General features: G+C 41.3%; 1 protein-coding gene across 5 annotated transcripts; it reads right to left on the bottom strand.

Moving 5' to 3' along the window:
* Positions 1–96,516: 96,516 nt before the first annotated feature.
* Positions 96,517–532,585, bottom strand: LOC133425087 (neural cell adhesion molecule 2-like). 5 transcript variants are annotated; one of them, XM_061715765.1, is made up of 18 exons: positions 532,421–532,585; positions 241,396–241,470; positions 229,198–229,404; positions 222,258–222,401; positions 218,720–218,857; positions 196,841–196,958; positions 191,722–191,891; positions 174,166–174,311; positions 159,498–159,648; positions 154,334–154,518; positions 152,730–152,826; positions 146,859–147,032; positions 142,824–142,943; positions 141,839–141,975; positions 134,376–134,550; positions 116,751–116,958; positions 98,334–98,453; positions 96,517–98,003 (listed from the first exon to the last, which is right to left on the bottom strand). In XM_061715765.1, exons 1-17 carry the CDS (start codon positions 532,467–532,469, stop codon positions 98,339–98,341), a joined length of 2,409 nt encoding a protein of 802 aa, XP_061571749.1. In that variant the 5' UTR covers positions 532,470–532,585; the 3' UTR covers positions 96,517–98,003; positions 98,334–98,338. The 5 variants fall into 5 exon arrangements, with proteins under 5 accessions (XP_061571749.1, XP_061571748.1, XP_061571750.1 ...); XM_061715764.1 differs by having other exon boundaries at positions 96,517–98,453; XM_061715766.1 differs by having other exon boundaries at positions 96,517–98,453; positions 116,751–116,955.
* Positions 532,586–576,716: the final 44,131 nt, after the last annotated feature.

Raw genomic sequence — 576,716 nt, 5'->3', positions numbered from 1 at the left:
CCGCAGCATGGCCTTTGGTTTTGATCAGCAGGCCTTGCCAAACAACAATAAAAATCGCTTCAATCAACACACTCGCTGCTTTCACACTGACACACCCCCTGGAAGGACTCCAATCAGCTTTGCATGATTTTCAAACTGGGGATTGTTTTGTGAGATAACAATAGTGTTGGAGTTGGCAAAAAACCCCTTAAGGAAAAACTTTGTCACCATGCGACAGATTCCTGACAGCTTCTTGAGCCATCAATCAAATGATTTCTCTTCCCAAGTCTTCACGCTCACTTATAGAGGTGCTGATCTGTGAGTGGGTCGAAGGAAGTCTAAAACACCCAAAATCTGTTCTCTGCCACTTTTACATTTTGCACTAGCACACTAGTAGTATTCTTTTAATGATATTTTAGAGCAGTGTCTCCCAACCTTTTTTCCTTGGAGCCCCCCCTACTTGTGTCTAAGACCAGCTAGGCCCCCCGACCCGTACGTACTAGCACCAAAAGTTAGTCTTTAATTGAAAAAATGAACATTAATTATGTTTTTTTGATACATTTCTCTTTGGTTTACTCTGTATACATATGACTTTGTTTTTCTCCAATGTCACCAATGTATAAAATACGCACAAAAGGACATAAAAGGACATAAAAATATTTCTGAAAAATGTCTCTTTTAATATGAGACCAACATTTTTTTTAATTTTTCCTTTAACAACCTGTCGGAGTAGATTAAATGTTGAGTAATGATATAATAATAAGGAATGAAATCATTTCCTGTGTTTGTCAACAGTGTATAAAAAACACAAAAAGTATTCAAGACATTCATAAATTATCCCTAACAATGTCTTTTGAATGACTCATTTGCAAATATAATTTGTGCAACTGCATAATTTCAAAGCAGACAAAGTTTCGCGCCCCCACAGAGATCTCTGGCGCCCCCCCAGGGGGGGCCCGGACCCCAGGTTGGGAAACACTGTTTTAGAGGACAAATAAAATGCTGTGAAAATTGTGGTGACACTGAAGCATGATGGTTGCTACTACCATGTGTTCGCGATGACATGGGTGAAAATTAATCCAACTATGCCTGAAGGCCACGTTCAGACCTTGCATGAACATGTCCTAAGTAATCTGATCTAAACAGCCTTGAGATTAGTAACCACGTCCACACCTTGCATTAAAACGTGGACCCAAATGTGCCTTGAGTGTTTGTATCTGACCTTCCTCCTCTGGATGCATCGTTTTTGCTTGCAAACACAAAAATGTCTTCTTTTTAATCTCCAAAGGCAGCAGCTGGAAATAACTAGGTGGAAATAAGATGAACTTTCTTCAATGAGGGATATGTATAATGCAAATTAGGATGTATACAATAAAAGGAAATATAAGTGTAGGGAATAAAAGAAATCAAATAACAAAGAAGTTTGACTGAAAATTGACTGAACCTAATCTAACACCTTAGCCAATGCCACTACTTTATTCAGTGGTTACTGAATCAGATCCTAATCAATCCTGGAACGTGTTCAGACCTCGCATTACCATCGGCGCCTTGGATTTCCTTGGACGTATTCTGATGCCAGGCCTGAACAGCATTGCAGAGTGATTTTAATTCTTACGGACAGCGGCTCAGACAAATACATCCAACAATGTTACAAGTTTTTCAAACTGATATGACGAGAGAGTCAGGAATACAACTAATCAAAATAAACTACCTCCTGCACAGGCTTCAGAATGTTTTTTCAACCCATCTCTTGACACAAAAGATGGTTAAGGAAAAAGTGAAAATTCAAGAAAAATCCTTCAACTTATACAACTTTTTTGTTCATTGATTCAAACTGTTAAAAACTGCGTATAGCAACATCTTTGGTACTATTACCCCTAGAGCACATGTCAAACTCAAGACCTGCTGGTTGGATATGACTACAGGCCAAAAATATATTTCTTCTTGTACAACACAATTCAATGCTTTTGGACCATAATTACAACAGCAACAAGAAATCTTCATTTGTTGCTTGGACCATTACGACGTCTATCTTTTGTGGTCGAGTGATGGTTTGGATACATTAACACTTGCAACATAAACACTGCTCAGGTTAAACCGTCAGACCCTCCTACCCTTGAGGGGGCAGAGGATATTAGGATATTAGGATATTAGGTTGCTCTTGAATGGATATGAGTGCTCAGACAGCTGAAGCAGGCTCGGCCTCCAGCCGTCGGTAGTTGCCCCCAACAGAAGGATAATTTGACTGCTATCTCAGCTTTCAGACAGTCATTTGGTGGCCTTATCCCCCAAACATCTCCAGGCCACCCCAGGGCATGTGTATCAGTACAATTAACGCAACAAGCCATGTAAACTTTAAAATGATAATGATTATTAGACCATTAGTCCTCTACATCTCAGATGTCAAAAATTCAACAAAAACGCTAAGCACTAAGTAGCAAAAGTGACAGCTAGCCATTAAGAAAACACACATATATAGACTATCTTAATTATACATAATTGTTTTCCCTGTAGGGGGTAGATTAAACTAATTTCCCATACAGTTGTCATGGGGGTGAAAATGAGCCTTAATTTCTGCTGTCAACGTTGGACAATTTTACAGTTGATAGAAATTGACTCGAATGAGCCTTAGTGGTTGTTTAATGAACTACAACTCCCTTCTTCTGGTCAGATGTGGTATTATACCCAGAGCCGGATTAACGCAAAGGCAAACTAGGCATGTGCCTAGGGCCCGATTGACAGTGGGGGCCCAGACAGAGTGACAAAAAAAAAAAAAAAAAAAAAAAAAAATTTTTTGTCTGCACACATATTAATGGTTGATAACATGCCGGTAAAAACCTATGGCATATATATATGTGCATTATTACTATATTTAGTATACATACATATATATATATATATATATATATATATATATATATATATATATATATATATATACGCACAGGGCCGCCGCAAGGGATGTGCGAACGTGCGACCGCACGGGGCCTCGCGCCCCACGGGGCCTCGCGCCCCACGGGCGCTTATAAATATCCCTTATAAATATCAACAGTCACGTTCCATTACAGACCTAAATACGTACTAGTCTGTGCCTATCAATAAATATATGTGCAATGATGACGCGTGTCTGTTGTTCAATACAACTGATCAGACCAAGCGCGGACACAAGCTAGTCTGATCCAGACGGGTGGAGTTGGAACAAACTGTCACACAATGTCGAGAGAACGAGACAGATTTAGGACATTTCCATCAGGGGATGAAAAAAGAAAAAAACTAAAGAAAATGGAAGAGTTTAATGCCTCTCTGAAAGGCACGTTTGATAAATTTGTTACAAAAATCACCGATCCGACCGGGTCTCAAGCACCCATGGGGCCCCGCGTCGAGGCAAGCCCAGATGATGATGAGGCAGGGGAAGTTATCCAGTATTTTGCTAATTGGAGAGTTAAAATTGCGCATACCCGATCCGACCCGAAAAACCCAAAAATTTAGCTCACGCGCGAGGGCCTCCCTGGTCATTTCACACAGGGCCTCGCAAATCTCCCAGACGGCTCTGCATACGCATACACATACATACATATACACATACAGACTTACATACTACAGCACACTTTGTCTTACTGCAAATTTTATTGGTCTTTGTAGATTTGACTTCTTATTTAACTATTCAATTTAATCAACACATTTAATTAAGATTTTCTGCAAAATGCTCACAATCGATAAGATAAGGATAATAGCATTTAATAGAGCGTTGTAATAACGTATAAATAATAAAAATCTAAAAATAGTCTGATAGACTGTTTAATATACAACACATGACTTATTTTGGAATACAAAGAACCAACTTGACTATGACTACGCTATGTAAAATGTGAATTAACTTTTATTAGTAACTTTGGTAAGTTTAAGATTTCATACATAACATCGATGGAGGGGGGCCCAAAAATCACAGTCTGCCTAGTGTAGTGTATTTATGTATTTAATCCGGCTCTGATTATACCATTGTTGTTATTGAAATAACTATTGGTTAAAATGTGATTGCTATTTTGTGTGAGTAGTTGGGCCAACATGACAAGATTTGTGGAGTGGATAACCATTTGAACACTAAGGTGGAGTATACTCGCAGGAACCTCATACAATATTCATAACTATGTTGAAATAAACATAGTTATGAATTAGATAACAAAATACATACAATTCTTATTATCACAATCATGGCAAAGTTGTTTTTTCTTAAATTTGTTGAGAAAGAAGGAGGGGAAAGGTTATTGGAGTTGGATGCAATGTGCGATTTTACCACTAGATGTAGTAGAAAATCTGCTCAACAAAAATTTACAAATGACAACCAAACTCCAGCTGGAACAAGTCAGCTCCTAAATCAAAATATTACCAAGAGCAAACACTATAACACTATTCACAAGACGTGATAGCTTCCATCAGTCTTCAGAGACCGAGACAATGCTGAGGTGGCGAAGGTCTTTCGTTTTAACCACAGCAACTTTATTATTACGGCATGAATTGAAGGTGAAGAGCCACAGTAAGGACTGAGTAAAAAGCCATCTCAGCCAGGTTATTCACCCCGGTACGCAGCATGAGAGGTTGTTGACACAGCAGGGCTCCAACAATCCAACCTGGGGCTGCGAGTATTTTCAGAAACGAGGGAGTGCCCACTCTGTGTACAGAAGAGGTGTGTGTGTGTGTGTGTGTGTGTGTGTGTGTTTGTGCAGTTTCATTGCTGACCCATGACTTGCACCAAGGGACAGTGTAGAAACATATAGCTAAAGAGATTGGCTTGCAGGCGAAGATGGCCCTCTGGGAAAGGGTGATGGTGAACTCTATTACAGTGAGTGCAGATTGAAATGGGAAAAGGAGCAAAGAGGCCCCGGGTTTGAATGGGGATGAAAGGCTTAATACGTAAGGGAGCATTATGAAAGTAATATAGTGTCTATATGACAATAAGAAGCAGCTGGGGTGAGGATGGAGGCACAAACACCATGCATACATAACACTCTCCCTCTCATCCTCTTCTTGGAGTCATCACAGCTCTTGTCAGGAGGAGATAACCCAAAGCAAACAGCCTGGAAATAAAAGAGATCGTTCAATTGACTTTAAACAGCAAAACATCTCATTCATTCTGTGGCGAGAGAACAAGACCATAATAAGTACAACAGATAATAAAGACAAACTCCAGACGGTGCTATAACCCCCCATCCCATGATTTATGAGCAAATACAACTCAAGTTCCCAGCCGGGTCATTAACAGGGGAATGCAAGTCTTGAGATTTTTGGGGATTTCTAAGACAAATGACTTCAGCAGATTATAACGGTTAATATTTAAACTCTTTTCTCTGTTCTTCAGTTTTGGGTTTCAGTGAACTTATATCAAAGTCTGAAGCACCTTCAAGAAGTCCTTGACACTGATTACATGCAGCCAATGGCACTTAACCCCGCCACATTTATAGAAGAGGGGCTATTCTTCTTCTCTGCAGGGCGCTGATGAACTGCTCTGAACATTTGAGCTGTAATTCAAGATCATATTGTAAAATAGAGGTACAGAATAGCCTAACATATTATCCCTGTGGGGATTCAGGTCCACAGTAGAATTATTTGCAAATTGCTTTATTATATGAATATGCCAATTATCTTAAATTAAGACTATTCTAAAGATTAAAATAGACAAGTGGCTTATTTTCAGAAGGAAGAAAGAATTGTATCCCGTTGTTCCTCAGATATTCATTTACCGTATTTTCTGGACTATAAGCCGCTACTTTTTTCATAGGTTTTGAACCATGCGGCTTATACAAAGGTGCGACTATTCTGTGGATTTTTCGGGGCGCTCTAACCGGAATTAGAATAAAAACTAAGACAAAATAAATGCAAAGAAGAATAAGCTACTTCTTCTTTAGCAGATAGAAGTAGGTAGAAGCAGATTTCAAACAGATAAATAGATAAATAAATACCGGTTATTTTCTCTTGGTTCTGTCCTGTTTTAATCCGCAAAGTTGCTGCCGTGTTAAAAGGATCTATTTAGGTACAAACATGTACATCATTTACAGTTCAAAATCCTTCTGTACATGTAGTAAATATCTAATCTGACAACATAAATATCTGCGGCTTGCATATCTTTTTTTTTAAATAGAGCGGATGCGGCTTGTATGCAGGTGCGGCTTGTATATCTTTTTTTAATTATTTTTTTAAAAATAGAGCGGATGCGGCTTATATGCAGGTGCGGCTTATAGTCCAGAAAATACGGTATATCTATATAAAATTCCAGTATGTAGCCTATTAATCTATTGATAAGTATTCAATGAAATATTCAGAATATATTTGGTAGATTCTTGAGACACCACCTCCCACCCAGTGATAGAATCCAAACCCTGACTGAAGATAGTCCCAGACGGTCCAGGACAACGCGTTGCGGTGAAAGATTCAGACAGATCTATGCAGAATCACTTCAAAGTCTCAAAGTTCATTCATCGCCTCAGAATTAACGAACAAAGATCCAGCGACGATCCAGACGGATAAATTGGTTACGGCTAATCAAACAGACGCCGTGGCGGTGGACAAACCCCAGAAGCAGGTAGTGGTGACAGAAAGCAATGGGCATGTCGGTTCCTTTTATGTCATGAATCACTAGAATCAGCTCATTCAAACATTCAGTCAGCAAGTCTTTATCAGAGCTCCCGCTGCAGATCACTGAACTGAAACACAACTGAACGCTTCGTCAACAGTTATCATCTTCTACATATGTTGTTGATGTGACACACAGGAGTCCCCTTCAAAATCTTGACATTTTAGAAGTTTCCTCATTGCATACTGCAGATAAACTGCTATCATTTCATGGCAGAAGACGTGAGGCACATGGAGCGCCCGGAAGAAATACCTGTTGACTATTTTTTTGTACACAGATGCTCACTAACACGATGAATAATCCACACCAAATGTAATCGAAAATAAGTTTGTTTTTTGTTTTTCAGGTGTGTTAAACTCTGATGTGTGCAGTCACCGAGGTTTTCTCTTCACAATTCAGCACAACACGATTCATGCACAAATAAACTCCAGAACGGGGCACCGAGCAGAAAATGAAGGCTCTCCAAAATATAACTCTCAGGTCTGATGTGGTTAGGGATGGAGGAGGAGGCTGCACTTAGGTCAGACTATTGTACATTAATTAATGTTTCCCCTCCATGAAGAGATTATCTTTATAATCTCCATTAACTTGGACAAAACTGAAAGTGGTTTCGTAATTACTCCATCACACTCAGAATCAGCAGCGCTGTGCAGCCTCACAAAGACATAATTGGGGTCTCCAGCGTATTGTGGACACGATGACCCTTTCACCTCTTGTGCAACCAATAAAATGCCTTTAAAAAGTACACAAAAGAAGTCAAAATTGCGTTCTACTCACAGAGGAAGATACAATTTAAAAGCTGTTCTTTAATATGAAATTATAAAAGTAGCATCAATATTTAATAATGTTTTCCATCCCCTTCTACGTACATGATAGATGACAGTAAGGAAGACATTTGGAGGTGTAGGAAAATGCTGCTGCGCCAACAGGGTGGGAAAAATGTAAAACATTGATTGTGGATGTTTATGGTGAGGAATCTAAACAGGGTTTCACACCTTTAGCTGAGTTGTGCATTGACATTACAGGTCAATACCGTGAACAAGGCCAATTCTTTCTGCCAGACTGCACAGGCAAAGTTCAACCGTACGAGCTCCGAGTCCACAACGGTCTCCAGTCAGAAGTTATGGCATCGACGGCTTTACTGAGAACAAATTAAGCTGTCTAGTTGTAATTCTTCCACAGGAACCTTCCCTGGGGAGTGAGAAGCTTTTAAGGTGGTGGGTTTACTCAGCCAGTAGTCTGGATAAAGTTTAGGAGTTTCCTCCCCGGCATGTTGGAGGAGTGATACTTTCTAAAGTTTGAAACACTTGAGGTGAAGCTCAGTGTCGGGTTACTGTGCCCCGAGTTTCAAAGTTTCTTAGTATATTCTGGAATAGATGGAGAAAATTAAAATATGTAAAAATAATGCATCACATTTGGTTGTTAGCGCCACATTTCGTGTTTATAAAGCAGTAAAGACATTTTAAAGTAGAATCATCATATAGAAAAAACTGAATTTTATTGTGTTGCTCACTGCTAGCAGTCACTAGCAGTGCTTATTTATTATAACACTGTGTGGTATTTAGGACATTAGCAGTGTAGCTACACGCTCACTATAAGAGAACAGTACTGTGTGTATGTGACCCAAATTAAATAAAGAGAAGATCTCAAACAGTAAAAGTGACTGTGTGTTGACTTTGTTTGATGAGTGGCAGCCATGTTTCCCTCCATATACTTGTGTCCATCTAGATATGAAAAAAGTAAAGTTTTGTCCCGTTTCAATAATAAAGAAATACATTTCAGTGTCTTGAGAAGTCCCGGATTACGACACGAGCCTCGTTAACTCTTATGTATGCGTCAGTATTGCAGCGACGCACTAGGATACACAGTCCCTTCGCCATACTTTTGCGTCACTCTGTAATAACATCACCAGCCGCTAGGTGGCAGTGTAGGTTTCAGACACAACAGAGCAAATTAAGTGTATTTTACATGAGTAGGAGCTAATAAATATTGAGCATCATTTGTTTTACAGACACTGCTGCTAATTATCATTTTACGGCCCTGCAGAGCTCTGTGGAGGGGGTTGGTACCGACAGGGAGGCTCTTCATTGAGAGGGAAGCATGAATAACACCATGCATACAAAACATGCTGCGGTGGCATGTTTTCAGCTTGATCGACCTGACTGGTGACTGGCAGTCACCCTCACTTTTTATGGATTACGTTCCGGTTTGCGTGTGCACCATATGATATATGCAGCACATTAAACATGAAGGTGGCGTTTTACTGACCCCAGACTTAAATGATGTTGGACAGCTGATCCGCAACGTCACGCTATAGGTTTTCTGAAGAGCAGTTTTCTTTTTTTCCTGATGCGGGGCGCCGTGTTGTAAATGGTTAAACAGTCACGGGCAGATGACTCTAACGTGCCCACTCAGTCAGTCAATGTTAGCCGTAGCCACCAGCTCAAAACCACACTGCTGGAGACGCTTCAGAGAAGGTTCAGCAACACTGAAGAGAAGCTACAGTTCACTGTGGACGCGGTTATTCCCTGCAAGCAAGTTATAAAGTCAGTTTATAACCTCCTGTTTCCATTAAAGAAAGTTATACACAGCAGCAAATAACTACACAACTACTATTTATATTACGAGTTTAACAATAATAAAAAAAGTAATATATGCTAAATAATAAAAACCATGATGAAAAAAAAAGACTGTGGAGCTTTGAGTATTAAAAAAAATGGATAATTGAAGTTCTTCTGGAAAAAAAATAAAATAGTTATAATCGGAATAGTTATAATCGGTATCGGCAGGTTACACCCACTGAAAAATCAGTAATCAGAATCGGCCAAGAAAATTGCAATCGGTGCATCTTTAATAAATTAGACTTTAAAAGGAGGCACATGGGGCTTGGGAATGCCCATTGCATTGTGGGGAGTGGCAGAAATGTTGGTAGCTGCAGAAGTGGATAGAAAAGAAGAGTAAAATTATGCAAAAAAAAAGAAAAGCCTGGACAGGATCAACAAAATCTGAATTCTGGCAAGTTATCAACCAGAACAAGAGACAGCAAGTAGCTCCTGATACCTGTGAGAAACCTGATTTTTTAACACTTTTCTCCTCTTGTTTGCAGTGTAGTACATATAAAGCCGGGCAGTTCAGGAGTTACAAATCCATTTAGTCACATGTAAAATTTACAAAAGGATGGATGCTGGACTTACAAATCAATGACAATGACATTGTTAGAAGGGTTTACTGACTATCGCTGATATACAGAACCAAATACGTAGAATCATGGTGGATTTCTCATTAGCACAACGCAGCATGACAATATTCCAAACTGTGTCTGGCCCTCTTTTCATTTATTGACAATTTTCCGAGGCTATTATTCAAATTTCTGATATCTTTTGCAGACTACCACAAAAGAAGAATATTGTCAGGATACGATTTTTGTCTTGCAGGTGTGGAGACTCTGAAACAGTTTCCTACAACACCTTCATTTATTGCCTCACCTCTGATCTGCTTACCTGTACGGAGCATCACAGCAGTGGCCGTGCCAGCCATTTGTCATGTGTTGTGGGCGGTCAGGTCCCCGTCTCAGCGCTGTAGGTCCGTACATCACCTCCACGTCTATACATCAACTCAAAGCGCCTCTTCTTTTTCTAAGTGAAAGTCTTCATTATTGATTTTGGCTCCAACTGTACATCCGTCTCCAATTTTTACTCCATCCCTCCTTGTCTGAAGCACACTGCATTAAGTCCACTATCCATCTCCAGACCTTGCTCACCATCTGTGCACGTGTGTGTGGGTGGCTAAGTGCATCTGATGCTGTTTACCTGTTTTATTTAAGCCTTAAATGTTCCCATGGGTAAATAGCACTGATTAAAACAGTTTTCTGAGATACAAATTAGAAATGCTTCGTAACCTGGGATTGATGCTGGATTTAATGTCTATGATTTCTCTTTAGGATTAAGAATTATGGGATTTTAAATGGTAATAAAAATACCAGGTTGCAGAAGAAGAACACGTATCTAAATACCAAACACCCACCGCTCGGCTTTAATTTTCAGTTTTTATTTATCCTTTACGCGCGCGCGCGCACACACGCACACGCACGCGCACACACGCACGCGCACACACACACACACACACACACACACACACACACACACACACACACACACACACACACACACACACACACACACACACACACACACACACACACACACACACACACACACACACACACACACACACGGCTCAGAGATACATTTAATAAAGGGCAGTGTCAGAATCGCTGTTTCTCCTCATTTCTTTGCTCTCTCTCTCTCTCTCTCTAATCAAACTTTAACAACCAGCTCAGACTCGCCGGTGTTCTGATATTGTCCTCCCCAAAACGTGTATCTTGGCCTAACGAACAGGTGTGAACCTGCGCAACCAAAGCTACGTCTACCTGCTGTAGGGTACTGGGTGATCTCTAGGCTAATGCCCCTTTTGCACTAGTACCACCTCGGCTCGGTTCTACCCGTTTTGCCCTTTTGCACTAGGGCTGAGACGGGTAGAGCGGCTCCAAGCCTCCAAGTTCTGTAACCATTTCAGCGAGGTTCTATACGGGGCTGAGCAGGGACTATTTCCGACGTCACCACCCTCCGCGCCTCTGATTGGTCGGGGGGCGGGGCCGGCAGACGTTTGAATCAGGAAGCGGGAGTCAGAGCGAGAGCGACCCGCGGCTCGCGGCGATTTTATTATAAAGCAAAACGTCTGTTTGGTGATGCAACTCTGAGGTGCAGATGTTCATAAACCTGGTGGCTGAGGAGAGAATTAAAAAAGGGATGTAGACGGGCTGTTTTACTCTCAGCCGCTCACGGCTCCAACTGATTTCTGATCAGCGCCGACATGAACAAAGCGGTTGCGCAATCGAGTACGTCACAGCAGCTTCACCCCAACCTGCCCACTTCTCACCTGGCTGTGGAAAAACAAACAGGTAGAGGCGGGTAAAGGCGTGACGGGCCGAGTCGGGCCGAGTAAGTCCTAGTGCAAAAGTGCCATAACAACACAAGTTACAGGCCCAGCTTCACACTTCCATAACATCTTATGAACATTAACAACCCATGAGTGCTACAACTTATTTACACTGTAAAAATGACCTAAATCATAGCATGACAGGCATTTAAAGATGAGTCTATAAGTGTATCAGACCAACGATGAACAGGAGTTCTGATTAGAACGTCGGCTCACTTGTAAACGATGACAATTAAAAGCAGCAGAATTTTAGCTTGCTAGATCCCCCTATAGGTGTGGTGATTAAATTTGTTTTGCAATGCTGTCTAAGAGATTTGCTTTTCTTTTGTCTCGTACAACATTTTCTCTTCCTTTACTTTGCTCTTTGAGCTGGATCATCGATGTTGATCGTAAAACAATTCGCAGCTGGACAGCACTTACTTTTCGTAAGCAAATATTCTGAAGATTACTCTGGATTTTTCTGAATTTTTTTTTTATGATTTAAAATCCTTGGTGCCACTTTAAGATTGCAGGATGGATCCTGGCCCAGGACCTGGCCAATGTGTCCTTAGACAGGACACTGAGCCCCATATTACTTACTACTACAGCTAACACCGTGAGCTTACGGTGCTATCAACAAAAACAAAGCATCAGCATCTACTGTAGCACAATTGAGAGACAGGATCCAATTATCTGATTCTGGGAATATTTTCAGAAACTGCATGTTTTTATTGTAGTGTGGAGCTGACATCTCTCTCCAGCCACAAAGCTGGGTCTTTATTTCCGTGACCCAGATGCAGAAACCAGGGCTCATCTCCACCCACACCACCAGACTGCAGGTCTGTTCTGCCATCTTGGTTCCCAAAACAAAAACAATGAAATCACCACGATGTTACCACAACCTTCATGGAGGCCAAGACTCACGGGTAGCAGCACTTTAGCAGAAAAAATATTTGCATTTAAAATCATTCAACTTTGTTAAAACTTACAAATTAAAACTTTGAAAGTACCACTGCATTTCTAACTTCTTTACTCATGCAAAAGTTGTTTTGTTAAACCAGAAATCCTGCCATTTTCGGCAGCTTCAACAACCCAACAGTTTATACTGTGCAGATACTTTGTTAGTCATCAAGGGTTTCATACTATTTTCTGAGACGAGCTTAGGATGCATCTCTTTAAAACACAGGAGAGACATTTATCCTGATTAAAGCTGAAAGAGTGAATAAATAAATAAATAAATAAGGAATCCTATTCACAGGGCTGACATTAAACACTGTGGAGCCCTCAGAATACAAATCAGACACGAACCTGAGAAAAAAGAACCCAGAAAATGTTTTGTTACAAATATAAAACCCAGTTCTACCTTTACTTTTTTATCACAATCATAAACGGCTTTTTAAAAGGCTTTTTTCCTAACAAGCAGCTGTTACATTAAATACCTGTCCTTTTATTGAAAAACAACTATTTAGCACTTGATGACTAATTAGGCAGCAGCTACCCTTCTGGGTTTACACCTTAAGGGTAATTACATTTATTCTCGGAGGTAAAGACTGCGTACGCTCTTACAGCTCCCCAACTTCTTATGGGACCAGACAGCTAATGCCTCAACTGCTGAAGATGAATTGATGCGTCACATTAGGAAGCACATGTGTTAAGAATAATGCTCCAAGTCCAAGATTGTTCATAAACTGCTCGATATCCCACCATCACCACTTCCTGGAACACTTCTTACTACTGTTCCAGTTAACATGTGAAATGGGTCTGGTAACCGTCCTGTTCGGTCATTTCCACCAGTACAGAGTAAAGAGAACCAGGCTCATACAGGAACATCCAAGCACCATTATTCAAATCAACCAATATGGATGCGAGATCTTACTACAAAACCGACCCGTCATTCACCAGCATTGCTACATCACTGCACGACATTTTAGATAAAAGCGCAGCGACAGTGCTTGTGTGTCAGTTTGGGTTGTCCCTTGAAGAAGTGGACAGCACCGCATGTCTGCGGGCATTAAAATGTATTGTTTTTTAATGGGTCGTATCATTTTATTGACACATGATGTTTTAAAGGGAAGCCATGGTGTTTACCATCCATCCATTAACAACTACTCATCCTAGTCCAGGTCGTGGGGTCAGGGGCGTCAATTGGGTAAGCCAAGGTATGGCAGCCGCCACACCTTGGCTTCAGGGGAAAATGTAAATGTTTTTTTTAAAATACATTTATCGAATTACTCTGTGTCTATTTGTATTGATTATTCTATTATTTAATACATATAAAATAACTACAAATTTATATCAGAACAACATGATCGATTTCACTAGGTCAGGGGTCTGCAACCTGTGGCTCTTCATCCTCATCGTAGCGGCTCCCTTTGGCCTTGAAAAAAACCCAGAACATAAATAAATTATATTTCTGAATTCATTTTTAGTCATTATTAGTTTATTTTGTTGGACAGTTATCTTCGAGTTTTTTAAAATAACTATTTTTTATTTCTATATTTATTTTTAAAGCTGCTAAGTTGCAGCTACATTTTTTATTTATATTGAAGTGGGGTAATTTTTAATTTTACTTTTACACAAAATAGACTGAAATAGGCCTACAGTTCACAGTTTAATTTATTTCAAAGTACGCCTACAAATTCACACAGCTTAAGGTAAGATATCAAATCACCCTACCCTCTTATAAATCTGTTTAAGGGAAATATTTGACTTTTTTTACTCTCTTTCTCTCTTCTGCTCCCTCCCTCTCCTTTTTGCATTTGGACTTTAACTGTTTTAAGTTAAACTGGGATGTTGATATTGTTGCACTGACATAGTGAATGAAGTGAACAGAAATGAGTTAAATTGCGTTTGTCAGATACGCTTTTTTTGCTCTCTAAAAGCTGATTTATGGTTCCGCGTTACACCAACGCAGAGCCTACGGCGTCAATTTAACACGGAACCATAATTCAGGCTTCTTGACCACACAGATAAGCTACATAGCAGACTTCTGTGACTCGTAACCTTGGCATACCTTAGCTTTGACTGAATTGACGCCACTGCGTGGGGTGGCAGCTCAAGTGGAGACTCCCAGACCTCCCTCTCCCAAGCTACAGTACCTTCTCTAGCTAGATCAGTGGAGTAACAAGGTTAGTCCACTGACTAACCGCTGACATACCCAACCGTATGCTCACGCCAACATAACCCACGTGTCCTGCCGTGTGTTCACTTTGAATGGATTGACTTCAAACACCAGTCAACTGAGTGTGTGTCGTTGAGGGAGCGTTACTTCAGTCAAAAATTGGTGAATTTTCAACTTTTGATGCTTCACCGCTTGTGTAAGCTGATCACATTGCGGCTACATAGGTAGTGCTAACCACTGAAATTGTACTTCTGGGCAGGAGATTTGTGTCTTACTTGCAAGCACCAAGAAATTTGACTGGCTGTTTGATATTGAAGACGTCTGAAGCAGCACCTGCTGAGCGTTAATGCAATGCTGCTGTATGAGCGTCCGCGAGGGCAAGTTCAGCCACCCCCAAGGAAACTCCCCTCAGTTGTATCCCTGATCTCATGTCCTTTTAAATTCAAAGCCTAACCAGGGAACGTGTAATGCCTAAAACTCACCAAATAGCGACTGAAAACAAGTGAAAGTTCAAGTACAGGGTTTAAACAAGAAACAAACTCATGTTGTGCAACATATTTCTTCAATTCTAAGCCATAATTTGTTGACATTGAGAATACAACAAATGAAAGACAAAACATTTTTTCTGTTACAGTATACTTCAGTTTTCTAGAAAATATTATAAACCCAACAAAAAAGTTATTGTGATGTAACAATCCAGGCTGTCCTGACTAGTGCAACCGGTGTTTCCTTTCTGTGTATATTTATGTGCAAGCATCTCGTCCTCACCAACCCTGACAGCAATTTGTCAGGAGATTCCCATCAGTGTCTGGACCGATGTGGTCATTACTGGTCTTGCCTTTCAATCAATGCGCTTTTTCCCCCCACTGCTCATTTGAACACTTCCGTGCTTTTGCCTCACCGTAATTACTTCCCATGTGGTTCCTCCATCACAATCCACCGTCTCGTGGGGGAATCTCGATGGTGTCGAGTCGAGGGCATAGAGACAAAAACAGAGGAGGAGGAGCAGAGGTTGAGATGCTGCTCCTGGTTTCTTCCCTTCCTGTTAAGGATCTCCTTCATAACATCTTCAGACAAATGGCTTTGACAGATAAACTTCGTCAGATGTTCCCCCCAAACAACCCAACGGTATCATCTTTTGTTTATGAATGCACTGCACTCTCTTTGTTCTTTCCTCTTTATTTAACACACTGGGACTTAATGGAATTGTTGTGATGGTGATGTATGGGGGATTGTGCAAAGAGACAGATGGGGAAATGTAATTACTGATGTTTCAGAGCTTCGGGGAGGAAAGAAAACTCGTCACAAAGGAGAGTTCAAGAAACAACGACAGAACCATTTGTCATGTGAGACAATAGTCAGAGAAAATAAAATCTGAGGATTTTTTACATAAATCACTTTCTCTTAGAAGTGCGACCTCCAACACAACTGAGCCGAGTGTGTGGTTATCCTCAACAGCGTGAAATTTTGTTTTTATGAAAGGTTGTATTCCGGAATAATATAGTATTTGACAAATTACTGAAAAAAAGTTTCCAAAAACAAAGCGTTATGTTGATGGTATTAAATTGTTGCTGTACTGTTACTGTAGCAACAACACTGCCAGAAGAAACAAACTGGTTCAGCCAGATAACGACATTTATAAAAGCCATCTAGTTATAAAATGACGTGAGCTTTGAGGCTTTCCAGCGTCTATCCTATAAAAATGTGCATTTATACTGCTCTAATGTCCTGGTTTTATCTCCATGTCCCATTTTTTCTGTGGGACAACAAGATGAACGTTTGGAAGTTTGGAATATTTCAGCTTCTTCATTTCCAGTAAATGTTGTGATTCTGAAATTACACTATGAAACATTCAGATGCCAATTTTTAAAACTGCAAACACATCTCAGTATGAAATACTACCGCTGTCTTTTAGTACATTACAGCTACAAAGCAAAACTTTTGCATTCTTGTCATGAAACTGATTAAACAAACTGGTGTCTGTTTCACTCCGATTCCTCGTAAGAACACTGACTATCTTTTATTCCAAATGTCAAAAGTTGAAGCAGTCTTCATTTGTCCACCACAGATTTCAAAAAATGATAAGGTCAGACTATTCATCACGCTACGCTCTTATTCTGTCTCCGTCACTCGGACTCAGAAATGCTACGAGTACGACCGTCGCTGGTCTGTCGCCCACTCGTCACCATGGAGATGGGATTCAACTCTGCTACGCTGCAAAATACTGAGATTTAGACTCATTTGGCAAAAGCTTGAATCCAAGGTGTTCATTTATATGTAAAAGGTCCCAGACATCAGTGTGCAAGTATTTGGAGTTCAGAGAGTATACTAAATGTAACCATTGAGCCGTAACCCAGGCATTATGACTTTTCTGTGTTTCGGCCCGTAACAATTTCTCCAAAGTGAGCTCTTTGCAGCTGGCAGATGATTTCACTTAATAGTGGTGATGCACTTGGCTCTTCATCCTCAAGTTGAAAGTAATTCAACTATTTCTCTCATCAAGGTTGTGCACAACGTGATGAGGGACCTGTCTCAGCTAGTACAAGAGAAACCCGGCTTTTCTCTTGTAGCAAGAGAAAGAACAGTAACTTTGTTTTAAAAAGGGACTGAATAACTTGAACGTTGGGTTGATTAGACCCTGTGAACAGAAACCTGCCTCCTGCCAGCATAATACTTCTTGCTTTATCCCTACATGCGTCACTGGAGATCTCCACTAGGAGCCAGGGCCGGTTCTAGAAAATGATGACTAGGGGTGCATTTCAGATCAGAGGGGGTGCACATGCCTGGCACGTTATTCAACACTAAATTATGCATTTTCCCATAATTTCAAGCGGAATAATAATAGCCAAACAAGAATATTTGAAGTGTATTTCAAGTGCATTTTTGCAGCAATATCGCTGCAGAACAAAGAAAATGCTACATTTAGTCTGGACTACCTCACCCATCAGACAATCTAGCAACAGAAAATAAAACATAGCAACAAAAATAAATTTAACCATAAATATACAAGACTGTCTCAGAAAATTAGAATATTGTGATAAAGTCCTTTATTTTCTTTAATGCAAAAATGTCATACATTCTGGATTCATTACAAATCAACTGAAATATTGCAAGCCTTTTATTATTTTAATATTGCTGATCATGGCTTACAGTTTAAGAAAATAAAAATATCCTATCTCAAAAAATTTGAATATTCTGGGAATCTTAATCTTAACCTGTAAACCATAATTAGCATTATAAAAATAATAAAAGGCTTGCAATATTTCAGTTGATTTGTAATGAATCCAGAATGTATGACTTTTTTTTTTTTTTTTTTTTTTTTTTTTTTTTTTTTTTTTTTAAATTGCATTACAGAAAAATAAAGACTTTATCACAATATTCAAATTTTCTGAGACAGTCCTGTAAACTCGCTTGCGTCGTTGTGCTTGAACCACTTCCAAATATCCATCGTTACTTTGTGTTAACGGAGCAGCAGAGAGCAGCGTCTTGCTGGTGCAGGAAACTGCTGGAAGCAGATGAGTGACAGACACTGGCTGGTTTATGGTTCCGCGTTGCACCGACGCAGAGCTTACGGCGTAGATACGCGGTGACGCGAACGTATGGTGCGCGTCGCCGCGTACCCTACGCCGTAGGCTACGCCATCGATTTAACGCGGAACCATAAATCAGGCTGATGCGCGCGCATTTGTCAGTTTTCTTTTCGTCTTTTCAACTGAGCATGCAAACACATAAACTGAGGGTGCAATGCATGCTTTTGCACCCTCGTAGACCCGGGCCTGCTAGGAGCACACGAGAGAGCTCATGCTAACAAACCTCCAGATACACAGGATTTAAACAACACGGGAAGAAGAATCTGGTTGGAAATTAAGACAGAAGCAGTAGTTGTGAGTAAAAAAGGTATTAAAAAACACTGTTTTGGTTAAGTAATGTTAAAGTTGTTTGCTCAAGTCTGTTTTTCGTTGTGGTCGCTTTAAGAAACTTAGCAGGGAGTGTCATGTGACTAGAAGCCCGGAAACCAGGTAGTAAGCAAGAGAGCTGAAGAAAACCGATCGCCTTTTGTTTAATCCAGCAACATCTGCTTACGTTTTATGCCTTTGATAGCATCGTGGGTTTGTGTCGATTTGTTTTGTTATAATTTACAATTGTGGAGCATTATTTTTGAATTTTGAATTTTTTGAAGTTTAATGTCAAAATTTGATAAATAATTACGGCTCTATTACTGGCCATGTGGGCGTAGTAGGAAATCTGCAGAAAATGTATGACATGTAAGGATATTATTTAATATACGACATTTGAAGTTAAGAAAATGATAATAAATACATACATCCCGTCATAGTTAAAAAAAGGGTAAAAGAAAACATGTGGATTAATTCATGTTGAAGTTTAAGCTGGTACATGTTGTGGTTATTTTGTATGTTAAAAGCAACTCCCTTATTGATTTATATTTTTTGCATTTCTGTTCTAGTTTTACCTTTCCTCGCCACATCAATAAACCTGTGGACAAAGAGTCAAATGTCTTCAGAGTTGTGATGTCAGGAAGGAGTTTATCTGGCTGTCTAATTATGCGCAGCAAGTGTAATGGAGGCAGCACAACCACAAAAATATTTAACTTAAAAGGAACCCTGGCTATTAAGACATGTAGGTCTTAAAAGATAAATGTTGGTATCAATTATAACAATGTGATATAAAAAACCTTTTTGATGTCTTTGTTTTTATAAAATTTGAAAATATAATTTAACATGTAGGTCGCCATTGTTGTTTACATTCTGGGTAGTGACGTCAGACGGTGGCTCCTGCTAGCCCCCGTACACTGTTTTGACACCCAGAAACAGATGAAAACACAGCTAAACAGGTGACGGCGCAACAGAAACACAGATCAAAACACAGCTAAACATTAAGGTGACGGCGCACCTACAAAAAAGTGCCGCACCATACAGCATGAACTATAAAAACACCATAAAACTCAGATAGACTAACCGACCACACGTTTCAACCAGCAGATAACCAATGCTACAATAAAAACCCCAGCCAGATCTGGTGTCATTAAATTAAATAAAGATGTTCTTGCCTATTTGACGCGAAGTCTGCGCCTCCCGTTTCGTCAAAGTCCCGGGCCAGTCCCCTCAGCCTATGTTTTGGATACCTGTCCCAGTTAAACTAACGCGGCTTATCTTCCCAGAGCCACCGCTCTACGTCATCGCCCCCAGAATGCATTGCGCAGGTAAAACATGGCGCCTCCCGCAGGTCAAAATATGTGATAAACATTGTAGATTTTTAAAGCAATTAGATTATTTTATGTGTTTCTAACAACATATTTTAGTATAAGAGAACAATTGTGGCTAATTAGGGACTACATGTCTTAATAGCCAGGGTTCCTTTTAAGACATCTGTCTTAAGTCAATTCAATGCAGGACATGCAAAGCAGCCTTCCCAATATATAAATACAGAGGAAAGAAGCAGTAGCTGGTATTCATTAGAAAAGCACAACCCAAACACCGGACTGATTTTCTTTGCTAAACTGAGACTGATGAGACAACAATCCCTCTCACTACGTTAGTTCATGTGATCTGGCCTAACATGTCATTATTCCGTTTTGAGAGCTCCGGTACGCTGTGGGAGAAATAGAAGGGGTGTAATGGCGGCCAAATGAGCTGTGTGTGAATGAGGTACGTTGTAATAGCGGTGCGAGGTAGCAACAAACTCTGCGCTCAGGGTCAAGTCAGTTCATGAGGGGGACGATGGGAGAGGAGCTGAAGAGCTCCCTAAGAATACCTGTCAAAAGGTGAGCTAAAAGCACACTAAAGACGAGGCTGCAGTAACACGGCAAACAAGGACCCAGTACTGCTCTGTGTTCCAGTCTGCAGCAACAACCAGGTGGAAACATATTTTACATATCTGCTTTATTCATCCCTGTTTTGAGACTGTGGAACGCTCTGATGCTTTCTGAAAGCCCACATGCACACTTGCGGGGAATATTGCACCTTCATGAGGCTGGTGTGAATGTCCACCTGGAGAGTGGAGGCAGAACAACAACAAGACCTCCAGTATTTTACAGCAGTGTGACGACACCAGTACCTCAAACATTTTAGAGACATTTAAACCAGTGCAAATGTTCAGCTATGTGCTTTACTGGATATCTTTGTTCTTTTTCCTACTGCAATTATCTGGATAAAGCACTAAAAGACCCATAAGACATATTTTTAGGTCTTTATGGAAGCTGCTGCTCCATTATTTATAATTCAAGACAATATTCTCTCTTCATAGAGACTTAGCTTTATTTCAGATGACTGCTCCTCCATAGCCGTTTACATTTGGAAAGTGTGGGACTTTAACTGGGAATCTTACAAAATGCTCAGTGACTGAATTTTTAAAACCTACATTTCAGCAGAAAGGGAAGATCAAACATTACATTATATATATTATATATTTATATTATATATATATGACACACAGCAAGTTATTTCTGTCATTTATGGTTGAGAAGCTTCGGAAGCTCAAAGATTTCAAGGACATAAACGATCAGCAATAACTTTAAGAATCAGACATGATACCAGGGAAGAGTTGGTGATTGGAAATGTGAAAGGGCTGAGCGGCAGATGGACGGAGGGATGCTGAGGAAGACAAAAACGGGGTCATTACACCAAATGTCTGAAGCTGTGGGGAAGCAAGCTCCCACAGAAGCAGTGACCACCACTTTAGCCACACAAACACACGGTTCACCTTCCTCCTTCTCCTTCCTCCCTCACTGAGCCGGTCAATCATCCCAACGTGTCCTCTTAACCTTTCCAGCGGACATATTTCACGGCGCGCGTAAGGAGGCCGTCAGAGCTGCGGGGAGGAGCAGGTCGCAGAGCAGTTGTCATGTCACTTTGAGGTCGAGCTAGTTTGAGGTGATATTTTACTTGAAAGCAACATCTGTTCCTCCAGCTGCCAAGCTCCGCTGGCGTACCCTTGCTTTTCCGTATCACGCTCAGTTTAAGACACTTGGCAAAGGTTTACAGGGAGTCATGATGAGGATGGAGCACAAAAAGACTGGTTTTAATACGGTTTCGTTGTCCTTTGATCCCACTTCCCATCCATGTTGCCTTGACAGGTGCTCAAAGTAAATTTCCACGTGGTTCTGGTGACAGGGAAATACTTTGGGAACCATTTGTTTAATAACGCTGTTGATTAATGCCATTAAAAAAATAAGTGAATTTATCAACATGTGTTTGGCTAAAGCAGAAAATATTTCATTCCTCTGAGCAATGAGGCTTAGTCGCTGTACTGAAAACAATTAAAAAGGCATCAGCGAGTGACGCCATCGTGATGGATGAACACAACCATTAACATGAACACGTGCACGCTGTGGTGTTTGTTATCCTACTGCAGGAAATGTGAAGTACAGCCTTTATAACTAAGAACTCCCACGTAAAAGGTTAACAAATTAATCAAAGGGCAAAACGACGGTCTTGCTTTCTACTAAATTTGATCACATTACGACAAGAAGCAGATAAGAGACACACATTGGGTTTCCATTACACCTAGATTTGTGCGAAACACAAATATCGAAAAAGGAAAACCTGTAAAAAGCTCTAATTTAAAAAAAAAACTCTTGAATATTGCAAAAAACCTTTTTCTGCTTTCACGCGCTGGATGTGACGTAGTCGGTTAATTAAGGTCGTCAAAGTGTAGTTTGCAGTCGTGCCAACAACACATACCCATTATGCATGACTGCATTAGGGCTTTGCCTCGGAGTAATTATTTTAATTACCCTCCTTTAACCATGTTCTCAACAGAGGTAACGGAAGTTGCAATAAGTTGTGAAAGACTGTTTCTGTCCATCTTCTTTCAGGTTAAGATTTTCTTGCAGGATGAGTTATGGAGAGAGAACTAGGAGAGTTATTCTCATATTGAGAAAAACAATGGAAACACCGACCCCCGCAGCCCGACCTTTATCACAAATTCAGGCTTTTGCTTTTCTTTTGCTAAAAAGTGTAAAGAAATTCTGTCCCAGCTCTTTACTCCAGGTTGAATTCACTGTAATTTTAATCTCCAGTCCCGAGTTGTCACAGGAAAGTATAAGTAAATGATGCTTTTCCAAAGTAAAGCCAGTTTGTAAACCTTTTATTAAATATCTAACAAGCAATTGAGGGTTTTGTCTAGTCAGCCATCCCTTTTCCCTCCACGATACAATAAACGTGGCTGTTTCCTTTGGTTTGCACAAACTGATGCAGGAGAAGAAACTCCCTGTAGATGCATTTGGACAGGCACACAAGCAGATAAATGAAGTGTGTGATGCAGGCAGAGCAACACCCAGGCTAGTATCAACAGCAGTGGAACGGTGGCTCTCGGATGCTCCTGTACGAGTTAATGCATAAATCTGAACGGCCTGACCTGGACTTAACCTAATGTGTCCTTTAATTCAAACAAGTTCCCCGGACCGTCTTTATGCACTCACATAAAAACGACTAAAACAGGATCAGAGATGCAGAAAGACGAGTCTGTGCGTTTATTAATTCTAGGCTGGTACAGGTTTTGCGTGGTGGATAAAGGCACTTTGGAAAAAGCAGCGTCCATATGGCTCAGCAGAATCACTTTGATGTGAAAGTCTGCATTTAATTTTAAAAAAGCAAAAAGGGCAACAATAATCACAGGAAAGGTCGTCCTAGTCCGTCACCAAGGTGGAAATATGCATCAACTTCCATGTTGTGTTTTGACCTCCTGCTATAGTTAGTTAAAACGTCTTCCTGTGAGCATCTTTTGATCACACAAAGTAAATATAGTGTAAAACCCAGTCTCCTGCAGTGTTTCAAAGACATCTGACAGGTTTGACCAGTGGTGGGCCGTCAGAGCTGACCTAACATAACCAGAAATCATGTCAGGATTTCTTTTTCTCCCAGACTGGTCAAAGCGTTTGACCACTCTGGGAGAAAAAGTCACTTAACCAGCAGCTGAACAGAAAACAACGTCCTTTTCTTCTAAAGCCAAACTCTCAATTCAGTGTTATTTTTAGTCCCTTTCCATCACAAATTGCATTCCAGAGAAAAACTCCACATGATTCATGTAATTTGAAGTCTCTGACAAACAACAGAAACAATCTTGAGCGAATGTACAATCTTCGCTACGTTCTGATCGATCGCAGCATTTGTTCCATCAAGTGAAAAAAAAAAAAGACTGTAAAGCAAAACATTAAAAGGCCACGGTACAGGCAGGGAACATGTTCCAATATCGAAGTCTGACACATTTCTAAATCGTGAACTCATTTGGTTAAGGTGTAATTGCCTTGAGTTAAAAGGAAAGTGTTTCATTTCATTTCTGTAATCCATCCGTTATTTATACCCGGACGTTCAAACTCAGCGCAGACAAGGATTCAGACCAGTTTTGGCAAGAAATTAAATCTTTGGTTCCTGGTGATGACCAGTGGCTACATCCAGGCCAGCTGACAGTCTTGCCGGGGCCCCGGACAAAATAATCTAAGATGGGCCCCCCTGCGCCCGGATCTCTCCTTCTCCCTCTTCCTCTCCTCTCCCTCTGCTCTTCAGGTTTTTATACAAGCTAATGGACGTTAACATTAGAGCTAGCCAGTTAGGTTAAGTTACAAGGTTGGTAAACGTTGGCTGCGCTGTTGCTTAACTTGCTCTACGCTGACTTTATTAATTCCAGCTTCACCGTCACCCCCTTTTTAAAATATTTGTGTAGAGAATCTCTGAGGCCTCTATGTTCTTCTTCTCTTTTTCTCTTTTCTCTTCTTTTCTGAACACCAGACTTGTGCTGACCGGACATTTTTGACCATTCTAATGGTTGAATTAACATCAAATTTTGATCAGCGGCCAAACCATTTTTGTGTTGGGGGTTCTTGACCACAAGGACAATTAGGAAGAAAACAAATAACAAGCTTTTATGTAACTCAAATACTACATATTTTTTCCACAAATAGGCATATTTTGAAACATTTTGAAAAATGATTCCATAATTTAATGAGAATCCATTTATTTTTATTTTTTTTCAGTTCTGGGCCCCCCCTACCCTGGGCCCGGGACAACAGACCCGTTTGTCCCCCCCTGTCAGCGGACGTGGCTACATCCATTCTTCTGCAGCTCAGACAAGACCAGCAGACTTAAGACTATGCAGATACAGTAGGGCCATTTCACATGCGCTAAGAAGCAACGAGGTTGTTAAAGACCTTAGAAGAAAACACATCATTTAGGCTGCAGTCCAACTCTTAAGAGAAACAAGATCAACATGCAACATAGAAGATGACACAGCCCTTAAACAACAGTGAGGAAGATCTCTATGTAGCATTTCCTTTATTTCTCTAAACTAACTATACAAGCGAGATATTCCAGCGGACAAGATATTCAAAGAAATACAAGGTGAGAGATACACAAGTGCCTTCTTTTCTGTGCAATATTTGGACATGCTCATGAAGAATTTATAGCGAAGCTGTGACCGGCAGAACTGCCGCAGCGCAGCGGCTCAGCGGGAGCAGAAGCTGCCCTTTTTAGCTGGATGATCTGGGCTCAGTCCCTTTAGCTGGCAGGCATCTATCCTGCTGAAGTGCCCCTGAGAAAGACAGCAAATTTTTAACCACGATTTCAATGATCTGCCAGTTAAATCCCCCATGAAAAGGTGTAAACGCATGATTTGAGATTTCCCCCCCCCCGGATGCCCCACTGGCCGCTTTTGTCCTTGTCCAGCGAAAGTGCCTCTTGATGTATGTACGTTTAACCTCCCTCGACTCAGTATATTTTCACAAAGCACGGCTAAAGAGGCATCGATGAGGCCCTTCATGTAGAGGGCTCATTGGCCAGATGGAGTAATGGAGCAAAGAGAGTTGCCACACCGTCGCCCGCTGTGTGCGATGCCCTGCAAGATAGATGAGGAATGAAATCACATCCCGTCATCTCAACTCCATCATCCTCTGCAGTCGGTCACGTTGCCAAGAAGACTAGCGGGATGTGACTTCAGCAGCTAAGTAGCTCTGCACACACTGAACAGCGCTGGCAAAGCAAAGAGTCGCTGATATTAAACGAGCATGAGGCAGGATTGAGGCAGGATTTATGAAAAAGATTTGTATACGTTTTAAGTTTTCTAGTAATAATGTCAGATGAAGCGTTCCAAACCAAAAAGAATGAGCCCTCTAGTGTATCTCTCCTTTGCCTTGAACAGACTGTGTGCTGCAAAATGTGCTGCAATTCCGGGCCGGAATTTCCCGCGCTGGGCTGCGGATGTGACGTCACATGACGCTGCATGCGCGTTCTCCCCGTTCTCCCGTGCCGTCTTTGCTGTTGGCTGCAGTACCCCCAACGGCCGTCGTGGCGAAGGGTGGCGCTAGAGAGTCTCATTTCTTAAAAGGAGCCTCATGCTCCTTTTAAGGGTGAATAATACGGCTTAAACTACACAAGGAGAAGCTGCATTACAGCCCAGATGAAACACGTTTCTACTACAGACGCCAGGTGATGCCGTGGAGAGCCAGGGAGGCCGGCAGATGAAACAGTGGTTGGTGACCTTCACCCTAAAGCCACACAGATGGGGGTATGAGTCCGAGTTCTGCCTGGAGGCACCGATGAAAGAGAACCGATTCCAGGTCAGAGTCCAGATGAGCCTCGTTGGAATTCAGTGCTTCTTCTCAGGAATCAGAAAGAAACAGGGGGGAACAGGGTTCAATTCATGGTGGGGGTGCACTGCCCTCTCACGTGAACTATCCAGACACTGACAGGTTCAACGGCGTGCCAACGCCTCCCAGCCCTGAGGTGATGCAATCAAACCAAACAGCTCGTTCTTATGGTCAGCTAATTCGTACGATTCTCCATTAAAATGCTCGAAACGTTCACACGAGAATAACCTGTCTCTTTGTGTCCCACCAAACTGAACTCAGCTGCAGGAGCCTCCTTTGCTTTGGGAAGAGAAGTAAAAAAGGAGCATTAATTCTTAACCCTGTGGGAGGAGCACCGGAGAACCAGGCGGACAGCTGCACAAATCCATCTCTGTCTTGTCCCCCTCGAGAGCCTAAAGGTCACTCAGCTGTCGGGAAGTAAAATTCAATACCTCAACCTTTCAAGCATGTCTCTATCCCGTGTCGCCATCAGAGATGCACAATCCCTCTCTGATGCCCCTGACAGTCTGGATCCTCGCTGTATGAACGATTCATGTTCACCGCTGCAACAGCCCAACATCCTCGCTGACACCAGTCGCCGCTGACAGCCACCAAACACATCCATGCCCGGCCTGTGAGGAGAAGCGTGATCGCAGCGAGGTGCGTCCTAAATCTGACCTGCGCTGCCTCCACACGGACGTGCAAAACAACTAAATAAGGCAGAATAAAGAAGACAACAAAAAATAACAGACTATTGAAAGAAGCAAACAAAAAAATTGGAGAAACCTAACCTTACTTAAATAAAAACCGAAAAAAAAACAAATAAATAATGCAAAATAATTGAAAAATAAATGAAAAATTCATCTGACACAAAATGTCTCAGACATAAACCAACACACACGTAGCCTGGCCAGTTCCTAATTCTATTTCCATAAAAATAATTAGTCTGGTTTCTCTGGATTTGACCTTGATTTCCAGCGTTCAGTACCAACAGACGCAGAAGAAACGGCCTCCAGACGCCACAGAATAGAACCAATCAGATGAAGGAATCATGTGACTTAGGCGGAACAACAACCAAACCAACAACTAAATGCTGTAATGATGTCATGTCAGTTTTCGCAGTGAAAACCTGTCGATCCAAATTGCTTTTAGACATCCTGGTTGTTTCAAATAGTGGTTCTTACCTGGAACTAGAAAAGCCCCGTGGAAGGACGGTTCAGTGTACCGGGAACAGCTGAGTCACCAGGGAAACACGTTTACTGGAAGCATCCGGGGGGAGACTAATTCCTGGATGTCTTTAAGTTGGCTAAAAACAGCCAGGAACAGAATTTCCAAACTAAATTACATTATTCATCTATCCTGACGATAATTTAGTCACGACGAAACAAGAGACAATTTTCTTTAAAAAATTGACCATCCCATCAATGCTAGCAAACCTCCCCAGTTGCTTAGCAACAGGTTTGATTGACAGGCCAGGCAAAGTATTAAAACAACACAACGAACAACAAACATTAGTAATAAAACAGATTAAAGGAGGGATTTTTGATCTTGGTATTGTTTTCTATTTGGGTTTCTATTATTTAGAAGATTATTTTTAAGTTGATGTTTTATTAACTGGATTTTCATTATTTCACAAGTGTTCATTATTTCTTATGGTATTCAAGACTTTGTTTTAGTCATTCGTTAAGGCGATTCACTACTTTGGCATAAAAAAAATGTTTATTACATACATGAGCATTGCATCAGTAGGTTTAAACAGACTCAGTTATACAATATAAGTTATTGTGACGCAAAGGTGGAAATTTACTTTCGTGCATCGTGTACGTGTGGGTGAAACAAAAGCTGAGGATGGACGCTCTGAAGTTGCTCAGATCTCATACATTTACTTGTCCAGGGTCTTGTAGGTTGAGCAAACTCCTCTACCACACAGTGACCTGGATTTGGAAAGTAAAGGGTGCTACTTTCCACCTTTGCTTCAAACACGAGGGTAAAGTCAATGATCTAAACAAAAAAGTGCTGCTCAAAAGCTTTGAACCAGCGAGGGACAGCAGTATTTTGTTGTGATTGATACGTTCATCTGTTGCGTTTGCAGATGACCACACAGAATGAAAGAGAATTGAAGATAAAACGCATAATCCAGGTCAAAATAACATCTTATACATTATAAATGGACTCCTGCTACTTGTTGGAAAATTGCGTCCCATGTCGGTGATTAGAAACTAACCGAAGTATTACAAGATTAAACTCTTGCTCCCAGCACAGCAGTAAATAAAGCACATCTTTCTTTTCCTGGAAGAAAAAGAAGAGCAAAGCTTGTTGATTGCTGTGATCTCTGTCAGAGGACATCGACTCAAACGGTGGCATTTTCATATCAAAACACAGAAATCGGGGCAAAGATCCGAGACGAGGCCGAGATGGTCCCGAGACAGCCGGGTTAGCGCATCTTCATCAAGCATCGCAACGACTTTCGATCGGCTTTGTTGTTTCCTTGTTTAAGAGTGAAAATGACAGCAGCACAACAGAGAGCCGGCGTCGCCGGTTGTTCTCTTTGATCGCCCGCCGTGGCTGCTGCCTTTCATGACACGATGAAGAGAAAGGTTGAGGAGGAAAATACAGACGAACGGCATCACTGCAAATGCGGACCTGCGTCTCCTGTGAAAAGAAATGTCACCGAGCAGACATGCAGAAATGGATTTGTGCTCCACGCAGGTATCCGGTCAGTGGTAGGATGGACGTAGCGGAGCGCCCTTGATGAGAAGCAGCCATCTGTTGGAAGGAAAGTTTTCCTCGATACCTGCTGCTACTTTCAGAAGTTTGGCCTCCTTCGCTCCTTGTGGGGAAGCCAGCATTACAAATGCACGCAGCATGTCCAGCTTTCTTTGATGTTCCGAACTTTTTGGTAAACTCAGATGAAGATCAAAGATACGGGATACCAAATATGTTTGATTTGCAAAAGAATATATCGGCGGTGATGCTTTGTAAAGCCGGGTAATGGTCCAACTATGAAATATTTCTAACAGCATAAGTAGACCCTTTTTTTTTAATGGAATTTACACCACAAAGGTTTTAAAATCAAAGTGAAGAAGAAATGCATATGTATTGAGTGTGTAACTGACCTTGAAACATGAGTGTGTGATTAACCACTCAGCCAGAGGTGAAACCTTTTTAAAACAGTCAAGAGCAAAATTGAGTTTGAAAATCATGGAGGAAAAAGAAATGGCATTGTTCTCTGATTTGAGATAGACTCTACATGAGGACCTTCTCCACAAAAACAGCTCCACACGAGGAGAAATGCCAGCTCAGCTGTAGAAAAGGACAAGCTCGGCATTCAACACTAAATCCTCATGTGGAAGCATCTGTGAAACGTTAGCAGCGAGCTCAAGTGTTCACTGACTGGTTAGACTCCTGAGTAACTGCACGGCAAATTCAGCACAAAAAATACTGCAAATCAAAACCCAGAAATCAAAGAATCAAAATTATAAATGTGAAAACTGAACCCCAGAATCTGTAAGCAGGAAATCTTAATCTGCAGCCGAGAGCAGTCATCTCTCAGTGACTACGTTTACATGCAGTCAAAATTCGGGTTATTGCTAATATCCCGTTTACTGAAACATTCGGAATATTCCGTTTACACGGTAATTAATCATTCGGGATATCTGGATCAAACCAGCGACGCGCGGAGAACGTGATGACGCAATTAGCGTCATTTCAGCTTCTTCTTCCTGTATCCAAATTCAAAACAAATGCTGCTTCGCGCAATTTTTCGCTCACCTTCTTGTAAATCTGGCTATCCCGGTACTTTCTACCGTCTACAAATGCCAAAATGTTCATATCCTTCATTACATTTATGAAGTGATTAGTCTCCTCCTGGTCTTGTGTTTCTCCGTGTTTAGAAGAACTTCCTGGACTCAAAAGACCAGGATTCCTTGCTGGAATTTGATGGGGATATTCTGTTTGGCGTTTACATGACTGAATATTCAGGTTTTAAAAGGAGTAACCCAGGGGTCATATTCAGGTTTTTAGAAACCGGAATATGAGCAAATTCGGGTTATTCAAAGGGGTTATTGGTGTTTACATGGCCGTGCAAATTCGGGTTATTGCCAATATTCGGGTTTTAAAAGGGTTATTGAGTGCATGTAAACGAAGTCAGTGACACTTTTCTTTTCTCACCATCAGCTCTAAAATCATCTATGACTTTTAACCGTCTCACAGTTTAGCTTTTTTGTTTTTGCAGGTGCTATTCTGAAACGAGTTTTTAAATTAGCGCTGCGTCACTCTACAGGAGGGAGGCGGGGCGTAGCTGAGATCTACTGAATGACCTCAGCGACCGCAAGTGAGTCACACCAAGTATCTAATTCTCCAGGCTTTTGTGTTTCCCTCCAACATCTGTGGTGCTGCTTTCTCAGAGTTTACCTGGTTAGTTATCTTCCATCTCAATAATCCTACCCAGTTTGTTCTTCAAATCCTGGCATCCATGGAAAATGCACACTGTATCTCATGAAAACAGAAGAGTTGGAGAGCACGGTGGGCCGGTCCAGGTTTGATATATCGCTCTAAGACCATGTAAAGACTTAGAAATGATACAAGACCAACTCTGGCACCCAAAACTGGCTGAGTGAGGAAAAACAAAAGTAAATCTCACACTGGACCTTTTCCTCGTGAATGTCAGGGTGATAAAAACCAACGCCGAGACAAAACCTGTATTTTACGCCACGTCACACCATTGTAAAATATGAAGCTTATCCTCTAGCAGAGGTGTCCAAAGTATTCACATTCATTACTCAGGTAGAAGTATAGATACTAGAGTTTAAAAATACTGTTGAAGTATCAACTCAAGTTTTTTACTTAAGTATAAAAGTACTGGTTTCAAAACTACTTAAAGTATAAAAGTAAAAGTAATTTAAGGGGGAAAAAAGCCATTAAGGACAAAAGCCATTGAAAATGAATGCATCTTAGTATAATGCAAATATATTAAAGAACCATATATGTGTACTATTGAGCATTAACATGTGTTTCAGAGAGCAGGAGATATGATGACTAGTTGCCTATAAGTATTGTAATGGTGCAAAAAGTCAAACTTCAGAGGCATGTTATCATTTATCCTAACCTTTATTGGAATGTACATCCAAGTTTAGTTGCAGGAATCTGAGGGAACGGATGTAAGAACAAAACTGGACAAGAACATCTGAAACAACCACAACCAAATTCACTCTATCCGGATGGAGCAATTTAACTGGATAGTTTTTTTTTAAAGGCCGAAATGAAATAGAGTAACGAGGCTGTTTTTAAAATGTAAGGAGTAAAAAGTACAGATAATTGCGTGAAAATGTACGGAGTAAAAGTAAAAAGTCGTCTGAAAAATAATTACTCCAGTGAAGTATAGATAACCAAAATTTCTACTGAAGTAAGCTAACGAAGTATTTGTACTTTGTTACTTGACTCTGTCCTCTAGTAGCCCCTGACGTCCACATTACTCCGGCAGGTTTGCTGCAGCACCCACACTGCTCTTCCAGGTCAATATGCATCCTTTATCCCCCCCCACATCACATCGATATCATTATATGACCATTTCTGGAAGATTGTCAGATGAACTTTGATGTCTTTGCCATCAGCTGTATGTAGCTAAAGACCACCCATTTAATTACACTACAACTTCCTACATTTACAGGAGAAAAACTTCATTTTCAGCTGCGTTTTCATGTGTACTGAGTGTGAAAGGTTGTGGGCCGACAAAACACACTGGCTTGGATGTCACGATGATTCTGAAACATGTCTTTTTTCAGGATTTAGGTCCATAAACAGCATAAACAGCGTTTCCCCCAGAAATCCAGCGCAATTTCAAAAAGGCCCAAAGGCTTTGGCTTGTCACCACACGGACCGCTGTCAACTTTGTGCTGCTGTCACATCATCGCTGCCGCGTCCAAGGGCCACAGCTGCGGAATCATCCCCTATTACCCCGCACAGATCCGCTTTCCAAGTCTGACTTGAATCCATCCATCTCTACTGGGCTATAACCCGCTGATTTCCTCAGCCTTCAGTTCCATAACCAGCCTTTCACTTCCACTTTTATTTTGCCAGCATGGTCTCAAATACTTAATTACAGCATTGACTCTCGGCCGATGCCCACATCCCTTTGATCCATTACCACTGGCAGCCGGGCATGCTCCGTCCAGCCAAGCCCCACGGCCATCTAATCAAACCCTTCACCATCCCTTTATGGACACTGGGAGGACTGGTGGGATAAGCCTATTGGAGATCAAGCCTCTTCCTACAGTTGCAGGGACAATGGAGAGGCCAGAGCAGCTTAAGAGCCACTCAGAGCTCTGTGTGTGTTTACATCCATACTGCTCCTCCACGAAGAAAAAGGACAGAAGGGAAAGTGCGGACAGAAGCAGGAAGAAAGGAGAAGGGAAGAGGTGGGGTATACATAACAGGAAATGAGGACAATGGTTGAGCTGAGGGGAAGATGGATCCTAAGAAGTTTGATGCTACAGATGAGGGAGTGTTGGAGATACAGAGAAAAAAGAAGAGAAACACAGTCAAAAGATGAGTATAGATGGGGGGTGGTACCCCAAAAGGAAGAAAAAAGCCCCAGCGACATCAAGAGGACTAAATAATTCCTCCGGGAAGCGAGCCAGTTTAGCTGAACAATGGGAGTGCATTGCAGTACTGATTAGCGTGGCGAGGTGGGAGATGACAATATGCTTACTGCTGTTCCTTATCCGGACTTGAGCTCTGCCAGTGCAGAAGGCACTCCGCACTCGGCGAGACACTTTCTTTCCAACACGCACTGCAGGCAATTAACCCAGCCACCTGCTGCTCGCCAACAAATTGCCTGTCGTCACTGCCAAGCCAGCTCCGGAGAAGAAGAAAGCAGCCAAGTTAAAACATCAAGACACAACTCAAACACCAGTTTTTTTTCTCTTTCCTTTTTCCTCCTTAGGATGCACATGACTGCAGAGGAACATATAGATTAATTAAATGGTGAGACGTAAAGTGGGTTTATGTGCACCACAGCAATCATTTTATTGCATGTGGCATGGAGCGACCATCTCTCCAAGGATCCAAGGAAAGTGAACTCATCCATCTTTAAGTCAGAATCTGGACAAAACAATCCAGCGTGATTGATGGGGGGGGAGACACACGTGTGATGTCGGAGGGACAGAGGCAGAAAAGTTTGGAAATGGAAGAAAATTACAGCCAAACCAAAAACCACGTATGATTTGAGACTTGAGATTGAGAAAACGGCTCAACTGAGAGACGAACCCAAGAGGACGTGATTTTAAATTCCCATTAAAAAGTTCAAGCAATATTTCTGATTTTATTTGCATGGATTTAAAACGGTGAAAAGAAGGATGCAGTTCCACTTCACATTTACATCAGACGGTTATTTCCAGACATTTCTATCCAATCGAGGGTACTTCTGCATTCACACCGCACTCATCAGCCTCCAGACGTACTTTCTAAATGATTTCCACTGGGGCTCCTGCGAGGTGCTTTCATTCCAGCTACTTGGGGGCTTTCATCCATAGGAGGGCCATGGCCGGGTGAGCCGGGCCACGCTTCCTAAGAGCAATCCTTCAAATTAGATCTAAACTATTATTTTAATGCGGAATAGTTCCTTTGTGCAGCTTAAACAAAGAAACAACACCAGACCATCCAACACGAAGCGAGAGCAGAAACCCAACACACACCTGCTCACTCCCCATTCCCTTTTCCTTGTTGGGACAATAAAGAATATTTCTGAAGAAGCTTGGATAAGTAGGGCCTCGTCTTCCAACGGGGGCCACATTCTGCGCAAGGGGACGCAAGTGCATGCGCTACCGTGAGGTGGAGCAGAGAAATGTACGGTGGCCGAGACCCGCCATTGCTGAACATAAAAGTAACGCTGCAAACAGAAAAAAACGCTGCTGCAAATAAAATAAACGCTTAGCAAATAAAATAAACGCTGCAAACAAAAAGAAACGCTGCTGCAAATAAAAGAAACGCTGCAAATAAAATAAAAAAACGACGCAAATAAAAAAGCCACAACGGAAGTGAATTACCGGGGACTATTTTTGCCGATGCACCGATGTTGCACATTAAAAATTACACGTAGCGACGTTGAACACTAACCTTTTCCCTTATTTCCTAGTTCTTCTTATTCCTCGCTCTTCTTATTTCTTCCTTCTCACTTACGTCCTCTTCGTCTTCTTCTTCTCCTCTCACGTAAAAACACCGGTGCATCAGCAAAAATAGTCCCCGGTAATTCACCTCCATTGTGGCTTTTTTATTTGCGTCGGTTTTTTTTTATTTGGAGCAGCGTTTCTTTATATTCGCAGCGTTTCTTTTATTTGCAGCAGCGTTTGTTTTTATTTTCAGCGTTTCTTTAATTTTCAGCAATGGCGGGTCTCGGCCACCGTAGAAATGAGACATCTGATCTGACCACACAATGATTGACGGCACTCCACATCTGACCAATCAGATTGCTGCGCGTTCAGGCAGGTTCTTGCAGCTACAGAAGGTGAGATTTCAACATCTAAAAGATATCAGGAATCAGGAGCGAGCAAGAGGGAAAGAAAAGGCAAAACCCAAGGAAACTCGTGCTTCACTTGAAGGTGGGTATGTTGTTGAAATAAAACTTACAAACACCTGAGCTGCCGCTCAGACAGGAGTCTCTGTCTACACTACAGAATTGGGTTTTTATGTATTTGAACATTTATTGATTGCTTTGTTAATGCCCTGCATTCATCTCTGTTGAAAAAGAGTGGTAAAATGACCAGTTGGTCGTATAAGCTATACATTTTAGCCAATATATAATATATTGACTATAGTTTTATATCAATTTATGTTGTTAAGAAGTTCCTCACTGATGACTTTGTATGCAGAAAATAGAGACATGTGCACCTTTAAAAGACAAGTGCACGTTTAGCTCCGACTTCAGACCTGCTTTCAGTTCTTTGTGGGGGATGAGGTAACTCAACTATTGTAACTATTGTGTTGAATAGGGTAATTGATGGCTATCTGTGTTTCAGATTTGTTTATTTATTTCAGTTTTAAGTTTATTCCTCCAAATAACATTTAGTTTAGGGCCCCCAACTCGGTCCTGCTCAAGGGCCTTGTTTTATAACCTGATCAACTGATTTTAAAATGACCAACAGGGTTGATGAACTGATGGACAGCTGGATGCAATATACAGAATACTGGGTTTTGAACAGGACACCCACAACCCCCCACACCAAATCAGCTCTTCAATAAAAACCAAAGCTATTTCAAGGTTTGTGTCAAGTTAATTTGTTTCTGTATATAAAAACGATGAACTAATGTTTCCATTCCTCCTCACGGCACGCTCTGAAGAAACCGATTGATGAAAACTTTAGCTTTTTGCTTCATTTTTTTCCCACAGAATGTGCTTTTGCATCGTTTCACTGAAAGATTTTTGGACGTCGATGGGAGCTGCGTTCATGACGGCGGCATACGCTGCTCTTCTGCTTTAATTCTGCCGTCACAGAAAAGCGAGTGACTTTGGTCAAGGGCGCCGACACAGACCCATACCATCACACAGCCGGGCTTTTGATCTTCTTTGCCGATAGCAACCCAGATGGACCTTTTCATATCGGGTCTGGAGTATTCAGAGACCATTCCTTCAAAACTGGATTACCCATTTATCTGATCATAATACAAAAGCTTTTTAAGCCCCGAAGTTCTGGTTTCATGTCACAACGCCAGACAAATCTACTTCAGAACAGCACCCGCCTCCTCATTAAACGTGTAGCAGTGTGTGTGTGTGTGTGTGTGTGTGTGTGTGTGTGTGAGCACAATCTTCCTTTGACATTGTTAAATAAAAAGTGCAGATATTTTTTTCCACGAGGATGAGATCATCAGTTGGATGGAGCTATCAGCAGAGCCAGACCACAGCGGAGAGATTACATCTGTGCATGTTGGGAAGGTGTTGGTATTCCCCTGGAGGAGCTGGAGGAGCTGGAGGAGGTCTGCCCTCCTTTAGGCTGCTGCTCCTGCAAGGCTGTTGGGACCAGATTCAATACATGGGCACTGTTCAAATATAAAGTGAGAATTGCTATACTTCATATCGTGCACTCAATCCCACAAACCATCAGGAATATTGAGTACGACCCCGAACTGCTCTACATTAGAGCGTACCGCATAGACAGATAACCACCGTGATGGTGACTAGAGGGTGTTATTGTTTTCTTTTGTTTAAGCTATGGAAATAATTCAGCACGTGCAGGACGATTAAATCAGCCATCCAGATCCAAGGTCGTGTTCAATTCAGTTTTATTCATATAGCGTCTATTACAACAGGAGTAGTGTCTAGGAGCTTTCCATGACCCCCGAGCAACGTTCCAACTAACTGCCAAACGTTTGGCTTCACCTATTGCAGGAGTCGGCAACCCAAAATGTTGAAAGAGCCGTATTGGACCAAAAACACAAAAAACAAATATGTCTGGAGACGGAAAAAATGAAAAGTCTTGTATCAGCCTTAGAATGAAGGCAACACATGCTGCATGTTTCTATATTAGTTATAACTGGGGGAAGATTTTTTTTTTCATTATGCACTTCGAGAAAAAAGTCGAAATGTCGATAAAAGTCGAAATGTTGAGAAAAAAGTCGAAATGTTGAGAAAAAAGTCGAAATGTCGAGATTAATGTTGAAGTACAATCTCGATAAAAAAGTCGAAATTTCGAGAAAAAAGTCAAAATGTCGAGATTAAAAAGGAAAGGAAAAAGGGAGAAAAAAAAGGAAAAAAATAAGAAAAAAGAAAAAAAAGAAGAAAAAAGAGAAAAAAGAAAAAAAGAAGAAAAAAAGAAGAAAAAAAAAGGTCAAACATTTTTGAAAAAGCTCCAGAGAGCCACTAGGGCGGCGCTAAAGAGCCGCATGCGGCTCTAGAGCCGCGGGTTGCCGACCCCTGACCTATTGGATTAGCTGGGTTGGTCGGTGTCAGATCCTTCCAAAAGGTCCAATAAAAGGAGCGAAGAAAAAACGGGGGCTTTGAAGCCACTTTTCAGAAACCTACAGATGACGTCCCAGCCCAGCTCTTCTCGTTCGACCTATTGTCATGACAGAATATCAGGCTCACATGTGTTGACATGTCTATTGATCTCTGACATCTCCAAGAACGGATGATCTTCATCTCTCCTGCTTTCTCCGCTCCGGCTCTCTTTCTGCGGTCTAATTCCCTTCATGTCCTCTCAGCTAACATTTTCTTATTTTTCTTCATTTCTTTTTATTGTACGTCTTTCAGGAATCGAGGAGAGATGCTCAGTGTGAAAGATGTCTCAGGTTCTTCTTCTTTTGGACGCAGTCATTGTCATATCCTGTGTGGGTTTTTCAGAAGCAGCCGGGGTAGAAACTCCGTCCTTTGGCAGCTGGTTAAAGCTACAATAAATATTCCATATTCTTCAGCTTAAAACTCGATCTTATTTCATCTAATTACACCACTCGGCCGCCCATAGCATGCAAGTATGAGTCACTACAGAGATCAATGCCACTTTCTGATGCTGGGTTCCTGCAGAAATCCCTCATATATGTGTGTGTATGTGTGTACATTCATGAATCACGTTAAAAACAGTTAGTCAATGATTGTTTAGATGCCCAGATGTAATGAAAATGCATCATTCACAAGTCAACTGCAGAAAAGTACAAGTTCCCAAAACAATTATGACAATGAAACCTTTCCAGGCCCCTGGTTAGAACCAGTTGCTGACAACTTTAAAAGGAGCATGAGGCAGGATTGAGGCAGGATTTATGAAAAAAATTTGTATACGTTTTAAGTTTTCTAGTAATAATGTCAGATGAAGCGTTCCAAACCAAAAAGAATGAGCCTTCTAGTGTATCTCTCCCTTGACTTGAACAGGCTGTGTGCTGCAAAATGTGCTGCAATCGTGACCGAAATTTCCCGCGCTGTCCTGCGGATGTGACGTCACATGACGCTGCATGCACGTTCTCCCCGCTCTCCCGTGCCGGCTTCACTGTTGGCTGCAGTACCCCCAACGGCCGTCGTGGCGCTAATGAGTCTCATTTCTTAAAAGGAGCCTCATGCTCCTTTAAGATACCTTAGTAGGAGCAGCGAGACTCAATCAGAACAATAAAGATCTGATCTGAAATCCCCCAAAATTTGCTCAAGTGCTTCATGGAGCAACCGACAGATGAGTTTCTATGTTACTAAAATCTGCACAAATGCACATTTCAAAATAGAAATAAGACTAATAGAAGCATCAATTTTGCATTGTGCATCAAGTTCAAAGCTCTGCTTCTGTTTACCAACAATTACCTCACGTCTCCTGCCTACTGTACCTTCACTACTTCATCCAGAGCTACTCTCACTCTCTCACTCTGCTCAGCCAGTGAAAGACGCCTGGTGCTTCCACCACAACGTGGTGTGAGATCAGGAGCTAAACTCTTGTCCATTGTTCAATTCAATTCAATTTTATTTGTATAGCGTCTAATACAACAGATGTTGTCTCTAGACCAGCGGTCGGCAACCCAAAATGTTGAAAGAGCCATTTTGGACCGAAAACACAAAAAACAAATATGTCTGGAGTCGCAAAAAATGAAAAGTCTTGTATAAGAATTAGAATGAAGACAACACATGCTGCATGTATCTAAATTAGTTATAACTGGGGAGAGATTTATTTTTTCATTATGCACTTCGAGAAAAATGTCGAAATTCTCGAGAAAAAAGTCAAAATGTTGAGAAAAAAGTCGAAATGTCGAGAAAAATTACGAAATTTCGAGAGAAAAGTTGAAATGTCAAGATTAATGCTGAAGTACAATCTTGAGAAAAAAGTCGAAATTTTGAGAAAAAAGTCGAAATGTCGAGAAAAAAGTCGAAATGTCGAGATTAATGTTGAAGTACAATCTCGAGAAAAAAGTCAAAATGTCGAGAAAAAAGTCAAAATTTCGAGAAAAAAAGTCGAAAAAAAAACCCAAAAAAGAGGTAAAAAGAAAAAAAAGGAGAAAAAAAAAGAAAAAAAGGAAAAAAAAAGTCAAACATTTTTGAAAAAGCTCCAGGAGCCACTAGGGCAGCGCTATAGAGCCGCATGCGGCTCTAGAGCCGCGGGTTGCCGACCCCTGCTTTAGACGCTTTCCAGAGACCCAGAAACCGAGCAATTATTACATAAACAATGGCAGGTAAAAATTCCTCTAGTGGGAGAAAAGCCTACCAGTTTGTTAGGTCGTTCCCCGATGGAGGAACGACCTACCAAACTCTGTCCGATCTACAGGGTTTGTACTTTTGAGAGCAAGCTAAAGACTCAGCTCAGTGAGGATCACTTCTGCATTTACTTAACCTCTCTGTTCATCAGAATTAGTTAGAAGATGCTGGACCCTCCTATGTGATTGCTTGCTTGTGTTCTCTCAGATGTAGTCGCTCTGGCTGCATCTGCTAAATGACAGTAGTAGCAGTAAAAACGTCCACATATTCCAAAACAGGTTTTATGAAGAAGTGAAGCATCTCTGTGGTGAGATGGAGGAATATTTCACTAAAAATGCAACAAAGTCACATTTTGGGTTTATCTGCAGGTTGCAGAGGGAAGCGGCTCCCCTGGGTATGATCTAGCAGCTCAACAAGGGGAGGCTTCGCCTCGTGTAACTCATCAAAAGTTGCACAAGTCACCTGAAGGTTTTTAATTTACTGCTCTTCCGTGAAGTTGTGGCCTTCACATAAATCCCTCGACTTCCTTGTCCCAGAAAGTGAAGCCCTGCTCTAGAATCACCCCTAGTGGGGTCATGCACACTTGAGAGCAGACACCTGCAAGCGTGTAGATGGAGTAAATGGACTGCCGAGGGTTTGGATAGGACAGTGGGAAAAACCGACACCCCTATCCATTTCTGATTATTGTTTAATTAGGGCCCTATTGTATCTGTAGGAATTTTTTTTTTCCTTCTTTTTTTTTTCTTTCTTTTTCTTTCTTTCTTCTGACGAAAGGAGGGTCTTTTTGCCCCCCTAAACGTGCCCAAAAAGTCACCAAATTTTGCATGCAAGTCAGGCCTGGCGAAAAATTTGATATTTAATGGTTTACATTAATGGGCGTGGCAAAATGGCTCAACAGCGCCCCCCGGAAAACTTTGTGCCTCAAGCCCCACAATACGGTTTGACGTACATGTACGAAAATCGCTACACACCTGTATCAGTACACAACTTAAAGAAAAGTCTCTTGGCGACATGGCCGAAACCGAACAGGAAGTCGGCCATTTTGAATTAATCGTGTCACTTTGGCGCAATTTATGCCATTCCTTCGGCAGTTAATTCAGCCCGAACCGTAACGTGTCCCCAAGTGTGTTATACATAAAAATGTGCGTCTCCATCCTGCGACAACACGCATTACTTTTCTCTTTCAAAAGCGTTACCGTGGCGACGCTAGATGCCAAAAAGTGCGCCCACCCTTCATCTGGTTGGTTCAGACAGAAAAAACTTTGTGCCTCAAGCCCCATAATACGGTTTGACGTACATGAACAAAAATTGGTACACACTTGTATCATGTCGCAACTAAAAGAAAAGTCTCTTGGCGCCATGGCCGAAACCGAACAGGAAGTCGGCCATTTTGAACATTCTGAATTAATCGCGTAATTTTGGAGCAATATGAGCCATTCCTTCGAGAATTAATACGGCCCGAACCGTACCGTGAACCCAGATGTGTTATACATCAAAATGTGCGTCTCTATCCTGCGACTACACGCATTACTTTTCTCTTTCAAAAGTGTTACCGTGGCGACACTAGACGCCAAAAAGCGCGCCCCCCTTCATCTGATTGGTCCATATTTGATAGTTCCCAAAAAGTCACCATATTTTGCATGCAAGCCAGGCCTGGCGATAAATTTGATATTTCATGGTTTGCATTAATGGGCGTGGCAAAATGGCTCAACAGCGCCCCCCGGAAAACTTTGTGCCTCAAGCCCCACAATACGGTTTGACGTACATGCACGAAAATCGGTACACACCTGTATCATGTCGCAACTCAAAGAAAAGTCTCTTGGCGCCATGGCCAAAACCGAACAGGAAGTTGGCCATTTTGAATTAATTGTGTAATTTTGGCGCAATTTATGCCATTCTTTCGGCAATTAATACGGCCCGAACCGTAACGTGCCCCCAGGTGTGTTATACATCAAAATGTGCGTCTTCATCTTGCGACTACACGCATTACTTTTCTCTTTCAAAAGTATTACCGTGGCGACGCTAGACGCCAAAAAGCGCGCCTCCCTTCATCTGATTGGTCCATATTTGATAGTTCTCCAAAAGTCACCAAATTTTGCATGCAAGCCAGGCCTGGCGATAAATTTGATATTTCATGGTTTGCATTAATGGGCGTGGCCTAACGGCTCAACAGCGCCCCCTAGAATACTTTTCTCTGCCATAACTTTTGAAAGGTTTGACATAAAGAGTCGTGGGTGGTGTCATGGGACTCTGTATTGAGTCCTTGACCATAATTGGTGAAAATTAGCCCCGCCCCTTCTTCTGATTGGTTGTCCCGATTTTCTGCTATAACTTTTGAATGGTTTGACATAGAGAGTCGTGGGTGGTGTCATCAGATTCTGTATGGAGTCCTTGACCTTCCTTGGCCTGAATTAGCCCCGCCCCTTCTTCTGATTGGTTGTCCCTTTTTTCTGCTATATGTTTTGAATGGTTTGACATAGGAAGTCGTGGGTGGTGTCATTTCTGATATGCTTATGGAGGGCGGTGGCCGTGAGTGCGAGGGCCCGTTCATCGCTGCTTGCAGCTTTAATTATATTTATGTTTTTCCTTTTTACTAGTAATCACTACTTGAATCACTGATTTCATAGCAAGCTCGGTTACTTAGGCACTATTCCAAAACCAGACGCTGGTGTGGAGTATTATGAGGACAAACCTGCCGTTATGAAGCCAAGGCCAGCAGCTTCACAGTTCCTGCCTCCTCTGTTCTCCCCAGAGACGTGTCGACGGAACCAAGAACCAGCTGCCCTTCCACTGTGGAAGTAAAGAGGCAACAGTTAAACAGTTGACATAAAAAAGAAGATTTAATTTCAAGTTTTGTGCCAAAAACTGAACACACATCACTTAATATGAATGACTTACTGTTAAAATAAAATACTTTGGCATATAAAACATTAAAAAGCTTCCCATTTTTCTTGCTTCTTTCACTGCAGTCATATTAACCAGAAAGGTCATATTTGGTTAAAAGTAACCACTTGCCAGAAACTGTGCCTTTACAATCTTTACTGACTGGTCAGCTTTACTCATGTTTCCCCCCCTCGTACAAAGATTTAGTCTGGTTGTGTTTGGACGGACGTAGAAGACACAGCCTCTGCACGTCGGCCGGGGAAACAAAGTGCGTGATGCGGGCGGAACGACAACCAGATTAATGCTTAAAATACACCTGAAATGGCGTGTGAACGGGAGAGGAACCAGAGCCATTTCACGAGAGATGAACGATCCTAGCTGGTGGGGTGATTCACACCCAGCAGAGAGCCCCGACACGGCCTCTTGTTTCAGAAAGTGGAGGGCCTAGTTCTGAGAGGAGACATGAAGCACTTCATAACGGTGTGACCACGGTTCCAGATTCATCTCCCGCTGCGACACGGCCCATCGCCGCCGCCGTACAGTTTTGGTCGTGACTCATTGCTTGAACTTTGCACTTCCACGCAGCTCTTCCCTGGCTGTGACGAGCTTGTTGACCTCCGTTTCCCTCCAAGAACTGTTGGCGCCGCCTTTTAGAAAACCAATTTAAAAAGAATGCGACACATAAATCCCCACATCTGGCTCGCCTCATTATTTACACCTCAACATCCCGCTTGGCTTTGAGCACGTAAACATGTGGAGCTTTAAAAACGCCCGTCCATCACCAAACTGCCGCCTTCTTTCATCCTGGTGGAAATGCCGTTCTGCTGCAGCGAGTCGTCTCGCCGCTCCGCCGAGGAGGATGTGTCAAAACAGCTCGCCTGTTTCCCTGCCACGCTTTATCTCTATTGTGCAGTTTGCCGGAGTGTCCCTGACAGACCTCATCCACACCTAAGGCCATACATGAGTGGACAGCAGAAGAAAAGAGGGAATTCTTAATCCAATATTACCAGCACAGTGCCACTGCAGTGGAAAATTACTGGCCTTTTTTATTTATTTTTTTGCATGGGGGAGATCAAAGTCGGGGTCTGGGTTTTTTGTGCCTTTGGCGCTTTGGATTAAGGTTACTCTCTTTCCACGGACTCCTGGTGGCACGGCAGCATCAAAAGTAAGGACGGCAAGTGTCCGCCTTATCCAAGAAGAAAGTAAAACTGTTACCGTTAACCAGGAAAAATCCTAGAAACAAGGAAACTGCTGGCGGGGAGGGAGATCGAGATAAGAATAAAAACTTTCAGGAAGTTGGCAGGAGCTGCTGTTCAGTCAGCTTCTCCAAAAGGGCTTAGCCAAGATCCAGTTGGCAGCAGGCTGTCTCTGTAGAGCACAGATGGATTAGAAACCGCCGGTCCAGACCATGCTAGCAGACGTCAGAATGACAGATGTGGCACTAAGGCCCAACACATGCTTTATGAAGGTCTTGGATTAGCCAGAACTCTCCAGCATGGAGGGAGTGTGCATGCGTGTGTGTTGCAGAGGATGTGAACTATGATGCCATCTCTCGGTGCTCGCTCAGCGTGGATGTGGCTGGAATGTAGAAGAGGATGGAAAACACTTCCCTATTAATGATTTCCCCATCTGGCCACCTTTGGAGCTGCGCAGGTCTCGGCCTCGTGCAGATACATATATTTATAGGCAATTTAATGTATGCTTGCATCCTTTTTACGATTTTCCATTAAAAGTAATAAACAACAGAAAAAAAGTGTTGTTCTGCGCATTAAAAAAGGGAAAAGTGATTCAGTTCTGATGAGTGCGAGAGGTGAAATGAGTTTCCCCATCCTGTCTTACTGCAAGAAGCGGCTCGACGGAGGTCTGGGGGAAATTATTAACTAAATTGTGTCAAACTCTGAAAATAGGAAATAGCAGTAATTTGAAAAAAAAATATTAATAAAAAGAGAAACTGCCAAAAACATCACTACCTCTGGAGAAAAAAACACTTTGGAGGAAAATGAAACAAGAGAAACAAAATAGGTTATGAAATAAAATGCAAGTTTGCTTCCAGAGGAGCGGAGAAATCGCCGGCGTGATCACAAGCGGCACATGTGGCTCGGCCAACTTTGACCCGCATCACTCATTAGCCGCGTCCTCGCTCATTAACCTACATCTCTGTCTTAATAAAGCAAAGAGGGACGACAAGAATAGATGGCGGCGGTTGCCCAGGTTGGCTGTTTAAGCATCCATGAGGCATTTCCTGTCTCGTAACTTTTGAGTTTGACTGAAAAGTGATCCAAGAGCAGAACTGGGGTCTTTTATTCTTACGCTCAAAGACAACGGGATCCTCGCATCCTCGACCTGAAACACAGTCCTGACCCCTTTTCCCCTGCGAGATCCGCCCACACCCCCGTAAACACCCAGATCTCATCCATTGCTAATGCGGCATGTGAAGCTCAGATTTAAACACCATGAATGATTTGATTTTACATAAATGAATGTTTTTTTATTTGCTGCCTGAACCAGCCCGTTTACAAGCAGGCAGTTTTTGAAATTTTATTATAATTTCGTTTTTATTTTAGAGGCTTTCTAGTAAATGTCTCAACAGACCAGTGCTTTTTATGTTTTTCTGAGCCATTAAAGCATTTTTACCAGTATTGTGAACTCAAATTTAAGTACACAAGTATAATTGGAAAGTATTAACCATTTTCACCTTTAAAGTGTCACCTTTCCACACAAGACATGAATGCTTCTTCTAGAGCTTGTAAGATCCAACCAAATGAGAGACAATGCTGAAAGAAATTATGGTTTTATCATTAAAATACATTAATACAGATAACTATTTCCAGTTTTTGGAGACACGGTGCAGACAAGCAGTTCCTGGGTATGCTTAGTAGTACAATTCACATTTTTCCCCCCATTATGCTTCTTCATTCAGTCTCAGCAAATTGGTTTTTATGACATTTACACTGGAGAGTTTGACCTGAGGAATTTACTGTATAAAGATGTCACACCGTAAGTGTGAGGGTTTTAATAATTAGATCCATGTTAAAGCCCGCAGCCAAGTCTGGACCGGGGGAGCAGGCAGGTCCCCTTATTTAACCTAAACTTACCCCAAAAGTGTTCCCCTCTTGGTCACCTATTTGATTAAAAGCTTGCTTTCTCTCCAGTATGGTGTAAAATTTGACTGAAAAACATATTTCATAAAATAACCAACTCTTTCTAGCTAAAAACTCTGAACACATTTTTCCCTTTACTTTTTTCCATACAGATGCAGTTTTTTTTAATGTAATTATTACTTTTTAAAACCATTTTTCCTTTATCTGTTTAGATGCTGTTCAACTTAAAGGGGACCTATTATGAAAAACATGTTTTTTCTTGCTTTAACATATATAAAGTGGTCTCCCCTCAGCCTGCCAACCCAGAGAAGGAGGAAAGAACCAAATTCTGCAGTGTCTGTACAGCCGCCCGGATGATCCATCCAGTGTGATGTGGATCTACGAGCCGTTCAGATTCTGCGCATTTTCGTTACGTAACCAAAATGCAAACCACGCCCACAACTATAAAACCGTGTAACTGCATGAGAGCGTCTGACTATCGCATCGCACTGCGTGACATCAGACTCTCTCTGTCCATCTCCCTCCAGCAGCTGCCACTTTATTGAGGTTTTTGTAGTGAAATGAGGAGGAATCCTAGAGATAACTTCTCATTTACACTAACTGGATCAACCGTTCCTCATCCATGACTGTTTCCTACAGCGCTTTCAACCGGCTTTCAACGCGAGAGACAGGAAGAAAATAGAAGCAGGGCGTCCGACAAATGTTCAGCTCAAAATGCGCTGCGCAGCGCTGTCGCTACGGCCAGTTAGGACAGAATTATGGTTCCGCGTTAAATCGCCGCAGAGCCTACGGCGTAGGCTCTGTATTGGTGTAACGCGGAGCCATAAATGAGCCTTAATAGTGTACGCAGCCGGCTGCTCTTCTGCCAGAGCGAGGCTTTGTTCCCTCCCCTGCTACACGTCATTCAGGCAGCCAATCAGCACAGAGCCTCATTATCATAGCCCCGCCCACTCAGAATCCCTCATAGAGAAGGAGGTTAGAAACGGTAAAGATAAAGACATGGCCCAGAGGCTGAATTTCTAATTTATCTAGAAAAAACAATCAAAAGCTTGTTTTTAAGACATTCAAGGCCTGTTTAAAATAGACATTAAATGCCATAATAGGTCCCCTTTAAATGATTATCACTTGTTTTTTATAGGAATGGGGGCCCTTTGGTCCTCTGGTCGCAGGTGCAGCAACATACGTTTTTGCTCTGCTGAACTCAAAAGATGTGTGAATTGTGGACATCGACTTCCCAGAATTCCCTCAGATGAGGCTGGCCTCACATACAAGCAGCCTCCCAAAGCAAACTGGTCCTAGCTGACGGGTCAGACAAAGATGGACACATGTGGTTGTGGGAGGACAAAGGTTCCAGTAACCCTTGCCCAAACACGGCTCCACCGTGCCGGAGCCAGCCCTGGGGGAGCGGCCGGCTCCGGCACGGTGCAGGACGGCCCTTGTCTATTGGTGTCCTGGGAAACGGGTGGGATGGGTTACTGATCTGATGATCGCTTCAATAAGTCAACCGATCTGCGTTTGACCTACTTGTACTCAGTGAAGCGAGGTGCACTTGGCTTTTTTGCAGGACTGCATGCAGTCCAATAGATACCAATGCGTCAACTCTAAATTTGCCTTAATGCTGTAGCCGCTGCCTGAAGGGGAGACAATTAAACTTTAGAGCCGAGGGACTGAACAAAGGCTGTACTCGGCTAATTAGGTCCATGAATATCTGATAACCTGAGCTGCAAAAGAAAGCCCAGTATGGCTGCAAATGAATCATGCAGGCTCTCATGAGCTCCACACCTTTAAAACCACCATCTCCTCATCCAACATCTCTGCATAAAGAACGCTCTGTCCCCTTCGGGTAAAACATGAAGCACGATATTGTTAAAAACATCCATCTGCTAACAAAAATGAATATCCATCTATGTACAGTATATGATGATGCTTCCGTCTTTTTCTGAGGTCCATGCGCATAATCTTGCTGCAGATTGATGCTCAGCACATCTGGGCGACGCTCCGGCCGTCTCCCAGTCATCAGTCCTGGCAGGATCTGCATCACCTCATCCTCCCCTCCCCCCGCTGTCCTGCTCTATCGACATTCAGTCATCCTGACAGATGTTTCAGTCACCTGGGATTAAAAATGAGGCCGAGGTGATAAATCACCTCCATTGTGAAGGATACAGTTTTTAAAATGGCCTGAGATATTGCACGTGGCAAGCAAACCACAATAAAATTTACTGTAAATTGAAAGCAGCTGGATGTGTTTTATGCTATGTAGCTTTTAGGGACAGTTCAAATCCTCAAGAAGGTATCAGTTTAATTTATGGCCTGTTACATGAGGCTATTAATCTGCATGATTTTACACGACACTGGACAATCGTGTCTTCCAGGGACGAACATGTAGATTTAGTCTTCAACTTTAAAACCAGGCACCATCTTTATCGCCTGTTACTTTTGCTCTTTTCATGCTTTTTTTTTTAACTGGGAGCTGTCTAATAAAGCAAAACCAGCCTGATAACAGCCTTTGCAAAGACGGTTAAAGTGGAATGCCCCAGAGCAAGTCGTCGCATTTAGGAGGACTTACAGAAAATCTGCTCTTTAAAGCTCCGTCCTGGTCAAGCTTTTGGCTCAGGAGAGATTTTCCTTTGAAGGGAACAGATGAAGCATGTCTTTATTTCTATTTCTTCACTAAGTGAAGCTCAACTATAAATGAAGTCCAATAAAAAAATGATCCGTGAAATTCAATCAGCTTATAATAGGGAACCCCAACGGACAGCTTGATCAGACATTTAAACAATGTTGCATTGATACAAAAATGAAGATAAAGTCCATAGCTTAATCACAATTGAACATGTTTACACTGGGGAAATGTACTATAAAACTGTAATGTTGAGTTTGATGTCTGGACTGCAGGCGGGACAGTTCAGCACCCCGAGGTCGTCCCCGAGAAAAATGTCTGGATTGAGATTACATTGCTCAAAAACCTGATCCCTCTTTCCCAGAATGCACGCTGCTCATTTATCTGGATTGGTGTCAACAGTTTTTAGACAGAATGTTTAATTTTCTGTCTTCTGACCAACTTGGCTTCATTTGCACTTGTTTGTGGATCACATGTCGTCTTTTGCATTTGTGGTCGGCATGGTGACCTTTACTCTTAGTCATTTCCTGTAGTGTTCAAGGACTCATTCAGTGATTTCCGTTACATTTTTTAATGCTCTGAAGGTCTGAAGACCACAGTTATCCAATAATTGATTGATTTTTGGCCACAGCCCGGGTGTACGGAGATATCTCCAGATTTTCAGGTCTTTTGATGATTCTGCTCGATTGACATTAAGGAGAAATGAGCACTTACAGTGCGAAGGCCCTATTGTATCTGTAGGAATTCTTTATTCTTTATTTTCCTTCTGACGAAAGGAGGGCCTTTTTGCCCCACAATTCAGTTTGACGTACATGCACGAAAATCGGTACACACCTGTATCATGTTGCAACTTAAAGAAAAGTCTCCTGGCGCCATGGCCGAAACCGAACAGGAAGTCGGCCATTTTGAATTAATCGTGTAATTTTGCCGCAATTTATGCCATTCCGGCAGTTAATACGGCCCGAACCGTAACGTGCAGCCAGGTGTGTTATACATCAAAATGTGCGTCTCGATCCTGCGAGGACGCGCATTACTTTTCTCAGTCAAAAGCGTTACCGTGGCGACGCTAGACGCCAAAAAGCGCGCCCCCCCTTCATTAGATTGGTCAAAATTTGATAGTCCCTATTTTCTGCTATAACTTTTAAATGGTTTGACATAAAGACTCGTGGTTGGTGTCATCAGACTCGGTTTTGAGTACTTCACCTTTATTGGCATGAATTAGCCCCGCCCCTTTTTCTGATTGGTCGATATTTGATAGTTCCGATTTTCTGCAATAACTTTTGAATGGTTTGATATAGAGAGTCGTGACTGGTGTCATCCGCTAAATGTCCAGGCCTGAAGAATCTACATCAAGTCATACAAGCTTCCACTGCAGCCTGAACGTGCAGAAGGGTGCGAGGGCCCGTTCATCACTGCTTGCAGCTTTAATTTTATATTTATTTCTTCCTCAAGAAACCTTTTATGAAATAGCTTCATAATTTACAGACAGTTGTCACAGATTCCTACCCATCTTCACTTCTCACTGACGTGTTGCCAGGCAACCTAATCATCTGCAGGATGTTCCTCCAGGTGATTCTTCTTAGTGCCATCTACTTCTCCAGACCTTTGTGGCCCAGGACTCAACTTTTGAAGCACGTTGCTGCCATCAAATTCAACACGGTCATGTTTTTTAAATGTATCCCACATGATTTTTGTGTGAACTATAGTCATCAATATTGGTAGTGTGCTTGTATGAACATGCTGGCAGGGACCAGACAGGGATGCTGCACTAAACCGTTGGAATAGCTCTTTATTTTGATGTAACTTCATCATCATCTGAGCTAACATTAAAGCATTGTTACAAAAGCACATTATAACTAGCAACAGTTTAACATCCAACTACAGACAAAGTTGGTTCAAGTCCTTTCAAACCAGATTAAACCGTTTTTTCTCTCCCTGTAAAACAGCATTGTTTCTCTCCAAACAATGAAAGTTCAGGCTTTTAGAGCTCTCCGGTTTTATTTGTGGGATTCAAAATTAAGTTAAATCTACGTGTGTTTTAAGCACAAGTAAGGATTTTGTGAAAGATGAGCCATTTGAAACACTTGCAGACTTAATGCAGGCTGATGAAAGCAGCCCTCTGGGAGCTGCAACTTAATCCCCAACATCATTGTCTTAATCTCCGACGATAAAACTGTCCATATTTAAGGGTAAAAACTACAATAGTGTTGAAAAATCAAGCTCAGCTCACGAGTCCAAATCGGCAAATCACAACAAAAACAGTTTGGCTTACCCGTTAAATAAGAATATGGAAAAAAATGAATCCGTGTTTTTTGCTTCACAACATTTTGAAGTTTGATGAAACCACATACAGTAACTTTCCGTTAATCTGATGTCACCTGAACGCGTCGTCCATCTGGTCACTTCTCTAGTCTGAATTGTTTACATCTTTTCACAGACAAGAGTAAATATGATCTGCTTTTCGGAGGGATTGATGATTCCTGTCTGACTCCACTGCTCTCAAAGGGCTGAGGAGTTTTTCTAACTGTTAGTAAACTGAACCTTCACGGCAGCTCTGGTGGCATTTAAAGGTGGATGCAGTTACAACCAATGTTATTCTAGATAGTACGATGCATCTGACTCCATCACACTAACCATTCATTCATTGTAATCATGTAGAAAAGTAACATTTCCATCTGTTTGCATCCAACTTAACTGGATATTGCTCGGTTCAACATCATCAATGATCGGTTTATATGCATTTTTTGTTAAAAAACTGCATAACACTAGCTTTATACTTCACAATCCACTGCTAAACCTTGCAGAAATGGTAAATGGTTTCTTAAACTTGTGATTTCTCAGCAATGATATGCCTCAACATCTTCAAGAGAAAACAAAAACCCTGAAGAAGAAAAGAGAGTTTCTGGGAGTGTGTGAAATATCAATTGAATCTTAAGTAGAATTTTAACATCTTATAGTAAATATTGAATTATAGAAACAAGTTTCTTTTTTAGTCTTACATAGGTTTTTCTGATCTGAGCTCAATAGCTGTTAAACACCCCTTAACTGCAACTTCATGTCATGTCAGAGCAGAAGCCTGAGAATAAGAAGGTATGGAATGGTTCTAAACTTGATTCAGTTCCTTTTAACACACAAAAAAAGGTTAAGTGCATCAAAAATCTTCATTTCAAAGCTGCACAACAAACGTCCTCTGCACTTATCTGCTGCGGGAACAAAAGACAAATGCATCGGTGAATGTGTGCTTGTCGCGTGTCAAACCTACGCGGTTTAGTCATGATTCTTGGGCTGCTTGCGTCTATCTGAATACGGCAGGTGAGGAATGTTGAAGTAAACTGAAGCGGCTGACAGAGCGATAAAAGCAGTTCAGGGTTGTTCGTGCATGAATCACACGGAACCGGAGCATTTAGTCCAGAGCTTTTGAAGCCTTTTTTCTTGTCGCTCTGCTCGGCGACACATGAGGAGAAACTGACCCCACCTGACCCCTGTAAGACCTGTTTCTGCTCCAAAAAGTACCACATCAGAGTTTACCTACCGTATTTTCTGGACTATAAGCCGCACCTGCATATAAGCCGCATCCGCTCTATTAAAAAAAAAGATATGCAAGCCGCAGATATTTGTTGTTAGATTAGATATTTACTACAGGTACAGAACGATTTTGAACTGTAAATGATGTACACGTTTGTACCTAAATAGATCCTTTCCTAACAGTGTCTTTTAAAACGGCAGCAACTTTGCTGATTAAAACGGGACAGAACCAAGAGTAAATAACCAGTATTTATTTATCGTTTTATCTGTTTGAAATCTGCTTCTGCCTACTTCTATCTGCTAAAGAAGAAGTAGCGTATTCTTCTTTGCATTTATTTTGTCTTAGTTTTGATTCTTATTCCGGTTAGAGCGCCCCGAGCGGTGGAAGAAAAATCCACAGAATAGCTGCACCTTTGTATAAGCTGCACGGTTCAAAACCTATGAAAAAAGTAGCGGCTTATAGTCCAGAAAATACGGTATTATAATTTAACTCTCCGGTTGTTTTGGTCAGTTTTCACAGCAGATCTAATGGATTGTGGGAAAGTGAACAGGTTCATTTCAGGTGAACTACAGCCTGTTGGAGTAAAAGCTCAGTGCAAAGCTGCTGCCTTTGAAAACCAACTGTGGTTTTTCGTTGTTTGAGTCATTTTCTGGAGAGGGAGGCAAACAATTGCATGTGCTTTTAAACAAATTGGCTTATAATTACTTTTTAGAAGTTTCACTTGGATGAAACCAAATAAAAGAAAGAAATCAGTCCAGTCTCAGTCCCTGCCCACACAACAAACCAAAGGCAGCATTCCTCTTTGCAAAAATCAAACAAATTAGAAAGTTGTTGGAAATCACAAAGAGGCAAATAATCTTTTGTTTTGGAAATTCTCCTATTTTCTTCTCTTATTTGCAGAAACAAGCTCCCGGCTCTTGAAGGAAACCGCCACAAAGGCTTGTGATGGGCAGATTTCTGGCATCAACAACACGCGCCTCCATTTACAGACGCGGGTGTAAAAGAGCTCCATGTCATTAACCAGTCCAGTGATCTGGCTAATAAAATGACTTACATGAGGGAGGCCAAACACCAAACGCTGAGTGTCAGTTCTCACAAACAATTTCACAGTGCAGCTTGACAGACAGCAGCACGGCTCTAAGATGGATATAAGTAGGATTTGCAGCACAAATGACTTTCTGCTTTGCAAAAACCTCTTGGAATCGAGTCACAGGATGGTTCACAAATAACAGAACAGTTTTTGAGTTTCTCAAATTTTCACATTACAATATGTTCTGTTTCAAAAACACCAAGAATGAAAACTCTTGCGTTTGCTGATGGAGTGGAAAGAAGCTTCTTTTGATTGTACATCATGAACACCGAGGCTGAACCAGAAAACGCTCTCTCATCCCTCAAAACGCCGTCTCGTTCCCAATCAAAGCCTCTCCCCCACTTTTCCTAATTGACTCTCCGAAGAGTTGTTGTGCGTGCTGGCATGACATCAGAGATGAAGAAACTTCTTTCTACTCTGTTAGTCTGAACAATAAATATTTACTCCAACTTGCGTGGTGGGGGCTGAGAAGTGCGTCTGGCAGGATCCGGCTACAGTACAGCCACTGCTCCTCTTTTTATTTTCATTTTCTTAACTATGACGCTGGATTTGTCATGGTCTCGATCGATAATCACAGAGATGGGGAGGGTGACGGACGAGGGCGACTGCTATCGACAACCCAGCGTGCATCACAGACAGCTTATCGGACAAAAAGTGAGAATAATTACAAAAACTTAATGATCCAAAAGAAAGAGCTGAATCTGCCAAGATAAGGAATCTGTTGCTAAAGAAAAAGGCGAGAAATTAAATATGCGCATCATCATCATCTTACAAGTTTCTACAGGATTATTGCATATTAGCAGGATTATCAACCCGCCCATAATTAAATCACGACCTAAGTGTCTGTGTAAAAATAAAACTAAAACGAAGGGGGATCAACCGGTTTGGAGGGGGGTTGGCGGGCTTTTTCAGCCATGAGCTGGCGGGACCCGGGGGCTTCTTGGTGCACGTCCCACTGCTGGGACTGGCCCTGTGGCAGGGGCTGTGTGGGGCTGTTTCCTGGGCAGGGGGGGCCCTCCTGGCCCCCTCCGCCGGCTGGAGACGGCCTGATATAACGAGGATGCTGGTAGCGGTAACCAGTGATGATAGGAACCAGTCAGTACGTTTACATGCAGCAAAGAAATGGGATTTCTGATCGTATCAGATAAAGACATCCAGAAGACCGAATCACTTGTCTGAGTTTACATGCTGTTCAGAGATGGGAAAAATGTCCAGAGCATGGCTGACTCCGTGACGCTATGTGGCGCTGTAACCATGGTAACCATTTCAACAAAGAGCCACTTCCAGTTGACGGTTGTTTTGTTTGGCGCCAACCACTAGCGACGCTGGCGCGGGTTTCCGGGTTATAAAAACCCAATGTCAACAACATTTCAAAGTAGAGGGCCCCCCCTCTGCCCTAAGGGGGGCCCAATGAAAGGGCCCCGTTTTGTGTGATACGTTCATATATAATCGTAAAATTTGTAGGTTATAATAACGATAACATGTGCATTGTGTGGCCAGTGTAGGTTAATTCTTACTTTACAACTGTCCTGAACGCATCAGGGCTGTGAGCCAACCTGATTGGCTGGAACTTAACTTGTTTCGTTTTTTTACATTTGAAATAACTCGTCTTGTATGTGAGACTGCGGCATTTTGGAGGGAACTTTGAAAGAGGAAAAATGGAGAATAAAAAGCACCAGTCTGGATCGTTAAAAAGAAAGGTAAAAGAGAGAAAGGAGAGGCTAGTTGCTTCCTGTCCGCCGCTCTCCTCATATTTTGCAACGGCGCCGGTGGCTGATGAGGAGGCTAGTGTTAGCTGTAGCGGCCGTTACATTGTTTTCCACGTTACTTGGAATATATTGTTGGAGCCGAGGATGATGTTCTGGAGTTCGGAGTCTGTGAATTGGTGCAGCGGCAACAAGCGCAGAGACAGCAATCGGTGAGCACATAAATAATGATCAGAATGTTGTTATCGCCTTGACCACCTTAATGTACCTTGTGTTGTTGTCAACTGTAATAGACCGCCGAGTCTATTTAAATGCATATTGTATGCAGTTGATACATTTTTAATAGGCTATGCGTTTTGTTGTGTTTAGACCGCCGTGTCTATTTTCTATTTATAGATCTCATTAATGGCCTTATAGACAACTGTGTCTATATTCTATCTGAATAGATTGTGTAATTGTAGTTTACATTTTACGTTTTAAGTTATATTAAAGATGGTTCAGACCCTGTGAGTCACACCAGCACCAAGGACAGCGACGCTCTCAGATTGACGGCTGTCAGGCTGCGTGGCGTGTGTGTGTGTGTGTGTGTGTGTGTGTGTGTGTGTGTGTGTGTGTGTGTGTGTGTGTGTGTGTGTGTGTGTGTGTGTGTGTGTGTGTGTGAACTGGTTTGTGGCTTTCTGAGGCACCTAGGCTTGCTTGGCTCAGTAAACGTGAGCATTTGTGTTGTTTGCTGGGTATGATGAGGTGTCCGTTATCTTTAAGTTGTTGAATAGTAAAATAATTATCATAAGGGCCCATTGAGAATGCTCCGCCCCCTCTGTGCTGAAACCCACGCTCTGCCACTGGCGGAGGCTAAAACAAAACAGAAGAAATCAGCAGCACAGAAACGAAAAGATAGAAAAAGCCATTGTAATGGCACCTTAAGTTGTTTTATTGTAATTTTATTGAGTATGTCTTTGTATTGGGACTGAGTTGGGAATGTTTAATGTGAATTTTATTTATATGCTGCCATGTTGGTCAGTCATGTGTTTTTTCTTATTTATTGTATTTATTTATTTTGACATTTTGTATAAAATACCAGTCTGAGATGGATGTTTGTTTAGCCCTATATGATGCAGTGAACTGGAACTTGGAGGTCATTGGTATTTTGCTGAATGCAGCAATAAAATGAGGAGGATAATAATTATAATTGTTGTCATGACACTTTCTTTGGCTTTCTCGTTTCTCATTCAGTTTTTACTCCTTATATTGTCTAAAATTGAATAGAGGAATACACAGAGCTTTGCCCTGTTGCACTATTCACCACCCTGCAGTTATTATTATCCTGTGCTATGCATTCATCTGCTGATCTGGAATGGGCTTTTTTGTTATAATCATTGAAGCTGCTTGTGGCTGTCAATCTGTTTCTAAACGACTTAAAGTCATGCAAAGTTAACCGATCCGACCCGTAAGATCCCAAAAATTTTGCGCGTGCGCGCTTTGCGCGCGCACGCAGTTTAGGCCTCCGCTACGCAGGGGCCCCTTTGGGCTCAGAACCCATAAGGGATTACACCTGGCGACGCCCCTGGCGCCAACGTTTGGCCTTCCGTAGATTTTTCCACCCTATTTTGATCTGCTCCGGTGTCCTGATGAAGCTTCTGCCATCTCTTTCGCGATCTGCTTAAAAGTGTTTAAACAACTATTTAACACGTGCCGTCTCCTTTCACTTCCGGGTGAAGGAAGGCAGGAAACGCCCCAGAGGAAATTCTCGAGCATGTACAGACTGCAATATCTGATCCCCCGTATACATGGCGTTAAAATTCCGACTGTGAACGAGTTATCTAGGTGTTGCTATCCGATTATTAAATGTCTGATATAGGTCCGAAATAGGTCCGAAGTAGATCGGATTGAGGTGTTTACATGCAGTTTAAAAATCAGAACGATGTCTTATACGATCAGAAATCCGATTGAACTGCTGCATGTAAACGTACTGACTGTTACTGAAATAACCAATGACGACGTCATCATCATCATTGTCATCATCACTACTGTATTTGTATATATTTGTGTAAGTACACATGTATATAAATGTGTGTATGTAGATGCCTGTACATAGGTGTACGAACGTTTATATGTATTGATGTGTGTGTATGTGTACATACAACCGTTCATACAAACTAGAAGTGTGTGTATCTACTGTATGTCGGTGGGGTTATGTATGCATGTGAAATAACTGAATTGTGATGAAGTACCTAACACTAAATATGATATCCCAAGATATGACAAATGTAGGACTATTAAGTATTGTATAAAAGATATCCACACATTGATTTTATTTGGAATTGCATGTGTGTGTGTGTGTGTGTGTGTGTGTGTGTGTGTATATATAGTTGCCTGCATGTAAAGACTTCATATTGGTACACTTAAATATGCAGTCCCAGATATTATGCATGTCAATGATATATATCAACACTATGTCCCCCGCCCCCCCCCCCCCACACTTAATAATACTCACACGCAGCACAAACGTCTCACACCAAATTTATTCAGTGATAAATGGAATGACCCCCCCTCTCTGTCCTCTGCTGTTTATAAATACCTGTTTGTCTTATGTCTCATTTTTCTCAAACAACACATTATACATTCATTCACACACACACCCATCAGTCTTGTCTTTGCTACTTTTTCACTTTCAGTTATTTTAGTCCTCTATGGTAGATTTTTTTTCTCTCTTTCCTAATTAATATATATATACACACACACACACACACACACACACACACACACACCGGTATATATATATATATATATATATATATATATATATATATATATATATATATATATATATATATATATATACACATGCGGCTTTAGATTTTCCCAAACTCGGTATTAACCATTAACACATATGCAGACAAGGGAAAGAAAACAAAACAAGATTCAAGTCTGCCTCATAAGAGACTCAAGAGCTATTATCTTTGATTAATTTTCTAAGCCTCTTTTTTCCAGTTTATGAGAATGGTTGTTCAAAAATGAAGCACTCTCAAACTTGAACAAATCAGATTACTAAAAAACAAAAGCATTTGCACTTTGGAGTGAAATCACAGCTTCAACAACACCCAACATAATAATTAAAACTGAGCAATAATCATTTTAATCTTGATAGGATCTCCAAGCCTGGTTCAAGTTCTCCAGCTGCAAAAAATTAAATATTTGTAACGCTGCAATCCATTTTCCAGCTTCCCGTGACATTTAACATGCAATCTGGTACCGTACGCAGGATGATACTTGGCACCGACTGGCATGCTTCAAATGGATTTGAAGATTAAGATGCTTAACGCCACAAGCAGGCGTAATGATCATTTTCACACTACAGGGTCACAGTATGTTGTATTTAATCGTGGAGGAATATACCGATGGTCCTCGGTAGGGACTGGATTAATGTAAAATACCCGATGAAAGCTCTCACTCTTCACCAAATGTCTCCGTTAGATCAGTCTGATAATGGTTACGATCAGTACGATCAGTGGAGTTGAGGGGGGATGAGGGGGGATGAGGGGGGATGGTATCCCGCCCTGAAATAAAAACGGTCAAAATCATCCCCCCTGTAAAACTGCCATCCCCCCTTTCCATCCCTTATGTCATTTCATCAATGAATGTGGTTTTACTGCTATTTCAACATTTAGAGTCATCACCAGAAAAATAACTTATTTGACCATTTTTACCTGTTTCAAGTAAATTTTCACTTGAAATAAGATCTACCATTGGGACAAGATTTATCTTCTCATTACAAGCAAAAAAATCTTGTTCCACTGGCAGATTTTTCTACTTATTTTAAGTATAAATCTACTTGAAACAGGTAAAAATTGTTATTTTTTCCAGTGATGAGTCTTGTTTTAAGTGTAATGAGATTTTATTTTACTAAAATGAGACATTTTAACTAGAAATAAGACAAATATTCTTGTTAAGATTTTGAGTTTTTGCAGTGATCCATTTTACTTATCCTGTGAAGGACAGAGTCATATTGAAAAGTTCAGAAAACTGTTTTTTATTGTTGTGTTTTGATGTATTTGATGTAAGCCCAGTGGATATTTAAAGCTTACAGAAGGCTGCATTTAACTGCTGCTATGTCATTCCTGCAGTATTTCTGCAGCTGTTTTGGTCACTGCTATTATTTGTAATATATTATATTATTTGTAATCAGCACAAATTATCTGTCCCCATATGATAAAATCCACCATCCCCCCTGATTTTGTTTTTTACAACTCGAGTACTGGTTACGATGTGTGAGCACTTACTGGTCCTGCTGCTTAGAGAAGATGATTGTAGAAACGGTTCAAATGGATCCACGGTCAAATCCCTTTCAAAGACTCGTCTGGCCAGGAGAACAAGATGCATCCAAGCACACGAGCAAATATACACAATCAGCGAATGATTGACTTCTTTATGCAACATCACTAAACATTAAAAAAAAATAAATAAATAAATAAATCAAGAACCTGTTGATCTCCTGCTCCAGCAAACGTAAATTGGAGTCAGTACTTTGCAGATGTGAAGTTTAATGAATGATTCAAGTTCAGAGGGTAGTTTATAGCTATTTTGATACAGGAATTATTTTAACTTTGGCGTCGAGAAGCATCTGCAGATTTGAACTGTGCATCGCAAAAAAGGAGACATACAATCACGAGAAGTTGCTCAAAAAGGGTCTGAAATAGTCTCAACGTGTTGAGGCATCCATCGGTTGACAGATTGTCTACAAACAGACAGCTGACTACTGTGGCTGCTTCTAGAAATAGATGTTCAGCCAAGTTGACTCCAAATGTACAATACAAACACCTCAGGAGTTGCACGTACAGCTTGAAGACATCACTCTAACTGGCAAACATTTCTGTTCATGAGTACCATCCACAAGTCACTAATGCCCTCTGTGTTTCAAGTTTGTCAAAGCCCACCTTGCCACTCCATGGCACTACCGTGAAGCTGAGAGATGAGAGATGTTTCACTGTTTGGGGAGATCATGCAGCGCTACTTGCGGCACAAAAACGACACAGCGTACAAACACATCCTCCTAAATCTGGATTTATGCTTCTCTGTTGAATCAATGCCGTCTCAACACAGACACTGCCTCACCATCACCCTCCGAACAGTCTCTTTGTCACCCAACATGCAGCTGCAAAATTCCAGACTACATGTCGATGCAACAAAGGCCACAAGAGCTGTGATTAGTTAGCCGACAGCATAATGTCCAAGACTAAGCTTCTCCGATTTGTCCCTTTTGTAAGAAGCGTTGTAGGGGAAAAGGCTTTCTCTTGTTTACCATGCAACATAAGCAACATTTGCAAAAAAAAGTCATTGCCGTTTCACATTGATCAGCTCTAACTTCAACATCCTCTTTCAAGGAGAAGCGAAATTGGAAGGTATATAACCTCTCTGTAAAAGATCTCTCTGAACCTCGACACCCTGAAGCGTTTTGGCGGTGAATTGCTTCATGGCACTGTGCAACGCACACAACCTCAAAGCAGAACTTTGAAAGGTTCAAAACAGCATCGAGTTGACGGAGAAGCATAAATCAGGCTCAACAGTTAAGGATGGTGGAAGGAGCATGAATTGGCTTTGCTGAGCCGCTTCAAAACATGGCAAATGTCTGGGATAATGCACCACAGGATGGCTGCAGAAAAAGAAAGTCGGTGTTTGAGTCAGAGTCCAGGCCTCAATGTCAGAGATGCTGAGAAAAAACGTTCACACTAGAAATTATACAAATGTGTCCTTTACAGAGCAGTTCAAGGTTCGTCCTGAATATCAGATAAAAAACAAATGAAAAAAAAAACCAGACAGTTAATTTAAAAAAATATATATTTACAAGGGATTCACATACTGTATCTACTGTAAAAAACTAAGGTTTCCCAATATTACAAAATTGTAAAAAAAATTGTAAAAATTGTAAATTGTAAAAAACAAACAACCTATGCCCACTATGCTTATATCGTGTTATTGTAATTCAAACAGCAGTGAGAAATTGTTTTAACACAGGTGTGGGAGCAGCACAGGAAAACTCACCGTCAATAAAGCGTAATTTTCCATCAGTGGCCTGTTCTTGTTCCACATTGGAAGTAACTGGTTGCTTTATTCATTTGTGGCACACAACAGGAGTGTCTGTCATTTCCAATCGTATCTGCTGTGTCTCTTGTTCAGTACACCTTAGCAACAAAGAAATGATTACGGGAGTGAATCCGCTGTTGGGAAATGGACTCCAGAAGGTCAGTGGGCATTACTTGCACCTCCTGGCCAGAGAAGACGGAGGGCTCAATAGCATATCCTTCATGCCCCGTCTGGCCCCTGTGAGATTACCAGCAGTGTAATAGCACCGTCTATTTTCTGTAACAGAACACAGAGAGGCTAAGCCCTGGCTTGGGTCCTACTAGTGCCCTGAGATTACAACTAAGGTAACAAAAAAAAAGAAAGATGTAAGTTGTTGTTCAGCTCCCAGAATGAGGCAACACTTCTGAGCCGCAAAGTCACCAGCCGAGGCTTAATGAGGAGCGAACACACAGAGACAGAATGGCTTCATTTGTACATCTTTTCATGTTGCATAATTGGTTAATGTGAAAACTGATGATGCACAGTCAAAAAGGGAGTTTAAAGAATAAAAAAAGTGCCTTTATTTTAAAAAACAACCGAAGTGCACTTAAAAAGGTACCATGGACAGCTCCTTTACTCTGAACTTCAATTATTACTTTATTTTCAGAGGTGATTTGGGTGAGATTTATTGTGATCGAGTCATCCTGCTGAAGGCTGGCCCTCAAAACCAAAAACAAGTGCTTGCTCATTACAATACAAGTCCTTCAACTATTGTTTCTGAGCCCTTTTAAAGATGTTACTCCAGGTAAACTCATTCTGGTCACAGCAGTGGAAAACACATCCTACAACTATATTTCTATGATTTGGGTTGTTTGGATGTCCACATACGAGCCATTCAGTTCTCATTGTGCCTTGAAACATGCAAACATGCACTTGTAATTATAAATGGAAGACAGACAGCAACATTGTTCTGTTAGAAAGTTTGTGATTTGCAGACAGACTGGAAACTCGGCCTATGTTGTGAACAAGTACTGAAAAGCTATTCTATACTTTCAAGGCTTTCATGGCTATAGATTTTATGCAATATCCTACAAAATAAATGGGTACATTTATGTCTTATTTGCTCTATGTGGTACATCTAGCACAGGGGTCGGCAACCTGCGGCTCTTTAGCGCCGCCCTAGTGGCTCCCTGGAGCTTTTTCAAAAATATTTGACCTTTTTTTTCCTTTTTTCTTCTTTTTTTCTTCCTTTTTCCTTTCCTTTTTGATCTCGACATTTCGACTTTTTTCTCAACATTTTGACTTTTTTCTTGACATTTCGAATTTTTTCTTGACATTTCGAGTTTTTTCTCAACATTTCGACTTTTTTCTCAAGATTGTACTTCAACATTAATCTCGACATTGACTTTTTTCTCGAAGTGCATAATGAAAAAAAAATCTTCCCCAGTTATAACTAATATAGATACATGCAGAATGTGTTAACTTCATTCTAAGGCTTATACAAGACCTTTCATTTTCTGCGGCTCCAGACATATTTGTTTTTTGTGTTTTTGGTCCAATATGGCTCTTTCAACATTTTGGGTTGCCGACCCCTGATCTAGCACGTAGCACACTGATTAGTGATGTGTCTGGATGACCTAACCTTTCCAAGGAGTTGGAGCGATTAGTTTGCGAACATGAGTCAATCTTGCATCTTCCGTTCCCTGCAGTGAGGAGAGAGCTGCTTATCCGGCTGCTCCGAGGTTCTGTAGGCGGACGCTGCCCAGGGCAGATCTCCCAGTCGGTTGTATGAACGTTGTAGATTAAGTCACGTTTGAATCTGGAAAGAACTTCAAAACACAATGACTGGATGAGTTTGAATTTGTGAACCAATTGTGGACCCAGATGTGAAAAACGATTGATTATAAACTGATGGGGAGTGAGTGTTTAAACTTGAACGGGCAAGGAGTTTTCAATGTGCAGCTTTTTGTAACTTTAGATCATTTCAGCCAAGTTGTATTAGAGATTGGGTTCTGTCGCTGATTTAGTTTTCATAAACAGATGTAAACACTGCCTATAGTAAAAATAAGTAAATAAAAAGAATGCTAGCAATTTATCTCTCATCATTCTGAGGATGGCTGCTTAGTTCACAACTTGATAGGCTTCTTGAATTAAAGGATATTTCAGAATACTGTAGTGAAGTCCCTCCCTGGGAATTTAAAAAAGAACTCGATCTGGATTTTTTTTTGTCCATTAGTTGTTCAAAAGACCTGGCGTCATCTCTGGAGGTCGTTAATCGTGTTCCCTCAGGTCCAGTCAGTTGGTTTACTTTATCCCATAAATAACAGACACAACTTTTGTAAAATTTTTGATACATTTCCTCCTGAATGCCAGTGGGGATTCGGTTCTAGAAGAAACTTGCATTTGCCTCTGTAAAAGGACAACAAGGTCCTTTTTTTTTCTTTTTAAAGTTTATTTTCTTCTGTCGTTTTAAACTGACCAGCTTAAAAACCAACAGATGGAGACATCCACCAATAATCACCAACAGGAAGAAGACTAGCACCCTTTAACATTGGATATTCAATTTATATACTTCTTTTAAATGTTTCCAACATCATTCTTTTAATGTCAACATTCACAGGTCATTTTTGAGTAGCATTTGGGGAACAGATTTGCAGAGAAAGATCAATATTGGACACAAAGCAGAGGGGTTTGCTTGAGGTGATGCCAAATATCAACAGATAAAGATGCCACCTGGGTTGACTATAAACTAATAATAATCCATGTCCTAAATGATAACAGTTGGGGTTTTCCACCTTAGTCAACAGTAGCAGCTCTGGTCCCTGACTGGCTCCACCTGCAGTCACACTTTGATCTGATTGGTCAGGTGTTTTCTTCAGGGCGTCACAGAGGGAAGATTCATCCAATCACCTGCTAAGTGTTTTTTTTTTTGTTTCCCCCCAGACATGCCTGCCCTTTTCCAAACTGTCCCCATGGAGGATTTCCAGATGGTTCTGAGTAATAAACCACCTGGTCAGGTACTTCTGGCTGACGCCATGGAATGTTTAACAACAGGCTCTAAAAGCACGCTACATCACCCGGAAAGAAAAAGTCAGTGTAATTCAGTAGGCTAGATTCAAGATTAAATAATTCAATGTTTGATTATATCCATAACCCCTTCCCCAAAAAAGCCTGGCTTGTAGATACATAGCATTAAGATAGGAAAGTAAAAAAACAAAAAAAAGCATCTCCAAGCATTTTCATAAGCTTGGAGGAGTAAAAAAAACCTGAAGAAAATAAAGGAGAGAGAAAATAGAGTTGGCAAAATAAGACACAACAGGGTGCTTCATCTTCCAAAACTGGTTGTTGACCTCCATCGTAGAGGCGGTGAGTGAGTAACGAGATCCCTGGAGATCAGCATGCGCAGAAGGCAGACGTTTTATTCTTGTTTTGTAATTTCAGAGGTAGAAATGGTGGATTCTGTTCCAGTTTTCGTGATTATTCATGATTTTCTAACCACGTTTGCCGCTGAAAAACAAAACATTGGCACTTTGACCCATCTTTGATTTTCCCAAAGCGCTTTAATTATTACCAACGCATTGTACTCGCCTGTGTTCAGTGAAGCACTTCCTTTGAGCTGGTTCACTGCATTTTCATCCAGTTTCATTAACAAGTTCATTCCTTCCAGTGTGGATTTACCACAGAATTAAAACGGAAGAAGAAAATGAGTACAATTATTTAAAAACAAAAGGGTGATAAAATGTTCCATGGGGTACCCAACGGATCAAACCACTGGTGCCAAAAGCGACCCCAAACCATAAAACTCCCCCGCCAAGCTTTGCAGTTGGTATGAAATTATTAATATGCTCCCCCCAGGGGGCTTTTCAGTAAACTGACAACTGCTTTTCCAAATTTAACATGTCAAATATTACCTTGTGAGATATTAAATGTTTGCCTTTTATCATTAAAAAAACCCCCAAAAAACAAGTAGTAAGAGATATTCACCTCACATCAGGTTTAAAGGTTGACAGCTTGCATACGTTGCATCAGGATTGAATAAGCAATCTTTGGTCTCCATCAAACATTTATAATGTCACTGCGGCCAAATAAATGACTAATTTTTCAGTGGTGCAGTGAATAATAAGTGAGCATAAGGATTAAACTCACCAATATTTCAGCCCGAATGTGCATCACATTAAAAAAAAAAATGTTTTCACCTTGTCTGCACACTGCCATATTAATGGTTGATACCATGCTGGTAAAAACCTAAGGCATATATATGTGCATTGTTACTATATTTAATATATATACATATATATATATATACGCATACATAGGCATACATTTTTTTATGTATTTTTTTTTTTATTTTTAATTTTTTTGGGGGGGCGTGACATCCACTGCCAATCCAGGAAGCAAGAACACACGGAGGCCTCACGTCAAGCACTGGAAATCTGCAACAAAAACCACAAACAAAACACGAAACCAACCACGGAGCCCACCAAAACACGAGCAGCGATCGACCCAAATCTCGAGATCTAATCACAGTCTGAGCTAAACTACCGCTAACTAACCCCAAAAACGACAGAACAAGCATGCAGGTGAACAAGCCAATGTGTATGTCTATGTGTGTGTGTATGTGTATATGTCTGTGTGGCTATGTGTGTGTGTGTGTGTGTGTGTATGTGTGTGTGTGTCTATGTGTGTGTGTATATGTATAGGTGTGTGTGAGCGTGTATATGTATGTGTGGCTATGCGTGTGTGTATGTATATGTGTGGCTATGTGTGTGTATGTATGCATGTATGAATATATGTATATGTGTGTGTGTGTGTACTGGAGTTCAACACCCTTCTAAACTCCAAGTGTTCATCAACCCAGCCCATGCATCCATCTTGACGGGAGGCCATGTTCAGATGAACTAAGCACAGTTCTTTTCAAAAGAGAAACATCATCCAATCACCCAGGCTAAACATCTAGTTAAGAAGGAAACCAGTAACAGCAGACTGAACAGCGAGTGGAGGGAGGTCAAACATGGTGCCCACTGAAGCACAGAGAAAATAGAGATTTTGAGCTGCACGATAGAGTTTGAATAAGTAAAATGACTATTTTGTGGTTGTTATTATGAACATGGATAAAAACTGCACAACATGGACCTTGGCATGGAAGAGATACCAACTTCAGCGACAGTACAGTGGAACCCAGTACTGCAGCGACCCACATTAATCTAGCAAAAGAAATAGAACTGTTGTCAGTGTTAATTTTGCATTAGGGCCCAATTAAACTATTGGATGGTGTAATAATTGCAGCAGTAATTAGCCTTAATTGTAGATAGAGGCAGGAATAACTCACATGGTTGGAGTGCAGCCTAAGAAACCTCCACGAGTCCAATTTGGATACAAAATAAAGACAATTCAAAATGACACTTTGCACTTCTGTATGCTTTCACAACAGGGCACTAATTTCTGCAGATGGTACACAAAAATTAAGTTATTTTCCATGATATTGGCCTTAAAAGCTTAGAAAGTTGACGTGTGCAGCAACAACTTCAGCCAGTTTCTGTTTTACAACAATATTTCCATTTAATGTTACCTTCAGCTAAAAGATGAGGGAAAAATCCCCCTAAATGATAAATACAAATAGGTTCTTGTTATTGCCTTTCCGAATCATCTGCTTGTGATAAAACGTCACCGGGGCTGGTAGAGGCTGCAAGATAAGTTGTTGTGCGTTATCTGTTGTTCTGTTATCAAAGTTTTTAAGTGCAGTTCACAGGTTTAAGAGACAAATCAGGCTCTTGGAGAATGACTCACTGGTGCCTCCTTTAAACTACATAAGAAAAGGCATAAATAGTTGTCATTTCTCCTAAATAGCTACAGTCAAAGCAAGAAAAAGAACTTAATCAGCATCAACCTTCTCTTTGGAATCTCATTATATTTTACAACTTCCATGTAATGCATCATCCAGTGACAAAAAGCTTGCACATTTTATTTTTCTGACTAAATGTATCCATGCACTTATTTAAGCAGCACTCAAGGCCAATGTTTGTAGAAGCGTATTAATCTAAAGCTTTAGTTTTCTGCAGCGCTTCTTCAGAATCAAATATTGGCGCAGCAGCTGATAAACATAGTACACACATCATCTGCTTTTGAAAGTTGAAACAACCGCAGGCAGCTGATATCTAACCCTAACCCCATTTTCTAAATGACTATCTGTAGTACCATTGAATTGGAAACGGCAGACACAGAACGGCGGCTGCATCCGCGCAGATTATGCCGCGCTCGAGACAAGCCGAGACTTCACTGCGGTCGACATTTCGATTCCCAGCGTGACTAAAGTCTCCCAGGATCCCTGACATTTCCATATGTATCTGGATGGAGGTTCACAGAGCAACTTCAAATTGCCTCCCTCTCCTCAGGGCTGTTTGCTGCTACAAAACAATGTTTGGAGCTTCAAACAGAAACTTTAGATTGGACCTGTGGGACACAAATGCCATCTCAACAGGAGCAAATTGGGAACTAAATGAAAGAAAAATAGATAATGCCAAAACTCCTCATTAACAATTAGTGCTGGTGAGGGGCCCTTCTCTTGCTTTTGTTGTGGCGGATGGTTTTACGCTTGCTTCCCAAGGAGCTGACGTTTATCCATCGACTTCTATACCCATCTTCTCCGTCTGAAAAATGTCCCCTAAATACAAAAACGCCTGGGTTATGGGTGAAGATATTAGCCCTACTGCAAATATATCAATGTCCACCGTAATAATCTTAATAATAAAAAAACTTGACCTGCATGAAAAGTGCATTTGATCTGGTGAGATATGTATTTCATCCCCAGCCAAGCGGTACCCGCCATGAATGACCATGAAACTGTAGCACAGGAACAGATCTCTTCTGCTCTGGCCTCTAATATTTGAGCCCATATCTGATTTCTCTTTGGCTGTCTGAACAATTCAAATGACACAAAATCCATTTTTCCCCCCACATCATATCTGGATCATTTTCATACGCTGTACTAAATCGGACACATTTCTGATGTTTTCCAAGGCGACTTCAGTCCGAGCTGTCAGGTCACATCTCATCCGTCTCTGACGTTACTGTTATACGATTGATGTCACAATTCTGCGCTGGCTGGAGTTTTTGGATGAAGTATGGTTCAGTGAAGCCGGTCACGTCATCGTCCTCCCCTCCCGGCTCTGGCTGACGTCTCTGTACCGATGTCGAAGCCTCGGCTTCACACATGGCCAATATTGAAGAATATTGCTCTCCTTTTCCTCAGGTTTTTTTCTCATAATTAGTCTATGAATTTGTCCACTTCCACTGCACAAAAAAATAAGCCCCTCACTGTTGATGCGGTAATCAAGACACCACAGTAATGGCATATTGATCTCTTCAGGCCGAGATCATCATCATTCATATCCAATCTGTCCTGTTTCCTGATGTTACTTCCTCACACCGCCGTCAACGTGAAACCGCACCGGATTCTCACCGCCAGGCCATGTGGCCACGCCCATTTACCAAAGCCTTCACCCTGCCTGAAGCTTGATGAGGATTTTTTCAGATCTCTTTTTCAGCCCTGCATTTCAAGAGGACTTTGGCACAACTTGAGGCCCTACGAGCAAAAAAAAGAAAAAGTTCAAGTACTGCATGAATCCATTTTGTTACTGAAACATGCACAGGATTGAAAAATAACTTCTACGCTCAAATAATGAGGTAGTAGCAGAGCATGTCTCATTTGAACGATCGCTTGTTCCACTTTTCAGATATTATCCTGTTTTTCTTGCTAAAAGCTGACCTTTCCTTTTTCCTCATCATGTTGTCTCCTCTGATCGACTTTCATGAGGCAAAGATGGATCGCTCGGACACGCTTTTCTGTACCTGCCCAGTAAAGTGTGCTTCGGATTTCAGTGCAGAGGCAGATTTAGCAGTCGCTGCACAGTTCAGCTCATTTATCTGTGTGAAGAGCATGGTTGATCTACCCCAGCGCCCCGGCGGTCCAGTCTGGCGACCCCTAACATCCATTCACAGCTGGCGAGAGGCTGGTTAAGCAGTAAAGAGCAGCTGGGTTTGTCACATTAGCCGGGAATGTGCGTGACCCGAGGGTGGCCCAGCAGGCTGATGTCTTGTCGAGAGGACTGAGAAGCACCAGGCGTGGAGATGGAGGTCGGCAATGAGCTGCAGAGGACTGTTCCTATGACAGGACACTGCTGGACAGCGAGGAAAGGAGACACGCACCCGCCTCGGAGAGCGCTGGTTGGCAGCCAGCTGAAACAGATGTTGCATGCAGATCCGGTGACCGGTTCACATGAGGGAGGTTGTTTCGGCTGGGTCTGATGGTCAGATGTGATTTTAGCGATTAGGCAGCCGATTAGTGGAATAAAGCAAACAGCAGATTCATGCAGGACTGGACTCAATACCAAGTTCCTGCCAGAAGCAGACAAAGTCTCCTAGAACCGCTTCACTAACTCTTAGGTTGAGCTGATGAACTGCACCCGCCCTTCATCTGAAAGATACTTTACACACCGGCTGTGCAGGCAGCATGGTGGGAAACCGCCTCTGTGATCTAAACCAATATCACAACAGAACCTATACCAGAGACGTTCAATAAACGAGACAGCCCACTACGGTTCGGTTTCCTGTATCTGTGTCACGTGACTGCCCCGCCCCTTTAGGAGACAGGACGTCTATTGTCTATTGAGTCCTATGGGAAAAGTGAACGTGAGCACAGATTATTACCAATTCCTTCGCCCCATAGTAACCTAAGTAAATATGGGACCCATTTTTCAAAAGCCACAAACCTTCTGAACATTCTGACACCAAAATGGCAATTTTCAGACCAACAGATTAGGAGAAAATTAACTTTGTTTGAGACCTGTCTCTGTCTGAGCAACACATTCTCGCGAGATTTGGCTCTCATCGTTTTCCCATCGGATAAAATGAAGTTTAAAACTAAAATAAAACTTGCTTCTTTGCTTAATAATACTGTTATTTTTATTATTTAAGTCTTTTTGGAAGAAAGTTGTACTGTATCTAGTGTTTTATGTTCCAAAACGATGTGGGGAGAGGGGCGGCCACGCCCACTTAGGAGACAGGAAGTGAGGTCAGAGGGGCGGCCACGCCCACTTAGGAGACAGGAAGTGAGGTCAGAGGGGCGACCACGCCCACTTAGGAGACAGGAAGTGAGGTCAGAGGGGCGACCACGCCCACTTAGGAGACAGGAAGTGAGGTCAGAGGGGCGACCACGCCCACTTAGGAGACAGGAAGTGAGGTCAGAGGGGCGACCACGCCCACTTAGGAGACAGGAAGTGAGGTCAGAGGGGCGACCACGCCCACTTAGGAGACAGGAAGTGTATACCATTTCATACCATTGGCAGTAACGGTAATGCACTATCTTCTGTATAGAGGATCTTTGACTATACGCAAGAAGAGGCTCACACCAACTCTACAGCACAGCAGTGCAAGTGTCATGGTGTGGCTGAATTTGTTGCCATGGCTACGACTTTGACATGGTTCATATGAACAACCATATATCAGATCAAGGAGTCCTAGAAGAGGATCCGAGTTGAATTAGAAGTGGATTTTTCTAACGGATAAATGTCTTCTGCACGTCAACAAAAATGCCAGAGTGAATGGAGAGTTATGGCGTGGTCTGGTAAAATCGAGAGTTAAATCTCATGAGTTCCATCTACGTAATTCACGGAGGAAGCAGATATCATTTAATCCTGAAAGACATTTATTCAAATCAACAGGGCAGAATTAGCGTTTTATACAAATGTGGTCTGAATATTTCCACAACACAAATCAGAGTTTTATTAAATGACTGAAGAAAAAATAAAAATGGATAATAATAATAATAATCTTACTTGTGTTAGGTATGTCATTACCGGCTCATATGTGACCAAGATGTCAGACTGACGAAAACACTTTGCCAAGCGATAATTAAAAATCTTATTTTAAAAAGCTGATCTTGTTCTCAGAAAAAAAAAAGGTGCAATATACAGTTTCACTCGCTGAACCCACATAGGTGCAAGAATACGGTTAATAAATATGTAGTTAACATAAAAAGGTGCAGCACATTGTCAAACAAGTCTACACTCAAAACAGTGGCCATTAGGTGGGATTATGGGAAATGTTTAAAAGATCCATGATCTTGAAAAACCTTTGTATAAAAGTTTAGATTAAATCAAAGGTTGAAAAACTGCCCCGGGCGTAACCCCCTGCCGAGAGAAAGAGTGGACAAAAGGCCAGAAGGCAGACGAGTGAGTGGGAGAGAGCTGCAACACAACATGGCAGGGGTAGAAAAGAGAGAGATTGTTTCAATTATTTAGCCCGAAGCAAAGAGATAAGTGCTAACTGCATACAAATTCAGGATTTACAGATTATAAATATGATTAGCCTAATCCATTTGAAATTGGAGGCCTGGGAGAAAAAAAGAAGGAAAAAAAAACTGTTACTGTTGGTGCATCTGAAGATGCAACAGAAACAGAGCTGGTCATCGCAGCTCAGCATCAAACTAACACTTTAGCCAGACTTTATCCAAGACTGCAGCGACCTTGACAGGTCTGATGTTTGGGGGGAAAAACTGGGCAAGGTGACCGCTTTACTTTATTTGAAGGTACGCCGCAAACTTCTGTCTTGATTTTCTAACTCCGTACAACTTTGCTTGACTTAATTTAAGTTTTTGTAAGTATTAAAGCTCATACAAAAGTCAGTTCATCGCAGGCTGATCAGCACCGCCTCGCTGGAAATGACTAAATCCTGCTGAAGCAGTGATGAGGTACTTCTATTGTCCACTTAATTTGTATGAAACAAACAAATAGCAAGAGTTATACTGATATACAGCCTGAATTTCTATTCACCTAATACCAACACCCATTCAACACCCCATCTATTTGTTCGGGCAGTTCTTCATGGACTCAATCGTTGCTTTTTAAAGACAAAGACAGACACACACACTATCACATTACTCATTAATAAGGCAGAATGACACAGACAGCAGCTTGTAGCCGAGCTTGTACCCTCTGCAGGAAGAGTACTGTTTCAAATGTGGTAGCGGCAGGACCCGTGTCCACGTGGTTTCAGGAGGAAGTGCAGGGAGCCTAAACTGCAAAGTTAACAAGGGCGATTTAATGATCTCCGTTATGAAAAGCCGGCTGCCGTCTTAAATCTGTACTCGGCTTCAAGGTATAATTTAAGTGAGTGACCCAACGGCCATTATTTCTTGCAAACTGTCTCTTACTTATAGTGTTAGGAGAAGAAAATGTATTGAATGTCATTACTCAGAAAGCCTCTCTGAACTAAAGTGAACATGGGACTGTGGTGGTTCAACACAGGAAAGGAGAGCAGATCCAGGTCACTACCACTCTGTGCTTGTCACAATACGCCGGTCAGAGCTTTGTTAGCACGTTTACAGATATCACAGCTCCAGGAGTGTTGATGGGAGCAGGGGTGAAGATTGTGTGATGGGAAGTCCTCCCAGTAGGGAAGAGAGCCCGTCACAGTCATCAACAACACAACACCTCTGCTGGTGTAAGCCCCGCTCACATCAGCCGTTCCTTTACGGCGCTTGTGCCGCTGCTGTGCCCGGCGCTGAACTTCAACAAGTTAAACTCTGGAGAGTTGAGTCCAAGAAGCTGGAAGAGCACAAAGACGATAGAGGAGACAGCTGGTTGTGGGGATGTCCCACTTTCCTGGTACACGTTTAAAGACTCAGTGCCGAAGACGAAGCTTTGTTAATGATGGAAAAACTACTGGGACTTAGCAGATGTGGCCCATTTAATAATATAGGAGAAAACTCATCTTTTTCCTACTTTCACAGCGCAATATAGTCTCCCAACTCATGTCCATGTCTGAGGACAACCTTGACTTGTCTCCTTTATTCCAGCTCATCATCAATACATTTAAAGCCAGAGCTTTTTAAATGTATTGGTGCATATAAGCCCGTAGCTCAAAAAGCTTCACTAAAGCTACCAGTTCTAGAGAGAAGAAAAAAGCATGCACGCCAAACAATGCATTTAAGTCCTGACAGGGATGGATGTGCTTGCATCTCTGCAGTACTTCATCCACAAATACGTCGTCTGCATTTACATTTAGACCTGCAGACTGGCCTCCTTGGGAGCGGGGACCAGTACACAACAGTAAATGTTGGTTTGATGCCACTTTTGTGGATGACGTTTAACCATGTAGGATTTCACTAAATCTGAATGGAAACCTGTCAGGTACACAGGAGGATGCGACTCCTTAAATTCACATTAATCATCAAAAAACAGCCTCTTTTTGTGTCCCGTGCATCAGCAATTATTCTGAAACGGCTCCCATCACCTCTTCAGAGGATGGACACGTCATTTAGAAGCAGATCCATTTAACATGAGGTAACGTGAGCGTGTTCACCTCTGCTGGTTTCTAAAAGGTAGTTTAGTGGTCTATTGAGTCGCCCAGTCGATGTCTGATCACATCCCAAGGTGACGGGATGATTTCCTTTAATACACTGGCATGTTGCTTTGATGAGAGCGCAGTGAGGAGTGGGGGGGTAAGAAGGCAACTGGTGTGTTTCTTTGTCCTCTCCTAATACTGCATAGTGCTTTCCCCGACACAACCTGGTATTACATCCTCTCTAATCAGATTGGCCGAGCGGCCGAATGCCGGGCTCCTATCTCCAGGACCACAAAGCGGTTAATGGTGAGCCATCAGAAGCCCGTTTGGATCGGCAGCTGGAAGAGCGGTGATCATCCCTGACAGCCGAGCACGAGGGGAAGCTGCACTCACATTTGGCTCGCCGCTCAAATGTCATTTCACCTTCGCTGTGTGCTTAAAGGTAAAGGACTTCAGGGGAGTCGCTGCATGTGCAGGTTGGTCGTGGCTGATAAATGATACGTTTAGTCGTTACTGGTCCTTAAGCTTCTCTATGCTTTATCCCATTTAAATATGGGGTTAATGCTTCTACCGTTGACCCACGACTCATGTCCACCATAGCTTGGAACCCTATTAGAACGACTATTAGTTAGTTACTATTAGTTTTCAAGCAGGGTAGAGAGATTGCTGCAATATCAAAAAACTAAATAGATGCTGCACCTGCAACCTTTATCAACACTTGATGGTTGCAGAGCAACGGACTAGTATAAAAACAGCTATAACATGGGCCGTGTGGAGCTGCCTACCCCTACCACGTTCATGAAGGGTGGGGGTGTCTCCACTCTCCTGTGGCTGAGAGAGACAGCTGATTTTAAAGGACCACACTTCGGAGAAGTTTTCAATACAGAGCATTATTACTGCACAACACAGCTAAATAAACTACAAGGAAGAGGTAAATACATTTAGCAACAAGTAGATTCAAGTCCTTTCAGCTTTGATTATTTCAATTCAATTCAATTCAATTTTATTTATATAGCGTCTAATACAACAAAAGTTGTCTCTAGACGCTTTACCCAGAACATGAACATAAACAATGGCATGTAAAAACTCCCCTAGTGGGAGAAAAACCATAAGCCAAACAGTGGCAAGGAAAAACTCCACTTTAGGAGGGAAGAAACCTTGAGCAGGACCTGGCTCATAAGACTGGGGGTCAGGGACGGCAACAGCACAGCAGGCAGGTAGAAGCAGCAACGGGATGACCGGGGGTGGGGAACGCAGGCCAGCACGCAGCTCCCGAAGCTCCGGCCCAATCGTCAAGTCCCAGGTTGGGGTGCAGGGTCGGGGAAAGAACTAAACTAAACTAAACACTAACTATAGGCTTTACTAAACAGAAAGGTTTTAAGTTTAGTTTTAAAGGTGGAGGTGGTGTCAGCCTCGTTAACCCAGATTGGAAGTTGGTTCCATAGTAGTGGTGCCTGATAGCAGAACGCCCGCCCTCCAAATCTACATTTGGATACTCTAGGAACTACGAGTAAACCTGCACTCTGAGAACGGAGAGCTCTGACAGGAACATAAGGCACCATCAGGTCTTGCAAATAATGCGGAGCTAAGCCGTTTTGGGCTTTATACGCAAGTAATAACATTTTAAATTGGATTATGAAAACCTGTATTTTCTAATAGTCTTCTCCCATAATATCTTAGAAGAGCAGAGTGGGACAATGAAATAGTTACATCATTACTGCCGAGTCAGGGATAGTTTCATGTCTTAAGACCAGTTACAGCCTAAAGCCAACTACACCCAACAGAAACAGATCTCCCAGATCTCAGGCATCATTTATTACCGGATGTAGTTTGATTCCTGCATCTTGCATTGACAAATTTAAATGAATACCTACAACGAAGTCTATTGATACCACCACACTTGAAGTCAGCTTTTTGAAAGATGCAGTCACTGACAGGTATCGTTTCAAGGGTCCTTGGTAGAGCTGGGTGTAGTGGAAAGACTGGGTGGTAGAAATAAGACTGGGGCTAAAGCAGACACATATCTGCTTTGTGGTGGAATAAAACAATGTGATCAAGTCCTGGCGATCCTCCCGGGCAGCTAATTCCTGTTTTTCACCCATGCTTCTTTAGACTTTTTGCACAAAACACCATCTGCATTGGTTGAATTATTAAAATCCTTCACTTTACTGAGGATGAGACTGACGTAGATGGATACCTCCCTGCTACCTACAACTGAGCTCTTAGTCATCGTGCATTTTGAGCCTTTGTTGTGCTCCGTCTAAATGAACCTGTCAGGGGGGATGTAGGGACGAGTCCACCTGCCTAAGGAAAGCTGTCCACATGAACATTTTGTGCAGACTCACTACTTATTTACTAAATAGCTTAAGATGTCTAAATTTTGTCTGACATCTTGACACAAAGGCATTTATTTTGGCTGATGCACTAAAAAATTCAAACTGTGCCCTGCAGAAGTGTTTGCCTGTTCCAAGGGTTTTGCATTCACGTGTACTGCAGCGTGCACATGTCCTGCACTCTAGTTCAATCCCCGTTCCTTGCTTTATGACCCGTCTCTCCCTCGTGGATTTGCTTGTTACGAGTTTCAGAATTCCTTAACCAACACCAGACACGATGCTGAATAATAAACACACCCATCTTTACTTTTTGGAGCATCCTGTGCAGGTAGGAAATGTCTGTCCATCAATATTCAAGTTTGGAGAGCGGTTGAGCCTGGGGTCAGTTAGTCAGTGTTATGAACCAAATTAATTTTTTACAACTGCGCAGCAGAACAGAACGATTGAGCTGGAGAACGAGAAACAGGCACAGGAATAACAATACAGTATATCTGGTTATAACACTGATTGGTCCATTTCATTAGAATAACAGTAAAAGCTTGAAGATCCCTTCTAACCTCTTCTAAATATTTAAGTTGGTGTAACTTCCACACATGCATCGACTAAAGTACAGAAAGCAAAGATCTAATGTTGTCTTTAGGAAGCTAAACCAAAGTGCCATTAAGGTCTTAATGAGTAGCTACATTAGTGACTCCCAGGATCATCCATCATTCTAGTCCTCGTTTGAACATCTGTAGAGATTGAAAGCAGTGAGTATAAAGTGAAAAAAGCAGCATGGCCTTTCTGGTACTGATTTCCTTCCCCTTCATCTGTTCCCCCCCCTTATAAACAAAACAAAAAAAAACAACCAGGTGATCCTTCCAACGCCTCACTACGGAAGAGTATTCGGGCCATGCAGGAGAAAAAATATTTGAGAGGGGAAGAGTTTTTTTTAGTGTGCACTTCGAGAAAAAAGTCGAAATGTTGAGAAAAAGTCGAAATGATGAGAAAAAAGTCAAAATGTCAAGATTAATGTTGAAGCACAATTTTGAGAAAAAAGTCGAAATGTTGAGAAAAAATTCAAAATTTCGTGAATAAAGTTGAAATGTTGAGAAAAAAGGTGAAATTTTGACTTTTTTCTCGAAATTGTACTTCAACATTAATCTCGACATTTCGACTTTTTTTCTCGACATTTCGACTTTTTTCTCGAAGTGCACAATAAAAAAAAATCTTCCCCTCTCAAATATTTTTTCTCCTGCCTGGCCCTAATACTCTTCCGTACCTCACAGCTCTAGAGGCTCAGGGATTAAAGTTCTCCGTACTGGGTACGGATTTCCGTCCTGGGGATTTTTTTGGGATATTTTTTTATGAGATCAGCGCAAATCCGACAAAAAATATGAACACCGGGGTGTCTGTAGTGCCGCGGTGACTTGTCGAACGGCGCCCACTGCAGTCAATCAGCTGTTGGCTGTGCACACACAGTAAAGTTCTCCTCTGGTTTTAGATGCACGTAACCTGACACCTAATAACCAGGCATCAGAATCTTCCGCAGATCCGCGGAATTCCGCGGATTTTGGTCTCAGCAAAAAATCTCCGCGGAACGGGGAAAAAAAAAAAAAAAATCCCCAAACAACGGACTCGAAAACGTGATGCGCCAGGCCAGAAAAGAAAAACATAATATGCAAAAAATGAGCGACGTATCTATCCATTCATTCAGAAATCAAAAATAATTTCCATTTGGGAGCTTCTGTGCGGCGCTGAATATGCAATGCAGTGTTTGCGTGTGCTTCTCATTGAAATGACTGGAGGCAACACGTTGCAGCAATGAGTGAAGCCTGAATTATGGTTCTGCGTTAAATCGACGCAGAGCCTACGGCTCTACGATCTGGTCACGTTGCGAATGAGCAGAGCCAGCAGGGAAAAAAAGTCAACAGTGCCGCGTGTCCGTGTGTAACCTAAATCTACCATGGCCTCAGTGTTAGGGCTCGGCCAGGTGGGGCTTTATAAATATATGGGCTTTATAAATATATTAAATATATGAGCGCAGAGTCGGCGTGGCGAGGAGCTGCGCACGGCGACGAGCCGGGCGCGCGCCGGCGGACAGTGGAGTCGCGCTGCCTGAATTATGGTTCTGCGTTAAATCGACGCGTAACCTACGCCGTAGGCCTCGGCGTAGGGTACGCGGCGACGCGCGCCGTACGGTGCGTGTCGCCGCGTACCCTACGCCGTGTGCTCTGCGTTGGTGTGACGCAGAACCATAACTCAGCGCTAGACCTCGTCGCATGTCGGTGTGCCGCAATGTAAACACTGCGGAGCTACAAGCCTACGTTGCATTACGAATGTGACGCGCTGTGAGCTTGTATATCTGCATTTTAATTTCAGATGCTTTGTTCACAGTTATGTAGCGAGTCTGTAGTGCAGTGCCTCGTTTAGAACCCCCTGTCATTATTACATAAAAAGTATCTACTAGCACGGATATTGCCACTGGATTAAAAGATGAACTCTCAGGAATGGATTATAAATTAACGTTTTCAATCGCAACGGGGGCGGGGGTGGTAGGGGTCTGAAAACTTTCCGTCCTGGGATTTTTTTTTGCTTTAATCCCTGAGTCTAGAGGACTGAGGCTGATCTTACTTCCAATTCTCAATTTTTATAGTAAGATCACGCATCATCTCCCAATTCCTCTCACAGACTGAGGAGGGACTGGACGAACAGCAGCCATTGACCTGGGCAGCTCTCCCCTTCTCTAAAGCAGTCTTGTGCTACAGCCATTTCCTCTGTTGCAAAACACACTGAGACAATGACAACAGGCTGGGACACTTTACGTGATGACTCTGGAGCATCTAGGAGCTCCGCAAAAACATCCAAGATGGTTTCAAGTTGGATCAAAACATGTTTGACATTGAAATATCCTCTAATATTCCTACTCTCAGATACTATTACAGTTGTTGATCTGTCTGCGCCACAAGGTTTGCTTCTGTGATCCACTGCTCTTCGGAGGCCGGTTCTTCTGCATCAGTTGGTCCGGCCCCAGTGGAAATCAGTCCAATCCAGAGAACCAGACTTTTGTTTCAAAGAGAAAAAGAATCAAAATACCCGGTCAGGGAACTGAGGAATGGCTTTGAAGCTCAGTTGTGCGAGCTGTGGTTGTCACCGTCACCCCAAATCAATCCCAAAATATGCAAACGGTGGGACCGACCAGGGGCCGGATTCACAAAACATTCTTAAGAAGAAAAATCTTCTTAAGTGTCATTTTTTTCTTAAGTTCAGTCTTAAGAAGAAAAAAGAGGGGATTCATATTCTCCAAAAAAGTTCTTAAGTATTTTCTCAACTTTCTTCTTAAAAAAAAACATAAGAAAAAAATGGTATTCTTGAAATAAAAGTTCTCAAATTTGTTCTTGACTTTTTTCTTAACTTTAAGAGAACCTAGACCCGTCTTAAAATTTCTTCTGTGAAAAGGTAAGACTCTAATATCACCTTTTTTAACACATTTTAGACAAGTTTAGACTAGTAGTTTGAGGATATACTTTGTAATTAATTACACAAAGAGCCTGTTAACTGTTAGTTAGCATGTTAGTTAAGGTGGTAGTTAATTATTATTAATTTCCCCAATAGTATTTTTTTTCGCACATTAATCTCATCCACCATAACCTTGAAAAGTTCCTGCATCTCTTTTTCTTCTTCTCCATGTTTAGTGAGTGACTGACGGTTAAGACCAAACTACCTGTATAAATGTTGTTTGTTGGCGCGTGCAATGCAATGACATATTTTAAGAAGTTCTTAAGTAGGAAAAATAAGACATTTGTAAGAAATGACAGTTCTTAAGACGGTTCTTAAGAAAATATTGAGGAATTGCACTTAAGAACTTTCTTATGAACTTCTTAATTTTAGATCTTAAGACATTTCTTAAGATGGTTCTTAAGAACATATTGGTGAATCCGGCCCCGGGTCTGGCAGTTGGCCAGAACACAAACTGGCTACGTTCACTAAACTCATCCTAACCTATGAGGGCCACAAACATTACCTCCCATTAAATATCAATCCGTCCTCATTTCAGATGACCTTTAGGTAATAACAGCTAATCAGCCCTCGGATCCGTCGCCCCTTCAGATGCCTTTCCAAGACATTTCTATCTGACCCCACTGTGATCTGCCTCAAAGAAAATAATCAAGGCTCAGGCTGGGGAGCGTTTTAAAGACGACTCCAACCTCAGTCATATGAGCGGGGCCCTGCTGGAAGCGTGCTTACCCACCCAACACTTCATGAAACACGGACCAAGGACATCAAGGCACGCACGAGCCAGAGCGCTGATCAGACGTCAGGCTTATCTAAAGAGTTTAGCAGTTGAAGGGTTTGACACACACAAAAAAAGGCACGTCTCCAATTATGCATTAATGTTTTCTTGGATAATTTCAACTCCAGTCATGCGTTTTCTTCAAGTTGATCACTAATCTCCTGGTATCAGTCTGTTTTGCGTGGTGGAAAGCTTGATATATACTTTTATTTAACCTCTATCTCTCAACGAACAGCATCTTCATATTTCTTCTGAGCGATGCAGCCGAGGAAGGAGACAATGAGATAAATGGAGTGGCATCAATCATCATTTGCAGAAGGTCATTGCAGTGGACACTAAAACCGTTTTGTCCTTTCACTTCACATTTAAATCTAGCATCACGTCAGCTTCAGTTTGGACATCTTGATGAAAGATCTGTGACCTTCAGGGGGATTTTTCTTCATACGAGACTTGGATGAATCAGTTGCATTTCTGTAAGAAAGTCTCGTTGAGCTTCACGATCCTGCTGAATGTGAATACTAATTTTTGCGGGCTGGCTCTCAATGTTCAGCCCAATTTATCCGTTTACAAAAAAAAACTAAACTAAGGAGGAGCTGCGAGGCCTTTTGTTGCCAAGCAGCAAAAGGGGATACTGATTATACTGTGACAAAGGTCGCATTTTTCCCTGTTCAAACAATATCCAAAAACCATTTAAAAAGCAATTTATTAATTTAAATGCAGCACATTTGAGTCTTGACATATTTTCATGCCAACAGTTTCAAATTTTTAAGTATTTTACAACATTGTGGCAAGTTGAAGTCAGTAATTATATACTAGTTCACACATAAAAACCATAATGAAAGTAGGTATTGAACTAGCCCCCACTCATGTGAAGCTGTGGAAATAACATGTTTGTTTGTACGTCTAAAACTTAGTTCTGCAGAGAATGAAAGGCACAGAAATACGTGGAGTAAATTTACCAGAGAAATTCCAGTCAAAGCATGCACCGCAAAAGATGTTCAAGCAGGACTGTGATGTCCCGATTCTTTATGGAGGACGGGCAACGACTAAGGTGAAGGACTGTACAGCTCCCCAACGGAGACTAAGGGCTAGAAATTGGATAATGCCCAAGAAAACAGATGTTCTGTGAATATCTGTTCAAAGATACTAAGAAGAAAACTGTAAGACTCAGCCTTCAAGGTTGTCACACCGTTTGTCACAGACAAATTAAACATTTAAAATGTTGACCCCCATCTTTACGACTCAAACAGTCCAGTCACATTAGCGATGGCCTTGTAGCTACTGCATTCTGCCTTTAAGGGCTGTCACCTTTAACTCTGTCGCAGGTTCTGGAAGTTAAGCAGGATTTCAAAGGTGATTGGTTACATTTCATACTTCCACTGTAAAATAATTGTTACAACTTCCCTGAGTTGCAACAGTACTTTTAGTGTCTCCATCATTAAAACGTACTTCCCTTTCAGGACCTGCAGGGAAGTTGAAGGCAATGAAACCATCAACTCCTCTGATTGGACATTTGGGTATTTATTACGTTGTTACAGTCCACATTAAAGCAGCACTATGTAACTTTTCCACCTTAATATCATATTTCCAGAGTCATTGTGATGGTACATCAACTTCCAACAGGTTTAATGAACCTCTGTCATGGTCTGAGGGGTCTGTATCTCCTTCACTGGCACTATGTAACTTTGAGGAGCATGGTAGGAACCCTTCCACACTAAAAAACCACACATTTTTACGGCTTTGACTGCTTTACGGCATACGTCACTTCCCCCTCCTTCCCGATTCGTAGTCGAGACGAAAATAGGCGGGGCGTGGAGCGCAGAGCTCAGCAGAAGCTGGTAACCCGTTGCTGCGTTGTGGCTGCGGCAGCTCCACACAACAGACGTGGGGAAAAGATTGCTAATGGTTTAACTTTTCACCGGTTTCCTGCTCGGAGGCAGAACCACGGAGGCCGGCCAATTATCTGATAACAAAGTAAAAGAGTAAAAGAGTCGTCGGCTCGGTTGGATCGCGGCTGTAACGACCAAACATAACGTTCCTCAGTAAACAAACAAACACGCACACAGACGGATCAAAACACAGTTTATTAAACCACAAACAAACACTCACAGACCAGGGTCGGATCATTCAAACGGGTTTTATTCCCCACTTCTCCAGCTAAACGTAGTTGTTGGCCAGCTCTCTGCGGTGCGGTTAATTTTGTTGAGGAAAAAATATTAACTCTTATTTGTAGCTGCAGAGGAAAAAAATAATCTCACGAGGAAAACAAAAATATTGCTCACGCCTCGGAGCCTCTTCACCATAATATAGCAGTCAAAAAAAAGAAAAGAGAAGTAAGAGGGATACAAAACATGTACTGTATGTTGTACTATTATACTAATTTATTGAAACACATGGCGAGTCAAACATTTACCAAAGCAGCTGCCAAACACTCCTAAACAAGGTAGTAAGACGTGGGTTGTGCAGAACTGCGGCAGTAAATCCTTTTAATCTCTCTAAAGAGTGGAGCTCCGATGAGGAGCTCAACTCTTTGATAGGGATTTCATATGAACCCAAACCGTTAATAACCGTTAATATTTTCTCCATATACCGCTCCCTGGCTTCCTTGTTTAAGGTATCCCGGTAAATTCCAGTTCCATCTTTTTTTTTGCGTTCTGTCTGTTCACTTGGTGAAACAGAAAAGTCCGTCCCGTCTTCTCTCAAAACAAATGCACGTGACGGGAGATCAGGATCTTTCCGGCAGTACGCGCTGGTGCTCATGGGAAACGTAGTGTTCTTTCTGGTAAAGAACTACCGCTTTGTCCAAAAGATGCCGCCAAACTCAACAAAAGCTGACAGTTACGTTGTGCTGCTTTAAGGTGTAAAAATGAGGTCAAAATTTTAGCCCAAATCTGCAGGATTAAGGATAGGAGTAGGACTTGATGATAAATTAGGGCTTTGTTAAGAAAAGCAAAGAATGGAGTAATAAAAATAGCTTTAGATCTTAAGTTACCAAACAAGGTTTGCCATGTAAAATATTGTGGACACAATCTATGCCAAGGTTGCCTTTCCTTAATTTTCACCAAAACAAAAACAATACTTATTCTGTTAATGTGCCTGCATAAGCAACATCCACGCTGCGTCAGCTCCCTCCTCAATAACAATGAGCTCCGTCAGGAGCGACAGCAGGGTTCTCACAACAAGGCAGGCTATATTTGCCTCACAAAAACTCAACCTTGTTTCTCAGCCACTGAAATTATCCATTAATCATCCCTGAACTACTTCTCCAACCCTGGAGGAAGTGCTGAAGAGGTAACAGCTCAGTGGAAAAAAAACCAACTCAAAACATCATATACGATAAGCTGCTGATTCAGACAACAAGGCAGTAACCCGATCATGGATTTGAATTTAGATATTTCATCTTGGCAGGATGCTTCCCCTTTGATAGTCTTATGCATATTCATTAGGCGTGATACCCACCAGAAGGTTATTATCCATAAATGTCACTCTGTAATTAATTAATCCTGTCTGCTGGTTTCTCTCCCTGCCTCATTAATGAGCCAAGTCTAGCTGATTGTATTCATATTCATGTGTCCAAATATACAGCTCTATTTCGGATTCAGATGCCAGAATATTTCACTTCATTAGCAGCAGGAACCGCCGCAGGGCCATTTGACAGGCAGGATCTGCATTCCGAGTCTCCTGTCAGCAGCGAACACGGGATGCCGCTTGTCTGTTTGGGTTGTTACAGTAATGAGCGAACACATGGCTCCGCAGTCAAATATAAGACGCTGTCTTTGTCGCCGAGGCAAAGTTTACGCACATTTGAATGAGAATCACCTTCGATGGGTAATGCAGTCCAAGGAGACAATCATGGGGGTAATTTTGTGCTGTTTAGCAAATTGATTTTTAAAGCTACCCTTGAGGCACATCCATTACCTTTGGGTTGAGTTTTAATAAAAATCCAATATGAATTTGCACAAAGCCAAGAGGGGTAACTCCAGCACATTAGGCTAATAGAAAAGAATACACAGCTCAAGAAAGTGGCTTGCAAATAGTTTGACATTTACCCCGCCATGCACTCTATTATTGGCCAAGAGTTTTCTCCTAAGGCTTTGCTCAGTTATGCACGCTGTCTTCCACAAATGGCAATATCTATATAGACTTAAGGGAAAAACTAACCCATAATAATTGAGCGATATGTAGCCCAAGTGAACGCTCAACACAATGATTTGGTGCTGGGAGAGACGGCATAATTGGAAAACACTCCTCTGAGTGACAGGAGTTCTTCAGCGAAGCACCAAACTACTTCTTGAACTTTAGTGTGTAAAAGGAAATCCTTGAGCAAGGCGCTGGCCTTGGACCGCGAGGGTGTCGGTCACAACAACCAACAACCAAAGTTCAGGCTCTTACAAAACAACATGTTTGGTAGAATATTTAAATGAGGAAAAAAGTTGTAAAAGTTACTTTAAGATTGAAAAACATTGTCTTGTTTCATGCCTTATTTTTGCTCCTACAAACATTTACAAAACTGATACTGAAACTGTATGATAAGATGTATGCAGGAAGCAAAATCATTGATCTGGTTTGGGTTGAAGGAAAGCTATGGGAAGGCAGGCGGGACTGGGAAATTTGCTTTCCCATCAGTTTATGTAGAAAAAAAAAAATATAATTTCAATAGCCAAAAAGGAAAAAGATTAATTTGATTTTAAGATTTCATTTAAACACACAACAATGTATTAAAACTGAAAACCACTGACTTTCTTTTTTTACAGCAGATGTTGGAGAGACAATCACTGAGTTTAACTGAGTAAAAAGATGTAAATATCCTATATAATATTGTTGATTTCATATCATTTATGGGATGTCCTGACCTGATGGAGACTGTATGATCAGAATTCCAGCTCTGGCCAGGGAGGTGATGAGATGTTCTCCTGCATCTGCAAGGTAGTGTTATGCATCAGTCTGGTTATCCTCGGTATTTTACCAGAGTATTCTGTTAACCTCAATCCTAATGTTTAAATTATTAATGATCTATTGTCTAGGTGGTATTCTCCCATCATATGCCTCTTTGTACAGGTCTGACCACTTTACATGAAAATGGAAAACTCTTTTTTCCCCCCTTTTCAGGCTTTCTTAGACTCAAATTGTCTCATAATTATTCTTTAGATATACAAAAGAGTATAATTCTTCAACATCAGGGACCAGAACAAACAATCTCGGTTAGAAATTGTGCATATTGACAGGCGCGCAGGAAGACGTTTTTGCCAGGGGGTGCGGGGGTTCTCCCTTAAGAAATCACTTGCCCCTCCCCTGCATGAAGAACAGCTGACAGTGTGCGCACAAGCTTTACCAAAACATAGCGAACCAACCATATACAGTAAAAAAGGAACATGACTATAATTATTATCATAGTCACATAGGCGGCGGGTGACAGAAAATATTTGGTGAAGCTATATATAGGGAGGAATCCTCGCGCCCGCGAAAACTTTGAAGTTTTTTTTCACCCAAAACAGTTGCATAACACTAATTTGAGCATAATTTGACCAATATTACCGGCAGTGCAGTCTCCTCCTCCTCCCGGGTCATCGCTGCTCATATGGCCGGCTGCACCATCAGGTGAGCCGGTGTTAGACACTGGGGGGGTCGCTGACGCGGTGGCTGCAGGTGCAGTCGCTCTCCTCCGACTCACTGTCACATTGGCAGCAGCTTCGGCAATGTTTTGTGTCTGTTTTTCTTTTGGTTTAAAAAATGAACGTATATCCATCTTGGTCTTGACTTGGAGCTTTGTGTTGAGTTTTGAAAGGAGCGCTGCTGGCTGTGCATTTGTAATTGGCGGACAAAAATGCGGATGTTTAAAAACAACATTTGCGGTTCTGATCACCTGAGCGGTCCGCAGACCAGGGTGGTGTGACTGGCTACTTTTCATTTTTTTAATTAAAATTACCCCTATATTCAGCCTTCATCTCAAATGTGGCTTACAATGTTGTGGAACAGAAACAGCAACCACAAATATTTATATATTTATAATCTTTTTGTCATTTCAATTTTTCCAGGGGGTGCTGCAGCCCCTGCCCCTCCCCCACTTCCGGCGCCTATGCATATTGACTTATCCTGCCTTTAAGCTTTTGCTGCCAGAACCTAACTGGTCCATTACCCATTAATGCTCACCTGCAGTGTTGCTTGAAGGATACGACACATGAAGACTTAACCATCTTGGAAGAAAAACAATCTATATGATTGATCATATGATTCATCTAAGGGTTTACATTTTTACCATTCATCTAGATGCAATGTTCAAACACTTATAAGCTGCACAATATCATCATGAAAACATAAAACGGGCCTCTGGTTGTTTACAGGACTGCAAGTTTTAACAAATGAGACACCACATCATCAACAGAGGACCATATTCTGCTGCCATGAACTACATGTATGAGATAAGTAGGGCTAAAATAGACTAATTAGATGTAAACATCTCCCAACCACAGAGGTGTTGCGTTTCAGTGGGAGTGAATCAGACCTTGGAGGTCTGAAATGCAGCATGTTGTTGAGTCCAGTCTCATTGGCTCATGGGATTTCGCCTTCAAAGAAATTAACACTGTATATTTATTCTTATCAAAGTTAAAACATAGGCTTATCTCCAAAACAGCTACTGAGCTTAAACCAAAGCTTTTTTTGAAATTTTCGTTACTTTCAGTGGAGACGTGTGAAGGCTCACTAATCCTAAAAGCCATGCATCACCATGATTAGCTGACATTAGCCGCCGTTAATTAGGCTTTGTATTTGAATCACTTTCTAGCAGAACTGGTAGGATTTCCACTGTTGACTTTCACATTTCACAAGTTCCTAATTATCTTTAGGAGTTTTATTCAGTGTGAAGAGGCCAGACGGAGAGCGTCAGAGCCCTTAGCCATTCTGCTCATGGTTAGCTTCCTGTTAGCCAGGAAGCTACATGGCCACATGCAAGATAAGCTGACTAATATTAGTATTTTATTAGTTCTTTAATTAAGCACAGAGAGATGTTTGCAAGTCTCAGTGGAGATTTCAAAGGCATCAAGGCATTAAAACCTTTTTCCTTTTGAGGAAAAAAAAATGTATAGATATATACATATATATATATAGAAACCGTTATAGCTGTTAAACCAAAACACTATATTTCAGCTTTACAGAATACAGCTAAAATTAACAATACATCTTAGAAATGCTTCTGCATAAATATAATATACCGTTCAAGAACTTAAGCAGTCATTTTCTTTTATGGATCAATTTCATGCTTGGGGTTGTTGTTCTCTCCAGTCTCGTAAATTCAATGGCTAAACATCGATAAAAGCTGCATCACTGTACAGCGAAAGCAACCCAGCCACACCATGTAATTGCAGTAAACTACACAGAACATGGCTAATTGTGGACATCTAATTGCATAGAACAATAAGGGACTTAACACTTACTGTAAAAATGAGTAAAGGCAGGATGAACGATTAAAAAATATGCAAATCCACTGGTAAGCAACATCTTGGTAGACTGGCAGAGAACAGTAATTAGTCAGGACACAGGTGAAACTCATGAAGACAATCAGAGAAGAGAAAATTAACCAAAGAGAAAACCTGAGGAAGATGTAATGCTGCGTTCCATTTACCTCGGAAGTCGGAACTCGGGACTGGGAATGACGTCACAGCCGAGTTATCAGCGTTCCAGTTACAAAGTAGGTAAACAAGTTTGTAGTTCGCATATACCACATGAAAAATGTAAATTACAATATAGCAGCATATATATACTGAACAATACTTGTATACAACTGATTTAGTGTGACCAAAACTAGAAATGAAGTGCTACGAATTATTACAGAGCTCTCTTCTACTGTTTACAACCGGGGTAGCCATCTTGGAATGTGAACTCGGGGGTGGTGAAGACTCTCCCACTTTCCCAGTGGGAAATCCCAGTTCGAGGGGCGTTCAGTTGAAAAATCCGAATGGGAACTGAGAAATTCCCACTTCCGAGGACAAATGGAACGCGGCATAAACCCTGTAAAGTTGTCTCCAGGAAGCATTTCTTCACAAATACAGTTGATTTCAAATTTAGATACAGATTTCTAACACTGGTGGTAAAATACTCAACCCGGATGTCTCTTCAGTGTTATTTTATTTGAGTGGTCGTCACATGCAGCAGTGCAACATTCAGCGATGTGGACAGGTCTTCGGTTTCTGTCACTTCCCTGTGACTTTATTCTTTATTCTCAAAGACATTCTCGCCAAGTGAAGCACTAAACGTTCTGTTATCCAGCTTTTCTCACCGCTCATGCACACACTCAATTATGTGTCTTTTAGTTTTGACAGTTCTGATGGAGGAATGGACAGAGATTTAAAGTGACGTCTTTCCTTCTTTGAAAACTCCGTCCACTTCTTCTGAATATCAGGAAGTCTCTCTCACATGTGCTCGAGACGCTTCCTCTGTTTCTGTTTCCAGGCGCTGCAGCACTGTGGAAGAGTTACAACCCGGAGTAATGTGGGCCTATTCCCTTGGAAGTGTCTCCCGGCGTGCCCTTGAACGGGAGGCCCGTGGTGCGCCGAGCCGTAAAGTTCTCATTTGTCATCTGGATTGTGTCTGAGCTCCTTCCAGAGTTCGCTCTTTGGGACAAAGAAGGCGACGGCATGAAGGCTGCTTTATCACTTCACGTTTGATTGCATTTACCAAGAAGATAAATAAATATATATATCCCGGCTCCATTTGATTCCTCAGCAATCCAAGCTCCTCCGTTGGTTATTGTCAGGGTGCACAGTCTCCAATTGTAAAGGCTTCGGCGGGTGACGGGACCTCATTCTGATTTCCAAAAGCATAAATCAGCATGTTTTTGAAGATGTCAGGAATTGGCCGCCTGCGCGCTCTTCTTTGCACCAGCCGATAAGGTTATGTTGAGTTTAAAGGGTGTGAACGCAGGATAAGTTATGTGTGGCGTGTTCGGCTGTAGCTTCAATTTAATGCAGTGTAATGGCTTTCACTGAAATGTTAAGCTGAACTTATAGATAGCATTGCTTATGATGGAGAGGGTAATGTCCCTGCAATACGAATCTGCTGAAAAGTCAAGTATAACCTCTGTGCACCAAAATGTGTCACGCTGCCAAGTTTCTTCCCCCTTTCTTCTACTTCAAGCATATACTTTAAATACAAGCTCATCTTTCATTTATCTGGCAGCCGTACCTTACTATACAAGCTGCCCTTCATTATTGAAAATGTACGACACACAAAAACAGCATGTATAGATCAATTTATGAAGTGACCTATAAAATGAGCGCTAAATGTCATTAAACTAAGAATTTGCCTTTTTTCTGGGGATTTAAAGAAGCAGGAGAGATAAGAGGCTTCTTTAGAAGACAAGATGTAGGAAGGGAAAGAGGCCACCAGGCTGTTATCACTCCAGCATGTGCAATTTTAAAATGACCAGAGGAAGGGTTGCTTATCTTTACGGCTGTAGAACTAGTACATCCTGTGGACTGCCAAGAATACATTTGAGCTGAATAAACGGGACCAGGTTTGACCACCTAGACACAAAATGACCTCCGCTACACCTACAATGAACACAAAGAGACACAAAGAGACAAAACAACCACAGGAAAAGCAAAATTGCATCGGACATAAAATAAAAAATGACAACACAAACAAAAGCTAATAAAGCACTAAAATGATCAAAATTATATGTATGATACCATGATATGATGATCCATCCAAAGACAGAAAAAACAGCCTCAACAAGACTTTAAACAGATCTGCAGTATCGATTGATCATTACATTTTTTTTTTTTAATTGTGATGAATTGAACATTTTTTATAGGTAACTCCCGATTAATTGATCAATTCATGCTTCATATTTGACAGCTGCATCGCTGCAACTACAGGTTGAGGTCATATTTCCTGATATGTGCACACATCGATCTCCCGTTGAATAATAGTGGTATTAACCTGCAAGCTGTGACAGCTGGGAGCGTGCTCTTCTGTTGGACGATTAGCAGCATCTTTCATTTAATTTCATTTATTCCATTCATGGTATATCTTCTTAATAATGTTGTACAAAATTCCATGAAGTACACATTATCACCATGAAAGAAAAGGAGCAGGAAGAAGAAAACTTATGATACCTGCCCCTCTCTGTTAATACAATTACGTTGATTTACTGAACACCAATCTATCTACACACATATTTATAACAAGAAAACAAACAAAAATACCACTCTTCTATCTATTTTTTTCTCTTTCTCCTTCTTCTTTTTTGTAGGCACTTTTCTTTTCTTTTTTAAACATTTTCTTAAGCTGATACAAACTTGTGCAACTTTTCAGTTCCTTGCTTTGTCTATGCCATAATTTTACACCTGTAACAGAAATACACATTTGTTTTATGTTTAGCCTTGCAAAAGTATGTTTGAAATCAAGTTTAAGTCTGTTGTCCTCATCCTCCAATCTGAACACATTTTGTAACTGTTCTGGTAACAATCTATTTTTTGCTTTAAACATTATTCTTAAAGTTTGAAGTTCAACTATATCCGCCATTTTCAACAAACCTGCCGAAATAAATAATCTGTTTGATGGTTCTCTGAAGCCGACCCTGTGAATGACTCTCACTGCTCTTTTCTGTAGCACAAACTTCCCCACGCTGCTGATGGCTGCCGGCCAGAAGATGCTGCTGGACTTCCTTTAAACATCTAACTTCCAGTTACTGCGCTGAGGCGAGGGTGTTTCCAGCCTTCACACCTTCTCAATCTGCCAATTTGATCACTCTTGGACGATTCAGCTTTGGGGGTCTTCAGTTCCTACCAATATGTCTTTGTGATATACGCATAAGAAAAGTGCCTAAGAAGCACTTGTGAAAACCTATAGTGGGTTTGATCCGCATGTCGTGCCCAGGAAAGTGGAGCGGGAAGATGAATAAGTGCCGATGGGGTGTAAATCTAAAACAACTTGAGCTGCTATGACGTTCCTGAGATATGAGCTGCTTTAGATGTTAGAAACTTTCGCTCCTCCGTGTCTTCAAAGACGCGTCGCCCAGCCGGCAGAAATCAACCACGCTTGGTGTCTGGAGCCGTCGAGCAGCGGCGCATTTGATCGGCGGTCAGAGACAGCCAAGCACGAGGGAAGACGAGGTAAACACTCAACTATGAAAGAGCTGGTAACCTCTCTTTTTATGTTCTGAACAAATCACACAAATGTTGGTTTCTTCTGTAAAACCCGGTTTGGGGACCAGTTGTGTTGCCCAAAAGTCCTGAAGGACAACTTGAAGATCATGTTTCCTTCAGTGATGTTTCGTGAGGTGGAATTAGTCATTAAACTTGTAATTTCCTGTCTCTCTCTCACACCCACCATCTCCCATCTCCTCTCCTCTCAGATCAGCGGAGAGCGGCTTCTCTTCTGGGAGACTCTGACAGGAAGCTGATTAAGGAAGTGGAGACTGGCACCTGCCAAAGAGCTGCTTGCTGGATTCGTGGCTCCGAGCTTGGAGATCTCTGCTAGCCGATGTGGCCTCAGAGCTCCACATGAAGGAGGAGTCTTAAATTCATGCATGTGTGGAGACTTCGCCAGCGGTGAGGAGGAGATTCCATCCCAAACTTTTCTCACAGTTGGGATCACGATGCTGTCAGCGCACGCTATCATGGGAGTCTCTGCAAAGAGGACGATTAGCTGAGAAATATCACCTGAAGGATTATTCTAACGTCTCAGCTGTGTCCAAAAGACTAAAAGAAAACGATGCATTTGTGTGTTTGTTAGGTCTGAGGAAGACGTGATCACCTGTGGCACACTGCCACACGAGCGTATGTCTCTTCCTCCGTCTGTGATTGTTCAACTCATTCCCGGCCTCCTCCCTTAACCCCCTCCAGAGCAGCTGATATCACTCCTCCTCTCCTCTGCTCCAAATGAGACTCGCTGTTTGATGTGCAGGCTTCCCGTGAGCCCCTGCGGGAGATGAAGTTGGAGTGTGTTCCCCTTGTTAGCGGAGGCCTTTGCAGCCAAGATCCAACAGGCAGCCCGCTGCTTTCTTCCCCTCCCTCCCTCCCCCGCTCACTCCGTCACGTCGGGAGGAAACGTCTGAGAAAACTTTATCTGCCGATTTCAAATGAGCAGCGAAGAGCAGCAGCTTTGTGAAAGCAGACTATAAGGCTGTTCAGAATTGTTTTAATTCCTCCTTTGAGTGGAACTTCTCCGTCTCTCTCTTTCTTAATCAAGAAAGCGCCGCTTCAAGGAGGGAAGGCCAGATTTGGATGCAGCAGGGTTACCATTAAAAGTGGGACTAATGACGGTTTAAGAATGACCTTGATGAAAATAGCAGTCTGTCCTCTGGAAAAAATGAGCTCTGTCGACTTCAGCGAAGGAAAAAAGAATTAAATGCTATTTAAAGTTCTGAAGTCGTCTTGCTCTTTATCTCACAATGGTGCCCGACGGAAGCGCGGCCCGTCACAATGCGGGGGATTATAACCAAACGTTGCTGCAGTATCAGTGTCTGGTGATGCTGCTGTTCGGGGTTACATCATGCCTCGCAGTGATGCTGAAAATGTAAGAAATTGCAACTCGGCTTTGATTTCACAAGTTTAATACTTGTGAAATTATGTGCATTTAATGAGTCATTCAACTTTTCCACTCTGTCCTGGTTCTGAACGGAGCAAAGTTTTGGAAACGGAGGATCAGCAGGACTTTTTGCTGCTGACAGATGGATTACAGCTGACCCCTGTGGCTCCCGGTCTGGTTGGGTTTGGTCCGTTTTTGTTGGCCTTGGGAGACCCTAGTAGGGGCAACGGCCTCCACATCACCGCTCCTGGGATCTTCCAGGGAAGACATCGGCTTGAGTCATATAAGAACGACTCTTTCTTTGTGATGCGGTTAAGTCCCAGTATTTAGGAGAGACTCAGAGACTGCGTTTCCATGTATCAATAACCCTTTTAAAACCGGAATATTAGCAATAACCCGGTTTTGCACGGCCATGTAAACACCAATAACCCCTTTGAATAACCCGAATTTGCTCATATTCCGGTTTTTAAAAAACGAATATGACCCCTGGGTTACTCCTTTTAAAACCTGAATATTGGGTCATGTAAACGCCAAACAGAATATCCCCATCAAACAGAACATGAATTTGTTTTCTGCGCATGCTCTTTTCGCAAGGAATCCTGGTCTTGAGTCCAGGAAGTTCTTCTAAACACGGAGAAACCAAGACCAGGAGGAGACTAATCACTTCATAAATGTAATGAAGGATATGAACATTTTGGCATTTGTAGACGGTAGAAAGTACCGGGATAGCCAGATTTACAAGAAGGTGAGCGAAAAGTTGCGCGAAGCACCATTTGTTTTGAATTTGGATACTGGAAGAAGAAGCAGAAATGACGGGGAATTGCGTCATCACGTTCTCCGTGCGTCGCTGGTTTGATCCAGATATCCCAAATGATTAATTACCATGTATACAGGGATAACCCTGTTTGCTCACGCATGGAAACGGAATATTCCGAATGTTTCAGTAACCGGAATATTAGCAATAACCCAAATTTTGACTGCATATAAACGTAGTCAGAGTCACGTATCCTCCACACTGAGAAGGAACCAGCTGAGGTGGTCAAGGCTTCCTGAGGGAGGTGTTTTTTTTTCTTTTTTTCTTTTATTGTTTATTTTGGTCATCCAAAAAACAATGTTACATCGGTGCAACCATCATCATTATACAGCACACATGGGGAAAACAGCAAAACCAGGGAGGAACTAAAGAGATGGCTCAAAAGATGTGACCAAAAAAGGTGTAGGCTGAAGCATGAGCTTGTGATGCCTACCCTATTATCATACAATCAATACACGCACGCACGCACGCACGCACGCCGGACGCACGCACGCACGCACGCACGCACGCACGCACGCACGCACGCACAACAATAATACATCTGTTACACTATCATATATTGGTGGATGCGAAGAAGCAAACAAAAGCCCAGTAATAATACTATGAAACCACTATGAAATTTGGTGTCAATGAATTAGAATATATCCGTACAGTTTCACACATGTGTCATCACCAAGAGGAACTGAGGGAGACGATATTTCTCAGCTGACCAGGGAACTCCTCCGTATCCTCCGTAGCAGCTGGAGGAAGTGTCCAGGGAGACGGAGGTCTGAGCTTAGATCTCCACCCCACAACCCAGCTACAGACCTCTCTCTCCATTTGTCTCTCATGGCCAAGGTGACGGCGTCCCGCTCTGTTTCTGGGAAGCAATCGCTCTAACAGTCTCTGGAACAGTCCCCAGCAAAGTCGGACAAAGGTTACCGCCACCTTCAAACAAAACAGCCTTGTTTATTTGCTCCCAAAAAAGCCTTGGAAAATGTATCTGGTTTCTTTTGGAAAACATTCACAACCCGAATTCAGTTTTATAGCCGATAAAACAAAACATGAAGAACATCAGGTTTTGCATACAAGTTGTTCTTAAAGCTAAAAGTCAACCCTTCTTTATCCATCCCAGCACCGGCGTCATCATCCAGTCAAAAAACCCTTGACTTCACGTTTCAGCGTTCAGCATTCACGTTTGAGCTGTGTACAGTTTTAGTTCATCTGGAGTATAATTTTACACCTTCAAACACGTCTCTGGTTATCTGTATCACACAACTCAACATTATCTCCCAAGGATCATCTTATAAACACTATCCAGATTTGGTTGGGGGGGTCACTGTACTACCTCAAGATTCCAAGATCTCTTCCTTTTTTCTCTTCGCTATGTTTTGTAAGATAACACAATTTTGATACCATCTGCACCTGCACCAGCACAACCTTCAGTGGGGGGTATTTTAGTTTTTGTTATGGTTGTGATGTACATTCTCAATGTATCATTGTTACTTTTATATTCATTGTGAAAAATGATAAAAAAAAGATTTGAAACAGAAAAACACTATCAAAAATAAAAGGAGTTTTCTTCTTACATGTGGTCAAATGTGAAATAGCAGAACAGTCTTTCTTTGACTGCAGCTTTTCAGTCTGCAGTGATGAAAAAGTAGCTTGAACTTACGGGGGGGGCTGGGTGTCGCCCCTCCTGCTCCACAACAGCTGGCCCTGCAACACTGAATAGATTAGGAAAAAAAGGTTGAACTTTGTCCAAATCCCTACATTCACAATAACCTGTCCTCATCTACAAGTTGAACAGCTATTTACAAATCAGTTCCAGTTAGTGCCGCCGCCTTTCCTTCTTTTTTGTTTTGCATGTGACAACATAAAAATTATTTGATTCAAATGGGTCTAACCTAAAATGAATAATTACCTTTAACTTTTTGGCATTCAAAAATTAATTCAATTAAAAAAAAGTACTCATGTGAGCAACACTAAATACTCCCTTACTGTTCCAGCAAGATGCTCATCATCAGTGGTTGATGACGGACCGTCAGCAGGTTACTGACCCTAGAAAAGAAGGCATTTTGGCAGTTAGCTGGTCTGAAGCATTCAGGCCTGTGATAACACAATGTCAACAGGGAAAGACATAAGCAGTGCTCCTAGAGAAGCCATTGTTGTTATAGAGCAGGGGTGTCAAACTCATTTTGCTCGGCGGGCCGGATTTGACCAATTTTTTTCTCGCAGGCCGCACGCTCAAAATAACAAAAACGGTCCTAAAATTATTTTTTCTAATTCTTTTTTTTTTTACTATTGTTATCTAATCCAATATCAGTTTAGTTAATTTTAAAGGAGATATGCACTTTGTTTACACTCTAATTATGTAAAATGTATTTCTTCAGGATCTTTTCTTGAAATTTCAAATTTTTTTTCAAAATTATGTAAGATACTTTTAATATCATTTTACAAAGATAAACAGAAACAAGTATGTTTTTTTATATTTCGCTTTTTTATAGGAAATGTAATTAAAAGCAACATCTTTCTTATTACATCCGAGAGTGTTTCTTTGTGATTTAGAGATTTTTCCAGTACAATTAAGTGTATTTATTTTTAAAAATTGGCGCGGATATTTACGCCAGTGTGCCGAAAAAGTCAGCACTTCTCTTTTAACTGTTTTACTTTGTCACTATCCTCGTATTCAAAACGGAAATTCTCCGAATAAATATCTTCTATCATCTTTTTTAGCAGTGATAATTTTCCTGCGAAAATATATAATAGTAGTCAGTTAATAAAAATAAACGACCGTCTACAAAGAAATAAAATCGGCAAATGCATTCTAGAAAACTAAAAAAATGACGAAAACTGCTCTATTTGTGGAATAACGATGGATTTCTAGAAGAAATATATTATCGGATATGCTGTGATTCATGGCAATTATTTATGCCTTCCTTTTTAGTAAATTAACATTTAGTGTTTTTGCGTTGGAAACTTCTCGTGGGCCTCATGAAAACCTCTCGGGCCGCATGTGAGAATCTGTTCACAGGTGGAAAGCAATCAAGGCAGCTGCTACGGCCGCGCTTTCAGCAGAAACACCTGATTCTCGCCGTGGAATACAACGGTGGAGGGTTGCTGAGTCTCAGAAACACAGGAAATGACTTCTATGTGTTATTGCTCCTAAACATTGGTCTACAAGCTGCTGATCTACGGGGGGACTTTGTATTGCCCATGTTTTTGTCCCCAGAAACAGCTTGCAGCTTGAAATTACTAAAGAGAGACGGCAGTGTAGGACAAAAAGTAAAGAGAGACAGCAGTGTAGGAGAAGTAAATGTAAAAAAAGACAAGCACTCACTCTCTTCTACTAGGACATGTTTATTTACAGCGGCAATGACAGGAGTCACAAGTGTTCCACAGGTACGTACAGAGAGACATCAATAGTTCCCACCTCCTGCACAAAGCACACTCAGCGGGTACAGTCCAGGGGACACGGGGAGCATGGGGACAAAGAGGACACATACTGTACACTGAGCTCAAACATACTTGTTTTACCCTCCACCGACGGAAAGTAAAGAAACAGAACGACCAAAAGCGTGGTGGAGGAGGAGGGAAAAGGATGGGGAGCAGGGGAGGAGGAGGGAGACGGAGAATCATATCCAGATACAAAATAACATGTACAAATCGTTTGTCCTCCAGGCACTGTGTTCCCCGTATTTACAGCCGAACCCCTCCACGCCGGCCCGTCCTCTCCACACGCAGGCGGCCAGGGCTCGCTGCGAGGACACGAGGCCAGCGCCACCAGCTTGGATGAAGAGTTGTGAGTGTTTGGGGGAAACGGTGGGGGGGCGTGCGTGCAGACACACGCGTGTCGTGCTGCAGCCTGGACAATCAATCACCGTCACAGAGCTCACACCTGCCACGTGCTTTTCACAAACATGACCTACAGAGCTGCATAACGGAGCGGGGACGTGTGCAGACGCTTTAATATACAAAAATAAATAAATTAGAACTGAATGAATGCCGGAGAGCAACATATCGATTTACTGAGTCTTTAATTTAGGATATGGTTCGATAAGGAGAATTACTTTGAAAAACTGAAACGGCCACACACACAAATGTGTACGATGCTGGCTTGCAGCACGTGCAGATACATTCAACAGGTACACATGCTACTGAGTGTTCAGCCACCCATGCACGTATGCACACACACACACGCACACACACACGCGCACGCACGCAGGGTGATGCATTACACGCTGTTCAAGTCAGCCTGTCCTTTAACTGAAGTAGTCTCAAACGTATCCGTTCCTGTACAGTGTCATCGACTACAATCCACGATCCTAACACTACGATTCCCAGAATTCACAGCATCACAATAAACGTTGATCCGGAAGCAGCTACGCTGCGATCAAATATTTGTTTGATGGAGTACACGGCTGCAGCGGGCGCTCAGCTCCAGAGTGGAGGGGGGGAAAGAAAAAAAAGAAAACAAAGAGAGAGAAGGCACATTAATGCCTTAATTACTGCCTCTGTTGAAATGTTCTCAAATAGCCGCAGGGCACGAGTCCTCTTTAGGGAAAGCAAATGAATAAGGAACGCAATTTTACACAATTACCAAACTTTGGACCTGAACACAACTGAGAGAGGAGAATTAAAATATATAAAATAGAGAAAAAAAACAGACAAAATAAAGCAATAATCTAAGAAATGGTCACAAAAAAGCCAAGCTTTCTGCATTAGGAAATAAAAGACACATCTTTTAGAGGATATTTACATAAAAGCTCTGTAAAATATTCTTTTTTTTCTTCTTTCACCTATGTACAACACACGACGACATCAGAGAGAAAAGCGACCAAACGGAGGAACAAAAACAAAGTGTCTGAGGCAGATGTGAGACGGGGTTGAATGAATAAAGTCAGTGTTCTTCCTCACTCTTCCCCGGTCCGGCGGAGTACCAGCGAAGGGCACAATCCAGACCACGTTGCTGCTCGTTTTACACCAAAGCATGAAACACACATTCTTAAAAGTATCAGCTTCAATACAGGAGGCTTCACCCACGATTACATCCACACACATTTGTTGTATTCTTTTCTTTTTTTTCAGCATTTTAAAAGTTTTTTTGCAACAACCGTTCAGAGAAAAACAATTCATCAAATGTCAGTCCCAAATCGTCACTAATTAAATCCCTAAGTGCTAATTCTACCTGGAAATGTGTTTACCTTTTGAACCCTGAAGCCCGCCGTCTTGAAACAAAATGCTCGTTCGGTTGGACGTCTGACTCGGCTAAACGGGCTCGAACCGCTGTCGTGATGTGCCTGAGCACTCGCTCTGACAAAAAGAAAGCGTAATCAGAGAAATTACACTGAGGAGGAGACAAAAGTGAGACAAATAAAGGCCCTAAAAAAACAAAATACAATCATTAATCAACAAGAGCCTCCCACTGAATCCATGTTTGTAAGAACACGATGTATTAACCACGCCGGGTTCCTTTCTTCCTTTCTATTTTCCTTTCTCTATTATTTGTATTTACACATGCCTGTCATTGGGGCATTGATATAAACAGATATAGTATTTTTACTCCACTATTTTCCAGTGTTGCAGTTTCTCTGGGTTTTGGTCTCGAGATCCGAATGTTCTTTTGGTGGCGAGGGGACCGACCCTGCTTATGCTTTGCTGTCGTCTGGCTTTATGTGGATGCTGTTGTCACTGTGCAGTTTGATTTCAATCGTGTCGGGCTTCAGAGACTCTTTTCCATTTTCCTCCTTCAGCGGAAGCTTCCTGCAGCCACAAAAACACAAAGACAAAGACACAACGTGCAGGTTATGAGACAGAAAACCACACATTTAATGCTAGTGAAAGTAAGCCGTGAAGCTACTGCAGCCTTAGAAATGCACACTTTCTCGCTTTAAAGCCCACCAATAATCACCTTTTTGACCTCTTGGCGGATGAGTAAGTTGCTTCCATTGGGATTAATAAAGTTGAATTTAATTGAGGAGAAAAAGCAGCAGGGGTATTAAATATAACAGCCTCTACAGAACTGCACAAGAGGCTTAGAGAAAAGGAAATTATTCATATTCTTTTACTCGCTTTGTTCTGAATGGTTGGAGACTCGACCAGTTTGTCGCTTTGAGTTGTGTGGATTTGTGACGAGGAAGGAGAGAATCACGGATACAGACATCCAAACAATGGCTTAGCGGGCTGGAGTTTCAGCGTCACTCCACTGAAGTTAAATGCCACTCCAGGGGCATTTTGTGGGTGAAACCAATGGAAAATGTTGAAATAAGTGCTGGAAATCTCAGAAGTGGCTCCTAGAAACACCGTAAATACATTTAAGAACAAATACTGTACCTTAAAGCCCACTTTGCATTCAGCTTACCGGGAGTTTGGTTTGCTATATCGTAACCTGAGTAAAAAAGGTACCAGTTTAGTTTGGAAGCAGCAAGTTATTCTGGTGTTTCTATGTGAAGGGCAGAGGTGTCAAGTAACAAAGTACAAATACTTCGTTACCTTACTTAGAAATTTTGGTTATCCATACTTCACTGGAGTAATTATTTTTCAGACGACTTTTTACTTTTACTCCTTACATTTTCACGCAATTATCTGTACTTTTTACTCCTTACATTTTAAAAACAGCCTCGTTACTCTATTTCATTTCGGCCTTTAAAAAAAAACTATCCAGTTAAATTGCTCCATCCGGATAGAGTGAATTTGGTTGTGGTTGTTTCAGATGTTCTTGTCCAGTTTTGTTCTTACATCCATTCCTGCAACTAAACTTGGATGTACATTCCAATAAAGGTTAGGATAAATGATAACATCCTCTGAAATTTGACTTTTTGCACCATTACAATACTTATAGGCAACTAGTCATCATATCTCCTGCTCTCTGAAACACATGTTAATGCTCAATAGTACACATATATGGTTCTTTAATATATTTGCATTATACTAAGATACATTCATTTTCAATGGCTTTTGTCCTTAATGGCTTTTTCCCCCTTATATTACTTTTACTTTTATACTTTAAGTAGTTTTGAAACCAGTACTTTTATACTTCTACTTGAGTAAAAAACTTGAGTTGATACTTCAACTTCTACAGGAGTATTTTTAAACTCTAGTATCTATACTCTAGTATCTATGAATGTGAATACTTTTGACACGTCTGGTGAAGGGTCACCACACACTGTATACTGATATGGTTTTAACATCAAAGACTTTTCTGTTTGTTTTCCTGTAACTGTCCGAAACCACATGAATGACTACTTTCAACTTCTTTTTCTCACCTCAACACTTTACAATCCAGAACACGCGCAAAGTCTCCATTGGACTCGCTTTAATGATGCGTTGGCCTTAGAAATATTCACTAGACACAGCAAATGCTAGTGGTTACTTGATATTCAGGCAACTACGGCCTGACAAGGACGCTAAAAGGGTGACCGTGGGATACGATTTCAAATGAACACAGAATTTCATCTGCGGTGGCCACCGAGGTCGGATTTCTGACTTGGAAAATCAGCTGCAGACATGTTGGGTTCTTTAGCACTTATGCCAGTTTACATCTCATTAAATCAGACGCAGTCAGTTTTGTCCAAATACATACACGCACGCACGCACGCAGGCACGCACGCAGACCTCCATCTATCAAGCTGAAAGCCACAATCAATCACAATTCAGTCAATTTCTTAAAGACCACAACATTTAAAAGGCACAACACAACCAATTGGATATAAAAGTGTATTTTAAAAAGGGACATACAGACACGCATTATTGCATAAAGTAGTTACCATCCACCACACACATTTGGAGGACAGAGCATTTACGCCAAGCTCACAGACTGAGGGGTTGCAAATCAGGAAGCAGTCAACGTTCATGTGTCAGCTCTCCACTGTCACGTACCAACAACTCCAAAGGCAGAGACACTTTCCTGGGATGTGCTGCCCCCAACCAGTCTGGGGTGGTATGGTTATATACCGTGCCTTTAAAAGTTCAAATGATTGATCAAAAACAAACTGTTTGTTGAAAGTGCCCCCCCCCCCAACAGTAACTGTGCTAAACCTGGATACCGTCACTCCGGAGCTGGCACTTTTTCCATTTGCTTTTGATTCGACCGATTTAGAAGACATACATGCAAAGATATATGTGTATAGTTTTTAGGGGTGTAACAATATATCGTGCCACAAAATTTCGTGATACAAAAACGTCACAATACGTGTCGTGGAGGTGACAAAGTGTATCGCGATATTGGAATATTAATATTAATCTATTGTGTTGACTAGTAACGCGCTTCCAAAAAAAGAAAAAAGTCAAATCATACATGAGAGAAACTATTCAGTTTGTGGCAAAATATTTGTACTTGTATGAAACTGAAGATGCATAATGTAAACCTGACATTTACTTTTAGTTCAGTTTGTGGAAAATGGTTGGCCTGGCTTTCTCTTTAAAACTTAAACAGTTATAAAGCATTACAAACTGTAACAATAGGGCAAATGCACAGTATTGTTTTGTATTTTGTGTTTTTCAAATAAAAGACCGTTTTTTCCAGTCATATGTTCCTCATTCAAGGTTGTTAAAAAAACATTGCTATAATATCGTATCGTTATCGTGACCTCAGTATCGTGTATCGTACCGTATCGTGAGATTAGTGTATCGTTACACCCCTAATAGTTTTGTAATCTTTTAAGATCGTAAAGAAAAAAAAAATATATGCATCTTCTCTTAGTGTCTAAATTTATCTTAAAGTCTTAAAAGAGAGAGAAAAAACACCCAGCAGGGATACAGACAGCATGAAACTATGACTCATACAAGGACACATGGATTATTAATCGTTTCCTGTTTTGAGAAGTAAATTGTGGTGAAATTTTAGGTCAAAATAGAAAAGAGGAATAAACAAACTCCTTGCACATCAAAGACACAAACACTTCTCTCTTACACTGAGTTTTCTGAAAGTGTTACAGATTTAATAAGAGACCTCAATAAGAATCTCAAACTTTGAGTTCTGTTCTCATCATTATGGCTCCTCTCTCTCTTACTTTTCCTTCATTGTGTGTTTCTCTGATTTAATCATGAGATCTGGAAACAAGGACGCGGTCGCAGGCAGAGAAAGCTAATATAAACCACATCCTTGTCAGTGTGCTTTAAGATCATTTCTATCCGGCCACCAGCCGGACCGTATTAACGCTTCAGCTGAGGGCTACTCATTTGCCGAGTTCACAGGGTCGTGCTGACTCTTATTTCGCTTCAGGCCCTGTTAATCATTTAAGACATGTCTGTCACCTTGCCTCAGAAACCATCCATCTGTTGATGCCTTTGACCGAAAGTTAACTCCATCACCTCTGTCAACTTGGAAATAAAAAAGGCTTAACATTTTGGAAACTCATCATCACTCCGGACCGTAACAGTTCTGCATCCAGGAATATGACTAGAAACTATTCTACACAAGCCAAATGTAAACTCTGCACAGAACTGGTGCTGGGTTCTCTGGACACAAGCTAACCTCAGAAATATATAGAGACAATGGACGCATGTGGTCTTGGGAGGTGACAGCTGGATGTCTCTCACCATCAAGTATTTCTTCAGCAGCGGAAGGCAGGACAAGACCTTATATGTCATGACTTATAACGTCATGTTTTCTTAGAAAGAGAAGTTGTATGCTGATTGTGTCTTATTGTATGGTGCAACCGATCTACCGACACCCATTCCAACTAAATCTGTCCATCTATTCCACTTTCAGATGTTAGAGAAACAAGATTTGAAGCGAGGCCTGCTAGATCTCTGATCAACACTCACTGGTAACTCACGGGGCGCTTTGTTGTCAATTTATTATATATTCGTTTTTGATCTAATGTTTTAGACTGAAATTAATGAAACACTACAGCCTGTCGAAATTAATACAGGGAATATTATTTGTATAAAACAATGGTTTTAATAATTGACTGACGCTACCATTTTTCCCTGCACACGGTGGCGGCGAGTATTTTATTCTGGTTCAACTACAGTAGGGCAAACCCATGTTTGGGTGGGACTCAAATAAATGCCAGAATTTCAATGTGAATGTATATTTAATAGAACAACACCCTCCCAACCCAGCTAGAAACAGTGATATGCCATGTTTGATGTTGAGCTTTGATATCCAATCTGTTGCTTGCAAAGTTTGCATTAAACTTTTTTCCCATTGTCTGTTTTTATAAATTTCTGCCACATTACAGATGTCTCTGACACGATAGAGTTCAACAAATCACCGGACGCCGTTATTCTACTTTAGAACTTGGTACTTTCCTTCTAAAGAAATTACAGTAAATTAAAGAATCGACCAATCAGAATTTTAGTCGAGCCAATCTGCATCTACTAATAAATCAACTAGTCGATTGGGAGATTCCAGTCCTAACTGGTACCTTGCCTGGGCATCACCTGCTAACGGAGCATGATCTAGGGGTTCCTGGAGCTCTGCTGGGTTTCCAAAGGTACAGTAGCTAGTTGATCACCGCTGATCGCTCTGGTCAGTCTATCTGGATGTTTCAACAACTGTTAGGGTTTACTGGACGACCAGCTAAAATCAGTCCTGGTAGAAGCTTTCAGCTGTCATCTGTTTGCAAGTTCCATACAATACCTTGTTAGGTTAGCAAAGATTTCTATGGCAACACAGCAATAGTTATGATTGAACACGGGTTCATGTAACGAAGACTTTCTTTGAGTGTGGGTCCAAGGTAAAACCTGGGACACTGGAACGTCAGACGGATGAAGTGGTTGACAAAGAACATCAATATGGAAGGAGCTGAGTTGGTGCTTTTCTGTTTGCTGTGTTTGTACAAATGGTGAGAGTTAAAGGAGCCGTCTGTAAGAAATGGCCAGAACTGGTACTGCAGTCTCTTTCAAAATATTGTTGAGCGGCGTGTACCCTCCCCCTCCTCCCCCCGACCAGAGGTTGCCAGGTAGGCTGCAGAATGCAGCAGGAACGTAGGCTGCCATGGCTGCGATAATTAGAGCCGAGCTGGCAACCCGGATGCCCAAACAATACTGACTTGGTGATTGGGAGATAGGTGGAGGGTGGAGCTTCAGAAACAATACTGACTTGGTGATTGGGAGATAGGTGGAGGGTGGAGCTTCAGAAACAATACTGACTTGGTGATTGGGAGATAGGTGGAGGGTGGAGCTTCAGAAACAATACTGACTTGGTGATTGGGAGATAGGTGGAGGGTGGAGCTTCAGAAACAATACTGACTTGGTGATTGGGAGATAGGTGGAGGGTGGAGCTTCAGGCCAAAACAAAAAATGACAACATCAACATCAGTTGAGGGCTGCAACTCCTCTTTTTAAACTGGAATATCCTGGCTTGAGTGCTGTTGTCAGTGACATAAGTATTTGAAATGAACATGATTTTTAAATGTCTGTTGACATATCGGGGTCATTTTATGATTCGTTTTATTATTGCTCTTACATACAGCTCCTTTAAACAGGAAAGAGACATGAAGAGAGATGCACGTCATCTCCGTCCTACAACAATACCAAACACCCTTCACCCAGCAGGTTTTCCATGGCATGCTTTAGTCATTATCCCAGGCAGGGATTAGCTGTTCCTGGTAAGGGACAGACACAGGAACAACTGAGGCTCCATGAGAGTATCTGGACTACCTTTAATGGAAACCCACCTCGCGGTAGGAATCGGCATCACGTTTTCTTTAGCTCAATAAAAGCTCATCAGGTTCTAGTTCAGATGTTTACAGACAATATCACAACTTTGGATGAACGTGTCGTGTAAAACAAGACCATGACGTCTGTTGACACGTTTTTTCATGGCTGGTAAAGTAGTAAAAAAACCTTTGATGTTATGCCGTCCATCTCATTTACCTGAGTCCAGACCTTCTACTCAGTGAAATGGACTAATCAACAGAGACATGAACTGGTAGAGAACTAACGACCAGCCAAACAACGTTAAGCTGCTTTTATGTGTTGATGAATTGTGCGCCACAGCAGGGATATTATAAATGGGGATTACTCAGTGTCTCATTACTATCAAGGCCTCTCTCTGTTCCTCATTCTCTCTGATCTTTCCCTGCTCTGCCCGGCTGGCCTTCGGCAGGAGGTTCCCCCCTATGATCCAGGTCCTGCTCAAGGTTGCTTCCCTGCTAAAGGGGCGTTTTCTTGCCACTGTTTATGTAATAATTGCTCGGGGGTCATGTTCTGGGTCTCTGGAAAGGGCCTAGAGACAAATTGTGTTATAATAGACGCTATATAAATAAAATTTAAATGAATTAATGGGCAACCAATCAATGAACCGATCAACACTTCTAATGACAAGGTCTGCAAGCTCCTGTTTAGGAAAAATGTAACCCCTTTCCCCTTACTGATTCCTTTATTATACAAACCCACAATTGTTGTCAATTGCATCTGATTACAAAATCAACCTCAAACAGAAATGCCAGACGTTCAGACTCGGTGGGAGTTTTGTGGAGAGGCAGATCAGGACTGTGAAACTGTAACCCTGTGTGATACTGTATCTAATAAGCCCAAATATTGCAATTGGCTGGAGGGGGTTCCCCTTTGGTTGATTGGTGGATGTCGAGGTGCCGGCACAGTAGAGCCAATTTCATGTCTCATTAGCTTCATGCAAAACCCAGATTGGATTGGTGTTCAGACGGGGAGTCCCTTACCCCGTTTATGGGAACGTGTTGCCACTTGCTGTTTCCTCTTTCTGGAGTGGGAACGGGAATTTGAAAGAAATCCATTGAAATATAGTCTGTCATCAAAAAGTTGATGCAAAAGAGACTACAGTAGCAAATGAGAGGTTCAAGTTATTTGTTCACATGCCAGTGATCTGCATAGAATCACTCTTTGAACACGACTGTACATGTTTCTGCACATAAATTCAGTTTTGGATACATTTTTGCCGTAAGACTGACAGTTTTTAGTTGTTTTTTTTTAAACAAAGTAGGCTTCTTGTTCTCATCGTGTGGGCAGCCTCCTAAACATTTAGTGGAGTAAATGAACCACTGCTTTTATGTTCTTTTTCTGTTTCATTTAATTTTATCCTCATTTAATTTTAGGGTTGAAACTCATCTCCATTTTTTTTGTGGTTCCAAAAAAGAAAAAAGAACTAGTACATATTTCCCAATTATTTGTTAGTGGAGCTATGCAGGGAGAGAGAAGGAACATTCAAGTGTAAAAAGCAAACAAAAACCTAACAAAATGTGTGGTTGACAATGAATCTGGACTAAAAGGTTCCTGCTTTTGGCTCTCGGAGAGAGATTCCTAACAACAGGAGCTTGGTTTTGTTGCCTCATCCTACTGACAAAAGAATTGTTTTTCTTTTTGCATGATATCTGAGAAAGCTCGTTAATATTCGTCAGGAAATCACTACCCAATGGGCCAGTGAATTAGATGGTATTAATAAGAATTTCATGGTGAGCAAGTCAGAGGAAACAGTTCCTCTGATGACGAGAGAAGATGCTGCTGAACTCGTCTCCTTGACTGAGCAATAAAACGTGCTTCCATCAACTCTTTGGGGTTTCCACCTGATGAAGCTCCACATTGGTCATTTTGAAGCCATTGCAGAACTTGCTGTTCACGGAATCACCATTCACTAATTACACTGAGAAAAGAATACTGTTACACTTTAAATAAAACTAAAAACACTGTAAATTATGGAGGATTTTTTGTGCCAAAATTTGTGCCTAGTTTATCGTAATGTGTTCACAAGCCCTGCAACAATCCATTATGTGGATTCGATTTGCCTTGACTTGATCAGGGGAACCAATGAGGTGTTTGAAATCCGCCCACTGAGTTTGACGAGTGAAACTGACAGTTTTACATTTACATTTCATGATTCAGCAACACGAAATCATTAATTAAATGTGTCATTAATTAATTAAATGCAGTTTTACATTTCATGATTCACACGCAACACGAAATCATTAATTAAATGTGTCATTAATTAATTAAATGCTGAAATAATAAATATATATTTTTACTTAAAATTAATTGTATTTTAATTAATTAATGACATATTTCATTCTAATTTTAATTAATTAATGACACATTTAATTAATTAATTATATATTTCATTCCCAATTTAATTAATGATGTATTTATTTATTTAATTTTGGCACAAAAAATCCTCCATAGTAAATATGGTTTGTTGTTTCATTTAAAAGAGATTGTAGTTTGTCTTATTGCAACTTGTAATGTATTGCAATTTATCTTGTGTGTTAAATTGTTCAAAAGTGGTGAGGTGTGAAATAAACTGCCATGGATACTGGAAACACAACTGGGGTGGGGGCGGGAGATTGGCGGTGCAAAAACCTTCTTATTAACCAAAAGGGGGCCCACCAGGAAAAGTTTGGGAACCACTAGATTAAGAGATTCGATCAGAATGAATGTAAAGTAACATGACGCTTGAAGACGGCTGTGACTGGCTTCAGGTCGGCCTGGGAGAGTCCACGCTGAAGGTGATCAGATCAGTCCATCTTCAATTAGCAGATGCCAAACAATGATACTAGTTTATGTTACCTCATGTTGATTCCAATCAAATCCACCCATTATTCCTTTACACATTGTTCTTTGTATTAACACCTGAAATGATGACTGTTGGGACGTAAATTTAAGAGTGCCAAGGTGGAAACAAGGATTTCTGGTCCTAGCCTGAGCAGTTCTGGTGTGAGCTCTAAGCAGGCTGACATCATCTTTAAAGGAGCATGAGGCTCCTTTTAAGAAATGAGACTCTCTAGCGCCACCCTTCACCACAACGGCCGTTGGGGGTACTGCAGCCAACAGCGAAGCCGGCACGGGAGAACGGGGAGAACCTGCATGCAGTGTCATGTGACGTCACATCCGCAGGACAGCGCGGGAAATTTGGCCTCCGAATTGCAGCACATTTTGCAGCACACAGCCTGTTCAAGGCAACAGAGAGATACACTAGAGGGCTCATTCTTTTTGGTTTGGAACGCTTCATCTGACATTATTACTAGAAAACTTGAAACATATACACATTTTTTTCATAAATCCTGCCTCAATCCTGCCTCATGCTCCTTTAAATTGTGATGCACCCAAATGAAAATTTGTGGCCGAAAACCGAAACTGATAGTAAACACTTGACCGAATACCGAATAACATACTGAACAATGGTTCTTCGCAGTTTTTCATTTATTTTGCCAATTTTTGAAAAATAAAATTGAGAATTATCTTTCACAATCTCTAATAGGCTACAGTAAGTTCTGCTCTTACATCTGGTGATGCTTGTAAGTCCCGTTGTTGGGGATGTGTAGGCTATGATAATGAGACGGGTATTTCTGCTGCCTGACGAGAGGCTCCAGGCTGCAGAGGGCCCGGTCATGATATGCCCCGCCCCCCGGTCATAAGCCCCGCCCCCCGCCCGGCTCTTATGTTCCTCTACTGGCGAAAGGGTTCTCGCTCCTGGGGATGGGGACTTCTGACAGATAACCATCTAACTGTTAGATGCGGTTGCACTTGTCGTCTGCCGGGCATCTGGGTTGTTTTCTTGGAGGATCTCCTCCTATCAGACAGTGAGTTTTCTCCACCGCATCGGTAGTACGGGACCTTTTCTCTGCTGTGCGTCCCGTGATCGTCTCCATCACCAAGCGGCTTTCCCAAATCCAACTCAGTCTGGATCATTTCTCGTGTCCTCTGCTTTTTCTCCACATCCAAGTAATGATCTGACATGCTGACATGTTTGCTGCATTTAACACCGCACGCTCCTCACTCCAGCTGTTTGCTGTTTGACTTGCGTCATCAAACGCCTTATTAATTGTTCGGTTTTTTCCCCACTTATTCCACCGAACACCGAAAGTGTTTTTTTTGCCATTTTTGGCCGAACAATTTCGCTTACCGAACATTCGTTGCATCACTACTTTAAATATTGTGTTTTAATAGATTACTCTTTGGTTAAGGAGACAGTTTTGTTTTCCTTACTTATGTCTTGCCTGCACTGTAAGATAATTATAAAAAAACAGGTGTGAACTTTTGAAAGATGTGGGAAGTGCATCCATGGACCATTTACCTCTGTGTTTTTACCTACAACCCTCATCCTCCTCCACAAACACCGCCTTAGGTACACACGGCCCGTGTGAACACGGACTCTCAGAAGTTCCATTAACCAATAACAATGTTTGGTGAGAGAAAGCAGGAGGAAATACCGCTGGGTCTCCACCAGCCTCAGAATGTGCTCTTCCAGCCAGCGGCTGCATGCGCCTCATGGCGGGCTGGCGAGACATCAGAACGGCTATGTAGATGTAAGCCTGCAATCTCAGAGTCTCTTAATGACACCAAAGCAGAGCTGGGGAAACTTTCTGTTCTCTCTCCGGTGGTAAAGGTACGCTCACAGCCGTCTACGGGAGGATACAAAAGCAGACAAAACTCTGCTTTTCACAGACGTGACGCACTTTATTTGCACTCTTATCTGTTCTCTCGATGCTTATTTATTTCTTCTGGAAGCACATAAAATAATCACTGGGATCTTGCAGTGAGCACTGAAATGGAGGTGATGTTGAGGGTACTTTCAGAAGGCCTGCCGATGCACCATTCATCCGTTCTCCTGGGGCTCAACAACATCCTTCACAGCCCTGTTTACATGAGGGGGGAATATGAAATGACAAAATGAAGGGAAAGTCTAGTCGGAATAAAACGCACGACTTATTCCTCCTCTTATAAATCCAGGTGTGCTCACTCGAAAAGCCCTTCAGCATTGCAAGTCAACCATTTTGTTTGTTTTGTGTCTTTTTTCGGTCTGCTGCTCCAGAATTTGAAATATAAATGCTCTCTATACACGTCAACAACTGTTACATCTCCGCATGTCTATAATAAGTTGCATTTACATTTTTTAGGGATGACTCACTCCGGGAGTTGGGATCCATCAGTTTTAGTTAACATCCCAAAACACGAACTTTTAACAAATGTAATCAGTATGTATTTGCACTGGTTTTTGGTTAAATTTCCTAAAGACAATAACAAAAGAAAATCTGCCTGAATTTGATGTAATCAGGAGAATTGTAATATACACATGTAAGGAAACCTCGTATTTTACTGGTTTATTCAGGAGGAACACAAAGGTTGCGGTTTTACAACATCAAATTATCTTTCCACTGGTTAGGCACGGTGGAGGGAGAGTCGTGATGTGGACTTGGATTGCTACCTCATGGTCTCAAACACTTACCATGACTCTCATTTCCAAACCAAAAGGGATTTTAGTGCTGTTTCAGGGTCAATATTAAATTAAGACCCCTTTTTTTTGTTTTTCGACAGCATGTCCCAAAGAAAGTACCGGTTCAGAGCCAGGAAAACTGTCGCTGGCAGCAGCTACATTCCCTCAGAAGTTAACAATAAACATGTTTCTGCCAGTTGCTGGGCTTGTTTGTTTTATGTTGCCCACATTTGGATGAAGTATGTGTGGGTGGAGTCAGCTCCTGTCAATATGTTGTCCAGAGTCATATTGACAGGAGCCGCAGAGTCTTCTCTGGGCGACACACTGAGTTTGTCCAATTTCTTTTTTTCCCTCCACCGTCTGATACGAACCATAACTGACCACTTAGTTTATTGTTTGGTTCTTTAAATACCTTTAAGGGCTCCCTTTAAGATTATAACAGCATTGAGGGCTTCTCTAAGATTTGGATCAATACAAGTGGAGGGAAAGGGATAAAAGACTGGCAAAAATCAAAATGATATTATTAACCATTATTAAAGGAATTGATTTTCCCCCCACTGTAGCCGCAGGATGCCAGAATCACAACTATGACTTTACTACTCTGCTTTATATTTCTCACTTAAAGTCATCCGGTATTCAATAGGACACTCAGAAGTCTGATGTCTTCCTGGTCAAATCTGTTACTTTACCTGGTGCCCTGGTGTCAGCAGAATCTATCACATCTAGGGTTGCAAAATTCCGGGAATTTTCAAAGTTGGAAACTTTCCATGGGAATTAACGGGAATATATGGGAATTAACGGGAATAAATAAGACATTTACAGAATTGAAGGTTGGCCCTTAACAGGGAACTTAAATATAGTTGGGGGAAATATATTGTAGCATAGTCTTGGCTAAAACAACCAGATTTAATGCAAGTACACTCCTCAATCACATGCACACAGCACATTGCTTACTGCAGTGCTATTGAGGCCACGCCCCCTACAGGCACTGTGCATTCCTCCATCACATGCATAGGTGATTTCTTGAAGCCTGGAGGCCACACATTTGAGCTCAAAGCACAAGACTATTGAAGCCACACATTTGAGCCCACGGACTATATAAAGTCAAGTAAGTTTTGATAATATTATGGGGTAAATATATTTGATCTATAATTGTATTAATGTTTAACTTGCAAATATTAAATAAATACATTCATGTTTTTGTTCATTAAAATAATTGTTCATACAAGAATAAAAACTAAAGTTCTACTCAAATAAATCTGTTGAAATGTCATGTTTTTGTATTATCTTGCATGGATATCTGCTTATGACAAAATAAATATTTACATTTATGTTTGGATATGATACAGTTTGTTTAAATTACCCCCAATTTCCAGTTAATTCCCATAAATTCCCATAAATTCCCAATAATTCCGATAAATTCCCATAATTCCCATAATTCCCATGGAAAGTTTCCAATTTGGAATATTTCCAAAATTCCCCAGCTTAACTTCCCATGGAAAGTTTCCGGAAATTTACCGGAAATTTTCCACCCTTTTGCAACCCTAATCACATCTGGATGAAACTGGATCTGTGACTGGGTCTGATATGAACAAAGGGATACCAATCACAGGTGATTTAAGGTTAAATTAGTAAGCCAGATGTTGCCCCTTGGATCCACTTTTATTCCTGGATGTTTAATTGAGCCTCGCTTGGTGGAATTAAACAGCAGCATCAAACCCGATGGTGTGCTGTCTCTTTACTCCATTACCACACATTCAATGAGCAACTGTTCAATAGTCAACAAGGCCAGTGCAAAACACACTCAGCTCTTTCAGCTTTTATCAAGGCAACTATAAAGCCTACATGTGTCCAGAGTGAACAAAGCAGGTTCAGTGCCATGCGTTGGTTCACCTCTCACTTGAATAAGTAAGTGCACCACTGAGACGACGCTTGGCTGCTGATGCTCCGCACCAACCGCCCCCACCAACATGCAGGTGAAAAAGCAGGTTGTAAATGTTGTCTATGACCCCCGTCAACGCAGAATCTTGTTTTAAAGGCCTGCTGTGTGCCAAAGTGCTGAGCTGTGCCCTCCTCAATTTTATTGTTGATCTCTGACATTTTCATAAAGCTGCTTGGGGTTTGCTGGTCTTTACAACATGGATTCACATGTTTGAGTTTTGCATTGGATCAATCACGATATTTCAGCTCAGTAAAATGGCCGCAATGTGCTTTATTTGAGCACCATAAGTTGTAAAAACTTACATCCATACATTTCCATATACTGTATGTATTTAGGCTTCAAGTTTATTGGCTCTTTGTTACCAGAATGAACACTACAGGGGGGATGTTGTGAACTGCACATGAGACGCATCGACAAAATGGAAAACAAATAGTTTTCTCTTCTGTTTTTTAATGTTTTTTGTTACCACTGTTGCCCGAATTAAGATTGAATCAGGTAGCTTTCTTCGGATATTTATATTATACTGTAAATGACAATAAAGTGGATTAAACTGACTGACTGAATGATATTCATACTAACACATATAAGAAATTGACTGCATTTAGCTTATTTTATCTATTTGCTAAGAAAATATTTCCTGACAATCGCCACTTCACAAATAAAGAACAAAGTTTTTCCCCATATAGTTGTGTTTTCTGATTCTGTTGCATTTTCTTTAATTGTTTTGGTGTGATTACTTTCTTTGGTCGATTGTTGTAATAGGCCTTGCAGAAAAATGATTTGATTCATTGTTTTTCCTCCAGTCTTGTAAAAGTGCAGACCTGCAATGCAGGCATACAATATAGTTATTGTTTTACTTGAAAGCCTCATTTTTCAGCTGTCATGATATATTTATGTGTGTGTCCCTGGATAAAAGGCTGATGACAAAGCCCAGATTGTAAAACAAATGCAGCCAATGCTGTCTGGAGTGTTTTGTTATTATTCTGTTGCGGCGTGAGAGTTTTCGGCTTCAGAATACACATCTGACGCTGCTTTGTATATTTTATTCCGGCCAAACAACTTGTTGAGTGTAATGCAACTTAAAAGAAGTTGTTGCAGTATTATTAATACTATTATTACTGTCACACACACACACACACACACACACACACACACACACACACACACACACACACACACACACACACACACACACACACACACACACACACACACACACACACACACACACACACACACACACACACACACACTCTCTGCAGGCTGTCTGGGCAGCCATTCACTCAGTGACTCAGCAAAATCCAACCCCCTCCTCTCCGCTCCTGTTCCCTCCCTCTCTGGTCTGAACCTTGACAGTTTCCAAACAGAAACAGCGTCGCTGAGGCCGGTGAATCGGCCTGTGGGCGCCTGCTCAGAAAACCTCTCTGGATACAACAGCGGGACCAGATCTGGAAATCGATAGGGCGCTTACACAGACAAGGCATGCGGCAACACTTCTTCTGGCTCATTCAGGGACCATTTCCATGCATGTGTCAACACGGAGGTGCAAACCATATCTAGACTACAAACACAGACAATACATGCACATTATGAGTGTGTAGCCACACAAAGCATGCACAGGACGGGTGGAATCACTGCACACTGTGTAGAAGGCACTAGTTGGAATGAGAAAGACATAATCAGACATACTGTGGCTGAAAGGGTGGTTGGACGGCTGTTGTAGGTGTACCTACAGTAAAAAAGAAGTCTCCTTTTCTCATTCACACTAAATATAAGAAGAATTTAGGCTGTGCACGACATGGAAAGTTGCAATTCTTATTTCCGTCATCCCACAAAGGGACAACACAACCTTCCTAATGAGGACTATGTTTGAGATTCTGGCTCACAAAATGATACCTAATTCAAGATTAGTATAATTAAGCAACTACCGGGTGTATCTGCATAAATCTCAGATCAAAGAGATGCAGGTGAAGCATACTTATGAATACATGCTACAAGAACATAGTAAATGAAGTTAAAACACAGCAAGAATGAAAAAATAAACTCCAGGAGGGTCTGTCTTTTTCTGGATTCCTGTACTGGAAACAAACTTTCTAGAAATCTCACTCTATAATGTTTCACTTATTGTACAAAGACTGATTTTCCTACTGTGCAAAATATTTTAAAGAACTTGTGAAGAACAATGTCTTGATGGACTTTCCAAATTGGCCATTTTGGCTCATTTTGGCAACTATAAAACTGAACATAACTTAAAGGAGACCTATTATGAAAACCAGGTTTTCTCTTGCTTTAACATATATAAAGTGGTCTCCCCTCAGCCTGCCAACTCAGAGAAGGAGGAAAGTAACCAAATTCTGCAGTGTCTGTACAGCCGCCCGGATGAGCCGTCCAGTGTCATGTGGATCTACGAGCCAATAAGATTCTGCTCCCTTTCGTTATGCAACCAAAATGCAGTTTACGGTAAATAGGTTGGCCTCTGATGCGTGAAAACACGCCCACAACTAACTCCACCGGCCGGAGATTCCGCCATTTTTCGTAGCGGTGTATCGCGTCATTCAGGCAGCCAATCAGCACAGAGCCTCATTATCATAGCCCCGCCCACTCAGAATCCCTCATAGATATTGAGGTTAGAGAAAAACATGGCTCAGAGGCTGAATTTCTAATTTATTTAGCAAAAACAATCAAAAGCTTGTTTATAATAGGTCCCCTTTAAATATCTAATTCCTGTTTTGGGTTTGTTTGTATCAGCAAAGCTCTTCAGTTTGTGTGCTGTGAGGCACTGGTGCAGAACTCGGTTAACTTTTATGCAAAAAACCATCTCAGGAAGGACTTGGAGATCTTCCCTGATCATCAACACAGCCCATGTTTACCCCAGGAAGTGCAGCTGCATGGCAATAGCCCCAATTACATAATAATGAATTCACTTAACGTAGCTTACAGTATGTACTGCATACTGGTCTTGCTACGGTTACTAGTACCTAGTGCCACCATAAAACATCTATATCACAGCACGAATGGAAGCTGGTCACATGAAAGCTCTGACTCTTCCAGGTACAGCAACGTATTGCATGATGGGATATACAGTACCATGTGAGCTCGACCCGTCTACCTGCACAGTGGAAATTGTTCTTGAAGCTGTAAATAAATTGGGTACTTTTCACCTACGATGTAGAACACTTTAGCAATGACAGTGTATCTAAGTATCTAAGGTAGTGCTTGACGAATTTTGATAAGTGACACTTTTACAGAAGCTTCGTAGTGAATTTTGGTTCATGTTGTTCAGTGGTTCCCAACCTTTTTTCCTTGTTCCCCCCCTACTTGTGTCTAAGACCAGCCGGGCCCCCGACCCGTACGTACTAGCAGCAAAAGAGTAAAGTCATTTGTTACAAACCTTTAATTGAAAAAATTAACATTAATTATGTTTTTTTTGATACATTTCCCTTTGGTTTACCCTGTACTTTGTTTTTCTCACCTTCCTTTTTTTGTCACCAATGTATAAAATACGCACAAAAAGTTATTGCAAGGACATAAAAATATTTTTGAAAAATGTCTCTTAATATGAGAGCAAATTTTTTTTTCTCACATTTTTCCTTTAAAGGAGCTTGAGGCTCCTTTTAAGAAATGAGACTCTCTAGCGCCACCCTTCACCACGACGGCCGTTGGGGGTACTGCAGCCAACAGTGAAGCCGGCACGGGAGAACGGGGAGAACGCACATGCAGCGTCATGTGACGTCACATCCGCAGGACAGCGCGGGAAATTTGGGCCCGAATTGCAGCACATTTTGCAGCACATAGCATGTTCAAGGCAAAGGAGAGATACACTAGAGGAATCATTATTTTGGGTTTGGAACGCTTCATCTGACATTATTACTAGAAAACTTAAAATGTATACGGATTTTTTTCATAAATCTTGCCACAATCCGGCCTCAAGCTCCTTTAACAACCTGTCCGAGTAGTAGTATGATTAAATGTTGAATAATGATATAATAATACGTTTTTAAGTTTTTATCCTGATAAATAACTTGGGTTTATACAGACTTGGATTACTGTATTCCATTAGGTGTGTTATTATGATTTTTTTATTTATTTAACATGTGTAAATATAATTTTTATAACTGCATATTCTCAAAGCAGACAAAGTTTCGGGCCCCCCCAGAGATCTCTGGCGCCCCCCCAGGGGTAGGGATGTAGTTCACGGATCCACATAACCTCAGACATCCAATCAGAACAAAGGAATTGTTGCACATTTCCTCAAGATAGTCCTCAGCATACTTTTGAAAGTTGCTACTCTTAAAATAATCAATCCAAGAGACTGAAAGTTATTTGGATTGTTCACAGACCTGAAAGTGCATGGATGGAGTTTTGCATTAAATATCATCTATGTTAGTGAAACGTCAAAAGAAAGACCTCATTTGGGGTTGGGCAGGAGAAAGTCACGTTTTTTATTTAGCTTTTCTTCAACCGTGAGCTCAAAGTTGTGAGTCTTACACAACTGGTGTGTAAAGTGTTAGCTTTAACGCAACAACAGGCTGCTGTTTATAGGTTGTAGCAAGTGGTTTCCCGTGCAGGTTTTTGGTAGCGCAACGCCTTCTTTGTACCATCTATTCACGTATCTGCTTGACGTTGGAAACGTAGTTTGTTTAGGCAGAAATTGTCTTCACACAGTTAAAGCGGAGCTGTGTCCCATTTGTGTGTGTATCATGCTTGATATGATTAAAAGAGCTTGTATGACCTCCATCATCTGGAGGTTAAACGATTACACTGCAGGTGAAAAACTCTCTTTTAATCTAAAATCTCAGTCTTTCCATTAAATTTAGATCTTTTTAAGTTTACTGCAGTTTAAAAACGATATAATGAAAGAGTGACCCACAGCAGAGGTTTCCTTAGCAGGCATGAAGGACCTGGTGACTCGTCGGGGCTCTTACATCAGAGGTCGCACATTTCACTCAAGGAGATTAAAAACTCTGGACAAGGAAGAAATACTCACAGGTAGGCAGCCTTGCCCTCCTCTATTTCCTTCCCCTTGCCACTGGTGGCCGTCTTCTTGCTGCACAGCGTGCGCGTGATGCACATTAGCAGGCCGCAGTGACGCAGGAAGAAGCAGCTGATGTCCACCAGCACGAGGAGCAGCAGCAGCGCTCCCAGGCTCAGGCCCACCACCGCGCCGAGCCCCAGGCCGCTGAACAGGGATTCTGCTAAGACACACGACACAAGCAAGGATTAAAACACAGGTTAGTAACGCAGGCTCCACCGGCCTCACAGGAGGGACGAGTCCTCGGGTCGCCGTCTGCCCATCCCCCTGTCTAGCTACGGTGTGACAGTAATATAAGAGTAAAAAAGGGAAAACTTGAAGCGCACTTACTACGAAACTTTTTCAAAAATCACACCAAGGTCAATGAATTCCTGCCGAGTCGGCTGGAGAGTTTCCAAGCTAATCCGCAATCCTCAGTGGAGGATGGAGTAATCTCAATTATTAGCTCGAATCCGCCAAATCTCCCCCAAACTAAATCAATTTCTGCCTCTCAAAGTTTTTCTCTATTTAGAATCTAAGTTTAAAAGGCTCAGAAATGTGAGAAAATCATCTCTGGAGGCCTCCTAAAAAAATCTTTATGTGGAAATTGGCGACTTTTTATCCGTTTAAAAATATGAGGCAATTTCAACAAAAGCGAAACATAAGAATTTCATGAGCTGAAACCTCAGAACTAAATACATTTCCAGTGCTGTAGTTGCCCTCAGGCCTTGCATCATGTGCCAGCCGTCAGCATCTCTGCCTCCACAGGTGAAAGAGTTATCGTCTACACTTCTCCAGCTCTTTTGCACCACAGTGCATCTCACAGCAGCATTACCATACTGATGTTTCAGCCAGAGTCCTCTGGGCGCCTCTTATTTTGTAGCTTGCAGCATTTAACAGATTCATGTGGGAAGGTAATTCAGAGTTTTCAGCCACAAGCTGAAATCATTTTTTTTTTCCTTCTCTCAGAGCGGCCAGCAAAACACACTGGGTTCTCAGATGAGAACAAGCAGGGCCGGCCTTCGATTGAATTAATGAGAAAATGAAGGTAAAATGAGGCTCCCAGGGGGCACGGCTGAATGGAGTTGTGGCCTTATGTGGTCCTGGGGTTGAGCAAATTGAACAGCCACGATACAATCACTGTTGACAGCTGGAGGTCAGACCTAGTCAAGAGTAATCGACAACAGAAGAATGAGTGAGCTTTCCGGTTTAGAAATTCTTCCTTACATGCCGTCGTGAACCTGATTCATGAACCTGATTCATGAACCTGAACCCATTCATTTGAACGATACATGTTTATACAGCTGCAGACCTCGTGGCGTACCGTCCATCATACCGTGATGTGCAGCTCCCCAGAAATATAACTCTGTGTAGGACTAATGCAAACTGCAAGAAATATAATTGGTCCTTTGATGCAAATAACCGAAGGGAAAATTATCACAAGAATTACTATAAAGAATTGTAAAATGATCACAAAGTGAAAATGGCCCCGAAGAGATGCAAGATGACGAGGGAGATTTAAAAAGTAACTCTTCAAAATATGTAAATTACCCAGAAAGACATGAAAAATTATCATAAATGGGAAGCAACCACGAAAAAGATCAATTTTATGCAAAAATGATAACCAAGATATGCAAAAATGACCAAAAAAGCCATGAGAAGCAAAGCGCCAGAAAAGCTCCAATAAATGACCACAAAATGATCACAAAGAAAGAAAAATTACGATAAAATAAAGATGTTAAAATGACCTCAAACATATGAACAATGATACAGGAAAGCAAAATGATCATGGAAAAAGATGTGAAATGCCCACATTTAGACAAAACACCCACAAAGATGGACAGTGACCATGAAAAATGCAAAAATGACCACAAAGAGATGCAAGATGACGAGGGAGATTTAAAAAGTAACTCTTTAAAATATGTAAATTGACCACAAAGACATGAAAAATTATCATAAATGGAAATCAACACAAAAAAGATCAATTTTATGCAAAATGATAACCAAGATATAAAAAAATTACCAAAAAAAGACACGAGAATCAAAGCGCCAGTGATGTGCAAAGTTCCAGCAAATGGCAAATGTCCACAAAAACGATCACAAAGAAAAGAAAATCACCAAAAAAAAGATGTTAAAATAACCTCAAACATATGTAAAATGATCATGAAAAAGATGTGAAATGCCCACATTTAGAAAAAACACCCACAAAGATGCACAGTGACCATGAAAAATGCAAAAATGACCAGGAAGAGATGCACAATTATTGCAGATAAGCAAAATGTTACAAAAAGGACCAGAGAGACCTGAAATGGCCATGCAGATAGAAACTGACCATGAACAGATGCAAAATAACCACAAAAACACACAAAATCAATATGTATGCACCGAGAGAACTGTCTCATAACCCGTCAGCACGTTAAATATGACAGTGATGGTGCATCCTCAAATTAAAGAGAGTCTGAGAGTCAGCGGTTCAATCCTGCGGTTTCATTACGGATCCAGAGTGCTGGCGTACACAGCCAGAAGAATCCAAATCCCCGGATTCCCAAATGCACCTGCACCATTGCGGAAGTGTCACAACCCAAATGACTCTTGTGTCTGCCACTTTGTTCCCGACCCAGAGTGGAGACTGCAGATGCCGGAGCCTGGGAGCCATCCAAAGCACAGAGACGGAGAGAAACAACTCTAATTAAAACACTTTGCTGTTTTGTAAAACGGGCCAACGTGGGATTTGAAACTTGTATACTGGATCAATATTTTCTCACTGCCATAGGCTACCGGTTTCCGTCTCACCTTTTGAAAGTTTATTTGAGCTAATTTGGCTGCCGAGGCTACAGAATCAGAGGCAGTAAACAAAACCACCATGCCGGCTCCCCTGAAGCATTCATTTACTAATCCATTCTTTGAGCCATATTTCGCTCTCTTTCATAATCAGACTGTTCTTGCTTTAAGCTGACATGTAACTGTTTTATATCTCAACAATGATGCCAAAAACTAGAGTTGCTGCTTTTATGAGTTTAACATTCCTAAACTTTAAGTTTTCATCTGTTGAGGAGCATTTCTCAGCAGTTGGAGTTCTGATTGCCTGTCACAAGCTTTTTACTTGTTCAGTCTTTAGATGCAGTTTTATTAAACTATTCCTAAAGTTCGGAGCAGAATTTGACTTGTAATCAAAGTCACCAGGGAAAAAGGAGAGCCTTAATGGCAGGAGGAGCACTTTGCAGAAGTCGTAAAGCATGTAGCCTAGATGGGAATAGGGCATTTTTTATTTTATTTTGTTTTTAATTTAGACATATTAGACTTATCTTCTATTAGTGATGGGGATCAAGTGAAGTTTTATGTACATCATTGGGAAAAATATACAAATTAATGCATGATTGGGAGTGATTTTTTTCTTTTTTTTTGAGTGACAGCACTGCAGTCAGTTAGCCATCAATCCCTGTAGCTACTTAACACTCAGTATGTATGGTGACCTAGACATCTGAGCTGCTACACTGCAAAAACTCAAAATCTTACCATGAATATTTGTCTTATTTCTAGTTAAAATGTCTCATTTTTAGTCAAAAAATCTCATTACACATAAAACAAGAGTCATTACCAGAAAAATAACTTGTTATTTGACAATTTTCACCTGTTTCAAGTAAATTTTCACTTGAAATATGTAGATGTGAAGATTTATCTTCTCATTACAAGCAAAAAAATCTTGTTTCACTAGCAGATTTTTCTACTTATTTTAAGTGAAAATCTACTTGAAATAGGTGAAAATTGTTGTTTTTTCCAGTGATGAGTCTTGTTTTAAGTGTAATGAGATTTTTTTTTTTTACTAAAAATGAGACATTTTAACTAGAAATAAGACAAATATTCTTGTTAAGATTTAGATTTTTTGCGGTGTAATTAAGAAAAATCACTCATGTAAGAGAAAATACAGCTAGTTTTACTGTTCAGTGTACTACGAGACCCCCACAACCCACTCTGGGTGGAGCTCTGGGGGCTCACGGTCACAGGACCAGCCAGCCTGTGTCTGGGGGCCGAGACGACGGCTCCGGACAGCCTGCTAAGAGCGAGCCACTTTCATCTGTCATCTACTCAAAAACTAATCTGGGAGAGTCCCAGTCGTGGCTGAAGCCCAGCCGCTGCTGCTGTTGGCTGAAGCTGGGCTAGTAACAGATGCCAGCAGTAGCTCGGACAGAGTGCCGCCAAACATGTGGCAATCCTCATTTTATTTCCTGACGTCCCTCTATTTAGAGGCTGCCACTAAAATGACATCTTAAACATGGACAGTCAAAGCAAGTGTAAGTAGTTAGCATCATAGGTTAACATGAGTTAAGCTAAAATATCTAGCTTAGGCAACTAAGTTAATTGACTTCCATCCGACTCCCAGGCTCCTGCAAATATGGCATCATCCTAACCATGACAAAGGGTTCCTCCACTTCTCCTTATACAGTCTTTGATCATTAACAACTGGTCAACTTTTGTTAATAAAATCTGTCTCAGGTCCTAATAAAAGTTTCTTAAGACTATCAAGAAGGGACCTTTCACCTTCACTTTCCCTTATGCACAAGAAAAAACCTACATCTGCTGCAAGATCAAGTTGAAACCTCGACACCAACCAACCATAAATCTGCAGTTGTAAAAAAAGCAAAGAAAAAACAACCAAAAAACGATGAACTTTTGTCTCAGGTACCAATGTCAACAGCTTCATCATCTGATTTCAGGTTGTAAAACCAGGTCCACCTCAGGACCAGGCCAGCTGACAGTCTTGCCTGGGCCCCGGACAAAATAATCTAAGATGGGCCCCCCTGCGCCCGGATCTCTCCTTCTCCCTCTTCCTCTCCTCTCCCTCTGCTCTTCAGGTTTTTATACAAGCTAATGGACGTTAACATTAGAGATAGCCAGTTAGGTTAAGTTACCAGGTTGGTAAACGTTGGCTGCTGTTTCTTACCTTGCTCTACGCTGACTTTATTAATTCCAGCTTCACCGTCACCACCTTTTTAAAATATTTGTGTAGAGAATCTCTGAGGCCTCTATTTTCTTCTTCTCTTCTTCTCTTTTCTCTTCTTTTCTGAGCACCAGACTTGTGCTGACCGGACATTTTGACCATTCTAATGGTTGAATTCAATGATAACATCAAATTTTGATCAGCGGCCAAACCATTTTTGTGTTGGGGGTTCTTGACCAAAAAGGCTTTTATGTAACTCAAATACTACATATTTTTTTCCACAAATAGGCATATTTTGAAACATTTTGAAAAATGATTCCATAATTTAATGAGAATACATTTTTTTTTTCAGTTCTGGGCCCCCCCCCTACCCTGGGCCCGTGCTCAGGACTGGGCCATTCGGTTTAGTTCATGCTCCAAAGCTCCTTCATAACCTCCAAAAAGGTGCGAGTGAGTCTTAATCGTTGCATCTGTTGTGGTAATTTCATGTGTTGCATGTGCAGCACTTGTCTTTGCAGGAACAATGTTACTGCATCGCTTCATGTCTGAAGGTCTGTCCAACAGAAACATCCTGACAAGACTTTTTTGCTCACCATATTCAATCAAACCTAAATGTTGGATTGAGACCTGCAGCAGAGAATGTTATTGATAAAGATCCCCAACTTGTTGTTGGGGAGAGCATCAGGGTGGCAGTGTTGGCTAAGTGGTGCTTGTTAATGAAAACATTGGGAAATGCTTAATTGCTGACCGAGTCGTTCGGCTGTCAGTTTTCAATAGTTTTCAGATGGCAATTTAGCATCTTTCCTGGCATCTGTGATTGAGCAGGAATTACTTTCTTTTTTGTCTTCTCAAAGCATGTAATTTCTGCTCAGTCCCTTAATTTTGCCAAATTGTCACTCATTTTATTTAATTACACTCTTTGTTGTTGTTGTGTTATCTATAATTTTTTCTCTTTATTCCATCAGAACATGCCGTCCGTTCAGGGCTGCATGCCTCCGTTTCTCAACGCCACTTAGACCTTGAGCTGAGGAAATCATTTTCCCTCCCCTGTTCACGTGGTGAGGGGAACTGAAAGAAGAGAAAATTCTACCAGCTGGACCACGGGTGAAATCAGTCTGACAACCGTGAGGGCCGACAAACAAATGCAACTGCAACCTGCGGGTTTATTACGGGTACACATTTGAAATTACACAGAGACAGGAGGTAAAAAGTGAAAAAGGAACGTGGGAAAGAAATGCACAAGAGTTGAAAAACTAGACACAGGTGGGATCAACTAAGATAAGGGAACATAACAAAGGAAGTAAAAAAGGACAGGCGACTTTTCAAAATAAAACTGAAAAAGCAACCATTATCACAAAAGAGCATTGTTTTGGAAAATATCCAATTAGACTTCGCCCAGAGATAAATCTCAAATTACACAAATGCAAACTTACTATTGCTTTGTTGAGTATATTGAGTCCAAATGTTGTTATGTAATAATCATTTGAGGCTCTGTTTAAAAGCGAGTTGCAGAGTCATACTCTGATGCTTCAGGGTGGCTGGCACAGTTTTTTGCAGCTCACTCTGCAGATCCAACTTATTACCATGGAACACTTTTAATTATTTCTGTTTCATAACTACCTGACAAAACTCGCAAACATGTTTTCCTCAAAGGCATTTGGCAGTGACTAATTTGCTGTCAAACTTTCTGAGTCTGGACACTCAGGAGCCATTTATTCCCATTTCCGTGCTCTATTAACCCTTTTACTGACTTCTCCTGATTACTTGTTGATGTATAGGCCCATTAGACGCATTATTCAATGGCTGGAGATCCAACTGCATGGGTGGCACCTAAAGCCATTCATATAAGACTTTGACAATACAAACTCATTAGGCCTGACCAGTGATTGACTGTTTCCAGATTGGATCTGTGAGAAAGTGACTCAATTAATGATGACCAGACGGGCGTTCATTGATTGTGACATTAGTGGAGAGGAAAAACATGATAATTCGTGTGAAGATTCATCTCAGCTGCTAACTTTGAGATGAGCTGAGAAGTGTTGAGGGGAAACTCTGAAAACTCCACTTCATTAAGGCCCACCTAGTTTAAAGGAGAGCTATGAGTTGTCCTTTTTTGCAAATTTCCTCGGAGGAAGCAGACTATTCCTGAAGCGTCTCAAGTGCACTCAAGGGCCAACAAAGAGGTAATGAAAAACCATGGGAAATTACTCTTAGAAGAATATAGCGTCCTTAAGAGTCTACCTAAAAAAAGTACTTCAAAGAAATTTGCTCCGCTTTTCAGAAACTGCTGTTATCTGGGGTTACAACTTATTTAAGCGGTAATTTGTCAGTCTTCACCTTGATCTTTGGAGTTGACATTCAAATTTTAAAAGTGCAGAACAGGCTCAGACTCATGCATGTGAGGAGCACTTTACAATTAATCGTGTGGGTCCAATATAGTCCGAGGAAAATAAACCAGCAGGACACCACCTAAAAAGGAGGTAGATCTCATTAAAAGGTCCATCTGGACAAACACAGGCAGAGCCATCATGATGCAGTAGATAAACCTGCAAAGAGATGCAGACGTGCAGCCCATTTTAGCCTATATAAAGTATCATGTGTAAAACTTACTGCAATTACATACAAGTATATGTAGACCAGAAAATGACATTCTGCAAGCCTGAATATGATCCTTAATCCACTAGCAAATGCTGCGTCCACCACCGCTGGGGGGCAAACATGCAGCATTAAAGAGATGTCACCAAGTGTCCCGAGACTTCTGGGTTTCACTTGACCCCCCCCACTCACCTGCATGATTGGACTAACATTCCACGAGAACTAATTCAAATTAATCAACAATAGCAAATCATCATTGATTAGGATTCTAAGGTTTTAAACTACGATAGAATCTTGTTCAACTGACACATGATCCTATTTAAATGCTGTTATTTGAAATAATTTATGCAACTTTTTAAGAATATGTCCATGTATTAATTAATTCCAACAAAGATCTTCTTTCTTAAAGGAGCTTGAGGCTCCTTTTAAGAAATTAGACTCTCTAGCGCCACCCTTCACCACGACGGCCGTTGGGGGTACTGCAGCCAACAGTGAAGCCGGCACGGGAGAACGGGGAGAACGTGCATGCAGCGTCATGTGACGTCACATCCGCAGGACAGCGCGGGAAATTCGGGCCCAGAATTGCAGCGCATTTTGCAGCACACAGCCTGTTCAAGGCAAAGGAGAGATACACTAGAGGGCTCATTCTTTTTGGTTTGGAACGCTTCATCTGACATTATTACTAGAAAACTTAAAACGTATATGAATTTTTTTCATAAATCCTGCCTCATGCTCCTTTAAGAAAACACACGCACACCAAAGCCTCCAGTGCAATCCTTTGCTTCACCTTCAACAAAGAACTGCTCTGCAGGTGTTAACAGCATCCACTTCCACCTGGCTTCCAGTAGAGCAAACCAAGTGGCTCCAACCATTAAGTCTGACTGACAGGATCAATTCAATCCCGAATGTGATCTCATTTCTGATGCCTTGCGTGGTAGATATTCCTGCTGCTGCCTGCACTTTTTTCCGAAGCATGTAGAGGCGGACACATGATGGGTGACATTTCAACATGTTTCAAGGTTCATTCATCCAAATGTGATCATGGTGCACAGATTGCATTCCCATCTGGCTCCGACCACCATCATATACAACTCCTCTGCATTTTAATCCACCACTCGCCTGCTTCTCCCTCCCCATGTTCAGATCAGTCATGTGATTACAGGAAGCAGGATGACTGCAAATAGACTGCTATTGTGTGCGTCGCCGCTGCACAGTGTGCCTTGCATCGTCGCAAGCACATCACGCCTGGCTTTTGAGTCATTGTTGTTGCCGTCTCTCTCTCAGCACGTCTCTCAGCATGTCCCTGATATTGTCTGATGTTAGACGTGCTCCCTCAGAAACAGCCTCTTTTGATCTCATCGGATTATCCGTGTTCGATGAATAAATACGTGAGAAAACATCGGCTGGGATCTGATATCATATTGGTCCTCTTGACACCAGTGAGTGATACAATAGGTATTATGTTGACAGTATTTCACACAAAGCAAACAAATGTAGCTCCTGGATTAGAGTGCTGTTTACAGCTAAATCCCTACGGTTCGATTTATTTGGATCCGGCTTTACTGTCTGTATTAATCTGAGAACATGTTTGGTGGAATAATTTAAGCTGCTGATGCATTTTTTATCCTGGTGTGGAGCTTCCGGAGGAGCAGTGGGACTTCAGCTGGTCACACCGGACAAAGACCTGCTGCTTCTTCTGGTAAACAATAGATGTCTAAAGGCTCAAAGTCTTCTGATCGTTTACTGCAGTGGTCCCCAACCCCCGGGCCGCGGCCCGGTACCGCGCCGTGGGTCATTTGGTACCGGGCTGCACAGAAAGAAAAAATAATTTCTGTAGCCCCGACTGATGATGGTTGACTCTCAAACTGATGGTTTACAATGATTTTATTCCTTGGATGTAAATACACTGTTAACACACCGTAAGAGCTATTGTTGTGGAGCAGAAGATTCTTATAAATTATCAGAACGTGTGGCTTTAAAAACGGACATTTATTCTCCTAAAACAAGTTGCTTACAAAGAAAAACGGGAGAAAACCGATCTTTCTCCGTCATCATCAGCTGTCAGCTGTCAGTTAGAGTCTAAAGCTAACGGTTGACACACGTTAGACCACTTCCTGTAGACTTCAAAATAAAAGCGAAACCGGAAATAGCGTCTTTTCAGTACAATCCATTTAAACGTTTATGTTCATGTTCACTTTACTGTAAATAGCTGTAAATAAACTGTAAATACTAAATGTAAATAAACTGTAAATAATGTAAATAGTGCATCTTACACATTTTAACTTCTAACATTTCAACATTTAACAGGAAACAGGTATTATCTGTAAACAGGAATTATCTGTTTAAATCCCTAAAATTAAAACAATTCACAACAGCTATAAAGGAATAAAATAAAATAGAGTTAGTCTTTTTACATTCATATAAGTTTCATTTAACTTAAATACAGACCGACACAGCTGCTTGATCGGCCACCGTTAACTGCAATACATGAGTAACCGTGGCAACCAAACTCAATATGTACATAAATACGGCATAACATTTGCAAAGAAAACAAATCCTTATCAGCAGGTGATTTTTGTGTCAGTTAGGCTCCACTTTAGCATTCCCGACACTAGTTTAGTCTTTCAGACACACTTTCTACTGACGTTAAACTTTTACCTCGAAAGTCCGAAGCGCCGGAATACGAGGTCTCAAAATAAAAGCGCTAAATATCGGTCTCCTTAATATATAACAAATAAAATAAAAGCCTGGCTTTAAATAACGTTAATGAGACATAAAAACATAAAAACACATTTATAGAAATATTCATATTAAAGGTAATTTACAATTTCCATTATTTTATTTTTTCGAAAATTATGTTTTATTATTATTATTCATTATTATTACTATAGAGAAAATACCACAGTTTTTAATGCCGATTTTGTCATTTTATTTAGTTTTTATCAACTACACCTTTTAGATTGGGCCGTGAAAATATTGTCAGACATTAAACCGGTCGGCGGTTCAGAAAAGGTTGGGGACCACTGGTTTACTGGACTCTCTAATTTATCTCGCTGTGATTTGTTCGTTCCCCCTCGTCTTTGGTTGCAGGTCATTTGTTGAGCAATGGCTTTGGGAAACCTTTCCTGTAACGTGATAAAAAGGAGAAGTGGACGGTGGATTAGCATCTCAATGCAGTGGACGACCGCCCCCCAAAAAACCAGAGCTGTTGTGTTTTCATTACACCGCTTTAAAAATTACGGCTTTCATTTTGAAAATTGACGACGGGCTTGATAAATATAATGGGCACCTATAAAAGTATTTTGATTTGCCGGCATCTCTGCCAGGAAAAAAGAGAAAAAAAAGAAGAAGTTTTGCTCGAGGTCGCAGGGGAGGAGAGGAGCCTGTCAACATTACTTCCTCAAGTGCTTTGATGAGATTATTACAAACAAAATCTATGAGGGCTGTTTCGATCAAAGCTGGTTTTTTATGACGCATGACTGGAAGGAGTGAGAGGAGAGAGCCAAGAAAGAAATGCAGCCGCCTCGACGAAGAAGAGGGCTGCAGGGAGAGATTCAGGCCAACTCGGACATCGGCACGTCTTATCTCCTCTCTCTCTCTTCCTTGTATTAGTTCTGCCAAACAGATACTTGTTATATTTTCCATCAGTTGGATGGAGGAGGTTGGTGGTTGCCATGGAGCCACTCATTTTGTTTCCCCCTCTCACAGAACAGCTGGTGAGAAGCTAAATGAATTTAATATATTCATTTTATGCTAATTTAAGACTCTGAGACTATAAAACACATATACAGAAACAATTTGATTCCTTTAAATGATAAACAGAATTACAACGAGTCAATCTGTTGTCACTCCCAGGTTGTCACCGGTGTTACCATGACGATGAAACTAAAGGGTGAAATGTTAAAGTTGTTTTTTTAAACTACATTTTCTCTCTTAGAGCACTACTCTGTGATAACTCAACTGGACTGGGTGCATCACGAGAGGAAAATGATGCTCCTCTAACACATCAGTCGCTAGGTTAACGCGCTTGAGTGATGTGGCAGGGATGCAAAATGATTAATGAGGCAACCAAAGCGAACCTTGGAGACGATGTTGTCACTGGGAGGAGACGGCAGACAGAGCTGTGATTTTGGAGGTGAAAAGAAAGGTCTGATGTGGAAAAAAAAGGATTAAATTGAAAAGGAACCATGAGCCATGTTGCAATCAATACATTATTTTTTTTTAGAGGCTTCTCTGCGAGCGAGGAGGAAGAAGGTTATGCATGCTGTTATAAACTATAATAGGATGGAGGAAGGAGGAGGAAGGGGAGAAAGTGAGAGCGTCAATTCAATACAGGGAAAAAGCTTGATATACAGAGAGAACTGAAGAGAGAAAATTGCTTGGAGAAAGGTAGAAGAAACCTATATGACGACTGGAATAAAGAAAAAGTGGATGTTTATTTGGTTAAGTGTGTGAGAGGGAACCTAGCCAGTGGACTGGAGAGATGGACCATAATTGGAAGTGGCAGATATTTCATATCCAATATTGTTGAGTCTGCAAACTCTGAGCAGACGTCTTGGATAGCAAATCTGATTTGCCGTAGCAGAAAATGAGGAAGTGCTCGTTTTATCTGTAACTAAATAAAAACATATCTGGTCGAAAATATCACGAGGGACCTCTTCACTGAATCAAAGGGGCGCTATTATTAAACCACAAGTTTAAACTAACTATCGGAGAGGAGAGTTATCTGAACCGGGTCGTTGGAATCAATAACGAGCCGATGAGCTAATTTTGAAGTGATTCTGGAAAGAAGAACCCAAAAGTTTGGATGTGACAAATAAAAAATAAAAATAGAAAACAATGTAGGGATTCTTAGATTTACTGGGACTTAATATTTTTTAGTCTTTTACTTAATTTCACTAAACATACATCTATTTTTGCATTTCAGACCTGTAACAATATTTTTAAAAAAAAGTTGAAACTGGGATAATTTAGTGCTATGATTGTGTTTTAAGAAAGAGCCAATGACGTTCTACCACACAGACGGCTGCCCTAATGATTTGTTACAAAAGCATCATCGATGAAAGGCTGAGAAAGATCTTTAGTTTGCAAGAAAATCATTCTAGTCTTGAAAGACAAAGAAATGTTCGATGGAAAATTCATATAGTATATCAAACAATTCAAGAGATCTTGGGAAATTTAAGTGCATAAAGGGAAACAATGCACCTCCAAGGTGTTTTGTTATCCCACAGTCGGTAATGTATCGAGAACTTGTAACTATCAGGAGCTGATATAGCCACATGGACCAGGGATTTATTCTGGAATCATCACAGTACGGAGCTAATTTTAAAAATGCCACTTAGGACTTTACTTTGTGAAAAAGAAGCCTTATGTTAGCCAGACATCCCTGGACTCGGGGGCATCTTGAATAAACCACCATCACATTTGGAAATATGTAATGTGGTCAGTCATTTCAGTCCTTCATAACTTCATTGGAATAAACAGGGACCTTGTGCTCATTAGCAAAGATGAAAAGGAGCATCCGGTTACCAGCAAACAGTGTAAAATGCAATGTCCGTGACGTCATGTAGTGTGATACCAAATATTATTTTGTCAATAAACGTTTAAGACATGTTGGCAGGAAGAACGGGGGGAAAGATAACTGAAACTCTTCTTAATTGGAATAGTCTGTGCAAGAGTGATCTTTAATTGTCTTTTGACCACAATTGGCAACATTACAGAGGGGTAAACCGTCAACTTTATGTGAGGCAGGTCTGAAATAAAAAAATGGATGGATATCAGGATAGGACTTGACGAGAGAAATCATGACATAGTTTGAGTTCATTGTGCCTGCAAAGAAATGTAAGTCAGAGTAAATTTAAAGTCAGTTTCCATAACTTTTGGTGAGGTTTCCTGTATTGCTCTCCACGCTAGAAAGCTCTTTGGAGTAACATCTTTAACACTAGTGGAAATAACTCAGGCTATTTCCCATGATGCAGCTAAGTAAGCTAAGAAGAATGGACAGCTAGTCGAAGCGTCCCAGCGTAAGCATAACCTGCTCAGCGGCTTGGTTTTCTGTCTGAAAAGCAACACTTTTGCCTGTGCTGTAATGACGGAGGAAAACACTTTCTCGCTCCAAAACGGCACAAATGATTTTTTAAAAGCAAAAAGCTCAGAGGAAGAAAAGCAAAACAACATTAGGAACTTTTTGTCCTCTCTCTATGAAGTGTGGATGTGAGGACTGCACAAGGGAGGGCATCAGAGCATCCTAAGGGAAACATTTTCATCATAAAAAAAGTCTTCAGTGTCACAATTCTTTCAGTTTATATGTTTCAGAACCAGATAAAAATGTAATTTGTTTCTCTTTGTAAATATACAGATAATTTTCCTTGATGAAGAGGCAAAAACAGGTTTTTGGAGCGAGTCATGTATGGATTAAAAAAGAAAAGCTAAAAAATCCAATTAAGTGTTTAGATACAACAACTGCAGCTGAAATGGTAAATCCTTTTATCTGTGCATCTATGTGTGTGTGTACATTACACACACACACACACACCTCTCTCCCCCTCCCTCTCCCTCCCTCTCTCCATCCATCTCCATATATATATCTATAAATAAATAAGATTCCACTGAAAGCATTAATCCCAGTGACTGATCACAGGGAACAGATTTCTGGGATTTGATGAAAACAAATAAGGTGTGACTGTAAAATTCACACCATCATGTGTGGAGGAAATATTGACCATGGTCTCATTAATAGCATCCGTACAGTCCAGCGTGGTGACGGCTAGATCAGTCTGAGGGGATGTTTTCCTGAGTGTGAACATATCTGCAATTTAAAAATGGTAGACACTTTCTACAGGACAGGTTGGTCCAGCTGGCAGGACAGCTGTCAAGCTTCAACCGTGCCTCTACAGATGCTTAAAAAACTGTAACACAATTACAAGACACACTTCAAAACGTTTTTGCCTCATCATAGTGCAACCCTTTTTCTCGGTGATGAGACAAAGTTCATTTTGCGATGAGAAAGAAACCTCAAACATGAATAAATCTTCCTGCAGATGTGTCTTTTGTTGTGCAAGCACATTTTGTCCTAACAGCCTTGACAGCCTGACTATGAGAAGCTCCCTGCAAACCCGGCTTTTCTTCCTCGAAATATGTGCAAGACTTTAAGAGGAGAGAACAACGTGTAACAGGAAACAAAACATGAGCACAGAATCACACAGCAGAACAACGTGACCTGGAAATAACAAGACAGAGCTGAATAAGATATCCGTGTCTGTGCGCTGACCCGTGTAATCACATACATGTTGCTCTGCCCGAGCTAAAGCAGACAAATATGTTCTTTTAAGAAAGAAAATTGGGGCCTGAAGACATTTTTCCATCCTAGTCTGCTGGATTTCTTCAGAGCAGACTCGTGTGCCCTAATTTTCTCAAAATAAATACAAATGAAATACTGGCATCAAAAGAGTTCTGGTCTACTAACATGGAGGAGAATGATTATCTTCATAATAAAAGTAATATTTTCCCTCATGCGGTTGCTTTGTCTCTAAATGTCAATGTTATTTGAACACAGTAACAATTACAGTCAAGTTTAACAAGCAGTTAAAAACCTCAAATATGATTAATTTGTGAATCATTACAGTGAGCAGAGCACTGACTATTTGTTCCTGATAAAAGGACTCATGTTCAATTTTATTTTACATCTCTTTTTATATTATATGTATTAGTATCGTTTTTTTCTTTAATGACTAGTATCAGTGTGCAGAATTGAACTGAATTGGACAAAATTGAATTAAAAAAACCAACAAACTAATGTAATTGCATTAAAGTAAATGAACCGAACCCAACTGAAAAGTCTGTCATTGGACTGCAGAAAATCACCCTGAACTGAACTGATCAGTGTGAAACTGCACTCAATTGAATCGAGTGGAATCAAACTGAATCAGCTGAGCTGATTAATCCGTGTCCCGGCCGACAACAAAAAATGGAAAAAAAAGAGACTGGGTATGTTATTTGTCTTAGAATCATAACATACCAAAAAAAAGGGCTTATTTTTGAATGAGGCAAACACTTCTCAGTAACTCCCAGTGAAACATTTCTTGGGTTGAAGTCAGCATCATTGACCACGACAGCTAATCCAGTTAAAGTTTCCGTCATGTCGCCTTTTTTTATTTTTTGTAGTTTTTCAATTTTATTTTATTCCTTTTGGGGTAATATTGTCTATTGCAGTTTTTTGTTGTTTTTTTACCTTTATAATATATTAGTGTAATATGTTACTATTTTATATATGTATATATATATTTGTGTTTTGGGTGTTTTGTGTTTTGGGGGGTTATAAAAAAGAAAAAAGATATTTGTATTGTACTCTATTGTGAGCAATGATGTACAGGATTTCTCTTTGAATAAACAAATCTTAAAAAAAAAAAAAAAAAGTTTCCGTCATGTCTAAAGGATCACTTTTGTACGATGGGATGTAAATAAAATAAATAGTCTAATCTTAATGTGTCCTGGCAAACTCAGGAGGGCTGAAAAAGGTGACACCCAATACCCCAAACTGATGTTTTGAATATTTGGACCAGTGAAAGTACATTACTTTAATATGTGGTGGAATGGTTCTTCAGTCTGAGAGGAAGGGAATCCATGCTTTTGAAAACGGCATGAATTAAAAATCAGGAGGCGGCTGCAGTGAAGACAGCCCTGCAGAAATCATTCACTCTGAACCGGGTGACCGACGGCTGACGTTAACGCACAATTCACCGATGCAGACAAGCGTTACATAAAACAGACAGTTTAGCAACTTCTCACTTACTTGGCAACTTAACGGAAAGTTAGACAGCATATTATATCGCAGGAGTCTGACCTCAAAACTAACGCGGTCTGGCTGATTTAACATCACGTAGAATAAAAAACCACCATCATCCCACTGTGTAAAGGGGGAAACAATGGCCTTCATGGTGATCAGTCTAAACACTGGCATGCACATGTTGGGTTTTATAAAAGATGTTATCGTGAAGACCATACTTAAGGTTCTGAAAGTTGCATTTCCATTATTCCTAGAACTGAGCAAGACCCAAATATCACAAAACATGTAACGGAAACGCCCGTAGTTAGAAAAAATATCCAAATATCGCAAATTTCATGCATGAAATCACAAAAGCATCATAAAAAATAATTAAATTGAACTTAACTGAATGGTTTGATGTGAGATTCAACCAGCTCTACTCTGGAGTAAAGCATGAGCCGGTTCTTTCTATCCTGCGTTTGTTAGCATGTTGGTAAACTGATGCACCAGTAAGTGAATTACTGCTTTGGTTTCTGTTCTATCACTGCTTTACTTTGAATTTGAATGATTTGTGTATTGGAGAGTAATAGGAATCTTCACTGCCAGTTCAAAGCGGATTCAAGGTTGTTTCATTGCGGCTGATATCCAAGTTTACATTTTTAGTGTAAATGATTTTGAGAAAAATATGTGCATCACATCTGTGTGGCGGCGTTTTAGTACAACGCCAATACAGAAAGTGATAGGATTGTATAAACCAGCATTGATTCCTACATTTAGTCTGACTTTTATGTCATTGCAGACGGTACAAAGCAGATATATCTCATGCTTTTTCTCCGATAGCATTCTCTTTTACAGACAGGCCTGCAACAAGGGAGGCTATTTTGTGCTGCTTCCTTTAAGAAAATAAATTAAATCATATTTTAAACAGGTGTTATCTTTATTCGATGCGTAAAGGGCAAGAATGCAACCGAAGTTAGACACTTCAATCTCCAAAGAGAAATCATCACACTGGAGGTATCAGCACCAACCTATCCCAAGACAGCGGCCTCATTTGTGCAGAAAGCAGCTCAGCGACGAGACATGCTGTGCTTCAAGGCTTTCTTTCTGTTGCTGGATCATTCCTCCCTTTGGCTTTTGTTATTGCCCCTATTTCAAGCGACATGAATAATAGACCACTTTCAGCCATCAAGGTTGGAAAACATTTCTGGTGACTTTCTAAAAGCAGTCAGGACAAGCAGGAGAAAGGCCGGATCTTTTCAAAAGGCAAGCAGCAGAACAGAAGTTTCTTTTATCGTGCTTTTACCTGTAATATCGGGTTTCTGTGGCATGAAGAACTGATAGAAGGTGGGCTCTGACAGGCCTTTGACGTTTCGCGCTGTGATTTCCACTTCATATCTGGTGTTCCACTGCAGCGGCTGCAGCATTGCGAAGTCGTTGGCTCCTGGAACCAGCTTGGTCATCCACTGCTCCTCTTTGTCCTGGAAGACACAGACGTGGAGGGTGAATTTTAAAAGAATCAATGCCCTTCGCTTCATTTTGTTGCAAAAGCTTCAAAGGGGAACGGACGAGGTGGCACTTGATTAACAGCTGATAAGAAACACCGATGCAGATTCACTCGGTCGGCTCAAAAGAAAGGTTTATCCTGCATCTCTCTAGTTAAATGTCTTTATGGCCTTCTTCTTTTTAATTCTCTCCAAAATTGAAGATTTAACCTAGAGCAAAGCATTTAAATGTGTGTTCACCGCTAACCTTGGCACTACGTTCTATCCAGAGCTGGGTAGAGGAGCCAAAAATTGTACTCAAGTAAAAGTACTGTTACTTCAGAATAATATGACTCAAGTAGAAGCAAAAAGTAGTCATCCAAATAATTACTTGAGTAAAAGTAAAAAAGTACTTGGTGAAAAAACTACTCAAGTACTGAGTAACTGTTGAGTAACGTCTGATTTATTTTTTTAACATAACCATTCAAACAGACAAAAGTACAAAATAATCATCATCAGGTAAATTAAATCAATAAAATAATGAAATAAATTAAAATTAATAAAAAATAAAAAATAGCTTAAATTAAAATAATTTTAAAGTAAATTCAAGTACTTTAATAAATAATGAAATAATAACAGAATAAAAAAATAAATTAAGCACAAGTAGCACAAAATTTCAAGCCTTTGTGCTTTTCTTTTTTAACCAGGCAGAACTAGAACAAACATGAACTTATATAAACTCTGTGTGTGTTTGGGAAAAATCTTTGTTTTTGCATGTTTTGTCACATTTACACAGACTCAAAGAATCACCAGTGATGTCATGAGATTGACGCGTACGCGGATAAAAGGGATAAAAGAAAAGTAACAGCTCAACGTGGCCTAATGTAGCGGAGTAAGAGTAACAGTTTCTTCTTCACAAATCTACTCAAGTAAAAGTAAAAAGTATAGTGATCCAAAACTACTCCTAAAAGTACAAATTTTCCCAAAACGTACTCAAGTAAATGTAACGGAGTAAATGTAACTCGTTACTACCCACCTCTGGTTCTATCACTGTCAGATCAACAGTAAAAATGATCTTTTACAAAATCAAGCTCTGCATGCGAGGACACACAAAGCTACTCCGGCCCTGTTGAGGTCGTTGGCAACAAACTTCCAGACAGAAGCTGCTAACACTTAGATGGTCCACCTGAATGCATCCAAAACATTAAAGCCACCCTGGTGTGATAAAATAATCCTTTTGAGGTGTTGAGTCGACAACAAAGGTCAACTTGACACAAGCAACGCTGTCAGCTCGACACCATCGTTTACCTTTGGAAGCTCTGGGTTGAGGTGGAAGTGCTGAAACAATTACTGCCTAAGCGTTAGGGGGGTATCGAGCTTCAGAGGGATTTTTCATGAAATCACGCGAGGAGGTGGTTCGTACGACCTTAGAACACGTCTAGCAGGAGGGATGAAGTGGAAAAGTACAATTGTGGAAATGATGCAGGACAGAAGAACAATCCCTCTCTTGAGATCTGTGTCGCGTCGACGCTTGATCAGATCATGTTTGGTAGTACGCCGAGACACTGCGTGGCCACGTCATCTATTTGACGAAGAAGCCTAAATTAGGCTGAAGTGTGCTATGACATGGTGTGGAAATGTACAAAGCGCTGCAGTGATGAATGAAACCATTTGATAGCAATTTCATGAACTCTGTAACACACTAAACACTATTACGGTGTCAGATTTATTCTTGTTGTTCAACTCTTGCTTGGCCCCACTCCGGTTTTCTCATCCTCGCATTTTCCATCATTACTTTCCTGGGTTTCCTTCAGTCTCCACAATCTTAGGCCTGGTGGCAGTCACAGAGCTCAACACTGGGTTGACGACAATTAGGAGTCAGCTGGCAGTCGGTCCGTTAATGTCGTCTACATCGCAGCGAGCCATTGCTGATGGCTGATGGCAATCTGCAGTTCCTCAAAGCTGCATCTTGCTGTTGTCGTCCATCCAAGTCAGGGGTCGACAACCCAAAATGTTGAAAGAGCCATATTGGACCAAAAAAACAAAAAACAAATATGTCTGGAGCCGCAAAAAATGAAAAGTCTTGTATAAGCCTAAGAATAAAGGCAAAAGACGAAAGACGAAATGTTGAGAAAAAAGTCGAAATGTCAAGAAAAAAGTCAAAATTTCGAGAAAAAAGTTGAAATGTTGAGAAAAAAGTCGAAATGTCAAGAAAAAAGTCAAAATTTCGAGAAAAAAGTTGAAATGTTGAGAAAAAAGTCGAAATGTCGAGATTAATGTTGAAGTACAATTTTGAGAAAATAGTCAAAATGTCGAGAAAAAAGTCGAAATGTCAAGAAAAATTTTTAAATGTCAAGAAAAAAGTTGAAATGTTGAGAAAAAAGTCGAAATGTTTGAGATTAAAAAGAAAAGGAAAAAGGAAGAAAAAAAAGAGAAAAAAAAGGAAAAAAATAGAAGAAAAGAAAAAAAAGAAGAAAAAAAGGAAAAAAAAGGTCAAACATTTTTGAAAAAGCTCCAGGAGCCACTAGGGCGGCGCTAAAGAGCCGCATGTGGCTCTGGAGCCGCGGGTTGCCGACCCCTGATCTAAGTGGACATCTTTCTGCAAGACCTTTCTTAAGGCCTGAAAGCAGCCTTAGCTGCCTCTGCCAGGATGTCTACTGTCACTCTGTGAGGTGGCTTCATGTAATTGCCATCACTGATGATTGTTATCGTATGGTAAAACAACTATGAGTGAAGCACAGAATTATGTGGGGTGTTTTTTGATAAGAGCAGGGATGGGAGACGTCAAAAGCTTTATAATGAAACTGACACTAATGTCTTAACATGACATTTCTTCCTGATTATGGTTCAAGGATCCGTGTGAATGGCGACGCTCCCACTGTGTTGCAAACGGGTAAGTAATTGGGATTTGTGTGTGAAAGCAGCAGATGAAGTCTGCTCCTGACTCCAGACGCCGCCTTAAGAGTGCTTGACTTGTGCTTGACTGCCTGCATCCTGCTTGGCCTCCAAAAGCAAACCCTCTTTTCAGCACTATGCCTCCATCTGCAGTTGTAATTTTTGTATTTTTTTCATTTAAATCGCTTCGACTTTCTCCACAAAAGCAGAAATGCCTGCTTGGGAACATGAGAGTTGGGTAAATACTGTTGGAGATTTGGAGCAACACAAATCCACTTAGTTCTGTGGAGGGTTTTTGTGCGAGTGCCATTTACAGCAGTCTGCAGCCTGGCCTCATCTCTGCCGCTCTCTTTACCTCCCGACTTCAAGCCACTTCTCGTCTTTTCACGGCAAAACTACCTCAATGGATGAGCGAGTTCTGAGCCCTTGTTTGTGCTCTCATTAAAACTGAAAGCAAATCAAGACTCGAAACAAAAAAACAGACATTTGAGGGCACATTATTCTTTTAACAAGTCGACTCTGTCGTCAGCAATTAATCAATATTGTGAGTCATCCTCACTCAAGTGGAAGAGAAAGCATTCACAGCGTTACCCGCTGTGGAGTCTATGTTTAAAATAAAGACAAATCCATCAGACTCAGTTATGCTGCTTTAAGAGACAAAATGTCATGCTTGAAAATATAAGAAATTGGAGAGTGTGTGCTATTTTCCAGTTTTAAAAAACATGGAAAATGTGACTTGCTTTATTGACGGCCAGTTAATGGAAATAAAAACATCTCTTGACGTCAAACCCTGTCATCAGAGGAGCGTTGCTGGTGTCAGGGCACCCCATAAATAATAATCTAACAAATAAACCCTCTTTAAAATTGCACTGTGAGATGGCAACATAAAGAGCTCTTTTCCTTTTCTATAAAAGCTAATTAAACTGGGTGTCTTTGTAGTTCCAGATAAACAACTAATGAGGTCATAGACTTGATCATTTGCTTACAGTCAACTAATTTATTGATGTCAAGAGATGTTAAGAGTACCAGAATCCCTCTTTTAAAGAATTTTTAATCACTATTTAAATTATGTTTCTTTCATGACTGAATATTTGTACTTTTATTCTACATCCTGGATAACATGTAACATCCGCAAGCATTTTAGACCGTCTAATGTTCAGACAGTTCCTGGGTCAGTGGGGACGAATTATGAAAAACATTAGATTTTTCTGTGCTTGAGAGCATTTAAGTGGGTGTGTGAAGTCACTTTGAGATCCTCATCAGTTGTGTTTGAACTGATGCCTTCTGGACGGGAAGAGAAATGTCCCCAAGAGCCAAGAAAAGGAAGACCAGCTAAAGCTTTTGAGGATTACCATGACCAGGACGGTCTACACCGGCGTATTTCACCTCTGTTTGTTCAACCCTTTCTAAAGGTGTTTTTACGACGGCGATATTCAAGTCGGCCCGAAAGAACTCGTGTCGTTTATGTGGCTCACACTAGTATGCTTTAAAACGGCTGTACCAAGATCTCTTTGACAAGATGGTCTCTGGTGTTGCCTCTAACTAACAGTCTTCATGACTTCCACCAGAGACTATTATTAAAAAAATAAATACAAAAACTAAACTACTGTATGGGTCAAAACTACACTGCAAAAACTCAAAATCTTACCAGGAATATTTGTTTTATTTCTAGTTAAAATGTCTCATTTTTATTCAGAAAATCTCATTACACTTAAAACAAGTCATTTCCAGAAAAAATAATTTGTTATTTGACAATTTCCACCTGTTTCAAGTAAATTTTCACTTGAAATAAGTAGAAAAATCTGCCAGTGGAACAAGATTTATCTTCTCATTACAAGCAAAAAAATCTTGTTCCACTGGAAGATTTTTCTACTTAATTTAAGTGAAAATCTACTTGAAATAGGTGAAAATTGTTGTTTTTTCCAGTGATGAGTCTTGTTTTAAGTGTAATGAGATTTTTTGACTAAAAATGAAACATTTTAACTAGAAATAAGACAAATATTCTTGTTAAGATTTTGGATTTTTGCAGTGTAGTAGTTGTTTCAGCTGTTTTTCAGACCAGTTGTCATGGAAACTTGATGCTCTGCCAGCACTGATAGTAACCAGTGAAAGTGTCATCCCCCATGTGACCTGTGATGCAGCGTTTGTTCTTAAATGAAAACTAACCACCTAATCCGAGTGGAATCATCCTGATTCATCTTCATCTCGTGCTGCTTTTGACGTCCCCCAGAAGCAGGTAGCACAAAGCTGTGGGGCACATCTCAAATGGCACACCTTGCTAGAGAGGAGGTGGAGTAAGGCTAACTCCACCCACTAAAACTGGATACAATCAATACACGCCACCGTTAAAATAGACACATTTTCTGCCAAAATTTACTTTTACAGCCTGATTGAAACAAAAAACTACAAAGAAAAAACAGTCTCCATAGCAGAATTTCACACCCAACTATATATCATAGCAAAATGTGGAAAAAGTGAAGCACTGTGAATACTTTCCGGATGCACTGGTACATCTCATAGCAGCCTTTACCTCAGACCATCCAGACTGACTAACTGGATCATTGGTAAACTCCTTATGGCTCCATAACAGAGGCTGCTGGGCTACAACTGCAGCGCAGAAGACTGTGGGACCTGAGGAGTTCTCCCAGTCTGCAATTCAGGTCCAGCAGCACTCGTTTCTGACGTTGTTTTGATTGTGTCATCTAAGGATAATCGAAGACAGTCGAGCAGTTGTTTGTTCTGCTCCAATTTGTCTATTTGTGGTTGAACCTGGGTTGGACGGTCTATTCCAGAGCCTAAACTCTTCAGGAGTGACCTACAGGCTTGAGCTCGTCATGCGTCATGGGACCACAGGAGGTTTTTGTCCATAATAGTCTATAAAGAACAGTTTTATACTGTACATCTGAGGTATTTTGACTTAGGAATGTCAGATATTTTGTTAATGGCTTCAGAAAAGGATAAAAAAGACTTCAAGGAGATTGTAAAACTTTTTCAGATATTTTTTCCTTTTAATACAGATATGTGATATCTGCAAAGGCCAAGAAGCACTTATTATAAAGGGAACTGCTAGTAGAACTGTATGAAAGGCAAATCAAAGCCGATGTATGAATAAAAAAAAAAGACCTTCAGGGAGATTGATCCGACTCTGGGATGTTAGTGAACTGCTATTGTTTCCATCAAACCTGCAAAAATGTGACCGTCAGAGACTAGTCAGAAGAAAGTAATTTCTGTACCCAAACAACAAAGTTCCGACACTTAAGTCTGCTTAATAACATGTAACCCACCCTGGTACGTTTGCAAAAGGAAAAAAGAAAGAACGGTGAAAAGTGTGATAGGTGGAAGCATCATGCTTTTGGCTCGTGTTCCAATGAGTTGCATGGTAATAGAGGCCTTGTTCAACCTTTCCCGACGCTCCAACAATTAAAAGAATTAAAGCTGCAAGCAGCGATGAACGGACCCTCGCGCGTGCTATTTTCACCAATAAAGGTCAAGGACTCAAAACTAAGTCCGATGACACCACCCACGACTCTTTATGTCAAACTATTCAAAAGTTATTGCAGAAAGTAGGAACTATCACATATCGACCAATCAGATGAAGTGGGGGTGCGCTTTTTGGCGTCTAGCGTTGGCATGGTAACGCTTTTGACTGAGAAAAGTAATGTGCATTGTCGCAGGATGGAGACGCACATTTTGATGTATAACACACCTGGGTGCACGTTACGGTTCGGGCGAAGAAACGGCCAAAGAAATGGCATAAATTGCGCCAAAATTACACTATTAATTCAAAATGGCCGACTTCCTGTTCGGTTTCGGCCATGGCGCCAAAAGACTTTTCTTTAAGTTGCGACATGATACAGGTGTGTAGCGATTTTCGTGCATGTACGTCAAACCGTATTGTGGGGCTTGAGGCACAAAGTTTTCTAGGGGGCGCTGTTGAGCCATTAGGCCACGCCCATTAATGCAAACCATGAAATATCAACTCTTTCACCAGGCCTTGCTTGCGTGCAAAATTTGGTGACTTTTGTGGTACGTTTAGGGGGGCAAAAAGGCCCTCATTTCGTCGGAAGACAAAAGAGGATAAAAACAAAAAAAAAACTCCTACAGATACAATAGGGCCTTCGCACTGTCAGTGCTCGGGCCCTAAAAACCTCCTCGTGACAGCTGTCAATGCTCCGCTACCCGCTGTATTCCATCATCAAGAAATGCAGGAAGCCAGGAGAAAGAGTATCACAAGCTTGTGGGAGTGCCGTTTGGGCTTTCCCCATCCCTGATATTGAGGAAGGTCAGTTACCATGTAAATACAATAGTAGCCCTTTGTCCACATCCACACAAATTCAATGCATATTGAGTGGATTCTCTCATCCAGTCGGATCACAGCTGCTTTATTCACCTCTAAGACACTTACAGTCTTGTACTTGACTATATACTCCACGATGGGCATCCCTCCATCATCCTGCTTGACCAATCCCAGCCGGTAGGCCTTGCCCATCCCTCGCTGCCCGTGGACCGCCGGCGGACTTGGCTCTCCTGAGGGAAACAAGAGAGGGAGACTTATCGGAGTTTTCCTGAGAGTGGGGATTCTCAGATATGAGATCAGGATAAAGTACAAGCAGAGAAGAGGTTTCAACTGAATTAGGTTCATACAAGACCCTCTTCCTTACCCGAAAGTTGACTTGAGGTTTGTATTATTCACTGTATTTCCTAACTGGGTCTTCTTTCATACGTTTAACTCCCAGTAGCTCAACAGTCATATAATATTAAAAGTGGCAACGCATTTTCCGTGGCCTTGCCTGGAATTATTGCAATCCTGCAGTGCCAGATTGCAAGAATAAATAAAATGCTCATCACGAAAACCCTGCAGGACGTAATTATTAATGCAGCAGTTTTACAGGAGGACATGGATTTGACAGAAGTTACTCAGAGCTCCAGTAATCTAAATTCATATCACTGAAACTGGATGAGGCTGTAACCATCTCCGGTATGAATATGCCACGGTTACATAAGATGGCAAATAGGCCTCATTTCACTGGGCTTGCAGATGCTTTGAATATGTTCTGGAGGCTTGTTTGCATTTCTAGCTCATGTTCAGTGTAATTGTTGTATTAAGACCTAAATTATTCCCATATTTCCAATGATTTTCAGCCGTTTAACCTCCGTTTTAGTTTATAAAACATGACATTCTTGTACTCATTTGTGCACTGCTGCTGCAAAGAACTGCCACAAAACCATTACAACAGGACCAAGTCAATTTTACGCCATCACATTGGATTTATTTTGAGAAAAGGTAGAGAAATCTTACAGATCCTGCAAAGCTGGGATCTTAGTGTGAATGATGTGTTGTGATCTGCGTGCACGGGAGGAACAGACGGACTCACGGATGGGTAGAGTCTGGAAGGTCTCCATATGGCTGAACTCCCCCTGACCCTTTCCGTTGACAGCTGCCACTCGAACCTCGTACGTCGTGTTGGGCTCCAGGCCCGTCAGCACCACTGTGGCTGCAGACACAGAGACACAGATGAAGCCAACTGGAGCTTCGTATCAATTATGAAGAGAGACGAGAAAGTTATTAAAAGCAGAGATTTTGGGATTCCTTTGACAGAATAAAAGCATTTTCTTCTTGGTATTTTTTGAAGTATTGCCTGGAGGAAAAGAAGAAAAAACAGACAGCAATGCATCTTGGAACATTAGTGCTGCGAGAAGCGATGGATTCAATACTACTTTATTAATCCACAAAGAAAAAGTATACTGATGCGGCAAATCATTGAGGGAAAAGGAGCATAAATAAAGAATCTGTTGACAAACTCTTAGAAAGTTGTAAATACAGCAGAGAGACAAAGTTTACATCAGAAATAGCAACAAATTCCCTGGGGTGTTGTGTTTGTAACCTAGCAACCATTAAGCTGATTACAACAGGAGGTGCAGGACGACTCCAGACATGCTCGATATTCCTGCTGATTCTTAGTTTAAACTTAGTTTAAACTTCCTCCTCCTGTCATCTGGGACTTCTCCTGTTCAACCTGCCTGGATGTGAAGTCTTATTCAGCAGTCTTTAGAAAGCTGCTCCCAAATGGAAACAAGTTTCTGGTTGTCATGGTTACTTATTTAAGAGATGTGAAAAAAGTATCTGAATTGCCAACAGAAATCCTTGAAACAGAACCACGATACAAAAATATATATATAAAAAAAGAAAAGAATTATGTTTTCGCGTAAAAAGATTTCAGTTGAAAATGTCAATGAGTAAAAAAAAAAAAAAAAAAAGACAAAATGGCCCGAGGTGCCGCTGTGCCCTGATACGATCTGGACTTCACATTAAAGTAGTTTGATGGATACGGTTACAGACATCATCTTCTCTGAGCATCGGCCGGCTTACTGGATTCCTACACCCAGCAGGAAAGAAAGAAAGAAACTAGCAACTCCAAAATGTTCCTATCTGCATGCTGACATTTACCTCGCGTGGGATAACTTTGGTTTTGAATGCAAACAAGCTAATTACAAAACAAATCAAGAGTGATTCCAGCTTCAGAAATGACAACACAGGTGTCATTAGTATACAAAATTAAATATGAAAACATGCTGATTGAACACACTTCTGATTAAGTGATAATATTTTACTTAAATAGTTGTTTTTGAACTGTTTAATCTGGAATTGACGGTAAATAATAACATTATTATTTCTTTACATGCCATCAGCTGTATATTATTTTAATTTGAAAGCATTTGTGATATTATAAAGCTATTACTGAATAGGAATAGCTTGTTCAGAGCCCAAGTCGTTGAGGCAATTTTATAATTTTATCAACATAAATACTGTAAAAGCACCCACAATGTAAAACTACTCAAAAACAACTTTAATGAGACTAAAAAGACCAAGCAGATGGCTGCAAACAGCAGCAAAGTGACTGACACGAACATAAAGTAATGAAAACGAGAAAGAAATGAATCTATGACAACTAACAACAGATATAAACCAACAAAAATGAAAAAATTAAGAAACTAAATATAAACCCATGCAAAACAAATTAAAGTGGGCTTAAAAATATATTTACAAATACACTGGAAAAATAGAATTAGTAGCTGAAAAACATAAAATAAATTAAAAAACAACCCACAGACATTGAATACAAGGACACTAAAAAACAACTTAAAACATAATTCACACAACTAAAAACAAAGAACCAAGAAGAAAAAGAGAAAACTTAAAACAATCAGCCATACTTACAGGTATAAACACGCATGTACAACCAGAATTAAGATAAAAAAGCAACTACTGTACAATCAGACTGACAAAAAGATGGAGAAAAACCTAGAGACTGAAAACTAAAAACTAAAAACAATTACAGGACAGAATTTATTCAACAAAAACTGGAATAAAAACAAAGCTGCAAACAAAAAAACCCCCACCAAAGTTAAGCAGAACAAAATGTCAAAGAGATCAAACATAACCAGAATAAAAACCACAAAAAAAAGATGCAAAATGATTCACGGTGAGCTCCAGTTACTGCAAACAGAAAAGCACCCAAAAAGAGCTGAAATGAAGTCAGTATTGTGTGTATTTACTTTGCGGGACACCTTTGCTCTGTCTCTGTGTAACTGAGCGCTGCAGTACGACAACGATATGTGGTGTGAAAACATTTACTGCATAAATTCAATTAAAATAAACAATTTAATCAAAGCCGAGAGTATTATAAAGCTCATGACATCTCAGTATGTAACAACTAAAGACACTGATGAGTATAATCTTGGTGAAAACAACGTAATGTGTCGTACACAAACTGCAAATGACTAGATTATTGATAAGAAAGTGGGAAGTTACTTATTGCAGCACATTTAAAGTGTCTTACATAACCCTCCACTCTCCTAAAGCCAGAGAGAGTCGGCAGTGTAATGAGTTTGAGTGGAAGTTGTTTTTGTTGGTCCGTACAAATTAAATACTTGAATGCTAATAGGCGCTTCGGCAGCTCCGCGGTCCTGAAATTGAAAACAAATTTTGCCGTTTGCAGCGATGTGCTGGGTTCGTTGCGGGCTGCGGGGACACATTTTAATTTGGCCAAAAGCATTCAAATGAAACCAGTCCTGGCGTCTGGTAATGAAGAGTTTATTGTGCTAGGAACTTCTGCGGAGGATATCTGAAGTGGCCTCTATGATTATGTATCATGCCACTTAGGGCTTCGTTACGGGTTTGGCTCATCATTTTGATAATTTAGTCTTAAATTCTATAGAAACAATGCCGTTTATCCAATTTAAGCTTTATTTATTCAGGCCTGATCTTTTGTTCTTCAAAGTGGTTTTCCCTTTGTGTGTGCTGTATATTTTACTCTTAAAAGCACTGCCTCCTGTTTAGTATTCACCTCACTGCATCTCCATACTGTAATTGACTCTGAAATGAGGGATATTAGAGATAAGCCCTTCAGGTTTGTTGGACCTGCTTATCACCCGACCATTCGTCCTCTGGCTTTCATTTTCCAGCCGTCCATCCTTCACCTCGCGGTGTACTTTCCAACAGGCTCAGAAATCAATTTGGAGTCGTAAAAGCATAAGAAGAGGAGGAGCGCGCTCTTTCAGCCCAGACGGGTAGTCCTGGCTCTCTCCCCACAAGGTGTTTGAGCCTCGCCGGGACTCAACAACATCTCTGGGCCAAAGCTTTGAAGGATCTCGTGACAGATCATGCAATTAGGGCTGTACTCATGCCGGATCGGTGCCGCTTGGTGTGTGTGGGGTCAGCGGAACAGAAACTCTCGATAAAGCCAGGTTGGATGTTTATCTGGCATCTTTGTGGTCAAATAACAACAGGATATACGCTAGAAACTGGACAGACGGATCAAAATGATTCTCATTTCCTGAAAATAAGGCGGCCCCAGCTTTCATCCTGCTTGTACGTCAACGGTTTAGCCTCCAAGTCTGCAATAGCCATCTTGGACTGAATCACCTCCCTTATTCGTCAATGGCAGCAGCAGAATAGACACGACCAAATGCAAGAATCCTTCCAAGAAAATCAGACAATAGTCATTCATAATCATTTCAAAGGGACTCAATCGTTAGTAGATTCGTTCCAAGAGAAGACTGAGAATGACTGTTTTTTGCTTCCATAGTACATTTAAAGCTTTATTCAATTGAATGTCAACATAGATTAGTTCAGGGACTTCTATTATTGCATCCATTAGTTAGGAATGTAAAACGAAGAAAAAAAACACTTGAAAATATATTAAAATGAATAGATTGTAAAAATGGAGCAACCCCTAAAAGTTTGTTGTCTAAGAAATGAGCAGGGGATTGGAGAGATGAAAGCTTTATTCATTTTATCTACAAACTACTTCAAGGTTTCAGTGAATTTCTAGTACTAAAATGTTGCATTACAGCCGTAAATTATAGTTATATTCAGTGAGGAGATGAAAATGCAGTTTAAAACTTACTCTGGACGCTGTGCGACTTGACGTCCCTCCAGTCCAGCGAGCCCACCTCCTTATACTGGACCAGGTAGTAGCTGATGGGAACGCCGCCATGAGAGTCTGGCTTCATGAACGTGACGGTTGCCAAGCGCTGCGAGACAGCTGACAGACGGACTGAGTAAGGGTTCGACGGTACATCTGGAGACAAAGATAACGATGGGAGTCAGACACTTGCGGCGTAGCCATTTACCATTTCAAGTCGGCTGATTACTGGTGCTTAACCACTGGAACATTTCCTGGACTTGATCGTTCTCTAAACTTTTACAAATGAATGCCAAACACGTATTTGATTTAATTCATTGATTGCAAGGGAACAGGGTAAATAACTGGATAACGTTGCAGAACAATGGGAGTAATTAACAATTCTCATGCATCAACCAATTCTCAGTTAGATGAATCCATCTAGAGATGAAATGCCAAAAAAATAACAGGGAATGGTCAATTTTGAATGCAGTTGTTTGGATAATTGGTGCCAGTAAAAGTCCACAGGAAACCTGAGGTGATCATCATCAATGATGTTTGTGTATTGTGCCAAAAAAGTAAAAAGTAGACTCTTACAAATACAGTGAAACAACTGATGTTTAGATACATTTGATCTTTGAAAAGGTGCAAGAATATGAGCAGCCATTTAAAAGTTGGGTAGGAGATGTCAATACAAAGCACCCTTCCTTCAGACCTGCCTCTGAAGCCACACCCCCAAAGCACACAGACGTTCAATATCTATTCATGAAAGAAAACAAGAGTTTAGATTTGACCTTCTTTTCCAGGACAACATACCAACAGACAAAGCAGAAAGTGCCTCTGGATGACATTAAACACCCCTACAACCAGTCAGAGAGGCAAAGCGTGTGACGCAGAAGGGGCAACAATCAGGCTAGGGTGCACCAGAGTAGGAACAATGGTTGTTTTGACCATAGACATATATACGTAGATGCCGCATTGAGTGGTTTTGCCCGCTGCTGTGATACGTCAACGTTGCCACCATATTGGATGTGGCAAGACTGCGCTGTAAACTAATACAAGTAAATGGACTTTTTTTCATAAAGCGCCTTTCTACAAAGAAATTTACATTTTACGTCTCATTTATTGATTCACACACGCACTAATATACTTGGGAAACAGTTAGGCACCAAATATAATATATTAAATTTTTTGAGATGACAAAAATAAGAACTTTATTGATCCCACATAGGAGTAATTCATGTTATATCAGCTATAGAGAACAAGGTAGTGCCGAAAAACAATATATATCCCCCCTCACAAAAATAAAAAAAAGAGAAACATATTTTCTCAACAACAAAGCATATTTTACATAGACATATTTAAAATTTTTCAAGTAACAAAATAACATATTTGAACCATTTTTCAGATTTTTCAGTTATTTTATTGTCTGAAAAATGGTTCAAATGTTATTTTATTGTCTGAAAAATGGTTCAAATATGTTATTTTGTTATTTGAAATTTTTTTAATTTGTTTTGTTGATGAGAAAATATGTTTCTCTATTTTTCTTATTTTTGTGAGGGGGATATATATTGTTTTTCGGCACTACCTTGTTCTCTATAGCTGATATAACATGAATCCTATGTAGGATCAATAAAGTTCTTATTTTTGCCATCTCAGAAAATTAAACATATTATATTTGGTGCCTAACTGTTTCCCAAGTATATTAGTGCGTGTGTGAATGAATAAATGAGACGTAAAACGTAAATTTCTTTGTAGAAAGGCGCTTTATGAAAATAAGTCCATTTACTTGTATTAGTTTACAGTGCAGTCTTGCCTCATCCAATATGGCGGCGACGTTGACGTACGGCTCAGCGCTCGATGGGGCGTCTACGTATATATGTCTAAAGGTTTTGACACCTGCATGAATCATCCATAAACCCCGCCCCCAATGCTTTGCAATGGGTTCGGTCTGATCTAGACCAGGGGTCTCAACTCTGCAGTCCTGCATGTTTTAGAAGCCTCCTTGCATGAACACACACCTGATTCAAATGAATGGTTGTCACCAGCTTGTCAAAAAGGTCTGGACAGCTTTGTTGTTGACAACTCCTTGTATCACGGTGTGCTGAAGCAGAGAAACATCTAAAACATGCAGGACTGCCAGGAGTCCGAGACCCCTGATCTACACCGTTGTTAGCGGCTGTGAGCAGGTGGGGCAGCAGTTACATCTTGTGAGAGAGATTTGTCAAAGTGAATGGGTTGTTAGAGCCCCGTCACTTCCAGAATAATCTTTACTTTGACGTGAGAGCATTTAATGACTCCTCTGACACTGACACGTAAAGAGAATTTCACGTAACGTAGCAAAAAAAGAAAGGATGACCTTCCCACCCTTTACCGAATCTTGATTTAGACCATCTTAAGTTTCCTTGTATTTAACTTTAAATCAGCTGTAGTATCAAACATACTGTACAAAAGTATGCACATAATTAATAAAGAATTTGAAGTGGCATTAATAATTAGTCTGAGTGCCTTTTGATCAGTTTTTGGAGGGAGATTCTGATGTTTAAAAGAAAATGCATGTAAAATGACAACTAGAGTAACTAACATGCACATAGAAAACTTTTGCTTTTGCATTAAAGTATGGAATGAGACATTAACTGTATTTATATGACTAACTTTGATGATAAAACATTTGAACATAGCCTGTGATAGGTAAGAGGCTATAAACTCTCTCTGCAAGGCAAACTATCTTTTGTAGAATGTGAAGAATTCCTAGAATTAAAAAAGAAAAAAAAAAAAGATCAGAGCTGACTGTAACAGCTCATATATGAGAGTCCACTAAAGTAAAAGTGGTGAAACCTGCTATAACAGAACGGATGACCACCTTTGTCTCCACTTCTCCGTCTGTCGGATGTTTGAGGATACTGTTCCTCCAACAGCTTCTCTCTCTTCGTTTTTGAACACGTGCCAAAATGAATTTAAGTTGCGCCGGAGGCAACTAGCTTCTGTTTGAAAGCTCTCCGCTGGGGCCCGTGCAGCCTGCACCAGAGGGCTGCAGAGATTGACCGATCAGCTTGCAGAAAGGTGGACCAAAGTACACGAATCTCAGCTATAAATACATCCCTGTCGACTATTATCAAGCTAAAGGCACTAATATCTCACATTACTGTCTAAAAGATGGGTCAAATAAATCAGGCATTTCTTGGCATTATCATTTTCTATAGCACCACTCTGTTGTCAAGAGGAATATAATCGTCATGAATACATTCTGTACACTCACATGTACTACTTTTCCAACCGTGTCAGAGACTGAGAATCGTTTGAACAGAAGTTAAACAAACCAGGCTTTAGCAGTAAACTGTGTCGGAGCATAAGAGATCACTACACTGTAAATTGTTCTGTTCTTGCCAAGTTTCAAGGTCAAACGCAAGGTCATTTGTCTTGTTTTATATATAATTTAACTCATTGAGCCAATGGCATTCTCTTAAATTCATCATTAATAGTCATTTGTGCCTTAATTAGCCAGGAAATCTTACACTTTGTGGTTAACTGTTGAAACAAGCAACAATAGCAGAGTTCCAGTTTTAAAATTTTCTATTTTACGTTTAATAAAACCTTTTTTCAAGCAATCACACAATCACGTATTTTTATTTGCTTTTTGTTTTCTACATCTTCATTCTTTTTCAGGGATAAACAATTATTTGCCAATTTTCAGCGTCTCACTTTTTTCTGTGTTGTAGCAATTCTGCTTTTGTCTTTTTCAATTTGAACCCTTCAACACAGACTACATCTAAACTGGAAACAAGATCTCTTGTAAAATTATCTTGCTTCATGGACAGTGCACCCTAACAAAGCATCATTATTGGGAATGATTCCCAGCATTAAAATGTTATTGTGCCTATTTTCAGTTGTATATTTCTATACATGTAAAAAAATTCTAATTGTGATTTCATCTTACTCTAAATTTTCTTTTGTTTCCCTAAATTGATATGGTGATGAAACAGTATTCCCCTTGAGAGATACATGAGGTGCTTATCTATATATCTAAACCGTGGTGGAGATTCCAACTGTCTTGTGGACTCGATGAATCGAAAGCTCAAAGATTTATACGAGCTTTGAAACTGTCATCCATGACGTCTTTTTCCTCGGAAGGCTCTTTATTTCAGGAAGATTATGCAAAAATCACAACCTACACCTATTACAACAGCACAAAGACTTTGGGGTCACGCTGATCCGTCTGCAGATCAGACTGTCCAGAATAGGGCTGTTCGATTTTGCCCAAAAATAAAATCTCGATTTTTTTCTCTCAAAATCCGATTTTCGATTACGATTACGATTATTTTGTGAATTGACAAAAGGCAAAGAAATGATTTCAAATATGCTGTTTTTTTATTGAACATTTGCCCCATTGGGCTTTAAGTGCAAACTTTGCTCTTATTAAACCAAAAATGAATGAATAAAGTGCAAAACTCTGTAAAATAAGTTGAAAAAAAGTTTTAAAAAATATAATAAAATATAAAGTTTTAACTCTGAAAAAATAAATCAGCAAATCAGCACTTGCAAACATACAGTAAGTTATATTTCCAATTAAATAAAACAAGACATTTTCTAATTAAACTAAACTGGGTCTTTGCATGCTAAATAATAATGCAACCCATGAAGGAGGTAGAGGTGTGTAATGTCAGTCATTACATTTGCTGTTCACATTTTCAAGTTTTTTGCAAGGAACACGAGCCTACCGCATCTGGCTTGAGGGATGCCCGGTGGCATGTTAGTATATCACCATGGTTACAACGCCCCCTCCTACACTAAAGAGCCTCTCCGATGGGGCACTTGTCGCAGGTATTGAGAGGTATTTCCATCAATCATTAATATGGTATCAATCATTAATATGTGTGCAGACAAGGTAAAAAAAAAAAAAAAAAAATTTGAAAAATCGATTTTACGATTTTCACGTTTTAACATCGTTCTAATGACATAATCGCGATTACGATTTAAAATCGATTAATCGAACAGCCCTAGTCCAGAATAGAACATTTCAAATACTAACTGAGAAAAATACGTTTTAGGATGCCCTGAAATTGCTAATAATAAAGGTTACAAAGCAAAAACAGGAAAAGATTTCCTTTTAAACAATGTCTCTTTCGTCCCAACCCCATTTTATTTAAGACGTCAACATCGTAGATGAAATGCTAACATGATTAGTGGCAACACTAAAACAGCTTGAGCCACTGCAAAGTAGTGTAGTATCTTGAGTGTTATCTTGAGCAACTCAAGCTCATCTGCGCGACTTTGTTTTAGATTCCAGGCGATCTCACTCCCCCATGAGTCCACATTAACAACTCAAACTTTTACTACACACTAGCAGTCACTGTGCATGTCCCTTGTGTGTGTGCGGCTGTGCTTTTTGCATTTGTGCAGACTTGTGATCATCAAAACAACTTGGAGAACACATTGTTTTCAGGAAGACTACATATTAGGTCAGCTTTTTGCTAACTACTCTTCTCCTCAGCCAGAGCAATTCAATCTGCACTAAAGATAATTGGACCGCACTATTGTGTATTAGACTGCGCTACAGTAAATTAGGGGGTACTTCAGTAAATAGTGAGGGGGTATGGTAAATCAACCAGCACTATTTGAGATTAAGCTATACTGAATAGCGGTTGGGAGTTGTTGCAGAATTTATCTTCCTGGGAATTGCAAATAAGGCTATTTCCATCAGTGGAGATGTAGATGGTTACAGTTAGTTGAGCATCTCGCATCACTGGTGGGAGAGTGTAGGGTTCCTGAGTCCCCACACTCCAGACTCCAGGTGAACAACACAATCTTCTTAGTTCGGGTAAAAAACAAACAAACAAAGCAGTTCACAGAGAAAAGAACGTGCTGCAGACTCACCTGCCTGGGCCAGAATGAACTCCTGGTATCGAACTCCGATGTTGTTCCGGGCTGTGCAGTTGTAGCGGCCAAAGTCTCGGTCAGACATCGGAGTCACCTAGCAGAAAAACACATTTACAACGTTACAGCAGTTCAAAAAGATTCTCAAACATCCCAGCTCCCTGGCCAGGTCTGAACTTTGACTGGACCATTAAAACATCTGCATCTTTTTATTTTTCAGCAGTTTTATGTCAGATTTGATGATGTACTGGCCTGTTGCAAGGCCAGGTTTCAGTAGCTACAAGATGTTGCAGCGAAACCAGCCCAAAGCATCACCACCGTGCCTGACGGCTGGTAGGAAGAGTATGTGCTGACATGTTTGTGCTTGGTTATAACCAGTACTCGAGTTGAGGGGGGATGAGGGGGGATGGCATCCCCCCCTGAAATAAAAACGGTCAAAATCATCCCCCCTGTAAAACTGCCATCCCCCCTTTCCATCCCTTATGTCATTTCATCAATGAATGTGGTTTTACTGCTATTTCAACATTTAGAGTCATCGCCAGAAAAATAACACCAGAAAAATAACAATTTTCACCTGTTTCAAGTAAATTTTCACTTGAAATAAGTAGAAAAATCTGCCAGTGGGACAAGATTTATCTTCTCACTACAAGCAAAAAAAATCTTGTTCCGCTGGCAGATTTTTCTACTTATTTTAAGTGAAAATCTACTTGAAACAGGTAAAAATTGTTGGTTTTTCCAGTGATGAGTCTTGTTTTAAGGGTAATGAGATTTTTTACTAAAATGAGACATTTTAACTAGAAATAGGACAAATATTCTTGTTAAGATTTTGAGTTTTTGCAGTGATGCATTTTACTTATCCTGTGAAGGACAGAGTCATATTGATAAGTTCAGAAAAGTGTTTTTTATTGTTGTGTTTTGATGTATTTGATGTAAGCCCAGTGGATATTTAAAGCTTACAGAAGGCTGCATTTAACTGCTGCTATGTCATTCCTGCAGTATTTCTGCAGCTGTTTTGGTCACTGCTATTATTTGTAATATATTATATTATTTGTAATCAGCACAAATTATCTGTCCCCATATGATAAAATCCACCATCCCCCCTGATTTTTTTTTACAACTCGAGTACTGGTTGTAACCAAACTTTGGCCTTGCCAACACAACAGGAAGTTGTTCCAGAACTGATGTGGTTGATTTTGAAGCAACTATCCAAATCTAAGTCGAGCATTACTGTTTTTTGAGGTTGGGAGTCGTTCTACTGGCAACCCAGTCTTTTTGCCGTTGTGAACTTTAATATTTAACAAGCCAATTAAGGCCGGTAGAGTCTGTGATACAGCTCAACATTGTACTCTGTGACCTTTCGTCTTACTTGCAAGAAAGTCCAATCTTGGAAAGAAAATGACTCAAATGTACATTCTTATTAAAACGAGGTGTATGAATGATTAAACACTAAATAAAAGTTTGGAAAAAGCAGGCATATGAGGAGCCCCCGGCTCGGTATTATGCTGCCTTAGTAAAAACGTATGACAATTTATATTCCTACATTTGCAGGAGTTTTGGATTTGTCTCAAGTGACAGGAAGTGACCGCCGGGGGACTTGTACCCACCTCCAACACAGACTTGCCCTCTGTTCTGTGTATCTGCATGTTGGGGGTTCCCTCGGAGATGGTGAGGCGTTCCCTCCTCCACAGCATGGTGGCAGGCGGGTTGGACATCACATCACAGCTTATGTTCACAGGATTCCCCTCCCAAGAGTAATAAATGGTGTGGTTGGTCAGGAATTTGGGGATATCTGCACAAAAACGTGGGGAAATTGTAAACTTTTAGTGGACAAAAACAGAGCGTGTACGAGGTGACACAGAATTTCTGAAAAGGAAGTGAGAAAACATTGCATTTACACATCTAATACTCCCTCTGCAATGTTGGAAAGAAAAATTTAATTGAAGCCATTTCATGTTGCAGCAGGAAATAAGAATAAAAGATGCAAACAGAAGCTCATTTCCCCCTGCAAATAGAAAGAGCAATAATGAACGATCTCAGCAGAGAGCCATTGTTCGGATGCTTCCCGGCTCAGTCGGCCTAGCTCCATCGAAGACGCATTATGGTTGTTTTATGCTCACTTGCAGGATTCCATTAAAGAGATTGATGCCTGGCTCTCTGTCACAGCTCAAGACGTGCTATCCCCCCGCAGTCTGCAGTGACTTAGTAAATGAGTTCATTAGCTTGGCGGCAGCGGCTGGCTCAGCCCCGTCGCACTCAGAAGCACAAACCCTGCTCCTCTGCAGGCTAGCAATCCAGACTGGGAGCGAGCCGGCAGCTGAGGCGCCACAAAAACAAGTTTACAGTGCAAAAAACAGCATCTTTGCATCATGCTTTCAGAGCAGGAGGGTGCCTGTGTCGTTTCCTTGCACAAGTATGTCATCAAACTTTGTCAACTTTTTAAGAATCATGGAAAAACAAGTTTTGAAGGGAATCCATGAATCTTAAAACCTCCTCGGGCAGAAGGGGAGAAAATTGCTTTCCACTTCAGAGATGCAGGATGCCGCTGCTCTGAAATGTACATTTGTCCGGCCTCTCTCTTCATTGTTCGTCTAGACTTCAAAGTGCTGCGAAGCACAAAAAGAAAGAGCTGCGCTCTGCACTGGTATACTTAAGGCAGCAGAGCCTCTCTAATAACGAAGCTAATCATTCCAAGGACAAAATGAAGATCTTGCTTTCAGAGTTCATTAGGCAGGGCTGAGCCCGCCCCAAATAACCCCAAACAAGCAGCAGTGAGGGATGGGCGCGCTCACTGGGAAGTAGCGGAGCTGTCAGTGGGAGAAAGCGGACGGCGATGCATGATATCCCTCCTCTAATTAACCCTTCTGGAAGCCGGGTATGTAGTGGGGTGGATGCTGGGGCACTGAGGGGGACCGGTGTTTAATAATACAACGTTCTTCAGGAGAAAAACCAGGCTGAGTGGGGAAAAAACCCTGCTCTTTCAGGTCGGTCTTCATGATGCGTGATTGCGCTCCACTTCAACATTTAAAGCCTCCTTAACATGATTTATTTCAAATTCCTGGTAAAAAATGAGTGAAACAGGTATATCTCAGCTGTGGTATCAGAATAAAGGTAAGATATGTTGACATTAAGCAGAAGTGTAAGATTATGCAGAAGCAGTGCAAGGTCAGATTAAATGGAGGTAAAACACACACGAAAAAATCCCCATCCAACAAAATAGCCCTCTTTTAGAGTCCGTATCTGGTTGTCTTGTGCAATGCCATATCTCAGGAAGGCCTGAGGGATTTTAATGATTGACACTGACAGTTGGGGGTTTTTCACTAGAATATGATTCAGGAGGGCAAACATTAAAAGGTAAGACTGGAGGCTGGAGAAAGTCCCTAAATATCAACTATTTATTGCAATATCAGCATAAAGAACATTAATACCACAAACCCCCAAAAATACTGCAAGACATGGTACATGTAGGTTAGGATATATTTCTGAGTGTCACAGATTCACAATAATCAACATATTTGGCCAAGTTTACTTAAATTTCCAAAATCCAAACTGATTTGCCATTTATTCTTTTATGTCACTGTCTGGCATCTGTTAGCACCAAAGCAGAAAGACATTAAAACTAATCCATATTGTTTATGAACTCAATCGTCCTCACACGTTTTCCTAGTATTTTCCAAAGCTGTTTTATTTCTTGGGGGGTTTTGATTCTTCTTTGCTCTGTTCACACATGAGTTCCAGTCACAGCGAGGTGTCATTTTCAGATCCGTGGTCCTCTATGCACCACGTTACAGATTGTTTTACAGTCGATCAAGAACTGCTCCAAGGGCCGCGGAAACATTACTCTCTCAACTTAGACTTTTCAAAGCCAGGTCTTTTGCTTTTCAGAAAAGGGGTGACTTGATCCAAGCGGTTTTCCAGTTCGACTGTTGCTGTTCTTTAAAACCACACGACTGCTATGTATCACTTTCTCCAAAATGTCAAATCTGTATATATTTTGCAAAAGATATCCAGGTGGTTTGTTACTTTTCATACCAACGATGACCGGGAGCTGGGTCCGGTATTATTTGTATTTTTTCAGACCCTTTCACACCGTTCCAGGAGTCAAGATGCTACCGGTCATTTGTGAGGTTGTAAAGCGACGTAAAGCCGTGGGTTTTTGTTTGGAGCTGCCGGTTTGTAAGTTGTTGTTTCTTCGTTATTCCTTACTTTCTGCTAACGTTATAGATGTACTGGGTTTGTTTCTATGAGTAAAGAAAAGAAAACTTTATCTTTAACCTATTCCAGCTGCACTGCAAAAACTCAAAATCTTACCAGGAATATTTGTCTAATTTCTAGTTAAAATGTCTCATTTTTAGTCAAAATATCTCATTATTATTAAATTGCCCCTCGGGGACAAATAAAGTGTTTTGAATTGAATTGAATTGAATTATATTTAAAACAAGCAGAAAAATCTGAAAAAATAACTTATTTGACAATTTTCACCTTTTCAAGTAAATTTTCACTTGAAATAAGTAGAAAAATCTGCCAAGATTTATCTTCTTATTACAAGCAAAAAAATCTTGTTCCCCTGGCAGATTTTCCTACTTATTTTAAGTGAAAATATACTTGAAACTGGTGAAAATTGTTGTTTTTTCCATTGATGAGTCTTGTTTTTAAGTGTAATGAGATTTTTTTGACTAAAAATGAGACATTTTAACTAGAAATAAGACAAATATTCTTTGAAGTGTGGTTTAATAATCAGTTTGATATTTTTCTTATTTGCTGAGTTGGCAACACATTACCCACACAGATAGAGCATTGCCACAGCGATCGTCATAAGACATAAAAAAAGATACACACAACACACACACAGAGAAAGACCATAAACATTTGAAACATAAAACTGCAGCAAAGAAATGCACAATGACTAATAAATCCATGACTCCCTCAGGCATCAACATATCAAAATGGAAAAGAAAGACATTTTAACACACCCCAAATACACAATCCAAGGAGAGGGCCACCAAAAAGCTCCAACAGAGACCATGAATGATCAGAACGTGCTATGAATTACTAATGAGACAAATAAAATGACTGCAAATACAAACAGCAGATAATTGCCATCTACATATTGATTAGGTTTTAGTTGACACAACTCTGCCCACTTTAGCGGGTTTGGAGCGACACTGGGAGCAGCTGGGCAGTGGGGGCTACCAGGCTACGAGGGGTCGGGACTCTGTCCAGGGACACTTGGGCATGTGTTGGGGCAGGGACTGATCCGGGGGGTCTGCATCCAACATCACGACTACCAGAGGAATAAAAAGTGGGTGTTAACATAGAAATAAAATAATTAAGTTGAAACTAGATGCAAAAGCAACACAATCCGCAGTACGGATGAAAAATAATCCCGGTGTTCTGCCAATCCTTGCTACCTGCCGAGAAATGCTACTTTGTGGTTCTGCGAAAGCGCACAGTCGATTTTCAGTTTGATTGCACGATGTAAAATTGATAATATGGAATGTTGAGTATTTGATCCTTCAAAATACACTACCCATGACATGAATTGCATTACACTTTGTGAACATTATATGATAAAGAGAAAAAAATCTTTATCACTTTATTTGATATTCTTTCGGTCATTGGCCTTTATTTCATTTCATTTCATTTCTTCTTTATTTCATTCAAAAAATAAAACAATTCAATACAAATACAAATGTTCTTAAATTGTGAATGAAAAGGGAGCAGAAAGAAGAAGAATCTTATCTGATCTGCCCCTTTTCCCAAGAAATAATTTCACAAATAACATAAATTAAAAATTAAAAAAAAAAAAAAACAACAACTAAGTGAATAAAAAACTAAACTAAAATAAATGTAACCAGGCAGGTCATTAAGAACATTCTTATTTACAATGACGGCCTGGCAAGAGACAAGGACCATTTGGGGTCAAAGAAGTGGTTTAGGGAGTAAAACACAGTAAAATTGTAGCTCTACAAAGGTAGAAAACCATTAGGCAGCATTTTTTGACAAAGCAGCAAAAAAATGGCAGAACACCGGCAAGACTTTCAAATCACAGGGCTTTTTCAGGGGTCGCCTGATTAGACCTCCAATTAGCATAAGTGAACTAACCGGTGAGCCCGCCTGACCCCGTAACCCGGCCGGGTGGGTTTATTAGAAGCTTCAGCAGATATGAGGTTTGGTGAGAGAGCAGGACCAAACACTGAGGTTTAACAGCAGCTTAACAGCACTCTGCCTCCCTCGGACAATTTTGCTGAAAAATGCAGCCAAGGCGCCGCAGAATTTCAACGTGGTTGAATTACAGAGCGATAAATTCACATAAACCCACATCTAATTCAAATGTGTCTAACCAAGACACCTGGATGTAATGGAGTCGGATGAAAAACACCTGCAGAACCGTTTTAGTCTTGAAGGACAGGAGGAGGCTCTTATCTCGGGGAACCATAATGGCGACACACGTTTCCACGCTGGCGAGATCATTCCAGACACGAGCAATTCTAGCGAGCATTTGCTCACAGCCCAGACAGAACTGTACATTTTTACCACAGGCCGGGACTTGATGAGTGGAGCCGGGGATCTGCTGGAAGAATTACAAAAGTACGACCAAGGAGGCCCGGGTGTTCCAGTAAACAGAGAAATGGAGCCAAATTTAAAATGTCACAGTTCTGGCAAAGACACCCTGCAGTGACCAGTGCATGCTGGACAGGATGTGGGTGATTAAACTGCAGTTTTATTGGACTGCAGATGATAAAAAGACACGCCTTTCTCCATACTTACATTCGATGTCCAGAAACATGCTCTTCTGATGACCTCCTATCCTGCTCTGAGCCTCGCAGTCAAAGCGCCCCAAGTCGGTGAGCCTCACGCCGCTGATGGTCAGCGCAGACTTGCCGTGGCGACCACGGACTTCGAACCGTCCGTCATGGCTCTGAAACACAAATGTGATACGTTTTCCTGTCAAAACCCTTGAGAGTAGAACCTTATTTGCAACCTTCCAAGGCCTTGCATTTGATTTACTACTCATTGATTGTTCCCTATTTGTCTTACTGTGTGGAATTGTGGGGATCCACCTTTAAAACCACCTTAAATTCAATAATAAAACTTCAAAAACGAGCCATACGTATCATCAATAAGGCTGATTACTACGCTCACACAGATCCACTTTTTCTAAATTCTCATGTTATTAAATTTTATGATTTGTTTTATTTTAAAATCATGCAAATTATGTTTAAAGCTAAATCAAAAATGCTCCCTGACCCAATACAGAGGTTATTTTCAATTCAGGAGACTCGTTACAATCTTAGAGGTGTCTGTAATTTCACAGTACAAATGGCTAAAAAAGGTATGAAAAGGAGATGTGTCTCCATCGTTGGAGTTAAATTCTGGAATGATGCCAACATAAATTTAAAAACATGTCATTCTTTTGTTGTATTTAAGAAAATGGTTTGTAAAGCTATTTTTTAAGCTTATAAGTGCAATTGACCATCTGTTAATGTTTCTTAGCTTTTCTATTGTTTCTTTGCCTTTTGTTGTTTCTTTGCTTTTCTATTCTCTTTTTGGTTTTCTGGAGGTTGGTAGCCAAAAAAAGAAAGTTGTTAATATGGGATAGGCTTTTATAAGCAGTTTGCTTCTGCCTATGCCTTTTCAGTTATTGTTCAACACATTTTTTTGGTTTTGTATGAAAAGTTAATGCTGTGTACAATGTTTTTTTGGTGTTGTTTTGTGTTGCAATGACTGAATAAACTTCATTCATTATTTCCAAAAAATCTGCACCACCAAGTAAACTCTAAATTTTAATAGATCACAGAAAACAAATCAGATGTTTGAATGAGACAATCAGCTACATCATGACAAATACAAGCTCGATGCATTTTAAGGCAACTCAAATTGGTTGGAATATGAGCAACAAAGGGGTGGAAGAAGTCCGGAGCAGAGCTTCCTAAAAGTAAATATAGACCGAGTCAGACTGATTTTCTTCATGAAATTGAAAAGACGCTGGATATCCTATCATCTAATGGACATTTCAAAAGATTCCAAAAATTTGAAGGAATCTCTGTGTGCAGAAGACAAGGCGGAAAATCACTTTTGGATACTCATGATGGCTCTTTATTGAAAATAGGCACAGTTATGTAACGGGAGTGAATGCAAAGGCTTAGGAACATTTCTGGCTCATCTCCAGGCCAGATTTTCCACCAGTAAAACATTTAATGCATCATGAAACAAAAAATACTGCAAAAACCATCTTTTTTTCATTATTTTTATTTCTATTTTTAAGATTTTGTGGTTGAAGTGACTTTTTTTGGACGTAATGTGAAAGGAAATGGCGACAGTGAGAAGCAGAGGACGTGCTAGGGCTGATGCCTCCGCATCTGACGCCCATGTTAGATTTCTTTCTGAGCTCAGATTACATTTAAAATAAGGGTATTTAAAGCCTACAAATAACTGCCTTCTGTTTTTATTCACAATGTTTTACTCAGTGGCCAAACGTTTTTGGAAATGTGTTTCTTTACATTTTTGCATTGTGTTAACATGAAGACTGTTTGACTGTTGGAGGGACGGGACTTTTCACTTATGAAAAGAAAGTCCCAACCTTTGTTTATTGGAAAAACCTGCAAATATAAAGCGGATCAGTGATTTTCAACCAGCCCCGTTGTCAACAAAAAGTTGTTTGTCCAACTTTGTTCTTGCGGATGAGTGACAGCCCCTCTGATCCGTTTTGACCCCTCCCGTCCCTTCGCCGGCGACTGTCAGTTGTCACATAGTGTCAGAGTTAATGCAATAAAGTGTCGATATATTACAAGGTCATTACATCTGTATGAAGACAGATGGTACCAATTTAAAACTACGGGTCAATTACAGCAGACAAGGCTATCATTCCAGTAATGGACAGCCGCTTGTAATGAGAAAAAAATACCCCAGGAGCAGCCTGGTTGCAGACGGTTGTAACTTCAGACTGCTACCATCAGATAACCTCCGTGACCTGCATGAAACTATTGTAGCCGAGCTGCCCGCTGAATCAGAGCTGATGTGATAAAAACTTCAATAACTTCAGATGAGGATTTGAAGGGGATACTTGGGACCAATTCCAGTCATGTTGCCACCTGAATTTCATCCAGCAATTCTTTTAAACTACAGTAATTTAAATGATATATGATCACAATGATCAACATGGCAACAGGAATTAATTGTTTTAATAAAATTAGCCATGAAAAATGTAGCTAGACATACTCATTTTGATAAACTATGATTAATTAACAGTTTATATTATGCATTTCTGGCTGAAAGAGCAACACAGTGACAAATGGTATGGCTCTTTTATGAAAGGAAGAAAAACACACATTGGGCACTGAAACAACATTAAATGGAAAAGTAAAACATAATTTACTGAAGATCAACTGATGAAGATCAGGCATTACTTTTAAAATGAGGTTCAACTGACTCGCTTAAAAGGATATATAAATAATGAAGCGGGCCTGGTCATAAACGATAGGAATTTCTTGCATAGGCAAAAATCCCGACAATGGCATTTACATAGAGGCATGTCTTCAGTCAGAAAGAGGATTTTTGCACAAGTAAAACATAATCACAAATGAGCTTTTGTTGCATTCTGAATAGTTAAAAATACAAGTCAAGAATTTAAATACAAATATTCACCTCAAGGCCATATGGTGTAGGATTACAGAGACTGTTGGGATCACGGCGGTAATCAAACTGCATTTCCAGGAATGTGATATTTTATACAGAATATTGCAGTTTGATTCTCTCTCTCCCTTCGGCAACGGCATCATTCTTTAGGCAAACTGCCTGCCTCAAATGGTTCCAGCTGTATTGAGTTTAAAGTATATGATAGTGAAAGGAATCGCCTAAAAATTAGGGAATTACACTGATTTGGACAGATGATGCCCTCAAGCATCAAGACAGACAAAACTCATCTGCTTGCACATCTAAAGCTCGCAGCTTACACCTGAATATTCAGCTTGCTGGCTCTCAAGTAATTGTTAAAGACCAGGCAGTTTCTTACTCTGGCATCATTGATTTCAAAGTACTCATGGAGGTTTGGATTAGTAACTCTGACCTAGTATGGGTTACATTAACATAACCAGGTTAGGTTAATTGACCCGATGTTTTCGGAGATGATAAGAGCCGCCGGCACGGAGCAGCAGCAGCCGGAGTACAGACGTGATCGCCCTGCGCCGTCGTCCCGGGGGAGAAACCTGCAGCTCTGTGGAGAATTACCGCTGGCTGGAATAAATCATTTAGGAAGATAAATGTTGGTTTAATAGATGAAATCTAACAGTTGTAGCTACGCCTGTTAAGAAATTTGCTCCGAAAATGTATGGTTCCGCGTTACACCAACGCAGAGCCTACGGCGTAGGTTACGTAACCTACGCCGTGGGCTCTGCGTTGGAGTAACGCGGAACCATAAATCAGCCTTTATTCTGGCGTGATCTTCGCAACAACGGGCAAACGAGTGATTATGTACATTCACTGAGTGAATATTATGAAAGTAAAATATATATTTCTCGCTAGAAATGTAACCAAAATGCATTTTTTATGCAGAAACTAACTCAAAATATTGATTTTATTCACTAAAAAATAAGAAATGTCCGCCATGTTTTTTTTTTGATTCATTCCGCAAATGATGACGAAAAGCATTCTGGGAAATTTTTCTGGCCCTATATCAACTAGTGAGCATCGGAAATGCCTCGATCCGTAGGGACAGATTCATAGCCACTACACTAGTTTTCTTCACTCCCCCTAGGTGGAAAGAGGAATTGGGAACCACTACCCTCACGGGAACGCGCAAAATTTAGGGGTAGGGCTGAAAACTAAGGGTAGTGGTAGTATTGGGACAGGGCCTAAATAGCCCCTAAAACTAGAGTATTTCTATTGAATCAAAACAACTTACTGTAGTTTGGGTTAGTCATTATCAGGTAACGTTCAACCCTTAAAACTAGTGCATTTTTAGGTATCCAAACTATTTGGTTTGGGGCCCACAACATCTTGTTTAGGTCTAAGCCTAAACTACCTGCTTAGGAAGAAATGTGGCTAGGTTAAGTTTAGGAAAACATTGTATTGAGTAAAATACATGCTTTTACAACATTAACCAGAGGTGGAATTACTGCGTCCATTTCTGATTTTAAGTTGCTTCTTCACGTCTTATAAGACTACCCAGGTTACTGGCACTGCAGGGTCACTCTGGTTGCTCAAAACTGCATCTACCATATTTTCTGGACTATAAGCCGCTACTTTTTTCATAGGTTTTGAACCGTGCGGCTTATACAAAGGTGCGGCTATTCTGTGGATTTTTCTTCCACCGCTAGGGGGAGCGCTAACCGGAATTAGAATCAAAACTAAGACAAAATAAATGCAAAGAAGAATATTCTACTTCTTCTTTAGCAGATAGAAGTAGGTAGAAGCAGATTTCAAACAGATAAATAGATAAATAAATACTGGTTATTTTCTCTTGGTTCTGTCCCGTTTTAATCAGCAAAGTTGCTGCCGTGTTAAAAGACACTGTTAGGAAAGGATCTATTTAGGTACAAACATGTACATCATTTACAGTTCAATATCCTTCTGTACATGTAGTAAATATCTAATCTAACAACATAAATATCTGCGGCTTGCATATCTTTTTTTTTTAAATAGAGCGGATGCGGATTGTATGCAGGTGCGGCTTATAATCCAGAAAATACGGTATATGTTTAAAATCGTTACGATAAGCTACCCTAACCATTTTGAATAGAATATATGTAAGAGGTTAATCAATCGTTTTATATTATTCTCAGGAACAGAGCTTAAGTCTGCCAATGTGCGGCATCTTTCATATTTATAGGACTAATACTGCAGACAACAGCCCTACATCTCCTTATGTGGATGCTAGGAACCTGAGCACGTCCCAATCTTTGTCAACATCTCTCCAATAAGATTCAAACAGTAAATGTTCAATCATCATCAGCAGATTGCCCCATTATGACGACCATTACGTTGTAGTAAATATATAACCAGAGAATCATCATGCGCTCTGACGCTTGTTGCCAACACATCCTATGTGGCCAAGCCTCAGCTGTGAAGCCCAACCTTCCCCTGTATCCCACTCTTTATTCTGTCGCTTGTAGACTGCTGAGGCATTATCCTGTTTAAAATGGTTTATCTTTCATCTTATCGTTGCCATGCTATCAGATAAAGAGGAGAAACAGCATTTAAAGACTCAGTCGTGATCCCTTTGTGCTGCCTCTGCAGACTTGGCTTGTTTGCTTTGCCAGCCGGGGTCAATGGGATTGGGAGCGTGTGTGTTGAATAGGAATACTGAGGATGAGGGGATGAGACGGGAAGGGGGGAGAGAGGGAGAGAGGAAATCTTCTTGGACAGAGCTTCTGAGTCAGGAAATCAGCGGCTAACCCCTCCTCCTCGCTGCAGCCCTACTCGCCAGCTGACGGGGTCTTAGTCTAGAGACGGCCGCAGCTTTGAAAGCAGGGCCTGTTTGATATGCCACTCAGTCAGCCGGCGAGGCATGTGGCCAGTCATGAACACGATACGCGTGCCAACCTGCACCCACAGGGCATGTGCATGTTTTCCGGCAGCACGCCTGTTGCAGGTGAGTACGAACCACATGAAAGCGCAGACATAAAAGGAAAAGAAATGAGGAAGTGGAAGGAAGAAAGTGGAAGCAGGCCAGCATAAAGGAGGGCAGAAATGAAGAGAACCTGTGTGGCTTTCATCAAACACATTTAAAATTCCCAAAGATAACTGATATTTCAATTGACATGCTGGAAATGTTATTTTCAATGCTAGGTAGCCTACGCGTTGATTACTTCAATACTTCAACGTGAAGATGACAACATATTGCACTTGTGAGCAATGTTGCTGAGGACTCATGTAATTGGAGCAGGAAACCATAATGCTGGAAAATCAAGTGAAAGTTCAGCGAGTTGTGCAAGTGTGTAAGTAAGTGGTGATTTTCACAGGTGCTGGGTTTAGAGCTGTGAGCTGATAACAAGCCAGATGGTCTCTCTGGCCCTCATTTCCAAGAACTTCACATATTGGTTCATCAGGAGCGCTTCCCTCTGAGCCACTGTTAATCTTTAATGAGCTCAGTTTTAGAGAAGACGGCGGCATTTCTTGATCCTGTTTTGTATTTAGGTTTCAGTTATATTTGTGGATGCGATGACATCAAATATTCACTCCCAACAGTTTACAAAGGTGCTTCGCTGCCGTTGTAGTCTTTCGCAGTGTGCTTTAATGTCGTGCTGACAAGTAGTCTGGTACTGCTCGACTTGATTTGGATTTCTAGGGAACACCACCAACGAACACAGAGGAAACCGCCTCTGGACACCTTTAGATAGACGTAAAACCAACCAAGCACAGAATCTACAAGAAGGATCCAAAATGGAGTGCAGTGTGGTAAGAAAGTGGATGACTGTTGCCAGTTTTATAGTAAAAACATTAGCAGTTCTGCAACCAGCTTGGCTGTTTTGAATGGTGGCTCTAGGCCACGTCTGAAATAGGGCTGGGCGATATATCGAAATTTTAATATATATCGATATATTTTCAAAAGTGATATGGTACGAGACAATATCGTTTATATCGATACAATTTTTTTTTTTTATGATTTTGATATAGCTTATTTTGTGACAAATTGACTTGAATGTTTTATTTGAGATTTGCACAAATGTTTTGTTTTTTGCACAACTGTCAACCTCAGTGGAAAAGTCTGCCTGTTACTGTCTACATTGTATTAATTGCACAGGGTATTTTAATTTAATTGTTATGCAGGAAAGGGATATTTGTTTTATTTTATTCAAGAAGCATTTTTATTCTATATGTGCAGGCAGTTTATTTTTATTTCATTTGTTTTATACATTTTGATATTGTGCAGACCTCTGTTAATAAAGGAACCTGTGTGACATTTGGCATGAGGCTTTGTATTAAAACAGTTTTCTTAGGGGTTTGTCTCCGAAAAAAAAGGAAGCTTACAGCGATGCTATGATATAATGTTTTGGGGGAAAACGCAATTATGGCACAGAAAAAATATCGATATATATCGAGTATCGCCATTCAGCTAGAAAATATCGAGATATGACTTTTGGTCCATATCGCCCAGCCCTAGTCTGAAACCACTCCATAGGTCACTATGTAGTCCACTATATTCCATTACCACCATTATGTAGCCGTGTTCGTAGTGCAAATTGTTAATCAATATAGTCCACTCAACATGTTCCAGAATGCTTTTTGAAAGGTGAACTACAACCGATGGTCACTAGTCAAGCAATCCTGCTTGATCCATTCACTTTGTAGCCTGAAGTTGATCATGTTATATTTCAAATGCTTAATGTTTGTTCATAACACTGGTGTCTACTGAAATGTGTCACCAGCAGCCATATGACGACATAGACATGAGGTTTACCAATTATTTGTAAACCATTAAGGAAGAAAACTGTAAACATAATGGCGTAATCATTCAGCTTCCAAGATGATGGCATCTTGGTAGTACAACAGGACATGGAGTCATTTATCTAAGAAGATATTAACATAGTTGATACAGTAATGATACATACACCTGCAGTCATCAGTTGTGCTTTATCTGTGCGACAGATATGAAGCAAATCAAGTTAAAAAACTTAATTCAATGGATGAACTCGCTATATAGTCCTCCACATAGGAGTCCCTGCATAGTGACCGTGGACATGTGGATGGTTTGGTACCGTATGTTCAGTACCGGTGGAAAAAAGCTTTGAAAATTAGAGACAAATAAACCATTTAAATTTTCAGGTGTGGCATGTGCATACAGAGATTTCTTCAGATTCTTAACGTATTGATGTTATCTAAAAAAACTAAATACAACATTTTTTGTATTTCTGTAATTTTAATGGACCTTGAAGTCTGCACAAATAAAGTTGATGATGATGATAAACTTGAGCCAATTACTGTTTGAAAATCTTAAGACACATTTTTTAAAGATAACAGCTTTTTCATGTCACTTTCACCTTGAATGTTTGCAGAAGTACAATAGTCAGCTCACGAGGAAAGCACCACTCGACTCCACTCCCAGTTTATTTAATAATTAAGTTCCCTAAACCGCCCCCCATGATGTTCCCTCACACAGGGGGGTCGTGGTGTTTGCTGACAGTGAAAGAGCAGATCCGAAGCAACACAACGTGGTTAGTAAAACCAGGCCTTCTGGAGCCTGACGTCTCAGCAGGAGATGACTGTTTGCAACGGGATATGCAGATTGGAGAGCAAATTGAGAGAGGAACATCCTACCTGAAACCCAAATGACTGCCACCATCCATCACGGCCGGTGCGGCATCAGTCCTGTTTGTCTTTGCGCATGTTTAGGTGTGCTGGTTTGAACCACGCATTTCCATAATTGCATTTGCTGTGAGAAGAGAAGCACTTACTCTCCTTTTCGGCTGTGATTTATCAAAGCAAGTGATTCGAGCCAATGCACACATTCATTTATCTACGCGGTGACCTTTTTACGAGCATGAGAACCACCACCATCTTTGTTTTATTTTCGCAAGACGAACTGTGGTGAAAGTGCATGTGATTTCGACATTGATGACCGATTGTTGCTCAAAATGTGTTTTCTACAAAAAAAAAAGGAAAGAAAAGCTCCATTTCTATAAGGAGAGGCTTATACGGACATCGCAGATGATGTTTGCAGAGAGTAAAACACAAAAATAGAAGCTGCGTGTCTTCTTCTGAAACTGCATTACATAAGATGTTCTAAGGAGAAAGAAAGGCACTAAATAAAGAGCAAACCGAAATGTTTACCCAGAAAACTTCAAGGTTCTTGCTGCTTCTTTGTTCTGGGAGGGAAGTAAAAGTGAGACAATTTCCCTTGAGACAAGAATCTCAGCTAGTGTGAACCCAGGCTGAATGCTCATGTTTCTTAAGGGCAGCCATCTTTAAGCCTTTCTGCATTAGTTACTGCATGGAAAAACACTGGAATCCCCTCTCATTAGTGTATCAGCATATAAACAGGATTTCTAACAATGCATGACTCGAAATGCAGCATTCCATGTTTGGCAGATGGAAATAATTACATCTGATTTCCCCTGCAACCACAGATGAAAAACAACAGGACATATTTCCCTGTTATTATTCACAGAATATGAACTAACAGCAGAGTTACATCCATCCATACTAAGAAAAAGAAGGAATTCAATGGGAAAAAGCAAAGGGGTTTTTAACTTCTATAATAGCACAAGGTTCAGGAGTTTGCTTATCTGGATGATTTAGGTGCCTGTTAACACGATGCAAAGGAGAAATTACATCAGCAATGGTTTCAGTGAATGACTAGCTGTTGCCCATCCATCACCAAGGTTTATGAGGCCACTTCCACGTATTCTACAGTGAGAAGTGTAAAACATTGAGGAGAGTTTCCAATTTTCCCAGACGTTGATGCTCCAGCAAGTTCACCCAAAGGACAGACCATGTAATTATCAGCGAAACCACAAAATACCCTAAGAATGACCAAAGTGAAGAGGCCAATTGCCTTATCTCAAGCTCAAGTAGCACTTCAATTAGCAGGGGTGACACGGAGGGCCAATCCCCTCCATGATCCTTTTAGCCATCTTGCCCCTATAACAGTGACTGAACTGACATGTCAAACTAACAAACCATACCACCTGGGGGCAGACGTGCACCAGTGTGGCTACTTGCTGGCCATCATTACAATAATGTTAAAGATGGTGCAAAAACAAATGAAGACAAGAACATCATTGAAGTAGCTGAGATGGTTAGCGCTTTGCTCTTTGCTGTTTGACTGCATTGGTGGTGATAAATGCAAAGAGATGTACTCCAAGAGGATGTTGGAAGTGGAAGAACATAATTTCCTTCCAACACATATTCAATCAGCACTCAAATCAAATTAAGTGTATTTATAGAGCCCTTTACAATAGCCAAAAGGTACCAAGTGCTTTACATGAAAGTCCTAAAACAATAGCCTACATGAAATGGATAATTAAAACTAATGTGTAAAAATAGTTAATACAATAGTACGTAAAATGGCACATAAAACCTACACAAAACATAAAACCAATATCAGCAATGACCTGAGAAATGACTTCTCTGGTCGCAGTTAAAAGCTGGACTAAAAAAGTGGGTCTTCAGCTTGACTAAAGGTTGAAGTCTGTGGCAGTGCAAATGTCGAGGGGCAGTTTATTCCATCCTCTCGGGACCACAACGGCAAAGGAGCGGTCACCCCACTGTTTAAATCTGGAAATGGGGACAGCCAGTAAAAGCTGGCCTGAGGAGCGTATTTGAGTTTCCAAAATGGGTCTTCAAATGCATTTTAGAGCTTAACTCTGTTAAACTACTGCGACTGTCACGTGACATCTAAATCACTGGGCCGTCATCCCCACCTGAGCTTTAGCCTGATCTCAAGCTAAGCTGCAGGTTAAACTTGTACCACTTTTTTTATGTTAAAATTTAAAAAAACATTTAAAAAAAACTACTTGTACTACATTAAACCAGAGCTAAGTTAGCCACATGCTAATATACAGCATAACTGGCCAAAGATGTTTTGCAAAAATACTCAAAGCTCTCGACACTTAAAGGGGACCTATTATGAAAAAGTTTTCTCTTGCTTTAACATGTATAAAGTGGTCTCCCCTCAGCCTGTAAACTCAGAGAAGGAGGAAAGAGACCAAATTCTGCAGTGTCTGTACAGCCGCCCGGATGAGCCGTCCAGTGATGTGGATCTACGAGCCGTTCAGATTCTGCGCATTTTCGTTACGTAACCAAAATGCAAACCACGCCCAGAACTATAAAACCGTGTAACTCAGTGGTTCCCAAACTTTTTTTGCCAGTCCCCCCTTTTGTACATAACAGAATTTTCGAGCCCCCCACGACCCCAACACAGACACATCTTTTGCATTCAAATGTGACTGCAATTTATTTCATATATGGAACATATGTGCGAAAAAACTGTCCATCAATGTAAAAATAGATTTTCAACCTGACCAGCTCACAGAGATTGAAACAACAACAATACAAACAGGAGCCAAAATCTGAACATTTGCTCTACAAAAATTACACCTTTAATCCCCACATCTTTTCAGTGATGTGAGTAGGCTTGCTTCATGTGTGCAACACATTTCTTTTTTTTCCTTTTTACTGTACAATACAGTATGCATTACTTTCAACATATTTTTTTCCAAAAATAACCAGCTCCCTGAGGAAAAAAAAACAGCAGCAAGAGCTAAAAAAATAACCAACATTTAAACAATTGCTCTGCAAAAATGTGAGCTTTAATCCCCACACCTTTTCAGTGAGTGGGGTGGGCTTGCTTCATGTTACAGACCCCCCCTATTTCCTGTCTCTCTCTCACTGCACATATGTATTGAAGGAAAAATCTTAAAAAAAAAAAATAAAAAAAAATAATCTACCTTCCAACTTCGTCACGCCCCCCCTGCAATAGCGCCGGGGGCGCGCCCCCCAGTTTGGGAACCACTGGTGTAACTGCATGCGAGCGTCCGACTATCGCGTCGCACTGCGCGACATCCGACGCTCTCTGTCCATCTCCCTCCAGCAGCTGCCACTTTATTGAGGTTTTTGTAGTGAAATGAGGAGGAATCATAGAGATAACTTCTCATTTCAACTAACTGGATCAGCTGTTCCCCATCCATGACTGTGTCCTACAGCCCTTTCAACCAGCTTTCAACGCGGGCGTCAGGAAGAGAATAGAAGCAGGGCGCCCGACAAATGTTCAGCTCAAAACAGCGCTGCGCGTCGCTGCGGCCAGTTAGGACAGTCCAATAGAAAATAAAGCAATGGAATTGATTTTGTCGCTGATGCTCGCATCGCATGCATGACACGGTGTAAATAACTCCGCCGGACGGAGCTTCCGCCATTTTTTCGTAGCGGTGTATCGCGTCATTGCGTCATTCGCGTCAGGCAGCCAATCAGCACAGAGCCTCATTGTCATAGCCCCGCCCACTCAGAATCCCTCATAGAGAATGCGGTTAGAAACTGGGAAGATAAAGACATGGCACAGAGGTTGAATTTCTAATTTATTTAGCAAAAACAATCAAAAGCTTGTTTTTAAGACATTCAAGGCCTGTTTAAAATAGGGATTAGATGCCATAATAGGTCCCCTTTAAATAAATATAAATAGCCCAAATATCCTGTGAAGCACAGCAGAGATAACTGAGCTTGTTCTCACTGTTTTGGCCACAGACTCGTCTGAGTTGTCCTACATGAAGCCATCTTTCTGATGGCTATAGCTCAGCTGAAATTGAGAGATGCTAAGGCAAAGTAATTCCTTACACCAGAAAAGTCTATAACAGAATGCAAATGAATACCCAGAAACCTCAAGGAACTGAAGGAAACCGTTTTGTCAAGGTACTGTAGCTAAAGCTCTGGAATCAGGCCGTGTTCAGGCTTTTACCAACATTTTGGCCTCGTTCTTTTTCCAATAAATTATGGCATTAATATGTTATTATTTGTCCAAGGTTGTATTTGCTTCATTTAAGACCAGATGATTTGTTTTTCCTCATATTTGAAACTTATAGGATGCTATAAATGAAAATAGTAACATTCGTATACTGTACACTAGCAGTAGATTAGAATCTAAAAAGAGACACTTTTAAGTGATGGTGTGAAACTCTTGTGTGAGCTGCCGTATTCTGACAGCAGCTGTTTCATTAAAACCTTTGAAATAATCACTAATGAGACAGAGTGACATCTGGATGAAAGACGGGCTTGTGTAACAAAATAAAAGCACCTTTTTGCTAAAGAGTTTCATGTCATATCCAAAGACGTATTTCAAATTACACAAAACCAGATGCAGATGAAGATCTGTACGTGTGAAAGTGTTTCTTTTATTAATTTCTTGATCAACTGTAGATGAACTCAATATGCTGCTGTGCTTTGTAGCAGCAACAGCAACAACAGGGCGCTTTGATTCCCATAACAACGGAGCCCGAGGCTCGGGCTATTGTAGTACTTTGAACAATCTGTCATGCTAAAAATGACAGACACGTTACAATCTCTCAGGAACAAAGCTGAAATAATTGGTGTCTGTAATATCCAGCAAACATGGGAACAAAAAGTGAGAAATAAAACTGAGCTATATAGAACCACCGCCCCCCTCGATTTACACCTTTATCGTAGCTCAGACTCTACAGAGGCGTTCCAGCTTGAGTTCAGCAGGATTTTACACCTCATATCTTTTCACTTTTTCTGCTGAAGGATATGATGGAAAACTGCCCAACATGAAGAACCTCTCAAAACGCTGTAGTTTTAATAGAATCTGGGTCTGAATTATAATTGTTGCATAAATTAATGAGCCAATGAGGTTAAAAAATGTTTCGTCCATGGACGCTTTTACAGGAGACCATATTTTTAGGTTTTTAGGTTTTTAGCTGAACCACCCGAAATGGGTCAAATCATAAAAATGTGAAACGTGTGAGTGTTTTTTGTTTTGTTTTTAAATGATAAAACATTTCCCTTTTCTCTACAGTACTGTCCATAGTTGTCTCATTTTCTTGGAACACCACCTTTTTACTTTCTTAGACATTTTTGCGGCATGTGATTAGGCCTGTGTTGAAAAAATCGATTTCCCAATTCTAAATCGATTCTCATATTAATTCCTAAAAATCGATTAATATGTCTAAAGATCGATTTTTTTAATTTTTTTTTTTAATTTTATTTATTTATGCATTTTCTTTTTCATCATTACATTACAACTTTTGGTTATTTTTTTGTTAATCCCCAAAAAAGGAATGTTTTGTTGGACACGAGAATAACTGGTGCCATGTTTTTGCCTTTAAATATGTTTAAAGGTATGAAAACATTAAAGTGTTAGGTTATAATTGCATAAATTTTCTATATTTCATTACTTAATATACTGTCTTGGGGTTACATTTGCAAAAAATGCTAAAAAACAAATGCTCAAAAATTAAAAACCAAAATAGACCGAAAATGGAAAAAATAAAAACGGAATGTGGGAAAAAATAAAAGCGATTTCATCCCTCTCTGTTTCCTCCCTGGATCTGTTTGGTAATTCTGACCCACATGATGTTTCTAAAGCAGTTATATCAGTATTCTGGGAGCTGATTGGTCCTTACAGCATCATCGGAATCGAATCGATTCTTGACATTTGAATCGATCCCCAGCCCTACATGTGATGCATCAGTGATGAAGAGTTATATATAGACATGAAGTGTCAGTATCTTTGCAGAAGTTTATGATACTGGCATCGCGTGTTATCAAAATGATATATCAGATTTGTAGCAACATATACCTGTACATTTTGTGCAAATTCCTCTCTAGGCTGCAGAGCACACAGACCTGGTGAGTTCCTTGCTGGCTCTTAAAAGTTATGCCCTATTTGCTTGACACTCACACTGGAGGCCAGGCACATGATGTGATGACACACACACACACTTACATACGCGTGCACACACAGCCAGATGGACTTTCTGGCAGCTCCTACCTTGTCTCCGTCCATGAAGGCCTGGCCGTCGCTGGCTCTCCGCCAGGAGATGTCAGGCAGAGGCTCTCCCTCAGCCACGCAGGAGATCATGGCGGCGCTGCCCTCTACGGCTGTCACGTTCTTCAGCTGGATGATGTGGGGCTGAACTGCGGGGCCACAGAGGACGAGAGCGGAGCGGGAACAGAAAAGGAGGAGAAAAAAAAACAAACAGATAAGTGATTGCAGAGGGAGCGGTTTGAAGGGCGGAGGAATAGGTGCGATGGGAGAAGAGACGACCGGTCAAAGATGTAACTCATAAGGGAAAGGAAATGAAGGCTGTACCTCGGGCGTAGACACTGATCTGATACATGACTTTGCTACTGACAGTATAGGCCGAGTTCATTTAAACGCCACAGTCGCACATGCACGTCTCATCATAGAGAAGCGTTGCACAGGGAAATAACAGAAAAGTGACTTAGCTCAAGTTTTAAGGCACAAAACCCCTGATTTTCTACTGAAGGAAGATGCCTCTCCAACATAGTGATTTGCTTTTGGCACTAAGTGCAGATAAGTGTGAAAAGTGTGCCGCCGAGGCCCGGTCTCTGCTCGCCTCCCCCTGATAAGATGCTCCAGCAAACGCTGTCACCCGATGCATGTCAAGGTTGCAGAGCATACAACATGAATCATGGATTACACCTTTTTTTTTTTTTTTCTGTCTTACCACACACACCATAAACAAGTCCTTAACAGCCGGCTTTGCGAGTAGCATGGCATAAAATCCAAGAGGAAGCGGGAAGTGAATGGAAAATGTTGACTACTGTACCGGAGGCTTTTAACAGCGCCCGGGGGGAATCTAGGGGTTGTTTGGCAATTTCACGTGGCTTCAGCCTCGGGGTGGAGGAGCCATCTCGGGGGGATTTGGAGAGCTTGTCAAAACATGGGGTCACACAAACACACCAGCGCACACCTATATCACATACCAGCAGCATCTTCAGTAAATGGATCAATATCGTCCAAGTAGAACCTATTTAACCACAAAATCAGATCTCAGCTCTGATCCTTTACTTATGATTAGGGCTGTTCGATTTTGCCCAAAAATAAAATCTCGATTTTTTTCTCTCAAAATCCGATTCCGATTACGATTATTTTGTGAATTGACAAAAGGAAAAGAAATGATTTCAAATATGCAGTTTTTTTATTGAACATTTGCCCCATTGGGCTTTAAGTGCAAACTTTGCTCTTATTAAACCAAAAATGAATGAATAAAGTGCAAAACTCTGTAAAATAAGTTGAAAGAAAGTTTAAAAAAATATAATAAAATATAAAGTTTTATCTCTGAAAAAAAAAATCAGCAAATCAGCACTTGCAAACATACAGTAAGTTATATTTCCAATTAAATAAAACAAGACATTTTCTAATTAAACTAAACTGGGTCTTTGCATGCTAAATAATAATGCAACCCATGAAGGAGGTAGAGGTGTGTAATGTCACTCATTACATTTGCTGTTCACATTTGCAAGTTTTTTGCAAGGAACACGAGCCGGTCTACCGCATCTGGCTTGAGGGATGCCCGGTGGCATGTTACAACGCCCCCTCCTACACTAAAGAGCCTCTCCGATGGGGTATTTGTCGCAGGTATTGAGAGGTATTTCCATCAATCATTAATATGGTATCAATCATTAATATGTGTGCAGACAAGGTTTAAAAAAAAAAAAAAAAAAAAAAAAAAAAAAATTTGAAAAATCGATTTTACGATTTTCACATTTTAACATCGTTCTAATTACATAATTGCGATTACGATTTAAAACCGATTAATCGAACAGCCCTACTTATGATCTTATTTTATGTTTTACTCATGTCATTAAACTGTATTGGTTGTTTAGCAACTACTACATTTATGCCAAATGAAAAGCGTTCAAAGCTTGGGTTATTTTAAAGAGCAGCATGCTGGGAACCCGAACAGTGAGCATCTTAAACCGCCAGTCGCTGCGTTCTGGGAATACTCTGCCATCCCGTCAACAAAGTCCATATGGACAAAAGGAGTGAGTAAACAAGCTGAATGTCTGGCAAGGTTGTGCGTCTGGAAGTAAATCTGACAGCAAGTGCATCCACAAGTCCTGTAATTAAGTCAGAAATAGAAATTTAAAGCTCTTTGCAGGTGTAGCTCTGGAGCCAAGTTCTGTTTAACCTTTACGACGGGGCAAGAGTGAGCATCTCTACTGGAAATGTGACAAACTGGCATGGGAAAACAAGGAGCTTCTGCTTCAGTGAGGTGTTTGCACAAAGGATAGCAACGGAGGAAAGTTATCCTGGCACAGTCTGTTCACCCTGCTGCCGACTGGCAGAGGAAGTCTTTCACAAACTTAGACACCTCTTTTCCTCAACCTTGTATTCAGAAAGCAGAACAGTTCATTTAAAGTTTTGTTTGTGCGACTAGCATGAAGTATAGGAGTGTTGCATCAGAAGTTGTCTGACGAGATGCACCATTTATTTTCTACTGCAAAGGTCCCACTCAGTCCATATTCTGAATGTCAATGATTCTCAAAGTGGAAACGAATCAACATCCTCTGTTTGAGTGCGTATATTTGGTCATTTGAAGAGAATGCTATCTCAAAAAACACAATCTTGATATATCCGTCTGAAAAGGATAAAACAAAGGGCAGAATTATCCAGCCTCCCAGTTTTATCTCCAGCCCTCCAGCAGTGGCCAACTCAAAGCTGCAACATCCACTTCCCAAGGGGACTTTTATGCTCTGATGCTGGGGAGTCTTCACCGAGTCACTTTCAGGGGTGGAGTCAGCCACCTCCCTTTTAGTTCACGGGCCAGACCAGATATCAGCACCACTCAAGGTGACCAAACTTACTTATGATTTTTGAAAATATCCATGTCTGTAGATCAGGGGTATTCAATTGGCGGCCCGCGGGCCACATGCGGCCCGCCAGGAGCTTTTATGTGGCCCCTGGTCATATTTCAAAAAAGGGGGTGTTTGTTGGAAAAAAAAAAAAAAAAAAAAAAAAAAAAAAAAATTAAATAATATTTTTATAACTGGCTACTATGGACTAAAATGGTTGTGCTCAATGCTTAATATAATATTCAAATAAGGAAATCTTGGTGGAAAGTGGTGCTTTGTCATTATGGCGTGTTTTATTAAAAGTAGGTCGATATCAATTTCATTAAGTTTGCACAATGCATGGTTTCAAAATGAACTTGCATTCAAAATAATATTTCTTTATCTGAATATTATATTGAACATTCACAATTACTAAATCTGGAGACAATTAATACATAATTCATATGTAAACTAGATATATTCAAATGTATAATACAAATGTATTATATTTACATAAGTCTTCGTCTTTGAGTGCAAAATACATTTGAAAACCCCCACATTTTCAAATTGTGCGGCCCTCTCCATACAGTCCTTTTGCAGATGTGGCCCCCGGCTGAATCTAGTTGAATACCCCTGCAGTAGATGATATTCTGGTAAGATAACCTTCCTGAGTGGCAGCTGGATCATAGTTATCAGCTCATGAAGTTACCCACCCCATTCAGGTTAATTGATGATTCTAAATTGGGTGTATTATACATTTCCTGAATCCTTATGGTCCTGTGAGTATTCCAGTTTTTGTATTTTTTTTTTTGTATTTTGTGTCTAATGTTGTTTATAAATCTAAACTGGTTCCTTCTCTCATTGTTATGTCCTTTATGTCGTGTATTTGCATGATAAAGACCAGTTTGTGACATTAGCCTAGCGGCTGTTATAGTTTCATAGGAGCCTAATGATGCTCTTCTAGTTTAAGGCTCACAATGACCTGTAACAATGATATAGTATGGGGTATATTATACATTTCCTGAATCCTTATGGTCCTGTGAGTATTCCAGTTTTTGTATTTTGTGTCTCTGTTGTTCCTAGATGACACAGGGCTAAAAGATAGTATATAATTTAAGCGAAAATTGTGTAAAAATGTGTGTTGTTTATAGTTTAAAGAGCTGCAGTGACCTCTATGTTGGTCCGAAAGATTCACATCTTAGCTTCAATGAATGCTTAAAAGGTCCCCTTTAAAATGATACCAAAGACAATATTGTGAAACGTTGACAGATATCCTGTACATGAGTCTAAACCAGGATATGCAGCAGCATCTAAAATGTAATTTTCTGAAGGGGGTTTTAACTTCATGAGCTGATAACTATGATCCAGCTGCCACTCAGGAAGGTTATCATTCCAGAATATCATCTATAGACATGGACATTTTCAAAAATCACAAGTAAGTTTGGTCACCTTGAGTGGTACTATTGACAAGTGAAATTTTGGGCTCTGGCCCATGGACTATTTATTCCAGATGTTCCGCCTCTTTTTTAGAGCAATATTCCATCTTTGTGTTTTCCCCTTTCAAGGTCGAGGAAATGTATGATGGTCTGACGTTGCAGCCACATCTACAAACTCGTCCCTTTCTGCGACATTCGGATTAAAATGTCATTCACGTAAATGTTGTTGATCTGAAGAACATCTTCACATCAGCACATCTTTGGCAGAATGCAGAACATGCTGCAGCTTTTGGCCAATCAGTCAGGATAAGGGCATTGCTTTGTTCCCTTTACATGGTGGAGTTGAGGCAATTTTCATGCTACGTAACTTTACTTCATTCAGACTTCAACGGACGGCAGCACTGGTTTTGAGGCAAGTCCCCCGCGATATGCTTGATGTCAAGTAAGTTTCAAAAGAGTTTAACTTCTTACTTGCATGAGCGTGTTCCTTTATAACAAAGACGTGTTATTGCAAAGATGCTCGTCAGATCTACAGAAATCATGCAAATGACATTTTGATTCAAACTGCAAAAAGCCTCCCTTGTTGGCAGGTATGTTGTAGGGAATGGGTCATTTTTCCAAATGTCACAGAATCCGTAAATATCCCTCCGGAAAAAGCCACATGATTGTGTTAATTTGTGGTTATTGATTTGCTAGTCAAGTGCTACATGTCCCCTTTAAGAGCCATGGGATGCTGAAGGCTGATGAGGAGGGTTGGGACGGCTCCCGGATGCCTCCCTGGGGAGCGGCCTCGGGCATGTCCAACGGGGAGGCCGACCCAGAGACTCTGGAGAGGTTAGATCTCTGAGCCGGCCAGGAAACGCCTGGTATCCTCTCAGAGGAGCTGGAGGAGGGAGCTGGGGAGAGGAGGCCTCGGCCTCTCTGCTCAGGCTGCTCTCCCTGCAACCCAAACCCACATAAGTGGAAACTAATAGTTGGATTGGACATAGATAATTAATGGGTCCAACCACATAAGCAAACCCAAGAGGGCGATTCACATGTAGGAAATCTGGAACAACCCCACACGGGGTGATATTCTTCACCCCACTTAGGGCCCGATTTACTAAGATCCTAAATAAAGAGTACTAAATTGCGTGTGCACTGAAAAAGTTTGCGCATGCTGTTTGCATGTGGTTTGCGGGTGATCAACTAAGATTGCGTGCGCAATTGATAACAGGTGCAAACAGCAGTATTTAAATGAGGTGTTGCGCGTCTTAAGGTTTGCGAGCGCAGATCTGCGCCATGGAGAGTGGATGGAAAGCACAGTCACAAGTCACAAGCGCAAAATGAAATTTGACGAGTTGGAGTTAGAGATATTAGTGGAAGAGCCAAATAAACACATTCATGAACTACAGCAAATAAATTTAAACATTACCAAAAGAAACGCAATATCGGAGAAAACCTGCGATAGAATAAATGCAGTTGGTAACACAAAAAACGGAAAAACTTCTGGTTTTTCATATTTCAATTTTAGGCACAGATCAAAAATATGAAATAGAAAAACGGGCCACAGGACTGAATTTGATTTTAATATTGAATTGGTCGGGTTTGCGTGACCCGGCGGTGCTCGGCATGATCTGAGGAGAAAAAGACATCAGACACAGAGCTGGAGAGCTTTGATTCATCTATTTATGAGTTAAGTTTTTATTCAGATGTCCACAGTATATTGCAAATATTATATATTATATAGCAAACACTGACAGTAAATGTGTGACAGACGGGACCATCATATGGCCGTCGATTTAACGCAGAAGCATAATTCAGGCGAAGCTGCAGTCTCTGCGCTGATACTGACACACCGGGTCGGAGCGGATTTGGTCATGATGTTTAACCTGTGTTTTGTGATTAATAAGCACGGGTTTTAATTAAATGTAATTTACGAAGGATGATTTCACGTCAATAAGATAAGTAATCAATAAAATACAAAGTTTTGGCACAAAGGCTTGGCCTGCTTGTGGGCGAGTGGAGGGGGGCACAATAAGAGAAGGTGGCAAGATATAAGGCAAAGAACTAAAGAAAAAGTGGCCTTTAATAAAACTTGTTCAACCATTTTTAAAATAGCATGCAGCAGAATAAAGACTATCTCTCTGCGTATTCTTTGATTTTGGATGTCGCCTCCTTGCCACAATAACAGCAGCAGCAGATTAGCACCTTCCTTTCAAACGTATTAAATACAGACGCAATCACAATACGCGCAACTACTTTCAGGCTTGGTAAATCTCATTGCGCGTGGTAAATGGAGCAATTTGCATCTTCCCCTCCCAGTATTTAGCGCTCTCTGGCGGTTACGCCCCATATTGATTATTCATCAGGGCAAAAGTACTAAATGAATTGCGTGTGCAATTTAGCGCATTTCAGAGACGCAATCCTCTTTGCACGCTGTTAGTAGATCAGCTGGCACTTTGGTTTGCGGGTGCTGTCAAGTTTGCACAGGTTTTAACACACGCAAACCTTTAGTAAATCAGGCCCAAAGTCTCATCTCTCTCTCTCTCTCTCACATGGACCCAAAATAAAAAAATAAAAAAATGTTGCTGGTGACATAATTAGATCCGCTTAGTTTAAGTTCCACCTCACTAAGTCGTTTTGTTTTAGCCGCAATATCGCGTCTGACAGGACTGATGGATCAATGTTGGACCTCTAAAATCCCAGGAAAAACAAGCGCCAACAAAAACAAGCGCTCTAATGCCTCTTTGTCTGAACGTGTTTGTTTTCCTAAAAAATGTCAAGCAGATTTGCCAGGAAATGGGGATGATTTTACTTGTTTCTGCAACAAACCAACTTCCGTCAGAATCCGTTCAGAATCAACTATTCTTCTTCTCAGAGTAACAGTCTGCTTGATTTGGTTTGGTTTCAAAACAAGCAGAATTAGCTCGGCCCACCGTCAGGCTCGCTGCAAAGCCTCGTAATGAGACTCAACGATCATTAGCTTGAATTCTGCAGAGAGGAAGGAATCAGGAGCACTTCCTCCACATCTATTACACCTCCTGAAATACATGCACAGAGACAAACGCTCTCAAACACACACACAAATGCTACTGACGTCAACCAGCTCCTCCACATAATCTCGTCTGTGGCAGTTTCGCCCCAAGATGCCCTTCATGGTGCAAATATTAAATGGGAAATGTCTCTTTCAATAAAGCACGGTGCAAAAATCTGTCAGCATAGAACATTATCAATAATGCATTATCTAAATCACTTCAACTCCAAATGAGAAGGAACTAAGATGCATTTGTGTGATAAAAGATAATTAATTTGACCTTCCAGGTTTTGTGTGTTTTTGCTGTCAAGAGTTGATTCTTTTCAATTTAATTTGTGAATTCAAATGAACCTCAAGTTTCTCTTTAACCCGGTATAATTAAAGGCAGGATTATTGCACTCTAGCATTTGTCAATCAGCATAATTACTCTTTATTTCGTTAATTATAAGCCTGGTGTTGAAACAATTACACTTGTAAATGCTGCATTTAGAGACCCTCAGTGGAACACCCGGTGCATGAAAAACAGGCTCAATCTTAACATCAACTTGTGAAAAAGCCAATTATGCATGAAAAAGAGAAAAAAAAAGTGGCGTAAACAGAGTCGGACCCGCTCTCAGCACATGCAGCTGATTAAAGGAGATGCTTGCACCTAATTAAAGCTCTGCTAAAGCTGTTTTTCAGCCAACTGTATTTCTGCCCTCTGCTGGAATATTTGATGTCACGTAACGCTGTAATCGGACTGACAGACCGGTATCATGCCCCTGACTGCATCTGGAAATGATGATGTGTGTATTTGTTGCTTCAGCTGTGCAGATCTGCAAAGTAAATGTCAGCGTGAACTCTCTTCCATCATTTCTGATAAGTCTCCTCAAAGGGTTTAACAGAAAAATATGCTGTTAGACATCTTCTGCTCCATCATATTGGATTTTTTGTATTGTTTATCTGTTGAAAATGGATTTGATTTACCATTCTTTGTATTTTGTTCCGTTATACTCAGTTTTCCCTTCAAGTAAAGAACTCAGTCTATCATTTTTCCCCCCGTCATCAGAGAATACGGGAGAACAATGGCGTGAGGTGCTCAGTCGGCTTGCTCAAATGACATGAAAACCCATTAAAGCAGATGCTGTATTTCACAGATTGCTGAAAAAAGATGCTAAAAAAAAAAAGACTGCTGAGCTGCAGAGAAATGTGCAGATGCTGTCTGCAAAGAGATGGATATCTCTCCTTTTATGATCAATGTTTCCCTGTATGACTGCTGAATGTTGCTGGAAAAGCTACAATTTCTTTTTTTCTCCATCTGAAACCTGACATTTACCACTGCACCGGTGACAGCTGGAAATATTTAATACTATCCACCTGTATTTCTGATTATTATGACTGATGGACAGAGAGAATATGAAAAACGTAAATAAATAAATAAATCTCAGAATATACAGGAAAACCCCCAAAAGAGAGCAGAAAAGTGTGATGCAGCTATAAAGTGCACTTGGTATTAAGGCTTAGCTGAACTCATTCGCATCGTCCTTTCAGATATCAATGGTCTGTGAGATACTTCTCCAGCTTGACCATCTGTTCCCGTTGAACACAATTAAGAAAGCCCAGACCTACAGTACTTATATGGGCTTACGGTTGATTGGGTGCTAGAATATATCCTACAGAAAAATCTCACTATTTGAGATGTCATGCAGGCTGCAGAAAGTATTTGTTATGTTCATTAATCAGAAAAACCTCCTCAGGTGAGTCTAAACGTTTCCATGATGGCTATATTGTGTAGGTTTTAGCAAAACTGACATGTCCCCATGAGGTGTAGAATTACTCTAACCCAAAGAGATCTTCAAATATTAGCACAGCTTTGAAGCCCATAAAAATGCTACTTGATGAGTCGCAGTCAATTAAAAGCAAGATTGGACATTAAAAACAAGATTGTAACGGAACAGCTTCGTTGATGACACGCTGGCTGTATGTACACTGGCCTATGCCAGAGAAGACGCAGAGACTTCTCTGTTTTTGAGATGAATTTATTTGTAGTGCATGTTAGTATGTGTGTGTGGTAGAGCCCTGTGTGGGACTGTTTTCTTCATCCCGCTCCTGCCCGCGTCCCCGCTGAATTTCTGACCATTACCGCCCGCACCTGCAGTGTTTATATCTGCAGAATTTATGCCCGCACAATAATAGAGATGCATTGATTTTGTGTCTTCACCCATCCTGCAAGAGAAATGTCCTACACAAATCTATCTGATTTAATGTTAACATGATAATTGTGGAGCTTGATGGATAATTGACAGTTCATAGGTCACCTGACTGAAAGTTAGATGCAAATCCATCATTGTCATCATCGCACGAGCTTTTTCGGCTTTTGCGCATCAATTATGTGATTGAGTTTATAGCGACGAGAGTAGCTGTGAGTGGCTCAAATAGCACTAATAAATAACATAAAATAAACAAAGTTAACGAATGAAACAAATTAATTTAACAAATTAATCACTTGGCCATTATATTGCTGTGGAGGAAGAGAATGCTGCTGACCGACTGCTGGTTCCAATCCCTGCATCTCTTCCAAGATGCTCCACAGACACTAAACTCAGTTTCTCCAAATATCTGACTTGCTTTGCTTTGTCTTTGTTTTGTAAAGACCTTGTTTCAGGTTCTTTTCCACATCATTGATTTCCATCTTGTCGCTAGACTACATCTTGATCCCGCAGTGTTTTTTTTAGCCGCCCGCAGCAAAGTTCAAACCGCCCGCTCCCGCAGAAGTCTGCAGAAGACAACGCTAATAAAACAATATTAGTAGCCTAATAATTAACATACATACAGTCCCGTCGGCTACCGGCCGTCAATTTGACACATTCACATAAATATAACAGCCTCACTGAATGACTACTACACAACTAAATAAACATTGGCAGAAATAAATAAGTGTATAGTCATTATTAATTAAGTTACATGTCGGGCCGTCCATCTTTCGCGGGGTTCAGTAGGACATGCGAACGCATACGCTAACAAAACAAATGAGCATATTTACTGATAATATTAATAGCTCTCGTCACATATGAAATAAAAACATCCACTCATCACATAACTTACATCATCACCGACGCACACTGTTGCACAAACGAATAATAGAGATGACGACCGGTAGAAGATGAAACTCGACTAATAGGGCTTGGTCGCCAAGTTGCATTCTGGGACGCGGCGGCCATGTTGGCAGCCTCGTGAGTGTAAACAAACAGCAGTGTAGTAGCAGTGTGGTAGCAACAAGTGAACAGACGGAAAGGAAAAAAAAAATGTGCCGGAAAGGAACTGGAATTTACCGGGATATCTTAAACAAGGAAGCCAGGGACCGGTATATGGAGAAAATAATGATTATTAACGGTTTGGATCCATATGAAAACCCTACTAAAGAGTGGAGCGCCAACGAGGACTTACTGCCGCAGACAGTTCTGCACAACCGACGTCTTCAGCTACCTTGTTTGCGGTGTGAGCGCCTACACTTCGGAGCATGTCCGTTGTTATAAGTCATTGGAGTCTCATATGCAGTTCACAAATGGATGGGTGCAGGAGCTAAAATTAAGTTAAACCGTTAGCGATCTTTTCCCCACGTCTGTTATGTGTGGAGCTTCTGCAGCTACAATACAGCAACGGGTTACCATGGTTTACAGAATAAAGGAAAGTAACGATTACAAGTAAGACACAACGAAGAGGGAGCACGTCTGTACACAGTGATCAGTGGTCCGAAGAGCAGCTAAGGTAGCTCCCAACATGGCGGCTCCGCCAAGTGATGACGTCAAGACGACAAAGCCCTATTAACTACACTGAAGTCTTTCCCAACACAATGCGCAAACGGTCCATCAGTCTCTGCACGATGCAGTTTGCTGTGACTACTCCACAGCAGGGGATTCACAACAAACATTAATTCCAGATTATTTATGCAGTCAAAGTTCTCTCACAGGATTGTATAGTTCTGCAATAACCGTTCATATTATCACACCACGCATGCAGCAGTAATAATTTATAATTTATCAGTCAGCTAAAACAGGGAGAGCATCGTAGGAAAATGTCTGATTTTGTATTTCATCTAAAGACAGGATTTCCTGGATAAAAATCAGAAACTCCTTTGAAAGAAACTCTCGTCTTATAAAAAGTTTTGCCATAAAATTTCATATCAAGTGAACAAATTGTACATGGTCCAATCTTAGGCAGCAAATTTGAACCTTGCCTTGGTTCTGCAAAATGATTGAAGTGGTTATTTTATAGTAGTGTTTGTAATATAAATGCACTCGATAGATGATACACAGCAGTTTTTTTAGACAGTTGGCTGATTAAGACGCAACACTGATTTGCAACCGTCACCAGATTAATTGAAAGTGGTGCACGTCAAATGATAATGAATGAGATCAAAAGTCGCTTTTGTGGAGATGGAAGAATTCTGCATGAGAATAAACCATCAATGCAGCACTGACTGCAAGAATGAGGTCTTTATGACTTAAAAAAAAAAGACATTTGTTAATTGGAAGAATTTCAAAAAGGCACCTGAACAACTTTCTGACCATGAGAAGCAAAACCTTTTCATCTGATGAAACAAAGACTGATCTATTTGGCCACGACTGCCAAACTGGCAGCATGTGTGATGGAACCAGGCACTGAGCATGACCTCATTAATATCCTTCCCACAGCGAGGATGTTTTTCTGAAAAAGACTGGATGAGAAGAGGGATAGAAGGAAAAGATGTTTGGAGAAAAGTGCAAAGTAATGAGTGCAAACTATCAAGTGTGCTTATGATCTTCGGCTGGGACAAAAGTTTTAATGTATTTATTTAAGTCCTGAGAAAACTCAGTAGGTCCAAACTGGTCCAACAAGTGTCTGGACCTGAACTTTGTAGAGCATGTATGGAGAGACTCAACAATTGCTGTGAAAAAGAGGTTCTGAAACAAAAACTCAACAGGATCAGATCACTTTCCAAGTATTTCCAAGGGTAAGAGTTTAATATTTCGTTCTATCCAAGAGATTGTGGTGTTGGGGCCTGGGAACGGCCAAAGATGCAGACTCTCAGGAAGATCCTGTTGATCAAGAGTTGAACCAGGAAGCCTCTTTTTAAAACCGGAGGCTGGAGCTGCAGGAGGGACGACTTCCTCCTCGACCCTTTGCAGTGTTGATCCCAGGAGGATTAACTGGCCAATGAAACTAAAACTCCATACCACTCGGTGGCACCGCATTAGCTATTGGTCAACCACCAATAAACAAACAGAAGAATAAAACTGGGGGGAAAATAATGAGAAAGAAAAGACTGCAGTGATGGAGGATATGAATAAGATAAGAGGACTGTACATCATCTCCTCCCCATGGCAAACAAAACTGATAACCTTTGATTAGGATATATCACATGCAGTAAGAAAGAAAAATCAATGGAGTCTAACATTAAATTATCACAAAGTGGCACATAAACAATGAGGAATAAACACAGGAAAAGACTGACTCTCAGACTGTGTCCAAAATCTGATACCTACACTATACGGTTAACTACATCTGCATTTCAAACACACTTCAGGTCCAATTTTAGGATTTATGCCTATTAAATTACATGTTTTTTATACATTTGGATTTACCATAATATTTTTGATATAACATTCATTTGTAAAACAAATGAATTAAATTTAAAAAAGGAATTAAAAAAAACAAACATTCAGATAAATTCAGATTAAGGCTGTCCGATTTTGCCCAAAAATAAAATCTCGATTTTTTTCTCTCAAAATACGATTTTTGATTACGACTACGATTATTTTGTGAATTGACAACAGGCAAAGAAATGATTTCAAATATGCTGTTTTTTTATTGAACATTTGCCCCATTCGGCTTTAAGTGCAAACGTTGCTCTTATTAAACCAAAAATGAATGAATAAAGTGCAAAACTCTGTAAAATAAGTTGAAAAAAAGTTTTAAAAAATATAATAAAATATAAAGTTTTATCTCTGAAAAAAAAAAAATCTGCAAATCAGCACTTGCAAACATACAGTAAGTTATATTTCCAATTAAATAAAACAAGACATTTTCTAATTAAACTAAACTGGGTCTTTGCATGCTAAATAATAATGCAACCCATGAAGGAGGTAGAGCTGTGTAATGTCAGTCATTACATTTGCTATTCACATTTGCAAGTTTTTTGCAAGGAACACGAGCTGGTCTACCGGTGGCATGTTCCAACGCCCCCTCCTACACTAAAGCGCCTCTCCCATGGGGCACTTGTCGCAGGTATTGAGAGGTATTTCCATCAATAATTTATATGGTATCAATCATTAATATGTGTGCAGACAAGGTTAAAAAAAAAAAAAAAAAAGATTTTCACGTTTTAACATCGTTCTAATTACATAATCGCGATTACGATTTAAAATCGAACAGCCCTAATTCAGATGGATTTAAATCAGTTTTAAATATATAAACCTACTAAAGTTGGACCTGAATATTTTTTTCGAGCGTGTCATTTTGTGGTTGTGTACCAATATTTATTGGGGATTACTTTAACCTTTCCAGTGCACTACGTGTATCCTGCATTGTTTCCGGAGGAATAGTGAGCAAGCAACCCCATCTCCACATTAGGTGTTGGTGATCTCTTACATTTCACCTTTGTCTTGGTTTTGTAGGCATTTATCAAACAAAACTTCTAAGTTGAGGGTTTTAAGTGGAAGGTCAATGGCAGTTTACTTTCAGGGGAACATGGATATCATTTGGCAGACATGATGTGAAACTTTTCTCACTATGGTGAAACTGTTTTTTCAGCATGGACCAAAGTGCTGGAGAAATTCATCAAGCATCCCTTGAGCGACGCCGCGAGCATGTCCGACTGAGAGGTGTGGTGCGTGGAGATATTCCTCTGCAGCGTGGATTTGCTTCCTGCGGCAAGAGAACTTGAAGTAATCCCCAAAGACTGACTGACTTCTAGCATTTCCAGCTGAAGAGCTTCTTCGTAGGGCACCACCGTGTTGAATCTGCCCCGAGATGTAAAACTGTTGAAGTCTATAAATGTGCAAATGGAACGAAATAGCTTTGAGCAATCAGCTGTCACTTAACATGATCATGGTTCTACGGTGGATCTGGAACATGTCAGGGTGCTGGTACTGCCTTTTTCTTTTTTTTAGAACTGCAAAGTGTGGCTTTCTCACAGTCAGGGCTACACTGGGCACATCCACACCTTTGCACTTCTTTTCTAATTTACAATAAATACCCCATTTTCACTCTGCCTTTGTTCTCAAAGGTAATAAAGTGAACTTACAACTGCATTTCTCTGCAGCGCCGTCAAAAGCACAGCCCCTCCCTCCCCCTTTAACGCCTTCATTTAAATGTGCATTTTGAAGAACAAGCGCTTCTCACATCTTGAAAGGATGCTGATGACTAGAGCACAGATCTCCATATACTTTCATGAGCACCATATCAGAGTGATCTGTGAAATAGCCAGCGGGTTTATGAAAATATAAATTGAACTTTTTTATGAGTACGGCAGAAATTGAAATATGAAGCAATAAATGGAATATTTCTTTCCGGGACAAACACATCACATAGATGCAGCTGTTATTGGTGCGGACTGAGGGCCATATGTGGAAGTTTATGCTTTAGAAAAAGTTTTTGTATGAAATGGAATTTGCGAATGTCTACACAATAAAACTTTATAGAAACACATAAAACAGCGTTCAGTGTTGGGGGGGACAATGCGATTATGTGTGGAATATCAGGACGGGCACACAATGAAACAAAGATACATGTTTAACGCCGAGGAAATGGGAGATATTTGTTGTGGCAATCGTATATAAATTAAAAACCAGGCTATTACTTTCAATTTAATGCCAGATGAAGCGTTGCGAGCCTTGTTACATGTTATTTCTGCTTTAACTTGGATTTTAGCAACCTGTTTCTCTACCAGAGCAATGTTGGTGCAATTGGTGAAGAATGTGCTTTTGCATCATCTTTTTGCATCGTCTTCTTCACAGTTGTACAAGCTTTCAATACATCAATTGGATGATACCACTTCTCTATGGCTAAAAGGGTTGGAAATATAATATCACACTGATATTGATATTTGATGACTCACTGTGTTTCCGCTAAGTGATTCCTGTCAAAGTCAAGTGTTTTAATGCAGTGATGGTTGAGGTCATGAGGTTTTCAGTAAGAAAACCTAAACTTTGCCGCCATGTTCTTCTTTTAAAAATAGAGGAGCCTTTCTTCTGGCATGGCCCGTCAAAAAGGCTCTTATGCAGTCTTTTTTCCTGCCATGAACGTAGCATGCTAACTGAACTCTGGCAAGTCGAAGATAAAGTTTTCAGCTTTTGTACAATTTTCCTGAGCATTATGCAGTCTGACCCTGGGGTGAACTTGCTGAGACGTGCACTTCCGCTGAGACGTGGGTTTTTCTCCCACTAGGGGAGTTTTTACCTGCCATTGTTTATGTAATAACTGCTCGGGGGTCATGTTCTGGGTATGGGTCTCTGTAAAGCGTCTAGAGACAACTCTGTTGTATTAGACGCTATATAAATAAAATTGAATTGAATTGAATTGAACTTCTTTGAAGACTAATAACTGACTTCAGTGTTTCCTATATGTGAATAGCACCTTTCACTGTGGAACACCGAACTCCACATTGTTGGAAATGGCCTAACCCCTCCAGATTGCATTGCTTCTTTAAGGTCATCTCGGTTGTATTTCTTCCTTCGGATTGTATTAACACTCACATGAATGCTCCATACCAGCAAAACTACTTCTTTAGAGGCACTCACTTGCCGATGAACACTAAGGGCCAAATCCACAAAAGGATTGCGCGGCTTTTGCGGCCGCTAAACCGGTGCAATTTTTCACAAAGCACCCGCAAAGGGCGAATTGCATCACAAACTGCGCTGCCAAGCAAATAGCGTCATGGTGCGCCTGTGCCATTTGCATGCATGTAAATTAGGTAATATTCATACATTCGGCGCAAAAATGCCCCCTTTCTATGCAAATAAGCCTCATTGCAAAAACCGTCTAATTCACAAAGGCCAGGGCTATTTGCCACACGCAAAAATAGTGGAGCAAATACCGTCTTTTCAAAGCGCGTATTAACTGCATGCAAACTCACTCCTCACTCCCCATCTCTCTGTTTCTCTCTCTCTTCAATGTCATTCAAGCCTGTGTGATACTGAATGATATTAAAGGTTAAATCTATAGTCAGACATGACTGTAAACAGTCAGATCAAGTGGGGTTGTGGACTTATCTCGGATTTAAAAATAAAAATAACAGGATCTCAGGATTCATCCATACAGTAGGGGCTGCTTTATTACAAACAATTCCACCATATAAACATATAAATCTAGAATGTGTGTGTTTAACAGCTTAATAATGTCATCACATATCACAACATATATCAGACTTATAATAAAATAGCGCTGATCGTGTCCCTGTGAAGCTCAGCAGTTCGTTTTTTTTATTTGTAGTGAGAACATAACCGACACAGCAACTGACACAACTCCATTCATTGTGTATGTGCGACCGCGGCGCAAGGAGAAGAGTCGGCGCAGCCTGCAACTCCTTCTCTCCTATTGGACTTGCCGAGATGTCGTCCAAGCGCGGCACGGTGGAATTAAAAAATGTTCAATTCGGGCAGGGTTTGCGCAGCGCCTCTCGCCCGCCGCTGAGCAGTCGCACATAAATGAATGGGTAAAGCCGGAATTAGGGTACCGCGTTAAATCGACGCAGAGCCTACGCCGTAGGGTCTGCGTTGGTGTAACGCAGAACCATAAACCAGCCCAAAGCCGGCGGCTGCGGTCTGCGCTTTGCGCCCTCTCTGTGAAAGGGGCGTGTTGTTTATCCCGGGGTGCGGAAGAGGAAATTTCTTCCGTGTTCATTTGACCAATCAGAGATCAGCTGGTTCATGCATGGCCTTTGTTAACAGCTTTGAAACAATACAGACGTTTGCCTTGTGAACACAAACCCCACAAACGAGAAACAAAACAACTGTATCGATTTAGCCCCTGAATCGCAACAAAACAAACGGGCCACAGGTGTGAAAGCACCCTTAATCACAACCATTGATTAGCAGCATTAGACCGGCTATAACAAACATGCTCCTTTTTCTTAAGGGAGCAGTAATCCCCTGCTCCCATGTATTTGTTGGGGTTTTTCTTCTCCACTGCCGCCTCATGTTTGCTCAAGATGGGAGGATGCACTTAAGTGAACACAACAACTCCATCATTGCGTGCTACTTTCCTTTAACAAGTTGTGAATGCTGGTAAAGGCTTAGATGCAGCGCCGTGCTAAAAGGACTGTTAGCATTCTTACCAAACACTTTGAGGAAGAGCTCTCTTTCTTGAGAGCCCGCTTTGTTGGTGGCCTTGCATGAGTAGGTCCCTCCGTCGGTTTGTCGGATGTTGCGGATGGTTAACATGCTCCGGCCGCCTTCCAACCTGTTGAAAATGAACTGCTCTGCTGGCTCCAGCTGCAGTCCTTTCCTGCACAAACACAAGACAGAGGTGCGTGACACAGATGAGCGAGGAAAGGAAATCACACTCGCTGTGATCAACACTAATTTGTCACCGACATAACCTTTTGCTTTGGTGTTGACTGATCCCATGAAAGAGAAACTAAGGACAAACGGTTCAGCTTTGAAGCCTTTCTATAGTTAGTAGATGAAAAGGTGATGAGAGAGAAAAAAAGAATCAGCTCTCACAATATCCTACAGAATCTCCAACATGCAATAAAAGAGTAAAACTAAGCGAACTAACTGGATGGAATCGTTCATTTCATTCCATCAAAACTCTTTAAATGGTTAAACTTCTCAAAGTCTGTCGTAGAAATAAAATCTCCATATTTTTTAGTCAGAATCTTAATCCAGCAGAGCTCGTCTCGCCGTGCACATGCTGCCACAGACTGCAGCCCTCCAGTTCTCATTCCTTGGTGACACGGACCCAGTTGGAAAATTAATCGAAAAAACAACACCTAATTTAATCCTCGTCTTTATTTAGGCTTCAGAGCAGACGCGTTATGGTGAGAAGCAGCTTTGCTGCCTCCCCCACTTGTTTATTTACACCAGTTTAACCAGCTGTGTAATCTGTTAATGTAATCTGTTAATACCAGCCACATGTAAATTGGAAACAAAAACCACTCATATGTTTGCTCATTTAGAAGCAGCACTTACAAGCTCCAAAAAGATAGTCAAATATATCCAACATTTTGCATATTTCCGTATGCCTAAATGAATTTGGTTGATTTTTCTAATATTAACACTCTGAAAATAAGTATTTATAGGCCTCAACCGCCAAACCAGCTTATTTTTAAAACGGCATCTTTCAACAAATAACTAGTCCTCCGCTGAACAGCAACTAGCTTCCTCCAGAGTTGGAGGAGAGTCAAAAAGGACTAAAACAAGAGGAGGTCCTGAATTAAAGTTGATAGCGGACAGAATATAAAGCATAATGTCTACTTATTAAAACTAATTTGGGGTTTTATCTGCTAGATGTGAAAGCAGGAAATACCTCTCTCATGTTTGCTAGTGTTAGCTCAACAACTTGACCTACTAGCGCAGTACAAAAGGTGTTACACAATTAACTTTTTTTTTTTTTTTTTGGGTTCTAGTGGCCCTTTATTGAGATGCAAACTGGAAAGGGGTAGAGAGAGAGAATGGGGATGACATGCAGCAAAGGTGCGCACGCTGGGATTTGAACCTGCGACCGCTGCAGGAGGACTGTAGCCTCAGTATATGAGCCGCTGCTTAACCCACTGCGCCACCGAGCGGCCCACACAATTAACTTTATTAAACTTAAAATGTAATGAATTGCACTGATATATACAATGTAAAAGTTGATGTAGATACATTTAATACAAATAATTGATTAAACATTATAGACCCAAAGATAGCTCTAATGATGATTAGCACATTAAAAATTGAACTGTTCCAGTTTTCTATGGCTCTCTAAATTAAATGATCATGTTAAAAAAGGAAAAAGAATAACTGACTTATACTTTATTAATCCCCAAAGGGAAATTATATTATAAGAAAAGAAAACAGTTTCAAAAAGTCTTTAAAAAGACTCAACAAAACAAAAAAAACATCTGCCAACGCTGTGTCAACGTAAACAACACATTGAGCCCGCTAGTTTCTTCTAAATTGTTCAAAATTACCTCTGAAATTGTGTTTTGATGCCTTTGATTACAGCTAGGGCTTTTAGCTCGATTTCATGTTGTGTTTTCACTTTTAGTTAGTAGTTAAAAGTCTTTCTAAAGAGTTTCCCCTGGCCCTGGGAGACAGACAGAACACATGTCATTCAAGCCATTTTTTATCATATTGTACAAAATATGAAAAATATATACAAATAATGTACATCAAACTAAACAATATTATTCCTATATGTACTAAATTAGTTTTTATTTCAATCCAATTCCAGTCAAAAACCCAAATCTAATTGTCCAAGAAACATCTTAGAAATCATGTTTTCCTTGCTTTATTCTGAAATCTAAATTGCCCTCCTAAGTAAAATGTGCATCAGATAAGAAAAGAACTTGACATTAAGTATAATAAAACTAATGTGAACGAGAAACAATAGTGTTTAGGGATGGGTCTCATCATTATTATTATTATTTATAGAGAGGTTTTTTGTTCAAATTAAGAGCAAAACCCTCACAATTGCTGTTATCAGTGATTGACTCATCACTGCCCCTAGTGGAGGTCGTGCTAAACAACCATGCAAATCTAAATGAAGTATGAGGGATAGTGACGTCACTAACCCAGTATAACACAGTCATTAAGGATTTGAAAAAGGAGACCCAAACACACAGATGCAGCAACACCGAGCTGAGCAGCACGGCCTGCGATCCTCACTGTGCTGCAGGAAGGATAATTGAAAGTCGGCGCAGGAAATGCGAAAGCCAAGTAATAATAACTGTTGAGTCAAAGAGGAAATGAAGAGAGGCCTCATCTTTGGAACAGATAGTCCGGGACGTGCAGCAGCACTGAATGTCATTACACTGACTGGCTGCTGACAGATAGTCCATTACCAAAGATGCACGGAGGATGAGGTGAAACCTCACGCTGACAGGAACGGCAAATGTACAGCTGGAATGTGCTGAGAGGGGTGAGATCAAAAGAAGAATTAAATTGGATAGTGATTTGTTGTTTACGTCTAAGGCGATTACTTTGTTTTGATGTATGCAGTTTAATGGGAATGACACGCAAGAATTATCGGCCTGGGAAATTAAGGAGCATACACGCTCGGTATTTGAGAGTTGGTGGACTTGGTGATGAAGGTGAAGTGATGTCTGAAAAGAAGAGGTGTGGGCTAGTTCCTTTCATGATTTTAGTACATTCTACTTGTTGGAGCCTCTCTACAGTCAAGGTCACGGCCACGCCGGTAAGTGATGCCAATTTTAAAACAGGATTTCAAAAAGGGGATGATCATTTCATGATCAGGAAACCTGAGGAAGACATCTTAAAAACAACTGAACTTTGACGTTGCAGCATGTTTCTGTTAAAAGGAGTAAATGAGATTATGATACTAGATATTGAAATCCACTGAAATCTTATTACATGAAATTTAATGGCTGGAATCAGTCTTGAAATGTGAGAATTGAAGAGATGTACAATGTATTTTTTTTGTTTAGTCACCAAACACTACTTGATAAAACAATTTCTTCCTCTGCGGGGACTTTTTTCCTCTTTGAGAACAACCTGACAGATGTTTCAGACTTTTGAATCGTTAGTTAAAGCTGCCATAACATAAAATGACAGAGCATGAGCTGTCCCCTACTATTACCATGAAATTTGCAGCGTAACAAAAACCATGCTGTTAAACCATTAAAATCCCTATTTCCTGTTTTGCCCTGACAAGACGAGACGCCCAGGAGTAAGTACAATTCTTCTTGTTGGGGCTGGAAACTACAGCGAAAGATGAATGAGATTAACAAAGTTGAGCTTGTTTCCAGCTGTGAAGCGGCTTCAGGTTTCGTTTGTACTCCGCAGACTGATGGATGTGTCTGTTTTTGTTGTTGTTTTTCTTCTATGATCTCTTTCAAACCTCGACGCACACACATCAGATCTCATTAGAAGATGATGCTGAACCGGATGCTGGAGGGACGCATCCACCTCTCCGTGTTCAAACAGAAGACATCGGAGCACCTTTGGCCTGCCAACTCACTCAGCATCATGTATGACGATCTATACAAATCTCATTAACAAGCCTGATATTTAAAGGACAATACTGCCATCTTTTTGCCTGTTTTATCACCTTTCCTACTAATCAAATTTACCTGCAGTCTGCTTTCAGAGCATACTTCGATTTTTGAATGTGTTTTCCTTTATTTCATCCCAGGCAGCTATTGATTTCCGTTCGATTCAGTTCAGCAAGAGAAGCAGCAGCTTTCACAACCCTGCCCGACCTCTTTTACCAGACTGATCATTGTTACTTGGTTCTGCGATTGGCCTGATTTTGTTTGATTATTATGCAGCAGCAGTAACCATGAAAAATTGCAGGAAAACACCAAACTCCCCTGGTATGCTTTAGGTACTTGTTAGCTTGGTAAAACAAACCTCTGCCATGGTCCAATCATTATAGGAAAACAGTGTTTACCTTGAATGGAATCCCGATATAGCAGCACCAACAGATGCCGAGGTGCAAAGAGCTTGTCACCAATGTCTGCTGAGTGGGTGCGAGCTAATTACTTTATGTCGAGCAGTAGAGAGAATAGTGGGGTGTCAAATGCTCTTCAGATGCACATTTTCACTCTGTTGCAGCGTGCCATGTGATATTACTGTGCAGCTGTTGAGAGCCAAGTGTGAGGGCGGACCGTGGATTCCTCAGTCAGAACTGTTAACAAGATACGCACTTGATCTGTAACCTGAAAAGTGCACATATGTATATAAAATTAGTAGTGGAAAATATAGACTCTGGTGTGGAAATTGCCTAATCCTGGAACTGTTCCAGTTCTTGGGTGTACTTAATCCAAAGTCCACAGCCTACGATACTTTCATTAGTAGTGCACTTAAAACTCAAACAGATTGGGAGCGCTCCTATTCTCATATGTTAGAAATGTTTTTCCAGAGTTTGGTGTGGAAGACTGCGCCCACACAGAGCTTGTACTTCAACCGGGACACCAATGAAAGCCAAGCCTCGTCACCCAACATCAGTGCTGAATCTCTCCACTGCTCCTTTGGCTTAATGGGATCAAATCCCTCCAACGACGCTCCAAAATCTCGTGGGCACCGTTCCCAGAAGGGCGGGGGATGCTCCAGCAACGATTCACCAGTCATGGTTTGGGAATTAAATCATGAATGGGTATTGTTTTAGGTGTAATTGCGTTAACAGCTATGCCTTCACCCTCACATTTTCAACGCCTGGGGTTTTCCCGTCTAGGATTTCTCTGAGTTACGTGCCAGTGATCAGCGATGGGTATTGGATATGGAAGTTACCTGTGCCATGTGACCACGGGGTCAGGGGATCCAGAAGTGATGCAGGTGAAGGTAACTGATTCCTGGTAGTCGGCTGTGGCGTTGAAGGACTGTTGGAACACCGACAACACCGGAGGGACTGCAGAGACAAAAGACAATAGAGAGAAAAAAAACAGTAAACCTTGAGAGGTAATAAGATAAATGTAGAGTAAAAGGCGATGTTGGACACTACTCTGCAAGAAATCTCAGTTGTAATATAGCCGGACGCTGCAGGGCATCACTTTCATAGGAATAAAGTGGCCTTGTGAACATTTACTGTAAATGCTACTTCTGTTGGCAATCCCCATGGGGATTTCGAACAGCATTTTCACCCAGCTTTAGCAGAAAAAAAAACAAATCAGACTCGGGGGCTGAAGACAACCATGTGAAGCAATTATATTGTTGTCCAATTCTGAAAAAGCCTGGTTAAATCAAAATAAACCATGACGAGGAGAAGATGTTTCAACATGAAAAACAAGGGCAAAGTAAGTAAAAAAAAAAAAACTAAAAAAAACAAAACCATGCTAATCATTTTATTAAATACCCAGTGCTCGAGCACCAGCAGTCGAGCATCTTGTCAGGCCAATTTCCTGCTGCAGTTTAATGATTGAGATACAGATAACAAACCATGAAAGCTCAGTAGTCTCCAATTTGTTCCAGTGACCACAAGGACACATCTATTCAAGCCCGTCAGAGCTGAAACAAGGACTCGTGGAGCTCCGCTGGGACCGGTGGCTGCTCGGTTGCTAGTGACCGCGGGCCTTTGCTAGTGGTGTACCAGCCTGAATGGCTGAGGTCAAAATAGCTAGTGGTCGTTTAGTCAACTTGGAGTCATTAAATGATTGGAGGCAAAGTTCACGGTCACTTCAGAGGACAAAAGTCAGTGAGCTCAGCAAGCCAGCTGTAGCCCCTTAAAGGGAAAGTTCAGTTTTTTACAACCTGGACCTTATTTCTGGCATTTTTTATGGTCGTATACTCACCCAGAAAAGTTTGGTGTCATTTGGAGTCCTTCGGAAGATATTAGGAGTTTTGTGCGAGCCGCTTCTCCATATAATGGTAGTGAACGGGGCACAGCGGGACACAGACGATGCAGTGTCTAAATAACACATGATTGCCACGAAACTCGTTCATTTCTTTTATGAATCACTAGATCTGCTTCCAGGACCTGTTGTCTTCATCCGGGGCTGTGTGTGTAACAAGGAAATCAGTTTGTAAACAAGACCTCTGAACTCATGACGTCATCTCTGTGCGCGCACTCTGTCCTCTGTTCAGTGAGCTCTTCAGCCGTATACTCCGGCTCAAAACGGTAAGGACGTCCATCATATTCAAAGTCGTCGTCCACAACCTCAGAATTTGACAAATATTCAGACATGTTTCAAATAACTAACAGTAAACTAACAGTAGCGAACTCCAGCTGTACACGGAGCTGCGTCTGCGATGCGCGCACAGAGATGACGTCATGAGTTCAGAGGTCTTGTTTACAAACTGATTTATTTGTTACACACACAGCCCCGGATGTAGACAACAGGTCCTGGAAGCAGATCTAGTGATTCATAAAAGAAATGAACGAGTTTCGCGGGAATCATGTGCTATTTAGACGCTGCATCGTCTGTGTCCCGCTGTGCCCCGTTCGCTACCGTTATATGGAGAAGCGGCTTGCACAAAACTCCTAATATCTTCCGAAGGACTCCAAATGACACCAAATACCTCTGGGTGAGTATACAACCATAATAAATGCCAGAAATAAGGTCCAGGTTGTAAAAAACTGAACTTTCCCTTTAAGTCATACTGGAATGTCCGTGACACTTAAGTAAAATTAACACAGCGCCACAGTGCAAAAGCACCCTCTTCTATCTGTGACCTTGTTCATAGTGGCTGTATTTATGGGGTGGAGTCAGCCAACTGGCTTCACTTCAGCCCTTCATCTTAAAGCAGCACAATGTAACTTTCAGCTTTTGTTGAGTTTGGCAGCTCCTTTGGACAAAAGCGGTAGTGCTTTACCAGAAAGAACACTACGTTTCCCATGAGGACCAGCGCGTACTGCCAGAAAACTCCCGTCCCCGTCGCGTGCATTTGATAATGCGCTCTGGTTTTGTTCTACGGCACCTTTTTCCTGTCACGTTTTTTAGAGGGACTTCGTCATAAATTAGTAGTCCAACATACTTACTGACAAAATAAAAAAAATACTTTAAACCTGTGAATAACTGAATGTTTTGCAGATCAGCCCTGCACAATTTTACAATTCTCAGGAAAAATAGTAGAAATGTTCTATACATTTTCTTTGCATTGCATTCTTTCCTCTAGTGCTGTACTTCTATTCAATTGTATTATTATTTTATAAAGCTTCCTCATTAGGAATTACACAATTTTATGATCACTATTATTATTCTCTGTCTGTTGTTGATATTGTCAGTAATTTTAGAATTACCAAAACCCAAGACGAATGTGAAAACATTCTAATTTTTATTCTTATTGAACATAGAACTCTACATTTACATTTGTATCATAACAATTCTGTGTCTTGTTTTATCCCCATAAATCCCCATAGATCGGACATCCCTCCTCGTCTTACAGCTCATGCCAGCGAGTGAACGCCGGTGTCGTTCCAAAAAGTGATTGCCTTCCAGAGTCTGATTTCTCCTCTGAAAATGGATCTTTTTACATGCTAAAAATTGATTGAAGGCCAAATACAGTTAATGAAAGGTTGTTTCTACCTAAATATGATTTGATCTCATTCTTGAGCTTCATAATATGAACACTAGAGCTCACAGGATTGCTTTTAACTCTTTTACAACACAAAATAGACATTTTCACCTGCCAAAAATTGATTGAACGTATGCCGTAAAGCAGTCAAAGCCGTAAAAATGTGTAGTTTTTTAGTGTGGAAGGGTTCCTACCACGCTCCTCAAAGTTACATAGTGCCAGTGAAGGTGATACAGACCCCTCACTCAGACCATGACAGAGGTGTCATTAAACCTGTTGGAAGTTGATGTACCATCACAATGACTCTGGAAATATGATATTAAGGTGGAAAAGTTACATAGTGCTGCTTTAAAGCTACCCACTTCAGGAGTATAGAAAATGCAGCATTGCGTCAAGTTGGATGGGGACAAAGATGGATAAGGTGAATAGGTGATCTGGGTCTGTGATGTCACAGTCTGCAAGTCTGAAGAGCCTACTGATTATACATTTCCAGGGAGCCGACAATAAAATGATAGGGTTGTGTTGTGTCTGAATTTTTGTTATGGTCAATACTTAGAAGGCCCCAAATACAAGATCTGAATGATATAAAAAATCCAACTACAGTGCAAGCCTGTCAGAGTGGTCATGTGACCAGGTCTGGTTATGTCATTGTATAATAACTGTTGAAATAGCATACTTTCTTATTAACAACAACTGCTGTACCAGCATACAGTCTGTATGTGTGTGTGTGTGTGTGTGTGTGTGTGTGTGTGTGTGTGTGTGTGTGTGTGTGTGTGTGTGCACTGCACTGTATCCAGTATCCATACAATTTGCAGTTTCATAAATGTTAATTCTATGAAGTGAAAGGGGGCCGAGCTCAGCAGTACGACAAAAGAAAGACACATTTCTATAGAAACAGAAACGGTGTCCACATACTATAAATAAAGCCTATTTTTCTGCTAGTCTAAAAACAGCAGAGGTGTTGATGAGCTCATCAAGGGTAACGCCGTCACCAACACACAGCGAGTCCAAGTCATCCAACAAACTGAGGGGTGTCATTTTGTCATTCAGCACGACAGCAAAGGGAGAAGCGGTCTCCTCTTCATTCCCCTTCACACTGACAAGGCAATGACAGATTCATGGCACAAACATGTTTTGGATGCATTTCAAGCCCATTTCTGAAGCTTGTATTTATGAGGTGTTTCTGGAGCCGCTCTACCCCCATCCTGTGAACTCTCACGAAGTGATGATGCATATTTGGAGGCAGTTTATGGAGCTCTGAGGTGACAGTTATGGTGCTCAAACATGGGTGAAAAATAACACCTGAGGCCGAGTCTGAGCTTATGATGGAAATTGTGGATCACATCTTGCAGGATACAGCTGAACACCAGCTCTGCTATTCACAGTAGTGCACAAGCTGATCTCTGCAGTTACACTACAAAAACAGCCCCTCCAGAAATAAGTGATACTCCATAAATCTAGTCAAAACTCTCTTATTTCAAGCAAAAACATGTTTATCAATGGGGTAAGAAGAAGTTTCTTGACTAGAATTCTTAAAAGCATAAGGTAGTTTCTTCGAACGAGGCGTTTTTACTTTCAAGAATTCATTTTTGCAGTGTTGTAGAATTACGTCCATAAGTACATGGATAACGGCAGAGAAGGGCCTTTACTATGGGTGTGATGAGATCACGTACCACGAGATCTTATGGTATTAAATACAAACAATATTTCTCACTGCATGAAAAGTTGTACAGGGCTGTAGGAGGAGCTATACATCTTTATTACAACTACTCTGCCAGAAAACCACAAGCAGAAGAGGAGGGCTATTCAGCTAACTAGTCTTTTCAAAGTCTTTTCAAACCCACAGTGACTTTCTGTGACTCCAATGTGAAATCACAGATCATTATTAATTTTCTAAGCAGGGCCTCCCCCTGTACAAAGACACTCGGGGGGCCCAGTGCTCCTGGAATATGCCACTTCTTTGCGTCCAAGTTGCAAATAAATTGCACATCGGCGAACCCAATGCCGCCTGATCCTACACTGCCCTATCACTACTGAATAATATGTAATTATAAATAATGTTAGTGTCATAATATTTATTAAATGGCACTGCTTATATAGTCAGGATACAGGAGTCAGTTATATCTCCCATTATTCCTTTCTTCTCTCTTCAGTATCCATTACAATTACATTCAAATGTCAAATTATGCAAATGAAGCAATGATGTCATTGCCTACACTACACTGTAAATTGTCTGATTTAATTGTCTCTTTTTTTGCAAAGATTTGCTTTGCATCTTATACAAGAAAAACATTCAATAGTTTTATTTTAATTTTGTAGAGAAGACATATTCTCCAAAGCTTATCCAAGTCCATGCATAGTTATATATTTGCAGTTATTAAACATTTCTAAAACCTTCACTGCTTGGACAGCCTGACAAATAAAAGGTTTGTATGTCACACATTTCTTGCAACTCTGAAGTTTTCTTCAAGGTAATGGAAAAGTATTGTCTTGCTCTCACGAACCCATTATTGTCTGTCACATCGTCTCGTGAGTTGAATGTATTATTACACAACCAGCATAAATGCTTACAGTTCAGGAATTTACCCCATGTTAAGCAAAGTACCCGCACAAAGAAACATAATGCAATATGACCATCATTTTTAATACTTGTGTTATTGCCTGAAGTCTGAAGCCCACATACATCAAAAAATTCTGAGTTTCAACCCTGGATAAGCTTTACCAGACAATCACTGACAGCACCTTCAGTTCCTGCGTACTTGTTGGCTTTTCTAACTTCAGTTTTGCCCTCAGTAACTTTCTAGCATGCTTTGTCGGGTTGAGATCAGGTGACTTGGCCATTGAGGAATATTCCACACAAGATTCAGAATCGATGAAAAATAATCGATCTTTAGACATACGAATCGATTTTTAGGAATTAATATGAGAATCGATTTATCGATTAAATCAATTTTTTCAACACAGGCCTAGTTGACAGTGTGTTTGGGGTCATCATCCATCTGCACTATCAAGCGCCAGCCTATCAACTTTTCCCCTATATACCTACTGTAAGAATTAATCTTTTTACTTCTGTCACAAGCTGCATCCTCATATAACACCACTGAGCCTGCTCCACATGCCCGTACCATAACACTGCCTCCACCGTGTTTGACACAGGATGTGCTTGGCTTTGGCTAGTGAGCTGCTCTTGTCCTTCATCCCATCATTCTGAGTTTATCTTGGTTTCATCTGTCTAAAAGGATCAGCCTCCAGAACGTAGGAGGCTTTTTCAGATATTTTCTGCAGAAGTCCATTGGTTGGTTGCTTTGACAATGATGCTTCTACTTTCTCCTGACTTCTATTGATATTGTGAATGAGTAAAGAGTGTACAAACACTTAGGCCACGTTTCCACATAGCCGGGTATTTACAAAAACGGATATTTCCCCCTCTGCGTTTTGAAAAATATCCTCGTTTACACAAACCCACATACATACGCTGTTAATGGTGCTATGAGCAGCCAAACCTACAGGGGGCAGTGTAAGGAGAAGCGTAAAGTGGCATGCTAGCCAATCGGAATCCTGGAAAAAAACGTCAACAAATGACACGTGTGAAGCCTGAATAATATGGTTCCGCGTTAAATCGACGGCGTAGCCTACGTACGGTGCGCGTTGCCGCATACCCTACGCCGTAGGCTCTGCGTTGGTGTAACGCGGAACCATAAATCAGCCTTCAATGCCAGTTACTTCCAAGACAGAACGAGTCTTTCGTTTGGAGTGACAGAGAAGTGGAGTTACTTTTAAGTGTGACTTTAGAATATAAAACAGGTAAAATACAAGAAAATATTGACGGTGGCCAAACAAATTGTAAACACAGGTCACACAAATGATGCTGGTGACGTTTCTGTTGCATAATGTGACGTTCTGAATCCTAAATCTCTGTTTCCCTCCATTTACAAACAAACGTGAAAATTGAGTTTTTGAAAATCTCCACTTTGGCCGGAGTTTTCAGAAATGATCGTTTTTGGTGACTTTGAGCTTCGTTTTCGTGTAAATGAACGGCCAAAACGCATGAAAACGCCTCTGTTTTTGCTCCGTGTAAACGGGGCCTTAATTTGGCCACACCTAAGCTTCTTCAGGACTTCATATTGGTAGCTCCATTGAAACAACTCAGCACATGATGTCATGCTTTAAAATCATGTTTAAGTGTCCTAACCTTGCCTCTTTTGTGTTTCAGGAAAGGCAGGAGGAACCCCTCTCCCTCCTCGCCACAGACAACAGCCTTGAGACGTGTTAAATTTGTCAACAAGTCCACCAGTTCCACCTTCATCATTTGCATAATGAGACCTGATTACATTGTGAGCAGAATCAGGATAATATAAAGGCTTATTAATGCCAGCTGTCAGCGCAAAAGCTTGTGATCAGATGCTATTATAGAAATAATGCATCTAGGTACACATTGAAAGGCATTAGTGTAAATGAGGTTTAAACTTGTAGAAAATGTAATTACGTTTTACTCATTCCGCCACTCTAATGTTGCATAACAATGGTCTATTAACACCAGGCAACTTTTGTTAACAAGCACTGGCTTGCTGGTAATTAGATTGCATAAATTTAAACAAATACACAGGGAAATTTAAGATTTACACTGGTGGTGGGACACTACTTCCGTAAGATCAAAGACATATCTTAATTTACAGTTAAAAAATGTCCATGATGTTGACCTACTAAACATAAGATCAACATGAGCCACTCTGAGAATTACGAACACCAACCCAGAAGGGAAAACACTTGAATTTCGTGGAATTTTATGGAGGAGCCGGCCCTCCGAATCCTGAGAGCCGTTATTGCAACTGCCAGCTGCAACCGGGCAATTGTTCCAGCCGTTTTCATCGGATCCAATAGAAAGGGCTTAAAAGGCAATAAAAGTGTCACATTGAGGGAAAATAAAGCTGAATTGTTTCATATACTAAAAGAGCAAACTGCCCTGTTTGGTGTGGGACTTGCTGAGAGTTAATGAATTGAATTTGTCCTCTGAGTGATGTCACATGTAGGACACTTCAACGGGAAAACAACTGAATATTAAACGTGGCCGCAAGTCTCATTAATCTGTCGCTTTGAATGATAAACAGCCGTGAAACCTGTGAGAAAAAGACATTTTACTTACTTGGTGTAATAAATGAGGAATTCAAATCAAAATGAAGCATCAGTGTGGATACTTAATGAAGCGATGCTGTAGTGTCCTTCCTATAAGATCAATTACACCACCCACTAGGGGAAGATAAACTCTTCATGGTACATCTAAATTCCAAGGTAACTAATCTAAATGCTGCCTCCTGTTGTCTTTGTATCATTAATTCAGGAAATATCAATTAATATTTCCCTTATTGTCTTTAAAGGCAACACACAGTGGGAAACAAACAGAGCTGGGTAGAGTAGCCAAAAATTGTACTCAAGTAAAAGTACTGTTACTTCAGAATAATATGACTCAAGTAAAAGTAAAAAGTAGTCATCCAAATAATTACTTGAGTAAAAGTAAAAAAGTACTTGGTGAAAAAACTACTCAAGTACTGAGTAACTGTTGAGTAATGTCTGATTTATTTTTTTAACACAGCCATTCAAACAGACAAAAGTACAAAATAATCATTTTCAGGCAAATTAAATCAATAAAATAAATTAATATTAATAAAAATAAATAAATACAGTAATAAATAAAGTACTTTAATAAATACTTTAATAAATAATAAAAATAATAAAATAAAATAAAAAAATAAATTAAGCACAAGTAGCACAAAATTTCAAGCCTTTGTACTTTTCTTTTTTTAACCAGGCAGAACTAGAACAAGCCCATAAACTCATAGAAACTCTGTGTGTGTTTGAGTCTGTGTAAATGTGACAAAACATGCAAAAACAAACATTTTTCCCAAATAATCACCAGTGATGTCATGAGATTGACGCGTACGCGGATAAAAGGGATAAAAGAAAAGTAACAGCTCAACGTAGCCTAATGTAGCGGAGTAAGAGAAACAGTTTCTTCTTCACAAATATACTCAAGTAAAAGGAAAAAGTATAGTGATTCAAAACTACTCCTAAAAGTACATTTCCCAAAACTTACTCAAGTAAATGTAACGGAGTAAATGTAACTCGTTACTACCCAGCTCTGGAAACAAAGGAACACACACACACACACCCCAACAAACACACAAATCAAGGTGTAAGAAGCTTTACAGGGATAAAAATGGCCTAAGCAATAATCAAACGCTATGAGTCCTTTCCAATAGCACTGACTCTGCAAGTGAGAGGAGCAAGCATCTGCCCGACATGATAACCATTGATTTCAACGCCAGCGATCTCCATTCTCCAGTGTCCTCTGCTACTATGCAATCCACGCCCACGCCAGTGAGCCTTGTTGAAACGGCCCCGTTAATGAGACGCGCTGCCAAGCCGAGACACTTCAAAAGAGCTAATCGGCAACAGGCTTTAAGCATCCAAAAAGAATCTGGCAAGCTTTATGAATTCTTCATGTATTAGTCACCTCCTTCAAACTTCAGAGGCGCGGTGCAGATAATGCCAGGTTTATAGGGATCCCCACAAATTTAAGCACACGCTGTAAACACATTTTAAAGGTGTAAACCAGTTTTGACTGATTTTAAAAGCATCCATAAGTAGCTTCAGGACTTGAGTGAAATCAGCCACGTTCAAAAGTCATGACATGTTCTCAGTAAATGTCACAACAGAATTACACCTACTAAAAGTTTGGCAAGTAAATGTTTTGAGACAAGACCTTTGCTTGAGTGCTGTTTAAGTGTTCGCTTCGCCTCCTGGATTAGCGTGTGAGCTGCAATCAAACCTGCTCTTATTTACAACAAGGACTGTAATGTAACCGAGAAGTGTATTTAAATTCCCTCCTTGAACGCCCGGCGGTCATGATTGATGTCACAGCGAAAATAATTTTAGGAGCTCTTGAGGGACACAGCTGGTGGTTTCCACCGACAACTGCAAATGGGGAAAATTGTTGGTCTGGTTTTTCAGAAAGTGAAGCAAAAATTAAGTGCATGTGAAGGACAGACGAGCAAAATTATGGGGTTGTTTCTATTCTGAATTTTTGTAAAAATCCACACGTCTGAATGGCAACATTTAAGCTCAAGAGAAGGACATGGGAAAAAACAAAACAAAAACAAAACGATCGACCATAATGGCGCCTTGTTTAACGTTTAATTCAAACTACAGTGTTTTAAAAAAAGCAATTTAACATTTTGAAACGAGGAAAACACGAGCATCTGTTCCAGGGATGGTTGGAGTATCATATCTATGACTTGCTTTCAATTAAGTTCTTGCAAACTTCTCGCATGATTAGAAACTGCTACAGCAGGTCTCTAAAACGAGGCAAGGTCTGTTAGGTAACTGGATGGTAAATTGTATAATCCAGTGTTGCACAGGCATTACTGGCCATGCTGTCCAAAAGTACTTTACAAATCCTAATTCTTTTCCTTCTCAATACAAATGTATCTCTGATTCTGACTCTGACTCATCGCCCACCTTTGTTCAGTTACCAGAAATGAGCTTTTTCAGCTTGACTGGCTAACTAATGTGAATTCTGATCAAATCTTATAAAAAAAACACCCTTATTTTAAAAAGGCAGAACAGAAGCAACATCTGAAGCGAGTGCAAAAAGAGCTGGAAATGAGGACCAGAGCTCAGTGTTAACAGCAACACATTAGCTACAGCCTGCCATTGATGACAAGGCCACAATCTGTACAAGGATGTGCTGCATTGTATCATTTTATGTGACGAACTACAGTACATAAAACTTAATCCCTGTACGGTTGTCACGGATGTAAAGTCTATCCATGAAGACCTAAAGCATTTTTTATCCAACTTTTAATCAGGCAAACTAAACGTGACGTCGGCCGATCCACCACCAGACTAGTGTCAATAAAAGACATCCAAAAAGGCAATGGAATAGCAACTCAGGCAAGTGACTGTTGTGGATTTTGCAGGAAAGATTTGACAGTTTGTGCAGGTGGAAATGGCTGTGAATGGGAGCGGTATCACACCAATTTCACAAGAGAATTTTCGTGAAGTAATTCCGTATGGCTGGCCAGGATAGTCCTCTCTCACTTCTGCATCTTCACCACAGTAACTGCAGATGATTGTCGTTCACTAAACTCCTATTTCTGTGTGTGTGTGTGTGTGTATGTGTATGTATATATATATATATATATATATATATATATATATACATACATACATACATACATACATACATACACATACACATACACATACACATACATATACACATACACACACACTACCTCCAAGAAAATAGTTTCCCAACATGAAAGGAGCCTTCAGTGATGCCGTTGTATGAATTAGTCCAGATGGTGAAAATGTTGATTTGTTGAGCACATGAACGCATCACCAGAAGCCACTATTACCAAAAAATAAGATCAAATAAAAAGATAAACTTGACGTTAGTGGTGTTTTACTTCAAATAGTTCTCAATTCTACCTTTTAAGATTAAAACCAAAACAGAGATGATGAAAGACTGTTATTTTAACTTCCCTACCAAGCACTGCCCGGCTGCCACAAAGACCATCAACAACACCCCCTAAACCAGTGGTTCCCAACCTTTTTTCCTTGCAGCCCCCCCCACTTGTGTCTAAGACCAGCCAGGCCCCCCGACCCGTACGTACTAGCAGCAAAATAGTCTTTTAATTGATAAAATTAACATTAATTATGTTTTTTTGATACATTTCTCTTTGTTTTACTCTGTATACATATGACTTTGTTTTTCTCCAATGTCACCAATGTTTAAAATACGCACAAAAATGTCTCTTTTAATATGAGACCAACATTTTTTAACATTTTTCCTTTAACGACCTTTCGGAGTAGATTAAATGTTGAGTAATTATATAATAATAAGGAATTAAATAATTTCCTGTGTTTGTCACCAGTGTATAAAAAACACAAAAAATATTCAAGACATTCATAAATTATTCCTAACAATGTCTTATGAATGACTCATTCGCAAATATAATTTTTACAACTGCATAATTTCAAAGCAGACAAAGTTTCGCGCCCCCCCAGAGATCTCTGGGAGACACTGCCCTAAACCATACCTGTACAATATTTGCTTATTTAGTTATCAATCCCAAAAACCTAATGCAGTAGTTGCTTGGTAAAAACTTTGAAAATTGCCAGTGTAGCAACATCAGGCAATGGTATCTTCTCTCCACTACTTCTCAAGCTCATTACACTGATATGTACTGTACTCGGAGAGCAGAATCAGTCTTAGCTTTACCAGAGAGAAAGGAAGCATATTTTTCTTGCATATACAGTTTAATGTCAAACTATTCTTTTAAGTGATCTGGCAAGCGAAGCCCATGTGCTGTAAATATGCCTCAGGGGAATATCTGAAATATGTCTCATTTCATTAGATTATACTCTCAGGAATAAAAAGTTAGTGCATGTCAAGACAGGATAGAGTGCATGAAAGCTTCACCGCGAGTGGAACTCAAGACTACTGAGCAACTGCTGCAGAGGGCATGATTAAATTTGCAAATTACCCAGGTATGTCAACTTTCCACTATATCAAATACATGCTTCTTCTCTTCTTTTTCACGATAGCATTAATATACATTAGATGGAAGGCTTTTATGAGTCATCTTTGGTTACTTTTGAGATAACCCCGACTTGTTCTGCATTCCTTTAGAAACTGATCGGGTTGGCCCTCGCGTTAATTAGCCATTCAGTGGGTGGCCCCTTGTACTCGGTGTGCCATGATTCTCATCTATCGTCTACTTTGATGCAACACTGGGCACTCCAGAAGGTCAGTAGTCTTTTTTTTGGTGAATGCTTATGGAGAGAGAGAGAGCGAGAGCGGGAGAGAGCGAGAAAAGGCTCATGAATATTGATGACTTCACATGGGGGAGAGTATACAGTCAGCCATTCCAGCTCTGCTCTCAGACAGAATGATGTTCTGCACGACTAGTTAAAGCATAGTCAGTCATCAGCGAAGCGTGCGTGCTGTATCAAAAAGAACAGCATGACTTACTCATGCTCCAAGCTGAATACAGCTGAATAACATCCAATTCAGAGATGGGGATCGACTAGAATCACGGGCCACAATAAAGAGCAGCCATGACGACCCCACAGCATTATATCAGCCAATCAGCTCAGCCATTAATTGGCTTTGTAGAAAGCGATCCAAGAATACAACCTGCATACCTTATACACTATAAAACTGCCATTTGAAAGAAAGTGCAGTGATTGAAGAGAATTACTCTCTTAGACACACAGAATTAATCAATGTAGCAATCAAAGCCATTGTAGAACAGAATTTTCAAAATGTCCTCCATTCTTTCGTAAGCAGGAGCGCAAATGTCTTTCTTCAGCACCTTCACTCTGACCTAGAGAACGTTCTGGCTGTCTTACTCTTCTTGAATGGGTGAAAAGCTGTTCTCAAAACTAAGAAACTAAAATAAAGTTGGATCGGTGCTCTCAGGTTGACCTGGAGTTTCTTAAACTCGTTAGTCATACGATACCAGGAACTCTCGACTTTTCTACCACTTGCAGAACATTTGACAAACATTAATGTCCATTTCATGTATTTACCTCTGATCTCTCCCTTTGTACCAAAGGTTTTAGCAGCTGATATTATTTAAGAAAACAGTATTTTCAGAGACAGCTGCTGTTATGGTGACCAATGGTCTTCTGTTAAATACAGCTAGGTGAATGTTTGATTTGGATTCTTTTTGAGGAGTTTGTTCTTAGCTTATTACATTAATATCTCTCTAACAGAACTTCTCCGTCCGTGTGAACACCTCCATGGTTCCCTGTCCATTGTCTAAGCTACATATGGGACAGCTAATTCATGACCATAATATAAATCATTTTTGTGCTGATGATACTCAGCTGTACATATCTATGAAGCAGGAAAGTCCCAGATTGTTTCTCTGACATTATATCCCAGATGGCCCAAACCTTCTTGAAGTTTGATGACAAAAGTTCAAGGTAATTTTGTGGGATACCACAAATCCTGTCAGTTCTTTTTATTTTAGTGGAAATCTCTCCATCTCTCTACTAGAACTCTAGGGGCCCGATTTACTAAAGGTTTGCGTGTGTAAAAACGTGTGCAAACTTGACAGCAGTCAAACCAAAGTGCAAGCTGATCTACTAACAGCGTGCAAAGAGGACTGCGTCTCTCAAATGCGCAAAATTGCACACGCAATTCATTTAGTACTTTTGCCCTGATGAATAATCAATATGGGGCGTACCTGCCAGAAATCCTAAATACTGGGAGGGGAACATGCAAATATCTCCATTTACCACGCGCAATGAGATTTACCAAGCCTGAAAGTTTTTGCAGGGATTGTGATTGCGTCTGTATTTTTGCGCCTATACTTGTTCTGCAGTTGTCATACCCCGGTGTTGTGCCGTATGCAGCACCCCTGCCGTGAAAAGCACCCCCTCGTCTGACAAAAATGATATTCTCATTCCGTGTTCTGTTCATGTTCTGTTGTCCATGTTCTGTTTAGCGTCCAGTTTTGTGTTAATGATTCATGTTTAAATGCGCTCATGGATTCGGGTAAAAAATAAAAAATCGGGTGAATGGTTATTGATGTCATTAATTAATAGCCTGCTTACTGTGTTGTCTTCCATAATATTTGTAAATATATATAATATAAACTCCTAAGTATGTGTTTGTGTGAGTGTGTAATATATAAATATATTGAAGTGTCAGTGTGTTGTTTTTTTTCTTGGTCTACTTATCATTGAATATACGAGGGGGTGCTTTTCACGGCAGGGGTGCTGAATACGGCACAACAATTTGCCTCTTCCACTAATATCTCTATAACTCCAACTCGTCAAATTTCATTTTGCGCTTGCGACTATATCCTGCTTTCCATCCAGACTCGCCATGGCGCAAAGTTTGCGCCGCAAACCGTAAGACGCGCAACACCTCATTCAAATACTGCAGTTTGCACCTGTTATCAATTGCGCACGCAATCTTAGTTGATCACCCGCAAACCACACAACAACAGCACGTGCAAACTTTTTCAGTGCACACGCAATTTAGTACTCTTTATTTAGGATCTTAGTAAATCGGGCCCTAGGAGTATTATTTGATCCTAACCTTAGTTTTGATGCTCAAGTGTAACATGTATTTCAGTCTTGTTTTTTTTTTTCAATTTAAGACAATTGCTAAAATCAAGACCTCTTTTTCAACTGCTGACTTACAAAAGGACATGCATGGTTTAGTCTTCTCTCACTACTGCAGATCAATGTACTCAGGTACCAGTCAGGGCTCCCTCGTTGCCTCGAGTTAATTGAAAATGCTGCAGCATGACTCATTACTGGCACAGAACTCTATGATCATGACCACGCCTCCCCTGTACTTGTTTCCATTCACTGGCTTCGTGTTAGACTTTGCATTGATTTCAAAATCTTACTGATCACCTTCAAAGCCTTAAATGGTTTTGACCAAACTTACATCTCAGACCTGTTGACCTGGGATGTGCTTTTTTCCTTTTATCTAACCCCCTTTAACTTTCCTTTTCCACAGGGCCTTTGGTATCATCAGATTAAAATAATACATCTGTTATTCTTACTAATTCGGGCTGCCTTGCCCCTATTTTGGGTTCGCAATATTTATATTTGTTGGGAGGGGTGGTGAGGAGATGGTACCTTATTTTTATCGTAAGTTACTGTAATCAGATAGGCTTATTACATTTTCTAAACGTATCCATTGCTCCTTCTATCCTATTGAAGGGATTGCTGCCCAGAATTTCTTTGCATCAGTGTTTATGCTGGTGTATCAAGTTGCTTTACTGGTTTAAATTATCCACTGCTACGATTATAATCTTGATTTAATGACATCAAATTGGATTTTTTTGTATTAATGCTTTAGGGAAAGAAATGAGCACACATCATTGCTTCACTTGACTGGCTAAGAAAGGAAGTGTTACTAATTGTGTAGTATACATTACCAACTGAAAAGTACTTTATCCTTCAAGTCAAAACAGCTTGCATGACATCGGCTCAGGTTTATCCTGAATTCTTTTTTAATTCTTTTTTGAACTTTTTTAAGGACAGCTATATCTCACCTCGGAAGAAATGGAGTCCAAACATGCCCTGTAGCAAGACTGCTTAGTTCTCATTCTTTTTCCAGTTTCTTCCTTAGGGGGGTCTTCAAACAGAGAAAAACTTCTTTTTTTTTTGAACCATCAGTTTGTTTATCTTTCCTCCCTCTGCCATCTCCCCAGGTACCACAACAGAGAGCAGTTAATTGTCTGCATCTGATTGATAAAACATGTGGTTTGTAGCACTCATTGATGTCCCTAAGCCTGGGAGCAATCTATTCTATCTCCAACTGCTTGTTTTCAGGGGCTGCGTTCTTCGACCAGTGCAGGTTGGTGTCGATACAGTTTGTCCTCTGGTAGCCCTTGGGGATCACTTTGGAAATATTCTGCTACAGTTCCTACTCTGCTGTCTCTGCACAACTCTACAGTATGTACAGAAGGAGAATAGTCATGTTGAACTGACCTGCTTCAATAAATGAAAGCTTTAACAGCCATGAGGAACAATTGAAATATTGAAAAGTTTTGGCTTTAGGGCTGGAAATCGAAATCTGCGACAGAACAGATTTGTTGGATTTTGCAAACAATTCTCAATCTACTGCGTTATACTCAACAGTTTTGTCATGGCCACTTGGCAACAATCATCACTATACAGTAGATGGAAGGCTGCCGCTTTAATAATAGTGTTGGATAAACAGAGTTACAAAGTACATTTATCCAATAACAGAGTCAGAATACAATCCTCTTTGTCAAAAAAAGAGTTTTGTCATTTTTGTTGACTAAACCCAACAAAGAGGGACTGAAAGAGTAAACCACAAGTGGCAAGGAAACAGAAAAACTGCCAATGACATTGATCTACATTCTTTGTTTTTACACACGCACGCACGCACGCACGCACGCACGCACGCACGCACGCACGCACGCACGCACGCACGCACGCACGCACGCACGCACGCACGCACGCACGCACGCACGCACGCACGCACGCACGCACGCACGCACGCACGCACGCACGCACGCACGCACGCGTCCGGTGTAAAACTAAAAGCTCTGAAACTGACAGGCCAACCTCGTCCTTGTTCTTTCAGCTGTCGTAATGGCAGTGATGAACCCGGCAGGATCAACTGACCAGGCAAAGCACCACTCCAGACCACTTAGTGGCAGTAGTGTACCTGTTTGCCAACCAAAGATAACCTTAAAGGAAGTAATTTGAAAATAAAAATTCTGTTTGCATGCACTGTAATGTGGCTAAATGGAAAGAGACAACCTTATTTGAAATGGACATTGAGGCAGTTGAAAAATGTCACCTCCTACCTACAGTATCCCCAATCAACAGAGTCAACACCAACTACTACACATCAGTTTACTGGGGACTGTGCTATAGTACCTAACTCAGGACAAGGACATGTTTTAGATCAGTATAAGTTCCTGAAATATCTTGCCGGGTGGCCACATCTGATACCACAGGAAACTGCTCTGGATTCCCCCTAAATATGGACACCCACTAGGGATGGGCGGTATGGACTAAAAAATGTATCACGATAATTTCTGGCATTTATCCAGATAACGATAAAAAAAATACCAATTCAACTCCACCTTTTTAACTATAAATCTATCTCGCTCTCAGATCCGCCATGTTTGTTACACAAAAACGTCATCAACGGGAATTTATCCTTTTTTCTTTCTTTCTTTCTTTCTTTCTTTCTTTCTTTCTTTCTTTCTTTCTTTCTTTCTTTCTTTCTTTCTTTCTTTCTTTCTTTCTTTCTTTCTTTCTTTCAGGCTCATTTCCTTTCTTTCAGGCTCATTTCCTTCCTTCCTTCCTTCCTTCCTTCCTTCCTTCCTTCCTTCCTTCCTTCCTTCCTTCCTTCCTTTTTCCCTTCCTTCCTTCTTTCCTCCTGCTCTCTCCTTCCTTCTTCCCTTCCTCTTTTCTCCCTTCCTTCCTTCTTTCCTTGTTTTATCCCTTCCTTCCTTCCTTCCTTCCTTCCTTCCTTTCTTCCTTCTTTTTTTCCCTTCCTTCCTTCTTTCCTCCTGCTCTCTCTTTCCTTCTTCCCTTCCTCTTTTGTCCCTCCCTCCCTCCCTCCCTCCCTCCCTCCCTCCCTCCCTCCCTTCCTTCCTTCCTTCCTTCCTTCCTTCCTTCCTTCCTTCCTTCCTTCCTTCCTTCCTTCCTTCCTTCCTTCCTTCCTTCCTTCCTTCCTTCCTTCCTTCCTTCCTTCCTTCCTTCCTTCCTTCCTTCCTTCCTTCCTTCCTTCCTTCCTTCCTTCCTTCCTTCCTTCCTTCCTTCCTTCCTTCCTTCCTTCCTTCCTTCCTTCCTTCCTTCCTTCCTTCCTTCACGTTGTTTAACACAGAACCATAAATCAGCTTTACACAAAAACATCATCAACGGGAATTTATCGTTTTTACCGCGAGATGACAAATTCTTACCGTGGGGAATTTTTTTGGTGGTATAACGTGAAAGGTAAAATATCGCCCATTCCTAACACCCACATATACAAACTTTCATTTGTTCAGAAAAACACAGCACAACTAAAAATAGTCGTAACAGTTCCTTGCCTTGTAGCACCACACTAAACATAAAAAGGTTTTAATGCACTTCAAGTACTTTACTTTTCATGAGGACCAAATGGTGACTAATCAGATTTTGTCTGCTTAAGGCTAAACTGTCCTGCAACTTGTGTCTAGGCGTGACAATCAGCAGATAATGTCTCTTTGATGCAAACTTCATCAAGCATCCCCCCTCTGGGTGTGGCTGCAGCCGAAAATGAACTCCTCTCGGGACACTGAGCACAGCGCTCCGCAGCCTTTCCCATCCTAGCGCCACATGGCATGTGTTGCATCGGTGCAGTAATAGGCCATGCCTCATTGAGCAGGCTTATTGGATCTTCCACAGAAGTGAGGTAAGTGGTGTGCTAAATTGAACGCAATTCATACTTTTTGGGCTGAGGCCCGTTCTCCTATTACATTAGGTGAGAGAGAATTACATAGGCAGAGACAATATTGCAGCTGTTCAACTGTTACAAGACGCTCGTGGCCTCGGTGAAATGACATTTCAATAACTGCAGCAGTCTCAGGTGACTAACTGTAAATGAGGACGAATGAGAAAAATTAAAATGACATCCTTTAGTTTTAGTTCCCAAAGTGATCAGTAATTAAAAAAATAAAATGAAATTCTATCAGTTCAATTAAAGAGGAAAACACTATTAAAAGCTTAAAGGGAAGAGAACCCTTTAAACATGGTTTTATTCGAGTCAGTGGAGCTTAATCTGTCAAAACTGGCGACTCTGTTGTGGTTTTCCAACCCAAGGTGAACGCGATTGACAGAAATTTCAAGCTCAGTTTGTGCACAACAGCAGGTGCCGTTGCAGAATCATCGACTTGACTACAAATGACTGTAACGGTGTAAATACCCTCTAAAATGCCTCTGCTTTAACAGACCCGACAGCATTCAAAGGAACTGCAACAAACGGATGCTATATAATTTGCAGCTTTTCTAAACAATGTCTTGAAATGTATCTGAACGAAACTGGTTGTTGAGGAAAATAGAGAAAATCCTCCAACGTGTGTAAATGTTATGAATCAATGTTCTATGGGCTGAACTGGCAGGTTATTACCTGGTTCCTTCCTGTAGGCGCCAGCGTGAGAAGAACGGTGCTCAGTCAACAGCAGCAACAACTCAAGTTGTGCACGAGTTTACGTATTCTCTATTTTCTAGTCAGGACGAATGCGATTTCTGCTTAAACATGGGCACCATAGTTTCCTGCATCGTACAGTTGAGTCACAGCAGAATGTTCCTCTTTTGAATCCCGGGACAGGCCTTTTTTTTATGGTCAGGTTAACTGGAGAGTCTAAATTTCCCAGGATGGGATTGAGTGTCTGTGCTGGTTTGTCTACATGTGGCTCTGCGATGGACTGACAACCTGTCCAGCATTGGAAGGAGAGCCGGGATGCACTCTGGCAGATCCCTGGGACCCTGCATAGAAATGACTGGTTGCAGATGAATGGGTGGATTCTAACATACTACCATGGATGCTTTTCATTTCAGATTGACTTTCTAACATCTAACAGGCTTCTTAATTTACATGTATTCAGTGTTTGGAGAAGACACAAACAACAAACTGTGTAAAGGGATAGGGTTAGGGCTGTGCGATTAATCGATTTTAAATCTAAATCGGATTTATTAATCACAATCGATGTTAAAAAAAGGAAAATCGGAAAATCGATTTTCCTTTTTTGCAGCTGGCTGCATTACAGACAGAGCCCGTCATCTTTGTTTGGTCAAGAAAATTCTAAATGTTGTCACTTTACTAAACTCAAGGAGGATTTACAGTATCTTTCAATTGCACTTCATTCCCAATAGGGAAATTTGTTTGCTATTTTTCTTTAAAAATAAAGATCAAATATTTGAAACAATTTATTAATTCAATTTATTTATTATAAAAAATCGAAATCGAAAATCGGGTTTTCAGAGAAAAAAAATCGGGATTTTATTTTTGTCCAAAATCGCCCAGCCCTAGATAGGGATAGGCTAGATAGATAGGCATATATCTTTAACAATGAGTTAAAGATATATGCCAAATTTCCATCCATCCATCCATCCATCCATCCATCCATCCATCCATCCATCCATCCATCCATCCATCCATCCATCCATCCATCCATCCATCCATCCATCCATCCATCCATCCAGGTGACGGTCTCCCTGGTGGTTGTAACACCCTCACCAGACTATCCTGACCATTGCTTTTATATGTCGTGTCCATTTTAAACATCTTCTTTTAAACAAACTTCTGTGAACTGTGTGCAATCTGCAAACTTCTGAGCCAAATTTAAACCCTTCTCATTTTTTCCCTCTGTCTGATACAATCTATATATTTGCCAGTTTTCCAAAAGATAACCTCTACACTTATAAAATAACGATGTGGACTGTTAAACTCAGAGGTCGTTTGTCAAAACAGGATGTAGAAAAACTAGACCATTTTTTATTTCACTTTTTACACTGGTCATCCCTCCACAGCTGCAGATGGTGAAAAATGCAGAAGCGAGAGTTCATGCAGACACAGAGAGTTCTCATCACATCCCACTAATTCTGAATTCTTAAACAGTGAATCACAGCATAGAAAAATCAAAGTACCGCTGCTCATTTTTAAACCACTGAAGGGGGGCGGACCACGCTACTTCAGACATGTTTCGGCGGTATACAGCTGGGAGAACTCTCAGATCTATAGAAAGAAACCTACTGATCATACCTGCAGGAACAAGCACACAGCTGAAAAACCCCCTCAGATACCACCATGCAAAGTTTTCCAACAATCCTGCAGAAACTATCCATCAGAAGCCAGTTTTCAATATAAACTTAACACAACTGTTCTCAGCTCACGTTTTCCTAACTGATGAATCATTTTTAATTACATCAGGCGGTAAAATTGAGCGTAACAAGTTGTCAAATGTTGTGGAGAACAAACTAAAATAGCATTATCGTGTAACAAAAATGGTTGTGCATCTATCATTTATCCCCTATTGAATATGTTGCTCCTGCATACAAAAAGTAAGATCTTTGAAAAAGGTTACTGGAAAATAAAAGCAGTCTCCAGAGACTTGCAGAAGCATGGCGCGCTAACATACAAGTACATCCCAAATGAGATTCCTACTCACAGAAAAGCAGAGGTGGATAATCCAGGCGGCATAAAGTAAAGATCGTGTTCCAGTTGTTCCAATCACTAAACCAGCTCCTCTGCAGGTAGATGGCAGGTCGCTAGTGAAAACACCTGCTCTAAATGTACAGGCTGAGCCAGAAACACGGCAGGGTTTAAATAAAAATAAAACCGGAGAAGCTGGGCTGCAGAGAAGTTGCCGTTTTAATTAAAGCCTGCAAAAATTGTTCCATTTAAATTGAAGAGAAAAAGTTTCTAGGAACCATATCAAGGAAATGCAACTTAAAACCATTTTCATAATCCAAGTCTGAAGTCTTTGTTTTCAAACTTTTAATCCATACTGTACTTAATTACGGTTCTATGTCGTAAAGCACTTTGAAATACGCTCGCCTATAATTAAAATAGATACGAGCTGAATTAAAAACACTCAAAAATGAAGCTTAACTTACCGTTGACCACCACGGCGATGTCCACAAAATCGATCTCCCCGCGGGCCTCCACGCTGGCCTCACAGCGGTACACGCCTTCATCCACCTTGGTCATCTGAAGGATCTGCAGGTTGTTGTTGGGCAGCACCTGGAACCTGCCTTCACACACGACAGGAGACCGAGCGAGAGACATTCACGCTGGGTGTAAAGCACTGCCAATCCTCAAGTTCAGCTCATTTACCTGATAAAGCCCACACAGATAAACACTCAGGTAATTACAGCTCCACACTACTGTGCAAAGATTGGCCCGGACTATCGCGGCCACCATCTCATTTCTCTCCAACGATATTTATAACCAAGGATTGCAATTAGAGTGAAATGATTAAAGAAGGAGGAGGAAAAAAAAACCCCTTCCTCTGGATGTCTCATCACTTTAGTGGCACAGAAGATTTGAATTTCAATTAAAAAAGTGACAGATTCAAGGATTCAAGGGGTCACTCTTTCTAATCAGTGCAGACATGTTTTTTTTTCCCTGCAAGGAGAAAGTGGAAGAAATGTAGAGAGCCGTGTATCAAGGAGATGGTGAAGATGAAATGATGAAGCCTACACACCGATTCGGACTGTTGCTGCAGACTTGCACAGTGAAAGATGAGTAGTAAGAGTGCATCTCTCCTCTGAGTGCTTCTCTCCCTCTGTCTTTTCTTTGCAAATTAGGTAGACCGTCCTCCTGGTATTTAGAAATATTAAAGCTGAAAGGGGTGAGCTTAGCAGGGGAGAGCTCTATAAATGATATACATCATCTTCTGCTCAAAGGGAGGGAAAGATGATTGACAATGCCAAGGAAATTCTTGTGGGGAGAATTTGCAGTATAATCCAAACGCATCCATTGGATTGTTATGTTTCTTTTATTTAAGATGTGGGTTGTGTATTTGCCTTTTGTCTCATGGGAAGCAGCATCTCCGAATGTCACCATCCAGCTGCTCTATAATCCATCCTCTCAGTAGCATGTTTGCATGGGTTTTGTCCAAATTAGATGCCTCCTCCGAGGCTGATGGGGTTTCTATTCATAGAATTCTATATCCTTGTCTTATTATGAGTCCGCACAAAGGAAGGAAAAAGCATTTCCTAGAGAACTGTAATTTTGGCACATTAGCAGACCTTTTCAACAAGAATGAGAACATTGAGGCTCATGAGCAGCTCTTCTCTCAATACGCAAGTGCATTTGGCATATTTACATTCAAAAAGCAAATCCTCTGAGAATGTTTCATCTGGCAACTTTTATTATAGTCATACATCACCGCAAATATCAAAGCTGACTGATGAGCAGTATTGTTGGCTGTTCTATCCTGTTATTTCAGTGCCATTCCTGCTACTCTGTGCTATAAAATCAACACTATAAAACATCTCTTATATGAGTTGGAGCTGATAAATTTTGAGCAACAGTAATTTTTAGTGACATTCTGTCTTTTTATCTGACTTGAGACCCCCGAGATAGCGTATGAGGAAGGAAAAACAATGCTACACAGCAGACCCATCACATTTGTTGGAGTCGGCATCGACCTGATGTGTAGTTGCAATTCTGGGGAGGTCCATATCAGGCCCGGGCAGAGGTTTAAGCTTATGCTTCTTCCCCGCTGCAGTTATATGTCACTGCTTTAGTGTGGAAACATAAAACACACACAACTTTCACCTCGACTCCGTCCAGGATTTACTGTAGTGTGGTATCCTCTTCAGTTTTAGTTTTAGCTACCAGTGGGGACAGGTATGGGACAGATGCTGAGGAAAAGTTATCTAACATTTTTGTCAAGTTATACTGAAAGTTGTATTTTAACATTTTATAAAAAGGCCTGCACAGTATGTTGAAAATGTTATGTCACTGCAATAACATGTGCAACATCAATAGGGGAAGTATTCTCCGTGCATTTAAGTCTCAATGTTAATAATCACTAATACAGATCACTAATCACTCACTGCACTGAATCTTCTAAAATGAGTTTTTTCTCTTTTTGGTTTGCTATATTCATGCTCTTTTTAAGGGATCCCCCCTTCCCTGCTTTAAATAAACCACATTGAGGTCATAGAGATAATAGATTTCTGTAAATAGGCTTTTTACTGCCTGGGGCTTATGTTAGCAAAGCCTGAAGCCAAGTTTTATTCTTAAAAAAGGTCTATGTTGGTAAAGAAAAGACACCAACACCATATCAGTACATGTACTCGGGTCTTATTAAGTTCATAAAGTCTGCCATGGAGCCATGGATGCATACATTTGGTTTAACCTCCCTTATATCGTCCTCACAAGGTAGGCAGCTACTAGATGGTCATGAGATCTCCCCTTAAAGCCGGGCAGACACTGTGCGATTGTCGGCTCGTTTTGAACAGATTTTCCAGCCGTGCGACTATTTTTTGGATCGGGCCAGATTTTGACCCAATCGTTGCTCGTGCCTCATGCAGTAAACGTGGGGTAACAATGAGAGATTAACACTTCACGACGAGAGAGTAACACCTCACGATGAGCTCCCGATCACAAATCGTGTGCTCGCAAGAAAATCCAACGTGTTTGAAATCCTGGTCGCTCCTCGTGAAGGTTTCGCACAGTTGAAGCAGCTACGACCCGATTGGACTCATCCTTTCACAGAGAGCATGCGGAATCTCTGATGTCACGTTAAAAACTATTATTTGTTTGCAAATTCACATTACAAATCATGTTTTAATAGCAGAAGAAAAGGCCGCATTTTCCACGTCTGCCCAGCCAATTCCTTGTCCAATCACGACATTGTCTAATCTTTTTTCATTTATCGCCACACAGAATGGCACAAATTGCTAAAGGCTGATTTATGGTTCCGCGTTGCGGGTCGCCACCATAATTCAGGCTTAAGGCCGCGCTTTGTTTTTGCTGAGCATCTTCGGTGTCTCCCAGTTCAGGGTTCCTCCTCTTCAACTTATTTTTGACGTTGCAGTTCCAGTACACAGAAGTCCGATGTGAGGATTATGATCATATAGTGTGAGCAGACGGATCGCATCAGAGCATCGGGACGTACAGTGTGAGAACATAAATCGTGGGCTGTGAACTTTTGAACTCAGCGATCTAGTCGTGCAGTTTGAGATGGGGCTGAATCAAACGATTTAAAATATCGCACAGTGTATGCCCAGCTTAACTAGTAATCAAAATCCTGTACTTTTAATTCAATCTTATCCCAGTCATATTCCGAAATGTATTAGACCAAAAGTCACTTCTATGGTCAATTCTAGAAGCATCATTTATTTAATTTAGACCTTTCAAAACCATCAACATCTGCTGTTATTTGCCTTGCAAGGTTCTTATTACTTACAAGAGTCGCCGGATCAACTAAGACTCCGACTGCCAAAAAAACAACCTTCTTTAACCCAGAACCTTTTTATCCTCAAGAAAGTCAGTACAGTACAAATATGCATGTAATGAAGCATAAAAATTTATAGTGGAATTTAAATGATCTACTTCTATTCAGCTTAATAATAATAACAATAAAAAAAATGAAACGGTAATGTAGATGGAATGAGAAGCCAAGTGATCATAACTTACTGTTGTACTCCTCAGTGATCTCTCTGTCCTGGTAGTACCACACCACCACGGGAACCGGCGAGCTAATGACATCACACACCACCTCCGCCGTCTCTCCATGGCGGAACTCCTGCGGTGACTGAACATCCCGGAACGTCAGCCTCTCTGGGAGATCAAACAAGATGGAGATTTAACAGCTTTTTTTTTTCCCCCCTCTGAGCATTCAGGCAATTTATTGCAAGTCTGAACATCAAAAGGAAAATGAGAAGCAATTGCTGTGCTCTTACTGTCCTGTTACAGACGACTGTTTGGAGACAGAACTTAAGGTTATGGGGGGTTAGAAGTTTTTTTTCTCCAAAAAACACATTTTCTTACAATTTTCTGTCGGGATTGTATCCTCTGAGGGAAATGTTCCAATTTCAAAGTAGTTTGCTGGTTTTGTTCATTATAAAAGGTTTAAATGTTGGGCTGGCCAAGCGGCTGAGCAGAAAAAAAAAACATGTGTCTGCAAAAAGAAAAATTTAATAAAAAATGCAATTTTGAAAACACATTTTGGACAGTTTGGTAGAAATATGCTGCTGGTTTAAGTCTATAACAGGTTTATAAACTTCGATTCTGGAAGGTCTTATAATTGAAGAACGCAGGCTGAATGCTCATTCTCTGTTTGACATGCACCAAACTAGCCACTGTGCAGACAGGATGGTGGTAGTTTTCTTTCATAAAAAGAAAACAAATACACTTAATTTTCCACCATAACACCACCACCACCACCACAATTTCAATTCAATTCAATTTATTTATTTAATGACAGGGACTGTACATGTTAATGAACACGAGTGTAAACATGTATGGTTATAGCCATAGGCTAATTTCCAACATTCGTCCCTGTGGCAAATCAATGACAGACATCTCCAAGGCTAAAGTCACTAAGTAAATAAACTACAAGGCTAAAGTCACTAAGTAAATAAACTACGGACTATTTAAAGACCTAAGGGCAAATTAATGTCAGCCATAAGGAAGTCTGGGAATGAATGTGGGTCACTTGGCTCAGTGTGAACACAGACCTGCACTCTGGTACAGGCCAGAAACAGCACTGTTGAGAGATCTGGAGAGTTGGTCTCAGTACGACTATCAGCCAACGCTGCTGTGGTTTGTTCGTGGTGTGAAAGCTCTGCAGGCTCCAGCTCAGACCGACTGTGGGCTGACTGCACGTGTTCAGCTAACAAGTCTCTGCTGAAAGTAACCAGTTGAGTCATTTTGGACACTTAGTTGGGTCAGGATGTTAGTTAGGTGTTTCAAATGTGTCCCATTAGCAGGTGGCTTTTAGGCAGAACAGTGCTCAGTATATATATATATATATATATATATATATATATATATATATATATATATATATATATATATATATATATATATATATATATATAGTATTGGTTTCCATTAGCCAGGGTCAGGACTAGGGGTGTAACGATACACTAATCTCACGATACGGTACGATACACGATATTGAGGTCACGATTACGATATGATATTATAGCAGTATTTTTTTAACAACCTTGAATGAGGTAGTCATGAGGAAATTGTCTTTTATTTGAAAGACACAAAATACAAAATAATGCTGTGCGTTTGCCCTATTGTTACAGTTTGTAATGGTTTATAACTGTTTAAGTTTTAAAGAGAAAGCCAGGCCAACCATTTTCCACAAACTGAACTAAAAGTAAATGTCAGGTTTGCATTATGATTTTCAGTTTCATACAAGTACAAATATTTTGCCACAAACTGAATAGTTTCTCTCATGTATGATTTGACTTTTTTCTTTTCCAGAAATTTAACAACTAAAATTAAATAAATAAATACAAGTAAATAAATACATACAATTTTACATCATAAAAAAGAATGATTCATGCTCACCTTATATGTGTAAGAGGAGATTTATTTGTGTTAAGAAGGTTATTTTGTTAATTCAGGGTTCATTATTTTATAAATATATTCTTTATATTCTGTAAATCAGGGACTATAATGACACTAGTCAGTTTATCTGTATTGATTAGTCTGTTTTAGATTGGGCGGAGTGATACGCCACAGTACGGCACTAGGTGCTGTGTTGATGTTCTAAAATCCTACACTGTTGAGGGACATTAAAGTAGACTGGAACTCAGCAGAAGTTGTCCCCGTGTTTATCCTACTCACGACCCCAAAAAGGTTTAATTTAATAAGGTAAGGCTTAACTCTACACCAGACTTACATAAGTAAAGGTTCAGACCTCAAAACGGGACCACAAGACGGGACTAGTTTCTTCTGAGCGGAGGAAGATTTTGGTCCGCGCGGTCCGGCCGCGGTCGCGGTCGGATGCGCGTTACTAGTCAACACAATAGATTAATATTAATAACCCAATATCGCGATACACTTTGTCACCTCCACGACACATATTGTGACATTTTTGTATCGCAAAATTTCGTGGCACGATATATTGTTACACCCCTAGTCAGGACCTAAACCTAAGAGGCTGGAACTGTATCAAGACCGCCCTCCTCTTCAGTCCTTTTAGCCGTTGTTTCTCGATCATAGTGTCGGACCCTGTCGGATCAACTGACTTAGTAATCCAACGTGCCACACCACTGGTGGCTGTAGTGCACCACTATTTTGGTTCATAAACAGACAGGAACAGTAAAGAATGACAACTAACTAGAATGAGAAGATCAACACTGAGGAACCGAGATGGTTGCTGCATTTCTGTTTGCTGGCAATAAATGAGAAGAGCTGACTCAAACTCAAAGGGAACATCAAAACTTACAGTCAACCTTTTCTGATCTTCCTATAGCCTATTCAGTCAGCAACACAATCCAACACCATCTCCCCACCCAGCAGTTTTCAGGGTCACGTTTAATTACCCGACACATGGGATGGTAATGGAGGCGCATCAAGACTCAAGTTACAGTCAAAGAGCCGTAGATGGAAACCTGTCCAACATCTCTCTTGCATGGCTGGGAACCTCGTCGTTCCAGTAGTAGGGGAAGTGGGGGGGGTAGGGGGATCGAAAGTCTTAGGGATATAGATTCAAATTCTTACCCCCTGTGAATCAATTCCATCTGAGCAAAAGGGGATAGATGGATGTTGCAGATTTGTGCAGCCAAAAGCTGCAACAGCCTGTGATGCAATACGATCAGTTCAAAATGTGAATCACTTGCAAACATTTACAATGCAAGTAATGTATGTGCTACGATTGGATGAGTAGGTTTTTACCCTTAAATATAAAATAGAACATGACACAAATCACTCCTGGTCCATTTAAATCTCTCTGATTACACAGCACACGAGTTAGAAGGACACCTTTTTCATTTGCTGCCAGTTGCAACCATTACACGAGGAAGAGAAAAAAAAAAGATCAATAAATTATTCTGGAGCCTTTATGTTTGTAGAAGTGGATGCAAACACAGGGAGCCTTTGATTCCTTTTGATCATAGATTCTGCTTAGAACTACTTGAAAGCTGTGTTGTCCTGCTAAACAAACATTTGGTGTTTTAGATAAGTAGCTTTAATGAGAACACTATTCTCATGCGGGCCTCCCCCACCAGCAGCACGATCCCTCTTGGCCCCCCATTCTCCCTCAGATCAGCATCTCTAATGTGTGTGGGGGTGGCTCCGCCGCCGCCACGGACACCTGCTATCACCTGCGTGCTGCATTGTGAAGGCGTGAATAAATCAGCAAAAACTCCCCTATCAGTCTCCTCCGTTAGCGAGCCTTCAGCATTAGCATTTTGGCCATGTGATTTATGCCAGGCTGCTTCCTAAAATGAGCTTTCACTCCACGACTGCACCCTCTGCCCATGGACGTGTCTGGCATCTCAGTGTCTTCATTAACTTCAAGGATGCCTTTGCATGTTTTTGCCATTCGCTCTGTTGGTTTCTCATCATTTTCACATCATTCGCGCCACTCTTATTTCTAAAACTCACTTTTCTTCTCTTCGGTTTCCCTTTCTCTCTGTAAGGGTTTAAAAGTTCTGCTGTCAGTAGTTCCTAATGTTTGTATCCCTTTTTCCACCTCTTTTGTAGTCATGCTGCTCTACAAGGGAATCGGTAAGGAAAACATGGTCTCTGGGGTAACACTCTACTGCACACTTGACACAAGCAAATTGAAAATATACTCGGCACTAAAGACTTTCCCCTCCATTGTCGCAGTTACACAATGAAGTTAACTGTCTCATATGAGCCAATTTCCCTGGACTCGTCTCAACCGGGATCCAGATCAGTTATGCCGTCATTACCGGCTCATTTTGACAGTTTTAGAAAGTAGGCGTTCGCAACTCTGCTGTCACGTCCATTAACACGCAGGAGGGAAACAAAGGGAGCTGGATCAGACAGGCAGTGAGTCTGTTACCACGGGCAACAAAAGCATGATATTAGTTTTAAAAAAAGGTCATAATTGAAGCAATAATTGCACAGAGACCAAAGTACAGTATGCCAAAGGAAATGGCTCAACAGGAACATTACATCTTGTTTTTGTGTTGTTCCGAGATGCCAAATTACCTTCACATTCAGCAGTTTTGAGATGTTTAAAAGGAACATTCTGGAGTTAGCAATCCTATTAATGGAGTGCAAGGAGTGTAAACTTTCATTAGGATCCAAAATTAAAGCAGTTTCAAGTGAGAACGGAATTTAAGCAGCATTTAACGGTAGCACTGCGGGCAACTGACCTGCATAAAAACAAACTACAACTAAAGCCTTTGACAAAACCCCAACGTCATTCCACTGAATTGGATGTGGAAAGAGGAAATAAATGTCACTTTTGACTAAAGCGTTCATTGTGGCTCATTCTCAGCCTGTAACTATCAGGGAGATCAGTTGCTAAGCTAACAGCTCTGTGAAGCTGATAGCAATGGTTAGCATGCTACATGCTGGTGCTAAGTGGGACTACAATGCTAATATTTGCTAAGCCAGCTGTAAATTCAGCAGCAAAATCAGGTTTACTGGCCAAGTCAGGTCAAAAAAGACAGGGAATTTGACTCTGGTTGTTTCGCTCACTGGACAGTAAATAGACAAATGACCACTGTTATATACAATTTTAAAAAAGTGAAAGGTGCAGCAGTATGAGGTAGACATGGTTATTGAAAGGTGCATTGTTACAGCATATGATTGTGGTATTATTAATATTTATATTATTATTATTATACAGTGGTTGATTACTCTGAGACTCTGAGTTCATCAGAGCAACAGCTTGGGGGAATAAACTGTCTCTGAGTTTGGAGGTTTTAGCGTACAGTTCTCTGTACATCCGTCCAGAGGGAGGAGTTCAAACAGACTGTGTCCTGGGTGTGAGGGGTCTGCAGAGATGCTACCTGCCCGTAACATAACAAAACCCAGTAACATTCAAAAAGAACAAACAGATGAAGCTCACTTTTTGTTAATATGAAATGTTTTGCAGCTATTAAGAATACGACAGCAGCTACCACCTAGGAGCTACTGACAGTTAGCAGTCTCTCCCTCTCAGGTCAGACTCTCCTGTCCAACATGCAGTTGTCCAAGCGATCCGCCCGAGGGCTCCTCGCCTGCTCTGGCTGCACGCTAGCCAACTTTCTGCTTTGAGCTCCAGGCAGATTCTCCTCCACATGCTGCTCATCCAATCTCCAGCCCCTGCCGTGAGAGAGAGCGGCGCCCGGTTGTCATGGAAACAATGGTTTTAGAGAGCTGGTTATGTGCTGAATGAATGAAGGGCTGAGTGGTGGCAGGTGTGATTGAGGCTGTGCTGTCTGCTCTAATGCTTCACTGGAGGAGGATGAAAAGGCAGCTTCACAGCAGGTGTGAACTTCCACAGTGTGCACGTGCACGTGATTGTCTGTGCGCACATTTGTTTCCTTGAATTCTTCTACCTTGAAGTTTCCTCCAATTAATCTGGGGAAGATCCCTGATCAAAGCCCCAGTGCATGAGGGTATTTGGTTAGTCACATCTCAGAGCTTACTTACTTCTTATGCAATGTTGGGAAAAAAAAAAGTGCCTAATTCTTGAATTATAACGTTAATCCCTTCCACATCACTGTTCGGCCGTAGGGTGGTGCAAGTAATAGGTGTTTTTTTTAAACTCTAACTCCAGTCAGGTCTTTGCAAGGTTTTTCAAAATATTTAACTGATTTGATTGTATTTCATTCAGTTTTATGTTCTATACATTTCATAACTGCCGTGGAGATCTAAATGCTCTTTAAAAAGGCATCTCCCTTTTGCATGAAAGGATGCAACTTTAAAAAAAATAAAATAAATTGGTTTATAATTTATGTTAGAAAGTCGTAACAAACTTCTGTTGAACCAGCGTTTGAAGGTCTTTTTAAAGTAATACAATCCAATTACCGTCAAGATGCAAAAAGCTCCATATTTTTATCAAAAATGTACATGATCAGCAGTCTTCTCATCTTTTTATGTCCACAGGACGTCGCAGCAGTGAACTTTGAGTGAGAGTTCAGTGAGCAGTGAGAGCTAAGCTAGCATTCTCACTCAAGGACACTTTAAAAAGGGGCAAATGGCAGTTAATTTACTGCGCGCCGTTAAGATTAAACTTCTGATGGGGCAGTCTCCGTAACCGCTGGGCCTCCCTCTGCCTCATAACATTAAGTTTTGCTCAGGAAATAGTAATGGGTCACCAAGGCAGGTTAGGCTCGCTGCCACGTCCCTCATTAGGTTTGACAGGATCCAAGTCCCCTGGCATCGCTGGCAGTCATTATCCTGAATCGCAAGAATGATTATAACAAACATGCTCAACCAAGCTCGCACAAAAAGTCACAAAGTCAAAGGTACTTGTGGACCTGAAGAGCATGGAGACGGAGTACGGAGCTGTGGGAATGATGGTAATATGAATCACTTGTCCTCGCCTGTCAAACACTAATGCGGGAGCTGGATTCTCTCCACGTCTTCTCGGGGCAGAACACATCAGGTAGACCTGTAAATGCACACGCATGTCATCAGGCAAGCTTACGGTAAATTTCCAGCACCACCGAGGCCTCCGCTGTGTGACCGCTGGCGTCAGTGGCCTGGCAGCGGTAGATCCCCGCGTCTTCAATGATGGCGTTGTAGATGATGAGCCTGGATCGTGACGTCTCCGTGTGCAGCGACATTCGCTTTGAGGGGACGATGCGCTCGCCCTGGGGGTTGTACCACTCCAGCCTTACCGGCTCTCCGATAGCTGCAAGCAGGAAGGTAAAGACACGGAAAATAAACCAACTAGGACTGTCTTTTAGTCATTTCATCAGCAAATTTAGATCACTTATCTTTTCAAATTGACACCCATTGCATTGAAAGAAATTATTTTTGATGACAATTGATTTTTTTTCTCATGTTTTACAGATCCAGCATCAAAGTTTGACAAAACAAGAGCATACATTACAAACTATGCAAAGAGAAGCATGCTTGTGTGTACAAACAAAGTTAAACCATAAATCTGACCAGATGGTTTTTGCTGAATGAATCTTAGAAAACTACCACTTTCTTGTTTTTTACCCTCTATTTATTTTATAAATGTTGTATTGGTTGCTTAGAGGCTTTGGCCTGATGTTTACTCAGCGTCACCTGGCTCATTCTTGCAATGTTTCGCTTAAAGCTACTATGTGGGAAGTTTAGTTCTGACCACATGGGGGCAGCGCATCACAACAAAGTTGGCTGTGTTTCAAATAATATGCTTAACCATGCTCAAACATGGTGTACTTTGTACCCACAATATTTTTAGTGCGGAGCCTGTAATTGTGCTCTATTGGAAACTTTTCCTCCTCAGCTGCTTCACCCGTGTTACTACCATGTTACGGTTAAGTTTTGACTTTTATCATAAGTTCCCCAAAAAATGAACCAACTTTTCCTTGATAGATGTATATATACATATATATGTATACGTTTTCCAAATAAAAATACAACAAACAAGTTTCTGATCACTTTGGCTACATCACCAAGATGACAAACAGCTTCTCCATTGCCCAGGTTCACCATTAGGTACTGCAGCATACTGTGCATTGAAAATCTTAGCGTTAATGCACTTGCATGCTCACATAGTAGGTGCACAAGTGCATGGTTTGGAACATGATGACAAAAAAAAATACATCTCTGGTGGGTAAAGTGTTAAGAGAGATGCTGGACCATCCCCACTCACTGGATCAGTATTTTCCTTAACCGTTTTGCCACAGCAGAACTACACGCCCCCATGTCGCCAGAGTTTGTATTGCTCCTGCATGTTTAAATTTTGTTACCCATTTCTTAAAATGTATTGATAAATCTAAAAGGCATAGTCAACAAAACTGTCCCTTCAGATATCAACCGATCCAATATCAAAATATCTGGTAACTGGAATAACCCATGAGGTGAAAAAAACAAACCCTCAAACAATTTTAAATAATTTATCCACAATTAATGCTTCACTATGTCAAAAACGAATTTTACTTGCTGGCCTAACAGCGGCAAAAAAGATAATTGCAGTAAGATGGAAACCACCACACACATCTCCCGTGGTATTTGACTTTTCTTGACATTATCTATCTGGAAAAATCTACAGCCCGAACCCATAATGCAAAACAACTAAATATTTTATTTTGGTATATGACAGCAGATCAAATTAAAGCCAAACTTGAAAGATGTATTTAAAATTGATATAGACTACTTGTTGCCGCTATCCTTTACCAGTTTTTGATATTATGTTTTGCCTTTTTTATTGTTGTATTATCTTTGTTTTCCTGTTTTCCTTATTATTAATTATTCATTGTTTTCATCGAATGCTTAGGTCCGAGGGGTGGGTTTGGAAGGGGGTGAAAATATGTGTATAATGTTTGTTTGACATTGACATTGTGGATACCACCATTTATATTTTAAAAAAAGAAAAGAAATATAAATAACATTTGATCACAAAATAAATATTGATAAATCTAAAAGGCATCTAAAAGACAGATCCAATGGAATATCTAAATATCTAGTAACTGGAATAACCCATGAGATGAAAAAAAACAAACAAAACCATTGTGCCGTTCAGCTCATGCAGTGTTTTTGAATGAGCTTCGTCGCTTTCTAAAGTATTCCCAACAAAGTTTTACCATCAGTACAGTTACTGTAATCTTACTATCTGCTGAAGATTATTGCGCAGAAATATTCAATTCAATTTCAATTCAATTCAATTGTATTTATATAGCGTCTATTACAACAGAATTTGTCTCTAGGTGCTTTCTAGAGACCCAGAACATGACCTCCAAGCAATAATTACATAAACATAAAAATAAACATTGGCAGGTAAAAACTTCCCCAAGTGGAATAAAACCTTAAGCCAAACAGTGGCAGGAAAAACTGCCCTTTTAGCTAGCTGAGGGAAAACACAGGCTGAAAGTATATGAATCTAAAATGTACTGGTAATAATGAAATAGGGACGAATGTATGTGACAAATCATGTAGTTATTTCTTTGATTACTGTATTTATGAGTGGACTCGCACACGGATAAACAAACAAATGATGAAAAGCTTGCTCAAACCCTGGTGCTGGCATGCGCCCTGTGAAACGAACTCATTTGGGACTGCTGCCCATCACTTAGGCACAACCTGTAACTCAAGGGAAGAAATGGAGGGGCCAGACGAGCAACTCAAATGTCTTTTTAGGAAAATGACAGACACCGTTGGTGAAAGCAGCCATCGGGTTGAATGTTCCCTTTTTTCTTCACCATCGACTAACCCCTGAGCAAAGCTTTTAACCTCAGCAACAGATCTTAGCAGGCAGCAGAAGGGGACTCGACAGCTCCCAGGTGTAATTTGGAGATGATGGTCTATAAGGCGTACGGCATCACCATGGTGCACCAGCACAAAGCTAAATGATGACACATTAGCCTCTTGATGCCTGCACTTCATAGCAAACACGTAGGCTCCGAGCCACACGTGCCAACGCCGATTATCATCACTTTCTCTGAATGCATGTCTGCAACTAGTTAGTCTCACAGCACACAGATCTGAAGGCTCTGCAACCCAACGGAGCCTTGCGGTTCATCTGGGCACTTGGAAGGAATAGATAAGGGCCTTGCATCGCTACAGGCGTCTCTTTCCACTCGCAACCATCACAGCGTTATCGCCTCTCCACACTATACGGCGTGTTGACAGCAGAGACAGTTAAACGTTGGAGCTGGTGGAGCTAGCGTGGTGACAGCCCAGTTGGTTTGCAGATGATCCGAGAAGACATGAGCGTTTGCACGCTCACCCCAGCCTCCCTCTGTGCTTCTTTATGTCTGCAGGCTTTGATAAATCCTTAAGTCATAGATTCTTCAAAAGGAAGAATAGTACCACGGTGATGACGATGCCTACACAAAGGCGCTTTGATTGGTCACGGCTTCCAAGAGACGGGAGTGTTAGCTTTCAATTTTGTTTTTCTATGTCTATGGAAACATAACAAGAACAAGCAATGCACTTCATACGTGGAATATGTATCCACTTGAACTACAGCAGTGGTCTCTACGGTTGGTAAAATGACTTCTGGTGCCAAAGTTTACCGAGCAGAAACCCAAACCTTCCTACATCCCCACTGCGGCTGCCGCTGAAACCTCGTTAGTAACTGATTCAAGCCTCAGCGGAGAAAGATCGCTGATGAAGAGAAAAAAAAAGATCTGAGCAGGAAGGGGATCTGACTGAAAGTATGTATACTGATGAAACAAACATTTGCTCTGGAGTGTTGGGAATGTTCTGATGGGAGCACCAACAGGACCATCTCTGCTTTTGTCAACTAAAGGGAACAGCAGCAGCTGGACAACATTTGTCATCTTGGGTGTAGAGTATTTCATGTAATGCTGACGCACTAATATTTAGTGTGGTTGTTATCTACAAAAGAATGACGAATGAATCCAGATGGCTGGACAGGAAACACGGAGGATTTAGAGAAGGAGAACGATGGACAGCCAGAAAGCAAGTTTAAACTACTTCTCTCAACTGACAGACAATGAGGGATCTGTCGCCTCTCTATGTGGGTAATACAGAGAATAAAACCTGCAGTAGGAGTGTTACCATTAGAGGAGAAGCTGCAGTGCCTGTTAACAGACGATGCTGTGCTCGTGAACGAGCTTTGCTGCAAACATTCATTTATAAGAAAGTTAAAAAGCCTTGTTGGGAGAAAATTGGAAACTGACTATTTTTGCTAGTTTTAATAATTCTAGGCAAGAAAACATTTCTTACCTCACAGGCAGAGATAATTTTGCTAAAAATACGATAATTTCAAGTACTGTTTAGAGTCCACTTTTCTAAAGCTCGACTCTCACAGATCTATCCCAGTGTCACTGACGAATGCGACAAATGTCATGCCTCGTCCTGCAATTTAACCCATATGTTTTACTCTTGCCCACTACTTTCTCGCTTTTGGTCGAATTATTTTGACACCATGTCAAAAATACTCTCGGTGAATATAAAAGTCTCCCCCCATGTTGCCATATTCGGGCTCCCAGAGGACCATGGCCGGTTTACTTCAAACCAAATAGACATTTTGGCTTTTACTTCCTTACTGGCAAGACGCCACCTTCTTCTCCACTGGAAGTCGACTAAGGCTCCTTCTAGTACCCAGTGGCTCAACGACACCATGTTTTTTCTGAAGCTGGAAAAGATTAAATATTCACTGAAAGGTAGTTGCAACAAATTTTATAATAAGTGGCTTCCCTTTCTTACATTCTTCCACTCTCTCCAGTCCCTGCCTCCTGATTGACGGACCCCCCCCCCCCTCCCTCTCTTCTCTCATTCCTTTCTTTCTTCCTCCTTTTTATTTATCTTTTTATTTACTTTTCTTTTGTTTTTGGGTTTTTTTTTTTTTTTTCCCCCTTTTTATTCATCTATTTTGTTAATTCATACTGTTTAGCTTAAATACTTAAATATTACTTATATATAAGAATATAATAATTTTCGTGTATTTGTCATTGTTTTGTGTGGATTTTTTGTTCTGTTCTTAATCCCAAAAAAAAAAAAAAAAGGAGGTAGACTGTATATCTTTTTTTTGTTTATTCCTGTTCAACTGTGCCTTACCCCCTAATAAAAATATCAAAACAAAAAAAAAATACGATAATTTCTACTAGATTCATGAATATTAGGCTAATTTCTAGAGGGGTACACCATGTTGGTTGTGATGTCCATGTTACCTGTCCAGAGACTTTATTTATATTTATTTTATAGATCAGTGCTTATAAGTATACAAACTCCTGTTTTGACCATGAAAGACCTCCAGAAAGACTCATCAGGTCCTGGAGGGGAGGTTCACTGATCCATGGAGCCATGCATACAAATATGACCTTCATTTAGGGTGCTTTCACACCTGTACCGTTTCAAGCAGTTGTACCGGAACAGGGAACGTTTCCCCCTAAAGATCGGAACGTTTGGTATATGTGAACACAGCAATCGCGCTCTGAAACGGTACAAAACAAGCGATCCGAGATCGCCTAGGAGAGGTGGTCTCGGCCCGATTCCAATCGAGACCTGAAACGGTTAATTTTTTTTATTTGTAGTGAGAACATAATCCACACAGCAACCGACACAACTCCATTCATTGTGTATGTGCGACCGCGGCGCAAGGAGAAGAGTAGGTGCAGCCTCCACCACCTTCTCTCCTATTGGACATGCCGAGATGTCGTCCCAGCACGGCACAAATTAAACATTGTATGAAATTAAACAATGTTCAATTCGGGCAGGGTTTGCGCAGCGCAAACCCTGCCCGAATTGAACAGCAGCGCAAACCCGGCTGCGGCAGGCGGCCTCTCGTCCGCTGCCGAGCTCCGCTCTGCGCCGAGCGCATAAGCCTGATTTATGGTTCCGCGTTAAATCGACGCAGTGCCTACGCTGTACTTTACGCCGTAGGCTCTGCGTTGGTGTAACGCGGAACCATAAATGAGCCAAAGCCAACGGCTGTGCTGCGCTGAAAGGGGCGTGTTGTTTATCCCGGGGTGCGGAAGAGGAAACTCCTTCCGCGTTCATTTGACCAATCAGAGAGCAGCTGGTTAGCGCATGGAATTTGTTATCAGCTTTGAAACGGTACAGACGTTTGCCTTGTGAACACAAATTCCACAAACGAGAAACGGAACAACTGTATCGATTCAGCCCCTGAAACGGAACAAAACAAACGGGCCACAGGTGTGAAAGCACCCTAAGACACTGAAGGGAAAACAAAATAACATAAAACAAAAAAACTACCGGTCAACAACTTTCGGGTCTATGGTGCCAGATCTGCTCGGCTGAGCCCACAGCGAAACCTCGAGCGGCTGACCCGGGGACTCGGTCCCACCAGACCTCGGCTAGTCCTCGCTTCAGCTCTGACAGCATTTCAAATTATTTCATATTGAGATTTTTGGACAGATTTGTCCTGTTCCTCTTATCGACCCCATGAACAAATAGTAATCACTGAGGTGAGAACACAGGAAATTAACAAACCTAGTGTTCGGGTGTTCATAATTTTTCAGTCTTTTTCAACAAATCAAGATTTTAAAAACACTTTGTTACAAGGTGACACAATAACAAAGGTTTTTCTTCTTCCTCTCGCGCGTAGACGACTTAGGGCAAACACAATTTCTGTTGCGGTTCCTTCTCTCCTTATCTGCAACTTTTCTCACTCATCTTTTCTCTTCCTGACCTCCAACACCTCTAGTTCTTTCTCCGTCTCCCATGCTGCCACGGCCCCAATTCAACTCCACAAAATGCTTTTTCAGAGCACATGAATGAAGTTGTTCTGAATCAAGAAAGCAGCTTCTGCTGACGCGGCGCCACTCACATTTACTTCTAAAAGCCACAATCTGTGAATGGGTGACAAACCCTTCAGCTAAAAAAAAAAAAAGCAAGGGAGAAGAGGTTTGAACGTCAGTCTAATCGGAAAGACTGGACTGGCTTCACCCTCCTATAGCCAAAAGTACGAAAAATAGACGGGTAAAGTATAAATGTAATATTCCACCAGTCAGCTAATGTTCCTACAGGAGCAATCTGGAACAATGAGTCCTGAGCTGTAAATGTTAATGGAAAAGACGACAGCAAGCTTTTAGCTTTTACTGCTTTACCAGTGTTAAACAAGATGTGACCTTTTGATCAAATTCAGAACAAAATCAACCTAAAATCCATCCCCTTGAGTCTCCCTCTTGTATTAAAGACATTGAGGTTGTTGTCTTTAGATTTAAATGCACAGTTGTCATCTTTTTGAGAAAAACATGACAAATGAGCGTCCCACCGGTTCCTCCATTGCGACAGCACACGCTGAAAGCATGTTACGTCAAGCTCTCTCTGCTCACTTTTCTGTACGCACGTAAGAACTGGACAACAGTCAGGTTTTTTGGCAGAGAACCTGGAAGTTTTTCCATTACTCCGCGTTGACAGGAACTGATGCAATTCAAGCCCTATTAGTCCAAAAATGTGGGAAAAAGGCACATCAAGCAGGTGTAGAAGCCCGAGGAGGGCAGGGGTTTTAGGGTGGGGAATAGAGGAGGGCAGGCGTTTTAGGGTGGGGAATAGAGGAGGGCAGGGGTTTTAGGGTGAGGAATAGAGGAGGGCAGGCATTTTAGGGTGGGGAATAGAGGAGGGCAGGGGTTTTAGGGTGGGGAATAGAGAAGGGCAGGCGTTTTAGGGTGGGGAATAGAGGAGGGCAGGGGTTTTAGGGTGGGGAATAGAGGAGGGCAGGGGTTTTAGGGTGGGGAATAGAGGAGGGCAGGGGTTTTAGGGTGGGGAATAGAGGAGGGCTGGGGTTTTAGGGTGGGGAATAGAGGAGGAGAGGGGTTTTAGGGTGGGAAATAGAGGAGGGCTGGGGTTTTAGGGTGGGGAATAGAGGAGGGCTGGGGTTTTAGGGTAGAATAGAGGAGGGCAGGGGTTTTAGGGTGGGGAATAGAGGAGGGCAGGGGTTTTAGGGTGGGGAATAGAGGAGGAGAGGGGTTTTAGGGTGGGGAATAGAGGAGGGCAGGGGTTTTAGGGTGGGGAATAGAGGAGGGCAGGGGTTTTAGGGTGGAGAATAGAGGAGGGCAGGAGTTTTAGGGTGGGGAATAGAGGAGGGCTGGGGTTTTAGGGTGGGGAATAGAGGAGGAGAGGGGTTTTAGGGTGGGGAATAGAGGAGGGCTGGGGTTTTAGGGTGGGGAATAGAGGAGGAGAGGGGTTTTAGGGTGGGGAATAGAGGAGGGCAGGGGTTTTAGGGCGGGGAATAGAGGAGGGCAGGGGTTTTAGGGTGGGGAATAGAGGAGGGCTGGGGTTTTAGGGTGGGGAATAGAGGAGGGCTGGGGTTTTAGGGTGGGGAATAGAGGAGGGCAGGGGTTTTAGGGTGGGGAATAGAGGAGGGCTGGGGTTTTAGGGTGGGGAATAGAGGAGGGCTGGGGTTTTAGGGTGGGGAATAGAGGAGGGCAGGGGTTTTAGGGTGGGGAATAGAGGAGGGCAGGCGTTTTAGGGCGGGGAATAGAGGAGGGCAGGCGTTTTAGGGCGGGGAATAGAGGAGGGCTGGGGTTTTAGGGTGGGGAATAGAGGAGGGCAGGGGTTTTAGGGTGGGGAATAGAGGAGGGCAGGGGTTTTAGGGTGGGGAATAGAGGAGGGCAGGGGTTTTAGGGTGGGGAATAGAGGAGGGCTGGGGTTTTAGGGTGGGGAATAGAGGGGTGGGGTTTTAGGGTGGGGAATAGAGAGGGCAGGGGTTTTAGGGTGGGGAATAGAGGAGGACAGGGGTTTTAGGGTGGGGAATAGAGGAGGGGTGGGGTTTTAGGGTGGGGAATAGAGAGGGCAGGGGTTTTAGGGTGGGGAATAGAGGAGGGCAGGGGTTTTAGGGTGGGGAATAGAGGAGGGCTGGGGTTTTAGGGTGGGGAATAGAGGAGGGCTGGGGTTTTAGGGTGGGGAATAGAGGAGGGCAGGGGTTTTAGGGTGGGGAATAGAGGAGGGCAGGCGTTTTAGGGCGGGGAATAGAGGAGGGCAGGCGTTTTAGGGCGGGGAATAGAGGAGGGCTGGGGTTTTAGGGTGGGGAATAGAGGAGGGCAGGGGTTTTAGGGTGGGGAATAGAGGAGGGCAGGGGTTTTAGGGTGGGGAATAGAGGAGGGCAGGGGTTTTAGGGTGGGGAATAGAGGAGGGCTGGGGTTTTAGGGTGGGGAATAGAGGGGTGGGGTTTTAGGGTGGGGAATAGAGAGGGCAGGGGTTTTAGGGTGGGGAATAGAGGAGGACAGGGGTTTTAGGGTGGGGAATAGAGGAGGGGTGGGGTTTTAGGGTGGGGAATAGAGAGGGCAGGGGTTTTAGGGTGGGGAATAGAGGAGGGCAGGGGTTTTAGGGTGGGGAATAGAGGAGGGCTGGGGTTTTAGGGTGGGGAATAGAGGAGGGCTGGGGTTTTAGGGTGGGGAATAGAGGAGGGCAGGGGTTTTAGGGTGGGGAATAGAGGAGGGCAGGCGTTTTAGGGCGGGGAATAGAGGAGGGCAGGCGTTTTAGGGCGGGGAATAGAGGAGGGCTGGGGTTTTAGGGTGGGGAATAGAGGAGGGCAGGGGTTTTAGGGTGGGGAATAGAGGAGGGCAGGGGTTTTAGGGTGGGGAATAGAGGAGGGCAGGGGTTTTAGGGTGGGGAATAGAGGAGGGCTGGGGTTTTAGGGTGGGGAATAGAGGGGTGGGGTTTTAGGGTGGGGAATAGAGAGGGCAGGGGTTTTAGGGTGGGGAATAGAGGAGGACAGGGGTTTTAGGGTGGGGAATAGAGGAGGGCAGGGGTTTTAGGGTGGGGAATAGAGAGGGCAGGGGTTTTAGGGTGGGGAATAGAGGAGGGCAGGGGTTTTAGGGTGGGGAATAGAGGAGGGCTGGGGTTTTAGGGTGGGGAATAGAGGAGGGCTGGGGTTTTAGGGTGGGGAATAGAGGAGGGCAGGGGTTTTAGGGTGGGGAATAGAGGAGGGCAGGCGTTTTAGGGCGGGGAATAGAGGAGGGCAGGCGTTTTAGGGCGGGGAATAGAGGAGGGCTGGGGTTTTAGGGTGGGGAATAGAGGAGGGCAGGGGTTTTAGGGTGGGGAATAGAGGAGGGCAGGGGTTTTAGGGTGGGGAATAGAGGAGGGCAGGGGTTTTAGGGTGGGGAATAGAGGAGGGCAGGGGTTTTAGGGTGGGGAATAGAGGAGGGCTGGGGTTTTAGGGTGGGGAATAGAGGGGTGGGGTTTTAGGGTGGGGAATAGAGAGGGCAGGGGTTTTAGGGTGGGGAATAGAGGAGGACAGGGGTTTTAGGGTGGGGAATAGAGGAGGGGTGGGGTTTTAGGGTGGGGAATAGAGAGGGCAGGGGTTTTAGGGTGGGGAATAGAGGAGGGCAGGGGTTTTAGGGTGGGGAATAGAGGAGGGCTGGGGTTTTAGGGTGGGGAATAGAGGAGGGCAGGGGGTTTTAGGGTGGGGAATAGAGGAGGGTTGGGTGGGCTTAAGGTTGGGAGAGATAAGGGAGCTGGGTTACGGTTGGGATGGGGCATACAACATGACATGCATAGCAGCCAATCAGAGAGAGACTAGGGCGGGTCTTGACGTGGCCGTAGTAGGATTTATAAATTTGCTTCAGTACAGTTTAGTACAGTTAACAGCAAAACAAGCCACACCCTCTTTGACATGAGGATCTTACACCTCTGTTACGTCTTTATTCACAGCTCAGAAGTCAAGACGATCAAAGGTGCCAAGTAGCTGCACACCGTCAGCTACAGACCACACTTCTAATTATGCATACATTTGTTGCATATTTAATTTGACCTGTGTTGTACATAAAAATTCACCACCTGTACAGTTACCATCGATGTGAAATCATGCTGGAAATACGTTCATTTCTAAATGCAGAGTTGGACAGTTTAACATGGGGATCAATGGAGATTGATGGCTTTTGGAGTCAAAGTGGTCAAAGAATTTCAATTTTGTTCACTTCCTGCATTGTAAAAGATCCACAAAGCCGTCCACATGAACACACTTGTGACCTTAAAGTAAGTGTAAGGGCCCAACTGTGCAATTTCCACAAAAAAAAAAAAGAAAAATCATACAACAGCGTAATAAAGTAATTTTAGAGTTTGGACGGCTCCTAAAATCTGAAGCATTATTTCAACCTAAACATTTGTAGATTTAAAAAGAAAAAAATAAACATTTGGCAAATAAGACAATTGATTTCACTTCAGTTCCTTTGTATCAAGATGCACACGTTTACATGCCTCCTCTCCACCCGACTGAACCATGAAAAAAAACAACCTGCATAAGTCTGATCCTTTTTTTAATACAAAGTTCTTATTTTAATAGCTATGAGGACTGGGAATCGAAGTGATAAAATTAGAGGTCTTAAATAAATAAAAATAGATCTGCTGTGGCATGTCCAAAAAGGGAAAAGGCAAAGGGAATTTATCAAATCACATCCCAATTTATTGCTCCCGTTTTCAATTTACCTGTTTTAACTGCTCTATTTTCCCATCGAAGTGCATTTTAATCACCTCTAGTTTATTAGTCCTCATAAACATTACTTGGCAGCTGGAAGTCAAAGAGCTACTTCAACAACCCCAAACATAAACCCGTGCTGATCTGTTATTTTGCATGTTTACTTCAGTGTCACCGGGCTTTTTGCTTTTTGGCTCCAACTGCTCTTCCCTGCTTTTCAGCCTCCTCCTTTTAGCTGAACTCCATAGTTTATGTGTCAAAATAAATAAATAAACAAATAAATAAATCAAGCTTAGTGCGAGAGTCTGTGGTGGAAAAGGCAGAAAGAAATCAACAGGTGACATTTCTTCTCAGGCACTTTGAGCGTGGACGGCGGCTACTCAGCTCCCACCTCCGCCTCTATTTTACCTCAGAAGCTTTTTCCACTCCTCTCACTTCTGATGTTTTCACAGATAAAGCTTTACCTTTGCCCTACAATTGCTGCCAGTTTGATTTCATTCACCTCCACTTCTCTACCCAGCCGCTGCGTCCACCTCGGCACACCTCTGCTGCCTCCTCCCAGCGTGTCTGCCGTCCCTCGGCGGCCGGCTGCACGCTGCGTGGGCTGGCAGGAGAGAGCGGCGGCCAGCGGGAGGTGGGCAGGGCCGGCTGGACAGCGCTGCCACCCCCGCCGAGCTGCTGCCCCGACACCGGGTTCACAGCTATTGTGTAGAAGCGCCATTCAGAGAGGACAATGAGAGCGGGAGCCTCCTTAGACTGTGTTATGTGACCCTTCTAAAAGCACACTTACCTTACCTACACACACGGAAAACAAATTCAAAAGAAAGTATTTGGCATCTGTACCTGTGCAGATGAAGAACTTGGACTCGCCGACACTCAACTCCACTTTGTTCAAGGATATGGACACCTGCATGACAGCTGTAGGAGACAGAAACAGAAAGGAAACGAGGAAAAAGATTAGCTTCTTTAAGTGGAACCACAGGAATTTTACATTTGCTCAATGGAGAGATAAAACATCCGTTTTCTCAAACGCTTCAGCTTCTCCAACACATTCTCATGTCTTTTGTATCAGAGGCTGCACGTCTCCATTCACTGCACTTAGTATCACTCTATATAAATAAGAATCCTCTTAAACATAAGCCATGGCTGCAGCTATTTCAAGTCCAGATAAATTGTTCCTGCTGAAAACAACTATTTGTTTGGAAATAAACTTGAACTTCTGTCAAGGTTCATGCTCCTCAGAACAAAGCAGCCTTTCTTTAATACAAAGCTCCCAGACAGATTGGCTTCCATTAGCCTGTTTGTGACAAGCTTGTCAGTCAGCTTTCACAATGTATAGGATCCTTCCCGCCTGTGGCAATGCTGTCTGCAGTAATCACGCTCGACAATGGTGTTGCAATTGAACGACACTGGGCTGGGGGTTTGAAAAGGCTGAAGACAAGCAGGAATCTGTAAACAACTCAATGACGGTCGTGTTTTTCTCCTTTGGTGGCCAAAAATAGCCAGAGAAATCGAAGGACTTTTCACAAAAGCAGAAAGGTATGAGGTCATAGTTGGACCAACCATCCTAATTCCTTTCTCAAAGAGTCAGACTAATTGCTCTAGAGGAGGCTGTACCAACCGATGAACAATGATGCCATTGGTGAGGAAAAGCACTTATCTAAGAAAGGTAGTCCAGTACAACGCCTAACCTTTAGTTGAAAGGGGTTTAGAGTGGCTATGCAAGGTACCTCCTTCTCTTTGGGCATAAACCTGTTCTACCAGACTAGCCTTGTTCACAACCTCAAGAACTAATTAAGGATGGTCATTTTGTTATGGGGGGCTATGCATCCACATTCATCCCACAGTGAACGTGGGAAGGAGGCTGCCTTGTAGTCAGGGCATAATTAGTAAAGTCAAAAGGCCATTTCTCTGCTCTGGCCTAATGCAAGAGCAAATATTACGCCCCGCAGTAGATGTTCCAGTTGAAGCTTTTTAAGGATGAAGTAAAATGACCCGAACAGGAGCTTGGCAGCAGTTGCAGCTGACGAGAATTCATCAGGAGGGAGTAAGGCAGAATGGTACGAGAAAAGAAGAGAAAAGTGTTTTAAATTACAGCAAGACAGGGTGGAGAATCTGTCTCGAGGTCTCCAGTGATGAGTAATAACTGGCAGCTCAGCGAGGAGAAGGTCTTTTTTAAGCAAGAACCTCCCGACACAGTCGTAGTCACGCCACATTGCTGACTGAAGCTGGATATTTGATGTGCCTGTCATATCTCAGCTTGCCGTTTTTACCCATCGGAGCTGCAAGTCTAGTTAGGATCAACAGCCAACCACACACTCACACACACATGCTGGTTATTAATATTCTAATGAATGTTAATTTGCTCGACAACACTGAGAACTTAATAGCAGCGCTCAGGGCGCCTGTCAATAATCGAGGAAATGATGAAATCATTATCTGCGGCTTCTCGGGGGAGGACGGCTACAGCAGCATCACACTCAAGCTGCTCTGCAGCAGTTATCACTGACAACCATCCGTCCGTACCCAGACCGGCCTATAGATGGCAGTAACGGGGCACCGCCTCATGCCCTGATGAGGTGTGAGAGCTGCTCCAGGGGAACGTTTGGTCAACATGCTGTTGTCTCTAGTAGGTAGCCAGTAGCATCACACCAGGTTCATGTCTGGAGAACTGGTGCAGTTAGACATATTATGTTCCTCCACATTAACACGTGCAGTATATTGGGTTCAGAAACAATTACTGTGGACACAGCCCTACAGTATATGTTCATGGTGACAGGTTTTAATTAACTTAATTTGGAGTACTAGTGATAATTAAAAGTGGAAATATTTACATTATACAAATCTGAGCACCATTATCCCCGAGTTGCCTCCTCACCATCTGCAGTCTTATTTTTCCTCTTTAAGCATCTAATCAGCTTACTTTATTTAAGGGTTGGGTATGAGCTATTTTTCTGGGACACTTTTGTGCTATATTATCTGAAATGCTCAATGCTTCTCACAACTAAACAATTAAATGTTACAAAAAAAATGTAAGCAATCTGGAAGTAACAGGATAAAATAAAGAAGATAAAATCTACCAATCATTGTGATTGACCCTCGGAAAATGAAAGTTGGATTTCCTGTCAAAACTTCTTTATTTTTCTTCAGTGAACATTAGAGCAGATGTGGGATCCAGAGGTGTGGCTTCAGAGTCAGGTCCACAGACTGTATGAAAAGAACTGGACAAACCTCCTGTGATGTCACCTGTAGCTTTCCTGAGCGGCGCTTTTGAAGCGTTTACTGTTTCTCTGGCGTTCTCTGAACTTCACCATGTTGGGAAAACCTGATGCTGCCTTTTAATAACACATTTATATAAGAAAATGGGTGCTTAACTAATGTGTGAAACGAGGAGGCCTGGAAGCCAGCTGGAACCAACCACCTGGACTCAGTTAGCAGAATTTCAGCTTGGATGGCTGAGATCCTGTTAACCTATGATCCTAAATGATGCCATCGTACATTTTTTCTTCTTTTTTTTACCTTGTCTGCACACATATTAATGATTGATACCATGACGGTAGAAACCAAAGGTATATATATGTGCATTATTACTATATTTAATATATATACATATATATACGCATACATATGCGTACACATACATAAATATACACATACAAACCCAGTGTTTTTTGTTTTTTTTGTTTTTTTTTGGGGGGGGGGGGGGGGTTGCGGGGAAGCAGGAACACACGGAAACACATGTCAAACACTGGAAATCTGCAACAAAAAACCACAAACAAAGCACGAAACCGGCACGGAGACGACCAAAACATGAACAGCAATCGACCCAAATCTTGAGATCTGATCGCAGTCTGAGCTAAGCTACCGCTACCGCTACCTAACCCCAAAAACTACAGTACATTTTTTCTGATTGTCATTCCAGGTGTCACAATAAAAAACCCCAGCTGAAACAGGGACTAGTGGAGCTCCACTGGGACTCGCTGTCACTCTGTCACCTGAAAACAGATAAAGTTGCTTGTGGTTCACATAATGACCAAACCTCCAGGCCTAGGCACCTGAGCACTGAATAGCTCCGTGCAGATGAGCGGGATAAGTTGTCAATTAGCCAGCAGTCCAGTTACCGTATTTTGTGGTCCATTAGGCGCTCCGCATTATAAGGCGCAATATCAATAAATGGGTCAATTTCATACATAAGGATTTTAAGGCGCATGATAAAACATATAAAGCGAAACAAAACAGTCTGGTAAGTCGAACCTTATTCAACTCTTTCACAGAAAATCGTTCAGTTGTAACTAATACAGAAAAATGGACAATGGACCGGCTCTCAGAGCCAGCTCTCGTGCTGGGTTTGATACAGCCCATCAAGACGTAACCCCCTTGAGCACTTCTACAGGAACAGAGCTGTACTTCTACCGTTTTTAAAGTCTCACTGTCTCCAACTGTGTGAATATTTCATTCTCAACCTTTAATAATTTCTTTTTTTTTTTGATATGTTCAAAAACCCTTTTAGTCATCATCTCCAGTTAAGTTTAACTTGATCCTCAATCTAAAGTTAACATGTCATATACTGCAACAACTATGTTAGCCTGAGGTATGAGAGATACATAGTCTCTCTCTTTCTCTCTCTCTTTCTCTCACTCACTCACTCTTTCAAATGACTGCAAATGCTGTTCTTGGGTTGATTAATCATGTCTATTTAACCTTGCGCCCTTCCACACCGCCTGACTCTAGTTTAAGGCACGTTACAATTACTGCTTCAAGTAGTTTAAAGGTTTTCAATTATTAATTGATCCTGGGCCGTTCATGGTGCGTGTGATTGATCACGTAATAAGTCGTTCACAAAACATGGCAGGCAAAAGAAAAATTGCTCGAGCCTTTTCCTTGCTGCTGTCCTTGTGAATTATATAATCAAGTTCAGCCCAGAACATGTTCAGTTGACATTTAACAAGCTAAAATGTGCATTGTAATACTCTCCCCTGTGAAATACACATTATCTTAAAGGAAATTGGGCCTGAATTTGAACTGTAACATGGGATGAGGGGATGAGAGGACACAGAGAGGTCTGCGTGTCTGGTGGTGCATGATGCTGGTGGTGGAACCATCTTATTTCGGTGCTTGTGTCAATATATTATGAGCCGGGTAGCAATTACCAGCTGATTTCAGAAGCATCAGCGCTAAGCAACATAAGATGACAAACAGGCATTGATTACCATTTGTAAAGTGTCAGAGATGGTCGAACCGACTTCCGCTTCTGTGAGACTCAAATGATTGCAGCATCAATAATGGAATCTCAACTAGGTGGCTTTTTTTACCTTTCAAAGGGTGTCTGCGTGAAATTTATATTTTGATCGAATATAAGTATATAATTTTATGTAAAAAAAAGACTTTAAACAGCTGTATATTCGATATTATTCAGTAATTCAATAATTTAGTTGCCATGCAGTTGTCATGTGGGGCTTTTTCCACCTCCGCAAAGTTGGTGCTAGAGCCAGTTCCAAACAGGTTCTACAAAGAACTGCCTTACTTTTCCACTGGCAAGAGATCTGTAAAGAGATCTGTAAAACCGAATTCCTGCCCTTAAAAATCTTGTTTGGAGTCCGAAATTGACTTTGTGCAACTTGATGCCATAAACATCGACAGCGTTCATGTTTCCAGAAGAAAGTCTTTTGTAGACCCACATGTCTGCTGTACAGTACACATCATTTTGATTGGATGGTTTAATCAATAAGAATACATCCAAAATCTCCCAGTTATACAGGTTTTTGCTCTCAAAAAAACAATATTTGGAAAATATGAGTTAGCAGTAATGTGTTTTGTCCGGGTAGCCCCTCCAGCTGACAACCAGAGGAGACTATTTATTTCCTCTTTGCTTGGTTCCATGGTTTTTTCCTGTTATATTTTAACTAAACCAAACTCTGAAGCGGTTTAAATATAGCGGTTGCTTTGTTTTGATTGGTTAAAATTAGTGCTGTCAGCTGATTAAAAAAAATAATCTAATTACAGGATTTATAATTAATTAATCTAATTAATCACATTTTAATCTCATATCTGCTAAAGGTCCCCAAATAAAAAAAACGAATTCTAGGACATTACAAAATTGCAGTGCATGACTAATCAATTGAATACACAAAGAAGAGAAGATTTGAAATCCACATTCCACAAGTGTCTTTCATAAATGAAATTCAAAACAAAAAGGTCAAGCACATCAGCAAACCAATTACGCCTGGTGCATTATTTAAAAATGCAATACAATTTGTTAGGGTTTGTCTCTGACCCCAAGTGCACGACCGCAGACAGAGTTCGAGTTCAGCCAAAAAACACGGCGTACTTTATTGTACAAACTAAGGGAGCGGAAAAATCAGAATAATAAAAACTGCCTCCTTAAATGGCAGGGAACAAACAACGAAAAAACTTCTCAACGGGTAATCCACAAAAAAAGGAAAACAACGCAAAAACTCTCAACAGGTAATCCGCTACAATACTCTGAAAACTCAAGGAAATAGCAACCATAATGTTGAGACATAACAAGGACGAACTGGCGACGAGCTGCTGGCAGTCTCTCTATTTAACTCCTCATAACAAATGAACTACCGAGCTGCAGCTGAGAGTTCAGAGCCCGGCTCGTACCTGTCGCCGAGTGCGCAGCTCTCTGGCCACGCGCTGTTCCCCTGGTCTCAGCGCTATCGGGCTGCAGATGAAGCCCGACGGGCTGAGTCCTAACACAATTACAGTTAAACAAATACAATTCAGAAATAAAATAAGGCTGAGTCTCAAATAGGAACTTAAGCAGACTCTCAATTCAAAATTAAAACTCAATACAGCAATTCAAGTACTAGTACCTGTAACGTTTACAGTGCAACTTGTCCGGACATGTTTAGCGTTTAAATGATAATTCAGGCTGGAGCAGCTCTGTGATAGGAAAATTCTTTTTTACAAAATGTACAAATCACCATGTCCTTGTTGATAGTCCTTCAAGTCTTCTTTCTTTTTATGCATAAACTTGTCGTTCAAAGGCCCTAGCAAAGATTTGCTGAGTCGCTCCCAGCCCCCGGGTCTGGCACTCAGCAGGCACGCCGATTTTCCCCAGTGGCCAGCCGCGGTACTGCAACAAAAAATCCCATGGGGCCCAGAAAGCTTTTTTCCCATAGACCACAATAGTAAAAGAGAAGCCTCTAAAACTGTTCACAGGACACCTCCAGCTGTAATCACCGGCAATTACTAATCTTTGTATTCTATATTTTTAAGTCATGGACTTTATATCCGTCAAAAATGTTTTATAACGGCCAGAAAAGTCAAAGAAAAGTCTCTTTCTGGGCGTGACGTCACGGCTGACGTCACAGATGTTTTATATTAATATATATTATGTAATTATATTATATTAATACATTAATAATATATGTAATACTTTACATGTAATAATATACATTAATTCATATATTATATTAATACATATTATATTAATATTCGCGTCATTGCCCCAGGGCATGATGGGAGGCCCCAGAGCATCATGGGAGGTGACTCAACTGCGCATGCTCTATGGGCCCGTGTATGCGGAAGTAAACCCGGAAGTCAGAGATTTTTTCGGCGTATGCGCTGGCTGAGCAGAATGCATTGAAATGAATGGGCGGCCATTTTTGATGTCCCATCCAGTTTTATAATAGATCCATGGTCGCTCCCCTGATTCGCGTCCAGGTCTGTCACCTGCTTTGTTAGTTTGACTAGCAGCAGGAGAGACGGGACCTGCCACTGCCAAGTGGTCTACGGTCCCTCAATGAGCCAAATTTAAAACACTTGCACATTTTGCCACTCACAATGTAGCAACCTCATGCCACTGGGGTCGACCGACAGGACAGAGGACACAGAGTTTCGAGGAGGAAAGGTTTTATTTTGAATCCCCCAGACACAGGCGTGAACCAGTACCTTCGGCAGCTCTCCCTCAATCCTCTGAGCAGCCGCTGTTTAAATAGCCAGGCAGGGTGGAGAGATTGATCGAGCACATGTGTGCCCGATCAGCGGAACCAGGCACCACCTGTGTTCTGCTCCCCCGCAGACCACGCCCAATCCTCCACCCTGCCACACATAATTAATTGCGTTAATTTTCATAACGCGTTAATTAGCAGTGTAATTAACTAATCTAATTAATGCTCTAAACTGACAGCCGTAGTTATAATAGTCACGCCCCCAACTGATGACGTAACGCTTCATGCACCTGGCCCAGCAAGGTTTGCAACACAGCGTAGCAGTAGATTTCTAAGCACGGAGCCTGTGTTTTCCTCACAGCTTGTGCTCGATGAGCAAAAAACTAGTGCTAAGTCTGGCACCATCACTGAACTAGGAACTGGAACCACTTTGATCGAAAAACCCTAATGAAGACACACAGTGGTCAGTTGAGGAACTGCAACCTTTCTTGGTTCAGGTTGGAATGCACTTAATATTTATGATTAGGTCACAAGTTTGTTTATTTCTCCACTGACCTTTTCCATTAAGGGGGGGCATCTGGCCTTGTTTGAGGTTTCTAAGAAATATCTAAGTTAAATCAGGTGTTTAATGTAAATGAAACGGTGGCAGGTGTTGCTTGCAGCAGTGATTTCAAGTCCAGAGTTTGGGACCCCCAGAGGGGCCTCAAAGACAATTTCTTGATGTTGACAGGTGGCTGTGACTATAGAGTGTAATACTATGTAAAAAAAATAATTACATTCAGTATTTTAGACAGTTTAATGGCTAATCTATTATACTGCTGAGACATGTTGCTTGCAGTAATTTTTGGAGTCATTAAATCAGCAACATACCAACCTATTTGAACATGCAGAATTTGTTATTGTGATATTGTGATATAAGGCCAAAAACTACAAGATCAATAAGAGTAAAAAAAGAAAGAAAAACATGACAGCTTCAGTACTCTAATGCCTAAGGCAGAAGCACACAGCCTCAGGCAGAAGAATACTAATAGAGACATTTCCCAAGGTAAAACTATTCCACTCAATCAAGCTGAATGGGTTCCTTTTATGTAGCGTTCAGGTTTTGATCAAGAGTTATGCCTTTCTTTTAATGCTGAACCTGGGTTAAAGTTCACCACATCATGATGTTGCCACCCCCATACTTCAATGAGGAGATACATTTTTTTCCCTCCACTACAATTGATTTTTTTTCCTAAATGACCACAAAGATGCATGTTCATTTCATTTCTTCAGCACATCTAGATAATATCCCAGATGCTTGTTTTCAACCACTCTATGCAGCTCAGTTTTATGTGCTGCACTGCTTACAGGGGTTCTGTGAAGGTACTGTATACTCTAATATCTTCTGCAAGGCAGCTTTTACCTCTTTGTTACCTGTCCGATCAATGCCCCACCCAACCTGATTTGTGACTTCTGGAGGCCTGCCCTTTCTTGGCAGGTTTGTTGTGTTGCCATATTTTCTCAATTTTCTAATGACGGATTTAAGATGCTCTGAGGGATCCTGCAAGTTTTTGATATAATTTTAAGAGCCACCGCATCACTTCACTCCAGAACTTTAGGATTTATGCATTTGGAGAGCTCCTTCTTCATTGTTGCTGTTGGATATCATAGAGGTAGACTTATTTCACTAATTAAGGCAACAAATTCATTTAAAAATGTCCAAGAGGGCAGGACATCATACGTAGGGGTTAGAACAGCAAACTTCACACATTCTTCTGAAGATGTTCAAAATATATCTACATGTTAATATACATCTCCCTGAGTGCAGAGTTTTATATATCTGTCCTTCAACATAACAAGCCTGCTTTCATGCTGGCAAAGAGAGGAGCGAAGAGGAGAAAAGCTGGCTCTGCTCAGCCAACCATATCCAATCGTACCGACATACAGTATCTGGCCACATGTACAGTCTCAGGCGCAACCCACAGCTACCTATTATCTTCCCACTCTCCCGCACACCTTCTCTGTATTTGGGCTTTTTTCCTTTTTTTTTTTGCAACTGCTCTGCGATTTATGCCTCCCTCCTTAAGCCTCTTAAGCCTTGAGCAGCAGAGGCTGTGATGGACCACTCCAGTCGTGAACACACACAGACACGCACATTAATGCAGCAACATGCAGATGCACAGCTGTTCGCTTTCACACAGATGTGTAACAATGGGCATGAAGGGGCAACTCCATCTCATCGTGGTAGAAATGACATCTCTTGGGTTTTGTCTTTGTGTCCCTTCAAAGATAGAGAGAAAAACAAATGCATGTATTGTATTAATTGTTCCAGTTTTAACTAAACCAGGGAATTTGTAGCTCTTGACATTGCATGCTCTGCAGGCTTTATTGCATTCGCAGGCTAACCCAGCTGGACTGTTTTCAGTTTGGCATTTCTGTCTCATCATATCAGATTGGACAAAATGTGCAGGAAGCCCTTAGGCTGCTAAGAATGTTAATTACTTTTTTTTTTTTTTTTGAGCATGAATGTTTAAAGTCTCTGTGAAAATGACATTTCTTAAAAAATACTGTATCACTTTGGCGTTTTATTTCCCTTTAAACATCACTTGTAACACTATTGCTTCCATTAATTATACAATTTCCTTCTGATTACCGTACCACTCACAGTAATGTGGCATTAAATATTTGAGATAAAAGCTTCAAATACAAGTTAAGGTAGTCTTGGCTGTAGTTAAGAGTGACACATACTTCAGATATTGATGATTAAAACCACAGAAGGTCTATAACAAGTCTCTGAGCTCCCACTATTCACCTCAGATTGCTTTGACAATGTCAAAGGCGCCTTCATTTATCACATTCATTTTTCATTTCTTTCCTAAAAAAAAAAGAAAACAGAAATAGCATTTGACATTTAATCTTCTGTAAGACGTCTAATAACTTTTTGCATTTCATAATTGGAATGTACTTATTTGTGTAAAGAACAAGATTAATACAAAACGTAAGATATGTGGTCATGTTCAACTCTTTCTGCACATTCAAAGCGTTTGATTGTTTTGGGATGTTTAAAATATATATTGTAAACTGTACATCAACTAAATAAATGTTTCTGGCTCCACGAGCCCTGTGTTTGAGTCCTGTAAATTCTTTTATGTTATGTTTTGTTGTTTAAAGGAGCCGTCTGTAAGAAATGTCCAAAACTGGTACTGCAGTCACTTTCAAAATATTGTTGAGCGGCGTGTACCCTCCCCCTCCTCCCCCCGACCAGAGGTTGCCAGGTAGGCTGCAGAATGCAGCAGGAACGTAGGCTGCCATGGCTGCCATAATTAGAGCCGAGCTGGCAACCCGGATGCTGAAACAATACTGACTTGGTGATTGGGAGATAGGTGGAGGGTGGAGCTTCAGAAACAATACTGACTTGGTGATTGGGAGATAGGTGGAGGGTGGAGCTTCAGAAACAATACTGACTTGGTGATTGGGAGATAGGTGGAGGGTGGAGCTTCAGGCCAAAACAAAAAATGACAACATAAACATCAGTTGAGGGCTGCAACACCTCTTTTTAAACTGGAATATCCTGGCTTGAGTGCTGTTGTCAGTGACATAAGTATTTGAAATGAACATGATTTTTAAATGTCTGTTGACATATCGGGGTCATTTTATTATTCGTTTTATTATTGCTCTTACATACAGCTCCTTTAAACTTTAAATCCTGATTTTTATTTATGTTTTAACATCTTTGAATCTTTGTACTTTGAATCACCTAGTTGAATTGTGCTATAGAAATAAACTTGCCTTGCCTATGTGGGTCCTATATGAGATGTACATGCAAGCAGACTGAGAAATGAGCCTGTGTTAGATTGTCTGCTGGTTGCATGTTGGTCTCATGCAAATCTTGGGTTCAGCTATAAAGTTGACCCAAGTGGGATCCAGGTGTGACCCAGTTTTGGGCTCACAACATTAACTGCCCAAGTAAATGAGCAAAACGACATAAAACCAACATGGATGGAACCCATGGACAATCATGTGTTGCCCCATTGGGGTCCACGTACAAAACATTAGGCAGGAAGTGACACTTTTAGGGAATTCTTAAGGTTTGTTGTTGATGATTCAAGGCGCAGGAACTTCATTTATCCATTATTTTTCCTCTGAAAACGTTCTTTCTTTCTTGATCTTGATGTCCTCTTGAGGCAATTGGGTGTATTTATCAAAAGAAAATGATGGAATAAGTGAATCAAAGTAAAATGGATGAAATAGTTACTGATTGACAGAAAAAGCACAAGCAAAATGCCAATCAGCAGAAGGTTGGCACCATGTCACTTTAAGACAATTTAAGATCAAGAATGTACTATTCTACAAGGCCCATTTAATCCACAAATCAATCACTAAACCTGGTGAAAGCCAGACAGACAATTGAGGTTGAGTCAGAGGGCAGATGAGTTACCAGAAAGAAAAAAAAAAAAATAGCTAAGCTCGAAGTGGCAGTGCAATCATGAGCCATGATAGAAATAAAGGGAGTAAACAGATGCGGCTCCAATTTGGGGTTTTCAATTGCTACCCTTGAAATCAGAGCTTCTTCATGTCAAAGGTGATGGAAACATAGAAGAGCTTCACATAATTGCATCTCGGTATCCTATGCAAAATTGCAATGCCCGAAAATATTTGACAGCCCACAGTACCTCAAAAACAAAGAAACTGCAATGCATCCTGGGTATTTTTTCATAACCTGAGCCTCCTTTATCCTCCATCACAAAAAAGATTCCTATTCCAGATTAAGTAGAAACCGGAGCCTCACACTGCGATAGAGTAAATCCCATTTTCTTGGATATTGTGTTCATATTTACGGAAACATAAGGAAAAATAGGGTCTGAAAACATTGGTGCAAGATAATGCCGTTATCCGCGTTGCCTTTTCCAAAACAGAATCATGCTCCACTGGATATCATATGGAAGCTTTGACCATTTTAAAAATATTTTCTTTTCTTTATCAATCTCCATGCACTTCTAAGGCCTGTGTCTAATCTATTAGACGTATTTTTCTTATCTTAGTCGCCCGACCGTTTCTGTTCCTCGATTTCTTCTCTTTCATCCCCTCCCTTTGAGTCTCTCTTCAGGCTGCAACCCGTTTCTGAATGTGGCAACATCAGTGTGGTTTGAGGACGGGTAATATTTATATCTTGAAAACAATCATCTGGGAGGTGTAAAACTCACTCTAGCAACACAAGTGTACCAATTTTACTAAAGACAGTAATATACATTACAATGCAGCCCAAACAAACCTAAGCACTGCCCAGGCTACCAAAATCAATATTGTCAAGTTGGTTGATTCGTCGGCGTTGACTGCTAACGATGTGCTCATTTGCTTAGATGTTGCGCAAAACTGCAACGAACACCAGACGCAGCACCAATAGCATAAATGAGTCAGCTGAGCTATTACTTTCTAAGGATTCTGGCAGCATCCTCTGTTGATGAGACCATCCATAAAGATGAAAAAGGTTCTCACCAAATGATTGGGTTATTAAGAGCAATTAAAATAATCTCCCATTTTTTATAATACAAGCAAGCTAATTACACATTTTAATGAGCACTGTTGGGTACCATTACTTTTGAATGTAAGAAAGTAGACTGAAAGATAGGTGCCTTTAAAATCTTTAAACTGGGAAATATGAACCCCTGTTTCCAATTCCTCTGCACGTTGGTTGTGATGCGGTCAAGAAGGTCACGTACCTTCTTGACTAGGGGTGGGCAAAAATATCGATATGGCAATATATCGCGATACTTTTCCAGCCGATTCAATATCGATATTCAAAATTTGAATATCGATTTTTTTTTTTTTTTTTTAATTTTTAATTTTTTTATCCCCCGATCTTTTTCCCATTATATCACCCAGTGCTCCTACCTAAGTGACAGTCCTGGGCATTGCCACTCTCTACCAACCCTGGGAGGGCCCTGCACTGAGCTCAGGTTTTATTTCACGTTTTATTTCATTTTATAATTTATTTTTTATATAACACAATTGCCTGTCCTTAAAAAATGAAAAATAATGGACAGAGGTTTATTTATTTATGGATTTATATCTATACTGACTGATCACTGTGCCTGTCCTTGGTTTTAGTACCCATCTTTCTTGTGTTTATTATCATTTGCCACATAATTAAAGCAACCTCATACTAAATTTAATGTTAATTTCATATGATGTAAATAATATGAAAAACATATACAAATATGTTGTAACTTTAGCTTGTATAGTTATAATAAAACATTGTTTTGACTCAGTTTGTCCCATGAATTGTCACTATAATCTGATGAACGTGCAACTCGGATTTTAAGATCCATCACTATCATCTGATGTACATATATACAACTTGGATTTTAAGATGTGTAATGCATTTTTAAATTTTTCGGTGAACTATGTAGAATATAATAATCGGGATATCGCATAATCGGGATATCGCAATGTGTATCGTATCGTGGCTCAAGTATCGTGATGCGTATCATATCGTGAGGTCCTTCCCAATACCCACCCCTATTCTTGACCACATCTTTACTGCAAAACTTGTTCCGTGGATTATAGTTGTAGGGGTTTTACTGCTGCAGTGAGACCTCTGATGAGGATTAGGACCAGATCATATTACTCCAATTTTATCCCCTCTTCACTGACTTCCTGTTAAATCCAGGACAGAACTTAAAATTCTTCATCTTATCCAATTTAATAAAGCCTTCAAGGGTGTAGTTCCGTCTTCCTTTCTAACCCTATAGCCCCCAGATCTGGGGCTTTTGATCAGCACTTAAATGGAGCAAAATCAACTTGGGGTTCATTGGGTTAAATAACTCCAAGTTCCATTTTATTCCAGCAGAGACTTGGACCTCAGACCGAAGGCATATTTGTGGAGTTTCCAACAGAGTGGGATGCAGAGTCTCCAGCCACCAGGCTCTTCTCTTGTGGAACAAGCTCCCAGTTCGTGTTCAAGACTCAGACGCCCTATCTACATTTAAGATCAAACTTATAACTTCCCTTTTTGATCAAGCTAATAGTCAGGGTTTGCTCAGGCATCTTAAACCATCCTTTCGTGATAATGCTAACCCGTCACTGCTGGGAACCTCCCACAGTGCACTGGCTATAACTGCTATTAACATCGTTCTCCTTTGTGTCTTATACGCAGACCTTGTTGATCTCTTTCCTGCCATTTCAGACCACCATCAAGGCAGATGGCTGAGTGTGAGTCGGGTTCTGCTGGAGGTTCTTCAGCAGGCACCGTGTCCATGTTCCCGCAGCTCTGATAACCTAAAGTTAGCCCTTCCAAGAATAATCTGAGCCAACACTGTGGACCAATTACCAACAAGGGATGTGAGAAATGTTGGAATACAGATGCCTCATTTTGGGGGAGGAAAAAAAAATGTGGGAAAACAAGGACAATCCCTTAAGTCCCGTTTTTTCCATCTCTACTCTTCCCTGGGGCGTGCTAGCAATGCAGGATTTCATCTCAGTGAAGATTCAACACCTTAACTAAGCTGTTTTTCTTTTTTCTTTTAATCAATAAGAATTGATTCAATTTTAAATCTGGACAATAATGGCAGGGACTGGATTATGTTATTGAGTGGCAGGTGTAGTAGAGCCGAAAGCTACAGTAGCTGCTGGGGCTGAAGCGTCGCTAGTGTTGTGCAGCTCTGGTTAGCCTGCAGCTGCTTTGTCAAATCTGAAGTGCAGCTCCTTGCCACTGGCAGAAACTTGTTACCCAGTAACAGTAGGCGTCTCGTGCCGAATGCAAACAGTTTCCACAACATATGTGCAGTCCTCTGCGCCATCTTGCGAAAACTAGAGAAGTCCCATGCTTTCATTCTGCAATTATGCAACCGTCTGCCTGCCTCACATATCATTTAATTGGCTAGCGTACAATCTATGGGTCAAGTTTGATTAGTTAACATGTTGACACCAGGAAATTCACATTTTCTAAGCTTCCAATAGAGCCAGAATTTAGTTTTCCGTTTAAAGTGAACAGACAGCAACACCATCAAAGCTTCCACCGCGTCCGTGAGATCCAGGAACTAATGAGACACCACAGCTGCCACAAGAGTGTTCTTCTTGGTTTCATAACTGTGACCCAGGCGTCAGGGCATACTGTAAATTTTAATGTGATATGTTAAAATCATTGATGGTGTCGTCAATGCAGGCATTGGTCTAAGCAGCGGTCGATGGTTGCTTGAAAGCTGCAACCCTCAGGGGCTGAAGCCCATTTTCTGAAAGCGGTCTAGTAATCTATTGCTCACATCAATAATTGTCTGGAGATAAGCTTTTCTTGGTCGAGGGAATGAACTCCAGCAGATGTGGGCGAGAGGTTGGCTTATGATGATCTGAGAAATTCAAAATTTCCTGCCATTCAAAAGAAAAACACTACTATATATCGATCTGGCGGGAAGGCGGCTGATTGAGCTCGGCTGATTACTTTACCAGTCCTCTCTAAGCACCAGAGATGGAGGAACCCGTCCTCTTCTGTGGGAGGAGGTGACTCGATTGATACGGCGGCGAATGAGTCAGTGATAAATCCTTGCAGCGTTGAGGGCAGCCTCTGATTTTCAGCTGGAGGAGAGTCAAAGTCCAGTTTTTGTTACTGCTGGGAGATTACAAATGAATAATGGAGAGTGTGTTTTGGAATACTGCTTACAAGTATGAATAATCACCCTGACTTCATAAAAAATAAATTAAATAATCAGCTCACTGTGCATCGTGTCCCTTTATTTATTTTTCTTTGAGCTATCTTTATGAATAACTGGCAGTTTGGGGACAAGCAAATCCAAAATAGAGGATGAGTGTCACAAAGTCATAAACAGTTCCAAACACCAAAACTTGTGGACGGTGACGGGTTTTATGGTCTTGTTTTCTATACAGGACAATGGATTTGAAATAAAACAAGATGAGATCAAGGTGCAGCCTTTTAGCTTTAAGAGGTTTTACAGGAATTCCTGGAGATGCTTGGCCAGGCTGGCAGCCACACGTGCCCATACCATGGCACGCCTCCACCATGTTCCACACTTGATGTGGTAAACTTTGGAGCATGACCGTTCCTTTCATGTTTCGTTCTCATGTTGCATGCTGGGAATGTTTTTTTTTTTACCTACTAAGGAAATGACTCGTCCACTTTAGCTGCCTTCCCTTCTCTTTCAAGATTAAGCTCACCATCACTTTTTGGTTTTTGGGAATGCACCTAGCTGTTGATTTGGTCCCACCAAGGGCTTTGATTGATTAGTTGTCTTTATCAATCCAAGGATTGCATCCTCCTGCACTGAGATCTCCCTGGACTTCATATTCGCAGGTTCGGTCAAACAGCCGCCAAATGTCAGCTCAATACCTGATATCAACTCCAGACCTTTTATCTGCTTCATTTGTCTTGAAGTGACAAGGGGATGGACTGCACTTGGGTTTTTTTTTTCTTTTCAAATTTGGCTGCAATCCCTAAATGTTTTTGTCAGAGCTCTTGAATCAAAGCTGAAAAGTCTACGCCTTGATCAGGTCTTGATTACTGTATTTTAAATGCATTGTACTCACTGTCCGTCTTCTGTCATTCAATACTCGCTCAAAGACAGATGAATTCAGCCAGTTTCAACCTGCTGGTGGGTTGGAATGACGCCATTACTGTACGTTTCAGTCAGTCAACTCTCGCCGTGAAAACCTTTAATCCTAAAACACACATCTATGGCTCAGATCTAATCAATACCCACTTATTAAGCATGTGCAGAAATATTGGCAGTGATCAACAACTCTTAAATGCCTGACAGGAAAAAATACACAGAAAATCCTCTCTCTAAATTTGAAGTGTTTATCATGTATGGAAATTAAAACCACCCACAATTTTGTTGAACAGTATCTAATTATTATTTTTTTAATTAATATGCATATAATTTTAGCATTATATATATTTTTTTTTAAATTGTAAAAAAACTTGGTTATGGGAGTGACAGAGGTCAAATTCATGTAGCCTATTAGATATACATCCAGCATTATAGGGTTAAATTGATTTGCGAATGTGACATAGTAATTGGAATAAACAAATAAAGGAGTTAGAGCGAGCGTAGAGATACTTGCCTGAACTCTCCTCATTTTTGACCTTCTGAATCCCAAACTGACAGGTTTGTCTGAAAGTATCCTCAACTTACGATTAAAAAAAAAATAAAGGACTTTCACCCAAAAAAAGCTAAACCAAAACAAAAGAAAAAAGTCCAATCACGATAAATAAACAAGTCTTGAAATTGTGACCTTTTCAGACTGATTTACATTTAAGAAGAAAAACAATCTTCAAAAATAAATTGTCAGCATCGTTGAATGATATGTCAAATAATAATAATACTAAAAAACAAAAACAGCCATCACTCCTCGATGCAACTGAGAAGCCCTGACTGACTCAGCCAAAACCTTAGTGAGGTGCAAAATATTTGTTGACTTTCTACTGAACTGCAGGTTGTTTTTGCAAAGAGCAAAAAAGGTTGAGACAGATGAGGTTATAGACATACACTGTCATTTTAGCCAGAAATTGAACAAGAAAAGGTGAAGAAAACTATACCAAGTGAAGCAGAAACGTATAAACAGAGATGAGTTTCAGGGATCTGGTACGATGGTTTCATCGTATCATCAGGGTCAGGTATTTAAAATAATATACATAGATACAAATCATGCAGTCGTCATTCGTTAGACAAAATCAGCTCGTTTTCCTCTTATGCTGCGGTACGGCACAAACAAAAAAGGCATGTTTGAGCTCTCTCAACCTCGAGCCACAATTATTCTGTTTCCACAGAGCTGAAGGACTTTATTTTTTAGTGAGTCGGTAGGAATGTGACAGGAAAGCAAAGCATCTGCAATAGTTTAAACCTGCCAGTGCTGGTGTGTCTTTGCAAGTAAACAGGCTGGGGAGAGGGGAGGACAGCCACAGATGAGAGGACGGAGTGCCAGATAATATAGTGGTTACTGTGGGTGGGTGCTTGCAGACTGGGATGTCGCACTGGGAGCAGGATCTTCAGCAGCAGCTCATTAGTACGCTGACAGTCTGTATTTGCCTACCATCTGAGCAGTCACATGGGGCACGATTAAAAGCTTTCGTGGGTGATTTAGAAGTGAACAGAAGCAAAGTGAGTGCTGGCTTTAACAGCCAGCCAGCATTTTCACACAGCAGTCTCATGCAGGAGAAATGTCACAACATATGCATGGACTTCTTCAAAGATTCTGTTTAGTTTCCTCTTCATAAATTTCATTTGTACTCCTGAACTGAAAAAAGGGTGAATTCTGAGTCCCCTTTACCGGACAAGGGGTTAGAAATAAATATTAGAGCTGGCAAATTACTTTTCATGCACCGTCCCTCTTGCACCGACCTCAAACCTTGTGTGTCTGGAGTTCAAAATCTAATGTTCTCGCCTTTCAACACAAAATAAGTATCTGCAATTCAGCTGTCTTTCGGTAAAGAATACGCTCAATTTGGCTTCCTGTGCCAAACCGGAGCTGCTCTGCGTTCTTTACAAAAGCCTGTGATTAAGTCTCAGCAGGATAGTTGGACTGGTTTAGGCAATGGCCAACTCTGCCAGTCAGACCGCCTCTAACAAACTTCTACATGTGCTTTACTTCACAATGTAGTTTGGAATCCAAACAATATCAATATATCTATTTGTTTTTGTATTGCAAAAGTATGGGGCACCCCAAGAATATTTTGCTCTGACATGTTTTCAGCCAAAGTTTCACAATTTGATAAGCTTGTTGGTTCCCAAGGATGTCAAAGAAAGGACAGTGATGCAATTTTTAAAGCTTGAAAGTTCAAGTTCAAGTTAGTCAAGGCTATGAGAAAATAGAGAAATGTATGTTGCCTTTTACACACACATTCATTCTTACTGAGCCCACCGACAACCCAGAAGAACAACTGAAATACTGAACAAAATAAATAATGCACATGTATTAGTATTGATATTTTTCATGAAGAAGACTTTACAAAGAACTGACTTCGACCAAACACTTGCTTAAAGCCACTCTATGTAGTAGGGCTGCAACGATTCGTCGACGTTGTCGACAAAAATCGATAATCAAAATTGTCGACAATGAATTCCATTCAATTGTCGCAAGACGTGTTTTTCCAACGGAGTGAGGCATCTCACTTCAATACGTTCTCTCCCGAGAGTCGCGCATGCGCGATAGCGTCTCTGCCGAGCGGTAGCGGGTAAACAGAATGACTGCGTCCCGTCCTGTAGCAGCTGCATGTAACAAAACTTCTAAAGTTTTGGAGCCTTTTAGCCTCGATACGGTAAATAAAAAGATGACTTGCAAGGTTTGCAAAGCAGACCTTGCTTATCACGGGAGCACTTTGGTAATGCACAAGCATTTGAGGGGAAAGCACGTCGGGTCTGGGTGACGGGTTTCAACAATACACCAGTTTTAAATAGGACATTTTATTAACTTTTTGTATGAACAGCGGCAAAGTTGAATAAAATATCTACAGGACTGTCTCAGAAAATTAGAATATTGTGTTCTTTATTTCTTTATTTTCTGTAATGCAATTAAAACAACAAAACTGTCATACATTCTGGATTCATTACAAATCAACTGAAATATTGCAAGCCTTTTATTATTTTAATATTAATGATTATGGCTTACAGTTTAAGATTAAGATTCCCAGAATATTCACATTTTTTTTAGATAGGATATTTGGGTTTTCTTAAGCTGTAAGCCATGATCAGCAATATTAAAATAATAAAAGGCTTGCAATATTTCAGTTGATTGTAATGAATCCAGAATGTATGACATTTTTGCATTACAGAAAATAAAGGACTTTATCACAATATTCTAATTTTCTGAGACAGTCCTGTATTTTTCATTGAAGTACCCATCTTTCTCGTGTATATTATCATTTGCCACATAATTAAAGCGACATACTAAATTTAAGAAAAAAAATACTAATTATCCGATTAGTCGACTAATCGTTTCAATAGTCGGTGACTAGTCGACTATTAAAATAGTCGTTAGTTGCAGCCCTACTATGTAGCAGTTTCACTTCTGGCCACATGAGGACATAAAGCCCTGTTGTGCTGACCAAAGAGCCTCTGACGGTGCTATTATTTGGGGGATGGTCCAGCACACATTTTAATCCCACTTTATCCCACTTTCTTACGTCAGAGGTTTGACAAGGTTACCAATATACTGCCCCCATGTGGTCAATAGCTACATTTGTACACAGAACATACATTGAGAAGTTGAGTAAAGTCTGCCGCCCCTAACTGTTGATTGTAATAGAAATGTTAGCCCAAAGTTTTGCTGCTCAATCTATGAGTAAAGTCAGTCAATATGTATACATAAAGACTGAACCCCCGTCTTGTAAATTATCCCCAAACATTTATCTCAGCTTAGATCGTTAAATTCAATCCAAGAAAAGGGGGGGGAGGGGCACTGACATTGATCACTAAGGTACGCCCATCTGCTTCGCCTGTTAGGGCTGAAATTTCTCATTTCATGCACGCCGAATTAACGAAGCAACATGTTTTTTTTTCTCTCCCCCCCCTCTATGGAGAAGCAATCATTGCCACAGGGATTGAAATGGCACGGTGGTGGGCTGATTATTCTCCTGCCACATCCCGCTGGTGGATGTGACATGGCCATTATCTCCAGGCCTGTGGATTAATTCAGCCACAAAGGAAAGGTCAGTGGATCCTGCCAGGCCTGAGAAGGAAGACTCGGGGGATTACATGACGGGGAGCCGGACCAGCTTTTTTTCTGGCTCTGCTGCAATGAAATTCAGAGGTTTAAGGTCAACAGTCTCCCTAATTGGTGGGGTACGTCCCACGCAGTAGCTGCACAGACTAATAAGAATGCAGGTCCGCGTTAAATGATTTGCATTGTAAACCGAATTGCATTGATTTTCTGAAATTTTCTGCTGAAGGGGATAATTTTATGCTCCGTTTAGGAATGAATTTGACTGCATTTTATATCCCAACTACACCCAATTGGCAACGAATACACAGTGAGATTAAAGTGGGATCTTTGTACTATGTGTTTCAGATCTGTAAGATATTACATTTAAATGCTTTTAGATTTCACAGCACATAACTTAATTTAAGCCAAAAAATATGACAGCATTCCCAGGAAGCAGGTAATTTACATCAGTTCACTTTGTATTCAGAGATTTACCTATGCTTAATATAATGTAATTTTCCTCCAATAAAGCTGAGACCAAGAGCGAGGATGGCAGATAAAAAGAAGTCACATGCTCAAGCTAACGTCATTCTCCTCTCTGATCTCAAGATCAGTGATTCAAAGGCTCAACCTGTATTATTCACTTTCCAGCTTGTAAAATTCCTTTCACTCCAACACACTTTTGTATTTCTATTTCCCTTTCTGGCCATCACTTTTAATTTCACTCAAGTCAGCCTTTCATCTTTCTCTTTTCTTGCCTCATTGTGCAATGTATTGCCTGCTCACCTTTTCCATCCAATTCTTTCTGGATATCATGCGTCTTCGCCTCTCAATGCCTCGCTCTCTGATGGTTTGGGGGTCACGGGTGCAGCGATGGCGACAGAAGCCACCACCAGCTGTCGCTGCGGCCCGGCCAACAAGATTTAGGATGCCAGGGACCGCCGCAACCGAGTCAAATTATGCCAGGATTCATTTCACTCAAAACTGGCTGAACCGTTTTTCTCCCAAATCCTTCCAGCAGTGATACAGATTGCCTCTTGATCCTGATGTAGAGGAAAATGTCTGTAAAAATGTTTAAATGGGTGACAAGTATCCACGCAACATGTATGTGAAAACCAAGATGCAGGTTTTTTTCCCCCACGTAGAACATTTAAACAAAGTGATGAGTGAGTTTCTTTCTACCAGCATGTGTTTAGTTCAAGTGTTTGAGGTCTTGATGAAGTGTCTGTCTTGTTTTAGTTGAAATACAGAGATACAGCACGACAGCTCCCATTTCAACCATCCTTTTACAGCTCTGTTTACAAAAGCAATTTTTAGGGGGTGGAGTCACACACTTAACTCCACCCCATTCCTCAGAAAGATGAGCCCATTTTGAAGTTGGTGTTACAGCTTTATACTACTCAATACTGAGGTGTAGTATGGAGCCAAATCAAGGCCAAAAGTTTTGCTAATTTGAAAATAAAATTTGAACCTGAAAATTATTTTTTACAGTTTCAATTTTATTTATTTCAGTATCAGATCTTTTTTTCAGTTTCAAATCTTTTTATTTCAGTTTCAAATCTTTTTTTCAGTTTCAAATCTTTTTTTTTCAGTTTCACGTCTTTTTTTTTCAGTTTCACATCTTTTTTTTCAGTTTCACTTCTTTTTTTTCAATTTCAAATTTTTTTTTCAGGTTCAGACTTTTGGCCCCGATCTGGCGTGGGGGGCGTGGCATCATGAGTGACAGCAGAACAGAGAATGCGGGGGACGTTCCTCAGTCATGTTGCCTTCAGGAAACGTAGGTTGCAGAAGATATCAGTAGAAGTATGATTCAACACTGTATATACACTATATTCACGTGATTGGCAGTTTTTATTTTCAAATTAGCAAAACTTTTGGCCTTGATTTGGCTCCATAGTGTAGCTAATACAGCATGATGTGAAGACGGTCAAAATAAAGATGGGAAAGCTGGAAAATTCTACTTTGATCTGGGCCTGTGAGGTCACAGATTGCCTCCTGCTAATCTGAACGTATCATTTATTTACACATTTTTTGAATCAAAAGCGGCACATCTAAAGTACAGGTATGAGTCATGTAAAGGTTTTTGAGTTGGTAGGCACTCTAAACACTGAAATATATGCTCTCAAACAGAGAAAAAGCTATTTGTGTTCATATAATAGGTCCCTTTCAAGCCTGAACCGGTAGTGAAAAGCAATTCATGGCTGATAAAAAGGTCCATACAAGGACACCTGGCGGGCTACACCGACTTGATGCTGAAATGTACAGTTTTTTGACTGACTATAAGCGACTGGCTTTAAACCAGTTAAAACTGTTAAAATGTTTGGTTTTTCAACATATAAAAACAAGTTTACTACCTGGTACAAAAAAAAACAGTTTGGATCTTCATAGCTTGATTTTTATGCCAATTAAATATGTACAATGAGTGAATTTGATTAACTCAACAGGGAAAGTTACATAAAGCTTTATATTTACACCTAATTAGGAACGTTTTTTGGTCTTAAGTTTTGCTCAGTCTATGGTGTCAAAATGTTATTAGTCATTTGAATTTAACGTGATCAGTGAAAGCTAGCCACTCACATTTTCATGTATATTTTAACGATTAAATGGTTAGTTGTGCTATTTAAAGTTGCTGTGAGCAGCTGAGGGTTGGTCTGGAAGACTCAGGGGGTGAAGATGGCTCGCTTGGAGGCCTTTGGCTAGTGTTAGTCAACTCCCTGTTTAACACTCGACTGGGGAAGCCGGCGGCAGCTCAGTCAGCAGGTGAAGGCTTAAGTGTCTATGTATATTGATCTACAAATGTCTTAACTCATCTGTGGAACAAGCAGCAGTACACAAGATTTCAGAAAGCAAAGTTCTGCATCACAGTTAAATCAGTTGACTTGGGATTCAAAGAACAAAAACATATTCATGGAACTGCCATGAAGCCAGTCTTGGAAATAAAAGTCACATTTTTAGCAAGTTAGGCCCCAGTTCAGCCTGTTATCTCAAAAAACATTGGTGAATAAGAACTTCACAGGAAATACCACTGAGGCTGGATGAAATTTCATCAGTTTTGCAGGATTTTGTACATAAAACAGAACAAATGTTTTGATGTGAACATGGCGATTGGCAAAGAGCTTTGAAACTTGAAAATTCACGGCAACACATCCAGCAGTTTTTGCATATAATTCACGAGAAAAATCCAATGTGATGGCATACCAAGCTGATTGCATATACAGCATTTAACACAGGAGCAAATTCTGTCCTGGACATTTATTGGGAATTGATGAAGGGATCCATTATGTTAATGGTTTATTTACAACCAACACAGAAAATGCTTATGTGACTGTAGCAACTTTGAAGAGAACCATAAATGTGATCAATAGAAGCTTGTATATTGAACATAAGACCTCTCGTAAGCATTGCAGAACATTTTTTAAAAGCTCAAAGCAAGTAAGTATCGATCAGCTCTTGTTTATTCAAAGGATGATTTTCTTGGCATGTTTGAAGCTTCTACGAACTCTATATTGATCGTCAGTATGATCCAGCCAACATCATTAGTGCTTCTTGTTACACTGATGTCAACAATTTGAGTGTAATAACATATCTCCATTAAGACTAAAAGTGTTATGTGATGCATTAAAGGACACTGAATGCTTTCTCTCCAGCTTTCATGTAAAATGGATGTTTGTGAGATCGTCATCAAGGCCAAACACAGCTAAAGATCTCAGGCGGTTGCTAGGGGAGACATGCATCTCCTGCAGTGTCTGAAAGTCATTATCTAATCTGATGCTGCATTTCTGAGAATAAACAAAGAAGTCAGAGTTTGCTCAAAGTCAAATAGAAAATGCTGCAGATGAAAGATGGTTCATAAATCATGGATGAAACGGTGGACAGACGGAAGCGCAGAGAGTTTTCCGCTGCCATATACAATAAGCCGGACACAGTTTAACAGGCCAATTAAAAGGCTGACAAAGTACTGTAAATGACAGCACAAAGCATGTGTATTAAATGATTACTCCGAGGACTGCTGTGGCACTGCAGTAAGCACACTGTACAAAAATCCATCACTGAGCTCCTGTGAGTACACCTCCTCCCCCCCCCCCCCAACACTCGCCTCCACTCTGACGGATGATAGTAGGGTGTTTATATGCATACACAGGCTCAGCTCTGCATGGCTTTCAATTACAACTGTCAGGAACATGCACTAAGCGCCCCGTCGAGATAAAGGTATGCAAACATATCAGTATGCATGAAGGGATGTGTGCCTCTAAAACATAACCTATGACTCATTTACATACATCCATAAATACACACAGTCATTTAAGAACGAAACCGAAAGAGAGAAAAGTATTTCGAGAGGCATCTCGTGGTTCTACCAGGTCTTATAATTAGACACATCCTGTGACAAATTCCACCATTTTCATAAAAAACTCTCACATCTCATGGGCTAGAACTATAAAGATAGAAAAGTAAGTGGGCCTTACTAATTTAGATTAATTGGCAGCAGATCATAATATAGTAGGTGTAAAAGATAGATAGATAGATAGATAGATAGATAGATAGATAGATAGATAGATAGATAGATAGATAGATAGATAGATAGATAGATAGATAGATAGATGTAAAATAGAAAAGTGTCTGAAATGTATAGATGGGCAGAGGTTCACCAAATTGCTAAAGACAGAATCTAGAAATTTTAGAATAATTTCAAGATAATCTTCTTCAGCATCAAGTTGCGTAAATTTTGAATGTTTCATCAGCTACAGTGTAATATATTATATAGAAATATGATCAAAAGACAGAATCTGGAGAAATCTCACAAGACGAGGCTGAAAATCATTACTGGATACCTGTGATCCTCAAGTTTTTAAACAGCAATACACCGCCTGCCTTTGATAATGACTGGCTATTAGAACTGCTGAATTCCTTGCTCTGCACGGGATGAGCAACACTGGAAGGCAACTCAAAAGGCAGGTTTCCATGAGCACACGTCCAGGCTAGGGCTGTTCGATTTTGCCCAAAAATAAAATCTCGATTTTTTTTCTCTCAAAATCCGATTTTCGATTACGATTATTTTGTGAATTGAGAAAAGGCAAAGAAATGATTTCAAATATGCTGTTTTTTTATTGAACATTTGCCCCATTGGGCTTTAAGTGCAAACTTTGCTCTTATTAAACCAAAAATGAATGAATAAAGTGCAAAACTGTAAAATAAGTTGAAAAAATATAATAAAATATAAAGTTTTATCTCTGAAAAAAAAAATCAGCAAATCAGCACTTGCAAACATACAGTAAGTTATATTTCCAATTAAATAAAACAAGACATTCTAATTAAACTAAACTGGGTCTTTGCATGCTAAATAATAATGCAACCCATGAAGGAGGTAGAGGTGTGTAATGTCAGTCATTACATTTGCTATTCACATTTGCAAGTTTTTTGCAAGGAACACGAGCCGGTCTACCGCATCTGGCTTGAGGGATGCCCGGTGGCATGTTACAACGCCCCCTCCTACACTAAAGAGCCTCTCCCATGGGGCACTTGTCGCAGGTATTGAGAGGTATTTCCATCAATCATTAATATGGTATCAATCATTAATATGTGTGCAGACAAGGTAAAAAAAAAAAAGTGAAAAATCGATTTTACGAGTTTCACGTTTTAACATCGTTCTAATTACATAATCGCGATTACGATTTAAAATCGATTAATCGAACAGCCCTAGTCCAGGCTATGACCCAGAAGGCAGGGACTGGAACAGACAAACTTGTTTCTTCCACCTGTTGTGTCTCCATTACAAAGCCGGACTCAGTAGGATCCACTGACTTCGAAAATGACACTCCATACCACTTGGTGGTGGTAATGAATTACATTACTTTTTATTTTTTGTGACTCTTGTGGCTTTTTCATGAGTGTGGAGACGGGAAATGAGGGCAGAGGGAGCTGGGATAAGCATCACAGTCCAGGACTTGAACCTGGACCAGCAGTATGAGGACGGAGTTAAACAGCGCTTTGTAGGGCTGTTCGATTAATTGATTTTAAATCGTAATCGCGATTATGTAATTAGAACGATGTTAAAACGTGAAAATCGTAAAATCGATTTTTCACTTTTCTTTTTTTTTTAAATGTTTTTTTTAATTTTGTATTTATTTATTTTTTTACCTTGTCTGCACACATATTAATGATTGATACCATATTAATGATTGATGGAAATACCTCTCAATACCTGCGACAAGTGCCCCATCGGAGAGGCTCTTTAGTGTAGGAGGGGGCGTTGTAACATGCCACCGGGCATCCCTCAAGCCAGATGCGGTAGACCGGCTCGTGTTCCTTGCAAAAAACTTGCAAATGTGAATAGCAAATGTAATGACTGACATTACACACCTCTACCTCCTTCATGGGTTGCATTATTATTTAGCATGCAAAGACCCAGTTTAGTTTAATTAGAAAATGTCTTGTTTTATTTAATTGGAAATATAACTTACTGTATGTTTGCAAGTGCTGATTTGCTGATTTTTTTTTTCAGAGATGAAACTTTATATTTTATTATATTTTTTAAAACTTTTTTTCTACTTATTTTACAGAGTTTTGCACTTTATTCATTCATTTTTGGTTTAATAAGAGCAAAGTTTGCACTTAAAGCCCAATGGGGCAAATGTTCAATAAAAAAAAACAGCATATTTGAAATCATTTCTTTGCCTTTTGTCAATTCACAAAATAATCGTAATCGTAATCGAAAATCGGATTTTGAGAGAAAAAAATCGAGATTTTATTTTTGGGCAAAATCGAACAGCCCTAGCGCTTCGTAATGCAACACTTTTACTGTTGACCAACCACCAAGAAGTATGAAAAGATGGGAAAGGAAATGAAAAACTATAAACAACGAGATAAATATTGACGGAGCTGAAACAGTTACTGTGTCTCAGCTTTACCAGATGGATGCAATCATTTTTTTTCTGATTTGATTCTTGTATGAATTGATTTAGTTGAACACACGTACCGCTAACACGGCATCATGGCACCAATGCAAAGAAACGAGACATTTTTCCACCCTGATGAAATCCCAGCTGGCCCCAGCACACAAAGACGCATACAGTATGCCACAGCTAGTTTTCCTGACTTGGATAATTGTCACCACTGTGACTCAAAAGACAACATATCCCCAAGCTTTAGAATTAGCATATTCATTATTTAATTGCGAAGCAGCTGGCTAATTGGCAAATGAAATGCTTTCAATAATGTTCACATGAGAAGCAGAATTTGATTAAACTGAATCTGGGGAAAAAAAACAAACAGAGAAATGAATATAAATGAGGATGTGGGGGAGAAAAAAAGAAAACTTTTGGGACATGAGCAGAATGACAGCCTACGTCACAAGCGCTGCTGTTCTGTTCTTTACTTGTACTGACTTTGCTGTGTTTGTGTGCAAATAAAGTAGTTCAAAGTCAACAGACAAGCATCAAAACATTAAGATAATTAAGGCAAAATCCCATCCGGAGTCCATTGTAAACTTTGATCAAGGGGAACGAGGATACTGCTGCTCAGTTTTGCTGGAGGTAGTCTGATTTTAATATACTGCTAAAACCAACTGAGACATGTCAGCTTTCTAAATCAGAGAGGAGGGAGAAGGGTGTTGGATGTGCTCGTAAAAATGCCCCCACAGTTCTCGTCGCTGCTCGTTCGAGTTAATGACACGCTCTCAGGCCATATATCAGCGTCTGTTTGATCCTGGTTGAGGATATTAAACTTTGATGGGTTCCCGTATTCACTAGTTCCCGGTGTTCCTTTGCAAAATGACAGTGGGGGATTCATTCAATATGTGCACCTATCTGATAGCCAACAGGAAATGACTCATAAATGTGGGCCAAAGTGTTGAGACCACGATAGAGACATCCAGAAAATTCATCACATTTACTTCAGCCGTTTTTGCTAGTTCTGATTACAAAAGGTAAGACGTGTCAGAATCGCTGAGAGGATCGTGGTGAGAAATGGTGCTGAAACATAAAGGAAGGTGATATAAAGGTGCATCGTTGTGTCTGATTGGTGATAACCATCAGTAGATATAAATACAAGCCTGCAAAATGTTGCCTACTAGTGCCAATGTGTTGTAGCTATACATAATAGAATCACTGAGTGCAAAAGAGTTGGTATGCAGTTTAACAGCCTTTCAGTAAAGAAAAAGAAAAAAAAGCATATTGATTCTAGCTTCATGACGCACAAGAAGCCCCTGTGCGTCACACTTCCTTCAAAGCTTTACTGTATACTTTAGGAAAAGATCAATCCAAGAGCAGCTGTTCAAAAGTTTGCTCACTCATATGGGAACCCAGCAAAACTTTTTGCAATTACAAAGAATCCGTCACATCGGAAAACTGTGATCTTCATAAGCACTATTGCAAAGAACAAAACGAGAAAACAGCAGCCCACCTAAGTTTGCTAAACGTCACGCGGACAAGCACGAAAGGGGATGGAAAGATGTTTTGTGAGATTATTTTTTGTTGCAGCTGTGGCATCAGTGGTTACAATGGTTCCACTGTACGGAAAGAGGTTTTGGGTGAGACACTAAACCTTACTTTGTCCCCCATTGGCTCATTGGTGTGTGATAGTAAAGAAAAAGCTGATGCATCATGGACAAAGAACATGGAGATTCTGGTACAGGAATGCAGGCATTGTGAATCCTGAGGGTTATTGGTTCAGTATGGATCAGGTCCTATAAGATTGATGTACAGGTATGCAGTTTGGAGGTCAGATGAACACCTCAGATACTTTTCACATTCTTTGAGAAACAAAGGGAAAAATAACACAGGATTACGGTTTCCCAGGAGAATAAAGAGTTGTAACAAGATTATCATTTCTACTTTAAAAGTGAGGAATCTTCAGGCCATAGGGAAGCAGTGTTCATATTGATGAATAGGTTACTCTCTAAAGAGGAAGTTTATGGTGGCATCTGATTGTGGCTGATTTAGTCTAAAACAATAGTGCAAAATATACTTTTCAAATTTGATTTCAACATGGGGTCAGAATATTTGCAATTCATTGAATGACTATTTGGGGGCATACTTGAATATGCTCCCAAAGCCAGTCAATCCCCAACCTTCATGTAAAATGTCCAAATTCACAGCTGAAACAAACATATGTGCAGTCAGGTTCAAAAGGCATGGCGAGAACCTTGGGGACCCAGCAGCTTGCACGCAATTCAGTTGGAGCTTTGTTTGACCATAACGAATGTAAAGTAATATTAATTAACATACCTAGTACTACTACTAATACTACTGTCATTTACCAGACGCTTTTATCCATAACAACTTACATCTGACAGAACAACACAAGCAACAAATCCATAGTAGACTAGACCTTGGACCTAGGTGACTAGAAGTTAAGCCAACCAAGCTTGAATGTATGTCGTGACTGAATCAAGTTGGATGTGGTTAAGCAGGACTACCAGGCTCTCTCTTTCTGGCCATTTGCAAGAAAAGGAAAAAGAGGCTTCCAAAGCACTCCTTAGAAAAGCTATGGGTGATTGTCAGCTGTTACAAAGTTGATGCCAGTCTTTTATCAGGTACCATCATATTTTTTGTAACGTTTACCTTTTGTATCGGCAGTAGGGGTGGGCGGTACACCGGTGTCATAGTCATCACCGGTGTGACACTGCGCCACGACATGGATTTTGCAATACCGTCAATACCGTAATAAATCAATTATAAAATAATAAGCCTAAATAAGGCATTAAAAACGTCGGTAATATGCAAGGTTTGCTGCCGTGTTGTGACAGCAAGAGGTGGAAACACAAGCAACCTGTTTCATCACTTAAAAAACACGCACGCCCGTGAATATGAAGAGGCAACCCGGGCCAAAACGAGCGCAAGTGGGACCAGCAGCTGGTCCCGCTGGGACCGCTGGTCGCGCTGCTCCGCTGGTGCTGGAGCAGCGGTCCCAAGACTAAACAGCTTTCACTGCAGGCATTGTTTAAGAAATGCAGGGCTTAAAGTATTCCGGCACCGTGCCGGATCTCCGGCGTACGGAGTTTTTTTTCTCGGCATGAGTGTTTGAGTGCTTTAAAAAAAAAAAAAAAAAAAAGGTTTGAGAGAAAAAAAAAGGTTGAGTCAACTGAGTTCGTCTACCAATGGAATGAGAGGAAAGCAGCTCTGGCTCAACCAAACTAACACCAGCCAATCAGAAGTAGAGCTGGGCGGGTCTTTGACGGCAGCGGAGCGCAGAGCGCTGTTTCAACCTGCTGGAATACCAGTCACCCACTTCAAGATGGAGAAAAAAATAATGAATGTCGGTTTAAAAGAATCTTTTTGCCCAGAAGAAAAAAATAGTGACAAAAAAATACCCATAACCATGTTCTTCTCTCGAAAAAACACACCTGTACCGCGGGTTTTAGAAGAAAAAGACGCTGCAGCGCGAGTCGGGATGGAGCGGCTCAGAAGAGAAGTGAAACACGTGCGAGGCGGTGCTGATCTCCGCAATTTGAAGCTTTGTATAATAATTATAAAAAAAAAGGGTTGCTACTATGTGAATATCACTTATCACGGGTTCTTTTTGGAACGTAACCCTCTCGAAAAACAAGGGATTACTGTATATGAATACTCATGGCATAAACCTGTCAAGTTTTGGATTTAAAATTAAGGGAAATTTTCCACCACCCGCTGTCCAACCAGCCCAACCGAGGTCCAGTATTAGATTTTAAGACAGGTTTACAAAATATTTAAAATATAATATAATAAAAATAAATATAATATAATATAATATTATATATATATATATATATATATATATATATATATATATATATATATATATATATATATATATATCTTTAGGTTTTTTGCCAAATAAATATGTTGAGAATGCCTAATACTCTCCCATGTCTCTTTTTGATAAGGATACTACCATTTACTTATTATATTATAAAAATATTAACCTTATTCACATAAAGGGACAGGACAGGCTACTCCTCCCAAAACGTACCAAAAAATACCGTGATATTATACCGTCACCGTTCAAAAGATGAAAAATACCGCAATATTAATTTTAGGTCATATCGCCCACCCCTAATCGGCAGCTTCTTACTTTTCTTTTTCTTGCCTCAGAACTACAGGATCTGTTACAAGTCCCCTTTCTGAAAGGGTGTTCAACTCAGGGAGGAACAAATATTGTTAAATTGTTATTATTGTTTAAATTATTCAAAGGTTTGTGTAAAGAAGACAAGAGATGTTTATTGTTATTATATTTTTGTTCAGCTGTTGCAAAGTTAAAGTAATAAGTGCAATACATTTTATATTGGAAAAAAATCGTGAGAGAATCGTGATCTCAATTCTAAGCAAAAAAATCGTGATTCTCATTTTGTCCAGAATCGTGCAGCCCTAGAACACGTTAAACCTAAATGTCTTTTAAGATGAAGTTCTGGTGTTTGTTTTCCTATTTCCCAGCTTATATTTAATTGTGCATGGTCGCCGGTGGGTGAACATCGAGTTATTTTTACGGCGATGACCCTTTGTATTGGCAACTTATTCCATTTTGTTTCCACACAATTGCTGGCGCAATCCCAGCTAACATTTAAAAGCAGATCCCCTGCTGGGTTTACAGAAGATTAAAATGTGTCTCCGGTCTCCCCGGTGATTTTACTTGCTTTTTCTTCGCGCTATTGGTGGTGTTGGAATTGATAATGGTGTTTGTTGTTGAAGCACCATGGTGGCTTGAGGGAACAAAACAGGCTCCCACAGCTGTGCCACAGTGGCTTGGTGACAATGGGCATCCTGATGCAGTGCAACAATTGTTCCAAGAAAGAGCAGAAACAAGTTAAGAGAACACAATCTCTTTATTTCTGATTAGAAATGGAAACAAGCTGCACCGTCACAGCCTGCAGGGGGCTTCCAGGGTAGCTGTGCGGTTGAGGCGGTTTTGATAACGTGTATCAGTGGAGCAGTACGGGTATTTGCATTCATCCCTGCGCAACGCGAAGGCTGGTGTCTGGTATATTTGCTTTGAGACTATTTGTGAAGATGTTGACTTCAGCACTTCATTTCTGTCAACTGGCTTTGTATCGGCTATTGTTTTCAGTCTGAGGGCTAAAATAACTTCTGCATCAATTAAAAAGGAGTATTATTTCCGTTTTCCAGTCACCCCTCGTCTCACCTCTCAGTGTTAACGAGCTGCCAATTCTCCATCACTATCAACAGCGCAGCCTGTTTAATTATTCATATGGAGCTCGCTTTTCTGCCATTGTTGTCTGGATTCCTTTTTCCCTTAGCCTGCATATAAGCCTAACGTTGTTTTAAATTACGGTTTTATCAGTTTGGTGATATTTTGTAATATGCTTGACCACTTGCATTGTATAGCTTCCTTCAGGGGAAGTTATGGAGGAGGAACCATAAGAGACGTACGAGAGATCAAATCTTCACTGAGCATGGTGATGAATTGAGAGAGCAGATATTGACTCTGCAAATACTTTGATAAGTTGTTTGGCTACCAAACGAGCCATGGGCTGTAGCTATGACAGATGTAATAGTGTGCATACATGTGATGAATAAATAACACAGACTGCCACACAGGGAGGCCCGTATTTCTATCACTTTATCCATCTTACCTACTTCCATAATCATCCGTCTCAAAAAACATTCCAATACAGCCTCCTCATCTCATTCCACTTCCGTCCCTCTCATCCCCCCCCACCCCCAGCATCTCTTTTAGATTTCTTTTGTTTCCATAGAAACTAGGTCTTGTCCCATGCATTTCCCTCTCACGGCGGCTCCCTTCCCCGTTGGATAGGCTTCTGGAAGGATGTCACTTCTTCCAAACATAAGCTTTTGATATCTTACAGAGATACATCAGTCAAATGTGAGAAATAATACGTTGAAGTGAAGTGCAACTGAACTTTAAACTGCTGAGTGGCCTACTTACAAAAGTACAATCTATGATGAAATGGGATCAAAGTACATATCTGAGAGGCCGTGTATGAATGCATCCGAGAGGCTAAATCCTGTTTTCAGAGTTTAGTGGATAAAGAGGCAAAAGTGCAAATTAAGTCCTATTTTAAAGACAATACACTTTGTTTTACTATTAATCATAGTGACTGACCACCAAAAACCAGCTGACAATTCTCCTGAAACAGATGAAGACTGCCACCACTTATCGAAACCAGAAAGGAAATTAAATACTCTCTCTGACACTCCTCAAACTGAAGCTAGAAACAAATCAATACATGGAAAAGATGGAACAAGCTGTTGATAATAAAGCTGAAAAGAAAATAAGCTTTTTATGCTCACATCAATATGAGCATTTTTCTAGGAAAAGCCAATCCAGCCTCACATGAAAATTCAAATTAGGTACATCACACTTGTTTTACTCTGAGGGTGTTAAAAATCCATAGCCATGTATCTATTATTTTATCAAAGCTTAAGTTTACGCTTAACCAAAACCACTAATCCTTTGTTTCTGTTTAAATTTTAATTCACACACTTCAGACCGTGATTTAGAAAAGCACTTGAGCTCCAAAAGTATTGAAACGCCTGCAGGGGGGAAGCTCTGATTTATTAACCAACTCTTATTTACAATGATGGCTCTGTGCCCTTTAACCAAAAAGGCCAATGCTGCCATGTAAACTTAATGGATGGGATCGAAGATCCGTTTTCACACCAACATCGATTGAAGAATATAGTCGGAGTATATGAACGTACAGAATGGTGCTTTGAATTTTGTATCTGGTAAGAATAATCAATATTTTAAATGAAGCCAGAGCAGCCGAGTGCTCAGCACAACACAAATGCACCAATCGACTCGCGAGCTCAGACCAGTAACAGATTCAGTCCAAGCGTAAAGCTCCCAACAAGGGCTATGCCAAACTTTTTTTTTCCTTAGTGCTCTTGACCTCGCTGAGGCTTGACAGTCTGAAATAAAGCATAAGTACAGCTGGGTCACGGTCAGACCAGCCTCTGGGGTTTCCAGACCTTGCTCTTCTAACTCAGCTCCACAAATGAGCACCTCAGTTCAAGTTTAAAGGTAAAGTAACTGAGCTCTGGTGAATCATACTTCTTAAGATGTTGCTATACGTCTTGAATCCACCTGTGCCCAGCTGAATCCATTAGTCATAATTAGGTTCACACTAGTATATAATAGGGGTTAGGGTTAGGTTAATTGGCCAAAGACCTCTGGTACAGGGTTGTTTCATAGCACACATCCGAAGGAAATAAAAAAGAAAAGAAATGACAGCATTTCAAGTGCTAAAATGCACAGCAGGCCCCATAATTAGTTTCAGAGGTAGAAATTTAAACAAATGGAAAAATGTGCCTTCCTCCGTTACTAACCACTAGGGCTGTTCGATTAATCGATTTTAAATCGTAATCGCGATTATGTAATTAGAACGATGTTAAAACGAGAAAATCGTAAAATCGATTTTTTTTTTTTTTTTTTTTACCTTGTCTGCACACATATTAATGATTGATACCATATTAATGATTGATGGAAATACCTCTCAATACCTGCGACAAGTGCCCCATTGGAGAGGCTCTTTAGTGTAGGAGGGGGCGTTGGAACATACCACCAGGCATCCCTCAAGCCAGATGCCGTAGACCGGCTCGTGTTCCTTGCAAAAAACTTGCAAATGTGAATAGCAAATGTAATGAGTGACATTACACACCTCTACCTCCTTCATGGGTTGCATTATTATTTAGCATGCAAAGACCCAGTTTAGTTTAATTAGAAAATGTCTTGTTTTATTTAATTGGAAATATAACTTACTGTATGTTTGCAAGTGCTGATTTGCTGATTTTTTTTTTCAGCGATAAAACTTTATATTTTATCATATTTTTTAAAACTTTTTTTCAAGTTATTTTACAGAGTTTTGCACTTTATTCATTCATTTTTGGTTTAATAAGAGCAAAGTTTGCACTTAAAACCCAATGCGGCAAATGTTCAATAAAAAAACTGCATATTTGAAATCATTTCTTTGCCTTTTGTCAATTCACAAAATAATCGTAATCGTAATCGAAAATCGGATTTTGAGAGAAAAAAATCGAGATTTTATTTTTGGGCAAAATCAAACAGCCCCACTAACCACTGGTTTGTTGAATGAAAAACCAGGAGATCAAAGGTTTCTATCCAAATGCCACAGCCTGTTCAAAAGGGTACACAACAGGCCACTGGGAATTTGCCAAAAAGCATTTGGATATCATTAAAACCTTTAATAATGACATTTTCGTATGTAATAAAACATTTCAATTTACAACAGTCCGTGGAGGAAGCCAGGTAAACATCCCTATGGTGCTGGGAGACCACTGAGGGCAGGTGGATTCAGAAGAAAATAGAGAGCAATGAGGGAAAACCAGAAAAGAGAGTTCACTTTTTAGCAAGACTGTGACCTAAACCATACCTCACATAAGTTATCTAACTTCAGGGATTAATAAAATGGTATTTAATTGACGTGAATTGAACGACTAAAAACACAAGTAGGTTACATAAGTTGAAGGTTCTTGAAGGCATTTAACCTACCCTCCAGCAGACCAACAATTCACAGCAGGGAGTTTTGAGCTTATGGACTAATGAAGCTGGGGCAAAAAATAAATAATGAAAAGGACATCTGGTCTACTTGACTCAAATCTTTAAGAATTATAATGACCAGGAAAAAGGAATCCACAACAATGACTGTTGAGGAAGAACATCCAGGAGGGATCCAGCAAGGTTCTGGGCCTAAACCCAGAAGAACATCTTTAAAGAAATCCAAACCCGGCTGTGTTGTGGTATGGTTTTTAAAGGACCCAAGTGCAGGGAGAGAGAGGGAGGCCAGAGGCAGGAGTTCTCAAAAACAAAAGGATTTAATCCAAAAAAGGCAAAACACAAGGCGCTGCAGAGCAGGATAAACAAAAACCAGGAACAGGGAAAACCGACGAGGAGACATGGAGGGAAGAACCAGTACGGACCGACAGGGAACCAAGGAATGACAAGACAAGATATACTGAGGGGATAACGAGACAAGACGAGACACAGGTGTGGACACAATCAGGGCAGATGGGACACAGGCGGGGCAAGACAGAACTGAAAGTTACAAACACTGGGGGGAAGTGTCAAACCCTGACAGTACCCCCCCCTCAAGGGACAGATCCCAGATGTCCCCAGAGTCCTAACCCAGGGTGGGCGGAGGGGGCCTGGAGGAGGGCCCAGGCCACACACGGCCAAAGTTCCGGGGGCCGACCTCGGGACCGGGCAGACCAGCGAGACCGCTCGGGGGGGCGTCCCCGAGGCCTAGGCCTGGGTCTTGGCGGGGGGCGTGACGGGGATTCTTGGCGTGGCTCGGGGACTTGACAGGGCTCGGGAACCTGACGGGGCTCGGGAACCTGACGGGGCTCTGGGACCGCCTCAGGAACCGAGGGCTGCGGGACCGCCTCAGGAACAGAGGGCTGCGGGACCGCCTCAGGAACAGAGGGCTGCGGGACCGCCTCAGGAACAGAGGGCTGCGGGACCGCCTCAGGAACAGAGGGCTGCGGGACCGCCTCAGGAACAGAGGGCTGCGGGACCGCCTCAGGAACAGAGGGCTGCGGGACCGCCTCAGGAACAGAGGGCTGCGGGACCGCTTCAGGCACAGAGGGCTGCGGGACCGCCTCAGGCACAGAGGGCTGCGGGACCGCCTCAGGCACAGAGGGCTGCGGGACCGCCTCAGGCACAGAGGGCTGCGGGACCGCCTCAGGATCCGGAGTCGGGGCTGACAGGAGGCGGGGAGCCGGAGTCGGGACTGACAGGATGCGGGGAACCGGAACAGGAGCAGACAGGATGCGGGGAACCGGAACAGGAGCAGACAGGATGCGGGGAACCGGAACAGGAGCAGACAGGATGCGGGGAACCGGAACAGGAGCAGACAGGATGCGGGGAACCGGAACAGGAGCAGACAGGATGCGGGGAACAGGAACAGGAGCAGACAGGATGCGGGGAACCGGAACAGGAGCAGACAGGATGCGGGGAACCCGGAACAGGAGCAGACAGGATGCGGGGAGCCGGCGTCGGGGGGCAGAGGATCCCCGGAGCTGCCCGAGTGGGGACCCGGGTCCGTGGCGCTGGCTGCGGGGGTACCCGGGTCCGAGGCGCCGGCTGCGGGGGTACCCGGGTCCGAGGTGCCGGCTGCGGGGGTACCCGGGTCCGAGGTGCCGGCTGCGGGGGTACCCGGGTCCGAGGTGCCGGCTGCGGGGGTACCCGGGTCCGGGGCGCTGGCCCCCCCTCAAGGGACAGATCCCAGATGTCCCCACAGTCCACATCCAGGGCGGGCTGGGGGGGAACACGGGTCCTCGGAGCTGGCTGAGGGGGGGCACGGGTCCTAGGAGCTGGCTGAGGGGGGGCACGGGTCCTCGGAGCTGGCTGAGGGGGGGCACGGGTCCTCGGAGCTGGAGCAGGAACAGGGGTCGATGCGTCCAGGACCACCGCTAGAGCAGGAACAGGGAGCGATGCGTCCAGGACCACCGCTAAAGCAGGAACAGGGAGCGATGCGTCCAGGACCACCGCTAGAGCAGGAACAGGGAGCGATGCGTCCAGGACCACCGCTGGAGCAGGAACAGGGGGCGATGCGTCCAGGACCACCGCTGGAGCAGGAACAGGGGGCGATGCATCCAGGACCACCGCTGGAGCAGGAACAGGGGGCGATGCATCCAGGACCACCGCTGGAGCAGGAACAGGGGGCGATGCGTCCAGGACCACCGCTGGAGCAGGAACAGGGGGCGATGCGTCCAGGACCACCGCTGGAGCAGGAACAGGGGGCGATGCGTCCAGGACCACCGCTAGAGCAGGAACAGGGAGCGATGCGTCCAGGACCACCGCTGGAGCAGGAACAGGGGGCGATGCGTCCAGGACCACCGCTGGAGCAGGAACAGGGGGCGATGCATCCAGGACCACCGCTGGAGCAGGAACAGGGGGCGATGCATCCAGGACCACCGCTGGAGCAGGAACAGGGGGCGATGCGTCCAGGACCACCGCTGGAGCAGGAACAGGGGGCGATGCGTCCAGGACCACCGCTGGAGCAGGAACAGGGGGCGATGCGTCCAGGACCACCGCTGGAGCAGGAACAGGGGGCGATGCATCCAGGACCACCGCTGGAGCAGGAACAGGGGGCGATGCGTCCAGGACCACCGCTGGAGCAGGAACAGGGGGCGATGCGTCCAGGACCACCGCTGGAGCAGGAACAGGGGGCGATGCGTCCAGGACCACCGCTGGAGCAGGAACAGGGGGCGATGCGTCCAGGACCACCGCTGGAGCAGGAACAGGGGGCGATGCGTCCAGGACCACCGCTGGAGCAGGAACAGGCTGGGGCTGGCGCTGGCGCCGTCGCTTCCCCTGGGGCTGAGAACCCCCGGGCCCGCCTCGAGCCAGGCGTGTTCCCCAGAAGGGGGGAACAGGCTGGAATGCGTCCAGGACCACCTCGGGAACAGGAAGAGGTGCGTCCAGGGCCCCCACCGGAACAGGCTGGGGCTGGCGCTGACGCCGTCGCTTCCCCTGGGGCTGAGAACCCCCGGGCCCGCCTCGAGCCTGGCAGGTTCCCAGAAAGGGGTCCCCATTTTTCTCTGCCTCTCGGCGGAAGAACTCAAAAAGAGTAATATACTCTCCCGCTGGGTCCATGTTGGTCGGTCCGTTCTGTTGTGGTATGGTTTTTAAAGGACCCAAGTGCAGGGAGAGAGAGGGAGGCCAGAGGCAGGAGTTCTCAAAAACAAAAGGATTTAATCCAAAAAAGGCAAAACACAAGGCGCTGCAGAGCAGGATAAACAAAAACCAGGAACAGGGAAAACCGACGAGGAGACATGGAGGGAAGAACCAGTACGGACCGACAGGGAACCAAGGAATGACAAGACAAGATATACTGAGGGGATAACGAGACAAGACGAGACACAGGTGTGGACACAATCAGGGCAGATGGGACACAGGCGGGGCAAGACAGAACTGAAAGTTACAAACACTGGGGGGAAGTGTCAAACCCTGACAGGCTGATTACTTATGCTGGAACAATAATGAGAGGAACCCCTAAAACCAACGCTGGGTCAGTCAAAGTTGGCATAACTTTCTTTGACCATGGAAAACCTCACGGCCAGTTCAGTCTATGATGTAGACTTGGTGTCGTGGCCTTCAGGGGGCGCCTCAAAATCAGGAAAATAATTCAATATTATCATATTAAAACTATTTATTACTATCAACTCTTATAATGGAAAAGCTATCTTAGTTTCAAATGTAAATCAATGCCCAATTATTACTGCAAAGGATACCAGGTGAAGTACAAGTATCAAACAACACTCGTGGACGCAGGAATAAACAGCACCATGAGAGATCTCTCAAGTGCCTTTTTTGTACATGGTCTTAGATTGTATATAGTTTTTTTTATAGTTATTGCATAGTGTAAATATAGCTTCTGTATGGAGTTGTGTGCAAACTGTGTTGATATTTAAATGTGGTGCTGATTGTTGTATTTATAATCTATTACTATTATTATCTATTCGCTTATTTGCAGGATTTGTATTCTGTGGTAAGGATATTTATATTGTATTTGTCATTTGTAAAGCATGTAATTTGGGTGACATCTTATAATTTAAAGACGATGGTAAAAACAATGCTACTCCATTTCTTTTGTAAGTATGTAAATCAAAGATGATATGGGGGGGGGGGGGGGTAATAACTGTCGCCTACGGCGCCACATTGGGTAAGGCCGGCTCTGATCTGAAGCAGACCATATGATAAACCTGCTGAAAATAAATTCAAAGGCTGACTCTTGTGGATTATTTTCCAAGACGACACTTGTCACAACAGAACATGCGAGCCCGCTGGCAGCACACAGTGAGGATTTAACCAGGTTATTAAAGCTTTCATCCATTTCAATTCAGTTCATGCTAAATGGATAACAGCTACTGAGATGGATTTCCATTTTATCCTAATTCACTGGCTCATTCCAACGTACTCCATTTTTCCAGCCGTTCTCATTCCACAACATCCATCTGCATCAAGCATTTGTCTTTCATCGCCTGTTAGTTTAATTTCATCTCACACTCCGAGGACTGACAGGAATAGGAGGCAGCTTTTCAGTGAGGGATTGATAAATATTTGCAGCAAAACAGAAAGTAATGGAGTAACATCCACATAATTAATGGAGATTGCAAATTTAATTACTTCCTGGATAACCTGTAGCAGTGACTGAACCGACACTTTCATACGGATGCACGAAGAGCATCAACCCTTTGACTGTACGAACTCCAAGCAGGAGCCCAGCACTTAAATTAGTTTTGTTGCTTCCTGGTCGTCGGCCAAGATATTTGATGGGCCAAAAATAGATAAGAGCAGAGTAGAACTTGTTCCAAATTAAGAAGCTGACATCGTAGACCTTCAAGTGCGACACAGTGATAAGAGCCGGTATGTGGAGATTGAGGCTCCAATTCTGTTGGGGATGGAGAGATAAGATGGTCTAGATATTATTATTTTTTTTATTATTTTGGAATTGGACTGCAAACTAATTTATATTTCAGTAGAAATGAGTAAACTGATGTCCGTTTGGACCAGGGAATCGCATTAAAAAAAGGATAAAGAATGCTACTTAACTGATTTCCCCTTGTATGATTGACTGTATCTTAGCCTCTAGTAGTGTTGAGTTAACACAACAAACGTCACAATACTCTGAATTAGGGCTGTTCGATTAATCGATTTTAAATCGTAATCGCGATTATGTAATTAGAACGATGTTAAAATGTGAAAATCGTAAAATTGATTTTTCACTTTTTTTTTTTTTTTTTTTACCTTGTCTGCACACATCTTAATGATTGATACCATATTAATGATTGATGGAAATACCTCTCAATACCTGCGACAAATGCCCCATTGGAGAGGCTCTTTAGTGTAGGAGGGGGCGTTGTAACCATGGTGATATACTAACATGCCACCGGGCATCCCTCAAGCCAGATGCGGTAGACCGGCTCGTGTTCCTTGCAAAAAACTTGCAAATGTGAACAGCAAATGTAATGACTGACATTACACACCTCTACCTCCTTCATGGGTTGCATTATTATTTAGCATGCAAAGACCCAGTTTAGTTTAATTAGAAAATGTCTTGTTTTATTTAATTGGAAATATAACTTACTGTATGTTTGCAAGTGCTGATTTGCTGATTTTTTTTTTCAGAGATGGTTTAATAAGAGCAAAGTTTGCACTTAAAGCCCAATGGGGCAAATGTTCAATAAAAAAACAGCATATTTGAAATCATTTCTTTGCCTTTTGTCAATTCACAAAATAATCGTAATCGTAATCAAAAATCGGATTTTGAGAGAAAAAAAAAATCGAGATTTTATTTTTGGGCAAAATCGAACAGCCCTACTCTGAATGGTTCAGTCACAGAGTGCTGTTATGAATCACCAGTGAAACACCAGTCCCAATCCACTGGAAGATGGAATAAATCATTCAGTTGTTGGACATATCGAGTCACACAAACCAAACACTGCATTGGTGACTTGAGATGACAGGAGTGGACATAATGACATAATGCTGTGCGGCTGGCAGACGATTAAAAAAAAAACGAATCTGTTACCACTTTCTGTGAGGCAACAGCAAATGTTTGGTTCTGCGATGTTTACACAGATGGGAATACGGATCCTCCCCGCCAGTCTCCACCACCTGAAGCCCTGCTCCCAGCAACACCGCCACAATGCTTACCTTGCATACATACGGTGTACCAACACTTCTCCCACCTGAAACCCCTCCTTAGGAATTCCCCAAGCTCATCTCTGCAGTAACTCAACCACACCTCCCACAACACTGACCCCAGCAGCCCCAGCGACCTCTGCGGCCACTGCTCTCTTATTATTGCACCATCTGTTTTCTCTGCAGAGCCCTGGGCTCCTTCATTACGGGCTTCGCCGTGCTCACTGGCAAGCCCCCCAGGGCTTGTTATCGATAGCACTGCACTGAGCAGCGCAGCTGATTGGAAAGACTTGCTGCCGAGGCTTGGCAGACATGCGGGGGCGGGCAGGGGGAATTCATTAGAGCCTAGTGGCACCACTAAATCTGATGCAACTACTGCGACTTATGCCTTAGTCTGATAGGAACAATTTATTGGAAGGAAGTCTTTGCAACTCTCCTGTGATGCGAGCATGAGAGGAGCTGTAAACACTGCGCTCTACTTGAGACTTGTGACGATAACAGTGGCAGAAGGTTATCTGCGCCGCAATGGGAATGGTCCATGCATGGATAATATGGGAGCGTGGCATCCTATTGCATCTTCTTCCTTCTCTCCCTTGTGGCCTTACAGATTTGATCAGATGTTGAAGTAAAGTTGTGTAGTACACACTGGGAGCAGGGGATGCAGTGCTTGTCGAAGGTGAACTCAAAACTACCTGATACACTCAGAAGTCAGGCAAAACCACTCTAAAACATCAGGCTTTTTATAAAAAGGGACAAAAAATCAGTGCACGAGTGCATGTATTTGGGTATCTGAAGTCACTACTAAATCAGAATCTCTGAACCGTACCCCTGTTCTCCATCAACAACATGCAGAATTAAAGAGGGAAGTGCAAAGTTGCAGCAACATATTCAAAACCATATTGCACACTTTGGAAGAAGGGGTGGAGTAAAGCTGAGTTACTCCACCCCCTAGGAAACAGATTATATTCCTGTGTGATTTTGATCAAAGCAAACCTCCATTCAATGTGGTCAACACGTTATTGGCCTGGACACATATTAGTGTTGCATGTTGCACCTTTGTGGTGTTAAATGGACGGAACAAAGAAAATAGCCAAGGAAGAGCTAGGCCGAGACAAGCCAAGGAAACAACAAATTAGCTTAACTGCTGTCAATACCAGAGATAAGGTGCAGTGTGTGTGTGTGTGTGTGTGTGTGTGTGTGTGTGTGTGTGTGTGTGTGTGTGTGTGTGTGTCTCAATCACTCTGTGCATCCAATAACCTTGTCTGACAAACTCCCAAATCTTCCAAAGTAGTTGCAAGTGGAGTGATACGCCAGGATTAAGTGACACACACTCCCAAATAACTCAGAAATGTTATTTACCTGTTATGACTTATCGTGTAAAAGCAACTATTTAAGAGTGAAGTGCAACAATGTCAGATACAAGTTTAGGTGAAACACGACCACCTGGCCAAAGTGATTGAATGTAATGGCGGCGTTGCCTGATAATACAGGATCAGAATATACAACAGTGTGTAAAAGACTGCAAGTCACACATTATGAGGACTTTTCTTGATGGCAATCCATCCAGGAGGTGTGCTTGGTGGGGGAAAGTTTTTTTCAACCTACTTTTTTTTTACACACTGACATATCAGAGCATTTTTCTCTCTCTTTTTTTAAACCATGCTTGTCTTTTCTTTTGTAAAAGATGTCTAGCCTTGCCCTTGACAGCATTACCTGCTGCAGGAAAGACGTTAAATTTATGTCCCATACTGCATTATATATTAAACTCACGTGTTACCTGGCAACAGTGCTGGTGCAGGCAACAACTGCACCCAGTTTCATGATACCATCGCATCTCTAGACTAGGTAGGTATGCACATTAACAAGCACTCTGCCTGGAGAGACTCGTCTTTACTCTTCTGCATGATGTCATTAACGAGGAAAAAATAATTCTTACACAACTGGTCAATCAATTGCTGAAATAATAGATGTTGTATTCAATTAGGAACATACTAGTTGCAGCCATACTGTCTAAATTTCAGATTCACAGCAGCAGGCCAGCAAATTAACATTAATTACAGGTCTAACAGCTGGAAGGTCAGTTCAGCAGCCATCATGCAACCTTTTATTTCACAAAAACACTTGAAAACAACATATAGATTCTTGTTTGGGATCTTGCTTCACTGCTTCTTTCCTGTTTTTGCCACTGAACACTTTCTCTAGTCTCTCCCTCTATGATGCTATAAAAGAAAAAGCAGAAACGATAAGATGTAATTTGAAAGTCAATTACTTATAAAACTAGCTTTAAACTCCTGAAAACATGGCATATACACGCTTACAACCTTTGGGGCACTTCAAGTGGCCCTGAATAACGATTACAGGATCTCTACAAGCTACTTTTGTCAAATCACATGTTTAATTGGGATGCCATTTGTGTCCTTTGCTGCCATGTGGCTCCTTAAACTTTCCAGAGGGCTCTTTGGTTGTGTTTACTGCTGCACTTGGGGTGAGTGAAGCAGAGCCTTGGCCTGAGCACAAAGAAAACAAGACAACCATGTCCCCATTTAAGACCATTCTGCTCAGTGACAGCCTTGTGGCATGGCAGCATCTCCACGCTGGCCTCCACCGTGTCCCCTCTGGCTTAGAGTGACTGTAAGGTGGATGGTGGAGGAAAAGAAAGAGCTGTTGCTTTGGGAGGAGGGAAAAAAGAGACAACAATGGGTGTATAAATGGACACTATTGTGAGCTTTATGAGGTTATGAGGAGTGCATACATTGAAACTATGCATGGACATACACACAAACTCCTTGGCCCCTTCACCCCAATTTCTGTCACTGGACTGCCTTTCCCTGCAGAATCTGCTCCATCGATCTACCCAGGCCGAACAGAGTAAATGTACTATTCACAATCTGTCTCCTTGCTTCTAATTTCCATTTGAGCGATTGGCCCGTATGGCTGGAGCATGGCCCAGAGGCCGAAGTCTATGGGGAGTGACTCTATTGTCTCGTGCGTTATTTATTCTTCTCTGGGCCAGAAAACTACACCCCTCCCTTTGCAAGCCACCACCCTCCAGCTCAGCGGCGAGCAGCAGCAGAAGAATGGGTCTTGCAGAGGAGCAGAGGGAGCTGTCTGCTATGACTACATGAATTGAAATTCTGTCTCACACAGAGTTGTTGAGTTGTGGCTGTTCTAGTGGTACCTCAACAGTGCCTGGGCCTTTTTTTCCAGGGCTGCTGGTGGCTGTTCAATCTGCTGTGGTGTTGAAGGGAGCTCAGAAAGCATAAAAGCAGCAGCTCCGTCTCTAACTTGCAGGGATTGGATTCATTGGGAATACCAAAAAGGCATGATATTGCAATGCTGTCTGACAAATTAGCATTCTGCACTTGGTTGGAGCTACAAATGCCACTGAGAGACTGGATGTTCCTTCACTTACACTTGCTGCAGTTTGATAAAAAAAACGAATACGACTGTTGGATATTACTTTTCATGTAAATTCCTTGCATATATTTATGCAAGGTAGCAAAACATCTCTTTCTTGACTTTAGATTAGTTTCAGAAGGTCAAAGAGGAAACAAAGTCCAAAGTTCATGTTTATGTTATCCACAACAAGAGTTTTAATCAAATTGTAAGATGCATACTAATGACACCACCATGTACTAAAATGTCTCCACATTTTAGAGGGTCCTCGGCTTTTTGAATTAACACTTGGCTGATGTCCACTCCATCAGCCGAGTGATAATTTCCTCAAGACATTTCCTCAAGAAATGCTGAACATCACAATGTTCCCCAAAAATGTCCATCTTGTGTGTCAAGTACTGATGAATAAATCAAGTCCTTTTAGCACAGATACCAAACCTCAGCACCTCCAAGCAAATGTTCCATCAACATGTATTAACACATGCTTTCTCCCCCAGTGAATAGGTTGGACTGGAGGAAATTAAATAACTTGCTAGAAGTTCAAAAAAAGGACATCTTAAGAAAAAAAGGACTAAAATACAACTGTACAAAATCTTTCAAATTTTTCCTCAAAAGGTCCCTGTGAGAAGATTGAGATTGGGCTTTCAGACTGTTTCTCTGGAAATATGAAGACTGAGCACAACATATCTACAATGCATTAGGTGTTAGAGGCAATTAACGTGTACCAAATGTGCGCTGGCATCAGAAGCAATAAACCTCCCCGACAGCAATCAAGGTGAAAGTCCCAACAGTCTTGCAGAGCGTACATTGATTAGGGTACAAGGGAGAGCCCAAAGCGTTACTCGTGCAAATTTTAGCAGCATCTGGAAAAAGTAACAGAAACTTTGGGAAAAGAGCAGGACAACACTGTGGCATATGTGCAAAACTCCTGCAATAACATCCTGCCCATCCTTACTCACTGGTACTAACCGTTTAAAAAAGGACCAGTATTTTCTCTGCCGAACTGTGCAACGATGACATGTGAGTCAAAATAGCATCAGCAGGTTTAGTGGACCATTCCCACTCATCAGCCCAGTATTCACAGTTGTTTAGCCAAAAATGTCTAAAATGATACTCAAAAACAGCCAAGAAAGATTGCCATCACACATTTTGTTTCTCTGATTGGTTATATGCCTATCCAGTGGTGTCCTGAGGGAGTTTCTCCTGCACCCATCAAATCCGGAGGAACAAGATGAATTATTGGCACAGAAGAAATAATTAGTATGGCTGGCCAGGCTATAATATTGCACTTTCTAAATATTACGATTGAAGCTGCCTTTCAGCTTTCCTAAATAAAGTATCCTACAGAGACTGGGTTATTTTGGATGAAACGTTCGAGTGAAGATCCTTCAATATGACTGGCAAAGCATCCTTTTAAAATACTGTTTGTTGACATAGCCGAGAGAAGATATCAAAGTTTGTCATGTATGCCTGCAAAATAAACTAGGGTAATACTTTGAGTATGTTAAACTGGGTGAATGATCCTTCCCTTAAAGCTACATTGAGTTGTGCTTTCCTGCTTCTTTATTTGAGGAAGTGTTCTGCATGAATTCAGAGAACTATTTTGCAAAAATAGTTTTCTCTTTCCTGAAAGACCTATTCTGAATTGGAAAATTATGAGAGGTTGTCAGCGTTGGAGATGAACAACAGCACTGATATGAAGCAATATTTCTGAGGCATTGCAGCAGCTGCAAGTGGAGGCTGTAATTGATGTTGCAATATAAAAGTCTACCTCCTGCATCAACTCAAACAGCATCCACATTTTTAAAGTTGACCTTTTCACCAGGGAGTTCTGGCTAATAGACTTGGGTGGCAAATGAGGGTGGATGAATGAATCAGCAGATGGAAAAAAAGTAGATGAGTCAAATTATGACTTCTCTCCATCACTACTTTTAGTTTGTTTGTAATAACTCTTCATGTGTGACCCAGTGGGACACGGTGGGGCCAGCTCTGTCTGCAGAGGTATCTAACCTGTGGCTCTGCCGGACCTCCATCCACCTCAGTGACCTAACAGAGCACCCATCTGCTTAGAGAGCCCCCACCTGGCCCGGGCTCGGCTCTGGTAGGTCCCTTTATGTGTCTGGTATGTGCAGTACTCGAGTTGAGGGGGGATGAGGGGGGATGGCATCCCCCCTGAAATAAAAACGGTAAAAATCATCCCCCCTGTAAAACTGCCATCCCCCCTTTCCATCCCTTATGTCATTTCATCAATGAATGTGGTTTTACTGCTATTTCAACATTTAGAGTCATCACCAGAAAAATAACTTATTTGACAATTTTCACCTGTTTCAAGTACATTTTCACTTGAAATAAGTAGGAAAAATCTGTCAATGGGACAAGATTTATCTTCTCATTACAAGCAAAACAATCTTGTTCCACTGGCAGATTTTCCTACTTATTTCAAGTGAAAATCTACTTGAAATAGGTGAAAATTGTTTTTTCCAGTGATGAGTCTTGTTTTAAGTGTAATGAGATTTTTTTTTTTACTAAAATGAGACATTTTAACTAGAAATAAGACAAATATTCTTGTTAAGATTTTGAGTTTTTGCAGTGATCCATTTTACTTATCCTGTGAAGGACAGAGTCATATTGATAAGTTCAGAAAACTTTTTTATTGTTGTGTTTTGATGTACAGTATTTGATGTAAGCCCAGTGGATATTTAAAGCTTACAGAAGGCTGCATTTAACTGCTGCTATGTTATTCCTGCAGTATTTCTGTAGGTGTTTTGGTCAGTGCTATTATTTGTAATATAATATATTATTTGTAGTAACCACAAATTATTTGTCCCCATATGATAAAATCCACCATCCCCCCTGATTTTTTTTTACAACTCGAGTACTGGGTATGTGTGCATTGACATAAAAAGGTAAAAAAGGTAAAGCTGTGTGTGCAAATAAGGTGGTTTCCTGAATGTGAATAAGTGTGATAGCTCTGCACATGCATGCCACAGAAAGATAAAAGGCAAACCAGGGAGCTTCAGACATGAGACATCTATAAAATGTAAAGAAGGGCGACGTCATGCTCGCTGTCCTTCCCTGTCGGGCAGCACTGAGCAGACAACAGATGGCCAGCTGGCATAATAAGCTGTTTAATGGTCACACACAGAGACACACAGTTGGCACAGAAATTGAAAGCTAATGCCACCTCTTCATAGAACTACAAAGAAACCCCCCCCCCCCAAAAAAAATAAAAATGGAGACATCCTGCAGCTACAAGAAATAATTTTAGAAGCTAAGCATCAGGCTGAGTAGCGGTGCTTAACTGCAGTGATGTCAGAATACACAAAAACATCAGAGTACGCTTTTACTTTTATTAAAGATAGGAGGGATAGGAGGTTAAACCTCTGACAGGCTGCAGAAACAAGGTGTTAAGCCCTAGCCCTTGAAGGCTTTTGTTATTGCGTGAACTCATGCACATTTTGATACACACTTTCATTTTTATACTGAATTTATGTGAAATACAAACAATAGTTGAGTGATAAAATATGTAAAATAGGCTGATTCAAAAGTTAGGAACAACATGAAACAAGTTTTACATAAGTTTAGTTTCTATACTTTGAGTAACGAAAGGCAACATGTTGATGTTTAATGCATGTGGAGTCACCAAAACGTCTAAATGATTACTCAGAATGTTTGGTTTGACCTTCATTTAAAGCATAATTAGATTCAAACACATTTGTCCAAGGGAAATTTTCATTTACAACCACATAAGTCCAGTCCCACAACCAACCCCTCATTTATGCTCATCTTTTATTACAAAATAGCTCCATATGATGTTTCCAGAAGCTGTTTGGGACTGTGATATTACTGAGGAACATTTTGAAGTTTTCTTCAGTTGATAAATACTTTGATATCTTCCGCTGATGTCACGTCCAACTAGGTAGGACTGCCAAAGAGTAAGGAAATTTGAACATTTCATTCATTTAGTCAGAGAACTCAGCTTCCAATCATTAATTTAACAATACTTCAGACCCCCTTTCCTGATCCTCAAGCTTACAGTCCACTTGAACTTGTTTAAGTCACCGCATTAGTGTTTTTTTTATTCAATGTGTTGCTAAATCTCCCGCATTTTAAAGCTTTGCAGTGATTGTGAGAAACTAGCTTGGAATCAGAAGCACCACCATGCTCCCACCACCATGCTTCAAAATTGGGATTTAGTTTGAGTTCTCTGTGCTGATCCCCATTACTTTTATTTGATATAATAAGTTTGGTTATTTGTGGCTGGAGAATTAGACTTCAACCCAATACATCCACATATCACCATCCCCAGAAGTGTTAGATCGAGACCTGGAAAAATATATAATAATGCAACTAATTCAGAAATTCTGCTTATTTCTAAGGAGCTTATAAACTTTTCGCTCCTCTCACATGTTACTTTTTTTAATAGGACTCTTAAACCAACTGAAAATTGTAATGTTGACTGAACAAGGCTTTTAGTGCAATTGCAGACAAAAAAAGCTTTCAAAGTTTTCCATTAAATTGCTGCAATTAGCTCCATCAGTCATACTGATGTCAATTTATTTTTAAACATTAAAAGACCTCTTATTGGGATTTTTTTTTTTTTTTACATTTCTAAAAATCTAAGGGTTTAATACAGGTTTAATTTGTTTTATCTAAATGGCAATTATCTGCTGTCACTGAGATTACTTATCACTGAGATTACTTATTTATTACAGCCTAAGCAGGGAAAAGGTCCATCCACCAGACCCCTGCAGAGCAGTGCTGACTCATAAATCACACCCCTCTGACTGAGGTTCACCTCACAAGCAGGCCCCGACCTTGTTTTGAAGCGCTAACACACCCCACTAGCATTCAGCTCCAAGCCTTACTTCTGGATTTGGCGAGTCATTATCGTGAGAGGATCTCTCTAAACTTCAAACCCTTGACTTCAGAGTCCAAGAATCTGTGAATATAGAAACTAATATCAAACTAATATGGACGGATGTTCTTACATTGAGAGTGTTCCGTGCTGAGATGTGTGCGGATAATTCAGTGTCCACTTAAAAAGTTGGAGACGTAATGGCCTTGGAGATGGGGGTAGGCGCGCATACATTGTCTCAATATTCAAAAAAGAAGTGACAGCAAGCCATTCATTTTCCGAAACTGCAGCTTTTCCGTCAGACATTGATCTATACGAAAGAGGGAGAAAGCTATGTACCATCGGGAGATGCATCTCATTACATTGTCTTCTTGTGCTCAAAAATCTTTCAGGACAAAAATGAGGGCAAGACGAAACGGCTCACTTGGCTGCCAAATCTGGATATCCAAATGAGAGGATCATCTCATCTCAGACGATGTTTGAAATTCTGTTGTCCTCCAGTGTCTCAATTACATTACAGGTTTCTCGTGATTGGTAGATACAAGGACACTGACATCCATATTTCATAGCTGGGCAACTATTTAAGTGGTGTAACACATTTTCTTCCACCACAATAAAACAATTGAGATGTGATCAAAGTAAGGACTTTTGCGGACATCTGGCTTTGACCATAAAGTGCCGTCTTCTCAGTTTTTGACTTTTTATCCTTTTTAAAGCTAAGAATACATCTTGCTGCTTCGATCAGCAGTCAGGTCAACAAACCCAATGAGCCTGTTCCTTTGTCAGCGTACATGGCCACACCATGACACTGCCTCCACCATGTCTGAGCCTTGACGGGGTTTGGATCATGAGCTGTTCCTTTACTTCTCTATACATCATCCAAGACTTTTAATGTAAAATCTTTGATTTGTGTTTTTATACCAATCTGGCATTCTTAATCTTAATCTCTGTGATGAATTTAAATTAAATTGCAGAAGAAACTGTTGAAAGAAGAACAATGTTATGATGGATTGGTGAAGTGTGAAAAAGCAGCTTCAGCACCTGTTGTCACACTGGGTTGAAGGTTGCTGGCCAGGGCGAAGCAGACAATACAAGCTGGACTACCGCTTCTAACAGCTGGGTCCTCCAGTCAAGCAACTTTCACCTTGGATCATTTCCGGACCCTTAGATATCAACTTACACGATTACTAGGCAACAACATCCATAACAACTACTGCTAGAGTTGAAATAAGAACTAGAGGAGCTCCTCTGACACCCTTTTTCACTCAGCTGCGACTGAGGTCAAGTGGTATCAGCTCCTGCCTCAGAAAACAAGGTGTTCACCCCGTTTTTTTAATATTCTAGGATTTCCACTGATTTACACAACTTGAGTTTGTTGCATCTTAGATTTTACACATCTAGTTGAGCTGGAATGGTCAAGAGTCCCCCAAACTTGAACCTACTGTAATAAGCATGACAGAGAGACCCAGGCAAACATTGTCTGATATAAGACAGTAAAACAACACATAGATGGTAATATAAATTATGACAGAGTTTATATAGTAAAGTGGGAGAATGATCATAATCGACAGATTAAGTGTCTGCACACAATTGTCATCCAAACCCTGCAGATGCTCGTGACACACATGTTAATCACTCTTTCATATCTGACAGTCTAGTTAATTTCTCATTAACATAGATCATCCTGCATTGTCAACTGAACATGAGAGCTCCCTGCAAGGAACAGCTGTAAGCCTGGTACTACGAGGTGTACAAACACTGAGGGAATATTATGTGTCAAGAAAAAACATTATGAGCTCTGGTCTCTTCCCACATGTTGGGGACATTTTATCAGAGCCAAAAAGCCCCCCCCTCAGTGCCTAAATCTGGACCCAGTCCAGAGTCGCAGGCTTGCCAAATCTCGACATAATGCAACGTCTGAACTGATCGTTCCAATGGCGCGTGACAGCCAAGGTGATTGGATCAACAGTGCGTGAGATCCAGTTCGATTGGTTGAGGTGACCACCAGCTGAAGACAGAGGATGCAGCTGCTCTCCACACTCCCTTCTCTCCGTCCTGAGCCCTCACACTCAGAGACACGAATGCTACTGAAACACCCACGGGTGAGCGTGTCACAGCTCCATATGTAGCATCATGCTGTGTTGCCGTAGGGAGACATTACCATTTAGAGTAGGGGGAACAATCCAACAGTGTTAGACGGAGCCATGGCTCATGTGGTGGCCACACTCTTCACTTCTCGGCCATCGCCTGCTCTTGCTCTCTGTCCTCATGCCAACAATCTATTAGCTAGAGTACTATCCATCATAAAACCTCTCCTCTTTTGGACGTTAAATTCATTCCCTCCATCTCTGTCTTCAAATTGATTTTACAACAAACATTGAGACCACCACACATGAGCCATTTCACCAAATTCCAGTAATGACTATAGTCAGAGATCCTTGCAGAACTGCAGCCACAAGATATCAATGACATAACAAGAGCTGTTTCTAATACCAATAACAGCATCAAAAAAACACACCCATTCTGCCAAAAACAAAGGAATCCATATTTGCGAGTATTTTCATCTAAGCACCTTGTGATACAAACTATTTTTATATCCATCTTGCAACTTCCTGTTTTGAGTTGTGAGGAAGAGAAAGACAATTTGTTTGACCAGCATTGACAAACATTCTAGCATTTTCCTACATTACAATGATTTAAAAACATCCTAGTTTTTCTTGAGCCTCATAACTTGACCCACTTTGGACCTGGCATCGAAATGTGTCTGAGGAAATCCACAAGTGTAATGCAAGGTCTGAACACACTGCAGGACATATTTAAATCAAATCAAACTTTATTTGTATAGCGCTTTTCATACAAATAAAAAATGCAACGCAAAGCAGATAAGATCCGTCAGGATCTTAAAGGTAGTCAGTATTCACGGCCACAGCTTCGGAAATAAAACAAAAAACAAAAAACAAAAACAAATGCACTTCTTTTCATATCCCCTTTGTTTTCTGAACAGGAAAGTGTCCTGAGGAAGATTCAGGAGCCAGCTACCACACTACAGTCATCAGCTTTTGTGTTGACTCTTTGATTGGGCACTTCAATGACCACAATGAAGCTCTTTGTCATCCTTTTTTTCTTCCTCTTTGTCCTGAATGTACATATCATTTGCACACCAGAGGTTTGTGATAAATCATTTTGTTATTTCTGGCTGTAAAAATTCAACTACTGTATATAAGTGGAAAATTCAGATCCAGTCATTCCAGACACGCGGGTACACATGTTAATGCCATGTGTAAATACTGTACAAGCACTGAGCCCCAACTACTTGCTCAGCCGTCTAAATATATTCACCACCACTGCAGCGTTTTTCTAACCAACAGAAATACAACAATCATCTCGGCTCCTTCAAAGCTGAACTCATTGATTCAGTTGCTATTTTCTATGTTGGGGTCTTATTTGTTAGTGGTTTGCAAGCAGCGAAAGTGGGTTACTAGCACCAGCAGGTGGTGTGGGATGACAGTTTGAAAGGTCAGTAGAGCTTTGTCACTCCATCACTCTAAATGAAGACATGATGGCTGAAGACGGAGAAGGTTGTCCCTGCTACTGTTACACCCTCCACGCTTTGGAAATGCAGCTCATTGTGAAAAGGTAACGTACAAAAAAAAAACAGCACACTACCAAATAGTTTGAATAATTTTGTCTCAAAGTGTTTTAAGCCTCATCTAAAATTAAGAAACAACTGTACACACTCATCAGTTTCTTGGCGTTACTAGATTGACTGCAGGAGTGAGGATTGGTGGTTGTTGTGTCTGTGATGAACTGTCCAGCCTTTACTGCGGCTCTTCACCAATGACAGCTGGGTTGGACTCCAGCACCCCGGAGGCGCTGAAGGGGACTGAATGTGCAAACTGAGCATTCCTGCTGAACAAGTATCTTTCCTTCGTAAAAATCAAGCAAAAACAAAAAGGGGACGCTGAAGAAGATTGACCACCAACTCGTTGTTCCTTGTGATCAGAATATTTCACTTGGATTTTATTTATTTATGGAGTCTTGCAAGGGGACCATGACATCTTTGAACCTGGGCTGTTTTTTAAAGTCTTTTCTTTTTTTTAAATGTACCTGACAAACCTCCAACTCAAGCAACAACAACTCCATGACTGGAAGGCCAAACTAAACAACAATGTGCTCAATGGAAAACATTCAGTTTGGGATTTTCTGAAAACAAAGCGCTCAGTCTTATTATCAGGCCAGGGGGGGATTTGAGAAGCTTCACCAAGAACTGACATCTTCTCCCTCCTTTTCCAGAATGAAAGTAATGGTATGAATGAAAACCAAAACAAAAGTGACACTAATGTCATTAAACCTGCGATAAAAAACCCATTATAATTACAGAAATGATGAGCAGCAAATATGGCAGAACTGTGCAGCTTGGAAATCTTTTTTTAATAACATAACTCAGCCAGACCTTGAACACGGAGCCTGGGGCTAAAAGAGGTTTAGAAAGATATTTAATTATGAATAATTTAGTTTAGAGTAAAACAACCTGCCTGCCATCATTCGGTCTATGTAATGTCCATTTTCCGTGACATGACACAAACACGGGGTTACATCATTTCATGGAGCAAATCTTCAGCAACTATTAGTTGTGCAGCTTTAGTGGAGGGGGTATGAGCAGTTTTAGGCTACATTATTGTTTCTGAATGTTGTAGTTTCTTTTGTTGTGTCTTTCAATTTAAAATCATAAGCACGTACTAAGGCAGAGTCAGTTAGTTAACCGCAGATTGCCCTGGGACATCCCATTCAGTGACATCTCTTCACTGGAGGTCTCTGCACAGCCCTGTTTGAGACCAGCTAGTCTGACCTTCCCCTATAAATTACACAAAAAAACAATCACTGAATCTCTGCCCCGGCATGTCTATAGTATTTTTTTTTAAGTTTTCATGCAGAGCAGGTAGCTGTCAATCAAAGCAGCAGGAAGAAGGGACTGAACTGTTATCACATCACACCGCCACCATCATTCCCAATGATAATTGATTTTTCCTTCACGCTAATTTTCCAGGCCAATTTTCAAATTAAGCCGGGTAAGAAAATTAGATAAGAGCAAAAGTAAAAATAATAGCAATGGATGATAGCCTGCTTGAATTCCACGCCCTATTTAACTATTAGTGATTAATTGCAGATTAAACATAAATTAACTGGTTTTAACCTATGCTCTTCTCTGGGATCAGCATTTCATTGTGTTGAACGATAAAAGTTGAATCTCAGTTCAATAACATTTGAGGGAGCGAATGGATCCACGCGTGTGATTGTGCAGCGCACACACAACTATAACTGCACACTCTTCTTTTCTTTCCCTTCCATTTGGTTTTTCTTTTCCCCCAGTGCAAACCTCAGCACTCGGCAGGTATACACATTCATGTGAATCTATGGCATACAGCAACGAGCTTGCAGCCTGTACCATTCAGCCAGCTATCTGGCCAGTGTGAGGAAAGAGTGAATATATTGTTGGAGAAAGAGATGCCCTGCACAGTGTCTGTCTGCATGCCCAGTCCTTATCGGTGGCGGGGAGCCGGTGGCAGGCAGTGGTGGCCCGTCACGGCTCTTTGGGCTGCCAGGAGATGGCCATTATCACTCGCACTCCATGGCTGTCTGAGCCACTATCTCCACTCCACAAGGTTCCTCTTTATGTGTTGAGGGACATTTCTCCGAAGTGTGTGCATGCTTGCAGAGAGGAAGGAATCAAGCATCGAAGCTCGCTTTCTGAGGCCTTCAATACAGCGATCAATATGGGCTGAACTGGTCAGAAACCTGCTAAACCCTTTCCATTATGACATCTGGAGCCCATTATGTCTCAGAAAAGTACTTTGTAGTACAATTTTGGGCCAAGTTCGTTCTAAAATTACTAAAACAGGTTTTGTTGGACGAGGTTGGTTTATAACTCCCTCTTCAAACTTTAAAGAATTAGACTTATAACAAAAGGTGTGACATCAGAGGCATTACCAAGTTTTCAACAATGTAGGTTGGAAGGGATTTTCTTTTTTTGGCTGAAGATAAATTGTTTGCATTATCGGTTCCCTACTAATGGAAAGGTAAGCGCAGTTAGCTACGTAGTCAATGTTAGGAGATCTATCTGCTTATCTATCTGCTGCTGAACATTAGCTATTCATTCACATTCAGCGAACATAAAACAACCATAGTTTTTGTTTTCAAGTATAATGCATATAATGACCAAGTGACCCGACTACTTTTGTAATTTACTAGTCAGCTATGCCCAGTACAACAACAGTGGAGAGACTTCTGTTACTGAGCTGAGTGTTACTAATGTACAGTAATCCCAGTTGAATCCAACTGTCAACATGACTCAAATATGGGAAATGGATTGACCAGTTAATCACAGCTTCACTGGTATCTGGTTTCTGCCAGTCCATTTGCCTGAAGAGCAAGAACCCAAGATACTTGAGGTACTGCCTTATTCCCAACTTTTTTACTGCCAATCCAAACTTTTCATGGTCTTGGAGAAACGTATTGGGATCCAAAGTTGTGTTTCCATTACTGAAAGGCCTAGATAAAGCCTACGAGGCAGGAAAAGTAACAAGGTCGACTTGCTCAGTCCTTTCAGCTGTTGCACCACCATTTAGAGTGACGGCTATGGTAGGATCCACAGACTTAAAATACCACACAGTCATTGTCAGCCAATCACCAATGTTGTGTCAAATACCAAGTTTCACACTCCAAACCAGCAGAGGGCGACCACACACAGTACTGGTGCTCCCAGGAAGTGCACTAATTGGGGCCATGTTCACCTGTGCCAAGGAAGGCATGGCAGGAAATGTTTGGTCTGGTAGCTCATCTCACTCCTGGTAACAACTCCTTTGGATTAAGAAGATTTGAGTTGTCCCTTTGCATCCTTCTACAATCGATCAAGCAGTTTTTCAAGTTTGGCCAGAGTTGTGGTCAGAAAGAACGCACAACTTGACAACCAATAAACAAAGACGACATTGGTGTACACTTCTCAGTTCTCCAGAAATTGGTAATCCTCAGAAGCCTGCATTAAGGCAAACAGACTTTGTTTTTTTCGGTTTTCATCAATGGTGCTGCATTTTCTCTGGGGACCACTGATTACAGTCCCAATCAAATTCCTTGAGTGATCAAAAAACAACTACTAGAACAACAGGGACAGCTCTGGAGCTACACTTTATTCAGTAGTTATTCCATTTTACAGGTGTTGAAAAGTATTTAACGCAAAGAGAAAATCCCATGCACACGTTAGACATGAATGCTTAAAAGTTCACCTGATCCCCCAGCATGCAATACTCAACCGCCAAAATATGGCAAATTAGCCATGACATCCTAACCGGTCTCAATTGCTAGAAATAAGAATTTGCTGTTTTTAGGATGCGTTTTTCTCCCCAGCTGCATGTTCTAGAAATATATTCTTGAAGAAAATCCCAGTAAACATGCCAAATATTCTGCTTTGATGATCCAGTGAAGAAAAAGTCAGAAAATCAAGTTACAGCCAACCTCTCTGTGCTTGCTTTCGGCCTCAGTTTGTGAGTAGGTTCTGAGTGTCTTCATGAAAAATGTATGTGCATTAAGGCAGTCATCAGGCATGGTGTCAGCCCCTCAGACCAGTCACGTTTCATCCTCCGGCTAGGAGATAATTACAGCAGCCAAGTTGACTCTTAGCCCTTAAGCACTGCTTGCAAGCACACAAGTAAAAGTTGAATGAATCTAGCGATTGAGGTGCAACAACAGCTTTGTTGTCTGTTGCTCCTCTTGCAGTATGTTTGATTAATTATGGATTTGAGAGAAGTGCATTTTCCAGCTATATTTGGCCTCGGTGAAGTTGTGACTGAGGATGTCATCCCTTTGTCATAATTAAGCCGAGCAAAACAAGGCTGGCTTTAACTTTGCTGGTCCACAGCAAAGGCTGGGTGGACGACTTGTGCAAACAAGCAGAAAATCCTGGAAAGATCCTTGCATCACATAAAAACGACTATAAAAGCCAGCAGATGAATCCTGGATTATCTCTCCCAGAAGGTGCAGGACTTGTGATCCGATATTTGAATTGATGGAAACAAAAAGTAAAAAATATAATCAAAGGTAATTCACATGAACACTGCACACAAAAATATCCAAATGGATAAAGATGTTTAATTTCTGGAGGTGTGTTCTAATGGGGGGAAAAGTCACTGGATGTCATCTCAACTTGAAGAGGGTGAAGCATATTAATATTTCCCATTATTAGCCCATTCACTCATGGCCACTTGTGTTAAAAGCTTCGGAAGAGCTTGAGTGATCTGTGCAAGATCCCTCCAGCTATATTTCATTGTGCCGACATATTGCACCTGGATGTGTCATTGAGGCCCTGCAGCTTCCTAATTACCAAACCTGACCTGTCAAGTGAGCTTCTACATAACAGGAGTGATGCTCTGCTCAGAAAAGTGTTGCTTCGCCCCAATATTCCCAAATGGTTCGGTTTCATTGTTTGCGTCTCATAAGTTGGTTCCAAAAGCGGGTTTGTTAATGTCAGGCTAATCTCTGTGACCGGTGTGCAATGAAACAGGATGCATTAAGGGGGGGGGGGGGATTTCTTCTCTTTTCCATCACGTTGTTCTACTTTGCATGTTTTTGTTTATGCATTGCACCGACTTTGCATAAGTCCTCCATTCTCAGCAGCACTGCGGGGTAATTCAGGCGCTGATTTTTAGGGCAGAAATACGCTGTGTTCTTTGTAAACCATTAAAAGTGTACGAGAGAGATAAAGTATGTCAGCGCTAGGCTTCTGTGTGCACGCGCGTGGAAATTAGGCACCATGTTCTGATGGGGCGAGAGTTTGTGGACTGCGAGTTCAGTTCCCCTGGGTGTACTGTTCCCAGCCTCCTTGTGAAACCAGCGAGCTGCTGGAGTCTCTGTCACCACGGTGTCACTCAGGAAATGAAACTGCCAGGAAAGGAACTGGCAAATCAACAAATAAATAAAAGTCATGACAGCAAAGCCTGTGCACGTCAGTCAACATGTCAAAACACTGTCCCACAGATCATAAAAAGAACCGAGCGCTACAGCAACGTGCACGTGTGCGCCACTGGGTGAGCATGACTCACTTGTCAATATGACTGTAGTACAGTATCATTGCAGTCGTGACGTTCATGGGAGGATTTTATCCTTTTATTGCATCAGTGTTGCTTAGGTTAAGCAATGATGTGGTTCTGTGGCGTCACTGGTGTATGGAGCAATCTCATAGAAAGATATGTCGTTGTAAAACTATGGATTTCCAGGGGGAGAAACTGACCCATCTGTCTAAAAATAAACTACAACATTCGACCTGTCGTGCAATCTGCTCTGACAGACAACAAGAGTCCAACCATTCTCCAACTCTGGGGAAAAAAAAAAAAAAAAAAAAACTTGTGATTCATATTCGTATGTTGTCTAACGAAGTATGACGTACACTAATATTGCCTGAAATGTTAGGAAAAAAAAGAAACGTTTGAATTCATGTAACAGAGTCAATTTTCCATTTGTGTATGTGCATTTATTTTATATTTTATAATCACCAAAATCTGTTATTTTAGTATACCTGACATGTCAAACCTCCAGAAACATGTGGAACCTTTGTGTTTTAGTTTGTTTTTCCCCCACGGACATAAAGATCTCACAGAAATGTCCGGGACATTTCTGTGAGTCCCCCACCTGTATAAATGATTTTTCCCGCCTTTACCTCTCCCCTTTTGTTACTGATGTCAATGGGAGAGGGGCTCAACTCGCTGCGTATGTTGACTGGAGGAAACTTTATTTTATTTCTGTTTGTCAGGAAATAAATGGAGATCGCCTCCAAAAGTTATGTTAAGTTAAGTCTGTTATACACCACGCATACCACTACAGATCTCACCGGTTACATTCAGACTTCAGTATTTGTGAACTAACCTTCTGTGTTCTGTAATAATTTGATGTCAGTTTACTGGTTGTCCATTAAAACCTGCTGGTTTGGCCTCTGCACATAAATATGGCCATATAGTTGTATTGTGTTCATTATGTCTTCAGATTGATAAATCTATATTGGGTATATAGGTTTCCCAATATTTGCTAATGTCTTTTTTGGAGTGCTTTGCATTTTAATTGACTATTCAATCCTCTCAGGCAACATTTGATGTGATTTTGCTATTGTCAAATTCCTATTATTGTACAACATAGAGCCGCTGATTTGGAAAAATGATGGAAAACTTCAACATTATTCTTTCAGGGTGCTCATCTTTTGTCTCTTATATCCAATAGTCATGCAGTGTATACCAGGCATTCCCATGATTCCTAATCTTACTAAGATGCCCTCAGTTATCCAGGCCTGGAACTGGCACAAGGAGCAGCTGAGGCAATAATTAATAGGCTTATTAAAGTTTGATAAAAAAAAGGAACACACTGATTTACCTGACTGAAAGACCATGAGGCATTTTAAATCTAATTCTGCAGGCTGGACAGATGCTATCACACAAAAATGATCACAATTCTCCTGAATCTCACTAAATCACCGATAATGCGTTTCCATTAGAGCTGTGCGATTAATCGATTTATTAATCAAGACGATGTTAAAAAAAGGAAAATCGGAAAATCGATTTTCCTTTTTTGCAGCTGGCTGCATTACAGACAGAGCTCGGCTAGTCATCTTTGTTTGGTCAAGAAAATTGTAAATGTTGTCACTTTACTAAACTCAAGGAGGATTTACAGTATCTTTCAATTGCACTTCATTCCCAATAGGGAAATTTGTTTGCTATTTTTCTTTAAAAATAAAGATAAAATATTTGAAACAATTTATTCCATTGTCTTTTGTAGTTTTACCAAAAAAAATCGAAATTGAAATCGAAAATCGAAAATCGGGTTTTCAGAGAAAGAAATTGGGATTTTATTTTTGTCCAAAATCGCCCAGCCCTAGTTTCCATTGGGATAATTTGTTGCCATTAAGATTGTGTTTGGGCACAGAAGCGACTGCTAACACCCTCGCTCATGCTGGACTAGCAGCAGCTGACCTACAGAGGAACAGCTTGCAACATTTGTGATGCTGCTGTTTTTATTTAAGCTTAACATGAGTGGGAACATGAGCAGATGAGCAGTTGTGATAAGAACTTCTAACAGGTTGCAGAGGGGTCTAGAGGCAGACTCCTCAGTCTTCCTCCTCAACAACATTGGAGTTCCTCAGAGTTGTATGCTGAGCCCTCTTTATTTCCCCTCTTTACACCAACACACAGCACAAACACAACTGAGTTTGGGAATGACAACTGTGTTCGGACTTAAATAGAACAATCATGGGTCTGCCTACACAGATGAGGCCAAGACTAAATTAATACTATTCTATCAACAACCAGGCAGTAAAAATCTCCTACACAAAAAGTGAGCTACAGGAAACAGGAGGCTGCTCTTTATACATCATGTAGGAGTAAGGGTGATTCCCCTAGCATCTTTTCATACAGCGTACTGGTGGTTTCCAAGCTACATGGCTGGTAAAAAGGAAAACTCTCCAGAGAGCTTTTAACAGAGCCCTAATCATCAATGGTACTCAGTTATGAACACAAGAGGAGCTAAAAGTCTGCCTGTTCTACAGGGCGACGAATATCATCAAGGACTCGTTCCACCAAGGAAAACAAATTCATACTGCTGCCCTCATGAGGGTTATGCAAGTTTATGAAAGCGTGCACTTCCTGATTCTAAAATTATTTTCTTCTTTATTTCACAGCTATTAAAATTATGGACCCAACAATAGATGAGCTATATTAAATAACTGGCTTTTGCAGATGTTATCACCATTATTATTTAGACTTTTGAATATATCCCACAGTCTGCTTAATTTGTACGGTCATTTTGTCTCATTAAATGTTGGTCAAGGATCAGATGCACAGTATCTCCTCAATTTGTCCTGGGTCCGCCTGGTTGGACATGCCTGAAACACCTTCCTAGAGGTGTGTCCAAGGGGCATCCCAACCAGATGCCAAGATGACTTCAGTCGGCTCCTCTTTATGTGGAGGAGCAGTGATTGTACTATTAGTCCCTCCCAAATGGTGGAGCTTCTCACCACCTCCCTAATGGGGAAATGTCACCCTGTAAAAGAAACTTACTTCAACTGCTTCAATTCATGATCACATCATGTCAGTCAGTACGCACAGTTGGAGAAAAATGGTGAGCATTGGGATTTGGATCAACTTTTGGCTCAGCTCTTTCTTCACAATAATGGTCTGGTACAGTCCACATTGTTTTAGATGCTGCATCTACGATCCGGTCTGCCCCAACTTGTGAACATGACCCAAAAGGTACTTCACATCTTCCACTTTAGGCTGCACCTTATTCAAAAGAAAAGCCATTCGACTCTTGATGCCAACAGCCGCAATGCAAACTAAAGATCACGGCCCGATTACTGTTTGTTTACGGCCCGATTATTGTTTATTATTATGTTTATGTAATAATTGCTCAGGGGTCATGTTCTGGGTCTCTGGAAAGCTTCTGTTGTAATAGACAATATATAAATACAATTGAATTGAATAGAATTACGTCAATGGGAATGACATTATTCACAAAAAGCAGAGATGGTCAGAGTGTATCAACAATGACGTATCAGGATAGCTTCAGGGTTTGTTTGAAAAGAGTGTCGCCTTAGCATGTACATACGTATGACTCAACCGACCCAAAAGGAAAGAAAGTGTCCTTTCCAACAAAAGAATTTAAGAAAACTTGACAGACATGCACAACTTTGGAAACATCGCAATGATTCCCATTTTCCCCAAACATTACTAATCTACTGCTCCAGACCCTAAAGATGCACCGATTGCTTAAGAAGTTTCTTAAAAGGTCCGATACAACAATGCTGATTTTGCCTGATTGTCTCTTAAAAACATAATCAACTTGACTTAAATGATTAAAGATAAAGGCTGCAGGATGTGCACTTTACTGGGACGTTGTTGTACTGTAATGGTAATTGGATTTCTAAGTACTCCGAGCTTATAAACCGATACGTTTAGAGCCCAACCCTCAACCCGCAACCAACATTGGCTAGTACCGTATATAAATAAATATTGGACAATTTCAATCAGGAGCCTATTAATCTATTCTGGTAAATATCCACCAATCTTAAACACCTTAATAAAGCCTGGAGTCTTACCATCCCTTTCTCTAACATTTGGTACAAAGAGCCAAGAAACAGCAATTTCTTGCCCAAAATTAAGAATCACACTCTTTCGGGGCAGAAACTGGGTCAACAATCCCTTTCCATGTGATACGCAGCTGATTAGTTAGGGATAAATCACGGCTCATTAGCAGTAATTATTAACTTATCAGATACAAGGCCCCGTGACTTCAAAAATGCCACTGAAACAAAGTAGATTATATAAGTGTGTGGAAAAAGCAGCAGAATCAGCCATTGTGGGATGAGATAATGAAATCGCTCACTAATAGAGCCGTAATCTGGGCTGCGTTACCGCCAGAACCCACGTAACTGTGTCAGAGCCCACTCTGGTTGTGTTTCACGCTGACAGAGAGTGAGACAGAGCATGAACGTCTGGCTCTGTTTAGAGTGTGTGTGTGTGTGTGTGTGTGTGTGTGTGTGTGTGTGTGTGTGTGTGTGTGTGTGTGTGTGTGTGTGTGTGTGTGTGTGAAAATGAGAGGAAGTGAGTGTCAAGGGACGAGAGGGATGGTTTTACAAAGACAAAAGGGGGAAGGCAGCAATCAAGACTCAATCTGCACATCCTCTGCCCTCAATTAGTGTAAGAGGAGTTTAATAAGCCCCGACTGGCACCTCCCGGAGAAAATGACACAAACAAGCAGAGACCAAGCGAAAAAGAAGAGTGGGAGGGGAGAGAAGTGGTGATGATGGAAAGATATGCAAGAGGAATGAGGAAAGTGAAGAGGAGGAGAATTAATTCTCAGCTTTGTGACTCAGGCCAGTTGGTCATCACGTGTATCAAACCCATCAGCAGCTCTCAGTCTAGCTGTTGTCTTAGCAACCAGCTGATGGGAGGAGGGGATCAGTGACAGAAAGTGACAAAAAAACAGGGCAATGAAAAAAAAAACAAGACAGAGGAGTATTAGGTTAGGGAAAGTGTTTGTTTTGTTTATATTTTCCCCTCAACTGTGGTTCACCTCAGACTAGAAAGATGGTTTATCACCACAACCAAGTCGTTTTTTTTACAGAGCCAAACCCTTAGAAAAGATGAATGAAAACGAGGCCAAAGCCAACACTTTCAAACTCGTATGAAGCAACCAGAATTCTGCAAGGATCAAGTGACTGCATCCACAACAAAAGAAGGGGTGGGGTGCCAGCCCCGTCTTGTCCCGAAGTGTCCTTGGGCCGCTGAACGCTACGTTGCCCTCTGAACTAACACAGGCCTCAAAAGCATCACAAGCCAGTGTTGTAGCATCAGGGTTGTGTCAGGAAGGGAACCTGACATAAAAAAGCTTCACCAAATCAATGAAAAAGCTAAAAGTAGCTGCATTTAAGGAAAGGAAACAAAACAAAACAGCTGGAGAAAAAAAGATAAGTCTGAGACGGATCATTATCTGTTTAAATAAAGCTCCTGATAACTCACACAGCTATGTGGCATGTCCTTGCAAAATATCTTCTTTAGCATTTTATTATTACAATGCAAGCTTCAATCCTGGATGGGTGGGGGGAGGGGTGTTGCATTATTATAAATTAATTCTAAAAGGTAGTAACACACTATGTTCACACACACACACACACACACACACACACACACACACACACACACACACACACACACACACACACACACACACACACACACACACACACACACACACACACACACACTTCATCTCCTGCACTGTAAAAGGTTCAACAACCCCTGTAGCAGTCAGTATTTTGATTGTTTTTTTTATCTCCCTGTTTTTTTTATCTCCCTCCATCATTATCATTTGCAGTAAGTAACAAAGGGCTTTATGGTTATTTTACTTTATATTTTAAAACTTGCTTATGCCTCCAAAGACAACATTTTCAGAAATTATTGCAAGCAAGAGGTTATTTTTCTGAGCTACATTCCTAAAAAACAAACAAACCCAAAAACAGAGAAATCAGGACCCTAATGGCAACACTAGCTGAGGTTTCGCTGTACAGTCTCCATGAGTCAAACTGAACCGAATTTATCAATCAGCTCTTCGCTTCATGCCTCCCACGGAGTTAGTAAAACTACAGCACAGCTGAATACTGACAAAACACCTCTGTTTCTTGCACACATCGTCTCCTCCTCCTCCGGCTCGCACACGAGCCAACGCACCAGTTAGATGTTATTTTTCATCTCAGTTGCTCTGCAGGAGTACTCCCTGGGGTAGATCTTTGGCTTCTCTGTCCTCATTGTATTTCGAAACTTCACAGCCAGATGTTCAAGACGAGATCTTTTAATTAACCTGCGACGTACCAGAGTCGTCTTCTTACCATTCCCTTCCTTGCCACTTCCTGCTATGTACACAAGATTCGCTGTCAAAGATTTTCTCTAAAATACACACATGCCGCAGCAGAGTTTAGGGACCTAACTCCCAACCTACAAGCAAATTGTTCAGATTTCAAGCTGCAATCAGCAGTTATATTTATCTGTTTATTCATTTTCTGTCATTTATCCAGGACCAGGCCAAGACCTTCCTTTCCTCAACACCCTTCTCCGGCCCTGGTCTTGGGGAATAAAGGTGTTCCCCAACCATCTAAGAGATCTAATCTCTCCAGCATGTCCCGGGTGTTCCAAGTAGAAGAGGGTGTCTGAAAAAACCTCTCTCCTGGAAGAAGTTTGGAAGGCATTCTGCCCCAACCTCCAAGGGCATACTGCCTCAACTGGCTCCTTGCAATGTGATCAAGGAGCAAGTCTGCCCCGAGCCCCTCTCAGATGATGATGGAGCTCCTCACCTTTTTCCTCAGGGTGAGCCCAGCCACCCTTTGAAGAAAGCTCATTTCCGCTGCTTATATTTCTGACCTCATTTTATTTTCGGTCACTACCCACAGCTCATGACCACAGGTGAGCGTTGAAACGCAGATCGACTGGTAAATCAACACCTTTGCCCTGTGGCCCAGCTCTCTCTCTTAAAAAAAAGGGTAAAAAAAGAGGTAAAGGAGCTGGAATGGTGGGTATCAAGATATTATTTGAAACATTTTGCATTTTTAATACACAGTTGGGGAAACAACCTAACATTACCATGATAGAGTCTCTCTCTACGCATCTCATATTTACAAGAAGTCATGATTAGCCTCAACTATGAAGTTATTAATTTGGGAATGACAGAATGCTGTGGCTTCAACGGATGGATGAACCCATCAATTTTACTCAAGTTTCTTTTTTTCCACATGAGAAAATGTTCACAAAGTGAATGCATATGGTTGGAACGGCTTTCTTCATTCACAATCAATCCTTAAATGGATTTGTTGTCTTTCCTGGAAGGATAAAAGCCGGTCAGTAACTCAGAAATGCTTGATTGGTTCCATCTAATGGTCTGGAATGTTGTTTAGGCCATGTAGGCTGATAGTGGCCACATGCAAAAGACTTGAAATGCAAAACTTAAATACTAAATCACATGTGAAGTGATAAGCAATGCAGGAGCCACATCGAGAACATAATCCGGAACAACATTCGAGAAATTCAAAAGTAATTAAAGCTGCAAGCAGCGATGAACGGGCCCTCGCACCCTTGTGCACGTTCAGGCTGCAGTGGAAGCTTGTATGACTTGCATGTAGATTCTTCAGGCCTGGACATTTAGCAGATGACACCACCCACGACTCTCTATATCAAACCATTCAAAAGTTATGGCAGAAAGTAGGAACTATCAGATATCGACCAATCAGATGAAGGGGCGGGGCTAATTTCCACCAATTATGTTCAAGGACTCAAAACCATGTCCGATGACACCACCCACGACTCTGTATGTCATACCATTCAAAAGTTATAGCAGAAAGTAGGAACTATGAAATATCGACCAATCAGATGAGGGGGCGCGGCTAATTTGCAGCAATTATGTTCAAGGACTCAAAACCGAGTCCGATGACACCACCCACGAGTCTTTATGTCAAACCATTCAAAAGTTATGGCAGAAAATAGGAACTATCGAATATGGATCAATCAGATGAAGGGGGCGCGCGCTTTTTGGCGTCTATCGTCGCCATGGTAACGCTTTTGACTGAGAAAAGTAATGCCCATTGTCGCAGGATGGAGACACACATTTTGATGTATAACACACCTGGGTGCACGTTACGGTTCGGGCCGTATTAACGGCAGAAGAAATGGCATAAATTGCGCGAAAATTAGACAATTAATTGAAAATTACCAACTTCCTGTTCGGTTTCGGCCATGGTCCCAAGAGACTTTTCTTTAAGTTGCGACATGATAGAGGTGTGTACCGATTTTCGTGCATGTACGTCAAACCGTATTGTGGGGCTTGAGGCACAAAGTTTTCTAGGGGGCGCTGTTGAGCCATTAGGCCACGCCAATTAATGCAAACCATGAAATATCACATTTTTCGCCAGGCCTGGCTTGAAATGTGGCACGGAGCTATCCATTAGCAGAACCAGTGCTGAGCAAACGTAATTAAAGCAACGGCAGGCCGCCGAATGCTGAGCTTAAAACAATCGCCGGCCCCCGGTCTTCCCATGCTAATGCGATGGAATGTTTGTCGAGCTGTCCTTTACTGGCTCGTTACAGACACGAGACCCCAAGAGCGCAGAGAGAAAGGTAGACGGAAGGGCAGTCAAAGTCTTGTCAAACACTGATTTAGAGTTTTAAATTATCATAATATCACTTAGAATTTCTGTTAAACTGGTTAAACACTGAAAAACTCGTATTTTTGGAGCTTTTTTAAGATCCATCTAAAAAACATAAAATGTTGATAAAATGTGCCATTTCCTGAACTTTGGGTCATATTTCAGGATTTATCAAAATTTTCGCCAGGCCTGGCTTGCGTGCAAAATTTGGTGACTTTTGGGGCACGTTTAGGGGGACCAAAAGGCCCTCATTTCGTCTGAAAAAAAACGAGTAAAACAAAAACAATTCCTACAGATACAATAGGGCCTTCGCACTGTGAGTGCCCGGGCCCCAAAAACAATTCCTACAGATACAATAGGGCCTTCACACGGTCAGTGCTCGGGCCCTAAGTATATGGAAAGAGGTAAAAAATAAAGCCATGGTCATTTTAACTCATGACAGGTGCACATTTCCATCGACCAGCGAGAAGACGGCCGATGTAACAAGGACAGATGTGATATCTCAAGGACTTCACCGCCCATGAGGTAACTGTCAGTACCCAGAAACAGAGACACACAAAAACAGACCAAAATGCAAGAGAGGGGTGTAAAAGCGTTATAAGGAGGACAGTGTCTGATTGCCGGGCTGATGAATCACATTTGGCACTCTCTCCTTGCCCGAACAATGCCTGCATACTGATTTTTCCTAGAAAATCAGTAGAAACGTAACTCGATACTGAAAACGTGTCAATACAACGAGGCGAGGTATTACATGTTTTAGGAGGTGGTGATTGTCACTCTTAAAGAACAGCCAGACCCCTTTTTTCCTCCTCAAAAAGATTGAATATTTCAAAAAAATAAATCTAAAGCACAGAATCCACTTTTGTTCATCAAGCACAGAGTCTATTAATAAAATAGTGACATCACTCCATCCATGCCTTGTTGCTCGGCTTCACAATCCTCTGTGGCATCATCCATTTGAGACTCGGCTTACTTGCCCTTCTCCCGAGGAGGAAATGTGGCACGGAGCTATCCATTAGCAGAGCCAGTGCTGAGCAAACGTAATTAAAGCAGCGGCAGGCCGGCGAATGCTGAGCTTAACACAATCGCCGGCCCCCGGTCCTCCCATGCTAATGCAATGGAATGTTTGCCGAGCTGTCCTTTACTGGCTCGTTACAGACACTAGACTCCAAGAGCGCCGAGAGAAAGGTAGACGGAAGGGCAGGTAGAAAACAAGCAAGTCTTGTCAAACACTCATTTAGAGTTTTAAATGATCATAATATTACTTAGAATTTCTGTTAAACTGGTTAAACATTGAGAAACTCGTATTCTTGGAGCTTTTTTTAAGATCCATTTAAAATACATAAAATGTTGATAAAATGTGCCATTTCCTGAACTTTGGGTCATATTTCAGGATTTCTACAGGACCATCTTCAAGCTACATCATAAAATAGTACACAATAGGGGGGGTACTAAGTCCCTGTACAAACAGAACGGGAGTTTGGTCCACGTGACCGGTAGTAAGTCTAATTTGTTTCCAATTGGAGGTGGACTCCATCATGGATGCCCTTCGGGTTTGGTGACCTCAGGATCGCATCTCTCCTTTTATTGGATAATGTGTTCCTGTTGGCGTCAACAAGGCGTGATCATTTGCTCTCGCTGGAACAGGTCGCAGCAGAGTGGGAAGCAGCAGGGAGGAAAATCAGCGCCTCCAAATTTGAGATCATGGTTCTTAGTCAGAAAACGATGGAATGCCATCTCTGGGTCTGGGACGACGCGTTACCTCAAGTGGAGGAGTTTAAGTATCTCGGGATCTTGTTCGCGAGTAAGGGGAGAATGGAGGAGGAGAATGACAAGAGTATTGGTGCAGCGTCTGCAGTAATGAGTAGAGCTGCTGCTTCTTCACATCAAGAGGAGCCAGTTGAGGTGGTTCATGCATCTGGTGAGGATGATGCTCGGATGTCCCCCTCGGGAAGTGTTTTGTGCTCGTCCAACAAGGAGGAGGCACCGGGGAAGACCCAGGACATGCTGGATAGATTCTCTCTCTTGGCTGGCCCCGGTACCCCCCCGGAGGAGCTACTGGACATGGATGGGGAGAGGGAGGCCTGGGCTCAGACTGCTGCCTCCACGACCCAATCTCAGATAAGTGGAAGTTAATGGATTGATAGATGGATAGATAGACGGACAATAGTGGGTGCTTTAGCTTTGTGGCAAGTTCAAGGAAGCCTCTTTACTCTAAAAGCATATCAACTTCATTTCTATCCAAATTCAAGCCAATAAAGAACTTGTTCTCTGAGTTTGGACAAACTTGGCACCTAAAAGAACCCTGACTTCATGAATACACGTGGAATGCAAGTTAGAGGCCAAAGTCTTCAATGCCTTTGTGGCTGAACGGCAGTAAATTCCTGTTGTCAGGTTCACATATCTGATGGAAAGGCTTTCAGTAATGGTGAAGAATGACACCGACCCCAGTGGAATAAATGTTCAGCAGCCATTAGGTGAATGGCTTTTCTATTCAGGCCGCTTGGGTTGGCTTATCTGATTTATTTCTGTTGGCCAAATCAATTCCCATTGACTTATGGCAATGTTTTGGGGTTAAATAATCCCCTAAATGGCCCTGAATTGTCATTAAACTCGCTCATTATCATTGTCACAACCCAACAAGAGAAATTAATATTAACAGCTGGGTAAATAAATGTTTCTAAACATAAAATCGCAAAACCCAAAGCTTTTGAAAAAAAAATGTTCTCCCTTTATGACGTATAGTGACTACTCGTAGCAGGGAAAGATGAGGAGTGAAGAGTAATCTTAACAGGTTCCATCATGTCAAAGAGTAAAAGGAACACTACAAAGCCTGGAAAGAGCTTTGATATTCATCTCCTGTTGCGAACGTTTAAAGTGTCTACTTTGCCCAAGATTTCTTACCAGGGTCCTTAGGAAAAAAAAATAAAAATCAGCACTGATTTGATGGATCTCGGGAAATTAATGCAAGTCAGAGTATTAGAAATGCCAACACCTCTACAGCTCTTCACACTCGCTCCACGTCCGTGCTCTCTATTATGGAGTATTTTTGGCTGGAGGAAGAAAGTGGCAGTTCGGTTCTGTACATGTCACTCGACCTACTCAGGAAAATCGAAGCCATGTCACTGCAACCCCGACCCAGAGAGCCGTGATTTCCTCTTTGCGGCACCCAACATAGCAAGAGTACCGGACCAGGTGCTGGTTGCTAATGGCCTGAATGGGAACTGGGTCACTGACATGCAAGATTTTCCATAAAACATTGATGCTGCACAGGGAAAAGGTAAGGAAAAAATAAAAAAATGTGAATACTCAAGGATAATGAAAGGCTTCTGTGAGCCTTCTATTCCTGCAGTCAGCACAGTATACGTTCTCGACCCTCTCGGGACAAACCCACGTGGTTGTCTATGGTTTGTGGTTATTGTATAAATAATGAACTGGGGTGGTGGTGGATGGTGTAAACAAAGAATAGAGAATACAAATCAATAAAACCAAAGCCCATTTGTCATTCCATTCAGAACATCAACCTTTTCAATAATAATTTTTAGAAAAAGTAGGTAAGATTATTGCGCAGACCACCTCAGCAAAGAGGTATGTGTACACTATTGCTCAAGGAAATCAAATTGATAAATGGCTCACCACCTTCTGGCCAACTCCTTTTGTTAATGTGAAGATGATAAGATGCATACTTGGGAACTAAAAACCACAGTTCACTGGACTTCAGTTCAGCCGACTTAAGCTGTGCTTCAGTTTTTACACTTTAAAAATCGGTGAACCAGCAGAGCGACACAACGCTGCAGACTGATTCAGTCAGTGCAAAGGTGGTGAAATTAACTTAATCCCCCGATAAAGTCTGTAATCCTTCATTTGATTGCCCACTCTCCTGAAAAGCTTGACGGGTTTTCTATTTTGGCGTTTGGAATAACAGGTCTCCCACGCAAAAACAGCAGGTTTGCTGCTGAAATTACACAGGTGACGGCGGAGGCCATCAGCCGCAGCCAACGAGGGGCGGCTCATCCATTTAGGCACATTAGGGAGAAACAGAAAAAAAAAGAAACGGAGTGAAACACAACCCATGCAGCAGATGTTACATTTACAGGTGCTGCATATTAGCTCAGATCATCTGACCACGTGTGCAAACAATGGTATCAAAGCAGAATGATCTGAAGCACACCCACAGACACATCGATATACGTCAGAGTGAATAATTACCGTGATTGGTTTTATCTCAGGTTCTGACGTCTCAGATTAATCCGTCTCAGCTCATCTGTGAGACCAGTGAAGAAGTTTAACTACGACAGATTGCTATCCTTCAAGCCTGGAGACATCAACCTGAGCTATTTCAGCCTGGAATCAATTTTTTGCTTTGTTTTTTCCTTTTGGATTTAAAAAAAAAAAAGATGGACTGTGGGCTTGAGTACCACTATTCCCCCGCCCCCCTGTTGGGTCTGTTTCTGAAAATCAATCTACCTGTATTGTTGATTTGTATGAGCTTGTATGACCTCCTTTTTCACAAGTGTCCCCATTGTACTCTTTCAACTTGCTCTTTTGTAGCCAGACAATTTTGCTGTTATTTGTGTATCCGTGCATTCAAAAGATGGTATTTACTTTGGATTTTGTTTTTCCCATAATAACTAAAAGTATCCTTTGATTCAGAGTACCGACATTCGCGGACGGATCGGTTAAGAGTCTGACCAAACAGATTCGGGACAATTGAAGGACCTCGGTCTTAATGCAGAAATGGAACAAACCGTCCCTCAAACAGACACAAATCAATCACAGTGAGACGGAGACGTCAATGGAAGTGATGTAAAAAGGCTGAAAAGGAAGAAAAGGTTTACATGACACCCAAATTGTGAAAAATGGTCCTCAAAGACATGGGAAATTAGTATTGAAAAACAGGAAGTGGTTATAATAGCCAACACAAGACACGAGTGCAACCAGGAACTGATGCAAAATGATCACAAACGTGACCTGAAATGAAGCAAAAAATCTGTAAGATACAGAGCTAAGCAGCCACAAGTACACATATCTGGATGGATTGTGGTAGTTTCGGAGCCCAGTTACCATGCCATTTGCTATTTTCTGATAACCACAGATGCACATAACCTCAAGGTATTACAGCACTCAGAGCATCCGGTCCTTGTGCATCTCGGGACCAGTGCACTTGACCTCATTATACTCATAAGAGGTTCAATTTTGCTTCATCTTGTACATGCAGCGTAATCTGCCCGTCTAGTTTCTGAGAAAAGGATATTTCGGTTTCGCCTTGGAAGGGTATAGTAGAAATAATTCACAAAGAGCATATGAATGAATAAACAAATTATGCAGTGCAGTCAGCAGAAAAGAATAAAGCGCAAGTCAGTAACAGGATATTACTGACCATGACAATAAGCTTTCTGACTGGAAGCAAATAAAAAAACTTGATAAACTGTTTATTTTCCAGCTTTTTTCAGTATTGTGTCATTAGTGACAGTTGTCATCAGTGCAGCAGTGTTGTGTAATCGTATCACTGTAGGTGTGCAGCAGAAACTGGGCGACAGAGACCTGGCCGTGCAGGACAGATGGCGCGCTTTGATGCTGCGCCTTTGATGTGCATGTGGGCTGAAAACCCTGCAGATCCCCCGGCTCCTGACAGCCCTCAGCCGTCACAGTCGGGATGTAAAAGGAAAGCGAAAAGGAAAGAAGGAAAGAAATAAATAAAAGGGAGAAAGTTGAGCGTGACAGGCAATCGATGGTATTTCCGATGGCTTAGGATTAAGGTGGGATTCCTTTCTCACTGAAAGTAGAAGTTCAGAGCTGCTGTCAATGACTCCGAATTAGAGGCCAATTTTTCCCAGCGTGAGAAATCCGGGTTCCCTCCTGGAAATTCGGCATGGTTTTATTGCAGCTCTGCCACATGGACAGCTGGGTGTGCTGGAAGAGTAAACTCCAGCTGAAAATCTATCACTTACTGATTCATTAATCCAATTTTCTTTTTTGGTCAACAAATATTTAATTCCGTGATTGATCCGTGAATCAACGCTTCACCTCGCAATCACTCACTATGGATCAGTTTAGTAGCCTAGTCCTATTACGCTTTTCCAGGATCTGAGCTAGTGACTTTAATATCTAGTTTAGACTTAACAGATGATGATGATGATGATGATAAGGGATGGTTGAGGAGGAAGTGGGTTGTTGCACTTCTAATATCTGCACATTACGACAAGCTAAACTACACAGCAGAGCATGTACCTGATGACATTTTATCCATCATTTGTGACACTTTGAACACAGAAGAATAAAAACAATGGAGATGTTCCCATATCTTCATGAGACGCCCTCAAACTAAAGCTTAACATTGACACTTCAATTAAATCTTATTGTTTTATTTCTTACTTTCTGTTTCATATATATATATATATATATATATATATATATATATATATATATATATATATATATATATATATATATATATATAATTATTTTTTTTTTTTTTTTCGCCTGGAAATGAGCTGGGATAGGCTCCAGCAGACATACGCAAGCGAAAATGTTCAAGTTCTGCCTCTGTCCAAATACTTGTGCATCTCTTCTTCTGTTGGACTGAGGAGTTCTGCAGGAACATGTTGGTTCTAAATATTACCCTTGATTTCCATCAACGGTTGTGTTATATGAAGTGCTACTGTTTACCAGGTGACTGTAGCAGCTGGCTGCTCATTTATATTGCTGCAACCACTTAGTTTATTGTGTTGAACTGATGATGCGGGTAATCCTTACATCATCCTGGATGGTGCTTGTTCATGGCAGCTCTGCCACCGCAGCAGGCCAGACTGCAACTGCATTTTTTATTGTTTTCAGACTACCTTTATCAGGCTGAATCTAAAGAGCATGTTTTCTTTTGAACATCCAAAACAGAGGCATCGGATCATATTTCCACATTTTGTGTTGTGGCTGTGAATGAAACGATCCTAGAATATAAAACAAACAAATGTTCATTTTAGGAATGAACATCATTCCATCAATCCATCACCACTTGAATCCTATTCCAGCTGAGGAGGGTGAGCTGGAGCCACTACGGAGGGTAAAAGGTGAGGTTCAGCCTGGAGAAGTCCCCAGTCCATCACAGGGCCACAAGGAGACAAGCAGCACAAACTCTCACCATCACTCAGGCCAATTTAGAATCACCCATCACACATTTCTTATTTTGAGGGGGGTGAAGTAAGGTCCCTGGAGTAAATCACCAAATACCTGAATATCTAAATATTCAGACAATCCCAAACAAATACCAGCAGTTTAATTTTTTTCTTTTAAACTGACTTAAAATCCACGTCATTATCAGAACAACTACCATTTAATTAATGCAACAGTTGGAGCTCCACAGCTTATGTGACTGATAAGGTACTTAAAAAGTAAAACCCAATAATATTTTATTTTTTACTGTTACTTTGCTTGCAGCTCCTTTAACACCAGATTATTATGGATTGCAAGTTAATAAAGTTCAAGTAATTTGATTTTATATCTATGGCTCTTAAAACACAAACCATGAATCAACTTCATAGGAGTACTCGGCATAAATAGATCATTTAGTTATTTATTGTTCCTATTTGATATCAAGACATGGCCAAAAACTTTTTTTTTCTTGGTCTAATAATAAACTGCAATAAAATATAATTAAAAAACACTAACGGCGACAGCAAAAGAACTTTAGCCTAAACCAGTTATTTCCTCATCTCTGTCTACGGTTATGCTTTTACAACACCTCACACGTTTCAAGGCTGACCAATTTAATGAAGCTGAGGATCAACAATAAAACCGAGTGCAATGTGCGTAACTATTGCCAGCAGATGGATGTACTTTTGGAAGCAGGGAGCAGAAAGTAGCAGTGCTGCTTCTATAAGAAATCAATAAAGCAGGGGCATAAAGAAGAAAAAAGAAATTGCACTTGCCCACCAGTATTTTTGCTGGTGGGCAAAAATCTGAGATGAGGGGCTGATTGACATTACTGCTTCAAGAGAAGGGAGTCCTTTATGCTGCCCGTGTGCTTTGATGCAGCACTGGTACAAGTCTTCAATTTAGAATTTTTAAAGAAAATTTCAGTGTCAAATATTTAGTTCTTCCGACTTAGTGATGTAACTTTACAACTATAACTTGCCTTAGACCTTTTCATGAGACGTGGTCACTGACTTTAATGGAAGTGGGATGAAAACTAGGCTGGGAGAAGAAATCAATGTACATCATGCCCTTTTTAATAATTTACCCCCTAACAAAGAACTTCTACTTTTGCCCAAATCCAAAGCAGCTGGAAGGAACTGTGTGCCGGTACCATCCAGTACCATCCAGTACCATCCAGTACCATCCAGTACCATCCAGGGTCAGTGTCTTCTATGTCCGTTAGGCCTGTCCCCTGGAAATTTAAGTTGAATCCAGAGGTACCAGACTAATTCTTTGTACTACCGGTAAATAGGAAGAGGCTAGAAAAAGAAAAAAGAAAAAAGTTTTAATTCAGACACTTTTCAAATGACCAACTCAATTCAGCTTAATTTATACAGCGCCAATCCATGACCAAAGTCCTCTCAAGGTTTTTCTCAACAATAGTTTTTTTTTTTTCAATATTTTTTTTGTCCCAGTTTTTTCCCCCATTTTATCACCCAGTGCTCCTACCTAAGTAACAGTCCTGTGCATTGCTCCCTCTACCAACCCCGGGAGGGCCCTGCACTGAGCTCAGGTCTCCTCCTTAACCTGAGGAGTGAGCAGGCTGCATCTTTTCACCAGACAGGGTGGGGCTTCTCCGGCCAGACGTAACGCGTGGAAGAATCACGTTATTCCAGCCGGTTGCATGTTTTTGTGAGGGTAGCTCACATTAGCTACCCAAGGGAACACGGGGAGAACATGCAAACTCCACACAGAAAGGCCCTTTCGCCAACCCCACCCAGGGTGTGGGCGCTGAAGTCATGGGGGAACTTAACATGCGCTCAGCGCCCACAGCGTCCCCGGCGGGAATCGAACCCAGGACCTTCTTGCTGTGAGACGGCTGCACTACCAGCTGCGCCACCGTGCCCCCGAACAATACAGTTTTTTAACTCGTTCCAAAGTTGTCCAATTAATACAAAGTCAATAAAATAATATTACTACTATAAGGAAACCGACAGATTGTATAAAAACTTTTCTTTGATACGATACTGGGCCCTGAGAAAGCACCAGGCCTATGCCAACTTAACTTCAACTGTGATAGATGACAAGCAAGATGGATATTAAGGGTAAGGACAGATGCAACAAATATGTTAAGGATTTATATGTGCATAGAAGCAACATCTAAGGGAATAAACAGTCCGTTATTTTAGGGCTGGGCGATATATCGAGATTTTAATATATATCGATATATTTTCAAACACGATATGGTACTAGACAATATCGTTTATATCGATTTAAAAAAATATATATATATATTTTTTTTTTAATGATTTTGATATAGCTTATTTTGTGACAAATTGACTTGAATGTTTTATTTGAGATTTGCACAAATGTTTTGTTATTTGCACAACTGTCAACCTCAGTGGAAAAGTCTGCCTGTTACTGTCTACATTGTATTAATTGCACAGTGTATTTTAATTTAATTGTTATGCAGGAAAGGGATATTTGTTTTATTTTATTCAAGAAACATTTTTATTCTATATATGCAGGCAGTTTATTTTTATTTCATTTGTTTTATACATTTTGATATTGTGCAGACCTCTGTTAATAAAGGAACCTGTGTGACATTTGGCACAAGGCTTTGTATTAAAACTTTTTTAAGGGTTTGCCTCAGAAAAAAATGAAGCTAACAGAGATGCTATGCTATAATGCTTTGGGGGAAACCCAATTAAGGCACAGAAAAAATATCGAGATATATATCGAGTATCGCCATTTAGCTAGAAAATATCGAGATATGACTTTTGGTCCATATCGCCCAGCCCTACGTTATTTTAACTCATCTTTGCCTGAATTGCCTCACCAGCTCGGATGAACCACCAACAGACAAGCAACATCCACTTTATGAGGGTGAATGAGTCCAACTGCTTGGATCACCTGACACAGATTGCTCTGTACCTCAACCACAGCTCCAAGCTGAGACGCCAAGAAATGTCTACTTGCTCATCTCCCTTTCATCAATGTCCATGAACTTCAATGTGATCAGTTCTGCTGTTTAGCAAACAGTTCACCATCTTGAGGGAATGTTTGTGCAAACCTCACCAGTCACTCAATCATCAACACAAATTAATTTAAAATCGTTTTATTTTATGTGGCAGCTCCATTCATCACACCGTATCACCGCAGGGAATTTTATCTCGTGCATCCGCACAGAAATATACTCTATTCGGAAATAAAAGCTGCAGTCGGTCCCCTCGAGAAGAGCTCTTACATTTCACCTTCAGTGCTGTTAATGTATCAGGGTCATTGCATTTAGTCTCGTCACCTGTTTCCCTCCTGCTGTTGAGTAAACAAGTTGTCTTTATGCTCAAGTGATACAGTGCTGATATAAATAATGAATAAAATAAATGTATGACGCTGTTATAAATGTCCATTCATAGACTTAAACAGCATGGCTTATTTTAACTATTCTCAATAACCTGAGCAGCCTCACACTTCTTTGTACAAGTCAGAATTGGATTTTTGCACCATAAAATTGAACTTTTTCACAAAGTTCTATTCTCTAAATTAAATCCTCCAAAATGTTGACTGATTAAGTGGAAAAGACTTACCGGTTCATTCCAGACAGAAAAGTCAGATAGTTTACAAAAAAACATCTGTATGATTAATTTACAATACCTAGCTGATATATCTGAAAGACTGGGCTTTTTTTTTTGTTTGTTTAAAAAAAAATAAAAGATTTGCTGCGAATGTCAGCTTGAGGTTAGGGTGCAAGTTTTTTTTTTTTTTTTTTTTTTTTTTTTTTTTTTTTTTTTTTAAAGGCATGACTGGTTAGATGGAATCAAAGTTTGCCTATGCAGCATTAATAAGGATGATTCATAATGTAAGCTAGTCCCTGGATTTTATTTAATGTAAAAGTCAACATTTGAACAAAAAGATAGATCTTACACCTTATGTATTAAAAGAACACAAACACAACTCTGTGGCAACTTTTCCCAACACAAAGATTTTTAGATACATATTAGCATTTAGTCATGTCTCATAGATGCTAACGTGGCTAAAACTTGAATTATTTTTCTCTCTGCTCAGTTTCCTGCATCACATCATTTCACTGAGCAAAACTCTCTCTTGTCTGACTTTGCACAATGTTGAATTGATATGAATTGTTCTGTCAGCTTAGGAATGATTAATTCCAGAAACAGAAGAGTCGAGCGCTCCACTTTGTCCCCTGTCTGTTCAATATTGTGTCCCAAAAAAGTAATCATCATCCATCTATAGATCATGCCTTTTTGTCTCTCTCTTTTTTATTTATTTCATTCTTTCCCCCTGTCTACAACATTTTGTGAGGAGAGTTTTAGGGTTTCATTTTGGTTGCAATTCACAACTTTACCACCAGATGGCACTCAATTCTACATCCTGATTTATTTATATTAAATACATGCTCATATTCCCAAAGCAAAAATATATTATATTAATAACCAGTAAGGCAATATTAGGCCTTAAGTGAAGTCAAGACCCAAATTTGTTTACGTGGTCACATTTTAAAGGCTGTAATTAATCCTGGCTCAATTAATAAATTGCAATTAAAGGTGCCACATGTAGGAATCACAATAGGAAAAATGCCATTTAAAAATAAAAAAAAACATGAAAACAAACTAACTCAATCTAATTATCAACAAACCAAAAAACATTTGATGCTGCTTTAAGCAGATTGATCTGTTGTGGTTGCAAAAGAGCTACTGAAAATACAGTCCTGATGAGGCGGGACAGACTGTCAGTCCTTGAGAAACCACTTTATCCTACTAGGGGTGCTGTAAATGACTGTGGCATGCGGTTTACCGTCCTACGTTCAAATCAAGAAGTGCAGATTATATCAATTGAGGGAGTATTCTACTGAAACGTCATTCATGTTGAGAGTACCACGAGGTAAAGACCACTGCAAGTCAAAGATGGATAACCCCCAAGTGCTATAGCTTTGCATTAATAATGTACACTAAACTTATGCTAGGTTTTGAATCATGGCATGTTTGTATTTTGTGTCTACTTTTACCTTGTGAACACACAATATGCTTAAATCGAGAGGCATTGGAGGGAGGGATGGTTACTTTACATTTAGATGCATTTTTTCAAGAGTTGACCAGTTTTATCATGATATACTGCCCCCATTTGGTCTGGAGTGGTACACTCACATGAGGTGCCTTTAAGTATTCATAAAGAATGAAAAGGAAAAACTGAAGCCAAGTACCGAGGTATTAACTTTGTCAATAAGATGTATTCCATTCAAAGTACTGGCCTTTGTTCTTTTATACTGCACATTTATACTGCTGTGTTGGGGAAAAAATATAAATATATCTGCATATCTGCAAATAATAGTAACCCGAAGACTTAAATGTCTAGACTTCAGTGGATTTAATTATCTTTGTTTGCAGAGGTTCAAAACATGCATCTGTGGGTTTGATGAAAGAATTGACAGAGTTGCTAGTGCAGCAGTTTCCCCACAACAGAGTCAGGGGCTTTTTAGACAAAAAAAAAAAAACATGCAGTTCTCAAAAGAACATCTTTGCATCTGTGTAAAACAGCTGAACCCAACTGCAGAGACACAATACTGGTCTAAGTGTACTTGCAGGAACTCATTAAGGAAAGGCATTTCCACCACACTTAACATGGCACCAATCTCTCAGTATCTCAGAGCAATCTATACTTTTGCATTTAAACTGTACTTCTGGCTGTCAGGCACAAATATTCCAGCAAACAACATCTTTATGTGACCAGACTTAGGAAGAGTTAGGGCGAAAAGCATTATCACAAAATCTGCGAATGCTCCACAGTAACAGATGTCAACGCTTGTCACTCTGATAAAGCTTACAGATAGCTATCGAGTAAACCCGCTTAATTAAATTGCGTCAACTTTCGACTCGGACCACTTTCATGTGTCGTGGTGTTGAAAATGGATTAAGACTGACCATAATGAATCCTTCTGGCACCGGCCTGAGTTTTCATTACACCAGGAATGTGTGGGGAAGCAGGGTCGAGTCTCTGATTAATCTCATCCGCACCAGTGTTAATTGAATCATTCCGACTGCAGCCAGTAATCTCACCTGGAAATATCTCTGCCATCCCGTCTTTAACACTCATTTCACTTTTATTACCGAGATGAGATTCCAGCACATACACTAACATTTATCCTTCACAAGATGAAATGGCTTCCTCATACATGCTGGCTTTGCATCTTAGAGGAAAATGTCAGTTTGTTTAACTGGTTACCTTACACTCTTAAGATCCAAAAGGCAACATTCGTCAGCAAGAAAAACCATTAGCCCTGAACCATGATTTTCCCTGAATTAAATGGTTCTTGGTGAGGCTAACAAGAAAACTTCAGAAACATGAGACAAACTCGCACAAGTTTTCTTTCTGACTTTGTTTAGGCGATAAATCTACTTGTCTCTCGGGTAAACGCATTTAGGATGCATGTTGAATCCCAATGACGGGGATTTGCATGAATGAGAAGCAATTTTGGGAAACCTTTAATGCAAAACCAACATGCACACGCAGCAGCGTGTGCCTGTTAAACAGCTGGCAAAAGTTGATAAGAGCCATTTTGTACTTCAAAGTCCTTGTATATGAACTGTTTTTTAAGATCAGCAATTTGTTCTAAACGCGAGCTGCGAGTTGCCCATGGACATTGCTTTGAAAAACTAACTATTTTTGGAGTCACGCTGCAGTTTGTTGTCATTGTTAGAAAACAAACTTGCAGGAAAATTGCCCCGACTTTGCTTTAAATGATTCCACTGTCTTGGGATACGCTCACCTTAGGGAATAGGAAGGACCAGGCCTCCTAATTATTTAATTGAACTGTTCAAATGTTTATTCATGAGATTGATTTCTTAAATGAAGACCTGAGATTAGCGTGACTCTGCTGATTTTTTCTCTCCACCCTATTTTACTGAAAAGAAAAGACCTAACTGATGGGAAAAGATGAACACAGCTGTATATCTGGATGGACTGCATCCTGAATGAGTCAAGCAAATGCAGGTATTCTGTTTCTACATCGGTCCTTTTTTCTCTCAACATCACAAAAAGCAACCTTCAACTGATTGCCAGTATGGGCATTTCATAGAAATGCCAATAAATGACTCAACATCTGATTTTCTTCCACTTCAGTCCATTTGGGGCTGATATTCAGTAAATGTAGGAGGATTTGAATCCATGTGCTGCAGGTCACTTTCCATTCCACGTCTTGGATTAGGAAATTATAAAAACTATTTTGATTCAGTCTTACATAAGCTGCCGCATGAAGTCAGGTATCCTATTGTAATACCTTGTATGAATTGCAGATTCATACTGACAGCATTATGACAGTTGAGATAAAAGTGGCTACAGGTGAAGGAATTAATTTATGCCGTGTGTGTGTGTGTGTGTGTGTGTGTGTGTGTGTGTGTGTGTGTGTGTGTGTGTGTGTGTACATGCATATTTGTTCTATGCATTTCTGCTTGCAATTATTCATGAAATATGCAGGATTATCCTGCAGCAATGAGAGCGCAAAGAGCTAAGAGGCTTCATTACTAGTCATTGTATTGAACAGATGTTTAAGGACGGCATCATTTAAATGCCGGCAGTCAAAGTAATAAAATTGTTGTTTATTAAACAACAGACACTGCTCATTTCTTATGGCTTCTGTTACTGTGTTCCTGCCAGGAGCTCCAATCAATGACGAATTCATTCATCTATTATACATCGGAACTTCAACCACATCTCTTAGTCCCTAACTTTAAATGAAGAAATAAACAAATCTTTAGAAATGAAATCACACGTCAAAACACGTCAGTTATAAAAAGGCAAGTTCTGCATTTCAGAAACCAGGCATTGTTGATTTCACTCATCAATACTCAAACAAGACTGCATGGTATTTTTCAGGGCTTCTTTTGTTTTTTCTTTTTAAAGACACGGTGAACATTTAAGGCAGAAACATGGTGTGCTGAAGATTAATTGGAAATTACTTATTTGTCTCACAAAACTGGATGATTTAATTGTGATTTGATTGTGTGTTGTGTGTTGATCTTTGATTTGTTTGAATCAAAATATATTTTTTGTTTATTTTCAGCTGGCATAAGAGTGACTGTAAACAGAGTTGTTCAATTATGGAATGAAACACATAACGCTCAATCTAAGGATAGATAAAAGAGCGGTATTGATTGTTTACCTCCAATTTATGGCCTCATGCAAAAAAAGTATTGGTGTGAATCACCAACAACACTATCATTTTAGAAGACCGTCATTTGCTGTGTCTGTAGACCCTTTGCATCTGACAATCTACAAACCGGATTCGGTTGAAGTTGGGAAATTGAATAAAATGTAAATAAAAACAACATACAACGATTTGAAAACCCTTCTCAAGCTATATTCAATTGAATACACTACAAACACAACATATTTAATGCTCAAACTGATAAACTTAATAGTTTTTTTGCCAAATAATAATCAACTTAGAATTTCATGGCTGCAACACGTCCAGTAGAAGTTGGGAAAGGTGGCAAAAAATACTGAGAAAGCTGAGAAAATCTCATCAAACACCAATTTGGAACATCCCACATGTGATCAGGCTGATTGGGAACAGGTGGGTTCCATGATTGGGTATAAAAGGAGCCTCCCCAAACATGCTCAGTCATTCACAAGCAAGGATGGGACGAGGGTCAGTTTAAGAACAACATTTCTCAAAGCAAAATTGCAAGGAATTTAGGGATTTCAACATCTACGGTCCATAATATCATCAAAAGGTTCAGAGAATCTGGTGAAATCACTGCACGTAAGCGCCACGGCCGGAAACCAAGACTGAATGACCGTGACCTTCGATCCCTCAGACGGCACTGCCTTAAAAACCCACATGAGTGTGTAAAGTATATCAACAAATGGGCTCAGGAAAACTTCAGAAAACCACTGTCAGTAAATACAGTTCGTCACTACATCAGTAAGTGCAGGTTCAAACTCTACCATGCAAAGCAAAAGCCGTTTATGAACAACATCCAGAAACGCTGCTGGGTTATCTGGGGCCGAGCTCATGTAAAATGGACTGATGCACAATGGAAAAGTGTTCCGTGGTCTGATGAGTCCACTTTTCAAATTGTTTTTGGAAACACTGGACGTCGTGTCCTCCGGACCAAAGAGGAAGCGGAACCATCTGGACTGTTATCAACGCAAAGTTCAAAAGCAGCATCTGTGATGGTATGGGGGTGCATTAGTTCCCATGGCATGGGTGACTTACATTCCTGTGAAGGAAACATAAATACTGAAAAGTACATACAGATTTTGGAGCAACATGCTGCCATCCAAGCCACGTCTTTTTCATGGATGCCGCTGCTTACTTCAGCAAGACGGTGCAAAGCCACATTCTGCACGTGTTACAACAGCGTGGCTTGGAAGTAAAAGAGTCCAGGTTCTCCCCTGGCCCGCTTGCAGTCCAGACCTGTCTCCCATTGAAAATGTGTGGCGCATTATGAAGAGTAAAATACGACAGAAAAGACCCCGGACTGTTGAACAACTGAAGCGGTTCATCAAGCAAGAATGGGAAAGAATTCCACACGAGAAGCTAAGGGAATTAGTCTCCTCTCTTTCAAAACGTTTATTGAGTGTTATTAAAAGGAAAGGTGATGTAACGAAGTGGTAAACATGCCCTTTCCCAACTTCTACTGCACGTGTTGCAGCCATGAAATTCTAAGTTAATTATTATTTGAAAAATAAAATAAAGTTTATGAGTTTGAGCATTAAATATGTTGTCTTTGAATTATTCAATTGAATATGGGTTGAAAAGGATTGTCAAATCATTGTATTTTGTTTTTATTTACATTTTAAACAATGTCCCAACTTCAACCGAATCCGGTTTGTATTTGTTTATGTCGATTGCATCTTTTTACATTCATCCATTAAGTAACTCTTATCCTTTCGTGTTGGTGGGGCGAGCAGCCCTAGCAGAAATGTCCAGACTTCATCTCTTCCTAGCCACCTCATAATCCAGAGGAATACCAAGACGCTCCCTGCAGCCAATACAGGCTTCCTGCGGTGGTTCATTTTGCATACTCGTACCTGCAGTCTCCTTTTGATGACCACCTACAGATACTGACCAGGGTGAGGGTAAGAACATAGATCGACTAACAAATTGAGAGTCTCGTCTTTCCTTCACACATATTACTGCAGATACCACACCACGCTGCAAACTGATTCATTGAGAGTTGAAGATGCCGGCTTAATGAAGCCAACAGGACCAGATCATCTGCAAAAAGCAGAGATGGAATCCTCCTACGACCATCCCCAGTGGCCCTTGGCTGCACCTGAAAACTCAGCGACAAGGGGCAGCCCTGCCGATCTGGAACAGATCCAACTTACTCCAATGTTTAGGGACTGAATAGTCTGGAACAAAAGCCACAATCCAGACTCAGAACCAGCAAGTATCAACCTGAAGGCACATACAAACTAACAACTAGCTGTTTGTAATCATCCAAGCTTAGCTGAGCTTTAATATCACTGCAAACCCTAAACTTGAAATTAGAATACCATTACCAAGTCTCATCAAGGTTCTGGATGACAAGTGGCTGAGCAGTGAGATACAGTCCATCCAAAGTACATTCTTATTAGGGTCAGATTTTCCACAAGTGCTGATTGCATTGTTGTTTATCCACTCACAAAGCTAATGTGAGTCCTTCAAAATCAACTATATTGTTTGGGGTGATTTCTCGCAACTCATGTTGAAAGGAGAAGACAAGAGGTAGTCTCATCTCCGTTTGAGGAGCAACTAATCATAGTCACACTAGTTACATGGGGCTCAACTGTGAATTCTTTTTTTTTTTTTTTTTTTTTTAAACTGAAGCAGCAAAACTGTTTTGGTATAAAATGTATAATTGCAGCCCCTGTCTCATTGTCTGTGCGCTCTTTAAAATAGCTGCTGTCTGTGCTAAATCAAACTTGTGTATTCATTCCACATGCTACATGCAATTGCCCGCTAAACGACTGAGTGTAATTTTCAACTTTGACGCATTCCTCTCATTTGAATTTCGAGCCCCTCTTTGTGTGCCATTTTCTCCACAGCTCCCCTCAAAGTTGCATCTACGATCCATGAAATGAACAAAATAGCTCAGAAAATGAGAGATTACCATAAAATTACATCCAAATAGTGCTGATTGCTTGATTAGCATCTGTGGTGTCAATTTCAAGCCCTCAAAATCCATGTCTTCTCTGCTCTGTAATGCTGCTCATTAACTACTCTCGCTTATATTTCCCAGACCACCATCGTCAGGAAGAGAAGATAGAATATCTTATTTTTCCCTTCAATGTGGCAGTAGAGATGGTAGATTCTCAAAAAAGAAAGAGTAAAAGAGGCTTCAATTTTGTCATCATGCTCTGATGGGGATGATTGGTTTTTCTTACAATTGAAGAGGGCTGATAATGTGACTGTGATCCAATTGCCATGGGCATGATGGACTCTGCTCGCCAAGTGTTCTGGACCACTCTGTGGATTGGCTGGAGGTGAATGTCGAGTACAGTGCAGTTTGTCTCTTTAACACTATTTCATATAGGGCTGGTGCACTTGGATTACCAACAATCAATATTCAATTTAGGCCGTATTGCATACAGTGTGGGTTTGCTTACTCCTCGGTGTGTGGGCTGTTCCTCTGGATTTGCAGCTTGTGGTGACTATTGGATTTTAAGAGTGTGGGGTAAGACTAAGAGGTGGGGGGCAGAAAGTGTTCAAGAGTCATACAGTGGGAACTACCTGGCTAAAAGCTCAGTAACAATAAATGGGGCTCATCTTTGAAGACAGAACCTTTCGTCTATAACTCCAAAGAACTAGGAAAAAGAAAGTCCAATTCATTCATGCAGCAGAACGATATGGTAACAAAAGTGAGGACGACAGTGAGGACACTATACCTAAAATATATCCCCATGCTCAGAAGTGACGCTGAAATTAGGGACTTTTCAAACTTTATTTTCATCATATCCAAATATCTACCAAGATACACTTTCACAAATAGTTCTCCTTCCATACTGTCCAAAAACGTTCAATCAAGTAACAGTGTTCACGAGAAATCGGCCTTTAATAAGCAACTTATTGTAGATAATATGCAGTATTTTAAACAACTCTGTAGCAATACCACTTCTGACCGCATGGGGGAGCCTATCACAAGAAAGCGTGTTGGCCCCTCAATGAAGTGCACCTCTAGTGGGACAAAGGGTTATTACAAGACATGTCGGGCCATCCCCACTCACAGCACGGTATTGATGGGGACTATTTTGTCAACAAAGCCTATATATGTGGCCCATGTGGTCAGAAATGGTAGTACTACATAGAGTGCCTTTAAAAAGTCTAGCAAGGTTCTATTTATTTTATTTTTCAGCCAGCTGTTTAAAATAAACTCATCTTAACCAGACAGTTTCTAACTGTTGAACCATCTATGGCTTTGTTATAGAGAGTGTTGGGACTAACGCGTTATTTAGTAATGCGTTACAGTAACGCCGTTAGTTTTGGCGGTAACTAATACTCTAACGCATTACTTTTTAAATTCAGTAACTCAATTACCGTTACCAAACGGTGCGTTACTCCGTTATTTCTGGCCAGCTACAGTGAAGTTTTTTTTTCCCCACACACAACATAGTGGGCGTGTCTGTGTGCATTCAAAAACATGAGCGGTCATGGGGAACCAAGAGAGCAAGGAGAGTTTCGCAATGTGGAGATATTGTCATTACAGCAATCCCTCGTTTTTCAGTTCCAAAAAGAACCCGTGATAAGTGAAATCCGCAAAGAAGCAACGTTTTTTTTTTTTTTTTTTTTACAATTATTATACAAGGCTTCAGATTGCGGAGATCAGCACCTCCTCGCACGTATTCCACTGCTCTTCTGAGCCGCTGCATCCCGACTCGCTCTGTAGCGTCTTTTTCTTCTAAAGCCCGCGGTGCAGGTGTGTTTTTTCGAGAGAAGAAAATAGCTATGGGTCGTTATTGACGCTCTTTTTTCTTCTGGGCGCAAAAAATTCTTATAAACCGACATGCCACCATGGATTATATCTGAGACTGTAATGAACGATTCATCAAAGGCTCCCGTTCTTGAGCTGCTGCTGAAGCTCATTGGCCGTTCTCAGCTTGTTGCTAAGCGACCAAAGTTATTGACAAAGGAAGTGAAGAAGCGGGCAGACTGTTTAGCCAATCAGAATGCAGAACACGACACACAATGCAAATCAGTACCTGCTGAAATGAAGGCTAGAGGCACTTTAATGAGAGCATTTAAAATAATGTTTTTTTTTAAAGTAACTAAAAAGTTACTTTTCATAGTAACGCATTACTTTTTGGTGTAAGTAACTGAGTTACTAACTGAGTTACTTTTTAACTAGTAACGGTAGCTAGTTACTATTTTTCAGTAACTAGCACAACACTGGTTATAGAACAGATCCAGAAAAAGAAGAAAAACTAACTACAAATCATCAATTTTCATGACTTGATGGAAAAAGGCCCTTAAATGAAATAAATCTGGGCTTCCATATCCCAGGTGATTGGAATTGTAAATCTGACCCAACCCCCGGAAAGCTACCCATAACTGGGAATTTGCCCTATGGCGCTTATATTCAATAAAAACTTTACATGTTACTAGATTTATATCCACATTGAGGACTTCCTTATTCGACTTCTGTCGTTGAGGTTTCAGCATGTCCCTTTATATTATATATGTATATAGAAAAATAAAAGAACATTATTCTGTGCAGGACCTTGATTTTTGCTAGCTTCCTGGCGAGCAGTAGCAAGGCTTTTTGAGCATGTATGTAGGAACGTAATATTGTATATGATGCAGTGTTAGATGAAGTCCCAGGCAGGGAAGCAGAGAGATTTGGGAGACAGCAGAGATTCCTAAGGTTAGACTGACAGGTGATAAAGATAAGCTTGTCAGGTTACCGGAGGCTTCCTCACTGCACCGGTGCATACACCTCACTTCTCTCCGACAGATAAAAGGATTGAACAGTGCAAGTCTGAAAAAAATAAATAAATAAGGACCATACTTATTTTCATCTATCTTTTGCATCCTCCATCCAAAGCCACTCCACCCTGTGATTTACAGAGGAGGACATTCCCCTTCTTTTTAATTAAAAAAAAGAAGAATCTCAATTGAAGAAAATGTATCGCAGTTACGTAATCTACCACAGCAGGATTTTCTCCACAACTAATGAGGTCTCATGCCTACTGGAATCGGTCACGTGTGTTGCCATGGTGATGTCGAGACTACCATGAATTTCTTCCTTTGTTTCGAAGCTAAAACTCTGACACTGGTTTCCTCCTTGGGTTTCAAAAGAAAAAATACATAAATCCATGGTGTAATACACTGAGATGGAGGCACTAATGCATCTGCTTCATGCATGTTTTTGTTGCGAGGCACCATAAGAGTCTCGATTGATTTATAAAAATAAATAAACAGCACAGTTAATGAGAAGTGGATTGTTGGAAGCCTTTTTGCCAGAGCTGGCTGATGTTTGCTCTCTTTACACAATCTCCTGCTCTAACAGATGCTAATTAGAGTTCTTATTTACCAAGTGTTGCTGCTAATGGCCAACGCCTGGTTTGCTCATATATATCCATCAGTTGTGTGAATTTCTACTTTCCCCCAACAGCACGTGTGCTTCACATCTCCTTGGCAGATTTATTGATCGCGGCCAGCTGATATACAGTGGTCATCGCTGAGCCTGGAATGGAAAGGTCACCGTCATCTATCAGCTCCGGCCCAATATATCAATGTATTATAAAACGTGACGAGGCAGGATTTCTCTGCCAACAGTGAGAAAGAAAAGATCTACTGACCCAAGCCGGTTGACAGGCTGGTTTCAGAGGTTATATGTGGGATATTTATTTATCTTTTTATTTATTTTGATGTCAGCGTGGGCCAAAGAAGAAAAAAGAAAAAGATCAACACAAGCCTTCACCAATAGTCCATAAACTGTTAAAAAAAAAAGTTATCCATAAGTAATAGTGGGGCAAGTGCACGCAGTAAGCACAACTGTAACACTTTTGTTCTATTTCTTATTTGGTCAAACAGGGAAATAAAACATCAGTTGAGGCCCACTACCACCGAGAGAATGATTTGCTGAGGAAAAACCAGCACAAGGTGCCACTATTGCAGAAGCCTGGACTGCTCCGTACAAAAGCCCTTCCATCAAACAGATGCTCGGCCGAAATTGAAACCCAATCCTCTCTCCTTGCCTGAATGTGATTACAGCCGAGCTGCCGCGCATCCTCGAGCACGGAGCAGGGAGAAAGAAAAATGAACACGCAAATTAAAGCAGTGACAGCTGCACCGTTACTGCTGGTGGATGGGGGCACGTGGGAGAGAGAGGGATGTGTGTGTAAATGAATTGCTGTATGCTTAATTAACACAAAAATCCCTTTGTCTTTGGGCTCCGACCAGGGCAATTTGTGAGTGTTCAGCTGAAAATGTGGGGGAAATGATTAATTAAGCAGACAATATGAATATAAGTGGAGAAAATGGACAACATTTGACCTCTAACAGGAGAAATGGGAGCTTCTGGGCCTCAGCCTGGGAAGAGGCGCAGCAGGAAGTAGAGCTCTGCATCTCAGGAGAGCGAAGGGACTGATAGTGTACTCACCTCTAAATGAGTAAGACCAAAGGCCAGGCTATAATAGCCCTAATTACACTCTGGAAATTGCAGTCATTGTGCAGTAAATAAAAGAGGCAACAAGGTCAAAAGAATGTGCGGCAGCGACGGGGAAAAACCGGGACTGCAGGGCTGCAGCACTGAGCATGGAAACTCCATAAATCTAATTTTCTTTCAATTACACACACAAAAATTAGAGCAGGAGTGATACAAATAGATAAATAAATAAATAAATAAATAAAGAAAGCCCTCTGAGTTGAAATTGAAATGATGAAAGGACTATTATGAGGTCTGTGTTATATGGTCTGTGGGGGATATGAAGCTGCGTTGGTTATGAGCCAGTAAATAGACTCATCCCATTCAGAGCTCATTGACGCTGTGGCTTATCCGCACCAGTCTATTTACAGCATGTCAAATGCCTGAAGGCCCTTTGATTTCCCCTTGATGGGCTGGTTGGTAGGAAAGTGGATGCTAGAAAAGTTTGACAGATGCAAAAGGAAGATTGATGCTACTTCAAAGCTGCTTTGGAGGCTGTTTATTGGAGTGGGAGATAGCACTAGTTAAATCAACCATTTTTGAAGCTGTGACTGCAGGTAAATGATGTGTGTGCGTGAGGGAGAGTGATGTGAAGCAAAGGGAAGGAGCTGGGATGATATATAGTACAGAGAAATAAAGGATTAAAAGGATATTTCATCCTCTTTTCTTTTAAATGCAATCATTTACACCATTTTATCATAATTCTGGTGAGATGTGCCATGAATGGTTTATACCTAAACTTGCTTTAATAGCAAAACTATTTTCGCATTTACTGTGGTTCAGAAAATTGAAGACCTGCAGTCCATCATGGCCAGTGTACTTTTATCATGTCCTTGAGACGAGTCGAGTTTACTGACCTTTTCTCCTTTAAAACTGATTTTTGACACGTTTCTCTACGTCCGTTTAGATGCGACTTCAGAGACTTCTAGCATTCATTCTGGCACTTTGACATCTGTTTTGATGAGACGAGTAACTATGGCGATGGGAGGGTTGTTGCACACCAACGCAGCTGATTGAGCTCACACAAAAGCCCAACTAATCCCACGTATAAATCCAGAAGAGCTGAAGAGGTGACCAAGACATTGGACATAACTCCCACTAATAAGGATTGTGGGACAACTGGGAATTAACACAAACAAGCTTGGAATGCTAGCAAGGAAACTATGAATTATTACACGTTTCATGAAGACATGGTTACAAGGATGCATTTTTCATTCAAAAACACGTCTTTACTGGGCTCTGAGACGATAAGGCCAGAACTCACCTACAGTACAGAGCACCTGATAGGGCAATCCCACACATGTTATTGTGAAGGAGTGAAGGAGTGTTTACACTCCCCGAATCTCCAACTGTTCACATGAGAGTTAACCTGCGTTAGCTGCTGATGGTACATGTGATATCAGCTAAGATGTTGCCATCTGTGACATCCTCAAATAGCTTTCTGAAGAGCTAGTTCCAAACCCATTGTAAGATCTGCAGGGACGCCATAGAAGCACCAGGAACTGACTCCAAGAAAACCTGCTTAATCTTAACATGGAGATATGGACAGAACCAGCCTGGTATCCAGATGGAACATGAGCTACCTGTTTTAGCTGACCTCACCATAACCTACGACGCTCACTGGCCTCGCCTTACATTCATTGTCACCCTCAAGTCAGATTATTACTACCAAAATGACTCAAGGACAGGTATAGCCGAAATGATTACTGTTGGGGCTACTGCCCAGATTTTGAGATAATGTATCTAATAAAGTAAACCAAAATTAACTCCTAGTACAGGTATCGCTGATGGGAAATGTAGCTGCAGAGACAAAAAATGTTTTATGTATGAAGTTGTTCATTTCATCTCAGATGGAGATGGGTTAGCCCCAACTGGTTATTTGAGGGACTGCAATTTATCTTCTTTTAAAATCAGCTGTAGCCCCTTCAGCCAGGGATTAAAGCAAAAAAAAAATCCCAGGACGGAAAGTTTTCAGACCCCCCCCCCCGGTGGTTTAAATTTAGTCATTTCAACCATCAGGGGGAAGGATAGGTTAATATGTATGATGATAATAATTATAGATCTTTTCTGAAACACATAATTCAAGAGAGGACACAAGTATTGCATTACTGTAAACCAATCATTAGACCATACCTGTTACGTGTTGTAATCATATCCTTCTTTCTTTCCGTTGCGATTGAAAACATAAACTTATAATCCATTCCTGTGAGTTCATCTTTTAATCCAGTGGCAATATCCGTGCTAGTAGATACTTTTAATGTAATAATGACAGGGGGTTCTAAACGAGGCACTGCACTACAGACTCGCTACATAACTTTGAACAAAGCATCTGAAATTAAAATGCAGATATACAAGCTCACAGCGCGTCACATTCGTAATGCAACGTAGGCTTGTAGCTCCGCAGTGTTTACATTGCGGCACACCGACATGCGACAAGGTCTAGCGCTGAGTTATGGTTCTGCGTCACACCAACGCAGAGCACACGGCGCAGCCGCGACGCCGTCGTGAACCCTTTCGAGCTTCTCCGTCTCTCCATTTGGTCGCGGTGCAGTACCCCCCGCGACCGCTATTTAGCAATCTTTTTCTGAATGGTTTATCCGACTTTTTCCAGTCACAGTGAATCAAAGAGATAAGGACAACTATTGTGCAAAAAACCAAAATAAAAAAATCACACATAAACGAAGAAAAGAGCCTTGAAAGTTCACGACTGCTTCAAACCGGAAACCGGAAATGCGTTGCTCAAACTCAAACTCTCTTTATTTATATAGCACCAAATCATACAATATAATTGCAACACATGGTGCTTTACATGCAGAATAAAATAACAATCAAAAACACAATTGGTTGCTCCCAAGCGAACCAATCACAGCCCTCTCGGTCTGCGTGTGGTCTGCGTCGCTCGACGCTCAGTTACAATTTTCGGGAGGTGCACGTCAGTGACGGCGCAGGTGACGCCATTTTGACGCAGAAGCATTTTATTTTAGAGTTATTAGGTGTCAGGTTACTTGCATCTAAAACCAGAGGAGAACTTTACTGTGTGTGCACAGCCAACAGCTGATTGACTGCAGTGGGCGCCGTTCGACAAGTCACCGCGGCGCTACAGACACCCCGGTGTTCATATTTTTTGTCGGATTTGCGCTGATCTCATAAAAAAATATCCCAAAAAAATCCCCAGGACGGAAATCCGTACCCAGTACGGAGAACTTTAATCCCTGCCCTTCAGCACACCTACAGAATTAAATAGTAGGTGTAGTTACCAACATGCGCAAACAGCCATGTTGGTTAAAACAAAGCTCATTTACACCTACTGCTTTCCTTTTAACAACTGTTACTGTAGAAAACCCAGCATGTGGACTTCTGCGGAGCCTTTCAGTCCGAGCCATTTACCTGGTCAAATTGATGATGGCTGATAGCACAGATCAATCTGAGCAGTTTACCTGGTCAGATTGATCTGTGCTATCAGCCAACATAGCTGGGAGTACCGGCCACAGCTATTCACTGAATAAGTGCTTGGACAAGCTGGTTTTTCAGGGGCCAGCAAGGCAACAATAGGCCCTCTAATAGCTCCAGTTTGTCTCAGTTAAGACCAACATGCTCCCTGCTCCTTTCCTACAGCATTCACAAATACACACCTCTTCCGTCACATCTCTCTGCCTGTCGCTGTGTTGACCAAATAACTTCTCAGTCTCTCCGTTTGGTTTCTCTCCCAGTCTGTAATGCCCATTTTATTTTTATCTTTTTCTTCATTTTATCGCTTTGAGAAGGGTAAGCAATTCACCCTACAAAACACTGAATCCACTGATTGTTTCTCTCAATGAATCCTGTGTGGATGTGGGCAAGTAAGAGGAGGAAAATTATTATTTCCCTCATTGTGGAATGTGTGAAACACATGAAACATGATGGTAGATAACTCCAAAACATACTTACATACATAAAAACAAAATGACAGAACTAGCTTCATTGCCATGTACCCTGCATTGAATTTGATAATATGCAAATACATCAGTGATATCGGGTTTCATTTAGAAAATATTTATCTTTTAGATAAAAGCTGTTAGCAAAGAGTCCCCAAATGTACCATGTTTTACTGTCCGATCCTTCATCTTTAGTCCTAGCAGATGTTTGAAGTCTTATACATATAGATTGAACCATAAGCATCCAAAAAAAGCTTGTCTTCAGGACATAGTGAAGACATCATGTGATTGTTGAGCCAAGTAATGGACCTGTCAGTCTGACAAAAGATACCCATTACTGTCATTGTTTTTTGCAATGCATAGACCTGAAAACTAAAAACACCTCTTCAATATCTCAAATTGTAGTCTTTTTCTAAACCTAAACATGTGGTCTCTAAAACAAAGTTTAGACCCGAAATCTAAGAACAGCCGCCGAACCAGTTTACTGAACTAATGCCAAAGCGCAAAAATGTGCAGCTCCTCAAAGGGACCACCACAGGGCAGGCACCTGGAGTTAACTTTTACTGACAACCATGTTAAAACAATAGTTTCACATTTATTTGGAGGAATAATTTGCTTATTTAAATGAAAGGCTGTCTAGGTATGACAATCTTTGGTGCCTGCTGTGTGGAAAAAAACAGTAATTTCCAGCTCCCGTCCCTGTTGGAAAACTCTGTATCAATTATGGTATTGAGTCACATAACAACATGAGACTAGCTCATGAAGCTACAGCGCACAGTGAAAGATGGCAACTGAGGAAGAGAGCCTATAAAATTGCCTAAGAACTGCCTACCCAAAGCCCTAAAAAAAACCCTAAAAACAAAAGTTCCTCCGTGCTGCTTTAAAATGTGCAACTTTTGACAACTGTACATGTAGTGGATTTCTCTGCATCTCATCAGTTAAAGTTATTTCAAACAATTTCATACTCAGTTGTGGCTGTGATGAGAGCTACTGTACTTCACGCCTTTGGTGAACTTGACTCCAGAGGTGTAAATAAGTGATTTTCAGTTTTTATATAATCTGGCTTTGTTGTGTTATTATATAACAGTTCAGTATAGCTGCCCTGCTACCCCGAGGTTGGGCTGGACCCTTTCTGGTTGGCCAGCCGAGCTCTGTCAGAATCCCCTTCAAATTCGGCAGCTTAGTTTCAGATGTTGGTTCCATAGCTGTTCCAACAGCTTTTGTCAAAATAAAAGTTTGCATCGCTTAGCATGAGCTTAGTTAAAGGGGCATTTGGCATTATGGCATTTAATCCCTATTTTAAACAGGCCTTGAATGTCTTAAAAACAAGCTTTTGATCGTTTTTGCTAAGGAAATTAGAAATTCAACCTCTGAGCCATGTCTTTATTTTCCCCGTTTCTAACCTCCTTCTCTATGAGGGATTCTGAGTGGCCGGGGCTATGATAATGAGGCTCTGTGCTGATTGGCTGCCTGACGCGATGACGCGAATGGCGCAATACATTGCTACGAAAAAATGGCGGAAGGTCCGGCCAGCTGATTTAGGCGATGCGAGCTAGCGTCAGCGACAAAATCAATTCCATTGCTTTATTTTCTATTGGACTGTCCTAACTGGCCGCAGCGCTGCGCGACACGGCGCGACACGGTGCGCCGTTGTGAGCTGAACATTTGTCGGACGCGCTGCTTCTATTCTCTTCCTGCCGCTCGCATTGAAAGCCGGTTGAAAGCGCTGTAGGAAACAGCCATGGATGAGGAAACGGCTGATCCAATTAGTTGAAATGAGAAGTTATCTCTATGATTCCTCCTCATTTCACTACAAAAACCTCAATAAAGTGGCAGCTGCTGGAGGGAGATGGACAGAGAGCGTCCGATGTCACGCAGTGCGAAGCGATAGTCGGACGCTCGCATGCAGTTACACAGTTTTATAGTTGTGGCCATGGTTTGCATTTTGGTTACGTAACGAAAATCAGCAGAATCTTATTGGCTCGTAGATCCACATCACACCGGATGGATCATCCAAGCGGCTGTACAGACACTGCAGAATTTGGTTGCTTTCCTCCTTCTCTGAGTTGGCAGGCTGAGGGGAGAACACTTTATATATGATAAAGCAAGAAAAAACTTGTTTTTCATAATAGGTCCCCTTTAAGCTAAACTATCTAGTTTAAGGTATCTGGGGGAAAGTGGGTGCGTTACAACCAGCAGCCAGGCTTGTTCAGTCTACCCATCACCCCATTTTTCTGATTAACTCGGGTGGGGTGCAGTCAATTCTAACCAGACAGAGCCTATTAATATATGAAGAAATAACTTCTTTTTTTTTAAGCAACATGCAGCTTTGCAGATGAGGAGATTCACTGAATGTGAAACTATTCTGGGTTTGACATTGCAAGGAAACACTTACCTTTAAGCATCAAAGTATATGAAGTTTTATGGGTTTAATTTTCATGCCTCACTTTTTCAGAAGTTTTCACTGCTGCTATCTTCTGTATACATCAGATGTATTACACACACACTTTGCAGGGATATATGGTTTGTTGTAATTAATGCTGCACTGGAGGTGTGTCAGTGTCCTAATTGACTGAATCTATAAAACCAAACCCAAGTCTTGCTTTCCAGGAAAGGTGCCATTCCTGCATCGATTTTTCTTTTTCCTTTTTTCAAATAAAAGCCGTATTTTTCATTTCGTCTATGAAAGTAGCGACATGCAAATTACTTTATATTAGATCAGATTTCAGCACCAGCACAAATATCGCTCTCTATGAGGGGATAAACCAAACATGAATTGATGTTACAGATGGGAGATGGCCACAAAAATAATCAATAATTATGATTAAATGGATACTGTAAATACAAGTGCATTTGAAGCATGTTTACAACAAGCTTCTAGAAGTCTTGTAATGTAATCTGGTATGGATTACTGCTCACAAAGGTTTGAACCTCCACCGAGAGGCCACTGAGATGTCCGAGCGTATTAGGGAAAACAGGATAGGGAATTTTCATGCTGCATCTCGCAAACACAATAACTGGTGGATGCACACTAATTGACAGACTCCACAGTCTCTTTTTCCCCCCTCTTCACACCACATGGAAAACAATCCCCTTGAAAATCTCTGCAGTGTGAAGTAGGGGAAAAGTAGGACGCAGCAGTCGTGATAAGAGGAGGAAAGGAAAACAGACAAACCAATTACATGTTTCACTTGTGAAGAGAGGTAAGAATAAGAACCGTCTACTACATGTCACCACTTTGATGCGTGTCCCATTTTTTATTTTCTGGTCTTTCTGATGGAGGATAAAAAGGAATTCAAGCCTTAAAGTTTATTTCAAAGTAATAGGTCTATAGCTTTATGGACAGCTGTCTTTAAAGGACGTATCGACATGTAATCCTGGATATTTAGTTTGTTTTACACAATCAGAAGAGTCTGATAATTAGATGATGGGGCTCTGTGCCTATTTGTTTTGAGATGGATAACAGATTGTGCTTTTATTGGCGTCGAGCGGGCCTCTTTGATCTCGTTGATCTAGTGAGAGCAGTCTCTATAAGCTGCTGTGCATTAGCGGATGAGATCAGACTGCCTTCATCCACTTTTAGCTCGGCGGTCGATATGCTAACAAAAACACAACCCTCAAGCTCAGGTGTCAGTCACATATACGCCGACAGCATGGATCTGCAGCCACCCCCGTGGGGATAATTTGGCCTTTTCCATCACTTCTCCCGTTGCCGACCTTGGATGCAACAGCACACCTTTCGCCCGCTTCCCGGGTCCAGTTAAGTGGAAACTTGACATTGATTCTTCAGACATCAACGCTTGTGAAATAACGGTGTCCACATGAGTGGAGATGAACCAAAATATTCCAGAACCTTGCAGGAAAAACTACTCGACACACCCACATGTTTTCTTAACCTCTTAACCCCAGTTGTCACTCTGACTGCTGCTAAGAACAAACACAAAAAAAACGCCAGGTCCCCGTTTCTCAGCAACTACAAGGTCTACTTGGATATTTATTCCACTATAATAAAAGGTAACAGCTATAAGTTCATTGCAGAAGTGAAAAAGAAAATCTGATAAAATTATTGGTAAATAAAGATAAAACAGCACAGGTATAAGATTTCATTTTAAACTAATGAAAACGACACACTTTTTTGACTGAAAATTATTTGGTTTGGCTTTATTGTTGGTTGACATTTTGCCATATAAAATTAAAACAATAAATGACGTTGAGATTGAATTTCTGTCATCTGCTTTGTGATGCGTCTTTGCAGTGTTCAGCTGCCCTTCACATTTTCTTGTTGACAAGGGTGTTACCATGGGAACTTGTCGGTCGATATAGATGATCAACACCCTCAACTGAACCGTCAGAGCCAAACAAATTCAAATGTTTTCTCCACAATTCACTCATCTTAAAAGGGAAAACTACAAGGCGTCTGGAAACAGAGCCGTGTTTGGAGTCCAAGAGCCTTCGGGAATCGTTCTAACGAGACACCACAACACAGAGTTGATTGGTAAGAAAAAACTAGCTGTGCTCCAGAAAACGATTTACAATCACAAGAGACGATGTTTATATCCATTTACAGCTACATAGCTGTTGTACTTTTCCTGCTAGTTGAGGCAGTTTTTAAAGACGCATACTGTTGAAATGCGTGGAGTCTCAGCTTTCATCTGCTTTTGTAGTTCGTCTGAATTGCTCGATCCGTCATGACCTCATCCTTTTACTTCTTTTCAATCCGTGCTTTTGTATCTTTCAGTCTGGTATAGACACCTGGTGCACACTCAATACGAGCGAATGACCTCTCTCTAAAATATCTCCTTTTTCAACATCTTTACAGAAGACCATTACCAAGAAAAAAAAAGAAAAATCACAACCTAATCTTTTTAATTGAATTGCATCCGTGTGCATTCACAAACTTCCCGCATACAAAACTTTCCCCCGTGGTTCGAAGGATGCTCTGACCTCCAAAATATGAGAGTCCTCAGCAGAGAAAAGCACAACTGTGTCACAGCGTCCTCGATCAGTCAAAGGAGGTGACCAATAAACATGCAGCCTCCTCTCAGCGCAGCAGCCTCACCAGTCCCCGACTGCCAAGGAGAAAATCCATCTAAAAACTTGCTTATTCTATGTTTTGGGGAATGGAAGACCCTAAAGCAAGCAATCTGCAATTTGCAGTTAATGGACTAGAACATGTGAAACTGCTGGCATGTGCATTCAAATGAGGCTGCCATGCTCCGGATGAAGATTCTGCTTTCATGTGTGTTTTTAGCCATTTGAACTGACGTACAGATATTGTCTCATGAGGACACGTGAATAGATGTGCTCTTATATGTTCTTTGAGAGTAATTAATAATAGGTTTCTTCTAGTGATGCACCGAAATTAAAATTTGTGGCCGAAACCGAATCCGAAAATAATAATAAACACTTGGCCGAATACTGAACAATACCGAACATGGTTCTTCGCAGTTTTTCATTTATTTTGCCAATTTTTTCACCATTGCATAAATCAAATACATTTGATTTAGGCATGCTTTTAAAAGAAAAAAATATTTTACAATTACATTACAAGGTAGAAAACATTTGTTGAACATAAAAAACTGAACATTTTTTAATTTCACAGCATTTCTTAAATATTCCAGCAGACATTATACCAGCAAAGAACAATAACTTAAAATAAATAAATTAGCAAAATAAATTTTGTGGCCATCTTTGAGCTTACGTTGGGCTTAACTGACTGAACATTGTAACATAGGCCTTAAAACAATAAAAATGCATTAAAGCGCTCAGGGTTTTTTAACATTTCAAATGATAAATCAAACTTGTAGTGCTGAAAGACTTTGCAGATGTGCCCCCTCTAGATATTTGAGCAGAACATTCATTGCAAACAGCCATTCTGGTATTATTCTCTGCCACTCTAAAATACTTCCACACTGCTGACATGTTTGCACCGCACCACTCACCCCACGCTCTTCGCTGTTTGATTTCGTCTAAACGCACCTGTAATAGATTTATGTTGTTTTGGTTCCACCTGCTGGTGAATGTTAGGTAAAATTCTTATGTGGTTAGTTTTTGGTTGGCCAACTATTTATGTGGTGCGCAACAGTTACGGAGCGGCCAGACCATATTATATTACAACGCCGTTATTAATTGTTCGTTTTTTTTCCCACTTATTCCACCGAACACCGAAAGTGTTTTTTTGCCATTTTCGGCCGAACAATTTCGGTTACCGATCAATCTCGGTTACCGATCAATCGGTGCATCACTAGTTTCTTCACAGAAAAGCCACAATGATGGACTGAATGCGTTGGTGTACGCCAGTGAAGAGAGAGAATATTATAGCGGATCTTATACATTCCCAAGTTCAGCCTCTCCCTATTGGGAAACGGTTGTGTACATTTTTTTCCCTGTAAAACAACAAGATACAGGAGCTCAGAGTTCACATGAGCACAGCTGACAACCTGGACTCCACGCCTTCCCTCAGATCGGCTGTGTAAACCTTGGGCAGTAATTTTGACTCTTGTCCGCACTAATGAGCGTGGATGGTTGAGTCAGAGGTCACAGCTGAGGCTGGTTTTGCTACAAAGTTGAATTTCATGACATAATTGCCCTTTAATGATAGCACAACTTTAAATCAGCTGATTGGTCTGGATGAGGACGAGCCAGAGCTCAGGCCACGTGACTGAGTTGTAACGGCGCAAGAAGAAGATAGATAAAATGACAAAGTAACAGGCTTCCTACTCATCTGGTCCACTGGGACCCCATTACACTGTAATCCTGGATGTGGGCTCTGACATCTCCGCTACCGGGATACGTGGGTGGAAAGGAACAAGTGAACAAAGGACAATGCAGCTTGTAATCCTGTTAAAGGATTAAGGGCTCGACTACTCACACACACACACACATACACACACACACACACACACACACACACACACAGATGTGCACACGCACATACAAAACACATGAGCATTTTGTTTTGGGAGCATCCGTCTGACTTACACTTGTTCATTAACCCTTACACTCGGGCTTAATGCTATTACACAAATAACCTCCAAGTCCTGTAACCTTAAAACGACCGTAATCCTCAACCTCGGCACAAAGAAGCCAATTTTGAAGTGGTATCCAAGAAAAACTCCTGTGGCTTTTTTCTCTTCCCCTCTCTCTCTTTTATCCCCTTGGGATGTGACTACAGCCTCTTAAAATTAAAAAAAAAGGTTTGACATTGCAGGACAGAAAACATCTGGTCTCGACCAAGTCCTAAAACTCAACCCTCTAATATGAAGAGCTACAACTATCCACCAGTTTGACATTTCAACGGTAAGTGACAGGCAGAAGCGTGATAAAATAGATAGAAGATAGATAGTGAATCAATAAAAGTCATCTTATCCTAGTGGGCCTTACTATTAGGTAAATAAAACGTCAAATGAACAACATTACTTTCTCACTGTGACATTAAAAAGAAGAAAAACAGGCCAAAAAGAAAAGAAAATTGCAGGCAATACTAAGCACCCCCTTGTGGCTTCAACAGGATCTATAAATGGTGAGTTGCACACAGATGCAGCTTCTTAGCAGCATTTGATGAATTTTTCATGAGTGGGTGGGTGGACATGTATGGTGTTTGTGGTGTCTGAAGCAAGTATGTGTTAACACAATCCCCCAAGAGGAAAGACACTGCCAATGATTTTAGAGGGACAGCTGTTGCTGCCATCCATCTGAGAAAAAACCCCTAATTAAACATTTCACCAGCAATTGTAGCTAATCATACTAGAGTGGAACACATTGTTATCTGGTTTAACACATCCAAGACAGTTGGTCATCTTCCCTGGAGTTGACCAGCAATGTCACCCCAAGGTCAAGCTGTACAATGTTCAAAGAAATAATCCAAGAACTACATTTCACACTCTACAGGCTGCAACGTTCTTGACACTACAAGATCAAACCATTAGAATTATAGAACGATGTCTTCTGGACAGCCGAGACTAAATAGGAGACGTAGAGCCAAAACCTGTAGTACGACCAGAGGTGGGTAGAGTAGCCAAAAATTGTACTCAAGTAAAAGTACTGTTACTTCAGAATAATATGACTCAAGTAGAAGTAAAAAGTATTCATCCAAATAATTACTTGAGTAAAAGTAATAAAGTACTTGGTGAAAAAACTACTCAAGTACTGAGTAACTGTTGAGTAACATCAGATTTATTTTTTAACACAACCATTCAAACAGACAAAAGTACAAAATAATCATCTTCAGGCAAATTAAATCAATAAAATAAATTAAAATTAATAAAAAAAATAAAAGATAGCTTAAATTAAAATAATCTTAAAGTAAATTCAAGTACTTTAATAAATAATAAAATAAATAAAATAATAACAGAAAAAAAAAAATTAAGCACAAGTAGCACAAAATTTCAAGCCTTTGTACTTTTCTTTTTTAACCAGGCAGAACTAGAACAAGCCCATGAACTCAGAAACTCTGTGTGTGTTTGAGTCTGTGTATATGTGACAAAACATGCTAAAACAAACGTTTTTCCCAAAGAACCACTCAGGGACGTCGTAGGGATAAAAGAAAAGTAACAGCTCAACGTAGCCTAATGTAGCGGAGTAAGAGTAACAGTTTCTTCTTCACAAATCTACTCAAGTAAAAGTAAAAAGTATAGTGATTCAAAACCACTCCTAAAAGTACAAAATTCCCCAAAACTTACTCAAGTAAATGTAACGGAGTAAATGTAACTCGTTACTACCCACCTCTGAGTACGACGCTTGGTTACAACCAAACACGGCATATTGAGCACAAACACCTCACACCAAGTGTAAAGCACAGTGGTGGCAGAGTCATGCTTTGGGTTCGTCTGAGCCAAAGATGAACTCTTCTAGTTGTGTAACGTCACATTTAAGCACTTCTATTTGACAGCTCAAATTTCAGTAAAATTGGATCATGCAATGATGGTACATACACTTTTCTTGGACGGCAGCTCAGATTTTAAGAGACTGTATTTTAGGTCTTTAATCAGTTTCCTTGCAGGATATAACACCCAAAGATCAAAGATGCTCCAAGTGCACACACACCCACAGACTGAATACTTTCTGGACACACAAAACAAGCCCATATTCATCAGAAGAGTTGTAATATCTCCCAGTGATGGGGTCCTTGTTGATTGTCATGACATTCAGAATCAATGTGATTAGTTCAACAACGCAGAACCGGCTCCTGATGCCTGAAGCAACACATTTATCTTCCTTAAGGGATGCAAACCACAGATTGCTGCGTTATCGCCCCAAGTCAAACGCTAAAACTCTTTGTACCAGGTTTATGGTTTGCAAATGCGGATCAAAGTGCTTACATGAATTAGATTTCCACTTATTCAAGTTCTTAGTATATTAAATGGGCAGCTTATCAATGCAGCAGAGAGCACAGCAAACTATGAATTATTAAAAGGCTGTTTAGCCTCCATGTACACCCAATTTTGACTTGGGATATCAACAAAAATTTAGGTCACTGCAATCACCCAGAATTTTTAGGCTCATCATGTAGATTTCTTCTGAAGGTGATTGCTTTGTCCGTGTTTAAAAAGCTCTTGGAAACTTTTTTTTTTAAATTTAAATCTCATCTGCTGTTATTTTCTGCGTATCTTCCCTTTTGTTAGATTTTTCATAAGCAGCCACAATGTCAAGAAAAAAAACAACAAGAGCAAAGCTAATCAAGCAAATATTAGAAATTGTCAAAGCATAACTTCCAACAAGAAGCTGTTCAAATATTTAAATAAGAAAAAAAAAAAGACATGCCAACAAGCAGCCACACAGCAGTTAAACGTTTGTTTTCTTACCTATTGATGTCAGCAACAGAGGACATGTGAGACGATGCGTAGACATCAGATCGGTCACACGGGGAGCATGTAGGACGAGAAGAAAGCAAGCAGAGAAAAGCACATTAGCATATTTCTGAATATTTCAGGATTTCCGCTTCAAGAATAAAGTAGGTGCCGGAGCTAAAAGGAAGTGCAACATTAACAGTGGCAGCTCGGTTTGTGTCAGCGGCGATGACGGATGGAAATGGATGCACGCTGATGTTACAATGGCTGTGCGGATTATTGTGTCCAAGTCGGAGCTCTGATCGCTCCCCGACCATGAAACCATAGTAGATGGCTCAAAACGCAGCAAAGACCTGAATGCAGCTGCATTTTATGGTTCTATTTTGTTTCCAGAAGGATTTGCGTTGCTTAAATAAATACTTCTAAAAACTCTTTTAACACGTCTGTCTTTGTATTTTTCATACGGAGGCCTTGAAGACGGTTCTCTGCTAGAACAACCAACCTTTACTTCACTTATCTGTGATCAAGTTTCCTCAAAATGACATCAATCATGAGACAGAGTCAACATGCATTTCCCTCCAACACGCTCAAAGCACGAGCCGACACTGAACACAGCGTTATTGCGATCAGAAGAAATGAAATGTGCTCCATCACAAGTGCTTTATATTCCACATATGTAAGAATGATGAGGTCTGATCACCTTGTCAACATAAATCCAAGAAAACTCTTGACAAAACGGGCTTCTTATCACGATCTGGTGCTAAATTGACGTTAACATTTCATTGTCTCAATATCACACCTTAACAGATGCTGTCTTTTGATTAACATGGCAGGAAATTACATTAGAACAACGCAGGACTGATGGAACTAACAGGGAAAAGGAGAGGAACTGTCTTGGACTCTTTTTATGGCTTTATTTAAACTTTCAATCAGGATTCAAATGACTTCCAGTCAAAGAATAACCATTAAAGGCAACCGAATCAATACGGCTGGATTATAAACACGTGAGCACGTCAGGGCACAAAGGAAGCGCGAGCACGAATCCCCGGCGGTCACCGCAGTCGCTCGGTCACAACGTGATCATTTCTTGTCACCCTGAGCGAACCCACATCAAAAAAAGGAAATGATGCTGATTCCTTTCAACATCTCTTCCACTTCTTAACAGGATAAAGCCGAGGATGTAAGTCCCACTTCAAAGTGCAGTGTAAGGGTGCCAGCTTTACATTCAGCTAATCTGACCTGTGGGCAAGGCTTCAGCCACTAGCTCTAATGTTAATCCTTTAACTGTGCTGCTCTTCTCTGCGACTCCAGCTCCGCGCTGCATGCTGCACGCTGCACGGATCCCGGTGTCAAAGGGAATGTGAACCCCCGGGACGTCTTAAAGTCAGCTTGTTGTTGTCTGGAAACGGAGCCGAAACAAAGCAGCTCCGCTCGTCTCCTCGGGACACAGTCGGCGTAGGATTTCACCAGAGGGGTTTTATTTTATCTCTTTAAAGAGTCATTACCCACGAGATCTGTGGACGCAGCACGAATTACAGGTCCCGTGTACGGCAGGATGTAAACACTGGCACTTGGTGCTGAATCCCAGAGTTCAGGAAAAGCAGCCACGATGGCGTGACCTCATCAGCTCTTTTTGCTCCCCGCTACATCAAAAATTGATTTCTAAAAGCTTTTGCCCTCCTTGCATCTTTAACCGGTTTTACTTCATGGCTCCACACAAAACCCATTTAAGCACGGCCAGACTGTGTGGCTAATCCACATGGCCGGACCCTCAAGAAGCGGCTCCAGGTTTAAGGGAATCATCTAATTCTTGCTAAGAGTGAGATTATTGATGGGAACTTGTGGAAAAAGAAACCCCAACTCTGGAAAGGTGGCAACCAGACAGCAAAGCAGAGTTCTGACAGAATCCTCTGGGCCCATCCTGATTAGGGGTGGGTATTGGGAAGGACCTCACGATACGATACGCATCACGATACTTGAGCCACGATACGATACACATTGCGATATCCCGATTATGCGATATCCCGATTATTATATTCTACATAGTTCACCGAAAAATTTAAAAATGCATTACACATCTTAAAATCCAAGTTGTATATATGTACATCAGATGATAGTGATGGATCTTAAAATCCGAGTTGCACGTTCATCAGATTATAGTGACAATTCATGGGACAAACTGACTCAAAACAATGTTTTATTATAACTATACAAGCTAAAGTTACAACATATTTGTATATGTTTTTCATATTATTTACATCATATGAAATTAACATTAAATTTAGTATGAGGTTGCTTTAATTATGTGGCAAATGATAATAAACACAAGAAAGATGGGTCTTAAAACCAAGGACAGGCACAGTGATCAGTCAGTATAGATATAAATCCATAAATAAATAAACCTCTGTCCATTATTTTTCATTTTTTAAAGACAGGCAATTGTGTTATATAAAAAATAAATTATAAAATGAAATAAAACGTGAAATAAAACCTGAGCTCAGTGCAGGGCCCTCCCAGGGTTGGTAGAGAGTGGCAATGCCCAGGACTGTCACTTAGGTAGGAGCACTGGGTGATATAGTGGGAAAAAGATCGGGGATAAAAAAATTAAAAAAAAATTAAAAAAATAAATAAATAAAAATAAATAAATAAAAAAAATCGATATTCAAATTTTGAATATCGATATTGAATCGGCTGGAAAAGTATCGCGATATATTGCCATATCGATATTTTTGCCCACCCCTAATCCTGATGTAACCGCCCTCATCTTCCTAAGTTCTCCCAGTGCACAGCGATCAGTGCAGGTTTGGTTGGGGCCCAGAAACGGTTTCCGTCTGGAGCAAACACACTTCAATGGCGCCAACTGAACATGAGGGACACAGACGACCGTCAGCCACAAACACCAAGTCTACAGGGATACGGATAAAGTTTACTCAGCCAAAATATGAGCATGTTTTCACTTTTTAAATTGTTGTGAAATTCTCCTTTTAACTACACCAGACAAGCCTCCGCTTGTATGAACATGCTGAAGTCATCAACAACGCCAACCGTACCCCGTCTCCAGTTGAGGGGGAGAATCTGACATTTTCGACATCCGACAAAATCTCGGATCAGGAATTCTACACTTTTGTCTCTTATTGCAGTTTCATTTTGGCTTTCTTTTGGAAATGTCTCTCTTTTCTGAAATCCTAACTCCAGACTCTTCTGCTGAGGTTCCTCCGTTTCTCTACTTGAATAAAACATGAACTCGTTGAATTTTGACACCAATGACAAGCTAGTTTAGCTCAGAAAGAAAGAAAGAAGAAAAGCGCTTCGTTGGGGAAAAGTCATTTCTGCAAATAATTCAGCAACTTTACTTTATTAACTGTTAAATACAAAGTTATAATTATAAGAAGACTATATAACAAAACTGACACTGAACGGATTTCAGTATTGGACTTGAAGCCAGCAACAAAATCAAACAGGTTTACCACTGTGAGCAGATTAGTAGCATTTCCACCAAAAACAGAAAACAGGATTGGGACTACGTTTATTGAGCAGATGTTTCACCACGTTGCAACTGATTTACATATTTGGGATCAATCTGGGGTTCAGTATCTGAGAGAACGGTCGTAGACAAAGGTGATTTTCCAAACGGTGATCCAGCAACCCTCAGCCTACAAAATAATCATGAATCTAAAATCCATCCATCTTCTCCTTCAGGTCTTGGGGGCAGCAGTCGGAGCAGGGAATTCCAGACTTCCTTTTCGTCGGCCACTTTGTTCAGAACAGCCAGGACATTCCCAGGTTAAGTGTTATGGCGCTTATACCTACTCAGTGCGCCCCGACTCGGCACGCCTCGTACTCGTTTGTTTTTCAACACCCAGATGAGAAGTAAGCGGGTTGGAGTGAAGCTGCTGTGACGTATTTGATTGTGTGATCTAAACAGAGAAGACAACACTAAAGATGTAGAACCTGGAGGAGATGATAGACGTGCTGCTGGGTCTGTGACTTGTGTTCCATATCAAGTTAAAAAATGAAGGTGCAGGGCCCTCCCGGGTTGGTAGAGGATGGCAATGCCCAGGACTGTCACTTAGGTAGGAGCACGGGGTGGTAAAAATGGGAAAAAACCGGGATAAAAATATTAAAAAAAAAAAAAATGAAGGTGAAAGAAGCTTCAAGCAGCAATGCTTTTTTTTTTTAATTTTGTTCGTCGACGCTGATGAGAAATCAGCTGGGAGCCGCGAGTGACAGAGCTCCTGGTGGATCTGGTCGTTCCTTATCACCCGTCTACATCCCTTTTTAATTCTCTCGTCAGCCACCAGGTTTATGAACATCTGCACCTCAGAGTTGGATCACCAAACAGACGTTTGCGCTTTATAATAAAACGCCACGAGCCGTGAGTCGCTCTCGCGATGACTCCCGCTTCCTGATTCAAACGTCTGACGGCCCCCCGACCCATCAGTGGCCTGTAATGTGGTGACGTCAGATATAGTGCCGGCTCAGCATGGTTAGAACCTCGGCAGAATGGTTACAGAAAAAGTATCTGCTTGGCACGGCTCCACCCGTCTCAGCCCGTAGTGGAAAAGCGCAAGACGGGGGCGTGGCGGGTAGAGGCGCGCTGAGTAGATACTAGTGGAAAAGGGCCATTAGTGTCCTCCCGGTGAGTCTTGGGTCCACTGGGGTGTCATCCCAACATACACCTCAGCCGTCCAGGAGGCCTCCCAGCCACAGGCGTGAGCCGCCTCACCCGGCTCCTCTCCATGTGGAGGACCAGCAGCTCAACTCTCATCTCCTCCCGGGTGACAGAGCTTTCCACATCTGAAGGAAGAATTCAGATACCCGGCTGAGGAAATCCATTCGTTTTGTCGGTCACTACCCACAGATAGTGACCACAGGTGAGGGTAGGAACTGAGACCGACTATAAAATGATGAGCTTTATCTCTTCACCGCGACAGACTGATGCAGCTTCCGCATCACTCCTGACCAAAACCAGGACCACTTTTGGGGGCAGGATCTGATCTCTGATCCTCAGTTCCTCTGGGATCAGATCCGCATTTACGTAGATGGATGAAGTGTGTATATAATTGGATCCAAAGATAGATTTGTACAAACACGGATTACAAAAAAAAAGATACTATCCTAGATCTATAATTGAACCGATTTTTCTGAAAAGAAAGCCAATAATGTATTTCCAAAAATGGCAAAGGATTTCATCCAAGATTACAATTTATTTCTTCATGTCCCCGTCAAATACGTGGGAAGTTATTTAAAAATGTTTTTTTTAAGTCTTCCTTCACAACAGCATCCATCTAAAAATTACAATCCAGCTGGAGAACATGAAAACCCCCATGCAGAGATGTTGACATGCTTCAGCAGTCTATTTGTACATAATCCCTGAAGTTGTCTGGAATGATTCATGTAAGCTCCGTTAACCAGCTCCGCTGTACAAATATGGACCCGATCATCGCACATGAATGTTTTATCATTTCACACCAGCTTTAAGGCGAGACATGCCTCTGTATCAGGATCTACAGCATGAATACACTCAATTTCTGAACAGCTGTACGCATGATCCTTCCTTCCTTCTGCCATCAGCAAACAGCTATTGTGACCTGGGATTTACTGCAAACATTTATTTATACGTTGTGACGGCTGTGATGACTGACAAGGGCCGGAGCGCCTCAGCAAAGGATTCATTCTCGATAATATACATTAAGAAGGCAAAGCTGTGCATGCACATGCCTCAACTCGTTGAATATTAATGTTGCTACCTGCTGGATGTCAGTGTAAACTGTGTCCACTGGTGCAGATGGAGGGCGCTGGAAACACTTTAGTGCAATGACTTCCACAGCGAAGGTTACGTACACACACACAAACATTCCTCCCTCCGTTGCCTCTCTGTCAATGTTAGTAAGTCTCGGAGACTCTGAATTGCTCACCGCTGACAAAAGTACTACTGGAGGGGAAAGAAATGGGTGTGCGAGTGGGTGGCGTTATCCGTTTTTTGTTTATCGACGGGGGAGCTAATAGCGGCTAATAAGGTGGCAGTCAGCTGGTGTGTGTTTGGACACTTAGGCGGTGACACCTATTAAAAATTGGCAGAGGACAGGGTGGTGTGGGGTGCAGCTGAAGGGGTGTGAAGCGTGAAATGGACTGCTCTATAACATGAAACACATCGTCTGTGCAGAAACGATGCAGTGGTTCTCCTGCCACAGTTTTGTCTTGGGAGAACTTCAAGAAGAAAAAAAACAGCATTATGTGTCTTAGTAAAGTTTGAGCCCACAGGGGACAGCACGTAAGCGACCACATGTGTCCAGATGGGGTCATTCACAGCCTGGAATAGAGCAAGGCTGCTGCACAACGGTAGCTATGACCACAAGGACATGCCAGTTATTCACCCCTTTCCAGATAACAAGATCTCCTGATTATACTGTAGCTGCATCAAGGATATTTGAAATGTCACAGAGCAAAGTCCAATTAATAACCAGCGCCCATATCACACCAATACAATGGCTGCAGCCATAAACCTCCAAACAGCATTAACCGTGCTTCTGTTTTAGGTGGAGCCTTGGGTGGGCATTAAAGCAGTATTGTGCCACAGGTTGCCGTGGAAACTGCAGTAGGATAATAGTGTGATTAAGCTGTTTGCATGTCTATATAATATAGCCCCGGCCGGCCGTACCCAGTCTGTCTGCTAAAGTTCTCAGGAAATGAGCCTGGTACCGCTACAATTTGCAGTCAATTCCCCTGGTGAAGAGTGTACCAAATCATTATCAGGACAGATTGGTTTGTTTCTATCCAATGACATCTAAAAGTATTATCCTTCCACACCTGCTGGCACTGACCCCTTAAATGTCCAATATACAGGAACCAGAATCATTCTTTGCATTAAAGAGGGAAAGACATCAGTCCCCAAAAGTCCCAATTTACAGCAGAAATAAGCACATTTACAGCCTAGGTTCACGGTTTTAGCTAGATTTCACATTCATGCCAACAATTTTCACATGACATGAGGTAAAATTATATAAAACAAGGTACGTTAGCATAGGCTAAGATGGCTAGTTATGATTGAGGATAGATGCGGGTAGGGTTGCCACCCGTCCGGTAAAATACGGAATTGTCCTTTATTTGAGAAAAAAATGTTGCGTCCCATATTGAACTAATACGGGACGCGATTCGTCCTGTATTTTCATTAACGCCCCATACACATGTCTGTCAACACTAAATTTACCAATACTGAACAAAATAAAAACAGGAAAACATTAAGGCCAGCAAAATCTTTGTGGCAGGACAACAGGACCTGCTGCGCTCTGTATATTATAGTTGAATTATTGAAATAAATGAACTTTTACACAGTATTCTAGTTGAATTATTGAAATAAATTAACTTTTACACAGTATTCTAGTTGAATTATTGAAATAAATTAACTTTTACACAGTATTCTAGTTGAATTATTGAAATAAATTAACTTTTACACTATTTGCTAGTTGAATTATTGAGATAAATTAACTTTTACACCATATTCTTCACCTGTAGGCTATATTATACATCTTGGCTGATGTGGACATTCATAGAATAGGAGGATATTTCAGTTACTAGTATGGTTGGTTGTCTGTACAGTCATGCAAGTTCAACGCTATTAAAGCACTTTAAACTTTAAATCAAAGCATTTTGTTTTTTCATATAAAATAAACACTTTTTTATGCAATTTAGAAGTTTTGGGGCTTTTTTTTTGGCTCCTGCGCTGCTGAAATCGGGTGTCCCTTATTTCTATTTCTGAAAGGTGGCAACCCTAGATGCGGGTGTGCCAGCCGCACAACTGCTCTCCACACTAAAAGGAGGTTGAAATACGACGGATGTACCAGCGTGGCTCAGTGTATGTGGAAAAGTAAAACTTCACCAGGTTCAAGCTGCTCAACAACTGGTTTGGATTACTTTAGATCAACTTTTGAGTTAAGTGCTGGTCAAGGAATCCACCTCATTGCTGTAGACAGGATATGCACAATGGAAGGTTGCGTAATTTTGTAATTTGTAATGTATTTATTTATTTCAAAACAGGGACAGTGCACAATAAGACATTAATCTTTTGCAAGAGAATATGCATTGTATTAAAGACAAAGAGCAACAGTAGCTAAAACTGGGCCTGACCAGGACTTTTACACATCCGGCATCACAGCATGTGAGTTGTGCAATTTATTCCACTTTTTTATTTAATTTGTCACCTCCTCCCATCACCGCCATCTGCTCCTGTCCCCGTCTGAGCTGGCTTCTTTTAAAGCCCTTACCACCTGCCCCGTGTGTCTGCGTGATCTGTGCATTTCTTAGCAGGTAGCATGTGCTTGCAGCCTCACTAGTGCCGTCCTGAACAACCAATGACATTTCCTAAGCATAACCCTGGCATTTAGTTTGATGGATTTATTGACATTTGCAGCTTTATTTTATTTTTTTCGCAGCTTGCTCCGGCTCTTTGAGCGACCAGCGTGCAGGTGTGACCCTGATTCGAATCTTCCACTTCATATCCTCCCCATAGCATTTGGACCATGCTTCTCCTAATGAACAGCAAAAGCTGCGCCGCTGTGAGGCATCAGCATGCAGAGAGCATGCTGCTTGTGCTCTGCATACTGAGATGATGATGCTGCCGCTCTGGTCACTGCAGCTGTATGGGCTCATTGAAAACCATCGACTCGTAATTACAGCATGTTTGGATTATCAGGGAAGCATGAAGTTATAATGGAAGCTGGAATAACAGCTTGAATAACAATACTCTCTCCATCTAATGCCATCGACAGAACGCAGGGAATGAATCATTCCCCTGCTCCGTAACTTAAGAGACATAAGAGCGGTGATCAAACTCATTGACAATACAGCAGAACACAATTTACACAGAAGGGCAATGTGAACTATTTTTGACCCCATAATGATCAACCCACACTCAGATCCACATCAGAACTGTTTCCACGTTGCACAACATCATATTTATGTTTTATTTTTATCTACACTCGACACTTTCATTGAGGCGCTGAACTGCTATGTTATTATATGTTACAAACCAAGTTTTTCTGTTTTTTATTTATCCTTTATTTATTCAGGAAAGTCCCATTGAGATACAATATCTCTTCTGCCAGGGAGTCCTGGTCAAGATAGCAGCAAAAAAATAAATTAAGTTTCATATAAAAGAAAATACATACGAGGACAAGTAACTTTACAAAAAATAAAAAAAATATCAAAACAAAAAACAAACATAAAACATACAAGGATCAGAAAGCTAAAAAGAATTCATGACAAGAATGACACTTGATTAAAAACAATGACATTGTTCTGTAAAAACTGATTTTAACATGTGTTTGAACACATTTTCTGTTTGTCGTTGATACTAACCTGCTTTTTCTTATTTGCAACACTTCTGAAATAAATTATTTTTAATTCTAAAGAATTCCAACAAAAAATGTGTGGAATTGAAACAAAAAAAAATTGAAAAATTGTCTTTTTTTTTTTTTAAAGAAAAAGGCTTTTGTTCCTCTCAGCTAGATTTCACATCCATGACCACTGTATGGGGGTGGGGGGGCGGCTGTCACACTGTTAAAATTATGCAAGGCCATTAATCCATGCAAAATTGTGGGTGTGCTTTGCTAATTGACGAATCAATTGTGGTGTTTCTGGTCGGATGGCTTGCTGTCATGAACTTTCTTTTGGAAAACATTGTTTGGTCACAGACTTGATAGAGCAGAAACATTCTGATTTTAAAGGTAATGTGGATTGCTGAGCTGTTAAGTGTACTGGTCGACCACCAAAAAGAGCTCTTAGTCAAACTAGGGCTGGGCGATATATCGAGATTTCAATATATATCGATATATTTTCAAACACGATATGGTACGAGACAATATCGTTTATATCGATTTAAAAAAAAAAAAAAAAAAAATTACATTTTTTTTTTATGATTTTTATATAGCTTATTTTGTGACAAATTGACTTGAATGTTTTATTTGAGATTTGCACAAATGTTTTGTTATTTGCACAACTGTCAACCTCAGTGGAAAAGTCTGCCTGTTACTGTCTACATTGTATTAATTGCACAGTGTATTTTAATTTAATTGTTATGCAGGAAAGGGATATTTGTTTTATTTTATTCAAGAAGCATTTTTATTCTATATATGCAGGCAGTTTATTTTATTTCATTTGTTTTATAAATTTTGATATTGTGCAGACCTCTGTTAATAAAGGAACCTGTGTGACATTTGGCACGAGGCTTTGTATTAAAACTGTTTTTTTAAGGGTTTGCCTCAGAAACAAATGAAGCTAACAGAGATGCTATGCTATAATGCTTTGGGGGAAACCCCAATTATGGCACAGAAAAAATATCAAGATATATATCGAGTATCGCCATTCAGCTAGAAAATATCGAGATATGACTTTTGGTCCATATCGCCCAGCCCTAGGTCAAACCTACCCCGGTACTGAGGTAGTACCAGCTGTCAAACTCGTTCCATCCCAGTTGCCCATTCTTTGGGATTACCAGAGTCGGACTGAACCAGCCCCTGCCAATATAGCAAGACCCACTCAGAAACACAAGATTCAGGTTCAGGAACTGGATAGTGTCTCAGTGTCTACATGTTTAAGTGACTGTATACAATGCAGCCACAGTAAGGGTTGTCATTTGTGAAGAGAGATACCTCTAATGAGAGAGCCGCAGGCAAAGACACACTCACATGCAAAACATCCTCTCTCCGTGCCGCTGTCTCACCTCGTTTTGCTCCTTGGAGCATTCTGTCTCTGTTTATTTGGCATCAGCTACCTGAATTGCTCCCAGAGTAAAACATCCCATCACACGTCGCTGCTTGCTTTTCACTTCTAGCTTTCGGGCCCAAATTAGACCAACACCCGTTGGTTTTTACAGCATTTACCACCATACTTTACAATGCAGTATTTCTTCCATCAGGAGAAGGTCTCTATTCGCCGGAATACTCAGCCTACCATTTTCAATTTTACCTCGATGTCGTAACTAGGGGTGACTGGAGAAAAACCATTCAAAATGTCAGAAATCATACCTTCTGAGCCCTCTTATCCATCTCTTTATAGTACAGCCTAAAATAGTCCATGACTATCTCTCCTGTGTTTACACAGAACGATCATATCAGATCTTGTCGAGAGACAAAGGCAGGAGAGAGCTTTTCTTCCCCCTCTTCAAGACAGTTTTGCAGAAGTCATTTTCCTGACACAGTGGGGAAAAACTGATAACTCTGCAAAGCTAAGAGGTATTTGAAGGTTAAAGGAGGCCGACAGCGATGCACTTCTAGGCCCCATGTATGGACAAGCAGTCTCTGGAGTGTGCAAGAGCAGTGTTCTGCTTTAAAAATAAGAGCCTGGCCCAGGAGGAGAACAAAAATGACAAGGAAAGGAATTAAATTGTGGAATTTGGACATTTTGGTGAATGACAATGATCCGGGAAATATGCTCAAGAAAGTTCTCAAGACGGAACGCAAACAGGAGCAACTGAATAATTAATGGATCAGAGAAAATTAAACAAAAGGACAGAGGACAAGCAGGAGAGCAGGGGGAAGGTAGAGAGGCAATGAGAGGGTAATATTAGAAACAGGTCAGTGACTGCCATCGCTCTCCCTCTACACACCACCTTCTCTCTCTCCACCACAGGCAGCAATACTGTCAAACCAGACTACAGCCGAGCTCCGTCTTCCCGCTTCCTCACCCGTCTTCATTTCAACGTTGGTGCCCGTTACTTTATTTTATCTGATCTTGGATTATCTGAAGTCACTTCCTTTAAGAACTGCAGTCCTTTAAGATCAAGTACAGAGATACAGCATATCCCAGAGGGAACATCTGTTTTTCCACTACTAGACAGGCCAGACGTCCTAATTATTGTCCTGTTTGATAACTTTGATTTCCAGGTGGCAGCACCAACAAACGCAGAAGGAACTGCCTTTTCACAGTATTGGATGTGATGCCGAACTGATGTCGATCCAGGCCGTCTTCTCAAATGATCGCCCATTCAAATCAATTGGAAAGAAATAATTTTTTTTTCTGTGTTTGCTACTGAAAGCATACATTATGTCTAGGTGTTTGAGGAAACCCTGTCAATTTGTTAGCTCTGAACAAGTGCGTCAGAGGTTTTGCAGAGAACTATGACATCATAGACCCAGATCTTTATCTCCACCCACTTTCACAAACTGCCGAACTTATGTACCTCTGGAGTGGGTAGTGCAAAGCTGACACCGATAGAAATTTAACATAGAAAGGCTCAATTGAGAGGAGAGGAAGGGGTGGAGTTAGCTTCAATGGCTGACTCCACCCCTTAAAACTAGCTGTTGTGAACAGAACAGAAAAAACGAGAACTTGTAATCTGTACTACTTCGATCTAATATCCGGGTTGTCTTTAGTACCTCAGGAAATTGCATCAAGTTTTTAAAATATTAAATATATATATATAACACTGTATATTAATATATACTTTATTGCTACAGTATATGTTACATGTCCTTGAATTATGTTTGATGGTTGATGTTTGATATGTTACATATCCTTTAATAATGTTTGATGTTTTTTATCTGTGCTGTATTTATTTGTACCAAGGGACTGCAGATGCAAATTAGACTAAGGCTAACTCATCTGCAATGCAATGCATCAAATGTTTACATTTATGTTTTTAATTGCACATGGTCCCTCTCAAATAAAATTTTAGAAAGAAAAGAAAAAAAAACAATAAAAAACAATGTCTCCTTTATTTTTGGTGTGTTAACGGGTGAAGCAGTCAGTTTATTTTACAAATCAGTTTTCAGGCTCTTTGTAACTTTATTGAACTTTTATTGAACGGACACAAACTTTTCCTCTTCTCTTGAAGGAGGATCATAATGAACAGGTTGTTGTAGTTGTGAGGAAATCCTTCCAGACTAATTGAGGTAATTTTTCCAGCACATTAAAAGAATCTGGAGTTTGTCTAAATGCAACCAGCAGCTCCGTCACAGCAGCTTAGCGGCCAACTACAAACATCTCCCCAGCCCTCCACCCCGTCTCCCGTGGCAACCGTCGCATCTGCCTTATTTGCAGATTAAAACCACGCCAGCGACATGCAGTATTTACAGCTGACCAGCCCTTCACCTGATTTCCTCCAAACGCAGAGCGTGCTCTCATGAGTCATCCTAACATGCTTTCCACATCTGTCCATGTGTTGCGTCGCCTCCTTCGATATCTGACACACTTAGCTGCACTTCATTAGGAATCTGGGAGGTTTTGAGCAGGTGTTGAAAAACCCGCGTGTTCCTGACGCTTTTGTCTCAGCAACTCCATCATTAACAGCCCTTAGACTTTTGCCATCGTATGACTTGCTTATTTTTCCAGCTGCAGAACAAATTCTTGATGAACATGGTGGAGTTCTAGAAGCTGCAGTTTGATGGATAATAAATGTTTTTGAAAATCTTAGAACAGGGATAAAAAAGGAAGCATAAAAGAAATGATCAATGTCCCTGTAAATTAGGCCCTCTTAAGGACCTCTTAAAAGTCCACTGTGAAATGCTGCTAATCTGCAGTAAATTGATTTTCAGTGATCAATTCACCACAGAAATGGTACAGAGATGATCCTCTCGTACTGGAGTGTCATTTCCTGTATTAACCAGAATCGTGTTTACTTTTCCCAGATTAAAGCCCTGAATTTCTTATTCTTTCATCTACCCTCAATTTGAAAACTGAAGGTTGTCTTCACTTCCCACTCGAGACCCAATTTAATCTAATCTGAACTACTTTCTGCATTTACGGCTAAATGACGTCACTGTTGGCCAGGTGTGACCCAAAGTTAATGAACTGGACCAAAATAGGGTTATTGCATTGTTGTATTAGTCAAAAGTCGCCCAAATATCATAAGCCACCTCTGAAATGAGAATGTCAAATGGTCCAAAAGCCCCAAGAAAATGAAGAACCTGGAGGATAAAGGCTGAAGTTAAAGCAGCCGCACTCACTTTGAATCAATGCCATCAGTCAAAGCCAACTGTGCAGATATGTTTGCCCAAAAAAATGTTGCAATATGGGACATTGTTTGAAAAAGGCATTATGTTCGGTGTCATTCCAACAGAGTGAAAGCCTACTAATCAGCTTTTGTTATTTAAGATAGTTGGAAACACCTACCACTATCATCCTGCTTTGCAGCGCCTCTGTTTTGATGGGGGATTTTCAGTTTCCCCTGCTGGTTTGGCCCGGAATCAACATAAAGCATCTGTGTTTGTTCTGATAAATAAATAAAATAAGTACATGCAGTTAAATATGAATTAATACCCACTTGCAAACTCAGCCAAGCACCAGCTTAACGACAGCTATCATAATTTATATCCTTTCACATCCTTTTAAGAAATAACTGCTCTTCATCTGACGCCAAAACTCCAACGTAACTCAAAGCTTCACTATCTTAAAGAAGCTCTGTTCGCAAACCATTACCTCTCATTATTTCCCCTTTCAGGAAAGTGAACGCTTGCTCTCTGGAAGAGGACGGGTTTCCCTATCAGGTGGGCAGTATCTGGTATTTATCTTGTCATCTGGGATGGACGGGGATTTATTCAAAGTGTTAAGAACGGTGAAATGGATAAAGACTGACAATTGTTAAGTTTGCCTGACGTCTGCTTCATGAAGACTTCGGTCGGTTGTCCACATTTTGGCTGTTTAACAATTAAATGCCTCAGTGGTTCATGATTTGAAAAAAAAAATGTTTTAAATAAGCCCATTTACGTGCAGGGCTGTATTTCATCACCCACTCAACATTCATTCATTCAGTTCAGGGCAGAAAATTAATGCTTCAGGTAATTTTTTAAAGTGGCTTTTGTTTCCTGCCACAAAAACTTTTTTCCCTTTTTTTTTAGTCAAAGTTGAGTGAGATGGAGGAGGAATGTTTGTCAACACTTGGTCAGTAAATGAACAGCAGGTGTTCATGATGGAATACAATACTAAATTATCAAGACGATATCTCTTGTGACTGAATAAAGTGTCTTAATTGCCCATCAACTAAAATATTGGCATACGTCTTGCTGCTTTGTTTGTGGTTGCCATTGTCTCAAAATAAAGTACTTAGTGATTGCTTCTGATAGATGATTGACACATCCAAAACATCAGTCTTTCTCCATTGCCCTGATGTGTGCAACCCTTTGCACAATGGCCCCACCCATTTTTGGTTGCAAACAGCCCAAAAAGGGGTGGCGACATTGCAAATCGTAAAAGACTACAGCTTTGCTGTGCAGTTAATTGGTGCCCAAATCGCAAGACCTGTACGGTAATTGATCTATAATGTTGCTGAGGCATGATTGTCTAACCTGTTAGCTGTTCTAATTCAAATGGAGGAATGCCATTTCAGCTCCAAAGTGGAAGATCCCATCAAGTAAAGCAAGTTGTATATTGTTATGTCTGTTTGTTATGTGTGGACCCCAGAAAGAGTAGCTGATGTACTGCATCAGCTAATAGGGATCCTTATATATATATACATAAATTCATAAGTAAGATCTAGAGATCTTCCAATTAAGTTTAACATTTGAGTACTAGGACTTATCAGAACTGACCCTTTATGTTTACTTACCTGTGATGATTTGATTACAACACATGTATTTATAATGGCCTGCCAGGTCCCACAGTTTCCCATTTATTTAAATCCTCTTGAATCTGCAACTTCCTACTTTTTCTGTCCTTTCTTCAATGAAGTAAAAAGGTAAACTGGGGATTATACACACAAAACATAACTTTTAGACATGATTCTGCTTGGTTTTTTTTTGTTTTCTTTTTTACTTCCAATTTATTCGGTGTGCTGTCACCTTTAAGGGGTGTGGTTATTCTGAGGAGGGTGATGACACATTACTCTTTCCCCTCCTTAGCTCGGTACTGTGACATTAACTGATCCAGATCAGAGCCCAGTTATCCAGCATCTGTCTTTGAGCTACTAATATTTTGTTACATATGCAGTAACCCTTGAATGGGTAAATCAAACTTTGAGGTGGGACCCTTAAAAGGTCATTGTGAGTCTACTCGGGTCAGACCAGTATTATGTCTGCAGTTTGGGTTTAGCAGTCTTACATAGTTGCAATGCTTTGAGAACTGCAGGTTATTTTGTCTAAAGAGCACTGAGCTTTGTTCTGTAAAACTGCTGTACTGGAGATTGTCACTTTGTACTTGTACTTTTTGACCCTTTTGCATGCAAAATATAAATAATTCACTAATTCCAAGTCTGTTAGAGTGCTATTATATAATTTCCCTCTTACTCAGGTATTGCAGTCACCTTGAGTGGTGAAAATGTTTTTATACAGAGGAATTAGATTTTTCCACAACAGTTTTGGCGACCATGAAGGGCACATTCCCCCGTTGCAGTGTGGACCTCCCTGGGAGACGACCTGATGAGGTTTGTGTCAGCTTTGGACCAGGGGAAGTGTCGTACCGATGTCTGTTAGAAGAACCTTGGTGATATGAACCGGATATGCACTGATAAATGACTGACTGAGTGAATGTTGTTGTGCTTTGTTAAGTGGATGTGTATGTGTGGATTTTTGGTTGCTTGTGAGCTTGTACATTTACAGCCTGATTTGCTGAATGTTTTTTGATCTTTGTTGAAGGCATTTTCTCTGGCCCCTGCTTCGTGCTACAACCCAGTGAGACTGGGAAGAGTATTGATTGCTGTAAACCAGGGTCCTCGAGGGCCGCAGTCCTACATGTCTTGTTTCCCTGCATTGACACACCTGATTCTAATGAATGGTCGTACCAACTTGTTACCATGGCCTGCACAACTCTGTTAGTGACACAGCTACCTGTATCACACGAGAGGGTTGTAGGACGTCTGGAAAAATCCTAGAGTTGATCTGGCCGATGTGCTGCGGGAGCGGCTTTTGGCTGAGCTGTCAATCAAGTACGAGCCTGAACTCCTGATGCAGTTGAGGCGTCTTCCTGAGTAGACATTTGCACCCGCGTTGGGAGCGCTTGAATATTCTTGTCCTACAGAAAGATGGTTAAGTGATGGTTCGAGCTGGTTGAAATAGACTGCGTCAGTGGAGTTATGGAAATTAACTTAAAGGGGACCTATTATGGCATCTAATACCTATTTTAAACAGGCCTTGAATGTCTTAAAAACAAGCTTTTGATTGTTTTTGCTAAATAAATTAGAAATTCAGCCTCTGAGCCATGTCTTTATCTTCCCATTCTCTAACCTCATTCTCTATGCAGGATTCTGAGTGGGCGGGGCTATGATAATGAGGCTCTGTGCTGATTGGCTGCCTGATGCGATGACGCAAATGATGCGCTACACAGCTGCGAAAAAATGGCGGAAGCTCCGGCCGGCGGAGTTGTTGTTGCTGTTCCGGCCAGTTAGTTGTGGGCGTGGTTTCACGCATCGCTCCTGTCGTTACGTAACGACGGGAGCTGAATCTGGACGGCTCGTAGATCCACATCACACTGGACGGCTCATCCGGGCGGCTGTACAGACACTGCAGAATTTGGTTGCTTTCCTCCTTCTCTGAGGAGGCTGAGAGGAGACCATTTTATATATGTTAAAGCAAGAAAAAACGTGTTTTTCATAATAGGTCCCCCTTTAAGACCTAAAAGGCTTTTTTCCCCTCCCCTCTCTCATGTGCTACATTTCTGCATACATAAACAACTAAATAATGCCTGTGCCACATGAGCTACAATTTCAAAATGAAACTAAAGTTAGCAGGTTAAACAAAAATCATTGATCATTTGGAAAATTGATCATAGCCGAATCAGTGAGGAGAAAAGATCTAAAAGAACAATTGGAGATAATTCACTACTAGATAGAGTGTGATGACAATTATCACTGAATAAATCAGCAATTAAATATGAACACAATAGTATGCAATTCTTTATAATTACATATTTACCCTTAGATCTGCGATTTAACTGTGGAGCTATGGATAAAAGTAAAACAAAGGATGATTGATAAAATAATAAAGTTTGAAGGTAAGGTTTGAATAAAAAAATCTCAATTTGGATAAAATCACAAAGTCTCCTACAGATGTGCTGCTTGTGGCTTGTAACCTGTTTTCTTTTATTTTCTTTTTCTTCTTTGTTCCTTTTGATTGGTGTTGCAGATGCCCAGAGGTGTTTTATCTGCTGCGCTGATTCTCTGCCTTGTAGGGGTGGATCCAACTGACATCAACGCTGACACCAGAGTGGCTGTGAGCCCGGCTGTTGTTATCTACGCTTGTGTTTAAACTAACTATTTGAAACACTGGAGAGACTTGAACACATTTCTGGTGTCGTCATAGTGGAGAACATCTAAAAACTTGGAAATACGTGTAAATACCTGGATGATCAAATATGGGAGCAAATGTAATCTGTCTTGACCTCTGTGGAGGATATTGATGGACAGTCCAGCGAGTGTTGATCTGGAGAAAGTAAGGACATTTCCTTTTCTGAGAGTGACATTGTTGATGTGTGTTTGCATTCTCCAGACTAACGATGTGGTGTTGCAGGGGGACAGCTGGTCCTGTGGGGACGTGTCATGGAGACCTACACCACCTGCACCAGGACTTGCACTATATATAAACACAGAACACCTGACCTGTCTCTGCACCATGGAGTTGTCACCGGGCCAATCTCTGGGCGAGACTGAACTAAAACAACCTTTGTCTTCATAACTGGTAGAAAAGCACTCCTAGTTTCTAGTAGAGGAAAAGGAACGTGTGTTTATAAATATTTAAGAAAGAATCAACTGAATTATTTAATGTGAATTGAATCACATTAATATAAACCTAAATCCAATTAAATGGAATTAAACGAGTTAAAAGTTTCTGAGCCACGAGGGCCAGAAGACTTCAGTTCACACTGAAGCCACTATTATCTGACGTGACTGCTCACACGGGGGAACTTGTAGGCTGAATTATAATTGTGGACTAAGCAAAAATCAGGCTAACTTAAAGTATTAAATTATTCAAATCTATTGACAAAATAGGATCTGACCATCTCTGTATAGAAGAGAGACTCGAGAGGAACGTCCCGTCCAAGAGACTTCACTTTAGATTCTGCTACCTTGATCTGAAAATCTAAAGATTTATAAACTCCTGCATTGAAACTTGAGATGTACGTTTTGGCCCAAAAGACAAATAATTCAGTAATTGGAGCTATATTGACCAGTCTCTATTTTAGAGTGCTATTATTTCAGTCTTACTCAGGTATTGCAGTCACCTTGAGTGGTTAAAGTGTTTTTATCCGCAGAGGTATTCAATACTTTTTCCACTATTTTGTTTGTCTACATGTGGCCTTGGGATGGATTGGAGACGTGTGCAGGGTTTATCCCCGTCTTTCACCCGTAGAGAGCTGGGATTGACCCAGCAGATTCCCATGATCCTGAATAGGAACAAGCGGGTTCAGCTTGGTACAAGTTGCACACGACAGGGATGGAGCTGTGAACAGAGCTGTAAGGACGTGTGTGAGCAGAGGGCTTAAGTATTAGACGATGTCTCTGATATTTTCAACACAACATGGCAAAAATTTAAGGCTTAAAAAAAATTGTCCAATTTTTAAAAAGAGGAATTTGGTCTCTTTAACAGAGCAACAACATAAATACAGAAAAAGAAAGAAAGAAAAATCAGTTGCCTCACAGCAAGACATGGCCCTTATGATCTTTCCATGTTAGATTCTCCGCAATATGACTTAAATTAGGAATACATTCACTTAAACATCAACAAAAAAACAACATGCCATAAAATATTGAATTTACCGTATTTTCTGGACCATAAGCCGCACCTGCATATAAGCCGCATCCGCTCTATTAAAAAAAAAAAAAAAAGATATGCAAGCCGCAGATATTTGTTGTTAGATTAGATATTTACTACATGTACAGAAGGCTTTTGAACTGTAAATGATGTACATGTTTGTACCTAAATAGATCTACCTAACAGTGTCTTTTAACACGGCAGCAACTCTGCTGATTAAAACGGGACAGAACCAAGAGAAAATAACCGCTATTTATGTATCTATTTATCTGTTTGAAATCTCCTTCTACTTCTATCTGCTAAAGAAGAAGTATCGTATTCTCCTTTGCATTTATTTTGTCTTAGTTTTGATTCTAATTCCGGTTAGAGCGCCCCGAGCGGCACCTTTGTATAAGCCGCATGGTTGAAAACCTAAAAAAAAAGTAGCGGCTTATAGTCCAGAAAATACGGTAAATCTCCTTTTCCTGGATGACTGTTGCTGCCACACCTGGCTCAACGCAACCAAACGTCCTAATGATATAAAGTCTGTTACCTTTAAAATGGTGCTAATTGGCACCAAGAAAATACAGAACGACTTGATCTGCACAGATAGAATTTATTTATTGTGTTTTGTAACCGTTTTATGGCAACTTTCCATGAGACTGAGCTGGAATAGCGAATACTGCTTGTTTTGGCAAAACATTGAAAATCATTGCTGGAGAATTGCACTGTAACTGGCAGAAAAAGTTTCTTTCTCAACATGCTCCAGTTTTCTCTGGGTCTGCGGAGCTTTGATGTATGAATTCTCCTCCGTCGGTGCTCAAAAGTTTTTGGAAACTACTGGAGACAACACACAAAACCTACGAGGCTCCACGCCAGCAGCTCAGAACAAGGTAAACACCATGTCGTAGTGGTGTACCTCATGTTACACCGTCGCAGAAGAATCTTTCCTTCTTCAGGAGTGCAACAAGTATCTGTAAATCACAGCAGGTTCAGAAATGGCTGTAACATAGGTAAGTACTTTCCTCTCCGCAGGAGTGACAGAAATGGATAACAATTTCACACTCATTTAAAAACAAGCACGCTATGACAGGTGGAGAAGAGCATGTCAGCTTAAAATGGGAAAGAGGAGATAAACTCAAGACTGAGGAGCTGAAACCCATTTCCGATCTATTCTGCTGTCTGCATTTGTTGAGGTTGGCTCAATTCCGTCAAGAGCTGTGTCAATAACGGGGTCACAGATGCCTTGACAAGCTGAAAGTTATTTTGGGCTTTCCAACCAATCAACCGCTCAACACTTTGACCTCTTGCATTGCCATGGCCTGCTGGGTATTGATCAGACCGCCTGCTGCTCCGGGTGCCCTTCACCTCATCCATCGAGTCATTGGAGTAAAACCCCCTAGGGAGTAGTGGAAGTGAAAATTGGCTTCTGCATTCTTAGGCTGGAGGTGGGCATCTCTTAGCTCTGGCATTTTGAGGTCACGTCTAGTTTTTCCCTTTGATTGCGAGCACATGTGGCTCAGCTGTGACGGGCCACACAGCAGTTTGAGTTTGCAAATATGAAGATGGAGATAGGTGGTGACAACAGAGTCATTTACAGAGCATGGTGCTCCTTCCTCAGAAGAGTGGATTTAAAGCCCTGATAAAATATAATCATTGGCTCATTGCATCATTGGCTTCCTTCTGTCTCGAAAGACAATGGGGTATGCGCCAGGGATTAGTCTGATGGTGGGATACAGGCCCTGCTGTGGCTAAACAGTCCGATTCCTGAGTGACAGTCTCTGCTGCAGTTTCCACAGATGTAAGGTGTGCCTGCCTCTGTGGGTGCTGATGCCACCTTCTGTTGCCTTCGCTCTTTCCTCTTTAATTAATCAGCCCCCCCCTCCAAAAAAAAACAACAACAAAAACGGGCCACATTAATGATGGTATTACTGCAACCATCTTTTTTTTCTTTGCTTTTGAGAGCAAATTTATCTTTGCACTAATCCCATCCAGAATTGCATCTCCCATTCAGCTATGAGAAGTTACATTCAACAATGATATTCACTGCTTTATCTGCTTTGTATACAAATTGCAAAGCACCATCTTATAGAGCCCAGCTGAGCCCAAAAGGAGAAAAAAAAGAAAAGAATAGATGAAATGTAGAATATGTTGATTTAAAAAAAAAGGACAATCTAGGGATATTTGGATCTTTTTTTTTTGTAATTTATTGCTGCTAAATCCCATGAATAGACCCAAAACCAACAATGAATTGTTGGGAGTATTGTGTAACTACAGGCAGCTTATCCGCCTTTAGTCCACATAGCTATTGTTGCACATACAGTATATGGAACGAGAGTCGATTTCTGACTCTTTTTTTTAAATAGATTTAAGTTTGTAGGAACAAACAGCCTTGAGCTGAGTTTCAGACACAGTGGAGAAGCTAAAAAGAAACTACTGCTTTGTTTCGTGCCATTTCTCAGCTGTAACAGAATAGAGCATCAGTAACCATTTCTCTTAATGGGTGATGGATTTTTTTTTAATTTGTTGTTCTCATTTTCTGTTCAAGGAGGAATTGTAAACACAGTGAAACAATGATCCCAAAATGCACTATTGCACCTGAGACCTGACTCGTACATAAACACAGCAGTCATCAGCAAACTGTTAAACATTCATCCACACTTTAGTTTGACAAACTGAAACAGAGCATCTTTATACGGCACATTCTCTGAAACTTTTACATATATTATGTTCCCTTTCATCATGGAGATTAATCATCAGCTAAAGTAAAAGAGAAGAACGGAATTTTGATCATTTTTGTAAATCCAAGTATGTGGATGTAATGATGAGTAGGTCTTATCTGAATATTGTTTTTACAGAGTCCTCAGGTAAATATATTACAATACTCCTAGAATATTCACTTCTCATCAAAATATTATCAGAAATAAATGTCATGGGGAAGAAATTTAACCATGTCCAGTTGGTCCATAACACATGTTGAAATAAGCCAGAAACATCACTATTCATCCTTGTATACGAAACAATATCTGTGGTTGCTATGACAACACCAAATGTGCACAAAAGCGATGGCTTCAACATTTTTGAATTTGTCTATCAACTTCTTATTGCCACTTATTTAAGTGTCCAATAATCCCATCTGACAAAGACACGCAATGAGAGAAATTAATATATACTGTAACAAAATATGATCAAATTTAAGAATCATGGATTATGACGAGAATAATTATTCACTTGATAGAGAACCGTCCATGAGGTCCAGTTGGCTTGGGACATTTTTTTCCATATTTTATTTCAGGATGTATTACAGCAGGAAATGTTCCAGTGTATATTGCTCTCGTCTTCCTCTGATACAAAGCTTTGCCGTCGATAACAGAGCCATATGTTCTGCAGCAGAAGCTTCATTTTCTTTTAGATGGGTTTCTGGATGGTAAAGTCCACATTTAGATGCTCGAGTCACCCTTTCTCCAGTACTTCTTTCACAAATTGAATAAAGGTTTCATTGGGTGTGATGTACATACTTTTTAACCATCTAAAACCCAATTTAATCCAAGTTTGAAGAGAACTGGCCGCTGCGAATCAGAAGCTAACTTCATTGTTCTGACGTAAAAATGAAGTTTGCCCTCTCGGTGCAGACAAACTGCCAAGCTAATGTTAGCTTTGTCAGATGAAGTTATTGGACACCAAAATAATAAAGACTGAACATTCAGGACTTGACAGGAAAGATGGAAATTCCTAAAATGTTGGGTCATCCTTTCAAAGGGAGAACCTTAACCAGAGGGGCATCGGTGCATCAGGGTTGGGTTACTCCATCATTTTTGATGAGCTTCACCTCTTGCCACATGCATTTCCTTTGAGTGCAACAAAATAAAAGCCCCTGCGACCATATGTATTACAAGAGAAGCAATAGTAGCACATTTAATTGCTAATGAAATTAGTAAGAATTTGCAAACTATGGGCCCGATTTAGTAAGATCCTAAATAAAGAGTACTAAATTGCGTGTGCACTGAAAAAGTTTGCACGTGCTGTTGTTGTGTGTTTTGCAGGTGATCAACTAAGATTGCGTGCGCAATTGATAACAGGCGCAAACCTCAGTATTTAAATGAGGTGTTGCACGTCTTACGGTTTGCGGCGCAAACTTTGCGCCATGGAGAGTGGATGGAAAGCAGGATATAGTCGCAAGCGCAAAATTAAATTTGACGAGTTGGAGTTATAGAGATATTAGTGGAAGAGGCAAATTGTTGTACCGTATTCAGCACCCCTGCCGTGAAAAGCACCCCCTCGTATATTCAATGATAAGTAGACCAAGAAAAAAAACAACACACTGACACTTCACCGGGGTATGACTGCAGAACAAGTATAGGCGCACAATGAGAAACAGTTTTTTCTCCATGAAAACACGTGATTTATTTATTATCACAAATAAAAAAATGAATGTGCCTCCTGTGGCAACCTTTTGCTGAATAATACTCAATTTAACATTCAAATAAAATATTTCTCCTTTTGCATGTGGAGATTAGCACCTTCCTTTCGAACGTATTAAATACAGACGCAATCACAATCCCCGCAAACACTTTCAGGCTTGGTAAATCTCATTGCGCGTGGTAAATGGACCAATTTGCATCTTCCCCTCCCAGTATTTAGCGATTTCTGGTGGGTACGCCCCATATTGATTATTCATCAGGGCAAAAGTACTGAATGAATTGCGTGTGCAATTTTGCGCCTTTGAGAGATGCAGTCCTCTTTGCACGCTGTTAGTAAATCAGCTGGCACTTTGGTTTGCGGGTGCTGTCAAGTTTGCACACGTTTTTACACACGCAAACCTTTAGTAAATCGGGCCCTAAGTGTAACCAGGTAAGATACATCAAATGTCTATTAAAGCAAAACGTAGGATTAAAAATAAAGCATCTAAATGTTTACTGCATAGATCTTTTCTGAAACAATGTTTGCCATTCATTTATGTTCTGTCTGCAAATGTTTAAGGAACAGACACCTTGAAAACCTATTCTGAGCTACAGCTCCATTTGGTTAAGAGGTAATTTGTCTCCTTAGATCGGCACAATTACTTCAACTCGCATACAAAAGACCATTCAGCCTGCTCCCCCACCATTGTCCTCCAAGGTTGAAATCTGAAAGAAGTGGCATCCTATAACCACTGAAAGCTAATCATTTATTTGTAGACAGACTGCTAGAAGGTCTAATTACATTGTACAATGACTAAGACAGGCAAGCTTTAACACCGACGGAGTCATTCATTTTCCAGGAGGACTCTGTCCTTTTGCTGATTTGGGCGCTGCACTTGTCTTGTATTGTTCTTTCCACTGAGTAATTTATGCTGGTGGCCTGCAAACAAAAATCCTGGCATAACAGCGTTTTTCCCCTCGCACCAACTGACGCCTCAATTTTGTGATCCTAATTCTGAGCCGATACGTAGCCCGTTTCCACAAAAACCTCCTCGTACTCCCTTTTATCTCACCGTGTTGCTAGTTGGGACGTCATCAGGGCAACAGATATGAGGATTCCACAAAAACTCTGGAATCATAATGGAAAAGGAAAAACAGGTTTGGGGGTACAGGAGGCATCTATCTTGAATCAGACAGATTTAGTGAATGCGAGCGTACGAGCCTTGGCAGCAATATCGCAGAAGCACCGCTCTGAGTAGAATGCTTCCACCTACACCCTGCTTGCAAAATGAATAGCATCTGCAGGCTATTATGAAACAGAATGGGGAAGGAGAAAAGTAGGAAATGTAAGGAAGAGGATTGTGTGTGGGTGAGAAGTCTGTGGCAGAGGGAATGATAAAAGGAAAAAGGAGTGAAATGAGATGACTAAAAGTGAGAGAGATTCTTTGTTTCGTTTCTGGTTCGTTCCTACAGGTGTGCCTGCTCTTGATCTGAAACGTGTGTGGGAATGTGTCGAGGGTGTTTGGCATCTGGGGGGCTGCAATAGGTGCTCTAAATCCTAAACAAGAGATGACTTCACTTCCTCCTCCCTTTGCCACCGAGCTGCTCTCCCTCGGTTTGCACAGCTCTCATGTGCATTGTCTCTTTCTGTCCCACACAAATGCATAAACAAGCATGCAGTCACACGGTTACGCTGAGTTTCATCTTTAATCCACCCTCCCTCAATGCCTCTCCAACTGTAAACCCATGTTGTGCGCGTGGGATTCCACCGGCCCAATCTCCCCTGCACCCATGTAAAGCTTACGGCTGATCCAGGCAGAGAGTGGAAAGATGACCGAGGAGTGGACAACGCAATCACACTGAGCAAAGACTGGAGAGGAGGGAGCAAGTGCAACCACCAGCAAGAGAGCAGTATAATGAGAAGAGGAGGGGAGGAAGAGATATTTCTGGAATGTGTTTGGTGGCTGATACCTCACTAATGCCTCGGTGTCTTGTAGTATACAGGAATTGTAGTATACAGCCCCAGTGGACGGCAGCCCTCTGATGCTGAAGAAGTCTGAAATTAACTGTACTTTCTGTCCTATTCACTTTTCAAATGCCCGTGGCTGCAAGTCATTAATACCTGTGCTGTCTCTTCTCAATGTCATTTGGGAAACCCCAGAAGAGCTGAAGCTAAGGTGGACTGTTGATTCATGGATTTTGGTTTATATTTAATGAACAATGAATTAGCCCTTTCCTTCTTAAGTGGTAAAATCCTTACACCATCTGTAGCGGCTGATGTAGGGAAGCTTTTCATCTGCAGATTTTCACAACATAAAGGAAATATCTTTTTCCAGATATTTCCCTTATGTAAATTATTATTATTATTTTTTTTTTTTACGATTTTGATATAGCTTATTTTGTGACAAATTGACTTGAATGTTTTATTTGAGATTTGCACAAATGTTTTGTCATTTGCACAACTGTCAACCTCAGTGGAAAAGTCTACATTGTATTAATTGCACAGGGTATTTTAATTTAATTGTTATGCAGGGAAGGGATATTGTTTTATTTTATTCAAGAAGCATTTTTATTCTATATATGCAGGCAGTTTATTTTTATTTCATTTGTTTTATACATTTTGATATTGTGCAGACCTCTGTTAATAAAGGAACCTGTGTGACATTTGGCACGAGGCTTTGTATTAAAACTGTTTTTTTAAGGGTTTGCCTCAGAAAAAAATGAAGCTAACAGAGATGCTATGCTATAATGCTTTGGGGGAAACCCCAATTATAAAGTATCGATATATATCGAGTATCGCCATTCAGCTAGAAAATATTGAGATATGACTTTTGGTCCATATCGCCCAGCCCTATGTTGCCACATCTGGATGTCTTAAAGTAGGGCTGTCCCATTCAGGTCCTCTCTGGCCTCTGTCCTGCATGTTTGATTTGTTTCTCCATCACTGGTTTCCTTGGCCTATGGTTGGCACTTTGGCTGTTGAAGCTCAAAAACATGGTAGAGAAATACTTTGCTCCAAGAAGGGTTGAAATGCGGGAATACGTATAATCCATCTAGAATCAACTAAAAACTACCTAGATGAGTTTCTAGTCTAGTCAGGAACCAGCAACTGAATTAAAAAAAACCCACACAGACATGGAGAACATAGAAAAGCTACAGACAGGATTCTTCTTGTAGTGGAAACAGCATTCACCACCATATACCCAACCAGATCACTGCTAGTTTTACCGTTTTAGAACCTAACCCTAACCCTACCCAACAGAGCAACTTATAGAGTTTTAATTATTCACAAATGAACTGATTTTGGAGAACTTATTAAAAAACCTAGGAACAGCAGCACTAAACTTCTTTATTTGAACATTCTGCCCTTGTTTTGCATAATTTGAGGTCGTAATGGTGTCAGAGTTAAATTCTCCAGTGAAGATACTACAGCGCTACCATGTCAACCGCCTTCACAACTCTGATCATAGCAGCAGGTTTTAGGACAATTAATTCATTTAGGACAAATTTGTTGGCACCTCTTTGCTGCACGTTTCTGCTCTTTATAAGTTATATCTTATGAAACCCACTTCTGGGGTAAAGCAAGTGCAGCCTGCTTAAAGGTTGACAGGGCTGTGTTAGGTTGGAGGTTTTCATTTGATTGTCACATCAGCCACTCAAATCCATGCTCTAAATGACAAAAAAAAAAGTTTTCCCAAAACATGCCCCCTTTTTTTCTTACCGTAAAGATGAATGGCAATATAAAATAATAAGGTAATGGACTGTTGTACAATGAGAAAGCAAACAGAACTTGTTAAAGCGTTCCTGGCGCCTGCATGGAGGTTAGAGACGAGTCACACGCCCTGAACAGCTGCAGCAGACATGAAAACAGCTGCTCACCGAGCATTGAACCTGACGGTGATTTGAAACCGCTTGATGGCTTTTGTACTTCTGTGTTTGTCCTTGTGTGCATTCAGTCTGGCACTTTTTCAGTCCTGGAACACTTACCAATAAAAGAAAATGACTTTCTGCACATCCTTTTAACATGTGTACAACCTTATTAGTCCTGTTTTGTAGCCGGTTCAATACTTGTGTAGTTATATCATGAATAGATGTTGGGAGAAAAGGTGGTATTCAAAGATCAAAGGAAAAAAATAAATCCATCATGCTGCAATCACCTGCTGCTATGCAGTTTCCATGCACTTACGCATTTAGACCACCTGATCACAATGACAAAGAAAAAAACACTGCGCAATGCCCTTAATCATGTTGTCATGCAAATGAAACCCATAAAAAGAACAACAAATTCAATCAGCTTGTATGATGACAACCTGGCTGCAATAACAGACAAAAACATCAAGGAGGCGGCCACGCTGCGCTTCAGAGCACGTTTCTGCCCGTCCTCGGGAATACTGGCAGCTTTCAGGATGACAAACCCTGCAGCCTGTCATCAGTGGGAGGCAAAGAGGCCAACGCCGTCTTTGCTCTGTGGCTAAAAATGGTCTCAGTTGGCAGCGCCCCTTCCTTCCAGATGAGCTGAAATGTTGTATTGATTTGTTTGTGTTTCACACCAGCAAAGCCTCAGACAGTGGAAATGTTCAAAAACTCTGGTGGGCTTCTGTGTGTTGGGGGGGAGGAGGTAGGAGCATCGTGTGCCAGGATGAATCCACGTGAGGAAACAGGTGTGTGAGCGGGAGACTAGAGGGGTGGGCAAGGAGGCAGATCATTACAGCATACACGGCTGGTGACGCTGCAGAGATGCAATTCATTCCTGATGCTACAATTAGCAATGTTTTTTTGTTGTTGTATTTTTTCTTCATCACCGTTGACCAATAATGAGTCCTCGTGGTGAAACCGTGCGCCTGGCTGCGTTTCAGAGGCGCTGAACAACTGGAGTGGAGTGATGAATGGAGACCTCAGTGCAGCAGTAGGCGCCCGGTAGCAGCTTTATTGGCTCATTCTTCTGCGGCGCACATGTAACTTATTAAAGCAATTACAGTTTGTTTACGTGATACCGGCGCACGTTCCAGAGGAACAGCTTTGCTGAAGCCCTGAACAATGACTTCAATTGCTAATTGATTAAAGGTTGGTCTAATGTGAGAGTTATATGTACTTAATGTGATTTGACTTCTGCTCTGAGGGATTATTGCACACAGATTTATCAGCCTAACTACTTTTCTTTTCCACCAACAGCTTTTAAATTCCTTACAACCTTGAATCAGCCAAAGTATTTGATTAACAACCTTTGTAACAAATAATCAGCATTTCCAGTGCTCCAATATAAAATACTCCACCAATACTTTGTTTTTAAACTGAGCAGATGGCACAGTGGGAAAAAAATGCATTGTGAAAGATAGTTTTTTGCTTTGCTCGTGTCAAAAATGAAACAAATAGAGAAATAATGGTTTGCGATAAGCCTGCTGAAACATTACCCAGTTGCACTGAATCCATATATTTACAGAAGAGAGAAACGCACCAGCAGCAAGGTCAGACCAGCACAGAAATGGAAACCAAGCTGAGCTGAACCAGACGTTCCACCATGTCAGCTTTCTCCAAATGCTCGTTTCTACGGGCCTCACCGCAAAGAACAGCAACACTCAGGCCCGACGCTGGAGCACTTTCTCCTCACCAATTCATTCTGTTTCTAGCTGAATATTTGCTCTGCAGCCAACACAAAAGTTTGATCTGCAGCAAACGAGGTCCAATACAGCCAATGTGTAAAGTGTCCGTCTTCATTTGGGTTGATGCAGATTGCTTCGAGGTTTGAAACGTACAGTAAGCAATTGTTCTCAGAGAATAATATAACTCCGCGCTGCAGTGTGCAGAGCAAATTAAAGCATCACCCACATACACTGCACGTGCACCGAGACCACGATGCTGCTTGTTCTGTCAAATCTGGTTATTCACTGGTTCACTGTGATGAGTATTTCACACAGAATAAGCCTCGCCTGATGGAGTTAAAAACTAAAATCTCTCTGAATGGAGTCATTACATGCCATACTGGCATAAAGGAAGCCTGTTCATTTACATTATTTATATGTATGGCATAATTAACTAGATGTGATGGGTCTGTCAGCCGTCGTTGCTCTTGTGAAAGAACATTCTGCAAAAGCACAGGTTATGGAACATTTTTCTATAATGCTCTTGAAAGATATCACAGAACAAGAGGAAGTAAAACACTCAAAATGTAGAGATAGTGTGTCAAAATCAGTTTACCCGGTGATGAAGCGGCTTGTAGACGCAGTTTTAGCAGCTGTGTCTTGAAAAAATTGACATTTTTGGCTTAAATGAGTAATACCAGTTTACAATACGCCATCGTCTGAGGTTATATTCATTTACTCTTAAAACCTGGTAAAGACCGGGTTTTCCCTGGTCATCAAACAAGACAGTATTGCTCCAGGCCTTTTTGTTTTTGACACAGAGGGAACGATGACTTTTACTGGCTTTTTGAAGGTCAAATTGAAAATGAAAATGGCTTGTGCTGCGACCGTAGAGAACAACCGGTTTCAGGTGATATCTGTGAAATTCAAGAGCTGAAACCAACAAACTAGTCCTGAAATCTGCAGTTTCTCTGGTAAACACCAGGAACTGGTTCTGACACTGAGTTGATTTCCAATGAACCCCATTTAAAAGTGTTCAACTTTAAATATCTACAGAAAAGAAAACATTGTTAGGGGAGATTTCATCTAGATTGCACATCCATGGCAACGGTAGGGTGTTTAAATTATTAAAGCATAGTTGGAGGCATTTAGTTTATCAGCTGCTGCTCCCTTCCAGTTAGGGATGCAAATTATCGATTATTTCATTAATTGACAGTTGATAACCTTATCGATCGATCATCGATTAGTTGATAAGCGGCGTTTTTCCCCCATCTGATACAAACATAATTTTTTTTGCTTATATAAAATACAAAGGACATTTTAATGTATTCCTTAATCAAATATTTGATACAAAAGTAACAAAAAGACATTTTTGTACCACAAGGAATATAATATAATGTGCACTTCAAGGCTATTAGTAGTAGCAGCAGCCATAATAGTGTCATTTGTGTCAAGCAAATTTTAAGTTCTAGTTACGTTTTAAGTTAGAGTTTTTGGCAGTGTTCAAAATAAAATGATGAGACCTGCTGTATTGGAGCACATTTTCTTTTAGTTAAAACTGTAGCGGGAACAGATGTTTAGAGAAACCTATGTATGTACCGGGTAAAGGCTGATTTATGGTTCCGCGTTACAACAACGCAGAGCCTACGCCGTAGGCTACGGCGTAGGCTCTGCGTCGATTTAAGGCGGAACCATAATTCAGGCTTTAGGGGAACATATCGGAGAACAACCATAAGAATATAGAGTGGATTAAAAATAAAAGTTAAGCGCTGAGCTACATGTGTCTCCCGTCTGGGCCATTGCAGACCCATTGCCTGAGCATGTTACTAAAACCAAACATATCCGCCGTCTCTTTCTTCTTTATGTGCGCGGCGCAGCGCGTTGTGTCGCATTAAATGTGGTCCGGGCGTAATACCAGCTGGTGAAATTAAACGAAAAAAAAAAATAAATAAATAAATAGATTAACTGTAATCGTTAATTTTAATCGGGTAATTTCATAACGACAATTAATCGAAAATCGATTAATTGTTTTTTTTTTTTTTTTTTTTTTTTTTTTTTAAATCGATTAATTGTTAACATCCCTACTTCCAGTCTTATCCAACATCACTTTAGCCATTTAGCACTTTAGGTAAACTAGACCTGAGTCAAAGGTAGACATGAGAAAGAGCACAACAGAGTTTTCCGTTCAGGCCACCACCCCCCCGACTGCGTTCCAGTTGCAGCGTCAGAAAACAAACATTTCCAAATGTGGGACTAGCTGGTGCTGGCCATCACAAGCAATAATAATTTGCAACACAACATGCAAACAGTGCAGCATTATGTCCCCAGATTAAAAATTACACAAAAACAATAAGTACTGTGTATGTACAGTATGTCAGAGTTAATGGGAATAAAAGGAGAGTGTTTGCTTCTCTGATGTACAGTAAGCAACAGGGACAGATTCTGAAGATGTGGTAGAAGTTTCTGAGTTGGATATCCGACTGCAAGGGAGGTTAGAGTTCAGAATATATACTCATTTTATGAGGCTGAGACTTTAAAAAGTCATTAAAGAGGTATTACACAAATCGTTTCATGATGATGTCAGCAACTAAAGTACAAACAAGATGTTTAAAGACCTTTGATGCTAAGAAGCAGTGTTCTCTCTCCTTTGTTGTGGGACCTTTAAATGCACAAAAACTTCACCCAGAGAAGAATAAAGTTATGTTAGATTTCTTGGAAAGCATTGAACAGAGAAGTAATTTAATTGCAGGGACATAAAGAATAAAGAGCCACTTTTAAGTCTGTCAGGTACTGTCGCTGATGTCAACAGTTCATTGTGAATGCTTGCGCCGTGTAAATACGTGTTGTCTCGTGTTGTGAACAAATCCCACGGATTGTGTAACTGACAGCTCAAGAGCAAATACAATAGCTGTTGAAAACATTTCCCAACATTTCAGGCTTTGTTGTGGTCTCAAGGGCTCAGTTGGTACATGGATGAGTCTGTGATTTAATTTGTATTTGTTCCTCCTGTCATGTCTGATGCCCTTTGAAAGAGAGAGCCGTCTCTATGGCGACGGTGTAGGAAGTCTACCAATTGCAGGCACAATCTGCGGCCCAGTGGGGCCAACATGGGCCAAACCTGCAGAATCAATCATTAATGTCTTCATTCAGCGAATAAATTCTCCCCACAACCTCAAGCCCAGAAAACTCATGATCTCCAAGGGCGACGAACACAGACAAAATATTTATGTCGTGGTCAGGGTCCCTACAGTGGGTTGACGCATCCAGCACTGATGTGAAACATCTACTTTATATAGCACCTAAATGGAAACGGTGGTGTGGTCTTGACGGATGCGAGAATGAGATATGAAATCTCACGAGAGGTGCTTGTACCAGCAGCAAACAACGTCGGAAATGATAACCGTACCACATTGTAGATTAGAATTAGCCATGCCTTCCTGCATTCATGTTTGCACAATTAAAGTGTTAAGCATGGCTGAAATGGCTGTTCGCACTTAAATGCAACCCGCTGTGATCAAGCCGCACGCATTACACACTCGCCCACACAGCAGTGGCGGCTTCACCAGCAGGCCAATAACAGCCACAACGTGTACATTTCCCCCAAGGGGAAGCGATTGGTATTCAGAATGCGGACAAGGTGTTGACTCCTCGGCAGCTTCACATGCATTCACGGCGGATAGCGGTTAGCGGCTAAGTTCATTCAAGCGTCCATGTTTGGAGACAAAAGGGATCAGTTCAGCATTGGGTTCCTGTTAAGTTGTAAAGCAAGCCTTTTGAGATTATCTGTGGATTTAAAAAGGCTTTGCACAGAGTCTTTCTTGTCTAAACTTGTGGTAACAGGAAAAACTATACACTTTCTTTTTTGAGGGGCGAGTGCAGTGCAATAAATTGATTATTTGTTCCAGAACCACAAATTCAGCTACTTGAATCATGTTTGGTTTTCACCACAATAAACTCCAGCCAATAAAAGCAGCTTGAGGCCCAATTAACTAATACATGTCTGCAAAGAGCTGGCGCACTGAGATCAGTGGAGCTGAATGGGTTCTGCAGCGTGGGATTTAAAGAGCATCTCTTAACCGCATAAACCTTCTCACAGGCCCCATCCAACCCTGCCTTAGTGCTCAGACAGAGAATGCCTTCAAGCAACATGTGAAAGCAAAGGCTTCACTGTCACGATCCATTATGGCAGCTGAAGAGGAAGACAGCCTTAAAAGTTGTAAAGTAACACCAACGACCATTCTGAGGCCTTTTAATAGAAGAAGTAAAAAGTAAGGTGTGAAAACTCCTCATTTTACACTGAAAAGCTCTAAATTCTCAACTTACAAAGATGCTCAGTTTCAAGAGTTATAAGGGTTCCCCATAAACACACAGATACTAGTACAGGTGCTTTTTAAGGCACCAGAGCACTAACAATATCAAACATACAAGCAACAGACACACTTGGGAAGATTTGCATCTGGATCAATGCATTCATTTGGATCACAGTGAACTGCTCCAGAGCTAAAAAATTGATGGGCATGCTTGTACAGGCGTAACTTCAGCGCTGTTGAAATTAAATAAGAAAACCTCCTGATGGTATACCTGTGGTTGGTCTGGATCACTCCCTGATTGAAAGCAGTGGTGGCAAACGTATGGCGCAGGAGGAAACTGAAAAGTATTTGTTATCTTTGAATTTGCAAGTAGGGAAGCAAGTTTGGCTTTGCTGGTTGATGAAACAGTCAGTTTCAAAGCAATGCTACCATTATGTCAGCAATGCCACTTAAGGAAGCCACATGGTGATACTTTGAGCATGGCAACAGAGTGAAGCATCATCATTGGCTAAGACACTTGTGTGCCTATTTTTCTTTTTTTTTTTTTTTTAAACATGTTTCTTTATTGGGTAATCCATGTAAATTATATTACACAATAAACATTTCTTTTAAAGGGTTCGACAGAATACCCCGTTTTATATTTTACCATACACACACAAAAAAATAAATAAAATATAAAAAAAAAATAAAATATTAAAAAAAATAAAATAAAAAAAATAAAAAATAAAAAAAATAAATAAGGACACAAAACATAACAAACACCCCAAACACACACACACTGCAAAATACGTAATTATAAACAGGTCCCAAAGTAAGTACCGATTACCAATCAAACTCTGACTGAAGACAATAATAATAGGAAAAATAAAGTAATAAACTAAAATACAGGACACGCAAAACAGCTGCAACAAAAAAAAATAAAAATAAATTAAGAAAACAAAATAAGATAAATAAATAAAAATTAAAATAAACTGACATAACATCATCATTGGCTAAGACACTTGTGTGCCTATTTTTAGCTAGCATCCCTGACATGTCTTCTGCACTTTTGAAACAAGTTTAGTATTTAAACATTTGAGCCATGGAACGCTGTTCCGTGCTTTAAAGAACGATTAACGCCCTGAATCATCCCAGTGTTGCTGCTTCATTGGCTCACTTGTCAACACAGACCCAGATGAAGGACAAGAAAAATTAAAAAGAAACAAATAGCCAACAAAGTAAAGCACAGTCAAAGGTCTCTTGCTGTGATTTAATGACAATTCGCCTTCATTAGCCTTCAAATTGGAGGTGGGTGTCTACTTTACAAAAAGAGAAACGTCAAGAGAAAAATGAAGGACTTGTGCCCTGTCCTATCCAACAAAGGCTGACCGCTCTCACACCGGGAATGCTCCAATTACTCCTCGTCACCGGGGTGAAACTTCTAATGATCCACAGATTTCTATCATTCTTTAAAGTGTTTTTGTCCTCATCAAGTGGCTGCTGAGTAATTAGTTAACTTCTTGGATAATTGCCTCAACTTAAAGTGCAAGATTAAAGTGGGGGACCACTGATTAGATAAAGGACAATGGCATTAATAAACCGTGGGTTTGATCAGGCTCCACAACACAAAAGTCGCTCCGAAACTTTGGAGCTTTCCTTTCGTCTCTAATGAACTTACCCAAACAGATTGTCTTCATCACACTTGGTTTCTTGTGGGAGTTCTAATGGGGGCCGTGGTTTCTTTGTGCTCCAAATTGATTTGCCCAAGGAGATGAGTCTTCTGCAGAAAACTACTTAGGAGTTTTTGTCGAATGGCGGGGACTTTTAACCTCAAGCTATCTTTCATGACTTGTTGACATCTAATCTCTCTAGGATCGTTCCCTCTTTTCAAATAACTTTCCACTTAGAGAAGAACCAAAGCCAGTACAACTTTCGCCTGCGGCACCGCTTCCCACCTAAAGCTCCTGACAAAGGTGCAACAGTAAATACATCCAAGTTTAGTTTAGCAACAGAATCCCACATTACTACAACAAAAATGAAGATAAAAAGATAAATTAAACTGCAGAAAAAGAAAGAAAACAAACCACAGTGAACTGATTTTTTACACCTTACACCTTACTTGTTAATCTTTGCTACAATCTGTTTGTCCACATCAGCTGCTCTTCAGCAGCGATACCCAGGGACGATGCTCCACTCTCACATTGTACCGCTACCAAAGCGTTGGGGGTGTTGAGATTCAGAAGGATCTTTTGTGCATCCACCTAAAACACATTGGTTTAGTGTTTTCTTTCCTGTTTCATTTTTCCAAAAAAAGGAGGTTGTTGGAGTTGGAGCAAATGGATGTGAGGAGGTTTGTCTTCACCTTTAGAACGAGTCTAGGATACAGAACAAAGTGGAAAACTAGCAACCAATGATGCTGTAAAGCAGACCAGTGGCAGTCCTTGTGGTCTGTGTCCCATCGACGCTTAATCACAAAATTGTAGAAGTGCACATCAGGGGACTCGTGTGGGTTGAGAGGATCTGTATCAAACTGCTGTTTATTCGACAGAAGCATTTAATGCCCTTTGTGACAGCAGAAGCTAGTTCACCCCCTACCACTTTGGCTTGTTTACATCCCTAACAACCACGTGGATTAGGGAACAATCGGCAAGGACACTCAGATTAGATCAGAGCATTTGCAATATGCAATTTAAATGGTCAGTTCAGAAAGATCAGAAATGAGAGATGAGTTTTAGATGCTGACATGTGTCATTCAAACACTGACGAGTTGTTTCAGTGCAGGTGAGTATAAGCTACAGGTACATCGCAGGCAGTGGAGCTCTACATTCTTTGTATGTTAGTAAAAAAACAACTTTGGACTCCTGTCCATCTCAAGATAACCGTTTATCACTTTAAAGACATTATATCCATATTCAGACTTCCTATCTGAAGTGACCTGGATTTTTACAATGATATAACTCATCTGAGATGTTCCAGGGCTGCTTGGATGCAAAAATGTGATCTATTCTGACTGAGGTCTGAAGTGAAGCATCTGTTCAGTCCTGTCGTCATGAACCCGTGGAGATGCTGAAACAGTTCTGCACACCTGCTGAGAAATGCCTCCCTTGTACCGGGACATGCAGAAAAAGGCCTGGCTTAGCTTCTTATTGCTCTATCTGCTAAGTCTATAGATCATGAAACCTTAGAGCTGGTACTGGGAACAATAGCTGGTCTTCATTGATGTATGCCGTATAACTTTTTGGACAACTGAAAATATGTGGGAAAAGGGAAAACAAAAACAACAACAAACAAACTTTGTGTTCTGCTGTGCACACCTCAGCAGGGGGATGGGTGTGCTGCTTTAATGCACAGGTTGGCGTCAAAAATCAATCCTTTTCTCCTTGATCTTTTCACATATAGCCGGGCATGTCTTTCCCATCGTCTGGAGCTAAATGTCACCAACTGCTGCAACCGATTCTTTTCCGATCTGTTCGCATCCTGCGTCAATCAACCCTCCCTCTCTTCAATGTGGCCTCACTGCTGACATTTTCTTCTGGTTGCGTACAAATGACATGGCGAAATTAATCTGCTGCACATTCGTGCCGTTTCAGAGGAACGTCCCATTCACATCCAAGTCTGATCCAAATATGGATATCAACAGTCAAATCAGCATTGCATTGGGTAACCCTTTTACCTCCGGCTCCTGTGTCAAAACCTTCCTTATGCTTGAGGATGAAGCTTTAACTCTGGTCAAATGTTGTATGACAAAAGTCGCATGTCAAATAATAAATATCAGTCTAGGGTAGTGTATGATTCTCACTTTTCAATTATCAGTTTGAGGCTATAGGAGAATACCCTTGACCTGTAAAGTCTTATGTAATACTTCAATAATGAAACACAAATTAATAAAACCAACACAAGATTTCCATTTTTTGGAGATGTTTTAACGAATGCTGGAAAATACACATCCGGGCTTTTCTTAATGGCTGAAAAAGAATATAGAAAATAAAATGATTAAAACAGAAAGATAAAACTCCGGGGTACATTTTCGGTATTTTCTCAACTGCCTAAGTTTATTTTGAGTGCACTCTTTTTCTACTTTGGTTGGTGTGCTGTAGTCGGAGCTCGTGATGGAAACCCTTGATACCGGTACCTCCGCGTGCAGGTGACGTCAGCAGGACGAAACTGCAGCAGCTCTCAGCAACAGACCTCCGTCCCTCAGCAGCAGCCACACGTCCTCCGTGGAGGTGGCGTCTCCTCTCAGCCTAACTCCGGCTAGCTACCGGAACCAAATTTGCTTCATGCTCACCAAACCGCGAGCATGGCGGAGAGTCCGACTCACACACTCCGAACACGTCGGTCAACCACAGCCCACTACTCAAAGTCCACAGTGATGATACATACAGTGCTGGAGTTTCAGCTAATCTCCGCCAAGAATACGCTGTTTCTCCTTTTTGTTTTTTTCTTCCGGGTTTCCCTTTTCCAAAGTAAAAGTTCTTGAACTCACGGGTAAATCAAACTACTGTTAATTTTTTAAAAGGCATACACACCCCATGTAATTTAAAGGGGACCTATTATGGCATCTAATATCTATTTTAAGCAGGCCTTGAAAATTAAAAACAAGCTTTTGATTGTTTTTGCTAAATAAATGAGAAATTCAGCCTCTGAGCCATGTCTTTATCTTCCCATTCTCTAACCTCATTATCTATGCAGGATTCTGAGTGGGCGGGGCTATGATAATGAGGCTCTGTGCTGATTGGCTGCCTGAATGACGAGATACACCGCTACGAAAAATGGCGGAAGCTCCGGCCGGTGGAGTTAGTTGTGGGCATGGTTTCACGCATCGGAGGCCAACCCATGCAATTGCATTTTGGTTACGTAACGACGGGAGCAGAATCTGAACGGCTCGTAGATCCACATCACACTGGATGTCTCATCCGGGCGGCTGTACAGACACTGCAGAATTTGGTTGCTTTCCTCCTTCTCTGAGTTGGCAGGCTGAGGGGAGACCACTTTATATATGTTAAAGCAAGAAAAAATGTACATAGGTCCCCTTTAAAGTCACTCAGAATCAACATAAATTATGTATATATTTATATTGTTATCAAATAGTTATGTACATTTTAACTAGACCATAAACTGTCATTGTATCCTTATCTTATTCTTATGAAAATAATAAATTAAATACCACTGATATTTATCAGAGTATTACACTTGGAAGTGGATAACTTGGCTAAAAGAGTGGACAGTTGAGTCAGTAAAAGAGTTGGCTGTCAGGGCTGGAGTGGACGTCATGTCTGAGGACGCACCAGACGGCTGTAGACGAGAGACTTGCAGCTCCAGTCAGTGGAGCACCTTGCTCTCACGTGTCCCCCTGACCTCCCCACTCCAGAGTGGAGGAGTGGGCTCCACTTCCTCCACCTAGAAACCACTCCTTCTTGTTGGTGCAGACAACATTTGGAAATGTAGTTCTTCTTTTTTAATAGCACCACCAAGCCTTCAATAAATCAAACAAACAATCCAAGCTTAAGAGCAGGTTACACGTGGAAACCAAAAAAGAAATCCGAGTGTACAGGAAGAAATGATTATATGGATCATTTTTACTCGAGATGTACAAAGCAGAGCTCAGGAGCTGTTTACAATAGCCATGAAAACGATGAAAGATGGGAGGTGTCCCGGTGGGAAAACATCGCTGGATTTAAATAACCAGGAATACAATGCCGTACTATAAAAAGCAATAAATCAAAATCAAACATAAAGAACAGCTGAAAAACAAACAAGTCATCCTGTTATCTCACAAAGTTGTAATCCCAAAAGGGAAATATCTGCAACGTTCCCATTTGCCGTTTCAGACGTGCTGCCTGTTTTACCCCCGACGTGGCCGGCTGGCCCGTTTTATAATTAGATCAAAAACAAATGTTAAAAACCTCACATCAAAGACTTGTTTTAAAGAACCCGTCTCTCCGATCGCAGCTTATTAGGAGTCCTCCAGAGGCCGTCTGAAGCCAAACGTGCGAGTGGCTCCTCTTGTTTTACTGCAGATGGAGGGAGAAAAGACTAGGAGAAGGATTAGGAACCAGGGCGCTCTTCTCTTAGCATTCCTCTCTCGTGATCTCCCTCTTTGAGCACCTTCCTGCCCCTTTCTTTTCCTTCCTCTATATCCCCCTGTCCCTCGAGTCCCACTCGGCCTTGCTCTTTTTATCCTCTGCCGTTTTAAGTTTTCCTCTGTAAACCAACACTGCAGCACCAAGCCGACTTCATCAGCGGGTAAATGAGCGGGTAAATGAGCGGGTAAATGAGCGGGTAAATGAGCGGTTCAAACTAAAGTTCCTGGCTAACCAGGAACCAAGATGCCGCAGGTCTTATTTACATAAAAACAGAGAGCTCTGCTTTAAGATGCTGAGGGGGATCAGTGTTGCATCCTTTGCATCAATTCAGCGCTCTTGATCAAGGCACCTCATCCAAACCAGTCCAAGATGGAAATATGAGATAAGGAATTAACAAACCAGGTACAAATCTATCATCTTTAACTATTTAACGTGTATTTATTTACTTTAAACTATGAGAACAAGGAGTTTATTCACACAAAGTGCTCACTTCTGTTTGGTTAAACCAGATTTCAGTCAGAACTTTGGCTTAGCTGCTGCAAAACAAACATCATTTTTGGTCCAAGTCTTGCTGTGTGGCTGCCACATTTTTTTCTTGCCTGGAGGGAAAGTTCTACCTTGAAACCTGGTAAATTTGCATCTAAACTGCAAAATCTTGGGCAGTGAGGTGCCATCTATTACCCCACGATTGATTCTTAGAGTGTAAATGCAAGGGACTTGGAAAGAACAGTTTTTTTTGGCGATACTTATATTGAGCTCGTAGATGCATAACCTGACATTTACTTGTCAGAAATCTATCACCACAACAAGTTGGTGAGATATGGCAAAATATACTGGACTAAAAGCACTATTGTGTTTCATAGATGGAATTAGCCTCTAAATTGGATGTAGTGCTTTCTCTTCGTCCAAATGTATCCTAATTCACCTAAACTCTAACACGTTTGTTTGTACTTGAGCATTTTACTAAAGCGCAGATGACGAATAAAGTTCTTTTAGAGGAATAGCAGCTTTAAGCCAGCAGTGTTAACATGACCATAAGCCAAAACATGAAACGCCCCAAGGTGCAGAGGTTAGACTAGTAGTTCAGTTTGTGGATTAGTGGAATTCACATTTTTTATTTAAGTTTTGAACCTTTATCAGTCTGATTAGCATCAGCAACTCCTTTTTTCTTGATAAATTCAACACAGGTAGTGGTAGGGTCAGTCTTGGCCAAATCCTTGCTCTTAGGGTAAAAACCATGTTTTTTTTTTTTTGTAGGTTCACATATTGTTGGCGGTGTGAAAGCGTTAGAAAAATTAACCAAGGTGGTCGAGGGCAAATATCTTCTGCATACAGAGCATACTTTAATAATACACAGTCATTAATGAAGACAGCTTCGACCTTTTTGTTATGAGTTGGAAACCCGTATAGAAACTCTTCCTTTCACCTCACAGCTAGAAGGTCCTGGGTTCAATTTTCGCCGGGTACGCCCTCCCTGCTGAGTGCGTGTTAGTTCCCCCATGACTTCAGCACCCTGGGTGGGGTTGGTGAAAGGACCTTTCTGTGTGGAGTTTGAATGTTCTCCCTGTGTTCCTTGGGCAGCTAATGTGAGTTACCCTCACAAAAACATGCACACAGTCCTGGGCTATACTGCCCCCTCTGGCCAACCGGGTCGCTATGGAGCCAAATCAAGGCCAAAAGTTTTGCTAATTTGAAAATAAAATTGTAATTGACAAACTAAGATTTGAACCTGAAAATTCAAGTTTTGATCATGAACTTATTTTTACAGTTTCATTTTTTTTTTTTTTCAGTATCAGATCTTTTTTGCAGTTTCAGATCTTTTTATTTCAGTTTCCGATCTTTTTTTCAGTATCAGATCTTTTTTTCAGTTTCAGATCTTTTTATTTCAGTTTCAGATCTTTTTATTTCAGTTTCCGATCTTTTTTTCAGTATCAGATCTTTTTTTCAGTTTCAGATCTTTTGTCTTCAGTTTCAGATCTTTTTTTCAGTTTCAGATCTTTTTTCAGTTTCAGATCTTTTGTCTTCAGTTTCAGATCTTTTTTTCAGTTTCAGATCTTTTTTCAGTTTCAGATCTTTTGTCTTCAGTTTCAGATCTTTTTTTCAGTTTCAGATCTTTTTTCAGTTTCAGATCTTTTTTCAGTTTCAATCTCAAGAAATTGAAACTGTAAAAAAATAAGTTCATGATCAAAACTTGAATTTTCAGGTTCAAATCTTAGTTTTTCAATTACAATTTTATTTTCAAATTAGCAAGACTTTTGGCCTTGATTTGGCTCCATAGGGCGCCACATGGGGTGGGGAGGATCTGGCCGGAATAATGTGATCCTTCCACGCGCTACCGGCCAGAGAAACCCCACCCTGTCTGGTGAAAAAGAAGCTGCTCACTCAAGAAAGGAGGAGACTTGAGCTCAGTGCAGGCCCTCCCGGGGTTGGTAGAGGGAGAGAAATGCCCAGGACTGACCAGGAGCACTGGGTGATGAAAAAAAAAAAAAGAAAAAAGGGAAAAAAATCGAGGGAAAAATATTTGAAAAAAAAAATACTAAAGCAAATTTCAGTAACCCAAAGTCTAAACTATTATCCTTCATAATGTCTCCTGAGCGGTCAGCACATGTTGCTGAAGCTCCTTCCCCTCGCCGCTTTAACTTTTACATGAAAATATCCTCTCTCTGTAGTACAGGAGATTCAATTTTTCACTCAGTAAAACAGCATGATATATTTAACGGTTCTCCGCCTTTATTTCAGGACTTCAGTATCTCCAGTTCTGCTCTGCTCCAAATACGAAACCAACTCCGAGAGACGCTGCAGCTGCTAAAAGCTGCGATCCATCACTGCAATAAAAGTTAAAGAACCAATACATGAAATATGTCTTCTCCACTGCTACTTGCTGCATTATGTTTATTTTGCTCACCTGTAAACGCTGCAAATGAATAACGATGTGACAGTGGAATAATCTCCACCTGAGATTTTTATATTAAGGTAATAATGCCACATACGGTCCATGTGTTCATCTACTTCCAACAGTGAATTAAAACCATTGTAGTCCAGACAACAAAACTACATACAGTATCGAGGACTATAAATGAACCATATCTGTGAATGCTGAAAGTATTTCATCAAAAGCAGCAAAGATAATTATGACTAGACAGCATCAAGAAGCCATTATGTTTGGTTAAAATCTGCACCATTACTTCCATTTATCAGAAGATAGTGCATTCAATACCGCTACAAAAGAGACCTTCCATCATAGGAAGCGTGAATTCAACTCGATAGGCACCTTTGTTCTTATCAGACATTTCCAGCAGGCCTATCATTTGCTCCGTGCACCGTGTACGGACGCTAAAAGTGGCACCGCAAGTGAAGGCTTTCAAAGGGAGACTGGCTCATTCATAGACGATCAATTTAACTGTTCATGTTGGTGCACTGCTTCGCCCGGCTGACTGAGTCCTGAAAGGATGCTTGCAAACACGTCAGCAGTCAGGCGGCTGTCACTTTCAGCCCTTCAGCAGCGCAGACGGGTGGAGGTTCAGCCCCGTCTTCAGCCGGGACTCACATGCAAGTTGATCATCATCCAAGCCCCCGTCTACCTGATTTTCTTAAATCAACTCTCCTTTTACATAATGGCTCTCTCATTAAATTGCTGGAGGACGCTGCATAGTCATTACATGCATGTCCTTTTAAGCCAATGCATTTGTTCCACAGTTGCCGTCATTCAGCCACGGTGTTAACTCTAAAACCACAATGAAGGGATCGTGAGCACACCTCATCCGTCTTTGTGCAACGCATTACTTTTCATTTCTTTGATTCTTAATAAATGCACAGAATTAGAGAGCTATTAAAAGTAATGAAGTAAAGTGTGCGGGAGACGCCATTAGAGTGGAGAGCTGCCGTGATTGAGGCGCCTGTAAATCAAGGCGCAGATTAAGAACCGCGGCGAGCACTTCTACCATTAAACCTGCAGACGGGCGGCCTTTGTTTTGTGGACAGCCATAAAACAATAGGGCACCTTGGCCGCAGGGAAGCCGGCACCGCGTGTGCAGAAACCAGACATTATTACATTATCAGCTACACAGACTGGAAATCCATTTAAAAGATATGACTCACAATTACCACTCCAGGCAACGGAAGAATTACAGTTCTCACTGACACCTGTCTAGACATTTTCATAAATTTGTAGCCAGAAATTTGATAAGACATGGCAATTATTTCGAATGCACATTTATTAGAAGTAAAGTACTCTCGTGATTGACATTTACCCGCCCACTGTACAAACACCTTTATGTCAGTTCACCTTAAATGTACGTAACGTTTCCTGTAATTGCTGTTGAAGGTGTGATGGCTGATCTGTGGTGTAATTTTCCTTGGGTGTGTGAATGACCAAGGAGGACATCGATTCAGTTATGAAGTCATTACTGTCTGGCCCAGATACAGGTGCGGACAGAGTCATTGGGGTCAAGTTTTGTAAGGCACCGAGGAGGTTTTTGATGGAAAATATTGGTTTCAAAGTCATCCCACACTGTTTTTAGGAAGCATTGTTCAGCTCTTGCCATCTTCAGCTCCTACTTTGAGTAATCAACCAAAGCTACCTCACGGAGCTACACTGGACATCATAGCAGAGGCAATTAAGTAGCCTAAGTAGGTTATTGTGAGAATAATCCAAGTTTATAATTTTGAAACTGCCATAATCAGAATGAGAAAACTTCCTGTTTATCCTCATGACATGCTTTGGAGGTTAAAACTGAATGTTGCCCTGCTGACTTCTCAGTCTGTCAATGAACCATTGTCAGATGGACACATCTGTCCCAGATTTCCTGGGTTCAGGAGGAGGCCCAAATTGACCTTTGCCCTGAAACCGATCACATGCTCTGAATAAGATGGCAGTTGGCCACTTCCTGAGAGATACTCAGGGGTTTTTGGACTGTCCTGGGACAACTGTTCTATTATATTTGTAAAGTTAGCCTGCACACATCTGTTCAGAGTTCCTGTTTCAGCCCCAGAGGGCATATAACCTCAGCGACCTATGGTTTATAAAAACTTTAAGCTTCTGTTTACCTCTTTAACTGAAAATGTCACATGTGTGACATTTTGACCCCGATGTCTGTTCCTCTGTATGTTTCCCGTTTTCTTCCAGATGTCCATTTCATGTCTATTTACTGTTGTCTTCCAAATATGGTCAAAGTTTCCTGTCAGTTTACCAAATAAATAGCTTCCTGCAAAGGAGGGTCTTGGGGAAGCATTTGCTGTCAGGGGGCTGCCCCTGTCAGTGTTGCTTTCCCCTCCTGCAGGAGCGCCTGAAAAATCATTCCTAGTCTCCGGTGTCTTTTTCTAAGTTAATTAATGTATGTTGATGACTTTTTAACCTAAAATTTGGTGCCGAAACCCAGGTTCTCAAGTTCTGGCGATGGAACGGCGTACGGTCAAAGGAGGCCATCTAAAAATCTGTCGACAGCGTTTCCGACTTTAGGGAACGGGCCCAGATTTGGTCTGCGCTGTTCCAGAGTCCAGACGACGAGATTTCCCAGCCAGGGGAAAGCACTTGGAGACTGGTGAGAAAACTCCTCTTACTTAATACCTGGGGTATTGAAGTATTTTTGTGTAAAATACGAGTGAAATTCTGTGTGCTAACAAGAAGGTTAGTGAAAGAGGTGATTGGCAGCAGGTCGGGGACACGATTTTTATAAGAAGGCATAGGGGCCTCTAAAAATACTATGCCTGGGGCAGTGCGTAAGGCCAACACGGGGGTTTCGGACCCGACAGAATAACAAGAGGAGGTTTCTTAGGAGTGATTTTTTATGGTTTTGTTTATGTTTGTCTAATGTTTGTCTGATGTTTATGTCTGTTCAATGTGGGGTTTCCAAAATTGAGAGGAAAAATTTAAATTGTTCACTAAAGATCAGGCTAAAACCAAACTGTTGAAAAAAGGAAACTTGTGTCCTGAGAGAAACTTAGGAAAGAAAATAACTGACGAAAAATAGCAGAGGCGTGGTTAAGCTGAAACTTATGCTTAAAGAATCTCTAAAAGATGCTTAATTGATGGGGAGACGTCCTCAAACTTAAGAAAATGGAGACAAATCTTGCAAAATAATAATATAGGGAACTTAAAAAGAAGAAAATCAACTAATTTAAGACTAAAAGAAAAAACAAGAAGTAAAAATGGGTTAGAGAGGTGGTATTGATGAGAGACTGGGAGGGGAGATGTGGGGGCTGCAGCAGGATGTGATTCTCTGTGTGTGTGACAAGCTCTCTCTCTCTCTCTCTCTCTCTCTCTCCCTCTGTGTGTGTGTGTGTGTGTGTGTGTGTATGTGAGAGACACTGTTAGTGTGTGTGTGTATTCATGACACGTTGTAAACAGCTGAAAGTTTCTGTCATTTTAAGAGAAAAAGAAATATGATTCTATTGACCTCATAGTTGTGCGTTAAAATGAAAAATTAAATAAAGACAGAAAGGTGAGATACGTAAAAGTCCTCATTCAGATCGTGATCTGCTTGAGCAGATTTTATGGTGCTTGGAGATGCAGCCTGTTCCTCCAATAGAGGAGGAGGGGCTGTTTGGGTCTGCCTGTAGCACAAAATATTAGTTAGGGGTTGAATAGAAGAAACATGTTAGAATATGTTTGGATATTATAAGATAATATGTTAAGAGGTAAAAAGTTTAAATTCGTATGAGCTTCTCTGTTGAAGGTTTTGTTAAAATAATACAAACGGCTGAAGCTGTTTGACTGTGTGTGTGTGAAAGCATGCTCCGGTTTACGAGCGGCTGTAAGGCTCTGTGTCTGAGGGAGAACTCTTTGTGTTTGTTGGGAAGAAGGGGGGTGTTCAGCTCTCCTCTTGGAAAAAACATAGAAAAATGGAGAAATATAGTTTGTTCTATCATTCTAAGCCCTGAATGAGGGCATAGAATCATAGAAGTTTTTAAATTGGGTTAATTCATCATTTAATTTGCAGATTACTTTTGTAACACTGTATTTGACTTGGATTGTATGGAAATGGGATTCCTGCAATTTGCGAGCATGAGATAAAATGATTGGGTTGTTTGTGACATGAATGTAAAACAAATCAATCATTTGTCCTTACTCTGTCTGTTGTGAAATCACTACTGATGATTGACAGCTTCAGAGGATGGGTTTTGTACAATGAAATTAGCACCGCTATATTTCTAGAATACAGTGGAAGGGTGTGTTCATGAGCCTACTCTCATTTGTATGTCAGTGACATTTTACACAGAAAGGGGTGTGTGGAGGAGAAATAAACCCGTTGTACAATCTTTTTAGAAAAGAAGAACTCTGAGTGCATATTAGCTATTCACACTGAAAATGTGTACATTTGTGATCAGTGTTGCTATCATTTAGGTTGTGAGTTCATCTGAAATGCACCAATTGAGTTTGGTTAGTGTAGGTTGAGGGGAAGTAATTTACACATTTGCAGTGATACACGAACCCACATATAGATGATCTGAAGTGAGTGTTTAATGTTAGTGGGTTTTTGTCTATGTGTAGTTTACGCATGGGAATTTATCCCACAATTTTCTTAAGACTTCTATGAGTTTTCATAGAAGAGCGTGCATTTGCGTTGCAGCATGCAAACAGAAGATTAGGAATCTCCTGAAGACTTTTATAAGTACTCATGATTTATCTGGAGATAATTTTTCTGACAATTTTATGACAATTTTCTGGCATTTCTTTTGATTTGGGGAAAATAGAGCTCAACAACAGTTGAGAAGGCATTATTTGATAGGATGATTCCTTTCAGTCCGACGTTTTGTGACTAGGACTATTTGTTTATATATATATATATATATAAGTTCACTGAAGACTACTGTTTACGTTGCAGGAGAGTGCTGCACTGACAGTTTTTGTGTGGTGTTACTTTAATAAGATCATAACCTACCTGGGTGGAAATAAGAACGTTTTTCAATGAGAAATTCTGTAGTCTAATCTACGGTGGGAGACAGAATTTTAAAGGTTTTGCCCCATCTAATCTGGTGATGGGAGGGGGGATCTCTGAGGGACATAGATATCCAACCCTAGAGAATCATTGAGTCAGACCTGCAGACTTGCCAGGGTGCGAAGGTCAAGAAGTGGGAGGGCCACTTATCTGGGGAGCCTGACTCTGGCAGCCTGACCCTTCCAGGGAGAAGTCAACAAGGAGGGGGTCTGATGACACGTAACCCCCACTCCTGTTGGCATGCGAAATAGTGCTTCCAAGGAAGTTGTTCCCCCTGGTGGCTAAGTTGAGCCATAGGAAGTTTTTATGGCTCAACAGGAGGGAGTAGGAGTATGGAAGGGTACATATGATACATCATGAGGATTAAATACTAAATACCCTTTAAAAATTTTTTAGTAGGAGTTTTCCGACATGTTGCAGATACAACATGAAAGGACCTATCCATTTGAAGTTGTTCATATGGATTTCATTCTTGGAGTGAACTAATGGCCTGTTAAGTTAAGGCTCAAGAAAGCCATGGCCTGAATGACGGCCATTAGTCGAACTGTACATGAGAATCGTCTTCTTGTACGCTGCTGTTTTCTTCCTCTCCCCCTCTCCTAAAGCAGGAACTGCTGAAACTGGGTAACCGGATCCTGAGTCGAGTGGTGAAATGTCATCACTTCATCAGGACGGGTCCTTTTTGCTGTCCAGATCAGGACACCGGCAGCAGTAAAGGCTGCTGAATGATCTACTGCGTTCACCAGTTGCAGTGAAAGCTAGCGGAGAAACGTGCCAGGCTCGAGTAGTGCAGGAAGTCGGGCGGTTTCACAACCTTTGCCCGCCGAAGAAAACATCTGATGCCTATCTCGCCAGCCCAGCCTGAAGAATATGACTAGCCAAACTGACTTGCGACAACAAACTAGGAGAGGAGTCCGAGGAATGGAAGAGACTTTTTCATTACTGAGTCATGCTGACATAATCACTGAGATTCCGATTCAGATTCCGACTATCACTGTCTTTGTACTGTTCTGTGTTTTCATTACTTGTATGTTTATGATGACACTGGAGTGTTTTTTTTTTTTGTTTACTGTTGAAGTTTCAAAATGATAAAAAGGAGGGAAATGTGAGAATAATCCAAGTTTATAATTTTGAAACTGCCATAATCAGAATGAGAAAACTTCCTGTTTATCCTCATGACATGCTTTGGAGGTTAAAACTGAATGTTGCCCTGCTGACTTCTCAGTCTGTCAATGAACCATTGTCAGATGGACACATCTGTCCCAGATTTCCTGGGTTCAGGAGGAGGCCCAAATTGACCTTTGCCCTGAAACCGATCACATGCTCTGAATAAGATGGCAGTTGGCCACTTCCTGAGAGATACTCAGGGGTTTTTGGACTGTCCTGGGACAACTGTTCTATTATATTTGTAAAGTTAGCCTGCACACATCTGTTCAGAGTTCCTGTTTCAGCCCCAGAGGGCATATAACCTCAGCGACCTATGGTTTATAAAAACTTTAAGCTTCTGTTTACCTCTTTAACTGAAAATGTCACATGTGTCACATTTTGACCCCGATGTCTGTTCCTCTGTATGTTTCCCGTTTTCTTCCAGATGTCCATTTCATGTCTATTTACTGTTGTCTTCCAAATATGGTCAAAGTTTCCTGTCAGTTTACCAAATAAATAGTTTCCTGCAAAGGAGGGTCTTGGGGAAGCATTTGCTGTCAGGGGGCTGCCCCTGTCAGTGTTGCTTTCCCCTCCTGCAGGAGCGCCTGAAAAATCATTCCTAGTCTCCGGTGTCTTTTTCTAAGTTAATTAATGTATGTTGATGACTTTTTAACCTAACAGTTATATCATTACTTTAGCCTCCATGCCTATAGGGGGACTCGTTGAGCTAAGATACATGCAAATAAAAATGTTTTTCCTCAAAACTAAATGCCACGAAAACCATTATTGACACTATAGGCCGAGACTTATTTAAAATGGTTCATGTTAACTTACAGTAAATGCCTTGTAAAACCTTGTAAATGTCATATGTATGCGATACAGAGATGTCTCAGATCTCAGTAGCAATCACAAGTAGAAAATGTGATTAAAGAAATAAAAATAGTAATGATGGTTGGTCCAAAAGAGAGAGAGAAGAATACCGGTTGGGGTAGGGATTTTATCATTTATTAGGCTTTACAGGATTAAAGACCAAGGACCTTCACCTCAAACCCACCTTCCTTACGAGAGACAGCCAACCAACTCAAAAACATGATACCGCCTCCACCATGCTTTATAGTATACGCTGGGTTGCTCCACGCTAGCACCTATAAATGAAACTGCATTTCTTACCCTCAAACATCAACATGAAACACTAATGGGAGACAAAACATGCCCTTTTGTGTGTACAAAACCTAATTTATTTGTTATTCAAACACCGAGAAGGGCCAATAACTGAATTTTGGTCATTCTTAAAGAATGTTACGGTTTTATTAGAGTCCTCAGTTTACACTAAAGTTGTTAATTTGCAGTTATTACGTTGAATTTGCTTCCCTGACGATTCCACAGTGCCGCTGGTTCCAACCAGCATCGTATATTAAACTCAAATACGTCTCACCGGCGAAGACACGACCAACCACAGAAGCAGTAAAGTGCGAGGGCAGTTTTACGGTCTCTCTCTGACAAAAGATGGCAGCCCTTCTCTATGATGCAGGCGGGTTGTCAGCACAGCAGCTTCCCTCATATTACCACAGCGGTGGGGGTGAGGGGAAGAGGAACACACCGTTCCAAGACTGGAGGAGAACTGACAAGATGACAGAAATATGGAGGAAAAGAAAGGAGCAGCAGGGGAAAAGTGAGAAAGGGACCACAGGAGAGGGATTACCTCAACATGGTTGTGCAGTTGGACCATTATCACCCTTGTTAGGGAGACGGTTTTCTGACAGTTTTATCGATGTGGAATAAAACACCTTGTCTAAGCTGAATGGCTGTGGCAGCCATTTTTGTGTGAGACATGAGTCATAAAAACCGTATTTGCGAAAATTAAATTCTTCCTGGTGCGGTTTCTTGCACAACACACAAACCGAAAAAGGTTTCTTGGTTTTTACTTCCAAATTACATTTACACAAAGAAGCTGATTGGAATCTGCTCTTTGCATTTGCTTTTCCAATTATGCTCTTTTTTGAGGGACTACTTGTTATCTATAGACAAGATTGGCATCGACACCCGACAACCAAGTATCATGCTCAGCGAAATCAAAAAAATGAATAAGCAAAAAGAAACAACAGTCAAGACGACGTTATATCCCCTCTGGCTGCAGCAGAGCTCCGTTTAAGCTGCGAGTAGACAGATCATACTTAATGTGTTGCAGATTTGCCCTGTTGAACTTCACCCAGGGTATATCATCATCTTATCGTTACAAATGGCCCACTAGCTGGGACCAGCTGCGCGTCCTCTGATAAACGTTTCCTTCACCACCTCAAATAGATGGATAGTAGATAAATCACCATGCTGGTGGTTGTCATCTTTACCAGGAACGCGCTCTGCTCGCAGCACCTGCTTTGCAAAACTGCAGAAATACTCGACACGTCACAATGTTTTTGTTTTGTTTTTAAGTACTTACACTTGCATGCTTTTGTCAATGAGACAGTGCAAGACCATTTACATGGTAGGACTAGGGGTGTCAAATTAGCACGTTAATTGGGATTAATTAATTACAGGCATATTGTGCATCTTGTGCTGGAGTTGTGGGTGGAAAACAATGGTCAGCCCCACTTTGAAGTGGACATTGATTGGCTGTCACTGTGTTTGGGTGTGTTTAGCAGACGCTGGTGAGCTCCCATTGTAGCTGGACAGGCATGGGAGGGTGAGTAGTGGTGAAAGTTGTCTAAAAGTTGATAAAAGGTAGAGTCATATGTCTTTGTGGAAAGGACTTTGCTCACCACTGAAGCAGCTCAAGTTTAGCCACATAAACGCAAAGTACCCGGTCGCAAGCGCAGCCACAGTAACGTTAGCAGCAAAGATGTTACCGCAGCAACGCTCTTCCCCAAACTACAATCGAGGACACTTGTCCTTCAAGTCATTCACTTTCAGTAAATGACTAGGACTGCATCTGCTCAAGCCTGTTAAAAAAATAAATAAATGACTTTATGAAGCCGTTTTTTTTGTTCTTATCAGTTTTTTGATCTGCTTCAATATTGTAACGAATTTAAAGGAAAACAAAAAAACAAAAAAGGAAGGTTAGATTAAAGAGAGAGATTAATTACAAATCTCTATTAATTGGTCGCTCAATGTTTTTAATGGCTTGACAGCACTAGTTAGGACATCCTTAGCTGTCAGAGTTGGGTCTCAGTCATCAGAAAAAGTCACACTTTAGGGAAACCTCCTTGACATATCAAAAGGAGCAAAAACAGTTATCATCTAACAGAAAAAACCTCTTTCAAGTGCATGAAGCACCCTGCAACTTTAGCCAAACCAGCCTTAGATGAAGCAGCAGAGGGGCCTTGTGTGCTTAAATGGATATCATGAGCAGAGAGCTGCAGAGAAAAATTGATAGGATTCTAATAACAAACAGAGACTACAAAGGTTCACGTCTGTTTTTTTTTTTCCTCTCCACCTTTTGAAAACAAATTATTACGAGCATGACCTTCACTTCTGACCAAGAAGACTCAGATGTCCTTGTTGAAACCCCAGAAACACAACTGTGCCTCCGGGTGGCGGGGGGCTTTGCTGGAGCCAAACATTCACATGAATATCACAGGATTATACGAGTCCTTTGAGGTTGAAGCCAAAAACGGGTCGGGGACGGGGCACGGCTGCTCCCTAAAGCATGTCGGGTGCTGTGATATCCAATGAGATGAAACGGACAATTTGAGGGCCGTAAGCCAGTGTGAACCAGAATGAAAACAGGCTACTGGCAATATTGAAGCAATGAATTTTCCTTTGCGTGCACAGCATGCATAACAGGTAATCAAACCAGTATCACTCAGCATCAGGACCAGCTGTGGTCCACGATGAAAAGTATCTGATCAGTAATCCTTCATAATCCTTCTCTGCTTGCTTGAGTACCATGTCTGCTGGATTCAGAATTGCGTTTACAGCAAGCCAAGGGCTTGAGTCTGAACACAAGAAAACTTGAAGGTTCCTCATGAATATATCGGTTCTGGTAGAAGTTTCTCTCTTGGCTCGTCCTGTCTGCAGAAGACTTCCTCATAATTGGATCGTCGGGGTTCCTCCTGCTGCACGCCGTTGAGGTCAAAATACCATCACGGTTCACAGGATGGATAACGCCCAGAGTGCCAAAAGAAAGATTCAATTATTCTGGATCCTCAGAGGATATATCCCACAGACCGGTGATATTGCTTAGTGGCAGAGAATCGGAAAAAAAATCTACTAGCAGACAAGAAACTGCCCAAGACCTTCACGACGTGCGTGTTCTGACTCTGGACTGTAATTTGAACTTTATTAGGAACCCAAAGCACAAAATTAGAAAGGTTAAAACTGACCCGGCAGATAAGCTTAAACCTCTGTGCATTATAGATTATTTTAATCCATTTCAGAGACTGTAAACCCTCTGATAACAACGAACCAAGCGCTGGAGCATAAAAAGGGCACATTACCATAGCAGCGCAGGTAGGCATCCTATTCTGTAATTGTTTCTAATTATGCTTCTGCTTAATGAGACCAAAATATACGTTTAAAGCTGGTAATTAAGAGTGAAACAACTTGTTTACATCTTGAAGGTCAAGAGGAAGTGTTGCAGGTTCTCAAGAAGGTGGATGTTTCATCTTTTGGAGATAAATCTACATCTAACTGAGATGAAAGTACCCAAGTTGAAAAAAAAAGGATGCATTTATCACTTGGATGTTTCATATAAGATGAAACAAATCCTCTCCAGAGATTTGAAACTTCAATTGGATGTAGGAAGAAACACGTTTGCTGTTATTGGTTTCCACATTCAAATTCTCCACAGCCCTTCCTCCTGAAGAGCCCGAGTTATCCATGCTGTGAAAAATAAATGCTGGCTCCGGTTACAGTGGCGTAGCTTTTTTAACATTTCCAGCCCAAATCAAACCCATTCCACTCGGGCGCCAGCGGCCCACTGGTACCCACGTTGGTGTTTCTATTAGATTTAGTCACACTCCTGTGGCTTGCGCCCCTGCTTTGTAGCTTGTGTTTGCACTTTGTCCTAATAGAGCAAAAAGAGCACCTTTTGTCTGAGCAATTTAAAAAAGCAATTTGTTCTCTTTCCCTCTCTGTTTGCTTTTACTGTGTTCTGGCCCGGTGCACTGGGAGCAAGCTAAGCTTACATAAATTACTCCTAGTGCCTATGAAAATGTCAACAAGATGAGGCTAACTCCCCTCCTCCCATAATGGCGTCTGTGGGGAGAAAATTTCCGTGTGGCACTTTATAAATGTTACAACCACATGAAGTGCACGGTTGTGTGTCTGCGTCCGTTTTAAGAGCATGTGCATGCGCATGTGTGTGTGTGTGTGTGTGTGTGTGTGTGTGTGCCATGTTGGGAGCGAGCCGGGTGGCCCGTTGCCTGCTGACGAGGATGGATGGATGAATGTGAACATCTCTTTCACGCTCCTTTCTCAGGGACGAGGCTGATTCATCTGTCTGAGAAGCCTTTGTCATTTGGCTTGTCTGACGTCCCTCCTACCACTTCCACTGATGGATCATCGCGAGCCCACTCCACTCAACGATTACATCTGTGTGTGCTGCATGGTCATGTCTGAAAACGCTCCTCCCGCGGCGAGCGTGGGCTCCGACAGCCTCCGCGGCGGATAACTACACATCTGTCAACACGGGTCCGACTCGTGCTGCCGTCGTAATCCTAACTGGAGCAAGTGGTGATTTTCATAGACAATTGACAAGGAAGAGGCTTCAGAAATATGATATCAAGCTGTTCTTGGCCTCAACAAATGATTCCTCTCAACAGGTTGGTGCCTGCTATTCATGTCACCTGCTGTTTTTGGCGCACAATCTACCTTTTTATCCAGCGTCACACAAACACGTCCCTCTTTTTTCACTTTAATCTTCCAGTGAAAGTGAATAAACCCTTTTAAAAGACTCAACTTTCTGTATGTGGTTAAAAACACACAGCGACTACTCAATTTATGTTGACTTTTAAGTCTTAAAGAAAATATGAACTGAGCATTATTCATGCATTGTCTCGTCTACATGATTTCATGTGTTAATATGCATTACATTTTTGTTGAAAGAATGATTCTAAAATGCAAAACCTTGCCACAAGTAAGAATTTCAGGTGTTATTTTGGGATATATTGCAGCCATGATGGGAAGGAATGGTTTAAACAATACTTCCAATGAAACATGACCACTTCCTTTGTTTCTTCAGCCACGTTTCCATAGTTTCCATCTATACATCACCCTCCACTTGGCTGGATAAGATGTGACAGCTGTTGAAAATAAAAGCCAACAGAAGCCGACTATTAAACAGCCTCAGAGCAAAAGGTGGCCATCTCCCCTCACCTGTAAAATCTCAGAGACCCGGGCCGAAACATAAATATGTTCAGCTCGTATCAGCTCTCGAGGTGAAATAACTATAGAAATAGCGCAGGTCTGCGAGTTTGACAGCTCGTCAAGTAAATGTTTGATAACAGACCGGCTTATGCTGTTATCCAGGCTCTTGGTGGGTGTGAAGCTTTATAAAGTTGACAAGACAGAGAGCTTTGTAAAAGCTCCTGTTAGACATCATCTCAGCAGTCCTTGAAAGGTCCGCATTCAGATTTTCTCTGAGTGATAAGTTGAGTTTGGAGAATAGTTTGTCTCATTTAGGTAGAAGGAAAAAAAAATCCTGCTTCAATGCTTTAGATTCACTTGAGACTGCTTATTCATGCAGGACCTTGGCTCAAGAGTTGAGAAGAGAACTCCAACTTCGACAGTAAAGAAGGCCTCGAAATAAACTCAAAACTTTAATACTTGAGGTATTTTTTTGTGTAAATGTTGAACCGTGGGTCTTTATTTTAGTGCATGACATTTGCTGTGGGTGTGATAATCATATCCTGCATGAGTGACAAGCTACAGCTGCACCTACACCTTCCAGAGCCAGTTTCCTCCACATCTCTTGGTACTCTTCCCAAAGTCCAATCCAGAATGATACTCACTGAATATCATCCTCAACTAGGGCTGGGCGATATGGACCAAAAGTCATATCTCGATATTTTCTAGCTAAATGGCGATACTCGATATATATCTCGATATTTTTTCTGTGCCTTAATTGGGGTTTCCCCCAAAGCATTATAGCATAGCATCTCTGTTAGCTTCATTTTTTTCTGAGGCAAACCCTTAAAAAAACAGTCAGTTTTAATACAAAGCCTCGTGCCAAATGTCACACAGGTACCTTTATTAACAGAGGTCTGCACAATATCAAAATGTATAAAACAAATGAAATAAAAATAAATTGCCTGCATATATAGAATAAAAATCCTTCTTGAATAAAATAAAACAAATATCCCTTTCCTGCATAAGAATTAAATTAAAATACACTGTGCAATTAATACAATGTAGACAGTAACAGGCAGACTTTTCCACTGAGGTTGACAGTTGTGCAAATAACAAAACATTTGTGCAAATCTCAAATAAAACATTCAAGTCAATTTGTCACAAAATAAGCTATATCAAAATCATTAAAAAAAAAAAAAAAAATATATATATATATATATATATATATATATATATATATATATATATATATATATATATTTTTTTTTTTTTTTTTTTTTTTTTTAAATCGATATAAACGATATTGTCTCGTACCATATCGTGTTTGAAAATATATCGATATATATTAAAATCTCGATATATCGCCCAGCCCTATCCTCAACCCAAGTAAAGTCCAGATGACAGAGCGCATGACAAAAAAAACTCCAAAATTAGAGTCCAAAATCTATGAACGGCATCCACTTTTTTCCCCCAGTAATGACAGGCAATTAAATGGAGATGCTTCCAGATCTAAACACAATGGTACCAGGTATAATTAGAGAGAATGAGAGGCTAAAATGTTGAGGCATCAGCCCACAGTAAGGCAGATGATTAGAAAATGTTAATAGCCGGACGATCTCTAACGTGATCAAAACTAAAGCCAACACTCATGCTAATGACTACGCAGACATGATCATTAACTGCACAGCATTCACTCGTTAAAATTAAGAACTACAAAATGAAATGTGTTGTCCTTGCAATTAAAATTTGGTTGCAGCTTCATCTTTTTGGACGAGTGCTTATCTAAGCAAACCCACGTAATGGCAGGCCATTTGAAAAGCCGCGGTGTCATTAAACTCTAATAAAGGTACCTAAACAGGAACAATCAAATGGACCTCATTAATTTGTACATATCACAGTGGCACGTTTTTTTTAAAAAAGGCATGGCACTTTTTCTACCGTGTTTTCCTATTAATAAACTTTATTTGTATAGCACCTTTCATACATAAAATGCAACGCAAGGTGCTTCACATAAAAAGAAATTTAAGGCATAAAACATAACATAGAAATAGAGGGCATAAAACAAAAATCAAAGCAGCATAGTGGAAGCAAAAACAATAGCAGTAAAGCAGCATAGTGAGGACATAACCAACACATAACCCAAAAGATCGATTAAAATAATCAAAATACAGACAGTATTTTAAAATAATTTAAAAGATCAATTAAAAGCAAGTGTGTAAAAGTATGTCTTCAGCTGTGCTTTAAAAATGTCCACAGAGGCTGCCTGTCGGAGATACAGTGGGAGTTTGTTCCACGCAGTTGGGCCGTAAAAGCAGAAGGCCGCTTTACCATATTTTTTAGTTGTCATTTTTCGGGGCACAACGAGCAGGTCAGCGGTGGAAGACCTGAGGGGGCGGGTTGGGACATATTTAGGGAGGCAGTCCAGCAGGTAGGGAGGCGCGAGATCATTCAGAGCTTTATAAACAAGTAAAAGAACTTTAAAATCAATCCTAAAAACAACTGGAAGCCAATGCAGTGAAGCTAAAACTGGAGTAATATGTTCTCTCATCTTGGTTTTAGTTAAAACTCTGGCTGCCGCATTTAGGACAAGTTGTAGTCTGTCTGTTGTTTTCTTTGGTAGACCAGAAAAAAGTGCATTGCAGTAGTCAAGACGAGAAAAGACAAAGGCGTGGGTCAGCGTTTTAGCATCATCCAATGACAGGTAGGCTCTGATTCGAGCAATATTTCTAAGGTGAAAAAAGGCAGTCTTAGTAACAAAACTTACGTGTGAGTTAAAATTCAGATCAGAGTCAATAATGACACCCAGGTTCTTGACTGTGCCGTTGCTATCTACAGCCAGGTTGCCAAGTTGTCTGCTTATGATTGTTTTCTGCTCACTATTGAGAAAGTCCAGCCTAAAGTTGAAAACAAAAGCGCCTTCAAGCTAAAGTACAGAGGAAAGCAAGCGGCCCCAGTGAGAGCAGCTCCTAATCCGAGCATCTTCAAACAAATTAAAGCTTGTACATCAGGGAAGAACTCGCCACATGTTTTGGATTCTACATGATGACAAATGATTGAAATGACGCCATGAGCAGCAAACTTTAGCAGCTGAGATGAAGACTGACACCACCAGCTCTTTTCTTAGACAAACGTTGTAATTGCAGCCTTATCTATTTCTCTAAGCAATTAGTGCAATGGAGGAGAACCCATGCACACACACACACACACACACACACACACACACACACACACAATCTAACCACCACCAGAGGGTCAAAGGGGCGCCGTGTGAGCCCCTCCATCTATGACTGATTGCTTGAGCCCGTTTCAATGTGCCAGCGAGCGATTTAACCCGCGTGACCACGGATGTGGCAGCTCGGTAAATGACGGCCACACACAGATTACTAGATTAAATGGGATGGCAGGCGACGAGGGTCACTGATGACTGTCCCGGAGGGATGACAGGACGCCTCACTCTGGGGAACCCTCTTCACCCTCTCAGAAACACACACCACAGCGGCCTACACACTTGGACAAGTCTTTTACTGCCACGTGTATCTCTATGTACACGTCTTAATGCTTTAAAGTAAAACCGTAAAACCAAAAAAACAGCAACATCACGGCCCCAGATCCGACTTTCAGCTTTCACATCACATTTAACTGAGCCAGTTTCATACTGAGTCAAACTATATAAATGCTCCGACATTATTTTGATACCAGAATGTAAAAATAAAGTAACATGTAGAAGTTTAAGTCGCAACAACTTTAACGAAACTCTAAAGCGAAGGAAAAATGCCAAAGACACTTTGGAGCCACAGTTTAGCATCTGAACTTCAAGGTGTGTCCGCTGTCGGGGTCGGACCTCAAATCCTTAAATTCTGCATCCTGCTGACACCGGCATTAAATCGGTGCTCATTACGGACCAGCTCGGATGGACGCGGTACGAGGAAGATGCCGAGGGCGAACAAAGAAAGGGTAACCAGACGCCATGAGTAGAAACCTCCACTGGAGCAACTTCAGATAAAAGCTGAGCTGGAGGACTAGGCAGGACTAGGCAGGACAGCGACTGCACCGGTGAGCCGTCGTCCATCACACATCTGAGAAACATGAGGAGGCCTCGACTGAGAGCAGCACCGGCGGAGATCAGAGTCCTCCGCTGATCCCTAACTCCAGGCTGCAGTTGCACAGACACATTCAAGTTTTTCAACTGCAGAAGACAAAAGACTTTGTGTTCAAAAAAACGAGAAAAAAAGAAGGAATTTTCGAAAACAGGTTTAATGTAACAACTCCCGTTTCAAGTCTTTTACAGCTCTATTTAGAGCAGCTGATTTTAGTGGATACACAGGGCCTTTTCTGTTTTAGCCCCTCGCTTATGGAATGACCTGCCGGAGGAGATCAGGGGAGCTAACACATTGTCTTCTTTTAAGTCACTTTTAAAAACTCACTATTTTAGACTTGCATTTAACTGACTGTATTATTTGTCTGTTTTTATTATCTCTCAATTGTGTCTTATCTTAATATTGTACTAATTGTTTGTTTCCTGTTTTTAATTGCATGTAAAGCACTTTGTGACTTGTTTTTGAAAAGCGCTTTATAAATAAAGGTATTAATATTATTATTATTATTACACCTTCATAACTGTAGCCCATCCCAATGAAACGCAAAATAAACTGCAGCGACCAGACTGATGAACACAAGACATCTGAAAGTAACCCAAATGAGTGTTGGAAGTTGACCCAGCGTGTTGATAACAATTCTACAGCCAAGTTGGTGGTTTCTAATAGTGCCTCTTAGATGCTTCTGATTGAGTCGTCTCATAAAAGCTACTGTACCCCGGCCTTGTTACAACTGGTCCGGTACATTTCATACCAGAGGAAATGGCTGCAAATAGGAGGAGCTTAGACCCGACTGGTGAGGCCAGGATAATTGTACTCTGGGTCAGTAACGTTGCAGTACACCGCCAATCTGAGCACATCATTGGATGACATCATTCGCACCGATGTAACCATTTTGGACTTGTCCCATTAAACACATGTATACTAACCTTAACACAAACAAGTCACTGCCTTTACATTAAAATGTTTTGACTGCAAGCCACGTGACAGGCTCTTTGATTTGGAGTTTTATTGAAGATCTGTGCATGTTTTAACTTTAGTTTGAAATAATCTGACTGTCTTTCAGTTTAGACTCTGCTACTTGCTCATTTCCATATTTCTTGTCCCAACCAGCATATGGGGAGCAGTGACAGCTTTGAATCATCTCATGAAGCCCCCCCCCCGTCCATCATTTCTTCTGACAAACAGCATATGATTTAGTTGTAAAGAAGCCTGGCCTCCGTTACATAAACTATTCTCTTCCAAAAAAGAAGGGCAGCTAAGAAGCTTCATCAAGAGCATGAATCGCTGTCAGATCAGATGAGAGGAAACATGTTAATTGGCCAAAACACCACTCATCCCTAAAGATTTATTTGCAATCGTTTCCTGCCTCACAAACAGCCGCTGGCTGTTGCAAGGTGAAAAAACAAAACGTTGCTCAGGCAACTGAAGCGAAAAACCTATCTTATTTTTGATCGATTTGATCGCCTTTTCCTCAGAGCAACACATGCAAGGGTTTGTGACATTTAAGCAAAACCGAGGAACTCCCAGCGAGCCTCACAGACACACACAGGCGTACGTACACAGATCCACATGCCCGAGGCCAGCAGGGACGTTTAGGGTTCGCTGAGCAAGTGCATAAATGCGCTGCAGCTCTGCATGTTCAAGTGTTTGTGTGTATGTGAAGGAGAGTCAACAGGGGAAAAGCAGGCGTCTGTCTGTCTTCCTCTTGGGTACCGGTGTTCGTGCTAACTGCTGTCGGCATTTCCCTTCACTTCCAGTCACCGCTCGGGTAATTGGATTCCCCCGCTAAGCGGGCGGCGTCCTCCCGCGACACTAAGGAGTGTGTTTACATTGACATGTGTCGGTCAGCCGGGTGGCTTTAATGCTGTAGTCAAAAGAGGTGTTTGCCCGGCCTCTCAGAAAGCAACGGAGCGCAGAGATGATTACCTGCCATGATAGCGGCCCGACCCCACGCGACAGGAGATGGAGCCGCAACTGAATGAAAGCCAGTATTGCAGATAACGTCTGAATAGCCACGGCTGTGTGTGCTCTCGAAATATACCCAGGTATCTACTACACGTTTACCTGATACATGGACATGCACTATGTTATGTCGGGGGAAGATGTGAAGAAAACGTAGCCCTTGATATGGGAGGGAAAACAACTGCACCGGAGATCAAAACAGACGACTTTTACTTTTGTGGTGAGCTCCAATCTATTGTTTGAAAGACATGCATAAAAAATGAATACTTTTAAAAACCATGTGGGTAGAGTTCACCGTGTGCTCCTCTGCTCTGTTTTCAGAGATGAAATGTGCAATTACTTTACTTTTAGTTGTATGAAAACTGAAATTATCTCTTGACAAAGCCGTCAAGTTATTGTCTAACATTTCTCATCAGTTACAACACTTGCAATTAGCTCGTCATTTCCTCATTAACAGCAGAATGAAGCAACATTGCTCCATTGATTAGTTGCTGGATATCAACAAACATTTTTTTGCTGTTATCTTGTTATCTTAACTTTTGCTCGTTACCTTTCCAACCCAATTCTATTTATTGTATTGTATTTTTTGTATAATTGATTTATGTCTCTTGCAGCATGATGATATTTTCTGTGGGTTGCCAGATTGTTGCCTGTTGTGTTCCATCATTGTTCTCCATTGTCTGCTAGTTTGTTATGCTGGTCTGATCTGAGCAGTTTTCGATACTTGCAGCTCTTTGGAGATATTATAACTTGAACAATTCAGACATTCTCAGGGTCAACACGGAAAGTTACCGTTATAATTTGAAATGGGTATTATACATTTATTTTGGACTCCTGGAAATAAACGAGCTCACAGCTGCTCTCCCTGATGCTCCTTCTGCCTTCATCAGGACTCACTCCAATGACTGTCTGAGCTTGAATTTCTCCACGGATAACAAGTCGATTTCAATGCAAAGGACTTCCCACGTTGGCTATTTCATTTAGCATTTACTGTTAATTGTGAGAGTTAATGGAGCAGAGCGTTTTACAAAGCTTTTATGCGTGTGCAAACTATCGAATTACTGCAATGTCTGGCCATGTCGTAGGAAGTTCAAGAGACCCAAGCCAGGGCGCCGTTTTTATTAGTTGGTACTATTTTCTCTGAGGAATCTATGAAAAGTAATTTAATTCAGGTCCCATAAGTGTTGTCTTCAGTGAAAAATAAATGTCTGCTTTGTTATGACTGATTGGCTGAAATTTCATTTTATGTCAGCATGAACCAAGCAGAATTTTCTTTCCCCCCTGTATGATTTAGAATGAAATTGCTTTTTAATTTAGGAAAGAAAAACAATGCTACAACTCCAGTAGGGGTATGAATATACCGCTGTCATCATCCCAAGTTGTAACAATGTTAACAATGACCGTATCGACAGCCTGCAGCCAGCAGCCGGCTCCGAGCGACGCCCCACATTGTCTATCACATCTTAACATCAAAACCAGCGTGTTGACAATAGTTGAGCCCCGCGGCGCATTTCGTCTCTGCCCGGGTTTAGGCTAAATTCAAAAGAGCCACTTCTGTAAAATAAAATGGATTTAAAAAGGACAAGAAAAAACAAAAAAGGGAGCTGACGGGACAAAAGCTGCAGCTAATCCAACCCTAATCATTCCTAATGGCAGACATTAAACACGATCCACTGACAGCCGTTGAATACGAACCCGACCATCCTTGTTTATCTGCTCCAAGTCAATAGACGGAAAATGCGGGGATATAAAAAAAGAAAACGGCCTATCTGCTGTCTTGGAAACCCCACAATGCATTTCTTGTTCATAATTAATAGAAACCCTCATTCTTTGCAGAGAAGTGGTTGAAACAACATAATTAAAAGTAAACACCAAGAACCGGCTCGGTCCTGCTGTTACCGAGCCTTTGCTCAAACAACACACAAACCCAAACCTCCTCGGCAGGTGACAAAAGTAAGCACAAGCGCACATGTGGGTGCACGTACACTCGCTCGGTCCCCCCACAGAGGGGGATCATGCAGCAGCTGCTGCAGCCCTAGGATGCAGGCCTGTGGCTCCCAGCGCTGTGTTTAGACTGATTGCCTAGAGGCCTTGCTGCTGGGGCTGTCACTCACAGCCACAGGGGAGGGGCCAGGAACGAGGGGGGGGGATGATGTCACCTGTTTACACCCCCTACAGGGGAGCCATATCTAAAAACAGACACTTTGGCAGTGAAGGCATCGCAACCACAAACAGAGCAACAAACAGGAAGCTGAATGTTAACGACTTGATTTAAACTCTGAGGTGAACATAAGCACAAAGCTAGAATCCCAATCATGTTTGTTTGGACAAGTCAGGTCAAACAAGACAGGGAATTTGACTTGGTTATTTTCACTCACTGTACAGTAAATAGGAAAATGACAGCTCTTATTAACATAAATACTAGTGATGCACCGATTGTTCGGTAACCGAAATTGTTCGGCCGAAAATGGCAAAAAAACACTTTCGGTGTTCGGTGGAATAAGTGGGGAAAAAAACCGAACAATTAATAACGGCGTTGTAATATAAATAGACTGGCCGCTCCGTAACTGTTGCGCACCACATAAATCGTTGGCCAACAAAAAACTAACCACATAACGCTCCCGTAATGGTTGCGCACCACAAAACACGTTGGCCAACCAAAAACTAACCACATAAGAATTTTACCTAACATTCACCAGCAGGTGGAACCAAAACAACATAAATCAATCTATTACAGGTGCGTTTAGATGACGAAATCAAACGTGGAAGAGCGTGGAGTGAAGTGGTGCGGTGCAAACATGTCAGCAGTGTGGAAGTATTTTAGAGTGGCAAAGAATAATACAAGAATGGCTGTTTGCAATGAATGTTCTGCTCAAATATCTAGAGGGGGCACATCTGCAAAGTCTTTCAGCACTACAAGTTTGATTTATCATTTGAAATGATAAAAAACCCTGAGCGCTTTAATGCGAAGAACCATGTTTGGTATTGTTCGGTATTCGGCCAAGTGTTTATTATTATTTTCGGTTTCGGTTTCGGCCACAAATTTTCATTTCGGTGCATCACTAATAAATACAATAAAAAAAAATAAAAAAGTGAAAGGTGCAGCAGTATGAGTAGACAGCAAAGTCAGCACACATAACCCCTGTCCTGGCCGAACTCCACTGGCTCCCGGTCCACTACAGCAGTGGTTCCCAATCTTTTTTCCTTGGAGCCCCCCCCCTACTTGTGTCTAAGACCATTCGGGCCCTCCGACCCGTACGTACTAGCACCAAAATAGGCTTTAAAAGGAGCATGAGGCAGGATAGAGGCAGGATTTATGAAAAAAATGTGTATATGTTTCAAGTTTTCTAGTAATAATGTCAGATGAAGCGTTCCAAACCAAAAAGAATGAGCCCTCTAGCGTATCTCTCCGTTGCCTTGAACAGGCTGTGTGCTGCAAAATGTGCTGCAATTCGTTCCCGAATTTCCCGCGCTGTCCTGCGGATGTGACGTCACATGACGCTGCATGCACGTTCTCCCCGTTCTCCCGTGCCGGCTTCACTGTTGGCTGCAGTACCCCGACGGCCGTCGTGGTGAAGGGTGGCGCTAGAGACTCTCATTTCTTAAAAGGAGCCTCATGCTCCTTTAAAGTAAATAGGGAAATGACAGCTCTTATTAACATATATACAATAAAAAAATAAATTAAAAAAAAGTGAAAGGTGCAGCAGTATGAGGTAGACATGGTTATTGTGTTTGTGTGTTGTTTGATATGGTATAATCACACCACACGCATCTTTTATGTTACTTCTACTCTCCTCGTGGCCCCAAAAGGGGCACTCCTGCTGTAAAAGAGATGTTAAAAACACCCCCAGAAGAAAGTCAGCAGTTTTCCATTAATGTTTCATCACTTGTTCCAACCCTTAATGTAATCAATGATGTATAAGGTTAAATGAATAAATAAATATACACTTACTCCACTCAAAATTGGCAAAAAGGATGTGTTTGCACGGTTTTGTGGTTAGTACAAGCTCAGTTACCTGTTCTTCCCCTGCTGTGCAGGAACAAAGTGGTTTCTTCTCACCCTTTTTTAGCCTGCTGGAGGATCCTGGAAGGCGCGACGCCTTTCTTGCGGCTCCTGCCATCGACTGTTTGACAAAAACAGTCGTTTGTAAAGAAAGAAAGCTCGCCTTGGCTGACGGCGAGGAGGACATGATCTGCCCACAGCTCGATTAATATTGCATTAGAGCATTTACAAACTCTCAAGCCCTGTTTAACACAGCACCAGCATTTCCAGGGCATCTTTTACATTCAAACCTCATTTTCCCCACCTTAGAGACCCGCCACGTCTGTATTGTTTTACTCAGTACTGGAGTTTACAGCTAATGACTTAGAACTGTCTGCAAAAACCAGCATGTTGTCTGGCGGGTGCTTGTGTGAAACTCTCAAGGTGGGTGTAGCGTTCAAAGCCGTAACAAAAAAAAATAAAAAATCCAAACATTTTCAGTGGAAGCCTGAAATTCATGTGACAAGTAATATTTTAACCTGAGCATGACCTCATAGAGGTTTATTATGGAGTGAAATCATGGACGGTTAGCACATTAGACACACAAGCGCTAACAGAATGGGTCTCAGCTTGTGTGTGTGTGGGGTTTATTATTTTTTTTTAGAACACCCGATTTTTAATTTGACAGTTTTTCCATGATTATTCATAATTTCAAGAGCTCTAAGCTGTTCAGACTCGGGAGCAAAGATGGAAACAAACCGTTCAGACAAACTTGTACTCAGTTGCAACCTGATTAACATCTACTTATAGCAGGATACAAACATTTTGGGAACACACTCATTTACATTCATCTCCCATGCTTTGATAAGAGGGTAAATATGATTCTCTTCCCTGCGTGTCCACTAACCCAGACTGACGGAGCAGCCACCGGCAGAGCTTAGCATAGTCACCAGAAATGGGTTGCTACACCTGATGTGACTAAATGTGCTTCCAAACAACTTAAACATGTTATAAACATGTTGTGACTTATCCATTTACCTTAGCAAAGTAAGTACCTGGGAAAAGGTAAAGTGTGAGGCCTTGCCAAGAGCCCTCTTGTGACTCCCAACACCGGTACGTTAACATACACCGTTTAGTGGAGCTACGGCTGCAGAACCACTTTGCACTTTAACTCCTATTGTCCCAGTTAATACACATGCAGGTGAATCAATTTACTGATGCGCCCCACTGTAAGAGTTGCCTCTCTTAAATGCTTTCAGCGTGTGGCTTGTTTCATTTTATGTTGTTTTCCTGTCTTTGGTTGGGGGTTTTGCTAGTGTCACAGATGCTTATATCAAGCTGCAGGTGATATTTCAACAAGTTAGAAGAAAGCCACAGAGATGGAACATGTTTCTGTGTAGAATGTGGAGGATTGCTTTGTTTCCTACAGATGTTTTTACTGGTACTACTGGTCAGTAAATGGTCCAGAAAAGTCATCATCACCATTAGCATCTAATGGAGGAATCCTTGATCAGGTCCATTGACCTGATCAACAGTCATTTTTGTTGCATTAGTAGCAAAGAAGGAGACTTTAAAATCCTGAGCAACACCACGGTTCAGATTAAGACAACTGTGCAAATCAGAGTAAAACTGCATTTATAACGACTAGGGATGGGCGGTATGGACTAAAAAAAGTATCACGATAATTTCTGGCATTTATCCTGATAACGATAAAAATGACGATAAAAAAAAATACCAATTCAACTCCATCTTTGTAACTATAAATCTATCTCGCTCAGAGATCCACCATGTTTGTTACACAAAAACGTCATCAGCGGGAATTTATCCTTCTTTCTTTTAGGCTCATTTCCTTCCTTCCTTCTTTTTTCCCTTCCTTCCTTCTTCCCTTCCTCCTTTGCTTGTTTTCTCCCTTCCTTCCTTCCTTCCTTCCTTCCTTCCTTCCTTCCTTCCTTCCTTCCTTCCTCTTTTCTCCCTTTCCTTTCTTCCTTCGTTCCTCCTGCTCTCTCCTTCCTTCTCCCCTTCCTCTTTTCTCCCTTCCTTCCTACTTTCCTTGTTTGCTCCCTTCCTTCTCCCCTTTCCTTCCCTCCTTCCTTCCTTCCTTCCTTCTTCTCTCTTCTTCCTTCTTCCCTTCCTCTTTTCGCCCTTCCTTCCTCCTTTCCTTGTTTTCTCCCTTCCTTCTCCCTTTCCTTTCTTCCTTCATTCCTTCCTTCCCTCCTTCCTTCCTTCCTTCCTTCCTTCTTCTCTCTCCTTCCTTCTTCCCTTCCTCCTTTCTCCCTTCCTTCCTTCTTTCCTTCCTTCCTTCTTTCCTTGTTTCCTTCCTCCCTTCCTCCCTTCCTTCCTTCACATACGTTGTGCGTGGATTTAACACAGAACCATAATTCAGGCTTTACACAAAAACATCATCAAGGGGAATTTATCATTTGTACCGCAAGATGACAAATTCTTCTCGTGAGAAATTTTTTTGACGGTATATCGTGAACGGTAAAATATCGCCCATTCCTAATAACGACCCCTGTATGTGGTTTAAATTGGATAAATGGAATAAATGTGGTTTTGGCCATTCAAACTGTTAAAAATAAAATCTAGATACAAGGAGGATCTGCTCAAAATCCAATATGTGCTGAACAAAAACATTTGGTCAGAACTTGTACTTGTACTCGTAGCCAAACATTTGACAACAATTGAGCTTCAAGTAGCAAATGTCAACAACTGCTGGCAGATGAAAAGAAAATAAAAATACCAGTTGCTGTTCCCTTACAGCTCCACCTCCATCAGTAGCTGTGGGTGACATTAAATTCACTGTCTAAACCCTCCAAAACTGGAATTCCAGCTGAAATCAAACAGTTTCTAGTATGAACGTAGGCGCTGGCGTCGAGGCCACTACACAAATCTGCAAGACAGATGCTGCATATTAAAAGTGGGCAGCATTAGCAGCATTAGCATCATGAATCACAGCAGCAGTCTGAAATCTGCCGTACATGACGATTACTTAAGCATCGCATTTCATTATCTCCATGACAGATGAACGTGATTCACCGGCTTGAAAATCCACCAGGAGCTTCTCAGGCGAGGAAACAACAAGGAGGGGAAACTGAAATAGCGAGGGAGGGCTGGAGAGAAAAAGACGAGCCACTCCACCGAGCTCCATCCTCCAAGGTCCGTCAGCTTCATCTCTCCACATATGTGCCTAGCCAACGGACATTTCCCTCAGGGCTCAGATGAAGCGCTGGCATACCTCTTTACTTCTCCGAGCGTGAGGGCTGTCAAGTTTGTCAGCTCACCACCTTGCAATATAGCTTTCATGCAAATTCCAGAGGCGCACATTAGATTTGTGTCTCCATGTGAGGCAGCAGCCAACGGCTGACGGGGACTTCAGGAGCGCTGCTGTTCAGGGTGTATTACATTAAACTCGGTTACAGGATTAACTTTATCAAACTGTTCACTGAACATTTGGAAGACTTGGCAAGCGGTCCTTGGTTTTCATCACCAACCTTAATTTGCAGGGAGCGATGGAGGATGCTCCGGCCTCTCCCGAGGGCCACTGACATCTCACATGAACAGAATGGGAAAGCCCGTGGGGCGCTTTGATTTATTACCAGCCTAATTAGGTCACCAGAGGCCAAGATTCATTTGACAGGAAGCAGAATCAAAACCGCATCTTTCACCATCCTCGGCGATCCTTCTCCTCCTCTTCGCCCACATGCTAATAATACACATTAGCTCTTGGTGCTCTGGCCTCTTCTGGCAGCGCTCATAATATATGGAGATCTCCCCCATACATATGGAAACCTATGCTAATTGGAGTCTAAAGCTGCACAATTACATCAGCAAAGTTGGTAGTGGAGCTGTGTTACAAATCACCGTGGCGCAGGAACACTAATGAACCTCGCTGTGGGGGAGTTGGCATGATGTAGGAGCATTGAGAAATCATAAAGGTTATGTATAAGGTGGGGTATACGGAGGGACCAAACCTCAAATTAAGCTGTTGCCCAGTAGAATTTAGCTTCTAAGATAAAAGGATGCAGCCCAAGAGGCTGCATCCTTTAATTTGTGCTGCTAATATGGGAATTTGCAGATGATTTGTTGTTGTAGTGGTCTTGGGAGCATGCACGTTCGGGATGTTAAAAAAAACAACACAAGAATGGAGGTTTGTACAGTATGAATGGAATGCACTGCAAATTCTGCACAAAGCACAGCCTGGATGGAGATGAAGTGTTTTATTCTGCGTGCGCCCATCGAGAGCGTGAGCACATGAGCATAATGTCTTTGTGTGGGTGATGCAATAAGGCGATTCAGCCCTCACAAAAGCAGCGGGTTCCCTTCTGCTCAGCAACAAAGCTCCAGCTGATCCTATCACTACTGAGACCCAGAGTCATCAATAACCCTTCCAAAGGCTGCCAAGGGCGCGACTACGTTCCAACCACACGGACACCTGCCATTCCTTCATAGCGGGCAGCGGGAATAGGTGCGTTTTATGTTCCGTGTAGGGGGCATTGATCATGTAGCCCCTTCAGGAGTCCTTGATTTTTCTCAGAGCCACATTCAGCAACTGCTCTTCTGTATTTCTGTGATATGGAGGATTTTGTCTGTAATTATTATCAAAACAAGGATTTAAAGCGGCGCTAGGCAGCTTTCCATGTTGGCAGCTTGTACAGTAGCGAGGCGACTGTGTGAGCCACTTCCACTTCAATACCCTGAAGATGTATAATATGATGTCATTGAACTGCACGATTATGTTGACCACCATGGTCAGTCTGATAACAAAAAAAAAGGCTAATTTTCTCTCCATTGAGTGCTCATAGAAACATTTTCCAATTGCTCATTTTTAAATGCTTAGTTCTGTGTTTATTTTTCGTTTGGATTAATAGTTAATTATGCCATCATATCTATCAGGGCTGAACATTTGTCAATAGTACGGATAACCATATAGGTTTCTTTGATGTTTTAGACCAGCAACTTATTCATGATTTAGTTTTTTCCAGAAATAATTTCCAAACCATTAGAAGCATTGAACGAATTTGGTCAATTCTAACAATAAAAACAGCTTTTACAGACAGTTGTATGCAACAAACAAACAATCAGACGGACGAGGAAAAAGTCAAGCAGAAAGGAGTCTAGAGAGCTCCAAGATAGACACAATATGATTACATCCCTGCGGGGGAGCAACACCTCATCATTGACCTTGTAATAAGGGTACTTAAAGAACTACATGCACAGACTCTTGGGAAAAATTATCGGTATGTCTCAATGTGACTTTTGCTTCTGCCAGCAGTTAGTTCAGCTCGTCTTCCCCAGCAAGCTGCTTTAGCTGTCTCCGGTTTGAAGGCTGCCGTCACACACTATTTTTCCATATCTCTGCATCGATGCCCAATAGGGTGAAGATCAGGGCTCCTAGAGGGCCTGCTTTTTTTTAAATCAACCACTCCTGGGTGCTTTCAGCTGTCCGTTTTGGATCATTATCCTGTTGCGAATCCAATGACCCTAACAACATCTCTCTCCAGAGACTTCAATGTGTCCTGCAAAGACTCACGCCCTCTACGCCAGACAAAGCAGAGCATAAACTCAAATCATATCCGGGCCATCTCTATGTATCATAGTAGGTACGGGCTTTTCTTCGAATGCTTCATTTCTTTCCATCTCAACATAGAGCTGAAGTTACTTTCCAGAAAAAGCTCCAGCTTTGTCTGATCAGTTCAAAAGGACAGTCTCCTAGAAACTTTGTGGCTCGTCAGCAAGTCTTTTAGCAATCCAGTCAGGCTTTTCTAAACTTTCTTTTTTTAATACTGTAATCCTCATGGATCTTCAGTGTGATCCATTGTTCAAAAGACAAATGATCAAACAGTAAAATACTTTGATTTTAGAGTTCAGTTTGAATGTCTTTGGATCTTTTCCTCGACTCTTAGTCTACTATCTACACAGTTTTTCTGACCAACTTGCATTTCCTGTAGCAGCTACAACTTGGGAGGCTGGCTATGAAGCCCATGGACTTTTTACTTCCTCGTATTTCCTGCTTTAGTTGAAAAATATTACTTCCAGTGGTTTTGCCATGAGGTCATGTTGGAAGCATGTTGTTTCACCAGATTGAATGTAGCTTGTCCAGATATGGTCTGCAACAGTAACATCAAAGTAAACGATTTTAAATTACCTCAAATTATCCAACACCCACTCAAAATTTTAAAACAAAAAATGCTGGCAAGTGAACAAAAACTGAGTTTACAGAGAGTTTTCACATATCAGAGGTTATTTCCTGTTAAAGGATAGTTTTCCTTTCCATAGTTGCCTGGTGCTTGCTCAGGACGGGGGATCGTATCGGACAAATGTGATGATAGAATCTGTTGGTTTCCTTAACGAAGTAATAATTACAGTTATTTTATTAGCTTTGTATTAATTTGATTACTTTGGAACAACTTGAAATGTATGCTGAAAAGCCTTGAGATGACATTTGTCATGATTTGGCACTATGTACATAAAGTTGAATTGAAATGAACTCACTTGAATAACTTACTTGTATATTCAAAGATACTCATTGTTATTTCTAAAAAGGCCTGCATGCAAAAATGAGATCGAGAGAGCACAAGCCCATCAATAAAATACACTTTCACGAATGTGGCTCCTACCCGTCAACAGTAGCTTACACTTTCTAAATAAACCCTGTTATGCACATAAAATGTATCCAATTATAAACTTATTCTTGGTGCAGCACATGACATTAGAATGCTTAACATGCAATATAGATGGTAGGGATTTGAAGCTGCTGTTGAAACGCCGCTAACATACTAATTTTACTGTGAATAAATAAGCAAGGTGTAAATTATAATTTTCTTCAAACTGTCTATACTTGAAACAAAGCCTCAAGGCTGTTTGCAGCACTATGATCATTTCTTGGCAGTCAGCAGATTCCAGAAATAATCCCAGACTGCTGTCTGTTGTAAGACTTTAACTAAGCGGTGTCCCCAGCTGATGCTCGAAACACAGGAGATGGAGCGGGCCAACTTCACTTGGATCTTTCATGTACTTCACTTGATAGTATGTACACTATTTTCATGGATCAGAAATGCCTATTTATGGTGGCAAAGCCTCACTTTCATATGTTTTCCCGAGAGGTGCCAGCCAACAGCCTGTGCGTCCTCCACAAATTCACAATAAGGAGAGGCAAATCTTGTCTTTCAAATAGCCCCACAGGACGGCTGCCTTGCATGAGAGAAAGAAAATAAGGGGCCCACTAAGGAGCTACCACAGTCTCTCTGCTGCTGTGACACACTCCCAACTGCAGCTCCCTTTAGTCACCTCCTTCCATTTCCAGCAACCCAAACTCCATTATTCTTCCCCGTACTGCCATTCCTTTAATCACCACCCTCTGACTGCCCTTCCTCTGCCCTGCCACGGGCCCAGGTGGGCGCACATTGCTCATTTGTCCCAGGGGGGATGAGGAATGAGACACGTGGACCCCCGCTGGGGTGCAAAAGCCACAGGAGACGGTGTCAGAATCCTCCAGACGGCAGCTTATCAACTTCTTTTCCTCTTTTTTTTTTTTACAAACCTCGAGGGGAAATGTGAGGCAGAAGATGGAAAACCAAGAGCGACACAAATAATCAAGTGTCAGAAACAAGTTTGTGGATCTTTTACACTGACAAAACAAGCAGGGAGACAAAGACATGGAGTGCATGTGATGCACTTGTTTGACCATTTGATTCTGATTCAGCATTAGTTAGCTTTGGAGAAAGCAGCAATAGAAGAAAGGAGAAAGAAATGCCTCTCATGCCCATGCATTATTCACAACCCTTTTTAATGGCCATTTACAGGGTTGTGAAGTCTGGCACAAAAGCACAGTCAAAACCCAGTGTTTGTTCCAGGAGCTTGTGTCCATATTTCAGCTCTGATTCATGCTGCCAAGAACCACTTCAGGCTAATGCTTTCGTGCATGTTAGTCTCATCGATGTGAACGGGAGTTGTGTAAAGTTTATGAGAATGTTTTCATCTGCAGAGGTTCAGTTGTTCAATTTTATTCTTTTAATTACCCTCCGTTTCTGAACGCAATCAGACTTTAAGTTAATCGTGCAAAGAATAGTCAAGTCATTAGGCACAACTACTTTAAAAAAGGAAAATCGTCCCATCTCCCAAGGCCTTCCCAAGCAACACACGTCCTTGCATCAGCCAGGGCTGAGGGACATCGTCAAACATCCCCTCTCTTGGCTTTGTTATATAAACGATAGCTTAAATAGAAAGCTAAATAGAAGGGTATGCCAAGGGGGTGGGGGGTGGGGGGGGGGTCTAAACCAGGGCTCGGCAACCCAAAATGTTGAAAGAGCCATATTGGACCAAAAAACACAAAAAACAAATATGTATGGAGCCGCAAAAAATGAGAAGTCTTGTATTAGAATGAAGGCAAATGGCAAAAGGCGAAATGTCGAGAAAAAAGTTGAAATGTTGAAAAAAAAGTCAAAATTTCGAGAAAAAAGTTGAAATGACGATGAAATAGTCGAAATGTAGAGAAAAAAGTCGAAATGGCGAGATTAACGTTGAAGTATAATCTCGAGAAAAAAGTCGAAATGTTGAGAAAAAAGTCGAAATGTTGAGAAAAAAGTCGAAAAAGGAGAAAAAGAAAAAAAGGGAAAAAAGAGAAAGAAAGGAAAAAAGGAAAAAAGGAAAAAAAGGGAAAAAAGAAAAGGAAAAAAAGAAAGAAGAAAAAAGGGAAAAAAGAGGTCAAACATTTTTGAAAAAGCTCCAGAGACCCACTAGGGCGGCGCTAAAGAGCCGCATGCGGCTCTGGAGCCGCGGGTTGCCGACCCCTGGTCTAAACTATACTTCAACTACAAGACTGTCACCATTTTTGTTTGATTGGTTGGTTTTCACTCCTAACACGGACATGCACAGCGCTCTGCATTACATCCAGCTTGCTAGTCTGACTACATCCAGGAAGTGTGAAAGATACATTTGCAGTTCCTTGACTCACCACTAGGCACCGGCTCCAAAAGTCAGTCAGTCAGTCAGTCAGTCAGTAACTCTCCAAGGTCCCCTTCCCTTCCATGTTGAAATTTGCAGCAGAATTAAAGATTTGCAAAGGTTTTGGCCTCCATAGGTAGACTTCAAATCTATGAAAAATCTATGTCATTTCTATGTACAACATCAGGGAAAAATACCTTTAAGAAAAGCGTGTAATAATGGTCTTCACTAATGGCTGACAGAAGTAATGGCTAGCTGTCACTTTAGCAACGGTAAAGGTGCTTAGTACCATTTTGACTTCTGAGCTGCAAATGAAGACCTATCTTTATTTTAATGATAGTGTTTGGTTAACTGGACTAACAGACCACAGCGAAAGGCTGTGAATTTGTCTGGAGGGGGCCGGAGGACAACGCTGAGCTAAGCAGAAGCTTCCCTTGTCGTCAGATGAAAGCTGCAACCTGGGTTACCAGGTGAACGGCCTCAAGCTCGCCCACAGGTGGTCCCCCAGGTCGGCCTGCACCATTTCAGATCCACTTGTCCCACTGGTGCTCGGGAGTTCCACTTATTTTCCTAGAGACTCATTTCAAATGTTATTTCCTTAGTGAAAGAATTCCGGATGAATGGACTGATTGGAATAAGGTAAATTAACTGGTCATGATCCAAGCACCGCCGATTTGCCTTTTTTATCATTTTTGGATGGACATATATGTCAAAACGGTGCTGTTGAGTTGTCTGGAAAAAAAATAAGGATTAAAGTCTTCAGAGAACCTACAGGATTTGACCAGTTATTACACAATTTGTGCATAAAGAGAACAATACTACATTATTGGTAGACAAGATTACAAAGAAGACACTGCAACTGTAAAACTAATTAAAGCTGCAAGCAGCGATGAACGGGCCCTCGCACTCACGGCCACCGCCCCCCATAAGTATCAGAAATGACACCACCCACGACTTCCTATGTCAAACCATTGAAAAGTTATAGCAGAAAAAAGGGACAACCAATCAGAAGAAGGGGCGGGGCTAATTCAGGCCAATGAAGGTCAAGGACTCCATACAGAGTCTGATGACACCACCCACGACTCTCCATGTCAAACCATTCAAAAGTTATAGCAGGAAATAGGGACAACCAATCAAAAGAAGGGGCGGGGCTAATTTTCACCAATTATGGTCAAGGACTCAATACCGAGTCCCATGACACCACCCATGACTCTTTATGTCAAACCATTCAAAAGTTATGGCAGAGAAAAGTTTTCCGGGGGGTGCTTTTGAGCCATTTTGCCACGCCCATTAATGCAAACCATGAAATATCAAATTTATCACCAGGCCTGGCTTGCGTGCAAAATTTGGTGACTTTTGGAGAACTATCAAATATGGACCAATCAGATTAAGGGGGCACGCTTTTTGGCGTCTAGCATCGCCACGGTAACACTTTTGAAAGAGAAAAGTAATGCGCGTAGTCGCAAGATGGAGACGCACATTTTAAGGTATAAGTCACCTGGATGCACGTTACGGTTCGGGCCGTATTAATTGCCGAAGGAATGGCATTAATTGCGCCAAAATTACACAATTAATTCAAAATGGCCGACTTCCTGTTCAATTTCGGCCATGGCGCCAAGAGACTTTTCTTTAAGTTGCGACATGATACAGGTGTGTACCGATTTTCGTTCATGTACGTCAAACCGTATTATGGGGCTTGAGGCTCAAAGTTTTTTCCCTCTGAACCAATCAGATGAAGGGTGGGCGCACTTTTTGGTGTCTAGCGTCGCCGCGGTAACGCTTTTAAATGAGAAAAGTAATGTGCGTCGTTGCAGGACAGGGACGCACATATTGATGTAGAAAAAAAAAATTGCTGACAAAAAAGTGTGGATACTGCGGGAATCGAACTCTGATCTCTGACTCCAAAGACGGGAACACTCTGGCTGAGCTAAGACTCAGCTTGTCATTTCTATTTGACCTACTTACTTATGCGAGACCAACATATCGATATTTATTAAATATTTGTAAGTTATAAATATTAGTAAAACCCTACTATTTTAATTATTACTTTTTCTGTAACCATTCTGCCAAGGTTGTAACCGGGCTGAGCGGGGAATATTTCTGACGTCACCACATTACAGGGAGCTGATTGGTCGGGGGGCGGGGCCGTCATCACCCTACTCGCCACCGATTGGTCGGGGGGCGGGGCCGTCATCACCCTACTCGCCACTGATTGGTCGGGGGGCGGGGCCGTCATCACCCTACTCGCCACCGATTGGTCGGGGGGCGGGGCCGTCATCACCCTACTCGCCACTGATTGGTCGGGGGGCGGGGCCGCCATCACCCTACTCGCCACCGATTGGTCGGGGGGCGGGGCCGGCAGACGTTTGAATCAGGAAGCGGGAGTCAGCGCGAGAGCGACTGGCGGCTCGTGGCGATTTTATTATAAAAAAGGGACAACCAATCAGAAGAAGGGGCGGGGCTAATTCAGGCCAAAGAAGCTCAAGGACTCATTGCAGAGTCCCTTGACACCACCTACGACTTCCTATGTCAAACCATTCCAAAGTTATAGCAGAAAATCGGGACAACCAATCAGAAGAAGGGGCGGGGCTAATTAAGCCCAACGAAGCTTAAGAACTCATTACAGAGTCCCATGACACCAACCACGACTTCCTATGTCAAACCATTCAAAAGTTATGGCAGATAAAAGTATTCTAGGGGGCGCTGTTGAGCCGTTAGGCCACGCCCATTAATGCAAACCATGAAATATCAAAGTTATCACCAAGTCTGGCTTGCATGCAAAATTTGGTGACTTTTGGAGAACTATCAAATATGGACCAATCAGGTGAAGGGGGGGCGCGCCTTTTGGCGTCTAGCGTCGCCACGGTAACACTTTTGAAAGAGAAAAGTAATGCGTGGTGTTGCAGGATGTAGACGCACATTTTGATGTATAACACACCTGGGTGCACGTTACGGTTCGGGCTGAATTAACTGCCGAAGGAATGGCATAAATTTCGCCAAAATGACACAATTTATTCAAAATGGCCGACATCCTGTTCGGTTTCGGCCATGGCTCCAAGAGACTTTTCTTTAAGTTGTGCCATGATACAGGTGTGTAGCGATTTTCGTGCATGTACGTCAAACCGTATTGTGGGGCTTGAGGCACAAAGTTTTCCGGGGGGCGCTGTTGAGCCATTTTGCCACGCCCATTAATGCAAACCATTAAATATCAAATTTATCGCCAGGCCTGGCTTGCATGCCAAATTTGGTGCCTTTTGGGGAACTATCAAATATGGACCAATCAGATGAAGGGGGGGTGCGCTTGTTGGCGTCTAGCGTCGCCACGGTAACACTTTTCAAAGAGAAAAGTAATGCGTGTAGTCGCAGGATGGAGACGCACATTTTGATGTATAACACACCTGGGTTCACAATACGGTTCGGGCTGAATTAACTCTCGAAGGAATGGCATATATTGCTCCAAAATTACGCAATTAATTCAGAATGTTCAAAATGGCCGACTTCCTGTTCGGTTTCGGCCATGGCGCCAAGAGACTTTTCTTTTAGTTGCGACATGATACAGGAGTGTACCGATTTTCGTTCAGGTACGTCAAACCGTATTATGGGGCTTGAGGCTCAAAGTTTTTTCTGTCTGAAGCAACGAGATGAAGGGTGGGCGCGCTTTTTGGCGTCTAGCGTCGCCACGGTAACGCTTTTGAAAGAGAAAAGTAATGCGTGTGGTCGCAGGAGGGAGACGCACATTTTGATGTATAACACACCTGGGTGCACGTTACGGTTCGGGCTGAATTAACTTTCGAAGGAATGGCATAAATTTCGCCAAAATGACACGATTAATTCAAAATGGCCGACTTCCTGTTCGGTTTCGGCCATGTCGCCAAGAGACTTTTGTTTAAGTTGTCCCATGATACAGGTGTGTACCGATTTTCGTGCATGTACGTCAAACCGTATCGTGGGGCTTGAGGCACAAAGTTTTCAAGGGGGCGCTGTTGAGCCATTTTACCACGCCCATTAATGCAAACAATTAAATATCAAATTTTTCGCCAGGCCTGACTTGGGTGCAAAATTTGGTGACTTTTTGGGCATGTTAAGGGGGGCAAAAGGGCCATCACTTTGTCAGAAGAAAAATAATAATAATAATTAAAGCTGCAAGCAGCAATGAACGGGCCCTCGCACTCACGTCAACCGCCCCCCATAAGCATATCAGAAATGACACCACCCACGACTTCCTATGTCAAACCCTTCAAAAGTTATAGCAGAAAAAAGGGACGACCAGTCAGAAGAAGGGGCGGGGCTAATTCAGGGCAAAGAAGATCAAGGACTCATTACAGAGTCCCATGACACCACCCACGACTCTCTATGTCAAAACATTCAAAAGTTATAGCAGAAAATAGGGACAACCAATCAGAAAAAGGGACTGGGCTAATTGTCACCAATTATGGTCAAGGACTCAATGCCGAGTCCCATGACACCACCCACGACTCTCTATGTCAAACCTTTCAAAGGTTATGGCAGAAAAAAGTATTCTAGGGGGCGCTGTTGAGCCGTGAGGACACGCCCATTAATGCAAACCATGAAAAAAAAATCAGATCACTCAAATGAACGACGATCATACAGTACAGCTGTATCTCATGGTCCAGAATGTATGATATTATATTAATCTATTATACCATATTATATTACATGTTGTTATTTCATATTAGCGTACCCAGTAATATAGCATATTGTATTATTGCATTGTATGTTGCTTCATTTCATATATTTTTGACTGTATTATATTGTAAAATGATATATCATAGCGATTGCATTATTATATAATTTCAATTTATAACACTAATATACAATTCCTCACACACACACTCCTTCCAAATGTTTCTTTTTTTTCTCCATTATGACAATTGTATGCTGTCATCCGTTATGTTTTTTGTTTTTAAGCTTGTTATGTCTGTTATTCAAATATATTAATACATTCATTAATATGCTATACTGTATTTTGTATTGTGTATATTGTGTGTGTGTGTGTGTGTGTATATATATATATATATATATATATATATATATATATATATATATATATATATATATATATATATATATATGTGTGTGTGTGTATACCTGAAGTGTGACTACCTGCAGAACGTATTTTAGCATGAAAGCTTGCATATTTAACATACATCAAGCATCCTGTATCATAGCTACATGTCTGCCGTTTGTAACAAAGCAAACCGCGTGAAAATCGGTTGAAAATCAAGTGAGTTATAGTTATTTTACTTATGCAGACACCTCCTTCCACAATAGAAGTGAACGCTCTAGAGTTAAAGCGATACCGATCCAAGATGGCGGCCACGCCCGACGTTCTCAGGCAGTCAATGCGGCGCCTCGACCAAGATGGCGGCCGCGCTGAACATCAGCCCCTCCCCCCGCGGGAGCTGCGCGCGCAAACTCCACTCAAATTCAAAAGTTATGGCAGAAAATCGGGACAACCAATCAGAAGAAGGGGAAAGAGAAAAGTAATGTGCGTCGTCACAGGACAGAGACGAACATTTTGATGTAAAAAAAACACAAAAATTGCTGACAAAAATTTTGGCATATCAAGCCAGGCTTGAACTCTCGACCTCTGGCAGCAAAGACCGCAATAATCTGGCTGAGCTAAGTCTCAGCTATTCCTTTTATTTGACCTACTGGGTTAGGACAGACCAACATAGCGATAAAATGTCTGGAACTTTTTTTTCCTAATTTTTTAAATATTTGTAAGTTATAAATATTAGTAAAACCCTACTATTTAAATTATTACTTTTTTTGTAACCATTCTGCCAAGGTTGTAACCGGGCTGAGCCGGGAATATTTCTGAAGTCACCACATTACAGGGAGCTGATTGGTCGGGGGGCGGGGCCGTCATCACCCTACTCGCCACTGATTGGTCGGGGGGCGGGGCCGTCATCACCCTACTCGCCACTGATTGGTCGGGGGGCGGGGCCGCCATCACCCTACTCGCCACTGATTGGTCAGGGGGCGGGGCCGGCAGACGTTTGAATCAGGAAGCGGGAGTCAGCGCGAGAGCGACTGGCGGCTCGCGGCAATTTTATTATAAAAAAAGGACAACCAATCAGAAGAAGGGGCGGGGCTAATTCAGGCCAATGAAGTTCAAGGACTCCATAAAGAATCTGATGACACCACCCACGACTCTCTATGTCAAACCATTCAAAAGTTATAGCAGAAAATCGGGACAACCAATCAGAAGAAGGGGCGGGGCTAATTAAGGCCAACTAAGCTTAAGGACTCATTACAGAATCCCATGACACCACCCACGACTTCCTATGTCAAACCATTCAAAAGTTATGGCAGATAAAAGTATTCTAGGGGGGGCTGTTGAGCCGTTAGGCCACGCCCATTAATGCAAACCAAGAAATATCAAATTTATCGCCAAGTCTGTCTTGCATGCAAAATTTGGTGACTTTTGGAGAACTATCAAATATGGACCAATCACATGAAGGGGGGGGCGCGCCTTTTGGCGTCTAGCGTCGCCACGGTAACACTTTTGAAAGAGAAAAGTAATGCGTGGTGTCGCAGGATGTAGATGCACATTTTGATGTATAACACACCTGGGTGCACGATACGGTTCGGGCTGAATTAACTGCCGAAGGAATGGCATAAATTTCGCCAAAATTACACAATTTATTCAAAATGGCCGACATCCTGTTCGGTTTCGGCCATGGCTCCAAGAGACTTTTCTTTAAGTTGTGCCATGATACAGGTGTGTAGCGATTCTCGTGCATGTACGTCAAACCGTATTGTGGGGCTTGAGGCACAAAGTTTTCCGGGGGGCGCTGTTGAGCCATTTTGCCACGCCCATTAATGCAAACCATGAAATATCAAATTTATCTCCAGGCCTGGCTTGCGTGCCAAATTTGGTGCCTTTTGGGGAACTATCAAATATGGACCAATCAGATGAAGGGGGGGTGCGCTTGTTGGTGTCTAGCGTCGCCACGGTAACACTTTTCAAAGAGAAAAGTAATGCGTGTAGTCGCAGGATGGAGACGCACATTTTGATGTATAACACATCTGGGTTCACGATACGGTTCGGGCTGAATTAACTCTCGAAGGAATGGCTCATATTGCTCCAAAATTACGCAATTAATTCAGAATGTTCAAAATGGCCGACTTCCTGTTGGGTTTCGGCCATGGCGCCAAGAGACTTTTCTTTTAGTTGCGACATAATACAGGAGTGTACCGATTTTCATTCATGTACGTCAAACCGTATTATGGGGCTTGAGGCACAAAGTTTTTTCTGTCGAACCAATCAGATGAAGGGTGGGCGCGCTTTTTGGCGTCTAGCGCCGCCACGGTAACGCTTTTGAAAGAGAAAAGTAATGCGTGTTGTCGCAGGATGGAGACGCACATTTTGATGTATAACACACTTGGGGGCACGTTACGGTTCGGGCTGAATTAACTTTCGAAGGAATGGCATAAATTTCGCCAAAATGACACGACTAATTCAAAATGGCCGACTTCCTGTTCGGTTTCGGGCATGACGCCAAGAGACTTTTCTTTCAGTTGCGCCATGATACAGGTGTGTACCGATTTTCGTGCATGTACGTCAAACCGTATCGTGGGGCTTGAGGCACAAAGTTTTCAAGGGGGCGCTGTTGAGCCATTTTGCCACGCCCATTAATGCAAACCATTAAATATCAAATTTTTCGCCAGGCCTGACTAGGGTGCAAAATTTGGTGACTTTTTGGGCACGTTTAGGGGGGCAAAAAGGCCCTCCTTTCGTCAGAAAAATAATAATAATAATAATAATAATAATAATAACGCGAAGAATTCCTACAGATACAATAGGGCCTTCGCACTGAAGGTGCTCGGGCCCTAATTAAAGCTGCAAGCAGCAATGAACGGGCCCTCGCACTCACGTCAACCGCCCCCCATAAGCATATCAGAAATGACACCACCCACGACTTCCTATGTAAAACCATTCAAAAGTTATAGCAGAAAAAAGGGACGACCAGTCAGAAGAAGGGGCGGGGCTAATTCAGGGCAAAGAAGATCAAGGACTCATTACAGAGTCCCATGACACCACCCACGACTCTCTATGTCAAAACATTCAAAAGTTATAGCAGAAAATAGGGACAACCAATCAGAAAAAGGGACTGGGCTAATTGTCACCAATTATGGTCAAGGACTCAATGCCGAGTCCCATGACACCACCCACGACTCTCTATGTCAAACCTTTCAAAAGTTATGGCAGAAAAAAGTATTCTAAGGGGCGCTGTTGAGCCGTGAGGACACGCCCATTAATGCAAACCATGAAAAAAAAAATCAGATCACTCAAATGAACGACGATCATACAGTACAGCTGTATCTCATGGTCCAGAATGTATGATATTATATTAATCTATTATACCATATTATATTACATGTTGTTATTTCATATTAGCGTACCCAGTAATATAGCATATTGTATTATTGCATTGTATGTTGCTTCATTTCATATATTTTTGACTGTATTATATTGTAAAATTATATATCATAGCGATTGCATTATTATATAATTTCAATTTATAACACTAATATACAATTCCTCACACACACACTCCTTCCAAATGTTTCTTTTTTTTCTCCATTATGACAATTGTATGCTGTCATCCGTTATGTTTTTTGTTTTTAAGCTTGTTATTCAAATATATTTATACATTCATTAATATGCTATACTGTACTTTGTATTGTGTATATTGTGTGTGTGTGTGTGTGTGTGTCTGTGTGTGTGTGTGTGTGTGTGTGTATATATATATATATATATATATATATATATATATATATATGTGTGTGTGTGTATACCTGAAGTGTGACTACCTGCAGAACGTATTTTAGCATGAAAGCTTGCATATTTAACGTACATCAAGCATCCTGTATCATAGCTACATGTCTGCCGTTTGTAACAAAGCAAACCGCGTGAAAATCGGTTGAAAATCAAGTGAGTTATAGTTATTTTACTTATGCAGACACCTCCTTCCACAATAGAAGTGAACGCTCTAGAGTTAAAGCGATACCGATCCAAGATGGCGGCCACGCCCGACGTTCTCAGGCAGTCAATGCGGCGCCTTGACCAAGATGGCGGCCGCGCTGAACATCAGCCCCTCCCCCCGCGGGAGCTGCGCGCGCAAACTCCACTCAAATTCAAAAGTTATGGCAGAAAATCGGGACAACCAATCAGAAGAAGGGGAAAGAGAAAAGTAATGTGCGCCGTCACAGGACAGAGACGAACATTTTGATGTAAAAAAAACACAAAAATTGCTGACAAAAAGTTTGGCATATCAAGCCAGGCTTGAACTCTCGACCTCTGGCAGCAAAGACCGCAATAATCTGGCTGAGCTAAGTCTCAGCTATTCCTTTTATTTGACCTACTGGCTTAGGACAGACCAACATAGCGATAAAATGTCTGGAACTTTTTTTTCCTAATTTTTTAAATATTTGTAAGTTGTAAATATTAGTAAAACCCTACTATTTAAATTATTACTTTTTCTGTAACCATTCTGCCAAGGTTGTAACCGGGCTGAGCCGGGAATATTTCTGAAGTCACCACATTACAGGGAGCTGATTGGTCGGGGGGCGGGGCCGTCATCACCCTACTCGCCACTGATTGGTCGGGGGGCGGGGCCGTCATCACCCTACTCGCCACTGATTGGTCGGGGGGCGGGGCCGCCATCACCCTACTCGCCACTGATTGGTCAGGGGGCGGGGCCGGCAGACGTTTGAATCAGGAAGCGGGAGTCAGCGCGAGAGCGACTGGCGGCTCGTGGCAATTTTATTATAAAAAAAGGACAACCAATCAGAAGAAGGGGCGGGGCTAATTCAGGCCAATGAAGGTCAAGGACTCCATAAAGAATCTGATGACACCACCCACGACTCTCTATGTCAAACCATTCAAAAGTTATAGCAGAAAATCGGGACAACCAATCAGAAGAAGGGGCGGGGCTAATTAAGGCCAACGAAGCTTAAGGACTCATTACAGAATCCCATGACACCACCCACGACTCTCTATGTGAAACCATTCAAAAGTTATGGCAGAGAAAAGTATTCTAGGGGGCGCTGTTGAGCCGTTAGGCCACGCCCATTAATGCAAACCATGAAATATCACATTTATCGCCAGGCCTGGCTTGCATGCAAATTTTGGTGACTTTTGGAGAACTATCAAATATGGACCAATCAGATGAAGGGTGGGTGCGCTTTTTCGCGTCTAGCGTCGCCACGGTAACACTTTTGAAAGAGAAAAGTAATGCGTGGTGTCGCACGATGGAGACGCACATTTTGGTGTATAACACACCTGGGTGCACGTTACGGTTCGGGCTGAATTAACTGCCGAAGGAATGGCATAAATTGCGCCAAAATTACACAATTAATTCAAAATGGCCGACATCCTGTTCGGTTTCGGCCATGGCTCCAAGAGACTTTTCTTTAAGTTGTGCCATGATACAGGTGTGTACCGATTTTCGTGCATGTACGTCAAACCGTATTGTGGGGCTTGAGGCACAAAGTTTTCCGGGGGGCGCTGTTGAGCCATTTTGCCACGCCCATTAATGCAAACCATGAAATATCAAATTTATCGCCAGGCATGGCTTGCATGCCAAATTTGGTGCCTTTTGGGGAACTATCAAATATGGACCAATCAGATGAAGGGGGGGTGCGCTTGTTGGCGTCTAGCGTCGCCACGGTAACACTTTCGAAAGAGAAAAGTAATGCGTGTAGTCGCAGGATGGAGACACATATTTTGATGTATAACACATCTGGGTTCACGATACGGTTCGGGCTGAATTAACTCTCGAAGGAATGGCATATATTGCTCCAAAATTACGCAATTAATTCAGAATGTTCAAAATGGCCGACTTCCTGTTCGGTTTCGGCCATGGCGCCAAGAGACATTTCTTTTAGTTGCAACATGATACAGGTGTGTACCGATTTTCGTTCATGTACGTCAAACCGTATTATGGGGCTTGAGGCACAAAGTTTTTTCTGTCGAACCAATCAGATGAAGGGTGGGCGCGCTTTTTGGCGTCTAGCGCCGCCACGGTAACGCTTTTGAAAGAGAAAAGTAATGCGTGTTGTCGCAGGATGGAGACGCACATTTTGATGTATAACACACTTGGGGGCACGTTACGGTTCGGGCTGAATTAACTTTCGAAGGAATGGCATAAATTTCGCCAAAATGACACGACTAATTCAAAATGGCCGACATCCTGTTCGCTTTCGGGCATGACCCCAAGAGACTTTTGTTTAAATTGTCCCATGATACAGGTGTGTACCGATTTTCGTGCATGTACGTCAAACCGTATCGTGGGGCTTGAGGCACAAAGTTTTCAAGGGGGCGCTGTTGAGCCATTTTGCCACGCCCATTAATGCAAACCTTTAAATATCAAATTTTTCGCCAGGCCTGACTAGGGTGCAAAATTTGGTGACTTTTTGGGCATGTTAAGGGGGGCAAAAAGGCCTTCACTTTGTCAGGAAAATAATAATAATAATTAAAGCTGCAAGCAGCAATGAACGGGCCCTCGCACTCACGTCAACCGCCCCCCATAAGCATATCAGAAATGACACCACCCACGACTTCCTATGTCAAACCCTTCAAAAGTTATAGCAGAAAAAAGGGACGACCAGTCAGAAGAAGGGGCGGGGCTAATTCAGGGCAAAGAAGATCAAGGACTCATTACAGAGTCCCATGACACCACCCACGACTCTCTATGTCAAAACATTCAAAAGTTATAGCAGAAAATAGGGACAACCAATCAGAAAAAGGGACTGGGCTAATTGTCACCAATTATGGTCAAGGACTCAATGCAGAGTCCCATGACACCACCCACGACTCTCTATGTCAAACCTTTCAAAAGTTATGGCAGAAAAAAGTATTCTAGGGGGCGCTGTTGAGCCGTGAGGACACGCCCATTAATGCAAACCATGAAGAAAAAAAATCAGATCACTCAAATGAACGACGATCATACAGTACAGCTGTATCTCATGGTCCAGAATGTATGATATTATATTAATCTATTATACCATATAATATTACATGTTGTTATTTCATATTAGCGTACCCAGTAATATAGCATATTGTATTATTGCATTGTATGTTGCTTCATTTCATATATTTTTGACTGTATTATATTGTAAAATTATATACCATACGATTGCATTATTATATAATTTCAATTTATAACACTAATATACAATTCCTCACACACACACTCCTTCCAAATGTTTCTTTTTTTTCTCCATTATGACAATTGTATGCTGTCATCCGTTATGTTTTTTGTTTTTAAGCTTGTTATGTCTGTTATTCAAATATATTAATACATTCATTAATATGCTATACTGTATTTTGTATTGTGTATATTGTGTGTGTGTGTGTGTGTGTGTGTGTGTGTGTGTGTGTGTGTGTGTGTGTGTGTGTGTATATATATATATATATGTGTGTGTGTGTGTGTGTGTGTATACATGAAGTGTGACTACCTGCAGAACGTATTTTAGCATGAAAGCTTGCATATTCAACGTGCATCAAGCATCCTGTATCATAGCTACATGTCTGCCGTTTGTAACAAAGCAAACCGCGTGAAAATCGGTTGAAAATCAAGTGAGTTATAGTTATTTTACTTATGCAGACACCTCCTTCCACAATAGAAGTGAACGCTCTAGAGTTAAAGCGATACCGATCCAAGATGGCGGCCACGCCCGACGTTCTCAGGCAGTCAATGCGGCGCCTCGACCAAGATGGCGGCCGCGCTGAACATCAGCCCCTCCCCCCGCGGGAGCTGCGCGCGCAAACTCCACTCAAATTCAAAAGTTATGGCAGAAAATCGGGACAACCAATCAGAAGAAGGGGAAAGAGAAAAGTAATGTGCGTCGTCACAGGACAGAGACGAACATTTTGATGTAAAAAAAACACAAAAATTGCTGACAAAAAATTTGGCATATCAAGCCAGGCTTGAACTCTCGACCTCTGGCAGCAAAGACCGCAATAATCTGGCTGAGCTAAGTCTCAGCTATTCCTTTTATTTGACCTACTGGCTTAGGACAGACCAACATAGCGATAAAATGTCTGGAACTTTTTTTTCCTAATTTTTTAAATTTTTGTAAGTTATAAATATTAGTAAAACCCTACTATTTAAATTATTACTTTTTCTGTAACCATTCTGCCAAGGTTGTAACCGGGCTGAGCCGGGAATATTTCTGAAGTCACCACATTACAGGGAGCTGATTGGTCGGGGGGCGGGGCCGTCATCACCCTACTCGCCACTGATTGGTCGGGGGGCGGGGCCGTCATCACCCTACTCGCCACTGATTGGTCGGGGGGCGGGGCCGCCATCACCCTACTCGCCACTGATTGGTCAGGGGGCGGGGCCGGCAGACGTTTGAATCAGGAAGCGGGAGTCAGCGCGAGAGCGACTGGCGGCTCGCGGCAATTTTATTATAAAAAAAGGACAACCAATCAGAAGAAGGGGCGGGGCTAATTCAGGCCAATGAAGGTCAAGGACTCCATAAAGAATCTGATGACACCACCCACGACTCTCTATGTCAAACCATTCAAAAGTTATAGCAGAAAATCGGGACAACCAATCAGAAGAAGGGGCGGGGCTAATTAAGGCCAACGAAGCTTAAGGACTCATTACAGAGTCCCATGACACCACCCACGACTCTCTATGTGAAACCATTCAAAAGTTATGGCAGAGAAAAGTATTCTAGGGGGCGCTGTTGAGCCGTTAGGCCACGCCCATTAATGCAAACCATGAAATATCACATTTATCGCCAGGCCTGGCTTGCATGCAAATTTTGGTGACTTTTGGAGAACTATCAAATATGGACCAATCAGATGAAGGGTGGGTGCGCTTTTTCGCGTCTAGCGTCGCCACGGTAACACTTTTGAAAGAGAAAAGTAATGCGTGGTGTCGCACGATGGAGACGCACATTTTGGTGTATAACACACCTGGGTGCACGTTACGGTTCGGGCTGAATTAACTGCCGAAGGAATGGCATAAATTGCGCCAAAATTACACAATTAATTCAAAATGGCTGACTTCCTGTTCGGTTTCGGCCATGGCTCCAAGAGACTTTTCTTTAAGTTGCGACATGATACAGGTGTGTACCGATTTTCGTGCATGTACGTCAAACCGTATTGTGGTGCTTGAGGCACAAAGTTTTCCGGGGGGCGCTGTTGAGCCATTTTGCCACGCCCATTAATGCAAACCATGAAATATCAAATTTATCGCCAGGCCTGGCTTGCATGCCAAATTTGGTGCCTTTTGGGGAACTATCAAATATGGACCAATCAGATGAAGGGGGGGTGCGCTTGTTGGCGTCTAGCGTCGCCACGGTAACACTTTCGAAAGAGAAAAGTAATGCGTGTAGTCGCAGGATGGAGACGCACATTTTGATGTATAACACATCTGGGTTCACGATACGGTTCGGGCTGAATTAACTCTCGAAGGAATGGCATATATTGCTCCAAAATTACGCAATTAATTCAGAATGTTCAAAATGGCCGACTTCCTGTTCGGTTTCGGCCATGGCGCCAAGAGACTTTTCTTTTAGTTGCGACATAATACAGGAGTGTACCGATTTTCGTTCATGTACGTCAAACCGTATTATGGGGCTTGAGGCACAAAGTTTTTTCTGTCGAACCAATCAGATGAAGGGTGGGCGCGCTTTTTGGCGTCTAGCGCCGCCACGGTAACGCTTTTGAAAGAGAAAAGTAATGCGTGTTGTCGCAGGATGGAGACGCACATTTTGATGTATAACACACTTGGGGGCACGTTACGGTTCGGGCTGAATTAACTTTCGAAGGAATGGCATAAATTTCGCCAAAATGACACGACTAATTCAAACTGGCTGACTTCCTGTTCGGTTTCGGGCATGACGCCAAGAGACTTTTCTTTCAGTTGCGCCATGATACAGGTGTGTACCGATTTTCGTGCATGTACGTCAAACCGTATCGTGGGGCTTGAGGCACAAAGTTTTCAAGGGGGCGCTGTTGAGCCATTTTGCCACGCCCATTAATGCAAACCATTAAATATCAAATTTTTCGCCAGGCCTGACTAGGGTGCAAAATTTGGTGACTTTTTGGGCATGTTAAGGGGGGCAAAAAGGCCTTCACTTTGTCAGGAAAATAATAATAATAATTAAAGCTGCAAGCAGCAATGAACGGGCCCTCGCACTCACGTCAACCGCCCCCCATAAGCATATCAGAAATGACACCACCCACGACTTCCTATGTCAAACCCTTCAAAAGTTATAGCAGAAAAAAGGGACGACCAGTCAGAAGAAGGGGCGGGGCTAATTCAGGGCAAAGAAGATCAAGGACTCATTACAGAGTCCCATGACACCACCCACGACTCTCTATGTCAAAACATTCAAAAGTTATAGCAGAAAATAGGGACAACCAATCAGAAAAAGGGACTGGGCTAATTGTCACCAATTATGGTCAAGGACTCAATGCCGAGTCCCATGACACCACCCACGACTCTCTATGTCAAACCTTTCAAAAGTTATGGCAGAAAAAAGTATTCTAGGGGGCGCTGTTGAGCCGTGAGGACACGCCCATTAATGCAAACCATGAAAAAAAAAATCAGATCACTCAAATGAACGACGATCATACAGTACAGCTGTATCTCATGGTCCAGAATGTATGATATTATATTAATCTATTATACCATATTATATTACATGTTGTTATTTCATATTAGCGTACCCAGTAATATAGCATATTGTATTATTGCATTGTATGTTGCTTCATTTCATATATTTTTGACTGTATTATATTGTAAAATGATATATCATAGCGATTGCATTATTATATAATTTCAATTTATAACACTAATATACAATTCCTCACACACACACTCCTTCCAAATGTTTCTTTTTTTTCTCCATTATGACAATTGTATGCTGTCATCCGTTATGTTTTTTGTTTTTAAGCTTGTTATGTCTGTTATTCAAATATATTAATACATTCATTAATATGCTATACTGTATTTTGTATTGTGTATATTGTGTGTGTGTGTGTGTGTGTATATATATATATATATATATATATATATATATATATATATATATATATATATATATATATATATATATATATATATATAGTGTGTGTGTGTGTGTGTGTGTGTGTGTGTGTGTGTGTGTGTGTGTGTGTGTGTGTGTATACCTGAAGTGTGACTACCTGCAGAACGTATTTTAGCATGAAAGCTTGCATATTTAACGTACATCAAGCATCCTGTATCATAGCTACATGTCTGCCGTTTGTAACAAAGCAAACCGCGTGAAAATCGGTTGAAAATCAAGTGAGTTATAGTTATTTTACTTATGCAGACACCTCCTTCCACAATAGAAGTGAACGCTCTAGAGTTAAAGCGATACCGATCCAAGATGGCGGCCACGCCCGACGTTCTCAGGCAGTCAATGCGGCGCCTCGACCAAGATGGCGGCCGCGCTGAACATCAGCCCCTCCCCCCGCGGGAGCTGCGCGCGCAAACTCCACTCAAATTCAAAAGTTATGGCAGAAAATCGGGACAACCAATCAGAAGAAGGGGAAAGAGAAAAGTAATGTGCGTCGTCACAGGACAGAGACGAACATTTTGATGTAAAAAAAACACAAAAATTGCTGACAAAAATTTTGGCATATCAAGCCAGGCTTGAACTCTCGACCTCTGGCAGCAAAGACCGCAATAATCTGGCTGAGCTAAGTCTCAGCTTATCCTTTTATTTGACCTACTGGGTTAGGACAGACCAACATAGCGATAAACTGTCTGGAACTTTTTTTTCCTAATTTTTTAAATATTTGTAAGTTATAAATATTAGTAAAACCCTACTATTTAAATTATTACTTTTTTTGTAACCATTCTGCCAAGGTTGTAACCGGGCTGAGCCGGGAATATTTCTGAAGTCACCACATTACAGGGAGCTGATTGGTCGGGGGGCGGGGCCGTCATCACCCTACTCGCCACTGATTGGTCGGGGGGCGGGGCCGTCATCACCCTACTCGCCACTGATTGGTCGGGGGGCGGGGCCGCCATCACCCTACTCGCCACTGATTGGTCAGGGGGCGGGGCCGGCAGACGTTTGAATCAGGAAGCGGGAGTCAGCGCGAGAGCGACTGGCGGCTCGCGGCAATTTTATTATAAAAAAAGGACAACCAATCAGAAGAAGGCGCGGGGCTAATTCAGGCCAATGAAGTTCAAGGACTCCATAAAGAATCTGATGACACCACCCACGACTCTCTATGTCAAACCATTCAAAAGTTATAGCAGAAAATCGGGACAACCAATCAGAAGAAGGGGCGGGGCTAATTAAGGCCAACTAAGCTTAAGGACTCATTACAGAATCCCATGACACCACCCACGACTTCCTATGTCAAACCATTCAAAAGTTATGGCAGATAAAAGTATTCTAGGGGGGGCTGTTGAGCCGTTAGGCCACGCCCATTAATGCAAACCAAGAAATATCAAATTTATCGCCAAGTCTGTCTTGCATGCAAAATTTGGTGACTTTTGGAGAACTATCAAATATGGACCAATCACATGAAGGGGGGGGCGCGCCTTTTGGCGTCTAGCGTCGCCACGGTAACACTTTTGAAAGAGAAAAGTAATGCGTGGCGTCGCAGGATGTAGACGCACATTTTGATGTATAACACACCTGGGTGCACGTTACGGTTCGGGCTGAATTAACTGCCGAAGGAATGGCATAAATTTAGCCAAAATTACACAATTTATTCAAAATGGCCGACATCCTGTTCGGTTTCGGCCATGGCTCCAAGAGACTTTTCTTTAAGTTGTGCCATGATACAGGTGTGTAGCGATTCTCGTGCATGTACGTCAAACCGTATTGTGGGGCTTGAGGCACAAAGTTTTCCGGGGGGCGCTGTTGAGCCATTTTGCCACGCCCATTAATGCAAACCATGAAATATCAAATTTATCTCCAGGCCTGGCTTGCGTGCCAAATTTGGTGCCTTTTGGGGAACTATCAAATATGGACCAATCAGATGAAGGGGGGGTGCGCTTGTTGGTGTCTAGCGTCGCCACGGTAACACTTTTCAAAGAGAAAAGTAATGCGTGTAGTCGCAGGATGGAGACGCACATTTTGATGTATAACACATCTGGGTTCACGATACGGTTCGGGCTGAATTAACTCTCGAAGGAATGGCATATATTGCTCCAAAATTACGCAATTAATTCAGAATGTTCAAAATGGCCGACTTCCTGTTCGGTTTCGGCCATGGCGCCAAGAGACTTTTCTTTTAGTTGCGACATAATACAGGAGTGTACCGATTTTCATTCATGTACGTCAAACCGTATTATGGGGCTTGAGGCACAAAGTTTTTTCTGTCGAACCAATCAGATGAAGGGTGGGCGCGCTTTTTGGCGTCTAGCGCCGCCACGGTAACGCTTTTGAAAGAGAAAAGTAATGCGTGTAGTCGCAGGATGGAGACGCACATTTTGATGTATAACACACTTGGGGGCACGTTACGGTTCGGGCTGAATTAACTTTCGAAGGAATGGCATAAATTTCGCCAAAATGACACGACTAATTCAAAATGGCCGACTTCCTGTTCGGTTTCGGGCATGACGCCAAGAGACTTTTCTTTCAGTTGCGCCATGATACAGGTGTGTACCGATTTTCGTGCATGTACGTCAAACCGTATCGTGGGGCTTGAGGCACAAAGTTTTCAAGGGGGCGCTGTTGAGCCATTTTGCCACGCCCATTAATGCAAACCATTAAATATCAAATTTTTCGCCAGGCCTGACTAGGGTGCAAAATTTGGTGACTTTTTGGGCACGTTTAGGGGGGCAAAAAGGCCCTCCTTTCGTCAGAAAAATAATAATAATAATTAAAGCTGCAAGCAGCGATGAACGGGCCCTCGCACTCACGGCCACCGCCCCCATAAGCATATCAGAAATGACACCACCCACGACTTCCTATGTCAAACCATTCAAAAGATATAGCAGAACAAAGGGACAACCAATCAGAAGAAGGGGCGGGGCTAATTCAGGCCAATGAAGGTCAAGGACTCCATACAGTATCTGATGACACCACCCACGACTCTCTATGTCAAACCATTCAAAAGTTATAGCAGAAAATCGGGACAACCAATCAGAAGAAGGGGCGGGGCTAATTCAGGCCAATGAAGCTCAAGGACTCCATACAGAATCTGATGATACCACCCACGACTCTCTATGTCAAACCATTCAAAAGTTATACCCGAAAATCGGGACAACCAATCCGAAGAAGGGGCGGGGCTAATTTTCACCAATTATGGTCAAGGACTCAATACCGAGTCCCATGACACCACCCACGACTCTTTATGTCAAACCTTTCAAAAGTTATGGCAGAGAAAATTATTCTAGGGGGCGCTGTTGAGCCGTTAGGCCACGCCCATTAATGCAAACCATGAAATATCAAATTTATCGCCAGGCCTGGCTTGCGTGCAAAATTTGACTTTTGGAGAACTATCAAATATGGACCAATCAGATGAAGGGGGGGTGCGCTTGTTGGCGTCTAGCGTCGCCACGGTAACACTTTTGAAAGAGAAAAGTAATGCGCGTAGTCGCAAGATGAAGACGCACATTTTGATGTATAACACACCTGGGTGCACGCTACGGTTCGGGCCGTATTAATTGCCGAAAGAATGGCATAAATTGCACCAAAATTACACAATTAATTCAAAATGGCCGACTTCCTGTTCGGTTTTGGCCATGGCGCCAAGAGACTTTTCTTTAAGTTGCGACATGATACAGGTGTGTACCGATTTTCGTGCATGTACGTCAAACCGTATTGTGGGGCTTGAGGCACAAAGTTTTCCGGGGGGCGCTGTTGAGCCATTTTTCCACGCCCATTAATACAAACCATGAAATATCAAATTTATCGTCAGGCCTGCCTTGCATGCCAAATTTGGTGCCTTTTGGGGAACTATCAAATATGGACCAATCAGATGAAGGGGGGGTGCGCTTGTTGGCGTCTAGCGTCGCCACGGTAACACTTTTGAAAGAGAAAAGTAATGCGCGTAGTCGCAGGATGGAGACACACATTTTGATGTATAACACATATGGGTTCATGATACGGTTCGGGCCGTATTAATTCTCGAAGGAATGGCATATATTGCTCCAAAATTACGCGATTAATTCAGAATGTTCAAAATGGCCGACTTGCTGTTCGGATTCGGCTATGGCGCCAAGAGACTTTTCTTTAAGTTGCGACATGATACAGGTGTGTACCGATTTTCGTTCATGTACATCAAACCGTATTATGGGGCTTGAGGCTCAAAGATTTTTCTGTTTGAACCAATCAGATGAAGGGTGGGCGCGCTTTTTGGCGTCTAGCGTCGCCACGGTAATGTTTTTGAAAGAGAAAAGTAATGCGTAGTGTCGGAGGATGGAGACGCACATTTTGATGTATAACACACTTGGGGGAACGTTACGGTTCGGGCCGTATTAACTGCTGAAGGAAGGCATAAATTTCGCCAAAATGACATGATTAATTCAAAATGGCCGACTTCCTGTTCGGTTTCTCGACATGACGCCCAGAGACTTTTCTTTAAGTTGCGCCATGATACAGGTGTGTACCGATTTTCGTGCATGTACGACAAACCGCATTGTGGGGCTTGAGGCACAAAGTTTTCAAGGGGGCGCTGTTGAGCCATTTTGCCACGCCCATTAATGCAACCCATTAAATATCAAATTTTTCGCCAGGCCTGACTTGCATGCAAAATTTGGTGACTTTTTGGGCACGTTTAGGGGGGCAAAAAGGCCTTCCTTTTGTCAGAACAATAAGAAGAAGAAGAATAATTCCTACAGATACAATAGGGCCTTCGCACTGCAAGTGCTCGGGCCCTAATAATAATAATAACGCGAAGAATTCCTACAGATACAATAGGGCCTTCGCACTGAAGGTGCTCGGGCCCTAATAATAATAATAATAATAAAAATTCCTGCAAATACAATAGGGCCTTCGCACTGCAAGTGCTCGGGCCCTAATAATAATAATAATAATAAAAATTCCTGCAAATACAATAGGGCCTTCGCACTGCAAGTGCTCGGGCCCTAATAAGATATGTAGATTTACTTAATTTTAAATCGCGTCCTTGATTTGATCCCTTATTTGGACAGAACTGTGCATCCTGCAGACCTGAACTGCTCACTGATGGACATCTTTAGACTTCTGCTGCGACCAAACAAAGAGAAAGGTTTGTGTGCTGCTGGAATTTCTGATGCCTTCATCATATTTAACCTCCAAATATATACTTTGAAGCACGGAAAATAAGATTTCATAGTACATCCTTGTTAAATCACTGGTATCCAGTGTGAATTAAGGCTGTGATGGTGCTGACACTGACTGGAGGAAGAAACATCTCCAGAGAGAAACCAGACTATATTGCGATGGGAGCTCAGCAGCCACATCGCCCGTCAGCATTTTGACGTTCCGACCCACTTTCTTTTACGACTACTGGCATATTGTCAGTATAATGTTAATAGTATTAAACCACTTCCTCATTGTAGGTAAATGCACATTTCCAGCCAGAAATGGGATGCTTTGCAGTGTTAACAGAAGTAGAGGCTATTTCATCATCTCTGATGCACCACTGATGCTGAACCATCTATGAACATACAGGACTTGGAGCAGCATATGCTGCCGCCCAGATGCTCTCTCAGGCTTTGTTTATTTTAGCAAAACAATTGCCCACCACATTCTCATCATCGTACAACACACCGCAGCACAGCTTTGTAGTAGAAGGAAAAAAAAACAAACCCAAACCAGTCCAGGTCTAAAGCTCCAGGGACAACATGCAGAAAAACAGAGGGGGATGAGTGCAGGCAGGTGGACGGCCAAACCGACAAAGAATAGAGGTGAAGCGCAATGCTACATACATAGAGATAATTAGGAACAGGTGGAAACAATTAGGGGATCAGGGGGGTGTGAATGAGGAAAGGATGGGAAGCGAAAACAGCTTGTAGATGCTGCAAGTGCATATGGTGAAATAAAACAAGAACTGACAAACATGAGTGACAAAGAAGCCGAGTACATTATTAAATTCCAGAAAACTAAAATATCACTGAACATAGCGTATCCATATTTTAAAACAGCTTTTTACAGTCTAAAATTTGTTTCTTCACGCCAGCGTATCTTTAAATTTAGATTTTGCTCGAGTATTTTTGAATACATCTCTGAAAAGTGCAATAACTGCATTTGACGGTTTTCATTTAACAGTTAAAAAAAAAGTGTACTCATAGTCTAAGACAACTTCTTTTTAAAAAGTGGAACAAAGTCATTTTTGCAATTATGTCAGTGAGACGGATTAGATCGCTGTTGTGACACCGTCCAAGATTTACTCTTGTTTGGTCACGGCCTCATTTTTCTTTGTCATTACTTTGAGTCTCTCTGCCGCCTCTGTCATGATCGCTGGTATCATTATCTTGGATGTGTGATGTACTGCCATTAAGTTATTAGCAGTAGTGAGAAACAACCAGGACGGGAGTCCAAAGTTACCTTGGCTGGTTTTTACTGATATCAGGGACAGGAGCTTGTTAAAGCTAGACAATACTTCCTAAAAAATAATCAAACATTTCTCCAAATCACACTGAAAGTGCCAGTTTTTTTTTTTTTTAGAGTTTTAGAGTTTATTTTATTTATAACAGGGACAATACATTAATGAACATATACATGTAAATATGCAAGATTATAGCCAACGGCTAATTTTCATCTTTAGTCCCTTCGGCAGGTTAATGTCAACAACATAAAATAATAAAATCAATAAAACAACAGTAACGACAAGTAGAACAGTTAGCTTCCATGGCCAGTAGGCAGGAGGAGCAATTACAAGAGAGAAAGCGTGTCCTTAAAAACACAATAGGTCAGAAAAGGAAAAGAAAAAGCAAAAACAGTGAAAAGTATAGTGGATCATGAAACATACAGGCCAAGGGTCGGGGGACCATACGAATTTCAGTAATATTAAATGCTAAAATTAGGTATCAAAGGGCTGATTAAAGTGCAGAGTGCTGAAGTGTTAAAGTGTTAGGTGCGTAATTATATTGCAGATTTTCAGGTTTGCTGTTGTAACAATGGATAATGTATTTATTTATTTTGAATGTGGTAGCCTGCTGAGCTATAACCGTTCACCTGGGTGTGTTGGCCGTCCCATTAACAGCCCGGTCCACCAGTACAGAAGAAGCCGAACATATCACGATGAGGTGAAGGAGTCTGGGTTTATGCATTGACTACTACAGCAGCCTCAGAGGCAAAACCACTGACACGGCTGCAGAATTGCGAGTAACACTTTGAATCAGCGCATTTTTTTTTACTCCAAATCTGACATTTCTGTGCACCTACTCCACTGCACGCCAGTTTCAGTGGTCCCTTGTTGATACCGGTTTATTTCTTGCTATCCACACAAACATCATCCTGGTGCTCAGGGATGCTAGAAGAAGAATCATAACCTTTTCTAAAATACAAGTAAAACCTTTAACATTTCAGGATGGTTTTGAAAACCATGTTGATTTTTACATGTCACTTTTGTATTATTTTTTGGCTTACATTTCCATCTCAGTTTCCTGTCTGAATACACAGCATGCATCACTGCATCATGGCTATTATAATGAAGTAGTATGGTAACTGGGATATCTTTTTAATTCAACAGCTTTGAAGCGTTCAATCATGCAAAAAGGTGATGCCTGGAAGAGAGCGTCCCACATCCATCCTGATGCACAACAACGGATCTTGACACTCCACTGAAAATTATCCAAGTACTTGAGAGAATTCAAAGAAAATCCTGAATATCCCTTTAAGATCCTTTATTCAAAGACTGCGGTTTAACTGGATTTGCTATGCATTTGGGCGTGCTCCAATTGATTGCTTCTGGATGGAATGTGGAAAAATTACCCAAGTTAATAGAATGGATCCCTATTCTGCTCATCAGAAATCCCAACATCTAAATTCCCATCCACGAAGAGCAATTAGGGTGTCAGTCAATATTAATGTACTCAGTTCAAACTGCAAACATTACCATCACTAATGTTTGACGTTCTTCTGCAGACTCTTGCCCTTTAGTTGAAATAGATTTTCCATCCGCTCACTCCCACGTCCCATTTTTCACATTAACGGTGCGACACCCCCATAGTTTCATCTAATAAGAATGAATCAGTTGATTGATACGGTTCCGTCAGGACGAGGACTTCTAATGTGACAGACGATGGCTAATTCAATATAGCTGCCTTGCAGAGCTCAACAGCAAGACACGGACCCAAGCATGAAAACGAGGGATTTTGTTGAAGAGTGCAAGTGTTTGTGATGTACTCCGTGCTCTGCGGGTGACTTTGTCAGACTTCTGACTTTGTGCTGTCCTTTAGGGTGTCCATTGCTGTCAGGGAAAACGACAGGCGCTTATCTTCCCCCATCTACTGGCTTATCTACTGCTCACCTACACATCGATGGAAAATCAATGGGAAGCCTTCAGTGCACAGTCAATATAACAAATGACCAATTCAAACTGGCACTTACAGCAGTTCTGAAGCAGCCCTCACTCATCCCCACCAGCGTGTGCCGAGCTGTGACAAGAGCACAGACTCCTAAGTAGTGGACATGAATGGAGACAAACATGACAATGGTCCTTGTTTTGTTTTTAATTGACATAAAAACGTCGTTGGCAACACAAAGACATCAAGAGAACCACTTGTCCCACAAAACGCCCCTCAAAAAAGGAATTGTAGTTCTCAGCAGATTGTAGCCCATATGGCATACATATAGAACAATTGTTATGTGAGTGATGTGAATCGTGTTCAATTCTGACATTGCAAAGTACTCTGAGGAGCCAAAACAAGTACAAAATGGGCTAAAAGCCAGCTGCTATGAAAAGAGCTTTAAAATCATGGTAAAATGTGTGCTTTTGTGGTGCATCTCTGGTAAATCCTATACCAAACATGTATCAGCTTCTGAAATATGAGGCAGAATGCGTAACCTTAGAAGTCATTAGGAATGGGCGATATTTTACCGTTCACGATATACCGTCAAAAAATTCCTCACGATAAGAATTTGTCATCTCGCGGTAAAAACGATAAATTCCCGTTGATGATGTTTTTGTGTAAAGCTGATTTTTGGAAGGAAGGAAGGAAGGAAGGAAGGAAGGAAGGAAGGAAGGAAGGAAGGAAGGAAGGAAGGAAGGAAGGAAGGAAGGAAGGAAGGAAGGAAGGAAGGAAGGAAGGAAACAAGGAAACAAGGAAAGAAGGAAGGAAGGAAGGAAGGAAGGAAGGAAGGAAGGAAGGAAGGAAGGGAGAAAACAAGGAAAGAAGGAAGGAAGGGAGAAAAGAAAAGGGAAGAAGGAAGGAGAGAGCAGGAGGAAAGAAGGAAGGAAGGGGAAAAAAGAAGGAAGAAAGGAAGGAAGGAAGGAAGGAAGGAAGGAAGGAAGGAAGGAAGGAAGGAAGGAAGGAAGGAAGGAAGGAAGGAAGGAAGGAAGGAAGGAAGGAAGGAAGGAAGGAAGGAAGGAAGGAAGGAAGGAAGGAAAGGGGAGAAGGAAGGGAGAAAACAAGGAAAGGAGGAAGGAAGGGAAAAAAGAAAGAAAGAAAGAAAGAAAGAAAGAAAGAAAGAAAGAAAGAAAGAAAGAAAGAAAGAAAGAAAGAAAGAAAGAAAGAAAGAAAGAAAGAAAGAAAGAAAGAAAGAAAGAAAGAAAGAAAGAAAGAAAGAAAGAAAGAAAGAAAGAAAGATAAATTCCCGTTGATGACTAACATGGCGGATCTGAGAGCGAGATAGATTCATAGTTAAAAAGTTGAATTGGTATTTTTTTTATCGTCATTTTTATCGTTATCGGGATAAATGCCAGAAATTATCGTGATACCGCCCATCCCTAAAAGTCATCAATAAATTATTAATAATACTAATAATAGTAATAGTTACAATAATAATAATAATAATTTGAGGACATGCCAAAAAGAAAAAACAAGTAGGAACCCGTCATCTTCATCTCCGGCAGGTTGCATTCCCCTTTATTAGTGCTGCAGGTGTATACACTGCTGCTGCAATTAAAATGTAATGGACATCTTGACTAGTTTGACAAAACTAAGTATAATTCAGTTTTAATTACTTCCTTACAGACAAATAATCCATTCCACAAAACTCAAATGTGGAATCCTGTGAATATTTGAATGGAATTAAATCAGAACAAACTTGGTTTCTTTCAGTCACCGTTGTCCTCTGGGACACACTATTGTCTGAGTGGCATGCCAACAATGAGAGTCAGATTGAATGTGCTGCTCAAAGCACTTTCAAAGAAATGTCACAGACCCCGAAGGGCCAGCCAATTTCCAGAAGCTTCTCCAGTGAAACCTGCCCTTCATCGTACCCTTCATACCCCTCACCCTTCTCAGTCTCCTGTCTATTCCCCGGCTTGATTGTCTTTCTTTTAGCGTTTGGAGAGGGGAACTGTCAGAAACTGCTCCGTTCGATCCGTCTCCCTTGCTCTCCTCACAGAAACATTCCTCAAATAAATGTGTCAGCCTCTCAGAGTCAGACACCGTCGCAGCTGACCTTCCGTGTCTCCATGTAGAGAAAAGAAGATGACAGGACAACGCTCACGCCGTGAGCCAAATCAATGCGGTACCAGCACAGGGATCAGGAAACGGCGAGTGGCTTCCTCCCTTGTAGGAGTCGTGATCTTGATGGCTTGATGAGTGTATTTGATAACCAGGGTATTAAGAAATACCTAGCCAGAATTCACCACATGAAGAAGGAGACAGTTATTTTTTATACACCAGGTCCAGTACATTTTTACAACAATTTGGGCTTCAAAACAGGCACAATTCAGTCCCCCTTTTTGGATATTATCTGGCAAGGAAAATGTCAAAGACGAGTGCTAAGAGATAAATATTATTTCTGACAGGAGCAGCTCACAGTTTGCTAAGCAGATATTGGGAAGAATAAACTGTTTGTGGGCTCAGTAGCCAAATATTTGCAGGAAAATGAAACTTGTCAACCTCAACACAATCCTGAAGCACAACATACTCACTGACACTGCAGCTATGGCAGCAGAAAACAGGATGCAATATACTCAGGCTGTCAAAAAAAAGAAATATGTCACTAAAATTCACTGCAAATAAATATTTTAGATGGATAAAAATGTCCTGAGGCCAAAGTAGCTGATTTTAGGGGTTGGGATCAGCCACACTACCCTCCTACTTTTTGGGGCTGTTCTCTTTTCAAGTCATGTGCACAGCTTTGCCTCACTTTCTTCTGAGGTTCAGCAAAGGAAACATTCATTGTGAAGTTGTGGGGAAGGTAAAGACAGGAATCCAGGATCTGGGTCTGTGATGTCACAGTAACCAGCAGATATGAACCACTCATTGAACGGCAAGCTTTCAGACTTTCAGACACTTCATGCTGCAAGTTTTCAAATCATTTCAGACAAACATACTGTCAGAATAAACTCCTCTTCTCTCAATGTGTCCATTGTAATTCCTGAATATCCAGTTGGTGGGAAAAAAAAATTGCCATGTATATTTTATCGTTCCTTCTGGACGATCTCAGTGAAGTCCCACTCCTCATTGTGCCGTTCCATCAGCAACAAAATCATGAAAAATACACAGCTATAGCAGATAGATCAGACACAATAACTCCAGCTGAGAATGGCTTTCAAGAAGCACCAAAAAATAAAGAAAAAAACACCAACTTCTTTAGCAAAGCATCAGCAAATCTGTTTATTCATGCAGCACTGCACACTCAATGGTATTGCATTGGTATTTACATTTGTCATGAAATCTAGTCTATACTATTGGTGTGTCACATGCTTTCAAGCAAATATATGTATTTTCTGTTTGCTGTTTTGGGGTTTTTATCCTGCTGAAGTGTACCATTCTCAGTTTCAACTTAAATTGCCTTCTCATGAAGACAAGAAGTGATGCATGTTAGTGATGCAGCACAGTGTGTAATATACAACACTCACTGTTCGCCGTGCACTCTCACAACCCCATATCAGCACTGTATTAAGTGGCTGCCAGTACAAACGCTGGGTGGCTTTTATTGTGGAGCAGTCGTGGAAAATGCGAAGCATTTGTCATTGGGGGCCGCCCGACTAAAAGCTGCAGTAGTTCTTCAGAAATGAACAGAAGCAACAAAGACCTGTTTTCTGTATTAATTAAAAGGAGATGGTGACCTTCTTTCTCTCTTTATTCTGAACCACAAAGGACACTTTGCATAACTTTAAAAAGGTACGACATGTTTACTTGTTAACATTCATTTGACCTTTGAGGTATTATAGCTGTAACGGGGTGCGAGTATCAGCTGAATTCAAGATGCACAATAGTCGTCTTGTTCTATAAGACTACAGCGTGATATGTCGCTCTTGTTAAATCTAAGTTAGCCAACACAGAGGTCAAACTTATGATCCAACATTGATAAAAAGGTTTACAACTTAAACCTTAAGGACATCATGCGAACACATGATTTAGAAGTGACGCCAGAATCCCTAACTAACTAAGGATTATTTCAAGAAACCAGGGGCCGGTTTCACAGACAAGGCTTATATCAAGCCAGGAGTAGGCCTAAGTCAGACTAGTAAAGCTAGGTAATTTAAGTGGCTTGCATGAGCGTGGCTTATATTTGTCTTAGTTAGTCCCAGACTGTGGAGTCCTGGAGTAAGCTTAAAGCAGAACACCTCATTAGCTTAAGTGGGAGCACAGTCTGTTAGCCTAATGGTGCTCACAAAAACCTGGAATGGAATTGAGGACAGTTTTGCTGGAGGGAATTTTGACACCAAACATGGTTGAAGCTAAAAGAACACGCTCAAAGAACTATACTGAGTATGAAAAAAAACTCTACTTAAACAAATTTTGGGAAATCATGCTGTTATTGAAAGTAAAGGGCATAGTGCTGCTGTTGAACATAAGAAGAACAATGCTTGGGCTGCCATTTGCAGTGAATTCAATGCAAATTAAAATGTAACCACACTTTTGTATCTAACGGTATTCTTTTCCCAGAGGATATTATTCTAACCCTGGTGGAAGAGCCAGTGCACAGTGACTGTGCACCCTCCACATCTGGCATGGCATCCCAGAGAAAAGATGCTGCCAAAACCTTCCAGCAGAGACCAAAAAGGATGTCAATGCATGAAAAGTTAGTCTTAGAAGTTCATGAGCAGAAAATGAAATATCTGAAAGAAGAGCATGACATGAAAATGAGAATTCTATAGGTCGAATTGGATATGAAATTAGAAGAGAGAGTTGTTCAAAGAAAGATGCATGAGATAGCTATGTAATGTAATGAAATACACTTGACAAGAGTGTGAGTATTGTAGTCACCACAACCTAAATTTTAGGACAGCCTTGGTTGAGTTTCTCATTTAATTTTTCAGCACACTATTGCACTGCAATATTGCACTGCAATGTGAAAGCAGCTCTGAGTGCAAGTCCTCGTTGGACTGGCATGGGCACATCTGAATCATTCTGGTCTTCCATTGGAGGGTCAGGACAATTATACTGCTTTAGGTAGTTGTACAGCTTCAGGTAGTTTTGCAGCACAGCTGTAGCAATGATCACCTTGCAGCATCTTCTTGGCTCAAAATGAAGTGTATTGCATAAACACTGGAATTGATTTGTCCACACCCCAAACATACGCTCGACCATCCCTCTAGTGCGAATATGAGCTTTGTTATATCTTTGCTGCTCAGTTGTTGTGGGATGTGGCCAAGGTGTGAATAAATAGGAACTCTGCGCATATGCACTGTCACCAATTAGTAGTCAGCTATGTTGCCCTCTCTTAAACTGAGCACACAATGAAGAGTTGTGAAAAATCCTTGAGTCATGTTTTGCTCCCTTCAAACGGGCGACAATGTTTTAAAACTCTAAATTGGGAGTGCATACAGCCTGAACATTGATGGAAAACCAGTTCTTACGGTTCCTGTACTCCTCAGCATCAGGAGTTGATGGACACTTGATTTCAACATGACATCCATCAATACAGCCAATCACTCCTGGGAAGTTCCCATATTCGTAGAATCACGATTTATAGTTGGTTTGCTCAGCAGCATCAGGGAACTTAATGTACAGATTTCTCAGTTCACAAATGGCACTGCAGACATTGTGAACTATTCTAAACACTGTTGCTTTGCTGACACCACACAAATCACCAGTTTCACGATGAAAGGTTCCAGATGCCAAGAATCTCAAAGTTATCAGAACTTGGAGAGAACTGGGTACAGGCCTTCCTCTTTGAGACATGGAGGAAAGTCTAGGCTCAAGCAAAGTAATTATCTCCAGTACATCTTCTTTGTACATACGAAAGCGGTTTCGGAAAGTTATTTCATCAAACTGATTCAATGGATTACTCCTATCCACAGGTATTTGTCTGGCTGGCCTCTGTAGCGAATATTGGTTTTCATTTAGATATTCCAAATACTCCATGCTCCCAAAACATCTGTGCTCCCTTTCACAAACAGTACTAAGCTGAAGTTAAACCTGCCTCTTTGCAGGATTAATATAAACTTAAATTTAGTCCTAGAGTAGCTCTAATCCACCCTTTTGCAATTGGCTTTGTTTAATCCAGAACAGACTAAATCTATGACTATTTTAAGATATGTCTGTGCAAGTGACTTAAAGTTAAGCCAGCTCAAACAGCATTTTAGTCTGAGACTAGGCTTAAGCCTTGTCTGTGAAACCGGGCCCAGGAGTAGGACACAGACGCTTTACTTAAAACTTCAGTGTAAAAATGAATATGATCATAGATAAAGTCAACTTTCTGATGTGAAAGACACTGAGGAACACAAGGGTGGAGAGAAAAAAGAGCTGACAGAGGAAGATATACTCTCTCACTGAAATACTTCCTTTGTAGTCAATGTTTTGTTTCCATTACTTATTTACATGTTTGCATTTGTGGTGAGAGGTCTTTCTGGATCGCAATGCTATTTATGACCAGACACAGGAGCTTTGGAAATGCATCGTGATATAAGACCAGAGACATTCTCAGTGATCCAGGTCCTGGTTCACATCTAAAAGCTTGAATCAAAAGGCAACTGGACTTCTTTTTCTGGGTTCTTTGAGATGTTTCACTTTTGTGTTGGGAAAAAATATCCTTTGAAGTGTCTCAGAAACTCCTGCCACATATGGATTGACATTTCTGTGTCTCTTTTTTCTCACTGTTAAGTGTTGTGGTGTTTTTTTCTTGATGTTGTGGCTGACTTGAAGGCTCAGAAGGCTTCAGAGGAAAAACTGGAACAAAAAACACCCAAAAAAAAAACTGAGTGGTATTATACTATATGCAGTGCACAAGTACATGAAATACCAGTGCACAAAAATGCATGGCACAATGCTGGAGAGTCAGCTCTCTTTAATTTAAGCCTTTAGGGAATACCAGCAACACGCCAAGAAATACTGAATGAACTTTGTGTTACACTGTATTAAAATTAGATTCTGAAACAATTGATGGGCTCTTTCAAATTCACACTCAGTGGGTTACTAGTATCGAGTGTGGATGAAAGCCTTGAACACTTTTTTTTGCTGGCTTTCATAAGGTTGATGATGTCCTCTTGGAGATGCAGCCTGTTCTTATTTCCAGCCACCACAGTTGTGTTTCCGTTAGCGGGATAAAACCCAAAGGCTGGATTTGGAACAGTTGACCTGATAGTCGGTCCTTTCAAATGTCTTAATTTAGAGTAGGGCTGGGCGATATATCGAGATTTTAATATATATCGATATATTTTCAAACACGATATGGTACGAGACAATATCGTTTATATCAATTTAAAAAAAAAAAAAAAAAAAAAAAAAAAAATTTAAATTTTTTTTTAAAATGATTTTGATATAGCTTATTTTCTGACAAATTGACTTGAATGTTTTATTTGAGATTTGCACAATTTTTTTGTTATTTGCACAACTGTCAACCTCAGTGGAAAAGTCTGCCTGTTACTGTCTACATTGTATTAATTGCACAGTGTATTTTAATTTAATTGTTATGCAGGAAAGGGATATTTGTTTTATTTTATTCAAGAAGCATTTTTATTCTATATATGCAGGCAGTTTATTTTTATTTCATTTGTTTTATACATTTTGATATTGTGCAGACCTCTGTTAATAAAGGAACCTGTGTGACATTTGGCACGAGGCTTTGTATTAAAACTGAGTTTTTTTAAGGGTTTGCCTCAAAAAAAAAAGAAGCTAACAGAGATGCTATGCTATAATGCTTTGGGGGAAACCCCAATTAAGGCACAGAAAAAATATCGAGATATATATCGAGTATCGCCATTTAGCTAGAAAATATCGAGATATGACTTTTGGTCCATATCGCCCAGCCCTAATTTAGAGGGTTCCTGAGATGGTTTCTGCTTGTCGGTTTGCCATTTGTTCACACCGCAATGGTGGCAAGGAATGACAGCCCAGCCAACGTCATCTCTGACTAACAGGATATCCAGTCACCACCACAGCTAAGCAGCTGTCTGGGGCTGCTCCGAGCACCTTCCCACAGCACGGATGTGATTCTGCCCTTTCAAGGATCCTAAAGATCCTGACTGGGGAGCCCTTCCCTGTAATGGAGACTTATTTAGGCTTTAGCCCGTGTAAAGCCGCGGATAGACTTGCAGTTGGTGCCTGCGTTTGCGTCTGTTCGGGTCCCTTCGTTCCTTGCGTAGTACGCGAGGAGAGCCCGTCATACCGGTGGTGACCGATAGGGGGCAGTAAGCAGAGCAACAGTTGGAAAAGCTACTTATATTAAGTAGCAGAAGTAGTAGCAGAAGCGGTAGCAGATTAGAACAACAAACACTTTTACAGGACAATATTGGATGATGTAGGAGATTATAACATGGTTATTTCATGGTTTGCATTAATGGGCGTTGCCTAACGGCTCAACAGCGCCCCCTAGAATACTTTTCTCTGCCATAACTTTTGAAAGGTTTGACATAAAGAGTCGTGGGTGGTGTCATAACCATAATTGGCCTTAATTAGCCCCGCCCCTTCTTCTGATTGGTTGTCCCGATTTTCTGCTATAACTTTTGAATGGTTTGACATAGAGAGTCGCGGGTGGTGTCATCAGATTCTGTATGGAGTCCTTGACCTTCATTGGCCTGCATTAGCCCCGCCCCTTCTTCTGATTGGTTGTCCCTTTTTTCCGCTATAACTTTTGAATGGTTTGACATAGGAAGTCGTGGTTGTTGTCATGTCTGATATGCTTATGGGGGGCGGTGGCCGTGAGTGCGAGGGCCCGTTCATCGCTGCTTGCAGCTTTAATTATTATTACTCTTTATTCCCTGTATGTGTGTGTGTGCGTGTGTGTGTGTGTGTGTGTGTGTGTGTGTGTGTGTGTGTGTGTGTACAGCTGCTACGTGAGTTTCCCCATTGAGGGAGTAATAAAGGACTATTTTATCTTATCTTATTATTATTGCTTATTATCAAAAATGGATAGTCTGTCCAGACTAATTTATCCGGCATTCTCCTTACCCATCTCAACAAGAAAGACGAAACAATAACTACAGTTAATTTTAAGTTCATATGGAGAAATAGATATCAATATATAAGAAAGATTGACATGGTGACAAAACTATGATGACGTTGAATGTGATCGATTTCAATATTATGAATGGTGTCTTGAAACTGAAATAGTTAAAATCTTTCCTTACAAATAGACATTCCATCTGGTTTATTGTTCCTAATATGATTTTCCAAAAAATGGGTGGAATAGACTAGAATAATACTATTTTGTTGAAGACAAGAATTTGGACTTTGTCCTTAATAATTTGGTGTTATTGGGAAAGTTCTTCATTCACAAATGTAGATTTTTTTAAGACCAAACCATGTTTGACCCATTGGAGAAATGAGCTAAAGCTCTTGAGTAAGTCCTTGAGTCTTGTTAAAGAAAAGAAAGCCCTTAAACTGTTTTCTTTACTTGAAAGATATGATTTAATATAAGATGGCCCTTGTGAGTTATTTTTTATTTATTTTTTATTTTATGTTGTACAATAATTAGATTCTCAGTGTATATTTTGTAATACTGATGTTGCTCAACCCAAGGCAAAAGTTTGTAATTCTGATATGACTTTTATGTGCTTTGTTTGTTTGTATCTATCTTTCAATAAGAAAAAAACATTCTGGTGTAAAATTAAAGTGAAGTTAATGTGAGTTAACAATGGGGAAGTTAACCTGCATGGGGAACTTTCTCCAGCTGAGAGCAGCAGTGCCAGCTGGGATCAGACCGGGAACAGCGACACTAGCGGCCAGAGCGAGAACTGCAGGTCGCGTACGCGTTCAGTGTCTTTTTGAGAACGTGCACGTCGACGCACCAAATGAACGCAGGATACGTGTGACGTCACGCGTACGCGTTCTGAACGGCAACTGTATTTACGGCTTAAAACGACCTGCTAACGAAAATGGGCCTCAGCATCACGTATGCAACATCCAAGCTCCTTCAATGTTTCTTTTCCTAGTTACTGTTTCTCTTTTGTTTTTCTCCGTAGTCAACTTTCATTTACTGATGGTTGGCTAACAGCTTACGTTTTTTACTGCCACCAAATGGTCTGGAGTGTTAGTTTACTCACTGGATCCTACTGGGCTCGACACTAATGGAGATTATGATAGAAAGCACCAGGGGAAGTAAGCCAGGTACTGTACACCGCCAGCCTCCTATGTTTTACTTCTGACCCCCCGATTAGAAAGGTGTAGTTTTCCTTCAGGATGGATGTATGGGGTATTCTGACATGTGAAATACTGAGTGGACCAACCTTAAACAGTGACTGCAAAGACAGAGGTGTTTATCATTAGCGCGTACTTGCCGACCCTCCCGATTTCCGGGAGAACCCAAATTTTAGTGCCCCTTCCGAATATCTCCCGAGGCCACCATTCTCATGAAATTATCCCGATTTCCACCTGATCAACAATATTGCTAAACTATCCTTCACTGGGTGCCGTTTCGGGTGGGACAATAATAACGGTTACACCTCCAGTCAAGCGTGGGAATCAAAACAGAACTTGCATGCATATGTCCTCTTCTTACTCGTCGTCGTCATAACAGTATTTGAGTTGATCCAGGACAGCTCGACGGGGAAAGGTACGCTGCCTGCACACTTTGTAAATCAGACTTTGATTGAACACGGCGGTCGGACGAATATAACAACACACAAAGGGTCAGAGAAGCATAAAGCTGCGGCAACGCAGCACCGGTCACAGCCCAGTACTTTACCTTACGGTATAACTGTAGACTGTTATCTTCTTTGTGTGTGTATTTGTATATGATCCCCCCCAAGCCCTTTTGAATGTCTCCCTAATTCTGTTGTTTCAAGGTTGGCAAGTATGCATTAGAGGTTTTCTAATGAAGCTCCATCAAAACTTAAAAAATTCCAGTAAAGGCATTTACAGAACCGTGCATCATCGTCAGCGTGTCAAGCAGCCATTTGTCATTTAAATGAAGCTGCAGAAAACATCCTAAAAACAGCCACTGATTTGCGACAGTGTTAAATGTTATTACCGACAGTCATCTTTCTTGAAAACGTACTTTAAGATCAGAATCATTTGTTTAAAAAATATACTCACTACCAATAAAAAGTGATGTGGCAAAAACTGCCATGAATAAAACCTCAATCTGGTGCTTGATAACACAATGTATAAGCAGTTTGCCACAAAATGCAAAAATATCACCGACTGTCTACTGCAATGAAGTTTTAAAGCAGTGTGAGTACCTTATTACTACCGCCCTCCCCCCTCCTTTCTTTATAGGTGATAAAAATTCATTACATGTGAGAACAGCCACAAGACTTGCGAGCACCGGAAATGCCACAAGCTTCAATCAAATGCCCTCCTAGTCACAGCCGGCAAACACTGCAGCTGTCAGTGATGAATTGCTCTCTGCCTGCATTGTCGCCATCACAACAGGACACACACCTGTCATGCCTGGATGTAGACGGCAGCAGCAGAAGCCGCATGTGTGTCCATATTCGCCTGCACAGGTATCAGTTACTCTACAGTACATTAGGGGAATGCAGAAGGTGTGGATGCTGTGAAGGGCTGACGACTGTTCAGTTGATGCTGAAGCAAAGCTGAAGCACAGGAACAATAGCTATAGGTGTCTGCGTATGTGTGTGTGAAGCACAATGGTTGACTCACCTATAGAGAGAATCCACATGGGGAGAAAGCATGCAAGAGAAAGAAAAGACAGAAACATGAGTTCAGTGATGACATGTTTCAGCACAACAATGTTTTCTACAAAGCATTATCAGAAATTCATGTGATACACTTTGCAAATATTATCTCATCTTTGATATAAAGCTATTGTTAGAAGTCCCATAGCTTCAGTTGTGCGTCCCAGCACCGTCTCTGCCAAATACCTGTCCCTCCATCTCCCAGGTGCTGGCGTTCTCCTTAATGATTTCAACTCCACTAGTCACACACAAATTAGTATCAATGCTAGCACTACCACAGCCAGGCTGCTCTTTGGGGATTCATCCAGGCTGCAGATTAGAAAAAAAAAAAAAGCACTCTGAAAGTTTTCCTTTCCCCAAGTTGAGATCGATGGAGGGGAGAGGAGGCGGTTCCAGGGGGGCAACGGACTGTAGCACAAACGGTAATTAGCAAACTTGTAAAATAAAACACGGCAGGCAGCTTAATGATTGTCGATATACACCCACAAGCCACTGTATTATGTTTACCAGATGAACCTACTAAAGCGGCTGGTGAATGTAGCCCTGATGTCCTTGTGTCGGTTAGCAGATGGAGGGAAAACGCTGAGGAAGGTGCAGCCGTTATGGTGATGCTTGCCTCTAACCCAAAAACTTTCACACTTCATTCTGAAAGCTTAAATGTCTCGAGCAACAGCTCTGCAAATCTTTACATGTAATATCAATTGAGTTCTCATTATTGAATAATCCACCACTTTATTACTTGATCATTAATTATTTGGTCCAAAAATGGGTCAAAAACGCAGGAAATTGGGCTTCATAATTTACCGCATCTCAATTTGCGGCCACCCAAGTGATGTTTAGCTGCAGGCTGAAAATGTAAGTTTACAGATGTAAAGAGTCCTAAAAAGAAAATAAAGTAGTAGCTTAAATGAATTAAAGCATTTTTCTGCTGAAAAATAAAAGCCCAATGAACCAACTACAAAAATATCAGCAAATCAATGCTCTGTTTGAAAAACGGAGAATTTTCAGAGTGAACCTTTTGCTTTGGTGTGACAAGAAAAACACAGATGAGACAAATTTTGACGATGATGGCTCAGCCCAATTAAATCTTCCAGAAAGCCACAGCATCAGCTAACGTGCACAATCCAACTCGTTCAAATAAATTGAATATAGTTATTTTTAAAAGTCATGAATTGGACCTGTGGGTTTGCGGCTATGACGAGCTAAATTGTCTGCTGTAAAAAAGGTCTGTTGATAGCTTTGGTTAAACCATTTCTTTCTTCCATTTGATTTCAGTATTATCCCCAAGTCATACTAAATTAAATCAGTTTTTCCTACAAAACTATGTTCAGCTGTGCTTTAAGCTGTTGGACCAGATTTCCAAATAAGTCCTGGATGGAGATGCAGTACCTTATTCCACAAGGACTACAGAATTATAGATTGATTGTTAAGTCGGGGTGAAGCAGGTAAGCCTGACCAGCCATCTTAGGTCTTTTCCAATTCAATACAAAGAATAAGTCTGATTACTTTGGATTTCACTTTGCCCTCCTGTGGGTGGTACCAGCAGACCAAGAAGAAACTTCTTCTGGAAGAAATGAAGATCAAAATTTGATCTTCATTTCACATGTCAGTGAAAATAATCTTTAAAAAAACTTTTAACATAAGAAAATGACAACATAAGAAACAAAAAAACACCACTGTTGTCCAACTGCAGTTTGGCTGGTATATCTGGAGAAAGGACCGGTTTGCATGTGTAAAGCATCATGGGTTGGTCCTCTGATGCTACTCTACAAGCAAATGTTTCAAACTGATGTGAAGGAATGAATAAACAAGCACATTTTCCACGTTTAGGAGTTGCCAGAGTGGACAATTGTGGTTACATTTTAATCACTCTGTATATACTGTAGGCAACCCAACAAATAAAAAGAGGATGAATGTCCAGACAAACGACATATTGTCTCTTAGTATGTTTGACATCTTCTTGAAAATACACAAATCTGATTGCCGCTCTGTTCAGTTTAACCCCAGGCTTTGTTTTCTGTCACTTGTGAAAATAGGAGCAATAGGATGTGACACGAGGATGTGTCACTTTCCTCCATACCCAAACAAACCTGCTAATTTGCCAAGAAAAGTAAAGATTCACATGTGCAGATCACATCAACACCTTTAGTTTACATCAACACATATAAACATGGGAGCTGACGTGCAAAAGCAATTAAATGAAAAGCCAGATGAGCATGTGAAGAGAAGGCTGAACAATAGACCAAAGACAATGAGACGTCAGGTCAAGGGCTTCCTTGACAGGTTCCAATACATCAAGCTTCAACACCTTCAGCTCATGTCCTTCTCCATGTGCTTTTTTTTTTTGACCCGGGGTTGTGTGTGTGTGTGCGGCGTATCCAGGGGGGGGGGGTCACTTGCTTCCTCCAATCACACCTGCTCCTGCCTCTGTGGTAGCTGTTGGCCTTTCACCCATCAGTCATGTTTGGTGATTTGATGGCCTTGGGCCTGACAGGGAGCAGGAAATGCTCCCCGTCGTTCCTGTGGTACTGGAATAATCCCACAGTCTCTTATCAGCTAGAACAAAAATGCTGTTAAAAGCTGCAGCAAAATGCCTTCAGTCTGTATCCAATGTTCAGCTGCATGTTGTTGACCGTGATATTTAAATAGCCATGCTGCCAATATTTCCCTTGGGGTACAACTCCCATTTGTTTCCCATCATGACAATCATTTCTGACCATGTATGTTGTCAGTGAGATCAGAGGAGCAATTAACTGTGAATGCTCATAGCTCTCCCACGCCACCCGGTATACAAATACACTCAAAAAAAAGGCACAACATTTTTCGAAACGTCTGCCAAAAGGCCAGTTTCCCACCGAGCACAAATCAGCTAACCAGCACAAACCATTAAATATGAACAGCAATATTCAGGCCTTTTACTTTGATCTAGACTCAAAATTAGGGCTGGGCGATATATCGAGATTTTAATATATATCGATATATTTTCAAACGCGATATGGTACAAGACAATATCGTATATCAATTTAATTTTTTTTTTTTTATGATTTTGATATAGCTTATTATGTGACAAATTGACTTGAATGTTTTATTTGAGATTTGCACAGATTTTTTTTTTTTTTGCACAACTGTCAACCTCAGTGGAAAAGTCTGCCTGTTACTGTCTACATTGTATTAATTGCAGTGTATTTTAATTGAATTGTTATGCAGGAAGCAATTTTTATTCTATATATGCAGGCAGTTTATTTTTATTTCATTTGTTTTATACATTTTGATATTGTGCAGACCTCTGTTAATAAAGGAACCTGTGTGACATTTGGCACGAGGATTTGTATTAAAACTGACTGTTTTTTTAAGGGTTTGCCTCATGGCACAGAAAAAATATCGATATATATCGAGTATCGGCATTCAGCTAGAAAATATCGAGATATGACTTTTGGTCCCTATCGCCCAGCCCTACTCAAAATCCACATTAAAAGAAGGTTTACAGTCCTATTTGCTTCCTGAACTGTCTCTAAAAAGCCTCATATCCAGTGCGAGGCCGTTTTTCCACATTCATTATTCAGGTGGGCCAAAACGAGCTTTGGACACGAGCATTGGGGTCAGTGTGAACACAGCAGCTGCAACCCAGTACAGACCAAGATGTCTGTAACGAGACGTCTCTGATGAGGTGGTGCTGCTACAGCCATCCGTGAACTGACGCAGTCCTTTTGCAGTATGATTTTTTTAACCTTGATTTGACCAAAATACAGGGTCTACCCCACATGTCTGAGCTGCAAAGGCTTCTGCAGGCAGCTGGTTTGTGTTGCCTGGGTCACACAGGAGCACACGGACAAAGACTATAGTGTCCCTGGAGTGATACAAAAATACAAACGGGGAATTGTGGGTCAAAATGCACAGTTGTGTCGCCATGATAGTCTGTTCTTCGCTTCAGGCTGGTTGTCATGGAAACAATGCTCTGCCAAGATATTGATCAGTGACAGCACTGTAACATGACTTGTGGTGCAGCTTTTAGGACGAGAGACAACACTTGCGAAAATGAACTAAACAGAAAAAAAGTGATGCAACGTAACCTGGTGTGGACCAACATGCATTTTTTTTTTTTTTTTTTAAAGACCCAAATATGCATTCCTGGCCGTATTTTCATTTCCGGCTGTACCTGCATTTTTGTGCAATGTCATCAGTTGCAGCCAAAGGCCTGCTCCAATTCCAGGTCCACATTTAGCCAGCTTGGATCGAAATAACTGGGTGTGCTCTTGTCCCACCCAGTTTATTGAGAATGCACCCTCTGGACACTAAGATGGAAAAATATCCTGAGTGAGTGGAAGATGAAGCACCCAACACGAAGTTCCAACTTTAAACACTACCGTTCAACAAAACGCAGGTTCGAGAGGTTTTAACGTGGAGTTCTAATTTCAAGTTTGTGGTTGATTTATCAAGTTGGAACGATCTGAACATTTCCCAGCAGCCGTGTCACCGTGTAAAACCCCCAAAGTTTGACTTGGGAGATTCAAACTTCCCAAGTCAAAGTCCTAACTTTGTGTACTTGGTACGGGAAATGGACCTGCTTTCATTGTTACATTAAGCATTTTTTTCCCCTTAACTGGATGAACACCACAAAACACATTGATGCAATGTCTGGCTAGTTTGTCGCATCCACAATAAAAAAGTTAAGAACAACCTTATAGTTTATTTTTTATTTTTGTGTAACCAGAGTAGACTGGCTTGTTCAGAAAGTATGAAGTTCACAAAGCAACATAAGAATTTTCTTATTCCTTATCGCGGTGGAGGGTCTTCACAGCAAATCATCCATTTCTTACGCCGTCTTCCATCACATCAACAGACTGCATATTCCCTCTAATCACATCCAGGAATCTCCTTCAAACTGTCTCTCAGCAAAAGGAGAGTGGTGTTTTCTTTTACTTTCTACCAATATCTAGACACTCAAGCAGTCACCATGTCTCCATCACTGAACGGGACATAAAATACTCCCATTGAGATGCATCTCTGAACGTCAGAGGTGAACCAACGGGAACACCTCCTATCCATGGAGCTGGGCTGCTAATCTGGCCTCAAAGCTGAACAAACAAAAAAAAAATCTAAGACAGCAACGAGCAATTTCAAACTCTCCTACAGAAGGCAGAACAAAGCAAAGCACGGAGAAAAACTGCAGAGGAGGAGGATGAGGATTGGGGCAACATGAAGATGTTCCACACATTAAGATGTAATTGTCCTGCACCTTACTAGTTTTCCCTCTTAAACGACAAAAATAAATATTTTAAAAAACAACAGTTCCTTTGTTAAGATTAAGACCGATACGGTAACGGCTGAGGGAAATATGCACATATACAGTTACTGTATATCAGATGAATCAACAAGAGGATCTATAGATATTGTCCAAGTAACCTGACTGAGAACAGCCCAGTAAAATGAAATATGTTCGCTTGAGAATATTTGCAGCAGGAATAAAATGCTCTGCCCTGCCAACGTGACACCCCAGCAAGAGATAAGTGCAGGTTTTCAGGTACCAGCTATCACTAATCACTCTGGAAATATCACACGCTGTAGCAATTCATTTGAGCTGTGAATGTGGAGGTCAGATGAAGAGCAATATTCAGCAGCGCTTCTGCTTTCCATACCTCTCACCTCCACTAATGGCCCACAGAACACATTATCCTTTACCCATCTGCCGTATTTGCTTTCTCTCCCAAGCGCACCGAAGCATTATTAAGAGAGAGCAACCGCTAACCAAACTTTTGAGGACATTGACGTCTTCCAAAGGGAGTATTAAATGCAACCTGAGACAACAGGAGTCTGAGCGTTTAGGTGCTGTGAGCAGCCATCGATCGAGGCAGATAATTGGGTCCGTAATGGAAACAATGCTGCAGGTAACGCTCTGCAGAGAGTTTCCAAGGGATTTGAGTAAGATGAAGTGCGCTGCTGATTGTGCCTTGTTGAGAAGCTGTCAATGTGTCATATCACATTTTCTCCTCCTCATACTGTTCTCTGTGTCAAAATAACATTTGATGGCATCTCAATGTGTCAATATTGAATAAAGCTTCCCTACGATTCCTACTGTCAGAAAAAAATGAAGGTTTTTAATCAGTTGGAAGCCTAATAATAATTATCAGTCGACACAAGACTGCATAATTATGTCAGGAATAATCATCTTGATTACTCTGTTGAACATCATGATCTTAGTTATTAATCACAATCACTCATCCTTGTTTCCAGAACAGAGGTTTCCCACTCCCGTATCCCACCTCAGTAGTGGAAATCAGTTTAAAGCTTGGATCTGCTCTTGCTGACGATATAAATGAATGACACATTTTTTTCACCAAAAGCAAGAAGCTAAACCTGTCTCAACAGAATAGTCTATTTTCATCTGCAGTGCAGAGCCCGAGTCAGTCTAATATGTACGATAATAAATTGTGAGTGAAAATGCATAATTCCCTCCGATACCATTACGTGTGTAGATTTTTACAGTCATTAGCCGTTCAGTATCCCTTTAACAGATCCAAGTGTATTAGTGAAGCCATCACTGAGGGCGTGTGTTTCATCATCCCTGATTTTGAAGCAGTACATCCACTTCAGCAAGCTACTAAAAGGCAGATTAAAGAAAGAACCTATTTTGTCCTTCAGGGGCGATATGTCACTCCGACAGACAAACGCAACCAAAAAAAAGTACATAACACCTTTACCTTTTCATGTTAGGCATTTGTATCTCATGTAAGTAGTTGGTTAGCACAACGGCTGCATCAGTTGCATTTCCATTCAGTTCTAGTGGGAATTTGAACAGATTTTCTGAAGAAAAAGCACATTCTTGATCCGGTGCCCTGATGTAGATATTAAGAGTGGCATACGTCCCAATAAACTGATCCTCCAGCTGACTGCTGCAGAACATGAAGTTATAGGAATACATGGATCATCAGTCAGACATGAAACAAAGCCTCAATATGGTTATATTTTTTTTTTTGTCTAAATCTTTGACAGAAAAAGGAACAACGCACTCAACACGGGTTAATGGAAATCCACTTTAAAGTATGCAACTTTCTTAATACAACTTTGGCACTTTAAAGGAGCTTGAGGCTCCTTTTAAGAAATGAGACTCTCTAGCGCCACCCTTCACCACGACGGCCATTGGAGGTACTGCAGCCAACAGTGAAGCCGGCACGGGAGACCGGGGAGAACGTGCATGCAGCGTCATGTGACGTCACATCTGCAGGACAGCGCGGGAAATTCGGGACCGAATTGCAGCACATTTTGCAGCACATTTTGCAGCACACAGCCTGTTCAAGGCAAAGGAGAGATACACTAGAGGGCTCATTCTTTTGGGTTTGGAACGCTTCATCTGACATTATTACTAGAAAACTTAAAACGTATACGGATTTTTTTCATAAATCTTGCCACAATCCGGCCTCAAGCTCCTTTAAACATTTTGAGGGGATGCACACAGGATGAAGTGATTTATTTTCAGTTAGGTCCTTTTATGATCAAAAATATTCACCACCAAAAAGTGATCCACATTAACCAGCCCAAATCAAATTTTTAGTACATCAGATCAGAATCTAATCTTTGGTCCTTTTCAATATAGAGTCCAAGTCTTCAGATATGACGTGTGTCCTTCGTGACACTCCCTTATCCACATGATTGCTATGGTAACCCACACTAAAGGAGAAGTTCAAACTAAAATGGAGGGTGGTGAACTGACTTTGCTACCGTCTTAAGGGAAGGACATGTATAAGTTCATGCCGGATAGCTGTTTCCACTGGTGCGTTGGCACATGGGGATGCATTGTCCAGGCCGGCTCCTGGAGGAATCTCCCTGTTACGCTGCTAGAAGTCGTTGCATTGCCAATGATGCAAAGGGTTTCAAATGTGTCTGCTTGAGCAACCACACCACCCAAGCTGCCTTGCACCCATGAAATGACTTTGATGAACAGCCCTGCAGCACAGCAGGACTTCAATAACCATGTCTACCTCATACTGCTGCAACTTGCACTTTTTTTATTGTATATATGTTAATAAGAGCCATTTGTCTATTACTGTTAGCAACTATTTAAATCTGGGTACAGTGAGCGAAACAACCGGAGTCAAATTCCCTGTCTGGCATGATCATACCTGATTCTGATGAAAACAAAACTTTTTTTTTCTGAAACCACTTAAGTATGTGGCTCGACTCTAATTCTGGACCAAAATAAAAATACAGAATGAGTCACACTTCATGTGATTTTTGGACAGACTATCAAAAAGTGTCATGCAGGCTTGGACAGCCATTCTCTCTCCTACGATGGCCTGGTATCCCTCTCATTCACCGCTAATCCACAACTACCAAACCAATCAGAATAGGGCAGCTTTATGTGACGACTCGTACAGAAGTGTCCAAGAGCCATTATTCCAAAAAAGTTTGCATCACATGCTGCATTTCTGATTGTTTGTGTGCCTATCTTTTGGCATCCAGACGCAGTTTCTTCTGCATACGTTGGTACTGTTCCCTGTGTCGCCAGGTTAGGCAGGTGCAGGATTTACTACATTGATTTACTACAATGATTTACTACAATGAAGGCAGCACTTATACGATTATACGGACCAGGTAACAGCTGCCAAAATACACCAAACAGTGGAAATATAAAATTACCATCCATGTAGATTGATTTTTCTGTAACTGAAGGTTCTGGTTTCACTTAAATGTGGATGAAAATCAAATTCAAGATGAAGTACCATTGCAAAGCCATGCATCCACCAGCTACCTGGTCATTTTCTCAACACGTACCAACACACAGGGGCATCACCCATTAAGACTCTCTTGACTGAAGGGGAGATTAGGTTTACATTTCCGGGTAATGTTAACATCAGCCAAGGGCAAGCTGTGGCCTTTTGGAGTTGAATTTGTGAAAGCAATTCACTCCTCTGTATAATAGGGCCAGTGTGTTCTTGATAACTATAGCAGGGACTCAGCTAAGTATGACTCAGTATCCCTGAGGGCAAGGTAGCAGCTGATGCAGAGGACGATGCCAGAGGAATAAGAAAAAAGAAGGGATTTCCGAAGAAAGCGCCGTGTGAGGTTTGAATAGGAAAGAAATATGGGATTTAACAGAGATGGATAGTGATTTGGTGGTGGAAGAAAAGGAGGCAATTTTTAGGGGGAGGGGATAAAGGAGGATTTGAGATAGACTGAAAAGTGTGAAGCTCTATTTGAAAACGACAGAGTGAGAGAAAGAAGCTGAGGAGGAGTGGAGGCCGGGGTGATTACTCAGTCCCTCCACGCTCACAGCAGCGCGGCTCAGACAGTGATCAAGGAGTTCATTGACAGAAAGCATCACGTATAAACATGTGGCTGTAGTGCAATAAGACTACTCCAAGGGCCGTTATACAACATGCTAATTTCATTAGAGCAGCTATGCAAGAGAGACATCTTTGTATGCAAATGAAGGGGCTCAGTTTAAGTAAATTACAGCCCGTGTCTGCCAAGTGTGTGATTATGGATCTAGGGTGTTTATGCTGTAACGCTCATCCAAATGTGCAAAGCCTTTCGAGTCCAATCCTGCAATGAAATGGTATAGAAACATTCAGCACTCTAAGACGGCTACATAATGAAGCGCTTTGCTCGGGAAATGAGTAATTTATTGAGTTACAGAGCTCAGTATTCCAGGAAGGAAATTCTGCCAAGTTTTTTTCTTCTTTTTTTAAAGCATAAACAGTAAAAAGCACCTTGGTATATTAGTAAAAGTGGAGTCATTTTTTTGATGAAATGATCGATTTTCACAGGACATTTCCATAAAATGAACAAATTGTTGCATTTAGAATTTAATTATGACAAATTTCACACTACACGGCAGGCATTTGACTGCTGAATTTGGAAAATTGCGCAAGTAACCCTTGTCAAGTAGGAAATAAAATGCACAAGTCACCAGGGAACATACAAAGAGACGTAATGCTAAAACCGTAAGAGGCAAATTAATGGTAGCAAGTTAGTACCCTGCTGAGCTATTGAATAAAAACATCTCTAATGTGATGAAAACAAGGCCAAGAAACCTTGGATAATACTTTAATTTAACAAAAGGTAGACATGATTTACACCAAAGAATCCATTCAAAAACCTGCCACGTATCTGCTAAATATTAGTATGAATAATCTTCATGTCTTACACATTTCAGAGCACTTAAATCATCCAAGCATTTGTGAACCCTGAAAAAAAAGCGTAAACATGCACAGGCCACATCATTAAAGATAAAAGACAAAAATCCTTATAGTTGCTACATTACTGACTGACTTGCATATCACAGCAAAATACAATTTTTTGTTAGGATTTCTAAAGCACGGGTCGTAACGAACCGTAAAGATGATGCAAATGCCCGACTCAAAATCAGCCTATTTGGCTAATTGGGCTTATGTAGCATGCTAAAAGAAGCTAATGGGCAAATTAACTGGTTAGCTCGCATTAAATGAAAGCATGAGCTTGTAACTTATTGTTACACATTGACAAGATGGGCAGAAAACTAAAATTCCACTTTGTGCATTCAATGTTGGCGTACTGAGGATACAAAGTTGATTAAAAATAGTACACAACGTCAAATACAATCTGGCGTTATATGGAATACAATCAAATGTTAAGTCATGAACATATTTCAGAAGCTGAAGCAGAAAATATTTGCTTATGCATTCAATAAAAACAAATTTAAAAGATGCTTTCTAAGTACTTTGACTATTTTTAAATGGACAATCCCCACATTACTAACACATAGACACGTCACCTTAGCCACTGATGTTTTTATAAATATTCCATTATACAACACAATGCTAAAGGGGGTCATATACTGAATCCGTACCCCAAGCTCTCATAGACTTGTAAATCATGTTCCTCTGAATATAGCTGCAATGCAAGGCACCGGACAAAAACTGAATTAATTTCCTATCAGTAGGAAACCACATTTAATTCTAAGTGGAGCCCAATCCAGCCTGCTGACTTTTGGTCAAACTGTCATTTTTATGCAAAAGGACATTAAATCCAACGATAATTCATAATTGTTAATATAATTCTGCCTCCACGGTTGCCGATTTCCATTCATCGGCAAACAGGGACTGATTTACACTTCTGAAGTTAAACTGCACGAGAGATTCATTGCAAATGAGTCCAGAATATGCAGTATATTAGAAAACCACGCCACTAAGGATATATTCCTTTCATCCTTATTCACCATCTGAATCCATCCCCCCACAGTGGACGACTCCCACCCGTGCACAGAGTCAACGGAATCACACATTCCTCTTCCTCCAGTATAGCTGCCAATTTTCCATCAGAATTCAAGTGGGATTTTAACAGACTTTATTGCCAGCTGTGTCAGCTATATTGAATAAACGGGAATCTCCTCTGTTTGTAGAGTGTGCAGGAGGAGGGAGATCTTGAAGTGCCGTGAAAGGTGTTATCAGAAGTTGTGAAGGGGAAACTTTCAGAAGTCATGAGAAGTCCCAGTGGAGTCATGCTGACATGCGTCTGGAAGGCTTTTTTCATAAAAAGTCTCAAAAACAAGTAGCTGCACGTTGACTAACGTTGGCCCATTAGTAGCAGAGCATTGCCTTTTGTTTTTCCCCTTTATTTTTCTTTCAGCATTCCAGAGGGGGTTACATTTCTTTAGGACAGGAATAGAGAGATTTATTTTTTATGTTTAGTCTTTGTAGCCAAGTTTGAGTAAGACTCAGGTGGATAGTGTTGAATGGTGAAGATCATGAAGCGTATAAAGAAATGTGGAATCACCCATCCATTCATCAATTTTCTACACCTGGTTCATCCTGTTCATGGTCGTGGGCGTGTCTGGAGACTGAAATTGGGAATCACTGGTATAGAAATGTATAATTATAAAGTGAGGAGGCACTATTAAGTCCTCGGGGTTACATTTTCTTGTAACACAGCACAAGTGGTTTGGTTGTGGCTTTCGATTAATTTCTGATTTGAATACCTTTCATTGAAGGAGAACCAGATTTCATGTGTGCATGTGTGGCTTTCACCCCAATTGTAATCAAGAGAAAAAAAATAAAAGTGAGCAGATCAGGCTCCAAAGAGACGAGGCATGCAGGATGTTGAACATTTCCCTTCTCACATTGTTGTCTACAATAAATGTTTATATTTAAACTTTCTTATTCTTTGTGGGATTGTAACAAACTACTGTGTTGATCCATTGGTGGTAGAGTTCCTTGTTAAAATTCAAAAAGGTTCTTGTTCAATACAAACAGCAAGTCAGATAAGTCCAGCAAGCACCGTGTTTTCTTATTATAATAGTGACATCACAGCATTTTTCATGCCACTTATCAAAGTAAGAGAGCAAGACGCGGCGGATCATAACCCCGGTCTTGCATTGCATCCGTAAAGACGTGAGTGGGGAGCTGAAGAGGATAATCAGTGATGGAGGGGGCTGAGGAAGAACACCTGGCTGCTGGTCAAGCTCGGAAAACTCAAAAAGAGCAAAACAAAGCTTTTTCCTCTGCTGGTTCAAAGGCCTCTGTCGGGTGTGACCCGGAGAGTTTCAAGGCAGGTCAGGTCTGTAAATAAAATGCTCAGGGTGATTGAGCCAAGCCTCTCCACCTCAGGGCCCATTTGGGTCAATTAAAAAGAAATGACACCACCCAAACTGGTGACTTTGGTGATTTATTTTGAAGACGCGTGTAGTTTATTCACTGAAACACACTGCTGTTAATGAAGACGTACAGTACACTGACCACCAGCCTGACTGAAAGCAACAAATTCCCCCAAATTGAACATATCAACCTGAAAATATGGCGGATTTTCTGACACTCAAACCCTGGGACTTCATCTTTTGACTAGCTTGTTAGAAATACAACATAAAGACCAGGACTACATTCTACCCCTTTGATGCTGCTTTTTTTTCTCCCCAGTACACAAAACCTACCAAAGTGTGGAGAAAGTAAATCCTGGACATTCTGAGCTATCCACTTTAATCCACTTCCATGACGGTTTAATTTCAGCCCACAGTACTTCCTATGCTGCAGTAGAAAAATGAGTCTAGTAAACGTTAGAATTAAAATCTGATACTTTATAAGCCACGACCAAAGACAAATGTTTTTCTTCAATTTTTCTGGCTTTTCAGTGGTCATTGTTGCTTCCACCAGGTTTGAGAGCTGATTCTCCAAGACTTCACAGTCCAACTGACCTCTGAATGCATTCTGCTGTAAGAACTTGTTAACCAGTAGAATATGAAAAGGTTCATTTGTTCATGAGTTTCTCTCCCCTGGCTGTGCAGATGTTTTTTTTATTTTTTAAATAAACCTGAAAGCTGCTAGAGGAGGACGTTTTCTCCCCCCGGTGCAGCACTGCGTGCTGTTTGATGTTGGACTTCGGCAGCATCCACCTGTGGATGTCTGGATATATGATCAAAGGTAAGATTGGGAGATTTGCAGGGTGAGCCCCACAGCAGCTCTTCCTGCAGGCTTCGGTTCTGCACCAGCACATGCCGTCATCACTTATCAGGGCTCTGCCTGATACACGGTGACAGTTTGATTCCCATTTTAGCATGATTTCCTCATGCAAAACCCTATCTGTTGACTGCACAGATCTTTTTTTCTTTTCTTCATGTGATCATGTGCCACGAAGAAGATGATGCATATTCAGCCTTTTTCTCGGATCAATTTTATGATTAATGGAGGATTTGTCAGTTTTTGCACCATTTAAGCCTAATAAATGCCATGAGGCAGAGGAAAACAACATTTTCAGTCTCAGTCAGACTGTCAGAGGATTAAACCTTCACACCTGATTTTCAGACACATATGCTTTTTATCTGTATTTAATTACATGTTTTACTAGAAAGTAAGTCCTTTCATGCATTTAAGTGGAAATCAGACCGACTGCCGTATCTGTTGACGTTCTAGCCATATGTATTGACTTGGGGAAACCTCTCTCGGGAGATGGTCCTGCTACCCTTCCTATCCACATCAGAATGAACAACGGCACCCTGGAAATCAAAGTTGGATCCAGAGAGACCAGAATAATTTCTTCAATCACAGGAAAATAATTAGTACAGCTGAACAGGCCACTACTACTGATAACATTCCCTTTAAACAACTGAAAACAAGCCATTTATTAGGAAAATATCTTGCTTTAGTTACACTTCATAGTGAAACAGATTGCATTTAAACATCACTGAAATACAAGTTTTGTTTGCCCTGAGGTTTTACCTTTTTAAAAACAGAGTTCTACAGGGCGTTTTATCTGAGAGAAAAATACAGTTCAAGGTAGCAGCTAGAAAAAACTCCTGAAGAAACAGCTGTATGGAAAGTTTGAGCAAAAACCTGCTTCTCAACAGTTTCCCTCCCACATCAACATCGCCGTCTGCTGCCGCTTTGTCTGAAGAAGAAGCAATCAGAGTTCCAAGTCTGCCTTTTCGTACGGCATCTTTTGTGATGGCAATCAATACGGGAGATGAATTGGAATTGCTGCTTTCATAAGGAAACTCTTGTATTTACTGTAATTTTTCATAGTCTGTAAAGCTTCTGCTGTGTTTGCAGATGTGGCAGCGTAAAGGGAGCAAACAGTTCAGAAAAATGAGCAGCGCCTGCTTGAAACATTTGTTCATCTGGCCCTTTATCAAAGCAAAAGCACTGCTTCCTATCTGACTAATTAGCTTTAATAAGCCAATTTCATCGTCAGTGAAACATTCAGGTGTAGATGAGACACACTGCCAATCTGTCACACACATTTAATTATTGGATTTATTAGTACAAGTTAATAACACTGAAGCTCTATCCCCAGCGCTGTCAGAACTCCTTATTTTTCCTGCAGCAGCTTTGATTTTAACGGTGCACTTGTACGTTTGTGTGACTTTGTAAACAGATTATTCATGGAAGGAGGCATGTTTAGCGTGTGTGAAAACCCTCCCCCGAATACAAACGGGGTGCAGAAGTCGTGCGTCAGGAGAAACATCGCAGAAATCATCACGACCAGGAGGTCAATGATGCAGAAGCATACTTTAACCAGTTACGCCCCACGGGAACCATTTACAACTAATTTGATTTGGTGCAGCCCACAAACAGTGTCTAAACACCTGCCAAGCACCAAATTGGTTGTAGTGGATAAATCAATAAAAAGGTCATTAGTTATTTAATGTACCAACTATTTAGTTGCACTTATGGGATGAGCGACGCAACTATATAGAAAACACTTTCACATCATACCAAAGACTCCACAGTTTAGATGATTAATAAATGTTAACATTGCCCTTCAACAAGAAGTTTACACTTTTAATCCAGGTTAAATTTTAGAGCAGTATTTTAGAGTAAACAATACAATGTCAACTAGCATGGACGGATGAGTGCAATAAACCCTCCATAATTGGGCTGCCTAATTATGTTATTTAATTTTCCTGTTGCTTGTTCAGTTTTTATGCAAAGATAACACCATGCATGGTCATCTGCTGTGAAAAGGTACTCAGACGCTAAGAGGGGTTCAATACCACTGACGCCACTCAGAGGTTCTCACTCACCTTCCATTCTAGGTGAATACGTTTGTTTTGAAAGTAGGGATCTTAACAATTAATCGATTTTCGATTAATTGCCGTTATGAAATTACCCGATTAAAATTAACGATTACAATTAATCTATTTTTTTTTTTTTTTCGTTTAATTTCACCAGCAGGTATTACGCCCGGACCACATTTAATGCGACACAACGCGGTGCGCCGCGCACATAAAGTTAGAAGAAAGAGACGGCGGATATGTTTGGTTTTAGTAACATCATGCTCAGGCAATGAGTCTGCAATGGCCCAGACGGGAGACACATGTAGCTCAGTGCTTAACTTTTATTTTTAATCCACTCTATATTCTTCTGGTTGTTCTCCGGTATGCTCCCCTAAAGCCTGAATTATGGTTCCGCCTTAAATCGACGCAGAGCTGCCGCCGTAGCCTACGGCGTAGGCTCTGCGTTGTTGTAACGCGGAACCATTAATCAGCCTTCACTCGGTACATACATAGGTTTCTCTAAACATCTGTCCCCGCTACAGTTTTAACTAAAAGAAAATGTGCTCCAATACAGCAGGTCTCATCATTTTATTTTGAACACTGCAGAAACTCTAACTTAAAACGTAACTAGAACTTAAAATTTGCTTGACACAAATGACACTATTATGGCTGCTGCTACTACTAATAGCCTTGAAGTGCACTTTATATTATATTCCTTGTGGTACAAAAATGTCTTTTTGTTACTTTTGTATCAAATAAATATTTGATTAAGGAATACATTAAAATGTCCTTTGTATTTTATATAAGCAAAAAAAATTATGTTTGTATCTCAGATGGGGGAAAAACGCCGCTTATCAACTAATCGATGATCGATCGATAAGGTTATCAACTGTCAATTAATGAAATAATCGATAATTTGCATCCCTATTTGAAAGTGCATACTACCTACAGTAAGTCCTGCATACTGGTCCGGGGGCCATCACTACAATGGTTATGTGGTCTCTTAATAAACTTTTGACCAAATATAGTCACTTCTGGGCCCAAAAAGAACCAACATGGTGATGGCTGATGAACCACCTTGATGCTTCCAGACTGCTGTTTTTCCATTTGTCGTCTGGTCGACTCCAAGACATTTCAAAAGGATTTTCCCACATTTTACCAGCATTTTCCAGTGCATTCACTGTCTAAATGAATTTTTACAGTACCTACAAGCATGTAAATAAAGGTAAAATGACTGCACTTGTGCTGCCAGTGTGAGTTAAAGTGTGAGGCTGCTTGACAGGAAATACAGTTTTATGTTAATAAATTACAGTTATCAGGCATTACTGGCTATCCAACAGTAAAAGCTGTTATGTACTTGTAGGACTGTAGTTTGCTACATTGAAGAAAGAAAATCCCGTTCCTTAGGTGATTCTCACCGACATGAATCACATGGACAAAAGAGAAATATTTAGTTTACAGTGGACCAATTTAAACAGCTTCAAAAGTGAAAGTGTACTGTATGAGTCAAAGGAATAAATTGATACTATGAATACTATGAAAGTCACTGATTAAGGGAAGTCTGAAAACATTCAAGCATTTCTGTTGGTTTCCTGAGAAGAGTTTAAAAAGATAAACAGAAGAGCAAGCAATGCCCACCTCCAGTGTTTTCTGTTTCATAAAAACAGTTTTTGGAGTGTATGAACAAAATCTGCAAATCTTCAGGTTTGTTTGTATGAAATAGAAATTTGGGAAACATCAGGGAAAAACAACCATACCTAATAAAAACCTGCCAGTTTCACAAAAGCATCCATGCAATCGTAAAAAAGCCACTCAAAAGATGTTTTTTTTTTAATAATAATACAAAATTTAACTTTAGTCTGCAAAACTACAAAGGAACACTTTTTTCCTAACTAAGGGTCACATGAAGTGTCACATTTCAGATATCCATAGAAGGTTGACAAGCAAATACACACATGGACAGAAAAGTGGGCTACTTTTAGTACTTGTGGCTAAGTTAGCTCACTAGGAAGTACCATCGTAGCCAGATGTGTCCCACAGTTCAAATCTGGGCCAAAACATTTAGTTCTGGCATGTGTTTTATGAGCCAAATGTGGCCCAAATGTCATCAACCCACGTGAGACATGGGATACAGCAAGCGTTGGGAGGTCCAAACATGGCTGAAGGCCCAAGAACAAGAAAGGTTTTGCCACGTGTTGTAGACATGTCGGTGGATTTCTATTACACTTTTTCACAAAACAAAAGTGGAAATTCTGAAACCGTGACATGTACTGATGGCGGGAGTAGGCGTTTTTACAAAGAACATAATTCTTGTAAAATTTCATCCCGTCAAACTTCTTTTGAAGGACATCTTTCAAGGCACTCTAAAAACAAGGAAGAATGCCAAAGACGTGCAAATGCATAAAAAAAAATTCCATTACACTTTTAGCGGTAGACTGTACAAACAACACTTCTGAAAACCACCTCATGAAAGTGTTAAAATATCAGACATGAGTTGTACGGATATTTCTGTGCTATATTTAGGTTTTGTGAAATTTTAATGGTAAATAGAAGCACGACCTGTGCATGGATGTGTGGGTTTATGCATTTACAAATGCCTTCAGCCAGTAGTCACAGTCAAAGACTTTGCGTTGGCGTCTTTTTACAGGTCATCATTAATATTTCAAAGTATCAAGTAATTTTTGAGTCAAAGCTGTGATGGACAATGTGGGAAACCCATTTCCCCAGTTAGTGTTTTCTCTCTAGTCAGATCCAAGTTTCGAGCTGCCGGAGGGTTATACGTGGACACAAGGAAAAGATTTCAAATGTTTGTTTTTTTTTTTTAAAAAGGACACAGGGGCCAATGACGAGATAAAAAACCAGCTTGTCCCGGCGCCGACACCCAGTTTCTCTGAGGATTGTTTGCTCCTGAAGTAATAATGCACAGAAATCTCTTTTCACAATCGGTTTCACTTATTGTACCGTTAACTTTCAGAACAAAACAGGGCGACACTGAGTTGAAACATTGAGGTGAAACAAGGATGCTTGAGTCACCGGGGCTCCCACTCCAGCAGCCCCCGTTTCATTGGCCGCATGCGTGCGGCAGAATATGTTATTTCAAAACAAATATAGCAAAATATCCGATTTGGTTGGTGTGCAGAAGAAAACACATCATCTATCTTGACAGAAAAGACGGGAAATGACAAAAGCAAGCCAGTGAGAGAAATCAATCTTCAGTTTCCTTTTGCAGGATGAAATTGGATTTTGGCAAAAAATAATGCCTTTAAGAGGAAAATGCTCAAGTAGCTCACCTTCTGAGTATTGCAGAGCTGGCAGCTTGTCAGCCTCTCTCTGTTCGATGTAGATGGCTGTGCTAGGATGTGCATGTTCTCTAAAAACTAAAGGGATTATGTAAATTGCAGTACATGCCTCGTAAAGGAGATGCCAAAATGTAATGAAGCCATTTCTCAAAAGCCGTTTTCCAGTGATGCACAGTCACAATGGTGGAGAAGTGCGGCACAGATTTCTTCTACCCGATTTGAGCGGTTTGATTTAACTTTGTTCTGACATTTATGCCCCATTCCTCCCGAGCGCCAGCAGCATCTCGGAGGAGGAAGAGTTCCTGAAAACGTTGGCTGGAGAGCCAGAGTTCGTCCAACACACATCTGTGATGCACTTGTGCCTTTGAATGTAATGAAACCAGAGGCGTGCATGAAACTTTACAGCACAGCTCCACCTCTGTGTGTGCGTGTGTGTGTGTGTGTGTGTGCATGTGTGTGTGTGTGACCTCCATCTGTGCAGTGTTTGCATTCAGCCAAGCATGTTATCCTTAAAGATATCTTTGTGTGCGTCTTCTCCTGCACCCTCGGGGCCTCTGGGTACAGTGGCTCCATCATCGATCGATTTCCCTGGATGATTTGTCTTCATTAACGCTTAGCGGTATTAAAGCCATCGCTGTGGATGTGAGAGGGAAGGAAGACAACTGGGATGCGCCGCATGCCACTAAATGTGCTGATTCATCTCAAATGCAAAGAGGGGTCAGACTGAAGCCCAGCACCATATGGCATCAAAGAATTGGGCTTGTGTTGGAGTTCTCTTGATTAATACCCACTTTAAAAAAAACAAACTTCAGGCTTTATAGTGTAAACGTTCATCTTACAGGAAACTACTTTACTCTTTAGTTCTGACATCACATCAAAAGCAAACTGAATTTTTGTCATTAACAAGTCTAGTCTGCCAAAGCCTCGTACAACTTCTCTCTCATGCATCCCACACGTACCAAAAACAAACCAGCCTATAAAAGTTCTATGACTCTTGAAAGAGAAGCCAGATATCTTTGACAGAACATGGAATTTGCTTCAATTAAAATGACGAACAAGCGAGAACTGCATGCACACTGCAACAGAGCAAGTGAGATTTGGCCACAGGGATAAGAGCATAGTCCATTGGAGGAGCATTGAACCTCTTATGACAGCCTGAGCTGCAGCAATTCTTCTCTTCTCTGATACGGGGGACCTGAGGACTTGTGTTTTTGCACACTTGCACTTTTTGCACACTACTTTGCACATATACTGGACTTTTATTCTTTTTAACTGTTTTTTTTTTTTTACAACTAATCTACTCTGCTTTTTTAACTTAACTATTTTTAACTTATTTTAACTCTTCTTAAACTGTTCTGTTGCTGGCTGACAAACCGAATCTCCGTACGGGGACAATAAAGGTTTTCATTCATTCATACTTAGTCTGGCTCCTCAGGGTTGGACTTTGATTTCCAGGGGCTAGTACCCATAGACGGATTACCGCATGGGCAAAGTGGGCGTGTGCCCAGGGCCCTGGAGCCAATGGGGGCCCTCGGCTTTCAAACATTTTTTTTTTTTTTTTACGTGTAAATTAAAATAAATTTACAAGTCATAGGGCCCAATAGGGCCCCGTTTTGTGTGATACGTTCATATATAATCGTAAATTGTAGGCTATAATTACGATAAAATGTGCATTGTGCGGCCAGTGTAGACTAGTTCTTACTTTCCAACTGTCCTGAACGCATCGGGGCTGTGAGCCAACGCTGATTTATGGTTCCGCGTTAAATCGACGCAGAAACTCCGCGCATCGCCGCGTATCCTACGCCGTAGGCTCTGCGTTTGTGTAACGCGGAACCATAAATCAGCCTTAACAGTTAGAGCCAATTTGCAGACTCGGCAAATTTGCGGCCATGAAGGACATGAGCGCTAAACTTTAAAATAGGACTAAGCATGTACAAAGTTTTATGGAAGAGTCAACTATGGTGAGTCAGTGTAACCTTCATAAATAATTTCTTTATCAGAATGTTGTGGTATTCTTCACCACCTGCCTATTTGAATGAGCTTTGTGTTGTTTTCAACTAGACCGCCGAGTCTATTCTCTGTTATAGTGCTCAGAAATTATGTTATAGACCGCTGTGTCTATATCTAACTATATAGATTGTGTAATGTTTTTTTTTGTATTTAAACTGTATCAAAGATGGAACTGAGTCAGTCCGTGACTATCTGAGTTTTCAGCGCCGTGTGATTGACAGCTGTCAGGCCGTGTGTGTGTGTGTGTGTGTGTGTGTGTGCGTGTGTGTGTGTGTGTGTGTGTGTGTGTGTGTGTGTGTGTGTGTGTGTGTGTTCTTCTGAACAAGTTTGTGACTTTACTCTGCTTTCTGCAGCATAGGCCTATAGGCTTGGCTCAATAAAAGTGAGAATAAATGTTGTTTGATGGGTAGGATGAGATGTTGTTGAACGTTAAAATGACTATCATAAGGGCCCATGGAGAATACTCCACCCCCTCGGTACTGAGACCCACGCTCCGCCACTCCGCCATCCACAATCACACGGTGTGATTGTGGATTCTCTGCGCCATTGTGAGACCAAACTGAGTGATTGGGGAGGGCATGCACCGTGCACGTAGGATATTATTGTAGGTAGGGGCCCATAGCGAGTTGGTGTCCAGGGCCCGTGGTCATGATAGTCCGTCCTTGCTAGTACCAGCAGAGACAGAAGTAAAGGCCTCTGGATGCCACAGGACAGTCATACAACCAATCAGAGGAAGGAATCCTGTGCAGGGGAAGTGAATAGCTGATTTTGAAAATTCCTGTACCGACCCGTTGTGACTGGATCGGTATATTCATACGGGAGAAAATGGCTGTCAAATGGGAGGATAGCCCTTTTCACACTTCTAATTACGGGGTCCTAGACAGCTTATTTGAATGGACAGGAGTCCCATGTACAGAGGCAACACTCCTGCTGCGCATCTTAACCTTCCCTCCGACCACATTTCCTGTCCTGTCCCTTTTAATAAAGCCCACTACAGACCACATAATCTTGAAACAACTAAATAAATAAATGAATAAATAAACACTTGGGATTGCATGCATCAAGTGGAGTTTTGCACTGGAAGATCAAGTCAAAGCAGATCAAAACCATCATAATGTGTTACATTGAGCACTTCTGCTACATTAACAGATGAGTATTATCTTAATAAAGCCCATCTCAACTAAACTATGCAATTTCCTGATAAAGATCACTGTTTTATTCACAGTTACGGCTGTCACTATTATGTATGTAACACATTCATTTTGGTTAACTGCAACCACTGCATATTTATGACAATTGTTCTAAGCGGTATAAAAGCCTGAGGGTGAAATTGACATGTCACATCTTTTTCCATCATTGACAGTTGACCGATTCAGAGATCTGATCCCCTCTGAATGACATCTTCAGCTGCAGAAATAGATCAACCTTGTCTCTTTTTTGGTCATAAAGCCTGAACGGCAGGCAGACATAAATGTTTTAGCTTTCATGATTTATTGCACTGAAATGTCTTCCATTTCTCACAAGTGGAACGGGTCAATTACTCATAAGCTCGTACATTAAATGTGGGGTATTAATGAACAAAGGAAGACGGTTAAACTAGTCATGGTCCTCAATGAAACCAGCTTCACATTACTGAGGTCCAGACAGGTGGGTCACACTGAAAACAAGTACACTGCAGCACATTTATTATCTTTTATGCCAACTTATTTATGTGATAAATGTTTTGAAGAACACAGCCATCCCTTCTAACGACAACCACCAGTCAGTCAATTTGGACCGCCACCCCGGCCACAACTGCGTATTGCTTTATGGCACAATATTTCACATCAACAGCGCTCAAACTAGTCAAAAGAGCAACGGCTGACATCACAGCAGATGAGACCGAGACTAAAATTCATGATGGAAGAGGAAATGAGACAGAAACCGAGCAGCAGACGGAACAAATCTTAGCGTCCTGTAGGGCTGTTCGATTTTGCCCAAAAATAAAATCTCGATTTTTTTCTCTCAAAATCCGATTTTCGATTACGATTATTTTGTGAATTGACAAAAGGCAAAGAAATGGTTTCAAATATGCTGTTTTTTTATGTAACATTTGCCCCATTGGGCTTTAAGTGTAAACTTTGCTCTTATTAAACCAAAAATGAATGAATAAAGTGCAAAACTCTGTAAAATAAGTTGAAAAAAAGTTTTAAAAAATATAATAAAATATCAAGTTTTATCTCTGAAAAAAAAAATCAGCAAATCAGCACTTGCAAACATACAGTAAGTTATATTTCCAATTAAATAAAACAAGACATTTTCTAATTAAACTAAACTGGGTCTTTGCATGCTAAATAATAATGCAACCCATGAAGGAGGTAGAGGTGTGTAATGTCAGTCATTACATTTGCTATTCACATTTGCAAGTTTTTTGCAAGGAACACGAGCCGGTCTACCGCATCTGGCTTGAGGGATGCCCGGTGGTATGTTACAACGCCCCCTCCTACACTAAAGAGCCTCTCCAATGGGGCACTTGTCGCAGGTATTGAGAGGTATTTCCATCAATCATTAATATGGTATCAATCATTAATATGTGTGCAGACAAGGTAAAAAAATAAATAAATAAATAAAAAAAAAAAAAGTGAAAAATCGATTTTACGATTTTCACATTTTAACATCGTTCTAATTACATAATCGCGATTACGATTTAAAATCGATTAATCGAACGGCCCTATCGTCCTGGAAGCAACTTGACCTCCACATCCATACGGGGGACCTCCTTAAAGCTCAAAGTTGCACCAGTTCCTTTGTGCCACTTTACCAGGTGGCTCCGGAGCCAGGACTAACCTAATAAAGTTCTAAAAAAAACCTTGTTCATAAAGATGATTATATCCACATTAGTGCTGCATTTAAAAATTATCTTGGGAGGCAATTCTTTACTTGACTAGTCAGCGATTATTCCTGTCAAGCCCCCGCTGCAGTGCTGACATTAAATGACAGTTAACGGCAGCTCACAATGGCATCTCAACCAGTGCACCAACCGTGCATGTAACAGAGTACGGCAGCTCTCGAGCGTATTACCAGCAACAAACTGGCCATTAAAGATGTAAAATCTCTGCCATCTAACATCGCTGGCTGTTCCCTCATTTCCATTGGTACATTGTGTGCACAAAACCAAACTACACTTCCCCCCTGCACTTCCTGCAGCGCACCGCAGCAATGAATGAACATTCAGTAGGAAAACCATCTATTACTGGCATTGATGGGATTTTACGCCAAGTACTGGTGCTAGACCTCAAACAAGGATATTTTTATAGTCAGCATAGTCAACTACGTTGTTTAATTGATGCAGTCCTTGTCCCGGTACTATGACAAAACCAGAGAAGAGAACTCACTGATTCACTGATTATGTTTTTATAATTTTATAAAATATCAGAATGTCAACCAATTTTCCAACATTACTCAACCCCTACTGCTTTTAAAGCATTTACGCTCATAATTTAGTCATGAAATAACAGGAAAAAGTCAAAATCAGGATGATATCCTTTTTCACCATTTAGCAATCTCAGCAGAACAGAAATGACTCAATCCATTTAATAAGAAATGAGCAACACTGATGGCAAAAATCAGCTTGTAGTCCTTTAAAAACTAGAAAGGAGAAGGAAGAGTGGCTGAACCCGTTTCAGGGCAAAAGTCCAACAATGCAATTAGCTTCTCACGTGCTAGTATTAATATCTGGGACATGCATTACTGCCATATTCAAACAGCAGTACAGATGAATCGATCAGCAGCCTCTCAATAACACCTGATAGCTCCATTGCCCCCATTTTCTCTTTTTGAATTCCAATTACGCTTTAAGTCTGTGAAACCATGAAGTTCTGACGTGCAAACGGATAAAAAATATATAATTGAAGCATGATCCATCAAATGCTCTTGTACTTGTAGAAATCTGTGCAGCAGACTTGATTATAAGGCCTCTTTTTTTATGCCGATTCAACATTAAATGATCAATCTGACCTCCCACTGCTCCTTCATTCTCTTTGAAAAGTTTCCTTAAGTGCCATCAGAGACGATCCAGCATCAGCGCTCTTGTTTCCTCCGAGCGCCGGCGCTGATGTGCTTTAAATTGCTAAGCTGCCACTGATAAATGATTCACTGGCAATGATCATCAACAATCAAGGCCATTGTGGAGCCATCATCCCAGTCATCCGAGATGAACTGATCAAATGACACCGAAGGGGGGGGGGGGTTTGAGAGTCTCCTCGTCTCCTTTACTTTCTGCGCTGACCTCTGCGCACAAATATGGATATTCTCTCATGCATATGCTGATACGTTTTTACTGTGTTTAAAAACAGAGGTCACTGGTTTATAACATCTCCCTTTTAATGCCTCCAGCATCAGCTTTCTCACCCATTTGTAACCGACAGACACCCGTCCTGTCCCGGCCTCCCTCAGGAGGGCCAGGGTACCACAGGAGCAGACTGTCACTCCACATCGGCCTAAATGATGCTCAAATGCAGCACAGAGTCAACCAGCACAACCTATTAGAGGTCCTATGGCTCTCGCGTCAAGATCTGCCCAAGAAGCGGTTCCAAACTTGTACACGAGCGAGTCAGCGGGGGGTTGGGGGTGGAGGGGGGAGAGTGCAATGATGCGATTCATTTGGAGCTGTGAGGAGGCAATTGAGTGAAAAAAAAAAGTGTGTGTGCGTGTGTGTGTGTGTTGGCGGGGAGGTTTGTGCAAAATGTCAGAAGGGGAGTGCAAGGTTCACCGGGAGTTCAGGGCGAATGTCAGACTCCTTCATTCTCAACGTCCCATCCCTCCTCACACTTGACAGCAGGTTCTGCCTGGCCGTGAAGAGACCTGACGCTGACGCGTCTGGATCGGGCGTGTTGCGTCTGCAGCATGAAGGCAGGCGGAGAAACCAGATGACTGGAGGAAAGCGGAGGTGGAGATGCGCTCCGAGGGACAGCTGGTAGTTACAGTTTAATTCACTGGCTTTTATCTCACAGGTTGTCAAATTTATCTAGCAGCTGTCACTTTTATGTTTTGTTCCTTCACTACGACAGAGCAAGGTGACCATAAACACCACCTGGAAGTGTGTGGAAAAATGTCAAAGTATATCCAAAAATTGACATCTTGAAGGTCAAATTTCGACTCGCCAAAGCAGATAAGGACACGGATCTGAAGCACTTAAAAACCTGCCAAGTCCATCTCTGACAACTTAAGCAAACTTGTAATTAAAGTCTCATTACAGCTTTCTAACTCATTTCTAAATAATTTATTGAACATTAAGCAGTAATGCTTAAATGCTGCTTCAATTAGTCATGAATCCCAAATTGTTCTCGCAAAGCTATAAATGATTTATGGGTGCATGTGTTGAACAAGCTTTAAAACAGGCCTCATTTTTGTAGCTTCAACTCATCTTCTCCAACCTTTCACACCACACTGGAAGTGAGATCCATCAGCGCCCTTTTACTATTCCTCTTCACCCTTTCACCTCCTGTTAAACATTCCCCAGTTATCATCGCCGCCTCAGTCACCACAAGCAAGTACAAAAGTTCCTGCTCGATACAAAACATGGAGAACCGCTGCTTAAAACATGGATAATGGATTTTTAATTGCAACAATTAATCAAATAGCAATGCAACAATGTGAAAGGGGTTGAGCATGCTGATGAACTCCCGGATGATTATTTTCTTCCAGCAAGTTTCAGCCCATTGTTTGGCTATCCTACCCGTACAGTTCAACCCCCTCGCAGTCATTTTCAGCAGCAGGCAGCCTGAAAATAAAGCAGCATATAGCAGCCAAAGGGGCAGATAATGTCATCAGTATTCAGCAGAGATCACAAACACAGGAAATATTGGACTTGGATGCGCCAGGTGGCTGGGAATATGACTCAAAAATGTGTAAAAATATAGGAGGATTGAAGGTCGAAAAACTCTGCTGAGTTTGAATAGCAAGCAGCACAACAGCTGCTGCAGATTGCTGAGCATTATTCCTGCAGGGGATGATCAACTCTCACTATGCTTGGCAATGGGATTTACTAGTTATGGGATGCATCAACCAAAAGTCTGCAATGTTTTGAATGGTAGAGAGAGAGAGGTAATTCCTAGAAATAGTATGGCATCCCATTGATGGTTTTAGTTATTGATGCACATGACAAATATGGCCAGATAATTGGCATCCAGCAGCTCTCCTTGACAATTATCTGCAAAACTAAATATTAAGGAAGGAGAGGTCAATTTTAACCAACAGCGAGCATCCTGTATCAGAGGAATGTATTCCTCTCCCATCAGGGTGGAGGAACACGCTACTGAGGGCAGAGCGCAATAGGTATAGATTTTCCTTTGTTCCAAGCGTAATAAAAATACGATCAGATTTAATTCTTGACATCACTTTTAGTAGCCCGGTAGCACTTTATTAGCAGGGTCTTTTTTTCTTTACTCATTTATCTACCCATCATGCCATTTTTCCATTTTTGCAGAAAAACATTCATATCCATTATGCTGCATCTTCGATCGCTTCTTCTATTTTATATTGTTACCACTGCTGTGAAGCTAATTTCCCAGGAGTGACAGGTTTGAACTAACAGGAGACTGCAATCACTTGTTTTTTAAGTCACTCATATAAACCTTGGTGCAGCTCATTATACACATAAATAAATATACATATATATGTGCCCTATTCCTCAAACTTTCCAACCAATCAGCATGTAGTACATTAAAGCATTTAAAGTAGAGGTGTTTGCTCAACAATACTAGTATTGATACTGCCTAAAGCAAGGCTCTCTTATTGGTCAGTATTTACCTCCATGCACAATCCGATACCTTTCTTCACATTATTTTAGGCTTAAAACTATTAAGTAGACTCTCCAGAAAAACGCGGGCAAAAATCCTTGATTCTGCGGGCTAAAATCATTGATTTTGCGGGCTAAAATCATTGATTATGCAATTAAATGTGCAGGTTTTTTATGTGCTTTTATGCGGTGAAATTGCGGAATATGCTGGAAGTCGTGGAATATGCGGAAAGTTGCAAAATATGCTAAATATGCCGGAAGTTGCGGATTCGGTGCTGAGCTCTTCCCTCTTAAATTCAGCGGGTTGTCTCGTCTGATCTGAGGTCGTAGGCGAAAAAAAAAGGAGAGTGCGGGTGGAGAGGAGAGGGGCGGTGGCGGCCCGGAGGCCGGCCGTCTCTCTCCCTCCAGCCCGCAGCTCAGTGCTCGGGTGATTGCCGGGCGGGCTGGCTGATTATGCAATGAATTATGCGATTGCGTAATCGCGTTTTTCTGGAGGGCCTAATTAAGGATGGTCTTGTGGTTTTCAGATTAAAACAAGAACGATAATGGGTAAAAACAGTAGAAATCATCATCTTTGCTGTTGGTGGTTGGAAACATCGACTTTCACTGTGTAATTTAACATCTGGAGCCATTGTAGTTTCCCAGGTGGGAAACCCAACTCAAACAGCTCCATGTTTAATATTTACTATTTGATGTTGCTTAAGCAAACAACCGTATTTTGAATTCTGACTATCTCTGGTATCTTCAGTATCGGCCGATACCCAAAACCTAGCATCCAACAAAAAAATAGTGTTGAGACATTTCTAATTTCCACACCTCTAAAAAAGGTTGGAAAGCTTGAGAACTTCAAGAATCTCTGTCTGGCCATCACTACAAACTCACTGGAACCAAGATACAGGCCAAATCAAAATTAAGATTTGTCAAGTTTCTTGAGCGTGGCCTCATGGGGCACACAATGTAAACCGTATGGACTCCCAAGATTCGGCAGAAGATTACAAGGAATATGTGAAGCTTTCTTTTCCGGTGGTGGTGGTTGTCTAGTCTATGAAGTCAGGAAAGGATCATGATTGTGTGCGAGACCAACCAAGGACTTGCAGGACAAAAGGTGTGCCAGATGGAAAATGACTTGCAGGCAGAACCCAACAGGGAAGGTTTCGTAAAAAGGAGACTTCAATCACAGGCGGTTGGATCACACAGGAGTAGGCAGAGACGCGGAATTAGATTACAGTCCAAAGACATCTCAGGAACAAATCAACATGACCGGGGAGAAGTCTGGAACAAAAACTGGGAACAGGAACGAATTAAAAACACATGTAAGACAAAAGAAATGAAGAGCTGGACACTCTGGTTTCTGTCGCTCTCTAGCAGATGTCTTCCTCCCAACGGGGATAAATACTGATTAGTAGCTGCTTCCAGCATGTGTGAATGGCGGGAGCACATCAGCTGCTGTCATATCTCTGCCCCGACCAATTTTTTTTCCTCATCCCACACTGAACCAGCCATTTCAGAATCTGACAACCAAATCAGTTCCTGTCTCTCAACAGCCTGAGCAGCAAGACTGGACCCTGACAACGGCAGCCTGCATAACGACCTCACTCCAAAGTCACATGATCATCAATATAAAGATTTAAGGTCTGAAGGCCTTTTGTCTCATCAACACTGGCCATAAAACTCATCTCAAAAAGGCTTCAGAATCAGTTAACCAACCAAACTCTGATTTGACTGCTTTGTTTTTTAGTAATTAAACATAAAAGGAACATTGTTCTCAGGGCATAAAAGCTTTTGTTTACCCCCAAAGTCTGATGACCCCTCAGTCCTTTGGCACCTCACATGTTGACCGTTCCCCGAGGCGGTGCAGTTTAAGCATGCTTAATGAGCAACAGCGTATTAATGTTGGGTGGGTTACCAATGGAGTAGAAAATCAGCCGTGCTTTCTACTTTTGATTTGGCTTTTAGCCCTAAAGTCACCTTGCTTGTGCAGACATGTGAGGCACAGCTCCTCGTCAGCGTCACCTTGGCCTTGGATGGCGCACACTTCACCTGCTCACCATCCGTGCCAAGGAAGGGCCTTCTGGACAAAAGGAGACGCTTAGGGAGTAATAATATCCTTCACATCATATGATGAGGGCACCGAGGCCATATGGCTAAGAAGCTTGTTGGCCTGATATATTACAGCGCTGCTGATTTCATTCTGATTGATGGCTAATGGAGGCTGCTGGACAGGTATTTCTCTGGGCTGAATGTGTACACACATCTGTATCAGATTCACCCACTGTGCACTAAGCATGCATCACTCACGCTCTGATAATTTGCACATCCGACTGTTTACTGTCTCGCGGACTACTGCATGACTAACAAGGATTTCCCTCTGAACATTTACAGCAGTCGCAGGCCTGTCAGAGCTCCACCGAGGCGCGATGTATCCGTCCTCTCTCCAAAGCCTTTGCCAGAGCCTTCAATCAAACACGGCCACAGCTCCCCACGAGGCTGTGGTGCACCGTGTGGACAGAGCAGAGCCCCACAGCAACTTCCCAGAAGACCATGTGTGAGCAGGAAACTGACAATGATGCCCACATGTGGAATCAGAGGACACTTCATTTTACATTTGACACTGAATCATGTTTTTAATTTACCATTTATTACAATAGCATAACCATGCATGGATGATACGTCTCACTCAAGTGACTAATATCTCCATCTATCCACTAAATGATTTTCTAGAAACATATCTGCTATCAAATGTAAGGTTTAAATTTATTATTAAGAGACAAATCAATTCAATTTATAGTTGGCAATAAATTTCACCATGAAGTAATTGTGTTGGTTGAAGGTAGCAAGCAAAGCTAAAGCTCATGTGATGGGTCACAGGAAATGCCATGCTCTACTGTGATGATAAAGTAGACAGCAGATCCATTCGGCAAAGAAAGGCACAAAAACACGGGTATTTTCCTCCTGCTTTCTGTGTCTGAGGAATCAGCGTGTCCATGCTTGGGTGAGATATGAAGCTGTGAACAGTGGGAGAGGACGATCGAAACATGCTGTCCCTTACACTTGTGTAGACTCGGTCATCCAGGTCGTTAAATTCCTCAAAGACTTGAATCCAGGCACCTGGACCTTTTGTCCTGGTCCTTTAAGATGTTTAACCTTCCAACCAGAATGAGTTTAGAGATTGAGAAAGGGCTTAAGCTCATAGGTGAACCACTGACCGTCCCGTCACTCTTGTGGGTCGTTGGTCTTTAGTCCGAGCTTTTACCAGGCTTTGCTCACATGAATTGAGGACAACCTACACATTATGGACAGAATAACACAAAAGGCGTGAAGGAAGACGTCAGCGGGTGGACTCAGGTTTCACTGATCCAGTACTCAGAAAGCAGTCTTGAATCTCCTAACCAGGCAGTTTCATAATCAGTCACACTTTGAATCATTAACAAAACCAGTCAAACAACCTTAAAGTGGACAAAAGCTTTCAACTACTCTCAGGAGTCACAGGAGAGCCACCAATTTGCTTATGACCATCAGCTTATGAGTGAATCAGTTCAAACTGAGGAAAACTTCTGGATGGAGGGATCTTCAATAACCAATAAAATGACGTCTGGTTGCCTTGATTGAACATTTAAGACATTGAGCGTGACCTGGATGCTGCTTTGTTCTTTCGCTATGCTATTAATGAAGTGGACTTAGCTGGAATGAATCCACTGAAATCCAACTAACTGGATTTACTTGGTTCATTAATGTTTTTAGCTGAACTGCATTGAAAGTGATAACTTTGATTCAAGGGTCTTGAGATGACTGAACCCTACAAAGTGGACTGAAATTAATCAGGCAGCGTCCAGTTCAGTCAGTACGTTCACATGCAGCGATTCAACCTGGTTGCAGATCTGATCACATAATGACATGCAGAAGATCGGATCACTTGTCTGATTATACATGCTGTTCTGAGATCAGACTGAATCAGATTGAATAATCCACTGTAACCAGAGCATGGCTGACTCCGTGACGCTAGGTGGCGCTGTACCCAAGGTAACCATTTCAACAAAGAGCCACTTCAGGGCCGCGTTCCTACTTTTCCGCCCATCCATGAACCTCAAAATGTTTAACTCTTGCATCTGCCGTAGCAGAAAACGCGTCTCCTCGTCGGACCAAAAATGAGTTCTTCCTGTAGACATGTTAAGAATTAAAGAATGGCTAAACACGCGCCGCCTCCTTTCCAACTACTGAGCAGCGTCGTGTCATCTCCTTTCACTTCCGGGTGAATCCCCTCCCCCGGGGGAAAACCCCACCCGGGGGAAATTCTCGAGCATGCGCAGACTGCAATATCTATGTCCCCGTATACATGGCGTTAACAACCTGGTTGCGACTGGCTTATCTAGGTGCTCCAAACTGGTTGATGAATCCGGCTTGACCAGGTTGACTTGACCAGGTTGAGGTGTTTACATGCAGTTTAAAAGTCGGCACGATGTCTGCAACCGATCTGCAACCAGGTTGAATCGCTGCCTGTAAACGCACTCAGAGAGTGCGTTTACAGGCAGCGATTCGCTAGGCTGTTAATGAAGTGGATTTAACTGGAATGAATCCACTGAAATCCAACTAACTGGATTTACTTGGTTCATTAATGTTTTTAGCTGAACTGCATTGAAAGTGATAACTTTGATTCAAGGGTCTTGAGATGACTGAACCCTACAAAGTGGACTGAAATTAATCAGGCAGCGTCCAGTTCAGTATCTTGCTCGGAGAGACCGCCATGTGACTGCTGGGCCAGGAACCGGACACTGATCTTCCACTCCAGGGATGACTGAGCTCCCTTTTATACAGATTCCTAACCAGGTCTGTGCCGTCTGCTGTAAACATTATGAAGATCTACCACAGATACATCTCTGTCTTCATGCTTCAGTAGTCTCAACTCGTTTCTGGGAAAACAAAATCTTTATAAATTATCTCGCTCACAGCAGTGTCCTGTTTTATGGGCTGTTCTTTTTATCCAGCCCGTGATTGATGGTGATGCAGCAAAATACTACAACTACATTATCCTGCACTTTTGCAAAAGGTGCATTAAATAAAAATCAAAGGCAGAATAGTGGATGTCCAAGTGGATTCTCAGATGCCGCTGTGCTTGCCCAAAAACCTTTCAACTAGTCTTCTCATATTTTTCTGTTCATCGATGTGAGCATCGCCTGCTGCTTTCTCTTATCGCAGCGATTTATCACTTAAGAGAAGCTCGCTCACGCCGCAGCAGCAGAAAAACACTACTTGAAAAACAGATGATTGTTATAACTGGACACAAACCAGCCTCTTGATCAAACGCCGTGTGAAGGAGTAGTTGGCGGCTTCGCCTGCTGCTGGAAACTATTGTGAACTTGTGTTCTTTTCTTATGTCAAAACGTAACTGTATGAGAAAGTGAATAAACGAGAATAGTGAGTGTTTCTTGATAGTAACGGCAACTGAAGAATGACAGTCGACCTGTAAGCTCCAATTATGAGGCTGGAATATATGGAAAAAAACAACTGAAAGTAGAAACAATACTAACGGCTCTGAAAAGACCTCGTGCCATTTATTATGAACAAAGAGCAACACATGAAACACTCAGCTACACGCCTCTTGTTTCTCCCCGACTCCGACTGCGGCCTCCAACAGCTATTGTGACAAATGGCAGGCATGTCAGCCGTTGATAATTAACGGTAATTCTGGGAGTGATTTGATGGAAGACCAAAATTGAACTTGTCCTCCTGCTGAGCAGCTTTCTGCAAGTGGACGGCTGAGCTCAAATTTCACTAGTGTATAATTTTTATAATTTCCCTGGAATTCCTGCCGCTCCGACAAAGCAGCACGTCGTGTCTGTGGCCATTGCAGTCGTTTTTTTTATATAATTTCCTTTCTACAAGTCTTTCTTCACTAGTAATGCCTAAAGCAGGACGTCAAGGTTTAGTAGCAGCTCCTCCAGAATCTGTATCTGTATCTATATCTGTACCTCCTCTGAATCTGCAAATCACTACTTGAAGCATCGTGGTGCAGTATGCACAAAAAATCTAAGCCATCAACACAGAAATGGTCAAAATATGCATTTCAACATTTATTTGAGCATTTCTTGTCTACTGGAAGATGGGAGAATTGTATTCTTCAAAGTTATCACAATTACCTGATTTAAATTTAAGGAAACCGAAAATGCAAGTGTGCATTTGAACACAATCAGATCAGGGTTGTTTTCCAAGTCATGGACGACATTGGACTGATAATGCTGTAAGCAGCACCTGAACATGTAGGAGTGTTTTCATGGCTGTTGTTGGCCTGATTGCGGTTGTGTGGAAGGTCGACTGCATTTATCCATGTCAATACTCAATGTAAAGCCTTTCCACACATCCGAAGCCTCTGCTAGGCTGGATGTCTCTCTTGAAGTGGCAAAGCAAACTGAAGCAGTCCTGCAGGTGATGTTCAAGGCTGCCAGGAAACACTGGCTGCTTGTGTGCTATTCTTGCGGATTTCAAATAAATGTTACACAATGTCAAACATGTATTTTGCAAAGTTCATGGCCTTTGCCTCGACAGAACTGGATAAACACTTATGTTTATGACAAAACAGGTGAATGCTAGAAGCGGGGTCGTGATCTCTCCTTTTGTTAACAACATTAGGCAATGAGTTGGGCAAACTTATGACCAAATGGACCCTAACGCCACAAACAAAGTGCTACATTTAAGTCTTAAGATAATCATTATCACATTGGTTGATTACCCAAAATTACTGCTTCGATTCACGTCTTTTTCATCCCCAACAAAAGTTTAAACAAACAGAACTCTTCTGGTCTTAACTCTGGATTGTAACATTAAGATCATCTGTATTTTGCATGACAAATGTTTAAAGTGCAAATTAAACTTTTTTGTATTTTTTAAATAGTCTTGTTTTAGAAGCAAAATGGTCAAAACATTTTTGTTAACAAAAAGAAAGCCACAGGCATCCGTTCAATCTAGGACATCAAGGGGATTGAATAAATAATACAGTTTAAACCTATTTGATTTTACATAAAATTAACAATTAACTTTGAGTGTGCTGCTCAACACGGAGCCTTGTATTGATATTTTATTTGGAAGCAAATATCAATACAAACAGTCTTCATAAGCCTCTATTTTTCAACAATCTCCAAGTTGTTTAGTGCAGAAATAATGCATGAAACAGTCACAAACTAAAGAATATTAAATTAGATTCAGGTTGGCTTTCGGTTTGTTTACATTACAGATCTGTTGCATCAGAGAGACTGAACCTAATTATTTGCTCCAGCTCTGCTTGGAAGTGTTTTTCGTGCCACCGCGCAGCATGTGTCTACATCTGAAAAAGTAGAGAAAAGGGAAAAATAGACATCCTGTCATTTCAACAAAAAAATATCCCACTAAAGTATAAACTTTGATAAAACTTTTATAGGAAAGGAATCAATTAAAAAAGTAAAAAAAAGAAACAGATGCGTTCAAGATTTTTTCTGCGCATCGCCTCCCCTCAACATTGAAAATCAAATTCCTGCACGTGTTCAACACCCAACACGCTCTCTCGTGAGGAGCACCTGGAGCACAAACATCAACATGTAATTGGGGTCACAAATCACATGTGATGTTGAGAGAGCAGCTCTCTTCAACACGGCCCTGGCTACGTGCAACTGTCTCTGGGTTAATATAAAAATTTAACCCTTCTCCAGGGTCAGCGCTCCAACTCTCCCCGTCAGCCGTATAAATATGCATGCCTGCACTCAGCTTCGTTTGCATCCTTGAACTGTGCCTGTCTTCCAGTATGCTAATGACGGGATGGAAATGGAGAGCAAAGCCGCATGAGGGCTGGGAGGGTGGTGTGTGGTGTGTGGGGTGGAGGGGGGTGTATGGGATGGAGAGAGTGTGTGTGTGTGTGTGTGTGTGGGGCCGAGGCCGGTTATCCCTGGCGACCACATGCCGTTCCTCAAGCTCGGCTGAGCACCAGCGCTTCCCCTTGAGCGGGCCAAGGTTAGCGTCATGTTTGACTCCGGCACTTCACCCTCCTGTAGCAGCTCTCCTGCAGCCGCGCACGCTGTATGCCAAGGGCTTTATGTCTGTGTTTGTGTAACAGATACACAACGAGGAATGGATGGAGGTAAAGCCTGTATGAGGGGATCACTCTATAGCTCCTCAAAATGAAGTACAACACCTAAACACCTTTGAGAAATTGTTACAGCAAAGATTTTAAAAGAATGTCTTTAGTGTGAAAAATCAATGCACCACATGTAAAAATCTGTCGATCCCCCTGTGTAAGTGTAGCCGAGACACTTAAATGCACCTGCAAGTCTTTCAAATAGGACTTAGTGGACGTTTTCCACCTCGCTACTCACCAACCTACGCTTCACAAAAATGCAATAATTACTCTTGAAAAGGTTTAGTTCCTTTCTCCTCTGCATCCGTGAGGATGGGTGTTGATTAAGTGCCACTGATAAGGACTTGATTATTTGCTCAGCATGAATCATTTTGCTAAGCAGGAAAAATGAGATGCGGCAATGAAAACGAAGTCTACTAAAGGTTTCTGTTGGCTAAAAGTGTCAAGAGGTGTTTCTCAAAAAGCTATTGTTGAAATGGCTTTTTGAAGAATGATTGGGCTCAAGTTAATTTATAAATTCAGCTGCAGTGATGGAGGCTTTAGGGAAAGGATTTCACTTCACAACTGGACTCAATGAGGTAAACAGAAAACCTTTTATCCAACTTGGTGGCACTAACTGACAAGCCTTATTTACAGCCACTTTTGTTGCGCGTTTCTTCAACTTTTACTGGTGGCTTTCATGTTGATCAACACCGGCAGGGGGCTGTCATTTCTAAGATAAATGCCACCCATCTTTCTGGCATTTTATGATAAGAAGCAATGAAATAATCCTCATAAACTAAGAATGATTAAAGGGTTGCGTTTCACTGCTCAGGAGCGAGCCGTGCTTGTCTGACATTTATTGTGTCGGTATACAGTTGTGAACAACATAAAACGTGTTTTGTGTGAGCTCCGCTGGACTTAGTTGTCAGAGTCCATTTGTGAGATATGAGCTGGGAAAGAACGCAGCCTTAAGAGACATTAAACATTCAAACAAGAGCTTTAATATAAATGAAGTCATGTCTACGGTCATGTACACTTTCAATTCTCCCTCAACTTTATCTTAAGGTCATGACTCAGAAATACAGTGGGTGTGTTTATCAGCATCTGTTTGTGTATCCAGTGTTCATGTGGGAGCGTGAAGGCTTCACATAAGCACTGTAAAATAGTCCGGCGACAGCCGTTTCCTACAGATTACCTCTGCAGCCCAACGCATCCCCACATGGAGTGCAGAACATCTGAAAGAAAACACTAATCTCTGCTCCGTTTCATCTTGATTAAACATGTTGTCAGAGTTTTGCGATTATGGTAATCATGGTGACTTGATTTTGGCAGAAGGAGCAGAGGGAGGAAAGAAAAGAAAAAGAAAAAAAAATCTGTCAAATCAAATAAGCTGAGCCGATTACACAGCCTTGACGTTTTCCTTGAAGACAGAAAAGCGTCTGAAAATGATGTTTTGCTGACAGCGTCGCAACATTGTGACACAACCCAAGTGGCCGCGGTCGTCATTTGTACTCGTCTGAGAGTGAACCGATAAAAAAAAAAAAAGATTCTTGCCATGACCTGATGGTGGCTCAAAGGAAATAAAAGTCCACGCTAATGGCGGCCAGTCTGCTTTAAGGGTCTGATTACCAGCAGGGGGCGGATACGTCACTTTGTTTTCCTGCTGCAAAAGTAAATGACATGAAGGATTACACATGAAATGTGCGGTGGTCTATGCATTTCCCAGACATGGAGCTCCATGTCACAAGGGAGAAGTGATGAAGAGCCTCAGAGATCAGAGCACTGACATTTTAGATGTGTGGCCAGAAAACTCTCAAGATCTAAATCCCATTGAAATCTCCATCAGCCAGGATTTGACTCAAATTGATAACTCAGACGCTAGAAAGAATTGCAGAAGTTTTGAAGATGCTTTGACATTGTAATTCATTTCCACTATCCACCAAAACAAGCCTCTGAAATGTATGAATGCGTATTAGTGTTCTCTTTACCATAGAAACACTGCTGTAACTAATGACTACCGTAACCGTTAGAAACTAACCTTAAAGTGGACATCGGATGGACATTTTTGTCTAATCTAGGGTAAAGTCAAATCTAAACAGGTGATTACTTTAGAGCAATAAAGACAATAGCACGAGCAAAGCTATATTTCCTTTAGATCCTGTCTCACATCTTTTCTGACTGGTTGAATGTGAGGTTCTTCTCCTGATTGGTCAAGTTTTCCCTGAAGGATGGGGGTGCCTCATGCACACACACAGCTCCTCATGACGGACAGGAGAAAAGAGCTGCAAACTGACCACCTGGAGGAGGTGGAACAGCAACGATTATACACAACATCTATAAAAACAACCCAGCTGAACCAGGAAAAGGGTTGCTGTTCTCACAACCAGACATTTATTCTAAGACATTATAGAAAGTCTCCCATCAGCTGGAGCCCTGATATCATGGCGCATATTCATGGACACACACACACACCCCTAGGCCTGTGTTGAAAAAATCGATTTCCCAATTCTAAATCGATTCTCATATTAATTCCTAAAAATCGATTCATATGTCTAAAGATCGATTTTTTTTTGGGGGGGGGGTTGTTTTTTTTTCTTTTATGTATTTATGTTTTTTTTTATTTCATCATTACATTACAACTTTTGGTTATTTTTTTGTTTATCCCCAAAAAAGGAATGTTTTGTTAGACACGAGAATAACTGGTGCCATGTTTTTGACTTTAAATATGTTTAAAGGTATGAAAACATTAAAGTGTTCAGTTATAATTGCATAAATTGTCTATATTTCATTACTTTATATACTGTCTTGGGGTTACGTTTGCAAAAAATGCTAAAAACCAAATGCTCAAAAATTAAAAACCAAAATAGACCGAAAATGGAACAAATAAAAACGGAATGTGGGAAAAAATAAAACCGATTTCATCCGTCTCTGTTTCCTCCCTGGATCTGTTTGGTAATTCTGACCCACACGATGTTTCTGAAAGCAGTTCTATCAGCATTCTGGGATTGGTCCTTACAGCATCATTAGCTGCCAATACTTGCTGTTTAATCTCAATATAATACTAGAAGTAATATTTTGCATAACTACAGTCATATAATTCATGCAACAGCTCAAAAAACAGTTTTAATAACACTAACCCAAATCAATATCGGAATCTAATCGAATCTTGATAATCGATTCTGAATCTTAAGAATCGGAATCAAATCTTGACATTTGAATCGATCCCCAGCCCTACTATTAGTACATGGTAGAACCCCACACCCCACCTAGACATCCCAAAAATACAGTTTCTCACCTTAGAGTTTAAAACGACATCTAGGGTAAGAATCCATCACTACAACACCACACATCCGTCCATAACTCAGAACAGCATGCCATGTCCACTTCAAATCCAGTTTGAGCTTCTTCCAATCATTCCAACAAGCCCTGCTTCCATCATCTCACAATGATGAAACGGCCCAGTGCAGAAACTAAAGCACTCCATCTTTTCCAGAGACATTTTGAACAGACAAACTCAAAGCAGTAGAGAACTCAAATGGCATTTATGGAGGTGTAAGGCTTTCACTCAGTAGATGACAGGATGGCAAAAGGCGGCATGTCAGACTGAGGACACGGCACCGCAGAGTTGAGGCCTCCTCACTGTTCTCCGCAAACTTTCTATACTCACAAGCCGCACATACTCTTGGTGCAGGACAGAAATGTGTGTGTATGTGTGTGAGAAAGGTGCTCTTGTGCCAAATGCGTCACAGACTCCCGAGTCACATTGTTCTGGCAGAACCAAGCAGCGGGAAATGCTCTCACCCGTTTTCACCTGCTTGCCTTGAAAGGCTGTGTTCCTGTCAGAGTCGCAGTCTCCTGTCACATCTTTAAGCCTTTCCTCCTACATTTTTCACCTCTATGCTTCTTGCCTCGTCCCATCGCGAAGAGATAGAAAAAGAAAATATGGTGCGGAAAAAAGAAAAAGGCTGTGCCTGTGTTTCTCATGTCATCCACACAGCTACATGAAAACACCATCACAGAACATCCGCCCCCAACACCCGTCTGCTGTCATCTGTGACGGGAACGAGCAGATCTGGGCGTGAGAAGCTCCACTTTACGAGGAAGGGGGGGGGGGGGGCTGGACACGTCCCCCTCCAGCTACCCCCCGGCTGGCTCAGGGCAGCGACGAGGCCGGCCCGGCCCTACATGTGTCATCCACCTGCCAGGAAACCCAGTGGGAGCCGGGAAATGAAGGGACAAGAAAGAAGATGATCATAGATCAAGACAACGAGCAGGAAGACAAACTGACAAGAGGAAGAGCAGGTGAGAACAAGAAAAGGAAGAGTGCCAATCCATCTTCCTGAAGAAATCTCACTTCCTTCCTTCTAATACTTTTCTGAGTTTCTTCTGTCTCAGTCGGCTCGACTTACACTGAAGAAAAAAAAAAAAAAAGTCTTGCAAACTTTTGTGGTACAGTGGGCTTGATTTTTTCAAATAATTGTTTTCACAGAGCTAAGGGAGGTTTTCTTTGCCCAAAGTCAGCCAACCAAGAGTTTTCTTTAAAAAAAATAAAAATACAATGTTGAATTTCATAGTGAAATTTCACCCAAGTTCTATTCTCAGGGGAAGCTTGCTCAGAGCCTCAGCCATCTGTATCCTGCGTGTGATCAGGTAGAAAACTGTCATTCGGATACTACCCCTCACTGTGGAGTGATCACATACCACTGCTAGGACAGGACCTCGGTGCACACGGGACCTTTGGCATTACTTTTTAATGAGCCCAGTTGTCAGGTTGATGTCAACAAAATTCCCCTCAATGTCTGAAATGGGTGACAGGAATCCAAAAAACCAAACTCGGGCAACAGAAAGGAGAAAAGGGAGCTTATTTCAGCAGTGTGCATCATCTAACATTTTCTCAGTGTTGTAATAATTTACCCCCAAAATCATTGTTTCCAAAACCAAAACCAGTGAAAAAAAAAAGTTTAACATAAATTATTCATTTGTCCAAGTCTGGGTGTCTTGATTGGAAAACTAAAACGGCCTCTTGAAACTAAATGTTTGTCTGGTCATACCTGATTAGAAACAAATGTATATTAGGACACGTAATCAATAAGGTGGTGTCTTAAATATCACTGGTGTTGTCAAGGTGTTGTTTTTTTTCCAGATATTGGATGTTATTACTCCAATAATGATTAATGAAGCGACCATTCTGAAAACTGTTCTATGAATAAATGTTTACATCTTTGTCCAAAGAAGTTTCAAACAACCCTCTCTAGCTCTTGTGCCAAACGTTGTTTCAGGCCATTCAAAAGACCACACTTTAAAACTCAAGACGATCAAAAAGGCGGACGGACCAAGTGTCCACCAAACGTCTGCATGCAAGATTTGAACGGGCTGAAAAGCCTGCGTGGGTTCACGTATGTGCTTGGCCCAAATGCCTGTTCATCATCCACATATCTGAACTTAACGAATGCCAACCATTCACATGGGTCCAACAAATGACATTAATCTCAGAGATGAGAAAAGATGCTTTGTACCGGATTTAGCTTACTAGCTACTTTCCATCCGTAGTCCCTGGACAGGTTTATGGATAATAACAGGTAAGAGCGTCAAATACAAAACAAATGTATCATACATACACACATCCACCCACACACACACTCATGTACAAAATATATTACATACAGTAACAGAGGGAAATAAGAAGATACGTTGTAAAACAATTGTAAAACAGTTTAGATATAAGATTAATGTTGACAAGTCTGATTCCTTAAAATCCACTTTTTGACTGCAGAAGAAAAAACATTGAAGTCTGTGCCAAGTTTCAGGTAGGTTGAAAGATTGTTCCATGATTTGATGGCTTTAAAGGAGAAAGCAGATTGTGCAAAGGCAGAGCTGCTTCGGGATATTACAATCTCCAATTGAGACAGACCTTGAAGCTCTGACAGTGTGTTATTTTATACACTAAACAGACATCTGAGTACAACATTAAATTATCGAAGCTGAGCATTTTATATTTGTTAAGTATAGCACAATGATGATACTGACGTGATTTTTTTTTATCTACAGTAAGATTTTCAGGGCTTGTTTGTGAAGTGACCTGATGGGTTTTAAGACAGATTTACTTAACGCGATACACAATAATGATAATAAGATAAAATCATGGCTTTGAAATAAGTTTTAGAGGCTTCAACTGTTAATGAGTTCCTGATATTTCTAAAATTTAGTAAGTTATATTTTTCAGCAAATTCATCACAAGGGCCTCACACTCCAAGTTTGGTTCGTAAATGTGATTGCAACTATGTCCACTACATATTTGCAGGTTATGACAGATACGTGTGCTAATTTGGGAAAAGGAATGAATGAGTGATGCACCGAATGTTCGGTAACCAAAATTGTTCGGCCAAAAATAGCAAAAAAAACACTTTCGGTGTTCGGTGGAATAAGTGGGGAAAAACCAAAGAATTAATAGCGGCATGTTTAGATGGCGCAATCAAACAGCGACCAATTGTGTCTATTTTTGCTTTTTAGACGAGCTTAATCGGAAAAAAAGTTTTGAGAAAATTTCTATTGACTTAAAATGTTGGTTTATGTCTCCTTCTCAAGATGGAGAGATAGACAGTTTTCTGTTTATCTTCAGCAGGATACTTTACAATAACTTTAAAAAAGAAATAAAATAGCAGCTGGCAACAGTTTGGTCCATTTAGTGAACTCTAAACCCTCCCTTCACACTACCCCTGTTTTTTTTTTCTTTTGTGGGTAACCTGCAATATGTGAACCTCGTTAATTCAGTAGATAAGCGCTTGTAAATAAAAACTACCTGTTTAGCCTGATACTTGATTCGATCCTTTAAAATGGAGAACATCAGTGGGATATGAAAAGACTTGCTCTAAGCAGCAACATGGAGACTGCACACATCACCAGTGTCCTTGCTGTGAACCTTGTAGTTGGAGTCTGGGACTGGGAAAGTGTGGGACAGTGGCCTGGAGGTTCAGCGGTGAACTTGTTATGCCTTTTCCAATCCCAAACTAGCTGAGCGAATCTGAGTGGGGAAATTGAGTGAGAAAGGCTTTCTGCTTCCTTTACATCTTCCGCAGAGGTGCCCTTGAGCAAGATACCAGGCTCCTGCTTGCTCTGGGGGAAAAGCCAAGTGGCAAACACCGGTAGAAGGCAGTTACAGCAAGCGGCAGCAGTGTCACGGTGTGTTAAAAGTACGAGTGAGGAGGAGGAGGACACCGTCGTAACAAAAGGATGAGAGCTCGGTCAGAAATCCCTTGATAGTGTGGGTGTGTTGCATTCACAGTTTTTAATGTACATTCAGGCAATGAGAGGAGAACAAGCAAGTATGATGTTAAAGAACAAAGGAAGAAAGAGAATGCTAGGTTCAAGGACAATCTACTAAACCAGCACAGTCTAGACAAGAAGAAAGGTAGGCCAGCGTGTGAGAGAAATCAAAGAGCTAAAGTACCACGTAAAAGGGGAGCTCACACGGAAAGAGAAAACTTCAAGTATGTCCAATAGGAGTAATGCCAGAACAAAGCAGTGGGATTCAAAGTTTCTGTCAGATTCTGACACTTGAAAAGAAAAGCTGATACATAAGAAAAAAAAAAAAAAAACCCTCCAGCGTGGTTTAAAGCAGCACAACGCAACTTTCAACTTTTCTGAGTTTGGCGGCATCTTTTGGACAAAAGCGGTAGTGCTTTACCAGAAAGAACACTACGTTTCCCATGAGCACCAGCGCGTACTGCCGGAAAACTCCTGTCCTGTCGCTGCATTTGTTTTGAGAGAAGACGGGACGCTTTTCTGTTTTACCAAGTGAACAGACGGAATGCAAAAAAAAAGATGTTAAACTGCTGGAAAGGAACTGGAATTTACCGGGATACCTTAAACAAGGAAGCCAGGGAGCGGTATATGGAGAAAATAATGATTATTAACGGTCTGGATCCATATGAAATCTCTACTAAAGAATGGAGCTCCTTGTCGGAGCTGCACTCTTTATAAGGGATTACTGCCGCAGTTCTGCAGAACCACCGTCTCCGGCTACCTTGTTTAGGAGTGTTTGGCTGTGGCAGCTGCTTTGGTAAATGTTTGACTCGCCATGTGTTTCAATAAATTTGTATAATAGTACAACATACAGTACATGTTTTGTATCCCTCTTACTTCTCTTTTCTTTTTTTTTGACTTCTATATTATGCTGAAGAGGCTCCGAGGCGTGAGCCATATTTTTGTTTTCCTCGTGAGATTATTTTTTTCCTCTGCAGTTACAAATAAGAGTTATTTTTTCCTCAACAAACTAGTTTTATCTGAAGATTGGGGTTAATTGCACCACAGAGAGCTGGCCAGCAACTGCGTTTAGCTGGCGAAGTGGGGAATAAAACCTGTGTTTTGATCCGACCCGTCTGTGTGAGTGTTTGTGGTTTAAGGCTGATTTATGGTTCTGCGTTAAATCGACGCAGAGCCTACGGCGTAGGGTACGCGGCGACACGCACCGTACGTTGCGCGTCGCCACATACCCTACGCCGTAAGTCTGCGTCGATTTAACGCAGAACCATAATTCAGGCTTTACTGTGTGAAAGGTTTGGTCGTTACAGCCGCGATCCAAGCGAGCCGACGACTCCTTCAGTCTTTTACTCTGTTATATCAGATACTTGGCGTCCGTGGTTCTGCCTCCGAGCAGGAAACCGTTGAAAAGTTAAACCATTAGCGATCTTTTCCCCACGTCTGTTGTGTTGAGCTGCTGCAGCCACAACGCAGCAACGGGTTACCAGCTTCTGCGGAGCTGCGCTCCACGCCCCGCCCATTTTCATCTCGACTGCGAATCGGGAAGGAGGGGGAAGTGACGTATGCCGCAAAGCAGTCAAAGCCGTAAAGATTTGTAGTTTTTTTAGTGTGGCAGGGTTCCTACCATGCTCCTCAAAGTTACATAGTGCCAGTGAAGGCGATACAGACCCCCCAGACCATGACAGAGGTTCATTAAACCTGTTGGAAGTTGATGTACCATCACAATGACTCTGGAAATATGATATTAAGGTGGAAAAGTTACGTAGTGTCGCTTTAAGTTATTAGCCATCTCTTTGTGATCCTCAATATGTTTTATGTAATTATATTTACATTAAGCTGCACATTATCCCTTTATATGAACCCAATTAAGCCATATAAAGATAGGAACCAGGTACAAGAGAAACTACATGCAAGCAAATGCCAGAAGTTTCAACCAGCACCGACAGGACAGGCCAACAAAACCATTTTCCAGCCAGGACAGGCAATCAAATCCCCACTAGGAGATCTCTCCACGGCACAAAATTACTTTTCATTAAGTCATTTACCCATTTTAAGTCAAGATGTTTTCATATTTTCACTCCACAAAAAGCAGGAGATACCAAAACTTTTAGATTCAAAATGACAGTGAGTGATGTCATGAGGGAAACAGTCCCTTATTTAAAAAACAAAAACACTGTTGCATGAACTTGAGTTTGTAAATTTGCAGATTTAATGTTTGCAGAAAAATCGAAAAAAAACTAAGACGTAAGAAAAAAGGTACTTTAAACCAATGTTACTGGACAAATTACAGGTATGTCACAACTTTTTTAAATAGTTGGTAGAGATCTCCTGGATGCATCAGCTTTCAAAGGGGTTATTTAGATCCTGATTCTGGTTTTACTGATAAAGGACATTCTGCTGCATTTCCTAAACAAATCACAACATTTGCAGACGTTTGCCATATGCAGTTCGCTTCCCATTATTTATGCAGAATATTAGAGAGATATTTTTCCCTCCAGCAGAAACTAAATATATAATCTATTAGATTTAACAAAAGTGACAATCTGTGAGGAACGTCTTTCGCTCAAAGGAATCAACACAAACTCAACACAGATGGGACGCATAAGACCTTTGAGTAAGGATGTGATATTCTGATCAAATCCAACGGAGTGTTTGTGCTGCTTTAATGTTATGGGTGATTCATGGGGATTTACCTCCTCTTGTCGAGCTTATCAGGTCCCTCTACTCAATTTTCACTAAAGTGTCAAACCAACAGGAAATAAAAATCTGTACGTATGTCATGGATCCTTGCAACTGTAAAAGATGTACCTCTGACCAACTATTAGTTTTCTGTGAAGATGACATGAATGAAAAGCAAGAGTGACAAAACAAAAACAAAAGAAAACTGACAACAGATTGATGAATTGAAAGAGAAGACCACCTGCTAGGTCCTCTTGAGGAATATTTAGACCCACATTCCAAACTGCTTATTTTGGCACATACAGGTATATCAGTGGCACAGAGATTTTTGTGTTCATAAACGAGAAAATGTAATTTATATTTCACAAATCCAAGTGTTTTTGCTGCGTTTGGATCAGTTCCTCTGTATGTGCACTGGGCTGACCAGGTGGACCTCAGCTCAGCTGTGGGGGTTGACCAAAGAGCATCTCTCAACACCTCCTTTATCTATCTGGAGGACTGTTCATCCATTCTGATAGGTTGTGCAGATTCCACACAGGTGTTGGTTTACAAACTCACTTCACTTCAAACAATTGAGTTTTTCCACAAGATGAATCTCAGTCCACCCAGAATGATTATTTGTCACAGAGCCATGGTGTTATAACAATCAAGTGGAGTTTTGCACTAGACTACGGTTTATGGCGGAACATCAACAGTAAGACCCAGGTAAGAGTTGGATGATTGAAAACAAAGCCCTCTCTTGTTTAACTGCTCGTTTAGCGAGACAAAAGTCAGAGCAATGACCCTTGTACTGCCACAATCCCGGTATTAAACGTATGTGTTTGTAGCATGCAGGAACTAGTCACCAGTGTTGGTTTTTCTGCAGCATCTCACATCATCAACTTTTTAGGATGAATTCCTTTAGCCACTTAGTCGGAAATGTGTGTTGAAATGGAAATCATCTTCATGGGCTTAAAACTGGTGTTTTTCCCAATTTAGTGCACTGCATGTAAATGTTTTATCAGGATTTGAATGATTAAAATTTGTTTTCAATGTCACCAGAAAGGGTGATTTGAAATTGGAAAAAAAAAATATGATTGGGGGAGGGTGGAGAGAAAATAGAAAACAACTTAAATTTCCACAAAACATTTCAAAATGAAAAGCACTAAAACTCTGCTCAGGGGCTGCGTCAGAGTCAGTTTCTCCACAAACTGCAGTAGTCACCATGGACCTTATTTTTATTTCTAAAGCCCACTGGAGATTTTTTTAAGACAAAAATTAACAAGTTGGCAGCTGTTTCACACATGAACAATGTACACCTTGATTCGTAGAGCGGGTTCCTCTGCACACAGGGACCAAGAAAAGCCGAGAGAGACTTTTTTTGCACAAGCATTTGCTTTTGAAATGTAAAGTAGACCACACTTCCTGTGTAAAGCACTTTTTAACCTCATCTAGGTTCTATAATGCAATTCACATCAAGTTTTCCATCGAGTCTTTCACATCAACATCCCATACATAAACAGCGCTCCATTGCCCTGCATATGGAGAAAACATACTTTTATTGAATGTAGGACTTTTTCCAGTCTACACACTCACACAGAAAACACGCACACTAACACAACTAACATTTGTATGTGGGGTCCATCTGAAAAATGGGTTATTGGCCTCATGTGAATTGCTTGCAATGGCCGTGCTCATGTACAAGGGTGAGGAATGGGTCTGAGCCCAAAACAGGAGGCAATCTGGGTCCCACCTGGAACATATCAGCAAACTCAAGTGGGGAATTCACATGGGGCCAATGTGGAAGCAGTGGACAATCCCATATGGACCCCCACTTTTTAGTCAGATGGGCCTCTTATACAAATGTTTGGCTGGGAATGGGTATGAGGTGGTCACATTACGGGTTCATTTCATCTGCCTAGGAGACTTCAACACAGATCCACTAGGAACTGAACCAACCACCAGCCAGTTGGAGGTGATCACTGGGCACACTTACATGTTTCCATAAAAGTGCATGTTCAGGTGATTACAGTTACAATGGCCAGCTTTTAGATACTAGTTTATGAATAGAAGCAGTCAACAATGGGTTTGTCCAAACTTCCCCCGGCTCTGCAGATGCATGGCATGGAGATGATGGAGAACACTACCTGGGAGCAGCCCAGTACATGCTTAATCCACTGTTGGGCCATGAGCAGAACTGTGGATTAAATCTGGGGATTAAATGTCTTGCTCAAGGGTACGTGCGCAAAAGTTGCTTATGGAGAGCGGAACACTTCTGTGACTGGATTTTCACAGCAAGTCCGGGATTTATTTCATGCGTGCAAAATGTGGAGGAAATGGGAATTAAAGTTTACACATCAAGGATGGGAGACAATGGACCGCTTTATCTGCCGGAGGAGAATTATTTGAATATCAATACACGTCTACTCAGAACGTGCGCACTCAGCCACATTGAGATATGCACTATTTGGAGAAACAGAAAAGCAGCAAGAGGAATATGGAGATGAAAGGAGAAAAGGGGGTCAGGGGGAGACACTTATTCAGATGAGTGAAAGAGACAAAGATTCAGTTTTGACAGGATGTGGGAAAAAAAGGAAGCGGCTCATCATTAGCACTGTCACTCCCCCGTCTCTTTGTCAATGACGACCGACAGCCACATCTTCATCCAAGCATCTAAACGATATTGAACAGCCCACGGAGCTATGAAGCGGAGAAGACAGGCGGAATTGCATTCTAACGCCTCCGATTAAGATGATCAATAATGGCCTGTGGGGGAGTCTCACCTCCACCACGAAGGGAAGTGTGGATGAGGCGGGAGAGGGGAGGAGGCGGGAAGGTGAAGTTAATGAGGAAGATGGGAGGGGTGATGAGGCTGTGATTGAGCAAGGAAAAGCAGCTTGCATGGGAAGACGAAGGAAAAAGGGAGATGAGGAAATGGCAAAGAAGAAGAAGAGAGAGGAAGGTGCAAAGTCAGACAAAGGAGGCGAGAAGGGCGCAGAAGAAGGATGACGAAGGGGGTGGGGGGGAAGGCGAGAGGGAAAGTGTGATTACGGCAGATGGGAAAATTATTATTGCGCTGAAAAGGGCTGCTGGGGGGGGGGGGCACAGGTGGACAGAAGAGAGGGAGAAAGCAGGAGGAACACAGCACTTGAGCGAAAAGAAAACAACATCTCTCCTCTCCCTTTCTGCTGATTTCCCCAGAGAGGAGGGGGAAGCGAATTTGCTTGTGGCTGAAAACGTCTGTCTTGTTGCTGCTGCAACTTTCCCCTTCAGAAGTTAGCCACATTCTAACAGCATCCAGATGAACTGGGGCAATGTCACTCTTTCACAAGACCTTCCTCACTTTGTCGCCATTTCTCATCGCTGTTTGGTTTGCGGATCATCGGATAAACTGAGAACAAACAAATGCCAGCAAAGGAAAATGTATTGAGGATAAAGGACATCAAGCTTTGAGTAAGTGCATGTGTGCAGGCTGACTGATAGCTGAAGCTCTGTTTGCTGGGTGATAAGCTCAGCTCACAAAACATGCGAAGCACATCATACACACCAAATGTGAGTCTGTGCAAGCAAATAAGCCTTTTCACGCCCAGCGTGAGCTACAGGTGTTGAGTTGAATATGCATGCGTACACACAAGTTACATACATGAATCAGAAGCCCTAACATAACATTTGTTATTTTAGCCTGGAACGTGGTTCAGAGAAGAAATCCACCCACACAACTCAAACTCAAACTACAGAGGAGTGCAGGTTGAAGCTAAAACTGTACAATTAGTTCAGCATCAACCATCTAAAGTCATGCAAGTGTGTGCATATCCTATAGGCCATGATATACATCATTGCAGGGATATTGAGACCTGCAGCTTTCCTACACAGTAAATCTCTGCCCTCTCTGGAAAACATCTTAAGACCACTTCCAGAGATGTTTGTCTGTTTTACTCTGCATAATCTTAGGCAAGCTCTGACAACTAATGAATCAGCTCATGTTTGAACTTCACATGGTTTCAAATTCTCTTTCCACAAAAATTGTGAAAAAACTTCTAAAATAATTATAGCGGCAGCAAAGATTTAATCATTTTTGGTACCATGATGAATCGTTTCAAGAACATGAATACCATTGGGAAACTGCTAATAGAAATGAAAACATCTCCAGTTCTGCAGGTAAACAGACTCCAGTTTCATAGTATATTTGGTTGTCTTGCATGTACTCATCTTTTCGGGTCCATCAAAAACATCCAAGATGTTAAAGTCACAAAGTGACGGCCCATTGCAAAACCTTGGGCTTGCACCTCTTAGTAGGCAGTCCATTGCATTTTTGGATCCTTCTTCCATCATAGAAGTGATCCTCAGTCTATTTTCATCCTTTTACAGCCTGTGTTGCTTACAGAACTTGTTGGTATTTAACTGAATCTAATCTCTCCAACAGTGAAATATTCCTGTGATTGATTCACCCAAATGCACCGATACACATGCAGGTGATTACATATCCAGCGAGATCTTATAACAGGTCTGGCTGGAAGATAAAGCAGCTTCTGCAAAAAAACAAGCAAACCTTTTTTTATTGGCTTACATGGACGTATTGATATGTACTGGCATCACGACTGAACTAACCCCATCCGAGAAAAGTCTTCAAATTGAGAGATATCGAAAATAAATAACTTCCATGATCTAATTTAGATTAGTCTGATTTTGAGTTGGACTCTTAAGAAAGCCCTTACCAGAATAAGGTAGAGCTTGTCATACACATAAAAACAGTTGACCACGGTTCTCCATTTCCTTAGATATGGGTCAACTGTGACGCAACACGACAGGATCTACCATCTGATCGGTTATTTGCCAGCAGCGCAGGGTAGAATGGGAGTGTGTGTTTCAACAGTGCAGCTTTGCAGCACTTACAAATGGTTATTTATAAACTTCTTAAAAGTGGTGGACTTTAGAAAACCCCTCAAGTGTTGGGCATGGGAGGACTGAGTTTGACAATCACTATTTGAAGAGGTCTTGGATATTGTAGAACTGATGAATAAAGAAAGCTGTAGATGAAGACTTGTAATCCATCTGCTTTTATGAATTCAAACACTTAGAAACAAGTTTTGGACGTGGTTTATAAAAACCTGCACAGCTTTCGTAAACATAACCAGGATAAACAGTATTTCAATTTGTCAACTTCCCATTATTGGCCCTTACGGTATCCTTTTACGCAACGCCAGATAGCTCAGAATTTTGACCCAACAACCTCTAATCGAACAGGAATTAGTTTTAGCCCATGTCTCATTTTAAAACTGAGATATTTTAGTAACTGCATACATGTAGATGATCACAGGTATTTTTATAGTAGATCAGTATAATACCATTACATGGATTTGTTGCTGCTGAATCCTGGCACCAGTCTTAACCGTGACGCTCCACGTAAGCTTGAATGAACCTGATGAAGCACAGTGGATGCAAAAATGGCCACTTTTAAGGAATTTAGAAAAATCACTCCGTGCTGCTGTTTCTGAAAGGGTTTCAAGGGTTTTTTGGTTTACCAAGGCCTACGACACAGAAAGAGTGTTTTCAGTTGAGCCCACATATAAACCTTTACCTTTATTTAACAAATTTAATGTAAAAATGGTTAGAAATCTGTTTTTTCAAGGGAATAGTCTGCAAGTTGTGTTTATTCTGTATAAAAACTGTAAAAACAAATTCTTTTATAACCGTATATAAGGCAGTAAAGATGTTTATGCCTCTTCGCTTGCGCTGCTATTAAATAATCCATCTATGGAGTGAATTTAAAAAGCAAATACTTAAACTTCTCAAGTGCTTGGGCCCCATCCCTCATACGGACGTGTCTAAAAAGCCTCTTACAAAGCCGAGTCTGCATCAATGAAAATAAAAACTTTCACGGGCATGCCTCCTGCAAATTTATACGAGCAGAAAAGTACAGACAAGTCGATAAAAGCGTTTGCAGAAATCCGCTGCTCTCATTTATTTGGTATACTGTGCAAAGTAAATCTTTTGAAGACATTTTTTTCTTTTTCAGGAGCCCTTCGCTGGCTGGTACGTCTCTGAACAGGTTTACAGAGCTCAGCAGGCACCAAGACACTGCCACAGATGGCCTTTTCAACCGTACAAACTCCCTCAATCAACTCCTTCCGGATGTTGATCTTTTGACACCATGATTGCATGTTTATGTGACATTTATTCACATATTGTGCGGGTGTTTGTGTCAGAGTTTTAAATATTTTCTAATGCCGGGCTTTACAAGTCGGCATCTCCGAGTCTGTCCTGCAGTACATCTAATGAAGCTGTTAACGCTCAAAGAAAACAAGTTTTGTCCATAATTCCCTTTTGACTGAATGAAAAATCTCTCCGGCTCCCACAGGTTTCAAGCTACGTCTGTCATTTCTTTCCACCCGTGACTTGCCGTCACGGTGGTAGGGCTTTAAAACACCATCTCAAATGTCTGAGGAGCATAAATTGAGGTAATAAATCATCTTTTACAGCCAGGCTGATTCATCGCATGTCTTTTTATTTATTTTTTTAATAGTGAATAAATTCTAATTTTCTTGATGGGTTAAGTACTTGTTGGGATGTTGCCAAGAAACCAGAGAAAATGTGGAGAAACTACTAGAAATAATCCACCACGTAACGTTGATGAAACCCAACAAACTGGATTATTTGACCTTCCGTCAGATAAGATCTCAATTTCTGTAATTATACCGACATCATTCCCAGTTACAAACAGGGTCACAGCACCTTTGCAGGAGGATGGATGAGAAAGATGCTGAGTTTGAGACCTTTGAAGGATTTCTTTCTGTTTTTGTCACCGTTTCATTTTATTTTACAACCTGAGTTTCGTTTATGGTTTGAGTTCATTCAAAAGGCAACTTTAACACCAACACCCATGTTTCCATTGACCAGATGAACTCGAAGTGTCTTTAAAAATCAGTTTTAAAGTAGAGTATATTTGATGCCATTTCATATTAGTCAACTTCAATATTCCTACTCCAGCATTATTGTTTTTCTTTCTAGAGCGGTGAAGAGGCTCCATCATTTCTACGGAGATGCTACAGCAGTGATACGGTCCGTTAATCACCAGACGGCCTCCCCAGTGGCAGCTGTCTGAGTGAGAGCGAGAAAGTTTTCAAGTTGAGTGGGAAGAAACAGCAACTGCAGAGGATGAAAAAAGACTTGCTACAAAAAGGCAGCCTGACGTCACGTCTGATTTATTCAAACTGTTAGGAATCGCATTTAAGTAAACCTGAGTAATTGTAATTCCCTTATACATCAGGTAAGGTATGCTTAGTGACATCCATATACGCCTTTGATGCTTGATGTTGTGGGGGGGGGGGGTTATTTGCATACACTTTGAGATGAAAATAGAGAGACTGAAAGCTAGTGCCAAGTTTGTCTACTTGGCTGTGTTGCTTACAAGCACAAACACAGTTGATGTAAGCAGAAAGCAGGACTCAGACAAAAGGTTTAGCTGGCTCAGACCCACTTACACGCATTCACGATGGAAAGGATTGAGAGATACTGCAAATACGAATCAGCACGGACACAATCCAGCCCCACGCACACATTTACTCTGAATATATCCATGAGGAGGAAATGTCTCTTGGTGCCAACATGAAAAAAACCACAGCATTTCTCCCTCTTCCACGCCAACAAACACACTCAAAGAAATGTGAAAAGCTGAGACAGGTAGAATTCAAACCACAGCTGAGGCTTATTGAATATTTCATAATGTTTTCACAGGCCTGTCAGGAGAGCCAGAGAGTGCAGCAAGTGTGTGTGTGTGTGTGTGTGTGTGTGTGTGTGTGTGTGTGTGTGTGTGTGTGTGTGTGTGTGTGTGTGTGTGTGTGAAGTCTATATGTGCAGGTTTAAACTGTATACGTGTGCTGAGAAACTCACTTTTAGATATATATTTTTTTCCATACTGTGTGTGTGTGTGGGCTGATTGGCTGTCAGGACGCCGCTCACTGGAGAGCCTGTAACAAGCTCCAGTCAGGTCATCAGGGAGAGCAGACGGGAGAGTCCACCGTTTACTTCTAGGAACTGCATGAATACATTTTTAAATGTTAAAGAGCGAAAAAAGCTGCAGACTCTTCAAATCCGCCTGTTTTGTTCATCTTCCGATATTTGGAGGATCTGTGATGAAGGGACGACACCAACAACTGTCCATAATGTTAAAGAAAGGAACACGTTCCTAGAAAAAAAATCAACAGATACTCAAAGGTTTATGTCTGGAGTAATAAAGCTAAGAATGATTATACATTATTTACTGGTACATCCATGTCTAACAGTATTAATAGGACCACTAAGCAGGTATTCCTAATAGGATTGTAATTTTTTTTTTTTTGCATTACCTGCAATATAATCAAATAAATACAGATGCACTGAGGAGGAAATGGTAATTTCCCATCCAGCAGATGAAGCCGAGGCATCTGCTTGGAAGTCCTCCAACAGTCCTCTCCAGCTCCTCGGATGGTTTTCTCCCTCGTATCATGTATGAAATAGTCTGTGACTAATAGAGAAGTCCTGGTGGCAGACGGAGTCACAGCAACCACAGAAAGAAAGAAATAAATAAAGAAGAACCTGATCTCCAGAAAGTACGAAAAAGTACTTGGGTACAAAAACACGTCCGATCATGTGTCTACAGAAACAGCTCAGATTTTTTCAACATTTTATTTTCTTGTTTATAATTTTTGTCACCAGCAACTGCAAAGTTAAATGTGTGTTTTATTAAAAGCCAACTAACCTCACCCCTATTAAAAACACAGCTTTAACAGTGTAATAGTTTATAAAAAATAGCCTGAAAACATCTCAAATTTAATAAGATAGTTGATTTGTACAAGTTTCTCACAATATTTATTATCTATGAAATTGAAATGAACCTTTTACCCACAAATATTCAGTCGTAATAAGTATAAGATAGTTAAAACTACCTCTTAAGATCAACAGGTTTTCACCAGGCCATTATTTGTCCAAAATTAAGTCGGAAAGACTGAAAGGAGTGCACAAGTGCACGGCCGACGCCCCCAAGAAGGTGAGGAACATGGTGAATAAGAAAAGGCCTGAATCCAAAACAATGACATTTACAGGAAATGGTAAGATAAAAACGTGGAAAACCTCAACTATGGGGGTACTTGTCATCAGCCACACGTGTCTTTTGTTAAAGGAGCATGAGGCTCCTTTTAAGAAATGAGACTCATTAGCGCCACCCTTTGCCACGACGGCCGTTGGGGGTACTGCAGCCAACAGTGAAGCCGGCACGGGAGAACGGGGAAAACGCGCATCCAGCGTCATGTGACGTCACATCCACAGGACAGCGCGGGAAAAATCGGCCTCCGAATTGCAGCACATTTTGCAGCACACAGCCTGTTCAAGGCAACGGAGAGATACACTAGAGGAGTGATTCTTAACCATAGGGCCGCGGCCCACACTTGGGCCGCGAGCGCCACCTAGTGGGCCGCAAAAAAAATTTTGTTTTGTACATGTGGGCCGCGGGGGCCGCAGGACTGCATAGCAACTCCCGACCAGATGAGGAGAAGACTCTCAGCTAGCTGTACGTGTAATAGTAAGAGAAATGGTGTGTATTTAGTAAATCCTTCTTTTTGCACAGAGTAGGTTTAGATCCGCCAGGATCAGGGATCAATTACTTGGGTCTGCGCCCAGAGCAAGCGAGCGCGGCGTGATCATTTATCCCGACGCGTCCCCGCGGCCGGGGAGGTCGGTGCCGCTCGGGCTTGCGGGCTCCGTCGTTACTGCCGAAGGACTATACATGTAGATGCAGGGCTGACGTGTCTGCTGGACTGGACTGTTGTTCGGGCTTTCTCAAAAGCATCGGAAAGACTCTGCTGCTCCGCAGCCAGAGAGCTGCGGGCTCCTGCCCGTCTCAGCTGATCAGGCTCGGATGAAACCTGACGCGCGAGTCCTCTGACAACTGATTAATGTAATATCTTAAATAAAGTACAATCAAACTAAGTTTTGTTCCCGCTCTATTTTTACAGCGCCTTTCAACACGGCGCGCCCCCATGTGTGTGTTTTAAATCCAGAAATGACACAAAACTGAGGGTGTTCCTTTCCACACGGCGCCCGTATGGTCGTCAAAATACAGTAATTAGCTTGGCTGTATATACAGAGATGAGAAGCCTAACAGGTGGAAAGGAAAGTTCAACCCAGAATGGACAGATTCATCCTTGTTCAGTCTTCCCACTGGGACAAAACCAGTGTCTCATACGTTCAGAGACCGTGGCGTTCAAAGTGCGAAAGTGAAACGCCACTGAAACAAAACACAAAGTTTTTCATCAAACATATCCACTCAAGTCTGAACTGAAGTCACAGAAAATAAACTGACCATCTTAAAACATCCTGCCCATATTTGGGTCCACATACAGCTGTGAAGCAGCTTTCTCCACAATGAACATAATTAAAACTAAATATCGTTCCAGGCTCACCAATGTTTAAATTCATTTATTATAAAAATGTGTTGAGACAATTAACAAAGAAAAGGAGAAATTCAAACTGCTGGTAGAGTAATAAAATAAGATAGCATTTGAAAAATAAAATAAAATGTATTTTATTTTTAAGAGAAAAAAATATGTGTAATTCAAGTTACACGTGTTAAGTGGCAAATATGTACTTTTTTTAAATATAACAGTCAGATGCAGATGTTGATACAACTATGAGGCTACTTGAATATATATATATATATGAATACCCCTGCTATAAAGTGTTAATATTTAATGGGCCCCGGGCCACTCTGTACTGAAAAAATTGGGCCCCAAGGTCAGAAAGGTTGAGAACCCCTGCACTAGAGGGCTCATTCTTTTTGGTTTGGAACGCTTCATCTGACATTATTACTAGAAAACTTAAAACGTATACGAATTCTTTTCATAAATCCTGCCTCAATCCTGCCTCAATCCTGCCTCATGCTCCTTGTCTTAAAAGAGGAGGCGTTAACTTTTGCACACCTGATGATGTTGGGTTGGTCGATGAATCAAACTGCAGTTGGTTTGCCATTTCTCTTAATCCCGTTACTCTTTACCTCCCTCCCTGGTCTGTTTATACACCTGCTTGTTACCCTTTCGGGCCATCCTCTCTCCCCGTCCTCCCTGGATCTCAGTAACAGGTGACTTCCAGAACTAATTACTAGGCTCTCCCAGGGTGCAGCGGGGCCGGCTCATTTGCAGGCAGCGGGAGCACGAGAAGGCTGTCTAATAACATTTTCTCCTGGATGATTAAAAACAGCCCATAAATCACTTGTTCACATGGGTCTATACACGTGCATGTACTCGCGCACAGGCTCAAATAGAGCCATCAGCCTCACGCCTTCAGTAGCCGCTAAAATACTGTACAAGTGATTTGAGGGCTTGAAGGACACAAAGCCAAACGCCATCCCTTACTGACACAAAGCCAGCGCAAATTAGGCTGGGATAAAACGTTATAGCGCCGACTTTATGACCACGATATAACATATATTTCAGTCTACATGTATGCACGGAGTACTTCCAGTTTATTTTTCATTTTAATTTGTGTGATGAGGCAATAAAAATGCAAAGAGGGCCATAATGACCTCCACTCTGAGTTTGAACAAAGGAAATGAATAAAGAGATTTCAATGATGAGCACAGATCTCATTAATGCATCCCCCCACTCGACATTTACACACACCATCCATTTTTCCTGCCCAGTCACATGGTTTGCCGTATGTGTCTCTCTTACTTGACTGAACAAGAAAATGAACGTGGGATGATGGACACGAGTACATGTGCACCTTTTAATGTGCTGTGATTTAGCACCAGGGCTGGACTCCAGGGGGAGGGGGTTTGGGTCACGTCTGGGTCATTTTCCATCATCAGTTATGGAAATTATAATTTCACATTTAATGAAGAAATCATATGGTCTATTAAATTACAATTTCCAAACAGCAAAAGCGAGTTGAAATTGCTCGCGTGAGCAATTGTATTTTGTGAGAAATTGTAAAAGCAGACAAATGCGTATTCAGCAGTCTTTAATTATCTTAAAATCAAAATGTGGAATCATGGGAGACTCAGTTGAAAACAACAATAGACAGTGATACATGGGAGGAAATTTTACCCTTTCCCTGAAAAATATCAATATTCAACAGACTCAGAGAAATGCAATATAATATTCTACAGAATGTCTATATATCTCCATATATATATATATATATATATATATATATATATATATATATATATATATATACATATACATACATACATATACATATATATATATGTGATAATCCAACAACAATTACAGCCAAACCCACTACTATGTCTACTGGGATGTATCCCTAAATCACTATCACGGCATAAAAACATTTGCAGTTCTTGCTTATGTTGGGCCAAAAGGCTATAATGACTAAGTGGGTGGGAGAAGAACCTCCCTCAACACATTTATGGAAGTCGTTGATAGCCGACTATATTTCTCTGGAAAGAGTGAGATTTGGAATAAGTGATCAGAGGAGCCTTTTTGGAGCAAAATTTGGGAAAGTGTTGGAGTACCTGGGAACTGCCTGAAATATTGGATTCACTGAGGACCTTGGGAATCATTACTTTGTATGTATTCTGGATCCGCTACATATTTAAAAGTATTTGTATATACACTGCACTGGACATGTATAATTTTGAAAATGTATAATAAAAATGTAAAAAAAAAAAAAAAAAAAAAAAATGTGGAAGAAAGTGTGCGCATATGCACCAGCAACACATTCATTTAACCTTTTTAAAAAGCTTTAAATGTCACTATGGGTTTATTTAAAAAGACACATTTTCTCGAGGTGACATTGATTTTAAGTCGTGCATCTGTTTTTACTAAAGCATTAGAACAACTAAAAAACAATGAATATTTAAACGTATAGCTATGCGTCATATATTAGGAGAAAAAAAAAGCCAACATTTTACGAAAACTCAGAATTTTTGAAAATGTCATGGAAATAAAGTTGTGGGAGACAAAATGAGGTAAATTCTTGTTTCAGATAGAGGTGATATAACAAGTATATCATATTGTATTTGCGTCAAAAAGTATGCAGTTGTGAGCTGAAGTGTGGTTCCAGTTACGTTACATAGCAGCAAAAAATGCCTTTATTTCACCATGTAATTGGAAAGAAGTTATGTCTTTATCTTAATTATATCTTAATAATCTTAATTGGCCAAAAGACTCAAATATGCGTGTTGCAGTTCACCAGAGACGTAACGAAGATTTTATACACGATTTAGATAACGTTTTGATTCAAATGGCGGACACCGCCGAAAGTGCTGCAAGTTTGCAGGTTAGACTCTGGACTCAAGTCTGCAGCCAGATCATCTTTATATCCCCCATTCCTCTTCATCACGTTTAAAGAACTACATGCATGCTATTCTGCCCCCTGCAGTTCCTGCAGTGCATTACAACAACAAATGTCACCCTCTGAGCAGTAAAAAGACCCGTTTGTCAGAGAGGATATGGATTTATATGAAGTGTTGATGCTAAAACTTCCTCTTAATACCCAAAATAGAAGAGGCAAATAAAGCCGGCCAGACCTTCATCCTCTCCGTTTCCATATGCAGATTTGTGTCAGTATACATGAGGCTCATGCTGACTGGAGGGTCAGCATGCTAAGTGTTATCCTCATACACTCCACAGCCTGCCCAGTATGCACATATGCACACTGCCATGCACCCCGAGCTTTCTAACCGGCTCCCACTGAGGTTCATATGCTGTGGCGCTGTTGCTTCTGGCAGCTTTCAGCACAATAACCAAGCCACTGGATCTGCAGGGATGGCTCTGCCGACCCTGCACAGCAAACAAGGACACTGATGCTCTGCCTTTTCCCATTAACCTTTACTCATTTAAAAATCATGGAGAAAGCTGAATGTCAGATGATATCTGCAAACATTCAGAGTGCTGTGCTTAAAGTGCTTGAGCTGCTGTAGAAAGTAGCGTTCTCCAAGAAATTCTCGCACTTAACCTTTTTTTTAAAAATACAAACTTTAAAGAGCACGGATTTTCCTCTTGAGGGTGTATAGAGCACGGCAAAGTTTGGTTTGAGCATTGGGAGGTAAAAAGTTTGATTTCAAAAGCACGGAGACCGTTTCATTGCCTGACAGCCGCGGCGGAGAGCGCGTCGCAGGATGGGTGTCAGAAATGCGGCGGGAGTGAAATCCAAAGCGACTTACAGTTCGGCTCCTGCAGAGGCGGGAGAAGCTCATTGTTCCTGCTGATCAGGTGTCAAGCTGTTCTGCAAAAAATACACATCGAGCCGAGGATCCAATCTGCCATTTCTCGCCAAAATACACCCAAAGCACGGTGAAGAAATCACGGCGACTGCTTCATGACATCTCTAACGATTGTGGGATTTTATAAACCATTTCGCTGCTGCATTCCCTTCCCAGACGGGTGCTGTGATTTAACACGTATTGAGACGTTTCACTGAACAAAGTGGTCAGCGTTTCACTGTTGACCACACATGGAACTCATTTAAAAATGTTTATTCTTCACTGCTTACTACATTTTTCTCCCAGAAACCCGCAGGAGCTCTGGTGAGGAGTACGCTGCAGATGGCTGAACATGTTGAGCGCCGGCACGCCGCATGTCCCTCCCTCCGAGCGGCTGATGGACTATCAGCCCTCCTCATGATCACTTTCTGAAGAAAGGAGATGATGATTGAAGTGTAATTGGCTGCGAGCTGGGAGGTCCAGATTTTGACACGATGCTTGAACCTTTATCATCGCAGGGCCACGCGTCACACGGCTGAATGCTAAATTAAAACTTTTTTGAAAGCTGGCAGTATGGGAATAACACGACACTGAGGGATTCCAGGAATCTCGAGTGTGTGAGAGAGAGCCTGCCTCCATGCCTCTGTGTGGTGTTTTGCATAAAGTTTTGCTGATGCAGGCAAGATATGGGCACTGCATCTTCACTCAACGTTCAGAGCCTTGAGCTAGGAAGGGGCAAAACCCAAAAGAGCAAAAATCAAAGCGTAAGCAGAATCCTGAAATAAGTATGCACACAAACAAACACACACAAAGCTGCAGCCCCTCCCCCTTTATAACTCATTTTCCACTCTTTGCAGGAACAGCATGTGATTTACACACATGCAGCGTCCCACCTTACAGTTGGGCGACTCGTGGGCCTCGATGCAGCGATGCAGCCTCAAGCCAGCTGCATCGCGGTTACATCCGGCAACAAGACTCCCATTAATCAACCTTTCAGGTGACGCAGCATCCATCCAAGGTGTGGGAGGCACGGCTTGACCTCAGGCCTGCACCAGCTTTCGGGTTCTCAGGTTTTACTCGTTATGCAATGACTTCGCAAAAAAGCAGAGCGGAGTAAACACTCGCTTTTAAAATGACAAGGGGAGCAGGAACAGACTGATGTGGTGCATTTAACAGTTTATCAAGGCTGAAGTGTTTTAAAATCCGTCAGGAGGTGACATTTGAGGGACATGTCAGTCATTGCTAATCAGTGGAGGGACGGTGCTTCAACTCCTCTCAGACTTCAATTTCACTGGAACAACGAATGTTTGAAGACTTTATTCCCGTTTTCTTTGTTTTCTTATAGCTGGGGAGGAAGTAGCAGAGATCAGTATTCATAAAGCCGAGTTATTCATGGAAGAAGAGGCACCGTATTCGAAGACGGAGTAAAACAAAATTGTTTGCTACACTCTGAGACAATAGATCAATAAGGCGAGTCTGCAGTGAGGTGGAAATTGTTACACTCGACAGTATCTCCGGCAAACAACACAGGACACACTTCAAAGTGGTGGTGGAGGGATCCTTTGTAATTCACACAGCCTGAAATAAATTGGCTGCATAGAAGTTTTAGGCAGTTACTAAAGAGATTAAGCTTTTAGGAGCATTAGCAACCTGTAGACAGGGAGGTGACACATGAAAGAATGAAACAAAAAAGATGCAGTAACCAGTAAGCTGGCCATCTCAGTCAGTCTATTTTTGAATCGGATTTAAATATGTAATGAGCTTATGGTGGTACCAATAAATCAACCCCCCCCCCCCCCCCCCCCCCCCCATCTACAGCACAGACAAATGTGTTTGGCAGGAAAATAAGTGGGAAAAAAAAACACAAAAAATATTTGTTTTCCCCCTCTCTAGTCTGCAACTAAGTCATGAGGGGCCACGTTTTCAATCTGGGACAAATCTTTTTTTTTTTTTTGTAAAGGAAGAAACAGATGCACATTTAGGATAAATTTAATCCAAGAATTAAATGATCGCCTGCTGAGCAAGTCCAGTGTATCAGGTATCAGATGGCAAAGTGAGTTAAAATAACATCAGCAAAGCAAAAATCTAGCCTCTGCTCTCCATCAATGGATGATAAAGTTACTGTACAGCTGTTTATAGTTGGCATCTGGCAAAAACTACAATTGACAGGTCAGACCTTTGAGGAAAATCGGAATCAGACTAAATCTCTATAAAAAGCAAGTAAAAAAAATCCACCAGAAGCGGTTGTGCTCTGCTACTCTGTCGGTGACTGAAGAGCAGCTGCGAGAGCGAACAAACGTTTAGCAGATGGTCGCGAGAGCAGAACATGTTTATGGCTTAAAGACAACGGCACTAACCAGGAGGCAGCGCTGGAGATGTTTCGATTGTCTTTGGGAGTCACAAGGATGGACAGGATTAAAATCGAGCAGAGGCTCGACGTATTGAACATACAGTGAGAGAGCGTCGATTGAGATGTTTTGGACACAGACAGGAATAGCGAACAAATTGGTGCAAGGACGCTGCAGATGGAGATGCTTGGAAGAACAAAATGTGGATGTGGTCAAAGAGGATAAGCAGCTGGTTAGTGTGACTGAGGAAGATGCAAAAGATAGAAACAATAACCCGCTGTGGCGAGCCCTAAAGAGAGAGAGAAGAAAAGACTACAAGATAAATCCTTGTCCTTGGTGACAAAAGAGTTAGATGTTACATTCTTCACCAGCCCTGCAGTCCAGACTCTTTATACAAGTAACAGAGAAAGTGGTGAAGGCATCTACATGGATCTATTCAGGCAAAAAACAAACATTCATGCCACATTACTACTCTCAGTTCAAGGACTTTTCTGTGCTGCTGTATTTTCATGTTTCCACTGATGATGGATTCGATGCAAACAGGGGTGAGGAGTGACGGCGGATGAATTCTTCAGTGAGCTCAAGCAGCTGAAATGTCAGCTCTTCTGCGGAGCACTATAAATTGAAAGGAAAGTTGATGTACAACACTACCTCGCTCCAAAGACGGAGCAGGAACATTAATTATAGACGAGGAAACTTCAACAGGAAAAACAAACAAAAGCTGGCATTTGCTTTTGTGTTCTCTTGCTGCTTAAGCTTTAATCATCTTTTAAAGTTTTAAACTCGGACAATCCATCTTCCAGATTCTTCAACTACAGAGGTTGTGTGTGGGGGTGCTGTCATTTGCCTCTTACTTTCTGTAGCCAAACAATCTCAAAATAACTGCTTTTGCCATGAAGACAACGTGCAACGTTACGTCTGATGATGAAGGGATTCATATTCCAACTAACGGTTGTTTGTAAATCATAAAATCCAAGTCGGGCCTCGGGTCGCCGGAGTGTGTCAACTTGTCCTGACCACTTCACAAGCAATTTCAAGGATGCAGACAGATTCCCACGGAAAATCAACCATCTAGTTCTGTCTCGTGTAACAATTAGTGTCAACTGAAAGGAGTATTATCTTCAGAAAGAAATGCTAATGTGTGATCTCAAATGCAACTTAGTTAAGGTCTCTGGTGCTATACGGTTCATGCTTGGACCTCACCCCAGCGTATACATGAGCACTTGAATTCTGACGTGTTTAGTTCAAGTAAAGCAGGGCATTATGGGAAATGTTACTTTTGCAGGTATTTGAAAGGACAAGTAAGCGGACTTGATCCAGTTTTATTGCAAAATTAACAGTTGAACTTGAACAACGCTTCATGGATCCTAAAAGGGAAATCTTTTTTTGTTGCAGTGTTACTTAGGAAAACATACAGGTCGTTGACGGGTAAAAGATTAGAATAAGTTAACAGACACGAGGTGAGAAACTTTCAGACGGGAGTGGTGTGAGTCTCCAGAGAGGATCATTTGTCATCTGCAGGGACGGCTACACATGGACAGATACTTGCACCCACACCTCACAAACACTGCTTCGCTCTGCTGGAGATTATCATTACACACGTGTCACTTGGTCCCTAAAGACCCGGAAATAACCAGGCATAAAGAACGATACTTTTTGTTCAACGGAAACAAAGCTTCACTGGGTTTATCTTCCCTTTCAGTATATTTCCATATAGTATGCTGAACCCAAAACAAATAATCTCCAGCTTTTAATTAAGTGGACTTTGTAAAGATGTATGAATCAGTGCTGCATGTTTTGTGTCCGGAGAGTTTGAGTGATTCGTCATTGTGTTAATCCTGGCTCCGAGGCACGCTGTTGTGAGAGAGTTGGTAGCCATGTCTAATCTCGGGCATTGCGAAGATAATGATAAGAGTAAAGCAGGCCTCAGGGGCGCTCCACTTGCCATGTTTGTCACTAAGAATTTCACGCTGTTGTCAAATGAGTAAATGAGGAAAAAGATGCAGCAACAGTACTCTTCAAACTCATGAGCCAATAAATAAGGATAGGGGAAGGAAATTACACAACATTGCCATACTATTAATGTTAGATGGCTATCGTTTAAGGCCCGCACTTCATTCACAAGTTACATTGCAGAGCACGTATTGATTGTTTGGGATCCTGGAAGGCTACTGTGTTAATCAAGCATGCAAAAGAAGAAAGCAGACAACGCACTGATGTAATTGAACCAGGATGAGCATTGGCAAGGCTTTGACTTTTCCAGGAGGTGCAAAAAGGTGTGGAAGCAGTAGGCAGAGTGTTACAATCACACAGGTGATGGGGGACTCTTGGGGAAGTGGAGAGGGACCTCTGAACTCCTCATTTCTGAGGGGCTTTATGTAGCGTGACGGTTCCAAATGAAACTCAGCGATCATGTGGGAGCGCTCTATTAATTTGTGGCTCAGGCCGCCTCCGTGGGGAGAGGGCTGCCAGAGCCACCGCTGCATTCCCTCCTGCAGCTTCCAGCAAAGCTCCTCGCTGCTTATCGACTGAGCGGCTGGGCCGCAATGTTTCTGCGGCTCTGGCTTCCGCTTTCAGAGCGGAGGCCATCCGTCATTTCTCTGCTCGCCCCACTCCAGACGTTACAGGATGGATGAAAAAGCAGCTTGGAATAAAAAAGTAATCTCGGCTCTCGGAGCGATCCACAGGCTTTTAGCTAGCTCCTGACGCGGCATGCTCTGAGCAATTCAATCTACGTCCGTTACGAAGTCCTGAAAGTCTTCAAGCTAACGAGAGAGCAGTGGTAGAGCCGCTAAAGAGGCAACCCGTCGGGACCACAGAGCTTTAAACTCCTTCCCCGAATCAATCAACCCACCAATGTACACGTCACCTGACCAGTTTCCTTCCTTGAATGTTGCTACTGTTCGGCATCAAACAGGCTCTTTCAACAAGGACCTGCCTACAGAAGCATGTGGGAACACACAAGATCACAAGGTTCTCCTAAGACTCGCGCCCTGAAGCAAACACATCCACATGAAAGACCGGCAAACACTGGCGCCTTCCAGTAAATCTCCCTCAACTGCTTCTCTCTGCTTCCTTCCTCATCTAGCTCTACCTTTAATTACAACATCATGAATGCAACCAAATTAATGAAAAACAACAGAATAGCTGGTTTGAGGACAGCGTAAAGAGTCCCCTGCTCAGCCTTATGTGCAACCACTAAATAGAGAGGCAAAAGAAAGGTGAGGTTGAGTAGGTAGGACAGTGAAGTCTGTCCAAAAATATCCTCTGCTGAGTCCCACATGTGGGACTGACGATTTCAAAGGCAATGAAGGACTGAAACAGACACTTGAGGTAACTTAATTGACCTGGAGTGCCAATGTGTCTGTAAACAGCATCTCATCTACGCTGAGATAAAACAGGTTGCTTATTTACTGAGGACACCGGAGGCACATGTCCTTGGGAACTCTTTGGAAAGTAGGTGGGAAGAGAACTCATCCAAAGTTCCCACTTTGGGAGCTGGCCAACTAGGAATGGTGCGATGCTGCGCAGATACAGCAGATATACAGGGTAATTAAAAACACGCCTACAGTTTGCCTGCTGCACCTTATCAGCACTTGCGAGACAATCATTACAGTGTTGAGATAATGACACGCTTCATGGAACAACACTGAAACAGCCAAACTTGAAAATTCCTGAGCGCTGTAGTTTAGGAGCCTCCATGCAACATAAAATCCATAGGTGTTAATAACTATATTGAGCCACAGAACAACAAACGCATAATTAGCCTTCTGAGGAAATAACATTAAGCACAGATGCTGCTTGTAAAGCTTCCCACGTCAGGGAGAAAAAGGATATCTTCCCCCCACAGACACTCATGATGAGACTTGTGTGGGAGGACCACAAAACAAAAACAGAACACACAAAAAAATGAAGAAATGGAAAGAAAAGTGAAAGAAACAAAACACACGGGGGCCACGCTGCATTAGGAGATTCCGTTTGAAGACCGTCTGGCGTCAAGAGGCGAATCAGGAAATGAAAAACTGTTTGGCGTCACCGTTCTGCAGCTTTGCGACCAGATCTTCAGTGGCTCTCATCCATCTCCCCCTCAAACCATTCTCATCTATCACCCTCTCATCCATTTTTTATCAAGTACAGCCTTCCCTAGAGAACATCTCTGACCACCAGGAAATAAATCTGAAAATATAGACCCCCCCCACCTCCCATGGATGGCATCTGCATCGCTCCTTAGCATATCCAACCCCGTCGTATCAGTGCTAGGAAGTGCCAGTGGGCTAGACGCTTGTGGCCTCAAAGTGCTTTCCAAGCCGCTGCTTCAGACCGGCGGGTATTGTGAAGTGTGATTGGCAGAGCGCTGGGCTGATCTCTGATCAGGTCAGCAACCCAACACCACGCTATTCACCCGAGAGCCACTCACTCACCACCTGACTTAATTATCCAACCAGAATGATGAGCCAAGGGTCCACTGTCTGAATAGATGAACAGATGAGCAGATGAATGGAAATAAGGGAATATATTAAAGGCACGATACAGTAGCAGGTAATTTAATTAGGCACACCCAAAGAAAAACTAAGATAAAACAGGAGTGAAAAGAGCACTGAGAAGGAAGACAAAAAATATAATAATAAAGGGATATTTTTCAGTTTAATTTCTTTTTTTAATTGAGGTCTCAATTAAATGATTGCTGTTGAAAAAGACATCTGTTCAGAAAGAAATTACATCGTACGGGCCAATTCTGAAAAATGACAGACCTTCAAGACCCGTGATGAAACTCTTGAAAAGGAAAGAAGGAGAGGCTACTAAAGTGGCTTTGTGTTCATTTAAAGAATATAAAAAGAAGCTCTCATTTGAAACCTAACAGATGACAAGTACCTAAACCATCCCATATGCCGTCACAATGTCATTTTCTAGATGTTCACAAAAACCTTCGTGTTATTCTTGTTCTGAATATCCAAGGTTTTTCAAAACTTTGCCTGAATCGACGACCCAGTTTCAAGGCAAACAGTTTTGAGACAAATTATTTTTTGTCATGTAGGTTGTGACAAAACGGCTTTCAAAGTGATCCGTTTGAAGTAGCAGTGTTTTACACCCACATTGCATTTAATATTCATAAGAGCTTAAAATCCTCACCATGGTAACATAGAATAAAAAGCCTGATGATTCAGTTTTTTAATTCAAAAGTCTTTATTTCGAACATGATAGTAGTGTAAAATAGCAGATGTGTTTGAACACACTGAAACAATGACTGCAAGACTGCTGCTGCTTTTGGTAGCAGCAGCAGTCTTGACATGTTCGAAAAGGAGTAAAAAGTAGTAAAAAAAAACTTAGGAACTACAACCAATGAACTTGAATGTTTTCAGATGATGAAGAAGGTATATTCTAGTCCAAGGCTTTAAGCGGATTATTGTGCCTAACCCTAAACAAGTGAACTGGCCTCTAAAGCAGCGTTTCCCACAGCGAAGGTGCAGAGTTGTAACGGGGGTTTCTCCATGATGGTGTCCACCTCAGAAGGTACTTACCAAGCAAACTACCACTTTGCCTATCTGCCAACAAACCCCAGGGAGTTGGCAAAGAAGAAAACTAAGAAGTAGATATGATCATTTTTGTTTTCATACAGTGAAGTGGTAGTGACGAATGAGAAGAGTTGACGTGTGAAGAAGACTTGACGGCTGAAAAATATCACCTCCTGCACACAACATATCCGATAAGCCCCTCGTCAGAATATCCTCCCGCATTTTTGCAGTTTTCCACCAAACATTCTTTTGGGTTGTTTCTGGTAAAGGAGACATGGTCCATGCTTAAGCCTCAAAACTACCCCACTAGTGGAAACCAGCCTGTAAGGTTCTCAGAGTTGATCAAAATTATGGATAATGGTCCTGGATCAGACTGAAACCAGGCCTGAAATTCAGGCCTTTTTATTCCCCAACAAATATCCTCTCTCCAAAAAAGGTTTTCAGACAAAAACACACAAAATTGTTTGCCGTTACAGAAGCTACTAAGTAGCCTCACCACATTGATGACTGAAAGCATGACCACTCTGTCTGCGGCGCAGCACTGATACATCTGGCTTCTCTCCATTACTGTGATGAACTGTTCAGCAGCCTCCGCCGCGCTCACCAGCTAAATCTCAGCCGACAAAAATCCAGCAGGAAGTAGTCAGAAAATGTTCAATTTTCCATGCGCCTGCCGATGGATGGCTCCTCTTCATTAAGGTCGTGTCTCAATGGTAAAACCTTCAGCTGTCTGTTAATCTGTCATCCAGCCCAGTCTGTGTCCATCTTTCCACCTCCTCAATCCAGATGTGATCCGACACCCGTCCACCACCTCCCCTGCCAGTATTACCCTCTCCTATGAAAAGCTCAACATGGCTCCCTTCTTTTCACACACACACCCACACACACACACCTCCTGTCCAGCCTCTAATGCAAATTAAATTCACCCAAACCCTTATGAGCTCAGCCTCCAGCAAGATCTTGTTCACTTTCAAAGAGCCTACATTTCATTAAGGCAGCAGTCTAAAGCTTTTGCATGCACATTTCATATTAAAATAAAAAAAACTCTCATAAAGTCCTTTCAAATGCCTCCCTAGTTGTTTCTGATTGGGAGACTGAAGGCGGATGCGTCAGCAGGATACAGCTGAGCTGACACATCTGCCATGACATGTTTAAAGCGAGGGTAACCGTCTGCTGGAGAAGAGAAAAATGTTCCAACGCTGCAGAACAGAATATTTTGGCAGCACTGCGAAGGAGACATGCAAAGACACTGATGAAGCGAGTGAGAAAACAGGTTTCGCCACCACAGGTGTGACTACAAGCTGTGCTTTTTGAAAAAAAATAATCAAATGTACCAAACAAACACTGGAGTATTGATTCTTTTGTCTAAGGTAACTTTGCTTTATGCAACATCTACTGCTTTGTAGCAAGAGATGAGCAAAGACTGTGTACATTTAGTATTTGCTTCCTCTTCATTAAAGGGTTTTTAATACAACTACATTTCCCGTATAGTTTTGGCTCTGATGCAGACAAATACATCGGTATTTTTATTGCTAATGTTTGACATGCAAATTAAGCATTAACGCATCGGAAATAATTCAGAGGAACAGATTTGGTCTGTCAAAGTTAATGCTTTTTTTTTAATGGGTTCATGTTTCAGGAAATATGACGTACCTGTAGTTTGAGGAACAAGAAGCAATCCAGCTGTAATAAACTGCAATAAAGAAGCTGTAATAGACTAGACTATTACAGAATAAACTGTTAGCATAAGCGCTGATTACTTCTTTACAAGTAGTTGCAAAATTCAACAATAAAAACGAAAGGGCTTTTTCCTTTTTTAACCAGGCTGTATCTATGTTTATTAAAAACTGATGAAAACAGACAATATTTTGACATATACAATACAAGCACCAATTGTTCAGAGCGAGGAGAACCATCTGCTCCTGATAACCTTTTCACCTGAGTATAATCGACAGACTAGTGGTAAACTTGTCAAGTTGATTGGTTTTTCTGCTTCCTGTTACTTTAGCCTCTCCAGCTATATCCACGAACTTCAAATAAGTTGGTACAGAACTGCTAACATCTGGGCTCAGCAGCAACCTTTTCTCACACTTTCTTGGAAGTCTCTCTTGTCTGGTTGTAACTGTCACGTGCCGTTTCTCTGGTAATAATTCATCCACCCACTTCTGCATGTGTTGGTACTATCAAGCTGAGTCCAAAGGAACCAGACCAATTCTTTGCATGGAAGAGGAAAAGACTGAAGTTGGCTGGCTGGGATAATTACATGTCTTCTGACATCCGAAGCCAGAATTTAAGGTCTTAATACTTATGGCATGCTTTGATATAAATGCATTCAGAAATGCAATAAAAGTACCAGAGGCAGAGTCAGCATCTCAACTCCACCCCCCTCCTCTCCCCTATTAGATGCATCGCTACTGAAATCTCAGTTGTGTTCTTTTCACTTCTGACTTACAGAAAATGCAGCTTTGGGTGAAGCTGCATGGAGATAAAGATGGGAAGGCTGGGTGATAATTCTCAGATCCGAGTCTGTCACGTAACAACCATAAAAACCTCACTGAATGACTTTTTCAGACCCAGGTGGCTTCACAGTTACAGGGGTCTTTTTATTCTTCCCCGGCAATATATCCCCTTTTAAGGTTTTGAAGAATTTATGAAGAATTCCACAGACAAATACATAAAAAAAATAGTTTGATTTGTCTACATACACAGACATGAGGTGTTTAACAGGGCAGGAATGTAGTGGTTTATTTCCACAAATTCTGCCAATTTTTCTGCCTTATTACTTGAGCCCTCTCCACTGCTTTCACTGGATAATGAGCATTTCTAACGAAGCAAAAACAAACTATGAAATGATGGAGCTAAAGAAATAGTAGTTCACAACCGTGTCAGAAAAAAACATAACAAGCGAATAATTTGTTGATAAAATGGTCAATTTTACTTTGAGACCATCTGCATTTCACAGTTTTGATTGCTGCCTCAACCCTTCCTGCCTACCTGTTTCCCAGACTTGCACACCATTGTTGTCAGTGATAATGAGTATAGCTGCTGAGGAAAACACTATCACTACCATCTCTTCAAGGTTACATTCACACAAAGATCACAGTTACTTTAACACTTATTTGAATGCCTACACCCCCCCCACCCTCACACCCCCCACACACTTCCAACATCAACATCAACTTCCAACTCTGAGGTGAGCAACAACAACAGACCGTCTAACTTAATAAAACTGATGATTAGCCAACAAACAATGCTCCAATAAAAACAATATTAATAATGCTCCGCAGCATATCTTCCCCCACCAGGACAGGACAAACAGATGGCCTGCTTCATTTTGTTTAGCAGCAAATTATAGGTTTAAAATGATTTTTCTGCAGTTAAATTTCAAACAGAACTCGTGTCAGCGCACTCTGAAGCAAACCCAAAGGCTTCAGTGTGGTTATTAATACAGTGTAAGTGGGTCACTCCAAATGCATATCGCAAAGTGTAGTGGTTCTGAAGCTCGGCCGCCATTTCTTCTGATCCCTTTGCTCTTCATTTAATCATGCCTGCCAGTGGCCAAACCAAAAAGCAAACCCCAGACCAACAGTGCTGCATCCCCTGAGAGGAAGTGCTTTGGAGAGGCAGCCAGAAGTTTGAACGCTTGTGCTACTGAGGAAAGTAAGAAGACTGCGCAACCACTCCCCCCTCCCCCCGGGTGGCTGTGGGCCAATGTGCCCACTCATTCTGTCGTCACCCCGGCATCCTGGCTCTGCCTATTACCCCGCTAGTTAGACTGGCAGGACAGACACAAGCAGGAGCCAAAGGGTCTCCTGCTTGGCCGGCAGAGAACGGACATAAAACAGCAGACGAGCCCAAAGGTGCACACGTCAACCTGCTGCAGCTGCCTCCTTCAATCACATCAGTCGGGCTTAATTTGATTCCCACTCGACAGGATTCAATTGCATTTTATTAATTTTGGCACAGTGCAGCTACATACAATTTGATTCAATCTCTGGCAATGCAATTTAACTAGATGCAATCAGATTCACATGAATTGAATGAATTTTTAAACATAATCTCTTCTTCTCTCTACATAAATCTTCCCATTGCTCTAATTTTCCCTTTCTGGGATTTAGAATGTAGAATTTAATGAGTGATGCTGAACTGTTCTTGCAGGGGGACCCCAACTGCTCAGTGTGTCTGTTCTTCTCTTTTTCTTTTAATTCTTGGCTTCTGGTTGGGCCAGACTCCCTGAAGACTGCATTAGTCACCTCAGTGATAAAAGTGGCCAACATAGGAGACGACTGGCAGAGGGCATTCACGTCATGAAGACGGGAACTCAGTTTTGTGACGTACTTGAACTCGCTAAAGGAACTCCATTTGTGCTGAGCATGTCTGTTACTGCTGAAGTTCCACAAATCACAGCCTCAGGACAAAAACACATGAAGCTACATGGTGGGCTGATGAGTGCTTTGTAATCTTTAGTGTTTGGGGTTAATCCCGAATCTCTTCTCTTTGGCATAAACTGCAGAATTCACTGTCACAACTGTTACACTTTTGCCAGAGTTACAGGGCTTTAAATGGCAGAGAAAGGAGGACAGTGACCCCATCTCCATAATCATCATGTGGAAACACATATACACAGAAGGGTTTGTGTAACCAAATTGAATCTGGGTCTGCTGTAGCTTCACTTCATTTGCAGTAAACAATGTGAGTAATCATCACCATACTTTCACAACTTCTAAGAGTTGTGATCGAGATTTGACCATTGGAGCCTGAATAGGGCACTTCCCAATAAGTTGGTGTTAATGGACTTTAGTTGCCTGATATCAGGCAGAAATGGCAATTCCACCTTACATGAGAAGACATGGGCTGCTGCTTTTTTAACAGATTTATATTTTTAGCAGGAATTTGTCATTTGTTTCTGCTGAACCAAGAGAAACGTGTCCAGGAGCAACACTCAGCACTCAACAACATCTTAGATGCAGTTTGAGTTTGGTGTCTGAGAAATATTAAATTGATAAACTTCTACTTTCAGTCTAATTTATTCCATTACTGAAGAGTCAACCATGTCAGCATGCCTGTTCTGCAGATGTTTAAACAGCTCCTCAAAGGAAAGTGGTATGACTTAATATTTCAATTGCTAAAACTATTTTTGCTCCCTGGTCCTCGCCAACAGAACCCGAACTAAACCCAATTGCCGACAACGTCAGGATCTCTTTCTACAAGATATCGCCTGCTGCACCAAAGTCGTGTATTTGCTCATCGTTACATCTGCTGCAATTCATTTGACCGCTTGTTTTCCCACCAGGGCCCATGATCGCATTGCAGTGACGTCACTGAACCTGGAGACTGGAGATTGTGTCTCTCTTGCCGATGTGCACAAGTTTGTGGTCATTTCTGAGCCTCGTTAGCCCATGTTTTGGTAGTTGTTTTGTAGCGCTTTAGAGTCACTTTCTTCAAAAGGACAGTGGCAGTCCGTTTATCTTGAGCATCTTGGCCTGATGCCAGCAGCCAAGGAACTCTGTCTTTTATTTTGTATTTTTTCATGCCAGAACCTTAATTAATTCCCTATCAATTTAATATTCAGTGTGTGTGTGTGTGTTGGGACTGGATCACACTTCTCACTTCATTTTCAACAAGCTGACAGACCAGCAACTTTCAAGGCATCCAGGTGTTTAGAGTTTACCATTATTCTCCTGTCAAAAACACAACACACACTCAAAAGCCGAGACCTGAACTTGGCAGATGGAGTTTAAAAAGGGCACACATTTGGAATCAAAAGCTTGCAGGCAAATGAATAGCATATCCATAACACAAGATTGCCCTTTGTACAACTCAGCCCTGCTGACTCTTGTCGTTCCTTAAATTGATGTCTTGCGTGCGATTGCCTCAAGGGAGCGATTCCATTTTCATATATATTCTGGCCCGCTGTACATAGGCTCTCCTTGCCAGTCTATTAATCAAATAATGCAATCAATTTCACCTCACAAGGAAAATAAAAGACACACCATTTCTTCTGTGAATGGCTTCACATGTCTTTAATAGGACTTTGTGATTTGTGCTGTATGATGTTAAGAACTTTGTAGAACATTGTTCCAGGATCTAATTATCAGCATGACAGGAAACTTAAGTGGTGCAGATTTCTCTGTAGAGGAAGAAAGTATCCCCACAAGACTACAAGTGTGACATTCTGTCATGACTAATGGCAAATACCCCAGGATTCTCTCCTGCATGTATGGCTAAGTATGTACTACAAGAGACAGTTCAACACAGGACCATAAATCTTTTAAACCCCAAGTCCCTGACATTCCCACCCAGAGACACAGCTAGATATCGTAATTATGCTGCTTAACATTGCATCGGCGAGTCCTGTGTGTGTCTAAGCGAGCATGAAATCCACCATACTAAACATCTCTAACAGCCAAATGCGTGATGATGAAGATGTGACCGTGATCTGGGAGATCAAAAGCAAAAGATTTCTATACTGGTGCTAGGACAGAAGAGCAGCCTGGACACCTGCTGTAGCTGAGTCAGTGAAAGCTAATATAAAACCTCTTTCTGATTCCTTTCACTGATGGATAAGTGGCTGCTCCAAGGCCCCGCGGTGATAAAAGACACCGTGCATTGAGCGTCCTGCTCCGACTGCGCTACTTCCCCCTCAACTCAGAGTAGCCTTATTATCCACATTACAGAGACCTGTAGGCATCGTCTCCGAGGTCCATTTGCATGGACTTTTACAATCAAGGAAAAAAAAAAAGTGTGATAAGAATGGAAATTGGTTGGGTGGGGTGATGCAACACCACGGCAACAAACGGTAAGAAATAAAGCAATGAATAATCCAGTTAAGACTCGTGAGCTGTAGCTCGTCTTTTGTGTGACCTCGGGATTTAAAAATAAACGCAGTAACACTTCACAACACTGTACAGCTCTTCCTACACTCCATCACAACAGTGCCTAGCTATTAATTCAACTTGGTGAGATGCGAGTACTACAGACATGTGGAGGATGATCACAGTGTTCAACAGCATCTTACTCTGCTACAAATGCAAACTGCTGGAAAAACGGCCCCCATGTACTTGACTTAAGACAAATCATCACGGTGATCATGATGAGTCTCCTTGTACAGACAGCTCTGAGAAGGATTTGCTTCTAAATTTCCCCCATCTGCACCCTGGGTTAGAGACTCCAGGGTGCTTGGCAGAGCTGTATCTACATGCAACATGCTTGCAGGAGCAGGGCTTGCAGCTCCTCTCCTGGCACTGCTGTGCAGCGCTCTACCCCCACCTGCCGTTGTGCGCCAGGAAGCCGCTGCGGCCGATCCTGCAAACATCTCCAACTCCGTCTGCAGCCGAATCACCACTCATTTTTGCTCCAACAAAAGTGGCAAATTCACACCAAAAAGACGGTCATTCAACTCGATGCAATAACGATTCTCAGAGTAATTAGTGGATTCATCTGCGCTCTGAGAAAGGTACATTTCTTGGATTCGCAGCTGGAGGAGTTGGCTGATTTTTCGCAGTCGGTACACGCACGTCTCAGCCTCCGGCGCCGCGCATCGCCGACCAGGATGAAGATAAAACATAAAAGTGTAACGCAGACGCGGAGGCTTCACAGCCGCGGAGACGCGGCCATAAACCGGCGGCGCGCACGACAATCCCAATTAACGCTCAAGTGTCGCTGAAATGCCGCAAACACGACACTTGTGAGCAAACTTTCACGATCATCCCCCCCGCATCCGCGGTGCGGGATGAGCGCAGACACGCAGGGAGATGATTCCACAGATCCATCCACGCACCGAGGAGGAGGAGAGGGAGGCTGATCGAACACAGATCAATCTGTCAATATTTATTTGATGCCAGCTTAAGACCGACATTTGCATAGAAACAAATAAAATGATTTTGTTTAATGTCAAAGAAACTCGGGAATAAGCGACATGATCAGACAGTTTCTCTTTAGAATATGTTTATCTAAACGGCTTGGCTGCCCCTAAAAGCAAACAGAGGACCCCCATCATAATCCCCCTTTTCAGTGAGCATCCTGGCCCCTGCGAGACGTGCTGCAACTACCAAACACGGAGCTGTTAAACAAGCAGCCCTCTCTGCTCCACTTCTCCCCGCCTGCCGTCCAACTTGTCCCCAAAGTCCCCGGGTGCAGCTCCTACCTTGGCTGCTGCAGAGCAGGGCGAGCAGGTGGAGCAGGTGGAGCATCATGGTGCTGGTGCCGGGGCTGCTGCTGCTGCTGCTGGGGCGGGTAAAGACAACGACCAGTGCGACAGACGCGCTCTCGCTCGGTTCATCCGCGTCCTGGCTCCGCTGGACTGATCTGCTCCGACTCCTTCCCCCGTCCTTCCTATACGCGCGCTCCCGCTGCAGGCTCGTGCCCGCTCGGCGCTAGGACCCCCCTCACCTTCCTCCGCTCAGACTCAGAGCGGGATAGAGCCGAAGGTAAACGGGGAAACACGGAGGATTAGGGGGGTTTTATTATTAGGTTGGTTGGAATTTGCTTTAAAAGCTCAACACGGAAGATTTTCCTCTTAAATCCCGCTGAAGGTCTGCAAGTCCTTATCAGCAGGTGTGTTGCAAGGATTTTGGGGGCCCCTCCAAGTCTGGGGCCCCACCAGGAACATAGGCGCTGCAGTCTGGCTGCCCCCCTTGTCCCTGGAGCCCTCGTCCAGGCTTCACTGCTTAAAATACAAGTCTGTTTTGGCTTTCAATCTCAATTTATGGACAGCAGACTGGACGGACAGGAAATCTCACCAGAACAGCATATCGATATCTTGTTGATTTTTAAAATGAGACCATGAGCTGGCCGACTTGTGCATCAATTTAAGATTAGCCAAAGAAGGCTGAGAGAAAACCAGGCAGAGGGTCAAGAGATTTCAACCTCTTATGGGGTGAAATTCCTTTTTCCACCATAAAGGCGCATCTTATTATACTGTACGGCGCACCTTCAATTAATGGCCAATTTTAAAACTTCCTTCATATATAAGGTGCACTGCATTATAAGACGCACGGAATACACGGTAAGATACCGTACTATAGTGGCTGGGATTGTATTACGTATCTACAGTATGTGATGGAGCTGCGCTACAGGAAATTAAAAAAAAAAAAAAAACAAGAAAAAAAGTACCATAAGTCAACCTTTATTAACAAAATAAAAATCAGCTTTTTCAAAACTTTGTTCACTCCCAAAACAAAAGCGGAGGGGAACTTTTCCAGTTCAGTCCCCATCTCCGAATCCCTCGAAATCTTCTTCCGTGTTGGAATGGAACAGCTGGGCGAGTGCAGCCTCCACTGGTCCCGGCTCCGTCTGTCACAGTCGCCATTATGCGAGTCAGCGTTGCTGCTGTTGTCTTGAAAGTCTGTGGCGATTCCTGCCTTTGCAAAACCGCCGTTACTGCAGTTTTTAGCGCTGTTACTTCGGTGACACCGACTACAGTACACAAAACCCCCCTTACTTCAGTAACAGAAATTACAGTAATGATCATATATAAAGCGCACTGCATTATAAGGCGCATTGCCGTTTTTTGAGAAAATTAAAGGCTTTTAGGTGCGCCTTATAGTGCAGAAAATACAGTATTTGTAGTTTGACCAAGTTATTTGCACCACAATGTTATATTGCATCTCGTGTATACGCTTTTGTGTATTTGAGGACATTATTTACCACTGCACCTAACAAATGCATGACATGCGTGGCAGCCATCGTGCACAAGCTTTGAAAACAGCAGGTTGATTTGGAGATTTTATTTGACACCACTCATTCTTGGTTTGGTCTGGACTCTCATGAATCCGCCCCCCGAAACGCTGATGGTGCAACCTGAGCTTACGCTGTACATGTACATGATATACAAACTTCTTTCCTATCAATCCTCTCACAAAAGAACCATTTTCACAGTTATTTTGGACATCATTTCCTTCTAAGCGGTTTGTATATAGACAAAGATGAACGTCTGCAGCTGGACCTGCACTTCCTCAGAAACTTCCCAGACCAGGATGGACCACAACGAATGCGATTGAGCCACTTGGCAGAATTGTATTTCCTGCTTGTGTTTGAGTTCTCCGTAGTCGGTCTCAAACCAGCTGGACTGGAGTATTGTGAGTTAAAGTTACGGTTCAACATGCACTAGCTCCATCTGCTCCATTCGTTGCCAGGTCTGACGTAAGAAGCAAGAAAAAAAAAAAAACAGTTCAGCACTGCAAGCTACGGCATTCCACAAGAGCATCCACATCACCATCTAACATATGGCGGTGTAATTATAAATCAACTCAAACGAGCATAAACCTCAACTCCAGTCAACCTACATGGAGGTCGTGTACGTAAGCTACGCTGAACTGCTACAGGGAGGCACTCATTCATTTAACGCTGGAACATTCAAGTTTTTAACATCTTAAAAAGAGATTTTCAAAATGTTAAAGACCCAAAATAAAAATAAATCTGCTTGATTACATTAATTTCATGGACAATTCTTTCTTCAGCTCGCTTGCGCGACATAAATAGAGCGTTGTTGGTTGCAGTCTCTTATGGAAAGAGCCTTGTTCATGCAGGATGATCTTAGTAGAGTCTAATGTAAAATTATATTATTTAGAAACCATCATGTATTTGTAATTATAGCATCCTTACAGCCATTTCTCGTCCATCTTAATCTCCCAATTCAGAGAGGTTCAGTGGTATTGACCTATACTCCTTTTTGGCTGGAAGTTTATATACAATTTACCCATAGGTTTCTTCCTTATGCATAATACTTTGACCATTATGTTTCATTTACAAACCACCATCAAACTAAATACACGTGCCAAAAAATGTAGTTGGTAGTATTTAATCTATTGTTCCAAAGTTTAAATTCAGTTCTCCTGGTGAAAGTGTTCAGGAGTGTGGTTATCATCCTTCAGAGACTGTAGATTTGCAAGCATCCCCACTGGCAGCAAATGAGAAGCTGATAAAAAGGCTGACCGAATTCATTTGTCGGACATGATGCTGCATGCCATGTCTTAACTACCGGAGACGGTTTTTAAGTTGACGGTGGCCTCTCCGGGCTTCATTTCAGGACAATGGCTCGTTTTCTGGTCGGTGACCCGACCCCTGTAACTGTGCTTTTAATGGATGCGTTTCAAAAGAGGTCCAAAGTCGCCTTACAGACCGATGCAACCACGGAAACTGTGACAGATAAGGAAAAGTCCCGACCTGCTTCGCAGCCATCACCGGGAGTGTTGTTGGCTGTCAGGATTTGGCTTGAGGTGCACTGTGTCAAACTTTCAGAGAGGAAACTGGAAAAGTGCAAAAGGAGAGCAACAATAATACTATATTAATAATATTACTTGTGACGCCGGGCTGCAGAGACGACTCCAAATAGAGATTCAGTTCAGGTGAATATGAATACACACTCAGTGGACTTGTAATGAGCCGCTGACCCCCCTTACTAGATCTTTATCACATCATTCAATTCCACTTGAATTCTTGTGACAACTGCCGCCACCATGGCATGACAGGAAAATAAACCGCAGTTTCAGCCTCATGGCTCCATCACTTGGTCATCAAAATGGCAAAATTCAAGTTATTTTTCTTCTGTCCGTTGACTTATAATGCGTGCCCTTTAGCAAGTTCATGAAAGTGAGAAAGGTTAATGGAATTCCCAATAATCCAAAGACCATTCAGTATTTAAGAAACAATAGCATTTAAGAAAAAAACTTTTTGCAGTGAGTGCAGGGTTTTGAAGGCAAACCTTGTGACGGAGGTGGATATTTTTTTTAACGTATACTTATTTTTAGGAAAAACAAAGAAAACTTTCTAAAGACACCAAATGCTTTTAGCTGCAGACCATAAAGCCCACACTTCACTGGCTGTCAGCTGCCACTCAGTTGCAGAGTATTGCATAATGCAGGTGCCTTTTATGATTGGAAACAAGGGTTTTGCACCGAGGGGGAAAAAAACAACAACTCGTGACCGTTCTTAAAGTTGGACAGTTGGCGATCGCTCCGTCATCACAGCCGTCACTCGAGTGAGCCCAGTTACCGTGGCAACCCAGTTAAATGGTTGTATTGAAGAGCAGCCCTGGCAGTTGAGTCTTGCACACAGATAATCTATTGTTGAGGTCCTTGTGCTGCTACAACAAGTTAACATGTCATGCTCCCAGACGGGTGAAAGAAACGCCAGTTGCAGCGTTGCAAGACTGGCGTATAAGTGATGCTAATCGGGGCTGTTTTGAAGGCATAAAAGCGTGTTTGACGTCACTGAGATCCACACTGTTGTCTTTGCTTGATTTCTTTCAGTTAATGATAAATGTGTCCTGCCCTCACCTTCAACTCATCATGCTCTCACTCAGTGATTACAGTATTATAGTTAGACCATTACACAGTTTAGACTCGGGGAGGAACTGCTGATTGCAGTGTTCTTATGGGGTGTGGTTGTGCCATAAGTTTGATGAGTAAGACGGTAACATCTCTTTTAAAACCCTCTACACAGTAAAATCCGTTTAACAGTCTGGGAGCCAGTGAAGAAATGTAAAAAAGAAAATATTTGTCTTAATTGTTTGACCTCACATCCATGAAAACTCAGGGGGTTGAACTTTTTTTGTACCATACCAGTTTATATACAGGTATTACTGCTGTCACCACAGAGAACATGTTAAAGGGTTTATGCTGCTGTAAACATCTGCCGGCAGCCCTGCAGATATTTCGGCAGGGATCTGCAAAAGGAGATGGTAGCCAAAGCGACGGTTCCCGTCAGCTTCCCAAGCAACGTGGCTGCACTCTTACAAAGAAAACTGCCTTCAAAACTGCTCGTCAGAATCCAATGGGTTGTGTGACATAGTGCTTCGTCCATGAAGATTTCTTGAGACAGTGTGTAGCTCTTAGCTAATTTCATCATAGTTGGGTAACCATGTTTTAAAGTGATATGACTGGAAGAGGAGACCAGAGGACAGATTTTGCCAATAGCAGGGCAGGAAACTGCCAAGAGCTCAACAGAACTGTACAAGAATAGTTACAAAATCATTCAAATCAAATTGAAAGATAATTGAACTTGAAAAATAGCTCCTGTCAGTACTTATTCTCCCATTCAAAAGACTGCAGAAGGTCCAAACCATTTTAGCCATACTAATACTTGTCCAAAAGGTATAATCTGTTATCCAAATAGCAATTTTAGTGACATCTCTAACAGCTCTCAACATATTTTGACAAACTGCATCCACTGAGGTCACAAGGCCATTCTGTAACGGAAATTCAGAAAAAGCTGCAGAGACTCGGGAGAAACATTTCCAGAGCACAAGAACGACGTGTCTGTATCCTCTAATTTTCAGTGCAGAGAGGGCAAAAGAAAAAGAGTTTATATATCTATTAAATACCACAACAGTGTTGGAGGCAGCCAAGCCCATGATCCAGGACGACGAGCATCGTGGGCTCAAAGGGAATTCGTTTTGTAGAAATTGTTGAATAAAAAAAATCCTTGTTTAATCCTACCATGCATGTTAGCTCCAAGCACATAAGTTATTAAAACTTTGGGGTTTCCTGCCAACAGTGAACATCTACCCATCAGATTTAAAGCAGGCACTGTGCACACCAAAGCAGAAGAGGTACAAGACTAAAAGCTTGTGCACGCGGGTGAAAGGAAGTTTTATTGATGGCAGATGCGTGTGTGAAAGACGCACTTCTAAACTGACACTCTCAATGAGTGCAAAGTCTTAAGCAATAGTTTCAAATCTTCCTTCCAGGAGACATGACCTTTTTTCATGAGCCGACCATTTCCTGAGCTCTTAATGAAATCTCTGACACGATTTGGTCAAAAGAACATGAAAGAGAACAAAAGTACATTTTTCTAACAATGTCTTCAAGGCTCCGTCTCTTAGCAACTCATTTCGGGGCTGCTGTGAGGCTCATCTCCACAATCTCCTCTGTGGGCTGTGCCCCTTTTCAAACAGACATGTCAGGTTTGCACTAGCCATTTCACATTTGATGTTAAATTAAGTGGAGGTAAAGAGGAGGAAAGTGGATTGTACTGTTCTGACCTGCTTCTGGGACGTCATCCTGTGTATAGGAAGTGATGCTGCTCATCTCCTCGAGCACACACTTTTTTAAAGTTTTATCCACTTTTCACAGTCACAAGGGATGAAATTCTACATCATAAGAACCTGCCGTTACCAAAAAACAAACTTCTCAAGTGCAAACTTTTTTTTTTTTAACTAATTTTACTGTAATATTAGGAGAATAAGTCTACAGTCTGAGCAATCATATCAAAAATTCACAGCGAGTTTTTAGAAGTCAATCCCTGTCTGAAAAAGGGGAGCAGATCAACTGAAATCTCTTAAATCCATCTTTTTTCCCTTCGCGAGTCTGTTGGGAGATGTAGAATTAATACAAGAGTTAGAAGAGCGACAGGTTTCCCACAGTGCATGTGCGCTCTTCCAGGACAAAACTGTTTATATTCCAGTCAAGTCAAGGTCAAAATTATAATCCAAAATCATGCCTTCTGTTCTGGGATGTGACACACATATGGAATATTGACCTGCAGAAACCGTCACCACTGCTTCTGTATTTCAAAATATATCAAAATTTTTCTCATCTCTCCGGATCTCCCAAAAGGAGGAAAGCTTTACATATTCCAAAAGGCATTTCTCATATGGAGCGCTGGCGTTGCATGTCAAAACAGCAATTCCCCCGACGGTACGTTACACTTGATAGCGGTATGGAAGTGAGCGTCACACCTTTCTGACACAAATGCAGGAGTACACATTGTTGCCTCAAGTGTCTTTTCCCTCCACTGAAAAGAAAACACTGCGCATTTGGTGAAATTAAGGCGGTGAAAAACAAGTTAGAAGATGCTTGCCTCAGCAGCTTCTCAGACACAAAACATGCTTTATATTCAAGACAGGACAACCAGGATTATTATGATTAATGTGGTGCATGAGTGTTTTAAACAAATGACAAAGCAGAGCTACTGGAACAGAGGATTGTGGAGGAAAAAAAAAAGAAGGACTTGTGTGTAAACAGCATAGTGTGTACAGTAAATGGTCCACAGAGATGTAGACTTGGATAAATTGGATATCTGTCAGCCTCGGAGGGCTTTCCAGATGGTCACCTCCTTCTGAGCATGTTTTGAGACCGTCAGCCTCGGCAGTTCTGTTCCTTGCAGCCTGAACTCACGTTAACAGAGTACAGCAAGTATCCGAATTTACAAATGTGGGTGCCATGTTCCCAAGTTCTGTTCTGCGCGTTACCGTGTGTAAACTATTCCAGACTTGTGTTAACCTTTCTAAAGCAGTCCAAGCCAAAAGGATGGCAATTGACAAGGAAAAGCGTTGCCACGGGGGATGTACGATAGGGTGCAGTGTGTACACAATACCACAAGTTGCTAAATAATGTATAAAGTCACTGGAGCCAAAAACAGAATTGCTTGAAAAAAGTCCAAGATTTACCCTTCCATGCAATCAAATGCTGCGAGTTCCCAAATGACATGTTACTGACAATCTATGAGCCCTTTGTCTTAAATTCAAAAAAGTCAAAATGAAAAAGTGGTTTGAAGTGAAAAGGTGTGCAGTCCCTTGAATGACCACTGAGGGCAGTTTCCAAAAGTAAGTTTACAGCAGAAAAACATTTACAGGCTAGTTCACAAATTGTTTGGGCCCCCACTGTGGGATTTCAAATGACAACTGGTTTAACTTTGAAGCACCATCATATATAAACAGGTAATGTGACAAATGTAATGCATGCATAATTAGGGGGGTGTTTTTTTCTGGATGGCAGATCTGTGGTGTCCAGTTGCTAGATGTCACTTTCACGTCTTCAGACCTCGACTTCTAAGAAACGACTCAACAGATCATAACTATTTTAGAAAGTATGGATTATTTGTGGTCTAAGACAGCGGTCTCCAACCTTTTTAGCACCAAGGGCCGGATTAATGTCAGACAATATTTTCACGGACCAGCCTTTAAAGTGTGGCCAATAAATACAACAAAATAAAATTATGTGACTGTCATAAAAAAAAGGTATATTGTAAATATAATAATAAACGTGAATCCACTGTGTACTCGTATGCAACTTTATTAGCAGCGTCCTCCTAATATCGCGCCAACAACATAACGAGTAATATCCTCACTGCCCCCTAACGCTCTGACTTTTTTCACCATGGTTACGTTTAAAAGATTAAAAGATTCTCTTTTTTTAACTTGTCTGCACACATATTAATGGTTAGTTAATACCATGCTGGTATTAACCATTAATTAGGGCCACCGTGTTGCCACCGTGTTATTTAGGGCCACCGTGTTGCCCTCCCCTGCCCTCCCGGGGAGGGCAACATGGTGGCTTAGTGGTTAGCACTGTTGCCTCACAGCAAGAAGGTCCCCGGTTCGACTCCCTGTGTGGAGTTTGCATGTTCTCCCCGTGCTTGCGTGGGTTTTCTCCGGGTACTCCGGTTTCCTCCCACAGTCCAAAAACATGCATATTAGGTTAATTGGTGATTCTAAATTGCCCGTAGGTGTGAGTGTGCATGGCTTGTGTGTATATATGTGGCCCTGCGATGGACTGGTGACCTGTCTAGAACACACATGGAGGCGCACGTCGAGCACTGGAAATCTGCAAAAAGAAAAAAAAAAAACAGAACAGACACAAAACCGGCACGGAACCGACCAAAACACAAACAGCAACTGTCCCAAGTCTCGAGATCCAATCACAACTAAGCTAAGCTACCGCGATTAACTAACCTCAAAAACTACGGAGCAAGCATGCAGGTGAACAAGCCGGTGTGTGTGTGTGTGTGTGTGTGTGTGTGTGTGTGTGTGTGTACACATGTGTGTGTGGCTATGTGTGTGTGTATGAACAATAAATATATAAAACAATATACAGACTAACAGAAGGTTTGACGCTAACATGAAGGCAAGTGTGCAAGTGGATATTATTACCCATATATAGATATATTACACAGAGGTAGTGCAGTTGCGAATGATGGAAGTGTAGAAAGTGCAGTTGCAGTTTAAACATGGCTTCAAAAATAAGATACCTACACACCATGAAAACAAATAAACTGCATGAAAATGTTTAATTAATGGGAGCCCTGAGCTTGTTTCTCTGCAACGAGATGGTCCCGTCTAGGGGTAATGGGAGACAATGACACTCGAAGTGTGTTCCTTATGTCCGTTCTACTCTGTAGTTTGGTCTTGGCTGCCGTCACTGCAGAAAACCCCGCTTCACACAGATAAGATGTTGAAAATGGCAACAGGGTTTTCAGTGCTGTTGTGGCGATCTCAGGGTATTCTACCCTGACTTTTATCCAGAACACCAGCAGAGTTGTTGCCTCAAACATACTTTTAAGGCCGTCATCATTTGGGATCTCCAGCAGTTGATCTTCTTGTACAGACATGCTGGATTCACCTGGTTTGTTGACAAAGGGGTCGCCGATCAATTCCTTGGTGGTTGGGAAGTAGCGCTCAAACTCTTTTAAAAGCAAAGACAGGTGATCGTGCACCAGCTGGGGGAATGAAGGCTCAGTCTCTTCCAAAATCACTGCTGTTTGACATTACAAACATGTCAAATATCCCTCTGGTCACGCGCCGTCCCCACAAATCCAGTTTGGCTTTAAATGCAGCTACCTTATCTGCCAACTTGAAGACAGTTGTCATTTTCCCCTGAAGTGACAGATTGAGTTCATTGAGCAGGTTGAACATGTTGCACAAGTAAGCCAGTTTTGCGACCCATTCCTCGTTACTGAAATGTGCTGCCAGCGGTGAAAGAGAGAAATCTTTGCAGCGGCTCTCGTTATTCAAACACTCTGGCCAGCGATCTCCCTCGGAATAAGCATCTTATTTCTTTGTATAAGAGAAGGCGCCTATGCTCCGCATCCATATCCTCACAAAGCTGTTCAAACAAGCTTGAGTTAAGGGCTTGTGCTTGATGTGGTTTATAACTTTAACGACATCATTCAATACGGTGTTGAGTTCCGGTGGCATTTTTCGGCTAGCCAGCATTTCTCTGTTAATGACACAATGTGTACCCTCACATTCAGGGGAAACCTCCTTAATTCGAGCAGTTAAACCAGACAGCCGTTCCGACACGGCAGCCGCTCCATCTGTGCATATTCCAACACAAAAGGACCATTTCAGTTTTCCTGATATATAACCATCCAGCGATTTGAATATTTCTGCGGCTGTGGTTTTGGTTGGCAACGGTAGTGCACATAACATCCTCGTGCACATCCTCCTGATAAAGATACCACACATAAACAAGTAGCAGTGCCTTGTTGTTAATATCTGTAGACTCGTCAACCTGGAGTGTGTACAGTGATGTATTTATCCTCTCCAATTTTTTCTCAATTTCTTTGGCTGTGCTCGCCGACAGAGGCACCTGTGCTATCTTTTTAACCGCAGCCTCTCCTAGATGTTCACGACAAATGTCTTTAGTGGCGGGCAGGATCAATTCTTCACCAATAGTGAACGGCTTCTTAGCCTTAGCAATATGGTTAGCTATCATGTAAGATGCTTCTCATCTGTTGACGTGCTGGCCCTCAGTAATCCCTTCTGTCTTTCATGTTCCCGTTTTTTTCTTTCAAAATATTCCGAAAGCTCGTCTTTTAATGCAGGGTGCTTGGTCTCCAAGTGGCGAAGCAGTTTTGAAGGCTTCATTGCTTCAATAGAGAGCCGGTCACCGCATATTATGCAGGGCGGGCTTGGTGCGTAGGAATCACCTGTCGAGATAAATCCACATTTTAAGTAGGACTTGTGTTGTCTGTTAAATTTAGCTTTCTTTTTCTTTGAAGTCAGTGGCTCTTCTTCTGTCTCATCATCAAACCTTTTCCCTTTCGCAAAGAAACTTTCCATAGACGTCTGTTTCTTACTCATTTTGTTAGCTTATGGGTTAAATTGCAGCGTTCATGTGACTGATATGAAGAACAGAATAGAGACCGGTCCGCGGCCCGAGGGTTGGGGACCTCTGGTCTAAGAGACCAATATTTTGGACTGGAAGGGTTGGGGGGCAGATCTTAGCAAAGCAGCGCCTCATCCTCACTGGCTTCTACTTCTTGCTGCAGTTGTAGGAGCTGAGTTTTTCTGGTTGAGCAACTTTCATCTCTGTTATCAGGACCCTTCCAGGTTGAGTGGCTGGACCTCAAGCCAACGCCATTGCCCTGTATGCTGCTAGATAAGCAAATAGCTGTGGGTCACAGCTGATGTCTGCTAGTCCTCGTTTCAGATGTAATTTCAGTATAGGTAGTGCTGGACAGCTTCCATTATAAATGAATGTGAGGCAGCATCAGTAGCATGAACTTCAGCTGAGCTAAAACGGCTAACTTGCCGTAAGTGAGTGAGTTCCCAGCAGCTTCCAGATCTACCTGTTCCACAGAACGCACATGAACACGAACCACGATGTGACTGTGTTCTTGAAAAGATGATCCAAATCAAAGTGTTGAAGCATTGACAGGGGTTAAAAAAGGAAAAACCAAACATGAGCATGAACCACAAAAATGAGAGGAACTGTCAGAAGACAGCCACATATGCAAGACCAAAGATCAGGTATAACAAGTGGAACTGAATGAGAGGAAGTGACAGCAGCACGGCAGAGTAGGAGATAAAACATCGGTGCTTTGACAAAGTGGCAGTATTTGACTTCCTGGGATGAGGAGGGTTCATTGAAAGCTTTAACTGACACCAGCTCCAACTCCCTTCTCTTGTGGGAGCTTCACCCACCTACATTGACACGGCAGCCAAGATGCAGCTTGCAGTCTTTCAGACAAACTTTAACAAATGTAGAGCATCAACTTTATTGAACAACTCACAACGGCAGATTCACCACTGTCTCATAATTTGAAGTGCACAACTCGCGTATGGAGCATATTAAAAACGCGTAGCCAAACACTTTCACAAAAACCAAACACTCAACAAAAAGCAGCACTTACTTGCAGTTTCTTCAATGAAATCATGCTGAGAATCAATCCAGCATCTCAGCAGTCCATATTATTCTCATTAAAAGTCCAAATGCCATTTCATCTGGAGACTATTTTTTCCCCCCTCTGTTGTATTAAGGGGATTATTACAGGTGCCATTTCATTTACCTTCAGTATTAGCAGGGGGGGCACTAGGGTGTACATTAACTTGTCTACAGTGGCTAAAAAAGTCATTCAAATCCTTGGATTTAACTACTTTCTACATAATGCAGCCAGAAAATGTGAGCTGTTCTTTACCCAAGTCACAATATATAATAATATTATAATTTATCATGTCTATTTGAAAAGAACACAGAGGAAAAAAGCGAAACCTTTGACTAATTATTTCAACAAAAGCAAATCGGAGTCAGTTTGCAGACCTTCATTTATGAAATTAACATGGAGGTGTTGTTTAAAACTATTTTGATAAGAGATATTCAATTCAATTTCAATCAATTTTATTTATATGCCGTCTATTACAACAGATGTTGTCTCTATGCGCTTTTCAGAGACCCAAAACATGACCCCCCAGCAATTATCACATGTGAAGACATGTGGAGTTTGCTGTTCAAAGAGAGCTCTGGAGGGAAAGGGATGCAAAAGGACCTTTATTGACAGTTTGTCTGACTGTGGATGAATGGATCCCTAATACTTAGTTTAGTACACTAGCAAATCTTACTAGAGGTAATGAGGCAGGACACCAGAAAGCCTCCGCTCTACCAAAGCCAGAAACTCGCTAAAGAGCCTGTTGGAGTCACCCAATGCTGCTGGGAGACAACAAAAAAGTTGAACTGTTCATCTAAATTCAAGTATGCTGGAGGGAGCATCACGACCCGGCTCCATCGGGTCGTGGACCACTTGGCATGATGGAGGAGAAAATTAATTCCAAGTTTTCCAAAATACACAGGATCATGTCTGAGTAGATGAGTGATGTCATAGAACAATGACCCAAAGCACAGAAGACTCACCACAGAGAAGCTTCACCGGAAGAAAGTCCACTTTTTGTAGTGACCCAGTCAGAGCCGGAGCTCAAGCTGAAGATGACAGTGAGATGATTCACAAGAGCCGTCCACAACAAACATCCTACCAATGTGCCTGAAACTGTTCTGTCAAGATGGATCATCAAATATTCTTCCTGAACGTTGTGCAGGTCCGATCCAGAGCTGTTTACAAAGTCACCGTTTACAAAAAGGAGTTTGGAGCAGCAATTAACTCCAAGCGTTCACCTCTTCCTGGAGCACTGTGTTAAATGGGTGCGTTCAATAAAAGCAAGGTTATAATTGTTTAAGAACATTGTGTCGTTTACTATCGTGAGAAGATGGATCACGTGTGGACAATACTGAAAACCAGGCCATGCAGACGAGCAGCCACTTTTTCTTACCACCGTAATCACAAGAAAAACATTCAGTCTAACAATAAAAACACAATTTACCATATCCAACACTTCCTGTACTATAATTATACGATACATTTTAAATGACTCAAACTCCTTAACATCTGCCAGACATTTCTTAAATGCAGTGAAGGAGAACTGAATTTGATTTAAAATGCTACATTTAGAAAATTAAACTGCAGTGTGCCTTCCCATAAGGCATCCATCTTAGTGAGTCCATCCAACCCACATCCAGACACTTTTCCGGTTGTCACTCAATCTAATTTCTACTGGAATAATGGGTGACTGTTAGAGTCTGCAGTTTATTCCATGACCCCCACCCTCATATGAGCGCCTCTTCACAATCAAACCCAATTTACCCCTGTATTTAAAGTAAGCAGGGTCAGGATGGCTCTAATAATGACTTGGATGGCTGGTGTGTATTTGGCATGGGCAGGGGGCTATAATGGTTCCCGAGTGTGTGTGAATGAGGCAGCCAGTTTAGAAAATTGTCTCCCCCGGTTTTAATTTTTATTCCTTTATTTCTCTGGCAAGGTGTGTGCTGATGGTTGTTTTACTTAAATGAAACAATTTGGCTGCACGACAAACTCCCCACAAGGGGCTTGAAAGCTAACATTGACATCCGGTGGGGGTGCGTTCCCGTCGGCTTCTTGAGCAACATGGCTGCGTCCCATATGAAGAGAAAACAGACTTTAAAACCGTTCAGAAACCAGTGGGTCACACGACCCGATGCTTCATCCATTGTTTTATACAGTCTGAAGATAAAATTGGCAAGTAACCATAGCAACTACAGAGGCGGTAGTGACTGACACGAGAGACTCCCCACGGCTTCGATTTGTTCGTTTTCCATCAGCACTGGATTCTTATAAATTACTTTAGAAAAACTGAAATGAGCCAGAAAAGATTACGTTCCTAAAGATTGTTTATTGTGCTTTATCATCAATAAATCAGACTTCAATATCAAAATTCTGCTTCAGTGACAGTTTGTAATAATTAACCAAGAAACCTTCAAAAGCAAAAAAGGACACGCTTGTGTTTATTAGAGACTACTGGCCAAAATGCAGATTTTGTTGGCTCTTGTCCAACATCACCTGATGGCTGGAGTGAATCATCTTTCCCCCTGAACCATCTGCATTTTCTGTACATTTCTGCAGAAATTTTACATCAAGTCTCCTCTTGAGCAGATCAGGATGTCTTGGAGTATTGTAAACATTTCTACTCTCACCAGTATCCTGCACACCTAAAATCAATTACAAGCCCCTTGGTTAATTGGATTTATATAATCTGCAAGTGCTGTACACCATAAATGCGTATGGGAAATGTGTTGTTGAGGTGTTTGTGCTTGTAAAAGCACCGCTGTGTATTCATTAATACCCGGGAAAAAGGTTCTTCATATTTCTTGAAAATCATTTCAAAGAATTACTTTTCGTGTTATCTAAAGCTTTTGAAAAACAGGATTTACCATCAAGTCCATCCCCATAAGCATCCCATCTTAGCATGTCATTTCTCAAGCAGAAAACACTATTATTTTTTTTTTAAAGCACAACACAGGTGCCAAAGGATGCATCTCCCATCCTGAAGAAAAGCCTTTTATTAATGTTCACACACATTTATATTAGGCAGCAAAGGCATATGAGTCACAAATTAAGTCAAAAGCATTCCTCAGACCCATCAAAAACCCATTAATCTAATCCAACCTCATTGATCCAGAATTGTACAGCAAATGTATCAGAGCTACAGTACTAAATTACAGCGTCCTCTCAATGTTTCTATGGCACAGCTCATATGGTCAGAAGAAATCAGAAATGTCCTTTACTTGCAGGGAAACATATAACAGGTAATCCTGTATTTACTGTAATGAGCTATTGGATGCGCCAGTTTCACGGTACACAAGAGTGAAGGGTATATTTTTATATTTCCCTGGTAATTACCCCTGACATGAGCTACGCTAAGCTTTTATATGGGATGGTCTTTGGCACTGCAAACAGAAAGTTGCCCGTATATCCAGAGAGAGAGAGAGAGCAATCTGTCAACTGCTTCAGTCACTGAGGAGTTGTAAAGCTCTGGTTTACACATTTTATGAGGGTTTTTTGTATATCATTAATTAAAAGACTGCATCTAGAAGTCAAGAGTTGTCTGGATCCTCTCCATCAGTTACAGCACTTTAAGATACAACTGTATGTTAACCTTTTTCAAAGTCATAACCCTTACATCTAATCAAAAATGGGGATGCATCTTCAGGCTAATAGTGTTTTGTTTTTCCAGAACAAAGTATTTTACAGTTTGAAATTATAACTTTGTGTCAGAAAAAAATTCTTGACCAAATTCTATTAAATTCATTGGATTTAAAGATGGCAGATATTAGTCAAGATTCCTTTGTGATTGTACAGGGTTTTGCGTTTTCTACTGATCTGGATTCAACCCATCATTCTGAGCAGGTCGATGGAGATTTCTAGTAGGTTTTAGATGGCCAACTGCTACTTAGTTTCCCTCCAAATTCAGTTTCTTGTTTGTTCATTTTTGTCCTAGTTTCTTTAAGCTAATGGATAGTAATGCTGAACCTGATCAGATGGGGGCTGCATGGCTACATAAAGAAAATTCACGCATCAGTCCTTAAATAAAGCTAAAGAGCACTTTTGGTAGGACAAAATGCCCCCATGTGGCCAGAAGTGGAATTGCCAGTATTGCCAACTTTGCTGGTGATTTGAAAACTCACTAAAAATAGTGACCAAGTTGCAATAAAGACATTTGGAGACCATGAAAGCACCCATCGTTTTCTCAGCAAGCAGCGGGTGCAGCCAAGCTCCCTCCCCCAATGCTACCTTTAAGCTTGTAGACTATGCCAAAGCTTTGCTAAAGCTGTTAATTTATACCAAAGTATGTGCAGTGACCAAACCCCCTCAATTAAAACAAGTTTTGTGTCCCAAAAAATAAAGATTTTACCCCTCTCTCTCATCTGGCACTGCTACATTACCAGAGGTGCAAAAATAAATTCCTACACAAATGCTGTAGCTTCCCTTTGTGCTTCATTAAACCGGGACTTTTGTTAACACATGCAGGCAGCGGTTTGTGTGCGTGTGTGGGCGGAGGGCGGATGTGAGTGGTTAGGTGCGATGGTGGATGGGAGTCTGTCTCAAAATAATCCAACTGTGGTGCATCAAGTGAGGCCCTTGGTGGTCAGAAGCTTTCCATCAGCGCGCTCATTAAAGCCCCCCACCCATATCTCTTCTTCAAATTGCCTTTCCAGCCTCATACTGCGCCGGGGCCAGAGGGTCAACAGATTATCTTCTTAATCCGGTTAATCCATCCTCACATCAGTCCAGGATGATTCTCACCATAATTGTAGTTGCTGCTGCCTCAATTAGAAAGAGGCAGGGTTCTGAGGAAATGAGGTGGAATGAGGCGTCATGTCGGATCAGCAGTGACTGTCTGGCTCTGGAGTGTGTGTGTGTGTGTGTGTGTGTGTGTGTGTGTGTGTGTGTGTGTGTGTGTGTGTGTGTGTGTGTGTGTGTGTGTGTGTGTGTGTGTGTGTTGCATGCACGAATGAGAAGCAAACCAGAGTTCAAGTCTGTGAGAAATACTTGGTTTTCATTATTCTCTTTAGGTGAAATGGTGAAAAGTTCAGGGAGGTGAAATGACAATTTGTTCAAGCTGTGTTCCTGTGATGGTTTAAGATGATGGAACAGTTAAAACTAGGGAGTTGGTCAAACTGTTCATGTGTCCGAACTTCAAAAGATGCATAATGACGCTACAGATGGAAATAACGTGTCAATGACGCAAGTTCACATTGGACGAGTGTCTGTGCGCTTATTTGAGCTCTTATTATCCCCGCCAGTGTGATGAGTCAAAGGTTAACCGTTCCTAATGGGTGGACATTGAGTTAATTAGACGATCTATTCACACGCCGTCAGATTAGGCTCAGCCGGCACGATGTGCGGTCGGAGGGCGCAAGGCTGAGGAAATCAAACTGAGGTTTTAGCCTCTGGAGAACCTTTTATTCCTCATGGCTCCATGCAGTGTGACGACCATCTCCAAGCTGGGAACGATGCTAGAGGTAACAGACAGGAACTACGCAGCTGAAGAATGAGGCGCTCCCACAAGGAGAGCTTTGATTTTTACCTGCCATCTTTCTCCAAGATTTCATCTATTGGTTTCATTCTTCCAGGGAAAACAGTTGTTTAAAAACATTTTTTTTTTAAAGTATACGTTATTGATTTATCCAAACATCCATCCGTTAGTAAGCAAAGCAAAGATGTTAGTGGATCCAAGAGTCTAAACTGGGGTGTCATCCCACTTTCAATGATCACCTCGGGATTCCAGCAAATGTGGTACAAATTGCACCATTTTGAGCACAACGCACTTGAATGAATGTTCATCCTAACCCTATTCCCCAAACTGCTGCCAGTCCCTTAGTTCAGATCTGAGGCGTTCTGGAAATTCTTGCACCAACATAAAATATGACATTGAATAACACACACACAGGTGGGAACACAAGCAGCTATATCCACCTTTCTTTTGATGCACTTATTCCAGATGAGTTGCACATGCACTTAATGGTTGGGTGTATTAACGGCCCTCACTTCTGTCGTGCTGCTTGTATATTCTGGCCAGAATCCAACATTCATGATCGTAAAAGCGCATATGAAGGTCAATCATCCCACAAATAAAGAGTTTAAGTGTCATATTTAAACAACTGGCCACTGCAGTGGGGCCTCTACCACCAAACACTGACACAATCAGCTAACTGATTTAACAATTTATCCAACACCGTCTTTGGAATAAAACACTCAATTTAAAAAAATATAAATATGGTTTACGACAACATGTGTACAAATCTGAGGACCATTTGGCAGAAAGACCTAGAGTGTGATCTGAGTGAGGAGGATTGGTTAAATCACAAGAGAGAGGCGATGGGGAAATTTATTCAGATCATTCATAGATTTTATTGATTTTTTTATTATTTTATTGATTATACATGGAAGTGTCTGAGTGAAATGGGGACATTCTTACATGTAATTTGGGGATGTAAACTAGTACACCTGTTTTGGGAGAAGGTAGTGGAACAGGTGAGTAAATGGCTCGGTGTGGCGATACCTGTATCACCCAGACTTTGTTTGTTAGGGGACCAAATAGAAATGCCAAATATATCTAAACATGAACGGGGGATTTTAAAAGTTGGGATGGTAGCAGCTGCTCGAATAATTCTTAGAGTATGGAAGAGTACAGTCGCCCCAGATGTTAAACAATGGATGGGAATGATGTCCGCAGTTGCAACAAAAATGTAGATTAGCAGGAGGCCTTTGTTTATAGGATTGTATGCTGGATATACTGTTGATGATGGTGCTAATGTTTGTTTTTGAGTTTGACTGTATCTTTATGGGTGTATGAATAAATAAAGAAACTTTAATGACTTTAATGATAAATAAAATGGGGCGGGGGGGGGGGTTGCACAAGTTCAGGGGAAGCCGGATGCTCACCACTGCTTGGCTCTTCTAAATTTGCTTCACAGGCAGACAAGACCACAGGCATTGAAGACTTGGCTGTCTTTCACGTGCTCTTCTGGTCAGAAGAGTTCAAAGCACGGGGAAGAAATACTCCAGCGCGATCGTTGGTCCACCCCATCAATTTGTCCTCAATTTCCCAGCAGTATGTTTCTCAAACATGAGGAACTGCTGGCCATCAGATCCGTCTTTTAAAGATCAGTACCATCTGCGTTTTGGGGCACCAGTGCAACTTGTCCACTACAAATTGTAGGAGTTTGTATTGCATCCACTCTTCTGACAAACTGCACCAGAGCACAGTGCTCTTGGACGAGAGCCTGTGCTGCGAGACCTCTTGGTACAGTCATTTAATTGCTTTGAATGACCAAGATGAGGAAATGGTCCATTGTACGGCTCAAAAACAGAAGAAAAAAACTACACAAATGCTTGTGTGATGCACCCACCAGTAATCTTTTCAGAGTGAATAAGATAATCCATCTACATTTATTATAAATTTGTGTAATTGTGACTAGGATAATTTACGATCTTGGCAAAAGAAACAGCTCAGAATTGAATTTTATTTGGTTTATTTTGCTCAGCTGCTTTGATATTTGTAGAGCAGAATTTATTTTCTCTCAAATATTTACGCAAACAGGATACATGCAACTTTACTTGACCAGTCGATGATCATCACAATTCTTTTTCCACCATAGCTAGCAGCCATATTTTGTGCCAAGTGTTTTGGGCCAAGTTTACACACTGGGAGACATCTTTTACATTGCAGCAGGTTCAAGTGCTACTTCTGCCGCCGTTTAAAGTAAGTGCACCTAAAAATAAGACACCACCAAATGTCTGTTTATGGTCATATCTCAGTTCCTCTTAAAATTTCTGTATCCACAAATCATACATGGTATCTTGTCTCTAAATGTTAAATGTCTTTTGAGGTGAATCTATCCGCCTCTCAAGACATTTCTGCTGGATTTCAAACTTCCATTTCACAGCTCTGAGCTACTTTGTTATCAAATGCAGCATCTTTACGAACATATTTAAAGCTGTGCCCAGGGGTCCCCAACTCATCCACGGTACTCCACTTGAGTTAATGTGCTACTTGATCCTACCAGGGTTCAATTCTCCACATCAGGACTCGCTGTCACCGCCTCTCATATTGCTTTGGTCAACTTCACCCGGCGACTGGATTTCTTTACTGGCAGAGTTCAAGAATGCATGCGTATTGTTAAACAAAGAAATCTCAAGAGGGTCAAATCTGAGTAAAGTGTTGCTTCAGAGAACAAATAAGACAAAAAGAGCAAGAATATGAAACTGAGTCAAACTTGAGCTTTTTTTCCCCCCACCTTGTGAATGAATTACCACTTCAATCTTTTTTGACCTTCAATGTCTTCATGTCTGCTGGCGTCAAGTCAGGCTCCGGTGACCTTTGGATTTTTACTCCTGGCCCCCCGACACAACTCTTATCTTTCTCTGGGGCTGATAATGCCTTTCCTGCCCCACTCATCTTGATGTGGAAAAGTCAGCTTTGCTCATATCGGTAGATACAGCGAGAAAGATTATGAATTGCTGTGTGTGTGTGTGTCGGTGACGTAAACTGGGTGACTGAAAGGAAGAAAGGAGCCATGTGAAATTGGTTAAATCATCGCAGTAGAATTATGGTTTCAATTATTCGATGAGCTTCTTTGTTTGAATGACTGTGCAGTAATGATCATTTTTTGTGGTGTAAAAGTTGCACAAAAGACGCCACCAATAATACAGCTGAGTGATGTTGTTGTTTAATCCCATCAATAAGAGCTGCTACATTTGCATCAGCATCTCTTTAACTTGTCATATCTAGAAAGCAGAATGTAAAAACAGGCAAGCGGCAGCCGGATTCTAATTTTGATAAACGTTTTAAGAAAGTGGGAGCTTCCCTGCTCACTATTCAGCTTACAACATGATTCAAATTGATTGCAAACAACTGCACAGTCAAAACAAGTTGTATAGAAAGAGAAGTTAAACGATTCAAACATAAACAAGGATTACAAATTAACAAGTACATCCCTGACAGTCAGCTCTTTCAAAAGTGGAAACGAGGAGGCAACTTTGACTTATTTTTAATTTCTTGACGAGTAACCCAGCTAAAAAAATGGCAATTTCAATTCTTTCAGCCTTATTTACCATGAGCTGAAATAGTATAAACCAACACCCAAAAAGAACAATTAAAATGAGAAAAAAACAAAACATTTATTGGCCTGTGATTTGCAATCAAGTTCTCAAATGTTAACAGTTTAATTGGTATGTTACTCCAGGAAAACAACAGGGTAAAATTGGGAGCTTTGAGTGAAAAACAAAGAAACGGATATAAATACTTACATACTTTGATATAACTTATTAGCTCATTTTATGTTTACCGCTAGAAATCTGCTGATCAAACGCTGCTTGCAGATTTTTATTTTATTAACTTTCTAACAATAGTTGGGTGAACCTATTACCTATCACCAGTCTGTGCAGCAAAAAAAAAGCTAATTTTGGCAAGAAATGGAAGAAATCTCCATTAATACCCACAAAAGTTACATAATTTAAACGCAAGAACAAATTCAGCCACTTAAAGTCCAGCATGTCTAAAATTGTCATTTTAAAGATCCGACAGCAATCATCAGAAAAAATGTACTTACAGATAATGTTAAGTTTACTTACTATGTATTGATAGAAATGTCCCCACCATCCCTGGTGTTTAGTATCTCCCGTATCTGTGGTACCGTGATCCTACAGTGCTCTTCATAAGATTAACATTTTCATCTAACTATTCTTCTCCAACTTGTATCCAGGGAAAATAACTCAAGCAGAATAGGTTCACTAGTTAACTTGAGCAATTGGAATGCAGACAGTATGTAATTACTGCGCTTCAGGGTGGCTTTGACTCGCCTTAAGCCTAATTTTTGCTTCTCTGTCAAATCGATGATGTCACAGAGCCTCTCCTTCGGTGTGAACACCCCTCCACAGAGCTCTGCATCACTCCGACCCGTTGGTCCAAAATTTTTGACTTTGTAATTTGACTGTTGTCACGACACAGACCACAAGAGCCGTGATTGGTGCACTGTATGTCATAATTTCTGGACCTACCGCTTGCATTTGCTTGTTCTAATTGGTCGACTCAGACCAATGAGAACTAAACCGAAAGGAAAACTACAAAAGAATTTAATGTAGTTTAATGAAACATTCTAGCCCCCCCCCCCCCCGGTGTCCTTCAAAGTGGAGATGATTTTCTTTCAAAAACAACAAGACTGCCACATGCAGATCAATGACCTGGGTCACTGTTTGCTTCTTGCACACAACACTTCCTGCCTATGTCCCACTTGCCATCACAACAAATCTGCGCAACACTGCGGCGCCCCCGAGAATGCTCATTTGGAGGTGAATTAAAGGTTCAGACAAATTCTTGATTGATCCTCAGTCTCAAAGCAAAAACCAAGCAACATGCATGCAAGCTGAATGGGAATGAGATCAATAAATCTTTGAGCAGGTTAAGATGGAGATGTCTTATGGGACTGAAAAACCGTGTTGAACATGTCTGCAGTCGCTGCTGCTGGAGTTTCCATCTGCAGCACAGCATGAGGGATTTGCAAGGACTGACTTTTTTGTTGTGTCTACTGTCAGAACTATGTCAAGGTCAAAATTATGTTGAGATGGAACCCAAACTCATGTTTGCTTTAGTTTCTCCAAGTTGGTACTTTTATGAACTCAAATTGTTTGTTCCTCAAATACGCAGTAAAAGCTAGTTCTTGGCAGATCTAAGTGGCTGTTTTTGCTTCCTGTTTAACCTGGATATCTAATAGATTTATTGCATTTTGTTCCATTTAAATAATGGTTTGACAGGCCAATAACTATAAAATGTTGCATAATTTCATTTGAATCAACAAGAGTTGATTATTTTCTTCCTTCACAAGTAAAAATGGACAAGAAAGTTGAGAACTTATTTTGTTTGCTTCCTCTATATTTTATGTGCATATTACTCAAAGAGTTGGCAGACTTTGCATTCAGGACAAGTAAACATGTCCACTCGCCTCCCCATAAACCAAGCAGGAAGAAGCCAAATTGGTTGACACTGGTGCCAAATCCCCTGGAAGTGCATGTTGCTCAGTCTTTCACACAGACTGAAAGCAGGGAGGACAAAGTTTCAGGAGCAAGACCATCACATTGTTTACAACGTGGAAGACGTTGCTTTAATTATCCAGCAGTTCGGATGTTACCATTCCTGGTTAGTCACTGATGAGCCATTCTCATTCAGGTTGTGAACTCTTGTGAAGTAGGTCTGGTACTCTAATCAAGTCTCTTTCCCTAGAAGTCCAACTCATTTGCAGAGGAACCAGACCAATTCTTTAGATCAAAGAGGGAAAATAAATAAACAAAGACTTTGATTAAAAGACTATAAATGTTTAAAGTTGATGTAGAATCCATCTGTGCATCGTATGAGATATCTAATAAACTAAAATAGTGTATATTCACTAATACAGATAAAGCTTGTGTTTGACCAGTCCTCAGCAGTCAGTCGTCAAAACTAATTTCAAGGTCCTGATTCTTGGCGAAGGACTGGAGGCTCAAAAGCTGATGAATTATTTCCCTGCACATGCAGCACATTGTTCCTTTTTGAGGCCACGTTTAATTTTTCTCTTTTCAAATGACATTTGAAGAACATTCTGACTGGTAATTTGACATTTTTCTTAACACACTGACAACGTGACATGCCATAATAGCTCTAATTGCAGGGCCCATTATCTCCCCCCCTTTACCATCAGTTTGTCCTCATTTGTTCCCTTGGAAAAATATCCATCAGTTTCAAACATTTGGCAGCAGTTTTCTTACAATTGTTACACCCCCCCCCCCCACCACGTTTGACAGTTTCTTGAGGGGGAATTGCTTCCAATGGTGCAGTCAAAGTACAAAACAGGTCAAAACAGGTACAAATGTGTACCTGCTGAGCAAAATAAGCATAATAGTCAAAGTGGCCTGTTATTTCTGCCCTCAACGGAACACCAGACCAAGAGTTTGGCAGTATCCGTACCCACAATTCAGAAAAAAATGGGTTTCAATCAGACACTTTGAAAACGATCACATTCAGCATTGTCGAACAGAATCATGGTTATGGTGCTTTGATTAGGTAATGAAATGTGCTGTGAAAAGTTGAGTTCAACTTTTCAGGCTGCAGGACAGCCAATTAAATTTCCAGGCTACGATTGCGACTCAAAAAATGGCCTTGATTAGCCAAAAAAAAAAAAAAAAAAAAAATCAAATCTCAACTTCCCTTGTTCACTGTCCAACTTGCTAGTAAATGCCAGCAGATGCACTTTTACAACATCAGGTTGGCGCTCTGTCATTCTGCAACTTTCTTATACACCTGCAAAGACCTATCAGTACTGGATGAGAATGAGACGACTTGTGGGAAAGTCATCTTCATGGAATCTACTGATGCAAAAGGCTGATAAGACTAACGATGACATATTTAAATCAAGGTATTTACATGTCTTCATAATGCGACCATGATCGGTGTACTCCACCTGCCTTATTACCATTTTTGCTTACTCCAGTTATCCCAGAGTAATATTAATCTGATTATGATTAGATACTCATTAGATTATGATGAGTATCATGGTCCATGTAAATGTCAGTGTGCAGCCTGTTGACATGCTCCTCAAACACAGTTAACTCCAATTTCAATAAATTAAACCCCTTTGGACTTGCTTACATCAGCAAGATTAAGTGCAACAATATTTCAATTGCCCATAAGAAAAGAAAAAGAAAAAAACACGTAAATACTTGGCATTACTCGTGTTGGGAAAAAAACAAACAAAAAACAAAACACTTTCATCGTAATGGAAATGATAATATGCAATACATTTCTCTTAATCTCAAGGCGCACTGTGGCTTTAAACTTAGTGATCAAAGGTCCTTTTCCCCATCGTTCTCTTTTCGTCATCTCTTTGAAGAAACACCTGACTGGTGCGACGTTTGCCTCCACCAAAACACACGTGTTCATAAACACTTTCACTTCTAATGACTCACATGTCACCTTTGTTATTCTCTTTCACTACGACACATCGTGTCAGTCGATTTAGCCATTTGTTTTAGGGCTTGTTAGATTTTGATAAATACAGATTGTTTCATCAACAAACCAATCTAAAAGCTATTTTTTGCACCTGTTATGCCATTTTCTTGTGGGGTGTGGTATTGATCACTCAGTCACACTCTTTCTGGGCTTTTTAAGTGGTTCACAATCTTATTTTTATTCCTGAGCACTTGGTTCCAGTCTGCTGTTAACGTTTAATGGCTGAGCTAGAAGATTAAATGCAGAATGAAACCATTTGTTTCTGTATATGTCTATTCTCACTTTATTTCATCTTCGGAGGTTGGTGGCGAGAGGCCTTGTAAATTCAAGTACAAGAGGTTGTCCTTAAGTTACAAAGACATGCAGTTGTAAGATTAGGGACTCATGGACAAAGAAGCTCCAGCAATACTTCTAATGTAAAATTTAAAATCCTGGAGAAAAAAAAAGCAGAGGATTTTTTTTGCATTTTCAGATGTTTCGATATTCAAAGGTCTTGTTTGTCATTGAATGGACCATTATATCAGCAGTAGATGCATTTATCATTATACAAAAAAAGAAGGAAAAAAAGACAGTATGTAGTTCAATACAAGGTTAAAAAGACAAAAAAAAACACACACACACACACACACACACACACAAACAACCTACAAGATTGTCCCCAAATTGGGGATCAACGTCAGTATCTGCAGCAAAAACGCAGACGAGAGAAAAGGTTCTCCGGTCCTCAAAACCAGCTACCATAAACTAAACTTGGTTGAAAAGACAGCCGTTGCACTGCCAACATGCCGTTTTACAACTATAGTTTGTCACAAACTAATTTTCACCTAGACCGCAGGAAAAAGTGTTATTGTGAAATATACATCCTTAACTCAAAAGTCAAAAACAAGTAACTGACTGACCTGATGACATGTTGATCACCGTTTTAAATCAAATTCATAAGTAAGAATTTTATGTGTTTTTATCATGCCTGCATCTGTCATCTTTCTCCAACTTTGTAAAGCAAACGCAGGCAGTCGATAGCTCTCTGCTATGAGTTTTATTCCAGAAAGAAAAAAGAAGACCATCTAATTACCTCAACAATTAAGGCTCTCTCTCGAGTGAAAACAGGGACAGTAGAAGCATCGGCATGCGTCAGTCTTTGCCTGCAACATTCCAGCTCAGATGTTGCTTCTGCCTTGCTCTGGGTCCCTGAACTAACGTTTGTGTGTTACTGCAACCAACAACTCAGACAGAGTTTAGGATTACTGTGGTCCACCTTACTGCAGGTGAATTACAAAACTATCTGTCCAAGTCTTTCAACTCAACTCTCCTGTGTCTGCCAAGATTGCAGTGTAAACATAAAGTAATTTACTGTAGATGTGTGGACGTCATTTTATATTTAATTTACCTCAAAAATAGCAGACCTGTGGATCACTAGATCAAAGATTTAATCATCATACTTATGTCTAACCACTGACTGGATCATTTGTGTCATATTTACAAAAGTATTTTTCTTTAAAACCAACGTCCAACATGTTTAACCTACATTAATTAGTCCAATAGCTCATTTTTTTGTGCATCAGTACAAGTTTGACATAAACAGCATTTATCCAAAAACAGACTAAAAACAAAATATTTGCAGAACACATTTTCTCTTTTGCTCTTTTACTACAATGAGTGATCCCTGTCTGCATTTGTTAGATACAGATGATCCCTTCAAAGATCAGAAAAGACTAACAATATTGGACATTTAGACCTGGCATTAACATTCGTGCTGAGATCCAATTAAAAGTGGAATCGCTCTCACTATTCACAGATGGATTAACCACATGAATCTAAAGAGACTATGATTTCACACTCACACTTTTCCCTTAATGCAAATGAGGAGATGATTTCCACTGAAACTGTCTTTAGTCTTTTTATTTCAAACCTACATGAGGCAGCAGTGCAGCAAACTGTGGTTGGTGGCCCAAAAGAGAAAGAAAACACTTGGCACTTGGAAAACACTGGCACGTTATCAGTTATGACTCCTTGTTTCGCACTTTAATATGACACCGTTGTTGTGCGAGGACCCACATCCTTCCACCTACACAGAGATCATCAGTTATGAAGCCAGTCTTTCAATGCTGCACAGGGAGCATTGTGTTTATACCATAAGAAGTCTGGCCACACGTGGCCAAGACTGCTTAAGATGTGCTTTCATTGATCGGATCTCAAAGCGTCCTCAAAGATATTCTGGGTACATTTTCCTCGGTACTTAGTGATCAGATCACTCATGATAAATGTTAAAAGGTATATTAGTTAAATTCGACCCCGGTACATCTAAAGATGGTAGGGAGTGTAAAATGTCGTTAGGGACCATGACTTGATGCAGTTTTGAGTTAAAATGAATCTGCTCATAGCCTGCCAGATATCAAGCAGGGACCCCACTTTACAGTGCAGGTTCCCATGAATTTAGCTCATTGCTGAATTGTATTTTCTTTATTTATCTTGTTGTTTTTTTATTTACATATAGTTATGTATTAGGGCCCGAGCATTTACAGTGCGAAGGCCCTACTGTATCTGTAGGAATTTTTCCTTTCTTTCTTTTTTTTATTTTTTCTGACGAAAGGAGGGCCTTTTTTCCCCCTAAACGTGCCCCAAAAGTCACCAAATTTTGCACGCAATCCAGGTCTGGCGAAAAATTTGATATTTAATGGTTTGCATTAATGGGCGTGGCAAAATGGCTAAACAGCCTAGAAAACTTTGTGCCTCAAGCCCCACAATACGGTTTGATGTATCTGATGTACCTGTATCATGTCGCAACTTAAAGAAAAGTCTCTTGGCGCCATGGCCGAAACCGAACAGGAGGTCGGCCATTTTGAATTAATCGTGTAATTTTGGCGCAATTTATGCCATTTCTTCGGCCGCTTCTTCGCCCGAACCGTAACGTGCACCCAGGTATGTTATACATCAAAATGTGCGTCTCCATCCTGCGACAACGCGCATTACTTTTCTCAGTCAAAAGCGTTACCGTGGCGACGATAGACACCAAAAAGCGCGCCCCCCCCCCTTCATCTGATTGGTCCATATTTGATAGTCCCTACTTTCTGCCATAACTTTTCAATGGTTTGACATAAAGAGTCGTGGGAGTCGTTGCTGTGGGGATCACCCTGGTCGGGGTGTGTGTGTGTTGTGTGGGTATCAATGTGAGGATGTGTGTGAAAATGCTCTGGTGTGTTTTGTTAACCATGAGTTTGAAAGTTTGTATATGTTGGTGTTGATTCTATTATGTAAAGCACTTTGTGCTACTGCTGTATGAAAAGTTCTATTTAAATAAAGTTTGATTTGATGAATCAGGCGAACCTGTATGTACTGTGTACAAAAAGTACTTTAAACAAAAGGGGGCCGTTTATAAGCAAGTACATCTGACATTTGGTAGCGGAAATTAACCACTATTGGCTAGTTTGGGTCAAAAGTAGGAGAGAGTCTGTGAGAGGTATATAACACTTCCTAAAATTCAAATATCCTTTCAAATGAAGTTGAAACGGTTAAAAAAAAGTTTTACATTTAGCAAAAGAAAGAGCAACAATTCCTAAAGAGAAGAAAAAAATAAATAAAAAACATTAAAACTCACCTGTGCCACGTTGTAAAAATAGTTTAGATACAGTATAATAGAAGGTGAAGGTATGGTTCAGGTAAAACGTTGAGCTCAGCGCAGACAGCCTCTGTAACGAATACCAAGTAATAGGGACGAGGACACGTTGGGTAAGTTGTGTACAACCGACATCATTTCCCCATACAGCCCCTTCAACTTTGATTTACAACAGTCATAAATCAGCCTTCCCCAAGTTGGGTAAACTTTCTCTTGGTGTTGACATAAAATGATATTCTAGCTGCAGGTCTTGGCTGGATTGAGCCGGTGGGACAGGGATGCAGCAGCGCTCTGCACCTCCTCCTCCCTCTCCTCCTCTCCTCCTCTCCACACCCCCCAAACACAAGCGGCAACAGGACAGGGATGAAGCGTTGCACAGAGGGAGCTGCCCCCTCCGTGACCTGATACTCAAGCCATCGATATCACTCACAGGCCTCAGCGCCGGCTCATGGATCTTCCTGATTGAATTCCTCCTGTTCCTAACAGATCTGCTGGTGTTGTCTAGCTCGCTAGCAACAGGCAAGACATTATTCACGCGAGAGACTCGATATTCATCACGCTGCCATGTTTTCCTTTCGATGACTATGCAAGTGACTGTCCAAGAGCTAAACTCATTTAGCTTCATACTCACGCTTTAAAAAAAACACAAAACATTAATGAAATTAGTTTTTAAGTTTCAAAAACTTTTAGGTCTTCTCAGTCAAAAGGATGACATCCTCTTCCCGTATCCCTTTGCTTCATGTCTGCCTGTGTGTACTTATGCATTTGACAGGGGCCGCCAGCCCACGGGATTTATCCCACAGTAAAACACTTGTTATGCAAAGCATTTATTAAAGCGTCAGCAGGGACGATCGATAAACCATTCTTTACGACAACAGCTTAAGAAAACCTGGTCACGCAGAGACAGCGCGCTGTGGTTTACTGTGATATACTGCATAGCGGGGTCAAAATTAATTTACTGATGTGAATGTGAGAAACGCCACGCCAATAAAAACGGCAGGGAGAAACTATTATGAATCAGCTTGCTTGGCTGTCTGTAACCATAAATACTAAAAACATCATTAGAGGCTTTGAAGGGAAACATCAATTATAACGATTATTAGCAATGGAGATCTACAGGAGTGCAGGGGTACAAGCAAAAGACCTCATGGGATTCTAATGACTGCCAGCGAAGAGGGTTTGAAGAGCATCTGAGACGAGTACATAAATGTGACTTTACGACGGAAGTGAAGAGAGAGCGGAGGAACACTCCACAATGCAAACATGTCATGTCTGTCTCATCTAATGCTGTTGAAACATGCAGGATATTGTGACTCCTAAATGGAAACACATCTGAAAAATAACTTGGACAATCAAGAGAATTCGAGGTAAGAAAGGGGGGGCGTCTCTGAACTTTTCATCATCGGCAGCAGATATTTCTGTGTTGCCGTTTCCATGGCGTTTAGGAAAAGCCTCTGGCAAAAGGGATCCAAGGCAGATCTATTCAAAGTTGCCTTGGTCTGCATCAAAGAATTCAGAAACTAGTCTCTTTAAAAAAAAAAAAAAAAGAAAGTGAAGGAGAATAGTTTCAAGACTAACACCACACAATACTGAAACATTCATTTTTGAAACATTTTAAAAAAAATAAGAAAGAAAAAAAAAAAGTGTCAATACTTATCAGTCCATTAACATTTCCTGTAAAATTACTGCTGGTGGATTCATGTGAACAAATCAGTTTTTCATTTCGCAAAATCTGTCCAAGCAGTTAAGTACTTTGGGGAGTCTGGTTAATGTTAGACTAAAGACTATTTTAAATTCCAGAACATTTATATTAAGATGCACCTTTTTATTAATTATTATTCTTAATAAAACAATAACAATATTAAAATAAATACACCAACACATTTTATCTATTGGCACCTTCCTAAATCCAAAGTCACCTTAAAGAAAAATTACAAAAAGCAGTAACAGAATTGTTTAAAAAAAAAAAAAAACATTCCTTAAGCAGATAGAGGGGTCAAAGACAATAAGCCAGTTTGAACATGTGGGTTTTAAGTTCCTGATTTGAATGATGAATCTATGTTCAGAAGAAAGCAGGTTCCAGGACCGGGGGGCAGAGCGGCTGAAGGCCGTGCTTCCCATGGTGGTGAGACGCGCAGAGGGAACAGTAAAGTGAATGGAGGATGACCTGAGAGTTCGGGAAGGAGTGGCAAAGTGGAGCAAAAGACAGATAAGCAGGGGCCAGATTATGGATACATTTGAAAGTGAGAAGCAGCATCTTGAAGTTAATTCTGTGTTTTATTGGGAGCCAGTGGAGCTGTTGAAGAACACGGGTAATGTGTTCAATGGAGGAGGTGTGGGTTATGATTCGAGCAGCAGACTTCTGCAGGACCTGCAGTTTATGAAGGGGCCGAAGAAGTGAGTTACAGTAATCAATTCGAGAGGTGACGAGGGCTGTGGATGAGGATGTGGCAGCATGGGGAGTGAGGGATGAGCGCAGGCGGTTGATGTTTGTGAGGTAGAAATAAGCAGACCGGGGGACGCTGTTGATGTGAGCATGAAATGATAGCGTGCTGTCGAGGTTGATGCCCAGACACTTAACCGGAGAGGAGGGGACGATGGAGGAGCCAGCAATGTTGATGGAAAAACTGTGTGACCTGGTTAGAGTGGAGGTCCTGCAGACGAGAATAACTTCTGTTTTGTTGCTATAAAGTTTGAGAAAATTGAAGGACAACCACAGTTTGATTTCCTGATGGCAGTCAGAAGGGAGGTAAGTGGAAGGGAGGAGCTGGGTTTAGAGAAGAAGTAGAGGTGTGTGTTGTCTGCATAGGAATGGAAGTTGAGGCAGTGTGACATAATCATGTTTATTGGTCAAGTCAGGTCAAACAAGACAGGGAATTTGACTTGGTTATTTTCGCTCACTGTACAGTAAATAGACAAATGGCTCTTAAAGGTGCAGCAGTATGAGGTAGACATGGTTATTATGAACTGTGTACAGCCAGAGATATGAGACGAACCAAGTGAGAGGCGTATGAGAGCCACCAAGGATGTCCGTCTGTTTAGTGCTGTGACATTTAGCAAGATAAGGATGGTGAGAAGACTGGAGTCAGCTGCCATCAAAGGGCTCATTGGTAATTTTAAAAAATGAGCTGTTTCTGTGCTGTGGAGAGAGCAGAATCCAGGCTGGGATTGTTTGTATAGGTTGCTGTTACTGAGGTGTTTGTGGAGCTGAGAGGCAACAACATTTTCAAGAACTTTGGAGATGAGGGGAAGATTAGAGATTGGACAACAGTTATTGAGGTCAGATAGATTGGCAGCAGGTTTTGTTTATTAATCGGAGTGACAGCGGCTGTCTTGAAGGCTGATGGAACACAATCAGTGTTGAGGGAAGAGCGAACAATGGCAGGGATGTGAGGAGCCAGTGGAAAAAGACAGGCTTTGTGTAAAACTGTAGGGAGAAGGTAGACCTTGCAGGTGGAAAGTTTGGATTTCTGAATCAGTTTGGATATATCAGTTATGGAAGGAAGAGTAAAACTTGAGAATAGGTGGGTGGTGGACAAAGAGGTAGAGAGAAGGCAGTGGAAGCAGCAGCTCCTTCGGAGGCAAGTTGCGGCTGAATGTTGGAGATTTTTGAAGCAAAGATGGACAAAAGAAAATTGCAGAAGTCAGATGGAAAGGGAGCAAGTCTTGAAGTCTTGTAATGTTCTTCACTCAAGCAGATTAAACCTGAGTAGTGTGAATTTTGCTGCAGCAATACAATCCTTATATAACAAAATATTCTTATTGTTGTAAGAACCTGATCGAAATCATATTTTTAACCACCTTCATATGCTTTTTGAATCTCGATATACTGCTCATCTTTTGTAACCTGTACAGGAAGAAATGCCTCCCAAAGTTTTAACATATGCAGTAGTTTACTGGTTTTCAAGTTGATGGAGTTGGAGGCGACCCTTACTACACCAGACAGTTTAACCCACACCCCCTTAAAAAACAGCCCGAAATTCCACATGCAAATAGATGAAGAATAGAAAACTCATGCACGTCCGAAGTACAACCTGCTTTCTGTTATTGACTTCAGTCATTTAAGTTGATAAAACCTACAATCAAACGCTGAATTTATGATGTTTTAAAAGATGCTTGGTATCTTACCGATTGTCCTCTCCATGTTTGGGAATAATTTGACTTAATTCAATAAGAACTTCCCGGTTATGTCATCTAATAAAAAAATTGTGCAAGAGCATGAAAGGTAAATTCAAAGATGAGACGATCCCACAGATGGACAATGACTGGACATCCAACATTACTTTTTCCAGCCTGGCAAGTGAAAAAATGTGTTTTGTGACAGACTGACAAACAATAACTTGATCGTCTGGCCTCTTGATTCAAGTACTTTCAAGGCTGTCTGACATTAAAGTGAATTTCAACATCTGTGTGAATACCGAAACTTTAAGGACACATTTGTACATTTTGGAAATTTAAAAGCTGCGACTGATTCATCTTTGCCTCAGAGTTTGAATAATGTTCAGCGTGGCATTTACGTAAGTGGTGAATGACTGCATAACTGAACTTGATTAACAAAGTTTAGCGCGGTGGATTCGTGCTGGAATGATTCATGTCTCCCCGGTGCGTAAGGGGAGGCTTGCTTGCGCTTGGTCGCCTAGAAACAATATATTTGGTTTGTATGTGCTGCAAAATCTGCAGGCGATTTATCAAAAATCTATCTTTTTTGTCATAATAAAACAGTGGATAGCAGAAACATGTATTAAAAAAATAAAAAAAAAAGATTAAAATAAGCCCTGTAAACAGGTGTTTAATTAAAAAGGTTCTGCATTTCTGGACCATGTAACAAATACTGGTCTCAAGTAGCAGATGGAAAAGGGTTCTTTATACGCAAATTATATGTTAAGAAATTCAAAAAGGGCACTTAGGCCGATAAAAGCTTCAATCACACTTGTGTGGCTGTGAAACGCAAACGCTTTTAACTTCTCAGCGGGAGACAGGCGGGAGGAAAAAGTCACTGGACTTTGATGAGGATGAGGAGTTTCAAAAGGGAACTTTGTCTGTAAAGCTCAGAATGGTTTGAATACAGTGTTCACACTCATCTTAAGAAAGGCATAGTGCAAATCCCTCGCGCCATCATCTAAGTGCAACCGTAGAGAGCACTGGAGGGAAAACATCAAGCTGCATTATCCTGATAGCTGAGTGGATCTACAATATGTATGTGTTGAGCACATCTCATTCCTTCAGCATATTTTAACGCCGTCTCTTGGAAAGTAGAAATGTTCTGTTAAATGTTGAACAAAAAGAGGGGGGGGTCACCTATACTACACAAATTCATTCATTTCACAACATGAGGTCCAAAAGGTTCACCAAACAGCAAGTGGTTTGTCATTTAAGTGCCACTGATTATATGGAAATGCTGTTCACGGGCCGCTGTGTCATTCTGCTGCAGACGCAATTGAAGTGTTTGGCAGCAGCAGGAATAGATCGCCCTGAGTGATTCGCCGTTTTGCCCAAACTCAGGCTTGGCCTTATCTGTGTGTGGTTAGTTTTCTGTACGAGCCACTCCGAGCGCGAGCTTTTCACATGCAAGCCGCTACCGGAATCAACCAATCTGAATAGGGAGATGTCATTTTCTGATGGACTTTGCTTTTTGGCGCTGCTTGTTAAAGGCCTTGCACCAGGCCAAACAATCTCTTTCTGGGATTAAATTGCAAAACGACAGCATGTAAATCTGACTGCGATTGTGGAAAGGAGAAAAAAAATAAAACTTAAATACTTGCCTTGAAAGAAGTCACCTGAATAACCCTGGACAACTTGGGAAAAATATGGAACTGAAAAGAATTTGCATGTCATTTTGTAATAAATGTCCTTGCAAACTGATCCTTGACCAAGATGCAACTCAGCTCAGAAAAGATTTTGGGGTGGGGGTAAATAAATAGTGTGTGGGAATAACCCAAGATCACAATAAAATTGGAAAAAGAGGACAAGAGCTGCATCTGAACCCAGGATCACTTGCGCACCAGGCTCACTCAGGTACATCAGCATTCAGCACATCAGATCTTAAAGGGAGACATATTCAGTGCATCACCTCCAAGAAAGTTTATAATCTCACTGCTGGAGGTCTCCATGCAGGATATACCACCAAACAACTCCTTTGAAATATTTATAGCGTTAGAACTTTGTCCTCTTTTCAGAACAATCCAACAAAGTATAACATTCTAAAGAACAGCAGGGACCTGCTTCAACATATACATACAGCTCCTGCTGAATGTATGGATCCATTTCCCCTTTGTTTTTTGTTGCAGTCTTTTTTTAGGGCCCGAGCACTGACAGTTCGAAGGCCCTATTGTATCTGTAGGAATATTTTTTCTCGTTTTCATTTTTCACGAAATAAGGGCCTTTTTGCCCCCCTAAACGTGCCCCAAAAGTCACCAAGTTTTGCACGCAAGCCACGCCTGACGAAAAATTTGATATTTAATGGTTTGCATTAATGGGCGTGGCAAAATGGCTCAACAGAGCCCCCTAGAAAACTTTGTGCCTCAAGCCCCACAATACGGTTAGACGTACATGCACGAAAATCGGTACACACCTGTATCATGTCGCAACTTAAAGAAAAGTCTCTTGGCGCCATGGCCGGAACCAAACAGGAACACGCATTTTGAATTAATCGTGTAAATTTGACGCAATTTATGCCATTTCTTCGGCCACTTCTTCGCCCGAACCGTAAAGTGCACCCAGGTGTGTTATACATCAAAATGTGCGTCTCGATCCTGCAACAAAGTGCATTACTTTTCTCTTTCAGAAGCGTTACCGTGGCGACGATAGACTCCAAAAAGTGCGCCCCCCCCTTCATCTGATTGGTCCATATTTGATAGTTCCCCAAAAGTCACCAAATTTTGCATGCAAGCCAGGCCTGGCGAAAGATTTGATATTTCATGGTTTGCATTAATGGGCATGGCAAAATGGCTCAACAGCGCCCCCTAGAAAACTTTGTGCCTCAAGCCCCACAATACGGTTTGACGTACAAGCACGAAAATCGGTACACACCTGTATCGTGGCGACGATAGACGCCAAAAAGCGCGCCCCCCCCCTTCATCTGATTGGTCCATATTTGATAGTTCCTACTTTTTGCCATAACTTTTGAATGGTTTGACATAAAGAGTTGTGGGTGGTGTCATTCACTAATTGTCTAGGCCTGAAGAATCTACATGCAAGTCATACAAGCGCTTCCACTGCAGCACGCCTGAACGTGCACAACGGTGCGAGGGCCTGTTCATTGCTGCTGGCAGCTTTAATTTATAGTTATATTATGCTGATTTCAATTTTTTTTTTTTTTTTTTTTTTACATCTGTACAACATTTTTCACATTACTATGGAAACACGATACTGTAAACCCATTCTGAAATGGTTTATACAATTTATACGTTATTTTAGAATTTATACATCGATTTAAAACTACCCACAACCTCACTTGGTTCTCAGTCTCATCTGAGGTTTAAGGAAGGAAAAAAAAAAAAGAAGAGGGGCAAGCTCGCCAGTGTTTAAGTTTTGCTTCTAACTGTTAGTTGTTGGTGTTGGTGGAGACACAGAGACACAGGGTCAGTGACAATAACAATGCAGCATTAAAATAAAATACAAATGGTTTTTCATAAGTGGTCAGAAAGGCAGAGACTAGTTGGACTGGCTGTTTTAAGAACTTTGTCACTAGACTTGGGTCAAAAACTCTTCATTCAGCCCTGTGTTTAGCAACCTGGAGGAGCCTCCACTATCTCAAGTCAGGCTGTCATCATCATCACCCTGAAGCAGCTGCCGTCTCCCTGCTGCCGCTGAGGTAGCATCCCAAATACCAGCAGGGATGGGGAACTGAAACCAGCACTTGTGCGTTATCCCCATAGAAATAAGGTAAAGATTTGATTTTTTTATTTTATTTTTGTCTGTTTTAATTGCCGTTTATTCAGTGCCAACTCCACATTTCCATTAGCACTGATATTTTATTGTTATGCAGATGATACCCAGTTATATCCATCCATGCAGCACAATGACACCAGTCAGCTAGTTGTCTACAACTTATTGTGTATAATTTTACAATGACAAAAAAAAGGAATGGATTATTGGATTTCCTGTCGCTGAACTAAACTTGCTGAACACTTCAAATAGACCGATTAAGTCATGCAGTTCGTTCTTCCTGCAGTCCCCAGCATTACCGTAAGGAACCCTGGAGATTTTTAACCAGGATGTGTTTTGTAATTCATCCACAGTTCATCTACAGGAAAATTTTTACTTGGGGAACATTTTGCCTCAGGAATGCATAAAAACCAGCTCATCCATTTGTTGCTTCAAGACTTCTCCTCTGCAGGTTCTTCATAGGTTAACCAAAACACTGAAAAACCTGCAGGTGCTCTAAAAATACTGCTGGAAGAATTTTGATGATTAGCAGAAAAAACATTATTCCAATTTAAGATTGTTTTATTGGCATCCCGTTAAATCCAGGTTAGAAAAACATTCATTCTTCAAAGTGCTCCTCATGTAAAGAGCTCAGTTTGAAGTCGTACCAGCAGAGCGCTTTACTTTGAGTGTAGGATTAGCTGTGGTTCTTGGTACCTTCAAAGGGCTCTTGTTGAACCAGTTCCCAATTTGTGTTTGGGATGCAAACATGAAAACAAAGACAAACCTTTAGGATGAATTTTAAAACATGTCCAACATTCATCATCTGTATGCCTGCTGTTTCCTATTTAGAACTACAGGTTTCTGCTGGGGCGCATCTCAGCTCTGAGTGAAAGACAGATGTAAGACACTACTTTAATAAAACCTATTCACTTTCCTTTCAAAGTGCCCTGAGAGTAATCTTTGTGAACTGATGTTGCAGGTTTCTTTAGCCAAAACTGAATGAAGCAGCTATTGACCAGATACATTAGGAGAAGGTCCATCCTGAGATTGTGGAACATGTTATACTTTGTGAAAACACTGAAGAAATCCATCATTGCACCTGTATGGGATGACTAAATGCACAGCTGGAGAGTGGAAAGGATTAGGGGTTATCCAGTGCATCTTAACCACAATATCTGTCCTTGTGAATTCTGTCAGGCAACTTTAATGTTCTGATAACTTTGGTAAACTGTGCTCACTCCCAACTTATTTTTTCTTCTGCTAAGTTAATCCTTTCATTCATATCTTTTTTTTTTAAGATTTAAGATAGAGAGAGAATGGGGATGACATGCAGCAAAGGTGGGCAGGCCGGGATTCGACCCTGTGACCACTGCAGGAGGACTGTAGCCCCAGTATATGAGCCGCTGCTTAACCCACTGCGCCATCGAGCGGCCCCTTTCATTCATATCTAAAGTGTCTTTTTCCCCCATATTTGGCAGTTTCACAGCAGACTGTCAGGACTTTCAGTCAATCACACCCTTACTGCGTGATAAAAAAGGCTGAAACAGGCAAACATGGATGCTGTTAATTGATGAGGACCCACACAATGGTGATGCATAATGATGTACAAGCTCTCACTTAATTACAGGCATTGTAGGTGAGCTTGTTAAGTGAGAAACTGTTTTTTTTGTCTGTGAAGATTCATCCCTCCGCCCCACTTAAAAATGCTTGTTAACTTTTAATTTGCCCCAGGAGATACAGAAATCTGCATAAACCTGCAGAGGAATAAATAAGTGTGTCAGTAGCAAATGACTTAACATGTTTAGATTCCAGTGAAATAGTTGTTTACCGTGTGAATGCAGCCAAATATTCGTTTGAGTTTTTTTCCTGTGCTACCAGTGTGCTACCAAGCTTACATCAGCCCCTTTCACACTCATGCTGAACCAATGTGTATGAAACAGTTTAGGCTGCAAAACCCTACTGGACGAAATTGGAGTGAATTTCCCTTAAAAATGCTAAAGGGGTACCCATTAGATTGTAAAGTAGTGCAAAATGATCCTCACTAAGCCTCAGTATATGAAGAGTCAGGAATGACAATGTTTCACTCCGCTGACAGGTTACATTTTCTATTCCACCTTCACTTAGTAATCAATTCAAGTCTTTATTTCAAACATGATGGTGTAAAGTAACAGACATGCTTTAACCACTTAAACAATGAATGCAAGAAAAACTTTTTTTTGGTAGCAGCAGCAGTCTTGACATGTTCAAAAACAAGTAGGAAGAAGTTAAAAAAACAAAAGAAAACAAAAAAAAAAACACCAACACTCCCCACCATCCTCCCGCCAGCCACCGAGAAATCCCCATCCCACAACGGGAGCCCCCCTGCGAGCCCTGGGGCGGGTTGGGGCACCCCCCGTCCCAGGGGCCACAGGCAGTCCCCCATCAGGTAGCAGAGACATCTCAGCAGTATGTTTCTGAAAAAAAATATAAAAAAATTCAGAGCAGGTGTTTCTGGGGGGAAAAAAAAAAAAAAAAGAGCCTGCAGCCATATTTTGTGGGCTTTTGTTCGAGGCTGCAACATAAATGTGCCATGAATAATGTGGAATTAACCCTCATATGACCTGCGAGGAATGAAACGTGAAGGAAAAAAAAAAATGTCCTCAAGTGCACTTGGTCCAAGTTTATAGTTGTTGAGACAGCTTTTACTTTCCAACACAATCACCGTGTTATCTATAATTGCACTGACTGTGCTCAATTCTTTTTGTTGGAATCAGAGGTCAGGCCAGTAGCCTTACTGTAATAGCATCATATTGACATGTTGCATCTACCAATCTGTGACTTTCTAAATCTAGTTAGCCTCATCCAGTGGACCCCACACTGAGCTCCAGCCTATCAAACCAAGCATCTGTACTGCAGGATGGGTAGTTACATGAGTCAATTTACATGTGAAGTAACGTTTTATTTATAATAGTGTCTGTTTATAAGCAGCAAAGAAAAGCATTTAATTTTAAAAAATGATCTACTTAAAATGTTTCTAATTACTCCCTTTTTCTCCATTTCCACTTAACTAGTCATACTGAATGCAAATCATTCAGCAATCTTACTGCTGTTGTGTTCTCAATGCTCCTGGATTTGTTTTCCTTCTGAATCTCAAAAGACTCTTTTCACCCCGGTTGTAAAGGCTGTAGTCAATCTCTTGAGAGTTTATGGTAAATATGAAGGTCTTGCCTTCAAAAACCACCCAAATGCTTCTCCACCTCACATGTGACATTGGACTCTATCCGAAGGGCAGAAATATAATCTTTTTCCATCACAGTGCTTTTCCGTAACCTTCAATGAAATCGCTTTTGTTCCCGACACTGGAAAAGCCTTGATTTGTTTCCCATCAGATAAAACATGATAATGACATAAAAGAGCATACTGACAAGGAAATATGCATAAGCTGGTGGATGGTCTCAAATCACCATGAAGCTTTGCATTTTATTTAGATGCTAAATATTCATGTTTTGTTGCCTTCAGGTAACATGCTTCTTTGAGTAAACAAGTGTATATCCGCTGTTCCTTTGTCTCACGTTTTTACTCCTCAATTAGCCACTGCAACTGTGACTGCCCACTCGTGACATGACAGCTCAAACTTGTGTTTGTTAATGTCATGACCCTGCAGAAAAGAGACAATTTAACACAAGGTTATGAACTTGAGCTCACTAGCTCAGATCTATAGCCCAAGTTGGAAAAAAATAAAAAAATAAATACAAATCAAATCATACTTCCCAAATAGAGCATTTCTTCCAATTAAAAAAAAAAATGGAAAAGTGGCCCAAAGTAAAAGTTTGGGCATCTTGCATGGTTTGTACTTAATAGCACCCACTTGGGAAATCTTTCAACAGTAGATTCAAGTCAATATACTTTATTAATCCTCGAACGGAAATTGATAGACAAGCTGTGTTGCAGATTTATCTTGCATTTGTTGTCGTGACCGTTCCAATGACAAAAAATAAACAATAAAAAAAATCACAATACCTTTGGACATGAGGACTCCCCACTGACAATTTGTCAAGGTGTTCCCCAGGGTTCTGTGATTGGACCGATACTTTGCCGTCTATATACACTTATGTTGGGTACCATTAAATGGCAGCACTGCTGTTTCATTGACATGTAGACGAGAGCTATACTGTACGCATCCATGAAGTCTAACAGACCAGCCTTAAAAGACCAGCCTACTAGCGGGTTTAAAAACATTTCTTTACGACAACAACAACAAAAATCTGGATTACTTAATATCCTCCCAGAAAAAGTTAAATTGTGCAATCCAAATGGATCTAGCCATGTAGTTGCTCTGGATTACTTAACTTTGGCATCCAGTGCTACTGTAAGCAACCATGGAGTTATTTTTGACCAGGATGTGTCCTATAATTTCATACCTGTTCCACTACACAATGTTAACATGAGGAATATTCTGTCACCAATGTCACAAAACATGTCTACGCATTTTTTTTTGCTACACAATCAACTGAAATTCTTTTTTACTCTGCCAAAACTACTGTATCTGAAAAGCTTCCAACTCACCCAAAATGCTGCCGGAAGATTTGACACTAAAAACAAAAAAAAAAAAAAAAAAAACATTTCTCTACAAGCCCAGGTCATAATTGAATATTCTCCTTGCAAATAGTGTTTGAGCCGTGCTCCTTATGTTAAATATCTCATTTCCATCACGTAGGAACAGAGCACTTCATTGTAAGAGTGCAGGCGTAGCTGTTGTTCCCGGAGTACAAGGAGGTAGAGCCTTCCGTCATCAGGCTCTCCTCTCTTGTGGAACCAGCAAATACCCTTTACCTTTAAGATTAGTCTTAAGACATTCACATTTGATAAAGCATATATCTCTGGCTTAGATGGTGCAGATCAGCCTGTCCTTACATTACACTGCTACAGGCCATGATATGTTGGGAACATCCCAGTATGCAAATTGTTAGCATTTCTTTCCTCTCCTTCTCAGATTATAATAAAAATGCAAATTGAAAATAAATAAATAAATAAGTAAAAAAAACAACCGTACTATTTGTAAAGCACTCTGAGAACTTGTCAACAGATGCTATACAAGTAAACGGAGATGAAACCAATTTAAATTGTGACCTAACAGGGATGCAGATTCCTCTTGGAGCAGACGTCCAACCCATTCTGTTGCTTTATCATCATCATCATCATCATCATGGCCTCAATTCAACCTTCACTGTGGCAGTTGCATTAAAAACTGAGTAAATTACATAAAAATGGTCTGCTGCCCTCCTCGAGGACTTCACTGGTTTGTGGGGATGTGGGTTTGTGGCACAAAACCTGCGTGCATATAGTTGGAATATAGATTACGCAGTGCATATACTTGTCAAGTTCCTCAACTTGCATCTCATGGACCACCTAAAGATCATTAAGGTCTGACACTTACGGCAGCTCTAAAGTCGTGATATCCAAACATGTTTTACTTCTTTACGCAGAAATTTTTCATAAACAAAAATGTAAATATCCAAGTCAATTTTCCATGTCGCTGTATGTTTTGTGTGAAAGCAAAATCTTAGAAGCAGCAATGAAAAGGTTATTTTTATCTTCTAGCACATTTTCTTATAAAATCGAAAAGGTCACTATCTGACAGGAATCTGCTGAAGACACATGAAAAGCGGGATGATACAACACAATGCAAGTTATTCCTGCTGAACAGGCCGAGCGATTCGTCGGATAGCTTGTACAGGTGGGCTTGAGGATAGATGGCATCATTCAGTGGAAGCTCCTGGGTAGAAATGAGTCCCCCCCCACCCCGTGCTTTTCCCTCCTGCCGAAAGCAAGCTTAGGTCGCAAATGACTGCAGTTGCCAGAAGCTCATATTTTACCTTCTCATTAGCAGTGAAGGAGGACGAGGTAATTACCATGTTGGAGTGGCAGCTCGGCTCTGAGGAAGGGAGATCCAAATGATGAGATGTGTATTTTAGCGCCGGGCTGGAACCAGGGCTGAGGCGACAAGCTGAAAGAGAATGTCACAGCTAAGAACTTGGGGGGAAAATGTGTACATTTCATTTTTCCCAAGATTATAAATATTACAAAAGCTTATTTATGTAAACAGCCTCAAGGTTTTACCCATCTGATCATTTATGCAGTGACAAGAAGAAATAGATCCTCTGAGCTGTAGGGGACATTTATAAAAATGTACCACATGCGTTAAAGACAAACGAGAACAAGCAGTGATCAAGGCAAAACCTGGTAGCTGACCGCAGTTATTCACTCCCCAGTGTCTTAAAAGCAAGTATGGCCCACTGGGATATTTACAACCTGTTGCTCAGAAATGCACATACTTGGATACAATTTCCAATAAATCAGGACACATTTCAGATTTGTGACACAGAAACAGTTTTAATGTATATTATGTGCTCGCACAGGAAGAGACAGGAGTTGAGACTGAAATTACACTTTTACAGTGGTACCATGAATCTCACTGCATATCTGCATATAACAAAAAAAAAATAACCTCCACATTATACCAAAGCCCCTAACTCATCCGTTCTCCACAACTGCTTTAACCTGCTTGGGGTCATTGTAAGTTGGATCATATCCCAGCTGTAATCGGGCGAGAGGCGGGGTGTATTCTGGACAGGTCACCAGCCAATCACGAGGTCTCTTGGAATAATGACACCGACTGAAACATCTTATGTAGGAAGGAAGTTGGTTTTTGATCAAATTTGTCTTGAAAAGATCTGTTCAAGCACCACAGAAGCCCCTGTGTCCCCATTTCCTCTCCCCCCACTTGCAGATACATATTATCTAATCTCTTCTCTGGGAGTTCGTGACTGCAAGCAGACACAACGACCCTGGCGGCCCGCCGATCTCATACGCCAGAGTGACTCTGCTACAGCTGGGACTTCAAACACATCACACCATCGTCACAGACTCTTCCCGAGGAAATACTACGGAACAATTCAACCAGCCAACACAACCCTGCTCACAAGAAAAACAAGGTAACCAGGAGGGGGAAGAGAAAGGGTGGAATCTGACCCGGTTCAAACGGGAGACAAGTAAACAACGGCTGCTTCCATGTGCCATCCTGGCTAATGTTCATTCTCTCCATAATATAACGGACAAGCTTGCAGTCCACCAATATTAACCACATGTATGAGTACAGGACTGCCTCTGTTCTTGCTTTAACCCGAGACATGATTAAATAAGAACATAAATCTGTTTTAACTTCTGACCACAGTCGGACAACCAACTAACCATTTGCACATAATGCTAACTATGCTCAACTTTGAGAGCTACTTGATAGTTTAATTAAAGATTGTAAACTATGCACTGGGGACGTGATGGACTTGATGTTTCAAAACACTGATCACGCGTTACCTGGCAACAACGGGGATGCAGTAGTGTTTCACTACAGCATAGCTTCTCATATCCAAATGTTGGCGTGTGCCTTTAAAAACATTGCATTTGTAGTGTTAAACAGTGAACTGGGTGTAGTCAGCTTTTATGTGTATCCATTACACCAACTGGCTTCTGACAAAAATCCCTGAAGCCAGGATCCAAAAAAACCTTTTGTAAAAACCTTTTTTCCCCCAGATGTACATGGCCTACAACTGTATGCGAGTGCTTTTGAGGGCCACCTGGTGGCATGGGGGCTCTAAGCAGTGGCCTAGTTCGCTTATGCCTTGGGCCGGCTCCGCTTAAAACTGAATTATCAAAGCGCTTGGGATAGTTATGGTAAAGACTGTAGCAATCAAATCCTCGACTGGCAATCTCTGCAACAGGTGCTCGTACAAATGGCAAGGTTTAATTGAAAAAAACTTCAGTTAAATTAAAATTGACCTGATATTCGACAGTCCGCAGAGTGTGGTTTATAGGACTAATCCAAGGGGCCAAAGTTTGTATCTGGGTCAGAACACTAGAGGATGGAACATTCAGATGTTGTTCTGACCTTTAGCATCCCACAGAACCGATAGCAGCCGTAGTTATTAAGATGGAGCCTATAATGAGGTCTGTACAGTAGTCTTCAAAAGCAAGTTCCCAAACCCTCACCTTTCATCCATCCACCCACTCAACACACTAGCACAGCTCACTGCTGCAAACCATCTGCCTCACAGCAGTTACATCCTCACCTTC

Source organism: Cololabis saira, chromosome 24 (genome assembly GCF_033807715.1).
Source record: "Cololabis saira isolate AMF1-May2022 chromosome 24, fColSai1.1, whole genome shotgun sequence".
Classification (NCBI taxonomy): Eukaryota; Metazoa; Chordata; class Actinopteri; order Beloniformes; family Belonidae; genus Cololabis; species Cololabis saira.
The sequence above is the reverse complement of the archived record's forward strand: the minus strand, read 5'-3'. Positions and strand labels throughout refer to the sequence as shown.

What these genes read in the sequence shown, in the direction of transcription:
- LOC133425087 (XM_061715764.1), bottom strand. Translation starts at nt 532,469, where the DNA reads ATGATGCTCCACCTGCTCCACCTGCTCGCCCTGCTCTGCAGCAGCCAA. An exon ending in CATCGCCGTGGTGGTCAACG is followed by an intron (nt 196,959 to 218,719) that starts GTAAGTTAAGCT and finishes TTGTCTCTGCAG; the next exon opens with TCCCTCCGGTGTTGTCGGTG. An exon ending in CATGTTTCTGGACATCGAAT is followed by an intron (nt 154,519 to 159,497) that starts GTAAGTATGGAG and finishes GTTTTTGTGCAG; the next exon opens with ATATCCCCAAATTCCTGACC.